Source organism: Lepidochelys kempii, chromosome 27 (genome assembly GCF_965140285.1).
Source record: "Lepidochelys kempii isolate rLepKem1 chromosome 27, rLepKem1.hap1, whole genome shotgun sequence".
Classification (NCBI taxonomy): domain Eukaryota; kingdom Metazoa; phylum Chordata; order Testudines; family Cheloniidae; genus Lepidochelys; species Lepidochelys kempii.
This window is the reverse complement of record NC_136406.1, coordinates 5,725,689-6,295,982: the sequence shown is the minus strand read 5'-3', so window position 1 is coordinate 6,295,982 and position 570,294 is coordinate 5,725,689. Positions and strand designations below refer to the sequence as shown.

At 51.5% G+C, this 570,294-nt stretch overlaps 10 protein-coding genes and 2 long non-coding RNA genes across 16 annotated transcripts in view; 5 read left to right on the top strand and 7 right to left on the bottom strand.

Moving 5' to 3' along the window:
• Window positions 1–5,656: 5,656 nt before the first annotated feature.
• On the top strand, window positions 5,657–25,402 carry LOC140903768 (uncharacterized). Its single transcript, XR_012156337.1, has 3 exons — window positions 5,657–5,828; window positions 6,845–6,990; window positions 25,103–25,402. It is a non-coding gene; the product is annotated as an uncharacterized LOC140903768 (long non-coding RNA).
• A 212,131-nt stretch (window positions 25,403–237,533) lies between these two features.
• Window positions 237,534–296,873, top strand: LOC140903747 (alpha-2-macroglobulin-like protein 1). Its single transcript, XM_078850682.1, has 35 exons — window positions 237,534–237,588; window positions 241,645–242,075; window positions 242,602–242,764; window positions 243,230–243,282; window positions 244,802–244,822; window positions 245,617–245,770; window positions 247,656–247,740; window positions 248,008–248,137; window positions 257,612–257,726; window positions 258,671–258,780; window positions 266,535–266,699; window positions 267,798–268,028; window positions 268,455–268,518; window positions 268,664–268,809; window positions 269,206–269,355; window positions 269,995–270,061; window positions 277,108–277,264; window positions 279,296–279,521; window positions 279,774–279,900; window positions 280,456–280,577; window positions 281,135–281,186; window positions 282,801–282,923; window positions 283,332–283,508; window positions 283,982–284,063; window positions 284,342–284,498; window positions 285,737–285,811; window positions 286,413–286,569; window positions 288,793–289,004; window positions 289,258–289,473; window positions 289,625–289,749; window positions 294,295–294,385; window positions 294,808–294,876; window positions 295,326–295,428; window positions 296,143–296,184; window positions 296,534–296,873. The coding sequence occupies exons 1-35, from the start codon at window positions 237,534–237,536 to the stop codon at window positions 296,566–296,568; spliced, it is 4,488 nt and encodes a 1,495-aa protein (XP_078706808.1). The 3' UTR covers window positions 296,569–296,873.
• A 3,739-nt stretch (window positions 296,874–300,612) lies between these two features.
• Window positions 300,613–313,985, top strand: LOC144929917 (uncharacterized). Its single transcript, XM_078850725.1, has 5 exons — window positions 300,613–300,710; window positions 310,340–311,301; window positions 311,767–311,819; window positions 312,865–312,885; window positions 313,721–313,985. Exons 2-5 carry the CDS (start codon window positions 310,575–310,577, stop codon window positions 313,943–313,945), a joined length of 1,026 nt encoding a protein of 341 aa, XP_078706851.1. The 5' UTR covers window positions 300,613–300,710; window positions 310,340–310,574; the 3' UTR covers window positions 313,946–313,985.
• A 5,612-nt stretch (window positions 313,986–319,597) lies between these two features.
• On the bottom strand, window positions 319,598–337,295 carry FTSJ3 (FtsJ RNA 2'-O-methyltransferase 3). 2 transcript variants are annotated; one of them, XM_073326014.2, is made up of 22 exons: window positions 337,192–337,295; window positions 335,138–335,313; window positions 334,743–334,848; window positions 333,750–333,796; window positions 333,441–333,520; window positions 332,962–333,061; window positions 332,249–332,443; window positions 332,049–332,164; window positions 329,978–330,082; window positions 329,626–329,726; window positions 329,458–329,538; window positions 329,142–329,285; window positions 328,207–328,342; window positions 327,724–327,920; window positions 326,761–326,872; window positions 326,064–326,154; window positions 325,469–325,628; window positions 325,201–325,277; window positions 323,985–324,087; window positions 322,699–322,882; window positions 322,488–322,582; window positions 319,598–321,914 (listed from the first exon to the last, which is right to left on the bottom strand). In XM_073326014.2, the coding sequence occupies exons 2-22, from the start codon at window positions 335,202–335,204 to the stop codon at window positions 321,725–321,727; spliced, it is 2,487 nt and encodes an 828-aa protein (XP_073182115.1). In that variant the 5' UTR covers window positions 335,205–335,313; window positions 337,192–337,295; the 3' UTR covers window positions 319,598–321,724. The 2 variants fall into 2 exon arrangements, with proteins under 2 accessions (XP_073182115.1, XP_073182116.1); XM_073326015.2 differs by lacking the exon at window positions 337,192–337,295 and adding an exon at window positions 335,405–335,707.
• A 349-nt stretch (window positions 337,296–337,644) lies between these two features.
• Window positions 337,645–347,668, top strand: PSMC5 (proteasome 26S subunit, ATPase 5). Its single transcript, XM_073326018.1, has 12 exons — window positions 337,645–337,746; window positions 338,688–338,759; window positions 339,660–339,729; window positions 340,316–340,413; window positions 341,579–341,635; window positions 341,978–342,208; window positions 343,251–343,377; window positions 345,016–345,206; window positions 345,462–345,560; window positions 345,908–346,018; window positions 346,426–346,512; window positions 347,549–347,668. Exons 1-12 carry the CDS (start codon window positions 337,708–337,710, stop codon window positions 347,600–347,602), a joined length of 1,236 nt encoding a protein of 411 aa, XP_073182119.1. The 5' UTR covers window positions 337,645–337,707; the 3' UTR covers window positions 347,603–347,668.
• Window positions 347,669–348,169: 501 nt separating this feature from the next.
• On the bottom strand, window positions 348,170–385,328 carry SMARCD2 (SWI/SNF related BAF chromatin remodeling complex subunit D2). 2 transcript variants are annotated; one of them, XM_073326016.2, is made up of 13 exons: window positions 385,081–385,326; window positions 366,017–366,201; window positions 363,778–363,820; window positions 362,597–362,719; window positions 362,005–362,124; window positions 361,160–361,255; window positions 357,305–357,406; window positions 355,789–355,950; window positions 355,209–355,306; window positions 354,581–354,716; window positions 350,652–350,774; window positions 350,210–350,311; window positions 348,170–349,358 (listed from the first exon to the last, which is right to left on the bottom strand). In XM_073326016.2, the coding sequence occupies exons 1-13, from the start codon at window positions 385,240–385,242 to the stop codon at window positions 349,305–349,307; spliced, it is 1,506 nt and encodes a 501-aa protein (XP_073182117.1). In that variant the 5' UTR covers window positions 385,243–385,326; the 3' UTR covers window positions 348,170–349,304. The 2 variants fall into 2 exon arrangements, with proteins under 2 accessions (XP_073182117.1, XP_073182118.1); XM_073326017.2 differs by lacking the exon at window positions 361,160–361,255 and having other exon boundaries at window positions 385,081–385,328.
• Window positions 385,329–402,265: 16,937 nt separating this feature from the next.
• Window positions 402,266–475,437, bottom strand: LOC140903746 (alpha-2-macroglobulin-like protein 1). Its single transcript, XM_078850681.1, has 35 exons — window positions 475,338–475,437; window positions 454,464–454,894; window positions 453,775–453,937; window positions 453,255–453,307; window positions 452,184–452,204; window positions 451,204–451,357; window positions 449,195–449,279; window positions 448,801–448,924; window positions 447,583–447,697; window positions 446,528–446,637; window positions 431,099–431,263; window positions 430,331–430,561; window positions 427,179–427,242; window positions 426,888–427,033; window positions 425,511–425,660; window positions 418,897–419,005; window positions 417,686–417,815; window positions 416,620–416,845; window positions 416,256–416,382; window positions 414,549–414,670; window positions 413,987–414,038; window positions 413,305–413,379; window positions 412,730–412,906; window positions 412,515–412,596; window positions 412,079–412,235; window positions 411,524–411,598; window positions 410,531–410,687; window positions 408,157–408,368; window positions 407,688–407,903; window positions 407,412–407,536; window positions 406,883–406,973; window positions 406,393–406,461; window positions 405,841–405,943; window positions 405,085–405,126; window positions 402,266–402,429 (listed from the first exon to the last, which is right to left on the bottom strand). The coding sequence occupies exons 1-35, from the start codon at window positions 475,435–475,437 to the stop codon at window positions 402,266–402,268; spliced, it is 4,623 nt and encodes a 1,540-aa protein (XP_078706807.1).
• Window positions 475,438–488,145: 12,708 nt separating this feature from the next.
• Window positions 488,146–504,317, bottom strand: PRR29 (proline rich 29). The gene is made up of 6 exons (XM_073326129.2): window positions 504,075–504,317; window positions 502,087–502,177; window positions 498,479–498,594; window positions 492,660–492,859; window positions 491,121–491,191; window positions 488,146–490,526 (listed from the first exon to the last, which is right to left on the bottom strand). The coding sequence occupies exons 1-6, from the start codon at window positions 504,315–504,317 to the stop codon at window positions 490,495–490,497; spliced, it is 753 nt and encodes a 250-aa protein (XP_073182230.1). The 3' UTR covers window positions 488,146–490,494.
• On the bottom strand, window positions 495,342–497,976 carry LOC144929061 (uncharacterized). The gene is made up of 2 exons (XM_078850723.1): window positions 496,363–497,976; window positions 495,342–495,974 (listed from the first exon to the last, which is right to left on the bottom strand). The coding sequence occupies exons 1-2, from the start codon at window positions 496,880–496,882 to the stop codon at window positions 495,433–495,435; spliced, it is 1,062 nt and encodes a 353-aa protein (XP_078706849.1). The 5' UTR covers window positions 496,883–497,976; the 3' UTR covers window positions 495,342–495,432.
• A 7,184-nt stretch (window positions 504,318–511,501) lies between the features above and the next one.
• LOC140903910 (uncharacterized) lies at window positions 511,502–561,456 on the top strand. Its single transcript, XM_073325859.2, has 9 exons — window positions 511,502–511,687; window positions 515,923–515,991; window positions 516,527–516,739; window positions 517,363–517,385; window positions 519,156–519,271; window positions 519,562–519,594; window positions 526,004–526,600; window positions 556,460–556,573; window positions 556,916–561,456. The coding sequence occupies exons 1-9, from the start codon at window positions 511,625–511,627 to the stop codon at window positions 557,962–557,964; spliced, it is 2,277 nt and encodes a 758-aa protein (XP_073181960.1). The 5' UTR covers window positions 511,502–511,624; the 3' UTR covers window positions 557,965–561,456.
• LOC140903911 (uncharacterized) lies at window positions 540,524–542,908 on the bottom strand. Its single transcript, XR_012156382.2, has 3 exons — window positions 541,466–542,908; window positions 541,309–541,373; window positions 540,524–541,012 (listed from the first exon to the last, which is right to left on the bottom strand). It is a non-coding gene; the product is annotated as an uncharacterized LOC140903911 (long non-coding RNA).
• A 5,201-nt stretch (window positions 561,457–566,657) lies between the features above and the next one.
• The window catches only part of LOC140903908 (non-structural maintenance of chromosomes element 3 homolog), a 7,511-nt gene continuing 3,874 nt past the window's right edge, over window positions 566,658–570,294 (bottom strand). For all 3 annotated transcript variants that reach the window (XM_073325857.2, XM_073325856.2, XM_073325858.2), the window contains 2 exons: window positions 568,961–569,075; window positions 566,658–568,608 (listed from right to left, as the gene is read on the bottom strand). In XM_073325857.2, coding sequence (XP_073181958.2) covers window positions 568,462–568,608; window positions 568,961–569,075 — 262 coding nt within the window. In that variant the 3' untranslated portion in view covers window positions 566,658–568,461. The remainder of the gene's footprint in view (window positions 568,609–568,960; window positions 569,076–570,294) is intronic.

The following is a 570,294-nucleotide window of genomic DNA, read 5'->3' as shown; positions in this document are numbered from 1 at the left end:
GGTGCTCTGGTGCCAAGATAGGGATATGGGTTCCGTCTATAGCCCCACCACAGTTAGGGAATCCCATTGCAGCAAAGCCATCCACTATGACCTGCACATTTCCCAGGGTCACTACCCTTTATATCAGCAGATCTTTGATTGCGTGAGCTACTTGCATCACAGCAGCCCCCACAGTAGATTTGCCCACTCCAAATTGATTCCCAACTGACCGGTAGCTGTCTGGCGTTGCAAGCTTCCACAGGGCTATCGCCACTCGCTTCTCAACTGTGAGGGCTGCTCTCATCCTGGTATTCATGCGCTTCAGGGCAGGGGAAAGCAAGTCACAAAGTTCCATGAAAGTGCCCTTACGCATGCGAAAGTTTCGCAGCCACTGGGAATCGTCCCAGACCTGCAACACTATGCGGTCCCACCAGTCTGTGCTTGTTTCCCGAGCCCAGAATCGGCGTTCCACAGCATGAACCTGCCCCATTAGCACCATGATGCATGCATTGGCAGGGCCCATGCTTTCAGAGAAATCTGTGTCCATGTCCTGATCACTCACGGGACCGCGCTGACATCGCCTCCTCGCCCGGTATCGCGTTGCCATGTTCTGGTGCTGCATATACTGCTGGATAATGCGTGTGGTGGTTGATGTGCTCCTAATTGCCAAAATGAGCTCAGCGGCCTCCATGCTTGCCTTGGTATGGCGTCCGCACAGAAAAAAGGCGCGGAACGATTGTCTGCCGTTGCTCTGACGGAGGGAGGGGCGACTGACGACACGGCTTACAGGGTTGGCTTCAGGGAGCTAAAATCAACAAAGGGTGTGCCTGTACATCAAGGAGTATTTCAGGCAGGACTGCACGGAGGGTTCCAATAAGAAATGGTGCACCAAAGTTATCGTTGTTATTGGAACAAGGAGGTTAGCCTGGCCTCTGATTGATACATGGCTAGATTAACCTCGCTGCGCCTTCTCTGTGACTGACTGCAGTGTGATCTAGACAGGGGAGGAGGAAAATGAGTACAAAACAAATCTGGTCTATTTCTTGTTCTGACCCACTCCATCTATCCTTTACATCTTTGGCTGGCAGCAGACAAAAAAGGCGCAAAATGATTGTCTGCCCTTGCTTTCACGGGGGGAGGGAGGGTGGGAACGGGGTCCTGACGATATGTACCCAGAACCACCCGCGACAATGTTTTAGCCCCATCAGGTATTGGGATATCAACCCAGAATTCCAATGGGCAGCGGAGACTGCGGGAACTGTGGGATAGCTACCCACAGTGCAACGCTCCAGAAGTCGACGCTTGCCTCGGTACTGTGGAAGCGCTCCGCCGAGTTAATGCACTTAATGCACTTAGAGCATTTTCTGTGGGGACACACACACTCGAATATATAAAACCGATTTCAAAAAAACCGACTTCTATAAATTCGACCTAATTTCGTAGTGTAGACATACCCTTAGTGACATGTGATCATGTCACCTGAACTATAATCCATCTTTAACCTGGTGCTTTTCCATTTAGAAGGTGGGGTGAGAACCCAGAGAGGGACAAAAGATTCCCACCTTATGCAAAAGATTTAAAACACAGAGGATCCCCCTGTAGGCTCAACTTCAAAGTTACAGAACAGGAATAAACCTCCCTCTTAGCATAGGGAAAATTCACAAGCTAAAACAAAAGATAATCTAATGCATTTCCTTGCTATTACTTACAATTTCTGTAATTTTAGATATATCATTTCAATAGGAGCTGGATTACATGCTTGGTCCCTCTCTCTTTGTCTCAAGGGAACACACAGAGCACAAACAAAACCTTCCCCCCCCCCCAGATTTGAAAGTATCTTCTTTCCCCATTGGTCCTTCTGGTCAGGTGCCAACTCGGTTAATGGAACTGATTAACCCCTTACAGGTAAGTGATTCTGTACCTCTGGCCAAGAGGGATTTTATATTACTGCATACATAAAGGTTGTTACCCTTCCCTTTATATTTATGACAATGGCTATGAATAAAGGGATTAAAGTCTCTGGTCTCTTAGTCACACCTTTTGCCTCAGTTATGAGTAATTATAATTGTCTGGCCACTTCTCAGGCTGGAATTGTCTCACTTTGACTTTGTGCTCACCTCCCCATCCATCTTTGTCATAGGCAGGGTCATGTAGAGGGGCAGAGCACTGGCCGTGATGGTAGGAAACCTGAGTTCAAATTCCAGTTCAACTACAGCTTTCCTGTGCCATCTTAAGCACGTTACTTCAGCTACCTTGTGCCTCAGTTTCCGCACCAATAGAATTAGTATAATGCTTCCATATGGCATTGGGGTGTTGACAGGATACAAATCAGTCACTAATTGGGAGATGCTCAGATATTATAGCAACAGGGGCTGCCTAAGCAGATGCCTCTCGTCTGAGGCCTATACTGCAAGCCCTATAGAGCAGATATGTTTGTATAGTACCCAGTACAACGGGGCAAAGTGCCGCAGCAATAGAAGTTAATGAAAATAATGGCATGGTGTGTGCTTTATGCACCCTCCTGGGTTAGCGAGTCTCCTGCTGTTGGATGAACAGCAAAGAGCCTGGAAGCCTTGCTTCTGATACGATGTGTTCTCGGTTACGTTCACAGCACCAACTGTAATGTTAGTGGCAGTGCAGCCTGACCTTGCCACCCATGTTTCCATTTCCCTGCTCTATGGAGTATCCAGCTCTGGAACCTAACATCCCACAGGTGCAGGTCTCTACAGGCCTGTGGCATCAGTGTGCCAGGAATGCCTCCTGCAGGAGAAACAGCAGGCTGCCTACATACATCCAGCTTGGCACATGTGCCCTGTCAAGCTGGCAGGTCTCCTGTGTGTACAGGCACAAGGCCATGCTGACAGATGGGCCGTGTGGGCCTTGCATTTCAGCCCTACATGCTTTGTATCTAAGTAAGTGGGGCTGAAATTCAAGGCCAATAGACTGAGACCTGTAAGATTTTAGCTTAGCTATACGAGGCCTTGAAGGAAAAAAAATGCTGATATAAGTAATCAACCAAAGAATAACCAGATGCCCTAAGATTATGGGAAAAGATGTACCAATGGGTAATATGGCAAAAACTTAACAGTAAAAATAATTTTTTGCTTACAAGATACATGGTAATCACATTTTTCTAACACATAACCACAAAGTGCACTATGTGTGGAAATGCTAATAAGATATAGTCAGAATTACATTATAAATTAGAAAAATTGAGCTCCCTATGGAAGACTCCAGCAGAAACCATCCCTCTACTGATGATCAATCCATGAAAGACCCATCAGACCCTAACGCTGTTGGTGAGGATAACTATATTTGTAACTTGGGCGTAGGTCTGTATAAAATTTCTGTATGTTTGGGTAAGCATAACTTTAATAAAACTAGACCTTGAATGTGTGTGGTCACTACCCTTGGTCTTTATGTGTTCCTAGAGACTCTAAATCTGAAGCAAGTAGCAAAGGTGACTTTCACTCTAAGCATAAAACTGTAGCAACCAGAGCCAAACCCACGGTGGTACAATACCACTTTACAAAAGGCACTTTAAATAAAAGAAACGGCTGAAGCCGAAAGGGGAAGGAGACAAAGGACGGCGTAAGGGTATCAGCTTGATTTGAGGAAGACAGAATCCCTAGCTAGCCATGTCAGAGCAGCAGCTGCAGCACCTGGCCTTCCTCAACAGCTGCCCTGCGAGCAATCGGACAGTGGTACCTGAGGGGATTAGTGCTGAGAAAATGACGCTTCATGTGCCTTGTACGACCTTGGGAAAATCGCTTTCTCTAGGCCTCAGCTCCCCAGCTAGACAGTGGGAGTACCAGCATCAATGGGCAAAACTCTTGATTTGGGGGGAAATCAGGCAGCTGGAAAAGTCCTGTCCCTGATCTTAGCAGGAATGCACCAGGGGTGGGGCCAGGCTGGGCAGCAGCATCCCCACAGTCGCTGGGATGGCCTTGGTCATCAAAAAGCCTTTCTGGGTGAAATCACAGTGGGAGACGAGGTCAGCTGGGCCTGGCCTCAGGCAGAGTCCCAGTACAAATGATGGCGGGAGCAACCCCAAGGCTTTGCCTGTCGGTGTGGAGGGAGCAGCAGGCTCCTGGGTTTGTTGATCCCTGGGTGTGAGGAAGGGAGCAAGGAGACTGTGTGAGGCTCAGGGAGACTGTACTGGAGGTGACACTGGGCACCATGTGAGGCTGCCTGTGTGTGACTCAGGGCACTCTGGGGTGTGGTCTGTGACTCAGGGCACTCCAGAGGTTGGTCTGTGACTTGGGGCGCTCCGGGGGTTGGTCTTTTTGAAGGAGCTGTCCCAGGAAACCTGTCAGGGTGCTCAGTACACACTGCCAGTTGGATGTCCGGGTTATTTTTACCTCAGAGATGGCAGCCCTAGGCCTGGGTGGGGGAGAAGGGAGGGTGCAGTGCCCAGGGGCCTGGTTTGTTCTGCATAAGCAGCAAAGTATGTAACCCTCTACTATTACCTCAGAATATGCAGCTTTCCTTGTACTTACCCTAGAGAATACCCTGGAGGCACTGCGGATGCTGAGGTGACATTGCTTAGCGCCTCAAGGCCATTTGCATATTTTTCAAGAGTACCCACAGTAGATGCACACGGCCCTCTGCCCCTGCATACAGCTGGGTGTGTTAGGTGCTGTACAAGCACAAGCCTTGTTAAAGCCAATAGCTGCAATGCACTCTCTTTCAGGTGCAACAGAAGAAGCAAGCAAGCCCCTTTCTCTCATAAAAATAGCTGGGGGGCTTCCACCTGGGGTACTAGGCCATGTGACAGGTCTGAACTAAGCCACAAAGATTGAGGGGTGTCCAGGGGGCTGGGATATCAGTTGCAGCCTATCAGTGTTGCAGGCGGAAAGCCAGGAGAAGTTGTTGAGTGTGTGACCCTGAGAGGAAGTAGAGAGTTGGGGCTTCTTGGGCACAGAGCTTGCTGGAGGAGCAGACTTGGGAATCTCTGAGTAAGGAAACTGCCTGCTGCTATTCTTTCCACTGGGTTCAGGGGAAACAGGGGACTTGGGGAAAAAACGTGCACAAATAAGCAAGAACAGGACAAGAATAGATCTGACTCATATCATCAATTTCTCATCCCAATAGAAACAACCTGAAAGTCCCTGACTACTGACTAACAATCAGGCCAAAGTATATTAAATAACACCTGTCAGAAAAAATCTGAGAGGGTTTTGCCTCAGGTCCCAGTCAGGAAAACAGGTGGGAGGGAGGAGGAGGGAATTGTGCCATAACACGGGCAAGAATCAGCTGAACTCAAAAGCTCTAAGCAGCCATCAAGTGACTTTGCAGCTGAGAGAAGATCCTAGACTTACTGGAAGGCACCAGAGGCAATTGCCCTTGTAAACTGTGTGTCTGTTTGCTGAGTGCCATCACAGGGTTTCAATTACGTATAACAAAATAAGACATCATCATTCTATTTACAAGCAGGGGGTTGTTATATAGGTTGCCAATAAAATATTTAAATGCAAAGTGCCTTTCTGCTGCTAAACCCAGGGTTGTGAGTTAGATCCTTGAGGGGGCCATTTAGGGATCTGGGCCAAAAAGTGGGGATGGTCCTGCTTTGAGCAGGGGGTTGGACTAGATGACCTCCTGAGGGCCCTTCCAACCCTGATATTCTATGATTCTATGAATGGTTTCTCCCATTTATGACTCTGGTGCACAGGGAATTTTATCACCCACCTGCATTTTATTGGCTCTCCTGTGTCTCTCATGCACAGAGTCACAAAACGCTTTGGAGTTAATGGCAGGCCCTGGGGATGAAAGCATGTGGAGGGCAAGCGGTGGAAAGGACCCACGCCAGAGCATCACAAGTGCTGGAGCAGCCCTGCCTGTGATGCGTGGTGAGGAGAGGCCTAGACTGAGAAGCTGAGGGGTGGGGCAGGGGAAGTCAGAGGGGCAGAATGGAGGTGGTGGGGATGTAGGTCACTGGAAAAGCAGAGAAGGTGGGTGGAGTGAGTTTATGGAGAGCTGTGCAGAGCAGGAAGCTGAGTTTGAACTGGATCTGAGGAGCCAGTGAGGGGGATGGAGGAGAAAGGGGATGGGCGTGGAACCAGCAAAGGGGACAGAAGGCAGCTGGGAGTTTAGACAAGAAGGCAGTGAAGCTGGGGGAGGAATGGACCAACTATCAGACCAAAGGTGTCACAGGATAATAAATAACACCAGCCCCAGGATGAGAAAAATCTAAGATGGTTTAGTGTCTTTTTCAGTACAGTTGGGAATACCAGGGGAAATCATCCCCTAACCTACATGGGCAATGATCGGTTGAATCAGAAAGCCCTAACCAGCCACCAAGCATGGGGGAATCCAGCAAAGGGGCTAGAGAGCTGAGGCATGGGCAGTGGATGGAAGAACAGAGACAATGAGTGAAGCAAATCTATGGAGGACTGTGAAGGGGATAGACAGAAAAGCAGTAAAGGTGACGCTGGCTTTACCAATGCAGAGACCCTTGTTCTGATGCTTGGACGTGCTCTGCAGAAGGTCTGTGGGGCCCACGCCACAGAGGCGCCTGAAGGAGAGAAGTTGGTGAACATGCAGGGTTTGCATATTCCTCCCAGCCGGACTTTTACTTTGCAGACAGGGTTTTAAGACACATAAAGAGAAACAAGCAGCACATCAGAGAAGATGAATCTTGTCCACCCTGTCACTATACATCTCCCAAAGTGTGCTCTGTGGGAATTTTCATTAGCTTTCAGAGGGGAATCGCGCTGTTCAAATTAATTGACAATTATCCCAAATGATGCACAGTATTAGTTGTGTTACATGGTTGTTCCCTTTGATGTCAGCATCTTCATCAAGCTCTCTGACTGAAGCTACACTTTTATGCTAATGTGTTTTTTTTTATTTTATTTTAATTCAGACTGCGTTCTGGAGGAATTACAGCAACATTCAAACTGATCCGCTATGAGCTTGAGATCTGTTCTTAGAGGTTTGTATAAGGATCAATCACAGAGCAAAAGAAAACAGAGGACAGAGGATAAAGAATGTAGACCCCGATCCTCAAAGGTATTTGGACTCCTAACTTCCATTGATCTTGGCCATACACCTACTTCAAAATTCACTGTTGATCTCATACTTTCCCTGGGTCCAGTTCCCTGGACATTAGTGGGAGGTACATGGTGAAAGGCTTGCAGGGTTGGACCTCCCACATGCATGGAATTCCCATTGAGGTAGCCCGATGCTACCCTGGCTTACACCTCCCCCTCTTCAGTGGAGATGTCAGGGTTCCTCCCCACTCTGAACTCTGGGGTACAGGTGTGGGGACCCGCATGAAAGACCCCCTAAGATTATTTCTACCACCTTAGGTTAAAAACTTCCCCAAGGCACAAATCCTTCCTTGTCCTTGGACGGGTACTGCTGCCACCCCCAAGTGAGTTAGACAAAGATTCAGGAAAAGGAGCACCTGGAGTTCCTGTTTCCCTAAAATATCCTCCCACGCCCTTCACCCCCTTTCCTGGGGAGGCTTGAGAATAATCTATCAACCAGATAGGTAAACAAGGTGAGCACAAACTAGACCCTTTGGTTTTTAGGATCCTAAAAACCCATCAGGTTCTTAAAAACAAAATTTTATTATAAAAACAAAATAAAAAAAGCACCTCTGTAAAATCAGGATGGAAGATAATTTTACAGGGTAATCAGATTCAAAACACAGAGGATTCCCCTCTAGGCAAAACTTTAAAGTTACAAAAAAGAGGGATAAACCTCCCTCTTAGCACAGGGAAAATTCACAAGCTCAAACAAAAGATACTCTAACGCATTTTCTTGCTATCACTTACTATTTCTGTAATATTAGAGGTATCATTCAGTAGGAGCTGGATTACTTTGGTCTCTCTCTTTGTCTCCCGAGAGAACACCAAACACACAGCACCAAAACAAAGCCTTTCCCTCCCACCCCAGATTTGAAAGTATCTTCTTTCCCCATTGGTCCTTCTGGTCAGATGCCAACTAGGTTAATTGAATTGATTAATGTCTTACAGGTAAGGGGATTCTGTACCTCTGGCCAAGAGCGATTTTATATTACTGCATACATAAAGGTTTTTACCCTTCCCTTTATATTTATGACAGGAGTCCACAGAGATCCAGGGTTTCAGATCTGCCATAGGGACCTGAGAAGTGAATTCTCCACTGATTCCCCTGAGAGAAGGAAAGCAATACCCACTGCAGCAGGAAATATTGCCCAAGGTGCAGCTCCTACAAGACCAATAATGAGGCCTGGCTTTGTTCACTGTATTATTGTTTGATGGCTTTATGCCAGTTGAGACTCTTGCTGGGCTGGAGCTGGTGAAAAGTGCAAAGTAGGCTTAGAGGGCTGGAGGATCAGGCCCAGGGAATATAGAGGTTAACCTTTTCTCTGATAGGGCTGTTCAAAGCCCTGTAGAACTTGATTAGTGGGGATCTTATTCCCCAGTAAATTCTGAGGCTCCCAGAACCCATAGAAAGGCGATCACTTTCCATTAGATTCTGTAACAGAGCAGCCACCACCGTTGCATCTCCTTGAGTCAGGAGGCCACTCTGCAGGCAGCCTGCCTCAGTTTCCCTCTCTTCGAGTCTCCTTAATAAACTCCATACAGACTTCTCCCTGTGCAGACACTGCTCCTTGGGGACCGGGGAAATTGACATACAAGTTCAGAACAAAACTCAAAGTCCATAAAGTCAAACCTTTCGCAGGCCACTGTCAGCCCTACCTGGCTGAAGTCTTGTTCCCCTGGCGTCTCACAACTTTCCTGCAGCCTTCTGCTCTCAGCAGCAGGCTGGTGCTTTCTTACTGTCTCACACCACTTCCTTCCACTCCACGCTGATCCCTGAACACCCCCCTCTTAGAAGGTGTCTGCCCTGTAGCAGGCCCCATCCCCAGGCTCTTAATAAGGCAGAAGTGGGCTGGACCAGTTCCCTTTTAAAGGCTCTAGGATTTTTCCATAAGCCTGGGTATCAAAACCAGATCAAAACTGCCATCTGGGGCCAGAGACTTGAAGCCAATTTATCAAACAGGGGAACTAATTTGCAGGATAAAGATCCCTGGGGGCAGTTTCTCGGTGCAGGTTTGTCTGCTGGCCCACTGTCATGGGAAATTAAACGCATAAAGCAAACCCATGCTCTCGCCCTTTTCTTTGAAATCCCAGTGCAAATGGAATAACTCAGTTATCTAGTTATTTAGTGGATCCAGCCAGACCTCACTCACAGAGGGGTTTAAAAACAAACTCCTGAATGCATTAAAAAAACCACAAGCAATTTATCTTGCTCTGTCACTCTTCAATTCGTTTAGGGTGAGCCATGCTGCCAGTTATGAAGAGTGCAGCATTCCTTTGAACATCTGCAGCTGTAATTCACATGTGCATGCCAAATCCTCTCTTCCATGGCCTGTGTGTGTCTGGGAAAGGTCAGCTGTGCCACAGGATAATGTCTAGATAGAATGACACCCTCTTCGGGATGCTGCAGTGGGAAGCAAGCTCATTGCTGGCATCACCCACACCTCCCCAGCTACATGCTAACCTCATCCTGGCCAGTCCCACATGGGTGTGATCCATGCACAGCAAATATCAAGCCCCATTTGGAGAGGGCTGAATATCCACTCAGAGCATCTTCTACAAACACAACTTTCCATTCAGCCGTTTGTACGTTGCAGGCTGGCACTCGAGGACAGATGCAGCTGGCATTGGGCATAAAGACACACAGGTGTGGGCAGGGATACAATGCCACAGGAACCAACAGGGGCTGGCATCTGCATGTTACAGAGTAACCTACACAGAGAGTGGTGCTAAGCCTCCAGTGCTCCAAAACATACCATCTTCGCTCCTGAGAGGAGAGTCCCACCCAGACTATTAAAGCTTTTGTACCTCCACAGCTCCTTCAATCTAAGGATCTCCAAAGCACTTTGGAGACATTAATGGATGAGGTCTCAATATCCCTGGAAGGTCGGAATTATTATCTCCCTTTGGAGATGAGAAAATTGTGGCTCACAGAGGGGAAGTACTTGCCCAGGGTCGCAGAGCAGAGCTGAGACTAGCCAGAAGGTTACTTGCCCTATACTAACAGTGGTTCTGTTGTGACCAGGATGTGGGTGGTCTCACCTAGTGGTCAAAGCAGGAGTCAAGAGTCAGGCCAGGTCAGATACCAAAACTGAAAGCCAGGTGTCAGGCATGGTGAGGCCATCTGGAGACAAACTTTAGAGCAGAACCACAGATCAATAACCAGTGTCCAGCTGGGTCAGGATCCCAGGAGGTCAAGCCAGGGAACAGGAAGCACAAGGCACACAGCCCAGAGCAGAGTGCATCCCAGGGGCTGCGTTTAAATAGGGGCTGTGGACCAGTCAGAGCCCCCAGTGTTCTGCCAATCAGCTCCTAGGACCGGGGCCCGCTGTCTGAGTTCAGCTCCTGTGCTGACCCTAGTTAGCCTCTCCTTGACTGGCAGGGGGGAACATGTTAGTGCTACAGAGTCTGGAGATGCAGGGTTCAAGAATTCCCACCCCCCAATCCCTGATAGGTTCTTTGAGATGCAATTGGTACAAACCCCACTGTCGGGGCACATGCACTGGAGATCACAGTCTTTTAAATAGTCACAGCTGCATGTGTCCTGTGGCTCCTCGTGCTCATGTACCGGAGCAACTGTGACCCTCCCTCAGGGCTCACACAAGTCAAAGTCCCTGATAGCTGAGTACCCTGAAAATGAGGATGGAGCAGGCTGTGGGACAGTGACAACAACATCTCAAAAGTCCCAGTTCATAGAATCATAGAATATCAGGGCTGGAAGGGACCTCAGGAGGTCATCTAGTCCAACCCCCTGCTCAAAGCAGGACCAATCCCCAACTAAATCAGTTCCTGTAGGGTAAGTAACTATTCTCTTTTCTTCAAGTGTGTTCCAGTGTGGGCCCTGCCATAGGTACTGGCAAGCTGCACCCCCTCTGGATAGTGGGATGAGGACATAGGTGCTGACTTTTGGTTTTGCCGGTGGGTGCCCTCCTGAGGCCCCACCCCCACTCCGCCCCTCCCCCCACCTGCCCACCGCTCGCTCCTCTCCGCCCCCTCCTTCGAGCACCTCTGCCAGTTTTGGAGGGAGGCTATTCACATTAGAGAAGAAAGATGGGTGAGGTAATATCTTTTATTGGACCAGCTTCTGTTGGTGAGAGAGACAAGCTTTTGAGCTTTCACAGAACCCTTCTTCAGGAAGAAGAACTCTGTGAAAGCTCCAAAGCTCGTCTCTCTCTCTCTCACCAACAAAAGTTGCTCCAATACAAGATATTACCTCACCCACCTTGTCTCTCTAATTTCCTGGGAACAACAGGGCTACAACAACACAGCGTACAAAAATGCAGGATTCACACAAACAGCACAGAGTGACCGTCACACCAGGGCACTATTTTCAGGATTCATCTTGGCATAATGTCATCATTACACCAAGGAAGTTGCACTAGCAGCGCGATGAGATGAATATAGCCCTGGGAGCATGCCGAACGTTCACAGGACAAGCACCCTGGGATCCACACAACACGATCGTAGTGTCCATTGAGCTCTCAGTTGAGCGGGGCTACACTCAGGGACTGAGTCCAAGGGTTCACCTAAACACAAGGGCACCTGCAAATAGCTGTACTAACAGCAGGCTCTACACTGGCCCAACAGGAGGAGTTGCACGTCAGGGCACTAATTCCCAATCCCAGTGCAAGGCAATGTGGGATCCAGGCACCAGGTCTTTAGTGCCAGAATTTGTACTCCCAGGAGAGTGGGATGGAATTATAGAAGTTCCAGGGGAAAAAGCCCTCTGTGATCATCCTGGCTCAGTCCATCTCCCTGCCAATGCAGGGCTGATCCTTACTGCATGTTTTGTCCACTCTCCTTTTAAAAGTCCCAAGCCTTGGAGTTTCTAGCTGTGACACTCTATACCAGGGGTTCTCAAACTGGGGGTCGGGACCCTTTGGGGGGGTCGTGAGGTTATTACGTGGGGGGTCACGCGCTGTCAACCTCCACCCCAAACCCTGCTTTGCCTCCAGCATTTATAATGGTGTTAAATATATAAAAAGTGTTTTTAATTTATAAGGGGGGGGGTCACACTCAGAGGCTTGCTATGTGAAAGGGATCACCGGTAAAAAAGTTTGAGAGCCACCGCTCTATACCTCGGGGGTGGGGGGTGGCGTACTGTGCTCTGTAAGCCCCATATTCATCATTTGTATATATTCTTTATATTTCATATAAAACATGCCATGTAAGGTATCATGGGAAAGGTTATGATTTGCTGAAACCCACTGTTCTGTCGAAATATGTACATCATTAAAGTGTATGAAATTATGAGATTGTGCTAAAAGAAAAGGAGTACTTGTGGCACCTTAGAGACTAACCAATGTATTTGAGCATAAGCTTTCGTGAGCTACAGCTCACTTCATCGGATGCATCCCCGCCGCAGCCCAGGAGATGTCCCCCCCATGCCCGTCCCGGTCCAGCTGCCCGGCGGGGGCTGGTACTCTCAGTCTCTCTGTGGTGGTGGGGTGTCCGGGGGATGTTTTTGGAGATGCCTCTGACTGAGCCCCCTGCCAGATGCTGCTGCTGCTGCCGTTAGTTGGCCGAGAGGTTGGGGCGAGGCTGGGAGCTGCTCAGCGGCAGCGCCACCCAAAGCAGCCTGCCACCCACAAGAAGCAGGCAGGAGAAGGAGGTGGGTGGTGGCGGGGGGGTCACTCAGCCCCTGCCCCAGGAGCAGCGTCCCTGTTGCTGACTGGCTGGTGGCCAAAAACCAGCGAAACAGCCCTGCCGGGAAGAGCTGTTTAGGCCACGCGGATCAGCGCCGCAGCTCGGAGCCAAAAACAGCTGATCGGCGGTGGCTCCCAGCTCTGCAAAACCCTGCTGATCGGCCCCCGACAGCCCCGCTGAACAGCTGATGGGGCCCACGGGCCCCGGGCCCCCTGTCCCCCTAAACAGTTGCCTGGTGCCAGTGGGTGCTGAGCACCCACTAATTTTTCCCCATGGGTGCTCCAGCCCCGGAGCCCCCACAAAGTCGGCGCCTATGGATGAGGACCACCGGCTGTGTCAGTCATACAGCGATGTGACACTGCTTTCCCAGCCTGGGCATCTGCCCTGGGGGCGAGTCCAGTGCAGGTGTGGGAGGAAGCTCAGTGGGTTACTCCGTATCGCCGCCTGGCAGATTTCAGAAATTGGTCCTTGAGCTCCGGAGGAGTGAGCCCGATGCTCCGTGGGAGCAATACACCAGCCAGCAGGTAACCCAGCACGACTGTTATCCGCTTAGACGTGCTTTGCGATGAGATGGCCTTTGGAAAGGCCAGCTAAAGCCGGCAGTCAATGGAGAGACTTGGCTCTGCCAGTGTAGTAAAGTGGGGCTCTGGAAATGTCCAGCCCATGCAGCATCCTCTCTCCCAGCGGAGAGCAAGCCTTCAGAGAGAATCCAGGCAAGTGAACTGCTGGAGTGAGAGGGAACCTGGAGACCACCCTGGGGATGAATTTAGGGTGAGGTTTCAACACCGTCTAGTCCCTGTGACATGTTGTGCAGGGACCAGTGGGCCTGGAGCTCCCGCGATCTCCTGGCTGATGTGAGAGTGACTTGGACGACTGTCTTCAGCATGGGATGAAGTAAGGAGCCTTTTGACAGGGGCTTGAAGGGAAGCCCCAGAAGTCTCCAGAGGACAGTGCTAAGGTCCCAGGCAGAAGCAGGTTCCCCGGCCAGTGAGTAAGTATGCAGTGGACCCTTGGATAACTTTGATACCGCTGAGTGAGAGAAGACAGAGCATGACTGTACAGGTCGCTGTTAAGCAGAGCACACTCTCAGGAGAACCGTAATGGAGCAGAATGGAAAGCTGACGCGAGTAGTAGTCAAATGCAGTAAGTAGTCGAGGATCTTCAGTATTGTAACCTGCACAGGGTCTAGGTCATGCTGGGCCATCCATACAGAGAATCTCTTCCAATTTGATGGACAAGTCTTTCTGGAGGGTATCTTCCAACTCTGTATCAGGATCTTCTGGACCTGTCCAGAGAAGTCCCTGTCCTTGGTACTTAACCAGCCAGCGCTGTCAGGGGCAGGGACTTCAGCATCTGGATGGGGTATCTGTCCATGGGGCTGGGAGATCAGGTCTAGGCAGTCTGGGCGTCTGCAGCAGATCTGAGAGCCAGAACTGCCTTTGTAAGCAGGAAGCTCTGAGAACAATCATGGTTCTGTCTCGTTAGACTTTGGATATTACCCTGGGGACCACAGAGCTTGGCAGAAAGAAAGCCTTGATTCCACTGCCGAAGGAAGGCTTCTGGTAATGATTCTGCATTCCATGCCCCCTTTGGAACAAAAGTTCTGATGGTGTCCATCAGCCAGGGGGATGAGACCATTGCAAGACGGACAGGATGGCTTAGGGTCTGCCACATGAGCTGCAGTTAGCACAAAGTGCCTTATCCTACTGCACAGGGGGTGGGAAGGGGGTTGTACTGAGGGTTAGTCAGATTAATTTAGATACTTCTTTTTTTTTGAATGTGTCATAACCATATAGCTAAGGTAGCCCAGAATTCCTCCTTACCTGTAAGGGGTTAAGAATCTCAAATAACCTGGTTGGCACCTGACCAAAAGGACCAATGGGGAAAGAAGATACTTTCAAATTGGGAGTGGGGGGAAGGCTTTGTTGGTGTGTTCTCTTGGGAAGCAGAGAAGCACCAGGTCAGAAAACTCCTTCTCTTATAAACCATCCTAAAGTGAGTCTCAATATTGCAAAAAGAGTAAGTAAATAAGGCAGGGTGCATTAGATTACCGTTTGTTTTCAACTTGTGAATTTTCCCTGTGCTAAGAGGGAGGTTTATCCCTGTTTTTTGTAAGTTTAAAGTTTTACCTAGAGGGGAATCCTCTGTGTTTTGAATCTGATTACCCTGTAAAGTTACCTTCCATCCTGATTTTACAGAGGTGTTGCTTTTCCTTTTTTTTTCTTTATAATAAAGTTCTGTTTTTTAAGAATCTGGTTTACCTATTTGTTGGTAGATTATTCTCAAGCCTCCCCAGGAAGGGGGTGTAGGGCTTGGGGGGATATTTTAGGGAACCAGGAACTCCAAGTGGTCCTTTTCCTGAATCTTTTTTTGTTTAACTCACTTGATGGTGGCAGCATACCGCCCAAGGACAAAGGGTTTGTGCCTTGGGGAAGTTTGTAATCCAAGCTGGTAGGAATAAGCTTAGGAGGCTTTCGTGCGGGTCCCCACATCCGTGCCCTCGAGTTCAGAGGGACGGTCTTCGTTGAAGATTTCAGAACAACCAAGGTTTTGTAGCTCTGAAGAGAACAGCAGGTGGAATGTTTGCTGGGTCCCATCCAGCTGCCGTGGGCAGGAAGAGGTAACTGAGGGAGGGCTGGTTCACCTCCTTAAGCCCTCACATGAATGCACAAGGAGGCACAGGGTGCACATGTTGCCTCGGACACAGCTATTCAAAAGCCTCCAACCTGCATGCCTGGGGCTCAGGCACACCTATGGCAGAATCCACACCAACATGCACTTGAAGAAGAATCCAGATCTTCCAGATCATGTTCCCATGCTGTAGCAACTAGACCATGGCTTCTTTGTGGATGCTTCCTGAGGTAACACTGCCGGCCCTTAAAAGGAATGTGACTTTGCATATCCCCAATGCTAATGCTCCCTCAAAGGGAGCAACTGCATCGGGTGTTGTAGAAGGCAAGAGAGCAGAGCTGCAGACCAGATAGATTCAGCCTAGTTCTGATTCTCCTTTGCTTCTCCAGTTAGGCAACTGCAGGATTTGCAGTGTGTCAAAAAATCAGGATTTTTCTTGTGAAGATTTGAGAACAAAAGGCCTTATTGCTGGAGCCACATGAACATCTAATGTTTTGGTGAACATTTGAATTTTTCCGTTAACCAAAAAAGTGAAAAACATTTTGCCTTCAACCTGAAATGAAACACCATGTTTTATTTTTGAGGGTTTTTTACCTGTTCTCCTCCATCCTCCCTGCGGAAGGAAAAGGCCTGGGTAGAGACCGTTGAATCATGGAAGTCAACGAATGGCTATGCAGGTGGTGTCGGAGAGAAGGCTTTGGATTCTTTGACCATGGGATGGTGTTCCAAGAAGGAGTGCTAGGCAGAGACGGGCTCCACCTAACAAAGAGAGGGAAAAGCATCTTCGCAAGCAGGCTGGCTAACCTAGTGAGGAGGGCTTTAAACTACGTTCACCGGGGGAAGGAGACCAAAGCCCTGAGGTAAGTGGGGAAGTGGGATACCGGGAGGAGGCACAAGCAGGAGCGCGTGAGAGGGGAGGGCTCCTGCTTCATACTGAGAAAGAGGGGCGATCAGCAGGTTACCTCAAGTGCCTATATACAAATGCACGAAGCCTGGGAAACAAGCAGGGAGAACTGGAAGTCCTGGCACAATCAAGGAATTATGATGTAATTGGAATAACAGAGACTTGATGGGATAACCCACATGACTGGAGTACAGTCATGGATGGATATAAGCTGTTCAGGAAGGACAGGAAGGGCAGAAAAGGTGGGGAAGTTGCACTGTATGTAAGGGAGCAGTATGACTGCTCAGAGCTCAAGTATGAAACTGCAGAAAAACCTGAGAGTCTCTGGATTAAGTTTAGAAGTGTGAGCAACAAGGGTGATGTCGTGGTGGGAGTCTACTATAGACCACCAGACCGGGGGATGAGGTGGACGAGGGTTTCTTCCGGCAACTCGCAGAAGTTACTAGATCGCAGGCCCTGGTTTTCATGGGAGACTTCAATAACCCTAATAGCTGCTGGAAGAGCAATACAGCAGTGCACAGGCAATCCAGGAAGTTTTTGGAAAATGTAGCGGACAATTTCCTGGTGCAAGTGCTGGAGGAACCAACTAGGGGCAGAGCTCTTCTTGACCTGCTGCTCACAAACCAGGAAAAATTAGTAGGGGAAGCTAAAGTGGATAGGAACCTGGGAGGCAGTGACCATGAAATGGTCGAATTCAGAATCATAAGACAAGGAAGAAAGGAGAGCAGCAGAATACAGACCCTGGACTTCAGAAAAGCAGACTTTGACTCCCTCAGGGAACTGATGGGCAAGATCCCCTGGGAGAATAACATGAGGGGGAAAGGAGTCCAGGAGAGCTGACTGTATTTTAAAGAATCCTTATTGAGGTTACAGGGACAAACCATCCTGATGTGTAGAAAGAATAGTAAATATGGCAGGTGACCAGCTTGGCTTAACAGTGAAATCCTTGCTGCTCTTAAATACAAAAACGAAGCTTACAAGAAGTGGAAGATTGGACAAATGACCAGGGATGAGTATAAAAATATTGCTCCGGCTTGCAGGAGTGAAATCAGGAAGGCCAAATCACACCTGGAGTTGCAGCTAGCAAGAGATGTTCAGAGTAACAAGAAGGGTTTCTTCAGGTATGTTAGCAACAAGAAGAAAGTCAAAGAAAGTGTGGGCCCCTTCCTGAATGAGGTAGGCAACCTCGTGACAGAGGATGTGGAAAAAGCTAATGTACTCAATGCTTTTTTTGCCTCTGTCTTCACGAACAAGGTCAGCCCCCAGACTACTGCACTGGGCAGCACAGCATGGGGAGGAGGTGACCAGCCCTCTGTGGAGAAAGAAGTGGTTCGGGACTATTTAGAAAAGCTGGACGAGCACAAGTCCATGGGGTCGGATGCGTTGCATCCGAGAGTGCTAAAGGAGTTGGCGGATGTGATTGCAGAGCCACTGGCCATTATCTTTGAAAACTCATGGCGATCGGGGGAGGTCCCAGATGACTGGAAAAAAGCTAATGTAGTGCCCATCTTTAAAAAAGAGAAGAAGGAGGATCCAGGGAACTACAGGCCAGTCAGCCTCACCTCAGTCCCTGGAAAAATCATGGAGCAGGTCCTCAAGGAATCAATTCTGAAGCACTTAGAGGAGAGCAAAGTGATCAGGAACAGTCAGCATGGATTCACCAAGGGCAAGTCATGCCTGACTAATCTAATTGCCTTCTATGACAAGATAACTGGCTCTGTGGATGAAGGGAAAGCAGTGGACGTGTTCCTTGACTTTAGCAAAGCTTTTGACACGGTCTCCCACAGTATTCTTGCCACCAAGTTAAAGACGTATGGGCTGGATGAATGGACTATAAGGTGGATAGAAAGTTGGCTAGATTGTCGGGCTCAGCGGGTAGTGATCAATGGCTCCATGTCTAGTTGGCAGCCAGTATCAAGTGGAGTCCTCCAAGGGTCAGTCCTGGGGCCAGTTTTGTTCAATATCTTCATAAATGATCTGGAGGATGGTGTGGATTGCACCCTCAGCAAGTTTGCAGATGACACTAAACTGGGAGGAGTGGTAGATACGCTGTAGGGTAGAGCTAGGATACAGAGGGACCTAGACAAATTGGAGGATTGGGCCAAAAGAAATCTGATGAGGTTCAACAAGGACAAGTGCAGAGTCCTGCACTTAGGATGGAAGAATCCAATGCACCGCTACAGACTAGGGACCGAATGGCTCGGCAGCAGTTCTGCAGAAAAGGACCTAGGGGTTACAGTGGACGAGAAGTTGGACATGAGTCAACAGTGTGCCCTTGTTGCCAAGAAGGCCAATGGCATTTCGGGATGTATAAGTAGGGGCATTGCCAGCAGATCAAGGGACGTGATCATTTCCTTCTATTCGACATTGGTGAGGCCTCATATGGAGTACTGTGTCCAGTTTTGGGCCCCACAGTACAAGAAGGATGTGGAAAAATTGGAAAGAGTCCAGCGGAGGGCAACAAAAATGATTAGGGGACTGGAACACATGACTTTTGAGGAGAAGCTAAGGGAACTGGGGATGTTTAGTCTACGGAAGAGAAGAATGAGGGGGGATTTGATAGCTGCTTTCAACTACCTGAAAGGGGGTTCCAAAGAGGACGGCTCTAGACTGTTCTCAGTGGTAGCAGATGACAGAACGAGGAGTAATGGTCTCAAGTTGCAGTGGGGGAGATTTAGGTTGGATATTAGGAAAAACTTTTTCACTACAAGGGTGGTGAAACACTGGAATGTGTTACCTAGGGAGGTGGTGGAATCTCCTTCCCAGAAGTTTTTAAGGTCAGGCTTGACAAAGCCCTGGCTGGGATGATTTAGTCGGGGATCAGTCCTGCTTTGAGCAGGGGGTTGGACTAGATGACCTCCTGAGGTCCCTTCCAACCCTGATATTCTATGATTCTATGATTCCTTTTTAAAAATAAAATGAAACTAGCCAAGCCCTGGGTCAGTCCCTCAGCCCCGGAGAAGAGCTCTGTGTAAGCTCAAGCACTCGTGTCTCGCTCACCAACAGAAGCTGGTCCAATAAAAGATTTTGCTTCACCCACCTTGTCTCTCCAGCGTCCTGGGACTGACACAGCTACAACAGCCCTGCATAGTCCTGGGTAAAAGGGAAGCCGACTTACTGCACTGGGAATGCTTCATCAGGCCAATTCTTATTTAAAATAACAAATGGAAAGAGCATCTGCTGGTGTAGGTTTAGAGGCACTAAGGTATAATTAATATCTCCGTGCCAAGCTACAGAGCCGGCCGAGCACAGTCTCCAGCCATGCAGATGGAGATGTTGTAAGCCGCTCTTCATATGTCTGGAGAAGAGGAGCCCCACCCCACCTGACTGAGCCATGAGGCTTGGCCTCATTCAGCGACACCTACACAAACGGTTCCTTTTCTGCCTGGATAAATGGTGTCTGTGATGGGTTGGACCCCCCTTCTGGGATGCCACCTGATGTACTGGGGTTTCACTGAGCCTCTCCCGCTCCACCAGCCTGGATTCCCTAGCCCTGTTTTGCTCAGTTAGGCTCTCCAGCCTCTTTCCAGCACACACACACAGAGGTAGGGCCACACCCCGCTGCAGACACAGACTGAAGTCAGCTCTGCGAGAGACGAGACCCCCAGCACTCACATGTACACCCCTTTTGGGAGATAAACCCAAAATAATAACTGTCTTGCGCTGTATAGAAAGAACTACACAGCGCACGCTCATACAAATTCGCCCTCTCCCTCCATGTGGAGAGAGATGTGCACAGATTCTTGCCCCCCCAGTCCCCCCAATATGAATTGCACAAACTGGGTTATGTTATAAACAAGAAATAAGTTTATTAACTACAAAAGGTCAATTTAAAGTGATTATAAGGGATAGCAAACAGATCAAAGTAGATTACCTTAGTAAATAAACAAAAACTGCAAACTGAGCTTAACACACTAGATAGGAAAGATATAAATTAGCAAATTCTCACCCTGAGTAATAAACAGGCTGGCAGATTCTTAAGGGACAAGTTGCCTTGGCTTTCCCAAGATCCTTCTAGCCTGGGAACATCACTTCCCACAGTTCAGTCTTTGTTCCTCAGGTGTTTCCAGGTGTGTTGTTGTAGGGAGAGTGAGGTCCCTCCATAAAGTCATTTCCCCCCTTTTATACCTTCTCCCCACTTGCTGGAAAGCTCTTTCGCTGTGACCTGGGTCAAACAGTTCCCATTGTGCAGTGCTATCTCTGAGAGGTTTCTATTGCACACAGTTCCTGGGGTAATCCTTGTGCTTGTGTGCATTTCCTTAATGAGCCATTAGCATTGTCTGGCCTTTTTATTGTCGTATCTGAAAGGCTGCTTGTGGGTGTTTTCAACCTCAGGACATGTTTCAGCAACAACTAGCCAAACTTCATAACTTCACACAGGACGATAGCACATACAATCCAATGAGATATTGCTATCTAGGAGATCAAGACTTTTAGAATGACACCTCACAAGGCATACTTTGTATAAGACATATCCTAATTACATGACAGTGGTGAATATTGGGGTGTCAGGGTATAACAGTGTCATCTAGTGATTAGGGCACTAGACTGCAACTCAGGATAGCTGGGTGCTTTTTGCAGCTGTGCCCCTGACCTAGGGTGTGATCTTGGGCAAATCATGCTCACCCCTATTTCTCCATTTCAGACTGTAAGCTCTTTGGGGTAGGGGCTAAGTCTTATGATGTATCTGTGCAGCATGGAGTGCACTGAGGTCCTGATCTCCATCGAAGCTGCTAGGTACTAAGATAATAAAAGTCTCCTACATGGTCCTTGAAACCTGGGAGTGCTCAGTAGAATCTGCCAGCACACAAATGTTCCTTTGCACTGGTGGCAAGCGACACACTGAAGGTTTGGAGGTTCCGTGTGGAGAAGAAAGGTCCCAGATTAACCGCCTCTGAAGCTCTATCAAAAGATTCCTGGTACTTGCTGCTTCTGTTTGGGCACCAGGACACCATGGGGATGGGCTCGCTTGCTTGGTGTCAGGCTCCAGCGGGTTGATTTGATGCTCAGCAGCACTGACACTGGAAAAAAGTTAACTAGTCCTTTTCTGCCCTCAGACAGGGTTGTGTTGAAGTTTTGGCTGGAGGCTTCAGAAGGGCCCGGTGCAGGGATCCCTGTTTTATCCAGATTCCTCCTCTCCTCCCCACCATAGTCACCCTCTTTACCAGAGCCAGCGTCAGCAACAGGAGTCTGCAGGGGGCCAGTCCCAAGGCAGGGACATGGGCTCTGCTGACCTTAATCACTGAGTGTGAGGATCTGAGGATAGAAAAGGAGACCTGGCTAATCCCCAGGGGAGGAGGAGAGGGACCAGGAGGAGGTTGTGGGTGCTCTGTCCTGAGGCTGCTTGTGTTCCCCTGGATAATAGGGCTCAGGATCCCAGAGCCCTGAGCACTCCCTCCGCCTTTAGCGCCTGATCGCCTTGCTCTCTGTTTATTGTCTCTCTTTCTTTGATTGTCTGCAGCAGGGTCCCAGCTGCTGTGCACATGTGGCGACCCTCACTTGTGTCTATAGCAAGTACCCGCCTCTCCCACACACTGGGGGTTCCCCCCTTTTGAACAAACTCTGATACCCCCGGAAATCCAGGGACCTGCATTTTGACACCCAGCAGGGCACTAACAAACCTGAATGCAGTGATCCCCTCCCCTTGGAGACGAGGGGAGGGACAAAAGCTGGTTATTGCTTTCAGTGCCGAGGCCTGGAAGGAGCATCCTCAGCAACGGGAGCGTGCAATTAACGTGCCTTCTCTGAGCAGCCTGGTGGGACGTGTGCCACGCGCCACATGCCATTAGAGCTGCCTCCTCATCACTCCCTGCTTGCGCACACTGTAAAACAGAGAGAAGTTTTCAAATCCAGCGTGGCTGTAAAACAGGCCAGTGCCTGCAAGTCATCTAACGACTCATCCTGACCCTGGAGATAAAGCACAATGGGCCAATCAGTCAGCTAAGGGATGGCACCAGTTTTTCTTTTTGCAAACTGGCCGCAAACAAGAGGTGATATTGCTCAGATTTATACCTTCTCTGAAATCACCCAGCGACTGGTTCTTGGCTGGGGGCCTCTTTGGAAGCAGTTTGTTGCTAGTATTCAACATTCAAGCCTTGTTGGACATGTTAGGACAGATTTCCGAAAGTATCCTGCGCTCAGCAGCTCCTACGGAGAATGACACTGCCCAGCATGCTGCGCACCATTGAAAACACGAGCCATGAGAGGTGCTCAGCTCCCACTCGAAGGCAGATGGAAAGGTTTCTGTTCCTTATATATCCCCACACTTCCCCATCTGTAGAGATACCCATACACAGGGGGGCTGGAACAATGTGTATAGTAGAGGTGCTGAGAGCCACAGAACCAAACTGTAAACCTTGTACATAATGGAAACCACTTAAAGCCAAAGGGTGTGGTAGTCCCCCCAGCACCCCCAGTTCCAGCACCTACGTCCATACACACACAAACTCTCTCTATATCGCCCTACCCATCCCCATGCACCCCTCTATCTATCCCCATCCATCCATCTAGCTAGCTAACCCATAAATCGTCCTTCCTTTCCTTCTTACTTTCACATTTCACAAGAACCGATCACGTGGGTGTCCAAATGAACACCTGTAAAGGGGTTTGGACACAAACCATTCACTGCAGCCGTGATTGTCTTAGCCGGTTGTTTGCCCGTGTCCATGGAGCAGCCTGCTGAGAGAAGCCATTTGTTTCATTTCATGGTCTGTTGCCATGACAGTGATTTATGGGCCCATGGAGCAGCTGCATGTGCACCCTTCTTCAGAGGATGTTTTATAGCTTTAAAATACCCATGGGCAGCTGACAACCAAGGCGTGGGTTAGGATCCCAGCTCAGTGATGCACTTGGGGTTTGGGATGGGATCGGCTCACTGTGCGTTGGTGCCGATTATTAAATTCAGAAACAATTCCCATTCCAGGGGCAGCTGTGCTGCTGTCATGGAAGTGAATTACGGTGAATAACTTATGTTTCTTACGCTGTTGAGAATTTACCCGCTTGCAGACAGGAAGGGCAGGTTTTCTCACTGGCTCTGCTGCTGCCCTGGCACAATCCAACACAGCCAGAGCCAAGGCCGGGGCTCTCAGCCTTTTTTGCTGGGATCCCCTTTGAAAATATTTCAGGCTGTGATGACCCCCCCCCATACCATGGCCCCCCCTTACCCCTGTGCTGCTGCTGGTGGCGGTGCTGCCACTCTCATGACCTCCCTGTAAATAGTCTTGTGACCCCCTTTTGGGCCAGCCCCCGTTTCAGAAACGCTGATCTAAGGCAAACCATCAAGCAAAGAAAATTCGACACCTGAGTAGTGCAGGGGGTTGCTTTAAATCTCAAAGTAATTTCGTTGTAGGGAAAGGTTCTGATTCAACAGCCCCAGAGGCTGGAGTGCTCCAGACAGATCCAGCCAGGGCAGAAGCAGTGTCAGCCTCCCCACTCGCACACACATTGCTCATTACAAGGTGCTGCAATGCTGCTCTGGAGACATCGCTTTTCAGTGTGGGAGCTGTGAGCAGGGCCTGTTGAAAGCCACCTATCCTGGCAGATCTGAAGGACCTGGGTTCTAGACCTTGCTCCCCAGACATCAGGGGAGGAGGGTGTGAATGATTTAGCTAGGAATCGTGCCTCTTGCATGCAGCATACGGATTTATCGCAGCAGGGCCTGGACGATGCAGGAGATGGAGCTTTCACAGCATTTCAAGCTTAATATGTTGGGGGCCTTTTCCTGACACAGACTCGTCCCAAGAGAGATCCATTAGGAAGCTGAGTTCTGCCTCCAAAGCGCTCTGCCAGACTGGGTTCCCGGCTCCATGCAACTCATGCCAATGCGTGATGTCAGACTGTGCTCTCCTATTAGTGACCAAGCAGGCCCTGTGAGGGGGGTTTAACCCCCTCCTGCCACAGGCTGCCTTGACTGGGAAGTGCTTCTCTCTCCTTCTCATTATTCTTTTCAGGGCCTTTTGCTAATTCAGCCTCTGATCACGTTGCCGAGGATTCTTCTGCTTGTTCGTGGGCTCTGTGCAGGGTGGGGAACACCACCTCCCTCCTCAGAGCAGAGCTTTGGGCTTCTCCTTAATGGAAGGGCTGATCCAGCTGACTGGAGATTTGTTCCTCAGCCACTCGTGCGGTGTAGGGAGGAGCCATGTGATTTTATGGCTGGTGACAGGTGCAGATTTGCCCAGCCCTGGAAACTGAAGTCTCTCTTTTATCCCATGGGTGCATCCAAATGGCAGTGGGATGAGCCGCTCCAACCAGGCCACCCCAGCCTGGTCCCTGCGACCCCACCTGCAGGGATCAGAAGAGGATGTGCCCCCATGCAGTCCATGAGATAGTGTTGGTGAGCACTGGACTGACACCTATACACATCTCCTTCCAGGCACACCCAGGACTGGGTGGTTACGAATTCCTGTCCCCTTGGGTCAGAGGGGTCCTCAGACATGGGAGCAGCCTCACAGCTTTGGGCAGTGATTGCTGCACCTGCGACATGCATCAGGAACTAGGAGAGCTGGAGGGTAAAAGCTCCCATCGGGTGTGGGCAGCTGCAGTTGCTTGGCCCCTCGACAGGGTGCTTTGTTACTGCTGACTCCCCAGCTTATTTGCTCCCTCCCAGTGTTTCGGGGTCACCAACTTAGCCAGGTTCAGTTCCTGTCTGTATTGTCCAGTCCCTGCCTGCTCCCTGCCCATTGCACATGCTCTAGCCCTACGGTGCTTTAGTGACTGAGTTCAGAGCCGCCCATGCTCTGCTGCCAGTTACAGCCTGTCCAGCTGATGAGCAGAATTAATGTGTCAGGCTGGCTGACAATTTTCCAATTAAACTTTTTTTGAGAGAAAAATCAGGGTTTTGCCTCAATGAAAATTTTCGCCAAACCTCTCTGTTTTCCTCAGCAAGTTTTTACTTTTCTATTCCATGTAACAGAGTGGTGGGTTAATCCATCAGCTGACTGGCTGGCAGTGATTTCAGCAGAGGAAGAGTCTGCCTGGATCCAACTGAAGAGCCCTACAAGCAAGGGGGGGAAGATGTTGTTTTAGACTCAGCAGACTGTGGATTTCATGATCAAAGACTCCAACTGAGACTTAGGTGAACTCAACCTACGCTTTTGGGAACGCTCAGTTTCTTCTCACCATGTTTCTGTGGGGACTGAACTGTTCAGATTTTAATTTGTTTTCTTTATTTATGTTTATGTATAACCATGAAGATAATGTCTGTGGATTATAAAATAGCCATGTTCTGCTGTAAAAATTAGATTATTATTTGTTCCTTTATCATAAGATTTGATAAAGTTATTGAATTAAATTCATTTCTTTCGTTCCTTTTGGGACTTGAATGTGGGGAGGTTGGCCCAGTGCAATCGTTGCTGAAAATCCTTAGAGACTGAACTCTGGGTCTCCAGCTACTCTTCAATGAGAGCTGGGGGCCAGGGGGTTGGCACTGGAGAAGGGCAGTGAAGTGAACTCTAGCCCACCCAAAGGTTACACATGCAAGCCACACCCTGAGCATCTGTATGTGACTGCAGCCTGCCAGCCATTCTCAGCTCTCATCAGCCTTGGTTATATTGCATGGTGACCCCAACACACCCCCAGTCCCAGATCTTCCTCCAGAAAGGTATGTCCTATCTGCCCAGCCCTCTCTTGGACTATGCAAGTTACATTAAGTTAGCTATTCCTTTAAGGGAACAATATACACCAGTTTACCACCTTAAATGGAGTTACCCAGACACTTAAACAATGAAAAAGTTTATTAATTACAAAAGAGAGATTTTAAGTGAGTACAAACAATGAAGCATAAGAGTCAGAAAGGGTTACAAGAAGAATACAGAGAAATGCTTTCTAGTGCCTAACTTCACAAACTAGATTAGATTTAAAGCAAAGTTTCTCACCACCGGCTTCTAACAGCATTACTGACCATATCCTTCAGGTCAGGACCATTTCTCCAGAGCCCAGTAGCTGTTTTCTTGATCCTCTCAGGTGCAGAGAATGAGATAGGCAGCAAGATAAAGGAGGGGTCCCTTTGAAGGGTTGCCCCTCCTTTTTATGGTTCCAGTCCCTCTTTGAAAAGAATTTCCAGCTGAGAACCAAGAGACAGGGAGGGGGGCTGGTGCAGGAAGGAGACCTCATGCTTTCCTTTGCTAAAATGCAGATCTCTTTGTTCCTGCCCCCTTTCTTGACAAAGAAGGGCCACTTGATAGGTGATGGCACATTAGCTTTGTTGACACTTGGTTGGGGTATCAGTTTGCCCTTTGTCTTTGCCACTCCCTAGACTTATCTGGGAAACAAATCAGTCATGATTCCAACTTATGTTAATAATTTTATACACTATGTTGCTACATGCATTTTGCCATGATATTACTGATCAACAAGTTATGAGTTTTCAAATGATACCTCACAAGACATGCCTGGTATAAGATTATTACAATAGTTCCTAGGGTGTGAATACAAGGGCGCATTCCCTCACAATGGGATTTTATTTTTATTTTTAGTTCTAGAGGTCCCCAGTTCACACCTGATTTAGCTAGGAATTTAGCTAGGAAATGGCACCATCACACTTTCTGAAGCAGCAGTTTGTTATTTTCCCATGTGAGAGAGCACAGTGTGTATGACTCTGTGTGCCAGCTCCCTTTGAGGGCAAAATGGCTGCCATCTCTCCATGTAGGCACTTTACAGAGAAAACCAAAGGCCTAGCACAGACATCACAAATAGGGGAGGCCTGGGCAAGAGCGGTTAATGACTCCCAAGTCCTGGTTCTTCTTTCCCTCCCATAGGAAAAACTCCACTCCAGCCAACAGATGCGTCAGCAGGAGGAGAATGAGACCCTTTCATCTGTCCCACATGGATCTGTCCCAGCAGCAAAAGGCTGCAGTCAAAGACTCTGCTTCTGAACTACACAGGAGCAGTGGCCTTGTCTCAGCCTTTATTGCCAATACATGTAACTATAAACATTAATGAGCCATGTTACTCAGGTCTTTGCCCAATGATCTTAGCAAATACCTGCTTTGGCACCAAAGTATACAGGTGACATTAGACAAATCAGCAAACAAATCAGCTGTTCGTTTAGTCTTGCTGCAAAATCCTACCCCTTCAGGGCAAATAGGAAAGATTGATAAACAACAGGGGTGAAATCCTGGCCCCACTAAATCAAGGGCAAAACTCTCAATGGAGCCAGGATCTCCTCCTGGGTGTCTAAGAATTTGCTCGGATAACTCGGGCGTGCCATGCATTAGAGCAATCCAGGATCTGTCAGCAATGCAGCAATGCAGAGGGAACTTCAAGTGGCCCATTTAAACCCACCTGTAAAATATAGAATCCAGCTGGTGCCGACAGCTGCAGAATGGGCCAGTGCGGTCACGGTGCCAGTTGAATGCAGCTTTACCAACTCTCATGGTTTTATCATGAGCATTGTGATGTTTAATGTTTTTCTTAAAGCCCCAGGGCTTGGAGTCACAGGATCACATGGGACTCACAGCTCTAATTTAAAATAAAATGGAAGCTTGATAACGTGCCCCTCCCCCAAAAGCTCTAGAACCAGAAGGCACATAAAGAGAATCCATTTCCCAACTTTTCAAAGTTTCATGATTTTCTTGCAGTTTGGCTCATGGTTTCTGAAGAGGTGTGACTGTGAATACTGTGCAAACTTCTCTCGTCACCTGTATAGCTTGTGGGCGAATGGCCCCACTTGGAAGGGGATCCGATCCTGTGGTCTCAGGACCTCATCTCACTATGCCCATCTTACCCCAGTGTGACACCATAGACACCAGCAGGCAGAGCTCAGAATCTGACTCTGAAAATCAGGAACTGGCCCTGTGGCCTTCGTGAACTTCAGGCACCTTTGACCCTGGCGTGAGAGCAAACCTGAAAGTGCTTGGAAGTTGGATCAAACAGCAGATAACATGGTTGGCTTGAGAACGCAAAGTGGAGGTGAGACCCTGCCCAGCCCAGGAGACAGGCATGCCACAACATTAGATTCACCAAGCACCCTCACACACACAGCAGCAACGAGCATGCCTCATGGGCTCTCTGTGCTGTCCCATGCATGGCAACAGTGACTTCCCACAGAGGAACTCAAAGCACATTACAGTCATCAGCTGATCAAGCCTCACATAGGATTGTCCCTACTTTGCAGATGAGAAAACTGAGGCCTGGAATGGAGAAGGTGCCTCCGTGGTCCAGCTGGTGTGTCTGTGCCAGAGGTGGAAATATAACCCAATGGGTACTATTTTCTCCATCTGCTGTCCATGTCGGTGAGTGTGTGTCACAGCCCCCTCCCCCTGTGTCAGTCTGAATAACATCTGAGTCTAGCCTCGCCCCAGTTTGATGCTGCAGCAGGTTGAGTATTTAGCTCTGCAGTTCCCTGGTTCAATCCCAATGTGCTAGCCGACAGGGCAGCTGTCACATCTACCTGAACCAACAGAGTGTGTTGAACTGGGCTGCTGCCTACTCACTGGGTTGGGACAAATTTGGTGGCACGTGTGGACTCTCAGCAGAGAAACAATCGAGTCTATCTGTCTAAGCATTTACACTGCATATCTCACCATGAGCACCTACGTTACCCTGGCTCAGACCGTAAACTGCAGCCGGCCTTGGCAATGCTGCTCGGTTTGGGCTGCAGGCTGGCGTTCAACCCACGACTGACTCAGTGGCGCAGCCTGCGCTGCTCCTGAATTCCACCTCCTGCTAGTGCCACTGAGTGGGCACTACTCACAGGTCTCATCAGACCCCCCTGCCACTTCCGCACCTGTCTCAGGGGAGCAGCAGTGAGGTGATGCCCCTGGCCGCTGCTATGCTAACACTCTTTCCAGCTAACCTCGCTGCTGGGAAACTCTCCCTCACGGAAAGGTCTCATCCTCCCAGGTCCGAGCCCAGGGCACAGTGAAGACACCTGGCACTTAACATAAGTGCAGTGCTGTGAAACGTTTGTAGCAGGTTCCAAATATCTCTGGGAACTCGTTCCTGGGGATGCAGGGTTTACATGAGCTCAACAGTCAATGAGGATCAAGGGAAACAGTTTCTTAAAGACCACTTAAAAATCCACATTTCCTCCTAAAACAGGAGCCTAGAAATCAGAAATAAACGAATCACACAAACTGTGGAGCTCAGTTGCTACAGTCCTGCCTACGGAAGCCTTCGGACAATGGCAGACAAGAGGAGAGGGACGTGAACTATATGTCAGTTAAGAATGGGCCACCTTAATGAACATAATTCTACAAATTAAATGAGAAAGCTGAGTCAGTGGTGCATGGGCGGTGACTCGAGCAGGACTGATCCGAGGAGTGATGAAGAGATTAATGCGTGAGGGGCTCTGGGCTGGGCCTGACTGTGTTTTGCAGCCTCGTTGAGAAAGGTTTTTCTCCTTTGATCTGTTTTGCCTCTTGAGCTCAGCTTCAGTCAGATTCAGGGCTGGCCCAGAACCGCTTTGCTGGCTTAGTCTCATTGCAAATAGCTTTTACAGCACTAGGGAACAAGCTGGGTTAGCCCCAGGCTATAGGTTCAGAATCACATAGGGCTTTTCCATCGCTAACCCCTGTGGTCCTGACTCAGGAAAAACTCCTACTGTCTCCACCCCTTCCTTCGGACACACCCCTTTTCTGCCTCACTGGCTACCCCTGCTGCTAACATGACCTGTTAGGTCCCATTTATTAGCTTTTTATTTACATTTCATTATCAGATAATATTATATTCAGTAAGCCAAAATTTCCAACTTCCCCGAAGAAATCCTCACCCCCAGGAAAATGGGTCTCCATGGATGCCTAACTGAGCTGAAAGCCTGTTATAACCCACAGATCTGAGAGACGGGTGGAATATTCCAGGGGTCATCTGAAGAAAGGAAGCATTGTTCAGTGGCTAGGGCACACAGCCAGGCCTTCGGAAACCTGGGTTTGAGTCTGCTCTGCCCCCCAGCCTTCCTGCCTGACCGTTGATAAATCACTCAGCTCTTCTGTGCCTCAGATCCCCTATCTGTAACATGGGGATAATAAGAACATATGCTGCCATAATGTGTCCAGCCATGGTCCATTTTGCCCATTACCCTGTCTCTGACAGTGGCTTCAGGGGGGATGGTGCAGAACAGGGCAATTTTGGAGTGATCCACCCATTTTCCACTCCTGGCTTCTGGCAGTCAGAGGTCTGGGGTCACACTGAGCGTGGGGTTGCATCCCTGATCATCTTGGCTAATAGTCATTGATGGTCCAATCCTCCATGAACTTATCTAATTCATAATTGAAGCCAATTATTCTTTTGACCTCCACAGCATCCCCTGGCAATGAGTTCCACAGGTTAGTTGTGTGAAAAAGTACTTCCACTTGTTTGTATTAAACCTGCTGCCTGTTATCTTCATCAGGGGACCCCTGGCTTTTGTATTGTGTGAAATGGTAAATAACACTTCTTTATTCACTTTTTCTATCCCATTCATGACTTTAGAGACCTCTATCATATGCCCCTTAATCATCTTTTTTTCTAAGATGAACAGCCCTAATCTTTTTAGTCTTTCCTTGTATGGCCTGGTACTGAAGTTAAAAATGGGGTTACATTAGCTACCCTCCAGCCAGTTGGTCCAGAGGCTGATTTAAGCAACAGGTTACTCACCACAGTGAGTAGTTCTGCAATTTCAGATCTGAGTTCCTTCCAAACACTTGGGTGAATCCCATCTGCTGTTGGTGACTTATTACTGCTTACTTTACCAATTTGTTCTAAAATCTCTTCTACTGACACATCGCTTTGGGACAATACCTCAGATTGGTCTTCCAAAAAGAATAGCTCTGATGTGGGTATCTCCCCCACATCCTCTGCAGTGAAGATGGATGAAAAAAAATTATGTAACTTCTCTGCAATGGCCTTGTTTTCCCTGAGTGCTCTGTTAACCCCTTTGTCATCTAGTGGCCCCACTATCTGTTTGGCAGGCTTCCTGCTTCTAATGTACTTTACACAAAAAATACTGGTAATGTGTGTGTCTTTAGCAAGTTGCTTCTCAAATTCCTTCTTGGCCCATCTTATTCTACTTTTACATTTTACTCGCTCAAGTTTGTGCTCCTTCCTATTTTCCACATTAGGATTTGATTTCCAAATTTTCAAGGATGCGTTTGTTGCCTCTAATGGCCTCCATTACACTGCTGTTTAGCCAGGCTGGCATTATTTTGATCCTCCTAATGTCTTTTTTGATTTGGGGTATATATTTAGTCTGAGCCTCTATCATGGTGTTTTTAAGTACTCTCTGTGCTGCCTGCAGGCATTTTACCCTTCTGACCGCTCTTTTTAATTTCCATCTAACTAGTGTCCTCATTCTTTCGAAAGGCAATCGTTATCGTGGTGGGGGTTATTTCCCCTGCAAGGATGTTAAGTTTAATTGCACTATGGTCACTGTTACTGAGCAACTCAGCTCTTGTTACCATATTCTGTGCTCCACTTAGGACTCAGTCAAGAATTGCCTCTCCCAGGTGTGGGTGCCAGGACTAGCTGCTCCAAGAAGCTGTCATTAATGGTGTCTAGAAATGTGATCTTTGCATTGCACCTTGAATGACATTTACCTAGTCAATATGGGTAAAGCTGAAATCCCCCATTATTATTGCATCTTCTGGTTGTGTAGCCTCTCTAATCTCCCTTAGCATTTGACAATCACTGTCACCATCCTGGTCAGGCAGTTGATAATAGATTCCAGCTGCTATACTCCCATTGTTCAGCCACAGAACTTCTATCCATGGAGATTCTATGGTGCAATTTGATTTGCTTAAGATTTTTCCTATATTAAACACTACTCTTAACACATATAATACCCTCCCCCACCAGCACGACCTACTTTGTCATTCCTATAGACTTTTAACCTACATCCCATTGATTATCCTCATCCCACCAAGTTTCCACAATGCCTATGAAGTGAAGCGACGACTCACTGGTGTGGCGCCTCCTGCTGGTCGTCTTGGGAATTAGCTCTTTTCCAGCATACCAAGCACCCTCTGCAGGTTGGTGTCTCACCTGCGCTGGCCCTGTGTCCCTCCCGGACCCCAGTGCCCTTTACCTCGAGGTTCTGCCCCAGCAGTACCCCCACACTCTGGGTCTGCTCTCCCAGGGGAACTCCCAACCCTCTAAACCCACCTTGCCTCAGTGGCTACTGCTAGTCGTCATCTAGCCCCTGCTCAGCGAAGCAGATGGCAGTCTGTAATGGCCACTCATCACTGGCAAGAGGGTTGGACCAGCTGCCTCTGCCTATTCCCAGGCTGTGTCTCTGCAGCCCCAGTACCTCTGTAGGTCTTCAACAAGGCCTGCAGCCTGGGGTTTTACCAGGCTGGAGCTCCCCAGCTCCCTTTGCCCTATTTCCCAGCACTGCTCCAGTTCAGGTACCTTCCTCTCAGGCAGCTAGCCCTTCTCCCTCCAGGGCTGCAGATAGACTCCCATTTCCTGGCCCCACAGCCCTTTAATCCAGGCCATCTGGGGCCTGATTAAGCCAGCCACACCTGTGGTCAGCTACACAGTCAGCTTCCCCCAGCAGTTCTTAATCCCTTTTACCCAGTGGCAGCCCTCTCCAGGGCTGCTTTTACTTCTTCCAGGGCCAGAGTGGGGTGACCACCCGGCTACAGCCTATTATATCAATATCACTATTATATCATTAGCACTGCCCTGCTTCACAGAGGTGTTATGAGAATAGCTACATTAAATATGATGAGATGATATGACAAGGGAGGCCAAGTAAATACCTAAAATGAAGCAAAATTTACCATTTTCCTGAAGCGAATTCACAATGGACTCAACACAGCAAATTCTCTGGATAGGGCAGGTCAAATCTGCCTCCAAGTCTTCAATGTCACTAGAATGAATTAATTTCCCCCCATAATACAACCTCATATAATCTCCTCAACAGAAGTAGTGGATGATAATAATAGGAAATGAACAATGATAATCTGACATTAGGCAAGAAGTAATTTTCATCCTGCTTCTTGTCTTCTGTCCCTTGTCCTGAAAATTCCCATCTAAAAATGTGTTTGCATCCCTGAAATAGAGAAACTGCCTTTCATAGGCTGGTAAAACAGGAAAAAACAGCTCAACGCATTTCTGTGAACATTTTCTCCCTTTTGGGGGGTGTCAAAATCAGCTGTAGAGCTGGATGGAAAACATCTTGTCCTAATATTGGCTTCATAAACTCCAGGACTAGCATGTGTCTGGCTCTCCAATGGTCCACAGAGGAGGAGGCACCAGGCCCTTATCTCTCCCTTGGGCCCCTGCAAATGGGCCAGGCCTAACTGCAGTCAGGAGAGCATAGGGGCTGTTCCTTGCCAACAAACCCGAGGGAAGTCTACACTACAGACCACTGGAGACAACATGTGGGGTATAAGTAGCTACACGACACAGTGAAAAGCAAGTTGCATGCACACGGCAGTGTGTAGCTGCATGCAAGGGTGAAAGGCTCTGGCAGGGGGAACTGCAGGAGCCTTTCCCCTCTGCTGGAGCCTTTCTATATGGTGGGCAGAAACTCTGGCAGCTGGGAGGTAGCAGCACAGGACACTGCTAAAAATAGCAATGTAGACGTGGCAGGCACTGCTTGGATGTTTTCTTCCGGCAACTAACAGAAGTTACTAGATCGCAGGCCCTGGTTCACATGGGAGACTTCAATCACCCTGATATCTGCTGGGAGAGCAATACAGCGGTGCACAGACAATCCAAGAAGTTTTTGGAAAGTGTAGGTGACAATTTCCTGGTGCAAGTGTTGGAGAAACCAACTAGGGGCAGAGCTCTTCTTGACCTGCTGCTCACAAACCGGGAAGAATTAGTAGGGGAAGCAAAAGTGGATGGAAACCTGGGAGGCAGTGACCATGAGATGGTCGAGTTCAGGATCCTGACACAGGGAAGAAAGGAGAGCAGCAGAATACAGACCCTGGACTTCAGAAAAGCAGACTTTGACTCCCTCAGGGAACTGATAGGCAGGATCCCCTGGGAGAATAACATGAGGGGGAAAGGAGTCCAGGAGAGCTGGCTGTATTTTAAAGAATCCTTATTGAGGTTACAGGGACAAACCATCCCGATGTGTAGAAAAAATAGTAAATATGGCAGGCGACCAGCTTGGCTTAACAGTGAAATCCTTGCTGATCTTAAACACAAAATAGAAGCTTACAAGAAGTGGAAGATTAGACAAATGACAGGGAGTAGTATAAAAATGTGGCTCAGGCATGCAGGAGTGAAATCAGGAAGGCTAAATCACACCTGGAGTCACAGCTAGCAAGAGATGTTAAGAGTAACAAGAAGGGTTTCTTCAGGTATGTTAGCAACAAGAAGAAAGTCAAGGAAAGTGTGGGCCCCTTCCTGAATGAGGGAGGCAACCTAGTGACAGAGGATGTGGAAAAAGCTAATGTACTCAATGCTTTTTTTGCCTCTGTCTTCACAAACAAGGTCAGCTCCCAGATTACTGCACCAGGCAGCACAGCATGGGGAGGAAGTGACCAGCCCCCTGTGGAGAAAGAAGTGGTTCAGGACTATTTAGAAAAGCTGGACAAGCACAAGTCTATGGGGCCGGATGCGCTGCATCCAAGAGTGCTAAAGGAGTTGGTGGATGTGATTGCAGAGCTATTGGCCATTATCTTTGAAAACTCATGGTGACTGGGGGAGGTCCTGGACGACTGAAAAAAGGCTAATGTAGTGCCCATCTTTAAAAAAGAGAAGAAGGAGGATCTAGGGAACTACAGGCCAGTCAGCCTCACTTCAGTCCCTGGAAAAATCATGGAGCAGGTCCTCAAGGAATCAATTCTGAAGCACTTAGAGGAGAGGAAAGTGATCAGGAACAGTCTGCATTGATTCACCAAGGGCAAGTCATGCCTGACTAATCTAATTGTCTTCTATGACGAGATAACTGGCTCTGTGGATGAGGGGAGAGCAGTGGATGTGTTATTCCTGGACTTTAGCAAAGCTTTTGACACGGTCTCCCACAGTATTCTTGCCAGCAAATTAAAGAAGTATGGGCTGGATAAATGGACTATAAGGTGGATAGAAAGCTGGCTAGATCATCTGGCTCAGTGGATAGTGATCAATGGCTCCATGTCTAGTTGGCAGCAGGTATCAAGTGGAATGCCCCAAGAGTCGGTCCTGGGGCCGGTTTTGTTCAATATCTTCATAAATGATCTGGAGGATGGTGTGGATTGCACCCTCAGCAAGTTTGCAGATGACACTAAACTGGGAGGAGAGGTAGATACACTGGAGGGTAGGGATAGGATACAGAGGAACCTAGACAAATTGGAGGATTGGTCCAAAAGAAATCTGATGAGGTTCAACAAGGACAAGTGCAGAGTCCTGCACTTAGGATAGAAGAATCCCATGCACCGCTACAGACTAGGGACCGAATGGCTAGGCAGCAGTTCTTCAGAAAAGGACCTAGGGGTTACAATGAACAAGAAGCTGGATATGAGTCAACAGTGTGCCCTTGTTGCCAAGAAGGCCAGTGGCATTTTGGGATGTATAAGTAGGGGCATTGCCAGCAGATCGAGGGACGTGATCGTACCCCTCTATTCGACATTGGTGAGGCCTCATCTGGAGTACAGTTTTGGGCCCCACGCTACAAGAAGGATGTAGAAAAATTGGAAAACATCCAGTGGAGGGAAACAAAAATGATTAGGGGACTGGAACACATGAGTTATGAGGAGAGGCTGAGGGAACTGGGATTGTTTAGTCTGCTGAAGAGATGAATGAGGGGGGATTTGATAGCTGCTTTCAACTACCTGAAAGGGGGTTCCAAAGAGGATGGATCTAGACTTTTCTCAGTGGTAGCAGATGACAGAACGAGGAGTAATGGTCTCAAGTTGCAGTGGGGGAGGTTTAGGTTGGATATTAGGAAAAACTTTTTCACTAGGAGGGTGGTGAAGCCCTAGAATGGGTTACCTAGGGAGGTGGTGGAATCTCCTTCCTTTGAAGTTTTTAAGGTCAGGCTTGACAAAGCCCTGGCTGGGATGATTTAGTTGGGGATTGGTCCTGCTTTGAGCAGGGGGTTGGACTAGATGACCTCCTGAGGTCCCTTCCAACCCTGATATTCTATGATTCTGTGACGTGTAGCTTGCCGAGTAGGGTACATACCCTGGTGCTCTTGCATGTCATTACTCGTCTAAACAGTGCCTCACAGTCTACACTGCTATTTATACCCATGCTGGGGGGGTGAAGTGTGCTGTGTCTGTACTGTACACGCTGTTGTAAAGAGTGTGCTGTGTAGACATAGCTACAGAGATCAGGGAAAAGTCAGGGCCACCCCTACTCCACCACCTCTCTCCTGGCCAATGCAGCCGACTGGCTGGGGAGGGGAACCACATGTTGCACCTTGGTGTGGGGATCTGGGTGCAGCGGGGGGATTCAAGGTGCAATGGCAAGGGGTTCTGGAGTGCCCTCAGTGGTGGGGCAGCTTTGAAATGCCCTCACCCAGGCCTGTGCCTTTGTGGGACTATCGTACCCCAGATAAATACCAGTCTGTTGGTGAACTGCATCCTGCCACAGGAACCACTCAGCCAGTGGAGGCTGCCACTTATCAATTGAGTATACACAGCAATTTGCCATCTATGTATTAACCAGTGTCCCAGTTCACAGAGCACTAACAGCTTTTACTACCTGTCCGTCTGTCTGTCCCTGGAAACGGAGTGCAATGCAAAGGTCCAGCACACATATCTGTGCACCACTGTCCTCCGGGCACAACGGGTCCAACCTGCTCTGGTTTGGGTCACCTGTAGGAGCTGCTCTGTTTAGTTCTCCTCACTCAGACACCTGCGCTGTCAGGGACAAATAACCCAGGCTAAGCGCAGTCTAACACTACTAAAGTCAGTGTTGCCCCAGGCTGAAATTAGCACCCTGGGTTTTTTTGACCCAGGAGCTGCATGGATGCAATTAGCAGAGGGCTGCTACAGTCGCTCCTGCAGATTGGACAGTAACACTCCGGTGAGGCTGATTTAAAGACATTCCAGTAATTGCTCCTTGCTCCTAGCAGGCCAATAAGAACCATCGACACCCAGCGCCATTACGGGCCATTAACACTGGACCGATTCTTTTGCTTTTATGCTTTTTTAATGAAAGGCTTTTAAAGGTTTATTGAAGTCTCCAAGGAGCCAACTTCATTTCAGAAAGAATAACACTGTACATTAGAGAAAAATGCACTGTTAATGCACTGAAAGATCCATATCTGCAAATGGGACATTTCACCTCTCCGCAGCAGAGAGACTCAGCAGTGGAAATATCCAAACTGGAACAGCTGCATAGAGGAGGGTAAGTGACAAGCATGGTATTTCTAGCTAGCTCCTGTGTTGGATTTAGCAGAATCCTAAAGAGGGACAAGGGATTTCACAGCCCAGATTCTCAAATGTAGTTAGGCAGAGTTGGCCACCTAATGAGGATCTGGACCTTAATGAGCTCGATGGGGCCAGGGTTTCACATTTAGGGCTTCCTTTCATGATTTACTTCATCAAAGCATTTTAGCTCATCCTCACAGCCCCCTGGGGAAAGCAGGTGAGTGCATTTGTCCCCACTGTATTGATGGAGGAAGTCAAACACAGAGGTTAAGGGATCTGACTAAGGTGACAGAACAAGCTAATGTCAGAGACAGGATTCAAAGGCATCCCTGATGCTCAGTCTTGTGCTCAGTCCACTAGACTACGCTGCCTCTCCTGCTGCTAAGCAGCCCCTCCCGTGCTTGTGGCCAGAGCAGATGTGGTTGCCCCATCTCAAAAAAGATATATTGGAATTGGAAAAGGTTCAGAAAAGGGCAACAAAAATGGTTAGGGGTATGGAACAGCTTCCATATGAGGAGAGATTAATAAGACTGGAATTTTCAGCTTGGAAAAGAGGACTAAGGGAGGATATGATAGTGGTCTATACAATCATGACTGTGTGGAGAAAGTAAATAAGGAAGTGTTATTTACTCCTTCTCATAACACAAGAAACTAGGGGTCACCAAATGAAATTAATAGGCAGCAGGTTTAAAACAAACAAAAGGAAGTATTTCTTCACACAACACACAGTCAACCTGTTGAACTCTTTGCCAGAGGATGTTGTGAAGGCCAAGACTATAACAGGATTAAAAGAAGGAATAGATAAATTCATGGAGGATTGGTCCATCAATGGGTATTAGCCAGGATGGGCAAGGACGGTGTCCCTAGCCCCTGTTTGCCACAAGCTGGGAATGAGTGACAGGGAACGGATCATGTGATTACCTGTTCATTCCCTCTGGGGCGCATGGCATTGGCCACTGTCAGAAGACAGGATACTGGGCTAGATGGACATTTGGTCTGACCCAGTGTGGGCGTTCTTATGTTCTTATATCATGATACACAGAATCTCAGTGCAACTCAAGCATGAGGCCTTGAGTAAAGGAAACAGCTACAGACAAACAAGCAGGTTTCCCCACAACTTGAGTTCCAGCCTTGTCTGCCTTGTTTACCATGGACCATATCTGCCTGAGATTCTTAACAGCACATAGAGACAACTAGTGGCTGAATAACATACTGCAAATACATGTCATTATAATGCACATTAGAGGTCAGATTGTCAAAAGATCTCTGCCCCCAATGTACACCCTCTAGGGCACCTGGCATTGGCCACTGTCAGAAAACAGGATATAGGCAGAGAAGCCAGCAAAGCTGTAGGCAGCTGGGAGGAAGCATGCAGCAATGCTATTGCCATCCATTATGGCCTAGGTGACAGTGTCACCCATAGATGCAATTGATCTGGGGTCTTCCCCAAGACGGGACATTTCCTGGCAGTGGGTTCCCAAGGCCCTGAGGCCCAGTGCAGGGTGAGGAGCACAGAATACCCAGGTGCTTTAAGAAAACTCTGAGACAAACTTTCAGCCCTAGCAATTGGGCTGGATTTTCAAGGCTGACGAGCCACCTTTTCCGTCTGTCTTTGATGAAAGCTGAGATGAGTCCTGGAGATCCCAAATGGCAGAAGGATGAAGGAACAAAGGCTGATTCTGCCTGTAGCACTAGGCTTCTTCTGCTCTAACACTGAATATCCTCTGGTCGAACAGGGAATCAGTTAACTATGTACCAGAAAATCATGTCTGTTCCCTTGGTTATCAAGAGGTGCTGGGGTTTCCAAAAGCTTTGTGCCCTGCCCTGCTGTAGCCAGGCTGCAATACCGGGACAACTAACAGAGACAAAGAGCAAACTTCTTCTCATTACAGGCATGCTACAGGAGATAAGGAGACAGTTGCTTGATGGTAGGCTGTGCTCAACACAAAGTAAGTGGTCTGGGGCCCAGGTGGAGGACCCCACTCAGAACAGCTGCACACGGAGCACCAAATGATCAGCATGGCCCCCAGAGGAGCTGTGTTTAGGTGCTATCAGATAGCCAGCCACAGCATAACGGTTCCTAGACCAAGGAGGGGAGCCAGGTCCAAATGGACATGCTCTAGTTATACAAATCCAAGTGCACTACACATCCCCAGAGGGAAAAATATGACAGTCCCTCACTGCTATAAAATGCCCATGTTCCAGCCCAGAGGCAGCTGCATTTCAGCGCTGGCTCCAGGGCTGCCTTTGAAGACTCTGTGTCCAGGTACGTAATGCGCGTTGGGGTAAGAAGTGGCAAGAGTTTCTCTCCAGGGGGGTCTGTGGTGAGAACAGCAGAGGCTGCAGCACCACAGATCCTATGAGCAGGGAGTTCTGGGTTCGTAATGGCACCACTGGTGCATGGCAGGTATGATGATACTGTTCTGGCAATGCCACCTGTTGAATAGTGATGATCTTCTGCAGAGAAAATCTGATCTGAGTCGCTAACAGGACAGTTAGTGTCAGTGCAGATACCCTCTTCCACAGTCAGCTGAGGTCCTAAAGCTCTTCCCTGGCAGTTCTGTATGGTTGTAATGTATTGCAGTAGCACAATACAGCCCCAGCCCTGGACCGGGACTCGGTTGTGCTACGAGCTGTATGAACACAGAGCAATGGCCCCGAAGACCTGGCAATCTAAGCTGTGCCAGTATGATGTAACTAATCGCAAAAGCCCATGCTGTCATGTGGCTGTAAGCCACAAAGTCATGTGTGTAAAAAGGGCAAAAATGACTGAAAACTTAAAACCATGAATCTGGGGTTTTGAACCTGGGGATATTCTGAACAAAAAGAGCCTTCAGCCATGCTTGAAGCTGTTTCCATTGCTTCACAGTGACTCAGACCTTTTAGGGCTCAGAGTGATGTTTGTGGTCATTGCGTGTGCTGGTTGTGGTATTGTGAGGATCACTGTGTTGTGCTGAGAGCATTGTGTGGATTTGTGCAGGTGGCAAATGAAGGGGGGTGAGGGGCTGTCTATGGTTTGGGTTATTGTGTATGCTGGTTGCATTGTTGTGTGGGTGGTTGTGCTGCTTTGTGTCTGAAGGGTTGTGCTGGAAGATTTGTTCAGGTTACAAATGATGGGTGTGTGCTGCAGCAGGGGCTGTGTGTGTGTAGGGTTACAGTGTGCTCTGCTTGTGCCTGGGTTGTGTTGTGCAGGGAGATTTGTGTTGATTCATATGGGTGACGAAGTAGGTGGGTGTGCTGCGGTGAGGGGCTGTGTGTGTTTGGTGTTAGTGTGTATGTTGGTTGTGTTGTGCGGGTGGTTGTGTTGTGCTAGGAGAGTTGTATAGATTTGTGTCTGGGCCAACTGTGCAGGGAGAGCTGTGTCAACTGGGGGGGGGGGCGAATGAGAGGGGTGTGCTGTGGTGTGGCAGTTGGGCCAATGAATCCACCATCCGTGCAGTCTCCATCATTCAACCAATGAAATTGCTGCATGCAAATTAGCTGCAGAATAAGGTTGGTGATTGGTTGAGTTACCTCTGATATCACACTGATCCAGGACTCTTGGCATGGCATCAATACATGTCTTACTCTCGCTGTACATCGCATGGGTATAATTTGTAAAATCAAACTAGCTGGGAACATAAAAACTGGATGGTAACAGACCACAAAACCCAGGGATGATTCAGCCTGGGGCTATTCTGAGCCAGGCTTGTAGCTGTTTGCATCGCTTCACACCGACTCAACAGTTGGTCAGTAACAGATATTACCTCTCCCCCTTTGTCTCTCTAATCTCCTGGGACCAACATGGCTACAGCTACACAGTGTACTGATTCAGCAGGCTTCCACGTGGGACACAGACACAGTGACAACCCTGGAATCTTATTACACAGCTCAGTAACTCAGCAGACATTTGCTTACTCAGGGGGCGACCTTAATAACAATCCTTCACCCCTATGCTTCAGGCACCAACTCACAGTGGATTCAGACCTGACTTGTCATCCAGAGGCTATGCTCAAGTACATTCTTGTTAGATTTTTAAGTCTGTTGCCATGGTATAGCACAGCTCCTCCTGAAAGTAAAAATAAACTGACTGACAGCTGTCAGCCTGATGCATGATGCTCCCCAGCGAGATCGAGGGCAGGTGGGGCATTTAGAATGCTGACCCGATGTGCTGTGCTGTTATTTGGGAGGCCGGTGGAAGGAGGGGGTTTTGGCCAGGGTTTTCAAAGAGCCAAAGGAAGGTAGATAGCCAAATCCCACTGAAATTCAATGGGAGCTGGGTGCCTCACTTTCATAGGCTCCTGCAAACTCCCTCTCCACCCCACCAGTCTTTGCATTTGAACCAGCAAGTGCTGAAATTTATAGTAGCTTTTCATTCCTGTGGGCTTGAGTTCCACAGTTGGGAGCACTGCCTCCGGTCTCTCTTGGAATCAACAGGCCCATTGTCTGTGCAAGAGGAGCAGAGCTGCAAGGACCGAGAGCGTGCCATGTCATGGACCCAGACCATTTAGTGCCTTGAGAATGAATGCGATGCCGTGCTCTGTAGAAGTGAGAAGACCTGCTCTGCTGATAGTGCCCATGAGAGCCCTAGTGTAGACAAGGCTGCAGCTGCATCCTGCTATTCAAGCACCAGTGTCATTAAATTGCTGGAAGCTGCTGGAGCCCTGCCTCATCAATGCTAGTGAAGCTGTGCCAGCTCTACTGGGACTTTTCCCCCATTAAATTCCCTAGTGCAGGCATGCCCTGGGTGGTGGGAGGTGGTATATTTGAAGCAAGAATTGGAAACTAAGATCAACTGCTTTAAGTATGCCAGTAAAGTAGTGTGGTGCAATTCCCCAAGTATTAACTCTCAGGAAAAACTTCCCATCTGTAAGAAGAGTAAGACAATGGAACAGCCTGCCTAGGGAAGTCATGGAAGCTTCTTCACTGGAGTTTTCAAAAGGAGGATGGAGCCGTCTGCCTTGGATGGTTTAGACACAACAAATCCTGCATCTTGGCAAGGGGTTAGACTAGATGGTCCCTTCTGACCCAGTGATTCTATGACACACTGCTACCGGTATAAAAGTGATTATATTGGTGTAACTATTCCCATGGGGGAAGTGCAATAAATTATCCCAGAATAAATAAGACATCTTTGTATACCAGTAAAGGAAATCTAACTTCTAACAGACATAGTTAAACGGGTACAAAATGTGTGTGTGACCTGGCCTAACCTCAGCGGGGGATCTCCATTAGGCACAATGTTTGGGGTATGTAACTGTCATTCTAAGCAGCCTTCCCCAAGCATGTTTTATTTGGAAATTGTGCTCATTTGGTGGATGCTACAGGAACACTAAAAATGGGCCCACATGCTTGAATTCCGTACTTGCTACATAGAGTATTAACCTCAGTTTTATCCCACTGACACCTTGGGCTTGAGCTTCCCAAGCATAAATGCACCTTTTTTCAGCAATGCCAGCTTCCAAGTACCATGAGTCAATACACTCCCCAAAATATGAGTTTTTTTTAAAAAAATCATGCTTTTAAAAAAAATAATGATGTTGGGGCTCTTTTTTAAATTTGATTTTGGGGATTTTGAGCCTTTGGGGCGGTCACTTTTTCAAGATTTTTTCAATGACGACACAGGCAAGAAAGGTACTTTAAAAAAAAATGAAATCTGACATTCTCACATAATCCCATGACTCTAGGGGGCAGTGATTTCAAAACCCCCTCCAAATAGTGTGAGTTGGCAACACTGCAACATTTATGGAGCATGCTTCACAAGCAAAGGCACTGTACAAACACATAATAGGGAGCAGGTTCACACAGGCCAAAGCAGAGAAGTTTGTTTCATCCAGAAGCAAGGAGGTATAATTTTGTAAATGCTGCACGCTGGAGGATGATGCAGTGTATTCTTTGTCCCGGGGAAAGAGATTCAGTTACTGTTTAAAATGCAAATGTCAGTGCAGCCTTCTCGGTCACTGGATCCAGTCACATTAGCTGGATGTTCCTTCTGAAAAGATCTGCAGCTGACCTGTCAACAACGGTGACACTGATTCATAGATACTAAGGTCAGAAGGGACCATTATGATCATCTAGTCTGACGTCCTGCACAATGCAGGCTACAGAATCTCACCCACCCACTCCTGTGATAAACCTCTCACCTATGTCTGAGCTATTGAAGTCCTCAAATCATGGTTTAAAGACTTCAAGGAGCAGAGAATCCTCTAGCAAGTGACCCATGCCCCATGCTACAGAGGAAGGCGAAAAACCTCTAGGGCCTCTTCCAATCTGACCTGGAGGAAAATTCCTTCCTGACCCCAAATATGGCGATCAAGTAAACCCTGAGCATATTGCCCATATGCTTCAACAGCCAGATACCCAGGAAAGAATTTTCTGTAGTAACTCAGATCCCACCCCATCTAACATCCCACCCCAGGCCATTGGGCCGATTTACCATGAATATTTAAAGATCAATTAATTACCAAAATCATGTTATCCCATCATACCATCTCCTCCATAAACTTATCGAGTTTAATCTTAAAGCCAGATAGATCTTTTGCCCCCACTGCTTCTCTTGGAAGGTTATTCCAAAATTTCACTCCTCTGACGGTTAGAAAGCTTCGTCTAATTTCAAGTCTAAACTTCCCAATGACCAGTTTATATCCATTTGTTCTTGTGTCCACACTGGTACTGAGTTTAAATAATTCCTCTCCCTTGCTGGTATTTATCCCTCTGATATATTTATAGAGAGCAATCATATCTCCCCTCAACCTTCTTTTAGTTAGGCTAAACAAGACAAGCTCCTTGAGTCTCCTTTCATAAATCAGGTTTTCCATTCCTCGGATCATCCTAGTAGTCCTTCTCTGTACCTGTTCCAGGTTGAATTCATCCATCTTAAACATGGGAGACCCGAACTGCACACAGTATTCCAGGTGAGGTCTCACCAGTGCCTTGTATAACGGTACTAAAACCTCCTTATCTCTCCTGGAAATACCTCACCTGATGCATCCCAAGACCGCATTAGCTTTTTTCATGGCCATATCACATTGGCGGCTCATAGTCATCCTGTGATCAACCAATACTCCAAGGTCCTTTTCCTCCTCCGTTACTTCTAATTGATGTGTCCCCAGGTTATAACTAAAATTCTTGTTATTAATCCCTAAATGCATAACCTTACACTTCTCACTATTAAATTTCATCCTGTTACTATTACTCCAGTTTACAAGGTCATCCAAATCTTCCTGTATGATATCCCAGCCCTTTTCTAAATTGGCAATACCTCGCAGCTTTGTATCATCCGCAAACTTTATTAGCACACTCCCACTTTTTGTGCGGAGGTCAGTAATAAAAAGATTAAATAAGATTAGTCCCAAAACTGATCCTTGAGGAACTCCACTGATAACCTCCCTCCAGCCTGACAGTTCACCTTTCAGTAGAACTCGCTGTAGTCTTTGACTAAAAAATCTGTTACTTTCTCAAAGAAAGAGATCAGGTTGGTTTGTCACGATCTACCTTTTGTAAAACCATGTTGTATTTTGTCCCATTTACCATTGACCTCAATGTCCTTAACTACTTTCTCCAAAAATTTTTCCAAGACCTTGCATACTACAGATGTAAAACTAACAGGCCTGTAGTTACCAGGATCACTTTTTTTTCCTTTCTTAAAAATAGGAACTATGCTAGCAATTCTCCAATCATACGGTACAATCCCTGAGTTTACAGATTCATTAAAAATTCTTGCTAATGGGCTTGCAATTTCATGTGCCAATTCCTTTAATTTTCTTGGATGAAGATTATCTGGGCCCCCCGATTTAGACCCATTAAGCTGTCTGAGTTTCTCTTCTACCTCAGATATGGTAATATCTGCCTCCATATCCTCATTCCCATTTGTCATGCTACCATTATCCCTAAGATCCTCTTTAGCCTTATTAAAGACTGAAGCAAAGTATTTGTTTAGATATTGGGCCATGCCTAGATTATCCTTGACCTCCACTCCATCCTCAGTGTTTAGCGGTCCCACTTCTTCTTTCTTTCTTTTCTTCTTATTTATATGGCTATAGAACCTTTTACTATTGCTTTTAATTCCCTTTGCAAGGTCCAACTCTACTTGACTTTTAGCCTGTCTCACTTTATCCCTACATGTTCTGACCTCAATAAGGTAGCTTTCCTTGCTGATCCCTCCCATCTTCCACTCCCTGTAGGCTTTCTGCTTTTTCTTAATCACCTCTCTGAGATGCTTGCTCATCCAGATTGGTCTACAACTCCTGCCTATGAATTTTTTCCCCTTTCTTGGGATGCAGGCTCCCCGATTTAATTGGGGATTGGTCCTGCTTTGAGCAGGGGGTTGGACTAGATGACCTCCTGAGGTCCCTTCCAACCCTGATATTCTATGATTCTATGATAGCTTCTGCAGCTTTGATTTAAAGTAATCCCAGGCCTCCTCTGTCTTTAGATCCATAAGTTCTTCAGTCCAATCCACTTCCCTAACTAATTTCCTTAATTTTTGAAAGTCAGCCCTTTTGAAATCAAAACCCCTAGTTGCAGATTTATTTTTGTTAATCCTTCTGTTCATTTTGAATGGAATGAGCTCATGATCACTTGAACCAAGATGATCCCCTACAACCATTTCTTCTATGAGGTCCTCACTACTCACCAAAGCCAAATCTAAAATGGCATCCCCTCTAGTCGGTTCAGCAACTACTTGGTGAAGGAATCCATGCAGCCGTCGCATCTAGGAAAATCTGAGCCCTATTATAATTACTAGCACTCGTCCTCCAGTCTATATCTGGGAAGTTAAAAAGTCTCCCATGATCACGCAGTTTCCATTAGTATTTACTTTATTAAAAACATTAAAAGGGGCTCTATCCATATCCAGATTAGATCCCAGCGGTCTAAAGCACACCCCAAGCACTATCCCAGGGGAGGCTCTAATAGTTTTCTTCCCCAATGTGATTTTTGCCCAGATGGACTCGGTCTTATCCATTCCATCGCTTCTTATTTCTTTACATTCTACCTCACCACTGATAGACAATGCTACTCCACGACCTTTACCTTTATTTCTGTCTTTCCTAAACAGCACATGCCCTTCAATACCCGTAGTCCAGTCATGACTCCTATTCCACCATGTTTCTGTTCTCCCTAGAATATCTGGTTTCACTTCCTGCACCAGTAACTCTAGTTCCTCCATTTTGTTACCTAGGCTCCTCGCTTTGGTGCACAAACATCTTAATTTTTGCTGTTTGGCCTCGCTCACATTCTGTACCCGATTAGGCCCGGTCATTCCACAGCCAGTATGACCTATTAGACTGGTATCCACACTGCCCGTCCTCCTTGTGTCCATTCTCCTACTCACGGCTGTATCCTTTCTTACTTGGTTTTCTTCCCTCTCAAGGCTAAAATCCAGCATGAAGATTACCTGGACATCTCCCAGCCATCTCCCCCAGGTTCCTAGTTTAAAGCTCTCTTAATCAGTTGTGCCAGCCTCCATCCTAGAAGTCTATTTCCTTCCCTACTCAGATGAAGTCCATCCCGAGAGAACTGTCCTCTGTCCATGAATGCCTCCCAGTGGCCATACATCCCAAAGTCCTCTTTATAGAATCCCTGACTGAGCCATCTGTGGATAGTGGTATTTCGGGTTCAGAGTCAACAGCCTGACTCTTGATAGTGGGGCAGTTCACACCTCTTGGAGCTATTGTTTCAGGCTGCCTTTAAAGCACTCCTGTCATGTTTTCAAGGTTTTCATTGCAGGTAGGAACATAATTAGGCCAGGAATGAAATAAGGGCTGGGACCATAATTATTTTTACAATGAAAGGTAGAGATTCTGGAGCATCCATTCAATAGCAAATATATTCAATGACGACAAGTGGGATGCAGATGGAAATGAGTATGACTCACAGAATTAATAATTGAAGAGTGAACATATTAATGACACTTAAAGTGGTCATATGTTAGACTTTGCAACGATCTATTTGTGAGTCAGTTTCCAACTACCAAAACTCAGTATTTGATTTGCTAGGGATACCTGGGAGAAATGAACCAGAAAAGTTAGAGGAGAAATTTCAAAATGTTTACAACTGATAAACCAACAAATGGATTGATTTGCCATTTCATTCTGGCCCCAAGGGGAAGTTTGTGAATGATGTGCTATTATCATTGTCATTGTGGGAGTGGCTATGGCGCTAGTCACTGAACAAACTCATCGCGAAAGACAGCCCCTGCCCCAAAGAGTCCACAAGTTAATAGACAAAGGAAATGAGGAAACCTTGATCTATGCAGGAAATAGCCCGACTTGATTATGTAAAGAGTTGTCACTTTGGATGGGCTAGCACCAGCAGGAGAGTGAATTTGTGTGGGGGGGTGGAGGGTGAGAAAACCTGGATTTGTGCTGGAAATGGCCCACCTGTTGATCACTTTAGATAAGCTATTACCAGCAGGACAGTGGGGTGGGAGGAGGTATTGTTTCATGATTTCTGTGTGTATATAAAGTCTGCTGCAGTTTCCACGGTAAACATCTGATGAAGTGAGCTGTAGCTCACGAAAGCTCATGCTCAAATAAATTGGTTAGTCTCTAAGGTGCCACAAGTCCTCCTTTTCTTTTTTAGAGAAATAAAGGGATTTGCCTAAAGTCGTTGGGAGAAGAACCCAGGTCTCCTGAGTCATAACCCAAAGCCACACCCACCAGACCACAACAAATCTCAGATAGGTATTAATAATAGACCAAGGCTAATAAAAGGTTCCCTCTCCACCCCACCACCAGCCTTACTTATGGAGGCTCTGTGGCAGCTCCTGTCGACTCTAGCCAGTATTCCACCTGCCGAACTGGCCCGATGGGTTGCACAATGTTTGCAAGGATGCCAACACATACCTGGGAAAAGTCAGGCCCTCGAATTCAGCTCTCATGTTAGGCCGGTGCTCCTCCAAGAGGCCGAAAGGGCTCAGTGCTTTGTTTAAGGGAATGAACAAGCAGAACTCTCCCTCAGTACAAAGTGCTGGTGCAGGAGGCAGAGGCCGGGGGGACAGCACAACACACCTGTCAGCCGTGATTTCGGTGACGGAGTGGGAGTTCCCCTGCATTTGTGCTTCAGCGGCTGCAGCCTGCAGAGGAAGCCGCTCCCGGCAAGTCACTTCATTGCATTTTCTTAAGCAGCGGAGATTAAAAAGGCGACTGTTAAAATGGGACATCTGGGTTAAAAGCAAGTGACTGGGTGTGCGGGAGTGAGGCAGCCAGCTCACAGCGGGATTGAAACAGGGGAAAAGAGACTGGGAAAGGTTTGGGTTGGCTGACCAGTCTCCCCACAGCTCAGCGGTCCATTCCCTCAGCAGCAGATGCATGATGTTAATGCGGTTCTGTGTGCAAATGCACTGTAGGGAGCCCTGCATGGCCCTTGTGTATGGGACCCTGATGGCTTTGGAGCAGCAATGCCAAGGACCCAGGTACTTTTGAAATACTGAAGCTGGGACATGCTGGGTGTTGAGAGGAAGGCTGGAACAGTGGTTAGAGTGCTAGCCCGGGCCACCCACAGCCAATTCCCTGCTGTACTACAGACTCCCTGGCTAGCCTTTAGGGCATATCTACCCCGCACCTGGGTCTATGGGAGCCAGGGTTGTGGACTCTCTGTTTCCAAGCCTGGGCTTGTGCGTCCTCACTGCACTGTAAACCTAGCTTGACGATTGCTGGACCTGGGTCTCACAGCCGTGCTAACGCATCCACACTGCACTACTCAGAGCAGGTCTGTGGCTTGAGCTGCATCCACACTGCAAAATGACAGGGCCTGGGCGCAAGTCAAAGTGGAACCTGGGCTCTGAACCACACACTCCCAGCAAAGTCCTAGGACCTGGGTGCTGGGTACTCGCTGACCCAAGTCAGACTGATTTGTGTGTGGACAGAAAAGGGGCCTCAGCTCAAACCTGAGTCAGAGCCCAGGCTCAGGATACCTCCACAGTGAAATTTAAAAAAAACATAGCTGGCCCTTGCCAGCTGATTTGGCCTTATGGGTCTCAGGCTTAGGGGCTGTTTAATTGTAAACATTTTGGCTTGGGCTGGAGCCCCCCTGCAAGGTGAGAGGGTCCCAGAGCTCTAGCTGCAACCCAGCGCCTACCATCCACACCACAATAAAACAGCCCCTAAGCCTGAGCCCCCGGAGCCCTGGCCAACTGGCACAGGCCAGCTGGAGATATCTAACACCAGCGTAGAGATACCCTTCACCTCTAGGCCCCTGTCCCCCATCTATAAGACGGTGGGAATAGCGCTGCCCCATCTCACCGGAGCACTGTGAGGATAAATACATTAAAGAGTGTGAGATGCTTAGATACCATGTTAATAGGGGATCAATAGATCAAATTCACATAGACAGCCACAGCAGGGAAATTGTGAGGACTGATGGTTTGGCCCTAATCTCATCATGTTTTCCGAGATCCCAGGTGGAACGCAGGCGAAAATGGTTATCTGCACAAGATCAGCCCAGCAGAGCAATTTTGCAGCTTAAAATAGACTAAACTCCCAAGTAATTATATTAGCAAATGATCTGTTTGGGTCTGTGTTTCCTATTGACAGAATTAAGCTTATTCTCATTAATATTTCACTCTACAGGGAAATTAAAACTTAATGAAAGAGTACTTAGAATACTAGCTCAGCGAGCTGAAAATGAAAATAATGTCAAGACTGACATGGTGTGAATTACCCTTGGAAATCAGACTTCCAACAAACAGGGCCCTTATCTGTCTGCAGATCATTTCCAATCCCAGGCCCAGTGTCTGGAAAGAGAGTCATTATTGGCAGGTCTTTGCTGAATAGTTTATGGACAAATATTTCAGCCTACATGGGGGTCAGGGAGCATCCCACCCAAACTACTCACTATCGATGATTTGTGGCGTGTGAGTGATCATGGGGTATCGTCTCTGCTCCCCGACTGGGCGGCTGAAACATTTAAAAGAGGAGAATAAGGAATAACAAATGATGAATATTGACTCCCAATGAGCTCCGGGCTGGATAGGCAATGGGCCAGCACTCAGACCCGGAGATACATTTTTAAAACAGCTCTACAGATTTCCAAGCACCCAGCAGCCTCCACTGTGACACAGAGCCAGATTTTCAGAAGTGCTCAGCAGCACCCAGCATGCACAAAACCTGCTTCCAAGTGAATGGTCAATAGTGAATTAATACCTAACAAAAAGGTAACAGTTGTTCACACACGACCCCACTGCCCTAGAACATTAGTCCCTCCCACACGCTGGGATTTCACATTCCTGATTGCTGTTGGCATGACAAGCACTACCTTGCACTGTGTACAGCCCCTGATGAACCTCCACCCCCCCCCAAGAGCCCCAGAAAACAGGGTTCCATTCCTCATCCCCCAGGAGCCTTTGGGGCCAGCATCTCTTCAGGGGTGGCCTACAGAACGCTCATTTTCTCAGGGAGGAAAGAGACTGAGGAGTGGCAACAGGGAAAGAGAGCAGACCCTCCTGGATGGTCTAGCAAGACATTGGGACAACGCGCCCAATGCCAATCAATGAGGAAGACATCCCTCTCGCACCTTCCAGGGTTGCCTACTAATACAGGTGGCCTATACTCTTAGGGCTTTCTTGAAACAATCACTAATCGAGCCAAGGTCCTGTCGGGAAAAAGTGCTGGATCAACAGTAGAAATGGATGAAGTTGGGGGGTTGACACTTTTGGGGGCAAAATTTGCCAATTTGGTGACTCCAAAACGTTTTGCAAATTTTTGTTAGTTTCACCGAGTTGTACCTGTAGGAAAAAACCTCCAAAATTCTAAAAAAAAAAGAGTCAAAATGTGTTTATTTTTCAGGTCAAAGAGACTTTTAATTTAGAAATTTCCTTCAGTATTATTTGCTAAAATGAAAAAATGCCCCTCCCCCACCCCAAAGATAGTAATCTACACAAACTTTTCTTTCAACCTGAAAGAAATTATCCTCAGTATTTTGATTGGCCAAAAAGCTCCTGAAATGTTTTGTTCTCAGGTTGACCCAGAACTGTTTTTTTTTTTAGAACTATCAGCGAACCAAAAAACTCTGTTGTTCACCCGGCTCTGATCAAGAGGCCTAGAGGCTGTAATTGTCTGTCAGCCTTCAGCACAGATTCCAGCCTGGCTCGACAGAGTCGGGCTTGCAGGGCTCATGCCACCAGGCTAACAAGAGCAATCTAGATGTTACAGCTTAATCTGGAGCTCAGCCTCTGAAGCCCCATGTGCTTCAGGCCTGACCTGAGCAGAGCCTCTGAGACCCCTTCACCAGCCCAGTTAGGGATCGTCTCCAGCGTCAGATTTCCTGCAGTGAATCCCTGGCCCTCGGCACCCCAGGGTGCCTGCATCTCATTGTTTGCAGTGTCCTGGCTGATTTCTGTGTAGCTCGGCACCTGATCCATTGCATTCCTCCCCTCCCACTTCTCTAGCCAAGAGTCCAGCAGGAAATGCAGCCGCATGGGGTGAAACGTCAAACATGGCAGCTTCTCGGTTCAGTGACGGATCTTGCCAGTGACAGACAGCAAAGCACCAGTGTGTTTGCGTGGGAGATACGGGATCTTTAGCAGCCTGATAGCGGTTTGAGATGGCAAAGAACCATCTGATCTAGCCCTCGGGCTGCCACTGCAGGATGGCTCCCTATAGTATGTTACCTAGTGCTTGGATAGAGAAGGCAAGGACAGATTAGCAGAGCAAACAAGTGGATTCCGAAGCTAATCTATCTGTTTCTTTCTAACAGTGATGTATTCCTGCAACATACACTGTATGAAGCATCATTTGGACTCTGAATTAATCCTGGGCACTTCTGGCTTTCTCTGTCTCCAGCTTCCCCTATTACCTGAGGACCCAATGTTTCTGAAACCCAGCTACCACTCCACATTAAAAGAGTATTTTTCTCTATCTCTACTTGACATTTCATTTTTTCGAAGACAAAGTAACTACAGGAGTAACTTATGGGGGAGCTGCAGCAAAGCGATGTTCTCTCTCCTCCCGACATTGTTTGCTGGTTTTGTGGATGCTGATCAGAGGAAATTAATTAACTTCTTGGAATCTTTCCTAGCCGCCCACCACTACTTGCGGAGAAAACCTGCTCCCAGACAAAGCATCTGGCAAGCATAATGGCTTTTTGCCTTTCTCCTGTTGTCCCTCTGAGTTGCAGTGGATGCCAGTCAAGCCTGGATGGAGCTCGCTGACCAACCTGGGCGGATATTAGAATGGGTGACATTTTCACTTCTTCACTGGTATTAGGAGGCTTATTTCTTTACCCGCTTACTTCCCTGGTCCTTCTTGCATGAACAGAGAGCAACAATAGTCCAAAGGTGCAAACAATTTGATGTTTATTGGGGTGAACTTCCAGCAAGCAATGATTTCAATTTCCTTCCTTAGCGTCCCGCTTCCGAACTCTGATGCCACAAAGCCTTGCCTGTGTAAACAAAAACAATCACAAAACCAGACAAAGATTATACAGAAAAACAATAGGAAAATGGGAACTACAGTGATAGAACAACAAAGAAATAAAAATTTCACATCCCAGCTATTAATAAGTAAGTTCTTGCCAGACAGGATGCTATTAAACTAAGTTTCCTTTTACATCTTCTAGGCACTTCACTTTCTATAAAGGTAATAAATATTATCAAAACAGGATTGTATTCCTAACAGCCCAATAGCACCTTATTTTAATGTGACTAGATTGAAATGTAAGGCTGTAACCATAGACTTTCCAGAGGCCTTAGCCTAAGAACGGGGCCTCAGACTGTCACAGTAAAAAAAAGGCCCTTACATCGGCAGACAGTGATTTTAATTCTCTCTTTTATACCCCTATAACTAGTTAAGTAATAAAAATACACCTAAATTCTTAAAATATAGGCCTTTGCAGACAGGCCTAAATATCTATATCCTAACAACTGGTATTTATTTGTATTCCTGTTGTAAGCAGAGTCAGGATGAGCTCCACCCTGACATCTGGTGGTGAGGTGTGGCAAATTGTGGAAGAGAACTTCAGGGGCCGATCTCATTTGCATAGGCACACCCACCCTGCCTAGAATGAGGCCATAGCTGCCGAAATGGTCACTTTGGCTGCTGTGGGATCCCCAGGGTCTCTGTTATTGGGGCAGGAAGAATAAATTGTTATTACCCTGATTATGGGAATCAAGGACAGTGGAACTGTACTTGGCCTTTTGTTATGATGGAGGGACTCGCCATCAACTAAGTAGCACTCGCTAGGCAAGGGATATGGGTTCCAAAACTGTGAATTGAGAGAGGCTGGAATTAATACTTGGTGGTATAGGCCCCCTGGTGAGGGCCTTATATGCTAATTGCACTTCCTTCTCACTCCACTGTGGAATATCAGAGCTAATTTTGATTCCATTAGGAGTCTGGTTACAGGCTGCTGAGCTGAATTCACTTTGGGCTAATGGTACACCAGCACTGAGGCTCCCCTACTACAAGCTGAAATTACAAAAGAGCTGCACTGACTCAGAGCTGAAATCCCTGAGTGTTGTGTTAAGTAGAGAGGGAGCCTGAAGATATATGGTGGAGCAGTTTGCAGGACGGCTGGCAAAGCAGAGCATTGCAGTTTGCGGGACAGCGAGCAGAGCGGCTGCTGGAGCAGAGCGGCTCATGGGGCTCTGCTCTGCCAGCCGCCCCATGGAGAGATGGGGCCATCAGCTTTGGACCATGTAAGGTGCCCCTTAAACCCCCCCCCCCCCGCATGTAAGGTGCCTCTTAACCCCCCACCCCCCACCCAGGTTGGGAGGTAAAACTCTGCAGATAAACTTTCGAACTCTGGGGCTACCCTGATCAGGGACGGAGACTTTTGGGTTGTTGGACTTTTGGGATTTTGGGTTGCAGAACTCAAGAACCAAAGGGAAAGGACACGCCCCAGTTTGCTTGGGGTGGGTTTTTTGCTCATAGGTTGTGTTATGAACCCTGTTGGTGGTGTTTCCCCAACATAATGCCACATTGTTTCTCTCTGTTATTAAAAGGCTTTTTGCTACACTCAGACTCTGTGCTTGCGAGAGGGGAAGTATTGCCTCTTGGAGGCGCCCAGCGGGGTGGTATATATTTGTCCCAGGTCACTGGGTGGGGGCTTGAGCCAGTTTTGCATTGTGTTATTGGAATGGAGCCCGTAGATACTGAACCCGGCCCTTGTTGCTGCCAACTCTGACAGGCAGAAGGGTTACACTGTAGCCTCTAGAGGTCCCCTTGTGGTGCGTGCTGCAAAGGTAGTGAGAGCAGCCCTGCCGTTGAGTCCTACCTCTGTTCAAGGAACATCTATCCAGGACCAATCTCAAGTTCTGGGCCCTCACCCACATCCCTCCACTCAGATCTTCATCCTGAGGGCTCCCCACAGTGTTCCGCCTTGCTGCCTGTTCTACTCTTGAATCAGGGCACATCGCTGCAGGGTCCACCCCTTGCTTCTGGGCTTGACTCCCACTGACCAAACTAGAGCTTCTCCTTTTGCCCAGAGACCACTGCCCAAGTCTCCCACGCAGAAGGAGGTCCCCAGCTGGGGTCAGTTCTCATCAGTGGTTCTGTTCCAGCTACAGTCCAAACTCAGCTCTCTCTGCCAGGTCTCCTGATGCATCCTCACTCTTCAGTTTCTCTGGTCTGAGGCTGCTACTTCTGTTCAAGGAACATCTATCCAGGACCAATCTCAAGTTCTGGGCCCTCACCCACATCCCTCACCCACACCCTCTTTTAAACCCAGCCATGGGTCAGCTGACCAATCACAGGAGCACAGGCCTCTTCCTCCCTAAAGGGTCGGTTTTCCTGTGACAGAGGCCTGCAGAGGCAGGGGGATGGAGCTTCTGCACCTTTCAGCTTCAGCCCATAGCGATATGACGGGAACAGCAGCCTGTCTCCACCGCACCTCCTGCCTGCCCCTTCTTCATGGCAGTCATGTGGCTCCCTGATCTGGGAGGCCAAGGGCGTGTCTACGCTGCAGAAAAGGTGTGCTTTCGATTTGGGTTCAAACAGCAGTGAAAACACGCTGACTTGGCTTTTAACTTGCGTTAACAGCTTGAGTTCAACCACAGGCTGCCCTGTAGGCTTTAACTCCAACTGCTCACCGAGTGCAAAGCCCAGCTGCTGTGTCCTCACTGCTATTTTAACCCAGCTTAGCTAACTCAAGTGAAGAACACCCCATTTTTTGCAGCGTAGCCAGACCGTTAGCATCTCCCATGCTGTGTGGCCCTCTGTCCCCCTCAGCCACAGCTAGCTGCTGATGAGCTTGCTGCAGTCTTGCCTCGGAGAGCTGTGTTGTTTAACTCAGGCAAGATACACTCATGCTTTTAGAACCAGAGTTCCCAGGTTCAATCCTCCAGGACAACAACTCACCCAGGGGTGTGACAGCTAAGCATGAAAATATTTGTCGCTGTCTGACGCTTTCTCAAGCCATGACCTGTGAGCTACCTAGTTACCCCCGTGAGAGAGAGAGACTCATTGGTGCTAAAGTGGTGTCCGCTCCCCAGGCTGTTACCCACCCAAAAAATCTCCTCAGAAGCTCTGTCAGCCTGTACTCCTTGTAAGTTACACGTGGTGTACCCTAGCCCCTGAACTCTTCTCCCTGTAGTGTCCAGCCCCGTCACCGGACACTCACAGTAATTACCAAGCCCGCTGTCTCCAAGAAGACCATGTACACACAGCTGGAAGGTTACAACTCAGGATCAGGTCCTTTATAACTGCACCACACTGTAATCTATTGATGGTGAAGACAAAGACAAGTCTATTAACAAAGAACAGATGTTCACAGATTCAAGTGAGTATTGAGTCAGAAGAATGGAAACAGAAATGGTTTCAAATAAAACAAAAGTGTAACAGACTTCTATGAGACTGACGATACCTGACAGGTCACGCTCCTTTGTCTGAAGTAGCATCTTAGCCTTGAAGTCCTGTGGCAGAGCCTGCTGATTTTCAGTTCAATCAGGATCCAGATTTTCATGATACCCCCTTCCCCCAGGGTGATCCTCAGTGAAAGGGAATACCAAGACCATCTTTGGCCTTCTTCTTACAGCTTAGCAACCTTTGAAACGTATCCTTTCCAAGTGCCCCTCCCAGATAAGCTTCCCCTCTCCCCGGCGCTGGCTCTATGGTGTGCCCACACCATGCTGCCTTCACGCACCCCTGTTCACTTGGTTTTCCTTTTTACTTCACTTGCAAATGTCACTTTACAGCTGGCTTCACAATGCTTAACTGGCATTAGCGGTGGGAAGATGGTACCTTCCCCCATGTCTGGAGGAAATCTTGCTTCTTCGTGTGTTTGGTCATGGACTTTAAAGCATCAGTAATTATCCATTACTCCTCATACCATGGTAGTACGTACATTTCTCAACTATATTAACGACCAGTGTATCGCTGGTTTTTATTTGAACTCACCCAACATTCTTGCTAGCTAAATACTATAACAGTCATGTGTGCCGGGATCCCCAGCATGCAGCCTGGAACTGTGGAACCACTGGGCCCCCTTAAGTCTCCAGCCTGGGCTGTCTCTCACAATGCTTTGCTAGTGACAAGCAGCAACCCCCTCCAGGTGCTGTGATCGCTCAGCACAACAGCATGTGGAGCCCCACACTCAGCTAGATTTCATGAATGCTCCCAGAGCCACTCCTGGATCTCACAGAGAAAGGCACCAGCTGAATCCCCCCAGCTCCCAATACTGCACTTTAGTAATATACCATCTTGCACTGTGCAAGACGAGCAGTGCAAGTTTATTAATTGGTTCACCACTTCATCAATGGAAAGTGGATATACACCAGCTTTTGCAAACCTGAGCAATACACTTCAGGCAAACTCACTGGTAAAGATAAACAGTAAAACAAGTTTATTGACTACAAAAGATAGATTTTAAGTGATAGGCAAAAAGTCAGAGTTAGTTACCAAAATAAAAGAAAATATAAGCACACAGTCTAATCTCTCAACCCTATTAGACTGGGCAACATCTAGATTAAGCCAGTTTTCCCACCCCACTGGATATTGCAGTTCACAGTACACAGGTTTCACCCTTGAAACCTGGGCCAGTCTCCCCTGTTGGAGTCTTCAGTTTTCTGAGTGCCCTTGTTGCTTGCAGCATAGGTGGGGACAGGAGAAAAGGCCCAGCATGGGCCCCCTGTGTTCTGTTTTATACCTTTAGTCCATGTGCTGTTGGGCCTTGGTTGAGTCATTTCATTCCTATTTGCCTCCCAAAATGAGGGTGATTGTATTCTTCCTTTTCTCCCACCCTGTGTCTGTCCCCTCTCTCTAGATTGTAAACTCCCCAGCATACGGACTTGCTCTGTAGCTGTACAGAGCCCAGAACAATGAGGTCCTGGTCTCAGTCTGTAATACAAATCATTAATAATAATAATGATAGTCTAGCATGGCTAGGCCTAAATCCCGCTCCCTGTATTCCAATCAGCTGGCTGGAGAGAGAGGAGTTCTTGGGGGTCAGGATAATGGACTTTCCCCCACGGTTATTTAGCTGCAGTGAAGTCACTCTGCGTGGCTATGCGCTCCATTCCTGTGGATCTCTCTCTCTTAATATATGATCATCTGTTATATACTCCAGTCCATCACCATAGTATCCGGGCACCTTCCTTGTAATACCGATAGCAATAGCAAAGTCACCCATGGACTTCACGGAGTCTCAGGTGCTTCTCAAGGTGAAAGCTCTGCTTGCAGCAGGGATGTCATTTGGATCTTTTAGAGTTTATTCATTTCCTTTGTTTTGGTTGTTTCTTTCAGTGGATTTGTTGCCAGATCATTTTTACTGATGGGCTCATTTGTCAGACAGGGCACGGCGGGGTCCAAAGCCATCGGTGTTGACATATCTGTATTCAGAAAGGCCTTTTTAATCAGAGGTGATCTGAGAGAGGAGTCAGGCTGTTTGAGTTAGGTACCCTCGGCTCTCTATTTATCTCTGTTTAGTTGCTGAGTGTATCCCAGTTCTGCTCTTTGGCTTCTCCCTAAACCCTCGCACCATCAGGGAGCAACTCCTAGACAATTCACCAACAGTTGATTGGTTCCTCCTGGCAGCTAATGCTCAAAACGTCCAAAAAACCTGGCGGAATGCCCTGCCATCAGGGTAGGATCAGCTCCTGCATTAGGCTGAAGCAGATGGAAAGGCATCATATGGACAACAGCTGTTTAGATGATTACACTGGAGTCCACTTAATGGATCAGAACCAAGCAACCAAATCCTTCTGCCACACGCTGAGCCATAGGCAGAAATGCCACAAAGCTGCGTGAAAGGAATCGCTGGAAAAGGTACCAGCTGCTTTGGTCAAGGAATAAAACAACAATAATAATGACAGGTTAAGGAACAGATTGGGGTAACAGCTCAGGGACTGGGACTTCAGAGAACTCAGCATCAGCTCCCAGTGTGAAAATCCAGATAGGGTTTATGAGCCTAAATGGGAGCTGAGCAATCTGGAAAATCTGGCCATTTAAATAAATAGGGAAGTGGGCAGCATGCTGCATTCCAAAGAGGGCTAGAGTGGGTGAACTCCCTTCCCCACCAAGGCGCTCTGAGAATACTGCATACCCAAGGCCATGCCGATCCCAGAGATCCCCTTAGGGTGGAGGCTTGGTATGACCCATTCCCAGCACAGGCCAGTGCATATAAAGCATGAGGGAGACATAGCATGTCACCATGTTCCCATGGAACAGGACTCTTCACACAACGCACCGTCAACCTGTGGAACTCTTTGCCAGATGATGTGATCTATGCCAGATCTTTGTGATCTATGTGATCTATGTGATCTATGTGATCTATGCCAGATGATAGGAACTATGACGTGATCGGAATAACAGAGACTTGGTGGGATAACTCGTATGACTGGAGTACTGTCATGGATGGTTATAAACTGTTCAGGAAGGACAGGCAGGGCAGAAAAGGTGGGGGAGTAGCACTGTATGTAAGGGAGCAGTATGACTGCTCAGAGCTCCGGTATGAAACTGCAGAAAAACCTGAGTGTCTCTGGATTAAGTTTAGAAGTGTGTGCAACAAGAGTGATGTAGTGGTGGGAGTCTGCTATAGACCACCGGACCAGGGGGATGAGGTGGATGAGGCTTTCTTCCGGCAGCTCACGGAAGCTACTAGATCGCATGCCCTGATTCTCATGGGTGACTTTAATTTTCCTGATATCTGCTGGGAGAGCAATACAGCGGTGCATAGACAATCCAGGAAGTTTTTGGAAAGCGTAGGGGACAATTTCCTGGCGCAAGTGCTAGAGGAGCCAACTAGGGGGGGTGCTTTTCTTGACCTGCTGCTCACAAACCGGGTAGAATTAGTGGGGGAAGCAAAAGTGGATGGGAATCTGGGAGGCAGTGACCATGAGTTGGTTGAGTTCAGGATCCTGACGCAGGGAACAAAGGTAAGCAGCAGGATACGGACCCCGGACTTCAGGAAAGCAGACTTCGACTCCCTCAGGGAACGGATGGCCAGGATCCCCTGGGGGACTAACTTGAAGGGGAAAGGAGTCCAGGAGAGCTGGCTGTATTTCAAGGAATCCCTGTTGAGGTTACAGGGACAAACCATCCCGATGAGTCGAAAGAATAGTAAATATGGCAGGCGACCAACTTGGCTTAATGGTGAAATCCTAGCGGATCTTAAACATAAAAAAGAAGCTTACAAGAAGTGGAAGGTTGGACATATGACCAGGGAAGAGTATAAAAATATTGCTCGGGCATGTAGGAATGTTATCAGGAGGGCCAAATCGCACCTGGAGCTGCAGCTAGCCAGAGATGTCAAGAGTAACAAGAAGGGTTTCTTCAGGTATGTTGGCAACAAGAAGAAAGCCAAGGAATGTGTGGGCCCCTTACTGAATGAGGGAGGCAACCTAGTGACAGAGGATGTGGAAAAAGCTAATGTACTCAATGCTTTTTTTGCCTCTGTTTTCACTAACAAGGTCAGCTCTCAGACTGCTGCGCTGGGCATCACAAAATGCGGAAGAGATGGCCAGCCCTCTGTGGAGATAGAGGCGGTTAGGGACTATTTAGAAAAGCTGGACATGCACAAGTCCATGGGGCCGGACGAGTTGCATCCGAGAGTGCTGAAGGAATTGGCGGCTGTGATTGCAGAGCCACTGGCCATTATCTTTGAAAACTCGTGGCGAACCGGGGAAGTCCCGGATGACTGGAAAAAGGCTAATGTAGTGCCAATCTTTAAAAAAGGGAAGAAGGAAGATCCTGGGAACTACAGGCCAGTCAGCCTCACCTCAGTTCCTGGAAAAATCATGGAGCAGGTCCTCAAAGAATCAATCCTGAAGCACTTGCATGAGAGGAAAGTGATCAGGAACAGCCAGCATGGATTCACCAAGGGAAGGTCATGCCTGACTATTCTAATCACCTTTTATGATGAGATTACTGGTTCTGTGGATGAAGGGAAAGCAGTGGATGTATTGTTTCTTGACTTTAGCAAAGCTTTTGACACGGTCTCCCATAGTATTCTTGTCACCAAGTTAAGGAAGTATGGGCTGGATGAATGCACTATAAGGTGGGTAGAAAGCTGGCTAGATTGTCGGGCTCAACGGGTAGTGATCAATGGCTCCATGTCTAGTTGGCAGCCGGTATCAAGTGGAGTGCCCCAAGGGTCGGTCCTGGGGCCGGTTTTATTCAATATCTTCATAAATGATCTGGAGGATGGTGTGGATTGCACTCTCAGCAAATTTGCAGATGATACTAAACTGGGAGGAGTGGTAGATACGCTGGAGGGGAGGGATAGGATACAGAAGGACCTAGACCAATTGGAAGATTGGGCCAAAAGGAATCTGATGAGGTTCAATAAGGATAAGTGCAGGGTCCTGCACTTAGGACGGAAGAACCCAATGCACAGCTACAGACTAGGGACCGAATGGCTAGGCAGCAGTTCTGCGGAAAAGGACCTAGGGGTGACAGTGGACGAGAAGCTGGATATGAGTCAGCAGTGTGCCCTTGTTGCCAAGAAGGCCAATGGCATTTTGGGATGTATAAGTAGGGGCATAGCGAGCAGATCGAGGGACGTGATCGTTCCCCTCTATTCGACATTGGTGAGGCCTCATCTGGAGTACTGTGTCCAGTTTTGGGCCCCACACTTCAAGAAGGATGTGGATAAATTGGAGAGAGTCCAGCGAAGGGCAACAAAAATGATTAGGGGACTGGAACACATGAGTTATGAGGAGAGGCTGAGGGAGCTGGGATTGTTTAGCCTGCAGAAGAGAAGAATGAGGGGGGATTTGATAGCTGCTTTCAACTACCTGAAAGGGGGTTCCAAAGAGGATGGCTCTAGACTGTTCTCAATGGTAGCAGATGACAGAACGAGGAGTAATGGTCTCAAGTTGCAGTGGGGGAGGTTTAGATTGGATATTAGGAAAAACTTTTTCACTAAGAGGGTGGTGAAACACTGGAATGCGTTACCTAGGGAGGTGGTAGAATCTCCTTCCTTAGAGGTTTTTAAGGTCAGGCTTGACAAAGCCCTGGCTGGGATGATTTAACTGGGAATTGGTCCTGCTTTGAGCAGGGGGTTGGACTAGATGACCTTCTGGGGTCCCTTCCAACCCTGATATTCTATGATTCTATGATTCTATGTTGTGAACACAAAGACTATAACAGGGTTCAAAAAAGAACTAGATAAATTAATAGAGGATAGGTCCATCAATGGCTATTAGCCAGGATGGGCAGGGATGGTGTCCCAAGCCTCTGTTTGCCAGAAGCTGGGAATGGGCAACAGGAATGGATCACTTGATGATTACCTGTTCTGTTCATTCCTTCTGGGGCACCTGGCATTGGCCACTGTTTGAAGACAGGATACTGGGCTAGATGGATTTTTGGTCTGATCAAGTATGGCTGTTCTTATGTTCTTATGACTCTGCTATCCACTGACTAGCTGAGAGGTCACAACTGCAGGGCATGCCTTTTATTCATAGATTCATAATAGGAACATTGGCCTTGGCCCTGGCATACTCAGTTGCAGAGTATTGTGCACTGGTGCGGACAACTTATGGATAGGCAGCTGGATCAGACAGTCTGAATCATCGCAGGAGCTTTAAAATCAGTGCCTCTATCACAGCTTTGTGTATCAGCAAACATCAAACCTCCAGCAATCCATCGAGATAGGGCCACAGCACGAGAACTTAAATGCGCTGAAGACTACCTGGAACTTCCCATTAGGTTATGGACAACATAGCCCAACAACGCCTGAAATAGAGAAAACCACTCCCCACCCCATGCGGCCACCTCATGTCTTTGGATCCGGCCAGGGAACGGCAAAGTGTCTGGACCTCATTCCAAACAGGCCTATTATCAGAGACGCACCAAACCGCCCCCAGTTTCAACCTGCCATGCAGACTCTGGGCCACACTGAACCACATCAGAACACACGAGGGAAGATGCAGCTACTTGATGCACAAGTGGAAAATCAAAGACTCCCCTTCCAGCAACTGCGGTGAGAACAACGAAACCATCAAACACATCCTAACACAGTGCCCAAAATATGAAACAGATGATAGCCACAACATCACAGAGGAAGCCCTTAAGTGACTTATGGACCTGCGATGGCATCTATAGAATGTTGCTCTACAAACGCCCTACACAAGAGATTCATAGAGTCCATGGCCGGAAGCGCCCACTGTGATCACCCGTTCTAACCAGCACATAAAACGCCCCAAAGTAATTCCTAGAGCAGACCTCTTAGAAAAACAGCCAATCTTGATTTAACAATTGCCAGGGATGGAGAATCCACCACGAACCTTGGTATACTGTTCCAGTGGTTAATTACTCTCACTATTAAAAATGTACACTTTATTTCCAGTCTGAATTTGTTTAGCTTCAACTTCCAGCCATTAGATCATGTTGTACTTCCTCTGCTAGATTGAGCAGCCCATTATTAAATATTTGTTCCCCTTGTAGATACTTATAGACTGTGATGAAGTCACCCCTTTACCTTCTATTTGTTAAGTTAAATAGATTGAGCTCCCTGCATCTATCACTGTCAGGCCTGCTTTCTAAACTTTAATCATTCTCATGGCTCTTCTCTGAATCCTCTCCAATATATCAACCTCCTTCTTGAATTGTGAGCACCAGAACTGGGCAAAGGATTCCAGCAGTGGTCACACCAGGGCCAAATACAGAGGTAAAATAACCTCTCTGCTCCTATTCGAGATCCCCCTGTTTATAAATCCAAGGATGGCGTTAGCCCATTTGGCCATACTGTTGCACTGGCAGCTCATGTTCAATTGATTATCCACTCCGCTTCCAAACCTTGTTCAGAGTCCCGGCTTTCCAGGATAGAGTCTCTCATGCTGTAAGTGTGGCTGACAGTGTTTGTTCCCAGAGGTATACATTTACATTAATCCATATTAAAACAAAAGTTTGCTTGCACTCAGCTTACCAAGTGATCCAGTTCACTCTGTATCAGTGACCTGCCTTCTTCATTATTTACCACTTCCTCCATTTTTGTGTCATCTGCAAACATTATCAATGATGATTTGATATTTTCTTCCAGATTATTAATAAAAATATTGAACAGCATAGGACCAAGAAACAACTCTGCTGGAAACACACCTGTTTGGTGATGATTCCCCATTTACATTTTGAGTCCTATCAGTTGCCCAGCTTTTCATCCTGATGCTGAGAGAGGGAATCAGTCCCTTAGCCACCTTGTTCCTACTGCTATGATACCTGTGAGTGTAGAGTGTAAGATCTGATGTAAGGCCTGGCCCCTGGCCCCAATAGTACATGGCCTAAGGACCCAATCCTGCTCCTGGTGAGGTAATAAGGGGTTTGCCATTGACATTCAAAGACAGAGTGGTCCCTAGGTCAGATACAGATAATATGGTTTACACAAGCGTTCTATTAGGGGAAGAAAAGGGGGTGCATTAGACAACTGGCATGACCCCAACCTTAGTTATAAATTTCAATAAGATCAGAACTCTATCTAGCCCCATCCCCATATACACTCATCCACCCCTATACACACCTCATCTCCATTCACCCCCTCTAGCTAGCTATCTACCACCAGACACCCCTTCTCCTCTATCTATCTCAGCATTTAGAGCCCAATCCTGCAAGTTGCTGAGCACTCTGGCCTTGATCAAGCAAAGCTCATAAACTCTTCCTTGACTTTAACGTATAGTTCCACACATTCTTGTGTGCTCTACTGGCTAGGGGCCAGAATGCCCAGAACCTCGTAGGATCCAGCTCTGGTTGTGCACCTATCACTGCTGTCTCTAAGGGCCCAAATCATAGAATATCAGGGTAGGAAGGGACCTCTGGAGGTCATCTAGTCCAACCCCCTGCTCAAAGCAGGACCGATCCCCAAATTTTGCCCCAGATCCCTAAATGAGGGTTGAACTCACAACCCTGGGTTTAGCAGGCCAATGCTCAAACCACTGAGCTATTCCTCCCGTCTTCACAGAGCCTTCACAGTTTGCATCTCTGAGAATTCTCCCTCCATCTGTCTGGGAACAGATGCACTTCCTGACCCACCCTTAGTGCTCTCGCGTCCTATTCCTGGACCCCCAAAACACCCTCTGCACTCCCTGCCCCCAGCCCCGAGACTGCCCCAGCGAGTGGATTCACAAGCACTCAGGCCAGAACTCACAAGAGAGCCCAGGTACTCAGCACTCTATTGAAATTTGGCTCCCAAATGCATTGATTTTTCATTTAACAGCGGCACTCTGACTGGCTTCCCGGCTAGGTTTGTCAATCCCGCAGCCAACCAGCGACTAGATTGTTAAGCATAATATTATTTTTAAAGTTGACTTTGCTTTTTAAAATCTCCCAAGCTAAATTTTTTCCTTGGCTTATTTTGATTCGTAAATAAGTGTCCTGAAGCCGCCAGCTGTTAGCAACGACATTTGGAATAATACTGGCGGCTCCACCTGTCAAATGTGGCGTGCCAGTAAATATTAGTTCTTTAGAAGCACTTGGGCTCAGCATTCAGCGGCTTGGAAAGGCAGGCACTCTTTGCTGTCAAAATACATTTTCAGACGTGCAAGTGGACTGCGACAACCTTGCAACATGCAATTTCTGATCACTAGCTGCAGCTGTCTGCACTGCTATCCGCTTGATAAGGTCTTACAGGTAAGCCTGGGGTCGATGGAAAATTGTGGCAAAGGCTACCAAATTGCAGAAATTGTGCTCCATTTTTTGTCGAAAATTGCAGGGAAATGCTTCCCATTCTTATCTAATAACAGGCATTTTGTATTACTGGATATCTCACAGCTGCTGAGCAAGGCCTTAGACTCATATGTGCCATGCCCTCCCTTGTTGCTCTCCCATTCCCCTGGGCATGTTCTTAAACGGCTTTAAGACCCACCTTTCTTCTTGCTGATGATGGCCAAAGCCAGGAGAGAGAGTTGACAAACACAATGTCCTCACCAGTGGACAACACAGCCGTGAACCAGTCACCAGGAGCCTCGTGTTCATCTCAATTTGTAGGCAGGTGCAAATCAGGGCTTGGAGATCTCCAAAGAGTCCTGAGCTTCTAACAATTCCTCAATTGCCTCTGCAGGGTCAGGTGTTCTAAGGACCTCAGGAGGTCATCTAGTCCAACCCCCAACTTGATGGCCAATTGATTTTTGTGTTGGCTGGGGCACTGTGAACTTTTATTCTGCCAAGCTCTGGTGGCTTTTTCCCCCTCCCTTGTGCCTTCAATCCCCTCCTTATGCCTTGTGGTTTTTTGCAGTCCCAGTTGTGATGAGAGGGCTCTAGATTGGTGCCTCGTGAATAGTCAGTTAATAGATAACGGGCCAACAGATAATACTCAAGGATACATAGTGTAGGTCTGTGGGTCCAGAAAAATCTTGTTATGCACAGCAAAAGACTTCTTCTGCACAGCTTATTACATCAGCTCCTGTGGTTTAGCAGGCGCAGCATAACTCTCACTAACACAGGGCAGCTCTCTGTCCCCGTCTAGTGGTTAGACCGTGCTACTACTATGACCTCTGAGGGTATGTCTACAGCGCAAATACAAACCCACGGATGGCCCATGCCAAGTGACTTGAGCGAAGGGGCTTGGGCTAAGGGACTGTTTAACTGTGGTGTAGCCATTCAGGCCCGGCTGGAGCCCAGGGTCTAGGACCTTGTGAGCTAGGAGGTGGGAGCTTTTTTCTGGCTTATGCTGCATCTCCACGAGGGGGCCCTGCCCGCTCAGCTATACCAGTCAAGCTTAATCTTGCTGGGGCTTGCCAGGGCTGAGCTAGGGTGGCCAGTTGCCTGGTTTTTGACCAGAAAGTCTGGTCGAAAAGGGGACCCAACAGTAGGGTTGCCAGGTGTGAGATTTTCAACCAGAATGCCCAGTCAAAAAGGGAACCTGGCGGCTCCGGTTGCCACCACTGAAAAGTCCGGTTGGCGGAGCATCAGGGCTAAGTCGGGCTCCCTGCTTGCCGTGGCTCCGCGTGGCTCCCAGAAGCAGCGGCATGTCCCCTCTCGGGCTCCTATGCGTAGGGGCAGCCAGGGGGCTACGCATGCTGCCCCAGCCCCAAGCGCTGGCTCTGCAGCTCCGATTGGCCAGGAACCAATAGGATCTGCGGGGGAGGCACCTGCGGACGGGGCAGTGCATAGAGCCTCCTGGGCATGCCTCTGTGTGGGAGCTGGAGCGGGGACATGCTGCTGCTTCCGGGAGATGGTTGAGGTAAGCAGCGCCTGGAGCCTGCACCCCTGAGCCCCTTGCGAGCCTCAACCCCTGTGCCCCAGCCCTGATCCCTCTCCCACCCTCCTGCACCCCACCCAAACCCCTCATCCTGATTCCCATCCCAGAGCCTGCACCCCCAGCCAGAGCCCTCACCCGCCCCCTGCATCCAAACCCCCTGCCGCAGGCACGATCCCCCTCCCACCTTCCAAAAACTGGTCTGAGCGTGGGTCCCCCTCCTGTATCCCAGACCCCTCATCCTTGGCCTCACCCCAGAGCCTGCATCCTCAGCCAGAGCCCTCACCTCCTCTCACATCCCAACCCCCTGCTCCAGCCCAGAGCCCCCTCCTGCACCCTGAACCCCACATTTCTCTTCCCACCCCGAAGCCTGCACCCCAGCCGGAGCCTACAACCCGTGCTGCACCCCAGCCCCCTGAGCCAGTCTGGTGAAAATGAGCGAATGACTGAGGGAGGGGAGAGAGAGCAACAGAGGGAGTGACCCCAATGGGTCAATGAGTGGGGGGGGGTGGCCTCGGAGAAGGGGCGGGGCAGTGGCGGGGCAAGGGTGTTCGGTTTTCTTCAAGTAGAAAGTTGGCAACCCTACCCGACAATGTCTGGTCAGAACTACTGACCGGACCCCAGTGTCTGCTTACTGTGGGCCGGAGAGGTGGGGAGGCACTGGTCATCATCACCCCTGCCAGCCCCTATTTGTCCAGGGCTGCCTCCTACCTGAGTCAGGTGGCTGCAGCTCCCAGACCCGGCTCTGCAGGCGAATCCCTTCTAACCTAGGCGGGGGGAGCAGATGAGCAGCAAGCGACGGGGGGATGTGGACGAGAAGTGGATGGGACCAGGTTGCTCCACTTCCCACCGCTGCCAGTGAGTGCGGGGTCGCTGGGGGAAGAGGTAGGATGGGGACGGGACGGGGGCGGAGCACGGGAGAAGGGTAAGAGGTGGGAGGGAGGGAGTTGTCAGGGGGCCCCACACCCCCCAGGGATGGCCCTGCCCCTTGAAGTGGGCACAGCCCGCGGGGAAGCCGGCTGGGAGATAGGGCTGGTCACCAGGGCTAGTGCTGCTGCGTTTGAACCATGCAGCTGCCTAGGGCACCATGAAATTTGGGGCAATTTGGTGCCCCAAATTTCATGGTGCCCTATGCAGCTGCGGATGCCTAAGGACGGCCCTGGGTGGCACCCTGATACGTCAGAGGTGCAGCACATAACTTGATTTTATCGGGGTATAAAGATGTATCTCAGAGGGAATATTTTTGTCTGGCCTTAGGGGTGAATGGAAATTCACACCCTTCACTGTCATGGGCATACATGTATTAGTGGTCCGGTAGAGTCTGTGGGATACTAGTACTGTGCTTCGTCAACAATAAACCTGGCTGGGTGCCTTCGTCCCTTAATGATCTTGTGGTCATTGGGCGGTTCACTCGAGGTCTGCCGTGCCAGCTGTCTGCGCAGAGCTGGGACGGCACACAGGGAGAACACACACATGCAGCCGAACATCTAACCACAGGGGGGAAGAGGTGGGGCAGGGGTTGAGCGTCAGGGGAAGAGGTGACACAGGGGAGGTTCTGGCACACCTGCTGGAGTGGCTCTTTCATTACAAATTAAGCATTGCAGCCATGGCTCTGTAATGTAGACAAGGCTCAGTGTGTGTGATCATTTCTCCCGCTTGTGGCTGTTCCTTACTGTGGGCTAAAGGAACTTTCCTTGTGCTTTTGATACTGAAGATGCAAGGGTTAATTCCTCCCCTGTGACCCAGGTGCTTTCTTCTTTGTACCCACAGTTCATCATGTTGGCAGAGACCTGGCACTCTGTGATCACGTGGTACCTGGGTTAAAAGAAGATGGGCAAACTCATGTCACATTGAGCTTCAGAGCTTTGCAAAGCAGAGTGAGTAATATCCAAGCTCTATGGAGACAGGATGGCCTGGGAGTGGAAATGTGTTACAGAGATAGGCAGCTTTTTTTTTTTTTAACTTTTCAAGGATGCTGCTACATTTAATCTCTGTGTTTTTAATACATGACAAAGACGCCTGGTGCACTCGATAGGAGTCCATGAAAATCTAAATTAATGCTAGTTGGCCGGCAGCCCAAGCTTGGTAGTAAATGGAAGCTGCTACCATCCTGTGGCTTTATGGCCCTGTGAGATTTATGGACTTTTATAAAGGTATTTTTTAAATGATTTCTAGCCTGCAGCTTTCCAGCTTTCAGTTCGGATATTTAACCCAACTGGAGAAAACTGACTTAGCCTGTAGGCTGGTGCCTGGGCTCAAGGGCTAGAGAGTAGAGCTGTGTGACATTGATCAGCTGAAACTTTGGGGGGTGAAATATGCAGATTCAGCAACACCAAAATATTTGACCTTTTTGTTGATTTTGCCAAATTATGTTAGTAAAAAAATCAGAAAAAATAGAAATGTTTTGATTTGAAGCAGTTTTTCCTTTAGTTTTACAAAAATGTTTTAAACATTTGATAAAATGCTCAAAATCAAAATGAAATCTCTCCTTTTGGGTTGAGTGAAAGATTTTGTGTGACCCAGAAGGAATGCATTTTTATTTTTCAATTTGCTGAAAATTTTTTAAAAAAAAGTTCAGTTTGACCCAATTTTTTTTGAATTGCCAGCAAATTGCAAAATCCATCGTTTTCCCCCCTCTAGCAGTGAGGAAAGATGGTCCAACGGCTAGCTGCTACCCTAGGGATAGGGAAACCTGGGTTCAAATCCCTGCTTTACCACAGACTTCCTCTGTGACCAGGAGCAAGTCAGTATGCCTCAGTTTCCTATCTGTACAATGGGGATAATGGTGCTATGGAAGTAGATAGAGAGAAGGTCCCAGGCTCTGTGATTTCATCTGCACCTGAGAGCCTTGAATTTCAAGCTGACCCCCAGCACCAGCTACAATTCATATGTACAAAGCCGAATGTAAGGGGGAAAGGGAAAAGAGGAGACTGGGGAGAGTCTGGAAGACGGGCCCCTTGTCAATTATATCAGACCAAAAGATAATTTAGTTATTGGCTGTGCTGGCAAGGCCCTGCCAGGATATTAGATAGCTTCCTGCTCTCAACGATTGTTCCGTTGCCAATAACACACGTGCTGGATGGGCTGAATTACAGTGGGCACCTTCCATTCCAGCGAGTGAGCACAGCGACAAGATGCAAACCTCCAGATTTGCCCTCAGGAAGGCGAGGAGGCTACACACAGAGGAAAATAATCAGTCATCAGTGGGAATAAGACATTGCGGAGAGAGACAATCCCCTGGCCCCTGCTATTGCCAGTCACAGGGCAGTGCCTGGAGACCTCCCATTGTGCTTTTGCTCTGGGCATTGTTCAGAGGCTGGGACAGAAAGACCAGCTGGAGCTAGGGTTGGGTTTTATCCAGCCTGACATTTGATTCTTCTTCCTTGTCAGTCCATCAGAGCCCCTCACAGCAAAGGCCAGGCCTGCTAGGAGTATCAATCCGGACTCTGTGGATGAGGGGAAAGCAGTGGACGTGTTATTCCTTGACTTTACCAAAGCTTTTGATACGGTCTTCCACAGTATTCTTGCCAGCAAGTTAAAGAAGTATGGGCTTCTAGTAGCTGGTTTCCTGATCAGATGTATTCATTATTTGCAGCTCCTTTGTGCCCATCAGCTACGTAATTTGCATTTACACAGAAGCTTTCTAGCTTGCTTTTGGATCCAAAGCTATTAACAGCCCAGAGACTGTCTTAAAAGGGAAACATTTTACTTCCACCAGAGTTCTGATCACTTTCCACTTTCATCTCCTGCTCCAAAACACACAGATATCTGAAAAAGAAAGCACAACTATTGTGGCCCCTTTTGGAGCCCTAAAAGGATTTTAATTAAGTACCATGTTTTGTTTGCATTTCTTTTACCCCTTCTCTAATATACACTGCACACATCCTGGGAAAATGCACATTCCTTCCATAGTTTAAGCTCCATAACATTATATTAGCCATATTAATTTTACACAAGGTGTAACTGCCTTTCCCCCCCCCCACCACCTATGCCCACAGAGTTTTTATGCACACCTATCTAAGCAAATGTGATCCCGCAGAGCCATCCCAAGGCTTAGTGTTCCCATCATTCCTCCCCTTTTCCTTTTCTTTTTCCTGTGCACACACACAAAATTCTCTTTTGCCTAACATTTCATGCACTGTGATTACTCTTTTACACAACTGTACCCCGATTACACTCCCATCTTGTACAACTAGACACCACCAGGGACAGCCAAGTTAGGTTCCAATAGAAACCCCTTACATTTCTTTAGTGATTTTGATTACATTACCCAATAGTGAAATAATTTTGATCAGATTCTCTCTCTACCTGCAGCAGTCCCTTATAGACCATTTCTGTGGGGAAAGGGCCCATTTCCCCTCAGAATAGCTGTAAAGGCTTCTGGGGACAGAAGCCTAGTGGTGGTAGTAGCCACTCTACTTGACCCCCTTGGATAATTTAATTACTAAGCTTCCATCCAATGTGACTGCACAGAGTTGCACATACAGTTACCGTTATATAACTGGATTTTATCATTAAACAAAAACTTCCTTCTTGTAACACCACAACTGTTACTCTTTTAACATCTTCACAACAGTTACTTTTTACCATTTCCACAACTCCAAAATGTTTACTTTCCTCCAAACCCTGTATTATCAATTCCTGCAAAAGGTATTTGTAAATTTTCACTCACTTCTTTAAATCACTTACTCCTACATTTAGTTCTTTAAAACAGTGCAATTTGTCTGTAACAACTTAGCCACCAAGTACAATTATTGCCACACAGCTGCCTTAACCTGTGCTGTCTTTACCTTGAAGAAAAAGAGTACTTGTGGCACCTTAGAGACTAACCAATTTATTTGAGCATGAGCTTTCGTGAGCTACAGCTCATTTCATCAGATGCATACCGTGGAAACTGCAGAAGACATTATATACACAGAGACCGTGAAACAATACCTCCTCCCACCCCACTGTCCTGCTGGTAATAGCTTATCTAAAGTGATCATCAAGTTGGGCCATTTCCAGGACAAATCCAGGTTTTCTCACCCTCCGCGCGCGCCCCCCCCCCCCCCCCACAAACTCACTCTCCTGCTGGGAATAGCCCATCCAAAGTGACCACTCTCTACACAATGTGTATGATAATCAAGGTGGGCCATTTCCTGCACAAATCCAGGTTCTCTCACCCCCTCACCCCCCTCCAAAAACCACACACACAAACTCACTCTCCTGCTGGTAATAGCTTATCCAAATTGACCACTCTCCCTACAATGTGCGTGATAATCAAGTTGGGCCATTTCCAGCACAAATCCAGGTTTTCTCAGCCCCCCCCCCCACCCCCATACACACACAAACTCACTCTCCTGCTGGTAATAGCTCATCCAAAGTGACCACTCTCTCTACAATGTGCATGGTAATCAAGGTGGGCCATTTCCAGCACAAATCCAGGCTTTCTCACCCCCTCCCCCGCCCCCCCGGGAACCCACCCACACACACACACAAACTCACTCTCCTGCTGGTAGAGCTGAGGCCGCAGCTCAGTGGACCCTTAGCTGAGGTGGCAGCTGAAATGCCTAAAGAACACATGAACAAGTATGAACTGTTTAAATCCAAGGCGAGAGTCAGAATGGGGATAACACCCGAGCAGTCTCGTCGAAGGTTCAGAGCCCTAAGGTGGAAACCAGATGTGTCATTTACCCGACATGCCTACCACATTGTGAAACATTAGGATGCCTGGATATCAGGAGCAAGTGTTGAATCTCCAGTAAATTTGTCCTTCCTAATGCAAATGGAACAATTCTTAGAGGGTGTTCCTGAGGAAATAGAAAGATACATCCTAGATGGGAAGCCCAAAACTGTAATCGAGGCAGGAGAGATTGGAGCCAGATGGGTGGAGGTGGCAGAGAAGAAGAAAACTGGTCGCAGTTGGAGCGGAGACCAGAAGGGACAACCCCAGACCGCACCCTATTACCGGGAGCCGCCCAAGGCCCCACCTACCTCCCAAAGAACCCTCCAGACCCCTTACCGTCCCACCACCCCATTCTCCAGCAACCCACCTCGCCCTGGTGACCCGTCAGCTGGACGATGTTTTAAATGTAACGAGCTGGGGCATGTAAAGGCCAACTGCCCCAAGAACCCCAACAGATTACAGTTCATTGCACCGGAATCACACCAGAGGTCCGCAGGCCCAGATACCTCCCAGATACCCTTGGAGCGGAGGGAAACTGTGAGTGTGGGTGGGAAGAAGGTCACCACATGGAGGGACACCGGAGCACAAGTGTCAGCTATCCATGCTTCCTTAGTGGACCCCAATTTAATCAACCCAGAGATCCAAGTGACGATTCAACCCTTCAAGTCCAACTCTTTCAATTTGCCTACAGCCAAGTTGCCTGTCCAGTACAAGGGCTGGTCAGGAACGTGGACTTTTGCAGTCTATGATGATTATCCCATCCCCATGCTGTTGGGGGAAGACTTGGCCAATCATGTGAAGCAGGCCAAGAGGGTGGGAACGGTCACCCGCAGCCAGGCTAAACAAGCCGTGAGGCCTAGCTCTGTTCTGGAAACTTCTATCAGGACCCGGTCAGAGGTGATGGACCCGGACCCCAGGCCAATGTCTGCAACAGCAGTAGTGGATACAGTCCCAGAGACCCAGACGGAACCAGTCCCAGAACTGGAACCAGCCGAACATCCAACACCAGACCCAGTGTCAGCACTGAATCCAGTACTTGCAACCTCAACACCAGAGGGCCCCACCGAACCTGAACTGGCAGCAGCCGATAACCCTACACAAGAGGCTCAGCCGGAGCCTGAATCCCAACATAGTGCACCAGCGGAGAGCAGTTCACAGTCAACAGAAACAGCTCCATCCCCTATATCGCTTCCAGAGGGACCAAGCCTAGGTCCACAATCCCATGAGGAACTGATGTCTCCAACATCAAGGGAACAGTTCCAGACCAAACAGGAAGCAGATGAAAGCCTCCAGAGAGCTTGGACGGCGGCACGGAGCAACCCACCGCCTCTCAGATCTTCTAATCGATCCAGGTTTGTTGTAGAAAGAGGACTTTTATACAAGGAAACTCTTTCTGGGGGACACCAGGAAGACTGGCATCCTCAGAGACAGTTGGTAGTTCCAACTAAATACCGGGCCAAGCTCTTGAGCTTAGCCCATGATCACCCTAGTGGCCATGCTGGGGTGAACAGGACCAAAGACCGTTTGGGGGGGTCATTCCACTGGGAGGGAATGGGCAAGGATGTTTCTACCTATGTCCAGTCTTGTGAGATGTGCCAAAGAGTGGGAAAACCCCAAGACCAGGTCAAAGCCCCTCTCCAGTCACTCCCCATCATTGAAGTTCCATTTCAGTGAGTAGCTGTGGATATTCTGGGTCCTTTTCCAAAAAAGACACCCAGAGGAAAGCAGTACATACTGACTTTCATGGATTTTGCCACCCGATGGCCGGAAGCAGTAGCTCTAAGCAACACCAGGGCTAAAAGTGTGTGCCAGGCACTAGCAGACATTTTTGCCAGGGTAGGCTGGCCCTCCGACATCCTCACAGATGCAGGGACTAATTTCCTGGCAGGAACTATGGAAAACCTTTGGGAAGCTCATTGGGTAAATCACTTGGTTGCCACTCCTTACCACCATCAAACAAATGGCATGGTGGAGAAGTTTAATGGAACTTTGGGGGCCATGATACGTAAATTCGTAAATGAGCACTCCAATGATTGGGACCTAGTGTTGCAGCAGTTGCTCTTTGCCTACAGAGCTGTACCACACCCCAGTTTAGGGTTTTCCCCATTTGAACTTGTATATGGCCGTGAGGTTAAGGGGCCATTGCAGTTGGTGAAGCAGCAACGGGAGGGATTTACACCTTCTCCAGGAACTAACATTCTGGACTTTGTAACCAACCTACAAAACACCCTCCGAACCTCTTTAGCCCTTGCTAATGAAAACTTACAGGATGCTCAAAAAGAGCAAAAAGCCTGGTATGATAAACATGCCAGAGAGCGTTCCTTCAAAGTAGGGGACCAGGTCATGGTCTTAAAGGCGCTCCAGGCCCATAAAATAGAAGCATCGTGGGAAGGGCCATTCATGGTCCAGGAGCGCCTGGGAGCTGTTAATTATCTCATAGCATTCCCCACCTCCAACCGAAAGCCTAAGGTATACCATATTAATTCTCTAAAGCCCTTTTATTCCAGAGAATTAAAGGTTTGTCAGTTTACAGCTCAGGGAGGAGACGACGCTGAGTGGCCTGAAGGTGTCTACTACGAAGGGAAATGTGCTGGTGGCATAGTGGTGGGATTAACCTGAAATCATTTTGAGATCAATTTGAGATTTTTTGAACTAGAAATACAGATTTTAAAAAGGAATTTTTTTTTCCTTTGGAGCTGCTAGAAAAGCAGCTTGTTTTCTCTCTGCTTTGGAGCCAGAGCTGAGACAAAAGGGGATTATCTTTGTGAATTGCAGGTTTTCTTTGCCTGGAGGCAGGGTACTTAACTCCTGCAGGGAAATTCACAGTCTTCCAACCCAGAGGTTTTTTTTTTTCCCTAAAAGTAAATAGGGAGGGGGGTGTTCTACCCATTTGCCTGGAGACAAAAAGGGCAGGGTTTTTTTTTAGGATTTTGATTTTTTTGTTTTACAAGGAGCACAGGTTTGAAAAGGATTTTTTTTTTCCTTTGGGCTGCTGGTAAGCAGATTTCCAAGTAGTTGGAGGTTTTTTGCTTTGATTTGGGCCCAGAGCAGAGACAAGGGAATTGTCTTTTTCTGTAGGCTGACAATAACTATTTCTGTCTGTGACAGGTTTCAGAGTAACAGCCGTGTTAGTCTGTATTCGCAAAAAGAAAAGGAGGACTTGTGGCACCTTAGAGACTAACCAATTTATTAGAGCTGTAGCTCACGAAAGCTCATGCTCTAATAAATTGGTTAGTCTCTAAGGTGCCACAAGTACTCCTTTTATTTCTGTCTGTGTATCTTTTTTGTAACTTAAGGTTTTACCTAGAGGGGTTCTCTGTGTTTTGAATCTAATTACCCTGTAAGGTATCTACCATCCTGATTTTACAGGGGGGATTTCTTTATTTCTATTTTTATTAAAAATCTTCTTGTAAGAAAACTGAATGCTTTTTAACTGTTCTCAGATCCAAGGGTCTGGGTCTGTAGTCACCTAGGCAAATTGGTGAGGCTTTTCACAAAGTGTATCGGACCTATCCGTCCTCATAGAATCATAGAATATCAGGGTTGGAAGGGACCTCAGGAGATCATCTAGTCCAACCCCCTGCTCAAAGCAGGACCAATCCCCAATTTTTGCCCCAGATCCTTAAATGGCCCCCTCAAGGATTGAACTCACAACCCTGGGGTTTAGCAGGCCAATGCTCAAACCACTGAGCTATCCCTCCCCCCCTGAGCTATCCCTCCAACCTTGTCCAGGAAGTGGGGTGCAAGGTTTTGGGAAGTATTTTTGGGGGGAAAGACGCATCCAAACAGCTCTTCCCCAGTAACCGGTATTAGTTTGGTAGTGGTAGCGGCCAATCCAAGGACAAAGGGTGGAATATTTTGTACCTTGGGGAAGTTTTGACCTAAGCTGGTAAAGATAAACTTAGGAGGTTTTTCATGCAGGTCGCCACATCTGTACCCTAGAGTTCAGAGTGGGGGAGTGGTCAGTTTGGATGAGCTATTGCCAGCAGGAGAGTGAGTTTGTGTGTGTGTGGGTTCCCGGGGGGGGGCGGGGGGGGGGGAGCCTGGATTTGTGCTGGAAATGGCCTACCTTGATTATCATGCACATTGTAGGGAGAGTGGTCAATTTGGATAAGCTATTACCAGCAGGAGAGTGAGTTTATGTGTGTGGTTTTTGGAGGGGGGTGAGGGAGTGAGAGAACCTGGATTTGTGCAGGAAATGGTCCACCTTGATTATCATACACATTGTGAAGAGAGTGGTCACTTTGGATGGGCTATTACCAGCAGGAGAGTGAGTTTGTGTGTGTATGGGGATGGGGGGGGTGAGAAAACCTGGATTTGTGCTGGAAATGGCCCAACTTGATGATTACTTTAGATAAGCTATTACCAGCAGGACAGTGGGGTGGGAGGAGGTGTTGTTTCATGGTCTCTGTGTGTATATAATTTCTTCTGCAGTTTCCACGGTATGTATCCAAAAAAGTGAGCTGTAGCTCACGAAAGCTCATGCTCAAAGAAATTGGTTAGTCTCTAAGGTGCCACAAGTACTCCTTTGCTTTTTGCGAATACAGACTAACACGGCTGTTACTCTGAAACTTGTCTTTACCTTGAGACGGTTCAAAGAGGCAGTAAAACATTTGTCTCCATGGATGCCCATGGATCTTTTACTCCAAAAATTCCAGTGAAATACAGCAGACCTCCCTCATACTTTGTCCAAAAAACCCAAAAACATTTCACATAAGTATCCAAAGTACCCTCCATTAAAACTTCAGAAAAACAAAAGTGTGGAAAGGCATGGGGAGAGAAGGGGGAAGAGGTAGAAAGAAACCAATTAAGCCGGTCAGGTCAGTTTAAAGTATAGGCTACCAGCAGCAAATTAAGTAAACCAAGAAAAAGAAGAAAAGGATACAGTTAGCTCTGAGCCAAGAGTAGGCTCCCTGGGTTGAAACAGTTGGGAACCCTTATCCCCAGGTTCCCATTCTGGCTCTGGGAAAAGAGTAGGGGTTGTTACCTGCTCCTGCAAACCCTGCCATTTTGCACTTTGAAACCTTTTTTTTTTCTTCCTTTCTTTCTCTCCACTCTCCCAGGACCAAGTCCCAGCTCCAGTCTCTAAAGGTCATCTGTTAACTCTGCTTTTGACTTTAAACCCTGTTGTGCCAAATCATCTTTAACCACCCCTAACTAATTTACAACCCCAGCAGCCCTTGCTGAAGCAGCACCAAACTTGAAAGATTCCTGGCAGCTTCCCATAATGCTGCTCTTATTTCAAACCTCTCACAAGCAGACAGAAGTGCCTCCTTTCCCTGGAAGGCATTCAGTCCCCATGGGCAGGGACCTTCTTCCACTACCCATATACCAAGGAGGGTGGGCTCCTCAGCCACCCCCATCCCTCTGGGTCCCCTAACACATCCTCCATTTCCTTTTTAATCTCATCCCAGGTTGACCCCTGAACCAGGTATGGGCCCTGGTTCTTCTTTATCCATTTATCCAAAAAATCCTTTACCCTGGCTTGCCAGAACCCGCAACTACCATCATGATAGTTCGCAATACCCCCTCCAAGCTGCACAGACTGTTGGGGAGGGGGACTTACAGGCTGCCACTCACCTATCCTATGCGATGTATCCAAGTCACAGCACCAAGATGTTAGGGGGCTTATTCCTTCACCCGCTTACTTCCCTGGTCCTTCTCACATGAACAGAGAGCAACAATACCCGAAGTCCAAAGGTGCAAACAATTCAATGTTTATTGGGGTGAACTTCCAGCAAGCATGATTCCAGTTTCCTTCCTTAGTGTCCCCCTTCCCAGCTCTGACACCACAGAGCCTTACCTGTGTCCCTGTTCCCATTCTCCTCCTTAGCAAAACATGATTCCAATTTCCCCACCCTCGTTCCCTGTTCCCATTCTCCTCCTTAGCAAAACATGATTCCAATTTCCCCACCCTCGTTCCCTGTTCCCATTCCCTCCCTTAGCAAAACATGATTCCAATTCCCCACCCCCATTCCCTGTTCCCATTTCCACCCCCCCACTTCCTGCTTGACTGCAGACTACATAGTAGAACTTGAGTTCTGCTTAGCTATACCTTAACCAATCATTTTCCTGAAATTTAACGAACTAATCCTAACATATTGTAACATGATTATTTAACCAATTATATCCCACCACCTTAATTAGCTTACACCCAGCAAAATTAATTATACAGCAGACAGAAATAATCACAGAACCAGACAGAGATTATACAGACAAACAATAGGGAAATGGGGACTACAGTGATAGAACAACACAGAAATGAGGATTTCACAACTACATCGATAAAGACATAACGGTTTCCCAGCTGTGTCTATTGATAAGTGAGTTCTTGCCAGACAGGATGCTATCAAACTAAGTTTCCTTTTACATTTTCTAGGCACTTCCCTTTCTCGGGAGGGGATCGGCATTATCAGGACAGGATTGTATCCTAACAGCCCAATAGCACCGTCTTTCAGTGCGACAAGTTTGGAATGTGAGGAGGTGACCGGTCGCTTCCCAGCTTACGGCTGCCTCTGCTGCTTAGCCAAAGTCCTTAGCCTAAGAACAGGGCCTCAGACTGTCACAGTGAGAGAAGGCCTTATACAGTCAGAAAGTGATTTTGATTGTTTCTTTTATACCTCTATAACTAGCCAAGTGATAAGAATACACCTAAATTCTTAGAGTATCGGCCTTTACAGACAGGCCTGAATATCTATATCCTAACAGTCACTATTGCACATGGCTGGTGAGTTCTGTTTATCTGAATGCATGGGAGTTGGATAGTGAACAAATGTCCATTGCCAGCAGCTAATGTGCAATTCCTTTTAGAATGCCGAGCATGTCACCAGTAAATCCTGTTCTGCATTAAATCCCCTGGCTACGAACCAACAACAAGCAAAGCTGCTGTCTGGGGGTTATACCCATGCAAGGAAAGGAACCCATGGCATGGTGCCGGGGCCGGCACGTTCTATTTGCTGTGTTAGGAAAGCAGCATCGGGATGCCTGTATAACCAGCCATGACTGGTGAAGGACTGAAATAGAGCCTTGTCTACATGAACAAGGGTATTTAAATGCCTACCTCCAATTGAAATCAGTGGGACTCAGGCACCTCTGAGCAGCTTGACCTAAAAGAACCAGATCAGAACATCAGAACGGCCATACTGAGTCAGACCAATGATCCATTTAGCCCAGTGTTCTCTCTTCCACAGTGGCCAGTGCCAGATGCTTCAGAGGGAATGAACAGAATAGGACCATTTTCAGTGATCCACCCCATGTCATCCAGTCCCTGCATCTGGCAGTTGGAGATTTAGGGACACCCAGAGCATGGAGCTGTGTTCCTGACCATCATGGCTAATAGCCACTGATGGCCTGATCCTCCATGATCTTGTTCTATTAGCTTCAATGCAGTAGCGGGCACATAAGTCCCTATGCATGTGTAAGGGGACTGCTGCCCCCTCACTAACATTCAGTGGGGGTGTTTTGGTGGCTAGCTCCCAGTACTAAAAAGGGGGAAGGGTTGATGGGGAATCAGGACCCTGAGACTGACAGTCCCCAGGAACAATGGGGAGAGGCCAATCCTCTCAGTCAGCCTGAATGACAGGGCGGGCAAGCTAATCGGGGAGTCAGGAGGCCAGGGAGGTCCCATCCTCCGTGTGAGCTGGATTTGCCTGGGTCAGACAGAGTGGGGCCGAGCTAAGGAGAAAGCAGGGGCCCAAGCTAAGCTGGGGAGCAGAGCGGTGCCAGATCCAGAGGGACCAGAAAAGCAACCCAGAGAGAGCAGACCCTGTCCTGGGAGCAGAGCTGCAGCAACCAGAGCCAGAGGCACAGCCCAGATCGAGCAGTCTTGCCCTGGGAGCAGAGCTGCAGCAACCAGAGCCAGAGGGGCCAGAAAAGCAGCCCAGGGAGCAGGTCAGTGCTGGGAGCAGAGACACAGAAGCAGCCGGCAGAGCAGACCTGTCCTGGGAGCAGAGCTGCAGCAACCAGAGCCAGAGGGGCCAGAGAAGCCGCCCAGGGAGCTGGAGGCAGAGCGGCAACAGTGCTGAGACAGAGTGGTGCAGCTGGGCCTGGAGCAGTCTCCGGAGCTGGGTGGGGTGAGCAGCTGGGGAGAATGAGGGGGACCCTGGGCAGCGGGCCCAGCACAGGGAGACGCCTCAGCCAAGGGGCTCTGCAGGCCAGGCTTGGATCGTAACCCCGACAGGACGGGGGCGACACAGGGAAGAAGGGTCCAGCCACTTAGAGCCTGAGAGCATGTGGCCACCACCAAAGCAAGTGTCCAACCCCCAGCATCCCTGCAGCACAGCCAGGGCCTGAGCAGGAGGCCTGGGACTTACAAGGAGCAGACTGTGAACTGCCCTGATGTTCCAGAGACACTGTTTGTGATGTTCCCTGCCGCAGAGCGGGCTGATGTGTTTCCTTTAACCTTTCCCATTTCCCCTTATTCTTTTTAAAATTAATTGTTGATTAAGTAACTTGCATTTGCTTTAACTTGTATGTAATGGTCAGTGGGTCAGAGAAGTGCCCAGTGCAGAGAGAGTACCCCAGAGTGGGGACACCCTAGCCCCTGTCCTAGGTGACCACAGCAGGGTTGGTTGAGCCCCCCAGGAATCCTGGGCCCAGCCTTGTTGGGGTTACGAGGACTCTGCCAGACAGGAGAGTGGAAGAGGAGTCCTCAAGGGCAGGGAGGCCACTGGGTAAAGGAAGTGGGAGCGAGGACTCAGATCCTTTCGCTAACCCACTTCACCGGGGTAGTGCAGAAGCCAGGAAAGTTCCCACGATAGCGGGACTGTTCCCCCGCTTACACATGCAGTAGACACTAGACGGGAGAAAAGATTCCTCCTGTTTTAGCATGGGTTAAAAATGGAGCAATAACTGGACTGTAGCAGGGTTACCTTTCTAGCAGCCACTTAATGACACTCCTGTTTATTACTGTGCTCCTCACCATTGGACCCACCATTGCTTAGAGCTGGCTAAAGATATATCAGTGAAGAGCTGATGAGGGTTTTAGCATCATCTGAGTTTTAACCAGGTTAATTGGGGGGCAGGGGCTGTTTGGGTGAAGGAGGCAGAGCTGGCATCAGCTGCCAGGGAGTGAGTGCTGCTGCGCTGAAGGAGACATTACCATGGGATGGGTGCAGGGCAGGGCTGATCTCTGCATTGCAGAGGATGTAGCTGGTTTGCTGGGCTCAGTGAGCAGCAGGGGTTCACCCATGGCTCCTGCTGGGCACAGCTGTGTCTCGGCACATCCATCGAGGAAGAGACAAATAATGGCTGAACACTGGCGTGGTAAATTTTGGAACGAACTATTAAGAGAGTGAAATACTGAATTAAACACTAGCATGTCCCGTCTGGGAGCGAATCCGGGTTCTTTGCTGTCTGTGTGTGTGAGGGGTGAGGAGAGTGTGAAGGGGGGACTGGAGAACCCCTTTCAGCAAAATCCTGCATGCAGTACCCAGCGATGAACACAGAACATGAGCATCACTTCCCGACTTCTGCCCTTTGCTTGCCCAGGTGAGGTCACTACAGCAAAGGGCTGGCTGGGCTGATGCTGTGGCTGTTCCCCCTGCCCTCGAGCGCTCTGCGTTTCGAAAAGAGCACATGGTGAGTGTGCTGTTGGCTCCAACACCCAAGGGCACCAGCCCCAGTATGGACCCTGAGAGGCAGGGCACTGGCCTCCAATATGGACCCAGTACCCAGGGCACCAGCCATCAGAATGGACCCAGTACCCAAGGCACTGGCTCCCAATACGGACCTGGTGCCTAGAGCACTGGCCCCCCCAATATGGACTCGGTATCCAGAGCACACACACCCCAACATGGACCCGGTACCCAAGGCACCGGACCCCAACATGGACCCAGTACCCAGGACACCGGCCACCAATATGGACCCCGGTACCCAGGGCACCAGTCACTAATATGGACTGGAACACCTCAGGCCTAAGTCCCCAGAATAGACCCCGGAGCCCCAGCATGGACCCTTCACTTGTAAAGTTTCAGATTTACTAGCGAAGCTTTTCCCTTCAAGTGCCCTCCTGTGTGCGTTCTGCTGGGAACACACCCATGGCTGGCGAGTCTTCAGCAGAGACGAGAAGCAAAGGCACTGTGTTAGGATCAGACCTGGCGTGCCAGGCAGCAGCCTCCAGGCTGTTTACATGGCTGAGTGACAAACCCCTGAAATCCAGGGTCGGGAAGGAAAATGCTGACACACCGGTAAGCACTGTGCAGCGGGGCTAGCGTATTTGCTGCCATAAGCTGACCTTTGCAAAATGCCAGCATGCGCCTGGCAAGACTCTCCCTTCATTATTCATTAGTTGTAAGCCCGGCTGTAAAACAGGCCCCATCTCCGACAGCTCTTCAGTGCAATAAAAGTAAACAGGTTTAGCATCCCCTGCCTCCTCCCCATGCACATTAGCCTCGAAGCCTTGCACTGCTAAGCCGAGATGCTAGCTGAGTTTGGCTCGCATAGGATTTGGGGGTGCACTGAGCATGGCTTTTGTGGCTTGCCATATGGCTCTGTGCAGACTCCTAATTGAGTGCTATTAGGGGGCTTTCTCTTTAATAGGCTCCAGCCTCCGATGGCCCAGATCAATGACTTGTTCAGCAGTACAATACATTTGCCTCTTGCTGCCCTGCCATCAGACAGGCTTCGTGCTTTTTCAGTGGGAGAGGGTGCACCAGCTTCCCCCACTGCTTTGCCCAGGACCTGATTTCAGTGGGGGTGCAGAACTGAGCCCTCTGGGCATTAAAGCTTATTATCTGCATGCGGCAGAGGTTTTTACAAGGCTTCATGGACACTTTTCCTTCTCTAGCTCCTCCCAACCATCATGATCCATCTTAATGACTCGGAGCCAAATTCAGGCCCCATTGAGATCAAAGGGCAAACTCTCCTTAAAGGGAGTGAGGGAGGTTTAGGTGAGATATTAGAAAAAACTTTCTACTACAAGATTAGTTAAGCTCTGGAACAGCCTTCCAAGGGAGGTTGTAGAATCCCCGTCGTTGCAGGGTTTTAAGAACAGGTTGGACAAACACCCGTTAGGGATGGTCTATGTTTACTTAGTCCTGCCTCAGTGCAGGGGGCTGGCTAGATGACTTCTTGTGGTGCCTTCCAGCCCTACATTTCTATGATTCTATAATTAATTTCACTGGGATCAGGACTGAAGGGTGTAACTGACAGCTTGGCTGAAATGTTCCTTGTTCGGTGATCTTTGAGGTTAATTGGTTTGAGTGGGCGGGAAGGTTGGGGCAGAAGATGATGCTAAAAAGAAAATGGTTGTTATGCAAAAAGGTGCTGATAACTGCCTGCGGAGATGTCTTGGCTCCAAAGACAAATCACAGAGCTCTTTAAAGGCAGTGGCTGCTAAGCACCGTTTTTAGGCTCAGTAGAAGGAGCAATCAAGTCCTTTTACATAGTAAAAACAGCTTCAGACAGTGGTGGCCACCCAAGGCTCCAGGCTGCCCAGCAAGTCAGAGCTAGGTTGGATGGCTTGAGTTCTCCAGACTGCAAACACAGGGGCTAGGATATTGGTTTTGCAGTCTGTCTCTGCTGCAGGCAGAAAGCCCAGAGAAAGAGTTGTGAATGTGACTCTGAGATGAAGCAGAGACATAGCTTCTCGGGCACAGAGCCTGCTGGAGGGGCAGGCGTTTGGATCTCTGAGCAACGAAACTACCTGCCTCTATTGTGTTCAGGGAAGCAGGATTTTGTGTCCGTTCTTGGAAAATAAACAAGACTACGCTAAGAATAGGCCTGACTCAGAGCATCGATTTCTCATCCCAGTGGCAACAGCCCTAGAAGGACTAGAGTACTGGCGAAGCCACCCAGATCAAAAGGGGCCTCACAGTTCATTATTGTTAGAGATCTCAGGGGCCTTATTCAGGGATCAGGGCGGCATTGTGCCAGGCACTGCACAAACATGCATGGACATGACAGACGGGACGTGACAGACGGGGGAAGCATAACAGTGAGACAACCTTGGTCTCTAGGACAAGCAGCAGCCACAGCTCACCAACGGCCTAACCAGTGCTGAGTGCTTGTGGGCATCCCAGCACAGGGGGAGCTTGATGAAGGACAGCAGAGTTGGATTTGAAGGACATTCCCATACATGTGCTGTCCTTATCCGGGACCCAGGAAGAGCAGGTCCTCCCAACGTGCATAGTAGAGAACACAGCCCTATGCCCAGGGGACATGTGGGGAGCTGCCTGAATTGGGCTCTTTGGAAGCTACATAAATATGACAAGAAGGAAACTAGAGGGTTAAAGGAAGTTCTCCTAGGCTCTCTGGAACAAGCCCATTGCTCCCAGCGGTGTGCCTGAGAGTACACCTGCAGCTGGAGGTGTGATTCTGTATGGGGAGACTTTGGCAATCCAGTAAAGTGCCTAAAACCACACTGGCTTATTGCTAAAAACAGCCAAGTCAGCAGGCTGAACATTGGCCATTCAGCAGTCTCAGTTTAACCAAGGTAGGAGGGGAGGGGGGGTTTGGGGTGCCACAGAAAGGGCAGCTTGACCCCGCGTCCTTCCTGATAAGAATTGTGTTGAAGTTGCTGATACATGCATTTTAGAAGAGTAGGATGTGCCCCAGGAATGTCTGTTGGGGTTTCAAGGCTGCAAACTCTGGAAAAACTCACACCTGGTGTAATGATGCTGGTTCTGGCGGGACCCAACTGAGAGTGCCAATTCAGGACAAATTGCTTCAAGCAGGGCAGTTACAGTCCAAGGCTGGGGTTTCTATGCACACCAAGGAAACCAAACCTGCCAGACAGAGAAGCCTTCAGTTTTACCCCACTGGCTAAGCACAAGTCACACAACCCATTCCCTTAGACACTCCAGTTTCCCAGTATCACCACCAGGGCCACTCGTTATGGGGACGAATGGTTATGAAAACCAATACCCCAGTAAAAGAAAAAGGGTTCTCTCGGTCCCAAAGGACCAAGCCCCAGACTCAGGTCAATATACAAGTCAGATCTTACCCACAAATCATGCTGTTGCCCATCCTTTAGAATCTAAAATCTAAAGGTTTATTCATAAAAGGAAAAAGATATAGATGAGAGCTAGAATTGGTTAAATGGAATCAATGATATACAGGAATGGCAAACTTCTTGGTTCAGGCTTGCAGCAGTGCTAGAATAAACTGCAGGTTCAAATCAAGTCTCTGGAGAACATCCCCAGCTGGGATGGGTCATTCAGTCCTTCGTTCAAAGCTTCAGTGTAGCAAAGTCCCTCCAGAGGTATGAAACAGGATTGAAGACCAGATGGAGGAGCTGCAGCAGTTTTTTATATTCTCTTGCCATGTGGTCTGTCTTTCTTTGTTCCAAAGACACGCTGTCCATCACCTGGCCTGGAAAAACCTCGAAGTTCTGTCCATAGGCAGGTCCCTGCATGCCTTGCTGAGTCCTAAGGCGTGTCTGTCTTCTCTCAATGGATCAGTTGTATGGCTGATGGTCCTTAAGGGGCCATCAAGCAGGCTAGGTAGAGCTGACACCAACTTGTCTGGGGTGTCAGCCAGAAGCATAGCATATGTTTAAAATGCAGACAGTGTAGAGCCAATATTCATAACTTCAACTACAAAAATGATACACACATATAGACAGCATAATCATAATCAGCAAACCATCACCTTGTCTTAGACACCTCATTTGACCCCCTTTATATAACATTTGATGCCACTACAGGACCTTGGTTGCAACAATGATCTACACAGTCCCAGCTTATGTCAATAACGTCACACCTGGTTAATCAATAATCAGAAGAAAGCCTCTTGCTTGACCAATGAAATTTCTTGCTTGACAAGTTTTCTTTAGGGGACGTGTCATTCTATTACTAATGTATTAAATAAAGGGGGAAAAGTTTTGCGGGGGGGACTCTTCAGGTCTAGACTCTCCCTTGGGATGCATCTTGTGTTCCCTACCAGCAGACGGGCTGCTGCTGTGCGACTCGAGAGCCACACTCAACTTTGGTAACTATCGAGGGTTGGGGGTGTTTTACTAACCTGTTGCAGACTTGTGTATAAGTGCTTGAGATTAAGTAAAGTTTAGCTTTAAATGAAAGCACTCTTGTGTTGTCCTGTTTGTTCCAGCCATTTATCGGTCGGACGGCCGTGTCTCCCCTGATTTATTTCCTGACACGACCTCGCACAGAGTAAAAGTTACCAAGAGCTTTGGGTTGAAAGAACCCCTGGGAACAATTCCAGCTCAGGTAGACACACACACACAAGCTATGATCTAACCAGCATCCTCCAAACAGCTGTGCAGCTACAGTGACATGGGCGGTGGGATGACAGCCACCCCGAGTACGTACCTAGGGCCTTGAACGGGACAGTGGGGCACTTAGCCCCTCTCACTGCCCATGCTGCTGTGGCAACACTATCTGGATCAAGGCTGGCGTGGGGATGTGTTCCACTCCCGAGCTGGGACGTGCAGCTCCAGCTGCAGCGTAGATGGCTGCTGAGAGAATAGCTACAGCATGCAAAGGGGAGCGGTGGGGGGGAACATGCGTCCTCACCATTTGTTTATAATAATGAGCATGTCAGTCCCAGACCTAGCTCCATGACAACGCCTGCCACTAAATCTCTTAATCTTCTTAATGCTCCCACTCACATTTCTCCATAGGTAAGAAATACAGAGCCCTACATCAAAAGGAAATTGAATTGCAAAGCCATCCTGCCAGCACGAGAGCTTGGCTGTTTCTGTCTGACCCCGAGGAGAAGTGAAATGTGCACATGATCCACCCTGACTTTTCTTAGGGACTGGGGATGCTTTTCCCACCAGAGCTTTGATTCCCACTTCTGCATTCCCTGATTCCCTTTTTACAAACCCTGTCTTCATTTACTTTCCCCCTCGGTCCCTGCGGCCAGCAGCCATGTCTACAATGTGTAGCAACCTGTCTGGAACTTGGAGGGAGGACCGCAGGTTGCAGGAGGGAAGACGTCTTGTGTTCAAATGCCCATTTGACAATGAATCATTTGAATTCCATGCAGGCTCTGTTACGTCATAGAATCATAGAATATCAGGGTTGGAAGGGACCTCAGGAGGTCATCTAGTCCAACCCCCTGCTCAGAGCAGGACCAATCCCCAATTAAATCAAAGAGCTACAAAGAGCTCTAGCCTTGAATTTCATGGTACTTGTTTACCCACATGAAACCGTTCCCCTGGGTGGGTCATCAGCAGCTGCGATCAAACCTGAGACTTTTGGACCTAAACACAAGAGCATTTGCTGCCTGAGCAAAAAGAGCTACCCCTGTTATCCAAGACTGTAGCAGATTTATCAGCCCTTGTATGGGGCCTAGCCACCCCTAGAGGCAGAGTGCTGCTCGCAGTAGGTGTGAGTTACCTAGAGAACATTTATGTGCTGGGATGAGAGTGCCTGACTCCCATAGGTCCCTTTGAGAATCCCAGACACAGCCACCAATAGTTAAAACTTCAGTGCAGGGCTGGGTGAAAATTTTCCATCAAAACTGTTTTTCAAGGGAAAATTGGGTTTGCGACAAAAGAGAATTTTTGTGGGGGAGTCAAAAAACCAAAAACCCCAAAAGTGAAAAAATTCAATTTGGAAATGTTGCCACAGTGTCTCATGGAAGTTGTTCAGTAGCCTCATGTCTCCATTCTCTACTATGGGCTGAGCTCTCTGGTGAGACTACATCTCCCACGATGCACCATGGCCAGGGATTCCAATGATACACTTCCTTGCCTCTCCAAAAGGGGAAACGGTGGTGCATCATGGGAGATGTAGGCTGATCAGGGATTCTGGCTTATAGAGAAGAATGGGAGCACAATGCACCTGAACTACAATGCCCACGAGGCACCACCGTCACATTTCCAAATCAAAATGTTTCTGTTTCGGCTCAAATTTTCCAGCATTCAAATTTCCACTGAGAAGTCGGAATTTTCTGTGGAAAACACTCCATGTTTTGACCAGCTCTGCTTCAGAAAGGGAAGCACTTCTACTTCAGCTAAAATTCACATATCCTAAACTCTAGAGGAAATCAAAGTACAAACAGGGCCTTTCACAGGATTGTACACGCACTATGCAGTCAGCATCCAGCCAAAGTGAATGAAATGCTCAGGCATAATTCACTCTGGAAGTATGAAGTCCTGGATAGCTTTATGGGGTGGTTTCCTGCATAGACTCTGCGCTTGTTAACTAGCAGAATGGGGCTGTGTGCTGCTTTGGAGATGTAACCCACTCTTTGGCTGTGTGAGGAGATTGACTTTCTGATTTTATTCTGTGGGTTGAATGGAGATTGTGATTCAGATGGTGTCCCACGATGTCTCACCATGTGTTGTGTTACCACCAGTCATTAGACAATGGTTCGCAAGGTCAGTTACGTGTGGTGATCAGCTCCGGTACATACCAGCACTGACCAAGGTACAGCCCATGAAGGTCCATAGCATGGCCTAAAGCTATCCTTTATTAGTAATTTGCAGCTTGTGGAGGCTGCAAGCAATTCAAGTCAAGATGGTGCACAGGATTCTAAAATCCCAGGCAGTTGCACCTCTCCATTAAGGGTCAGAGAAGTTGCAATCTGTTTCTTTTTAAGCGTATGTGGTCGCCCCATCTCAGAAAAGATATATTACACTTGGGAAAGATTCAGAAAAGGGCAACAAAAATGATTAGGGGTGTGGAACGGCTTCCGTATAAGGAGAGATTAATAAGACTGGGACTTTTCAGCCTGGAAAAGAGATGACTAAGGGGGGATATGATAGAGGTCTATAAAATCATGACTGGTGTGGAGAAAGTAAATAAGGAAGTCTTGTTTACGCCTTCTCATAACACAAGAACTAGGGATTACAAAATGAAATTAATAGGCAGCAGGTTTAAAACAAACAAAAGGAAATATTTCTTCACACAACTCACAGTCAACCTGTGGAACTCTTTGCCAGAGGATGTTGTGAAGGCCAAGACTATAACAGGATTCAAAAAAGAACTAGATAAATTCATGGAGGATAGGTCCATCAATGGCTATTAGCCAGGATGGGCAGGGATGGTGTCCCTAGCCTCTGTTTGCCAGAAGCTGGGAATGAGTGATAGGGAATGGATCACTTGATGATTACCTGTTCATTCCGTCTGGGGCACCTGGCATTGGCCATTGTCAGAAGACATGATCCTGAGCTAGATGGACATTTGGTCTGACCCAGAAATGGGCATTCTTACGTTCTTAACCTTACGTTCTTGAAACCTTAACCTTACGTTCAGTCCATCCATCAGGCACAGCTCAGGGCAGAGCTTGGGATAATGCTGAGGGAAGCATAATGCCAGAGAGAAAGGGCCCAAGACAGACTAGGCACCACACAGGGAAAAGGCTGAGGACCAGACAGGCAGAGGGGGCTATTCGTAGATTCCTAGGTGAGAAGGGACCACTGCGATCATCCAGTCTGATCCCTGCCCAACACAGGCCAGAGGAAGTGCCCTACAGCAGATACGTCAGCAGTCATTGGTGTTGCCTCTAGGTTTACAGGCAGGTTCTGGCTCCATTTGCTAGAAGGCTCTGGGTTTGCATGGGGGAACCTCTTATTGCTGGGGGCAGCTATGGGAAGACACAATCCCTGCCCTAGTCTCCTAATGTGAGAGTGATGGCAGACGGGGTCAGAAGCTGAGGGGCTGGGTAGCTCCTTAGTTGCTCTGCACATCTCGTTACAAAATGCCCCCTCCTCCAAACCACCAGAATCCCCTCCCAGGGCACAGAGACCTCCCTCACCAACCCCACTGCCTGGTCCATCTCTTCCTCACACATGTGCCATGTCGCAAAGGTGCCACACTGTCCCCTCCCTCAGCCCAGCCCCGCCCCCCTACCGTTCCCCTCCACATTACTCCTGATGCCAGGGCAGGTCCCAGGGCTGTGAAAGCAGTTCCCGTTCCCTCATCGCCTGCCCTGCCAAGCTACCTGCCTGAGTACAGAGCCCATTCCGGGGGGACTCCTGTGCACTGGGACCCCGGGCACCCTTCTTCTTTCTGCTCCCCCAGCCAAGCAGATTAATACAGCAACCTGCCAGTGCAGAGATCCAAAGTGCTCCCTGTCCTAATCCCCTACCAGCAGCTGTTACTGACACCTAGGTGCTGTGTTTTGCTACCTAGTCACAATTTGCTACCACCAGCAGCCCCCATCACCAGGGACAGGCCAGAGCTGAGGTGTTTGGCAAGGGGCGGGGGAGGGGACACAGGGACTCAAGACTGGCATGGGCAGGGGGAGCTGCAGATCAGGATTCAGGTGCATCGGCAGAGGTGGGTCCCCACCTGAATTGCAGGGGGTTTTGCAGGCCAGGAGAGAGGCACGTTAGCAGAAATGTGGAGGTGTTGGGATTGCAATAAGTAGGGTGACGAGATTTCTCAAAGGGGCTAGCCCGAGGCCTCCCCACCCCCACCTGGGGCTAGCCTGAGCCTCCCCCGCCCCCAAACACGCAGGGTTGTCCGTACCCACTTGCCTGAGCTGCACCTCCGCAATGGGACTGGCCCCAGCCACTCACCTGAGCCCCCGTCTCAGGGGGCTGGCGTTGCTGCTCGCCCAAGCCCTGCCTGGCCTCTCCCATGAGGTTGGGGCTGGCGTCCCTTGAGCCCTGCCTGCCACCTACCTGAGCCCTGCCTCCCCCTCCGCCCCCCACGCAGGGCTGGCATCTCCGCTCACCACCGCCCTGCCCCAGCATCTTCCGCCACATCCCACTTTTTGACAAAAAACATTTTGATCGAGTTGGCAAGAGTCAATGGGACAAACGCCCACCTTTGCCAAAAAGGTTGGGACGGCTGGGACAGGGCTTAAAAAAGGGACTGTCCCAGCCAAAACGGGACCTCTGGTCATCCTAGCGATAGAACGCTCATCTCACCAGTGCAGCAAACCCCTTTCATGAAAATCTCCAAAATTGAGACCAAACACTTTGGAAAGAAAGTAGGGGTTCGTGTAGAGAGTGACGTGTGAAGTCTGCCCCAGGCTCCCAACAGCCCCATGAGCCTGAGTGCCACTGACGTAATCTGCTTCTTCTTAGCATTTCTGTAAAGCTGTAATGACCTTTACATTAATCACCACATAACAAGGGATTGATACGAGACTCTTTGTGGATCTAGGGATTAATATCCATCTCCAGGATAGGGAAAGGGATGAACTGGAATAGCTCCTAGAGCATTGGTCCTGCCAGGTAATACATCCAGTGAAACCCTGGCTTACTGAAGTCAATGGGAGTTTTTTCCCAGTGACTTCAATGGGGCAGGACTTCCCAGCCATCTCAAACTGGTGGTCTTGTCTGCCCTTGAAACTAAATGCACTGTAAGGGACAAGCCTGAATAGAGCTGTGTGAATAAACATTTCTTTTGGTTCATGGTATAAACCAACAAATCTGAAAAAAAATCAACCTGGAAAGGATTTTTGGTATTTGCATTTTTTCGGTGAACCAAAAAAGTCAGGAAAAAAAATTGTTGTGTTTCACATGAGTTTTTTTTTTAACCTTTTAAAATATAAAATTAAAATAAAGTTCAAAACCAAAAGTTGCTTTGAATAAAAAAACTCAAAGTGGTTTGATTGTTTCGGATTTTTTTCCAATTCCGTGAAATTGACACAAGTTCACTAAATGTTTCAGTCAATCTGAATCTGCATTTTTTTGGGGGTGCGAAGAAAGGGTTTGTCCAAAACCAGTCATCCAGTTTTAATCCTGAGCTGAGGCCTCGGGGGGCTGGGCAGGATGGACTTGTTGATCCAGCAGAACTTTTCCAGCTCAAGGGCCCAGATCTGAGGTCCTGACCCAGGTCAAATTTCCAGTGAAGTGAATGAGGCTTAGTCAAGGATTTGAATGGGGGAGCCCATGGTGCTGACTGACATGCACTGCATGAGTTTGCTGCTCCGTGACAGCACCCTGATTCTGCTACCACTTGGCACTGAGCTCTCAGTGACGGTGGCATTAGCTATTAGTGATAATGACCAGCCGCAGAGCACCCAGTGCATCGGGGTGAATGAGAGTGGGAGAAGGGTGAAGCCAGTGATCTGCCCCTTTCCCTCATCCTGTGCCTGGCATGTCTGTTTAGATTCTAAGATATTCAGGGCAGGGCCCATCTACTACTCTGTACAGCACATAAGACAATGGGGCCTCAAGCTTGGTTGGTCCTTCCTGCAGCAAGCAGGTGGCTGGCCTACTTCTGCTAGGTTGGCCCTGTGTTTAAAATGCAGAGTTCCTGCCTACATCATCACAGTGGGAGCAAGGGGCTGTCGCAACATGTGTCTTACTGAGAGAGGAATCCACCATGTGGTCAGAAGACTAGTTGCTAACACACGTCAGCAACCGAGCTCTGATCCGTACGGAAGGAAGATTGCAATACAATGAGAAGGTTTGTCCAAAAGGCCATAAAGTTAAGAGCAAAGCTGTTGCCGGCACCCAGTGCCGAGAGGCAAAACAACAGCAGGGGTTGGTTTGCTACCCGGTGTGCTTCACCCAATAATCACAACGGGGTGGAGAAGCAGAAAAGTTTATTTGCAGCTGCAAAAAGGTACAGGGAGAATAGAATCTCAAATTCTGCACCCAGAGCAGGAAGTTACACAGGCTTTTATACATCCTTTCTCCAGCATACTTATCCAATAGCAAGCTGCCCTAAGTATCCATATAGCCAGCCAATCCAGTTCCCAGTTAGTTCCCTTGTTTTTTGTATCATTTGTTAAACTATACATAAAGCTGCTTTATTCAGCATTTTTCTTCCATATCTGCCCTGTTTGGCCTTGTTTAGTTTCAGGCAGTCTGACTCTGCAACATATTGTTGCAGATCCTCAGCATAACTGCTGCAAGTGCCTCCGGGCAGGGGGACCAAGGACACTTGGGCCTAGTACGCAGAGCTGCTGCGAGTGCCTCCAGGCGGGAGGGGAGGATCCAAGAACACTTGGGCCTAGTGCGAGGGGGCTTCGACACTCATGGTCTTCCATCCCCTTGAGTTACCTAGTGGCCATGCCCCAGTGTCCCCAACAACTCCCTCCTTTGAGAACACTCAACAGCCTTGGCTCTGAGTTTTCTTACTTGGGCTACTTATTTCTTTACAATAGGACTTTGCATAAACATTTTGTGGTAGCCCTGAAGAGAATGACTTATTAACTTTTGCAAAAGGGCCCTGACACATGATACTGCACAGCATAATACCATTAATACAAGCAATACAGGAAAGAGAAGTTTCAATAACAGGCTAAATAAACCACCAAGCCAAGACGACAAACCCCAGCCTGAAAACAAGGTTTGCAACCAATCGCTCTCTGGGGCAGTATAGGCAACCTGTGCTCCGGCTCGGGCATGGGCCTCAGCCTGTACCACCTTTTCATAGATTTCATAACTGCTATCATTTACATATACACAACATCGGGACCCGATGAGGGCACAAACCCCTCCTTGGGATGCCAAGAGATAGTCCAAAGCTAGCCTGTTTTGGAGGGAAAACGTCCTGAGCTGCTGTACCTCTTTATTTAACGTTTTTACTGCTGACCCTAAATCACTAACCGAGTCCTCCAACTCTAAGGCAACTTTCTCAAGTACCATTTTCAGCCTTACAGTATAGCGGCCTATGCATGCCATGGCTGGCCCAGAAACCAGTGGCGCTATTCCCAGTACAGAGCACCCTACAAGCTTCTCGGTTGTGAGGGAATTCTTCATATTGCCCTCCAATGCCTTAGTCAGTCGCTGCAGGGTCTTTTCTCGTGACTCAACAGAGGTGTCTCGGGCATTTCTAATCTTTCCTTTGGCCAGTGTGGCAGTTATGGAAAGATGAGGAACTCCATGAGCTATATAACAGCTACCTGTCCAGTTGGCTGGCAGCACCTTGTAAGCCTTTCGGCCACATACAAAATAGTGACCCTGTAGGGCCCAATAAGGACTGTTTCTTAAGGGGATTCCTGGGATATTTAAAGCTGCTTTGGCTGTTTTTCCAAACAGTTCATATACCCCTAAGGGGGCATCCCATCCTCCTGATTGGGTACAAGTGGGGGCGTTTCTGATTGTGCCATCCAAATTACACTCGCCATAGGGACCACTACAAACCCACCATTGGTTTGCTACATTGGAGATATTAACTGGACGGCAAGTTATATTTCCAAACCTTTCTTTTGTGGTAAGATTATTTGTAAGAGTTTCCCTAAAAGGGGAGGAACCATTACACCCACACTGCTGGCCTCCCCTTTTGGTCTTTATCCAATACCCATCAGTCCACTGTATAACAACACAGGAGCTTTTTCCCACAGGATGCCCATAGTGATCAGATTGGCTTCGGGTAAAACATAACACTCCCTCAGTGCGTACGGCAACTGAATACGCCTGGTCCTGATAGGTGGCTTGCTGTAAAGAGGTCTTATTCCAGAACGGCGAGTCCGTTCTTTCCTGCTCTTTGGTGGCGGCTAATTCTGCTAGAGTCAAGGGCAGCATGTCAAGGGGCATTCCCGTTTTGGGGGATAGTGGAGTTGGAGCACACACCCAGCAATCAGTCTGGTTTGTTAAAGTAGCAACATGGTGCGCAAGCGAAACAAAGGAGTTATGCTCCCGATATGCACAGTTTGGAAATACCAATACAGAGAATAACAATGTTACCCAATTAATTATCACCAGAGTCTTCCCAACCCAGGGTCTCCAGTACCTGGGTGGGCCCATTTTAGTGTAAAGGTGCCCACTATTTGTGTCTTTTAAACAGTAGCTTTAGCCCGAGATCGTCACTAGATGAGGAGTCAGCAGGTTGGACGGTCCACTGTTCTGCTGACGAGGGGGCGAGTACTGCCTTCAGACGAGAGTGATGGATCCAGTTCTAGTGTCCCGCGATCTTTGCCACTGTATGGGAGATCAGCAGGACGGTATAGGTCCTTTCCACTTTTCCTGGAGAGGCTCATCTTTCCAGGTACGAACAGGCATGGAGTCACCGGGCTGTAAGGAGTGGATGGGAGAGTTCAAGGGGAGAGGCTGGGAATCCTTGGTATACCTGTGAAGAGACAAGAGAACAGCAGACAGGGAACACATACACTGTGACAAAAAACCATTACCCAGCTCCCATTCCCCTGACAGAACCAGGGTGCCATTCATAGGCCATGGCCTTCCAAACATAATTTCAAAGGGACTAAGCCCTAATCTACAACAGGAGTTTGCCTGGGATCTGTGTTGGTGAGTATCTGGGTATCTGAGTGTGTGTTTGGTGAAAGGATCGGAGTGTTTGTAGTGAGGGCAGCTTGAAAGTTTGAGCGAGTGCTTGATTGGTTGGCTGAAAAGGGTGGGAGTTGGGAGTGTTTTGTTTCAGGTGAGCCTGGCTGTTTAAAAAAGCCAGCACTCCGCGAACCAGCTGAGTGGTGAGGAACCAGCTGAGCAGCGGGGGACAGCAGAGCAGCAAACAGCAGGAGTTTGCCTGGGAGTTCGCCTGGAGTGAGCCCACTGAGGCTTACACCCTAACGACTTATAGATTCATAGATATTTAGGTCAGAAGGGACCACTACGATCATCCAGTCTGACCTCCTGCACAATGCAGGCCACAGAATTTCACCCACCACTCCTAAAAAAGACCTCACACCTATATCTGTGCTATTGAAGTCCTCAAATTGTAGTTTGAAGACCTCAAGGAGCAGAGAATCCTCCAGCAAGTGACCCATGCCCCATGCTACAGAGGAAGGCGAAAAACCTCAAGGGCCTTCCAATCTGCCCTGGAGGAAAATTCCTTCCCGACCCCAAATATGGCGATCAGCTAAACCCTGAGCATATGGGCAAGATTCATCAGCCAGATACTACAGAAAATTCTTTCCCGGGTAACTTGGATCTTACCCCATCTAAAAACCCATCACAGGCCATTGGGCCTATTTACCATGAATATTTAATTACCAAAACCATGTTATCCCATCATACCATCTCCTCCATAAACTTATCGAGTTTAATCTTAAAGCAAGATAGATCTTTTGCCCCCACTACTTCCCTCGGAAGGCTATTCCAAAACTTCACTCCTCTGATGGTTAGAAACCTTCGTCTAATTTCTAATCTAAATTTCCTAGTGGCCAGTTTATATCCATTTGTTCTTGTGTCCACATTGGTACTGAGTTTAAATAATTCCTCTCCCTCTCTGGTATTTATCCCTCTGATATATTTATAGAGAGCAATCATATCTCCCCTCAACCTTCTTTTAGTTAGGCTAAACAAGCCAAGCTCCCTGAGTCTCCTTTCATAAGACAAGTTTTCCATTCCTCGGATCATCCTAGTAGCCCTTCTCTGTACCTGTTCCAGTTTGAATTCATCCTTCTTAAACATGGGAGACCAGAACTGCACACAGTATTCCAGGTGAGGTCTCACCAGTGCCTTATATAACAGTACTAAAACCTCCTTATCCCTACTGGAAATACCTCTCCTGATGCATCCCAAGACAACATTAGCTTTTTTCACAGCCATATCACATTGGCAGCTCATAGTCATCCTATGATCAACCAATACTCCAAGGTCCTTTTCCTCCTCCGTTACTTCTAGTTGATGCGTCCCTAGCTTATAACTAAAATTCTTGTTATTAATCCCTAAATGCATGACCTTACACTTCTCACTATTAAATTTCATCCTATTCCTATTACTCCAGTTTACAAGGTCATCCAGATCCTCCTGTAGGGTATCCCTGTCCTTCTCTAAATTAGCAATACCTCCCAGCTTTGTATCATCTGCAAACTTTATTAGCACACTCCCACTTTTTGTGCCCAGGTCAGTAATAAAAAGATTAAATAAGATTGGTCCCAAAACTGATCCTTGAGGAACTCCACTGGTAACCTCCCTCCAACTTGACAGTTCACCTTTCAGTAGGACCCGTTGTAGTCTCCCCTTTAACCAATTCCCTATCCACCTTTCAATTTTCCTATTGATGCCCATCTTATCCAATTTAACTAATAATTCCCCATGTGGCACAGTATCAAACGCCTTACTAAAATCTAAGTAAATTAGATCCACTGCATTTCCTTTATCTAAAAAATCTGTTACTCTCTCAAAGAAGGAGATCAGGTTGGTTTGGCACAATCTACCTTTTGTAAAGCCATGTTGTATTTTGTCCCATTTACCATTGACTTCAATGTCCTTAACTACCTTCTCCTTCAAAATTTTTTCCAAGACCTTGCATACTACAGATGTCAAACTAACAGGCCTATAATTACTTGGATCACTTTTTTTCCCTTTCTTAAAAATAGGAACTATGTTAGCAATTCTCCAATCATACAGTACAACCCCTGAGTTTACAGATTCATTAAAAATTCTTGCTAATGGGCTTGCAATTTCTTGTGCCAATTCTTTTAATATTCTTGGATGAAGATTATCTGGGCCCCCCGATTTAGTCCCATTAAGCTGTTTGAGTTTCGCTTCTACCTCAGATATGGTGATGTCTACCTCCATATCCTCATTCCCATTTATCATGCTACCATTATCCCCAAGATCCTCTTTAGTCTTATTAAAGACTGAGGCAAAGTATTTGTTTAGATATTGGGCCATGCCTAGATTATCCTTGACCTCTACTCCATCCTCAGTTTTTAGCGGTCCCACTTCTTCTTTCTTTGTTTTCTTCCTATTTATATGACTATAGAACCTTTTACTATTGGTTTTAATTCCCTTTGCAAGGTCCAACTCTACTTGACTTTTAGCCTGTCTCACTTTATCCCTACATATTCTGACCTCAATAAGGTAGCTTTCCTTACTGATCCCTCCCTTCTTCCACTCCCTATATGCTTTCTGCTTTGTCTTAATTACCTCTCTAAGATGCTTGCTCATCCAGCTTGGTCTACAACTCCTGCCTATGAATTTTTTCCCCTTTCTTGGGATGCAGGCTTCCGATAGCTTCTGCAGCTTTAATTTAAAATAATCCCAGGCCTCCTCTACCTTTAAACCCATAAATTCTTCAGTCCAATCCACATCCCTAACTAATTTCCTTAATTTTTGAAAGTCAGCCCTTTTGAAATCAAAAACCCTAGTTGCAGATTTATTTTTGTTAATCCTTCCATTCAATTTGAACTGAATTAGCTCATGATCACTTGAGCCAAGATTATCCCCTACAACCATTTCCTCTATGAGATCCTCACTACTCGCCAAGACCAAATCTAAAATAGCATCCCCTCTAGTCGGTTCAGCAACTACTTGCTGAAGGAATCCATCAGCTATCGCATCTAGGAAAATCTGAGCCCTATTATTATTACTAGCACTCGTCCTCCAGTCTATATCTGGGAAGTTAAAGTCTCCCATGATCACAGAGTTTCCATTAGTATTTACTTTATTAAAAACATTAAAAGGGCTCTATCCATATCCAGATTAGATCCCGGCGGTCTATAGCCCACCCCAAGCACTGTCCCAGGGGAGGATCTAATAGTTTTCTTCCCCAATTTAATTGTTGCCCAGATGGACTCTGTCTTATCCATTTCATCGCTTCTTATTTCTTTACATTCTACCTCATCATTGATAGACAATGCTACTCCCCCACCTTTACCTTTATTTCTGTCTTTCCTAAACAGCACAGACCCTTCCATACCCGTAGCCCAGTCATGACTCCTATTCCACCATGTTTCTGTTCCCCCTAGAATAGCTGGTTTCACTTCCTGCACCAGTAACTCTAGTTCCTCCATTTTGTCACCCAGGCTCCTCGCTTTGGTGCACAAACGTCTTAATTTTTGCTGTTTGGCCTCGCTCACATTCTGTACCCGATTGGGCCCGGTCATTCTACAGCCAGTGTAACCTGTTAGACTGGTATCCACACTGCCCGTCCTCCTACCCACGGCTGTATCCACTCTTACTTCATTTTCTTTCCACTCTATGCTAAATTCTGGCGTGGAGATTACCTGGACATCTCCCAACCATCTCCCCCAAATTCCTAGTTTAAAGCTCTCTTAATCAGTTGTGCCAGCCTCCATCCTAGAAGTCTATTTCCTTCCCTACTCAGATGAAGTCCATCCCGAGAGAACTGTCCTCTGTCCATGAAGGCCTCCCAGTGGCCATACATCCCAAAGCCCTCCTTATAGCACCACTGCCTGAGCCATCTATTGATAGTCATAATCTTGTCACACCTTTGCCCTTCTCTAGGAACAGGCAGAATCCCACTAAAGATCACCTAAGCCTCGATTTCCTTAAGCGTCCTCCCCAGCCTGGCATAGTCTCCCTTAATACTTTCCAGCGAGAATCTAGCCGTATCATTTGTTCCCACATGAAGGATAATTAGGGGATTCTTTCCCGCTCCCTTTAGAATCCTTTTCAACCTCAGGTCTACATCCCGTATCTTAGCACCTGGAAGACAGCACACCCTCCTATTTTCTGGATCAGCTCTGGTTACAGGCCTATCTATTCTTCTCAGTAAAGAGTCCCCGATCACATAGACCTGCCTTTTCCTAGTGACAGTGCTATTCTCCAGTCTATCCCCTGTTCCCTCTGGCTGCAAGTTCTTTCCATTCCCATTCTCCCTTGTAATCCTTTTTAACCCATCCTGTATCCTCCTGGGGCTCATATTTGGTGTAATCTCCATTAACTCTTCCCCTTTTCCTATAGGACTAACCGCTCTTCTCTTCTTCCTTGCCCTGTCACCTTCAGTGACTACCTGCTGAGCCCCTTCTTCATTTTCCAACTCTGCAAACCTATTCTGAAGCTCTATTTCTCCTTCACTAGCCCGTCTTTTCCTCTGCCTAGTTCTTTTAGTCACATGCTTCCACTGACCACTTTCCTCACCCAGTCTCCCCTCAGAATTCCCTAGTCCTGCTTCCATCTGCAAGTCTGAGCTTTTCCCTTCAGATACCTCATGTCTTTGCTCCATAATCTGCTCAAACCCCTTCCTAAACTCTACCAGACTTTCCACCTGCATCTCCAAACCTCTGATCTTTTCCTCCATCAGCTCTATCAGACGGCATTTCATGCAGACAAAACTCTTACCATGTGCCCCCTCCAGGATCATGTACATACCACAGCTTCCACATCCAGTCATCTTCATTGTGTCATCTGCTACATGGGTCACTCCCACTGCCACCTCTGAATCTGTCATAGCCTTCCCACCTAAATCCTGTTAATCTGGGAAACACAAACCACACCAAAACACCACCACCCACAGCAAAACCAAACCCCACACAAGCACCACAAGACAAACTCCCCTTTCAAACTCCCCACTCAAACTCCCCTGTTTACAGCTCTGTTTGCTAGCTCCTGTGCCGCTGCCTGACTGGCTGCTACCTTTATAGGACCCCTAGTCAGTGAAGCCCCGCCCCCTAATCAGGGCTCAGCTTCTCTCCCAGCACAAAGCCCCTACAAGCCTCTACACATACAGATACTACCAATACAAAACCAACCAAACACAGACTTCTCTGAGTAATTACTGCATCTCCTGAGGAAGCTCATAGTAGGAAGGTAACATAGATGGGGAGTGTTCAACTGTTGTGACCTGCACTGGATGTGCCATGTTTATCTTTCTTCCAGAGGACAGAAGTGACTTTGTGTGTACAAAGTGCAAGCTGGTCTCCATATTGGAAGAGAAGGTTCAAGGTCTGGAGCAACAGGTATCGACCCTGCGTTGCATAAGAGAAACTGAAGATTTCCTGGAGAGATGTCAGGATATGCTTCTACAGGTACACGGTTCTGAAGATTCAGAGCAGGCTGCGCAGCACGGACTGGAGGACGGTGAAGAAATCTGGCAACATGTGACCTCCAGAAGAAGAAGGGGGAACGTCCATGTACCAGCAACGCGGATACAGGTAAGTAACCGTTTTCATGTTCTCTCCACAGGTACCATTGCGAGGAGTGGCCCAGATGATACATCTGGGGGAAGGGAGCAGAAGGAGACTCCACCAGTCGAAAGGCATGAGATGCACGGTCCCAAGGTTGGGGGTTCCACAACCACCACTCCCAAGAGAAGGAGGCGGGTGGTGGTGGTCGGGGACTCTCTCCTCAGGGGGACTGAGTCATTTATCTGCCACCCTGACTGGGAAAACAGAGAAGTCTGCTGCTTGCCAGGGGCTAAGATTCACGATGTGACGGAGAGTCTGCCGAGACTCATCAAGCCCTCGGACCGCTACCCCTTCCTGCTTTTCCACGTAGGCACCAATGATACTGCCAAGAATGACCCTGAGTGGATCACTGCGGACTATGTGGCTCTGGGAAGGAGGATAAAGGAGTATGAGGTGCAAGTGGTGTTCTTGTCCATCCTCCCCGTGGAAGGAAAAGGCCGAGGTAGGGACCGTTGAATCGTGGAAGTCAATGAATGGCTACGCAGGTGGTGTTGGAGAGAAGGCTTTGGATTCTTCGACCATGGGATGGTTTTCCAAGAAGGAGGAGTGCTAGGCAGAGACAGGCTCCACTTAACGAAGAGAGGGAAGAGCATCTTCGCGAGCAGGCTGGCTAACCTAGTGAGGAGGGCTTTAAACTACGTTCACCGGGGGAAGGAGACGAAAGCCCTGAGGTAAGTGGGGAAGCAGGATACCGGGAGGAAGCACGAGCAGGAGCGTGTGAGAGGGGAGGGCTCCTGCCTCATACTGAGAACAAGGGGCGATCAGCGGGTTATCTCAAGTGCCTATATACAAATGCACAAAGCCTGGGAAACAAGCAGGGACAACTGGAGGTCCTGGCAAAGTCAGGGAATTATGATGTGATTGGAATAACGGAGACTTGGTGGGATAACTTGCATGACTGGAGTACTGTCATGGATGGGTATAAACTGTTCAGGAAGGACAGGGAGGCCAGAAAAGTTGGGGGAGTTGCACTGTATGTAAGGGAGCAGTATGACTGCTCAGAGCTCAAGTATGAGACTGCAGAAAAACCTGAGAGTCTCTGGATTAAATTTAGAAGCCTGAGCAACAAGGGTGATGTTGTGGTGGGAGTCTGCTATATACCACCGGACCAGGGGGATGAGGTGGACAAGGTTTTCTTCCAGCAAGTCACAGAAGCTATTAGATCACACGCTCTGGTTCTCATGGGCGACTTCAATCATGCTGATATCTGCTGGGAGAGCAATACAGCAGTGCACAGACAATCCAGGAAGTTTTTGGAAACTGTAGGGGACAATTTCCTGCTGCAAGTGCTGGAGGAACCAACTAGGGGCAAAGCTCTTCTTGAGCTGCTGCTCACAAACCGGGAAGAATTAGTAGGGGAAGCTACAGTGGATGGGAACCTGGGAGGCAGTGACCATGAGATGGTCGAGTTCAGGATCCTGACACAAGGAAGAAAGGAAAGCAGCAGAATACGGACCCTGGACTTCAGAAAAGCAGACTTTGACTCCCTCAGGGAACTGATGGGCAGGATCCCCTGGGAGAATAACATGAGGGGGAAAGGAGTCCAGGAGAGCTGGCTGTATTTTAAAGAATCCTTATTGAGGTTACAGGGACAAACCATCCCGATGTGTAGAAAGAATAGTAAATATGGCAGGCAACCAGCTTGGCTTAACAGTGAAATCCTTCCTGATCTTAAACACAAAAAAGAGGCTTACAAGAAGTGGAAGATTGGACAAATGACCAGGGATAAGTATAAAAATAGTGCTCGGGCATGTAGGAATGGAATCAGGAAGGCTAAATCACACCTGGAGTTGCAGCTAGCGAGGGATGTTAAGAGTAACAAGAAGGGTTTCTTCAGGTATGTTGGCAATAAGAAGAAAGCCAAGGAAAGTGTGGGCTACTCCAGACTACTGCACTGGACAGCACAGCATGGGGACGAGGTGGCCAGCCCTCTGTGAAGGAAGAAGTGGTTCGGGTCTATTTAGAAAAACTGGATGTACACAAGTCCATGGGGCCGGATGTGTTGCATCCGAGAGTGCTAAAGGAATTGGCGGATGTGATTGCAGAGCCATTGGCCATTATCTTTGAAAACTCATGGCGATTGGGGGAAGTCCCAGAAGATTGGAAAAAGGCTAATGTAGTGCCCATCTTTAAAAAAGGGAAGAAGGATGATCCTGGGAACTACAGGTTGGTCAGCCTCACCTCAGTTCCCGGAAAACTCATGGAGCATGTCCTCAAGGAAACAATTTGATGATTTAACTGGGAATTGGTCCTGCTTCGAGCAGGGGGTTGGACTAGATGACCTTCTGGGGTCCCTTCCAACCCTGATATTCTATGATTCTATGATTCTATGAATTCTGAAGCACTTAGATGAGAGGAAAGTGATCAGGAACAGTCAGCATGGATTCACCAAGGGAAAGTCATGCCTGACTAATCTAATTGCCTTCTATGATGAGATAACTGGGTCTGTGGATGAAGGGAAAGTAGTGGACGTGTTATTCCTCGAGTTTAGCAAAGCTTTTGACACGGTCTCCCACAGTATTCTTGTCAGCAAGTTAAAGAAGTATGGGCTGGATGGATGCACTACAAGGTGGGTAGAAAGTTGGCTAGATTGTCGGGCTCAACGGGTAGTGATCAATGGCTCTATCTCTAGTTGGCAGCCGGTATCTAGCGGAGTGCCCCAAGGGTCAGTCCTGGGGCCGGTTTTGTTCAATATCTTCATTAATGATCTGGAGGATGGTGTGGATTGCACTCTCAGCAAGTTTGCGGATGACACTAAACTGGGAGGAGTGGTAGATACGCTGGAGGGGAGAGATAGAATACAGAGGGACCTAGACAAATTGGAGGATTAGGCCAAAAGGAATCTGATGAGGTTCAACAAGTCCTGCTCTTAGGACGGAAAAATCCCATGCACCGCTACAGACAAGGGACCGAATGGCTCGGCAGCAGTTCTGCAGAAAAGGACCTAGGGGTTACAGTGGACGAGAAGCTGGATATGAGTCAACAGTGTGCCGTTGTTGCCAAGAAGGCCAATGGTATTTTGGGATGTATAAGTAGGGGCATTGCCAGCAGATCGAGGGATGTGATCGTTCCCCTCTATTCGACATTGGTGAAGCCTCATCTGGAGTACTGTGTCCAGTTTGGGGCTCCACACTACAAGAAGGATGTGGAAAAATTGGAGAGAGTCCAGTGAAGGGCAACAAAAATGATTAGGGGACTGGACCACATGAGTTATGAGGAGAGGCTGAGGGAACTGGGATTGTTTAGTCTACGGAAGAGAAGAATGAGGGGGGATTTGATAGCTGCTTTCAACTACCTGAAAGGTGGATCCAGAGAGGATGGATCTAGACTATTCTCAGTGATAGCAGATGACAGGACAAGGAGTAATGGTCTCAAGTTGCAGTGGGGGAGGTTTAGGTTGGATATTAGGAAAAAAAATTTTCACTAGGAGGGTGGTGAAACACTGGAATGCGTTACCTAGGGAGGTGGTGGAATCCCCTTCCTTAAAGTTTTTAAGGTCAGGCTTGACAAAGCCCTGGCTGGGATGATTTAGTTGGGATTGGTCCTACTCTGGGCAGGGGGTTGGACTAGATGGCCTCCAGAGGTCCCTTCCAACTCTGTTATTCTATGATTCTATACCCTTAGGGAGAACGCGGATATGAAGTAGGATGAGGGGCAAAGCATCAGGCCATCGCAGTGAGGCTTCTTGGCACACTTTTGAGAAATGCCGTTTAAGGGTCTGATTGGTACGCTCCACTACCACACTGGCTTGCGGTCTCCAGGGCGTATGGAGTTTCCAGGGGATCTGTAAGGCATGTGAGATGCTTTGAATGACTTTTGACGTGAAATGTGTCCCGTTGTCAGATTCCATCCACAGGGGGAGTCCAAAGCGAGGAATGATCTCCTTAACAAACTTGAGGGCCACTGTTCTGGCAGTGCAGTTACGGCATGGGAAGGCTTCTGGCCATCCGCTGAACCGATCCACGAAGACAAGGAGATATTTGAATGCTTGGGTCCGGGGAAACTCAGTAAAGTCTATTTGCCCCACTTGTCCGGGGCCCGGAGTGGGTTCTAGGGCAGCTGGTGGCACAGGATGTCCCGGTCGGGGGTTATTCTTTTGGCAGACTAAGCAGTCCGCTTGTACCTGGGCAGCCAGGGGTCAGAGTCCGGAAGTGATAAAGTATTTTCCCATTAGCTGGATAAGTGCTTCCCTGCCAGCATGAGTGGTTTGATGTAGTTTCTGCAGCACCGGCTGGATCAGGCCCTTTGGTAAGAGGACCTTCCCTTCGGGGGAATGGAGCCATCCCTCCTTTTCCCAGAGACCGAGTTTGTCAGTTAGCTGTCTCTCCTCCCCAGAGTACTGAGGGGTTGGAAGCTCCCCTACTGATGGGATAAGGGCATGCATATGGGCGTTCTCAGTCTGAGGGGATGGCAGGGTGCCAGCATGCTTAGCCTCTCTATCTGCCCGGGCGTTACCTCTGGCCACATCTTGATCCTCCCTTTGATGGGCTTTACAGTGTACCACCGCCACTTCCGAGGGGAGTTGTACGGCTTCCAGGAGCCGGAGGATTTGGGGCCCGTACTTGACTGGGGAGCCTTGGGCTGTCAGCATTCCCCTTTGCTGCCATAGGCCAGCATGAGCATGCAGCACACCAAAACCATACTTTGAATCAGTAAAAATGTTGACCCGCTTTCCTTTTGACAGTTCAAGTGCACGGGTCAGGGCTATTAGTTCGGCAAGCTGGGCAGAGGTCCCAGCAGACAAACCTTCAGCTTCCACGGTGTCATGGAGGGTCACAACAGCATAACCCGCCCTCCTTTGCCCATCTATTACAGTACTGCTACCATCAGTGTACCACTCATAATCTGCATTTGGGAGGGGTACATCCTTTAAATCCGGACGGCTGGAGTACTGGGCATCTATGATCTCTAAACAGTCATGTTTCTGTTCCTCTGTTTCTGGCAAGAGGGTGGCTGGGTTAACGGAGGGGCAAGGCTGTAAGGTGACTTCAGAGTTCTCTAACAGCTTAGCCTGGTACTGAGCAATCCAAGCCTGGGTGAGCCAAAGCCCTCCCTTTGCATCCAATAAGGCTCGGACCATATGGGGAGTATAGATTTGCATAACCCCTCCCAATGTTAGCTTCTCGGCTTCCTCAAGCACTAGGGCAGTAGCTGCAACCGCCCGTAAACATGCCGGCCAACCCTTTGCAACCTGATCCAGTTGCTTAGAAAAATAAGCCACAGGATGTCTCCATGCTCCTAACAGCTGTGTGATCACTCCTAGGGCCACCCCACTTCGTTCATGTACATACAACTGAAACGGCTTAGAGAGATCCGGCAGGCCCAGAGCCGGGGCTTCCATCAACTTCCTTTTCAAGATTTTAAATGCCCTGTCAGCCTCTGGGGTCCAGTAGAAGCGGTCATGATCTGCTCCTTTTACACAGTCGTACAGGCGTTTAGCCCACAGTCCAAACTCTGGGATCCATATCCTGCAAAAGCCTGCCATACCCAGAAATGCCCTGAGCCACTTACGATTACTTGGGGTAGGAACTTGACAGATAGCTTCCTTTCTTTTGCTTGAAAGCTGACACTCCCCTTGCCTTAGCTGTAACCTGATCCCTCTCCCTCAGACAACAGAGTTCTCAGGAGGATATTACAGTCGTCTCAATCCGGCTTGTGACTACTGAGGCACCCCTCAAAGACTGAAATAAACCTGCTTGGGTTCGTTGAGAATTTCCCAGCCTGTGTTTTAAAAGGTGCTAAGTTTATTGGATTGAATGGCACATGGGTGTAAACTTGCATAGTGGTAGCCTGATGTCCATCTGCCCCTGGGCAAGCCACAACAGTCTCGGTAAGCAAAGGATAGAGTCCCACCGAGGGGGCAATCTCTGTAACCCAAGGCATCCTACCCTTATAAGGTGGGGGTGTGGGGACCAAAGGGGACACCGGCTCTGCCATTACAGTGGGGGTGGGGGTCTGGGGACTAACATTAGCTACTACCGAACCAGTCGGAATCAAATTACAACTCTGCAGAATTACAGCTCTATTCTATTTCTTAAAGCCATAAACGCTTGTGCATACAAATATTCATTCCATTTACCCATTCACTGACAAAACAAAACTAATTGGAGGATCGTGTTGTCATTAATTGACCCTCCTGGTGGCCAACACTCCTGGTCCTCTAGTTGATATTGAGGCCAGTCAACTGTACAGAATCGTTTTAATTGGCTCTTAGTCATCGGATCCGCACCAAATACCTTCCAGTTTGCTAGGGGCGTACACTGTGCCCTAACCCCCGAGCTCTGTCCCTGTCCCATACCTACAGGGTAACTCTGGGCGTCCCCAGGTTCCAACAGAGCATACAATCCGGATTTCAAAAGGTTCCTACCTTATCCAAGGGACCGGTTTCTCACCGTCGTCCGCAGCTGCTCCTCCCCTATGTCTAAGGGACTGGTTCCGCACCATCGTCCACAGCTTCTTCTCCACTATATGAGTGCGTTGCACCGTTGTGCCCTCCGGGGTTGATCAAATCGTGTCTCCTCCGAGGCCCCCGATGAACTCACCGGTGCGTGCTGGGTGTCGGTTCTCGCCGCAATCCTCGACCTCCAGGAGGGGTCCGGGCAAGGCTAAATAGCAGCCTCGTCACCCACCCAGGGACGCCAAAAGCTGTTGCCGGCACCCAGTGCCAAGAGGCTAAACAACAGCTGGGGTTGGTTTGCTACCCGGTGTGCTTCACCCAATAATCACAACGGGGTGGAGAAGCAGAAAAGTTTATTTGCAGCTGCAAAAAGGTACAGGGAGAATAGAATCTCAAATCCTGCACCCAGAGCAGGAAGTTACACAGGCTTTTATACATCCTTTTTCCCAGCATACTTATCCAATAGCAAGCTGCCCTAAGTATCCATATAGCCAGCCAATCCAGTTCCCAGCTAGTTCCCTTTTTTTTTGTATCATTTGTTAAACTATACATAAAGCTGCTTTATTCAGCATTTTTCTTCCATATCTGCCCTGTGTGGCCTTGCTTAGTTTCAGGCAGTCTGACTCTGCAACATATTGTTGCAGATCCTCAGCATAACTGCTGTGAGTGCCTCCGTACAGGGGAACCAAGGACACTTGGGTCTCGTACACATAACTGCTGCGAGTGCCTCCAGGCGGGGGGCCAAAGACACTTGGGTCTCGTACACATAACTGCTGCGAGCGCCTCCAGGCAAGGGGGGGGCCAAGGACACTTGGGCCTAGTGCGAGGGAGCTTCATCGACACTCGTGGTCTTCCATCCCCTCAAGTTACCTAGTGGCCATGCCCCAGTGTCCCCAACAAGCTTGTATGTACAAACACTGCCAAAGCAGAAGGAGCCAGGTGGCACAGCTACCACCTCCCACGAGTGACCAGCGTGACATACAAGGAAGACGCCAGAGTTCATATGAGGAATCATTTCCTGGAATTGTCCCGACCCCACAATCCAGAATGAGGCAGACAAATATTGTCTTACAGTCATTTAAAATGAGCCCGATTAAAGTAATGGGTAATACAGTGTTAGCGAGAATGCTGCCTGCGCTGGAGAGATAAGCTAGGTGGATAAGCGGAAATATTTTTCCACCTCTGAATTCTGTGTTTCAATAATTGCTCAGAAAGCTGTGGGGGTTTTGTTTTTGTCTGTTTAGTTTTTGAGTCTGTACCTGCTGCCGTTAGCTATTCTGCCATCTTTCACTTCTGCACACGGCACAGATCATTAGTCATGTTTTGTGGAGAAAAATGGGTCAATATTTTAGTTTTCTATGGCCAACTCAACACCAACAAGACAAGTTTACGATTCCAACCAGATTTCCATACGCCTTGGGAGGAATTCATTGAGGGACTGGAGCTCTCCACTCACCATCTGTGTGTGGGTGAGAGGGACCTGCCTCATGCGATCAAAGAGACGTTCAGCCATTAAACCTGCAGGAAAACTGGGTTACTACAGCACAGGAAAATCACGGCTGGTGCTGAAATGTGGAGAGCTCCAGAGAGCGGAGGGGAGGGAAGGGAAGCTCTAAGAAAGGACACATCTCTCTTTGCTTCCTGGTGTCACATATAATCTATACCTACCAGGTTTCTAGTTCACTCTGCAGTGAGTGAAAGCAGTAATCGCGACACAGCCTGACAAAAAGTGAGCCCTTCTTGGAAACAAAGAGACAGCTGAGAGGTTGTGACAGCTGTAAAGGACGGGGAGAGGCACCTGAAGAAACCAGCAAACTGCTCTTGATCCCTGTTTGCAGCCATGCAAACATGCCAGGAAAACTGACTGCTGGGTGTGCTATGTTCCCCCTGTATGGGTTGAGCCATAGTCAGTGTAACTGCAGGGTTGGCTTGTTGCCCCCATTGGGGAAGAATAGGTTGTGGGTTCAAATCATATTGTTGATGCCTGTAGGGGGTTAAGAAGCACGCATAAATGAGTAAAAGCTAGTACAATAGAACTGTCAGGTAATACTTTTTAGGCTGGTTTTATATTGTATTTAGAAATGCATTTGTTTGGTGGATGAATATTTGCTCTCCTGTCGCATTTCCAGGATTTGTATTTTAGTTGAGGGGAGCTGTCCCTTTTGAGTTGTGTGGGAGATTTTGCCTGTGTCGAGGGTGGGAGACCCGGCCTATGTCAGGTCCCAAACTGAATGTAATAAATTTATCTGTCCAGAAAGCATCCTCATTCTCAGAGGTATGATGTTAGTGGCTGTGGGGACAGGACTCCTCAGGGTCTTGTGTTACTCATCAGACCTGACAACTCTGAATTGCTCACTGGGGTAGGTTTGCCCCCAGATGGTTCTCATTATTGGCTCAGGGCCCATATTGCTGGTGATTATTACAACAAGAGCACTCTGGAAAAGAGATGACTGTGTCAGTGTAGCTAGTTAATACCTGCGTAAATGGGCCAGTAGACAGCACTCAGGAATAAGAAAAGGAGTACTTGTGGCACCTTAGAGACTAACCAATTTATTTGAGCATGAGCTTTCGTGAGCTACAGCTCACTTCATCGGATGCATGCCGTGGAAACTGCAGCAGGCTTTATTTATACACAGAGAATATGAAAAAATACCTCCTCCCACCCCACTGTCCTGCTGGTAATAGCTTATCTAAAGTGATCATCAGGTGGGCCATTTCCAGCACAAATCCAGGTTTTCTCACCCTCCACCCCCCCCCCCACAAATTCACTCTCCTGTGCCGGGCGCTGTACAAACACAGAACTTAGGGGCGCATGCGAGTCCACGGCATGCAGCTCTAAACAGTGATAACATGCAAAGCAGAGCGAGTTTGGCTCTCCGGTCCCAGGCAGAGTCTGCCGAGATGACTGATAAAATAAAATAAAAATTGTATGCCTTGTGACCTGATCACACTCGCTCTAGGTGTCCTGGGGCTAATAAGTAAATACATGATAACGATACTTGGCCATTATATAGCACTATATTGTGGGAAAATCCATAAACTGGTGGCCTGTCCAGTGTTAATGTAGTTCGCTGAATGTTGGGCAACAAAGAAGAGACATGAGCAAATGTTCCGTTGCACAGAAATGTGAACGTTGAGCTGGATGAGAGGGGTAAACAGGAAAGACCATGTGAGGAATGTAGATCGAAGAGACACGCTCAGAGTAACACCCCTAAATGAAAAAACGAGGGAGGGCAGGCTCAGACAGGTTGGACCTGGAAAGTGCTGACAACGACGGGAGTAGAGAGTCCAACAGACAACCATTGAAGGAAAAACATAGAGAGGCCGTCCCAAGAAGTAGTGGTGGGGTGACACAAAGAAAGAAATGATAGCATGTGGCATGATATGGCATTGACCAGGGCACTTTGGAGGGGGAGACCTTGCAGAATGGACCCCTTTTGACAGGATTAAAGCAAGAAGAATTGTGAACATTACCAGCCACTCCCTGATCTGTGCCACTGAGGTTACTGGGAATACTGGAGAAATAGGGAACTAGTCAGTATAAGAGTTACAAAAATAATCCAATAGAATTAATCTGAAACCCCCGCAAATAATATACAACAAATGCTTCTTGAGATTTTACTCTTCTCGGGAGTTTTGCCTGAGCAAGTGTAACCCACACCTGAGTGTGTTACATGTCCCCCTCTGGGCCCGGCCTGCAGAGGATATGAGTCTGTTACAGCCCTCACTGGGGAAACTTGGCCCTCTAGCTTCTGCAGCAGCAACTTGTGCTTTTAGCTCTGGAGATCCCTGGTCATGTCAGCACAATCCAGCTCCCGCTGGCTCCACTGGAAAGATTCACGGGATGTCAGCAGGAACATCAAGCTGCCATTTGCCCCCAGCCCTTTCCTCCTTCTCAGTATCTGGGTGAATGGTACAAACCTCAGCTGCCCAAGCAGATAAGATCCCTGCCCCACAGCATGTCAGGCCGCTCAGTGCATGCACTGCCAGATCACGAGGTAGCCTCCTGGGCCTCCTGGGATTTGTTACACACTAGTGTTGCCAACTCTCCCGATTCCAGCTGGAGCTGGGGCTGGAGCTGGTCTGGCAATGATGCTGGTGAATTTGTGGAAAACCCCCATGATTGGCTGCTTCCCCACTGTCCCGCCTCTGGGGGAAGAGCAGCCAATCAGGGCTTCTGCAGGAGGGAGGCAGAGCTGAGCAGAAAGAGCCCAGCTGGCTCCAGCCCCTCTTGTCCCAGCACCTCTGGTGAGCAACAGGATGCTCCTCTGCTCGTCCCAATTCCCTGCAACACTCGCCCTTAAGAGGAGCAGGGGTGAGGCTGGGGCATGCTTCTGGAGAGGTGAGAGCAACCTGAATTGTGACACATGCGCACACAGGGGGGCTCAGAAATCTAAAGACAGACCCAAAAGTGTGAGACAATCCTTTAAGAAAAAAACATGATTTCTAGGCCAGTCTCCTGATTTCTGGGGGCCGACTCATGATCTGTGAAGGTTTGGAGCTGGTCGTACTGCAGCGACTGCCTTCAGGGCAGCGGCGAGCATTGTTACAAAGCAGGGGCCAGCCTCACTCACTGATGGGCTGAGGAGTGACTTGTGCTCTCACACCCCAACCAAACGGACTATCACCCCAATGCGAGCTGGATTTATGGCTTCCCATTAGTAATTTAAAGATACCAAACAAAACTCTCTCAGGTTCAAGCCTCTGGGGCAGTTACAGTGAATTTAATTTAGTGGAGGACTGTGAATGACAAAACAAGTGATACAATGGAAGATTTCATTGAAAATAAAATAATGAGTTAAAGCAAACGGGCATTACAATATAACCACACAGTGCATTGATACTCCCTCATAACCACACAGTGCATTGACACTTCACTCATATTTTACTAGGCCTCATTATTATCAAGCTAAAATGTAGGGCCAAAAACCCATTCTCTATTTACCGTCAGCACATTTCTGTTTACCGTAAGCAAGCATCATCTCTAGAGCCCTACCAAATTTGTGGCCATGAAAAACACACCATGGACTGTGAAATCTGGTCTCCTCCCATGAAAACTGGTCTTTTGTGTGCTTTTACCCTATACTATACAGAGCCAAAAGGGATTTGCGTATATTGTGGGGGGTGGGGGGTTGCTACCTTTACTTCTGCGCTGCTGCTGCCTTCAGACCTGGGCAGCCGGAGAGCGGCGGCTGTTGGCCGAGCACCCAGCTCTGGAGGCAGAGCCGCCGCCAGCAGCAGCGCAGAGGTAAGGGTGGCAATACCAGACCAGGCCACTGGGCGGCCGGAGGGTGGCGGCTGCTGACTGCGGGCCCAGCTCTGCAGGCAGCAGCGCAGAAGTCAGGGTGGCAACACCGTACCGTGCCACCCTGACTTCTGCGCTGCTGCTGGCGGCGGCTCTGCCTTCAGAGCGGGGCTCCCGGCCCGCAGCCGCCGCTCTCCAGCCACCCAGCTCTGAAAGCAGCGCCGCCGCCAGCAGCAGCGCAAAAGTGAAGGTAACCGTCCTGCAGTCCCCCATATAACAACCTGCGACCCCCTCTCCCAACTCCTTTTTGGGTCAGGACCCCTACAATTACACCACCATGAAATTTTCAGCTTTAAATAGCTGAAATCATGGAATTTTGTATTTTAAAAATCTTCTTACCATGAAATTGACCAAAATGGACAGTGAATTTGGTAGGGCCCTACTCATCTCTATAGGCTACCCTGAGGAGCTGGTGATGTGGATGTGGAGAGATACTTCCTGGCTCTGGCATGGAGAACAAGATAGGGGCCGGGCTGTAATGGCAGGTTGACATTTGAGGACTGCTGCAATACAGAGAAGGGGACCTGGGAGCATCTCAGGCAGGAAGGAAGGGTCCAATGGACACAGTAAGTCTGGGAGACTACCTCCTTAGTCTGACATAGCTTGATTCTACATTAAAGCCCACTGTGTATCTCTCTGGCACTGGGATCCCTGGGGGAAACACACTGATTGCTACAACCAGCACCCCACTCCATTCATATATTAATCAACACAATCACATTGACCGTACTCTGCCTGGCTTCCAAGTTCCTTCTGGCTCCTGCTACTGGCAAATGTGATGCCTTGCACTGCTCCAGAACACCACCAACCTGCTGTTCTTTTCTGGACTGAGACTGACTAATGAACAGAGGTGCTACTGCTGAGTGCAGGCAGCAGAAAGCATATTCCTGACTTTCCCCCACCAGCTGCATTTGCTGTCCTAGCGTAGTGATAGGCTGCATGTGAGTCACTCACAGCAAGGTTTCTTTAAGACCATCAAGAATGCTGGCCATGATCCCAGAGGTGGCAGAGCTATCTAGATGCAAAGCAGTGGGCTGGAAGCCTGGGAATTTGGGTGCTAGTCTTGCCTCTGACCTGTTGGGTGACTGCAGGCAAACCTGTGTCTCAGTTTCCCCACCTGTAAAATGGGCATGTTATTTATTGCCCACTGTTGTAGAGTGCTTGATGATCAATGACATATCCACATGGAACCTGCTCTTGCTCCGTTGATGCCAGCACCCCAGTGCAGGATTGGGCCCTTCCAACACAAAGTGATATTTGTCCACTCAGAAACAGACTAAAAACACCTACTCCCATCTCTCTCTGTCCGCTCCTTTTCTGTGTATACAGCCTTTCTGCCTGCAGGGCATCAAAGGAGTCCACCAGTCATGGAAGCTCTCTGTCTAGGATTTTATAAGGTCACCGCCCATCACCATGGCACCAGAGCGCTTTCCACAAACACAAACACCCCCTCCAGGCCAGCCCTGCAGGTGGGAACAAGCCCAGGGTTCATGTGGCGATGTGTTTCTAACTGTGTACTTAGATGAGAGAAAAGTGATCAGGAACAGTCAGCATGGATTCAGTGTGCCCTTGTTGCCAAGAAGGCCAATGGCATTTTGGGATGTATAAGTAGGGGCATTGCCAGCAGATCGAGGGACGTGATCGTTCCCCTCTATTCGACATTGGTGAGGCCTCATCTGGAGTACTGTGTCCAGTTTTGGGCCCCACGCTACAAGAAGGATGTGGATAAACTGGAGAGAGTCCAGCGAAGGGCAACAAAAATGATTAGGGATCTAGAACACATAACTTATGAGGAGAGGCTGAGGGAACTGGGATTGTTTAGTCTGCGAAAGAGAAGAATGAGGGGGGATTGGATAGCTGCTTTCAACTACCTGAGAGGTGGTTCCAAAGAGGATGGTTCTAGACTATTCTCAGTGGTAGCAGAGGACAGGACAAGGAGTAATGGTCTCAAGTTGCAGTGGGAGAGGTTTAGGTTGGATATTAGGAAAAACTTTTTCACTAGGAGGGTGGTGAAGCACTGGAATGCGTTACCTAGGGAGGTGGTGGATCGCCTTCTTTAGAGGTTTTTAAGGTCAGGCTTGACAGAGCTCTGGCTGGGATGATTTAGTTGGGGATTGGTCCTGCTTTGAGCAGGAGGTTGGACTAGATGACCTCCTGAGGTCCCTTCCAACCCTGTTATTCTATGATTCTATGGTTTTATGGTTTTATGGTTAAGGCCTGAGACTGGGACTCAGGGAAACCAGATTCCATTCCATCTAGAGTTACAGAGAGTATGACCTTGGGTCTCATGTGCAGCTCCCTGCACCTCAGGGTTCCCACCTGTAAAAGGGTGACAATGACACTTCCCTTCTTCCTAGAGGTGTGACAGGTCCTTAATGTTTGCAAAGTGGTCAATTACTACAGTGATTTGAGGGGCGATGGGAATGGGACATCAAAGTAGATGGCATGTGGTGTAGTAAATTCCAGCACCAGTTATGGCAGTATTCCTTCAGCGGTCCTCCAGGCATCGATAGGACAATGCTTGCAATTGCTAATATTATATCAGCGATAACGGGATTAACGTTACCAGTTCTGTTCAACTGCTACCTGCTGGTGGGTTATTATAGACAGTAATCATCTCAAAGCAACGCCACACAGATTTAAATGGCAATTTAATGCAAATAATTTCAAGGGTCTAATGGGCTAAGAGCTTTAAATATGGAGACATTGTTACACTTGACTATTGCTGGCCATTAAAATGTTTATGTTTTTCCACATCAGGTAGCCTGGTAATTTGCTAAAAGCCAAAGAATATTATAATAAAAATATTTGTAAGGGCGATTTGGCAGAAGAGCTAACAAACAGTGTGTTGCAATTGTCTTGTCAAGCAGCTTTTGCGTAAGGCTCTAAAAGAGACTGCTTGGTTTGAAAGACTTTTTAAAGTGCGGCTGGCCTCAGGAAAGTGGGTCTGTGTGTGAGTCAACACGCCAGATTGGGAAGGAAAAATAAAAGCAGCATTGCCAAATTTAGTCCTTTTCTCTCAAGTCTCCTAATAGTCGACGTTAGTCTCCAAACTCCTGAAGTCATGTGAATATGTGAGAATCTCAGCTTTCATTTTTTTTAAAAAGTTGCTAGACTACCTGGTTGTGCAGAAAAGTATGAAAACGTGGCCTGAGTGCACCCTAAACCAGAAGGCAAATAAAATGAACCCCAATTTTTTTATTATTTTTTTTAAAGCTCATGGTTTTTGAATGCTTGAGCTTGACAGTAATGTAATTCAACTCACTTCACATCCCTTTCCTCTGGGCTTTATTTCCCAAAACAAAACTCAAAATCGGAACAAATCATTCAAACTACTGATGGAATTTTGAACTTTCATCTCAATTTGGGATGAAAGGTTGATATGTTGAGTGTTTTCATGGAATGGAAACTCCAAAATATTTTAATTCAGAAACATGGTTTGTTTTGATAATGTTGAAACATGATAATATAAAATATTAAATATAAGTATAAACTATATTCATATAACATTAGAATTGAATTAAAAAATTAAGTCAAAATGAAATGATAAGGTCAAAACTAAGGGAATCAAGGAAATTGAAACAAAATACTCTGTTTCAGATAAAATCACCCTGAAATGCAACATGATCTCATGAGCCATTTCAATGAATCAGCATCTTCTGATGGAAGACTGTTCCCTCAAAACTTTTCAACCCACTCTACTACTGGATACTACCCTCCTTCCGCATTAACTTCCCCCCCATCAGCGAGTATGTAGAGAGTGGCCCCAAAACACAAGCCTCTGCCAGTGACTGGAACTAAAAGAGTAACTGGGCTAGCAACAAGGCTCATACCCACTTAGCTAGGGGTTACTGCATCAGAAACTGGGATAAGAAAGTTACAACGAATTCCTCCCTTGACCCTCCTCACAAGGAATAAAAGTTGTTTAGGTCAGATTCTGCCCTTGGTTACACACGCACATGACCACCCCCTGCCCCCCATTGCCCTCAGCGTATTTGCAAGAGGTGTAACTGATTGCAGCTTAGTCAACAATTCTGCTGATGATGCAGGAGAAGGATGAGACTCCAAACTTGCTCTGCCAAACCCGTGCTGGCTCTGCAGAGCTAACAAGAGTACAGGACGGTCAAACCTCAGGTGTGACACTAAAGGCAGCGGACTTGGTACATAAAGGGAGCAGAGCTGCTGTGCAGAAAGGAGCAACTTTGCACATACACTTCTCAGAGCAGAACTGCACCTTCATATTTCAGCCAAAGATCATTAGGGAGCTGGCAAACTCCTCCCCTGTAAATTGCAGTGTGAAATATGCTGCTTGAGTTTGGGACATCTCGAGTTATCGTTAGCAAATAAATTAGAAACCGATGAAAGGGAAGCAAAGAGATTTGTTACAATGATGTGGGCCAGGATTGAATCCATTACTCACACCAGGATGGCTTTGAACTTGCTTCCCTTGAACTTCCTCAGATATAAGAGCTGAGATAAGCATCTCCTTTGTCTCCATCATAATTAAATGGGCATTGATTAAAATAAGCCTGCGTGTGAACCATCATATATTTCCAAGTGACTGGAGCACAGTAAAATAATGGTGTTGTAAATGTCAGACAGATTCAGGCGGAGGGGGTTTCTGAAGGAGGGGGGTTCCCCAGAGAATAACTTATCACCAAAGACTGAACTAATTATATCTCCTCTCAGACTCTGTGAAATGTTTGTTTATTCTCTCCTAATTCTGAGCAATTTGTTATTACAGTGATCCCACATTTACAAGGCACTTTGCAGCCAAGTGGATCTAAAAGCACATTGCCAATGTTGCTAACCAAAAAGCAGAACAAGAACCACCAGTGGGAAGCTGAACCCAGACTAATTCAGATCAGAAATTAGGGACAGATGTTTAACAGTGGCAGAAATAAGTTGCGTGGGGTGACTGGCTCTGTGGGTCAAGTTCCCACCATGCAACTTTTTCTACCCTGTAATGCCATCTCTATCCATTAATTTTTGCCCCTATTTTGAAAATCCCATGAGCCCACATGGGACTTGTCGTTGTCCACCATCTCTGAGAGAAGCATGGAGCCTCTGCACTATTCTCATGAATATTGCAAGCACAGAGCTCTCCAGTATTTGCAGAGTTGCAAGTAGAGCCGTGGAGAGCATGACAACTTCCTGGAGGACAGATTGCTGTGGGAAATAGCGAGAACCAATTTAAGATTGTTGGTGGTGTTCACGCAGCAGCTGCACAGGGTGGAGCCCCACTTCTGGGCCCAAGAAGCACTGACTGGTGGGGTCGCATCGTAATGCGGGCTTGGAATGATGAGCAGTGGCCACAGAACTGGTGGATGTTCAAGGCCACATTCCTGGATCTGTGTGCAGAAATTGCCTAGCCCTCCAAAACAGCGACACCAGAATAAGCGCTGCACTGACAGCGGAGAAGCAAGTGGTGATTGCACTGTGGAAACTTGCAACACCAGGTTGTTGTTAAGGTGGTGGGATATAACTGGTTAGCTAATCATGTTCCAATATGTTAGGATTGGTTAGGTAAATGTCAGTAGAATGATTGGTTAAGGTATAGCTAAGAATATTACTATATAAATTAGGGGCAAACAGGAAGTGAGTTGGGATTTGAAAATAAGGAAAAAGGAACTTGGATTTAAGCTTGCTGGAAGTTCACCCCAATAAACATCGAATTGTTTGCACCTTTGGACTTCGGGAATTGTTGCTCTCTGTTCATGCGGGAAGGACCAGGGAAGTGGGAGGGCGAAGGAATAAGCCCCCGAACGTGTCTCCTGTCTAGTCCAGACCACAGCGTATGTGGAACATGTAGCTGGGCAATTGCACACAGCCATGAAGAGCTGCTAGGAGCAGTCCCCAGCCTGGACAGGCAGGAAGAGCTGCTCGGTGTCCTCCCCAACCTGGACAGGCAGGAAGAGCTGCTAGGAGCGCTCCCCAGCCTGGACAGGCAGGAAGAGCTGCTAGGAGCGCTCCCCAACCTGGACAGGCAGGAAGAGCTGCTCGGTGTCCTCCCCAACCTGGACAGGCAGGAAGAGCTGCTAGGAGCAGTCCCCAGCCTGGACAGGCAGGAAGAGCTGCTCGGTGTGCTCCCCAGCCTGGACAGGCAGGAAGAGGCATTTCAAAAATTCACGGAGTTCTAAAGGGGAGCGGGGCCTGCCAGTCTCCATAACCCTTGGGCAGTGGAGCTCCCAGTTGTGATCAGAGCGGTCAATGTCAGGCATGATGGGACAGCTGCTGGAGGACTGTTAAGGTCGACATAGATAACGCAGTGTCTGCATTTACACTGCATCAACCTCGGTACATTGACCATGGCTCAGCTCCACTTGGGGAGCTGATGTTACTGTGTCGCTGTAACGGAAGCTAACAACGTGGGAGACACATGCACAACTAGGTTGACGGAGACGCAGTCGAGGTCAGGTCTGGCTCAGTTAACACAAGAAGTTCGCTAGCTTTTGTTTTGATTAGGTGAATGTGAGGAGCCAACTGCACAGCCTGAAGCCATGGTTAGTGTCAGGGACAAGTGTGGATAGTCAGGCCTAGCAGCCGGAGTGGGAGTCAGGAGCTGAGAAATGGAACCAAGGTGTACAGGGAGATGTCAGCAAACCAGTAAAGTGCCTGAAACCACTATGTCTTATTGCTAAAAGCAGCCAAGTCAGCAGGCTGTAAAGTGGCCATGCAGCAGCCTCAGTTTGACCAAGGCAGGAGGAGAGGGGGTTTTGTGTGCCACGGAAAGGGCAGCTTGACCCCGTGTCCTTCCTGATAACAATTGTGTTGAAGTTGCTGATACATGCATTTTAGAAGAGCAGGATGTGCCCTCAGAAATGTGTCTATTTGGGCCTCAAACTCTGGAAAAACCCACACCTGGTTAATCAATAATCAGAAGAAACCTCTTGCTTGAACCATTGAAACTGCTTGCTTGACAAGTTTTCTTTAAGGGACATGTCAATCTATTACTAATGTATAAATAAGGGGGGAAAGTTTGAGGTAGTTGGACTCTTCTGGACTCTCCCTCTGGATACATCTTGCAGTCCCCAGTGGCAGATGGAAAGTTTTGGCCACCGGAAGCCTGCCGCTGTGCCACTCGAGAGCCACACTCAGCTTTGGTAATTATCGAGGGTTGGGGTGTTTTACTAACCTGCTGCGGACGTGTGTATAAGTACTTGAGACTAAGTAAAGTTTCACTTTAAGTGAAAGCACTCTTGTGTTGTCCTGTGTGTGCCGCCATCTATCGGTCGGACGACCGTGTCTCCCCTGATTTACTTCCTGACACCACCTCGCACAGAGTAAAAGTTACCAAGAGCTTTGGGTTGAAAGAACCCCAGGTAACAAAGGGTCAGAACGGAGTCCAAGGCCAAAAGCTCAAGCCAAGAGTCAAACCAGAGTCACAGCCAGGAATCGGAGCCTGGAGAACCTGCAATCAGGGAAGCGGGAACAGTGCTGGGGCAGGAGCAAAGCTGGGACAAGGCAAGGAGGCAGGGACAAGGCCGGGTCTCTCTCGGCAGCAGATCAGGGATCTGCCTTGTTCCACAGACACTTTCCTGGAACTCCCTCCCTGCTTAAATAGTGCACTTGCAGCAATCAGAGATCCTGCGGGGTGCTGCCAATCGGGTCTGCCGGGGGGGCACTTCCGTGGTGCCTTGTCAGCCAGGGCTCAGAGCGCATTGATCACAATTCTGCCACAGCTGCTAGCTAGCAGGGTGGATGGGTCAGACACCGGCACCTTGCAGACTTGGGGGTTAGGCCATACAGGGAACGCTGGCAGCAGGGATACAGCCTCCTCTCCACAGCTTGGCCAGCACGGCCCATCTTGTAAATTGCCTGCTAACAGCTAACCTTGAAGCTCCTCACCGCTCTGACCTGCAGCTACTCGGACTCTGACCTACTCCCAGCTCTGCCAACGAACCAGTCCTGTCCTGCAGCGTCCCTTGTCTATGCCCGTCCTATTTCCCAGCTCAGCCAGTGCACCGAGGGCTGAATGCGCAGAAGGATTGCAGTGTTGTGGTTCTGAACCTCTTTGGTGCCTGGAAAAAAACCCGTGATTCACAAAGCCCGAGCTAGGCAGACACCTGGGCTCTGGTACAACAAACGGGGAGAGGTAAGCGAGCAGTCCACATAGGCCAGCAGGGTAGGCAGGGAGCCCCCTAAGCTTGCCTGGGGGAGAAACGCACCAGAAGCTAACTCCTTCTGCGCATTCAGCCCCTAGCTCCTCCCCTATCAACCTCTACTCCACCAGCAGAAAGCCGTTCTGTGGCAGTCTGAGGCTGGCATCGCCGACTCCCCCAGAGGGTCTGCAGTGCAATTTGCCACATGCTGAACCTTCACGATCTTGACCCAATTTGGTGAGTCCAACAGGAGTCCTGCCCATGCTACCTGAATCTGCTGGAGAATGGGGGGAGGGAATGTCAGTCTGTGTCCAGTTTTCAAAGGGGAAAACAGGAACCTGGAACCCCAAAGAATAAGCAGTTGAATCATCTGAGGTGTACAACATTGTAGTCGAGTGAGGCTTTTATGAAAGCTTGTAATGTTCTGATCTTCATCATCACTGGGAGACGTGGTGAGGAATCTCACTTTCCGAATCGATAGAAAGCTGTCGAATTTAACAATGGCAAAACTCCAGCATCACCCCAGAGAGGGGCAATGAGGGATCAGACTGGGAAGGGCACCTCCCAAGCCAGGAAACTAGATTCCCCTATGCCCAGCCCAGAAAAGGACAATGATGGATTATTAAAATTAATGGAAAGAAATTGAGACATCCCAATTCTTGAATTAAGAGCAGCGGTTCTCAAATTGTGGGTTGTGACCCCAAAGTGGGTCATGACCCCATTACTGGGGTCACCAGGGCTGGCTTAGACTTGCTGGGGCTCAGGGCTGAAGCCCGAGCCCCACAGTACTGGGTGGCAGGGCTCAGGTTACAGGCCCCTGGCTGGCTGAAGCCCCTGGGCTTGGGCTTTGACCCCTTCCCCACCTGAGGTGGTGAGGCTTAGGCTTTGCCCCCCTCCCCCTCGACCCGGGGCAGTGGGTCTCTACGTTTGAGACCCCTCGATCAAGAGGAAAAAATAAAGAGAGAAAAAAAGGCTTTTTAAAACCAAACTGGTGTCTCAGATTTTGGCACCTAGAAACTGAGGGACAGTTATGGGTGCTGACCATGAAATGCTGGGTTCTCCGTGTGGCTAAGGGGGCATGCTGGAAAACTATCAAAGGCCACAGATAACTTCTACTACAGAAGGGACTTTATCTAATACGGAAGTATAAAGCCTGAGGTTGTGTCTTTATGTTTCACACCTTCAGGGGTGATGAACCAGAGGGGAAAAGTCCAGGTGTCTGGTAGGTGAGAACTCAGGAAGGATGGATTTGGGGAGACTCGTGACTGGAAGGCCTGGAAGGGCAAGGAGTGTATAAGGGGTGGGGAGGTTTAGGAGACCAGAGACAGATTTCCACCTAAAAGAGCTTCAGATTTTTTATCCCTGCAAGATGTATTGCCTCTCATCTCTGTAATGCAGGAGGAGAACGAACGTTTGTGAACCCGCCTGCGGGGCTAATTTACCCTTTGAAAATTTATTTTGTATTACAGTAAATCCAAACTGGCCTCCAAATCACACCTTTTATCAGTTTGATTTCTCTGAGGTGATTTATTCGGGACACAAGCACAGCCTGTGAGGCTAGAAATAGGGTTTTCAAAGGCTTGTTAAGTTCTTTAACATTTGTTTTCCCAATAGATATAATTTGAGTTCTACCTAACGGCTTTTGCAGCAGGCAAGCACTGCTGTGACCTTCCTACTCAGGGAACACGGCGTGTTACTGATTTATCCATCCCACAAGATATAGTGGACAAAAATTCTTTGGGACTGGGACTGTCTTTTTGTTTCTTGGTTTGTGCAGAACGCAGCATGATGGGGTCGTGGCCCGTGACGGGGGCTGTTAGGTGCTACCATAATGCATCTAATATAATAAATAATAATAATGATGGGTAATGGGCTTGAGAGTTAACATCCATTTGTATGTGCCAGAAGCTGGGAATGGGCGATAGGGGATTACCTGTTTAAGTTCATTCCCTCTGGGGCACCTGGCACTGGCCACTGTCGGAAGACAGGCTACTGGGCTAGATGGACCATTGGTCTGACCCAGTATAGTCATTCTTATATGTGTGTGTCTGTCTGTGTTTGTGTGCAAACATTTGGGGTTCGTTTATATGAACCTGAACTGCATGGGCTTTAAAATGCTTACAGCACCAGGGCTCAGATGTTGTGGTAATGGGAGCTAGAGAGACTGATAAAATACATAGACAATCAGGTATAATGCCCAAGAATTAGCCAAGACAATCTCACCCTGATTTTTGCAATTTCTAAGTACCTTCCTGTGGCATTTCTTCCTCAGTCAGCACATGTTCTCACAATGTATCGTTGCATGGCAGGGTCATGCCGGGGCAGGGGTTGGGAGTGATTCAGCGCTGGGTGAAAGGAATGCTTTCGCTCAACGTGTGCCACCCACAGAAGCAAAGAATAAATTACGAAGATTCTTCTAAGCATCGGAAAAAGCCATGATCCAAGTCTATTTGAATCTTATTAAGTATGGAGTGTTTTGTCTCCAGCACAGTTATGAGTCTCACCCAAGAATATCCTAACAATGCAATCTGCAAAATGAATTCACATTACAAAGGGCTAATGTGTAGCAACCCAATAACAGACTAACTTTGTCACTCAGCAATGATGGCAGATTCCATTAGCATTCCAGATTACTAACCTGCTGGTGTCCGCCTGTGGTGGAAGTAACTGTGCATCTCAAAAAAGGATTTGGAAGCTAATGTGTGACTGTTAGTAATTTGGCCAGTGCAGTTATTGTACATCATACTTGAAATGCAATTTCCATCAACTGCACGGCAATCCAATCTATGGCTGTGTTTAGCTAGCATTAATCTTCCAATCATCGAGCCTCGCTCCGCCAAAGGATCTCCTGGTGCTTCGCAGACTACAAACATTTTGCTACGAGTTAAAAAAGTGTCTGTAAGATTCCCAACAGTTGTGTTGGGCAGGGTGTGTGGAATCAACGGCTCTTGATTAAAAATGGAATTGTTCATTATCTTAATGTAATTTGCTCCCTATCAACCTGAGAAATGTAAGATGTTGACTCCTAGGCCTAGTAGTTGACATCACAAGAAGCTAATGACCAGCAAACATTCTCCTCAGACCCCCAGAAAAGATGCTCCCAGGAATAAAATAATTTAATCCTCCTTTAATGTATAAATTCCCATATGTACCAAGTCTCTGCCCATACAAACTGATTCTGCTCAATTCTTCTGTCTCTGCTGAGAATTTACTCTACTTAACATTCTCTCCATAAAATGAGATCTCCTTGCATTCTTTTTACTTATGCTCCTGCTTAATTTAATCTTGTGTTCCCCAGTGCAGGCCTGCCTAACAACCTCACAAATCCATTTCATAATTTCAGTCGTCTTCACAACCACTTAATTGCCCTCTCTCAAAACTACATAATCCCCGTTATTCAGTCCCACCTGATATCAGAGTTTGATTTTGTGCAGTCACTGGAGGAAATGGCAGAATCATAGAATCATAGAATATCAGGGTTGGAAGGGACCCCAGAAGGTCATCTAGTCCAACCCCCTGCTCAAAGCAGGACCAATTCCCAGTTAAATCATCCCAGCCAGGGCTTTGTCAAGCCTGACCTTAAAAACCTCTAAGGAAGGAGATTCTACCACCTCCCTAGGTAACGCATTCCAGTGTTTCACCACCCTCTTAGTGAAAAAGTTTTTCCTAATATCCAATCTAAACCTCCCCCACTGCAACTTGAGACCATTACTCCTCGTTCTGTCATCTGCTACCATTGAGAACAGTGTAGAGCCATCCTCTTTGGAACCCCCTTTCAGGTAGTTGAAAGCAGCTATCAAATCCCCCCTCATTCTTCTCTTCTGCAGGCTAAACAATCCCAGCTCCCTCAGCCTCTCCTCATAACTCATGTGTTCCAGTCCCCTAATCATTTTTGTTGCCCTTCGCTGGACTCTCTCCAATTTATCCACATCCTTCTTGAAGTGTGGGGCCCAAAACTGGACACAGTACTCCAGATGAGGCCTCACCAATGTCGAATAGAGGGGAACGATCACGTCCCTCGATCTGCTCGCTATGCCCCTACTTATACATCCCAAAATGCCATTGGCCTTCTTGGCAACAAGGGCACACTGCTGACTCATATCCAGCTTCTCGTCCACTGTCACCCCTAGGTCCTTTTCTGCAGAACTGCTGCCTAGCCATTCGGTCCCTAGTCTGTAGCTGTGCATTGGGTTCTTCCGTCCTAAGTGCAGGACCCTGCACTTATCCTTATTGAACCTCATCAGATTTCTTTTGGCCCAATCCTCCAATTTGTCTAGGTCTTTCTGTATCCTATCCCTCCCCTCCAGCGTATCTACCACTCCTCCCAGTTTAGTATCATCTGCAAATTTGCTGAGAGTGCAATCCACACCATCCTCCAGATCATTTATGAAAATATTGAACAAAACCGGCCCCAGGACCGACCCTTGGGGTACACCACTTGATACCGGCTGCCAACTAGATATGGAGCCATTGATCACTACCCATTGAGCCCGACAATCTAGCCAGCTTTCTACCCACCTTGTAGTGCATTCATCCAGCCCATACTTCCTTAACTTGCTGACAAGAATACTGTGGGAGACCGTGTCAAAAGCTTTGCTAAAGTCAAGAAACAATACATCCACTGCTTTCCCTTCGTCCACAGAACCAGTAATCTCATCATAAAACGCAATTAGATTAGTCAGGCATGACCTTCCCTTGGTGAATCCATGCTGGCTGTTCCTGATCACTTTCCTCTCATGCAAGTGCTTCAGGATTGATTCTTTGAGGACCTGCTCCATGATTTTTCCAGGGACTGAAGTGAGGCTGACTGGCCTGTAGTTCCCAGGATCCTCCTTCTTCCCTTTTTTAAAGATTGGCACTACATTAGCCTTTTTCCAGTCATCCGGGACTTCCCCGGTTCGCCACGAGTTTTCAAAGATAATGGCCAATGGCTCTGCAATCACAGCCGCCAATTCCTTCAGCACTCTCGGATGCAACTCGTCCGACCCCATGGACTTGTGCACGTCCAGCTTTTCTAAATAGTCCCTAACCACCTCTATCTCCACAGAGGGCTGGCCATCTCTTCCCCATTTTGTGATGCCCAGCGCAGCAGTCTGGGAGCTGACCTTGTTAGTGAAAACAGAGGCAAAAAAAGCATTGAGTACATTAGCTTTTTCCACATCCTCTGTCACTAGGTTGCCTCCCTCATTCAGTAAGGGGCCCACACATTCCTTGGCTTTCTTCTTGTTGCCAACATACCTGAAGAAACCCTTCTTGTTACTCTTGACATCTCTGGCTAGCTGCAGCTCCAGGTGCGATTTGGCAGAGGACTGCAGCTATTGCTTCTACACAACCTGGAGCATCTGAACAAAGTGTGGTGCTACTTCTGGGCTCAGCTGACCTGCCCTGAGTGTTAGGATAGGACAGCAATGTTGACCCGGTGATGCATATGTGGGACACTTTATGAGATTGTTGATACCAGTATTATAAAACTGCAAGGAATCTGACCAGATAGGCCATGTAAGGTATTATAATTAGCCAAGTATAATAACCATGTTTGTATCATTTTTGTATTGTGAGTTATAGATGTGTAGGGAACATCTGTATTTCCAAACTTGTGCTGTGGTTCTTGGTGACAACCCCAGACAGATTGGCATCAGCACTGCCTAGCCTCGTCAATGGCCCATCAAGAGTAATCAACTGTACAATGAACCGATTTGAAGGAGCCAGGGGATACACCTTATGACTCAGCAGGACATGAGGGGTGTACCTATGGACAGAGAACTTTAAGTCTTTTCTATGCCCGTGTGCTGAGCAGGTTGTGTTTGGGGCACAAGAAATACAAGCCACATGGCAAAAGGACTATAAAGAGCAGCTGCATCTCCTCATTTTCTCTCCATTCCTACTTCTTACCTCTGGAGTCACTTTTGTACAAACAAAGCTCTGAACAAAGGACTGAACAACCCATCCAAGCTGTGGATGTGTTCCAGAGGGACTTTCAAGCCAGCAGACTCACCAATACTGCTAAGAACCTCGTATATGGACTTTGAAGTCTCTGTTTGTATGTGATTGCTTTACCATTTAACAACTATCTTCTTGTTCTTTCTTTTTTTTCTTCTTTATGATAAACTTTTCATTTCAGACACTAAAGGATTGGCTGGCAGCATGGTATTTTGAGTAAGATGCAAACTAATATTGGCCTGGTGACCCTTTGGGGTCAGAAGAACATTTTGTATAGTGAGCAGAGGTTTTAAATAACTTCTCACTGTCCTAGGTGCTGATTCGGAGCCAGGGCACTGGAATGCAATAAAGGGGGCTGTATGATTTCTTATTTATTTATTTATTTATTTGCTTCTTGATAACTAGTGTGTGGAATCAGAAGCACAGTTTGTGACTGACTGGGGAGTTTACTTCACTATTACCCACCAGTCTTGGGAGTATCTTCTCCCCTTCTTGCAGCCTGCTCTGACCTTGGAATTTCCAGTGAGGGCTGCCCTAGGAACCCTGGGTCACAGCTGGGATGACTGGCAAGGGGTGCAGAACTGCCCGCCACCTTCCTGGAAATATGTGCTGAGTACCTTCTGACCCTGCAGCACTATATCACCACTAGGAGAGTCCCTCGAAGCGTGTGGTGATCACCATCAAGGCCCTGGCTGTCCCTGTTGCTGGTGAAGCAGGTTGGTGTTGGACATCCACAGATGGGGGCACTGCACTGGTATCAGGGACAGGGTACAGAAGGGGGGGAAATGAGACAGCGTGTAGCTGCTAGGGCACTGCAAAGGGATGAGCAGTGCCTGCTGTGCTTGCAAAGGTAACGCAGCAACAGACACTTCCCATGTTTAACCTCAGGCACCTGTTCAAAAAGCGAAATAGTCCCTGAAGTGCTCTGGCTATTCAAAATGGGGCATAAGTTCCCTGGCCACGGACACCTCATGATTTCTGCGTTGCTACAGCAATAAACATGCTGCCATGGGATGATGTGGCTGTTTAGCCCTTATTTTCCTTTGCCATTGTGCCTTGCTGCACAGTGAGGGACAGAGCGAAGGAAAACTGGGATTGTTCGAACACAATGGGGGCACTGCACGAGGTTATCAGGTACAGAGGTGTTCAGGAGAGCAAGTCCCCCCTCACTCCAGGGAGCAGGATAGGGGAGAAGAAACAATAAGGACACTCCACCCCCTTTTACAGAGCTAACGCTGCCCACGTAGAAATGGATGTCTTCTCTGGCACATATTCGATTTGCTTGCCATAACACGCCATAGAAGATATGGGTTGGAAGAGACCTCAGGAGGTCATCTAGTCCAACCCCCTGCTCAAAGCAGAACCAATCCCCAACTAAATCATCCCAGCCAGGGCTTTGTCAAGCCGGGCCTTAAAAACCTCTAAGGATCAAGATTCCACCACCTCCCTAGGCAACCCATTCCAGTGCTTCACCACCCTCCTAGTGAAAAAGATTTTCCTAATATCCAACCTAGACTTTCCCCACTGTAACGTATGACCATTGCTCCTTGTTCTGTCATCTGCCACCACTGAGAACAGCCGAGCTCCATCCTCTTTGGAACCCTCCCTTCAGGTATGTGGAAGGAAGGCTGCTATCAAATCCTCCCTCACTCTTCTCTTCTGCAGACTAAACAAGCCCAGTTCCCTCAACCTCTCCTCATAAATCATGTGCCCCAGCCCCCTAATCACTTTTGTTGTCCTCCGCTGGACTCTCTCCAATTTGTCCACATCCTTTCTGCAGTGGGGGGTGGGAGGGCCCTCAAACTGGACGTAATACTCCAGATGTGTTCTCACCAGTGCCAAATAGCGGGGAATAATCACTTCCCTCAATCTGCTGGCAATGCTCCTACTAATGCAGACCAATATGCCATGAGCTTTCTTGGCAACAAGGGCACACTGTTAACTCATATCCAGCTTCTTGTCCACCATAATCACCAGGTCCTTTTCTGCAGAACTGCCAGTTAGCCAGTCAGTCCCCAGCCTGTAGCAGTGCATGGCATTCTTCCATCCTAAGTGCGAGACTCTGTACTTGTCCTTGTTGAACCTCATCAGATTTCTTTTAGTTCAATCCTCCAATTTGTCTAAGTCACTCTGGACCCTATTCTTCAGTGTATCTACCTCTCCCCCCACTTTAGTGTCATCTGCAAACTTGCTTTGGGTGCAATCCATCCCATCATCTGGATCATTAATGAAGATGTTCAACAAAACCAGGCCCCAGACAGACCACTGGGGCACTCTGCTGGATACTGGCTGCCAACTAAACATCGAGCCGTTGATCACTGCCTGTTTAGCCTGACGATCTAGCCAGCTTTTTATCCACCTTATAGTCCATTCATCCAATCCATACTTTTTTAACTTGCTGGCAAGAATACTGTGGGAGACTGTATCAAAAGCTTTGCGAAAGTCAAGATATATCATGTCCACTGCTTTCCCCATATCCACAGATCCAGTTATCTTATCATAGAAGGCAATCAGGTTGATCAGGCATGACTTGCCCTTGGTGAATCCATGTTGACTGTTTCCGATCACCTTTCTCTCCTCCAAGTGCTTCCAAATGGATTCCTTGGGGATTCCATGATTTTTCCAGGGACTGAGGTGAGTCTGTAGTTCCCCAGATTCTCCTTCTTCCCTTTTTTTAAGATGGGCACTATATTTGCCTTTTTCCCAATCATCTGGGACCTCCCCCAATCGCCACGAGTTTTCATAGAATCATAGAATCATAGAATATCAGGGTTGGAAGGGACCTCAGGAGGTCATCTAGTCCAACCCCCTGCTCAAAGCAGGACCAATCCCCAACTAAATCATCCCAGCCAGGGCTTTGTCAAGCCTGACCTTAAAAATATCTAAGGAAGGAAATTCCACCACCTCCCTAGGTAACACATTCCAGTATTTCACCACCCTCCTAGTGAAAAAGTTTTTCCTAATATCCAACCTAAACCTCCCTCACTGCAGCTCAAGACCATTACTCCTTGTTCTGTCATCAGCTACCACTTAGAACAGTCTAGATCCATCCTTTTTGGAACCCCCTTTCAGGTAGTTGAAAGCAGCTATCAAATCCCCCCTCATTCTTCTCTTCAGCAGACTAAACAATCCCAGTTCCCTCAGCCTTTCCTCATAACTCATGTGTTCCAGTCCCCTAATCATTTTTGTTGCCCTTCGCTGGACTCTCTCCAATTTTTCCACATCCTTCTTGTAGTGTGGGGCCCAAAACTGGACACAGTATTCCAGATGAGGCCTCACCAATGTCCCTCGATCTACTGGCAATGCCTCTACATATAAATCCCAAAATGCCATTGGCCTTCTTGGCAACAATGGCACACTGTTGACTCATATCCAGCTTCTCGTCCACTGTAACCCCTATGTCCTTTTCAGCAGAACTGCTGCCTAGCCATTCGGTCCCTAGTCTGTAGCAGTGCATGGGATTCTTCCATCCTAACTGCAGGACTCTGCACTTGTCCTTGCTGAACCTCATCAGATTTCTTTTGGCCCAATCCTCTAATTTGTCTAGGGCCCTCTGTATCCTATTCCTACCCTCCAGTGTATCTATTTGATTTAATTGGGGATCGGTCCTGCTTTGAGCAGGGGGTTGGACTATATGACCTCCTGAGGTCTCTTCCAACCCTGATATCCTATGATTCTATGATTCTATAGCTCTTCTCCCAGTTTAGTGTCATCTGCAAACTTGCTGAGGGTGCAATCCACACCATCCTCCAGATCATTTATGAAGATATTGAACAAAACTGGCCCGAGGACCGACCCTTGGGGTACTCCACTTGATACTGGCTGCCAACTAGATATGGAGGGTCTTCACAGGGTGTGTGTGTGGAGAAATACAGTAAAGGTTGTGAGGTTTTCAGATATGGTAGTAATGGGGGCATATAAGGACCATAGATAGAGAAGCTCCCTGCCATGCTTGGAAGCAGAGGAGAACATGGATAAAACCCTAAGAAATTGGCTAAGGGCTGGAGTGGGATTCAAGTGGGCCTTCCGCCAGGCGTGGGGGATACACCTTCTTCCGGTCTCCTTGCACCCTAGACGCCGCGTGCCTGTAGGCAGAATAACCCCCTTTGCTCTCTTTCTGGTTGTGTGTGATTGATCTGTGGGTTTCCACCCTGTCGGCTTCTCTGCTCCAGCTGCTGTGGGTCCCTGGTTCTAAAACCAAGCAGTGAAATATGGATCCAGTCATCTGAACCATTTTAATAGGGAAAAAATCAAGGAAAGGGAGTCTTTAAAACTTCCATTATATTTAATAACTGTCAGATGCCAGCTGATATCTACAGGCACTTCCCAGGCCACAGCCTAAGTGCAGTTGTTAAAGAGTATTCCCAGGGCAATTAATGTAATGCCTCAACAATGGGAGCACTGACAGTTTTATGGCTAGAAACAAGGAAGTTCATAATGTCAGCCATAAACCGATAGCCATCAGGAGCGGACTATTCCAAGCAGCAAGTGCATGGATGACAGCCAGGAAGGCTTCAGCAGCTCGGCACAATTAAGTTTCAGGAGCGGGGGAAAAGGACTTGGAATGGCTCACTGTGTCAGTGCCTTTCTATGCTCAGTAGGGTGGCCAACTTTCTAATCGCACTGTCCCGTCCCTTCTCTTCGGCCCTGCCCCCACTCACTCCATCCCCCATCACTTTCACCGGGCTGGGGCAGGGGCAGGGGTGTGTGGGGGGGGAGGGTTCTGGCTGGGGGTTCTGGCTCTGGGGTGGAGCCAGGGATGAGTTCTTTGGGGTGCAGGAGGTGGCTCAGGGCTGGGGCCGGGGGTTGGGGTGTAGGAGGGAGTGTGGGCTCCAGGAGGGGGTTGGGGTGTAGGACAGAGTTCAGGTTTGGGGCAGAGGGTTGGGGTGTGGTGGGTGTCCAGGCTCCAGGAGGGAGTTTGGGTGAAGGAGGGGGCTCAGGGCTGGGGGTTCAAGATGCAGGCTCCAGCTGGGTAGTGCTTACCTCAGGTGGCTCCCAGAAGCAGCCAGCATGTCTGCCTCCTAGGTGGAGGGGCCAGGTGGCTCTGCATGCTGGCCACGCCTGCAGGCGCTACCTCTACAGTTCTCATTGGCTGCAGTTCCCAGCCAATGGGAGCTGCAGAGCTGGCTGTCAGTACGGGGGCAGCGCACAGATTCCCCCATGGCTGCCCCCACATCTAGGAGCAAGACACGCCGGCTGCTTCTGGGAGCCACATGGAGCCTGCTGCACTTCCCACTGGACTTTTAGCGGCCCGGTCAGCAGTGCTGACCTTAGCCACCAAGGTCCTTTTTTGACTGAGCATTTTGGTTAAAAAGTGGTATCAGAGATTTCTGCTCTGTAGTGTATCTGCTCTCAAATGAGTCTAAATTAGCTCTTTTATTATCCCAGGAAGAGAAAAAGAACCAACCAACCAACTCTCTCTAATTATTGGGCTTTGGAACCCATGTCCCCTGTCTAGCAAGTACCATTCAGTTGAGGGTGAGTCCCTCCATCAGGGTATGCCAGGTACAGTTTTGCTGCCCTCGGTTCACACAACAAGGATAACAACCCTTTATTACTCCTGCCCCAATAACAAGGATACTGGGGATCCAACACCAGCCACAAGTGACCATTTGGACAAGCAGTCCCATCATATAAAAGACTATAAAAATATTGCTCGGGGATGCAGGAGTGAAATCAGGAAGGCCAAATCACACTTGGAGTTGCAGCTAGCAAGAGATGTTAAGAGTAACAAGAAGAGTTTCTTCAGGTATGTTAGCAACAAGAAGAAAGACAAGGAAAGTGTGGACCCCTTACTGAATGAGGGAGGCAACCTAGTGACAGAGGATGTGGAAAAAGCTAATGTACTCAATGTTTTTTTTGCTTCTGTCTTCACGAACAAGGTCAGCTCCCAGACTACTGCACTAAGCAGCACAGCATGGGGAGGAGGTGACCAGCCCTCTGTGGAGAAAGAAGTGGTTCAGGACTATTTAGAAAAGCTGGATGAGCACAAGTCCATGGGGCCAGATGCGCTGCATCCGAGAGTGCTAAAGGAGTTGGCAGATGTGATTGCAGAGCCATTAGCCATTATCTTTGAAAACTCATGGCAATCCGGGTAAGTCCCAGACGACTGGAAAAAGGCTAATGTAGTGCCCATCTTTAAAAAAGGGAAGAAGGAGGATCCTAGGAACTACAGGCCAGTCAGCCTCAATTCAGTCCCTGGAAAAATCATGGAGCAGGTCCTCAAGGAATCAATTCTGAAGCACTTAGAGGAGAGGAAAGTGATCAGGAACAGTCAGCATGGATTCACCACGGGCAAGTCATGCCTGACTAATCTAATTGCCTTCTATGACGAGATAACTGGCTCTGTGGATGAGGGGAAAGCGGTGGACATGTTGTTCCTTGACTTTAGCAAGCTTTTGACACGGTCTCCCACAGTATTCTTGTCAGCAAATTAAAGAAGTATGGGCTGGATGAATGGACTATAAGGTGGGTAGAAAGTTGGCTAGATTGTCAGGCTCAACGGGTAGTGATCAATGGCTCCATGTCTAGTTGGCAGCCGGTATCAAGTGGAGTGCCCCAAGGGTCGGTCCTGGGGCCGGTTTTGTTCAATATCTTCATAAATGATCTGGAGGATGGTGTGGATTGCACCCTCAGCAAGTTTGCAGATGATACTAAACTGGGAGGAGAGGTAGATACGCTGGAGGGTAGGGATAGGATACAGAGGGCCCTAGACAAATTGGAGGATTGGGCCAAAAGAAATCTGATGAGGTTCAACAAGGACAAGTGCAGAGTCCTGCACTTAGGATGGAAGAATCCCATGCACCGCTACAGAATAGGGACCGAATGGCTCGGCAGCAGTTCTGCAGAAAAGGACCTAAGGGTTACAGTGGACGAGAAGCTGGATCTGAGTCAACAGTGTGCCCTTGTTGCCAAGAAGGTCAATGGCATTTTGGGATGTATAAGTAGGGGCATTGCCAGCAGATCGAGGGACATGATCGTTCCCCTCAATTCGACATTGGTGAGGCCTCATTTGGAGTACTGTGTCCAGTTTTGGGCCCCACACTACAAGAAGGATGTGGATAAATTGGAAAACGTCCAGCGGAGGGCAACAAAAATGATTAGGAGACTGGAACACATGAGTTATGAGGAGAGGCTGAGGGAACTGGGATTGTTTAGTCTGCAAAGAGAAGAATGAGGGGGGATTTGATAGCTGCTTTCAACTACCTGAAACGGGTTTCCAAAGAGAATGGATCTAGACTGTTCTAAGTGGTAGCTGATGACAGAACAAGGAGTAATGGTCTCGAGTTGCAGTGAGGGAGGTTTAGGTTGGATATTAGGAAAAACTTTTTCACTAGGAGGGTGGTGAAACACTGGAATGCGTTACCTAGGGAGGTGGTGAAATCTCCTTCCTTAGATATTTTTAAGGTCAGGCTTGACAAAGTCCTGCTGGGATGATTTAGTTGGGGATTGGTCCTGCTTTGAGCAGGGGGTTGGACTAGATGACCTCCTGAGGTCCCTTCCAACCCTGATACTCTATGATTCTGTGATTCTATGATCATGCTGAGAGAGATTTTGTGTGTGTGTGTGTGTTTCACGGATTCATAGTCCATTTCTCCTACAAGAATTAACTGTCATTTCTAATTCTAACGACAATTACACTGTCCTACAGAAAAACAAAATGTATCCAGACACTCACCAGCTGTTATCTGGTAACAGAATAAAACTAATGTAACTCTCCAGGCATTCTCATTGTACTCAGTATTTCCCAGGAGAGGTCACTGAGACATTTCCCTACTGTTCCTGATCAACCTGCCCCAGCTGGGCCCCGGTCCTCAATACTAGATACAGAGTCAGCTGTTGTTGGTGGCATGAGACCTGAATGGGAATCATCTTGACAGTGCTACTCAGAATTCTGAACAGAATTATGCGCTTCTCTTGCTCATGGTGAATTCACTGAAATTGGCAGGTTTGATCCACTGTAGAAACAGTTCAATAACTGCTCCCGGGAAATCCAAAGAACAATTACAGCGTTTCAGCTATTATGGCTTATTGTATTCGCTGTCATAAAAGCCAGTTAACAAACACCCACGGAAACTCATTGCCAGGAGAGACAGTTCCAATTCACGAGCTCTACAGCTGAAATCTTTTATCCCAGACATTGTATCTGAGCTCAGAGAAGACAAGAGAATAAACAGGCAGAATACGTCATGGTTGTAAAGCCTTTGCTAACCCTTCAGCAAAAAGGCCTGCTTATCTAAGCAGCACTTTAAAGGGCAACTTCAACTGGAGAATCACAGTTTCTGACTGAAAATTCTATACCTAACACAGCGACAGGTAGTATCTAAGACAAGTAGAACTGGATTCACTCTGTACTTAGTCAGTTTCAGTCTTTCTCACTATACAGTCAAGGTTTTATCATTATTCCTTGTACTGTAGTGCCTAGAAGCTCCAGCTGAGATCAGTAGCCCACTGTGTTCAGCACTGTATATGCACATAAGAGACTGTCCCTGCTTCAAAGAGGCAGATAGACAAGGGGAGGGGAAACAGCAGCACAGAGAGCAATCAGCCAAGAGTCAAAGAGCAGGCTAGTAACTGAGCTGCAAAAAGAACCCAGCTGAGCTATTAGCTACCACTGTCATTAGCTAGTCACTGACTACTGACACCACCCTCATTGTGACCTTCGTCATGGGGCAGCAGAAAAATGCATCTAAATGTTTTTATACACCCATTTTTAAAAGAAGAGGTGATCCTATTTAAAGCAGGAGTATGGATCAAAAATGGGAACACGCATGGCTCTGCCAAAGACCCTACCAGAGGGCTTCACAAGGGCAAGTGAAATATGATTGGTTGAGAGGGGAAGTGATTTGTTTAAAACTCTTTTTGATGTTGGCCACCCTTACTTAATTCAAACACCCAATGATCAGTGGGCGAAAACAGGTCTTTGTTAAAATGCATCATTCCCTAGGCTGAGGGTGCTTATAGGTGTTTCATAGACACTACAGAAAATAGTCTTGCTGTGCAAAATACACATTGTCAAACAAGACAAAATGATGTCCTCCGACCTCCACCCCCGACCCTCCACAAAAAAGAAACAGAAACTACAGTGGTGATTGTCTGAATCAATACAGGACCGTGTCCACTGGCAATTCCTTCTAGACAAGACTTTCTCCCCCGTGTCTGTACCACGGCATAGACAGGGCATATCCTATCCTTGACTCTTCATTGCGGTGCTGTTTGAAGTCCTCATTGCCCACTGATTTCTGATCTTTCATCCCTTGAATGTTTACTCAGCATTTGTTATTTAGTTCTCCTAGAGCCCCGACAGTGCAGTAGGCACTTTACAAATAGGCCTGAGGGTAAACATTTGACAATCTAGATGATTCTAGATTAAGCTCTAGCTTGAACTAGTTCAACTCACCCTGGAGGAAGTACTCTCCCCAATCTTCACAGGGTGTCTACTCCACATAGCCAAGTTTGGAGTAGGATCAGGGCCCAAATCCCTACCCCCCTCCCACATTGCAAAGGAACCTTTTGATCTGACGGGGAGAAAATGGAGGCCCAATTTTGTTCCTGTTGCAGGCAATGGAAACCTTGCTGTGTTTCAAAAGGAGTAAGACCTGGCTTTCAGAGAATTCAAGATTAGGTGTTGTCTGGTGTCTTCCCAAAGAAATAGCAACGTGTCTGTTATGACCTACATACCCAGCCCTCTATGCATAGAGTTATGAAGCTTTTGATTGCTTCCCTGTCCCAGAAAATATCTGTATCTCCCTGGGTGAAGCAAGAGTTTATCAGAAGATTTGACCCCCCACTCCATCATTGTGGATGGGAACTCAAATAGTCACAGGGGAGTTTTCATTAAACTAACTATTTTTGCAGAGAATTAAATCCATTTTGCTGCATCAATTGACCCCTGGGGTTAGATTTCTCTGACTTACTGAAAACACACAAATCAGCTGGTGCAGATTAGATTCATCCCGGGGCGTGAAAGGAATTTGCATTTATATAGCACCTTTCAAACCCAAAGGATACCACAGGACTTTGCAGACTCCTGTCCTTAGCTGTTCTCAAAAACAGAGCTCTGCACTGGAGCTGGATGAGTGAAGTTACTCAGACTGGAAGTCACATGCGAATGTTGGGAATGAACAGGCCTTTATGCAGCAGTAGAATGTTATGTTTTATGGCATACATACAAAGAAATTAGTTTAAAAACCTCTTGCTTGAAGGCTGTAACATGACACTACTTTATTTCATAGAATTCAAAAACAGAACACACAAGAACCATAAAACAGAAAGAGACAAAACAGGCTGCTCCCTAAGGCAGAGACGCACAACCTACTTAGTGACTGTTCCTGGGCAGGAACAGGCCCAGATCGCACACTTCCTTACAGCGTCCCCTACCCTGCAAGCAGGACTAGGAAACTTGTGTCACTGCCAGTGGTCTCGTCTGTAGCTCAGGGTTGAGTTAATGGGAACATTCAAGCCAAAACATGTGATGGCTCACTAGTGAAGACAAGCCCCCAGAGGAAGGCAGCAGCAGAGCAGAGCCAGTGGCACCTCCGCAGCACTGCTTTTTCCTCAGTTAATTTGTTGTTCAAAATTAGCTGGCAAAAAATTTCATGGAGTAGTTCTTGGTTGGCAGCTTGTTCAAGACCCACTCAATGAAATATTTGACTTTGGAAATTCAAGCTGTTTTGATTGCTTATATAGATGTAAGCAGAGTCAGGATGAGCTCTACCCTGACATCTGGTGGCGAGTCATGGTGGGTTGTGGAAAAGAACTTCAGGAGCTGATCTCATTTGCATAGACACACCCACCCTGTTTAGATGGTCACATTGGCTGCTGTAGGAGCCCCAATTTCTCTGTTATTGGGGCAGGAATAAACTGTTATTGTCCTGATTATGTGACTCAAGGACAGTGGAATTGTACTTGGCCTTTTGTTATGATGGAGGGACTCACCATCAACTAAGCAGCACTCGCTAGGCAAGGGTCATGGGTTCCAAAACCCAGTGAACAGAAAGGCTGGAGATAGGTATTGATATCTGCTGGTATGGGGCCCCTGATGAGGGCCTTACATGCTAACTATACTTTCTCCTCTCTCGTCTGTGGAACATCAGAGCTAATTTTGATTCTATTAGGAGTCTAATCATAGGCTGCTGAGCTGAATTCACATTGGGCTAATGGTGTACCAGGACTGAAGCTCCCCTACTACAAGCTGAAATCACCATAGAGCTAAACTTACTAAGAGCTGAAATCACTGAGTTTTGTGTTAAGTAGTGGGGGAGCCTGAAGATATAGGGCAGAGCAGTTTGCAGGACTGCTGGAGTGGCTGGTGGAGTGGAGCGGTTCATGTGGTGGCTGGCAGAGTGGAGCGATTTGTGGGATGGCTGGTGGAGTGGAGCGGAGCCCCATGGAGAGGTGGGGCAATCGGCTTTAGACCATGTAAGGTGCCCCTTAACCCCCCCCCCATCTCCACCCAGGTTGGGAGGTAAAACTCTGCAGATAAAATTTCAAACTCTGGGGCTGCACTGACCAGAGGCAGAGACTTTTGGGGTGTTGGACTTTTGGGACTTTGGGTGATTTTGGGTTGCAGAACTCAAGAACCAAAGGGAAAGGACATGCCCCAGTTTGCTTTGGGTGGGTTTTTTGCTCATAGGTTGTGTTATGAATCCTGTTGGTGGTGTTTCCCCAACATAATGCCACATTGTTTCTCTCTGTTATTAAAAGGCTTTTTGCTACACTCAGACTCCGTGCTTGCGAGAGGGGAACTATTGCCTCTTGGAGGCGCCCAGCGGGGGTGGCATATATTTGTCCCAGGTCACTGGGTGGGGGCTTGAGCTGGTTTTGCATTGTGTTATTGGAGTGGATCCCCTAGATACTGAACCCGGCCTATGTTGCAGCCAATTCTGATGGGCAGAAGGGTTACATAGGTCACATGATATTGTTTCTGCTTCCTGACTGAATGGGTGAGGCTTCTGGTGCAGATATTCTTGACTTCAAATTCACCATTCCTTTTCTGTGAATCTTCTCCAACGTTCCCCCAATATTCACTCTGTCACTGAATGTTCCTGCTAGAAAACCTGCTTGTTAGAGCATCTGTGGAAGGTGAAGATGGCTCACACAAACACTTTTGCAACCCTCATGCAGCTGCAGGTATAAAAGCCAGTTTAGACCTATTCTTTGTTTTCCTCCGCTCTGTACAACATGAAAGAATTTTCTCCATCTGTCCCTGAGGTCAAATGGACCTTTTGGGGACAAAATCTGGGCATGCCTTGAGAAACAAACACCAGCCATGACCTTTATTCCATTCTGAACACCTGTTCTGTGAAAGATCATCTCCTAACACATCCTATGGGCAGCAGCTATGCCCCAAAGAAATGATTGTAGTTAGATGCCAGCAGAGACCCAATTTTACCTGTCTATGTGTCCAGCTTCTAAAAAGAATTGCACTACAACTAACATCTATTTCTTCCAGGATCTGACTGCCTATCCATTCAGATAAACAGCAACTTGTAAGACTTTCTGTCGTAGCGTCCTCTGGCGACTTTATTAATGTTACAGGTGTTTCCTCTTTAGCACGATTGAAGTTGTCTATCTACCCATCTCATACTCATTGCAGTAAGTGACTCATCTGCTAGCAAGTGACCCCAAAGGTAGGCTAATGCACACACTGAGAGAAAGACAGGCTAGCCATGTGATGGGACCCCAGGAAGATCTGAAGCTTTGCTTTCTAGTAGCAGTAAAGGGATCTGCACAGATAACCCAGGCAGAGCTCTTAAATGCCTCTCGTTTTACTGTGCCTGCTTCTTCTGGTGCATTGATTAGTCCTTGCTCCTGTGAGTAAACTTACTTGGCAGGATATAAAGAGCAAAGTCCTCATTTATACTGACAACGCCTCTTCTCTGCTGCCAGACACTACGGGCTCATATACACGGAGCAGCAATGTATACTGGACGGGTGTGACCCAGCTGGCGTGCACTGAAAGTTCCCGAGTGTGTTAATGTAGGACTAGTGCGTTTTCTAGTGCACAAACACCATGTTGGCACAAGCTAGAGAACTTATAGTGCACGCCAAGGGGGTGTACCCGGGTCAGTGAGTGTGCAGCTCAGTAAGGTGCTTTAGAAATCATACCCTCTAGTGCACATTGCTGGGCTGCATAGACAAGCCCTGAAAGTACGTCTACACAGTGCTAAGACAGCCATGCCTGGCCCAGGCCAGCTGACTTGGGCTCGGGGCTGAAATATTGCGGTGTAGATGTTTGGGCTTGGGCTGCAGCCTGGACCTTGGGACCCTCCCCCCCCCCCCCTCGCAGGGTCTCCCCGAGCCTGAATGTTTGCACACAAATTTTTAGCCCTGCCACCCTGAGCCCTGCAAGCCCAAGTCAGCCAACCGGGGCCAACCGCGGCCATGGCATGACTCTTTTTCCCCTGTGCGCGATGTACCCTAAGAGCCAAATTTTGAGAATTCCTAGTTAAGCACTGGAACGCTATTGAAAATCTGGGACGCAGGCCTCATATGGGGCTGCACAGAAGGGGTATGTGCATCTCCCCCTTGTGGCACGTAGTAGCTTGCCTTCCCCAGTGAAGCCGAAAGGAGAGGGGTCTCTGCATTCCCCGCCACAATGTCCAGGAAGGTGTATGAGGATAGGCTGGGCCTGGAGAGAATAGCTCATGAGGGGAGACGGGTGATGTGACACCTGTTTTGAGACAGGAAGTGAGGCAGCAAACTTTTGCCAATTGAAGCGACAAGAGGAATATTATAATAATAACAACTATTAATTGTTTGTATTCTGGAAGTGTCTTCCATGTCTAGATCCATCAACACACCCAGGAAGACCTGCCCCAAAGAGCTTAGCGCTTGTCCACACAGAAACGAGAATTGAAATCACGAAATCACTTGTGAATCACACCGTTCCTTACTTCAGTGCAAATCTGCGCAGTGAATTTCAGATTATTTTGGATTAAGTGTGGCCTAGTTCGACAGAGTCAGTAAAAAAAAAAAAACACCGTAAGAATAAAATGGCAAACAGCAAACAAAGAATACAATTTAATGGGAAGCTTTAGCCTTGTTTTCAGAGGCGTTGGGCACATATCTGAAGTCAGTGGAAGTTAGGGATCAGGCCAATTGCCTATTTTTAAAAATTCAATAAATACACATTAATACTACTTGAGCACCTCCTCTGTCTATCGAGGCTCCTATATCATGTCCTCCACCATGGTATCTGATCACCTCAAGCTATCCATTATCAGCTGGCCAATTTGATCCTGGCATCACAGCGGAGGTGGGTCCAGAGGAGGGATCTGAAGGCAGACAAGGGAGTGGGTTTATGGATCAGTTCAGGGGGCATAATTCAAGCAGCAGAGCGCAGTTTAGCCAGGATAATGGGGCCAGCGTCACGGGATCCTCCATGCCCACAAGAGGCCAGGAGCTCAATTTGACATCTCCTTTAACATACGGCAGCCCCAGCAGCCCGGCGCCCACGAGAACCACACTGGGCATGGGTGCAGTATTGGTTCTGAGACGCGCGCCACCTAGTGAACTCTTCTACTTCCTGCAGCACCCACAGTTTTCTTGGGCAGTGGTCTCATTGCAGGCTGTTCGAACTGATGGAGCAGACCATGCTGCCAAGGACCCACCCTCTTACGTGCATTATCATCCCCTCTAGACTGGGATGCATTCGAAAGAACTAGACTTTGCATCTGATTTGCCATCTGTTACGAATAGCCCTGCTGTGTATCGTGGTAGTATTTTGCTGAAGTTTGCCCACATCCCTGGCCTAGTCACATGAGCCTGTGCTCGTTAGGGTGACTCCACCAAAAAGCAAACAAACCATTTCCTGACGTTGGCATGAGAGGAAAGCAGCCACTTCCTTGTGCTGCACAGCGCTCAGTGTGACTGCCAGGAGCCACACGAACCAGCCGGGCTGAACGAGCAGCACTGTGCAGGGGCTGGCAAAGCAGGCCGTAGAACCCTGCCCCGAGACTGGGACCCCACAGGACCCACTGCCCTGATAACGGGAGTGAGTAAAGTGTACTTTGTGCCGGGTGGGCAAAAGACCCAGATTGCAGGGATTTGTGGGAAAACAAAATGCAAATTTAGCTAGACCTGCTCTTTGAACTTGACCTTATTATTGATCACTTAGTTGTGCCGCTTTTTAAAATTTACTTATATCAAAAACCTAGTGCTATGAGCAGTTTCTCTGTTAAATGGTTTTCAAAAAGCAATAATACTCCCGACACATCAATAAATAGAACGATATGTTCCAAAGTTCTAAAAACGGCAGTTAAGCAATTGAAAAAAATCCAGTTTTTTTAAACAACTTACTTTTTATAACCATTAAAAAAAAAACCTCTGCAAAACAATTTTGCCTTACAAGGTGCACTTTGTTTTAACGTGCTGGGTGAGATACACATGACAGCAGCTTGTCATCAATCAAATTTATTTAGCAAGTTTTTTAGAAGAAAGGTTTTAATACTTAAATTTAAGCGGGGGATAGAAAGAGATTTGATCTCTATTATAACTGAAGTTAAAGTATTTTTACATGATTTAAGCAATATTTGTTTTATTCTTTTAGTGGTAAATTGTGTCTGAATTCCATTTATATATATGTAAAAAACAACCTTTTTTTTCTGGCATGGGGAAAATCTGTCTCTTTTGCAGGATCTAAGGTTTGCGAAGGTGGGAATCGGATTAAAAATGCAAGAAATAATATGGGAGCAGGTACTGCGGGGAGGGACGGGAGAGGTATTAAAAAAATAGACCCATGCAGGTGTAACCCATGCCAGCTTGGTGTGGCTCTGTCCCCCACTAGTGGCACCTAGCCCAGCTAGCGATGGATGAGTCTGCTACAGCCTTAGCGAAGCACCATGTGCTCTTTAGCTCAGGAAGTAGAGGCTCAAGCATTTAGCTCGAGATCCCAAGGTCTGATCCTGTCGCCAACAACCAGGGTCTGTTGGCATTACACAGAGGTCTAGCAGGCTGCAACTAGAACTTTACCGCTTCCCTCATTCATAGCACTTCCTGGAATCAGAGTACATAGCTTCAGACGACTTTCTAAGATGTTCAGCCCTTGGAATGAAGTGACTCCTTTCACGAATGAAGCAGCTGAGAAGAGGCAATCTGGCCTAGAGAACTGAGTGCCTGTAGCCAGGAACTCTGCTTTGATCCCAGTTCTGCCACTGGATGAGTTTGGGCAAAATCACTCCAATTTTTAGAAGTGGCCTCCAATTTTGGGTGCCTTGTTTTGGGGGGTGGGAGAGACCAAGGGTGCTGAGCACCCAGAGCTCATGTTTCCAAGTCTTGCATTGTTTTATTAAAGTTCCAGCTCCTGGAGTCAGGGGATTATATAAGAATTAGCATGTTTATTTTAAAACTATTGTTCTCCCCATTGTGATTGTGGAGAAAACATCCCAAACCATAAGGCCAATAAAAGGAAACCAAAAAATATAAAATCTCAATATTTTTAAGCCAGTCTCATGATTTTCTGGGGCCTGACTAATTAGTTTTTGAACACTTGGGTTGGGCCATATACTGTCACACTGACTTCAATCCACCTGGTCCTGTTGGATCAGCTGTTCCAATCGCAGCAAGACAAATGCCTCCTCCCGTATCAGCCATTCTGATCTCTGCTCACTGTGAAGAGCTACTTCAATGCTTCTCCTCTTTAACCATCCATGTCTGCCATTCCCACTTCCACCTATTGTTAAGACTTCATCTGCACCAGACCATCCATGTCCTCTCCTTCCATCTTCCCCAGAGATTATTTTCCTCCTCTATATTAAAAAGGATAGGCACACAGATATGTTTTGACTAAGGTCTGGTCTGCAGTAAAAAGTTAGGTTGAGCTAACTACATCGCTCAGAGCTGCGAAAAATTTCACACCCTGTGTGATCCAGCTAAACCCCGGTGCAGACACCACTAAGTCAAAAGAAGAATTCTTCCATCAGGGTAGCTACTGCCACTCAGAGAGGTGGATTTACTACAGCAATGGAAGAACCCCTCCTGTCACTGAAGAATGTGTCTATGCCACAGCAGTGTCACAGTAGGGTTTCTCGTGTAGACATACTATCACATTCTGGGGTGCAATTGGGACCAGTAAGGGGTTGTCTCATCACTTGCCCTATAGCCCTGGGTGCCCTACAATGCTATTCTGCAGTAACTCCCAGCCTGGGATGCTGACAGTCAGCAAGAAGCATGCAGGTCACACCTTGAGTGTCTGTGTGCTTAGACAGCCCAGGATCAGCAGCTCTCAGCCCAGCAGCCCGGCTACAGCTGCACTCTGGCTTCCACCTGCCTCGGTTACACCCAGCAAGGTGACCCCAACACACTCCCAGTCCTGGATTTCCCCAAGAGTCCAGCCCTCTGCTGGACAGCTCAGAGAAATAATAAGGGTTGGTGCTCCTGTAAAGAGACAAAACCACTTTAAGCATATCAGCTTAACCGGGGTAAATACACCCTTTCCCTTAAACACAGCACTGAGCTGGTTTATAGTAAAATAAAACAACTGTATTAGCAGTAGGACATAGGTTAAGCAAGGCTCAGTAACAGGAATAAAGGTAGGAAGGGTTACAAACAAAAGTGAAAGGACGCATCTAAAATGCTAAAACTTACTCTAGCAAGATACAGGCTTTGTTCAGGACCATTTCTCTCCACAGTATTCTTCTTCCCAGTCGTGGCTGACTATCCCTAGGTCGGGAACTTCCACAGAGGTACATGGTCCTGGCTTCCCTTCTCTTCCAGGGTGAAATATCTTTGCCTAAGCAGGTTTCTCACCTATATTCAGTTCCAGAGGCTTCAACACCCATTCCCCTTGGCGTAAGGATGTATCTTTCTCAGCATACATGGGCTCTCGTTGTGTCTGTCTAGTGGTGGATGCCCAAGATGGAGTCTGTCCTTGCTTAGATCTCCCAAGGTTCGATGACCCACCCATGTGCTCAGCTAGCTCTGTCCACCAGGAAGCTGACCTCATGCCAGTCTGCCTTTCTGTGGGCTTCCGATCCCCTGTGTGTAAATGGGGCTTCCATTGATTTGGAGGCTTGTCTACCAGGCTTATTTTACATAGGAGATAGGTAAATAGCTGCCGCCGTCCTGTCTGGGTGGGAACTGTTCCTTCCTTTGTTCAGCCACACACTTTTAATCCTACTATCAGTGAGTATTCATAATTCCACCTCTAGTGCTAATGCAGACAATGCACAATGAAATTAATCCCCAGCATGTGACAGGCATTCGTAAGAGACCTCACATGATAACTGACTGAATACAAATATCAGTGTGACTCAATTGCTAATTATTTGAGATTTAGACACCCCTCTCCCCGTCTTTATAGCTCAAATAAAGTTTCTCTTCCCTGCTGGAGTAACTGTCTCTTCCTTGCCACACACCCCCCACCACCCATTTGTTAGCTTGTTAGCTTTGTTTATCTGCTATGTAAATACATTCTCACTGTATTGCACAGCTCCATGGAAGTAACTGCTCGGGGGATAAATCACATTCCTTTGTTCAGGGAAGGGAGGTAACTCCTGTTTGGCTGGCAAACATTTTAAGGATTATAATTTCAGCTTGTGTCCATAACTTCGCACAAGTTGCTTGCACCTACATGACACAGTGATGCTAATAACCAGTGAGTTATGAGCTTCCCAGTGACATACGGCGTGACCCCTTTGAGACACAGATTATAACAGTAGTGAGCTGGGGTACACTGGGCAGGTAAGACCAGCTGAAATGCACTGCTGGACACCAGGGTGCCCCTGCCCTCTGCCCTGGGGCTGTTCTTAATGTCACACTTACCCTGAGAAATGAGTCTCACCTGGGCAGCCCTGTGACTATGGCACAGCTGTGACATTATCGGAAAAGCCCCAAGCTGCCCATCGGAATGCAGCTGTAGCAGTCCCTGACACTGAACCAGCCCCTTTCAATAGCAAGGCCCTTGAATAATTTTATTAGGCAATTAATATTCTGTATTAAAATGTCAGAATAAATCAGACTCGTAGAAATGTGGGGCTGGAAGGGACCTCGAGAGGGCAGCGAGTCCAGCCCCCTGCACTGAGGTAGGACAAAGTAAACCTAGATCATCACTGACAGGTGTTTCTCCAGCCTGTTCTTAAACACTCCAGGGATGGTGATTCAACAATCTCCCAGGGAAGCCCATTCCAGAGCTTAACTGCCCTGAGAGTTAGTAACTTTTTCCCAATATCTCCCCTAAATTTCTCTTGCTGCTGTTTAAGCCCATTACTCCTTGTCCTACCTTCAGTGGAGATGGAGAACAACAGATCCCTGTCCTCTTCATAACAGCCCTGAACATACTGGAAAACTGTTATCAGGTCCCCCATCAGCCTTCTTTTCTCAAAGCTAAACAAGCCCCATTTTTTTAACCTTTTCTTATAGCACAGGTTTTCTAACCCTTTGATCATTTTTGTTGCTCTCCTCTGCATTCTCTCCAATTTGTCCACATCTTTCCTAAGTGTGGCACCCAGAACGGGACACAGTACTGCGGCGGAGGCCTCCCCAGTGCCGAGTGGAAAGGGACAATTACCTCCCGGGTGTTACATACGACACTCCTGCTAAAACACCCCAGAATGAGATTAGCCTTTTCCACAGCTGCACCACATTGTTGACTCATTCACTCTGGGATCCACTATCACCCCCTGCTGCTTTTCAGCAGTACTACCGCCTCGCCCGTTATACCCCATGTCCGCGCTGGGGATTTGATTTTTCCTTCCTACTTTGCATTTGTCTTCTTCAAATTTCACCCTGTTGATTTCAGATCAATTCTCCAATTTGTCCTGGTCGTTTTGAATTCTAATTCCATCCTGCAAAGGGCTTGCAACACCTCTCTGCTTGGTGTCATCCACTAATTTTACAAGCATACTCTCTACTCCGTTATCCAAGTCGTTAATGAAAATATTGAGTAGTACTGGACCAAGGAATGACCCCTGGGGAACCGCACCAGTTCCGCAGTCCCAGTTTGATAGCAAGCCATTGATAACTACTCTTTGAGGACAGTCTGTCACCCAGTTGTGCACCATCTTATAGCAATTTCATCTAGACCAGTGCTACTCAAAGTGATGGTCCACGGACCGGTGCCGGTCAGCAAGCCATCGGCTGCCGGTCTCCACGCACATTGGGAGAAGAAATTGCCGGTCCCCCACATCAGATAAGAAGCACTGCTCTAGGGCAAAAAGAAAAGGAGGACTTGTGGCACCTTAGAGACTAACCAATTTATTAGAGCATAAGCTTTCGTGAGCTACAGCTCACTTCCTCAGATGCATATCGTGGAAACTGCAGCAGGCTTTATATATACACAGAGAATATGAAACAATACCTATTCCCACCCCACTGTCCTGCTGGTAATAGCTTATCTAAAGTGATTTCCAGCACAAATCCAGGTTTTCTCACCCTCCACCCCCCCACACAAATTCACTCTCCTGCTGGTGCACATTTTTTTAGTTTGCTTATGACAGTGTCACATGGGACTGTGTCCAAAGCCTTCCTAGTAATTCCAATACCTAGCTCATCTCCTCAGGAGATCTCAAAGCGCTTTATGCCAGAGGTCAGCGTCATTATCCCCATTTTGCAAATGGGGAAACTGAGGCATAAAGCAATGCTGTGACTTGCCCAAAGTCACTTAAGCAGACTAGTGGCAGAGCCAAGACTAGATCCCAAGTCTTGTGAGTCCCAGCCCAGTGTGTTGTTCATAGCAGTAAGAGTCACAGTTTCTCTTCTCCCAGCTGGAGCCATGACAGAGTCTCTTTGAACTCAAGTTCCCGGGCAGCTTTAACTTTTTATTTAATACGCGGGGCCTTAACTTTCTCATCACACAGGGCTTTTGAAGGGGAAAGAATCTGCTTTGAATCCTTTTATTTTACTTGCCTTCACGTAGACCAGCCAACAGATGTCACAACCTACAGTACATGGGTGAGATGTCACCTGTGCAGGGCACATATTTGCATCCATTGCCAGTCCTATGAGTCATCCAACCTGTTCCACTTACCAAGCATGCTGACAACAAAGTGCAATACTAGGATTCCTCTTCCCCCAGCCCTGAGGCCATGCCATTCATTGCTGGTGGCTCCTGCATCATCCTGATACATGTCAGCCTCATGCCAAAAGGTTTGGAAAGCAAGCCGCAAATGAAAGGAACCCAAAAGTTACTTTTAAAAAATAGTCGTAATTTTTAAAACAGTTTCAGCAATTTGGGAACCTGATTCGTGATTTTTGAACGCCGAGGATTGGCGACACTGAAGATCAAAATCAGGCCTCCCATGCCCTCCTGACACGGGAGCGTTGCTGATGCAGAGAAACCAAAGCGGGCATGCGGAGAAGAGACGAATGATTCCAACCCACCAGCACCACTACACTGCAGTGTAAACCAAGGAGCACAGCACAGTGTGTGAGCACACTCATTGCCACATGCTCAGCATGCAGGAGGAAAAGAATTCAGTGTTTGACTTTCAATTCCTGGGCACTGAGCATCTTTCAAAGGCACCCGAGCTTCCAGGCTCAGTCACAAAAGATAAACACACGGATCTCGGGAAGAGGGTGTCAGTGCAGCGCGGAAGGCAGAATCGTTTTCATTCCCCATCCAAGCCAGCTCTCTTTTTTAAAGTAAGTGATGCAAAAGAACATGAATCTACTGAACAGGAGGGAGAACTGCCAGTCCAGGGGATCCAGTGCATTTCCTGGCCAGGGACAGAGCAAATCATATTAAACAAGCCAAGTACAGATGGCAGCCTCCTAACAAAGATGATTTGCCTACGATAAAACAGGGAGGATGCCAGCAAGGTGTGGAATATTCATCAGCCCCAAGGATGGCTCCCAAACTTTCAGCATCTTGGGGTGGTGCCAGGAGCCAGGAATGTCGGACAGATGGGTGAGGAGCTGAGGTGTTATTGTTACTGCATCACAGAACCCCTGGGAGGACCACAGCACAGAAGAGTAAAAGGAGAGAGTCCTTGCGGTAGTGAACTTTTACCATCTAGGGCTTTACCTTGCTCCCCCTGCAGTCAGTGGCAAAGCTCCTGTTTATAGTGTAGGATCAGATACTAGGGGAGCTGCTCCGATGCTTATTCAGACCTTGTGAGGTCTGTCGCACGGCGGGCACCCACTGCTGCGGCGCCTCCTGCTGGTCCTCTGGGAATTAGCTCAATTACAGCCTCAGAGCACCTCCAGCTGGCCCGTGTCTTCTTACCAGTGCCTACTTCCTCCTGATGTCCACCACTTATAGCACTTCAGGCCCCAGATCCCTCCTGGACCCCAGTGCCCCTTAGCTTGGGGTACTGCCCCACAGCAGTGCCCACACACTCTGGGTCTCCCCTCCCCAGGGAACCCCAATCCCCAAAGCCCACCTTGCCTCAGTGACCCACTGCCAGCCCTCATCTAGCCCCTTCCCTCAGGGGCAACTGCAGTCTGAAGTGGCCACTTATCATCAGCAAGGGGGTTTGGACCTTCTACCTTTCCAGCCCCAGCTGCCTCCTGCAGCCCTAGTACCTCCCCTGGGCTTTAGCAAGGCCTCAGCCTGGGGACTCCCCAGGCCAGAGCTCCCCAGCCCTGCTCTGCTCCAGGTACCCTGCTTGCTCTCCCAGGCAGCCTGGTCCTCTCTACTCCCCAGCTGGAGCAAGAGTCTCTTTCACTCCCTCAGCCTGCCCTTTTATCAGGATCAGCTGGACCCTAATTGGGTGCAACCACTCCTGTGTCTGACTACCCAACCAGCTTCCCCTGGCTGCTTTTAACCCCTTCCTAACAGGAGCAGACCTCCTTTCCCCTTTGACTTATCCACTTCCCCTGACTCCAAGGCCCCTCTCAGGCCAGTCTGCACTAGAAAAGGGCTACCACTATAATTATACCAGAAAACCCTCCTTGTGTAGATGCAGCTTAAACTGGCAAAAAATGCTCCCTAATCAAAAGAACCCTCACTACCAAAAGCACTTTGCTGCCCGTATTACTGTGTGTACACCAGGGCTTTTGCTGGAAAAAAAATGGCACAAAAAATCACCCCCCTTAACCAACAGTGCTATATCCACAAATGTTTCTAGTGACCTGGCTTCTGATTCCCCACCCCCCAAGCTCCTTCTCACAGCTCCTGCCTTAAACATACAATGGACTGGCAGGGTCACTTAGCCCTTAGATGCCATCATGGCAGCAGGTGATAGTGCCATGCAGGTTCTGAGTCGCTGATGTAAGTGCAACACCCCCAGGAGGGGATTGAACTGAGAACCTCTAGTTAATGAAATCACAAGCCTTTTGTTAGGGTTACCATACGTCCATATTTTCCCGGACATGTCCGGCTTTTTGGTTCTTAAATCGCTGTCCGGGAGGAATTTTTAAATATCTAAAAACGTCTGGGATTTTGCCATTATTATTTTTCCCCAAAGAAGAGTTGATCATTCAAGAAAGAGAGTGAATGTTGATCATTCGAGAAAGAAAGTGAATGTTGATCACTCGAGAGAGTGCCCACCTTTTCCCCCTAGCTCCCAGCGCTTGCACCGCAAAACAGCTGTTTAGCATGGCTGGGAGGGAGGGTGGGGGAGGAGGGGGAATGTGGCGCACTCAGGGGAGGAGGCGGAGCTGGGGCGGGGACTTTGGGGAAGGGGTTGGAATGGGGGTGGGGAAGGAGTGGACTTGGGGCGGGGCTGGGGTTGGGGGGGGCGCAAGCACCCACCGGCGCTGGGGAAAGTTGGTGCCTAGGGTTCCAGACAGGTCTGATCATTTTTCCAGATTGGTGATAGTGCAACGTCGACAATTTCAGTGTCTTTTCTGAGTTCGTACCATACTGCCCCCAAACACAATGCGAAAACAAAAATGTAAATTCACTCCAGAACCAAAGACAAAATTCCCGTGTTTTCGAAGTAGAGGAGAAGAGTGGGAAGCTGAGTGCTTGGTGGGTAGACCCGGTACTTACGTCTCTGTGAAAAATAAAGGTGCTAATGATTTACACACTCGGGTGGACTCCGACAAGCACAGAGAGGCAGTTCCGAGAGAGCTCGTCAACAAACTGGACAGATTAGTTTGTAAAACCAGGCAGCAAAATCAGAGGATGCTGATACTGCAGCAGAGGGCACTTTTGCATTTCACACCATTAAGGACCATGATCGCTTTACGTCAATGGATTGCACATCTGTCTGGCTGAAGAAGACATTCCCTGATTCTGAAGTAGCATGGAAATTTTCAAGTGCTAGAACCAAGACAGAAGCCATTGTTCTCTCTGTGCTTGCACTGCATCCTGCTGATGTTGTTCTGAAAACGTTTGAAGAAAATGACACAGCTTACTGTGGAGTTGCTACAGACGGAGGCAATCATGGTTCAGTGAAAATATTTCCAGTAATTATTCAGTATTTCGCCTGGAAGAATGGTGGTTTGCAGTCAAAATTGATTGAGGTCTAGAACACACCTAATGAGACTGTCAACACGATTGCTCATTACGTAAAAGAAACACTTGAAAAAAATGAAAAGGAGGACTTGTGGCACCTTAGAGACTAACCAATTTATTTGAGCATGAGCTTTTGTGAGCTACAGCTCACTTCATCGGATGCATGCCGTGGAAACTGCAGAACACATTATATACACAGAGACCATGAAACAATACCTCCTCCCACTCCACTCTCCTGCTGGGAATAGCTTATCTAAAGTGATCATCAAGTTGGGCCATTTCCAGCACAAATCCACAAAACCAGCAGGAGAGTGGGGTGGGAGGAGGTATTGTTTCATGGATTTGTGCTGGAAATGGCCCAACTTGATGATCACTTTAGATAAGCTATTACCAGCAGGAGAGTGGGGTGGGAGGAGGTATTGTTTCATGGTGTCTGTGTATATAATGTCTTCTGCAGTTTCCACAGTATGCATCCGATGAAGTGAGCTGTAGCTCACGAAAGCTCATGCTCAAATAAATTGGTTAGTCTCTAAGGTGCCACAAGTACTCCTTTTCTTTTTGCGAATACAGACTAACACGGCTGTTACTCAGAAACTTGAAAAAAATGGTTTGTTCAAGAACTGTATTGCATTTACAGGTGACAACTGCAACACAATGTTTGGAGGACTCTGGCATGATGAAGATGGAAAGAATGTGTTTACAAACTTAAAGAGGTTGTTGCAGAAGAGAACATTAATTGGTGTGGGATGCCCAGTACACATTTTGACTGTGTTCACCATGCAGCAGAAAGAATAAACATTGACATTGAGAACATTATTTTTAAAATTTACCAGTATTTTCATAGCTACACTGTCTGAACTGAGCGACTGAAGGAGTACGGTGAGTTTGTTGATGTTGAATACAGAAAGCTGCTTTCTCATAGCAAGGCACGATGGCAGTCATTATTTCCAGGCATGACAAGGCTGACACAGATGTTTCCGGCCTTGAAGTCATTCTTTCTGTCACAGGACAAACCACCCACAGTGCTTAAGACATTTTTTGAGTATGAACTAACTGAGATTTACCTCTGGCACATGAATTCACTCATGAGTGTATTCCAAACTTACATCTGTAACCCTTCTGCCCATCAGAGTTGGCAGGAACAAGGGCCGGGTTCAGTATCTAGGGGTTCCATTCCAATAACACAATGCAAAACTGGCTCAAGCCCCCACCCAGTGACCTGGGACAAATAAATACCACCCCCGCTGGGCGCCTCCAAGAGGCAATACTTCCCCTCTCGCAAGCATGGAGTCTGAGTGTAGCAAAAAGCCTTTTAATAACAGAGATAGACAATGTGGCATTATGATGGGGAAACACCACCAACAGGATTCATAACACAACCCATGAGCAAAAACCCACCCGAAGGAAATTGGAGCATGTCCTTTCCCTTGGGTTCTTGAGTCCAGCAACCCAAAATCACCCAAAGTCCAATGGCCCAGAAGTCTCTGTCCCTGGTCAGGGCAGCCCCAGAGTTCGAAAGTTTATCTGCAGAGTTTTACCTTCCAACCTGGGTGGAGATGCAGGCAGGGGAGAAGAGGGAAGGGGCACCTTACATGATCTGAAGCTGACTGCCCCACAGCTCCATAGGGCTTTGCTCCGCTCCGCCAGCCACCCCACGAACTGCTCCGCTCAGCTCCGCGTCCCACAAGCAGCTCCCACCATTCCATGAACTGCTCTGCTCGGCATCCCACAAGCAGCTTCTGCCAGCCCATGAACTGCTCCACCAGCCGGTCCACAAGCCACTCCAGCCGTCCCACAAACTGCTCCACAACATATCTTCAGGCTCCCCCACTACTTAACACAACACTCAGGGATTTCAGCTCTTAGTCAGTTTTTAGCTCTTTTGTGATTTCAGTTTGTAGTAGGGGAGCCTTAGCGCTGGTGCACCATTAGCCCAAAGTGAGCTCAGCAGCCTGTAACTAGACTCCTAATGGAATCAACATTAGCTCTGATAGTCCACAGTGGAGAGAGGAGGAAGTGCAATTAGCATGTAAGGCCCTCACCAAGGGGCCCATGCCCCCAAGTATAAATACCTGTTCCCAACCTCTCTCCATTCACAGAGTTTTGGAACCCATGTCCCTTACCTAGCGAGTGCTACTTAGTTGATGGCGAGTCCCTCCATCATAACAAAAGGCCACGTACAGTTCCAAGCACAGTTCCCATAATCAGGGTAATAACAATTTATTCTTCCTGCCCCAATAACAGAGACACTGGGGATCCCACAGCAGCCAAAGTGACCATTTGGGCAGCTATGGCCTCATTCTAGGTGGGGTGGGTGTGCCTATGCAAATGAGATCAGCCCCTGAAGATCTTTTCCACAACTTGCCACACCTCACCACCAGATGTCAGGGTGGAGCTCATCCTGACACTGCTTACATCCTCCCCCCAGCCGAAAATTTGTCGTCCCGACAAATCACACTCCCTTTATAACAACTCATTGGTTTCCTCCAAAGGGTCTCAGGAAGCCCACTTTAGCTTCCACAAGCCTGTGTGCTAAATGTATTGGCTCCTCACTAGTCACCCCAGGTGCCTCATAAGTTAACTGTTTTACTGATCTTATCACCCTGTCTTGTCTATTGAGAATCTCTGTTGCCGTGGTAGGGGGAACATCCTCTTGAGTGACAGATGGAGAGGTTTCCTTGGAGGGTCCCTCGGCTACTGGCGTAGGCCCCTGCACTTCTAGTTCTAACACTGGAGGGTCCAAGGTGCCCAGGACATCCTCTACCTGTGTGTCTTCACTGTCCAATAACCTGTGTGTGTCATCACACGAGGGACCCATCAGCGGCACAGGGGTGTCAGAAATGGGCCTAAATAATTCCGCCATGGGGTTTAGGGCGGAAGAGGGAGAACTCTCATTTGGTTCAGCTGATCGACTCTGAAACCTTGTCTCCATCCCAGGATACACCAGGGTTGTGTCTTCCTCCTCAGACTCACTCTCGGATGTGCAGAATAAGGATAAGTTAGCTGCAGGGGGCCCGCTGTCTGTGTTGGATGGCGGTTTTGGTCTAGCACTTCTGTTCTGCCCGGCTGCCCTGTCATGGCCCATTTCATAAGGGGTACTTACCAATTCCCCCACAGGGAGCAAAAGGTTTCTATGCACCGTCTTTATTTGCCCTGGACCGTCTTCAGGTTTGATCTTGTAGACCGGCAGATCTCCCAGCTTTTCCATCACCAGGTAAGGTATTGCCTTCCATCTGTCAGCTATCTTGTGTTTGCCAGCAATACCCAAATTTCACAGCAGGACTCTGTCCCCCGGCTGGAGCTCCTGCAAACTCACTCTAGCATCATATCGATGTTTGTTGCGGTCTGCGTTCTTCCGAGCCGCAGCGGTAGCTAAGTGATAAGCATCCCGCAGCTTTTCTCTTAGTCGGGATACATATTGCTGATGAGTTTCATAGCTATCTCCATCCTCTGATACACCAAAGCACAAGTCTATGGGTAATCTTGGTTCTCGCCCAAACATGGCTTAGGCAGTGGTGCTATAAGGAGGGCTTTGGGATGTATGGCCATTGGGAGGCATTCATGGATAGAGGACAGTTCTCTCGGGATGGACTTCATCTGAGTAGGGAAGGAAATAGACTTCTAGGATGGAGGCTGGCACAACTGATTAAGAGAGCTTTAAACTAGGAATTTGGGGGAGATGGTTGGGAGATGTCCAGGTAATCTCCACGCCAGAATTTAGCATAGAGTGGAAAGAAAATGAAGTAAGAGTGGATACAGCTGTAGGTAGGAGGAAGGGCAGTGTAGATACAAGTCTAATAGGTTATACTGGTAGTAAAATAACCGTGCCTAATAGGGTACAGAATGTGAGTGAGGCCAAACAGCAAAAATTAAGATGTTTGTACACTAATGCAAGGAGCCTAGGTAACAAAATGGAGGAACTAGAGTTACTGGTGCAGGAAGTGAAACCAGATATTATAGGTATAACAGAGACCTGGTGGAATAGGAGTCATGACTGGGCTACAGGTATGGAAGGGTCTGTGCTGTTTAGGAAAGACAGAAATAAAGGTAAAGGTGGTGGAGTAGCACTGTATATCAATGATGAGATAGAATGTAAAGAAATAAGAAGCGATGAAATGGATATGACTGAGTCTGTCTGGGCAATAATTAAATTGGGGAAGAAAACTATTAGAGCCTCCCCTGGGATAGTGCTTGGGGTGGGCTATAGACCGCCGGGATCTAATTTGGATATGGATAGAGCCCTTTTTAATGTTTTTAATAAAGTAAATACTAATGGAAACTGTGTGATCATGGGAGACTTTAACTTCCCAGATATAGACTGGAGGATGAGTGCTAGTAATAATAATAGGGCTCAGATTTTCCTAGATGCGATAGCTGATGGATTCCTTCAACAAGTAGTTGCTGAACCGACTAGAGGGGATGCCATTTTAGATCTGGTCTTGGCGAGTAATGAGGATCTCATAGAGGAAATGGTTGTAGGGGATAATCTTGGCTCAAGTGATCATGAGCTAATTCAGTTCAAACTGAATGGAAGGATTAACAAAAATAAATCTGCAACTAGGGTTTTTGATTTCAAAAGGGCTGACTTTCAAAAATTAAGGAAATTAGTTAGGGAAGTGGATTGGACTGAAGAATTTATGGGTTTAAAGGTAGAGGAGGCCTGGGATTATTTTAAATTAAAGCTGCAGAAGCTATCGGAAGCCTGCATCCCAAGAAAGGGGAAAAAATTCATAGGCAGGAGTTGTAGACCAAGCTGGATGAGCAAGCATCTTAGAGAGGTAATTAAGAAAAAGCAGAAAGCATATAGGGAGTGGAAGAAGGGAGGGATCAGTAAGGAAAGCTACCTTATTGAGGTCAGAATATGTAGGGATAAAGTGAGACAGGCTAAAAGTCAAGTAGAGTTGGACCTTGCAAAGGGAATTAAAACCAATAGTAAAAGGTTCTATAGTCATATAAATAGGAAAAAAACAAAGAAAGAAGAAGTGGGACCGCTAAAAACTGAGGAGTGGAGGTCAAGGATAATCTAGGCATGGCCCAATATCTAAACAAATACTTTGCCTCAGTCTTTAATAAGACTAAAGAGGATCTTAGGGATAATGGTAGCATGATAAATGGGAATGAGGATATGGAGGTAGACATCACCATATCTGAGGTAGAAGCGAAACTCAAACAGCTTAATGGGGCTAAATCGGGGGGCCCAGATAATCTTCATCCAAGAATATTAAAAGAATTGGCACAAGAAATTGCAAGCCCATTAGCAAGAATTTTTAATGAATCTGTAAATTCAGGGGTTGTACCGTATGATTGGAGAATTGCTAACATAGTTCCTATTTTTAAGAAAGGGAAAAAAAGTGATCCAAGTAATTATAGGCCTGTTAGTTTGACATCTGTAGTATGCAAGGTCTTGGAAAAAATTTTGAAGGAGAAGGTAGTTAAGGACATTGAAGTCAATGGTAAATGGGACAAAATACAACATGGTTTTACAAAAGGTAGATCGTGCCACTTTGAGAGAGTAACAGATTTTTTAGATAAAGGAAACGCAGTGGATCTAATTTATTTAGATTTTAGTAAGGCGTTTGATACTGTGCCACATGGGGAATTATTAGTTAAATTGGATAAGATGGGCATCAATAGGAAAATTGAAAGGTGGATAGGGAATTGGTTAAAGGGGAGACTACAACGGGTCCTACTGAAAGGTGAACTGTCAAGTTGGAGGGAGGTTACCAGTGGAGTTCCTCAAGGATCAGTTTTGGGACCAATCTTATTTAATCTTTTTATTACTGACCTGGGCACAAAAAGTGGGAGTGTGCTAATAAAGTTTGCAGATGATACAAAGCTGGGAGGTATTGCTAATTTAGAGAAGGACAGGGATACCCTACAGGAGGATCTGGATGACCTTGTAAACTGGAGTAATAGGAATAGGATGAAATTTAATAGTGAGAAGTGTAAGGTCATGCATTTAGGGATTAATAACAAGAATTTTAGTTATAAGCTAGGGACGCATCAACTAGAAGTAACGGAGGAGGAAAAGGACCTTGGAGTATTGGTTGATCATAGGTTGACTATGAGCTGCCAATGTGATATGGCTGTGAAAAAAGCTAATGTCGTCTTGGGATGCATCAGGAGAGGTATTTCCAGTAGGGATAAGGAGGTTTTAGTACCGTTATATAAGGCACTGGTGAGACCTCACCTGGAATACTGTGTGCAGTTCTGGTCTCCCATGTTTAAGAAGGATGAATTCAAACTGGAACAGGTACAGAGAAGGGCTACTAGGATGATCCGAGGAATGGAAAACTTGTCTTATGAAAGGAGACTCAGGGAGCTTGGCTTGTTTAGCCTAACTAAAAGAAGGTTGAGGGGAGATATGATTGCTCTCTATAAATATATCAGAGGGATAAATACCAGAGAGGGAGAGGAATTATTTAAACTCAATACCAATGTGGACACAAGAACAAATGGATATAAACTGGCCACTAGGAAATTTAGATTAGAAATTAGACGAAGGTTTCTAACCATCAGAGGAGTGAAGTTTTGGAATAGCCTTCCGAGGGAAGTAGTGGGGGCAAAAGATCTATCTTGCTTTAAGATTAAACTCGATAAGTTTATGGAGGAGATGGTATGATGGGATAACATGGTTTTGGTAATTAAATATTCATGGTAAATAGGCCCAATGGCCTGTGATGGGTTTTTAGATGGGGTAAGATCCAAGTTACCCGGGAAAGAATTTTCTGTAGTATCTGGCTGATGAATCTTGCCCATATGCTCAGGGTTTAGCTGATCGCCATATTTGGGGTCGGGAAGGAATTTTCCTCCAGGGCAGATTGGAAGGCCCTGGAGGTTTTTCGCCTTCCTCTGTAGCATGGGGCACGGGTCACTTGCTGGAGGATTCTCTGCTCCTTGAGGTCTTCAAACTACAATTTGAGGACTTCAATAGCACAGATATAGGTGTGAGGTCTCTTTTAGGAGTGGTGGGTGAAATTCTGTGGCCTGCATTGTGCAGGAGGTCAGACTAGATGATCATAATGGTCCCTTCTGACCTAAATATCTATGAATCTATGAATCAAGACATATGGGGTGACTCCCGTAGCATCGTTCTTTGTGGCATTGTAGGCATGCACCAGAAATGCGACATGCTGGCTCCAGGTTGCCTTCTGCTCTGGTCGCAAAGTTCCCAACATATCTAATGGGGTTCGGTTGAACCTCTCTGGCCGAGGATCACCTAGGGGGTGATAAGGAGTTGTCCTAGGCTTTTTAATTCCTGCTATCTTCAGCACCTCCTTCAGAAGGTGACTCTCAAAATCCCGCCCCTGATCAGAGTGTATCCGAGCCGGGAATCCATAGACTGAGAAATATTTGTCCCACAATACTCGAGCGACAGTGGTGGCCCTCTGATCACGTGTGGGATATGCCTGTGCATATCGTGTAAAATGGTCAGTCACTACTAGAATGTTCCCAACATTCCTCTTCTCTACCTCTACAGACAAGAAATCAATGCATACCAATTCCAAAGGTTTGTTGCTGGTGATGTTCTTGAGATATGCAGCCCTCGTGGGCAGAGTTTTCCTTTGAAAACATCGAGCACAAGTCTCACATTTCCTGCGAACATCTTCAGCCATTCGGGGCCAATAGAACCTACTACGAATAAGTTCCAGGGTTCTCTCCATCCCTAAATGCCCAAAGTCATCATGCATGGCCCTCATGGCCAGGGCTCTGTACTCTTTTGGCAGTACTAGTTGTGCTCGTTGTTTTTGTAAAGGGTCAGTGGTCATTCTGTATAGCACTCCCTGAATCAGTTTCAGTTTGGTTCATTCTCTCAATAGTAGTTTACCCTCCGGGTTAGGTGGAACAACCACAGCTGGGCTTCGCCCCTCCCTTTTGGCAAGTAGTGTATCACGAATGTCAATATCTTGCCGCTGGGCTTCTTGCCAGTCAGCCTCATTGAGCATGGGCAAGGGAGATTGGTCTAATGCAATATAGTTCACTGAAGCAGAAGGCATGCATTCACGGGGCAGGCCCAAAGCTTCTGCAACACATCCCTGAAGGCTCTCACGGGCCTCTGGCTCTCGGCGGCTCACACTGCAAATAGCTCTCACTCCATCCATGGGTATCACAGCAACTTCTGGAGCCTGCGGACGCCTGGACAATGCATCTGCATCCACAGTGCTTCTCCCTGATCAGTACTGAATGCTGAACTCATAGCTAGCCAAGGCGGCCACCCATCTCTGCCCTGTAGCATCCAGCTTAGCACTTGTTAACACATAAGTCAGTGGATTGTTGTCTGTCCACACCTGGAACTGAGCACCATACAAGTAGTCTCGAAATTTCTCAGTGATGGCCCATTTCAAGGCCAAGAATTCCAGCTTGCAAGTTTCACTATCAGACAATCCTCGGCTGGCAAAGGCTACAGGTTTATGTTTGCCTTCCACTTCCTGGTACAGGACTGCTCCCAGACCCTCCAAACTGGCATCAGTATGCAGGATAAATGGTTTGCTTGGGTCAGCAAAAACTAGGACTGGAGCATGAAGTAGGCAAGTAATGATTTCTCAAAAAGCCCTTTCACATCTCTCATCCCACCGTGGCCCAAATGGTTCAAAGGGGCCATAGTGTCTCTGCACAGGAGGCTTTGGGGACCTCCCCTTATTCTTGGTCTTAGATTTGTTCTTGCTAGACTGGTGTCCCCTGGTAAGATCATTCAGAGGCTTTACAATCGTAGCATAGTTTTTCACAAATCTGCGGTAGTAGCCACTAAATCCAAGAAAGGTCTTGAGTTCTCTGTAGTTACTTGGATGTGGCCATGTAGTGAGTGCTTCTATTTTATCGGGATCAGTACTCACACCCTCTTGGGACACGATGTGACCCACATACTTCACTGAGGTTCTGCAGAACTGGCATTTGTCAGTTGAAAGCTTCAGACCATAATCCTCCAACCTATCAAGCACTTTAAGAAGTCTTTCTTCATGCTCCTCTAAGGTTCTTCCAAACACAATCAGGTCATCCAAATAAACTAACACTTGCAGTAAATTCATGTCTCCCACAACTTTCTCCATGAGAAGCTGAAAGGTGGCAGGTGCCCCAGAAATCCCTTGGGGCATGCGTTCGAACTGATAAAACCCTAATGGGCAGATGAAGGCTGTCTTCTCCTTATCTTCTTCTCCCAGAGGGATCTGGTAGTATCCACTTAGAAGATCCAACACAGAGAACCACTGGCTTCCCAGCAAACAGTCTAAAGCATCTTGGACTCGAGGCATAGTGTACTGGTCAACCACAGTACGGCTGTTTAGGGTGCGGTAGTCAATACACATCCAGATTTTCCCATTCTTTTTACGGACTACCACAATGGGTGAGGCGTATGGGCTGCGGGACTCTGTAATGATGCCATTAGCTGCCAGCTCCTGAAGATGATGTCGCACATCTTCCACCTCAGAGAGAGCAGTCTTCCTAGATCTCTCCCTAAAAGGTCGAGAGTCATGTAGTCTGATATTGTGCTCTACTCCTTTTGCACATCCCACATCCCACTCATGCAGTGAGAACACCTTGGATCTTTCACAAAGTTTCTTCCTCAGGCGATCTTTTCACTCCTCGGACACTGATGAATCTCCAAAGTCAAACTTTGCTGGGTCTATTGTCGGAACTTGAGTTTCACACTGAGGTTTTACAATCAATTCAGGCTCAAAGAGGTCTGCTATCTTTTGTCCTTGCTTCACAACAACATCACGACTCTTTTCATTAGCAATCAGTATAGTCACCCTTTCCTGGGCGTCAGCAGGTAGGGTTATGACTCCACTGGGGACCAGCACTCCTTCAGGGAGCTCTCCTCCCATCGGCTGCTCTATCATTGCTAATGTCCCTTTACTGCCTTTCAGCCAGGTACTCATGACAAGCACTTCTTGCTCCATCCTTGCAGGCACTACTAAGGGGGTCGTGCCCGCGTACTTCAGTGCCCCAAGCGGTAGCTCAGATGTGTCCCTTTTAGTGCTCTCAATTTTCCTATAGGCTTCAGCACAAAGAGTATGGATCATCAGGGTATTCAGGTACTGGTCCCCAGCCTGCCTTCTGCAGTAATCCGCGAGTACCTTGAAGAAACTGGAGTTGGTCCCTATCAGCACAGACACATCAGAGGTCCCTTTAGGGTCAGGGCATATTAAGGCAGCTGTGTCTACCTCTTCTCTTACCCCAGCAACCTCCTCTGGGAATTCCAGGTGCAGTATGACATACCCTTGGTGGGGTATTCATCCATGCTGAGGCCACACAGGCCAAGGCCAGTCAGTGGCTGTATAGGCAGGTGCCTAAGCATCTGTTGGCAGAATGACTGAAATATAATAGTCACTTGAGATCCAGTGTCAAGCACTGCTTTACACTCCACCCCTTCAATCCTCACCGTGACCTCTGCTCGAAGCCCTATCAGTCCTGCAGGGATCCCAGCTGGACAGTCTTTTCTGGGGGAATCTTCAAATCCTGCAGACCTGGGGGGTCCCCATCCCCAGACCCTCTGGCAGCTACTGGATCTCTCCCAACTGATCCTCAGCTTTCCATACACTAAGGAGGGGTTTTCTTCATTACGGCACTTGGCAGCACTGTGTCCATCCTGACCACATTGGTAGCAGAAGAATTGATCTTTCCCCCTTCGCCTGGGTGGGATGATGGTTCTAAGTGCGGGCTTCTCAATTGCCACAGTTTGAGGCTTCTTATTCCTGGAAGTCTTAACTCGGTCAACGGTACTTTGCAGCTCAGCTATCCATTCCGTCAGGACCTGCATTTGTTGGGCAAGTTCCTCTCTGGTGCTCACCATCAGTACACTGGCCGTTTGCAGTGGTGTTGTGCTGGCTGGATCCGATGTTTGGGCTTCCCAAAACTCACTAGCAGCCTGCCTTTCTTCCTCCTCTCTGACCTCTTTTATCAGCTGGGAGTAACTTGGGGGATGTTCCTGTTGTTCTCTTAGCTGGAGATGAAGTAGAATCGGGTGCTGATACTGAGTTCCTCTTACAATTTGAACCAGTCTGGTCTGATCCATCTGCTCAGCAGTCACTGCTCCCCTCACGACAACTCTCTGAAGCAGTCTCTCCAGTCTCTGTATGTAGGCTGAAGCCTTCTCGCCCTTTTGCTGTCGGGAATTAAGGAACTTACAGTAGCTGTCTTCAGGGCCCTCTACGCTCCCAAAGGTGTGTGCAAGGGCCTCTAGGTAGTCCTTCACACTGACCCCAGAGTCAATGAGCTTCAGGGTGCGAATTACATCTAATGCTGGGCCGCCAAGGCTCTCTATGACGCATCTTCGCTTTTCTGCATCTGGTACAGCCCACTCTTACAGCATTTCAGTGGTATGCTCTAACCAGGGTTCAAACTCCTCCTCCCCAGCAAGTGATCTTAACTTACAACAAGAGTTTGACGTAGCATGGGACAGCACAACCTTTTCCAATGTTTGCCCCAGAGCTTTTGTCCAATCATTAGCCGAGGCTGCAGCCTCTGAGCTAGAAGCTGCTGACCCAGGGCCCAACAAACCTGACATATTAGCCATTATACAAACAGTAATTTCCTCAAAATATAAGCACAAACAAACAAAATATAAATTGTTTCCCAATGTAGTGGATGACTCAACAGGTGCTTGCGAGGGGTACTGACCCAGGGATCCTGGACGAGCCCCCAAAAATGTAACCCTTCTGCCCATCAGAGTTGGCAGGAACAAGGGCTGGGTTCAGTATCTAGGGGTTCCATTCCAATAACACAATGCAAAACCGGCTCAAGCCCCCACCCAGTGACCTGGGACAAATATATAACACCCCTGTTGGGCGCCTCCAAGAGGCGATACTTCCCCTCTCGCAAGCACGGAGTCTGAGTGTAGCAAAAAGCCTTTTAATAACAGAGATAGACAATGTGGCATTATGATGGGGAAACACCACCAACAGGATTCATAACACAACCCATGAGCAAAAACCCACCCGAAGGAAATTGGGGCATGTCCTTTCCCTTGGGTTCTTGAGTCCAGCAACCCAAAATCACCCAAAGTCCCAAAAGTCCAATGGCCCAGAAGTCTCTGTCCCTGGTCAGGGCAGAGTTCGAAAATTTATCTGCAGAGTTTTACCTTCCAACCTGGGTGGAGATGCAGGCAGGGGAGAAGAGGTAAGGGGCACCTTACATGACCTGAAGCTGACTGCCCCACAGCTCCATAGGGCTTCGCGCCGCACCGCTCCGCTCCACCCCACCAGTCCACAAACTGCTCCTTTCAACGTCCCACAAGCAGCTCCTGCCAGCCCATGAACTGCTCCACCAGCCGGTCCACAAGCCACTCCAGCCGTCCCACAAACTGCTCCACAACATATCTTCAGGCTCCCCCACTACTTAACACAACACTCAGGGATTTCAGCTCTTAGTCAGTTTTTAGCCCTTTTGTGATTTCAGTTTGTAGTAGGGGAGCCTTAGCGCTGGTGCACCATTAGCCCAAAGTGAGCTCAGCAGCCTGTAACTAGACTCCTAACAGGATCAACATTAGCTCTGATATTCCACAGTGGAGAGAGGAGGAAGTGCAATTAGCATGTAAGGCCCTCACCAAGGAGCCCATGCCCCCAAGTATTAATACCTGTTCCCAACCTCTCTCCATTCACAGAGTTTTGGAACCCATGACCCTTGCCTAGCGAGTGCTACTTAGTTGATGGCGAGTCCCTCCATCATAACAAAAGGCCAAGTACAGTTCCAAGCATAGTTCCCATAATCAGGGTAATAACAATTTATTCTTTCTGCCCCAATAACAGAGACATTGGGGATCCCACAGCAGCCAAAGTGACCATTTGGGCAGCTATGGCCTCATTCTAGGTGGGGTGGGTGTGCCTACGCAAATGAGATCAGCCCCCGAAGTTCTTTTCCACAACTTGCCACACCTCACCACCAGATGTCAGGGTGGAGCTCATCCTGACTCTGCTTACACATCCAAGAAATCAAAAGGGAAAGCAATTCTGTCGTGGAAGTGCTGAAAAGTTTGAACTCGGTTCACACTATACTTCTTGAACGCAAGACTCACAACTTTATGTCCCTGAAAGTTAAGGGACTACTGGCACAAAAGCGCATGGAAGGAATTGATGAAGAGTGTGACAAATTCTGTGCTGAAGTAGATAATATGTATTGCAGATGCTTAGAATATTTGGAGAAGTGGCTTAGACCTGTAGAAGACTTCTCTTGTTTCAGGTGGATTACCCTGAGTGATACACCGAATTGGAGTGATGTGGAACCTTGTATCAAGTACCTGATTGATAAGGGGATGCAAATTGATGACGTGAAGTGTTTTGATCAGGTCAACAACCTGAAGAAGTTTAGGGAAAGTTGCAACAGTGATGAAGAGTTCAGTATTTATTTGCTAGCACACCAGAAGTGGACCAAATATTTTGAGAAATCCAAAAACATTGAGTGTCATTCTGAACTGTTAAAGATTGCACAGTTCTTTTGTGCTATTCCTTCTCACAATGCAAATGTAGAGTGAACTTTTTCACTGATGCAAAGCCAGTGGACAAAGAAAAGGAACAACTTGAATGTTGAGTCGCTGAAAGATATTCTAGCTTATGCTCAAATAAATTTGTTAGTCTCTAAGGTGCCACAAGTACTCCTCTACTTGTACAGTACAACTTCAGACAAACTTCTTGTAAAGACTTTCATGCCGTCTTAAAGAACAATCAACCACTGCTGAGAAAAATGTGATCTACAGAGAACTACGTTTGGGGACATGAGGAGAAAGAAAACTGAAGAACTGGTGAAAGGAAAGGACTCACTACATATAAAGAAGTACAGTAAACTTTAAATAATTAAACTTCACTTTTGAGGCCACATCACTTTTTCTTATAGATACTCAATATAGACGACACGCAGTGCACAGCATATATAACAGTGTAATAACAGATTAATACAACGCTAGTTGGTAGATACTGGTGCCAATCCCACCCCCCACCCCCCCGCCCCGTGGAATGTCCTCTTTTTTGAATGTTCAAATATGGTAACCCTACTTTTGTCCCTTAGTGAAAAGACTCCGTTCTGTTAGCCCAGGCTGTCCATAACTGAGCCAGCACTAGTGGGAGACAGTGCACGACACCAGTGGGTCACACAGGCTCTCACCGACAGAAAATAAAATAAAAATCAAGAGATTCAGTGAAAACTATTTCCCTCACTTTTGTTGGTATCTTTATTGCAAAATTTGGGGGGTTGTTATGGAAAACCAGGCAAAACCTAACCCCCCCACCCCTATTTTTTTTTATTTGCCTCAAAATCCCTGTGAATTTGCCATCAGGGTCTGAGCCTTTCGAGGTCATTTTCCCCCAGCTTTTCTCTGCAACCACAAGGGCTAAACACTTACTTTTGTTTCATGAAAGCCAAGAGGCCCAAGTGATCACATGACTCCAGGAACTGGGGCTGCCAGAAAAACACCCCAAAATCTTGAGGGTTTTTTTTTTTAAACATACAAGACTGTGATGGGCCTTCATGTGAGTGCTGGGCTCTTCCCCTCCCTGGTGCTCCTGTTAAAGCCCTGCTCTAGGGAGACTGGCACCTCGACCCGGAGGGGGAGGGCAGGGCAGGAGCAGGGGCTGCCCTGCCTTGGCAGTGGTGTGCAGAGCAGGTCCAGCCCACAAAGGCACATGGGGGAAGGCTTTGGATGCCATGAAGGGAGCAGTGGGAGAAGATCTCCCACCCCTGTATCCCATGGGAAGTGTAGTTCCTCTCCTTTGGCAGGGCTGGGCCTGAGTAGCACAAGGGAGTCTGTGAAATGCCCGGACCTCTTCCCTGACCCCCCCCAGCTTCCCTCTGTCTGGGCCTCCCTCCTATCAGTGACCCCAGGCCCATCCTGGGGCCCCATCCCATGGCCTCCCGTCCTTCCTCAGAGCTGCACCCTCAGGGCCTCAAGGTTTAAAACCCATCCCGAACTCTCCTTGCTGGGAGAGCTTGTGCCATTCAGCACAGAAAGGGATGGGGCGGGGGAGAAGCCAGGTCCGCTGGAGCCCTCACATCCGTCCAGAACAGTCTCTAGACAGTCAGCTGGGAGCCGAGATGGGACTTGAGGAACATGCACAACACAGGGCTAATGCCCAGGGGACTGGAGAGAGGGGGATGGGGCAGGGTCTGGAGTGTGGAGCTGGGGAGGTCAGATCCCTGCTGAGCTGGGATGGGTGAGGGGCAGACTCTCCTGCATTTGGGAACCACGGAGTCTTGTTATCAGTGCTTAGCGAAGTCACATGGCTGCTTGCGGGAAGACACCTTTAATAAGCACATTTCACAGACACTGAAATGCAACTGGCCCACATCCCCTCTGCACAGCCAAAACCAGCCCCTGCCCATCTTCCAGGTCCCCAGCGCCCGGGGCGGCTCTGCTCCGCATTAACAGCACGACCACTGCTCACGAGATCAGAAGCTGGACAGCGGCATGGAAACCACGTCCCTGGACCGCGAAATCCAGGCAGGGCTCCCAGACCTGCGGCAACAGCCTCGTCTCCTCCAGCATCCCGGCAGGATCCCACCCTCCGGGGCTGTGTCCTGCGATGACAAGTCCTGCCCCCCTCCGACAGCCTTGGCACTGCTAGCTGGACTCAGAGAACCCGCCCTGGCCGGGCTCCAGGGCAGGGGAATGGTCAAGTTAGCACGGAAGTGGCCAGACACGTCACCGGGTACGTGCAGCAGCCACCATTCTGCCTCGTACGCTAGGGATTGAACAGGGACTCCAGAGCTGAAAGCAGGAGTAGCTACAGCTAGAGCTAAAATTCTTTGCATGAGTTTGTAACAGACTCAGATCCTTGGTAGATGGGGCACAAACGGGGGACCTGTAACACTCACCAGTGGGTTGCATGTACATTGTATACAGCTGCCCCTTATGCCAGACCCAAATCTCAGTGCAGTAGCCCAGCTCCCCGCCAGTTCATTGGCACATATAGCTGGGAAGTAAAAAGCCACTGGACATTCCAAACTGCCCGCTGGCACTTCTGTCTTCTTGGCTCTTCTATGCCAGTAGGGACTTGAGTAGGCCTGAGGCTCAGCCACCCATTTCCAGGGGGTAGATGGGCTGGCACACAGCAGCTCCAAAGGGAGGCCGGGAATTGCACAGAGCCCTCTGCACCGGTCACTTGAGAAAACCACCCTGGGGCATTTCTGAGAATTCACAGAAGTGTTGCTGTTTGTATGGCAAGTGCCTGAGATGCTGCACAAAGACCTGGTCCAACAGAGAGGGGCTCAGTTCTCCCATGCCTGCTGCTCCTTTATCTTTTTCTGTTATTTTTTCCATGCTGGAGAAAGGCACTGAAATGGGAAGGCTGGACTTTAGAGACCTCTGCTTCAACTGAGCATCCGTCCTGAGCTGCACTCCCCATGGGCCACTCAGTCCTTGGCCTTTCTACCAGTCTGTGTCACCAGGGACCAGGCTGAGCCCCAGCAAGTCATTTCATACAAGGCACTGAACAGCCTTCCCAGCCCCACTGCCCAGGAACCAGGGATCTGAGAGCAAGAAGTTCCGCCCCCCGCTTTGTTACCAAGTCCCTGAGCCAGCCAGTCCCCTCGGAGCATGCACAAAATACACCCTCCCTTAGATCCCTTCTCTGCCCCATCAGCTGTGGTGGCTGGAGCAAGGTCATAGTCCCAGCTGCTCCCCATCCCTTTGGGTGATTTCTGTCACCAGGGCACTCGGAAGGAGCAGCCATGGTGTCCTTTTCACTGTCTGCGGCCCTTCTCTTGTTCCAGGAGCCGCTGACTCCTCGGCATGACTCGGCCCTGCAGCCAGCTCACTCAGCGTGCTCTCCCTGCCACAGCAGCAAAGTCCTTCCGCTCCAGTGGTCTCTGGTAGTCTGCTCTGGCACTGCCCTGATGGGGAACCCAGGCCTGCCCACTGCCCCACGTTCCAGTCCAGAGCACTGGCAACAACTTCGCCAACGTCACGTACTGGACAGTGAATTTGTAAACATCTGCTTTAATACATGGCCTGACTTTGGGTCACAGCCTCTGGTTCAAGCCTCAGATCTTGCTCCAGGCTCTCTCCCTCCACTACACAACCAACTGCCTTTGTGTCCTTGGGCGAAACCCTTAGCCTCAGTTCCTTATCTATAACACAGGGCCAATAATACTGCCTGTCTCACAGCTGCGTTGGGAGTTGCTTTTGAGATCTACTGACAAAAGTGCACTATAGAAGAGCTTGGTTATATTATTTAAATAGAAGTTGAGATTCTCACCTATTCGCATGACTCACGTTTCCCATTCATTGAACAGGTCCTGCAGTCGTTTTTCAGTCCGTGTGTGTGACATTGCTCTAATCCATGCCAATTTAAATTAAATTTGCAGGTAAATGCGAGTCAGTTTGAATTGCACTTGGCTACGCTAAATGTTTTACTAAAATCAAGAGATATGAATGCCTGCTGCATTCCCTTCATCCACCAATTTAGCAATTCTATCAAAATGTAATTAAGTTTGTCTAGCATGATTTCCTCTTAATAACCCTGAGCAGCGTATTGCTCACAGCTCTGTTATCCTCTAGATGTTTATAGTCATTAATATTCACTCAGTTAATTTGCTAGGATTTGACATTGTATTCACGTTAAAGTTGTATATATTTTCAAATTAATAAACAATATCAATGCACACACAAAAAGAACAGGAACAATGCCAAGCTTGCATCATTCACTGACTAATTAAATCTCCCACATGCTGGCTCTAAAGCTGCCCTTTGTACAGATAAAGAAATTGAATCAGAGAGGTTTGGGTGATTTGCCCAAGACCAAGGAGAAACATGGTGTCTGAGCAGGATTCAAACTCTAATTCATAAGGCATGTTATTTGATCAATTCCACCCTTTCTTTGTTCCCAAATATCCAGGATCAATTGTGAGTTTCTCAAATTTATTATCCAACCTTTGGAACTATTCCAGGCAATGTTTCACATATCTGATGTGTTCAAAATTCCAAATCCAAAATCCATGCTGTATTGCTCAGTTGCGATTAGTCAGATAAATCATCTGTTATTGTTTCTTCTCTCTAAGTGGATGACCACAGTTCTTCTGTTGCAGATGCTCATGGGAAGCCAATTTAAATTCACTTTCTGCAAGCATTACAGCGTGCGGGCTTCAGGGGCCATTAGGACTAGTAAAACCCAAATGTTTGCCAAAACCAAACACAAAAGGGGTGTGAACAGTGCCAAAGAGAATTCAACCCCATCTTCATGGGGATTGTTTACACCATTTGCCCAGTCCTAGCTGTTCCTAACTCTGAACACTAAGCCAAATCTCTCTCCCAAAGGACAGTAGTGTGCGTAGGTCCATAAAGATGAAAGCTACAGCATGTATATGCCCTTCCATTCACAGCCCCTGAAGGCCGGTGTACCGTTAGGACAGCAAGGGAAGAGGTTCTTGGAGGGAGCAGGAGAGAGAGAGGAATTATATTACTTTCCTGAACCAAAATTTAGAAACCCGGTCTGCTGACAGCAGCTAAAGTTTGCAATTTGCCTGAATCCAAGTTGCCCCCAGAAAACAAAGCAAGCTCCCTCGCCTGCCTGCCTTGCTTTCACCTGTGGGCAGCTCTGGCTGCGGACACTGGTGGCAGCTTTGCAGAGTCAGCGCCTGGCTAACATCCTGTGTGGCATGTGTACAGGAATGATGTGACCTGGAGAGCAATAGATCTCACTGCATTTCAGTCCGCTCACGGACCCCCCCCCCCCAGTACCCGGTTGAGTGCCAGGTCTGGCACTGAACACAGTGGGACAGCCGCGCACAGGCCTGGCTCTTCTCCTGGGCTGTGCCGTGGCTGCTCCTGAATTCTAGCCCTGGCCTGACCATGTCTTTTGCTGTGGCCTTGGGCAAGTGTCCTAGGGTGCCTCAGTCAGCTCCACTGTAAAATGGGGCTAGCAACAATCATCTGCCTCCCAGGGGAGCTGAGACAAGGATCCAGCAGGGGGCAGGTTGGGGCGGGGGCAATATAGAATCATAGAATCATAGAATATCAGGGTTGGAAGGGACCCCTGAAGGTCATCTAGTCCAACCCCCTGCTCAAAGCAGGACCAATTCCCAGTTAAATCATCCCAGCCAGGGCTTTGTCAAGCCTGACCTTAAAAACCTCTAAGGAAGCAGATTCTACCACCTCCCTAGGTAACGCATTCCAGTGTTTCACCACCCTCTTAGTGAAAAAGTTTTTCCTAATATCCAATCTAAACCTCCCCACAAGCAGTCCATACGAAGAGGCCAGGAAGAGACAGACAGGAAGTGGGAAGGTGCAGACCCTTCTGTTGAGCACTAGGATGGCACAGAGGGCTAGGGAGGTGGGGGTGCTGTAGGGGTGGAGGGATTTCCTCCTGATACCCCGGAAATGGAGGGCTGGAGGTCCATGCCCCTGCATGGGGGGCAGGACCAAGTAAACCTAGACCATCCCTGAGAGGTGTTTGTCCAACCTGTTCTTAAGCACCTCCAAGGATGGCAATTCCACAGGATTACATAACCTGATCGAGCGCTGAACTATGTTTATAGTTAGAAAGTTTTTCCTAATTTCCAACCTAAATCTCCCTTGCTGCGTCTAGAAAAGCTCTCCATTTGGGCAGAAAAGCCCCTGTGCACCTGGGCTTTGTTATTAATTCACAGCCACAAGCTGTCCCACTGCGTGTCCTTGCATCCCTCACCCCCTCTCCCAAACGAGATCAAGGAAAGAGTTTCCTTGATTCTTTTCCAATGTCGCTGCAGCCAGTGGAAGGTCACGCTCTCCCCATGAGCCACACGGTCATGGAGAAATCAAAGTTATTGATGGAGGAAAAGTCTCTTGTTTATAGAAATCATTAATTCCACAGTGCATTAAAACGAGTGTCCTTTACTGTCACAGCTCGCAGCTAGGGAAGATGAAATTGACAGCTTCCCCAACCCTCTTAGCTGGGACCTGATCGCACCCTATAAATCCCTTCAAGGGAACAGTATGAATCAAAGGCAGGCATTGTTCCAGATCAGGACTGATTGGAAAGTTTCCAGCAAAAATTTTTTACAATGGAAAATTGGGGTTTTGACTAAATGACAATTCTCACAGACAATAGCAGCTCTCCTCAAAAACTTCTGATTTTTTATCAGGAAAGAAAATGAAAAACCAGAAAAATGAAAAATTTCAAGCAAAAACAAAACAACAAAAAACAGATTTGGGGGGTGGGTTTGGTTTTTCGATGAAAGGTCAAAATATTGAGCAATAAAATACCATTTTGAAGCCAGCTCTATTCACATCTTCAACAGATGGTAGGGCCTGGGCCCTGGACAGGAGGAAGGAAAAGCTCAGGCTAGGAATAAGTGAGTAAACATGAGAGCAACTAGGTATTGTAATAAGCTCCTGAAAGACACCTCAAGGCACAGAACCAGGAGCGGGACTTTTTCTCTGATCCAGCGCTTTAAAGCAGCTCCCTATTGGAGGGATGGTATAGTCTCTATTCGTGGACTGGATGCAGCTCTTACTGGATAGACTCTGAAGTCTCTGAACCTGATTGGATGCCCATAACTCTTTAAAATTTGAAATGACCTTTCTGAAAATATCTGAGCATGTGACAGACGCTGGATCTGACATCTGCGCAGGGGCCTGCCAAGAAAGCCTGCTACGTGTGAGGTTTAGGAAGAGTCCTGTCAGTAGCAGTTTGAAAATGTGACAGTATCTAAACACTGGACCTTTGCTGTCATGACTTTTCAGAGGCTAAGAGAGTTCCAGGTGTTGCTTTTGTTGCAATTTTAAATTGTATTGAAGAGTTATTGAGGGACAGTGCATGGTGCCCAGCCAGTTTATCACAGCCTATTCTAGCAGAACCAAGATTCATGTCTCCACTGCTCACTAGCCTGCTGGAAGGAGAGGGAAGGAACTGGGTATAGCTGAGACCAGCCAAAGGCAATGCCTTGACTTCCCACAGCCCTGACAAGACCAGGGGCAGGACAGAAAGAGAGCTGTAGAGGAACAGGGACAGGAAGCAAGGGGACAAAGCACCCTGGGAGAGCCGGGGGCAGGGGAAACAGTTTCCGTGTCCTATCAACATTTTTGAGATACTGGAAATATTTCCTGCCCCGAATTGGGATGAAAAATTGAAATCTCAAAAATGTTCACAAACTGAAAATATGTTCAGTTCCGACCAATGGAAATGGTTTCCTGAGATAATTTCACAACATTTTGTTTTGATTTCAACCATCTTTTTTTTTTTAAAAGGAAAAGGTGTTTTGAACTGGAAACCTGGAATTTTTGCTTTGAAAATGTCAAAATAAAACATTTTGATAGTTTTGAAACTTTTTTTCCTACAAAATGTTCACATAAAAAAATTCATCACCGCTGACCCTTTCCCACCTAAGGTTTCGGTTTCCACCAATAGGCATTTTCCAACACAAAAACGTTTTGTCAAAAATTCCCAACCAGCCCTGTCACCAATTTCAAATCCCTGGGCTCTCTTGGGCATGTCTGTGTCTGGTGCAATTTTCAGCCTGTCTGTACGTGCCCACGGGGCTCAGGACACAGAGGATCACATGCTGCAGGAGTCGTGGCGCATGCAGTGGGCTCTTTTGGAACAGGCCAGAATGTGCAGCAGAGCTCTCCGTGCAGCTGCTGCCCCAGGACACACTGAACACAAGGCAGCCACCTCTGTAGTGGGTCTTACTGCATTCACGCACTCGCCCCAAAGCACATTCAGTCCCAGCAGGGCCGCACTCTTCTCCTGGCAGGAGCTGCCTTTCCTTATACTCAGCCAGATTAGGAGAGTTAATGCCATGTTTACAGTGGAAAGGAGATGTTTACAGTTTATACAAGTGCTCCAGTGACTGGCCTGGAACATGAGCTCCCAGCGTGATGCTGTAGCCAAAAGAGCTAATGAGATCCTTGGATGCATAAACAGGGGAATCTTGAGTAGGAGCAGAGAGGATATTTTACCTCTGTATTTGTCCCTGGTGCAACCACTGGTGGAATCCTGTGTCCGGTTCTGGGGTCCACAGTTCAAGAAAGATGTGGATAAATTGGAGAGGGTTCAGAGAAGAGCCACGAGAATGATTAAAGGATCGTGACTGAGCTCGTTGAGTCTATTTGTTTAGCTTAAGAAAGAGTAAGTACGGCATGACTTGAGCACAGTCTGTAAGTACCTACATGGGGAACAAATGTTGGATAATGGGCTCTTCAAGCTAGCAGAGAAAAATATAACACAATCCAATGGCTAGAAGTTGAAGCTAGACAATATCAGACTGGAAATAAGGCGTAATTTTTTTACCATGAGAACAGTGCAACAATTTACCCAGGGGCGTGTTGGACTCTCCATCACTGGCAAATTTTAAATCAAGATGGGATGTTTTTCTAAAAGATCATCTCTGGGAATTATTTTGGGGCAGTTCTCTGGCCTGTGCTATGCACGAGATCAGAGTGGATGATCACAATAGTTCCTTGTGGCCTTGGGACCCATGAACTGATGAAGAGCCTGAAATAGAGCCTGTCTCTGTTATTTATGGGCAATATAGTCCTGCCCCCGTAGATACCACTCAGGGAGAAAGCTAACATTTTTCATCGGCGCAGTCGGTGAAAGCAATATTTCATGCTAATAGAGTCTGTTAGCAGAGGAAAATAAGCATGGACAGCCCATTTACCAGCTCCAGGCAGCCAACAGCTTCAAAAAAGGGCTCTGATCCCCTCCCCAAACCTTAGGGGATGGAGACAGGGGTTCCCCTTGCCTCCATAACACCTTAAGAGTCTCTTTTCACACACACCCCACAATGGGCGGTCTATGTTCCCATCCCCCACATGCCGGAGGCCTCTCTCCCATCACCCGGGAGCTTGGTCATTTACACTGGAAAGTGCCACAATCTGCAATTGACATTCTGCCCTGCTGGGGCACGTCCCTTTGGCAGCTGCAGTGCATTCTGGGAAGAGCTGGCTACTTAGGATTGGGACGGAAGAGACCATTATGGAGGGACGTGCCCACGTCAGCCAGTCCAACGCTGCCGGACCCATGGGCACCCTGCAGCACAGCCCTGGGGAGTGGGGTATCCACACCACGCTCCAAGAGCGGAAACGCCACAGGCTGCACAGATATGGCTCTTGGGCAGGTCTGGGTGCACCAGAGCTGGTGCTCGCTAGCTCCACTGCATCTGGCAGGGGCTCACTCACCCTGGCAGGAGCCAAACCAGAGTGAGTTATACCCTTTTTGGGGCACTGACCATTGGCTTGTGCCTAACCTAGAGTGACCAGCAGCCCTGCCGACTTCCCCCAGGCAGTTCTGCCCGTGGGCCTCAACTGGAGCATAGGCCACGCTGCTCCGCCCTGGGGCCTCAGACAGTACCAGCAGGGCACCTCAATCTTCGCCTACCCCAGCCCCCTGCACTCCAGCCTTGGGGCCCCACAAGCCCTGCCAAGGCACCTCAGTCCTGAACTGCCGCCCACGCTACCTGGCCCAATGGACCTCACCCCTGCCCTACAGTCCGTCTTCCGGGACACATTCAGCCCCTGACATCTTGGCTGAAACTCCCAAGAAAGGGGCAAATTAGGGCCAGGGCCCTATCACCTATAATAAGTTTACCGAGCTGCTCAGCCCCCTGGATTGAAATTCACTGTGTTCCTGACACAGGATCAGGTTTGTCCTGTGCGTGGACAAAGAGGAGAGACACTCCCTGTAGGGTGTGCAGTGTGAGCCCCCCTGCTCGCTTCTCTCTGCTCCCTCCCCCCCGTCACTTGCCCTTGTGGATGGTAAAATGTGGGAGGGCTATGCCTTTAAAAGTGACGGGGCCATGGCCCCCTTGGCCCCCCCGTTCCAGCCTCCCCTGCTCTCAGTGTAGCTGGGATGCCCATGCACATGATTTGCAGTGGTCAGAGCGTGCAGAGACCCACTGCCCGGCTCCCGATCCCCTGCGATAGGGGGAGTCCCTACACAAAGGGGCCTCGTTGTAGCGTGAATGCTCTGAATCTCACAGCTGGGTGGGGACTCTCTGCAGTTCAGTTGTTTCTTCCCCGTTATTCTTCCAAATAATGTGCACCCCTCATTCAAAGCTCCCGGCCACTGCACATTTCAGGACACAGTCTGGCTACCTGGACTGGGGGATGAGAACCTCTTCAGGGACCACAGGGGGAAAACTCAGAACTTTGGGGTTTTGGCCAGGCTGGGGATTAAATAAAATTCCCAGATCTCAACATCTTTGCTCGATGGAAAACCCATTTTGTGACCAGCTCTCCAGCCCAACACTGCCCAGGCCTGCTCAGCGTGAAAGGGCTGATGGGCTCTCGGCACAGAAGTGTCAAAGGACCTTGTGTCAGAGTTTCCAGGTGAGGAGCAGATGCAGGCTGGCGTAGGAGCTGGCGTAGGTGATGGGTATAAGAGGCTAGGGGAGGCAAAGCCTCTTCAAACAAGATGCAGAGCACGTTCCTTTGGAGCACCGCCACCGCCAAAAGGCACCCAAGCCATGGCCTGGCCTGCACTCTGCCCCACAGCCCCACTCCAACTCATCCCCTTCCCCCATGGCTCCGCCCACACTGCTTCTCTTCCTGTCCCTGCTCTGCCTCTTCTCCCCGCCCACGAGGTCCTGCCCTTGCTCCGCCTCTCCCCCAGATGCCCCCCCGCCTGCTGCTTGCACCTTTCCGCCCCCTCCCCTGAAGGCTCCTGCACCCACCAGGGATGAAGAGGCACAAGTGGTGGGCGGGGGGACCTCGGGGTGGAGAGGAGTGAGCGGCAGGTGGGGGAAGCTTCAGGGGAGGGAGCAGAGAGGTGTGAACAGTGGGTGGAGGAACTTTGCGGGAGGGGGCCAAGCTTGGTGGTGGCAGCAATAATGTCCAAGGGCAAAAGGTAAAATAGTTTGTAAGTTGGGAAAGTTTTAACCTAAGCTGGTAAAAATAAGCTTAGGGGGTTTTCATGCAGGTCCCCACATCTGTACCCTAGAGTTCAGAGTGGGGAAGGAACCTTGCCATGGTGGCAGAGTGGTGGGATTAACTTGAAATCATTTTGAGATCAATTTGAGATTCTTTGAACAAGAAGCACAGATTTTAAAAAGGAATTTTTTTTTCCTTTGGGCTGCTGGAAAGCAGGTTTTCAGCTGAAAGGAGTTAGAGTTTTTTTTGTCTCTGCTTGGGGGCCAGAGCAGAGACAAAAGGGAATTGTCTTTTGTGAGCTGGAGTTTTCTCTACCTCAAGGCAGGGTAGTTAACCTCCTGCAGGGAAATTCACAAGTCTTCACAGACCTGAACAAGTTTTTTTTTTTTTTTTTACCTAAAAGCAATCAGGTTCTTAAAAGAAGAATTTTAATAGAAGACAAAGTAAAAGAATCACCTCTGTAAAATCAGGATGGTAAATACCTTACAGGGTAATTAGATTCAAAACATAGAGAATCCCTCTAGGCAAAACCTTAAGTTACAAAAAGACACAAAAACAGGAATATACATTCCATCCAGCACAACTTATTTTATCAGCCATTTAAACAATATTCTCTGTGTATATATAAAGCCTGCTGCAGTTTCCACGATATGCATCTGAGGAAGTGAGCTGTAGCTCACGAAAGCTTATGCTCTAATAAATTGGTTAGTCTCTAAGGTGCCACAAGTACTCCTTTTCTTTAAACAAAACAGAATCTAATGCATATCTAGCTAGATTACTTACTAAGTTCTAAGACTCCATTCCTGTTCTGTCCCCAGCAAAAGCATCACACAGACAAAGAGAACCTTTGTTTCTCCCCATCTCCAGCTTTGAAAGTATCTTGTCTCCTGTCATAAATATAAAGGGAAGGGTAAACCCTTTAAAATCCCTCTTGGCCAGAGGAAAAACCCTTTCACCTGTAAAGGGTTAAGAAGCTAAAGGTAACCTCGCTGGCACCTGACCAAAATGACCAATGAGGAGACAAGATACTTTCAAAAGCAGGGGGGGAGGGAAAAACAAAGAGTTTGTCTGTGTGATGCTTTTGCCAGGGACAGAACAGGAATGGAGTCTTAGAATTTAGTAAGTAATCTAGCTATATATGTGTTAGATTATGATTTCTTTAAATGGCTGAGAAATTAAGCTGTGCTGAATAGAATGGATATTCCTGTATGTGTGTCTTTTTGTAACTTAAGGTTTTGCCTAGAGGGATTCTCTATGTTTTGAATCTAATTACCCTGTAAGGTAGTTACCATCCTGATTTTACAGAGGTGATTCTTTTTTACTTTTTACTTCTATTAAAATCCTTCTTTTTAGAAACTGAATGCTTTTTCATTGTTCTTAAGATCCAAGGGTTTGGGTCTGTGGTCACCTATGCAAATTGGTGAGGATTTTTACCATACCTTCCCCAGGAAGTGGGGTGCAAGGGTTGGGAGGATTTTGGGGGGAAAGACATTTCCAAACAACGCTTTCCTAATAAATAAACCCAGATAAACGTTTGGTGGTGGCAATGGAAGTCCAAGGGCAAAGGGTAAAATAGTTTGTACCTTGGGGAAGTTTTAACCTAAGCTGGTAAAAGTAAGCTTAGGAGGTTTTCATGCAGGTCCCCACCTCTGTACCCTAGAGTTCAGAGTGGGGAAGGAACCTTGACATCTCCTCATTGGTCATTTTGGTCAGGTGCCAGTGAGGTTAACCTAGCTTCTTAACCCTTTACAGGTGAAAGGGTTTTTCCTCTGGCCAGAAGGGATTTTAAAGGTGTTTACCCTTCCCTTTATATTTATGACAGAGACTGTATCAAAAGCTTTGCTAAAGTCAAAGAAAAACACGTTCACTGCTTTCTCCTCATCCCCAGAGCCAGTTATCTTGTCATAGAAGGCAATTAGATTAGTCAGGCATGACTTGCCTTTGGTGAATCCATGCTGACTGTTTCTGATCACTTTCCTCTCCTCTAAGTGCTTCAAAATTGATTCCTTGAGGATCTCCTCAAGGATTCTGCTTGAGGATTTTTCCAGGGACTAAGGTGAGGCTGACTGGATCCTCCTTCTTCCTTTTTTTAAAGGTGGGCACTACATTAGCCTTTTTCCAGTCGTCCGGGACCTCCCCCGATCGCCATGAGTTTTCAAAGATAATGGCCAATGGCTCTGCAATCACATCCACCAACTCCTTTAGCACACTCGGATTCAGTGCGTCCGGCCCCATGGACTTGTGCTCGTCCAGCTTTTCTAAATAGTCCCAAACCACTTCTTTCTCCACAGAGAGCTGGTCACCTCCTCCCCGTGCTGCCCAGTGCAGCAGTCTCGGAGCTGACCTTGTTCATGAAGACAGAGGCAAAAAAAGCATTGAGTACATTAGCTTTTTCCACATCCTCTGTCACTAGGTTGCCTCCCTCATTCAGTAAGGGGCCCACACTTTCCCTGACCTTCTTTTTGTTGGCAACATACCTGTAAAAACCCTTCTTGTTACTCTTAACATCTCTTGCTAGCTGCAACTCCATGTGTGATTTGGCCTTCCTGATTTCACTCCTGCATGCCTGAGCAATATTTTTATACTCCTCCCTGGTCGTTTGTCCAATCTTCCACTTCTTGTAAGCTTCTTTTTTGTGTTTAAGATCAGCAAGAATTTCATTGTTAAGCCAAGCTGGTCGCCTGCCATATTTACTATTCTTTCTACACATCAGGATGGTTTGTTCCTGCAACCTCAATAAGGATTCCTTAAAATACAGCCAGCTCTCCTGGACTCCTTTCCCCCTCATGTTATTCTCCCAGGGGATCCTGCCCATCAGTTCCCTGAGGGAGTCAAAGTCTACTTTTCTGAAGTCCAGTGTCCATATTCTGCTGCTCTCCTTTCTTCCTTGTGTCAGGATCCTGATCCTTTCTTGAAAGCCAGGCAGCGTCCAGGTCTTGTATCAAAAGTCATACCTTATCCCTGACCACCAGGTGAGGTATGTTCTTCCGATGAGTTGGAGTATCATTTGTAATCCTTCTTGGCTGATTCAAGGTGAGTTTTCGATCTTCATGGATCTGATGCAGGTCTTAACCATGTTGGACGCCACAGGAACCTGGGACGCTGGCGGTAAAGACAGGTGAAATTGAGGATGTAAACCCTAGTTGGCATCAAAAGGACTCCAGTGGATTGACTTGTGATTTGAATTGTTGTATGCAAACTTGGCAAGGGGAAGAAGTGGCACCCAATCATTTTAATGGTGAAATCAAAATTGGGAGAAAAAGGGGACTGACAGATCTGGCACTGATTGAGTACCTTTGCAGTTCGTAGGTACTCCAAGTTTTTATGATCCGTGAATACCTGAACTGGAAAACACAAACCTTCCAAGTGATGGCGCCATTCCTCAAGGGCGGTTGTGGTGGCCAGCAGCTTCTTGTTGCAGACTTCGTAATTTTGTTCCACAGGCATCAACTTTCGGGAGTAGAATGCTCAGGGGTCAAGAACACTCGGGGACCCGTGTTGCTCTGATAGCAGTGCTCCAATTGCACAGTTAGAGGTGTCTGCTTTGACAATGAAGGGTTTCATCTGGTCTGGGTGAACTCTGACAGATGCTGATGTAAATGCTTCTTTCAGTTTATCAGAGGCAGATTTGGCCTCCTGCATCCAAACAACAGCTGTGTCCTTGCAGAGCATCTGGATAATTGGATTCACCACCTTTGAAAAACCCTTGATGAACCACCGGTAAAAGTTTGTAAACTGAAGGAAGCACTGAACATCAGAGCTGTTTCTTGGAGCTGCCCTGTCCACAGTTGCAGATATTGTTTGGGGATCCATGCGTATCCCATAGGGGGAAATGATATAGCCTTAAAAGTCAGCAGAGGTGCAGTGGAACTCACATTTCTCGGGTTTCCCATTCAGGCCATTTGCTTGAAGACACTTGAGTGCAAGTGGGTATGCTGATCATGAAGGGCTTGGCTTTTTGAGAAGATGTCATATAAGTAGATCATTATGAACTGGTCCAGAACATTCTTAAAGATGTCATTGACAAAGTTCTGTGATGTGACTGGGGTGTTGGAAAGACCAAAGGACATGACGAGGTATTCAAAATGGCCACAGCAGGTGCAAAACTCTGTCTTCCACTCGTCACTCTCTTGAATATGGATTAGATTGTAAACACCATGAAGATCAAGCTTGGTGAGTATTTTAGCAGAGTCAACCCACTCCAATTGTTAATTGATAAAAGGTAAGGTGTATTTATTCTTGATGGTAATGTTGTTCAGGGCTGGATAGTCTACACAACGACGCAAAGAGCCATCCTTCTTTTTGGAAAAGAGAATCAGGGTCCCAGTGGGGGATGTAGATGGACAGATAAAGTTCTTTGCCATATTCTCATTGTGGTAGTCCTGTAGGGCCCTGAGTTCTGGTTCTGCCAGGGGATAGATGCATCAAAATTTTGGCCCCTGACTGGAGATAGATGGGGCAGTCTCAGGACTTCAGAATTTCTTTTCTCAAACACTTCAGCAAAATCTCAATATTTTGCAGGGATTGGTAAACCGACAATTCCTTGAGTGTGCTGGGCACAGGAGGCGGCAGCCTTCTCCATGCTGTTTCTCATTTCCTTGATTGCTGACTTGACTAGAAACCATTTCTGGCTGTATCTTGAACAGAATCCTACCTTTTGCATCTTCCAGGAGATATTTGGATCATGGAATGAGAGCCAGAAAATGCAAAGTGTGATTGGGAAGTGTGATTGAGCTATTTAAATTGAATTGCAGGGTTTCTTGATGGCCTTGGATTTCAACCCAAAAGGGGTACATTTTCATGAGTGACAGGACCTGAGGACAGCATACTATCATCAATTGATTCTACTAGGTCTGGGATGAGCTTTATTTTTACTGCAATCTGGTTAGCCTTAGTGAACCTGGCATCCCTAAAATTGCTAGAGGCTCCAGAATCTACAAGCACAAGCTGCATGTAGCTCACCTCAGATGTAGGCGGGACGCAAAGACGGAGCAAGACATGCAGGTGGGGATGCTCTAAAGAGGATTTATAAAGACAAATGAACCCCAAGAACAGGTTCTGAATAGGGAACCCCTGGAGTAAAAGACAATGGTCTGTAACAGTACATGAGAAGAAGAAAGGACACAGGATGCTACAGATGAGAGGCTCTGCCCATGGCAGTGTCTCATGAAAGGTGGATCTCAGCTTTCTGACCTGGACAAGCACTGTCAAGACTGACCATTGGGTGAAAAATACCTTCTTAGACGGGAATGTTACTTGTTAATAATACAGGCTATAGTTTGCGTGTTATGTTTTTCTTTTACCTGTAACCTTATGTTTCCAACCCCTTCTATTTGCTTTATTTGAATCTCCAGCTCAAGCTCTGTTAAATAAACTTCCATTTGGTTTTACTCTAGACGCATCTTAGTGCCTTGTGCTAAAGAGAGTGTAGAACTGAAATGGAACCAGTGAACCGGGAGACCCTGCTTCTGTGGAGGCAGTGGCTCGGTGTACATTGTGGGAGTCCAGAAGACAGGGACTAGGCACTCAAGTGTAACAAAGTGGGAGGTGTAAATTGCTAGTCTGCATTGGGAGACCATGAGCATGGAGCAGAGTGCTTGGGTTGCCAGCAGCTGGTAGTCAGGATGGGTCTCTCCTCCTGGGCACAGACAAGGTCCTTCTTGTGGTAAGCAGGTGGTAGTGATTCATCCTGGACACCTCATGTAACCCCCAAAAGTGTCACTCCAGTCTTGCCTCTTCTGTTGCCCTTGATTTTGCATGGCACACTGCACACCTAATTAATTAGGAGAAAACCACTGTTAATCTAAAAGGCCATCGTTTTTGTGCTGACAGGTAATTACCAGCTAAGAAATGATAAATCTCACTGAACACTGTTTGTCTTTAACAAACGCATTAAAATTGTGTCACTATGTAGCCGAGGCTCAACCTACTGTGTGTCGATGAACGAAGAGAGAGCTTGGTGCCACCCTGAAGATGACTTCCTGACACCTGCCAACGTTTTTCTCACCATTCCTTTCTTTAGACATGGGTAAGAAAGCCCACGGTCTTCTGCCTAAGAGCCTTCCCTAGTGCAAGCTATGGAGAGAGCTGATTAAAACTGATAAAAGGAAACTTTTCATTACACAGCACTCAACTAGTCCATGGGTTTCCAGGCAGCCCTCAGACACAGACACAGCCCAGCAGCTCACTGGGACCAGCAGGAAGTGTGGACTAGTGGACTCTAGCAATTATGACAAAAATAATCTGTGAATATCGCAACAAAGATAGAAAAAACTTGATAGTGTTACCATTACATTTGTCACATAGACTGCAGGCCAGAGCCCCTAACTGTTTGTTACCTGCCGTAAGGGCCTGGGTTTATAGACTGTGTTACTCTGCCCTGACTGCAGGCCAGAGCCCCGATCTATGCCCTGCCTTGCCTGAGGGCCAGAGTTCATAGACTCGCTATTGCCCAGCCCGGATCAAGCGGATTGAGCTCTAAAGACTGCGAATTCCCCACTAATTGATTGCAATACTAAGGGCTCGATAGCAAGGAGGCATGGCCTCCCTCAGAAATAGACCAGGAGGGATGGCCGCACAGGCTTACAGGGCCCTAAAGAAACATTGCAAAACAAGGAAATGCTTCTAATTCCATGAAATCAGATCTACTCAGTGGAATTCAGCAGACTCACTCGGCAGCTCTTCAGTGCATGTTGCCCGTGCTGGAGATTCATCACAGTCCAGTTGTTCCGATGGTTAATTACCCTCACTGTTAAAGATGTGCACCTTATTTCCAGGCTGAATTTGTCTCGGCACCAAGGCAGGATGGCTGACAATCCACATTTACAATTGCCACCTGAATGCAGGCGGCGGGAATGTAGTCGCATCATCCACAGAGCAGCTGGCATGGAGGAGCCGTTCAGCAAGTGAATGCAACAGAGAGGCAGAGGGACCAGGAACAAGAGACGGCAAAGCCCCATTGAAACAGCAGGACCTTCGCAACAAGGGTCAGGGCCCAAGGGACAGCACCCCTGAGAAGCATCCCCGTGAGTCCCGGTTGCCATAGAGCTGCCGAGGAGATGAAGTCCCCACCCCTCCCACCCACTTTTGACCTTTCAGCTTCCAATTATTTCCAGCATGGTCGTATGAAAAAGCAAAGCCATTTAATGCATTCCTGAGTGTCATTAGCAGGGTAATTTCCACGCACTGTAGTTGTAACTATCATTAAGAGGGTAATTTGCAGAGATCTGCCATTAGTCAATTCGAGCTGACATGAGTCTAAAAATAGCCCCCAGCAGAGTGACATTTGCAGGAGGGTCAAGCCGTGGTACAGACCAGCCCTGGCCCCCTGCCTCCTAGGAATCACCCTGATGGTTGCTCACCTGGCTTGGGCTCGACAACTGCCAGCCCAGCACCCCACCTGTGTGATTGCCGCATGATAATATTATACCAGCACCCTGAGGCTGTCACAGAAATCAAGGCCCCACTGTGCTAGGCACTGTGCATACACATATGAAGAGACAGTCCCTGTCGGTAGAGTTTACAGTCTAGACAAGGCAGACAAAGAGTGGGAGGAGAAACTGAGGCACAGAGACAGGAAGGGACTTGCCCAAGATCACCCAGCAGGACAACAGCGGAGTTGCGACTAGAACACAGGTCTCCCAAGTCCCCGGTGTCTGGACCATGCGGTGACGAATGGGGGAGCGTTCTGTAATTAGCGTTCTGTAATTCTGTTATGAACAACATGACTCTCCCCGTTGGGCTTTGCATTGTCACCCCTGGGATGCTGCAGGGTTAAGATGTTTCCTCTGGATCAGAGCAGGAGGCATGAGGGTCACGCAGCCATCTGGCATTAGCACGCCCCCCAGCGCAGGGCTGGAATCAACCCAGATGAATGGAAGACCCTAGAGGAGCGATAGGGACCTCAAGGACTGAAGATGAACACCTCGCTGCAGAGGCAGCTGAAGGGCGGAGCCCAGAGAACGGAGCCCACGAGGTGTCTGTGATAAAAAGAGCAGCGTGCACAGATGCAGGGGAGCACTCCTGGGACTGGAGGGACAGAGAGAGCAGGGATAGCCCTATGGGGAGTAACTCCCACTAATGGGAACTGTATGCCAAGCCTGCCTCGCTCATGCTACCCCAAAAACAGTCAGATTTGGTATGCCAGGTGGCTAACAGATCCTTAGGTCTTTCTGAACAGGCTGCCTGGTGTTACTGCAGACGCTTACTGTGCCCTGAAAGGGGGAGGAAAGTCTCTTGGAGAAGCCTGGCTTGACTGGACCTAGCAGGTCTCAAACCCCAGCATACAAAAGTACTAAATAGCAGACACCACCCAGCAGCAGCTACATAGAGCTTGCCCTCCACTTCACACAACCCACTATGGACACAGACCATCGGCAGAAGTCCCGCCTCAAGGGATCTGACAGGCAGCAGCCTCCTGATTGGTTCCCCACCCTATATAAACCCAAGGAATGGCCCAGGAAGTGACCAGGAAATAGTGTGGTTCTTTTGTAGCAGCTGTGACCATTTCTACCCCTGAACTCTTGGCTTCAACCTTGGCTTGATTTGGACTTTGCCTTCTAATCCAGACCCTGAAACCTGACTTGGACTCTGGTCCTTGCTATCTACCCCAGCCTGGAACCTGGCCACGAACTCTTCTGCTACTCCTAGCCTTGGGTTTGACCCAGCTCTGCCCTTGTTAGGGTCCTGAGAAGAGGTTGCTCTGGGCACCTCTCTCTCTCAGTCCCAAAGGCCTTGTTTGTGGTGGCAGTGTTGCTGAACGGCTTGTCCGTTCTCTGGGTCTGTGGCATGTGTGCCTTTCCTCTGCAGCACAGAGCTTCCCATGGGCCCCCAGCCTCTGTCCTAAACTACTGTCACTTACTTCTGACAGTGCTTCCTGCAAAATGGTGCTGGGGCTGTGGAAATTACAGCCAGGGTCAGCCTTAGGGAAAATAGCACCCTGGGTGACCTGGTATTTTGGTGCCCCTGGCCGCTGCTGCCTCCCTGAGCCTCCCACAATGGGTCAGCAGCCCAAGGGGAGGTGCAGTGACAGGAGGGCACCAGAGGGCTGTGGTGGCAGGGGAGCATGGTGACCAGAGAGCCCCAGAAAGGGGGAAGCGAACCAGAGGCATACAAATGGAGCCCCACTGGCTTGGGGATGCGGGGGGGGGGGCGGTGACATGGGGGCTCCAGAAGGGCAGATCTCTCCCAGTAGTGAGCATTCCCAATATTCAAGTGCCCCTTCCCAGGGAAGGTGCATTATTGGGGGGCAGGGAGGTTAAAATGCAAATGCCCCAGTGCAGTGGAGGTAGCTGGGGTGGGTGGTGATGGTGAAAGATTTGCTCCTGAAATATCCCCAACACCCTGCACTAACACCTCCCTTTGGGATGAGCAAGAAAAAGGGGGAACCTCTGAGATCTGGGGAGCACAGGGAACTGGGGGGTCAATGTGTGGCATGGGAGAAGGGAACCTTGAAGACCTAGAGTGAATGGGGGGGTCCTGAGAACTAGGACCTGGGGGGCAGAGGGAGAGGCCCCTGGGAGCAGGGGTATGGGTTCAGGAACCCCCTGAGTTACTCATCTATTTCCCCTGCAGTTTCAGCTCCCTTCCCCTCCCAACCCAGAAGAGGCTGGCAACTTCCAGCTCCCATGGGCTGGCCGTGATGCCACGCTCGCCTTCCACTGAGCCGCATCGCTTTCATTCAGGCTGCCATGGAAGGAGGAATGGTCCAGACTGGGGATGGTCCCAGGGGTGGGGGAGCCTGCTGGCTCACAGAGCGCGAAGGCAGGACTAGGAGCTGGGCTGGTAAACCACATGGGGTGGCAAGCAGGGGGACTCTGCACAGGAGCAGGGAGGTGGTCGCTCCTGCCGCACTGGGCTACACCTCACAGGCAGCAAAGGGGAGCCTGAGCCCCTTGTCTCTGCACCACAGTGCTCCCATGGTGCCCCATAGCACACAGCTCCTTGGTGCAGGGATGAGGGACTCCGGCTATGGCTACACTTGAAACGCTACAGCCGTGGTGCTTCAGTGTAGACACTTACTACAGCGACTGGAGGGGTTGTCCCATTGACGTAGGTAATCCACCTCCCTGACAGGCAGTAGCTAGGTCAAGGGAAGAATTCTTCCAGTCAGTGTCCACACTGCAAGTTATGTCGGCATAACTATGTCACACCCTGAGAGACATAGCTCTGTGGTTGTAACTTTTCAGCGTAGACAAGCCCTTACACTATGAGCTTTTTGAGGCAGGGACCCTCTTTTTGTTCTGTGTTTTTACGGCACCTAGCGCCATGGTTCATGACTGTGGCTCCTTGGTGCTACAGCAATAGAAAAAATAAATAACCAGCTGCCCTGGTGACCCAACAAATCACCTCAGATCTTGCTGATGGAATATGGTGCCCTTAAAGTGGGTCTCTGCTCTGAAAGGGACCACATAAATATGGCTTCTGCAGATCTGCTCCCTGCCTGCATCCGAGTCAGAGCTGCTGTCTTTAGCAACTACAATCTGTTGCATGGTTCTTTATTCCCACTAGCCCTGCAGAGCCAGGCCAGCTAATGGACAAGGAACTAGAATCTGTTCTGAACTGATTGCAAGACCACATTAAATCCTCACTCACTTCTGGGTAACCCACTGATGTCCTGGTCCTGCTTGCAGGTTCTGAGAGAACATGCAAGTGGAGGTCAAGCTGCAGCCAGCCAACATAGAGCCAGGGGAGTTGAGTGTTCCTCTCTGTTGTAGGGAGTGACCTGCTTTGTGTGTCCGGGGTTGGTTTGTTTTTTTTAATTCTTACGTGGTGTTATTCTGGATTCTGAGAAATAGTCATGTTATGATGCAACACTCCTTCAAGAGGATTTTGTTTTTATTTAATTCTTCTATGTGTATGCTGTGAAACATAATTATTGCTTTCTATATTTTGTAAAGTGCCCAGATACAGTGTTGGCCAGTATCTAAATAGGTCAGGGCCCAACTGTGCTTCCTTTACTCCCATTGTGTAATCAGTAGTCAATCTTATTGATAGGGAATGAGCAGACCCACTTCCCCCAGTTACTCACCCTGCCAAGTGGGTTGCATCTGCATGGGCAGGGAGGCTGATCCTGCTGCAAGCTCCCCCTCCTGCCACACACTGTGTCCTCTGCTGGGGCAGGGTTGACAAGACCCCCAAGAGCTGTAGAGTTGGAGGCTAACATCCCATTGAGACTCATGAGGCAGTTCCCCTGTCTAAGAGCTATTGACTCAGGCTCTCAGTAAACTCAGGCAGACATCACTTCATCAGTCGTACTAGTGTCTCATTTTTGAGCTTCTCTTTGCAACGATACTTTATTCTGAATGGAAACTGAGATTCCACCCTCCCCCATGACTCCAGGAGCTGGGGGCCTGTTGCTCCTCAATCCTTAATACCCTTTGCTGTCTTTCCAGTGCATCACCTGGTCCCAGTGCTTCAGACCGAGTCCCTGTGCTTCTCTTGCCAAATGGCCAATTCAGCATGAAGACTTTACTGCAAGCCCCAGCAGGACCATCTGGGGCTGGGAAGGAGCCTGGAACTCACAAATACCATCAATAATTAAGTTGTGTGGCAAGAAAAACTCTTCAGCCCAATAAGAAGAGTTGGCTTTCTGCCAGACCTTGCCTCTGCTGGAGAGCAGACCCCACCCTCAACCCCACAGGAAAGTCCTTCTTGAAGGATATCCGCCAAACTCAGCTGCACTTTTACCCTTGATTCAGAGAGAGCCTGCTGCAGTCAGAGGAAGTGTTCCTGTCCCCTGAAAGGGCCTGGTCCTGGGAGACTCCTGGAAGAAGGGGCCTCCCTGGGAGCTGGCACTCAGTTGGGCCCCAAGGCCATTATTAACAGGCAGAAGGATTCTCGGCCAAGGGAAGTATCCCCAGGGAGCCATACTAGGCAATAATCACACGTGAGAGCCATTTTAGTGTTCTATAAGCAGCCTTGGATTGAAGCAAAGAATGAACTTGAATTAATAGGGGGCTCTTAAATTTTTCATTGCCGAGTACAATATGCATTGGTAGGAACGGCGAGGGAGCTGATATCTATTTATCATCCTGAATGCCAGCGGCAAAGGGATACAAGAGAGGGCAAAGTAATAAGTGCCTTCTAATCCATTATTAGTATTATGGTAGCCCATAAAAATCAAGGATCGGGGCCCTGTTGTATTAAGCACCAGATGAAGAATAACAAGGAAGAGGCCCTGGCCCAAAAAGTGGGGAGAAGGATGGCCCGGGATTAGACTGGTGTGCTAGAGACCCAGGTTCAAGTCCTCCTCTATCGGACTCCGTCTGTGACCTTGGTCAAGTTGCTCACAGCCAGATCCTGAGAGGTGAATTTAGTTGCCGAACTGCCAGTGGAATCGACCGAAATTCAGGAGCAAGCTGGGTCTGGAATCGGAAAACGTGCCGAGAGCAGGATGGAACAGCTTCTGTGGGAGGAGAGATTAAACAGGCTGGGACTGGTCAGCTTGGAAAAGAGACGACTGGTGGCACCGTGGCAGATTAGCCGCTGGGCCTGTGCCTGGGGGGCTATGGAAAATGGGAGGCCCTGATCCACCCAGCAGGCCTGCCTGGCAAGTCCCCAACCCTGCTCCTTGGCAGAAGTGTGGGGGGAGTGCGGGGGGCCCCAGGGCCCCACAGACCCCGACTCTGCCTCTGGAGAGAGGTCTATAAAATCATGAAAGGTCTGGAGAATACAAACAGGGAAGTGTTATTTACTCCTCCATGCAACACAAGCATGAGAGGTCACTCTATGCAATTAATAAGCAACAGGATTAAAACAAGCATAAGGCAACTTCACACAACGCATGGCCAGCTAGGGGATGTTGTGAAAGCCAAAAACATAACTGGGTTCAAAAAGGAACTAGATAAGTTCACGGAGGATGAATGGCTATTCTCCAAGATGGTCAGGGATGCAACCCCATGCTCTGGGTGTCCCTAAACCTTCAGCTGGACTGGACAACAGGGGATGGATCACTCGATAATTGCCCTGTTCTGTTCACTCTCTCTGAAGCATCTGGCACTGGCCACTGACAGGCTACTGGGCTGGGGGGACCATTGGTCTGACCCAGAATGGCCCTTCTAATGTACTTGTATTTCAGGAGCTGGACTTTGGAAGCTCTCTGTCTTCTCTCGCTATCTGCCATGTGAGGAGTATAGCCCTTCCCTGCTTCATAGGGGTGTTGTGAGCATAAGTACATGAAAGATTATGATACAGCGATAGATTGCTATGGTAACAGGAGCCAGACAGGTACCTGAGCCAGACCAGTAGGGTGGGAGTAATAAAATGAGCAGAGTTTAGCAGGAAGATGGGGAATGTCTCATTCCAGCTCTTGCCAGGTGGGCGTGGGCTCTGCTCAATGTCTTAGCGTGATTAGATAGAAATGCGGGAGACCAAATGTAGAAGATGGGACAGAAGGGAGAAGCAGTCGGGTTCAGCTGAGATCCTGCTCCCCAGGAGGGACGTGGGGCTTTGCTCTGATAATGTCTGTCTGGTCATTGTAAGGGATAGTTACAGACTGACTGTACTGGGTAAAATCAACAGGGCTCTTGGGAAACAAACAGGAAGGCAAAGCAATGACTGGAGAGACGACTTCCCATGCATCTTTCCCCCCCAAACACTTGGAGTGGGGGATTGTTACAAGACAAAGGAGTCCGTTTCAGCCTCCCACCAAACTGATTTTGGGCAGCAAGTCCAAGCCCAGGCAAACTGAAGGCAAAGAACTGTGGGCGAGTTAGACTCTACGATTGGTAGGAGGTTGTGAGGGGAAAGGGAGGGCAATATGGGGCAGGTGGGAGACAAGAGAGTGTGGAGAACTTGGAGGGAGGATGTGTGGGGGCAGCTGTTTGTCCTGTCTAGCTAGGGAGGGGATGGAGAGGGACAGAACGGGTCAGAGAAGGTAAATGGAATCCCCTCCTGTCAGTGACCGGGGAGGTCACATCTGGGTATAGCTCAGGGGGTCTGGCTTTTTTACATCGCTCAGGGGCTGGTTTTTCCCTCTTACCCAGGAATGATGCAAGGCTAAAGCTCTTTGAGGTGGGCTCTCAGAGTTGGTATTATGAAAAACTCTGCAATCTATCAACAATTATGTTTTCACAGTTCAATTAACTGCAACTCTAGCAATTGTGGACAGACAAAGGCGGAGGGGTCGGAAAATTCTCTCCTGCATAGATTACCTTTAAGTAATAATAATAATTAATAATAAAAAGCCAAGACGCCTAGCTTTCTCCATATATAACCCTCTTCCTTGCCTGTGTGCCCTGCAATCCCTCATACACTTTTATTGAATAACATTTTAGGTTGTATTCTAGAAACAGATAAAAAATCAAAGTCTACCTTTGGCACGTAGATACACAGAAGGAGCAAGAAGTATAGGCTGCTGAGATGCTGGGTCTGATTCATTGCTCTCATAAAGGAGTGCAGCTCCCCTAAACCTACTGATATATGCCATTTTGTACCAGCGGTGGATTTGACCCACAGTATCCATGTGAATAAAGTGAGACAATTTTCGAGTAAAATGGAAACTTTGCAATTGGAAAGAGTCCAGCAGAGGGCAACAAAAATGATTAGGGGACTGGAACACATGAGTTATGAGGAGAGGCTGAGGGAACTGGGCATGTTTAGTCTACGGAAGAGAAGAATGAGGGGGGATTTGATAGCTGCTTTCAACCTACCTGAAAGGGGGTTCCAAAAAGGACGGCTCTAGACTGTTCTCAGTGGTAGCAGATGACAGAACGAGGAATAATGGTCTCAAGTTGCAGTGGGGGAGGTTTAGGTTGGATATTAGGAAAAACTATTTTACTAGGAGGGTGGTGAAACACTGGAATGCATTACCTAGGGAGGTGGTGGAATCTCCTTCCTTAGAAGTTTTTAAGGTCAGGCTTGACAAAGCCCTGGCTGATTTAATTGGGGATCGGTCCTGCTTTGAGCAGGGGGTTGGACTAGATGACCTCCTGAGGTCCCTTCCAACCCTGATATTCTATGATTCTATGATTCAGTGATCCACCTGCAGAAGGCATTACTTCCCAACAAGCGATCACAGAGGGAGTTTGTGAATTCCTGTCCTGATGGAAAGTTGAGAATAATTTATGGAGAATGTGGTAACGAGGGGAGGGAAGCTGCTAACTTGCTGCAAGGGAATAAATTCCAGGGGATCAGGTTGGGCTGGGCATGGCAGTGCACTCAGCACGGTTGTTTACCAGTGCTTGGGGACATAGGCGCTAAGTTTTATTTTTCCCCAGGGGTGCTCCACCCTCGCTCTCCCCCAAGGTCCCACCCTCACTCTGCCCCCTCCTGCCAGGCTCCACCCTTATTCCACCTCTTCCCACACCTGCTGTGCCCCGTCCCCCAAGGCCCAAGCCCTCTCTTCCAGCCTCTTCCCACCCCGGTCCACCCCCGAGGCCCCGTCTGCCGCTCCCAAGTGCCTCCCCCACCGACAGCACCCAATAGATGTGGCTGGTGGGTGCTGTGCACCCACTGTTTTTTTGCATGGATGCTTAAGCACCCAGGGAGTCAGCACCTCTGCTTGGGGAGATGAGGAATTACTCCTTGCAACCTAAGACTGTGGCCAGTCCCTGTGAAGATGTGTGCTAGGAGCTCCCCACCTGTCAAGCTTAATGGGGTGACTCTGCTACCCGCCTGTATCATCATCATCCTACCCAGCTCTTAGCTAGTATTTTTCATAAGTAGATCTTGAAAGCACTTCATGATCTTTAATGTAGTTCTCCTTCCAGCACTCCTGTGCTATCGTCCCCATGGTACAGGTGGGGAACAGAGGCACAGAGAGGCTAAGCGACTTGCCTAAGGTCACTCTGGAAGCCTGTGGGGGAGCAGGGATCCCTCAAGCTCTAGGCTAGTGCCCTAACCCCTGGATAAAGTTACTAACATCACACGCGTGAGTTTAGAAAGACCCAATCCTACCAACAAGGACATTGCTGTTAGAGTTTGAGACTAGAAGGGACTCTTAGATCACCTAGTTTGGCCTCCCATGTAACACAGGCCATTAAACTCACCCCATCACCCCTGTATTGAGCCCAATAACTCATGTTTGGCTCCAGTATCTTCCAGAAAGGCCTCCTGGCCTGGTCTGAAGACTTCAAGAGATGGAGAAACCCTTGGGGGTTTGTCCCACTACTGGCTAATCACCTTCACAGCTAAAACATTGCACCTAATTTCAATTTGTCTGGCTTCAGTTTCCAGCCATTCGTTCTACTTTGCTCTTCTCCACTAGATGAAAGAGCCCTTTAGGATTCAGGGTTTTCTTCCCAGGAAGGTATTTACACAGCAATCGAGTCTTCTTTACGACAAACTAAAGAGCCTGAGCTCTGTACGTTTCTCCCTGTGAGGATGTTCTCCAGTCATTGGGATGGCTCTTTCTGCCCCCTCGCCAATTTATCACATTCCATGGGGCTACTTTACGCTACTGATATGCATAAGGTTACTCGTGGACGTGTTTGCAGGAGTGGGGCTTTTGTGCTTTCAGAAGGGATGTTTTGTTAATAGCTGAAGGATTTTCAAACACAGGAATTATGACATGAAAGACATAATGGCTTGAAGAAAGCTGAACATCCTCTGCTGTTTTTATACCAGTCTAAAGCAAAACATCTCTCAAGTGTCGGTTTTTATGTGGTTTTATCCATAATCATGGCAGAGAGATAAAGTTCTGTAATTTATTTCCACTAATGAAGCCAGTGAGCAGTTGATGCTTTTATGAGGGTGACTATGATGTCTATGCAATGTACTGATGTTTCTAGGGTGGTAAATTGGATTTATATAGAATACTCGGCACTCCTGTTGATCAAGGAGTGATGTTTCCAGGACAGCTAATGTGGTTTGGATTGATTAGATTAATAGCAACTCAGTGAGGTGACATTTGTGATGCACTCTTTTTTTTGGCAGGGGGTAGGTTCTAACATCCCTAACCCTAGCAGTGGTGCTACTTGTATTCACAGTCAGAGGCCAGGTGTCAAAGACACGGAATGAAGAGAGGGTCTGTTGTCGCTCCTAGCCGAGATAATACAAAACGGCCACATCGTTTGCTGGAGCTTCCCTGTACACCAAACCCCAGGCAAGGGGATGCTGAAGCCGCCATCCTTTACCTTTAGGCCGTCCCTCCCGATTCAGCCTCTGATGGGTGATTGTGAGGCAGGAGACAGGGTGGTGGATGTTGATCTGTCTGAAGCTCCTCTCCAGGGGCAGGCAGGGCAGGGAAGGGAGCTCTGGGCAGCAGCCGAGAGAGGTGCCGGTCATCTCATCAGATCCCGCAGCGATGGCCCTTGGGCAGGAGCACCCCACACACACCAGAGATTTCTGAAGGAACCTCCTGGCTGGGAATGCAGAGGTTTTCCTGGCTTGGAGGATAGGGGGCATTTAGACACAGGAAAAGATCTTGTGGGGTGGGGATGCCAGTGAACTCCCTCCCCACCCCACACCCCACTGCTCACCACCTAGGCAAGCTGCTGTCCTGAGCCAAAGCCCCACGAAGGTGCCCCCGGGGTGCTGCACTGCCCAAGGGCTGTCTTTTACTGAGCCATTGAAACCGAGCCCCTGGCCACCAGATAAAGGAAACGGCTGGACTGTGTCATCAATTCTAATGATAAATCAGGCTCTGGGGCGGCTTGGCGAAGGCTACTGTGTTCCCAGTATGGAGGGGGAAGGAATTTCAGTGATTCAGGTTGTGCTCGTGCCTAGGAGCCCTAGTCATGCTACACACTCTACATTGTCTGCTAGGTGTATAATGGTAACACCTAGGCATCCCAGCCAGGGACCAGGCCCCCACTGTGCTAGGGGCTGTACGTTGTCTATTAGGTGTATTATGGTAGTGCCTCGGAACGCTAGTCATGGATCAGGCCCCTCTGGTGTGAGGGGCTGTGCACACGCGGAACAGAAACATGGTCCCTAATCAATATTGTACCCCCTGAATGCGCGGTGGAGCTGTAATTCCGTTTCTGACTCCCTGCGGGAAGGCACAGCAGCGCAACGCATGGTTTGCAGTCCCAGCCCTTGCCTCCACAACCTGTCAACTTCCACGCTTCCAGCCCTCAAGTGCTGCGTAGCCTCCGTGTCTGTGTTCTCATGGCTTGTCTTGGTGTCTGCCAGAACCCGAGGGCAGGGTCTGCTCCTTAAACAGCAGTTGTTTTCTACCCCAGAGGTGGCTGCCTTTCAGCCCTGGTTGAAAATACACCTACACCTCCCTGATCTTCCTGCCAGTGTGAGGCGGATAAATTGCTATTTGTAAAACACTGTGAGGCCCCTCTGATGGACAGTGCTCTGGATGGGGGAGGGGTGATTATTGGTTATATCAGGTAACAAATGAAGTGCCCCGGAGATCCCAAAAGAAAAGACCTTCCTCCAGCCTCTCCCTCTCCGCTGCCTCCTGATCCGCCCTTCTAGCTAAAACCCAGCCCCTGTGTTGCCCTGGGCCCAGGGTTGCGCCGCCTCCATTGCAATGGGAAGTGCCTGAACTGACCCTGTTGCTCCAGGCCGATGCTGGGTACCTGGCTGCGTCAGACTCATTCTGTGTGTTGCTTTGCAGGCCCTCAGCCAGTTTCATGTTTCTCCTGCTCACAGATGGTGCTTGAAAAGCTGCTCTGAGGACCACGATTACCCCAGGAGTGGAGAGAGGAAAGCAATCCCCACTCCGCTCACTGTGTCCGTCACGGACGACATCGGCCCCAGTCACTGACGGGCCTGGCACGGGAAGTAACGTCTCGGTTTTGCAAGGTGTCCGGGTAATCGAAGGGCTGCACAGCCCTCAGTGACATCATGGGCAGCGGGTGTCACAGGCCAAGGGAGGCTAAGCCTCCCCTAACCCGGCTCATAGCCCCACCAACGGCTCGGCCCAAGGCCTTGCCCTGACTCCCCCTCTCCCCCAAAGCTGGCAGAGGCTCAGCTTGGCCAGCGACCTGGAGCTGGGGCTTGGCTTACCACTTCAGGAGCATGGAAGGCTGCCTGGGGGCCAGCCTGGCGCTCGGGTTGGAAGGCAGCCGGCGGTCAGAGCAGTTTGGCTGGAGCTCCTCTGGCTGCGGTCGGGTGCAGGGAGGGCTCAGGGCTCTGGTGAGCAAGGGGGGACAGAAGGGACAGGGTAGGGGTGGGGCCTCAGGCAGAAGGGGCAGGGCCGGGGAGGTCCTAGTCTCCCCGAAGGGGGTGTTCATGCGCCACCCATGGGTAATGTGACTTTGATCCAGTCACCCACTGTGCATCATGCCAACGGAGCACGCCATCTGTGTGGGCAAGGCACCTTCGCACTTAACCAGAGGCACTAGGCCCAGCTGCTTTCATTGGGTCTCTGGTGCTGGGGCTTTGCTCACGAGTCCAATGCTCTGAAAATGTCATTTCCCAAAGGGTGCCGAGTGCACTCCTTCATGCACGCACAGAGTCGTTCCTGTGCACACAAACGCTTGCACACACTCGCTTGCACTCTGCACGCTTCCTCGTACGCACGTACTGATGCACACACTTGCTCAGGCTTGCACATGCTCTCACACAGCTGTGTGATTTGGACACCTTGCCAGAGGCATATTTTTGAGAATGTGCCACCCTAGGGGTCAGCTGGCAGCCGCGGTGGTGTGGGAACAGGAATGAACTAATGTCCAGGTCATATTGCCACGGCCTCCTACTGCTCATGCAGCATGTCTCAGCTGGTTCTCTTGGAGCACATTTGTACAGCCACTAATCATGGTGGTGTCTCACTGCCCCCTTGTGCTGAAGAGTTGTTTTATATTCTTATTTTTCTCCAGCCTGGCAGAAGGCAAGCAACTTCAGTGCTGAGAATTACCGACAAAACCCTGCCTGGCAGAGAACCGCAGCTGAGTGTGCTGGCTACCTGTGCACACCCGCAAACTCAATGCCCCCTAACGCAGAGAGAGGCCAGCCAAGGTGCTACTCACCTTCCAGTCCAGCACAGCCAGGACTTCGCTCTGAGAAACGAAATGGGTCCCTTGATCTCGTGGGACTGTGGGAGAGGCTCCCTCCCCATGCAGTCCATCCGGACAAAGGTTCTCGGTTACACAACCGGGCCACATAGAGCCAGCCAAACCTCCTCCACCACTTCCCATAATCCTTTCCACTGACACCAGAGTCACTAAGACAAGGAAGCGAGGGTACAGAACACCTTGGGGAGGGCCTGAGATTTTCCACTGTGATCAAACCATTAAACGTGGCAGGGTGAGGCGGCCCTTCCTTTCTACATGGTGCACGCTGCAGAAGTGGGAATGGGCAGTGAACAAAGATGGAGAAACCTCACTGGGAGGGCACAATCCTCCTATGATCTGGACGAACAGTAACTGCAGCACATACCTGGAGCTCCCACGCCCGCCCCCGGCCCTGCAGGAGACCACAGCACAGAGGGGCAGCTCATGAATATGGAGACTGAAGGGGAACCGACTAGTCAGGAGAATGAATCCAGGCAGGGCGTCTCCGTAACCCTTACAGCCCTGGGCAGCCAGAGATGCAGTCCCACACAAAGCACTCGAAATCTACACCTGAGCAACAGCAAAATGGACAAGCCCCCCATCTCCTGAACGCTCCTGCAACACCCGCCCCCCCGAGCACTTCCTGGGGCCCAACTCCCCAGCGCTGCCCCAGTCTGGCACCGTTCCAACTCCTCCCACCTCCCCCCGAGCGCCCCACAGGCGGTGGGCACAGCCAGGGAAATCGCTGTGCAGTGCCACCCATAGGGAGCGAGGGGAGGAGCAGCACACACCAGTGTGACTGGTGCTGGGGCCCAAGCATTCACCTGTCACAGGTATCCCCTGCCCCCTGCTGGCTGCACTCGGAAAGACTTTTGTGCAGGAATCCAGATGCCATCTAGCAATGGTACAGTGGTTGACTGCCTGGCAAAGCCCTACTGAGGTCTCTCTCCCAGAGGGTTATTGAAAGTGACGGCAGAGCACCGGCACCTTTGTTACACACAGCACACGTTCCCGAGAGCTGGGACTGGAGCCACCCTCCTCCAGGGGTAAGAACAGGGGCTTTACTACTGGAGCTAACGGGGATTTCACTCCGCTGGCAGTGGGTTTGTCCTCTTGTGGGCCAGCTACTAGAAGACACCTCACTCCTGCGGCTCCCCAAAGCCTCATTAGACATTGCTTGCGGTGCCCTGGAGAGGAGCTTGGCCAGGGGCCATCTCGCACACTGTGCTTTCAGCAGGTGTCTGAAGGCGAACAGAGGGCATGTAAGCTAGCATGCCTGAGAGGTGTGGTTAAGTACATGTGTGAGCCTTGGGCTGTGGCATGACCCCATATCCGTGGGCAGTGTGGACAGGCTAAGGGGCAGGTACAAGGTCTCAAGCTTCAGTCGTCTCCCACCTTGCGCTGAACCCTTTTCTGCCTGACTCTTATCCAGTCTCTTACAGTCCCTGTCCCTGCATTGTCGCTGGTAGTTCCGAGCTGTGCTGACCACGTCAGAACAGCTTCCACTGCCCTCTTTACCGATCAGTCCTGGTGAGCGTGGATCCTGCTCCGAGAGCAGCCGGCCAGTCCACCACACCCGAGTGCTGATCAGTGGGGGTAGGTGGAGTGCACACTCCTCCACGGCCTCGCCCCGCGCAACAGAACATTCACCTGTACCGGGGACTCTCACAGAGGCTGGAGCAGGGAGGCATTGACCAGACTCTGGCCCTGTGCTGGGAACGCACCAAGCCCCTGCAGCTCAAACAGTCACTCCAGGAGGGCAGGTCTTACAGGTTTCTTTTACAACAAGCTGGACCCAGTGGTGTTGAGGGCTTCCAGTACAGAGCCTGGAGTGGCTCATGACCCCTCCTTCTTGTCCGACAGGATGCCAATGAGGCCAGGGTGAGGAGGCAGCAGGGACCAGCAGGTGACCAGCTTGGCTTAACAGTGAAATCCTTGCTGATCTTAAACACAAAAAAGAAGCTTACAAGAAGCTTACAAGAAGTGGAAGCTTGGACAAATGACCAGGGAGGAGTATAAAATTTTTGCTCAGGCAATCAGGAGTGAAATCAGGAAGGCCAAATCACACTTGGAGTTGTAGCTAGCAAGAGATGTTAAGAGTAACAAGAAGGGTTTCTTCAGGTAGGTTAGCAACAAGAAGAAAGTCAAGGAAAGTGTGGGCCCCTTACTGAATGAGGGATGCAACCTAGTGACAGAGGATGTGGAAAAAGCTACAGTGGGGCGCAGACTCCACTACTTGACTGTGTACATGCTCCCACCTGTTCGCCATATGATTCTATGACCATGGATACCCCAGAAGTCCCAGAAGGTGAGGAGCATGTGATTCAGCACCTCTGCCAGGAGGAGCCAGTTGAAGAAACCCCTGCCCCCGGATGAAACCGACGAGGACCCCAAGCCCTGGCAGGAACCAGAACCCAACGTTGGTAAGTTACAACAGACCCTACCCTGCCCCCCAGCATCCCTCTTGCTCTGATGCTACGTTCCTGATTTGAAGCCCAGCCTGCTCTCTGCTCTACCCCGAGCATGACGCAGCCATAAATCAATGAGTTTATTGATTTCCAATCAGCCACTGTTATGCATTTGGCAGAAGCTGTGCAATAGATTATTAACGAACCATCGTCATGCCTCTGTGCCTGTACTTTTTGCCCAGCACACAGCCAGCCATTGGTCCGGGGGCCACATGTGGGTGGGTTTAGAAAGGTCTCAGCTGAGGATTGTGCTAATGTTGGGTAATGACAGAGGCAGGGTGGACGTGGGCACGACGCATGATACTCGTGTCCAGCATGGCGGACGTGGCCTCTCGGCGTAGGTATGGCGAACAGGTGGGAGCATGTGCACGGTCAAGTAGTAGAGTCTGCACCCCACTGTAGCCATAACCTCAGTTTGAGGGAACATCAAGGCATTTCTCTGCCCCTGGCACAACTTTCAGCCCCCACCCACAGAGGCGGGACAGTCTGCCGCTGCTCAGCACCCCACCCCAACCCCTGGCTGGCGATCAGCTGTTGGACTGGCCAGGGAGGCAGCAACTGCAGTTGCAGCCTAAAGCCACTAGGGCACACTCTGTCCCCCTGCTGGTTAGGTGTGGTGCTTCAGTCTGGAGCCTTCGCTGCCCCCTGCCTGATCCCCCACACCAGGCTGGGAGTACAGAGCAGGGGGCCAGCATGGCAGGCATGGGGCTGGGTAGGCTCCTGGGGAGAGACTGACCCCCTTGCTTCCTGCCCAGCAGGAGCTCCAGCTCTTACTCCCTCCCCCACCTCCCACCCAAGGGGGTTGGGAGCTTGGGGATGACACAACAACAAGGTGAAGAACACTGGCTTGAAAGGGCACTATGGGAAGGGGAAGTGGGGATGACAGCCCCATGAGCTCTTGGTGCTAGGAAGGTATAGGCCCACCCCCAGTGGTGCTAGGAAAGTTACTCCAGTGCCCATCAGGAGTAACCTGTACCTGACTGAAAGCAGGGCCCGGCCCACTGAAGGCATTTTCTCCTGTTAAAGCACTGAAGGTAACTGAGTAAAAGTTCTTCTGGTATAAAATCTATAGCAGCCTGCACGGGACTTGGAGGGAGGAGCACAGGGTGCAAGAGGGAAGAGTTTGGAGGAGGCACCTGGAAGTCAGTCTGCATGCACATGGCAGGAATGTCAACCACAGTCCCAGCATTTCTGTAAATAGTTCTATTAATAAGTTCAGATTTAAAAACATGGAATCCTCTCCTGTTATTACCCAGCATGCATTGTGTCAGCCGAGATGGCAGCCATCACCCATGCACCTAGTGATCCCAGCCACACATTGCTAAATGCCCAGCCACGGTGTGCAAGATTCAGCAGAAAAAATCATCTGCCACCAATTTGCAGCTCACTGAGCTTACACGGTGGGGACTGAGCGGCTTTTCCCCAGACAACACAACCCAGCCCCACAGCAATAACCTTGGTTGGTTGAATGGAATTTGACAGGCTCCAGACACAGCCTCAAAACTCCCATCCAGCCAAGGACGACTGAACAGGGAAACACCAAACTCAATCTCTTTACAGCCCGAAGAAGAAGGCCAAACATGAACCATCTTCCCAGTGTAAGATTAATTTCTCCTGACAGGGCAGCTTCCCCTGAACAGGTGAATAATTTAGAACCAGGTTTTCAGGCTGGCGGTAACTCCAAGTCTAGTGGTGCATTATGTAAGCTGCCAGGCAGAATGGCATCAGAAGCTCGAGCTGCCTTGGAAATGGAGGAGCAGTGGGGGCTGTGCGGCTGGAGAGGGATTGTGCTTTGCACCAAGCTGCGGCATGAGATAAATCTCAATAGCACATGGGCCATGTCTGCATTACAGACATATATCGGTATAACTATGTTGCTGGGTGTCAGGGTTCCTTCCCCACTCTTAACTCTAGGGTACAGTTGTGGGGACCTGCATGAAAGACCCCCTAAACTTATTCTTACCAGCTTAGGTTAAAAACTTCCCCAAGGTACAAACTTTGCCTTGGCCTTGATCCCTATGCTGCCACCACCAAGCGTTTTAAACAAAGAACAGGGAAAGAGACCACTTGGAGATGTCTTCCCCCAAAATATCCCCCCAAGCCTTACACCCCCTTTCCAGGGGAAGGCTTAATAATAATCCTCACCAAATTGTACAGGTGAACACAGACCCAAACCCTTGGCTCTTAAGAACAATGAAAAATCAATCAGGTTCTTAAAAGAAGAATTTTAATTAAAGAAAAGGGAAAAGAATCACCTCTGTAATATCAGGATGGAAAATACTTTACAGGGTATTCAGATTCAAAACACAGAGGATCCCTCTCTGGGCAAAACCTTAAAGTTACAGAAAACAGGAATAAACCTCCTCTTAACACAGGGAAAATTCACATAAAAGAACAGATAAACTAATCCGCCTTGCCTGGCTTACCTATACTGGTTGCAATATTGGAGACTTGGATTAGGATGGGTTAGAAAAGATGGATTCTGTCTGACCTCTCTCAGTCCCAAGAGAGAACAACCACGTAAACAAAAAGCACAAACAAAAGCCTTTCCCCGCCCCAAGATTTGAAAGTATCTTGTCCCCTTATTGGTCCTTTGGGTCAGGTGCCAGCCAGGTTAGCTGAGCTTCTTAACCCTTTACAGGTAACAGGATGTTGCCTCTGGCCATGAGGGATTTTATAGCACTGTATACAGAAAGGTGGTTACCCTTCCCTTTATATTTATGACACACCCACCAAATCACAGATAGGGTGAAACACTGGCTGTGATTTCTTCCTGGAGCTCTAGGAGAAAACAGAGTTAATAAGACACATGTATCTCTAAATATACTACTAACTGTATAAAGACTATAAGGTGGGTAGAAAGTTGGCTAGATTGTCGGGCTCAACGGGTAGTGATCAATGGCTCCATGTCTAGTTGGCAGCAGGTGTCAAGTGGAGTGCCCCAGGGGTTGGTCCTGGGGCCGGTTTTGTTCAATATCTTCATAAATGATCTGGAGGATGGTGTGGATTGCACTCTCAGCAAATTTGCGGATGATACTAAACTAGGAGGAGTGGTAGATACGCTGGAGGGCAGGGATAGGATACAGAGGGACCTAGACAAATTGGAGGATTGGGCCAAAAGAAATCTGATGAGGTTCAATAAGGATAAGTGCAAGGTCCTGCACTTAGGATGGAAGAACCCAATGCACAGCTACAGACTAGGGACCGAATGGCTAGGCAGCAGTTCTGCAGAAAAGGACCTAGGGGTGACAGTGGACGAGAAGCTGGATATGAGTCAGCAGTGTGCCCTTGTTGCCAAGAAGGCCAATGGCATTTTGGGATATATAAGTAGGGGCATAGCGAGCAGATCGAGGGACGTGATCGTCCCCCTCTATTCGACATTGGTGAGGCCTCATCTGGAGTACTGTGTCCAGTTCTGGGCCCCACACTACAAGAAGGATGTGGATAAATTGGAGAGAGTCCAGCGAAGGGCAACAAAAATTATTAGGGGTCTGGAACACATGACTTATGAGGAGAGGCTGAGGGAACTGGGATTGTTTAGTCTGCGGAAGAGAAGAATGAGGGGGGATTTGATAGCTGCTTTCAACTACCTGAGAGGTAGTTCCAGAGAGGATGGTTCTAGACTATTCTCAGTGGTGGAAGAGGACAGGACAAGGAGTAATGGTCTCAAGTTGCAGCGGGGGAGGTTTAGGTTGGATATTAGGTAAAACTTTTTCACTAGGAGGGTGGTGAAACACTGGAATGCATTGCCTAGGGAGGTGGTGGAATCTCCTTCCTTAGAAGTTTTTAAGGTCAGGCTTGACAAAGCCCTGGCTGGGATGATTTAATTGGGGATGGGTCCTACTTTTGAGCAGGGGGTTGGACTAGATGACCTCCTGAGGTCCCTTCCAACCCTGATATTCTATGATTCTATGAAGACTAACAATATTTCCCACATCTTAAGTACTGTACTTGGACCTCAAGGTAGGCGACCACATACTCTCCCAATCCGGCTAGGAGACCATCTACAAGTTTTTGGAAGGTGGCGGGTGCATTCCGCAGCCTGAAAGGGAGCACATTAAATTCATGCAGCCCAACACATGTGATGAAGGCTGACCTTTCCTTGGCGGATTCATCTAGCAGTACCTGCCAGTACCCCTTGGTTAAGTCCAAGGTAGAGATGAACTGGGCCCGTCCCAATTTCTACAATAGTTCATCTGTGCGTGGCATTGGATAGTTGTCTGGGTGAGTTACAGCATTTAGCTTACGGTAGTCCATGCAAAAACGTATCTCCCCATCTGGTTTGGGAACTAGAACCACTGGAGATGCCCATGCACTGTGGGAGGGACAGATTACACCCATCTGTAACATATCCTGGATCTCCCGTTCTATAGCAGTTTTAGCTTGAGAAGACACCCGGTAAGGTTGGGCTCTAATTGGGTGAGCATTATCTGTGTCAATGGAGTGGTATGCCTGTTCAGTCAGTCCTGGGGTGGCTGAGAACGTCGGCACGTAGCTAGTGCACAGCTCCTGGATCTGCTGTCACTGCATACGCCCAAGGGTCATGGAGAGGTTCACCTCTTCCACACCACCAGCACTTTTCCCTTCATAGTAGACACCTTAAGGCCATTCAGCGTCATCTCCTCCCTGGGCTGTAAACTGACAAACCTTTAATTCTCTGGAATAAAAGGGCTTTAGAGAATTAATATGGTATACCTTAGGCTTTCGGTTGGAGGTGGGGAATGCTATGAGATAATTAACAGCTCCCAGGCACTCTTGGACCGTGAATGGCCCTTCCCACGACTCTTCCATTTTATGGGCCTGGAGCGCCTTTAAAACCATGACCTGGTCCCCAACTTTGAAGGAACACTCTCTGGCATGTTCATCATACCAGGCTTTTTGCTCTTTTTGAGCATCCTGTAAGTTTTCTTTAGCAAGGGCTGAAGAGGTTCGGAGAGTGTTTTGTAGGTTGGTTACAAAGTCAAGTATATTAGTTCCTGGAGAAGGTGTAAACCCCTCCCATTGCTGCTTCACCAACTGTAATGGCCCGTTAACTTCGTGGCCATATACAAGTTCAAATGGTGAAAACCCTAAACTGGGATGGGGTACAGCTCTGTAGGCAAAAAGCAACTGCTGCAACACTAGGTCCCAATCATTGGAGTGCTCATTTATGAATTTACATATCATGGCCCCCAAAGTTCCATTAAACTTCTCCACCATGCCATTTGTTTGATGGTGGCAAGGGGTGGCAACCAAGTGATTTACCCCATGAGCTTCCAAAAGGCTTTCCATCATTCCTGCCAGGAAATTAGTTCCTGCATCTGTAAGGATGTCAGAGGGCCAACGTACCCTGGCAAAAATGTCTGCTAGTGCCTGGCACACACTTTTAGCCCTGGTGTTGCTTAGAGCTACTGCTTCCAGCCATCGGGTGGCAAAATCCATGAAAGTCAGTATGTACTGCTTTCCTCTAGGTGTCTTTTTCAGAAAAGGACCCAGAATATAGCTACTCACTGAAATGGAACCTCAATGATGGGGAGTGGCTGGAGAGGGGCTTTGACCTGGTCTTGGGGTTTTCTCACTCTCTGGCATACCTCACAAGGTCAGACATAGCCAGAAACATCCTTGCCCATTCCCTCCCAGTGGAATGAGCTCCCCAAACGGTCTTTGGTCCTGTTCACCCCAGCATGGCCACTAGGATGATCATGGGTTAAGCTCAAGAGCTTTTCCCGGTACCTATTTGGAACTACCATCTGTCTCTGAGGATGCCAGTTTTCGTGGTGCTAATCAGAAAGAGTTTCCTTGTATAAAAGTCCTCTTTCTACAACAAACCAGGATCGATTAGAAGAGTTGAGAGGTGGTGGGTTGCTCCATGCTTCTGTCCAAGCTCTCTGAACTGTTCCCTTGATGCTGGAGACATTAGTTCCTCACTGGATTGTGGACCTGGGCTTGGTCCCTCTGGAAGCGATGCAGGTGATGGGGCCTTTTCCATTGATGGTGAACCACTCTTCACTGGTGCACTATGGGGTATTTCAGGCTCTGGCTGAGCCTCTTATGTAGGGTCATCTGCTGCTGCTGCCAGTGCAGGCTCGGTGGTGCCCTCTGGTGTTAGAGCTGTAGACGGGGTTGCAAGCACTGGACTCAGTACTGGCAATGGTTCTGGTGTTGTTTGCTTCTCCAGTTTCGGTTTGGGGACTGGCTTTGGCTGAGTTTCTGGGACTGGATCCACTACAGCCATTGCAGTTGTTGGCAGGGGACCCGGTTCCACCACCTCCATCTGGGTCTCTAGTAACACGGACGGGGCTCTAGTGGAAGGCTCAGGAACAGGGATAGGTGTGGAAGCTTGCTTAGTCTGGCTGCAGATGACCATTCCCACCCTCTTGGCCAGCTTTACCTGGTTGGCCAAGTCTTCCCCCAGCAGCATGGGAATGGGATAATCATCATAGGCTGCAAAAGTCCATGTTCCTGACCAGCCCTTGTACTGGACCAGCAACTTGGCTGTAGGCAAATTGAAAGAGTTGGACTTGAAGGGTTGAATCATCACTTGGGCTTCTGGGTTGATTAAGTTGGGGTCCACTAAGGATTGATGGATAGCTGACACCTGCGCCCACTAACCCAGGAACCTATCCTTGCAACAAAGCCCATTGCGAACTGTGTCCACACATCTATTCAGGGGACACCATCATAGGGCCTAATCACATCAACCACACTATCAGAGGCTCGTTCACTGGCACATCTACCAATGTGATCTATGCCATCATGTGTCAGCAATGCCCCTCTGCCATGTACATTGGTCAAACTGGACAGTCTCTACGTAAAAGAATAAATGGACATAAATCAGACGTCAAGAATTACAACATTCAAAAACCAGATGGAGAACACTTCAATCTCTTTGGTCACTCGATTACAGACCTAACAGTTGCAATTCTTCAACAAAAAAACTTCAAAAACACACTCCAATGAGAGACTGCTGAATTGGAATTAATTTGCAAACTGGATACAATTAACTTAGGCTTGAATAGAGACTGGGAGTGGATGGGTCATTACACAAAGTAAAACTATTTCCCCATGTTTATTCCCCACCTCCCACTGTTCCTCAGACATTCTTGTCAACTGCTGGAAATGGCCCACCTTGATTATCACTACAAAAGATTCCCCCATCCCACCCACCCCCCGCTCTCCTGCTGGTAATAGCTCACCTTACCTGATCACTCTCATTACAGTGTGTATGGTAACACCCATTATTTCATGTTCTCTATGTATATAAATCTCCCCACTGTATTTTCCACTGCATGCATCCGATGAAGTGAGCTGTAGCTCATGAAAGCTTATGCTCAAATAAATGTGTTAGTCTCTAAGGTGCCACAAGTACTCCTTTTCTTTTTATGAATACAGACTAACACGGCTGCTACTCTGAAACCATGAGAGTGTCTCTCTCCATGGGTGCTTTCTTTGTGTCTAGTGCCTGGTGACATCCCCTGGGCTCAGATGCCATCCACCCTGGGGCCTGTCGCTGTGCCCTGGGGCAATGGGCTCCTGAGATTTCACGATGAATGCAAGGTTGAGGCTGCTCAGGACCCGGAGGGGAGCCCATTGAGGAAAGTTGGGAGGCTGCAGACAGTGGGGTTGGGGAGTCATTGCTGAACCAGCCGTCCCACATGGCACTAGGGAAAACTGCTCCTGGCACATCAAGGCTGCCTCATTAGCAATGTCCAGGGCTGCCCAGTGGGATCGGAGCAGGGAGCTGCTGCCTGAAGAGTTGGGGTGGGGTCAGGATGTGAGTGCTGGAGTTTTGGGGGGAACAAAACTCAGCTGACCCCTGGATTGGAAGTGGGAAGTTGGGGCTCTGGGTGAGGGGAGATTTCTAGCCAGTGAAAGGGGAGGCAGGCATTAAAACTGGGAGCGCAGATATTGTGCTGAGCTGGATTCAGGGGGACGACAGCTATGGCAGTTTCTTGAGGAGGCAGGGGGAGAAGTGAGGAGGCCTGAGTGCTTAGTGGGAGGGATGGGACTTCCACCGAACACATGGAAACCCCCAATCCGTCCCCTGGGCCTCACCTGTATCCAGCCTCTTGAGGTAGCTTGAGGTGGGTTGGAGGGGGCGACTGCTGCCCACAGCAGGGGGAATGGGATGTTTGTGCAGAATGGGTGGGTAGGAAGGGGGGATGCATAATGAGTGGGGAGATGTGTGTGGAATGGCTGGGTGGAAAACACGTGGCAGTGTGGGGCAGGTATGGGAAGCATGCAGCATGGGTGGGGTGCGCCCTGTGGGTAGGGGTGCACCGAATGAGCAGCTGTATGTATTCAGGGTGTGGGCAGGTTGGGTGAACATGGAGTGAAAGGAAGCGGGGGGGAGTACATTGCGTCTGGGGATTAAGTTGCATAGTGCATGTGTGAGTGCAAAGAAGGGGTGGCGAGAAAGCAGGTGCCCTGGGCTGGCTGGAATGAATGCACGGAGGGGGTGCAAGCAGGGCAGTCAGGCGATGTGGCCACAAATGTCTGCATAGTTATGAAAACTCAGATCCCTAGCTTTTCTGTTTGCCCGTACCTGCCAGGCGAGAGAACTGTGAAGCAACACTGGCTGCTAAGGCTTGATTCCCTTCTCCCATCACCCGGGAGCTATTCAGGAACTGCTCTCAGCAGGCTGTCAGAACCCTGCCTGACACTGATGGAATAATTGTGGCTATTTTGTTAATGCAATAAAATAGGCCAATTTAATCCCTAATTAAAAGATAGCAGTGTGCTGTTTTACTGGCCTGCCTTCCTGTCCCTACACAGCCCAATCATCTCTCCACGTCGTGGGCAGAGAGCCCCTGATTATTTTAAATGCTTGCCACATGCTGGGCTTGGAGGCTGAGCTGGGGAAGTGACGGATGGCTCAGACATGCCAACACTAAATGGATTCTGTGCCGTTGTTTGTATAGCCAAGTGCGCAATCGCACCTCGGCGGCGGCTGCTGCTATTGGCTGGAGTCACGGCGGGGGCAGAGCCGCAGTGCACTGGTGCTGTTCGGAAGCATGAAAAGGGATGGATTTTATTTGTGAAGCAAAAGCCGACCTGCTGCAGTCTACGTGGGCAATGATCCTAAAACCCAGCACCCCCCATCACCTGGCCTCCGCCTTTGTGCAGAGGGGTAAGTTACTGGGGAGGGTGAGTGGAGAAGAGTCCAGCTGAGCTAAAGGAACTTCTAGGGCCATGTCTATGCTACAGACGTTGTTGGTACATCGCCATGGGCAGTATGTCACTCAGGCTCATGTGTACTTGGCTGCTTGTGTAGGCACTGCACGTATTTACCAGGAGTGCTTGTGTCAATGCAAAGTGCAGTACGCTGTGGGTAAGTACCCAGTGTGCCCCACGCCCCACACACCTCCCGGCACAATGCAGTTTGGGGAAACGTCACACCATATCGTGGTGCAGAAACGAGTCATGCAAGGTGGACTGGGAGCAAGGGGACAAGTTCCCATCATGCAACTTTCTCCATCCCATAATGCCACCCATATCCTATATCTTTCCCACCTCTTTTTGAAAATCCCATAAACCCACATGGGGCCTGTCATAAATATAAAGGGAAGGGTAACCACCTTTCTGTATACAGTGCTATAAAATCCCTCCTGGCCAGAGGCAAAATCCTTTCACCTGTAAAGGGTTAAGAAGCTAAGGTAACCTAGCTGGCACCTGACCCCAAATGGCCAAAGGGGACAAATTCTTTCAAATCTGGAGGGGGGGAACAAAGGGTTTGGTCTGTCTGTGTGATGTTTTTGACAGGAACAGATCAGGAATGCAGCCTCACAACTCCTGTTAAGTTAGTAAGTAATCTACCTAGAAATGCGTTAGATTTCCTTTTGTTTAATGGCTGGTAAAATAAGCTCTGCTGGATGGAATGTATATTCCTGTTTTTGTGTCTTTTTGTAACTTAAGGTTTTGCCTAGAGGGATTCTCTGTTTTTTAAATCTGAATACCCTGTAAGGCATTTACCATCCTGATTTTACAGAGGTGATTCTTTTACCTTTTCTTTAATTAAAATTCTTCTTTTAAGAACCTGATTGATTTTTCATTGTTCTTAAGATCCAAGGGTTTGGGTCTGTGTTCACCTGTACAAATTGGTGAGGATTCTCATCAAGCCCTCCCCAGGAAAGGGGGGATATTTTGGAGGGGAAGACGTCTCCAAGTGGGCTCTTTCCCTGTTCTTTGTTTAAATGCTTGGTGGTGGCAGCATAGGGTTCAAGGCCAAGACAAAGTTTGTACCTTGGGGAAGTTTTTAACCTAAGCTGGTAAGAATAAGCTTAGGGGGTCTTTCTTGCAGGTCCCCACATCTGAACCCTAGAGTTCAGAGTGAGGAAGGAACCTTGACAGGGCCATTCACCGGCTGTGACAGAAGCATGGAGCCCGCACAGCTCTGCACTATTCTCATAGATGTTGCAAACACAGCATGCAAGTATCCTGTTGCAGATCACAGGATCCACCACTACAATGGGGAACTGGATGATTTCTCGGAGGACAGTTTGCCAAGGAACAGAGCCAAAAACAAGTCAAGGTTGTTGGTGGCATTCACAGGGCAGCTGGGGACAATGAAGCACCGCGTCTGGGCCGGAGAAATGAGCACTGACTGGTGGGATCGCAATGTAATGCAAGTTTGGGACAATGAGCAGGGACTGCAGAACTTTCAGATGTGCAAAGCCACATTCCTGGATCTGTGTGCGGAGCTCACCTCAGCCCTCCAGGGCAGGGACACCCAAATGAGAGCTGCACTGGCAGTGGAGAAGTAAGTGGCAATCACACGGTGGAAGCTTGCAACACCGGATTGTTCCTGGTCAGAGGGAAATCATTTTGGAGCTGCAGGGCGTGGCTAAGTCTGCAGAGCCATTAATCATCTGTTACACAGGACTGTGACTCTGGCAATTTGCAAGGCATCCTGGATGGATCTGCAGCAATGGGGTTCCTGAACGGTTGTGGAACAATAGCACACACATCCTGGTTTTGGCACCAGCCCCCAGAGTACATCAACCGAGAGGCTTGCTTTCCTGTGGCATTGCAGGCGTTGGTGGATCTCAGGGGACACTTCACCGACATCAGTGTTGGCTGGTCAGGGAAGCTGCTCGCCTCTTTAAGAGCACAGGACTGTTTAGGAAGCTGCAAGCAGGGACATTTTTTTCACGACCGGCAGATTCCCATTGGCGACGCTGAAATGCCAAGAATGATCCTGGGGGACCCAGTCTACCCCTTGCTGCCTGGCTCAGGAAGCTGTACATCAGCCTCCTTGACAGCACCAAGGAAAGATTCAGCTACTGGCTCAGCTGGTGCAGAATGATGGTTGAATGTGCTTGTGGGTAGCTGGAAGGAAGCTGGCAGCATGTACTCACTACACGGGAGGGCTTTTCTCACGGAGATCCAATGGTGGTAGCTGCCTGTTGTGTTCCGGGTGACATCTGCGAGGCAGAGTTGCTGCGTGGGGGGAAGTGGAGCAGCTGTCTGCTGAGTTTGAACAGCCAGACACAAGGGCTACTGGAAAAGCTCAGCACGGATCTATGCAGCTGATGGAGGCCTTGAAAAAGCACTTCAACAGTCAACCACAATAATGGGGTATGCCAGGCAGGGCTTTACCTGTCCCTGAAGTTTCAGGGGGTGTTAGGAATTGTGTGTGGCTTGGTGTATATTTATCACCCTGTCTTTTAATGAAGCTATGAATTACGTGGTGCTTACTATACATTTATAATTATTACACTGTTTGTCACTGAACCTCTGAGTTTCTTTACAAGCAGTGCATGCTTTGAGGAGCACGAGGCATTCCGCTGTGCACTTTTTGTGAAGTAATAAAGAGGAACTGATTTCCAAAAAATAAAAATGTGTTGCGTAACAACAACAACAGCACTTAGAATAATGTGCAATTAAAAACCAAGTCTGTACAAACTTATAAAATAAATTAATGGAACAGAACTTTAAAAACAGGACGGTAGTAAAAGTTCCTCTCCAGTTCTGCCAAACATACACCAACCGTGGCTCTCACAGGTCAGTATGTGAAGCTGTGGTTGTCCTTTACTGTCAGGGGCATCAGAACAGGCAGGGTCAGGGGCCAGTGGGGCCCATCACTTTTAAAAGTGGGTTCACTACACTTTTTTCTGGTTGTAAGGCCGAGTGCAGGGGGGGTGGAGAAAAGTGAGTGGAGGGCAGGGTCTTGGGAGGGAAGGGCAGGGTGGAGGGGTGGGGCCATGGTTCAGGCATGGTGGTTCCCTCACTTTTAGGAAGCTTCTGCCTCTCCTGTGGTAAGGATAGGGACGTGCCCTCCCCCATACCCCATGAATATGGGGTATGGGGAGCCGATGAAATGCAGTTTTCCATTGCAAAGGGAGGCGAGCTTGTGATTGTTGGACCTGTAGGGGCATCTCCCTCTCCTGGTCCGGCTGGGACCCCCTGGGCCTTTCTCCTGCCTGCTTTTTCCTTCTCCAGGCTGCTGAAGAGATTCACCCTCCGGGCCCTTTGCTCAAGGCCCACTGCAGTGCTGACTTGCAAAATCTCACTTCTTTCATCAGGGTCAGGTGTTCTGTGGGTGTGGAGGGGGATCACTGGATTCACACTCACACTCGGAAGGGAAAGAGATGTTTCAAAACTCCCTTCCCTTATTCCCAAACAAGTTTTAAATAAGACACCTTATGGACTCTTCAGCTCTGCAGGGCCCGGCTCTCCAGCCACAACCTGATAAGGGTGGCTGGCCAGGACCCAACGGCGGTGGAGAGGAATGGGAGGGAATTTTTCAGTTGTGTAAAACAAAAAAAAGTGTGACCCCTACTTCCACAGGTATGCGTGCAAGGCAGTGGCCCTGAATAATGGTGCTGTTTTTCCACAGGCAGTGGTGACCATAGCTGAGATCTCACTCCTAAGGGTAACAAAGGCACAGAGAGCCCAGCTATTGCTGGCGTCCCGAAGCTGCCTGGGTCCATGTACCGGTAGCCTGTGTGCAGCAATGGTGCCAGCCGAACTCATGGCGTGGGAAAGTATCCTACTGGGAAGGAAGAAATAAGGCTGCCATCCCTAGAAACCTTCTGGGGAGGCTTGCAGAGTACCTCCATGGATGTTGTCAGCGAGATCTCTCAGGAGGATATAAGGGACATCCCTGTGTCCGTAAACCCACTGCTGTGCATGGCTCCCCTCCCCCCACCTCACCCTGCAGGGGGAATGAAAAGCAGATAACAAGGCTACCTCTGTTTGTTGGGAGGAGACTCTTCTCATCCACGTAAAACAATGGAATGCAGATAGGATTCTGGAGGTCCTGGTGATGTCAAGGAATTATGACATGATTGGAATAACAGAGACTTGGTGGGATAACTCACATGACTGGAGTACTGTCATGGATGGTTATAAACTGTTCAGGAAGGACAGGCAGGGCAGAAAAGGTGGGGGAGTAGCACTGTATGTAAGGGAGCAGTATGACTGCTCAGAGCTCAAGTATGAAACTGCAGAAAAACCCTGGTTGTCTCTGGATTAAGTTTAGAAGTGTGAGCAACAAGGGTGATGTCATGGTGGGAGTCTGCTATAGACCTCCGGACCAGGGGGATGAGGTGGACGAGGCTTTCTTCTGGCAACTCACAGAAGTTACTAGCTCGCAGGCCCTGGTTCTCATGGGTGACTTTAATTTTCCTGATATCTGCTGGGAGAGCAATACAGCGGTGCATAGACAATCCAGGAAGTTTTTGGAAAGCGTAGGGGACAATTTCCTGGTGCAAGTGCTAGACGAGCCAACTAAGGGGGGAGCTTTTCTTGACCTGCTGCTCACAAACAGGGAAGAATTAGTGGGGAAAGCAAAAGTGGACAGGAATCTGGGAGGCAGTGACCATGAGTTGGTTGAGTTCAGGATCCTGACACAGGGAAGAAAGGTAAGCAGCAGGATACGGACCCTGGACTTCAGGAAAGCAGACTTCGACTCCCTCAGGGAACGGATGGGTAGGACCTCCTGGGGGACTAACATGAAGGGGAAAGAAGTCCAGGAGAGCTGGCTGTATTTCAAGGAATCCCTGTTGAGGTTACAGGGACAAACCATCCCGATGAGTCGAAAGAATAGTAAATATGTCAGGCGACCAGCTTGGCTTAACGGTGAAATCCTAGCGGATCTTAAACATAAAAAAGAAGCTTACAAGAAGTGGAAGATTGGACATATGACCAGGGAAGAGTATAAAAATATTTCTTGGGCATGTAGGAATGAAATCAGGAGGGCCAAATCACACCTGGAGCTGCAGCTAGCAAGAGATGTCAAGAGTAACAAGAAGGGTTTCTTCAGGTATGTTGGCAAAGTGTGGGCCCCTTCCTGAATGAGGGAGGCAACCTAGTGACAGAGGATGTGGAAAAAGCTAATGTGCTCAATGCTTTTTTTGCCTCTGTCTTCACTAACAAGGTCAGCTCCCAGACTGCTGCGCTGGGCATCACAACATGGGGAGTAGATGGCCAGCCTTCTGTGGAGAAAGAGGTGGTTAGGGACTATTTAGAAAAGCTGGACGTGCATAAGTCCATGGGGCCGGACGAGTTGCATCCGAGAGTGCTAAAGGAATTGGCGGCTGTGATTGCAGAGCCATTGGCCATTATCTTTGAAAACTCGTGGCGAACGGGGAAGTCCCAGATGACTGGAAAAAGGCTAATGTAGTGCCAATCTTTAAAAAAGGGAAGAAGGAGGATCCTGGGAACTACAGGCCAGTCAGCCTCACTTCAGTCCCCGGAAAAATCATGGAGCAGGTCCTCAAGCAATCAATCCTGAAGCACTTACATGAGAGGAAAGTGATCAGGAACAGTCAGCATGGATTCACCAAGGGAAGGTCATGCCTGACTAATCTAATCACCTTCTATGATGAGATTACTGGTTCTGTGGATGAAGGGAAAGCAGTGGATGTATTGTTTCTTGACTTTAGCAAAGCTTTTGACACGGTCTGCCACAGTATTCTTGTCAGCAAGTTAAAGAAGTATGGGCTGGATGAATGCACTATAAGGTGGGTAGAAAGTTGGCTAGATTGTCGGGCTCAACGGGTAGTGATCAATGGCTCCATGTCTAGTTGGCAGCTGGTGTCAAGTGGAGTGCCCCAGGGATCGGTCCTGGGGCCGGTTTTGTTCAATATCTTCATAAATGATCTGGAGGATGGTGTGGATTGCACTCTCAGCAAATTTGCGGATGATACTAAACTGGGAGGAGTGGTAGATACGCTGCAGGGATAGGATACAGAGGGACCTAGACAAATTGGAGGATTGGGCCAAAAGGAATCTGATGAGGTTCAATAAGGATAAGTGCAGGGTCCTGCACTTAGGATGGAAGAACCCAATGCACAGCTACAGACTAGGGACCGAATGGCTAGGCAGCAGTTCTGCGGAAAAGGACCTAGGGGTGACAGTGGACGCGAAGCTGGATATGAGTCAGCAGTGTGCCCTTGTTGCCAAGAAGGCCAATGGCATTTTGGGATGTATAAGTAGGGGCATTGCCAGCAGATCGAGGGACGTGATCGTTCCCCTCTGTTCGACATTGGTGAGGCCTCATCTGGAGTACTGTGTCCAGTTTTGGGCCTCACACTACAAGAAGGATGTGGATAAATTGGAGAGAGTCCAGCGAAGGGCAACAAAAATTATTAGGGGTCTGGAACACATGACTTATGAGGAGAGGCTGAGGGAACTGGGATTGTTTAGTCTGCAGAAGAGAAGAATGAGGGGGGATTTGATAGCTGCTTTCAACTACCTGAGAGGTGGTTCCAGAGAGGATGGTTCTAGACTATTCTCAGTGGTAGAAGAGGACAGGACAAGGAGTAATGGTCTCAAGTTGCAGTGGGGGAGGTTTAGGTTGGATATTAGGAAAAACTTTTTCACTAGGAGGGGAAGCACTGGAATGGGTTGCCTAGGGAGGTGGTGGAATTTTGATCCTTAGAGGTTTTTAAGGCCCGGCTTGACAAAGCCCTGGCTGGGATGATTTAATTGGGGATTGGTCCTGCTTTGAGCAGGGGGTTGGACTAGATGACCTCCTGAGGTCCCTTCCAGCCCTGATATTCTATGATTCTATGATTCTATGATATCTGCACCCTGATAACGAGGCTGGGCCAGGTTCCATCGTCCCATTTAAACACATGTACCCAGGTTCCTTCCCCTGCCTTAGGCTTGGCTGAGCTCAGCTGGCAGGACTGACTAGACTGCAATGGAGTTTTAAAGGTCCTGGCTCACAGCATAGCTGGACACCCCCATGTGCTGCATCTCCCCCTCCTCTACCTCCTCCTCGCTGGGGCTCGGTCTTGGGCTCCTCAGAGGTATCCAGGGTGGTGTGCGGGGTGCTAGTGGGGTATTGGTCAAACACAGCAGGCAGCTCATAGTACCGTGATACAAGGCACTGGTGAGACCTCACCTGGAATACTGTGTGCAGTTCTGGTCTCCCATGTTTAAGACGGATTAATTCAAACTGGAACAGGTACAGAGAAGAGCTACTAGGATGATGCGAGGAATGGAAAACCTGTCTTATGAAAGGAGACTCAAAAAGTTTGGCTTGTTTAGCCTAACCAAAAGAAGGCTGAGGGGAGATATGATTGCTCTCTACAAATATATCAGAGGGATAAATACCAGGGAGGGAGAGGAATTATTTAAGCTCAGTACCAATGTGGACACAAGAACAAATGGATATAAACTGGCCATCAGGAAGTTTAGACTTGAAATTAGATGAAGGTTTCTAACCATCAGAGGAGTGAAGTTCTGGAACAGCCTTCCAAGGGGAGCAGTGGGGGAAAAAGACATATCTGGCTTCAAGACTAAGCTTAATAGGTTTATGGAGGGGATGGTATGATGGGATAGCCTAATTTTGGCAATTAATTGATCTTTGACTATTAGCGAAAACTAATGGGTAAACATGGGTAAACATGCCCAATGGCCTGTGATGGGACGCTAGATAGCGTGGGATCTGAGTTTTTACAGAAAATTCTTTCCTGGGTATCTGGCTGGTGAGTCTTGCCCACATGCTCAGGGTTTAGCTGATTGCCATATTTGGGGTTGGGAAGGAATTTTCCTCCAGGTCAGATTGGCAGAGGCCCTGGGGGTTTTTTGCCTTCCTCTGCAGCGTGGGGCATGGGTCACTTGCTGGAGGATTCTCTGAACCTTGAAGTCTTTAAACCATGATTTGAGGACTTCAGTAGCTCAGACATAGGTCAGGGGTTTGTTACAGGAGTGGGTGGGTGAGATTCTGTGGCCTGCAATGCAGGAGGTCAGACAAGACGATCATAATGGTCACTTCTGACCTTAAAGTCTGTGAGTCTATGATAAAAGCAGCAGCTCTGCGGCTTGGCACCAGATAAACTGTTGGCCTCGCTGGCCTTGTGGTACATCTGCCATAGTTTCTCTGCTTTCCCGCAGCACTGCTGCTGGTCCTGGTGGTGCCCCTTCTGCATCCCTCCCGCAATCTGCTCGTAGATGTTCTACTGTTGGTCCCTAGCTGGGCCTGCACAGCCTCTTCTCCCCCCAGGCTCCAGAGATCCAACAACTTCGATCTACCCCAGACAGGAGCGCAGCTAAAGGATGTAGCCAGCACAGTCAGCTGGGCTGTTGCACACAAGAAGGGAGAGCTGATAGATGTGTGTGCCAAGCTGGGCAAGCAGGAAAATCATTTCAAAACTACATGAGGGCTTTAAAAGGGGATAGCTACTAGTCTCCATCATTCCTGGGCAGCGGAGTTCACAGTTGTGACAAGAGTGGTCGCTGTCAGGCATTGTGGGACAGCTTCTGGAGGACTGCTAGGGTCAACGTAAGTCATTCAGTGTCTACCCTAGCACCTCATTGCCCATCGTACGTCAACCATGCTCCAACGCCTTTTGGGGAGGTGGTGTTCTTGCGTCCCCGTAATGGGGCACTTACATTGGCAGGAGACAAATTTCAGTGTTGACAGGTGCACACAGTGTGGTCAACACACAGTGACTTAGGTTGGCCTAACTTTGTAGTGTAGACCAGACCGAGGGTATGTTTCTGGAGGAGGCAAACGAGTGACTGAGGATTGGGAGTGAGAAGGTAAATTAATCAAGGGCTGGTCTATTCGGTTTAGATGACCTCTTCCCATTCCTCATGAAATTATTCCAGTCCTTATTTCATGGGGCAGAAATGGCCTGGGAGATCAACAGTCGACGATATTTATACAGCCCATGATGCTGCACTATCTTTGATATATCGATCCTCAAACCCCCACCCCCACGAGGCAGGGTGGTGCTAGGAGCCCCACTGTGTAGATGGGGAACGGAGACACTAAGTGACTGTCCCATATGGATGTCTGTGGCAGAGCAGGGAACTGAAGCCAAGATGCCAGTGGGCCAGGCTGGCATCCAGTCCACTAGGCCAGGGGTTATCAAACTGCATAGCACCATGACCCCCTTCTGACAACAAAAATTACGACATGACCCCAGGAGGGGGGACCAAACCCTGAGCCTACCCAAACTCTGCCGCCCCAGGGCCGGTGGGGGGTCAAAGCCAAAGCCCGACCCCCATTGGCCTGGGCAGGGGGGCCAAAGGCAAAGCCCAAGGGCATCAGCCCCAGGCAGGGGGCCTGTAACATGAGCCCCAGCATACAGGGCAGATGCCCTCGGGCTTTGGGTTTGGCCAAGGATGGTGGGGCTCAGGCTTTGGCCCTGAGCCCCAGCAAGTCTAAGACTGCCCTGGAAACCCCATTAAAATGGGGTCAGGACCCAATTTGGGGTCCCAATCCACAGTTTGAGAGCTACTGCACTAGGCCATCCTTCCAGCCACAGTGATGTCATTTCATGTGATTCTCACGGAGAGTAACTCTGAGGGACATGGCTCCATTCCGTTCTCTGCATTTTGGGAGGCGAGATGTTGCTGTGACATGACTCCCTGGTACATTCACCCAGGGAGATTACAGGGAGTTTATGATGTTAGCGACTCATTTCATTTATTACAATGAGCCACCATAGGGTTGACCACCAGCCACTGATATTGCCTGCTCCTCCCATCCCCTGCCAACCTCCAGGCCACCTCTGAAGGAGGAGGGAAGCTGAAAGGTAAGAAAAGTGAGGGGCAGGCCTCACCTGGCCTGGCCGAGTGTCTAGGGCTCTGGCTTGATTTGGCCTCATAAAGACCTGTGTTCAAGTCACACTCCACCACAGATGCTGGGTGAGTTAGTTAGTCTCTCTGCACCTCTGTTATCTACCTGTACAATGGGGATAATAGCTGTGTCCTGTCTTATGGGGGGTTGTGAGGCTAATTACACACACTAAGTGCACAGACAGACAATAACCATGAGATGTTTTTGCTCATCAAGTCTGTGAGCCTCACTGCAGAAGCTCTTCCTTTCTTCTAGAGCAGTGGTCCCCAACTTTCTTGTGGGAATAGCACAACCTTTCTTGGGGACCCCTGTTCTAGAGCAGTGGTTTTCAGCCCATAGCCCGTGGGCCCCTGGGGGTCCTCAGACTAAGTGTAAGATTTCCAAGGGGGTCCGTACCTCCATTTGAAATTTTTTAGTGGTCCGCAAATGAAAAAAGGTTGAAAACCACTGTTCTAGAGTCACAAAGCTGCTTTCCCAGCAAAGCTGCCATCTGAGTCCTCAGTGCTGAGTTTCTTCTGCCCTGGGCCCTCAGTACGGTATCTCCTAGAACCACACATGGTCACCTTGTGTCCAGCTGACCTGTGGCTGAGAGAGAATTTGGGAAGGGGGCTTGAGTGACAGTGGCTTCCATCCAGCTGCACATCTCCAAGATTGTCGGAAGCAAATGATGGAGGCTAAGACAATTTCCTTCACCAATGCAGCTGCAAAGCTGAGGCCAGCAGAATCTGGGCAGCCTGCTGGTGCCAGGTTGTCCCCCTAGTATATGGAGCCAAGTATTTGTTGCTGCAAAGACTTTTCCATCTCCACTGCAGATGAAATCCATGGTGTTTGACTGTCTCCAAGCTGTGGAGTTCTAGCGGGACGGGCTGCGTGCACCTGCCCTCTCTGGCTGAGTTAGGGCAGGACTTGCACCTGTTCAGCGGCTGGAGCAGCATTTTTAGACACACACCAGCAAGAGAAAAATCTTCTTTCCCCTAATGCTGCTGGGAAAGTGACATTGTTTGCGACGCTCACCGTACATCTGTCCCTGCAGGATCCTGCTGACTTCTTCAAAGAGTCACCCGATCTGACTGGGCACCCTCCTTTTCTTCCTCCATCCCCACTTCCCCCGTCACTGAAACTGAGCTCACTTGTCCCCTCTCCACCTCTAAACCCCCCTTGGCCCCCTTCCATCCTGCCTCCTGATTTCTCTTGCTCCCACTCTCCTCCCCCCGCACCTCTCTCACTCCCCTCATTCACTCCCTCCCAAGACACTTTAGCTCATCCCTCCTTCAACGTGTTTCTGACCTCACCTGCTTCTCTGGCTACCGCCCTACAGCAGGACTGGGTGTCTGTCTCAAAGATACACTCCAGCTCAGCCAGCAGTGGTGAGCACCCTCCAGAATTCCTGGCTGACGTTCTCTGCCCTGTGCTATGCAAACCAGACTAGATGGCCACAGTGGTCCCAGATGTGTGCAACTATGAATCTCTCTCCCTCCAGCCCTTTGCTGGCCATGCTGTCTGCAAGCACTGGAGCTTGCCTCTCCTTCAGCTCCATCCTAGCCCATCTCCACTCGAGCTTCTACCCCCTGTGCTCCACTCAAACGCCTCTCCCCAAAGTCTCTAATGACCTCTTCCTGGCCAAATCCCAGAATCAGCTTTCCAGCCTCATCCTCCTCGGCACCTCAGCCACCTTTGACACTGTCAGACACGCTCCTCTCCTTGGCATCAGGTCCTCCCTCAACCTTCCTGGCTCCGTCTTCTCCTCCCTCTCCAATAGCCCCTTGTTCAGTGGAACATCTGATCTCCCTCAAGAAAATCTCTATCCAGATGCCTAGATCTGCATCGAAGGGGCTGGCAGAGTGCCTCAAACACCCCACCACTCTTCCCCACTTAAGGGCTAGACTCCCGCAGTGGGACACAGAGAAAGGGGCAAAGAGGAAGCCGAGGGAGAGTGAGGGTGATTTCAGACAGAGCACCTCATGGAGGGAGAGAGATGGGGGTCAGAGGGTAGATTTGGCAAGGAGGGAACTGGGCCCTGGGGAATAGGAGATTCCAGATGGGGAGCTACCTCAAAGACACAGCGCAGGGGGTGTTGTGTTAATTTAGATGGAATATATGGGACAAAGGCGTTAACATAACCCAGTGACTGTCCAACATTAGACAGTGTTAAACAAGGTCAGGGGTTTGGTAAACAGAGACCTCAGCCTGCTTCATACCATGGTGAACACCCTATTAAAAGTCCTCTGAACCTGTTATTAAAGATGCAGAGAAGAGAGGAAAAGAGTTGAGTGAGGATTTTGTTGTAACAACCTGTCTTGTTCCCCTTCCCTCTAACAGGAGGGAACTCTTGGAAGGAAAACCCTCCTGTTTGACAGTCTCTTAGAAGGTAACAAAGATGCTAATAACTGTCCTTGGGGATGCAGGGGAAGAGAAGAAGTTACTTGAGATGGGCTAGAGCTGTGGTTGTTAGGGTCTGATCCCATTACATCTGGGGTTCAGCTGGAGCTGGTAGGGGTGGCGATGTTACCTGGGTCCCTCTCTCTGCCCTGGTCTGGTCAGGACATCACTCAGGATTAGAAAGAAGACAGTCCGGGACCCCAGGAGAGAGTTGGGGTGGGGGATAGCCAAAATGGTGAAGCTTGCTCCAGAAGCCTCCATCTGTTCTTCTGTCTATTCCCCCAAAAGTCTCTTTCTTTAAGGACCCCAGAAGAGAGTGGTGGGTAGAATTGCCCCTCCCCTCATTATTTTGTTCACCAGTTGGGCCTAATATCTGCCATACCGATTTTGGTTCATTAAATTCCAGTTCCACAACTTCTGTTTTTACCAAGCATGGTTTCAGCACGATCCTTGAGTTCTAGCAGGAGGCCTTTTTGGTTAGACTAATTCCATTGATCTCCCTTTCATCCCTTTTGCCATCAAGATTTATTATAATAGGTTATGGTGACATTTTATGAACTTTCATATACTTTCTATGTGTTTCTGCTGTTGCTTGGGCCCTGGGAGCTTTGTGATCTCTGTGACACCACCTAGCTCACCTGAGAAATAATAGTCTCAGCTGATGCTTTCATGCATATCTGTGACTGTTCATTTCTGTCTGACCTTGTGTGTCTCTTTCCCCAGGTTACCCAAAAAGCTATTCCAGGATCTCTCACCCCACTCCCCTCCCTGAAGCACAAATTGGCCACCAGCAGAGATTTGCAATTTATATGTTAATTGAGACCCTATCATGGGACTGTTTTGACTCTGGAGAAAGGGAGTCTTAATTGAGAAATATGCAAAAGATGCTGTTTTAACTTTATTTCCCTAGTGGAAGTTCCCTGGTGTCTGTGTAAACAGATGAGAATGTATCCGCTCCTTGGAAACATACAAGGCATCTCCGTAGATGGGAGAAGGTGGGGTTGCTAATCAGATGTCAGCCTATGTCACGTGATGGAAAAAGAAACCATGATAATTATCTTTATTCCTAGCTGCCACAGAAAAAGCTCTTTAATGAGATACCTGGTGTACTTTGACCCTATGCTAATGATCTGACACCTAGTGGGATAATGAAAAATGTCAAAACTATCAGAGGGCTTCTGACAAAGCGAATGATTTTTATTTTATTTTTTTTGACACTCCTGGGAAAGATGTCGGTAGAGGAGCTCAAAATATTGGTTCACTGTCTCTAGCTAAATAACTGGAGATGCACACACATGCAGCAGTGTGTAGCTCTAGTGTGATGCTGTGAAGGATCAAACTCACAAAAGCTAAGGGTTTGTATTTGCCAGAGACTGCAGCTTTCTCAGAGCCATGACTTTAGCTTACAGAACATCAATATATGTCTGCAATATGAAGGACACAGTAAACTCCAGCTGTCTGTCACACGCAGGGACCAGTGGCTGCAGTGGAGACCCTGGGGTTTGCTGCCCGTCCTGCCTGGGGCGGCAGGTTCAGTGTATAACAAAATACAAAACCCCACCTCTTTGTGAGGCTGTTTTGTCACTTTGTGCCTGCCCTGCTGCTGCTCCTCGCACGGCTCCTGTGGATCCTGAGAGCAGCCAGATCCTGGGACCGTGGCTCTGTCCCCTTCCCCAGCCCTTTGGTCATTGCTGTAGAGTTTGGCTTTAACCCTGGGGAGGGCAGAGTCAGCGACAACCCCCCGGGTTCCAGCTCCGCTTGGCAGAGCTGCTCTCATTACACACGTCTACATGAAAATGGAACCAGTTGAACTGAAATTAGTTTTAAAACCAGTTTACTTACACCAGTGAAAACCCCAGTGTGGATGCACTTATTGTAGTGTGAAGGAGGGTTATTTTACTTTAGGTTCAATCAATTAGGAATTGAAGCTAACCCAGAATCTACTCTTCTCTCAGACTGACAGAAGCACCTCTACCAGCTTGCATGGGTTGAACTAAATTGATTTTAAAAGCCAAGGCCCAAGAGAAAGAGGAATAGTTTGTCAGATGCCTTACAACTCTTCCTTGTTTTGTTTGTGTTTTGTTACCATCTGTTTAATTCCAGGGACTAAGGAACATTGTGGGGAAAGGCGATCTCTGTGAAAGGTCTATCCCCAGACAAGCTAGGTGTGAGAGCCTAGTATACATGCTCTGAGATACCCAGCCAGTCCTCCAGAGACCCCAGGGCAGATCAGACTTGACATTCCTGATACTTACAGGGTAAATAGGAAGCAAGAAAAATAAATTCATAGACCGTGCAGACCCTCCCTATCCATCGTAAAGAATCAAGAACTCTTTGTGGGTCCCCTTTAAAAGCGGGAAGCTCATTTTCCTTTGTGCAGATGTTAAAGGCACCTGCTGCAGTTTGTGGCTGCAGGGGCTTTCCCCAGGGCCAGAGTGTGAAAGATTCACCAAAGAGTCACGATCACGAGCTCAGTCGCACTTGGAAAGGATGGCACAAATACATCCCAGAGAGATCTAAGAGGGAAAGAGAACTGGACTTTAATATTTGGGGAATAGGATGTGCTCCCATATTGAAAGACGGTATTGTCCTGTGTACAGCCAGAGGGCAGTTACAAAACGACTTTTCTTTTTCTCTTTGCCTGGGCCTGGCTTCTGTAACAATAATGTTACACTAACACACCTGGTAGTATTTAATTCCTGTTGCTGGTGATGTTTATAGGGGGAGCTCATAGCAACCCGTATATTTAGGCTGCTTGACCGTTTCCATGATAAAATAGTCTTGCAATCTTTTCTTTGAGACAAATCTGAGGAAAACTGTCCCAGATTGCGCTGTTAGAGGAGGTTTTGGAACAAATTGATAAACTAAACAGTCATAAGTTACCAGGACCAGATGGTATCCCCCAAGAGATCTGAAGGAACTCAAATGTGAAATTGCAGAACTACTAACTGTAATCTACAAACTATCATTTAAATCAGCTTCTGTACTGAAATGACTGCTCACAAACAAGGAAGAATTAGTAGGGGAAGTAAAAGTGGATGGGAACCTGAGAGGCAGTGACCATGCGATGGTCAAGTTCAGGATCCTGACACAAGGAAGAAAGGAGAGCAGCCGAATACAGACCCTGGACTTCAGAAAAACAGACTTTGACTTCCTCAGGGAACTGATGGGCAGGATCTCCTGGGAGAATAGTATGAGGGTGAAAGGAGTCCAGGAGAGCTGGCTGTATTATAAAAAATCCTTAGTGAGGTTACAGGGACAAACCATCCCGATGTGTAGAAAGAATAGTAAATATGGCAGGCGACCAGCTTGGCTTAACAGTGAAATCCTTGCTGATCTTAAACACACAAAAAAAGCTTACAAGAAGTGGAAGATTGGACAAATGACCAGGGAGGAGTATAAAAATATTGCTCAGGCATGCAGGAGTGAAATCAGGAAAGCCAAATCACACTTGGAGTCATAGCTAGCAGGGGATGTTAAGAGTAACAAGAAGGGTTTCTTCAGGTATGTTAGCAACAAGAAGAAAGTCAAGGAAAGTGTGAGCGCCTTCCTAAATGAGGGAGGCAACCTAGTGACAGAGAATGTGGAAAAAGCTAATGTACTCAATGCTTTTTTTGGCTCTGTCTTCACGAACAAGGTCAGCTCCCAGACTACTGCACTGGGCAGAACAGCATGGGGAGGAGGTGACCAGCCCTCTGTGGAGAAAGAAGTGGTTCAAGACTATTTAGAAAAGCTGGACAGGCACAAGTCCATGGGTCCGGATGCGCTGCATCCGGGAGTCCTAAAGAAGTTGGCGGATGTGATTGCAGAGCCATTGGCCATTATCTTTAAAAACTCATGGTGATCAGGGGAGGTCCCGGGCAACTAGAAAAAGGCTAATGTAGTGCCCATCTTTAAAAAAGGGAGAACTACGGGCCAGTCAGCCTCACCCCAGTCCCTTGAAAAATCATGGAGCAGGTCCTCAAGGAATCAATTCTGAAGCACTTAGAGAAGAGCAAAGTGATCAGGAACAGTCAGCATGGATTCACCAAGGGCAAGTCATGCCTGACTAATCTAATTGCCTTCTATGACGAGATAACTGGCTCTGCGGATGAGGGGAAAGCAGTGGACGTGTTATTCCTTGATTTTAGCAAAGCTTTTGATATGGTCTCCTACAGTATTCTAGTCAGCAAGTTAAAGAAGTATGGGCTGGATGAATGGACTATAAGTTGGATAGAAAGCTTGCTAGATCGTTGGGCTCAACAAGTAGTGATCAATGGCTCCATGTATAGTTGGCAGCTGGTATCAAGTGGTCGGTCCTGTGGCTGGTTTTGTTCAATATCTTCATTAATGATCTAGAGGATGGCATGGATTGCACCCTCAGCAAGTTTGAAGATGACACTAAACTGGGAGGAGTGGTAAATATGCTGGAAAGTAGGGATAGGATACAGAGAGACCTAGACAAATGAGAGGATTGGGCCAAAAGAAATCTGATGAGGTTCAACAAGGACAAGTGCAGAGTCCTGCATTTAGGATGGAAGAATCCCATGCACCGCTATAGACTAGGGACCGAGTGGCTAGGCAGGTTCTGCAGAGAAGGACCTAGGGGTTACAGTGGATGAGAAGCTGGATATGAGTCAACAGTCTGCCCTTGTTGCCAAGAAAGCTAATGGCATTTGGGGCTGTATAAGTAGGGGCATTGCCAGCAGATCGAGGGACGTGACCATTCCCCTCTATTCGGCATTGGTGAGGCCTCATCTGGAGTCCTGTGTCCAGTTTTGGGCCCCACACTACAAGAAGGATGTGGAAAAATTGGAAAGAGTCCAGCAGAGGGCAACAAAAATGATTAGGGGCTGAAGCACATGGCTTATGAGAAGTGGCTGAGGGAACTGGGATTGTTTAGTCTGCAGAAGAGAAGAATGAGGGGGGATTTGATAGCTGCTTTCAAGTACCTGAAAGGGGGTTCCAAAGAGGATGGATCTAGACTGTTTTCAGTGGTAGCAGATGACAGTATGAGAAGTAATGGCCTCATGTTGCAGCGGGGGAGGTTTAAGTTGGATATTAGGAAAAACTTTTTCACTAGGAGGGTGGTGAAGCACTGGAATGCGTTACCTAGGGAGGTGGTGGAATCTCCTTCCTTTGAAGCTTTTAAGGTCAGGCTTGATAAAGCTCTGCCTGGGATGATTTAGTTGGGAATTGGTTCTGCTTTGAGCAGGGGGTTGGATTAGATGACCTCCTGAGGTCCCTTCCAACCCTGATATTCTATGATTCAGTGATCCACCTGCAGAAGGCATTACTTCCCAACAAGCGATCACAGAGGGAGTTTGTGAATTCCTGTCCTGATGGAAAGTTGAGAATAATTTATGGAGAATGTGGTAACGAGGGGAGGGAAGCTGACTGGAGAATAGCTAATGTGACACCAATTTTTAAAAAGGGCTCTAGAGGTGATCCTGGCAATTACAGGTCAGTAAGCCTGACTTCAGTACCGGGCAAACTGGATGAAACTATAGTAAAGAACAAAATTGTCAGACACACAGATGAACATAATTTGTTGGGGAACAGTCAATATGGTTTTTGTAAAGGGAAATCATGCCTCACCAATCTACTAGAATTCTTTGAGGGGGTCAAAAAGCACGTGGACAAGGGGCATCCAGTGGATATAGTGTAGTTAGATTTTCAGAAAGCCTTTGACAAGGTCTCTCACCAAAGGCTCTTAAGCAAAGTAAACTGTCATGGGATAAGAGGGAAGGTCCTCTCATGGACTGGTAACTGGTTAAAAGATAGGAAATAAAGAGTAGGAATAAATGGAGTTTTCAGAATGGAGCACAGGCGCCGACTCCGTGGGTGCTCTGGGGCTGGAGCACCCTCGCGGAAAAATTGGTGGGTGCTCTGCGCCCACCGGCAGCTCCCCGCCCCAGCTCACCTGCGCCTCTGCATCCTCCGCAAGCACGCCGTGTGCCCGCTTTCCCCCTCCCTCCCAGCGCTTGCTGCCGCGAAGCAGCTGGGAGGGAGGGGGTTCAATAGGGGCAGGGAGGGGGCAGAGTTGGGTAGGGGACTTTGGAGGAAGGGGTTGGAATGGGGGTGGGGCTGGGGGTGGGGCGCAAGCACCCACCGGCACCATGAGAAGTTGGTGCCTATGGAATGGAGAGAGGTAAATAGTGGTGTCCCCCAGGGGTCTGTACTGGGCCCAGTCCTATTTCACATATTCATAAACGATCTGGGAAAAGTAGTAAGCAGTGAGGTGGCAAAATTTGCAGATGATACAAAACTACTCAAGATAGTTAAGTCCCAGGCAGACTGCGAAGAGCTACTAAAGGATCTCACAAAACTGGGTGACTGGGCAACAAAATGGCAGATGAAATTCAATGTTGATAAGTGCAAAGTAATGCACATTGGAAAACATAGCCCAGCTATACATATACAATGATGGGGTCTAAATTAGCAGTTACCACTCAAGAAAGAGATCTTGGAGTCACTTTGGATAGTTCTCTGAAAATATCCACTCAATGTGCAGCAGCAGTCAAAAAGCAAACAGAATGTTGGGCATCATTAAGAAAGGGATGGATAAGACAGAAAATAACCTATTGCCTCTATACACATCCATAGTATGCTCACAGCTTGAATACTGTGTGCAGGTCTGGTCGCCCCATCTCAAAAAAGATATATTTGACTTGGAAAAGGGACAGAAAAGGGCAACAAAAATGATTACGGGTATGGAACAGCTTCCGTATGAGGAGAGATTAATAAGACTGGAACTTTTCAGCTTGGAAAAGAGAAATCTAAGGGGGGATAAAATAGAGGTTTATAAAATCTTGACTGGTGCAGAGAAAGCGAATAAGGAATTGTTATTTATTCCATCACATAACACAAGAACTAGGGGTCACCACATGACATTAATAGGCAGCAGGTTTAAAACAAACCAAAGGAAGTCTTTCTTCACACAACGCACAGTCAACCTGTGGAACTCTTTGGCAGAGGATGTTGTGAAGGCCAAGACTATAACTGTGTTCAAAAAAGACCTAGATAAATTCATGGAGGACAGATCCATCAATGGCTATTAGAATCAGAATTTTTAGACATGTCTGTGGAGTCACAGGGGGCCGTGGACCACAGGTTGTAAACCACTGTTCCATCGGTACCGAGTGCAGGGTGCTCTGAGGCTGGAGCACCCACAGAAAAAAATAGGGGGTGCTCAAAACCCACAGGCAGCCCTGTGGGTCAGCTCCTCTCCCTCCCCCACCCAGGGCCTCCCACCTGCCGGAGGACCCTGCCCAGCAGCTCCTCCCCCTCCCTCCCTGAGCCTCCCGCCCAGCAAGGATCAGCTGTTCAGAGGCGTGCAGGAGGCTCTGCAGGGGACAGGAAGAGGTGGGGGGGGCAGAGTGGGGGGCATGAAGAAGGGAGGCGGGTGGGGGTTTGGGGGAAGGGGTGGACTGGGGGCGGGACCTGGGGGGGAGGGGTTGAGCAGCCCCAGGGAACTGTCAAAGTCGGCGCCTGTGCACTGTTCTGTGGGAACGACGGCCTTTCGCAGACTCCTTAGACGTAGTTTGCCAGCCCCCGTTTGTCCTCGGGCCACAGCTGGAGAACCACTGACATAAACTGTTCAGAACAATCCCCATTTCCCCTCCAGCACTTGTGCTCCTGCCAGAATCGCACTGAACTCGAACCTTCCACAGAGCCGCCTCCTGCTGCCCCCAGCAAAGCACGGATGGGCTCACGCTGGGCACCGCCAGGCGTTTCCTCAGCATGAGAGCCATTAGCCTGGTCAGCAGGGGGCGCTGCAGACCCATCCCCTGAGTCATTTCAATCCAGCCCTGGGAAAGCCCTGCACTGCCCGGGGACAGGGACAGGTCGGGAGGGGCAGGGCAAGCTGTCCCCAGTCGCTCGGTCCCAGCTCTGATTTCCGGGGGGTAAATGCTGCCCTCGGAGACGCTCCCGCAGCTGTGCCCAGACCACACTGGGGCTGTGTAGCCTGTTTGGGTCGTTGGCTGGGGCTGTCTCGGGATGCCCAGCTCTGACTGAGGGCATAATTGGGCTCTGTGATGCCAGGACTGAGACCTGAGCCGTTCCATGGATGCCAATCTAAGGGATACGGCCCCAGGCCTCATGCCTGATACTCACCCCCTTCCTGAATCGCTGCCCCCAGGGCAAGGGCCTCCCATGTCACCACCAGCTTCACCAGCTCCAAAGGGCCCTGTCTGCCTGTTTGAACGGTCCCTGAGGACAAGTAAATATTTGAGGGTAAACCAGCAAGGGGCAGTGACCTGGGGCCAGATCTCTGCATCCCTGGAGCTGACAGCGAGCCAGGGCAAGCAGCCTGCTGCCTTACTGTGGAGGTGTCTGCAGTGGTGGGGGAGGGGAGGTGACAGACCAGCCCTCTCCCTTTCCCCTCTTCCCAATCCCAACTCACTACCTTGTGTTTTCTTCTGAGTCTCTCTCCGCAGGACCCAGCCAGTCCCAATGGATCATACATCCCTCTCCCGCCTCCCTGCACTGGACGGGACATTCATGAGACACAATGCACCCCCACCCCCACTGCAGGGATTCAGAATGGACTGGGTATAGGGGACTCCGGGGCAGTGCCGGGTTTACTATGGTGCCAGTGACTCCATGGCCCATGCTCAGAAGGGGCCCTGGCCTGCTCTGCTTACACTGTACCCTGAAACCCTGCCAGCCCCCACACTCAACCCCACACACCACTTGCTTCTCGTGGCCTGTCCACCAGCTGGCCGAGGACTCCTCTCCGCCCTCTGGCCCCACCCACCGGCTTCTTGTCAGTGAGTTAAAGAAGTATGGGCTGGATGAATGCACTATAAGGTGGGTAGAAAGCTGGCTAGATTGTCAGGCTCAACGGGTAGTGATCAATGGCTCCATGTCTAGTTGGCAGCCGGTATCAAGCGGAGTGCCCAACTGGTCGGTCCTGGGGAGTGTTCCCACTAATTTTTCCCACCTATGTGCAAAATTAATTTTGTTATTTGCACCAATATGAAGGTGATATGTGAGGGTTGGGGTGCAGGGGTGTGAGGGCCCCAGCTGGGGGTGCGAGCTCTGGGGTGGGGCTGGGGATGAGGGGTTTGGGGTGTGGGAGGGGGCTACGGGGCTATGGTGGGGAGAGAGGACTCCCCCCAGCTATCTCTCCCCACAGCAACACCTGGGCTGTGAGAGAGAGACACCTCTCCCCACCACGGCAGCTCCGGGGCTGGGGCTGCAGGATAGGTGCCCCTCCCCCGCCCCAGCAGGTCCAGGCTGGGGCTGGGATTGGGCCAGGGGAGGGGCGCCCCAGCTGCACCTGGGTCCATGCCGTGCCTCCCGGGCCGTGACTGGGGCTGGGCCACGCTGCCCTGTCCACGTCTGGGGCCGGGCTGGGCTGGGCCACACCACCCTGGGTGCTCCTGGGTCCAGGCTGGGCCACTCCGGCCGGGCCTGGGTCCATGCTGCCGGGCCAGGCCTCTCTGTCCATGCTTGGGTTTGGGCCAGGCCACTCCTGGGTTTGCACCACCCCAAGCCGTGCCTGGGTCCGGGCCCGGCTGCTCGAGATGCACCTGGATCCAGGCTGGTCCAGGCCGCTCCTGGGTCCAGGCTGCAGCTTGGGCTGCTCCAGGCTGCCTCAGCAGGGCTGGGAGACCTGGCCATGGCAGGTTGGGGGCCTGGGTATGTTGGGGCCGGGGGAGGGGCTCATCTCCCTCAGCCGGTTCCAGGTCATGGCAGGTCCCCAGGCAGATTCCCTGAGCACCTGAGTGGTGCTAAATAGGCTGCTGCATGGCCACACAGTTTACAGGGAATTTAGGTTGTGGGGTCAGTTTTGCTCAACATCTTCATTAATGATCTGGATGATGGGATGGATTGCACCCTCAGCAAGTTCGCGGATGACACTAAGCTGGGGCGAGAGGTAGATATGCTGGAGGGTAGGGATAGGGTCCAGAGTCACCTAGACAAATTGGAGGATTGGGCCAAAAGAAATCTGATGAGGTTCAACAAGGACAAGTGCAGAGTCCTGCACTTAGGATGGAAGAATCCCATGCACTGCTACAGGCTCGGGACTGACTGGCTAAGCAGCAGTTCTGCAGAAAAGGACCTGGGGATTACAGTGGATGAGAAGCTGGATATGAGTCAGCAGTGTGCCTTTGTTGCCAAGAAGGCCAACGGCACATTGGGCTGCATTAGTAGGAGCATTGCCAGCAGATCAAGGAAAGTGATTATTCCCCTCTACTCGGCATTGGTGAGGCTACATCTGGAGCATTGCGTCCAATTTTGGGCCCCCCGCTACAGAAAGGATGTGGACAAATTGGAAAGAGAGAGAGCAACAAAAATGATTAGGGGGCTGGAGCACATGGCTTATGAGGAGATGCTGAGGGAACTGGGCTTGTTTAGTCTGCAGAAGAGAAAAGTGAGGGGGGATTTAATATCAGCCTTCAACTACCGGAAGTGGGGTGTGACGGGTTGGGTCACAGAAACCCCCTTGGGAGCTGCCACCTGATGTGCTGAGACTACCTCTGAGCCTGTTTTCCCTGGCAGCTTGGGACTTCAGTGCCCTGCCTTGTTGTGCCAGACATGCCAGCCTGCTACAACCACAGACCCAGGTCTGAACCACGTCCCCCAAAAGCTGCAGGCTTAACTGAAAACAGCTTAAGAAGTGCTCTTGTCTCCAGCACCCAGATCCCAACTCCCAATGGGATCCAAACCCCAAATAAATCCATTTTACCCTGTATAAAGATTGTTCGTCCTCCATAACACTGATAGAGAGATATGCACAGCTATTCCCACCCCCCCACCCCGAGTATTAATACTTACTCTGGCTTAATTAATAAGTAAAAAGTGATTTTATTAAATACAAAAAGCAGGATTTAAGGTTCCAAGTAATAACAGGCCGAACAAAGTGAATTACAGAGCAAAATAAAATAAAACATGAAAGTCTAAGCCTAATAAGGTAGAAAACTGAATAGAGATAAAATCTCACCCTCAGAGATGTTTCAATAAGCTTCTTTCACAGATTGGATGCCTTCCTAGTCAGGGCCCAATCCTTTCCCCGGTACGATCTTTGTTCCAGCTCAGGTGGTAGCTAGGGGATTTCTCATGACTGCAGCCCCCTTTGTTCTGTTCCACCCCCTTATATATTTTTGGCACAAGGCTAGAATCCTTTGTCCCTTTCTGGGTCCCCACCCCTCCTTCTAAATGGAAAAGCATCAGGTTAAAGATGGATTCCAGTTCAGGTGACATGGTCACATGTCACTGTAAGACTTCATTACCCACTTGCCAGCCCACAGGTATACAGGAAGACTTACAAGTAAACAGAGCCATCTAGAGTTAATTGTCCTGGTTAATGGGAGCCATCAAGATTCCAAACCACCATTAATGGCCCACACTTTGCATAATTACAATAGGAACTCAGAGTTATATTTCATATTTCTAGCTTCAGATACAAGAACGATACATTCATACAAATTGGATGACTACCCTCAGTAGATTATAAGCTTTGTGATAATACCTTACAAGAGACCTTTTGCATGAAGCATATTAAAGTTACATTATATTCACACTCATTAGCATATTTTCATAAAATCATATAAAGTGCAATGTCACAGGGGGGTCCAAAGAGGATGGAGCTCAGCTGTTCTCAGTGGTGGCAGATGACAGAAGAAGCAGCAACGGTCTCAAGTTGCAGTGAGGGAGGTCTAGGTTGGATATTAGGAAACACTGTTTCACGAGGAGGGTGGTGAAGCACTGGAATGGGTTACCTAGGGAGGTGGTGGGATCTCCATCCTTACAGGTTTTTAAGACCTTGTTGACAAAGCCCTGTCTGGGATGATTTAGTTGGGGTTGGTCCTGCTTTGAGCAAGGGGTTGGACTAGATGACTTCCTGAGGTCTCTCCCAACCCTGGTATTCTATGATTCTCTCTGCCCCCTGCCTCTCTGCCAGTGCACCTCTGGCTCCGGGCCGTCTCTGCTTTCCACCACCTGTGTAGCCCCACCTGTCTCCCTGGAGCTGAGCTGCGTGGGACTGGTGCAGAAGCCTGGCCAGTCTCAGCCAGTTGATGGGGGGCAGGGTGGGGAGCTGTCACGGAGTCCCCGGGCGATGCTCTGGAACTGCTCCCTATGAAGCCAGTCAGGACTCTGGGGAAGTCTTCTCTCTCTGAGCAGACTGTCTTCAGGACACACAGCTCACACAGCTTCCACCTTCCTGGGTCTGACCTCAGAGCATTCAGCATCCTCTGCCCCTCCGTGCGCTTCCCACAGCGAGTCCTCCCAGGCGGGGTCCTGGGGAAGCCAGAGGGTCCTGCACCACAACTCCGCAGTCAGACATGACTTTCAGCCAGCCAGTAAAACAGAAGGTTTATTAGACGACAGAAACATGGCCTAAAACAGAGCTCGCAGGTAGAGAGAACAGGACCCCTCAGCTGGGTCCATTTTGGGGGGTGGCAGTGAGCCAGACAACCACGTCTGCCCTTCACTCCATGTCCCCAGCCAGCCCCAAACTGACTCCCCCTCCAGCCCCTCCTCCTCTGGGCTTTGTCCCTTTCCCGGGCCAGGAGGTCACTTGATTCCTTTGTTCTCCAACCCTTTAGCTCTCACCTTGCAGGGGGGAAGGGCCCAGGCCATCAGTTGCCAGGAAACAGGGTGTTGGCCATTCTCTGTGTCCAGAGCCCTGCACACACCTGCCCTCTAGGGCTCTGCAATGATCATACACCCTTATCCCCCCACCTAGATACTTAAGAACTGCATAGGGGAAACTGAGGCACCCCCACAATATTCAGAGGAAACATTAAGAACAGTCCCGCTTCATCACAGGAGCTTGGCTGGGGCCCCTCCAGGCAAGTGGGTCCTGAGGGAGACTGGTTGGAGCAGGCCCTGGCCGGGCTGATCGTGCCACTCTTGAGGGGCCAGAATGATTCTCCACCCTGAGACCAGCCCTGGCTGCACTGGCAGCTCAGCCTGGCAGACACAGTCGCCTCCCAGCAGGGCCGATGAGTGCGGCCAGGAGGCAGGACATGGGGGAGTGGGTCTCTGGGGGACCTGGGGGGGTCTTGGGCTGTGAGGGGGCTGAGAAGATCTGTGTGATGGGGCACTAGGGAGTGGGGGCTCTGTGTGGGATGCTGGGAAGTTGTGGTGGGGCTGTGGGCAGGGGGTCACTGGACCGGGTGGTGGTGTGCAGGGCACTGTGCATTTGTGGCAGGGTCTGGGGCGGGCGCTGGGCATAGCAGGTCCGAGGGGGCTCTAGCCATAGGGAATGGGGGGAGGGGGTGTTCTGGTGTTGGGTGGGAGAGATGTGTGATGCGGGATGGCCCACCCCCGAGGGAAAGGGGCATGCTGGCAGCAAAGGGCCAGGCAGGTTACTGTGTGTCTGGCAACTGCCGGTTTGTAAATAGTGCCCTTGCACTGGGCTGGGAAGAGCGGGGCCACCCCTGCCATACCATACCCCTGGCCAGCCCCTTACTCTGGGGACTGCCCCCCCCCACGCTATACTTCATTGTCCCCATGGAAGCCAACATATATGTTTGGCGCTGGGCCCACAAAAGGTTAATCTGGCCCTGCTTGGGGGCAGTGGGTATTTCGGTTACCCAGCCGATTTCCCCATTACACAAGGAAACCCAGTTCTCTTCCTCCCCTGGAGCGAGGGCAAACATGGAAACTGAATTCTCCTCCCAGCCCAGCTGGGGCTCTGCTGGCGCGTGTGTGCCCATGTGTGAGTGAGAGCGCTCAGCCAGCTGGTAGATTTTTGCACCCCAGGTAATTATTTCATACCATAAACCTACCTTAAAAGAACCTGATTCACGTGGCGAAGCTGAGGGCTGGAACGTTAGGAAATGCCCCACTCAAGGAACGAACAGGACGTGCTTGTGTCAGAACACACTGGACTGCGACGTGCTCGCACGAGGGGGCCGAATGAAGGATGACACGGGCAATCTGCCTTCTGGCATTGCTGAACTTTTCACTTCTAGACTTTGCAACCTTAATGCTCCTGGGATGGAGTTTTTGTGTTTAATTTCTCGTGCTGGGGGTAGGGGTTATAGAAAAACAAACATTTTCTGAAATGCCCCTGTAAAGACCCCACCACTACAGCCCAGGGCCATGGAGTGTAAAGCCAGGAGGGACCATTAGATCATCTAGACCAGTGGTTCTCAAACTTTTGTATTGGCGACCCCTTTCGCTCAGCAAGCCTGTGTGTGCGACCCCCCCTTATAAATTACAAGTCCTTTTTTTATATTTAATACTATTATAAATGCTGGAGGTGAAGTGGGGTTTGAGGGTGGAGGCTGCCAGCTTGTGACCCCAACATAATAACTGTGCAACCCCCTGAGGGGTCACAACCCCCAATTTGGGAACCAGTGATCGAGACTGACCTCCTGCATAACACAGGCCAGAGAGTTTCATAAGCTATCCCTGCACTGAGTCCATTGCTTGTGTTTGATTGAAGCCCGTCCTCCCGAAAGGCATCCAGTCTGTATTTGAAGATGTCCTTTGTTGTTCTCTCCATCCAAACTCATAAATAAGAGCCAGTGGAAAAATTAAAGTTGGCTCCAAGCACAATGCTCCTTCCCCTAGGCCAAGGTGTATTTCGATGGGAACCCCTAGGATGATCTATTTTGTCTGTGCCCTGACCCATCCAGGGGGTCCGTGGGGCTGGCTCCATGTGGTAGAAGAGCAGGGTGAGTGCACATGGCTCTGTGGGGCTAGGAACAGGCTCAGCGGCAGTGGGTCTGTACAACATGTTCAGTGTGGAAGGAAGAGACCAGGGCTGGAGCCACAGGCTCTGGCTTCCTCTGGACCCTGGGGGTGCTCAACCCGCTGCTCTGCCCCAAGCCCCCACCCCGCCCCTTCCCACCCAGTTCCACCCCTCCCCCAGCGCATCCTGTCCCCACTCCTCCCGCTCCCTCCAGCTCCTCCTGCACACTGTGGAACAGCTGATTATGGAGGGTGGGAAGCGCTGGGAGGGAGGGGGAAGAGTTGATCAGCTGGGCCTAATTTTTTTCCATGGGTGCACCACAGCTGAAGTCAGAGTCGGTGCCTATGGCTGGAGTGTGCTCAGCGCAGGTGCAATATACAGAGACTTTAGCAGCAAACATTTATAGATTCCAAGGCCAGAGCAGACCATTGTTCATCTAGTCTCACCTCCTGTATAACCCAGGCCAGGGAATTCCCCCAAAATAATTCCTGGAGCAGAAGCTTATAGGAAAACATCCAACCCTGATTTAAAAATTGCCAGTGATGGAGAATTCATCACCATGCTTCGGAAATTGTTCCACTGGTTAATTACTCTCCATGTTAAAAATAAAAAGGAGTACTTGTGGCACCTTAGAGACTAACCAATTTATTTGAGCATGAGCTTTAGTGAGCTACAGCTCACTTCATCGGATGCATACTATAGAAAGTGTAGAAGATCTTTTTATATACACACAAAGCATGAAAAAATACCTCCTCTCACCCCACTCTCCTGCTGGTAATAGCTTATCTAAAGTGATCACTCTCCTTACAATGTGTATGATAATCAAGTTGGGCCATTTCCAGCACAAATCCAGGTTTTCTCACAGACATACACCCCCCCCACACACACAAACCCACTCTCCTGCTGGTAATAGCTTATCTAAAGTGACCACCCTCCTTACAATGTGTATGATAATCAAGGTGGGCCATTTCCAGCACAAATCATGGTGGCTGAACTTTGTGACTTTGTCCTTACCCATAACTATTTTACATTTGGGGACAATGTATACCTTCAGATCAGCGGCACTGCTATGGGTACCTGCATGGCACCACAGTATGCCAACATTTTTATGGCTGACTTAGAACAACGCTTCCTCAGCTCTCGTCCCCTAACACCCCTACTCTACTTGCGCTATATTGATGACATCTTCATCATCTGGACCCATGGAAAAGAAGCTCTTGAGGAATTCCACCATGATTTCAACAATTTCCATCCCACCATCAACTTCAGCCTGGTCCAGTCCACACAAGAGATCCACTTCCTGGACACTACAGTGCTAATAAACAATGGTCACATAAACACCACCCTATACCGGAAACCTACTGACCGCTATTCCTACCTACATGCCTCCAGTTTTCACCCTGATCCCACCACACGATCCATCGTCTACAGCCAAGCTCTGCGATACAGCCGCTTTGCTCTAACCCCTCAGACAGAGACAAACACCTATAAGATCTCTATCAAGCATTCTTACAACTACAGTACCCACCTGCGGAAGTGAAGAAACAGATTGATAGAGCCAGAAGAGTTCCCAGAAGTCTCCTACTACAGGACAGGCCTAACAAAGAAAATAACAGAACGCCACTAGCCGTCACCTTCAGCCCCCAACAAAAACCCCTCCAATGCATTAGTAAGGATCTACAACCTATCCTGAAGGATGACCCAACACTCTCACAAATCTTGGGAGACAGGCCAGTCCTTGCCTACAGACAGCCCCCCAACCTGAAGCAAATACTCACCAGCAACCACACACCACACAACAGAACCACTAACCCATGAACCTATCCTTGCAACAAACCCCATTGCCAACTGTGCCCACATATCTATTCAGGGGACACCATCACAGGGCCTAATAAGGCCACAGCCACACTATCAGAGGCTCGTTCACCTGCACATCCACCAATGTGATATATGCCATCATGTGCCAGCAATGCCCCTCTGCCATGTACATTGGTCAAACCGGACAGTCTCTATGTAAAAGAATAAATGGACACAAATCAGACGTCAAGAATTATAACATTCATAAACCAGTCGGAGAACACTTCAATCTCTCTGGTCACGCGATTACAAACATGAAAGTTGTGATATTACAACAAAAAAACTTCAAATCCAGACTCCAGCGAGAAACTGTTGAATTGGAATTCATTTGCAAATTTGATACAATTAACTTAGGCTTGAATAGAGACTGGGAGTGGCTAAGTCATTGTGCAAGGTAACCTATTTCCCCTTGTTTTTTCCTACCCCTCCCCCCCCCCAGACGTTCTTCTTAAACCCTGGATTTGTGCTGGAAATGGCCCACCTTGATTATCATACACATTGTAAGGAGAGTGGTCACTTTAGATAAGCTATTACCAGCAGGAGAGTGGGTTTGTGTGGGGGGGGGGTGAGAAAACCTGGATTTGTGCTGGAAATGGCCCAACTTGATTATCATACACATTGTAAGGAGAGTGATCACTTTAGATAAGCTATTACCAGCAGGAGAGTGGGGTGGGAGGAGGTATTTTTTCATGCTTTGTGTGTATATAAAAAGATCTTCTACACTTTCCATAGTATGCATCCGATGAAGTGAGCTGTAGCTCACGAAAGCTTATGCTCAAATAAATTGGTTAGTCTCTAAGGTGCCACAAGTCCTCCTTTTCTTTTTGCGAATACAGACTAACTCGGCTGTTACTCTGAAACATGTTAAAAATATACACCATATTTCCAGGCTCAAAATTTTTCCAGGTTCAACTTCCACCCATTGGATCATATTATGCCTTTCTCTGCTAAATTGAACAGTCTGTTATCCAATATTTGTTCCCTGTGTAGGTTCTTACAGACTGTAATCAAATCACCCCTTGGCAATCTCTGTGGTAAGGTAAATAAGTTCAGCTCTTGAGGATACCACTATAAGGCATGTTTCTAATCCGTTAGTCATTCTCATGGCTCTTCTCTGAACCCTCTCCAATTTATCAAATCCTTCTTGAATGACGGACACTGGAACTGGACACAGGATTCCAGCTGCGGTCGCACCAGTGCCAGGTACTGTACAGAGATAAGATCACCTCTCTGCTCCTACTCCAGATTCCCCTGTTTATGCATCCAAGGATCTTATTAACCCTTTCGGACACAGCATCACACAGGAAGGTCATGTTCAGCTGATTGTCCATCACTGCCCCGAAATCTTTTTCAGGATCACACATCCTGTAAGTATGGCCTACAGTCTTTGTTCCCACATGCGTAAATTTACAGTTAGCCACACTGAAACTCATATTGTTTGCTTGTGCCCAGTTTACCAAATATACCAGTAAACTGTCCTCTTCGTTGTTTACCACTCCCTCAGTTTTTGTGTTGTCTGCAGGCTTCATCACTGATGATTTTAGGTTTTCTTCCAGGTCATTGATAAAAATGTTAAATATCATAGGACAAAAAAATGATCCTTACACGACTCCCTGGAAACTCCCCTGATCAATCATGGTTCCCCATTTACAATTACATTTTGAGACCTATCAGTTAGCCAGTTTTTAATCCATTTAATGCGTGCCATGTTAATTTTATATAATGTTCCAGTTTTTTAATCAAAATGTTGTGTCGTATCAAGTCAAACACCTTGCAGAAATCTCAGTATAGTACATCAACACTATTACCTTTGTCTACCAAACTTATAATCTCATCAAAAAAAGATATCAAATTAGTTTGACAGGATCTGTTTTCCATAAGCCCATGCTAATTGGTATTAATCATATGACTCTCTTCTAATTCTTTATTAACCAAGTCCTATATCAGCCACTCTATTATTGTGCCAGGGATCCATGTCATACTGACAGGCCTCTCATTACCCAGGTCATCCCATTTACTATTTCAAGTATTAGCACAACATTAGCTTTCTCCCCGTTGTCTGGAACTTCCCCAGTGTTCAAGACTTACTGAGAATCATCATTAATGGTCCAGCCAGCCAGCCAGTCAGCCCTTTTAAAACTCTTGGATATAAGTTATCTGGAGCTGCTGATTTTAAAAGTCTCACTTTTGGTAGCTGCTATTTAACATTCTCCCCAGATACTAGTGGAAGGGAATGAGTGTTCTCCCTTTAATATGATATGACAACTTTATCTGTTTTTTCCCAAATGCAGAACAGAAATATTTATTGAACGCTTCTGCCTTCTCAGCATTCAGGAGCAGCAGAAGCTCCCGAAAAGTGGGGAGCCACTGGCGACCAAGCAATGGCCCCATCTTTGCATTGCCCACTCCACCCGAGGCCACATCCCCATGTCACCTCTTTCCCCCAAGACCTCACCCCCCCATTCCCTCCTCTCCGCCCCCTTGAACCCATTACTTGCCCTTACAGATAGTAAAAAGTGGGAGGGCATAGCCCTGCCACTTTTAAAAGTGATGGGGCCATGGCCCCTTGGCACCCCCATTCCAGTGCCCTTGTCTGCATGTTTATTGATAATTTTACCATTTCATCTAGTAATTGACCAATACCATTGTTAGAATTCAAATTGTTCTTAAGAACCAGTTTTTAAAGTATATTATTGTCCTTAATTTCTGCTGGCCATATATTTCTTCTTGTATCCCTTTGCTTTCCTTATCAATTTTCTACAGTTCTTAGCTTCTGATTTATACTTATTACTGTCAACTTCTCCCTTCTTCCCTTTGATATACATCATTTTTAAAAATATGTTATCGTTGCTTTCATGTGCCTTCTAAGCCAGGTCAGTTTTTTAACCAGTATGGCTTCCTTCCTTGATTGTGGCTTTTGGAGCATCTAATAAAGTGTTCTTAAACAATTTCCAATTATCAGTCCCACTTTTCTGATTAAATTCTTCCTCCCAGCTGGTTTGGCTCATAATTGTTTTCAGCTTTGTGAAATTGGCCCTTTCACAGCACCAAGTACAAATATTTCTGGTTTGGACTTTATTCTGTTGGTGCATTATAAATGTGATTGTCAGGATCACTTGTACCTAAGTATCGTTCATTTTTAGTTCTGTGATCAGTTCCTCTTTATCTCTCAAGACGAGGGCTAATGTAGAATACTCCCATGCTGGATGCAACACTTTTTGAGTTAGGAAATTGTCGTCTTTAATATGATGAAATTCCAAGATGATTTTGGTATTAGCAGCATCACACTGCCAACACGTCACTCACACTGAAATCCCCCATGATTACGCAGCTTTTTTTCCTACACTCTATAAAGAGCTGCATAAGGAGCTTCTCATCCTGTTCCTTAGCGTGATTTGGTGATCTGCCCCAGACACCAGCGAACCCTCCATCTTGTGCTGTATCGGTTAGGACAGTGATCCATAACCATTCAAGATCATTTTCTCTGAAGTTGTCAGCGACTCAGAAACAAGTTTGAGACTCCCTACTGACTTTGTGCACACGGCAATGTTCTGTACTTTATAATCTAGCCAGGTCGACATGGATTTTCATGGCATCAGGAAAAACCCTTCTCTTCCCCTAGCACAATCCCCCTGCCAAATTTCAATTCCAGGCTTCGAGGCATGGAGGTGCTATAACTCCTCAAAGAAATACTCAGAAAAATGGACCGCCCTGGAAAAACCTGCCTGTGTTAATGCTGACCGTGCTCTAAGAAATGGTGTGATTAGTTTTTGCTGAAAGTTTACCAGAAACATTCAACCCAAGGCAGAGACTGAGCATGGAAAGTTCCTCCCCGGCTGTCCCAGTTTGGGAAAGTTAGCAGCGATCGTGAATGGGGTTTTCATGAGACATGCTCAGCAACCCCAATGTTCCTCTCATTTGCATTGCAGTAGTGGGGTCGCTGCCAGAACCCCACTTTAATGAAGTCATTTCTCAGCAAGCTCCTCCTTTCCCCCCGCTCCCGCCAGGGCTTTCCCAGCATCCTGGCTCCTGCACCACCACTGACCCCCAGAGGGGCCCCACCCCAGGCTGTGTAACCAATGCAAGGGGCCTCCTGGCCCACCTGAGACTTTGCCAGGCAGCATCCTCTGACTCAAGTTGCAACACCCTGTCAGAGCCTCGAATCCAGCAGCTGGGGGTGGTGGGTAAATATTGTCCTGGTTGCATCCCCCAGCTCCAGCCAGAGACCTGACACGACCCTTGTTTACCCTGGATCAAAGCGAAACTCTGACTCCAGAGTCTGTACCAGGGCAGAGCAGGCTGGTCTCCAGCACAGAGCAGGGGAGAGAGGGAGGAAGAAAGACCCAGAGGGGGGTAACGTGTATGTGTCCCCTTGCTACTGCCCATCTGCCTGCACCCCAGGAATGGGGGCCCCAGTAACCCCTGCCTGCCTGCTGCTTCTCCTGCACCTCACAGCTGGGACATCTGCAGAGCCGTAAGCCCTGTCCATGTCTGTCTGTCTGTCTGCGTGGTGGGCAGTGTGGGGGGGTTGGAAGCAACTGAGGGCACCGATGAGGGGGCTGCTCGATCCGAAACTGACAGGACAGTTCCGTTCTCCCCTGGGAATTCAGACCCCGATACTGGGTCCCTCCTGGGACCCCTGGTCCTGTGCCTCCCAGCGCCGGGGGACGTTGGCTCTGGTTAAGACAGAGTCTTGGGGCGCAGGAGAGCTGGGTTCAGTGCCCGGCTCTGCTACAGACGCCCTGTGCGCCCCCAGCCCGACCCCAACCCTCTGAGCCTCAGCTAGGCTCTGTACCATGGGATGATAATCCTCTGTGGCTGCCTGCTCTGTCAGCCTGTCACCTCCTCGGGCCACGGCCTGTCTCTGTCTCTGCCTGCGGGTCTGTCCAGCCCCAGTGCAGGGAGCCAGGCTGGGATGGGTCTCTAGGCCCCAGTGAAATAGAAAACTAATTACCGACAAATGCAGTGTGTTAAACGAACATCTCAGCCAGAACCTGGGAGTGCCCCGAAAGTGCAAACGCCAAAGGGTCCCTGTGAGAGCGGGCGGAGGCCCCGGGGTGCAGAGTGGTCTGGGGTGGCGTTGTGTCTAAGCCGGTTACTGGCTGCAAAGGGCTCAGGTGCTCAGTCCAGCCCCAGACTAATCAGCCCCCCCCACCGCCCACGCCATGCACAGGGGTCTCTGCTCACTCTCAGCACCACTAGCCGCCCCCTTCTGGGGAGACCGAGCAGCCGAGAGGACGGGGATGGACGGGAACTGAGCCCCTCTCTGTGCCCCTGAGGCCCCTCCAGCTCCGCGGGAGGCAGGCTGGGGCAGGGGATGCAGCGGGGGGCCTTGCCCTGCCCCTGCCCTGTGGTTAGAGAAACGAACCAGCTCCAGCCCCGTCGACCCAGGCCTGTCCCCAGCAGGAGGGACACTCAGGAATCGGGAGTCACGCCCGGCCCTGGGGGAGGCTCTGGGCTGTCCCCTCCCGCACTGCCCATGGTGCGTTCCCCTCCCCAGGCGCTATGTGGTGGTGAGCCCAGCCGTGCTCTACCACCCGCACTCGGGGACGGTGTCAGTTCATCTCAGCAACCTCAACGAGACCGTCCGGGTGAGCGTCCGGCTGGAGAGGGGGGATGGGCCCAGCGCTATCCCCCTGCTGGAGAGAGAGGTCCAGGAGCCCCGTCTGCACGAGAACGTGCGCTTCCAGGTGAGCCCCCGCCCGCAGCCATGGGCACGGCCCCGGGCACTGGCCATGGGCACGGAGCCCGTCAGCCCCGGGTCTGCAGCCCCCGCCCAGCCTCAGGGCCCGGGCACAGCAGGGCTCGGGGACTGGCCCTGGGCACGGAGCCCGTCAGCCCCGGGTCTGCAGCCCCCGCCCAGCCTCAGGGCCCGGGCACAGCAGGGCTCGGGGACTGGCCCTGGGCACGGAGCTGGTCACTCACTGGGCAGCTGTAGCCGCAGAACTCGAGACCATCCCTCAGCAGCGACAGGCAGGAGGGAGCAGGGATGGGGTGGGGGGTACAGAGCGCCCTGGCTTCCAACTCCATCGAGCGCCCCAGGTTCATGCTCCCTCCCGTTCAGGGCCCCAGGCTGGGGAGGGGGTTCCTGTGTTTTGGGGGGCTGGAACAGGGACTCCCAAACACCACGGCCCCCCTGCCCACGCGATAGCGGGTCTGCACCACGACCGGCCCGTTACCAGCCGCTGTGGCCTTGCTGGGGTTCCCCGTGTGCAGGTGCCAGCCCCATCCGGGGGGCGGCAGGAAGCGGCGGAGCTGCACGTCTCGATCCGGGGAGACGCCCTGCACTTCTCTGAGCGGAAGAAAGTGCTGCTGCAGGCACTGGAGTCCGGGACCTTGGTGCAGACGGACAAGGCCGTCTACAAGCCGGGACAGACAGGTGAGAGGGCAGGAGCTGCTGGAGGGAGAGTCCTGGGGCCCCAGCCCCTTGGGACGGACTCCTGGGCCCTGGGGTCGGGCTGGGGGCCTCGCGAGGGACACGGGTCTCTCACTTCTAGGCCTGTCTGCACCCGGTCCCAGGGGGCGAGAGGCCCAAAGCCTGAGGCCTGTTTGGGGGCCTGTATGGAACCAAGTGGGGGTCTCAGCCCGTCCTTGGTGATGGCACAGACGCGGCAGGGGCACTGATCGGCCCCCCGGCAGCCTCCAGCCGCGCAGAGCAGGGCCGTGGTCATTGGCAGAGGGCAGCGTGGGGAAGCTGGCGCTGCACTGCCCGGGCTGTGCCCATTCTGTGGGTTCACAGAGGCCGTCAGTGCCCGGGCGTCCGGCTGGCACCTTCCCCAGCTGGGAATTCACTCAGACAAACCAAGCCGGGGCTGATCCCACCTCTGCCTCTGCTCCTTTCCAGTGAAGTTTCGAATCGTCAGTTTGGACAAAGACTTCATTCCCAGTCCCAGGAAGGTGAGAGCGGGGGGCAGGGGCCGGGGGGCAGGGTAACAGGGCCCTGGTGCACTGAACATCTTAGGTATGTTTACACCAGGCAGGCCATTCATCCAGTTTGAAATCAGACAGTCCTCTTCCGGGGTGGTTTGCCCCGTCCAGGACATGCTTATGTCTGGTATTGGATGGCGGGCGCCCTTTGGAAGAGCACACTGCTCCGCCCCTGCTCGCGTGAACTCACACACACCGCGTGTGGGAGGTCACACCAGCGGGGAGGGCCCTCGCCATTTCTGGAAACACCGGGATCTCCGGTATCCTGGGAACGCCTCAGCCGCCACCCCGGTCTTCACTGCTGCTGGGGGCGAGTCTCCCAGGGCAGGTTAACAGACTTGCAATAGCAGGGCTTGTGCTGGCCGGCTGAAAACAGCAGTGCGGACCCGCCCCTTGGGGCCTAGTGCCTTGGGCAGTCGCCTCTGTTGTTTGCAGTCTCTTTACTACGCAGAGAGGGGTGATTGCACATGGCATGGAGCCTGAATGAGGGCACTGGGCACCCCCTGGCTTTAGTGAAGTCTGTGATTGGCTGTGGATGCCAGCCCCCCACCCCCAGGATGACAGTCATTAGCACCTTTCAGCCTAACCGCGCTGGGCGCTCTGAGTGAGGTGGTAGAATCGGGCCCAGTGTGGAAATACAGATTGACAGCTCCCCTCCCAGCCATCTCGCCCGGCCACTGGCTGCAACACAGACCCCCAGCCCTTCGACTGCCCCTTGGCAGAGACCCCAGCCTCTCGCCCTGCCACGCACAGACCAGCCACCCATTGCCCTGCATCCGCCACTGCAGGGAGAGGAGGTGTGAGGCGCCAGCCTCATGGTTCCAGTGTGGGCAGGGCTGTGGGCTCCCCTTCCGGTCCCTGCTCTCTCGGTCACCCCCGCTGCTGTCTGCATGATCCCCCCTGGCCTCAGAGACACCCCGGCCCTGGGGAGGTCACAGGCAGAGCCCTGGGCAGTAGGGGGTGTCAAAGTTTGACTCAGACTCACAATTTATCAGACCACTCTGTTTTATTAGCAAAGCTGCTCTGCTAATACATTTAGAAGTGAGCCCCCCGAGTGGGGCTTGTGTCTTTTAATTTATACAGTTTTTTGGAGAACAAGTTACAGAGAAGTTACAGACAAAAGAAGAAAAAGATTTTAGTCACCACCCTTCGAGATCCCTGAGACCAGTCACATATCTTCAATTACCTGCCACCCTTAACAATCTCCTTTAACAGCTTCCAGTTAACTTAACTAATTGCCCTTCACACCTTCCATTCTGATCCCTGCTTCTTAGACGTGCTGGCTCTATCTTAATTGCTTCTCCATTCAAAAGCTAACTGTCCCTACGTGTGCTCCCTCAGATACTTTGTAACACGTTTTGGCATGCCCTCTCATATACAATGTATCCAGCATGTCCCCTATACAACGTTATACTTATACAATGTTATACTTCCACAGGGGTGTTTCCTGTCCTTCTAACCAGCCATCTCCTGTCTATTTGCTTTGCAGCTGCCCCTGGTGACTCTGCAGGTCAGTCTCCAGCCTCCTCCTCTTCCTGTCTGGCTCATCTGAGGGCACCCGGGGGTGTTCAGTCGTGGGGATCCCAGAGGAGTCTGGGCTGTGACCACAGTGTCCAGCAATCCAGCCTGCTGTGGGGGTGCAAAGAGTCCGAGACCACAGGGTGTTTCTGGGCTGGACCACATGGGGGGCAGGGAGGGGACATTTGTGCCATCGGGTTACGTCCTCCTCACCCCCCCCCATTGCAGCGTCTGGGGCTGCCTGTCCGGGAGGCAGGTGGGTTTGGGGCTGGCTGGGATCCCTGCCTGAGTCGCTCACCTCGAATGTTCCCAGCCCCCGAACTCTGGGTCAGGCGGCGACTTGATCAGGCCAGTGGGGAACTCAGCGGGGAGCTCCCGTGGGAGCCTGGATGGGGGAAGAGTGAGGGTTTCTGGGAGCTGCAGGGGCAGTGGGGAGGAGTGGAGGTTTGGAGGTGCTGTGTGGGGGGAGGGGAACAGGGAACATACCCACAGAGGCCTAGCACAGAGATGGAAATGGTCCCTACGGCGTGTTCCCTGGGCTTCATCCAGGCTCGAGATGGGGCGTTCCTTGAGACCCACAGGTGGTGCCCTCAGGTCAGGGCTGAGGGGCGCTGGCAGGGCCCCCTTGCCCCGCGGCTGCCCGGAGGTGCCCGCTCCAGGCTAAGGAGAAGGATTTGAGCCCCCGGCCATCGATCCAGCCCCGTCGGCAGCACGAGGCACTCGGGGGCTGCCGGGGACGAGCCATGTGTGGGGGCAGCTGCTGAGCAGGGCATGTCTGTGTGCCAGGATCCCAGCGGGAACCGCATCGCCCAGTGGCGAGATGTGACTCCGCAGCAGGGCATCGTGGATCTGTCCCTCCCACTGTCTGCAGAGCCAGCCCTGGGGACGTACGCCATTGAGGCACAGGGGACGAGGCACTCGTTCAGCGTGGAGGAATACGGTGGGCAGCGGGGCCCAGGGCAGCGACCGAGGCCACGGGTCCGGCATGAGTCTCCCAACTCCATCTGTGCACCTCCTGGAGCACAAGGGGCTCTTCACACGTACTCACCCTTCCCAGAGCGGGTGTTGCTGGGAGGGGGAAGGAAATGTCAGCGGCTCCCTCTCCATTCCCCCCCCCAAAAAACCCTTCTCTGGCTACTGCAGGGGAGGGGGACAGATGAGCTCTGAGGTTTCCCTTGAAACAGCTGGCACCTACCCCTACCCTCACCCCAGGCACTTGCCCCGACTCCCTCCCCACTGCCTCCCACCCCTCACTTCCCCACACACTCTGCCTGTGAGCCCCACTTCCCCAATGCTCCCACCTTTCCCCTGCTGGCCAACCCCCCATTCCGTAAGCAGGAGGGAAAAAGCAGGCACCCCACAACTTCCCACCCCACCCAGTGCCCCATCCCAGCGCTGCACATTCACCCAGCCCCCATACACGCTCCTCTCCTGGGACTTGTGGGCCTCGGAGCCGTACAGCCAGCTCTTGTCAGTGCCCCAGGACGGCTCAGACCCTGAGGGACAAAGTGCCATGGAGCAGCCCCCCGGCTCCTCTGGGCTGAGCCCAGGTGTGAATTTGGCCTTGTCTGTCCAGGCTGCCTGGTGGGGCCTGGCAGGGGGCGAGGTCCCAGCCGAACACCAGCTCCTGGAGGGGAACAGCCGGGACCTCAGCAGCCAGGAGAAACGCCCTCGTCCACTGGGCCCACGTGGTCCCTGGCCCTGGTCCCGCTCTCAGCCCCACATGGTCCCTGGCATGCCCCGCTCTCAGGCCCACGTTGCCCCTGGTCCAAACCCCAGGTCTTGAGCTAGGCTGACGATACATTCTGGTTTGGCCAGGACAGTCCTTTTTTTTAAGCTCTGTCCCACTGTCCCAAGTATTTTTGGCAAAAGTGGGCATTTGTCCTATTTTCTCTTGCCAACTTGATCTGTGGGGGGTAGAGGAACATGTGGGGGGGGGCGAGCGGCAATGCCAGCCCCAAGCATGGGGGAGGCAGGGCTCTTGCAGGGGGCAGGCAGGGCGTGAGCAAACAGTGACACCATCCCCAGCCTTTGGGAAATATGATCACCCCATCTAGTATGTGGGGTTGGGGCCGAGGGGTTTGGAGTGCGGAATGGGGTTCAGGGCTGGGGCAGAGGGTTGGGGTGTGGTGGGGTGAGGGCTCCGGCTGGAGGTGTGAGCTCTGGTGTGGGGCCGGGGATGAGGGGTTTGGGGTGCAGGAGGGTGCTCTGGGCTGGGATCGAGGAGTTCGGAGAGGGATCAGGGCTGGGGCTGGGGTGGGGTTTGGGGCGTGGGAGGGGGTGAGGGATGCAGGCTGCGGGCATTGCTTGTCTCAAGCAGCTCCTGGAAGCAGCGGCATGTCCCGCCCTCTGGCTCCCAGCCACGGTTTCCAGCCAATGGGAGCTGTGGGGGGGGGCGGTGCTTGGGCCGGGATTAGCATGCAGAGCCCCCTGGCTGCCCATACAGGTAGGAGCCGAAGAGAGGACATGCCGATGCTTCCAGGAGCAGCACGTAGCCATGGCACACAGGGAGCCTGCCTTAGCCCTGCTGCCCCGCCAACCGGACTTTTAATGGCCCAATCTGTGGTGCCAACCGGAGCTGCCAGGATCCCTTTTTGACAGGGTGTTCCACTTGAAAACTGGACAGCTGGCAACCCTACTGCTACAGCCTAAAGCCTCTTCCCAGCCCTACTGCATTTCCAGGCCCTTCCCCTTCCCAGCCCTGCCGGCAGGTTGGTGAGGGGGCTGCAAGACCCGGGGAGAAGCTCCAAGGCCGAGGATCACAATGAAACCCCCGAGCTGGGGCTGCAGGTCAGTTTCACCCCGTCTCTCTCTGCTCCCCCCAGTGCTGCCCAAGTTCGAAGTGATCCTTGAGCTGCCCCCCGTGGTGACGGTGCTGGATGAGACGATCCTGCTGCGAGTGTGCGGCCGGTGAGTCTGAAAGCAGCCCTGCCAGGCCAATAAAAGGAAGGCTGGTACCGCCCTGGACCTGCCTCCCCACCCGTGCCCCCCCAGGCCAGGATCTGACCTGCCACTTCCCTGCCTGCCCCCTGCTCTGCCCCATGCTCATGGCCAGGGCTCCCTGGGGCTCTCACTCCCATCCACATGGCCAGCCCCACCCCAGCAGGGACCCCCCATGGGCAGGGGCATTGGCCTCCTCCCCTCCCACTTACCATCTTCCTCCCCTCTGCTAAACAGATACACCTACGGGAAGCCCGTCCTGGGGAGGATCCAGGCCAGCCTGTGTCGGGAGAAACAACCATCATATCTCTGGTACCGTCTTGATGCCGAGCTAACCAGGGCTCTGTGCATGGAGCTTTCTGGCCAGGTGAGTGTGACTGGGGGCGGGGGGAGGGGAGGTACATGGCATGCTGCTGCGGGAGACTCCTCTCCATGCTTTTCTTACACTGGCCAGAGGGGGCGCTGTGATCTGCCTTGATGATGTTGGTGACATTGGTGTAAGTGCAGGCGAATCAGGCCCTGGATCCATCAGGGTCCCCCATCTGGCAGGCTGGGGGGTGGGGACATAAGAACGGCCATACTGGTCAGACCAAAGGTCCATCTAGCCCAGTGTCCTGTCTTCTGACAGTGGCCAGTGCCAGGTGCCCCAGAGAGAATGAACAGAACAGGTAATCATCGAGTGATCCATCCCTTGTCGCCCATTCCCAGCCTCTGCCAAACAGAGGCTTGGGACACCATCCCTGCCCATCCTGGCTAATAGCCATTGATGGACCTATCCTCCATGAACTTATCTAGTTCTTTTTTGAACCCTGTTAGAGTCTTGACCTTCACAACATCCTCTGGCAAGGAGTTCCACAGGTTGACTGTGCGTTGTGTGAAAAAATACTTCCTTTTGTTTGTTTTAAACTTGCTGCCTATTAATTTCATGTGGTGACCCCTGGTTCTTGTGTTATGAGAAGGAGTAAATAACACCTCTTTATTCACTTTCTCCGCACCAGTGTTTATAGACCTCTGTCCTATCCTCCCTTAGTCGTCTCTTTTCCAAGGTGAAATTCCCAATCTTATTAATTTCTCCTCATATGACAGCTGTTCCATACCCCTAATCATTTTTGTTGCCCTTTTCTGAACCTTTTCCAATTCCAACATATCTTTTTTGAGATGAGATGACCACATCTACACACAGTATTCAAGATGTGGGCTTACCAGGGATTTATATAGAGACGATATGATATTTTCTGTCTTATTATCTATCCCTTTCTTGATGATTCCCAACATTCTGTTCGCTTTTTTGATGGCCGCTGCACATTGAGTGGATGTTTTCAGAGAACTATCCACAATGACTCCAAGATCTCTTTCTTGAGTGGTAACAGCCAATTTAGACCCCATCATTTTATATGTATAGTTGGGATCTGTGTTCCCTGTAAGCTGCGAGAGATGAGATTTAAGTGCCACCCAGCTAATTAGCAGAGCAGACGTAGCCCTAAGCATGTGGTCAGGTCCCCCTCCCATGTACCCCATCTCCACAGAGCAGGGTAGCAGGGACAGCCTGGCTCAGGAGGACTGGGAGCTGCTGCCCTCTGAATGGTGAGTGGCTGAGTGCCTTTCTTAAAGAGACAATGAGTGCACTGTTTCTGAGATTTCCCCAGCAGCCAGCTCACAGAGTCTCTGTCTCTCTTCCCCTCCCCCTCCCCAGGTACCCCATCTCCTCAGAGCTGGGGAGGGGAGACAAAAGGGCTTAGGACAGAGCAGGAGAGCGTTTAGTGAGTGTCTTAAAGAGACAGCACACGGCTTTCCCCAGCAGCCCGCACACACACTGTCTCTGTGTCATACACACAATCTCTGTGTCACACACACACACACACTCTGTCTCTGTCGCACTCACCTCCCAGCACATACTTGTATTATTGTTGTTAGTACTTCTTAGTACTTCCTGTAATGCACATATATTCTCTAAAAAAACAGGAGGACTTGTGGCACCTTAGAGACTAACAAATTTATTAGAGCATAAGCTTTCGTGGGCTACAGCTCACTTCATCGGATGCATAGAATGGAACATATAGTAAGAAGATATATATATGCATACAGAGAAGGTGGAAGTTGCCATACAAACTGTGAGAGGCTAATTAATTAAGATGAGCTATTAGCAGCAGGAGAAAAAAAACTTTTGAGTAATAATCAAGATGGCCCATTTAGACAGTTGACAAGAAGGTGTGAGGATACTTAACATGTGGAAATAGATTCAATATGTGTAATGACCCAGCCACTCCCAGTCTCTATTCAAACCCAAGTTAATGGGATCTAGTTTGCATATTCATTCAAGCTCAGCAGTTTCTCGCTGGAGTCAGTTTCTGAAGCTTTTCTGTTGCAGAATTGCCACCCTTAAGTCTTTTACTGAGTGGCCAGCGAGGTTGAAGTGTTCTCCTACTGGTTTTTGAATGTTATGATTCCTGATGTCAGATTTGTGTCCATTTATTCTATTGCGTAGAGAATGTCCGGTTTGGCCAATGTACATGGCAGAGGGGCATTGCTGGCACATGATGGCATATATCACAGTGGTAGATGTGCAGGTGAAAGAGCCCCTGATGGCGTGGCTAATGTGATTGGGTCCTATGATGGTGTCACTTGAATAAATATGCGGACAGAGTTGGCATTGGGCTTTGTTGCAAGGATAGGTTCCTGGGTTAGTGTTTTTGTTGTGTGGTGTGTGGTTGCTGGAGAGTATTTGCTTCAGGTTGGGAGGCTGTCTGTAAGTGAGGACTGGTCTGTCTCCCAAGATCTGTGAGAGTGAGGGATCATTTTTCAGGATAGACTGGGGGAAGGAGTTTATCCTACAAACTGATGCCTCTGATGTAGGGTTGGGGGCGGTACTTTCACAAATGGTCGGGGATGACAAACACCCCGTCCTCTTCCTCAGTAGGAAGCTCCTACCTAGGGAACGGAAATACGCCGTTGTTGAAAAAGAATGCCTGGCGGTAAAATGGGCCGTAGAAAGCCTCTGCTACTATCTACTGGGACGGAGGTTTACCCTTGTCACGGACCATGCCCCTCTGCAGTGTATGCACCAAAATAAAGACAAAAATGCCAGAGTGACGAGATGGTTTCTGTCGCTTCAACCCTTCCACTTCAGAGTACAACAGGTCTGGAATCCAACATGGCAATGCGGATGGCCTGTCGAGAGTGCACTGTTTGCCGACCCAAGTAGCCTAACCCCGTAGTGTTGAGCAGGTACGGGGGAATATGTGGTAAACCCAGGACAAACAGCTACAAAAGGGGGGTAGCAATTAGTCCCAGGGGTTTAAACGGCCCCTCCCTATCCACTGAGGAGAGAGAACCATGGGGCAATAAGGTTCAGCGGGAAAAGGGGTTGCTAGGGAACCAATTAGGTTCAGCTGACTCCAACTACTTGGGACCTTTTTAAACCCTCCGCTGGGTGGGGGGGAGAGTGAAGGAGTGAGAGGAGCAGGGAAGGGGCCAGTAGGCTGTTTGCAGCAAGACACCAAACCTTCCCAGTAGGGAGGCTGCACTCGCTCCCCAGGAGAGAAGGAAAATAAGCACAAGGGATTGACTGAGGAGAGGAGTAGCAGGACCCTGTGCCACCCTGTGCCTTGCCCCAAACCTGAGTCTCCAAGGCTAAAAACGATGGAGCCTACGGAGGCGAACAAGGTATTTTGCCACAATATATTATATCTAGGTTTTTTGTTTCTACTGGTGGTACACATAGGCACGTACCTCGGTACACATAACAAAATGTATTCCGCACATGGATGGAAAAAATTAGTGGGAACATTGGCTGGAATTATGTTTTCCAATGTGCCTTACTTTGCATTTATCAACATTGAATTTCATCTGCAATTTTGTTGCCCAGTCACTCAGTTTTGTGAGATCCTTTTGTAGCTCTTTGCAGTCTGCCTGGGATTTAACTATCTTGAGTAGTTTTGTATCATCTGCAAATTTTGCCACCTCACTGTTTAACCCTTTTTCCAGATCATTTAAGAATATATTGAATAGGACTGGTCCCCGTACAGACCCCTGTGGGACACCACTATTTACCCTCTCTTCATTCTGAAAACTGACCATTTATTCCTACCCTTTGTTTCTTAACTTTTAATCAGTTACCAATCCATGAGAGAACCTTTCCTCTTATCCATGACAGCTTACATTGCTTAACAGCCTTTGGTGAGGAACCTTGTCAAAGGCTTTCTGAAAATCTAGGTACACTATATACATTGGATCCCCCTTGTCCACATGCTTTTAATTCCCCCCAAGGAATTCTGGTAGATTGGTGAGGCATGATTTCCCTTTACAAAAACCATGTTGGCTCTTCCCCAACAAATTATGTTCATCTATGTGTCTGACAATTTTGTTCTTTACTATAGTTTCAACCAGTTTGCCCAGTACTGAAGTCAGACTTACCAGCCTGTATTTGCTGGGATCACCAATTTTTTAAAAATTGGCATCACATTAGCTATCCTCCAATCATTTGGTACAGAAGCTGATTTAAATGATAGGTTACAGACTACAGTTAGTAGTCCTGCAATTTCACATTTGAATTCCTTCAGAACTCTTGGTGAATACCATCTGGTCCTGGTGACTTATTATGGTTTAGTTTATTAATTTGTTCTATAACCTCCTCTAATGACACCTCAATCTGGGACAGTTCCTCAGATTTGTCACCTAAAAAGAAAGGCTCAGGTTTGGGAATCTCCCTCAGATCCTCAACTGTGAAGACCAATGCAAAGAATTCATTTAATTTCTCTGCAATGGCCTTATCGTCTTTGAGTGCTCCTTCAGCATCTCGATTGTCCAGTGGCCCCCACTGGTTGTTTAGCAGGCTTCCTGCTTCTGATGTACTTAAAGAAATTTTTGCTATTACTTTTTGAGTCTTTGGCTAGCTGTTCTTCAAATTCTTTTTTGGCCTTTCTAATTATATTTTTACACTTCATTTGCCAGAGTTTATGCTCCTTTCTATTTTCCTCACTAGGATTTTACTTCCAACTTTTTAAAGGATGCCTTTTTACCTTTCACTGCTTCTTTTACTTTGTTGTTTAGCCACGGTGGAACTTTTCTGGTTCTCTTACTATGTTTTTTAATATAGGGGATAATTTAAGCTGAGGCTCTAATATGGTGTTTTTAAAAAGCTTCCTTGCAGCTTGCAGGGTTTTCACTTTTGGCGCTGTACCTTTTAATTTCTGTTTAATAAACCTCCTCATTTTTGTGTAGTTCCTCTTTCTGAAATTAAATGCCACCGTGTTGGGCTGCTGTGGTGTTAAATTTAATTATATTGTGGTCACTATTACCAAGCAGTCCAGTTATATTCACCTCTTGGACCAGATCCTGTGCTCTACTTAGAACTAAATCAAGAATTGCCTCCCCTCTTGTGGGTTCCAGGACTAGCCGCTCCAAGAAGTGGTCATTAATGGTATCCAGAAATTTTATCTCTACATCCCATCCAGAGGTGACACATACCCAGTCAGCATTGGGATAGTTGAAATCCACCATTATTATTAGTTTTTTATTTTTATAGCCTCTCTAATCTCCCTGAGCATTTCACAGTCACTATCACCATCCTGGTCAGGTGGTCAGTAATATCTCCCTACTACTATAGTCCTATTATTAGAGCATGGAATTTCTATCCATAGAGATTCTGTGGCACAGTTTGATTCATTTACAATTTTTACTTCATTTGATTCTATGCTTTCTTTCACATATAGTGCCACTCCCTCACCAGCACGACCTGTTCTGTCCTTCTGATATATTTTGTAGCCTGGTATTACTGTGTCCCATTGATTATCCTCATTCCACCAAGCTTCTGTGATGCCTGTTATATCAATATCCTCATTTAATACCAGGCACTCTAGTTCATCCATCTTATTATTTAGACTTCTAGCATTGGTATATAAGCACTTTAAAAACTTGTCACTTTTTAGCTGTCTGCCATTACATGGTGTAATTGAATGGGACTCTTTTTCATTTGACTGTTTCTCATCAGATCCTACCTGCATTTTATCATCTTCCATCCTCTCCTCCTCTGTTCTACTAGGACATAGAAAATCTCCATTAATAGATCCTCCCCTAAGGGATGTCACTGTCTGAACCATGTGCTCCTCCGCACCTGTTGGCTTTCCCCCAGGCTTTAGTTTAAAAACTGCTCTATGACCTTTTAAGTACCAGCAGTCTGGTTCCATTTTGGTTTAGGTGGAGCCCATCCTTCCTGTATAGGCTCCCCCTTTCCCAAAAGTTTCCCCAGTTCCTCATAAATCTAAACCCCTCCTCCCTACACCATCATCTCATCCACGCATTGAGACCCTGCAGTTCTGCCTGTCTAACTGGTCCTGTAAGTGGAACTGGGAGCATTTCAGAGAATGTCACCAGGGAGGTCCTGGACTTCAATCTCTTACCTAGCAGCCTAAATTTGGCCTCCAGGACCTCTCTCCTATCATTTCCTGTGTCGTTGGTATCTACATGTACCCAGTGATGAGCTGCCAAAATCTTAACAACCGGTTCCCTATAAAAAGTTCTGATTTAAGGAATGTGCCCCAGTATGTATTTTTTGCACCAACAGGGTTACCATATGTCCATATTTTCCCAGGAGGAATTTTTAAAATTTTAATTTTAAAATTTAAAAATTCCTCCCAAATGGCGATTTAAGAACCAAAAAACCTGACCTGTCTGGGAAAATACGGATGTGTGTTAACCCTGCCTAAAAAGATGGGCCTGAACTAGAAATGAGCTCCGTTTCACAGGTGTGGGTCCCTGCCACTCCCTGGGGGTGTGCTGGGGGACCAGATGTCCCGATTTTATAGGGACAGTCCCGATTTTGGGGTCTTTTTCTTAGATAGGCTCCTATTACCCCCCACCCCCTGTCCTGATTCTTCACACTTGCTGTCTGGTCACCCTAGGGTGTGCACATGTGTGGGTCCCAGCTGCTCCCTTCACCCCTCATTGAAGCAGGTGTGCAGGGTTACTGCCCTGGGAACTGCAGGGCACCAGTGGACGTGGGGCCAGCTGCAGACAGGGGCGTGGGGCAGGGCTAGCTGGAGGCAGGGGGTGCAGGGCTGGCTGCGGGCAGGGCAGGGGGTGCGGAGCTGGCTGGAGACAGGAGGATGCAGGATTGGCTGGAGCCAAGGGGGTGTGGGGCTGGCTGGAGACAGGGGCAGGCTGAGGGCAGGGCAGGGGGTGCATGCGGCAGGGGTTGGCTGGATACAAGGCAGGGGGTGCAGGGCCGGCTGCAGACAGGGCAGGGAATCGTGCGGCAGCGGCTGGCTGTGGGCAGGGGCTGGCTGCGGGCAGGGCAGGGAGTGCATGTGGCAGGGTCTGGCTGCGGGCAGGGCAGGGGGTGTGGGGGTGGCTGGAGACAGGGGCTGGCTGCAGGCAGGGGGTACGGCAGAGGCTGACTAGAGGTAGGGGCTGGCTACAGGCAGGGCAGGGGGGGTGCAGGGCTGGCTGGAGACAAGGGCTGGCTGCGGGCAGGGCAGGAGGTGTGTGTGGCAGGCATTGGCTGGATACAGGGCAGGGGGTGCGGCAGGAGCTGGCTGCAGGCAGGGGGTGCAGGGCTGGCTGGAGGCAGGGCAGGGGTGGCTGGAGACGGGGGCTGGCTGCAGGCAGGGGCTGGCTGGAGGCAGGGCAGGGGGTGCGGGGGTGGCTGCGGGCAGGGTGGGGGGGCTCACGGGGAGAGCAGCAGGACACCGCCCAGGCCCAGCAGAGCAGCCGGGGACTCACCAGGCAGCAGCGGGAGCCCCAGGGCCAGGGGAGCAGCAGCAGCACCAGGGCTCGTGCCCAGGGCCAGTTGGCAGCCCACTTGGCTCCTGCAGCGCAGCGCCCCCGGCGGCCAGAGGAGGAATTACATCACTTCCCGGCCAGAGCCCATCAAAGCCACAGCGCCCCCCTGCAGCGAAGCAGGTTAACAACCGGCTCTAAAACTGGTTCAAAATTTACAACTGGTTCGTGTGAACCGGTGAGAACCGGCTCCAGCTCATCACTGCCTGTACCACAACCACCGGCTCCTCCCCAGCACTACACATAAGTCTATCTAGATGCCTCGAGAGATCTGCAGCCTTCGCACCAGGCAGGCAAGTCACCATGCGGTTCTCCCAGTCATCACAAACCCAGCTCTCTATGTTTCTAGTGATCGAATCCCCCATAACTATTACCTGTCTCTTCCTAATATCGGGAGTTCCCTCCCACAGAGAGGTATCCCCAGGGCGAGAGGACACCACGACATCATCTGGAAGGAGAGTCCCAACTATGGGATCCTTTCCCTCTGCTCCAGTTGGATGTTCTCCTTCTCTGAGACTTTCATCCTCCTCAACAGCACAGAGGCTGTCAGACAGGGGGTGGAACTGTTCTACTGTGTCCCGGAAAGTCTCATCTATGTACCTGTCTGTCTCCCTTAGCTCCTCCAGCTCAGCCACTCTGGTCTCCAAAGCCCGTACACGGTCTCTGAGGGCCAGGAGCTCCTTGCACTGAATGCACACATATGACATCTGCCGTAGGGCAGGTAATCATACATGCTGCATTGGGTACAATAAACTCGATAGCCCCCACCCTGTTGCTGGACCTCTGCCTGCATTCTCTTTTTACTCCTGAAGCTCGTTCCTTTGTTGTTGCTTTGTTTTATCAGGAGGTGGTTTGGGCTTTAAATTTAAAGAATGTTAAGTGTATTTAGCCCCGCAGCTCACACTCCCTGCTCTAAACTCCCTCTTAAAACTCCCCTGTTAGCTGCTCCTATTCGCTAGCTCCTCTGGTTGCTTACGAGCAGGCGTTTTAAAGCCCGGGTCCTCCTGAATAGTCCCGCCCCCTGGTTAAAGGTTGATGGGGGCTAAATGGCTTAGGGATCACAGCCTCCTTAAGCAGCTCTCAGCCTTGCCTAGCAGCCCGCTAGGCTCAGCACACACATGGTCAGCACAAACAAACAGACCAGACCACACAGTATATTTCAATCACACTACAGACAACTGGCAGCTGTTGAGCAGGGCTTAGGGCCTTATACACCACCCCCTCTTCACCATAATATCTCAGGGCCTCACTGACCTCCTAACTCCTGGGAGGCAGGGCAGGCTCCTATCCGCATTGTACAGATGGGGAACTGAGGCATGGAGATGCTCAGGGTCCGTCTGCGCAGCAAAAACCCTGCGGCAGCATCTCCGAGCACAGCTCTGCTGCCTGGGGCTTGCGCCGTAGTGCTAAAGTAACAGTGTAGATGCTCGGCTGCAGCCTGAGCTCTGAGACCCTCCGCCCTCCCCGGGTCTAGAGCCTGGACCTGAACATCAACCTGCTGGTTTTAGCCCCGCAGCTGGGCTCTGAGACTCGGTGCCGCAGGGTGTTTCTGCTGGAGCCGTACTCAGAGGGACTTGCAGGCAGTCTGTGGCAGAGCAGGGACTTGCCCCCAGGTCTCTCCAGACCTAGGCCAGTGTCCTAGGTTACGGGGCCTCCCTTCCTCATCAGCAGCTCTCGTTAGGCGGGGGCACTGTAAAGACACAGATCTCCCCAAATGCTCTCAGTCCTGCGGGGTTGGGGGACCAATTGGAATTATCCAGCATTAACACGACGATGGGGGACAAGCACCAGGGGATGGTCACAAGTGACCAGGGCCTCTGTTTTACGTCTCATCCATCCACAGCAGCTCCAGCTGCACAGCGCCCCCTAGCGCCGCGCTGGGATACCGGTGTCAGGGCCAACTCCAAGGTGTGAGCGCCCCCTGCTGCTGACTTCAGTACCCAGGTTTTCTTTGAGTGTCTCCCAAGCGCTCACCAGGCCAAGCCCGATTAGAGACCTGCTGAGCTGACACCTGCAGGGCCTGCTGCAGAGCTGCTGCTAATGGGCCGTGATTCTCTCCCTCCAGACTGAGAGCAACGGCTGCTTTTCCAGAGAGGTGGAGACGGCTCCCTTCAACCTGACCCACTCTGGCTACAAGAGGAGCCTCCAGGCCAAGGCCTCTCTCATGGAGGAGGGGACAGGTGGGACTGAAATCAAGCACACATGCACGCCCCCAGGCAGCCCCCAGCAGTAAACACCCAGAGACAGAGGGGTCTCACTTGCACATGTGGTAATGTCGTTTGTACCCCAGCTGCTTTAGAGATGAGCCCAGGAGGTAGTGTTTGCGGGTTGGATCTGGGGTTCTGGGTCAGCCCATCTCTGGATTGATCCCTCATGAGGAGTTCAGACCTGGGTACATTCATGCAAAGACTAAACAGCCTCCCGCGAGAGGCCTCTGGCTTTGGACTGAGCTGGCAGAGTGGAGTGATGGCCCAGCCTGTGTCGCTGGGTCCTGAGTCATGGCCTCAGTGACCTCAGCGCTTAGCGTTCAAAACTGCAAGTGCTAATTGCTTATTAATGACCCCAGATAACTCCATATTTAACCCAGAAGAATCCTGATTTCCAGAGCGGTTGACACCCATTTGGCTGAAAACTGTAACTGTGGGGTGGCTACAGTGTTACCCTTGGGTGCTGACATCAGTGATGGCGAAGTGGCTGGAGGAGAGCGGCTCCAGAATGGCAACGGGTCACTGGGCACTTCTGAAGACGGCCCTTTCTGGGGGCAGGCACTATGCCGAGAGGCCTGTGTGCGGGGTCAGCTCTGGGGCCGTTCAGTTAAGAGCTCTCTGCTGGGGAAAGGGCCGCAGCGCAGGAGAGCCTGCTGGCAAATGTCAAGTGGCTGGTTTGGGATTAAGCCCCATGGGAAGGTGGATCTAAATTTTCTAGTTTCCAGATTCCCCAGGAAAATCCTTCTCCGACCCCAGCCAAACTTTCCAAATTCTCCACCAAGATCACATCCTCCAGCCCATAGCGAGAGGAGGTAGAACGGCTGCACGTATTGTTATGGAGAGAAATCTGGGACGTAGCCTGAACTCTGGTGTCGCTCCCAGCACCTTCTTCCTATCGTCCCTCCTTCTCCTGCTAGGGGTGGAGCTCAACGCGACCAAGAGCTGCAAGATCACATCTGAAATCGCTACCGTGACCTTTGACGACGCTGACACTACCTACAAGGCTGGAATCCCCTACACTGGCAAGGTAACAGGAGTACTAGTGTGACAGAGTGGAATATGTCTGAACCAAACTGTAACCTCCATTTACACTGACTGTTCGCCAGATGTGCTGCACTTCTGGTGCACATGTTCCCCATGCACTGGAGATCAGAATGCTTTAGCTGTGCTCTCCATGTCCTCAAGCCCCCTCTTACCGAGGGCACAATGGGGGTTAAGCAACCAGTCAACCCTCAGTTCCTTCTCAGGGCCTCTGGCTGTGAGACCAAGCCAGCAGCAGTGTCTGGTCTCCTGCTCCGCTGAAATTTTTCTCTTTATGTTTTGTAAATAGTAATTTTTGATAGTTAACAATTTTTACTGGAGATAGTGGTTTAGTTAGTTTAGCTGAACTCTCCTGTTTTAGGAAGGATTTGAGTCTTGGACGCCCTCTCCTCGGAGCAAAGAATGTCAGCCATGCTTACAGGGTGGGGGACTCTAGCTGGGACGCAGGGACTCTGAAAAACACTTGGGGATCGAAGACAAACTCCCAGTGTGCCAACGGGGCCAAAAGAGCTAATGCAATCCTGGGATGTATAAACAGGAGACTCTCGAGTAGGAATAGACAGGTTCTGTTACCTTTATATTTTTCACTTGTGTGTCCACTGCTGGAATACTGTGTCCAGTTCTGGTTCCCACAATTCAACAAGGATAATGATAAATTGAAGAGGGTTCAGAGAAGAGCCCCAAGAATGGCTGAAATATTAGAAATCATACATTATAGTGAGAGACTCAAAGAGCTGCATCTATTTATCTTAACAAAGAGAAGGTTAAGCGGTGACTTGATTACAATTTGTAAGTATCAACATCGGGAACAAATATTCAATAATGGGTTCTTCAATCTAGCAGAGAAAGGTCTAACACAATCTGGAAGTTGAAGCTAGACAAATTCGAACTGGAAATCAGGTGTACATTTTTTATAGTGAGGGTAATTAACTAACAATTTACTGAGGTTTGTGGTGGATTCTCCATCCCTGACAATTTGTAAATGAAGACGGGATGTTGTTCTAACAGATGGGCTCTGGGAATTATTTTGGGGCAGTTCGCTGGCCTGTGCTATGCAGGAGATCAGACTGGATGATCACAATGATCCCTTCTGGCCTTGGAATCCATGAATCCTGGTATGGGGGGATAGGGCTCTGAGATGAGCAGTTGCTGTCTTCTCCAGGTACAGGGGGGTTTAGTCCCCAGGATTTAAATTATGTCCCTTACGTGGGTCTGCCATGCTGGGAACAACAGACACTCTAAGTGTCTGTATTGTTTGGGTACACAGACACACATTAGAAAGCTGTGCAGGGACTTCAGAGGCCTCCCAAAACGGGCTGTGAAATCCAGGGAGACTAGACTGAAAGTATTTCTCCTGGAGAAGTCTAGGAGTCCAGGCTCCGTCCCTAAAGAGATGCAAGATCCTCCCAGGACTGGTCACCCTTGAGTAAAAAGTACCCTGGTAGCCATCTCTTCAGCCTCTAGGGCTGTGCCTGCCCCAGTCAGCAACCTCGAGTGTGATGGACACTGTCAGGGTTTCTTCCCCACTCTGAACTCTAGGGTACAGATGTGGGGACCCGCATGAAAGACCCCCTAAACTTATTCTTACCAGCTTAGGTTAAAAACTTCCCCAAGGTACAAACTTTGCCTTGGCCTTGAACAGTATGCTGCCACCACCAAGCGTTTAAACAAAGAACAGGGAAAGAGACCACTTGGAGACGTCTTCCCCCAAAATATGCCCCCAAACCCTATACCCCCTTTCCTGGGGAGGCTTGAGAATAATATCTTAACCAATTGGTTACAAAATCGTCAAAGACGCAAACCCCTGGATCTTGGAACAATGGAAAAATCAGTCAGGTTCTTAAAAGAAGGATTTTATTTAAAAAAAAAAAGAAAGGTAAAAAGCATCACTATAAAATCAGAATGGAAAATACTTTACAGGGTATTCAGATTCAAAACACAGAGGATCCCTCTCTGGGCAAAATCTTACAGTTACAGAAAACAGGAATAAACCTCCCTCTTAACACAGGGAAAATTCACATAAAACAACAGATAAACTAATCCGCCTTGCCTGGCTTACCTATACTGGTTGCAATATTGGAGACTTGGATTAGGATGGGTTGGAGAAGATGGATTCTGTCTGGCCTCTCTCAGTCGCAAGAGAGAACAACCACGTAAGCAAAGAGAACAAACAAAAGCCACCCCCCCCCGCCCCGAGTTGAAAGTATCTTGTCCCCTTATTAGTCCTTTGAGTCAGGTGCCAGCCAGGTTAGCTGAGCTTCTTAACCCTTTACAGGTAACAGGATGTTGTCTCTGGCCATGAGGGATTTTATAGCACTTTATACAGAAAGGTGGTTACCCTTCCCTTTATATTTATGACAGACACCATCCTGCCAAGGGCATGGGAGTAGATCTCCTCCTTAGGTGCCTGCTAAGTCACCTCTTTCTTTGTGACTTAAGAAGGGCAGCTCGAGGCCAATCCCTGTTCCCTCTGGCGCCCAAAGAGAAGGAGTCCTGAGTCCTTAGTTCCTCTGGTGACTGATCCCTTGGCACTGCAGACAGGACTTGGTGTCTAATGGGGTCCCTCAATTTAATGACTTGGATAATGGAATGGAGAGTGTGCTTATAAAATTTGCTGATGACACCAAGCTGGGAGGGGTTGCAAGCACTTTGGAGGACAGGATTAAAATTCTAAACAACTCTGACAAATTAGAGAATGGGTCTGAAATCAATAAGATGTAATTAATTAAAGACAAGTGCAATGTACAACACTTAGGGAGCTGAAATCAAATGAACAACTACAAAATGAGGAATACCTGGCTAGATGATAATACTGCTGGAAAGGATGTGTGAGTTACAGTCAATCACAAACTGAATACAAGTCAACAGTGTGATGCAGTTACAAAAAAGGCTAATATAATTCTGAGGTGTACTGACAGGAGTGCTGAATGTATAGCACGGGAGGTAACTGTCCCACTCCACTCGGCACTGGTGAGACCTCAGCTGCAATACTGTGTCCAGTTCTGGGTGCCACGCTTTAAGAAAGATATGGATAAATTGGAGACAGTCCAGAGGAGAACAACAAAAATGATCAAAGGCAAATGTCCTGCCATATGAGGAAAGGTTAAAAAACTGGGCATATTTAATCTGAAGAAAAGAAGGCTGATGGGGGACCTGATGACAGTCTTCAAATATGTTAAGGGCTGTTATAAAGAGGATGGAGATCAATTGTTTCCATCTCCACTGAAGGTCAGACAAGGAGTAATGGACTTAATCTGCTGCAAGGGAGATTTAGGGTTAGTTATGAGGAAAAACTTTCTAACTATAAATTCACTTAAACTCTGGAACACACTTCCAAGCATGGTTGTGGAAACCCCATCACTGGAGGTGTTTAAGAACAGGTTGGGCAAACATCTGTCAGGGATGGTCTTGTCTTGGTTTACTTGATCCTGCCTCAGTGCAGGGGGCTGGACTAGATGGACTAGGAACCTCTCAATGTTCCTTCCAGCCCTACATTTCTGTGATTCCATGATGTTCCTCAGACACCCTTAAGATCAGCCCATCCATTAGAAGAAGAGTTTTCAGCCTCCTCTTCTTCTTGTGAGGGTAGTGAAGGGGGCTCACTATTCTGTTCTGCTAGGATACCCTTTTTTGGCCCTTATGTATTAGAGAAAGCCTTTAGTAATAAGGGTAGATATAGGTATGATAGCACTAGACCGGAGGGGCAAACTTTTTGGCCCGAGGGCCACATCTGCGTGGGGAAATTGCATGCAGGGCCATGAATGTAGGGCTGGGGTAGGGGGTTGGGGTGCGGGAGGGAGAGCAGGGTATGGGAGGAGATGCATGTGCAGGAAGGGGCTCAGGGCAAAGGGTTGGGGCACAGGAGGGGTCCAGGGTGTACGAGAGGGCTCAGGGCAGGGGGCTGGGGTGCAGGGAGGGATGCGGAGTGCAGAAGGAGGCTCAGAGTAGGGGGGTGGGGTGCAGGAGGGGTGCAGGATGTACGAGGGGGCTCAGGGCAGGGGGTTGGGGTGCAGGAGGGGTGCGGGGTGTACGAGGGGGCTCAGGGCAGGGGGTTGGGGTGCAGGCTCCAGCTCAGAGCCGCTTACCTTGAGCAGCTCAGAAAATCAAACAGGACAAAGCCTTGGTCATACTGGCAGCCCCAGCTTGGCCAGACAATACTGGCATCCAGAACTCAAATCTCTGTCACTGACCCCTCCAGTTGCACTACCTCTGTTCTTCACCCAGACCTGATATCCCTGTATCTGATAGCATGGAAACTGCCTGGTTACTGGACGTAGAAAAAACTTGTTTTGCAGATGTACAAAATATCCTAGTTCAGAGTAGAAACAGTCCAGTAGGTGTACCTAGGCTGCGATGTGGACACACCTCTCTGCATGGTCATCTCAACACAATCTGCCCCCAACAGGGCCATCAATTCCTGATATACTTCAATATTTGTTGTCCTTGAAAACATCTGGCCCATCTGTGAGCTCAATATGGGTTCATCTGGTGGTGAACTTGGTGCATCATCCACCAGCAAAACATTATACAGTTTTCTCTCATCGTCTAGTAAGCAAGATTTTAAGGGGACTTATCAGAGTCTTTCTCCTGGAGCAACAGCTTCCTCCATCATAGGACCTTAATATGGTGCTTATCTGTCTGATGGACCATCTGTTTGAGCTGGTCTACATTGGTCTATGAAGACTTCATTCCTCATAACATTTACATCACCTCATAGGGTTGGCAGATTACAAGGTCATCATAGACTGTCTTTCATAAAGATAATGTGGCATTTAAACCACATCCTAAATTTCTCTCAGAAGCGGTTTCAGGCGATCATTTAAACCATTTCATACCTTTATCTGTATTCTTTCCTAAGCCCCGTTCTTTGAGAGGTGAAGTGGCCTTACATGTTAGATGTCCTTCAAGCCCTGTCCTTCTATCTGGAAGACAGAGCTTGAAGGGGTAGGGATAGATAACAAGACAGAAAGTATCCAAATACATCTATGTAAATCCATAGTATGTCCCCATCTTAAATACTGTGTACAGATCTGGTTGCCCCATCTCAAAAAAGATACACTGGAATTGGAAAGGGTTAAGAAAGGGCAACTAAAATGATTAGGGGCACGGAATAGCTTCCGTATGAGGAGAAATTAAAAAGACTGTGACTTTTCAGTTTGGAAAAGAGACGCCTAAGCGGGTGATAAGATAGAAGTCTATAAAATCTTGACTGGTGTGGAGAAAGTAAATAAGGAATTGTTATTTACTCTGTCACATAATGCGAGAACTAGGGGTCAACCAATGAAATGAATAGGCAACAGTTTAACACAAACAAAAGGAAGTTCTTCTTCACACAATGCACAGTCAACTTGTAGAACTCTTTGCCAAGGGATGTTGTGAAGGTCAAAACAGTGTTCAAAAAAGAACTAGATAACTTCATGGAAGATAGGTCTAGTGATGGGTATTAGCCAGGATGGGCTGGGATGCAAAACCATGCTCCGAGTGTCCCTAATCTCTGTTCACCAGAAGCTGGGAGTGGACAACAGGTCACTTGATGATTACCTGTTCTGTTCATTCCCTCTGAAGCACCTGGCATTTGGCCACTGTCGGAAGACAGGATACTGGGCTAGATGGACCAATGGTCTGACCCAATATGGCCATTCTTATGAATAGGACAAAGCCTTTCAGGGTATCTCCTAGGCTATTTATTTCTATAGCTGAGATGTCAAAGGGTCAAGGAATTTTGATTCAGAGGATTTCCAAGTGGGTGTCCAGTTGCATTAAACTAGCTTATGAGACAGAATTTAGAACAATCATGACAGGTTAAATTACATTCCATCAGGCAGCTTCCACTGCTTCCTTGTAGGGTGTTTCTTTAACTGATGTATGTAGCTGCTACATGGGGTAGCGTACATACTTTTACCAAAAAGAAAAAGAGTACCTGTGGCACCTTAGAGACTAACAAATTTATTTGAGCATAAGCTTTCGTGAGCTACAGCGCATTTCATCGGATGCATTTACCAGACAGTACTCGCTTGTGAAAGCATCTCCTTCTGATGCTTGGTTCGATAGAGATGCATGATAGAATGTTTCAGTAGACTCACTCCTCTCCACCTTTATGATACACTGTGAGTCACCAGAAGTGGAGCAAATATAGACAAGCACTTGATGGAGAAAAGGAAGTTACGTACCTCCTAATAACTGGAGTTTTTGAGATGTGTTGTTTAAATATGCTGCACAATCCACCCCCGTTACTGACAAGTCTATTGTTATGGTCTTGACAGTTGGGGTGGAGCTGAGGGGAGGAGGTTTAGTGGGGGAGGTTTAGGTTGGATATTAGGAAAATCTTTTTCACTAGGAGGGTGATGAAGCACTGGAATGGGTTACCTAGGGAGGTGGTGGAATCTTCTTCCTTTGATATTTTTAAGGTCAGGCTTGACAAAGCCCTGGCTGGGATGATTTAGTTGGGGATTGGTCCTGCTTTGAGCAGGGGGTTGGACTAGATGACCTCCTGAGGTCCCTTCCAACCCTGATATTCTATGATTCTATGAGGGTTGTTTGGTTGCTCCTCCCCCTTTATGCCCTTGGTAAGGGTGTGCCCAAAGGAGGTATGCAGGGCGCAGGCACAACCAATGGCCACTGGAGGCTAAAGCATTCAGATCTGCATCACATGGGGCAGATACGCACCAGAAGTGGAGCACATGTAGGCACCACATCTCAAAGAACTCCAGTTACTAACAGGTAAGTACCTTCCCTTTGTATTATGTGCTGTACACACACATAAATTTACCCAAGGCAGATTATCTTATTGCATTCTCGACAGGTGCCTAGCCTAGGAAAAGTGTGTGACACTTTGTTGAAGGACTATCATGGAGAAGATCTCAAGATGGCAATCTAGCACCATCAATATTGATTGTCTCTCAACTACTGACCCACCCCCACAAAACAATGTTATTTCTACAAAAGGGCCCGCAGGCGGGGTCAGCACGTCTGGGGGAGGGGGAAGGAGTTTTCCAGCTGAGCACATGGCAGAAGGGTCCAGAGAGGCTCTACTTAAGAAGAGGCGCTGCTCTGTGCAGCCATGCCGACCATTGCCACATGCCAGAAGGACTGGCTGGGGACAGACAAGGCGGGAGGAATTCTGCCCATCCTCAACTGTTGACAAACCCCAGAGTCAGAGGCAGGATGAGATCAGAATAGAGAAGGGTGCTCATCAGGACGTTTGCTCTTTGGCAAAGATCTGTAACTCTTGAGCCATCTAACAGTAAAGTGACTGTGGTTTAGAAATTCCTTTGTTAACCCCAAGTTCTTTGCTTTTCTACCACGTTGTCCCTAAGGGGTTAATCTTGAATCCCAGAGTGGCCACAGCTCAGGTGAGACTCTGAGAGAATGTGTGCAAGCAAAGCAACTCGGTGGGGTGAGGAGGTCTGAGGCCCTGGTTTCAGGGTCTGAGAGCAGTTGGACTGCAGAGTCTCACATCCCAAGGGAGGGCTCAGTCAAGGGGTCAGACAACCTGTTACCCCTCAGTGCTCACCCCAGCACCCCCAGCTATTCCAGTCCTGCCCCAACTTCTTCCCAGATCTGCTAATGCCCCTCAGTCCTCAGCCCCAACACCCTATCCCAGCTCTCCTTTTGCCTCTCAGTGTTGGATTGCATTGTCCCTTTCTGCTCCCATCCAGCTCTTCAGCCCCTAGTGGGCAACACTCTCCCAGAAGTCTGCTCCCTTGAGTTGTGAATCTCCCCCTTTCTCTCCCGGCTCAGATGCTCCTGAAGACAGCAGATGGCTCTGCACTGAAGAATGAGAAGCTGCAACTCTTTGTTAGCTACGGAGACGTGAGGCAGGACCAGACCTTCCTGACAGACGAGTCTGGCAGAGCCTCCTTCGAGCTGGACACCTCCGGCTGGACTGGGAGGGTCACTCTGAAGGTAAGTGATGGGCATCCCAACACTTGTGGGGACCCTGCACTCCAGCCTCTGATCATCTCTTTTGGGCTGGACTGGACACCCGCACTTGATGTACAAGGGCACCCAGCACTGGGCCCAGCAACTCAGGGGTTGCTGCATTGCTTCTGTCGGGCTGCTTCATTTGAACCACGGGGGTTTTCCATGTCACTCGTGTTAAGTGCTGAGAAATGTTGTTTTTGCTGCGATTACGCTGTCTAGGCTGCTAAACTGTTACAGCAGCTCAGTGCTTCTGTTCTTGGAGCTCCGGTGTTAGCAGCACTAGCAGAGAGTGCCGAGAGACCACAGGCATGGTTCAGTGGCAAAGGCACTTGGCTAGGTTTATTGTCAGTGAAGCACAGTCCTAGCGCCTTGGCTCCGTGGTTACAGGTACACTAATGTATGTATGCTCATGATAATGGACCAGCTCAGTCAGCAGCGGGACTGTCTGCTGCTCCCTCGGCTGGACAAAGGTGCCCTTCCTATGACTTCCCCTTTTTTACATTGATGCAAACAAGTTACGTATGAAACTCCTGACATGGTTAGTTACCCACCCTACACCTTGTACCTGCTGGTTCAAACAAAACATCCCCATTCATTACTCTGTCATCCCATTCTTATCTTACTTCAGGTCGGCATGTTTCTGTACCATCTCCAAGGATTGTGTTTATGCCGTTACTTGAGAACTCTAGGTTAGGGTGTACCTGTGCTAGCCTTCTGGAATGTGTTTACATGAACACGTACTACTTCTTAGGAAAGCCCATGTTTTAGCAATGCTAGTCATATCTTTGCCAAGTTCTTGTACCAGACAGTGGACTTGTAAGCAGGCGTCTGCTTTATGACAGGGCCTGAGTTTTGCTCATAGCATGGCCTGGCTATGCTGACTGTGGTTCAGGCCTCAGATCTTACACCAGGCCCAGTGCTCCAGATTCTCTCTCTTTCTACTCTAACTCTTATGGACACAGGGCAAGGGGTCTTGATGAAGAAATCAGTTAGCAAAACCTGCCCTGCCCCGGCAGCATTCCTGTCCATGCTGGGCACTCTGCATCCCTGATGATCCCCATCGCTCTCTCTATCCCCCAGGGGCAGTTCAAGCAGGTGGATCGCAGTTATGTGTATGGGAGAGTCTCTCCCAGTTACCCGGATGCCTATCGTCACCTGGAGCCCTTCTACTCCAAGAGCCAGAGTTTCCTGAAGATCCGCTCGCTGGGTGGGGTGCTGCCCTGCGACCAGGCCCAGCAGCTCCAGGTGGATTACATCATTGCTAGGGAGGCCCTGGGGAACGTGTCCAGGAGCCTGGATTTCATCTTCCTGGTGAGCCCCATCCTGGGAGACTAAAGTGTGTGTGTGTGTGTGAGCACAAGGTGTGTGTGTGTGCATGCGTGTGTGTGAGCATGAGATGCGCTATCAGTCCTGTGACCCCACAACAGGCCAGTGGGCAATAGAACAGTTCCTTTCAATGACAAGGGTGGGGCTAGATCAAGGCAGGGCTTTTCTCCTTTTCCCACTCGGGGCTCTGGTTACAGTCTGGCCTCAAAGTGGGGGCTGGCTGACCTGGGGGGCTGGGAAATAGGATACCTGCCTGAATATGCTTTCTTGCTCCCCTGCCATGGCTCAGTCCATGAAGTGGAGAGGCCGCACCCTGCCCTGACTCCAGCCTGTGTAGCCATCCCCACATCAGGGATTTTGTCAGCCCCCAATATAGCATCTGCTCAGTGACTCCCGTCTCCTCCTCCGCAGGTCGTGGCCAAGGGAGCCATCACCAGGATCCTCCACAAGGGGCTGGACCTCAGGGAGGGGGCTGGTAAGTGGCAGGGGAGGGGTCACTGCAGGGAGGCCCCTGCTCCCAGGAGCAACTGGGGATTGAGTCCCTGAGCAGGGGCCAGGCTGGGGGAGGGGGCTCTGCCTGCTGGGCCTGACTTCCCCTGGGTGTTTCCCACCATCCCTAGGGCTGAAGGGCTCCTTCTCTGTGGAGCTGCCCATCGGTGCTGAGCTGGCACCCACTGCCAAGGTGCTGGGTTACACTGTGCTGCCCGATGGTGAGATGGCTGCCGACAGCACCCTGCTGCGCATGGCCAAGTGCCTCCTGAACAAGGTGAGCCTGGGGCTCGGGGCGGAGGAGCCTTTGGGGTGAGGGAATTGCTCCCTGCCACATAACAGGAGCCCTGAGCAGGGGCATCACTGGGTGCCCTCGGCTCCTCCCTTCGCTGGCCTTACAGCAGCGCCAGGGTCGTTGCACCCCCATTCCCCTCCCCCGGGGTGTCTATGAATAACTGCTGCTCCATGAGCCGTCCCATGGGGGCGCTGAATGAGCTTGGGCTGCCTCAACCCCCGACCCCCAGCACCGACTCCCAAAGCCCCAGCCCTTCATCCAGTGGGGTCTGGGGCCAGAGTGACCCTCGGTGCCTGCCCTCGCCCCTGCCCTGGCCTGTCTCCTCCTGCCCCTGGGGGTCTGTCTCCCCCTCCCCTCTGACACGCTGTGCCTCCCCAGGTGAAGCTGGCCTTCTCGCAGGACCGGGCCCTGCCGGGCTCAGAGCTCCAGCTGCAGGTGCAGGCTGCCCCCGGGTCCCTGTGCGCCGTCCGCGCCGTGGATCAGAGCGTGCTGCTCATGAAGCCTCAGGCTGAGCTCAGCGTCGACACCGTGAGTCCAGAGCAGCTCAGCCGCTCGCCCGGCCACCTCCCGCTCGAGTCCTCCCCCCATGCAGGGAGGGGCGATGCACGGCTGCTGGGGGACCTCGAGGACACCTCTCCCCGTCTGAGGGCTTCTCCCATGGCATTTGACAGCCCCTAACTCTGGGGGGTCCCCGCTTGCCTTGCCTGTTCTCTCATCAGCCCATGCAGTGCCCCACTCCCGGCACCCCCACCCCCCAGCTCTGGCTGGGAACATGGAGCTCGGAGCTGAGATAATGGCCGGGGTAACCGGAGCTCGCTCTCCAGGGCAGAGCTGGTCCCCAGGGGCAGGGGCAGGAGAATTCCCTGCCCCCCATGTACAGCAGGGGACAACTGGCCAGCTGCACTATGGGAGGCTCTACCTTCCTCTGCGGTAGCAGGAGTTGCCCCTGCCCAAGTGATAGTAAGGAATGGATCTGGGGGAGCTGCAGCAACAGACGCCCCTGCAGGAGATGGAGTTGAGTGCTAGGGCTGGATGGAGGGAGGCATCTGTGCTGGAGATTGGCCAGGGCAATTGGGGAGGTTTGTGGGGTGATGCGTCAGTGAGAGAAGGTACTAGAATTGGGCCCTGGCTTAGCTCACACACCTCATGTTGTCTGTTTATTTTTAGGTCTATAACTTGCTCCCCCGTTTTCCCCAAGGAGACTATCCCGCTGGGGCTCGAGAGCACGAGTCAGGCAATTGTCCATATTTCCCTGAGTACTCTGGATACATGCATCCCTGGTGGCAGCATCACAGCAGGCCCTGGCCTGGCCAGTTTTCTGACAGTGACTCCTACCATTTATTTAAGGTAAAGTAAATGCATAGGCCAGAGCGTGATGAGGCCACAGTTGCTGAACTGGAGCCTCAGAATCAGAGAGAGAAATATACGTAGGTATTGGGGCCAGATCCCCAGCTGGTGTAAATTGGCACAGCACCATTGGAGTCAATGAAATGACACCGATTATGCTGAGGTCTGGCCGATAACGAGAGGGACATGGTAGTGCTAGCTTGCCTGAAATACCACTGATCATGAGCAGCTGTTGACTCACCTGTGGACCCTAGAGAGAGCTGAGAAACTCGCCCTCAGGTAGTCTTGTCCCTTCGGTAGAGATCCCAGAGGTTGGTGCTGGGCTATCGCTCCTGAGTGCGTTTCAAGGTCCTGCCTTGTCTCCCACTCCTATCCAGTGTGTCTGTGCAGTGCCAGGAGGGTGAGGGAGGGGCATAGCTTGCAATGCCTTCTGTCTGCTGCCGACTTGCAGCTCTTTGTGTCCACCACACTAAGCCACAAAGGTTCAGTTGAGTGCTTACCCAGGGTCCAGTTGAGGCTGGGGCATAGCAGAGCTATCCGGCTGTTCAGGTAAGGCTGAGATTAGATTGGGGAAAACAACCAGAAGAAATGGCAGAAATTGTATCAGCCCCTCCCACAGGGAGGTCACCCACAAGTTTGCAATGTGCAGGTCACAATGACTCTGTAGCTGCTTTGAGTTGATCAGATAGCAGCAGTAGCCAGGACGGCATTTCTCCATATAAGTCTGACCAAACTGTTGCAACCTTTTCAGTGTGGCGTGGACCTTGCTACCATTATCCAGGCCTTTGTCACCTCAAGACTTGGGTTACTGCATTGTGCTCCACAGGGAATGCACCATCAATCCATTCAGAGACTTGGGCTGGTGCAGAACTCTGTAGCTGTGGCTAGTGGGGGGGCACAAATGAAAGATTCTGGGGGGGTCACTTGCCCCCCAGACTCCTCAGGATGCCTGTGGTGGGGACGCAGCAGCACTCTCGGTGTGTCTGTGCAGTGCATGGAGTGAGGAAGCCACAAGCAATTCATTCAGACCTGCTAAATCACTCTCTGCGTTTGCTGGAAATAAGCTTTAAGGTTATTCCTGAGTGTTACTTAGTGCTGTATAATATAGCAAAGATGTTACTCTTGCCCCTAAAAAGTTAAAATCTATGTTCTACAATATCTGAGAAGCAAAACCAAGTAAACTTGAAGTTTAAGTGAGCAGTTTTTAATGCCCCGCCCCTCCTCTGAGGTTCTGCCCCCACTCACTCCATACCCCCCTCCCTCTGTCGCTCGTGTTGGGGCCAGAAGGAGTTTAGAGTGCGGGAGAGGGCTCCAGGCTGAGGCAGTGGGTTGAGATGCGAGAGCAGGTGAGGGTTTCAGTTGAGGGGTTTGGAGTACAGGAGAGGGCTCCGGGCTAGAGGGTGCAGCCAAGGAGTTTGGAGTATGGGAGGGGGCTCTGGGCTGAGGCAGGGGGTTGGGGTGTGGGAGGAGGTACAGGCTCTGGGCTGGGGGTGCAGGTTCCAGAGTGGGGTCAGAAATTAGGGGTTCAGGGTACGGGAGGGGTCTCTGAGCTGGGACTGAGGGGTTCAGAGGGCAGAAGTTTCAGAGTAACAGCCGTGTTAGTCTGTATTCGCAAAAAGAAAAGGAGTACTTGTGGCACCTTAGAGACTAACCAATTTATTTGAGCATGAGCTTTCGTGAGCTACAGCTCACTTCATCGGATGCATACCGTGGAAACTGCAGCAGACTTTATATATACACAGAGAATATGAAACAATACCTCCTCCCACCCCACTGTCCTGTTGGTAATAGCTTATCTAAAGTGATCATCAGGTGGGCCATTTCTAGCACAAATCCAGGTTTTCTCACCCTCCACCCCCCCCCCACAAATTCACTCTCCTGCTGGTGATAGCAGAAGGGGGATCAGGGTTGGGTTGGGGCATGGGGGGGAGTGAGGGCTCTGGCTGGGGGTCTGGACTCGGATGGGTCTAGGAATGAGGAGTTTGGGGAGCAGGAGGGTTCTCCAGGCTGGGATTGAGGGGTTTGGAGGGCGGGAGGGGGATCAGGGCTGGGGCAGGGGGTTGTGGAGAGGGTCAGGGGTGCAGGGTCCGGGAGACATTCACCGCAAGCAGCTCCCAGAAGCAGTGTCATTTCCCCCTTCCGCCCCTCCGGCTCCTACACGGAGGCTCGGCCAGGTGCCTTTGCACACTGCCCCGTCTGCCGGCACTGCCCCTGCAGCTCCCACTGGCCATGGTTCCCGGGGGCAGTGCTTAGGGCAGGGGCAGCGACAGCAGAGGAGCCAGCATGTAGGAGTCAGAGGGGGACATGCCGGCTGCTTCCTGGGAGCCACGCAGCATGGAGGCTAGTGGTGCTGTCCGGAGACACCAAAATCCCTTTTTGACCGGGTGTTCCAGTCAAAAACTGGACACCTGGTCACCCTACGCCTCTGGTGGGGACGCCCAGTAGCGAGGACAGCAGCACTCTCCCTATGTCCCTGCAGCCAAGGGGAGGGAGGAAGTAGCAATGTGGCTGGCTGCTGACTGAGCTCTTCCCCCACACATGGGGCTGCTGCACCTTCTCTGATGCTGGAGTCCCAGCGCTGCTGCCTGCCTTGCAGACCATCTGCCCAGGTGAGTCAGGGAGTGGAGGCAGAGGCAAAATGTGACTCCAGGAGCAGGGAAGGTGCAGCAGCCCCAAGTGGCGGGAGAGGAGTTCAGCCAGCAGCCAGCCACCCTCGTGCTTCCTCCCTCTCTGGGCTGCAGGGACACAGGGAGAGTGCCACAGTGGTGATCAGCAGAGCTGCTGGAGTTGAAGCCCCCTGTGTTAAAAAGGAGGGGGAAACTGGCTGTGGGGTGTTCTCTGCAGAAGGCCCTCAGTCTAGTTGGGGAATCATAGAGGATTAAGGTTGGAAGAGACCTCAGGAGGTCATCTAGTCCAACCCCCTGCTCAAAGCAGGACCAACCCCAACTAATCATCCCAGCCAGGGCTTTGTCAAGCCGGCCTTAAGACCTCTAAGGATGGAGATTCCACCACCTCCCTAGGTAACGCATTCCAGTGCTTCACCACCCTCCTAGTGAAATAGTGTTTCCTAATATCCAGCACAGACCTCCCCCACTGCAACTTGAGACCATTGCTCCTTGTTCTGTCATCTGCCACCACTGAGAACAGCTGAGCTCCATCCTCTTTGGAAGATAGTTGAAGGCTGCTATCAAATCCCCCCTCACTCTTCTCTTCTGCAGATAAAATAAGCCCAGTTCCCTCAACCTCTCCTCGTAAGTCATGTGCCCCAGCCCCCTAATCATTTTCATTGCCATCCGCTGGACTCTCTCCAATTTGTCCACATCCTTTCTGTAGTGGGGGGCCCAAAACTGGATGCAATACTCCAGATGTGGCCTCACCAGTGCCAAACAGAGGAGAATAATCACTTCCCTCGATCTCCTGGCAATGCTCCTACTAATGCACCAGAAACCTGAGTCACCAGAACATGTTGACCTTCGAGGTCAATAGATGCTGCAAGGCCCATCTGTTTCTCCGGCACTTGGGGATGGGTTTGGGGAGGGCAGAGTGGCATGATAGTGAGTGGGGTATTTTGTCGAATTGAATTGCTATTTTGTTCATTGCATTGTCCAGGTTGAGCCGTGCGGCGGGGAGGGTTGTTTGTGTCATGAGTTGCTGTTATGAGAGCATCTGGACTTTAGAAGACTTGCCTCCTCTCATCCAAGCAAACTCACAGATATAGAACCACACTCTTGGGACTGCTAGTATTTCAGCTTTATTGCTTCATAGTTACTTTCCCCTTTAATGGCCAGCAAAATACAGCCCCTTACTGCCTCTTGTGCAGTTTTTTGCTGGTTGTATTGTTTTCCCTTCTTTCCTTTTTCCCAGGATGCGGCTTTGAAAATTCTCACCAATGCCAACACCAAGAAACCTTTTATCTGCCCTGATATTCCGATCTTCAGATTCAGCAGTCAACCCAACTTTAAGCACGGCCCGCCAGGAAGGCCAATGGGTGAGCTCCCATCCTTCTTGTTTCTGAAATTCTCCCTGAAGACCCAGAAATGGGATTGGTCAGGCTGGGGAAAGCCCTCAGAGTCGCTGGGGAGAGAGCTCTATGAAACCGTCTGCCCGGAGTGAAGCAGCACTCAGAAAAGCCAGCCCATGTTGGTGGTGGGTTACAGAGAATGTGTCTCAATGGCGTTAGAGAGAGCACTGACCACCTTCATGCGGAGCCCTGAACTCAGTTTTGGTTGTTGCTCCTGAGCTGAGGAAGGCCTAGAGAAGGGCAATACAGTTGGGGGATTTCATGGCAGAACGAAGGTTGTTTAGTCTAGAAAAAAAGAAGAGAAGGAGGGGACTTTGCTGAGATGTTTCAGGTTCTGATGGATTTAGAGGAAAGAGCTCAGTCCCTGCTTTGGATCCTGCCCCACAATATGAGACCCAGGGGACATTTGCTTGAATGAACAGACAGCTGGGAGATTTAGAACAAATAGAAATTAATTCTGGGGGATTCACTGAAGCTTCAGGAGTTGTGGAGTCAGATACTGTGGCCACAGAGGGCCTGTCTCCACTGCTAGTAAACACCTGTGGCTGGCTTATGTCAGCTGACTCACGGGGCTCAAACTATGGGGTTGTTTAATTGCAGTGTAGACATTCAGGCTCAGGCTGGAGTCTGGGCTCCGGGACCCTCCCCCACACAGGGCCTCAGAGTCCAGGCTGCAGCCTGCACCTGAATGTCTACACCTCAGTTAAACAGCCCTGGAGCCCGAGCCCTGCAAGCCTGAGTCAGCTGACACAAGGCAGCCACGGAAATATACTCAGAGAGCTGGAGCTGTGCAAGGCTATCAAATCTCTTCCTTCAGGACATCAGCTAATCACTGCAGGGGTCAGGAAGGGCTCATGACTGGTTTGTTTATTTTGATCTGTTCCCAGCTTGGACCAACAGCCGGGACCAGATGTAAACTTTATAAACTGCACAATAATCTGACCCACCTAATGTCAGAGCCACTGCCAGGGCATTCCCACTCCACCTAAACCCAAGTTACAATCCCTACTCCCAGCCCATCAGAGAGGGGCAGGATCTCGGATACCTAGATCCCAAACCACAGAGAATTTTATAGATTCGAACAAATACTTCGAATGACAACCAGAAATGAACTGGAGGCCCGTGCTGTCTCTGGAGCCCCTTCCACAGAGCACCCCCAAGCAAGCAGACAGCCACCTTCCGCACTCTCGAAGGGATTCCCGCCTGCTCTGTCCTGGACAGCTAGTGCATTCTGAGTATTTTTTCTTCCTCTGACATTAACCACAGCCAGGATCCTGGAGTAGGTGGTCAGTGTTTTGATTCAATCTGGGGAATCCTGGGGTATGTCTAATCCAAGAGGCAGCAGCCAGTGGGGACGTCCTTCTACATTATACCTGCTTTATTGCCACTTAGGAAAATGTCTAACGCTATGTGGGGGAGGGGAGAGTATTGTTGTGTCTAACACTGTGAGGGGGAGGGGTGTTGGTGTGGGGGGGGGCGTTACTGTGTCTAACGCTGTGAGGGGGAGCGGTATTGATGTGTGTGAGGGGCGGGCGTTGCCGTGTCTCATGCCGTAGGGGGGCGGGGTGTTGGGGTGTGTGAGGGGCGGCCGTTGCCGTGTCTAACGCCTGGGGGGGCGGGGTGTTGGGGTGTGTGAGGGGCGTGTCTAACACCATGGGGGACGGGGTGTTGGTGTGTGTGAGGGGCGTGTCTAACACCATGGGGGGGCGGGGTGTTGGTGTGTGTGAGGGGCGTGTCTAACACCATGGGGGGGCGGGGTGTTGGTGTGTGTGAGGGGCGGGCGTCGCCATGTCTAGCGCCGTGGGGGGGGGCGGGGTGTTGGTGTGTGTGAGGGGCGGGCGTTGCCGTGTCTAACGCCGTGGGGGGCGGGGTGTTCGGGTGTGTGAGGGGCGGGCGTCGCCATGTCTAGCGCCGTGGGGGGGGCGGGGTGTTGGTGTGTGTGAGGGGCGGGCGTTGCCGTGTCTAACGCCGTGGGGGGCGGGGTGTTGGTGTGTGTGAGGGGAGGGCGTCGTCGTGTCTAACGCCGTGGGGGGCGGGGTGTTGGTGTGTGTGAGGGGCGGGCGTCGCCGTGTCTAACGCCATGGGGGGGCGGGGTGTTGGTGTGTGTGAGGGGCGGGCGTCGCCATGTCTAGCGCCGTGGGGGGGGCGGGGTGTTGGTGTGTGTGAGGGGCGGGCGTTGCCGTGTCTAACGCCGTGGGGGGGCGGGGTGTTGGTGTGTGTGAGGGGAGGGCGTCGCCGTGTCTCACGCCGTGGGGGGGCGGGGTGTTGGTGTGTGTGAGGGGAGGGCGTCGCCGTGTCTCACGCCGTGGGGGGGCGGGGTGTTGGTGTGTGTGAGGGGAGGGCGTCGCCGTGTCTCACGCCGTGGGGGGGCGGGGTGTTGGTGTGTGTGAGGGGAGGGCGTCGTCGTGTCTCACGCCGTGGGGGGGCAGGGTGTTGGTGTGTGTGAGGGGAGGGCGTCGCCGTGTCTCACGCCGTGGGGGGGCGGGGTGTTGGTGTGTGTGAGGGGAGGGCGTTGCCGTGTCTAACGCCGTGGGGGGGCGGGGTGTTGGTGTGTGTGAGGGGAGGGCGTCGCCGTGTCTCACGCCGTGGGGGGGCAGGGTGTTGGTGTGTGTGAGGGGAGGGCGTCGCCGTGTCTCACGCCGTGGGGGGGCGGGGTGTTGGTGTGTGTGAGGGGAGGGCGTTGCCGTGTCTAACGCCGTGGGGGAGAGGGGTGTTGGTGTGGGTGAATGTGGAGGGGGTAGTGTACCTAGTGGTGTTTTTGTGAGGGGGAGGGGCATTGTTGCAGGTAGGAGGGTTGGTGTGGGGGAAAGGCCTCTGTGCCCCTAGAGATGCATGGGGGGAAGGGCCTGGATGTGCCTGAAGCTGCCTGTGTGCAGTGACAAGCCTTGCTCTTCCCTGTCACACTTTTCTAGACTCTTCATATAAAGCCGGGATTTCGAGGGAGGACCTACTCGTAGGGCGTGGTGGATTAGGTAACGCCCTGCCTGAGCCAGAGCCCAGCACCAAGCCGGAGCCAGCGCCACGTGCCTACTTCCCAGAGACGTGGCTGTGGGACCTGGTCCCCGTGGGGTGAGTGAGGAGCTCCTGCAGACCTTCCCTATGGAGCAACCTCCATGCCTGGCCCTCTAAAGCAGTGGTCCCCAAACTTTTGAAGGTTATGCCCCCTCTTCCCCTTGCCCCCACCCCTTGCCCCCACTCTGGAGCTGGGATCAGGAGTGGGGCCGCGGCTCCAGGGCGTGGGAGCTGCAAACTGGGGTAAGGGAGCTGAGGCTGAGGCTGCAGCTGGGGGTGGGGCTGGGGCCAGGAGCAGGGCCAGGGACAGAGCCATGGCTAGGGGCTGAGGCTGGGGGTGGAGGCAGGCGCAGAGCCGCAGCCAGGCTGCGATGGGGGCCAGCAACCAGGCCTGCAGCCAGGTGCGACTCTGCTCCTGGCCTCACCCCTGCACCCACCCTCCACCCCGGGCTGGGAACGAAGTGGTGGCCAGGGGCCAAGGCTGAGGATGGGGCTGGGGTCCGTGGCTGGGGGCTGGCAGCCAGGTCCCTCAGCCGGGTGCAGAGCCGTGCCGAGGCTGGGGGTGGGGCTGGAACAGAGCTGGGTGTAGGGCAGGGCTGGTGGCGCTCCCCCACCCCCATGGGGGCTGGCCTGGGCCAGCCACGCCCCCCCTCCCCCAACATTCCTCCATGCCCCCTTAGGGGGGTGGGCCCCACAGTTTTGGTACCTCTGCTCTAAACACTTCCCTTGCTGCTTCTGTGCTGAATCCAAATATCCTGAGCCAACCCCAGATAAAGGCTCCAGACAACAGGGACAGGGAAGGACCAGTGGGACTACAAAGACTGGCGCACCTAAGGAAGGGGGGCAGCCATGGCATTGCATCTCATTTCTGGCCTCCACATTCCTAGGGCACGCTGAAGGTAGATTCAGCCCCCCGCTTAGAAGAGAGATACCTCTGAGCTAGCCAGCAAACACACTTCCATGCTGGCTTAGGGCTGCTTTAAGCCCTCTGTGTGTTTCTGTAGTAACCTTATCAAGGGCAGAACTGAGTCCAGTGTCTAAGCTTGGCAGAATTCAAATTTAATTTTTATAATTATAATTTTGACAGATAATATTGCTGTTTATTTTTAAGGGTTTTTTTTTTCAATTTTTATCAATTTAAATATTCACAGTTGCACAGAATTATGGGCGTTAAGCAATGATTTTATTTTATCTTTATCTATTTGAATTTTCACATTTGCAGAAAATGATGGGAGGTCAGACAACAGGGCAGGCCAGACAGCAATTATTTAATGACAATAGACATTGGTAGTGACTTTCACTCAGAGGCCAGCAGGCCTAGTGGACAGGTCATGGCTCAACAGTTTTTCCTACCCCGAAAGTCCTGGGATGGGCCTCTCTGATGGTGCCAAGCCGTCCAACAGTGGTTCATTGTTCCCCAGATGGATGGGCGGAGGGGAAGGTCGTGGGACCAGGCCCTCCCTTTTCACCAGATCCTGGCCCAGTGCACAAGGGAAAGAGGCATGGAGTGCCTCACTTGTCTCTTCCTAGCATACCTGACCCGTCTTCTATCAGTTACATCTGCTTCCGACCTCCCTGCTTTCTCTTCGGCTTGGTTGCAACCTCTATCCCCTGCTAGCGGGGAGTTACCAATCAGTCCCAGCAGCTCAGTTGGTCCAATAAGTGATTCCCAGTCCCCCTCCTAGTGTTCAGTTATTCTCCCTCATCCGCCTGCCCTGCTGTTAAGGAGTTGGGGGGCGGGGATTAGACGGCTGTTCGTCTGGAACCTCACCTTTAACCTTGCCACCTTGGGTGACTCTGCCAGGAGGATGAGACTCCTGACAGCATCGCTCTCAGGATCATGGGAACACTCATGCCGCTCCACCACATCAAGGTCACAATTCTCTGGGACTGGGACATGAATTTGGAGGATGCATGTGCGTAAATTCTTTTAATTTGGAGACACCATTGTACACAAGGGACACTCCCTGGGATTCGATATTATTGTGCAACATACAGCTGCCATCCAGAGGCTGAGGTGGGATGACAGACAGAGAAAACCTGAGTTGCACGTTTGTCTAAAATTGCTTTGTGTCTGTCCCGGCCCAGCGAGGGGGGCTCCAAGGACATCCCAGTCTCGGTGCCCGACACCATCACGGAGTGGAAGGCTGGGATGTTTTGCACGGCAGAGGTGGGCTTTGGGCTCTCCCCCACAGCCACCTTCATGGCCTTCAAACCCTTCTTTGTGGAGCTGGCCTTGCCGTACTCCGTGATCCGGGGAGAGGCCTTCGCCCTAAAGGCCACCGTCTTCAACTACCTGCAGCAGTGCATCAAGGTGAGCGCCGCCCGGGGCTGAGCTGCTGGGGCTGGTGACCTGGGGCTGGGGAGCTGGGCAGTGGCGCAGGCTGACAAGTGGCACTGGCAGTCACTGGCTGTGACCTGGATGCCCCACAGTAACCCTGTGACCACTGAGGTAAACACATCACAGTGAGTGGGGCCTGGTCTGATCCCCAGAGGGGCCACCTCTTGGGCTGGAGCTGGCGCGTCCCCCACAGCCCTAAGGGGGCTCTCGTGTTGGGCCCCACAGGTGCGGCTGACGCTGGTGGAGTCTGCACAGTTCCAGGTGCAGACAAGTGAGGACGGCGCCTACACCAGTTGCCTCTGTGCAGATGAAGGGAAAACCTTCCAGTGGGAGGTGACGGCGAGCAGCCTGGGTAAGGGGCACTGGGGGCTCTGTGCCGGAGGGGAGGGGCAGGGAAGGGGAGAGGGGCTCTGCACAGTGGGGGGGCAGAGAGCCTTCACAGGGGGGTGTTGGAGCCTTCACACAAGGGAGGCAGGGAGGGGTCTTTGGAGGCTCTCCATGGGGGAACAGATGGGTAAGGAGCATTGGAGACTCTGGTCTCGGAGTGAGAAGGAGGGCGCAGGACAGGGTCACTGAGAGCATGGTGCAAGGGGAGGGGATGAGAAGAGCTGCTGGATTGAAGGGGCTGAGAGGACGCCCCAACAGTGAAACCCTTTACAGCCTGCTTGCAATTTCCCACAGTCCCCACTTCCCTGTGTCCTTTCCTTCCCCTCTGGCCTTCTCTCCTCCATTCTCTCTCTCTCCATTTTCTTTCTTTTTCTACTTTTCTCTCCCTTCTTCACCACCCTACCCCTTCAAGTATCCTCCCGCCCTCAGCCCCGGGGTTCTCTCTGCCTCAACCCGGGGTTCTGTCTCCCTTGGGCAGGGGCGTTGGTCTAACGGGGGCGTCTCCCACCTTGCTCGGCAGGGGAGGTGAACTTCACCGTCAGCACTGAGGCTCTGCGCACCGAGGAGCTGTGCGGCAATGAACTGGCCGTGGTGCCGGCTCAGGGGCGAATGGACACTGTGATAAAGCCCCTGCTGGTCCAGGTCAGTGTCTGGTCGGGGCCTCTGGGGAGAGCAGAGCAAGATCTGGTGCCTGGGTCTCACCCCCTGGTAGCCGTGGGCCGAGTCTGCACTTGTGACTGTTCTTTGTCCTGCCACAGAAAATAATGTCCCAGCTCCGCACAGTCGGCATCCCAGACCCCGACCTGCACTGGCCACGTCACACGGCCCCATCACAGCGAGATCAGGGAGCTGGCAGGAGAGTCCTGGGGCAGACAGAGATGGGGGTTAACCCCAAGGGGGGTGGCTGAGTGTGACACACGGGAGGGCTCGAGGGGGCGGAGGGAATTAGCAGCGGGAAACTCTGTGCTGAAGAGGAAGAAATGGCAAGATCTGCTGGGCTGGGAACCGTCTCCCCGAGGAAGGGACGGGAGCCCCATCGCTGGAGCACTGAGAGCTGGATGTGCCTGAGCCCCACAGCACGGGCTGTAGGGAATGATCCTGCCCTGGCTAAGGGCACTGGCTGACCTAGCAGGCCCTGTCAGGCTGTGACGTGCACAGTCCCTCGTCCTGACCTTCTGTCTGATGCTCCTTCCCAACAGCCGGGGGGGATCCTGGAGGAGAAGGCGCACAGCTCCCTGCTCTGCCAGGAAGGTAGGATCCCAGCACCTGTGCGGGGCTCAGTGGGTGTCACTAACGCGGGGAGACGCCCGAGCCGTCACTTGGCTGCAGCACGTCAGTGATGGCTGGGCCGCTGGATGGCTCAGCTAGGGGCACAGGAGCGGCCAGACTGGACCAGGGGGCATCCAGACCAATGTCCGGCCTGGGACAGGGTCCAGGCCCAGCTGCCCAGGGAAAATGCACTCCCTAGTGGGCAGTTATGGAGCCGTCTGCCACAGGCCGAAGGCTCGAGTACGTCTGGCTCCTGCTCCCGAGTGTCACTGGACCCCTGTTGCGCCAGCTCCTCTCCCCTTCAGCCTGGCCCCTGTGTGTACGATGGTCCCTGCAGAGCTCGTCACACCAGCTCTCTGGGGCCAGGAGAGGGACCGAGTCCCACAGGCAGGACCCCACACTGTGAACCCCCAGCCCTCACCCTCAAGGGCACGTATGTGCCACAGTGGCTAGATTGTCGGGCTCAACGGGTAGTGATCAATGGCTCCATGTCTAGTTGGCAGCCGGTATCAAGTGGAGTGCCCCAAGGGTCGGTCCTGGGGCCGGTTTTGTTCAATATCTTCATAAATGATCTGGAGGATGGTGTGGATTGCACTCTCAGCAAATTTGCGGATGATACTAAACTGGGAGGAGTGGTAGATACGCTGGAGGGGAGGGATAGGATACAGAGGGACCTAGACAAATTGGAGGATTGGGCCAAAAGAAATCTGATGAGGTTCAATAAGGATAAGTGCAGGGTCCTGCACTTAGGATGGAAGAATCCAATGCACCGCTACAGACTAGGGACCGAATGGCTAGGCAGCAGTTCTGCGGAAAAGGACCTAGGGGTGACAGTGGACAAGAAGCTGGATATGAGTCAGCAGTGTGCCCTTGTTGCCAAGAAGGCCAATGGCATTTTGGGATGTATAAGTAGGGGCATAGCGAGCAGATCGAGGGATGTGATCATTCCCCTCTATTCGACATTGGTGAGGCCTCATCTGGAGTACTGTGTCCAGTTTTGGGCCCCACACTTCAAGAAGGATGTGGATAAATTGGAGAGAGTCCAGTGAAGGGCAACAAAAATGATTAGGGGACTGGAACACATGAGTTATGAGGAGAGGCTGAGGGAGCTGGGATTGTTTAGCCTGCAGAAGAGAAGAATGAGGGGGGATTTGATAGCTGCTTTCAACTACCTGAAAGGGGGTTCCAAAGAGGATGGCTCTAGACTGTTCTCAATGGTAGCAGATGACAGAACGAGGAGTAATGGTCTCAACTTGCAGTGGGGGAGGTTTAGATTGGATATTAGGAAAAACTTTTTCACTAAGAGGGTGGTGAAACACTGGAATGCGTTACCTAGGGAGGTGGTAGAATCTCCTTCCTTAGAGGTTTTTAAGGTCAGGCTTGACAAAGCCCTGGCTGGGATGATTTAACTGGGAATTGGTCCTGCTTCGAGCAGGGGGTTGGACTAGATGACCTTCAGGGGTCCCTTCCAACCCTGATATTCTAGGATTCTATGATTCAGTGGGGGGAGCTTGGGATTGAGAGAGGGGCTGTGATTGGGCGAGAGACCCAAACGGTGAGGAATGGAGGGATCCGATTGGCTGGAGGCAGGGGCAGATTCCCAGCAGACCTTTAACGGTGTGTCTTCGCCTTCATGTTACGCAGCATCCGAAGAAATCTCCTTGCAGCTGCCTGCGAACGTCCTGGCAGGGTCCGAGCGGGCCCACGTGACTGTCTTGGGTAAGGAATTCCCGTGCCCCCTCCCTGTCAGGGCACGGTGCCCTTCGCCAGCCAGCCCGTCTGTGGCCCAGCGCTCTGATCAGAGAGGCTGGGGTATCATGGATGGAAAAGACCAATGAGGTCTAGTGGGTGCCTGGGGCCAGGGCAGGACTGGTCCCTGCAGTCTGTGCTCCAGGGCCTCGTCCCCAGCAAGGGGCAATAGACTCCCACGGTGATGCCATGAAGCTGTGCCAGGGCATTGGCGTCTTGGCTATTCAGCACCACGTATCTGCGTAACCCCACCAGGCCTGAATCCAACTGGGGGCTCTGGGCCCCCGTGAGCCAGGGCTTCACAGACATGGTGTTAGGGACGGGGCACCTGTTGTGCAGCCTGGTAATTCTCTGCTCCCCCGACTCCTTTGGTGCCAGGAGACATAATGGGCACGGCTCTGCAGAACATAGATCGCCTGCTGGCCATGCCCTACGGCTGCGGAGAGCAGAACATGGTCCGATTTGCTCCCAACATCTACATCCAGCAGTACCTGGAGAAGAGCGGGCAGCTGAGCCCGGAGATCAGACACAAGGCCCAGGGATTCCTCCAGAGCGGTGAGTGTCCTCCTGCCCCTGCGCTCCCAGAGCATGGCGGGACCATGTTAGGGCCGTGTCCATGCCACCTCCAGGGCCCGGATTCCAATCCAGCCCCAGATCAGCGCCCTGGCTGGCTCTGGGGGCCAGGGAATGTGATCCGTGGCCTTTCATATCTGGGGCACCAATTCCAAGCCCTAGGTCATAAGGACTGTTTGACTCAGGATTCAGGGAATGGGAGAGGAGCCCTTTTCCCTCTAGGGGGCGCTGGTTGGGATCTAGCCCCAGTTCGGGCACTGGTGGGTTTCAGGGGATCAGGGCACTATTCAGCCTTAACTCCATTCCCCTATTCAAACCTACCCCGGAATCTCTGAGTCTCAAGGTCGTGGGGGAGGGGAGGGCTAGCGGGCCCCACGGGGCTTAGGCTGGGGGTGGATTCTAGCCCCTGGGGGTGAGCGGATCCAGGACTCACTGTCTCCCTCCTGTCCCCGCAGGCTACCAGCGCGAGCTGCTCTATAAGCACAACGACGGCTCTTACAGCGCCTTTGGGGAGAGCGACGCCGTGGGCAACACCTGGTGAGGGGCCGCATGGCACGGGCAAGTCAGGGCTCTGGGTGGGCAGGGCCTACCGTGCTGCAGCCTGACCCCCAGCCCCTCTGCTATCCCAGTCCTGCTCCCCACACAGGTCTGCCCCACGTACTCACTCCAAATCCCCCCCATTCCTGTCCTGGGCTCCCCTGACAGCTCTGCTCACCCCCACAATGCTGACCCCCATCCCCGTCCCCCACACACCTCCCTCCTGGCCCGCAGCATCACCAGCAGAGTGTCCCTCTAACGCGTCTCTCCCCGCCCAGGCTGACGGCCTTCGTTCTCAAGTCCTTTGGCCAGGCCAGACCCTACATCTCCATTGACGAGAAGCACCTAGAGGACGCCCTAAAATGGCTGCAGCGCCACCAGCTGGAGAGCGGCTGCTTCCGTAGTGTGGGGAAGCTGTTCAACAATGCCCTGCAGGTGGGAGGCTGGGGGGATGGGCTGATGGGATGGGGGAAGAGGAGACAAGCTGGGGAAGGGGATGGGGGCCCCTCATGGCAGCTGGTTGTTGTTACCCGGTTTGGTCTGGGGGATTTCCCTGGGTTTTTAGCAACGGCTGAATGGGTTGAACGGCCGAGGCAGCAGGTTATTGCACCGAACAAGGGAGCAGCCCTGGTCCAGCCACCCCTGGCTCCTGTACAGCCCGGTCTCCCTGCAGGCACTGAGCAAACCCCGCACTCATTGCATGGCATGGAGAACCTGATGGGCAGGACCCAGCCCAGCCCTGAAGTCATGCAACTCCCACAACTCCCCATGTGGCTCAGTCAGAAGGGCAGCTGCAGTGCATCATGGGAGATGTAGTCCAAAGGAACCCAAGTCTATAGGGGAACGGGGGCACAAGGCTGGTGCAGCTGAATGTTGAACCGGTTTGCAGTGGAAGGTTTCGGTTCAGGTTGCCAACCCAAGAGGCTGCGATTTGGGCCCCACCGACCCACAGCAGAATGTTGCGTTTCCATTTTCCCAACAGAAATCAAAATGTTTCAGCAAAAATAACATTTTCTCTCAAAGTTTTGGTTTTGTGGAAACTGCATCGTCTGTGGAGAAATCATTTCAGCAGGAAATTCCCACCCAGCTCGAGTCACAGCCTAATTCCTGCCACTGCCCTGGAGTTTGCAGGGATCCGGGACTGTATGGAAGGGGCCGGGGCTGTACCCAGCTGTTTGGGAGCTAGAAGGAGACAAATTTTAATCAAACGCATGGGGGGACTATTTAATAAGCAGGAATTCGCCCAGCAAGGGACAAATCCCTCAGCCTCTGCAGAAACAGCCCCTGGTCTTCACAGGAAATCTGGCAAATGTCAGTTCAAACCAACTTAACAGCCTCTGGTTCCAGGTGGCCTCAGACATGATTTTATACTGAAATTTTATACAGCCCTGACAATGGAGCAGCTACGGGCACTGCCTCTCCCTATAACAAAGCTGTGGAACTCACTGCCACAGTGTGGCCTCCCTGGCTGCTATGACTGGGGGCCACTGCTCGGGACCCAGAGGGCCTGACAGGTCGCAGCAGGAGGCAGGACCCAAACCCAGCCACTTGGAGCGCTGGCGCCGGTTCTGTTCTGGCCCAATGGGCTTGTGCTGGGCAGCGGCTCACCTGTTCCTGGCAAGGTGGCCCACAACTCGGTCTGAGCCGGCTCCCGGTGTCTCCATCCCCCTCAGGGCGGCGTGGTGGACGAGCTCTCTCTCTCGGCTTACATCACGGCAGGGCTGCTGGAGCTGGGGCAGCCGCTCACGGTGAGGCCAAGCCCTGCTGTCCCAGGGGAGGGGCCAACAGTCAGGGGGAATGGAGATTGTTGGTGACAGTGAGGGGGGAGTCAGTGCCAGGGAAGGGTTTGGGGTGAGACATGGGAGCCGTGGGTGGTTGGTACCAGGGAAGGGTTTGGGGTGAGACGGGGGAGTCCTGGGGGGTTGGTACCAGGGAAGGGTTTGGGTTGAGACGGGGGAGTCCTGGGGGGTTGGTACCAGGGAGGGATTTGGGGTGCTGTTGGGAGCCGTGGGGAGAGGGGTTGGTACTGGGAAGCGGGTGAGGGAGAGACTGGGATGGGGACAGTGGAGTCAGGGCATCAGAAAGATGCAGCAGCTCGGTCAGTTTCTGGGTCCAGCTCCAGCTCTGGCTCTGGGCGTGGCTTGGGCGGGCTGTTTATAGATGGGCCCATGGCAAAGGTGGCGGTGGGGAGGGATGGGTCAGGGGAGATGACAGATGCCTGCCTGGTGGAGCATTGTTAAGGCCCCATGGGGTGGTTGCCGGGGGACGTGCGCAGGCCCCAGGCGCAGGGTGTCTCCTCTGGCCGGCTCAGCCTGACGGGGAGTCTGTTCGGTGTCTCCCCCGTCCCAGGACCCCATGATGACCAGGGCCCTCCGGTGCCTCCAGGAATCGAGCACCAGTGACCTCTACACGCAGGCGCTGCTGGCCTACGCCTTCGGGCTGGCGGGGAGCACAGAGCTGCGGGGCGCCCTTCTGCAGAGCCTGGCCCAGCACAGCATCAGCTCGGGTACCGGCAGCCCCTCGCTCTAGTGCTCTCCTCGCTGCCGGCCTCTCGACATGGCAGGGCCAGCTGCCCCCCACGGCTCTGCCCACCCAGGTGTCATCCCTGCCCTGGGGCCTTCTCAGCCTGGCAGGGGAGCTGGGTTTCTGTGGCCCAGTCAGTCCGTGGTCTCTGCTGAGGCTGCCAGTGAGGGGCCGACGCGCTGGGCTCTGTCATGGGGACACTTGTCCCCTCAGACCTGGAGTGAGATCGGCCCGCCATTTCCCAGAGCCCAGCACATGGAGTGAAGGGGGACAAGTCTGGGTCGCTTCCAGGCTGGGGGTATCGGAGCTGAGAACCTACAGGGGCAAAGCCCCATGTCCCACCCAGCCCTCTAAAGCACCCGGGGCCAGGAGCGTGATGGGATCCAGTGGGCTCAGAGCCCGTGGGACAGGGCTTTGCGTAGGCAGCTCCCAAGGGGAACGGGCCGTAACCGAGCCCTGGAGAGATGCCGCAGGATCCCAGCACCCATCCTGTGTTGGGGACATCCCAGCTGGGGAGTCCCTGCCCGAGTCTCTGCTTGGCCCAGCTAATACTGGGAGGGGAACAGACTGCATTGGGCCAGGGCCGGCTAGGCCCTGCTGTCTCTGTATGTGGGAGCTGGGCAGAGGAGGAGGTTTCTGTCTGCATCATGTGCCCCCCACGTTCCTGCTGGGCAGTTGCCCGTCCCCCAGCTCCAGTTCCCCTAGCCTTTCCCTGCACAAATGACCTTGTGCCACTCCCAGCCCAGCCCCCAGTGTGAGCTATGCAGCCTGGGGTCAGCTCCCCATAGGGTGGGAGGTCCCATGAGAAGCATGAAGCCCACTGGGAGCATGGCTGGGGACACAGGAGGTGGTGCTCCTTCAGTGCTGAGCTGAAGGAGCCCTCGTCATGAGGCCAGGAGGCGCTGGGAGTGCCAGGTTGGGTCCCTCACACTCATCATGAACAGGCCCCGTGATCTCTGTGCATCTCCTCGGCTCCATTTGAGCTCAGACTGAGCCGTGCTGGGAGCTGAGGCCTGGTGCGCTCGGTTCCTGCCGGGCCCTGGAGAGATATCCCCCCACAGAGAGGAGCCGGCTGCATGGTCTACGCGGCTTGGTTGTGTCATAGCTCAGATGAAAAGTCCCTTCTCTGCAAGCCCTGGCACAGCAGCTGGAGATGGTCTGTGCCCACAAGTTGTGTGTGTCGCCTCCTGCCCTGCCCCGAGGTGAATAAGAATTTCTGGGAGTAGCACATGGCTCCTGCCCCAGGGAAGGGAGAGGTGGGTGCTCTGCTGCTGGGGGCACCAAGGGGCCACCAGGCACTGTGGTAAAACAGCCCTTGGGTAACAGGACACATCTGTGAGGTCCCTAACACCCCGTGGGGTCTGGTGATAACCCAGTGTCTGGTCCACCGCTGCCCTTCAGCTGGGTCCAGCTCCCGCTCCAGCCTCAGGGGGCCCACATTAACTCAGGGGCTCTCTGCCCCCCTCTAACAGTGGCAGCACGAGGCATAAGCAGACAAAGCAATTGCTTAGGGCCCAAGCAGTTCACAGCCCTGCCAGCTCTGTGCGTAGGGGTGGGGCAGGGAGGAGGCCTCTGGGTGCGATGCTGTCTGCACCCTACGCCCCATCAGGGTTTCTCACCGGCTCCATTTGAGCTCAGACTGAGCTGTGCTCCTAGGGGCGCACTGAGGGCCCATTGGACACTGGACAGAAACAGCCCTTGGGTGAGGGTCCCATCTTCAAGGCCCCAGGGATCACTCAGGAGGGGGGTGTTAACCCGGCATCAGCTCTGCCCCATGCCCTTTGGCTGGGTCAGGCTCTGGGCAGGGGCCCAAACTAACACAGGGGATCTCTGCCCCCTCTAGTGGCTGCGCACCAGAGGTTTAGGGGTCGCCTGGAGCCAGTGACCCACCTGGCCTCAGCTTTTAGCTCAGGCACCAGAGGTTCAGGGGTTTCGAGCTCAGCAGAAGCTCAGGGGTTTAGAGCCAGAGGTCCAGGGTTCAATCCCTGCTGATGACCCACCCAGTGGCATCATGTTACATTTGTGTAGCCCTGCTGTGCGCTCTGAATCAGCTGCCGTGTCCTGCCCCAGAGGACACTGCATTCAGTGCGGGGCAGGCGTCCCTCTGGCCTGGGAAGCCCCTGGGGCCCCTTTGGAAAGCAAACAGGTGACCCACTGTATTGTAACTGCAGCCATGGGGCTGCCCTTCCCTCGGCTCCTCTCCAAGGGGGACAGCTCCACTGGCAGAGGAAGGTGAAGGCCCTGCCCAGCCCCTACGGGAACAAGGCCCCGTCAGCGGAGGTGGAGATGACGGCTTACGTGCTCCTGGCCTATCTCTCCCTGCCCAATGTGTCTGCTGCCGACATGGCGACCGCCACCCAGATCGTCCGCTGGCTCAGCAAGCAGCAGAACCCCTACGGGGGCTTTGCTTCCACACAGGTAATACCCCTGCCCTCAGGGCAAATGAGCGCGGGGGCCCTGGTGCAGGAAGGGGCCAGGAGCTGCATCTCCACAGCTGAGCCAGGCCCGTCCTGGGAGAGGGAGTCCTGGGTGCCGAGCCCCCTGCCCTCAGGGGCCGGGAGCCGGGGTCTCGATGTCAGCGCCCCAGCAGGTCCCGATGCTGCCGCAGTGAGTCTGAGCCGGGCTCCTCTCCCCAGAGCGTGACAGCAGCTCGGTGACTCTCTTTCCCCAGGACACGGTGGTGGCCCTGCAGGCCCTGGCCAAATACGCAGCCCTGACGTACAGCACGAGCGGGGCTGTGTCGGTGACAGTGAGCTCCCAGGCCGGGGCCCGGCAGCAATTCCACGTGGAGAACGCCAACCGGCTGGTGCTGCAGCGAGCGGCCCTGCAGGAGATCCCCGGGCAGTACACGGTGCGGGCCAGCGGCGAGGGCTGTGTCTTTGTGCAGGTGAGTGCAGGGGCCCCTGGGGACCAGCCGGCCCAGCGGTGACTGGCTGTGACCTGGCACTGCCCCACGGCACCTGGCTCTGGGCCCAGGCTCTGATCTGCTGTGGCAGGACGCAGCAGGCTCTTCCTCAGCCCTCCTGCTTTTCTCCCAGCTGACTCTGCGCTACAACGTGCCACCCCCAAAGAGCGCCGTGACCTTTGACCTGCGGGTGGAGACAGAGCCGAAGGAGTGCACCGAGAGCGCCAGATCCCACTTCGGCCTCGTCCTGCACGCCCGGTATGAGCCCCAGCCCCCCACCCATCTGGGTCTGAGCTCCCGGGGGCAGGGACAGGCCCCAGGCAGTAGGGAAATGGCCGGGGCAGAGCCGCCCCACTGCAGGGCCGGGGCATGGCTGGAATCGCTGTGGGAGCCATCCACCCCCAGGGCTCGGGGCAGAGGCAGGGGCCCCCTTGGAATGTGCCAGGGGCTAAAGGGCTGGTCCCGGGGCTGATCTAGAACAGACAGTCGGCTCCCAAGACACTCCTGGGGCCAGGGCCCCTTGTCTGGGGAGCTCAAGGCTGGCTGGGGGCTAGTGGGGCTGTCATAACCATACAGCTAAGGGTAGCCTAAAATTCCTCCATTACCTGTAAGGGGTTAAGAAGCTCAAATAATATGGTTGGCACCTGACCAAAAGGACCAGTGGAGAAAGAAGATAATTTAAAACTTTGTGGGAGGGAGGCTTGGTTTGTGCTCTTTGTTTGTGTGTTTTCTTGGGAGGCAGAGAAGCACCAGGTCAGGCAGAAATCCATCTCCTCCAAACAATCCTGAAACGAGTCTCTAATCTTACAAAAAGCGTAAGTAACCAAGGTAAGGCGCATTAAGTTATCTTTTGTTTTAGCTTGTGAATTTTCCCTTTGCTAGAGAGAGGTGTATTCCTGTTTTTGTAACTTTGAAGTTGCCTAGAGGGAATTCCTCTGTGTTGTAAATCTTTTGTTACCCTGTAAAGTTACCTTCCATCCTGATTTTACAGAGGTGATGCTTTTACCTTTTTTTTTCTTAATAAAATTCTTCTTTTAAGAACCTGAAATGATTGTCAGTGTCCTTAAGACCCAGGGGTTTGGGTCTGTGCTCACTTTCTAACCAATTGGTTAGGATATTATTCTCAAGCCTCCCCAGGAAAGCGGGTGTAGGGGCTTGGGGGGATATTTTTGGGAAGATAGGGCTTCAAGTGGCCCTCCCTGAATGTTTGTTTAAATCACTTGGTGGTGGCAGCGATACCAAGGGCAAGGAAGGAATTTGTGCCTTGGGGAAGTTTTTAACTTAAGCTGGTAGAAATAAGCTTAGGGGGTCTTTCATGAGGGTCCCCAAATCTGTACCCCAGAGTTCAGAATGGGGAGGGAACCCTGACATGGTGGCAGCGTGGAGGGATCATTTTGAACCAAAAGCACAGAGCTTAGGATTTTAAAAGGACAATTTCTTTTTTCCTTTTGGCTGCTTGGAAAACAAGGAGGTTTTTTTTTAAAGGACACCTTTTTTTTTTTAAGCTGAGAGCAGCTGGAGTTTTTCTTTCTCTGCCTAAGGGCAGGGTAGTTAACTTCCTGCAAGGGAATTCCTAAGTGGTTTTTTTTTTTCTTTCTAGCTCTTGGGTTAGGCTAAGCTAAACACATGAAGGCTAGGATGACGGAAAGTGAGGTCCAAAAAAAGTTAGAATTAGCCAGATTGGAAGCTGAAGAGAGACAGAAAGAACATGAAAGACAGATGGCCTTTAGGTGCTTGGAGTTGGAGAAGAAGGAAAGAGAGAGGCAGCTTGCTGAGAAGGAGATGGATTTCTGTCTGATCTGGTGCCTCTCTGCCTCCTGAGAAAACACATAAACAAAGAGCACAAACCAAGCCTTCCCCCCTTACCCTCAAGATTTTAAAGTATCTTCTTTCCCCATTGCTTGTTTTGGTCAAGTGCCAACCAGGTTATTTGAGCTTCTTAACCCCTTACAGGTAACAGAGGAATTTTACGCTACCCTCAGCTATATGGTTATGACATGCCCCCCAAATCACAGATGGTGCTGGACAGCCTGTTCCACACTGGCTGTGATTTCTTCCTGATTATATAAAAACTAACAAAATGTCCCACATTTCAAGAACAATTTTAACCAGTTGATTCTGGGAAACTTTTACGGGACAGTGCATCAGCCACTTTGTTAGAAGTTCCTGGAATGTGTTATATTTCAAAATCAAAGTCTTGGAGAGCTAAACTCCACTGAAGAAGTTTTTTGTTCTTTTCCTTGATGGTATGAAGCCACTTCAACACAGCATGCTTGGTTTGCAAGTCAAAACACCTTCCCCAAACATATCAGTGTAGCTTTTCCAGAGCATACACAATAGCGTAACATTCCTTTTCGGTGATTGACCAGTGGCTTTCCCTTTCAGACACTTTTTTTGCTGAGAATCACGACAGGATGCAATTCTTGATTTCTGCATTAAAACTGCTCCCACACCATGCTCAGATGCATCCGTGGTTACTAGGAAAGGTTTGTCAAAGTCTGGGGCCCTGAGCATAGGGTCAGACATAACTGTCACTTTAAGCTGGTTAAAGGCCTTCTGACACTCTTTAGTCCACTATCATAGAATCGTAGAATATCAGGGTTGGAAAGGACCTCAGGAGGTCATCTAGTCCAACCCCCTGCTCGAAGCATGTCCGATCCCCAATTAAATCATCCCAGCCGGGGCTTTGTCAAGCCTGACCTTAAAAACTTCTAAGGAAGGAGATTCCACCACCTCCCTAGGTAACGCATTCCAGTGTTTCACCACCTTCCTAGTGAAAAAGTTTTTCCTAATATGCAACTTAAATCTCCCCCACTGCAACTTGAGACCATTACTCCTTGTTCTGTCATCTGCTACCACTGAGAACAGTCTAGAGCCATCCTTTTTGGAACCCCCTTTCAGGTACTTGAAAGCAGCTATCAAATCCCCCCTCATTCTTCTCTTCCACAGACTAAACATCCCCAGTTCCCTCAGCCTCTCCTCATAACTCATGTGTTTCAGTCCCCTAATCATTTTTGTTGCCCTCCACTGGACACTTTCCAATTTTTCCACATCCTTCTTGTAGTGTGGGGCCCAAAACTGGACACAGTACTCCAGATGAGGCCTCACCAGTGTCGAATAGAGGGGAATGATCACGTCCCTCCATCTACTGGCAATGCCCCTACTTATACAGCCCCAAATGCCGTTAGCTTTCTTGGCAACAAGGGCAGACTGTTGACTCATATCCAGCTTCTCGTCCACTCTAACCCCTAGGTTCTTTTCTGCAGAACTGCTGCCTAGCCATTCGGTCCCTAGACTGTAGCGGTGCATTGGATTCTTCCATCCTAAGTGCAGGACTCTGCACTTGTCCTTGTTGAACCTCATCAGATTTCTTTTGGCCCAATCCTTCAATTTGTCTAGGTCCCTCTGTATCCTATCCCTACCCTCCAGCGTATCTACCTCTCCTCCCAGTTTAGTGTCATCTGCAAACTTGCTGAAGGTGCAATCCACACCATCCTCCAGATCATTTATGAAGATACTGAACAAAACTGAACGGCATTTGGCTGTTTCTTTTTGGTTACGTCTGTCAGTGGGGTGGCGATTTGGCTGTAGTGCGGTACAAATCGCCTATAATATCCAGCCAAGCCTAAGAAGGATTGGACCTGTTTCTTTGACTTTGGGACAGGCCACTTTTGGATAACATCCACTTTGGCCTGCAGGGGGTTGATAGTTCCTTGACCCACCTGATGTCCAAGGTAAGTCACTCTGTTTAAGCCTATTTGACACTTTTTAGCCTTAACAGTTAGTCCTGCCTCCCTTATGCGCTCGAAGACCTTCTGGAAATGCTCCAGGTGTTCTGCCCAGGAATCACAAAATATAGCCACATTGTCAAGGTAGGCGACTGCAGACTCTCCCAATCCCGCTAGGAGACCATCTACAAGTCTTTGGAAGGTGGCAGGTGCATTCCGCAGCCCGAAAGGGAGCATATTAAATTCATACAGCCCGATGTGTGGTGAAGGCTGACCTTTCCTTGGCGGATTCATCTAGTGGTACCTGCCAGTACCCCTTGGTTAAGTCCAAGGTAGAGATGAACTGGGCCCGTCCCAGTTTCTCCAATAGCTCATCTGTGCGTGGCATTGGATAGTTGTCTGGGCGAGTTACAGCATTTAGCTTACGGTAGTCCAAGCAAAAGCTTATTTCCCCATCCGGTTTGGGAACTAGAACCACTGGAGATGCCCATGCACTGCCAGAGGGGCAGATTACACCCACCTGTAACATATCCTGGATCTCCCGTTCTATAGCAATTTTGGCTTGAGGAGCCACCCGGTAAGGTTGGGCTCTAATTGGGCAAGCATTACCTGTGTCAATGGAGTGGTATGCCCGTTCGGTCTGTTCTGGGGTGGCTGAGAACATTGGTGCGAAGCTAGTGCACAGCTCCTTGATCTGCTGTCGCTGCATATGCCCAAGGGTCATGGAGAGGTTCACCTCTTCCACGCCACCGTCACTTTTCCCTTCGTAGTAGACACCTTCAAGCCACTCAACATCATCTCCTCCCTGGGCTGCAAACTGACAAACCTTTAATTCTCTGGAATAAAAGGGCTTTACAGAATTAACATGATACACTTTAGGCTTTAGGTTTGACGTGGGGGATGCTATGAGATAGTTAACAGCTCCCAGATGCTCTGGGCTCACAACCCAGAGCAGGCAGAGGGCATTAGAGATGCTGGCAGGTCTGAGAAGACAGGAGGCCTCCCCTCCCTGTCCATCCCCCTGGGGTCTGTATCCAGAGCAAACCCCAACCTCAGCGCACGGCTCCTGTTGCAGGTACAGCGGAGAGCGCTCAGCCACCAACATGGCCATCATCGAGGCCAAGCTGCCGTCCGGCTACACCCCCGTCAAGAGCTCCGTGAGGCAGGTGAGCTTCCCAGGGAGGAGAACACGCCGGGCCAGTCACAGCGTGAAACCAGGGGCTGATCCATGGGGGAGAGCCCAGACCCCCAGGAGAACACAGATTGCAGCTCTGACCCCCAGGGGGAGCTCTCCCTGCAGAGCCCTGCCCCCTGCAGCTGGTCACTGTGCAGCCCTGGGGTCTCCCATCCAGTCACTGAGCAGGTCCTGACCCTGCTTAGCTCCCCCAGAAGAGGACGCCCATGTCTAGACTCTCGCCCCTCCCCCAGCAGACACCCAGTGCGCAGCTGTGACTGACGTGGAGGGTGGCAGCCAGGGCCCTCGGCAACGGGGGCATTTGGTGCCCCATGTCCCAGCCCCCATCAGAGCAGACACTCCTGCCCCAGCCCCTCTGTTCCTGGCTCAGCCGTTTCCTCCCTCTGCTCCTAGCTGGAGAAGCAGCGTTTGGTGAAGAGGCTGGAGGTGCAGAACGACCAGGTGACGCTCTATCTGGACCAGGTGAGTGTGGGCGGCTCAGGGCTCCAGGGGGGCGTGGTGTGAATGGGGAGGGCGTGTCCTGCCCTGGCTCCACCCCCATTACAGTTGCTCTCGTGGGCTCTGTGTCACACGCACGGCGTGGGGTCACTGAAATCTCCCCTGCTTCAAGTGACCTGTTTCCATAAAGGACGGGGAGACGGGACCAGACTCAGCCAACCCCAGGGAGGGCCGTGAACCGAGCGATGGGGAGCTCAGGGTTGTGGAGGCTGGAGCTGGGCCCTGAGTGTGATGAAAGGGGTCACATTTTGCAGGGGGGTAAACAGGGATTCAGGGGGAGCCTTTTCTCACTGCTCCAGGCCGCAGGGGCAGAGGGAAGTGGGTTGGGCCAGTCCGAGCCTCGGGGAGGAGGGGGTTAGAGCTGCCAGTGCAGACGTTCAGCCCAGGGGCTCGCTCTGTCGCTCTCTCGGTAGCTGACGAAGGAGGCGGCGAGTTTCACCTTCTCCCTGGAGCAGGATTTCCCTGTGAAGAATCTCAGAGCAGCCCCAGTGAGACTGTACGATTACTACGAGACGGGTGAGTCCCGCCCTGGTAGGGCTGCTCCCGCGGGCCCCATGCTGCAGTCTGTGGCTGCAGAGCGGGTGTCCTGTCCTGGCTCCGCCCCAATTACAGCCACTCCTGCGGGCTCTGTGTCACAACCAGTGCCTGGTTAGAGGGTGGTGCCATTGGAATCCCCCCTGCTCCCTGTGACCCGTGTCCATAGCTGATCTCCCTCTGCTCGGGCCTGAGCGCAGCACTTGGGCAGATGCTGGCAGATGACCAGCCGTGGGGCCTGCGGGGGTCAAGCTGGAGACACCTGCTGGAGGCATGTTCCTGGGTTCGATCTGTGGCGTCGGCTCACCGGGAGGGACATGGGAGCCGTGTGCTCTTCGGGCTCGTGGGGCGCATGAGGCTGGTGTAACTGGAGCTCTCCCAGCAGGAATGGCCGGAGCAGGTGTGTCACTCCTCTCCAGGGCCCCACACATTTACCCTGCAATGCAGCTCCTCAGAATCCCCCAGAATCCTTTGTGCTGGGCCAGGAGGTGGCAGGATGGTTTCCATGAGTGCCTGGAGTTCACAGCCCCACTCAGACAGTGGGGGGCGACCTCCCACTCCCTTCTTGGGGTCAGACCTGCAGGAGGGATCCCCTGGCGCTGGGGTAACAGACTCTGCCTGTGTGGGATTAGGGGGAGCGGTTCATATCCCCCCACTGGGTCTCTCCTCCATTCCTTACATCCCTTGCTGTTCCAGGTGAACACACAGAGGCTGAGTACAGCGCCCCCTGCGGCTCAGGTAGGTGTGATGTACCCACACACAACTCCAGTCCCTACAGCTTTATGGGTGTGGGGAGTCAATGGGCGGGAGAGGTCTGTGTGTGTTGTAGATGGCAAAGGATGGGGAGATGGGAGCATGGAACCCACCAGGACCATGTGTGTGGGGGGAGAGACATCTGGGGAGAAGGGTCTATGTGGGGCACAAGGGAATCTCTCTTGAGGGCAGGGGGTGACTCTGAGGGGAGAGTCTTTGTGGGGGTTGGGAGAGTTCTGGGAGGTCCATGTCTACAGGTGTCTGCCAGGTGTGTGTGTGGGGGGGGGGGGCTGATTTTGATCCTGTCTCAGGGAATGTTTGTGTTTGTTTAAAGCCCCTGATGTCGACAAGATGGAAAATTCCCGCTGAAGTCCCCGCCCCTGCTGGGCAGCCCCCTCCCATCCATCCCGAGAGCGCCGCGCCAGCAACCAGACACCTCAGGATCAGGGCAGCACGGACAGGCCTCATGTCATCTGCTGCTCTTCCCCGTACCAGCTGCCCTATCCTTCTTAGCGTCCCGCTTCGCTCTGCAAACTTCCCACTTGCTATCCCATCTCTCGGCCTCCAAACCAGCCCGTGTGATCCCAGCTGTCTGTCACACGCAGGGACCAGTGGCTGCAGTGGGGACCCCTGGGGTTTGCTGCCCATCCTACCTGGAGCAGCAGGTTCAGTGTAAAACAAAATACAAAAACCCACCTCTTTGTGAGGCTGTTTTGTCGCTTTGTGCCTGCCCTGCTGCTGCTGCTCCTCGCACGGCTCCTGTGCATCCTCAGAGCAGCCAGATCCTGGGACCGTGGCTCTGTCCCCTTCCCCAGCCCTTCGGTCATTGCTGTGGGGTTTGGCTTTAACCCTGGGGAGGGCAGCGTCAGTGACAGCCCCCCCCCCCCCCCCCCGGGTTCCAGCCCTGGCTCGCAGAGCTGCTCTTGTTACACACATCTACATGAAAATGAACCAATTCAACTGAAGTTAGTTTTTAAATCAGTTTACTTACACCAGTGAAAACCTCAGTGTGGATGCATTTATTATGGTGTGAAGGAGGGTTATTTTAGTTTAGGTTCAATCAATTAGGAATTGAAGTTAAACCAGAATCAACTCTTCTCTCAGACTGACAGAAGCACCTCTACCAGCTTGCATGGGTTGAACTAAATTGGTTTTAAAAGGCCAGGCCTAAGAGAGGGAGGAATAGCATGTCTGATGCCTTACTACTCTTGCTTGTTTTGTTACCATCTGTTTAATTCCAGGGACTAAGGAACATTGTGGGGAAAGGCGATCTCTGTGAAAGTCTATCCCCAGTCAAGCTAGGTGTGAGAGCCTAGTATACATGCTCTGAGATACCCAGCCAGTCCTCCAGAGACCCCAGGGCAGACCAGACTTGACATTCCTGATACTTACAGGGTAAATAAGACGCAAGAAAAATAAATACATAGACCGCGCAGACCCTCCCTAGCCATCGTAAAGAATCAAGAACTCTTTGTGGGTCCCCTTTAAAAGCGGGAAACTCATTTTCTTTTGTGCAGATATTAAAGGCACCTGATTCAGTTTATAGCTGCAGGGGCTTTCCCCAGGGCCAGAGTGTGAAAGATTCACCAAAGAGTCACGATCACGAGCTCAGTCTCAATTGGAAAGGATGACACAAATATATCCCAGAGGGCTGCATGTGCCTGTCTAAGGGGGAAAGAGAACTGGACTTTAATATTTGGGGAATAGGATGTGCTCCCATATTGAAAGACGGTATTGTCCTGTGTACAGGCAGGGGGCAGTCACAAAAAGGCATTTCTCCTTCTCTTTGCCTGGGCCTGGCTTCTGTAAGGATAAGGTTACACTAACAGAGCTGGTGGTATTTAATTCCTGCTGCCTGTGACGTTTGTAGGGGGAGCTCGTAGCAGCCCCTCTATTTAGGCTGCCATGATAAAATAGGTTTCAGAGTAACAGCCGTGTTAGTCTGTCTTCGCAAAAAGAAAAGGAGGACTTGTGGCCCCTTAGAGACTAACCAATTTATTTGAGCATGAGCTTTCGTGAGCTACAGCTCACTTCATCGGATGCATACCGTGGAAACTGCAGAAGACATTATATACACACAGAGACCATGAAACAATACCTCCTCCCACCCAGGACAGTGGAGGTATTGTTTCATGGTCTCTGTGTGTATATAATGTCTTCTGCAGTTTCCACGGTATGCATCCGATGAAGTGAGCTGTAGCTCACGAAAGCTCATGCTCAAATAAATTGGTTAGTCTCTAAGGTGCCACAAGTACTCCTTTTCTTTTCATGATAAAATAGTCTTTCTCTTTGAGATGCTCTCACCCCGTCATTGTTTGCTGTGGGTCTTTGATATTCAGCCCTCAGGCTGGAGAATTGGCTTTTCTTTGTGCCATCAGATTCCATTCAGATATTGCTTAGATAGGAACCCCAAGGTTTCTACCTTTTTTTCATTTGTGGACCCCTAAAATATTTCCAGTGGAGGTGCTGACTCCCTTGGAAATCTTAGATTTTGCGGACTCCCAGGGGGCTGCAGACCACAGGCTGAAAACCACTGTTCTGTGGGAATGACGGCCTTTCGCGAACTCCTTAAACATAGTTTGCCAACCCCCGTTTGTCCTTGGGCCACAGCTGGAGAACCACTGACATAAACTGTTCAGAACAATCCCCATTTCCCCTCCAGCACTTGTGCTTCTGCCAGAATATCACTGATCTCGACCTTCCACAGAGCCGCCTCCTGCTGCCCCCACCAAAGCAGCAGCGCCAGCTCCTGTCCTGGGAACAAGTGAGAGCTGCTCTAGCAAGAGGGGTGGGCTTCCCTCACTGGGCACAGAACATGGCTCTAGTGGCCCCTGGCACCTCTGGGCGATCACATGGAGCAGGACCTCCATCCCACCCAGCCCACAGAGCCGAACAGCCCATCACCCATCCAGGACAACAACCTGGTCCTGCTGCAAGTGAACAGAATGCTGTGGCTCAAGTAGTAGCAGCCCGGGCTGAAGGCTCAAACACACAGAGGGAGGTGCATGCTTAGCAAATATTAGATGCCCAAGCAGTGTGGGAAGCCCTGCGGTGTGAAGCCTGGAGACTGAATTCAGTTGTGAATGTCTCAGACCCAGGGCTGGCTCAGCACAACCGGAGCCTTGGAGATGCAGCTGAAAACCGCAGAGCAGATCAAATGGAGACAGCGCAAGAGAGAAGTGGGTCCCTGCGCAGCCCGCGTGGGCTTAGGTCCCACCAGCTCTGCTTTCCCTTTATGGGGACCCTCTGCACCAACTGTGGCTCCCCCCCAGGGGCTGTCTCGGGATGCCCAGCTGTGACCAAGGGCAGAATTGGGCTCTGTGATGCCAGGACTGGCCATGACCGAGATCTGAGCCATTCCATGGACGCCAATATAAGGGATACGGACCCCAGGCCTGATGCCTGATGCTCACCTGCTTCCTGAATCACTCTCCCCTGGACAGTGGCCTCCCACCCCACCCCCAGCTTCACCAGCCCCAAAGGGCCCTGTTTGCCTGGTGGGACTGAAATCCAGGTGACTTTTCAACCATCCCAGAGGTCAGGTAAATATTTGAGGATAAACCAGCAAGGGGCAGTGACCTGGGGCCAGATCTCTGCATCGCTGGAGCTGGCAGAGAGCCAGCGCAAGCAGGCAGCAGCCTCACTGTGTAGCAGTGGTGAGCTGGAGCCGGTTCACACCGGTTCACTGGAGCGGGTTGTTAAATTTAGAAGCCCTTTTAGAACTGGGTGTCCTGCGAGGGACAACTGGTTCTAAAAGGGCTTCTAAATGTAACAACCGGCCAAAAGTGGCGCCTTAGGTGCCAACTCCGTGGGTGCTCCGGGGCTGGGGCACCCACGGGGAAAATCTGGTGGGTGCAGAGCACCCACCGGCAGCTCCCCACCCTGTGCCTGGCCCCAGCTCACCTCTGCTCCGCCTCCTCCCCTGAAGCCCCCCCGCCCCCCCCAGCTTCCCGCAAATCAGCTGTTCGTGCAGGAAGCCGGGGAGGGCTGAGAAGCAGATGGCGGCTTTGGGCTCAGGCCCAGGGAGGTGGAGCGGAGGTGAGCTGGGGTGGGGGGGGCGTGAGGAGGGCCGCCCGTGCCGCAGCAGGTAACCCGTGGGGGGGGGGCGCACAGGGGAACTGCACCCCACCCCTGCTCACCTCCACCTCCCTGGGCCTGAGCGGGAAGCCGCCCCCTGCTTCTCAGCCCTCCCAGGCTTCCCGTGCGAACAGCTGATTCGCGGGAAGCCGGGGCTGGGGGGTGGACAAGAAGAGCAGGGCGGCGCGTTCAGGGGAGGAGGCGGAGGTGAGGTGAGCTGGGTCCGGGCGCGGGGCGGGGAGCTGGCGGTGGGTGCTCTGCACCCACAAAATTTTCCCCATGGGGGCTCCAGCCCCAGAGCACCCAGGGAGTTGGTGTCTAAGGCACCACTTTTGATGTGATCAGTGGTGGGAGCGGCCGCTCTCCCCCAGCTACGCTCCCCCGCCCCTAGGAGCCAGAGGGACCTGCCAGATCCTTCCTGGGAGCTGCTCCAGGTAAGAACCGCCAGGAATCCCCACCTTGCCCCCTGGCAGGTCCCTCTGGCTCTTAGGGGTGGGATGGGCACCCACTACAGTGGCCCACAAGACCCTCCTGCCCGGTTCTGGGGGCATTTAGGGGACAGGGGAGGGGGGGTGGATGGGGCAGGGGTCCCGGTGGAGGGGGGCATCAAGGAACGCAGGGGATTTGATGGGGCAGGAGTCCTGGGGGGGGGCGGGAGTGGGCCACCCCTTCGTGGGGTGAGGAGGGAACCCATTCTTAAGATTTTGGCAGCTCATCACTGCTGTGTAGGTGTCTGCAGTGGTGGGGGAGGGGAGCTGACAGAACAACCCTCTCCCCTCCCCCTCTTCCCAACCCAGAGCTCCCTTGTGAGTCTCCCTACAGGTCAGGACCCAGCCAGTCCCAATGATCCTATATTCAATGTGGATGGAAGAGACCTGGGCTGAAGCGTGCTCAGTGTGCTCAGCACAGATGCACTGTAGCAAGACAAATATTCATAGCTTGATAGATTCCAAGGCCAGAAGAGAACATTGTGATTGTCTAGTCAGACCTCTTGTATAACCCAGGCCAGGGAATTTCCCAAATATAATTCCTAGAGCAGATCTTTTAGAAAAGCATCTCATCTTGACTTAAAAATTACCCTCACTGTTAAAAATGTACACTATATTTCCAATCTCGATTTGTCTAGCTTCAACTTCCAGCTATTGGATCATGTTATACCTTTCTCTGCTAAATTAAAGAGCCTGTTATCCAATATTTGTCCCCCATGTAGATACATATAGACTGTAACCATATCACCCTTTAGCCCATCTCTGTGCTAAGCTAATAAATTCAGCTCTTGAAGATATCACTATAACCCATGTTTCCAATCCGTTAGTCATTCTCGTGGCTCTTCTCTGAACCCTCTCCAATTTATCAAATCCTTCTTGAATGACGGACACTGGAACTGGACACAGGATTCCAGCTGCGGTCGCACCAATGCCAGATACTGTACAGAGATAAGATCACCTCTCTGCTCCTACTCCAGATTCCCCTGTTTATGCATCCAAGGATCTTATTAACCCTTTTGGCCACAGCATCACATTGGGAGGCCATGTTCAGCTGATCCACACACTCTTCCCAAACTTTTTCAGTCATCGCTTCCCAGAGCAGAGTCCCCAATCCTGTAAGTATGGCCTACATGCTTTGTTCCTAGATGTGTACATTTACACTGAGCTACACTGAAACACATATTGTTTGCCTGTGCCCAGCTTACCAAGTTATCCATAGAACCCTGTATCAGTGACCTGTCATCTTCGTTATTTAACACTCCTCCAATTTTTGTGTTGTCTGCAGTCTTTATCACTGATGATTTTAAGTTTTCTTCCAGGTCATTGATAAAAATGTTAAATAGCACAGAACCAAGAACTGATTCCTATGCAACCCCCTCGATCAATGATGATTCCCCATTTACAGTTACATTTTGAGACCTATCAGCCAGTTTTTAATCCATTTAATGTGTGCTGTATTACTTTGTATCATTCTAGTTTTTTAATCAAAATGTCATGTGGTATTAAGTCAAACACTTCACAGAAATCTTAGTAAATTACATTGACATTATTACCTTTATCTACTAAATTTATAAGCTCATCAAAAAAAGATATCAAATTAGTTTGACAGGATCTGATTTCCATAAACCATTGCTAATTGGCATTAATCATGAGAGTCTCTTCTAATTCTTTATTAATGAAGTCCCATATCAGCCACTCCATTATTGTGCCTGGGATCCATGTCAGACTGACAGGCCACTAATTATCCAGGTCATCCCATTTACCATTTAAAGTATTGGCACAATATAAGCTTTCTTCCAGTCTTCTGCAACTTCACCATTAACAGTCGAGCGAGCTCCTCAGCCAGCTCTTTTAAAACTCTTGGATATAAGTTATCTGGAGCTGCTGATTTTAAAATATCTCACTTTGGTAGCTGCTGTTTAACATTCTCCCCAGATACTAGTGGAATGGAACAACTTCAACTGTTTTTTTCCCAAATGCAAAACAAAAATATTTATTGAACCTTTCTGCCTTTTCAGCATTCAGGCATGGGGGATGCTTCCTAAATTGGGGGGGACACCAGCACTGAACTATGCCCCCCGCACCGCCCCTTCCCCTCAGGCCCTGCCCCCACACTGCCTCTTCTCCCCAAGCTCCCACCCTCACACCACTCCGCTCATTCCATCCGAGGTGCCACCCACACACCACCTCTTCCGCCAAGGACCTGACCCAATGCCACCTCTTCCCCTCAGATTTCTGAACGTAATAGAGCCAAGGCCTGCTGTCCCTCCCCCGCCCCTGTTCCGGCTTCCCGTCTGCATTATTATTGATAATTCTGCCACTTGATTTGATAATGGATCAGTACCACTGTTAATATTCATTTTGTTCCTAATATACTTTAAAATATGCCTCTTACTGTCCTTAACTTGGCTGGCCATAGATTTCTTCATGTGTCATTTTACTTCCCTTATCAATTTTCTATAGTCCTCATTTATATTCATTTCTGTCAACTTCTCCTTTCTTCCCTTTGATATACATCATTTTTAAAAATATTTTATAGTTGCTTTCATTTGCCCTCTGAGCCAGGTCAGTTTTTTAACCAGTTTGATTGGTTGTGGCTTTTGGGACATCTAGTAAAGTGTTCTTAAATAATTCACAATTATTATTCACATTTTTCTGATTAAATTCTTCTTCCCAGCTGGTTTGGCTCATAATTGTTTTCAGCTTTGTGAAACAGGCCCTTTCAAAGCACCGAGTGGAAATATTACTGGTCTGGACGTTACTCTTTTGGCACATTATAAATGTGATCGAGTCAGGATCACCTGTACCTAGGCTACAGTTCATGTTTAGTTCTGTGATCAGTTCCTCTTAGCTCATATAGAACACTCCCAGGGGGCTGGAACACTTTTTGAGATAGGAAAATATATAAGAAATTCCAAAGACATTTTAGTACTGGCAGCACCAGACTGCCAGCATGTGTCACTCACATTGAAATCCCCCATGATCACACAGCTTTTTTTTCCTACATTCTATAAATAGTCGCATAAGGAGCCACTGATCCTGTTCCTTAGTGTGATTTGGTGATCTGCCCCAGTCACCAGCTAACTGCAACCCCCCTCCCATCTTGTGCTGTATCGGTTAGGACAGTGATCCATAACCATTCAAGATCATTTTCTACCAAGTTGTCGGTGACTGAGACACTCTACTGACCAGGTCCAAACGGCAATTTTCTGTACTTTATAACCTAGCCACATCGACGTGGATTTTCATGGCAACAGGAAAAACCCTTTTCTTCCCCTAGAACGGGGTGGCCAACCTGGGGCTCCGTATCCACGTGCGGCTCTGCAGAAGTTAATCTGCGGCTCCTTGTCTAGGCACCGACTCTGGGGCTGGAGCTACAGGCGCCAACCGTCCAATGTGCCGGGGGATTCTCGCTGCTCAACCCAGGACCGGCCCACAACATTTTGGCACCTGAGGCGGGGAGCTCAGATGACCCCCCCATGCCCCCTGGCTTGGGCCAAAACTTTGAAAGGTCTCAATTCTGCCTTCTTCCTGTTCTAATCCTCTCATGGTACTGCTCTGCTGTCTACCCCAATAAAGGAGAACTAACAACTTAAAATGCCATGTTCAAAAATTTTAAGTAACACTTAACTTTCAAATGCCTGAACAGCAAATGTAACTTTTCTTGTCTGCATAGTAAACACTGGCATTTTTATCTGTTTGAATAATCAAAGTGGTGCTTTCCGTGCCTTCTTGGTTGCACAGATTTGCACTGCTGCCTGAAGGTCCACAGTCTGGGCCAGCTCATGCTCTGTTGAGATGGTTGCAAGGCCGACCAGCCTCTCCTGTGTCATTGTGGAGCGTAGATGTGTTTTTATTAACTTCAACTTGGAGAAGTTGCGTTCTCCACTGGCAGCTGTTACAGGAAGCGTTAGAAGTATGCGCAGAGCAACAAAAGCATTTGGAAAGATGGTGGCCATCTTATTTGTGCACATATATTCCAGAAAAGCCTTTGGAGTTGATCCTGCTGAAATGTATCTTGAAAGGGCTTTCAGTTCATCACCTAAATCACTCGCATCAATATTGCGCATGTCATCAGGTGTCAACACTGTCTCTAGTGCCCTGCATTGCTGGTGTAGGCCTTCTTCAGGTATAGTGAGGAGTTTTGGAATGTCCTACAACATCCCAAATATACTGCTGTGTTCCTTGAGCTGCATGAAATGTTCTTCAACTGACTGTATTGCACAATCTAGCACCTGGTTAAAGAATTCAACTTTGAATTGTTATCTGGGGTCTCTTATGGGATTATCCCGTCCCTTGTAATCAAAATGTCTTCTTCTTCGGTGACTCTTGTATTCTTGAATGGGTGGGAAAATAGCTTCAGTATGAAGTTCCTCTGGCAACTTCTGTGCACTCTTCAGAACATTTTGAAATCCCTCCTCTGACAGGTAAGACTGTAGGTATGACTTTGCTTTGTCCAGTTGTTCCATTGCTCCAGATACATCAAGGTCAACACCTTGGAGTCTCTTGCTTACAACATTTATTTCAAACCGTATGTCATGCCACAACACTAAGCCACACAGAAATTTGAAGTTATGTATGTTTCTGGTGATTCCATTTCCCTCTGCCCCTGTTCTCCCATGAACAGTTCCTGTCATAGCCTTATCCTCCATAATGGCAATGGTGGCATCATCTATCTTCCCAAGTTGGTGTTTGATAGGCTTTATCGCCTCCACTCGACTTTCCCATCATGTGGCACTCAGTGGTTTCAGTGTCAGAGAGGATGTTCCCAGATGTTGCTTCAAAATTTGCCATCGATGAGTTGATGCAGAGAAAAATACATAGATGCTTTGAATTACATTTAAAAATTCAGCAGCCTCACTAGACGCTGATGCTGCATCACTGACCACCGAGTTCAATGAATGAGAACTGCATGGGACAAAAAAGCTCGAGGGTTTAACTCTTGGATCCGTGTCTGCTCTCCTCTGTTCTTGCCTCTCATGTTGGCACCATTATCGTAGCCCTGACCTCTCGTGTCAGCTATCGCAATTCCCGCATCTTCCAGCTTTTTAAGAAGCACATTTAAGAAGCAAAGCTCCTGTAGTATCATCAATGTCAATAAATTCTAGAAAATGCTCTCTGACCGTCACCATTGCAGGGACACTTTCACTAAGTTCTGTTGTTGTTACAAAACGCACCATTAAAGTCATTTGTTCTGTATGACTGATGTCAGGTGTGCAGTCCAGAATAACAGAGGAATATCTTGCTGACTTCAGATCTGCCACAATCTTCTGTGTGACTTTTGTTGCCAGTAACTGTATGATCTCATTTGGAATTGTTTTTCCAAGGTAGTGGTGTGTGTACATTTCTTGGGTGGTGACTCTTCTTAGATGCTCCTGAAGTCCAGCATCAAACTCAGCCATCAGCTCCACAATTTTAAGGAAGTTTCCACTGTTCGGCACATACAGCTGATCTGAAGTGCCACGCAGTGCTAGGTTTTGGGTCGTGAGCATTCTCACAATGGCAATGAGCCTTTTCAGAACATTTTGTCAGTAAAGAGACTCTGATGCAATCTTCTCTTGATGCTGATCATCTATGGTGGCCTTTAACCTTAGTCTCATCTCAAGCTCTTTCCACCTATGGAATGCTCTCTGGTGATTTCCTGCCTTCTCATGGCATGCCAGATTTCCAGCCAGATTTTTCCAGTCCTTTGTTCCTGTAGAACCCAGTGTGGCTGGAACATTAGACTGGAAGAGTTGGCAACAAAAACAGTATGCAGCATCTGGGTTTTTGTGTACATAAGCCATGGCCTCTCCACTTTGTCACCATTGGGGATTTCATGCCAGTAATGTGTTGGATGGAAGCTTCTATTTTCATTGTCTTTGGGGAACATGAAGTTTTTCACTTGCTGTGGCCTATGCAGTACAAGGAAGTCCCTCAGGCTACTGCTCAAGTGGGTCCAGAGTCCTGGATCATCTAGACTTAAGGAACTAAACTCAGCAGCCGCTGTTTCTTGCGCCTCCACCCCACCCTTCTCTGAGCTACACTTTTCTTCAGGAATGTGCATGGTTACATCCATTTGAGATGGAGATATGGATGCTGCAGGAGCTGCCAGGTCACCTGCACTCTGACTAACTGGAAGATCAGACATCTCCTCATCACCCACATCCTCCCTGGGGCCGGAAGGCTCACTGTGAACATTTGTGTCTATGTATCTCAGGAGAGCTCCTTCCTGCTTAGATAGAAAAGCTTCCTTTGCTTTCTTTCTTCTTCTGAATGCTGCCCCCGAGGGGCGTTTTCTTCTTTCACTCATGGCTGCTGTTCTGGGCCAGCGATAGTGGCTCTCAACACTCAATTGAAGAGGACAAATAAGCAGGCTGGTAGCAGGGCCTGAGCGAGGGAAGATAACAGAGTCTTAATGACCTAACTGGCTCCTACTACTTCAGTTGATGGTCTGTTCTCCTCAAGTGGGTTCAGGGAAGCAGCAGGACACAGGAAGCTCCCTGAGAAGCTGGGGTTAATCAGCCCAGGTTCCTGGGGGTGCTCGAGGGGTACATAAAAGGCACCTCCTCCTCTCTCTCTCCCTGCAGCTCCTGCTGCTTTCTGTGATTCCCTCTCCCCTTTTCTCCTGCCTGCCTGTTCTGTCTCTTGTGCCCTCCTCCCTCCAGCCCAGCACTCCCCGCTCTCTGTGCATCTCGAGCAGAGAGAATCCAGATGCACCAGCAGCAGACACCATCTTTTACACTCTGGGTCCTAGGGACGCCCCCCCGCCACACACACACAGTCTGGCACCTGAGGAGGCGGCCGCCTCATGGTAAGGCCAGCCCTGGCTTAACCCCTGGCTCTGCCACAGGCCCTGCCCCCACTCCACCCCTTGCCACCCCTTCCCCTGAGCCAGCCGTGCCCTCGCTCCTCCCCCCACCCCAGCCTCCTGCACGCCGGGAAACAGCTGATCAGGAGGTGCAGGGAGGGAGGGGGAGGTGCTCATCGGTGGGGCTGCCGGAGGGTGGGAGGATCTGGGAGTGGAGGTGGGAAGCTGACGGGGGGCTGTTGACGTATTACAGTGGCTCTTTGGCAACGTACATTGGTAAATTCTGGCTCCTTCTCAGGCTCAGGTTGGCCACCCCTGGCCAAGCACAATTCCCCTGCCAAATTTCAATTCCAGGCTCCAAGGCCTGGAGGTGCTGGAACTCCTCAAAGAAATACTCAGAAAAATGGACTGCCCTGGAAAAACCTACCTGTGTTAATGCTAACCGTGTTCTAAGAAATGGTGTGATTAGTTTTTGCTGAAAGTTTACCAAAAAAATTCCACCCAAAGCAGAGCCTGAGCTTGGAAAGTTCCTCCCCGGCAGTCCCAGTTTGAGAACGTTAGCAGCGATCGTGAATGGGGTTTTCACGAGACATGCTCAGCAACCCCAATGTTCTTCTCATTTGCTTTGCAGTAGTGGGGTCGCTGCCAGAACCCACTTTAACAAACTCATTTCTCAGCAAGTGCCTCCCACCTGCTCCGGCCAGGGCTTTCCCAGGATCTGGGCTCCTGCACCACCACGGACCCCCAGAGGGGCCCCACCCCCTGCCATGTAACCAATGCAAGGGACCTCCTGGCCCACCTAAACCTTTGCAACGACCCGTCAGAGCCTCGAATCCAGCAGCTGTGGGTGGTGTTTAACTATTGTCCTGGCTGCATCCCCCAGCCCCAGCCAGAGACCTGACATGACCCTTGTTTACCCTGGATCAAAGCAAAACTCTGGCTCCAGAGTCTGTACCAGGGCAGAGCAGGCTGGTCTCCAGCACAGAGCGGGGGAGAGCGCGAGGAAGAAAGACCCAGAGGGGGAGCAGCCGAGGGCACCGATGAGGGGGCTGCTTGATCCAAAACTGACGGGACAGTTCCGTTCTCCCCGGGAACTCAGACCCCGATGCTGGGTCCCTCCTGGGCCCCTTGTTCCTTCCCCTCCAAGCACCGGGGGAGGTTGGCTCTGGTTAAGACAGTGGCTTGGGGCGTGGGAGAGCTGGGTTCAGTGCCCGGCTCTGCTGCAGTTGCCCTGTGCGCCCCCAGCCAGACACCGACCCTCTGAGCCTCAGCTAGGCTCTGTACCATGGGATGATAATCCTCTGTGGCCGCCTGCTCTGTCAGCCTGTCACCTCCTCGGGCCACGGCCTGTCTCTGTCTGAGGGTCTGTCCAGCCCGAGTGCAGGGGGACCAAGCTCGGATGGGTCTCTAGGCCCCAATGAAATAGAACAGTAATTACCGATGAACACAGAGCGTTAAACAAACATCTCAGCCAGAACCTGGGAGTGCCCCGAAGGTGCAAACACTGAAGGGTCCCTGTGAGAGCGGGCGGAGGCCCCGGGGTGCAGAGTGGCCTGGAGGTGGGGTTGTGGCAAGGTTCCTTCCCCACTCTGAACTCTAGGGTACAGATGTGGGGAACTCCATGAAAACCTCCTAAGCTTACTTTTACCAGCTTAGGTTAAAACTTCCCCAAGGTACAAACTATTTTACCCTTTGCCCCTGGACTTCCATTGCCACCACCAAACTTTATCTGGGTTCCTGAGAAAACGTAGTTTGGACACGTCTTTCCCCCCAAAATCCTCCCAACCCTTGCACCCCACTTCCTGGGGAAGATTTGGTAAAAATCCTCACCAATTTGCATAGGTGACCACAAACCCAAACCCTTGGATCTGAGAACAATGAAAAAGCATTCAGTTTCCTTACAAGAAGACTTTTAATAGAAGTAAAAAAGAATCACTTCTGTAAAATCAGGATGGTAGATACCTTAAAGGGTAATTAGATTCAAAACATAGAGAATCCCTCTAGGCAAAACCTTAAGTTACAAAAAAGACACACAGACAGGAATAGTCATTCTATTCAGCACAGTTCTTTTCTCAGCCATTTAAAGAAATCATAATCTAACACATACCTAGCTAGATTACTTACTAAGTCCTAAGACTCCATTCCTGTTCTGTCCCTGGCTATAGCATCACCCAGACAGACCCAGACCCTTTGTTTTTCTGCCTCCTCCCAGCTTTTGAAAATATCTTGTCTCCTCATTGGTCATTTTGGCAGGTGCCAGCGAGGTTACCTTTAGCTTCTTAACCCTCTACAGGTGAGAGGATTTTTCCTCTGGCCAGGAGGGATTTTAAAGGGGTTTACCCTTCCCTTTATATTTATGACAGGTTGTATCTAAAGCCGGTTACTGGCTGCAAAGGGCTCAGGTGCTCAGTCCAGCCCCAGACTAATCAGCCCCCCCCACCGCCCACGTCATGCACAGGGGTCTCTGCTCACTCTCAGCACCACTAGCCGCCCCCTTCTGGGGAGACCGAGCAGCCGAGAGGACGGGGATGGACGGGAACTGAGCCCCTCTCTGTGCCCCTGAGGCCCCTCCAGCTCCGCGGGAGGCAGGCTGGGGCAGGGGATGCAGCGGGGGGCCTTGCCCTGCCCCTGCCCTGTGGTTAGAGAAACGAACCAGCTCCAGCCCCGTCGACCCAGGCCTGTCCCCAGCAGGAGGGACACTCAGGAATCGGGAGTCACGCCCGGCCCTGGGGGAGGCTCTGGGCTGTCCCCTCCCGCACTGCCCATGGTGCGTTCCCCTCCCCAGGCGCTATGTGGTGGTGAGCCCTGCCGTGCTCTACCACCCGCACTCGGGGACGGTGTCAGTTCATCTCAGCGACCTCAACGAGACCGTCCGGGTGAGCGTCCGGCTGGAGAGGGGGGATGGGCCCAGCGCTATCCCCCTGCTGGAGAGAGAGGTCCAGGAGCCCCGTCTGCACGAGAACGTGCGCTTCCAGGTGAGCCCCCGCCCGCAGCCATGGGCACGGCCCCGGGCACTGGCCATGGGCACGGAGCCCGTCAGCCCCGGGTCTGCAGCCCCCGCCCAGCCTCAGGGCCCGGGCACAGCAGGGCTCGGGGACTGGCCCTGGGCACGGAGCCCGTCAGCCCCGGGTCTGCAGCCCCCGCCCAGCCTCAGGGCCCGGGCACAGCAGGGCTCGGGGACTGGCCCTGGGCACGGAGCCCGTCAGCCCCGGGTCTGCAGCCCCCGCCCAGCCTCAGGGCCCGGGCACAGCAGGGCTCGGGGACTGGCCCTGGGCACGGAGCTGGTCACTCACTGGGCAGCTGTAGCCGCAGGACTCGAGACCATCCCTCAGCAGCGACAGGCAGGAGGGAGCGGGGATGGGGTGGGGGGTACAGAGCGCCTTGGCTTCCAACTCCATCGAGCGCCCCAGGTTCATGCTCCCTCCCGTTCAGGGCCCCAGGCTGGGGAGGGGGTTCCTGTGTTTTGGGGGGCTGGAACAGGGACTCCCAAACACCACGGCCCCCCTGCCCACGCGATAGCGGGTCTGCACCACGACCGGCCCGTTACCAGCCGCTGTGGCCTTGCTGGGGTTCCCCGTGTGCAGGTGCCAGCCCCATCCGGGGGGCGGCAGGAAGCGGCGGAGCTGCACGTCTCGATCCGGGGAGATGCCCTGCACTTCTCTGAGCGGAAGAAAGTGCTGCTGCAGGCACTGGAGTCCGGGACCTTGGTGCAGACGGACAAGGCCGTCTACAAGCCGGGACAGACAGGTGAGAGGGCAGGAGCTGCTGGAGGGAGAGTCCTGGGGCCCCAGCCCCTTGGGACGGACTCCTGGGCCCTGGGGTCAGGCTGGGGGCCTCGTGAGGGACACGGGTCTCTCACTTCTAGGCCTGTCTGCACCCGGTCCCAGGGGGCGAGAGGCCCAAAGCCTGAGGCCTGTTTGGGGGCCTGTATGGAACCAAGTGGGGGTCTCAGCCCGTCCGTGGTGATGGCACAGACGCGGCAGGGACACCGATCGGCCCCCCGGCAGCTTCCAGCCGCGCAGGGCAGGGCCGTGGTCATTGGCAGAGGGCAGCGTGGGGAAGCTGGCGCTGCACTGCCCGGGCTGTGCCCATTCTGCGGGTTCACAGAGGCCGTCAGTGCCCGGGCATCCGGCTGGCACCTTCCCCAGCTGGGAATTCACTCAGACAAACCAAGCCGGGGCTGATCCCACCTCTGCCTCTGCTCCTTTCCAGTGAAGTTTCGAATCGTCAGTTTGGACAAAGACTTCATTCCCAGTCCCAGGAAGGTGAGAGCGGGGGGCAGGGGCCGGGGGGCAGGGTAACAGGGCCCTGGTGCACTGAACATCTCAAGTATGTTTACACCAGGCAGGCCATTCATCCAGTTTGAAATCAGACAGTCCTCTTCCGGGGTGGTTTGCCCCGTCCAGGACATGCTTATGTCTGGTACTGGATGGCGGGCGCCCTTTGGAAGAGCACACTGCTCCGCCCCTGCTGGCGTGAACTCACACACACCGCGTGTGGGAGGTCACGCCAGCGGGGAGGGCCCTCGCCATTCCTGGAAACACCGGGATCTCCGGTATCCTGGGAACGCCTCAGCCGCCACCCCGGTCTTCACTGCTGCTGGGGGCGAGTCTCCCAGGGCAGGTTAACAGACTTGCAATAGCAGGGCTTGTGCTGGCCGGCTGAAAACAGCAGTGCGGACCCGCCCCTTGGGGCCTAGTGCCTTGGGCAGTCGCCTCTGTTGTTTGCAGTCTCTTTACTACGCAGAGAGGGGTGATTGCACATGGCATGGAGCCTGAATGAGGGCACTGGGCACCCCCTGGCTTTAGTGAAGTCTGTGATTGGCTGTGGATGCCAGCCCCCCACCCCCAGGATGACAGTCATTAGCACCTTTCAGCCTAACCGCGCTGGGCGCTCTGAGTGAGGTGGCAGAATCGGGCCCAGTGTGGAAATACAGATTGACAGCTCCCCTCCCAGCCATCTCGCCCGGCCACTGGCTGCAACACAGACCCCCAGCCCTTCGACTGCCCCTTGGCAGAGACCCCAGCCTCTCGCCCTGCTCCTCCACGCACAGACCAGCCACCCATTGCCCTGCATCCGCCACTGCAGGGAGAGGAGGTGCGAGGCGCCAGCCTCATGGTCCCAGTGTGCGCAGGGCTGTGGGCTCCCCTTCCGGTCCCTGCTCTCTCGGTCACCCTGCTGCTGTCTGCATGATCCCCCCTGGCCTCAGAGACACCCCGGCCCTGGGGAGGTCACAGGCAGAGCCCTGGGCGGGGGGGGGGGTGTTTCCTGTCCCTCTAACCAGCCATCTCCTGTCTGTTTGCTTTGCAGCTGCCCCTGGTGACTCTGCAGGTCAGTCTGTGCCTCTCCAGCCTCCTCCTCTTCCTGTCTGGCTCATCTGAGGGCACCCAGGGGTGTTCAGTCGTGGGGATCCCAGAGGAGTCTGGGCTGTGACCACAGTGTCCAGCAATCCAGCTCTAGACCCCTCTGCCCCGCTGTGGGGGTGCAAAGCGTCCTAGAGCACAGGGTGTTTCTAGGCTGGACCACATGGGGGGCAGGGAGGGGACATTTGTGCCATCAGGTTACGTCCTCCCACCCCCCATTGCAGCGTCTGGGGCTGTCTGTCCAGGAGGCAGGTGGGTTTGGGGCTGGCTGGGATCCCTGCCTGAGTCGCTCACTCCGAATGTTCCCAGCCCCCGAACTCTGGGTCAGGCAGTGACTTGATCAGGCCAGTGGGGAACTCAGCGGGGAGCTCCCGTGGGAGCCTGAATGGGGGAAGGGCAGGGGAGGAGGGAGGGTCTTTGGGAGCTGCAGGGGCAGAGGGGAGGGGTGGAGGTTTGGGAGGGCTGTGTGTGGGGAAGGGGACAGGGAACATACCCACAGAGACCTAGAACTGAGATGGAAATGGTCCCTACAGCCTGTTCCCTGGGCTTCATCCAGGCTGGAGATGGGGCGTCCCTTGGGAGCCTGTTCCCCCCCCAGGCGGTGCCCTCGGGTCAGGGCTGAGGGGCACTGGCAGGGCCCCCTTGCCCAGCGGCTGCCCGGAGGTGCCTGCTCCAGGCTAAGGAGAAGGATTTGAGCCCCCGGCCGTCGATCCAGCCCCGTCGGCAGCACGAGGCACTCGGGGGCTGCCGGGGACGAGCCGTGTGTGGGGGCAGCTGCTGAGCAGGGCGTGTCCGTGTGCCAGGATCCCAGTGGGAACCGCATCGCCCAGTGGCGAGATGTGACTCCGCAGCAGGGCATCGTGGATCTGTCCCTCCCACTGTCTGCAGAGCCGACCCTGGGGACCTACGCCATCCAGGCGCAGGGGACGAGGCACTCGTTCAGCGTGGAGGAATACGGTGGGCAGCGGGGCCCAGGACAGCGACCGAGGCCGCGGGTCCAGCACATGGGGAGGGAGGGGGATTCCTGAGTCTCCTTGCGGCGAGATGTCCGTGGGTCCAACATCATGAGTCAAAACCATGACCGTTTCATGTTTTTGGTCTGCTTTGGATTTCTCCAGCCACCCCACCCCCTGCCACCTCCCAGTGTCCGTGGGAGGTGTATGGGGGCAGTTACCATGTCACCCAAATTATCGCGGAAGCTGACCCTGGCCCCTGCTGATGGAGCTCGCTGGCTGCCGGACGGGACAGAGCTTCCAGCTTCTCACCAACCACCCAGCATCTAACTCTATCCCCCCAGCCCCACCTTAGCACCCACCCACATCTGCCCTGTACCCCCCAGCCCCACCTCTGCTCAGCCCCTGAAGCACAAAGGGCTCTTCGCACATACACACCCTTCCCAGAGTGGGTGTTGCTGTGAGGGAGTGGGAAATGTCAGTGGCCCCCTCTCCATCCTCCCCCTCCCACACAAAAAAACCTCCTCTGGCTCATGTGGGGGAGGGGGAGAGAAGACTTCTGATGTCACCTACCCCCACCCTCGCCCCAGACACCTGCCCCTGACCCCCCCCAACTGCCTCCCCCAGACCTTTGCCCCTGACCTCCCCAAATGCCTTCTACTCTCACCCTTGCCCCAGACACCTGCCCCTGACCCCCTCAACTGCCTCCCACCACCCTGATCCCCAACGGATGTTTGAGGCTGGGGTCGCGTGAGGAGCCCCCTGGCTGCCCCTATGAGTAGGAGCCAGAGGGGGGACATGCTGCAGCTTCTGGGACCAGCACATAGCCACAGCATGCAGGGAGCCTGCCTTAGCCCCATTGCTCCGCCAACTGGACTTTTAACAGCCCGGTCAGTGTTGCCAACCAGAGCCATCAGGGTCCCTTTTCACCCGGGCGTTCCAGTCGAAAACTGGACAGCTGGCAACCCTACTGCTACAGCCTAAAGCCTCTGCCCAGCCCTGCTGCATTTCTGGGCCTTTCCCCTTCCCAGCCCAGCTGGCAGGTTGGTGAGGGGGCTGCAAGACCCAGGGAGAAGCTCCAAGGCCGAGGATCACAATGAAACCCCAGTTTCACCCTGTCCCTCGCTGCCCCCCAGTGCTGCCCAAGTTCAAAGTGATCCTTGAGCTGCCCCCCGTGGTGACGGTGCTGGATGAGACGATCCTGCTGCGAGTGTGCGGTTGGTGAGTCTGAAAGCAGCGCTGCCAGGCCGATAAAGGGGGGGGCTGGTACCGCCCCCAGGCCAGGATCAGACCTGCCCCTTCCCTGCCTGCACCCCGCTCTGCCCCATGCTCATGGCCAGGCAGGGCTCCCTGGGGCTCTCACTCCCATCCGCATGACCAGCCCCACCACAGCAGGGACCCCACCACGGGCAGGGGTGTTGCGCCCCTCCCCTCCCCTTTACCGTCTCCCTCCCCTCTGCTAAACAGATACAGCTATGGGAAGCCTGTCCTGGGGAGGGTCCAGGCCAGCCTGTGTCGGGAGAAACAACCATCATATCACAGGTTCAGTTCTTAAGTGGCGCTAATTTGGTGCACAGAGCTCACTGGCGAGGTGAGCGCGAATGGGGATGGGGAGACGGGAGGTACATGGCATGCTGCTGGAGGAGACTCCTCTCCATGTTTTTCTTACACTAGCCAGAGGGGGCGCTGTGATCTGCCTTGATGATGTTGGTGACATTGGTGTAAAGCTGGTGTCAGTGCAGGCGAATCAGGCCCTGGATCCGTCAGGGTCCCCGTCTGGCAGGCTGGGGGGTGGGGACTGGCAGCTGTGTAGCAGGGCTCAGGGACTTATATGGCCCCCCCTCCTTCAACATAATATCTCAGGGCCTCACTGACCCTCCTAGCCCCGGGAGGTGGGGCAGGCTCCTGTCTGCATTGTACAGATGGGGAACTGAGGCACGGAGATGCTCAGGGTCCGTCTGCGCAGCAAAAACCCTGTGGCAGCATCTCTGAGCACAGCTCTGCTGCCTGGGGCTTGCGCCGTGGTGCTAAAGTAACAGTGTAGATGCTCGGCTGCAGCCTGGGCTCCGAGACCCTCCCCCCTCCCTGGGTCTAGAGCCTGGACCCAAACGTCGACCTGCTGGTTTTAGCCCCACAGCTGGGCTCTGAGACTCGGTGCCGCAGGGTGTTTCTGCTGGAGCTGTACTCAGAGGGACTTGCAGGCAGTCTGTGGCAGAGCAGGGACTTGCCCCCCGGTCTCTCCAGACCTAGGCCAGTGTCCCAGGTTACGGGGCCTCCCTTCCTCATCAGCAGCTCTCGTTAGGCGGGGGCACTGTAAAGACACAGATCTCCCCGAATGCTCTCAGTCCTGCGGGGTTGGGGGACCAATTGGAATTATCCAGCGTTAACACGACGATGGGGGACAAGCACCAGGGGATGGTCACAAGTGACCAGGGCCTCTGTTTTACGTCTCATCCATCCACAGCAGCTCCAGCTGCACAGCGCCCCCTAGCGCCGCGCTGGGATACCGGTGTCAGGGCCGACTCCAAGGTGTGAGCTCCCCCTGCTGCTGACTTCAGTACCCAGGTTTTCTTTGAGTGTCTCCCAAGCGCTCACCAGGCCAAGCCCGATTAGAGACCTGCTGAGCTGACACCTGCAGGGCCTGCTGCAGAGCTGCTGCTAATGGGCCGTGATTCTCTCCCTCCAGACTGAGAGCAACGGCTGCTTTTCCAGAGAGGTGGGGACGGCTCCCTTCAACCTGACCCACTCTGGCTACAAGAGGAGCCTCCAGGCCAAGGCCTCTCTCATGGAGGAGGGGACAGGTGGGACTGAAATCAAGCACACATGCACGCCCCCAGGCAACCCCCAGCAGTAAACCCCCAGAGACAGAGGGGTCTCACTTGCACATGTGGTAATGACAGGTTTCAGAGTAGCAGCCGTGTTAGTCTGTATCCGCAAAAAGAAAAGGAGGACTTGTGGCACCTTAGAGACTAACCAATTTATTTGAGCATAAGCTTTCATGAGCTACAGCTCACTTCATCGGATGCATGCAGTGGAAAATACAGTGGGGATATTTTATATACACAGAGAACATGAAACAATGGGTGTTACCGGATCACTCTTGTTACAGTGTGTATGGTAAGGTGAGCTATTACCAGCAGGACAGCGGGGGAGGAATAGTTTTACTTTGTGTAATGACCCATCCACTCCCAGTCTCTATTCAAGCCTAAGTTAATTGTATCCAGTTTGCAAATTAATTCCAATTCAGCAGTCTCTCATTGGAGTCTGGTTTTGAAGTTTTTTGTTGTTGCAGAATTGCCACTTTTAGGTCTGTAAAGAGATTGAAGTGTTCTCTGATGGGTTTTTTAATGTTATTCTTTATATCTGATTTGTGTCCATTTATTCTTTTACGTAGAGACTGTCTAGTTTGGCCAATGTACATGGCAGAGGGGCATTGCTGGCACATGATGGCATATATCGCATGGGCAGATGTGCAGGTGAACGAGCCTCTGATAGTGTGGCTGATGTGATTAGGCCCTATGATGCTGTCCCCTGAACAAATATGTGGACAGAGTTGGCAACGGGCTTTGTTGCAAGGATAGGTTCCTGGGTTAATGTTTTTGTTGTGTGGTGTTGGAATTAATTTGCAAACTGGATACAATTAAATTAGGCTTGAATAAAGACTGGGAGTGGATGGGTCATTACACAAAGTAAAACTATTTCCCCACACACACACACACTGTTCCTCACACGTTCTTGTCAACTGCTGGAAATGACCCACCTTGATTATCACTACAAAAGGTTTTCCTCCCTCCCGCCTCCGCTCTCCTGCTGGTAATAGCTCACCTTACTTGATCACTCTGGTTACAGTGTGTATGGTAACACCCATTGTTTCATGTTCTCTGTGTATATAAAATCTCCCCACTGTATTTTCCACTTCATCAGATGCATTCAGTGAGCTGTAGCTCATGAAAGCTTATGCTCAGATAAACTGGTTAGTCTCTAAGGTGCCACAAGTCCTCCTGTTCTTTTTACATGTGGTAATGTCATTTGTAGCCCAGCTGCTTTAGAGATGGGCCCAAGAGGTAGCATTTGCGGGTTGGATCTGGGTTTCTGGTTCAGCCCATCTCTGGATCAATCCCTCATGAGGAGTTTAGACCTGGGTACATTCATGCAAAGACTAAACAGCCTCCTGCGAGTGGCCTCTGGCTTTGGACTGAGCTGGCAGAGTGGAGTGAAGGCCCAGCCTGTGTCGCTGGGTCCTGAGTCACGGCCTCAGTGACCTCAGCGCTTAGCATTCAAAACTGCAAGTGCTAATCGCTTAGTAATGACCCCAGATAACTCCACATATAACCCAGAAGAATCCTGATTTCCAGAGCGGTTGACACCCATTTGGCTGAAAACTGTAACTGTGGGGTGGCTACAGCGTTACCCTTGGGTGCTGACATCAGCGATGGCGAAGTGGCTGGACGACAGCAGGTCCAGAATGGCAACGGGTCACTGGGCACTTCTGAAAACAGCCCTTTCTGGGGGCAGGCACTGTGCCGAGAGGCCTATGTGCGGGGTCAGCTCTGGGGCCGTTCAGTTAAGAGCTCTCTGCTGGGGAAAGGGCTGCAGCTCCAGGAGAGCCTGCTGCCAAATGTCAAGTGGCTGGTTTGAGATTAAGCCCCAGAGGAAGTAGGATCTAAATTTTCTAGCTTCCAGATTCCCCAGGAAAATCCTTCTCCGATCCCTGCCGAACTTCCCAAATTCTCCACCAAGATCACACCCTCCAACCCACAGCAAGACGGGGTAGAAACAGCTGCACGTATTGTTATGGAGAGAAATCTGGGACGTAGCCTGAACTCTGGTGTCGCTCCCAGCACCTTCTTCCTATCGTCCCTCCCTCTCCTGCTAGGGGTGGAGCTCAACGCAACCAAGCGCTGCGATATCTGAAAATGTGTCTGAAATCGCTATGGTGATCTTTGAGGACGCTGACACTACCTACAAGGCTGGAATCCCCTACACTGGCAAGGTAACAGGAGTACTAGTGTGACAGAGTGGAGTATGTCTGAACCAAACTGTAACCTCCATTTACACTGACTGTTTGCCAGATGTGCTGCACTTCTGGTGCACATGCTCCCCATGCACTGGAGATCAGAATGCTTTAGCTGTGCTCTCCATGTCCTCAAGCCCCCTCTTACCGAGGGCACAATGGGGGTTAAGCAACCAGCCAACCCTCAGTTCCTTCTCAGGGCCTCTGGCTGTGAGACAGAGCCAGCAGCAGTGTCCGATCTCCTGCTCCACTGAAGTTTTTCTCTTTACATTTTGAAAATAGCAATTTTTGATAGTTAATAATTTTTACTGGAGATAGTGGTTTAGTTAGTTTAGCTGAACTCTCCTGTTTTAGGGAGGATTTGAGTCTTAGATGCCCTCTCCCCGGAGCAAAGAATGTCGGCCATACTTACAGGGCAGGGGAGTCTAGCCTGGGAAGCAGGGACTCTGAAAAAGATGTGGGGGTCGTGGTGGATAATCAGCTGACCATGAGCTCCCAGTGCGACGCTGTGGCCAAAAGAGCTAATGCGATTCTGGGATGGATAAACGGGGGACTCTCGAGTAGGATACTCTGTATTTGGCAGGGGTGCAACTGATGCTGGAACATTGTGTCCAGTTCCGGTGCCCACAGTTCAACAAGGATATTGATAAATTGAAAAGGGTTCGGAGAAGAGCCCCAGGAATGGTTAAAGGATTAGACAAGATGCCTTACAGTGAGAGACAAAGAGCTCAATATATTTAGCTTAAGAGAGAGAAGGTTAAAGGGTGACTTGATTGCAATTTGTAAATATCGGGGAACATATATCCAATCTAGCAGAGAAAGGTCGAACACAATCCAATGGCTGGAAGTTGAAGCTTGACAGATTCAAACTGTAAATATGGTGTAAATTTTTTATAGTGAGGGTAATTAACCAACAATTTACCGAGGTTCGTGGTTGATTCCCCATCCCTGACCATTTGTAAATGAAGACGGGATGTTGTTCTAACAGATCGGCTCTGGGAATTATTTTGGGGCAGGTCTCTGGCCTTGCTATACAGGAGGCCAGACTGGATGATCACAATGGTCCCTTCTGGCCTTAGAGATTATGAATCCTGGTACAGGGGAGTAGGACTCTGAGGTGAGCAGTTTCTGTCTTCTCCAGGTACATGGGGGTTTAGTCCCCAGGATTTAAATTATGTTCCTCATGTGGGTCTACCATGCCTGGAACGACACACACTCTAAGTGTCTGTATTGTCTGGGTACACAGACACACATTAGAGCAGTGCAGGGACTTCAGAGGCCTCACAAAACAGGCTGTGAAAACCAGGGAGACTAGATGGAAGGTATTTCTCCTGGAGAAGTCTAGGAGGCCAGGCTCAGTCCCGAAAGAGATGCAGGATCCTCCCAGGACCGATCATCCTTGGGTAAAAAGTACCCTGGCAGCCATCTCTTCCACCTCTAAGGCTGTGCCTGCCCCGGTTAGAAACCTCGAGTGTGATGGACACCATCCTGCCAAGGAGCATGGGAGTAGATCTCCTCCCCAGCTGCCTGCTAAGTCACCTCTTTCTTTGTCACTTACGAAGGGCAGAGAGGATTTCACTTGGGGATGCCTCTTAGCACCACTGCTTCCGGCACAGTCATTGCTGCTGTGGGTGCAGTTGGCACCACTGTTTTCCGCACCGACCCATCGCCACCGGAGCTCTCACCTTCGTTGCGCCAGGTGCCGCTCTCCTCAGCGCCTCTGCTACCCGCACCTGTGGCCCGGACGTCCCATTTCCTGCACTGAGCATCCATCGCACGGGTCCTTCCCCCACACTTGGCAACAGTGCCATTCCAGGTGCAGGATAGACCCAGGCCTCCCGACCTCCCCAGTCCCAGGAGCTAGCACCCCACTGGCCACAATTCAGGGTGCTGCTCTGCAATTGAGGCCTTTCTCTGGAGTCACCAGCTCGGCTCCCTTTCCCCTATTGAGACAGGCAGGGCTGGGAGAGAGCCCCAAGAGGAGAGGCCACAGCTCATTTGGGGAGCTGCCCAATCTGATGCTGGCAGCTGCACCTGCTTTAGTGAGCTCTGACAGCAGCCCCAGCGTCCAGCTGGTACCGCAGCCAGGAGGCCGAAAGAGACACCCAGCCACAGAGCTAACAGAAGAGGCAGGATCCCCCGGCCGCAGTCTAGCGGAGCCATGGGGAACAGCAAACAGGCCCAGAGAACAGGGTTTAATTTCAGAGCAAGCTAGGAGTGCTGCATCCCCCAGTGAGACCAGACAGTGGAGATGAAAAAGGGACAGGGACGCCTCCCCCTGCCCAGCGTTAGCTCCTGCTTTCCCAGTGAACCCCCGCGCCATGCACTCAGTCTACAACCAAAGCAGGAAGCAATGCCGGACCGAGCTCCAAGGAGCCCCTGCTACTGGCCAGGCCACGGACTGCACAGGGATTGGCCCAGCGCAGGAAGCCTGGCTGAAAGCAACAGTCAAAGCAGCTTGTGAACCTCCTGGCCTTGCTCTCTGGGGGGACCGGGACATGCACACAGTGGGGTGCGGCTAGAAGGTGGATGTACAGAGTAGAATTGACAGCTGTGATGTCAACATAACCACAGGACCAGGGCTAACCAATCGTCTGGCACACAGCAAGCCTGGGAAGGGCGGTGGTGCCAGGAAGCTGAGGCTGGCATGGCCAGTTCCCGTGAGGCTGCAGACAGGAAGTGGCTCCATTGCCCATAGGAAGTGACCTCTTATGATCCAGAGCGTGTCTCCCTCCTCCTCTGGCTGAGGAGCCGGGGGCTCAGAAGTGGGCTGTCCAGCTACCCCAGCCTGGCACATGGTGCCAGGCGCCGGCCATGCCCAGCCCTCGGGGGCAGAGTCCTCACTTGCGGCGCCGTTTCGTCTTCTCTTTTCCTTTCTGAGCCCTCATGTCCTTCTTCATGCGGCTGTCCACCACCTTGAAGTGTCCCTTGACCCCTGCAGGGCGCCGCACGCGCCGGCCAACTCCCTTCTTGGCTACCAGGTAGGTGACCTCCCGCTTCTCCTTCCCCAGGCCGGCCTTCTTGTAGATGCTGCCAGAGGAGAGGGGAGAGAGGTTAGAGCAGAGACCTGCCCCCCCAGCCGCTTGCCCCCCGGGTGGGAACAAGCCCAAGGAGGAATCAGACCAACAGGGGGTGTCAATGTGACAGCTGGTGGGAGCAACTCCCAGCTCTGGATTCCACATGCTTCCCAGGGCATGAACTGCTCTGGGCTGAGCCCCCATCTCCACAGCCCTAAGAGCTGCCATGTCCTCCAGGGCTGCAGCCTCAGAAAAGCATGGGGACCCCCTTCCTGTCTGACCCCCACCACCTCTCCACCTTTGTTCTCAGCTGCCTCTTCAGCCCGTCCAGCCAGCCAGCATCCCACCCTCCCAGGTCACGGGCTGCACAACCCTCTTCTAAGAGCCCCCCCGGCTCAACGCCACTGCCCAATATTGGTGCCCCAAGCAGCAGGGGCCTGGCCAAGGCAGAGGTGGGGAGCTGAAACGACCCCTCGGGAGCCTCATGGCTGCTTGCCTGCCTGGCACGACTTCTGTTGTTCTGACAGATCCCAAGACAATCCAACCACCCCTTGCCCATGCCGTAGATCCCGACATCATAACTCACCTGCGCAGCTGGGCCACCTTTTCACGCTCTGAAATATCCACTGTGCTCACCACAGCCTCCGCCTTCTTCTTCATCTGTTCCATCTTCTTCAGCATCTGGGGGAGATGGGAGAGATTAGGGAGTAGCTGGGGGGGCCCGGGCAGGCGGGGAGAGAAGAGGGTAGGGGGAAGGGCAACTCCGCCCAGGGACGCAGGCCACGCAGCTCACTTACCCGCCGCTTCTTCCGGGCCTTGGCCTCTGCCACCTTTCTGATGGGGCGGGCGTTGATCTGGCACCAGCGCTGCCGGTACTCCTCCACCGTCTGCCGGTCCAGAGGCAGCTGCTTCCGGCGGTGCTGCTGTTCTTCCTGCTGGAACCACTCAGGCAGCTCCCCCTCCTCCTCGTTAAAGGCATACCTGGGGAAGGAGTGCCCCAGCTGACGGTGGGGCCCAAGGACAAGCAGAGGAGTAGCCCCTTCTCCTCCCCCGCCCCTGCCCCCAGCCTTGGGGCTAACAGACAGAAGACTCAGACTCATAGACATTAAGGTCAGAAGGGACCATTACGACCATCTAGTCTGACCTCCTGTGGCATAACGCAGGCCACAGAATCTCACCCACCCACCCACTCCTGCAATAAACCTCTCACCTATGTCTGAGCTACTGAAGTCCTAAAATCGTGGTTTAAAGACTTCAAGGAGCAGAGAATCCTCCAGCAAGTGAGCCGTGCCCCATGCTACAGAGGAAGGCAAAAAACCCCCAGGGCCTCTGCCAATCTGCCCTGGAGAAAAATTCCTTCCCGACCCCAAATATGGCAGTCAGCACGTGGGCAAGATTCACCAGCCAGATACCCAGGAAAGAATTCTCTATAGTAACTCAGATCCCACCCCATCTAACATCCCATCACAGGCCATTGGGCCTATTTACCATGAATAAAGATCAATTAATTGCCAAAATCATGTTATCCCATCATACCATCTCCTCCATAAACTTATCGAGTTTAATCTTGAAGCCAGATACATCTTTTGCCCCCACTGCTCCCCTTGGAAGGCTACTCCAAAACTTCACTCCTCTGATGGTTAGAAACCTTCGTCTAATTCCAAGTCTAAACTTCCTGATGGATATAAACTGGCCAGTTGTTCTTGTGTCCACATTGGTACTGAGCTTAAATAATTCCTCTCCCTCCCTGGTATATATCCCTCTGATATATTTATAGAAAGCAATCATATCTCCCCTCAGCCTTCTTTTGGTTAGGCTAAACAAGCCAAGCTCCTGACACCACCCCCACAGAAAGTGACCACCAGACACAACTCACACCCACAGGGCAGGAGAGAAGGGGTCAAATGAGGGCTCCACCTCCCGCAACACACCCTCTTCTCTACCCAAGAGGGAGCAACCAAGGGGGAACGGACCCCTCAAAATCACAGCTGTCTGCCCGCTCAGCGCCGCTGCTCCCCCCCCCACAGGAGCTACCCAGAGAAGCTGGTCGCCGCTGCCCCCATACTGACTGCTGCCCCGGTACCTGTTGAAGGAGTTGTCAATCAGGTCCCGCTTGGCTTTCCTGGAGGTGGCAATGACAGACCCCAGCGCGAGCCCCTCCGCATCCAGGACACGGGCTCGCTTCACTGTGTGTGTGGGGGGAGAGGGGGGGAGGAAGGAGAGAAGATGGACAAGTATGGGCTCAGGCTGCTACAAACCCTCCCACCTGGGCCCTGGCACCTCCATATATGAAACCGTTTACTCCTGAGAGAATTCTGCACCAAAACATGAAGAATTCTGCAAGTGGAGGCTCCCCAGCATGGCAGTGGGGAGGACAGGCCACTGGCTGCTCAGGGGTGGGAGATCACAGTGCAGCTCCCCCAGGACACAGACTCAGTGGTGAGGCTGCACCCAACCCTGATGCAGCGCAAGGACCAGGCCTGCCCCAGAAACACCCCAAGGCCCTGCCCCTCCATGCCAGGTGTGGGCAGGCAGGCTCAGCCCAGCAGAATCCAAGTGTGGAGGGGCTTAGCGTGGGGGGATCCAGGTGTGGGTTGAGAGGGTTCTGCGTGGGGCAATCTGGGTGCAGGCGGCTCAGTGGGGGATCAGGAGCAATGGTAATGGGACTCTGCAGGGGGGTCCAGGTGAAGGTGGTTGGGGCTCAGCGGGAGGGGGGGTCTGGGTTTGGAGGGTTCAGTGGGGTGGGGATCCAGGTGCAGCTGCTTGGGGCTCGTGGGATGAGGATCCAGGTGCAGGTGGCTCGTCAGGGTGGTCCAGGTGCAGGGGGAGCAATGGGTGCAGGATGCGTGGGGGAGGGGGGAATTTGCAGAGCTTCCTACAGCCAGGGGAGAAATCTGGGGGTGGCTCTGACAACCCCGGATGCTGTGCAGGGTAGGAGCCACCAGCCGGGTCTTCCCCAGTCCCGCCCCGTTCCCCACAGTGATTTACCTCTCTGCCGGCTGCCCTGGACACCCGAAACATACTGATGGGGAGGGTCACATGACGGCTCTTGTGGCTTCCCTTTACTTCCCTGTCAGAAAGTCATTTTTCTGCAGGGAAGCAAAGAAATCTGTGGGGCACAAACTCTGCGCATGCGCAGTGGTGCAGAATTCCCCCACGAGTAGAAACCTCCATGGCCAGATATCCGTGGCCTTATGCCCTGTGCCCACCACCCAGCCCTGAGCTCCATGCTGGTGTCCAGGGGTGCAGACACCCCAGCAGGGCTGCCTTTCCCTGCACAGAGCCCCCACTCAACTCACCTGGGTCCTCAATGGGCACCACCTCGAAGCCACCTGGCTCAACCAGCGCCCGCTTCCTTCCCTTCTGTGACGTCTCCCTGGGGGGAAGACAGGAGCTGTCACTGCCGCTCATACAGTGTCTCCCAAGGCAAGGGTGCTCAGGACTGGGGGGGAGGGGCAGCCCCCCCAGCTCATCCCTCCCACTGCGTAGAGTCTGGGGGCCTGGGGCCCTGCTACACCCACCCTGCCCCCACACCAGGCAGGCCAGCGACCCCCATTTGCTCCTCACCTCTCCTCATCGCTGCTGCTGTCAGAGTCGTCTTCGCCACTGCTCCCCCCGCCCTGGGCTTCGCTGGGACCAGCCCCTACGGCTGCTCTGGACCCCACCTCTGCTGCAGCTGCATCCTGGGATGGGGGCAGCTTCTTCTGCTCCTTCCCCTTCACATTCCCTGGGTGTGACAAGCAAGGCCAGTGGGTGAGGCGGACTGGAGGGCCCCCAAGAGAGCTCATTGCTGGGAGGGGCATTGCTGCTGGTCATGCTGATAAGAGGTAGTCCTGCTTCCCAGGGGCCCCAGCCACACCGGTTGAATGGACAGCATGGGGACGGCCTGTTAGCTGCAGGGGAGCCCTGCGCCCTGCCCTGTTTGGCTGGGCCCCTTTCCCTGGGGGCTGAGCCAGGGTCAAGCTTGTCTCACCAGACACTCCCCCCATTCAGGTGGTCCCGAGAGCAAGCCGGGGACCCAGAGCTCCAATTGCTTCTGTGACCTTGTGGCCAGTTCCTCACCTGGACAATGGGGGCCCAGCTTCCTCCTGGGCTTGGCTGCCAAGGGTGCTACCCCCAGCGACAGCAGGCCTTGTGCATCACACCATGGCCCCCTTCTCACCTGGCGGCGGCTCCTTCCTCTCAGACAGCACCTGCGTCTGGCTGATCTCCAGGGCCTCGTCTGCGTCGTCCTCAATGCCGGCAAAGACCTCCTAGGGACAGGGAGCGCTCAATCACAGAAGGCAGGGCTGAGCTGGCAGGGAGGTGGGGGGCAAGAGACACGTGAATGGCAGGGAGCTGGCGGAGGAGGGGGCAGCGGGAAACACATGGGTGGCAGGGAGCTGGAGGGGAGAGACACATGGGTGGCAGGGAGCTGGCCGGGGGGCAATGAGAGACACGTGGGTGGCAGGGAGCTGGCAGGGATGGAGGGGGCAGCGAGAGACACGTGGGTGGCTGGCAGGAGGGGGCAAGGACACAGGCCCTCATGCGTGGGCTGTTTCCACTGTGCTCCCCACTCTCCCCCCTGGGGTCCCTGAAGCCCACGTGGGGAGACTCTGGCCCCTGTAATTCCCCAGCCCTGCGGCTGCCCAGCCCCAGGCAGGCCTCCCTGGGGGAGCTCAGGAGTCTCCTGCCAGCCATTAGTACCACAGCTCACATGTGCTGTGCTGCCACCAGAGAGCGACAGGCCAGAGCCAGCGCACACCTATCTCCAGCCAGCAGAGGGTGGGTGAACCCAGGTGAGGCTGGAGCCGCTGCACAGGGGCTGGGACACCCCCCACCCCAGGGCCTGGCCCTTCCTGGCCAGCGGGGGCACTCACCTTCCTGAACCACAGGGTGGTCTGCCTCTCGTCCAGCACCGACTTCTCCTCCAGGGGCACCAGCAGGGGATTCTCCTCCCCCTCCTCCTCTGCCAGCTGCTGGAAGGTCCCTCTGCAACACAGCCAGCCGGGCACGCTCAGCCCTGGCCCCACGGACAGGGACCCAGCAGGGGCAGCCAGGCTGCTTCACACAGGGCTCCCCGAGGCGGGGCACTCAGCAGAGCTGCCCACCTGGCTACAACCCCTAGGAAATGGGGCAGAAGCTCCCACTGCAACAGTGCTGCAAGGGTTAAGGGCCAACCAGGCCGACTCCATCCGCCTGGTCATCACCCCAGCCAGTCTCAGCGCCTCCTACTGGGAGCCCAGAGTGGAGGGGCTGTCGTTTGCCCAGCACTCCTCATGGCCATGGCCCTACCAAATTTACATCATTTTCGTAAATTTCAGTCACAGCATTTTAAAAAGCTTGAATGTCACGGTTTCAGATACTTAAATTTCATGGTGTTGTAACAAAGCATGAATATGTATTTAAAAATGGCAAAATATAAACATGTAAAGCCCCCGCCAATCCTCCCCCCCAAAAGGTGATGACCCCCCAATGCAGTGCCACTTCCGTGCTGCTGCTGGCGGCGGTGCTGCCTTCAGAGCTGGGCTGCCAGCCAGCAGCTGCCGCTCTCCAGCTGCCCAGCTCTGAAGGTGGTGCAGAAGTAGGAGGGGCAATGCTGGGAGCCACAGTTTGCGAAACGCTGCTTAGGTAAAAAGTACACAAGAGACCAGATTTTACAGGGAAGACCAGATTTCATGGTCTAGGACGTGTTTTTCACGGACATGAATTTGGTAGCGCCCTACTCACGGCCAAGCTGGTCCAACCAGGGGGATTTTACTGCAGCTGCCAGGATCCCTCACCTGCCCTCCAGCCCCAGGGCAGGTGGGTGAGTGCCCCCTGCTCCCCACAACGGCTCTGACCTCTTTGGGCCCAGTCCCCGCTTGGCTTCCTGCGGCCGCTCCTCGATGTCGGCCAGCTCATCCGAGCCCAAGTCGCTGGCCAGAGACACATCGTCCGCGTCGTCCTGCTCCGAGAGGGCCACGTCATCCTCTTCATGTGGCGCCTCCAGGAAGGCATCAGCAGACGCCATATCACCCAGGGCCACCTCATTCAGCAGCTGAGGACCAGGGAGCGAGTTTCAGGAGCCAGGCCCCACAGAAATCAAATCATCCTGTCTCCTCTTCCTCTCCTGCCAGTTCCCCCTTTGGCCAGCCGCTCTCCCAGCCCAGCACCCACCTGGCCGGCCAACACCCCTGGAGTGCCCCCACCCGCCACGCTCCTAGCCCTGCTCACTCCCCGGTAGCCTCCTCATTGCTCACGGCCCACCAACCCTCCAGCTCTGCCCCGAGCAGACATTGGCCGTCACGCCGGTGGGGAGCCAGCTGTCGCCCCCGCAGCCTCACCCGGGTCTTGCCAATGGTTCTGAGGGAGAACATGCCAGTCTCGCCCTCGTCCGCGATGGAGACACCGGGCAGGTCCATCTTCAGCTCAATGCGCTCACGCTGCTTACGCTGCTCCTTCAGGATCTTCTTTTTCTTCCTGGGGGGAACCCCGCCGGGGGAGGGGTGTCATGCTGCAGCCAGTGCCCCACAGCTGCTGTCACAAGGATGGGAGCCCGGCTGCCCCAGCATGCCTCCCAGCGGGTCTGTCCGACTGCCCCCCCCAGATGGAGACCCCTGAGCTGCAGGGCTGGGCCCATAGCTCTCACAGCTCTCTACTGCTGCAGGGCCATGCTCTCCAGTCATGGGGGAAGGGGCACAATCCCCCTCACCCGAGGGCAACCATCATGCTGCGATAGAGCAGTGGGCTGCCACCAGGCAATGAGCTCCAGCTGCTGCTGGGGACACATGGAGCCGGGTCTTGTGGGGGGTGTCAGAGAAGGCCTGGCTGGCAGGATTCCTGGGTTCTATTCCCAGCTCTTCTGCAGACCTTGGGAACTTGGGCAAGTCACTTCACTCAGAGCCTCTGCTTCCCTCGCACACTGGGGTGGGCGAGCGTCTGAGCCAGGCTGGGGTCCCTGGGAAGGGCAGCAGTCCTGAGGCCAAAGGAAACTACTCCTGGAAATAGGTCTGAAGGGAGAGGAGCCATGGGGGGCACTCAAGGCACATAGGAGTACCGGGCGGGGAGGGGGGGAGGGTAGGCACCCAGGGAGCTTCCAGGGTGCCCAAGTATGGCAAGGGAGAGCCCCCTGCAGCATTTCTGCTGGCTGGACATCCCAGCCCAGCTGAGGATGAGCCCATCACATGCCTGAAAATAGCGGGAGCTCACAGCACTGAGCTTCCCCCACCCCTGGGTGCCCAGATCCCCTCGCTCAGCCCCCTAGGAAGGCAGCACTCACCTCTTCAGCTCAGCCACTTCCTCTGCCTTCAGCTCTGCCAGCCTCAGCTCCATCTCCTCCTCCTCAGCGGCTCCATCCCCAGCTGCTCCCGATGTCTTCCCGACCTCCTCCTCGCCGCCCTCCTCCTCCTCGCCGGAGCTCAAGCTGGCAGAAGATGGAGTCACTCAGCCTGGCCCTGCCCCACCAGCCAACCCTGGGCTAGGCTCCCCAGTGCAACCAGTTGGGGGGTACTAGCTACGGAGCTCCCGGTGTCACAGCACCCCCTGGTGTGCATGGAGGGGGCAGCTGAGGTTGGAAGCCACGTTTCTCGTCCTACCTGATGTCCAGCTCCTTGGCCTGCTCCTTCAGTTTTCTGGCCATAAAGCGACGGAGCTTCGTCCTCCAGTTCAGCAGGGCCCTGAGCAGAGAGGCAGCGAGTTAGAACCAGCCACCCCAGGCAATGCCAGACTCCCCAAGCCCAGGCCGCGTGCCCCTGCCCCCGTACCTGAGCTCCTTGCGGCCCAGCACACGGATGTCCCGGCAGCACTGGTGCAGCTCCTCGGTGGTGATGCTGTGCCGCTCCAGCTCGCTGTCCCCCAGCGTGATCTGCACAGGAGCCGAAGGGGAAAGGCTGCAGCTGCCTCCTTCCCGAGGCCCCGCAGCCCCCGCAACCCTTCCCTGCCCCAAGCCCAAGGTCAGGGCCACGGGTCCCACCTGCAAGCCCCTGGGTGCTGCTAAGTGCACTGCAGGCGTCCAGCAGAGGGGCTGAGCCGAGCCCAGCACACATGCCCAGGGTCCAGCCTGTGGGCCCTGCCTTCTCCGCTCCCACAGGGGCCAGCCATGCCCTGGGCACTCACCTCGTTGGCCTTGGAGAGAAAATCCACAGGGTTGGGGGCCTTGAGGAAATCCATCAGCGTGAAGCGGTGATAGAGCGTTGTGTCACCTTCCGCGTATCCCTCCGCCTGTGAGACGGGAGAGCGGGGTCAGAGCCGTACGTTCACGGCAGGGCCATCAGATCAGCTAGCCTGACCTCTGGCCTAGCCCAGCTGCTTCACTTCCCCCCTCACGCCCATATGGAACCCACGGCTTGTGGTGGCTAAAGTGGGCAGTCTGCTCCAATGGCCAGTCGCCCGCTCAGGGAACACTTCCTGCCTCATTTCTAATTTGAATGTGCCTAACTTCAGCTTCCAGCCAGGGGTTCTCGTTTTGCCTGTCGCCCTTAACGAGCCTGTTAGTCGCCAGTATTTTCTCCCCGTGAAGATTAAATCACTGTCGTCATGACAACTCTCAGTCTGCTCTGGGATCAGCGAAACAGAGTGAGCTCTGCGTGTCACTCTCTGGCCTCTTCACCAGCCCCCGAATCGGTTTTGTGGCTCTTTTCTGCACCCTCTCGAATACGTCAACACCTTTTCGAATGCGGACCCCTGACTGGGGTGCGATCTCCAGCGTCGATCCCAGCAGTGCCATACAGAACTCTGCTTCAACTCCCCTCTTCACACAGCCACGGGTCACATCAGCATCACACCTGGAGCTCCCGGGCAGCTACTTGTCCACGAGCACTCCTAGGTCCTGTCCAGAGTCCCTGCTTTCCAGGACACAGGCCCCCATTCTGCAGGTACGGCCCTAGACACATGACCTTGCTTTTGGCTGAATTAAAACACCTGGTGTTTGAATGGGTCCAGATCACCCTGCGATCCTGATCGCTCCATAGCGCTACCCTGTCCCAATCGGTATGTCTCAATCCACAAATCTTTGGCTCAGTTGCACCTTTGCTATTTGCTTCCCGACTGATGAAAACTTTGAATGAGGTCAGGCCTAGTACCAGTCCCTGTGGAACCTCACTGGACACTCGCCCATTAGATGACGATGCCATACGGACAAACACTTTCTGAGATCTGTCAGTTCCCCAGATCTTAATCCACTCACTGAGTGCTTCGCAGGTACCGCTCAGTGCTACGTTTTTAGTTAGCCTGTTGTGCAGTACTAAGACAAGAACCTTTCGAAGAATGAAATCAGGTTTGTTTGACAAGAACCCCCCCACCACCACCACCAAATCACGCTGACTGGCATGAATTAACATCAGTAGGCTAGAGATTTTCTCAGCCCGCTCTTTTATGACTTTTTGGGTGCTAGTTATTTGCTACTGACTTGCTGATTTTAAAATGTTTGTTCCTAGTAGATAATTTTTAACATCCACCTTGGTTACTAATGGACTAGAAACTACTTCACCATCCTCATGTAATACGATAACATAATCCTGCTTCTTGCCAAATACACAAATATTCATTAAACACTTTTCTGCCTTTTCTATATTAATAACTTGGCCATCTCCCCCGCGTGTAATAGGCCTATACCATTGCTAGCATTTATTTTATTTCTAATATCCTTAAACTCTTTATTGTCCTTAGCTCTGCAAACCAGGGAGTTTACCCTGATCTCTTTAGCTTCCCTTATCAATTTTCTACCCTCCATAACTTTGAATTCATATCCATTGCTATGCATTTCCCCTTTTTTCCCCATGTGTTATATATTGCTTTTTTATGTCTAATTGTCACTTTCTCTTCACCACTGAACCAGGATGGAATTTTAGACAAAATTCTTTCTTGATTGTAGAATTATGGCTTTTTGGCCACACCCTCTAAAAGGGCTCCCAATTTTCATTCGCCTGTCTACATTTTTCCTCCCAGGCAATTTCACTCATAGTTTTCCTCGGCATTGGGAAATTAGCGCGTTTGAAGTGCCAAGCATATATATTACTAGCCAGATGGGATAAGTAAGCAGCAGGCTCCACTCGGCAGGGTCCAAGTGCTACAGCCTCCCCCGGCCCCACTCTAAGCTGTGCACCCCTCTCCTCATCCCTGGGGGCTACTCTCTCTGACCCAAAGGACCTCCCCTCACAGCCAAGCCCCCCGGACTGCTCACTTGTACCTTTGGTTTCTTTTTGGTCACCAGCTCGCTCACAGATTTGGCCTGAATCTCAACTTCCTTGAAGGCAAATTTGGGATCAAAAAATTTGCTGTCAATTTTATCTGGGGACAGATATCCTGGGAGAGGGAAAAGGAAAGGATTAGAGATGTCAGCCAGTGACTCCCCCCCTTCCCACCCAGCAACCCCTGGCCCCAGCTCACCCTGGCAGACGACGAAGATCTCGGCCGACTCATTGCGGGAGGCCTGTGGCTTGGTGGCCTGCACCTTGCGAAAAAACTGCTGGAAGATCCACAGGAGGGGCTGGTAGTCGCGGGAGCGGAAGACTTTTGTGATAAACCAGCCACCCTTGGAAAGGAATTCACAGGCCAACTTCAGGGCCATGAGCGTCAGGTTGGCTGGAGTGAAGAATGGAGGTGGGTCAGTGCCATAGCCAACCCCATTGAGCCCTCGCTCCCAGTGGCTCCAAGCGCAGCAGGCCGGAGTGTGGCTAGGCAGTGGGATCCAGCTTGATTCTGGTTCCCACGGTGCCTGTCATTGTGGTACCTGAGGGGAAGGATAGGGCAGGGCCGGACTCAGCCCTGGGCCTGTTGAGGAAACAACTCCACAGACACTTGCCCGGCGCTGCAACTCGTGCTCCTTTCCCTCCCCTGGGACGTCTCCCACTTCCACGGGGCCCCGGCCTCCTGCCGCTCTCTGCACTGGAGCATCCGACCAACAGTGCCGGGCTACAGCCAGAGGGTCCCAATCCCTCGTAACTGGGCTGGCCCCAGCAGGCACTGGGGGACATGGGCGATGGGACACAGGACTGCTGAGCTGGACGCAGGGACTGCGCTGCAGCTCCAGGGTGCAAGGGATGGAGCTGAACCCTCGACTATCACAGGGACCAGTGCTGCCAGTCGAGTGGGGGACGTACCTTGGGAATATGCATCATGCACCCAGCTGGCCCCCACATTGGGGGCCCCGTCGTTCAGCACCACGTCCACCTTCCACGTCTGCAGTTCCTTGCGCACGGCCTGGGGGGCGAGGGCAGGGGGTGAGCCTGGGACACCCTCCCTGCCAGGACAGTCCCCCTCACATTCCCTACAGCAGAGTGGGGGAAGGGGGCGAGGGCACACAGTGAGCCCACCGCCCCTCTCCCCACGCCAGGCCTCTCCACCAACACCCCAAGACCAACGCTCCCGCTTGCCTACAGAATCTGTGCACCAGCACTGAGTGGCCGAGCCACTCCCCCCAAGGGAAACCAGGGTTGGTGGCTCAGGGATCCCACCACAGAGACGCCTCTGGGGGGCGGGTGGACATGGTGCCCCCAATTCCCCCAGAAAAAAGGCCAGGAGAGATGCGCTAAAGCATCTGGCTGTTGGGGTTCAGGAGGTGTTGTGGGGTGGGAATTACCTGGTGACACTTCTCCGTGGTGATGTCCTCCTGCAGCGTCACCACGTTGGGGATGGGCTTAATGGGGACCAAATCCACCCCTAGGAGAGAGAGACTGCTGAGACTGCATCTGCTGGACCCCCTCCCCCAACGGGGGTGCTGTCCCGTTCTCAACAGCCCTCAACTCCCATGAGGGGTGGCATCCGCCCCAGTCATCAGGAGGGACAGTGTCCCCTTCCCAACCAGCCCCTCAGCAACTGCCCCTTCTCTCCTAGGCCCAGCCCCCCAGGCATCCTGTCCTGCCCCCGGACCCACGCTCCCATCACTCACCAATAATGAGGCTCGAAACTGGCATGAACTTGGAGGCCACCTGCAGCCTGTGGAGAGGAGAGAGGGCCAGAGACAGCGTAAGGCCTCAGCTTCCTCCTTCGCCCCCCGTAATGACCCACACAGCCCCCCATCACAGGAAAGGAAACAAGTCCCACAGGACTGACTCTGACAGAGGAGAAACCCAAGAGGTGTGGGGCTCCGCAACCATCCCTTGGGGTCTGGCACCCCAATGAGTCTCTACGCAGCCCACAGATATGGCTGTTTGGGGTCACCCCCACTCCAGGCTGGTCCGAGACTGGGTGGAGGGCATAGTGGGGGGTCCAGCCTGGAGGGTCTGGTAGCATAGGGAGCTGCTCCCCTGACTCACAGCAACCCCGCCCAGTCCACGCTGCCTCGGCTGGGAACAGATGTGTTGCCATGGAGGACTCTACCCTCATCTTTCATGGGGAGACACCTGCAATACCTCATCTGGCAGAGCCAGAGCAGGGAGAGCTCCCTGCGGTCCCTAAGGACAGGCAATGCACCACCAGCAGCTCCAGGCCTGGGTGCTGATCTCTTGCCAGCGACTGCCTGCTCTTGGGAGCTGCCCACTACCGGACAGTCACCCAGGGTTTGGGACAGGATAGCTCTGGCGTCTCCTGGAGTGCCACGAATTGCCCCCTGGCAGCAGCCTGCCATGGCCACAAGGCTGTTTGCCAGCCCGGGGGGGCGGGGATGTTGGACAGTGCGTGTCCGCCGCACAATTGCTCTTCTGCCCCAAGACTCAGTTTGTTAGCCACTGCTGGTGCCCAGGAAGTAGACAGGGCTGCACATGGGCTCTGGGCCTTCCCAAAATGTAAGTGAGCGGGCTGGAGCTCTGCCAAGCCAGCCAGGACATTCCTGCCTCCTGTCACCAAGGGGCCCCCGGGGTACCTGCCAGCCCCCGTTCCAAGAGCCGGGGGGCAGGGGGGTCCCCTGGGTTCTGACGGGGCAGCTGTGGCCCCTGACACTCACCAGCCGCCAGGGGCTGCACACAAGTCCAGCAGTGCGCGGGATTTTGGCAGGAACTGGAACTTCCGGTTGAGCTGAATCAGCTTGAACGAGGATCGTGAGCGAAAGCCTAAAGGGAGGGACAGTCATAGCTTTTCAGGGTGAGTCCCAGCTCTGCACTCTGCAGCTCCAAGGGGGACAAGACCAGCTTGGTGCCTGTCACAAACTCCCCAGCAGCCGCTGCAGGGCAGGAAGTGTGGAAACAAACAGAACAACTTATGGCAGGGAGCACAGCCCAGGCCGGGCCATGCGTGGGAGGTCGTGGCCCAGGAGAGGTAGGATGTGGGTGCTGAGGGGCAGAGTCACATCTCAGGAGAGATGCCCCCAGAACTCAGATACTGACCCTTGCCCCCGCTCACCTGTCTCCTTGGCCAGGCGGTAGAACTTGTCCCGGCGGCTCTTCCCCACTTTGCCCTTCTTGCCCATGCTGGGGGGTGAAGGAGCCCGTAGGCTCGCTCAGGCCCAGAGTCTCTGCTCGCTCTTTGACAGGCGGGGGAGCCCCACAATCAGTCGCAGGCAGCAGTGCACACGCCTTCTGTGGAGAGAGGGGAAGCGGCAGCAGGCTGAACCCAAAGTCCAAATTGTCCCTCAGTGGCTCTGAACACCCCTGGGGGCACGTCACTCACCCCAACACTGGGCTGGGGGAAGGGAGGTCTCTCCCATCCCATTCTCTGCAGCTGCTCGCCAAGCCAGACTGCTACAGATCAAAGAGTGAGTAACCCCATGACTCCACCCAAGGCCCCACATCCCCATGCTGCCCCACCAGTACCGCAGTTCCAAACCCACTGCTGTCTACAGTAGGACAACCCTCTAGATGCATTTAGTCCCCGCACCCTGCAAAAAAAATCTACATGGCTAGATATGGGCCCCCCCCACACTGTGACGCCAAGCTCCAAAGCAACCCGTACCCACCCGCCTCCCACTGAGTAGCAGCTGAGTGGGGCTAGGACCCATCAGACCCCCAGCCAAATCCCCCCACCCCATCAAACCTCCCCATGTCCCCGCACCCCCCCCGCAAATCCCCCCACCCCAGCAAACCTCCCCGTGTCCCCGCACCCCCCCCCGCAAATCCCCCCACCCCAGCAAACCTCCCCGTGTCCCCCGCACCTTCCCGTGTCCCCGCACCCCCCCGCAAAATCCCCCCACCCCAGCAAACCTCCCCGTGTCCCCGCACCCCCCCCGCAAATCCCCCCACCCCAGCAAACCTCCCCGTGTCCCCGCACCCCCCCGCAAATCCCCCCACCCCAGCAAAACCCCGTGTCCCCGCACCCCCCCACCCCAGCAAACCTCCCCGTGTCCCCGCACCCCCCCCGCAAATCCCCCCACCCCAGCAAACCTCCCCGTGTCCCCGCACCCCCCCCGCAAATCCCCCCACCCCAGCAAACCTCCCCGTGTCCCCGCACCCCCCCGCAAATCCCCCCACCCCAGCAAAACCCCGTGTCCCCGCACCCCCCCCGCAAATCCCCCCACCCCAGCAAACCTCCCCGTGTCCCCGCACCCCCCCGCAAATCCCCCCACCCCAGCAAACCTCCCCGTGTCCCCGCACCCCCCCCACCGCAAATCCCCCCACCCCAGCAAAACCCCGTGTCCCCGCACCCCCCCGCAAATCCCCCCACCCCAGCAAAACCCCGTGTCCCCGCACCCCCCCCGCAAATCCCCCCACCCCAGCAAACCTCCCCGTGTCCCCGCACCCCCCCGCAAATCCCCCCACCCCAGCAAACCTCCCCGTGTCCCCGCACCCCCCCCACCGCAAATCCCCCCACCCCAGCAAAACCCCGTGTCCCCGCACCCCCCCCGCAAATCCCCCCACCCCAGCAAAACCCCGTGTCCCCGCACCCCCCCCGCAAATCCCCCCACCCCAGCAAACCTCCCCGTGTCCCCGCACCCCCCCGCAAATCCCCCCACCCCAGCAAACCTCCCCGTGTCCCCGCACCCCCCCGCAAATCCCCCCACCCCAGCAAACCTCCCCGTGTCCCCGCACCCCCCCCCGCAAATCCCCCCACCCCAGCAAACCTCCCCGTGTCCCCGCACCCCCCCCACCGCAAATCCCCCCACCCCAGCAAAACCCCGTGTCCCCGCACCCCCCCCGCAAATCCCCCCACCCCAGCAAACCCCCGTGTCCCCGCACCCCCCCCGCAAATCCCCCCACCCCAGCAAACCTCCCCGTGTCCCCGCACCCACCCCCGCAAATCCCCCCACCCCAGCAAACCTCCCCGGGTCCCCGCACCCCCCCGCAAATCCCCCCACCCCAGCAAACCTCCCCGTGTCCCCGCACCCCCCCGCAAATCCCCCCACCCCAGCAAATCCCTGCACCTCCCCCCCACTACTGCCCCGGCGCTGGGGGGCGCTGCTCGCGGACACAGGGTCACAGCCCGATCCCGCGTGACCGACCGGGCACCTGACCCCGACTCACCCCCACCCCGACCCGGCTGGCGGTGCGGGCAGTTTGCACGCCACATGCACGCGGCACGCTACTTCCCACACTGCCCCCACGCGCACCGTCACTTCCGTTTCCGTCACGACGCTGCCCAGCCGCCATCTTGTGAGTGGCGCCCAAGCACTGAGGCCGCCCGGCGGAGCTGGGCAGGCAGTGGAACATGGCGCACAGGGAGGACTGAGGGGAACATTCACATCAGGGGGTTCCCCTTCTCCCTACAAGACCGAAGATTACTGGAGAGACCCTACCAAGATGGCGGCTAAGGACGGGTGGAGGCGGCCATCTTAGGTGTGGTCATTTGAGCCCGGAAGCGACTTGCGTGTTTTGAGTGGTCATAGTCAGAGAAAGGAAATGACGACTACGCTCTTCTTGCGCGTGCGCACGGGGAAAGGGTCGGGGCGGCGGCCATCTTGGATGTGGGCAGATAGCTCCGCTTGTCTCTCTACGCCTGCGCAGTACGCGTCAGTTCCCTGACCTGATCACGGCGCTCAGATGCCGTCGGAGAAGATGGCGGTGGACGGGCCGGAGCAGGTGAGAGACCCCGGGGGGCTGAGGGAGCGGCCGGGAGGAAGGGGCCGTGGGGGCTCGTCCTACCCTGGGGGCAGCTCCGTGGAGCTGGGGACCCGGTTCTGCTGAGTCAGGCCGGGGCTGGGATGGGGGCCGGGAGGAGGCGAGGGGGTCGGTGACTGGGGGGAAGGGCGGGAGGGAGGGAGGGATAGGAGGGGGCGGGGGAGGGGCAGGAGGGGGCGGGGGAGGGGGAGCGGAGGGGTGGGCGGGGAGGAAGAGGAGGGATGGGGGCAGGGTTTGTTGCAGATGCTCCTGCAGAACCAAGGGAGAAAGGGTTCCTCCCTCACCAGTGGGGTCCAGCCCCCTTGGGTGGGCTGCCCGGGATCTCCGTGCCTGCTGCCAGGGATGCCTCCCGGGCGGTGGGGCTGGAGCACCGGCTTCTCCCACCCACCAGCTCCTGTCCTCTTTGGATTCTTTGCCTGTGATTGGAGCAGCCGGGTCCCCTGAGAGTTTGGGGAACTCCACGGAAGCGACCAGAGCCCCGGCCTGCACCAGCCTTGTGTACCTGGGTCTCCTTGGAGCCTGGTGGCTGCAGATGTTAGTTACTCTGGGGCTGCCTCCTACCCTTTGGAAGGGGCTGAACCTGCCTGCGCCGGAAGCTGCCCCTGGAGAGCCATTTGGATGCTCCCCACCCGATCAGAGGGTCTCTGGGGAGCCCTGGGGCCTCCTTCACCTCAGATCAAGCCTTTGCGGTGTCCCAAGCTCCAGAGGCTCTGGGTTGGTTTATAGCTGGCAGCCAGCTCAGGGGGCTGTTCTGCCAGACCTGTGGACGGCGCCCTTATTGGAAGGGTCCGCCTGTCGCCACCCAGCCTCTGCTCCTCTAGAGAATGAGCAGCACCTCCCCTTCGGCGCCGAGGGGCTTCCCTGGGCTGATGGACGTGTCCTGATGTGTGCTCTCTCTGCAGATGGAGATGGATGAAGGCAAAGGGGGGACGGGTCTCCGCCAGTACTACCTGTCCAAAATTGAGGAGCTGCAGGTGAGCTGCATGGTGGGGGCTCTCTGATCACAGAGAGTGGGGTCTGGGCTGGGGCACCGTTTCTTCTAAGTGGGTGGCCGGAGGGGTACTAGTCTGATGGTGCTGAGGATGCGCATTCTGGATTGCGGCAGGGGTACTACCATCTCTGCTGGGCAGTTCTTCTCACAGGACCTCCGAGGGAACCAGCAGCCTCTTCCAAGCGATTCTAGTCCATGTTCTGTGACAGCATCTCTGTCAGTAGGGCTGGGGCCTCAGAGGCTCCCAGCAGGAGGTGTAGGCTGGGACCCAGGAACTAGTAGGCAGATGTGGGGCCTTCCTAGAGCAGTGTTGCTAGCTGTCAGTGGCGGGCGTCTCCAAAGCCAGCTGGCCTGACTCTGCAGAAGGCAGGTCTGCAGGGCTAAAAGGGGCCGTTTTGACTGTTGTTCCTCGGAGCAGAGTGGTGCCTGTCTGATAACAGATTGGGGGAGAGGGCGTCACAGCAGCAATTTGTCTAGGCAGAGGCCCCTTGCCCAGGTTTCAGGGTGTTGAGGTTGGTGGTGGTACCCCCACTCCTATGGCAGGGACAAAGTGACCAGCAAACCCCTTCATAATGTTCCTTGTTCCTGACGGAGAGGGGAGGCCATTAGCCAGGGTTTGGGTGCAGACCACGTGGTAAGAGACGCTCACAGCTGGGTCCCCTCCCCTTCCTGTGCCGGGCTGCTTTCCCGAGCGGTTCACACTGGAGACGCTAGAGAGGATTGCCAACCGGACACACATGGGCACTTCCTAGCTGCTAGACTGGCAGTTAGCCTGTGTTCAGGAGCGAGTCGACTCTGAGCTGAGGTGCTGAGGTGGGGGCGGTTGTGCAGGGGGGACCCCTGGGCTCGTGTGGGCTTATCCCTTCTCCCTCTCTCCCCAAAGCTCATTGTGAATGAAAAGAGCCAGAATCTCCGCCGCCTGCAAGCACAGAGGAACGAGCTGAACGCCAAAGGTAGGGCTCCCACTGGCCTTCCCCGGCCTCGTCCGTGGTCTCCGCGCTCAGCCCCCCCCGAATTGGTGCTTTGAAAACGAGAAAGTTTTCTGCATCCCAGCCAGGGGGTCGGCCTGGTGGGTGGGATGCGAAAGGTGGCCAGAGCGTACCATGAGAGCAGCCTCCTGCAGGGAGGGTTGGATTGTTCCATGTTCTGCCAGGGAGGGACGCAAATCTCACTGGCTGGGTGATCTCTTGTGTTCCTGGTGGTCACAGCCTCTTCATTTCCACGCCACCGGGAAAGCTGGACAGCCCGTTTCCCAAGCGCGCTCTCCCGGGGATACAAAGGCAGGGTGCTACCTGTTATTTCCTGCCTGAGAGGGAGGCCGGTGCTGACTCCGGAGCATGGCTGCTGTGTCCCCAAGGGGCTGGGGCATGTGGGAAGTTAGCAGCACCTGCCCCCTCTGAGTTAATGGAAGTGGCTGGTTACCCCTGCCCTGGAAATGCCCTTTATGCTTGGGCCCTGAGCGGGGGCCCTGTGAACAGCTGCTGGCCTCTTTGCTCTTTGGTGGCCAGGCAGGGCTGACGTCTCCTTGTTGTGCTACAGTGCGCCTGCTGCGGGAGGAGCTGCAGCTGCTGCAGGAGCAGGGCTCCTACGTCGGTGAGGTGGTGAGGGCCATGGATAAGAAGAAGGTGCTTGTCAAGGTATGGAGCTGGGGTGCTGCTTCCCAGGGCCGAGCAGTGCCAGCTGCTGGCTGAGGGCCTCGATGGCACTGCATGGGGGTTCGTGGGTGGGTGGCCAGGCTCATGAGCTCAGGGCAGCGCTGCTCTGCTCCCTGACTGGGGACCGTAGCTCTCCTGGCCTTCCCAGGCTGCTGGTGGGCTCACTCCCCAAATGAGCCTGGGAACAGAAACCCCAGGAGCCCCAGCCGTGCGCCCCAGGGGACTGCCCTGGAGCAGGCCAGGGGGAGGGTGAACTGCCCTAGGGCTGCCAGCACACTGCAAATCCATGTGGCAGCAAGGAGCCACCTGTCCCCCTCCCAGCGCCGAGGAGTGGCCCCGGAGGAAAGGGGGTGCTAGACCTGGTGGCAGGCGCTCCCTCTGAGGGGAAGGAGAGTCATTCAAGATGTCCTGGGGAGCTGTTACTAGGAAGGACGGGCTAAATCTAAGGGGCTGGCTCTGCGGAGAAGTTGGTTACCAGCATGTTCTGCTGGGCTGGGGAACCGTCTCCCAGGAGCAGGAGGCCCAGCGGGCGGGACGGGGTATTAGAAAAGGCTTGAGCCGGAGCAGCCCCTCCCCAAGCCCCTGGGGACCTTGCTGGGCTCTTCCCCCACCCCCACCCTCGCCCGAACACCTGGGGCGCTCCTTGGACAGGCTGTGCCTTGCTGCCCTCAAGAGCAGGACTATGTGGACCCTGATGTGCCTGGCCCTCAGTGGTGTTCAAAATGAAGCAGGGCTGGGCCCAGGAGACCACCAGGGGGTCACTAGGGGCCCATTCAGGGCGACTGCCCCAGCCCCGAGAACTGACTGCTTAGACTCTGCTTGTGCAGCGAGACCCACCTGTGTGGGGGCCAGTTACTGAGTGACGCACAAAGTCCTGGCCCCTGTGGGACCTGCCCCAGGGCCTTGGCTCTCCTGCGCTGACTGGGAGGTTTGTGGGAGCTGTGCACGCCTGTTGGGGATGAGTGGGGCGGGGGGGGCTGTGCACGCCTGCTGGGGGGGAAGCCTGCACATGGGCTGGGCGGGAGGAGGTGTGTACACACGCACTGGGGCAGGGAGGAGGCCTGTGCGCGCATACTGGGGCAGGACGGGGAGAGCTGCGTGTGCTTCCCCAGCCCCACCCCACAGGTCTCTGCTCTCTCTGTTCCAGGTTCACCCAGAAGGAAAGTTTGTGGTGGATGTTGATAAAAACATTGACATCAATGATGTGAGTACCAGACCCCTTGGTGAACCCAGCCCTCGGAGCAGCGCGTTCAGTGCTGGGGGCAAAGGGAGGCGGCTTGGCAGCAGCTGCCTTCCCTTGTGCCTGTCTTCGCCAGCCTGCTGGGGGCAGCAGAGGGTGATGCTCCCTTCTAACCAGCTGCTGCTGACCCACCCAGGGGGTTCCGTGGGCCCTGCCCCAGCAGCTGCCCCAAGTCCCAGCTCTTGCTGGGGAGGTGCCCAAGCTGGGTGCATAGGCTAGGGCACTGCGAGTGCGGCAGCTCCCGCCAGCTGGTGCTGAAGGTGAGTGGAGGCCACACGGTGAGTTCCTACCCGTCTGTCTCCAAAGGTGACCCCGAACTGCCGCGTGGCGCTAAGGAACGACAGCTACACACTCCACAAAATCCTGCCCAACAAAGTGGACCCGCTGGTGTCCCTGATGATGGTGGAGAAGGTCCCGGACTCCACCTACGAGATGATTGGCGGCTTGGACAAGCAGATCAAAGAGATCAAGGAAGTAATCGAGCTGCCCGTCAAACACCCGGAGCTCTTCGAGGCCCTGGGGATCGCCCAGCCAAAGGCAAGTGCTCTCGGGGCAGGACTCCCAGCATGTGCAGATCGCGCTCAGCCAGCTGTGCACTGCCACCTGCCGCGGGGAGGGGGCTCTGCCAGCCGTGGGCATCTCAGATCTGCTGCTCAGAACTGAGCAGAAAATAGCTCTGCATTGCTGGGTGCTGGTGCTCTGCACACGTGCCCTGTCGGGCTTCTGGGCTAGGTTGGCACGGAGAAGGGAGCCCTCTACCTTCCCTGGATGGTTCCTGCCACCCCATGGAGATTCATTACCAGCTCCCAGTAATGGGGACGACGGAGCAGCTGGTGCTGTTCACCACCTCTTGCTCCCACTCTCCCGTGACTTGCTCTGGTTCTCTGGCCGTGTGGGAGCAGGGAGCAGGGAACCACTCACGTACCTGTCACTGAGTGGGTGGGATCCCAGTGCCTGCCAAAGGAGAGGCCCAGCACTCAGCCCCTGTGCACCCACTGGCAGCACCCCCCTGCAATGCTAGCTGGGGAGAGGGGTGGCTACACGAAGGACATAGATGCTCCCAGTGGAAAGCAGCTGTAACAAGACCCTTTACCCTGCCAGAGCCCAGCACAGCTCCCTGCTGGCAGCTGCAGCAGGGCCAGGGCCAAGAGTGGGTGCGAGTCTCCTCTAGCCTCAGCCCTTCCCAGGGGATGGCAGCTCCTCGCCCATGTGGAGGAGGGGGTGATCCTTAGGAAATGCAGCGCTCCTTGCTGGAGGAGGCAGAGCTTGAGCAGCCCCCCATGGCGCGAATCCCCGAGGGCACTGCAGGCCTGGTCTGTCCCCACCTGTCCAAAGCCAGGCTCTCCCCCTTCTGGCAGCACTGGGCATGACTCTGGCAGCTGCGTTCCACTCCCTGCTGCACCCAGGACGTGTGGCCCTGGTCGGATCGTTGGGGCCCCCTCTCCTGCTGGGACGTGGATGGGATTTATGGGTAAATTGCCCACTAGGTGGCACCAAATGCCCATGTCTGTGCCAGGCTGTGCAGTGTAGCTCCTGCACTGAGCGCCCTCAGCTAATGACACTGCACTGGCCGTTGCAGGGGGTGCTGCTCTACGGACCTCCCGGCACCGGGAAGACCCTGCTTGCCAGGGCCGTGGCTCATCACACTGACTGCACCTTCATCCGAGTCTCGGGCTCTGAGCTGGTGCAGAAGTTTATTGGCGAGGGTAAGTGTGGATGTGGGAACACGATGGGGTGGGGGGTAGGATGGAGACACATGAGTTCAACCCCCCATTCCCAAGCTGTCCCTCTGCGAAGCCTGGTAGCAGGGCAGGGGGGCGATGTGGCCCCCCTCACAGCTGTGGCTGTGGGGCCGGTGTTCCTGTTCTGAAGAGCTGGGCCCAGGGGGGATAAAAATCGATGGTTACAAAAAACCCTACAAAATGGGAGTAGGTGCTGTAATTAAATACATTTTTCTCTTTAAAAATAACACTAAATTATAAAATTCTAGTTGAAATTATTCTGGCCTGTGTTCAAGCCTAAGAGTGTAATTATTAACATTTAAATAACCAATGTGCCATGAGCTTTCAAAAGGTCCCAATGTCATGTTACCCCATCTTACTATCAGTCCTTACAATGGAGCGAAGGCTGGTTATTTACATCTTTCCAAGAGTCGGTATTTCCAGTGTCTGGGGGAGCAGAGACGCTTTTGGGGTTCAGATTAGCTAACAGGTGCAAAGAATCCTTCATCTGGACTAGCTCATTCCAAATTGAGAAAGCAGCTGGGAGTTGGAAGCTTGAAGCTTGTTTCCCCTTCCCGTCTGTGAATAACAGGCAGGTGTGGGAGGATGAGCTCTGCTAACTAAAACCTTGAAGGATGTGGGGCCAGATTTCCAAAGGGGTTCAGGCACCTAAAGATGCAGGGAAGCTGTAGGTATCTCAGTGCACCCATTACAGTGAATGCTTCCTTTGTGTAATAAATCAAGCTGTTTTAAATGCAAATCACATTTGACAACCTGAATGTTTTTTCCAGCGCATCTGAGTTAGGTTTATTGAACTGAAACAGTTTTAAAATGCTGATTTTGTAGATTTAATCAAAATCCAGTTTCCAGCCAAATACAGCTTGACCCCAATCCCAAGTCAAAGAATTAGCTAGTAAATAACTGAATTGTTTCCTGTTTTCGAACATCATAAAGTGTGACAGTCAAGAATCTGAAAACAAAACATGCCGCGAGCTCGTGTGTTGGCCTGGCTGGCAGAAAGCAGCACCAAGCGCCGAGGGAAGGTGGTATGGGTTGGCCAGGCGACGCTGTGTAATGGTTATACCAGCCAATGAGCATGAACCTGGATGCAGGGAAATAGCTGCAGGACAAACACAAACCAAGATTGCTATCAGTGATTTAAATCAGTCCCTCCTGTTTTCATGGCCCGCAGCCAAGCCCTGCGCTGAATGCCTCTTGTCCGTGCCCGCAGGAACCAAGTCCGGAGGGCCGGGCCTGGTCTCCGGGTTCCCAGTGCTGAAGAGGAGCACTCCTCAGGCTAGGCCTGTGACCAGGCTCCTACCCTCGAGGGTGCCATGGTCCCAGCCCCTGGGGCTGCGCTGACCAGCGCATTGAAGGAACTCTCCATCCCTGCAGTGAGCATGGGGCCGGGGCGCAACCCTGGGGCTGCAGAGCTGTGGTGGGCCGCGCGCTGTCCTATGGCAGGGCGTTCAGGGGCCCCTCTGCTTTGCTCTCAGGCGCTCGCATGGTGCGGGAGCTCTTTGTGATGGCCAGGGAACCCGCTCCCTCCATTATCTTCATGGATGAGATCCCGCGCGCTGTCCTATGGCAGGGCGTTCAGGGGCCCCTCTGCTTTGCTCTCAGGCGCTCGCATGGTGCGGGAGCTCTTTGTGATGGCCAGGGAACACGCTCCCTCCATTATCTTCATGGATGAGATCGACTCCATCGGCTCCTCGCGCTTGGAGGGCGGCTCTGGGGGGGACAGCGAAGTGCAGCGCACCATGCTGGAGCTCCTCAACCAGCTCGACGGCTTCGAAGCCACTAAGAACATTAAGGTGCGTAGAGCCTAGCATGACCCTGGCCTCCTGGCCACTTCTCGGCCCCACCGCGAGTCTCCCCCACAGGGCTAGGCCGGCGCCCCTCCCACATGCTCAGGGTAAGAGGGGAATCAGCTGCCCCGTTTCTGAGCTGGGAGCTGAAGCCAGGTGGCTTGGCTGGCACCCAGAGCCCCCGCGGGAGGGGGGCACTTGCCCCTCACTGCGGGATAAAACCCCAGCTCCTTTACACAGTGACAGCCTCCTCCCCTACAGGTGATCATGGCCACTAACCGGATAGACATCCTGGACTCTGCTCTGCTGCGCCCAGGCCGCATCGACAGGAAGATCGAGTTCCCTCCTCCAAATGAAGAGGTAATGGGGGCGTTCCCCTGTGGCAGGCCCCTTGCAGGCTCCCAGGCCTGGGTGCGCATTCTCTGTGTTCCCAGTGCTATTTATCAGCAGGGCATCCCCCCATCCCCACCGTGCATTCGCCTGCGGGCCAGGGACAAAGGGTTGAACTCTGCTTCTGTAGTGTCATGGCGCTGAAAGGGGCTGAGTCCCAGCCTAGACCCACAGATGTTCTCACTGTGCTGGCAGTTCCTTGCCCTGGCCGACCGCTCAGGTGCTGGACCCCCTTCTTGTCCCTCACCCCCGTTGCTGGGGCTCTCGGCACAGGCTTGCCTAGGCTCTTACCCCCCTTGCTGGGGCTCTCCCTGCAGGCTCGCCTAGACATTCTCAAGATCCACTCTCGGAAAATGAACCTGACGCGGGGGATAAATCTGCGTAAAATTGCGGAGCTGATGCCAGGAGCGTCTGGGGCCGAGGTGAAGGTGAGTAGCTGGGCCTGGAGCTCTACAGACTGGTGCAGCGGCAGCATGTGGGACAGGGAGCAGCTGCCCCTGATTAGCTCTGGCTGGAGCCTGGGGCTCTGGAGTGTGTTTTGAGCCAGGACAGGCTTCCATTGAGCTGCCATGTGCCTGCTCCTTGCATGTTCCTGGGGCAGGCTGGGGCCCTCTCAGGAAGTGCTGAGCTCACTGTGTTCCCCTGGAGGGATACAGACTGGCAGGAGACATACAGGACTCCTCCGTCACACGCTGCCCCTCTACCAGGGAACTGCTCTCCCCGTGTGAGAAGATGGCTGCAGTGTGTGGCTAGGCGGGTGCGTCCGGGTGGCGGGGGATGGGACACTGTGCAGAAAGGGGAGTGACTGTTCTTCCTTGCTCTTGGTCCCTTGCAGGGGGTGTGCACAGAAGCTGGCATGTACGCCCTGAGGGAGCGGAGGGTGCATGTTACACAGGAAGATTTTGAAATGGCTGTAGCCAAGGTAAAATCCCCCTTGCTCTGCCCCAGCAGCGGGTGGGGGAGGTGGCTTCAGAGCACCAGTCACTTTAAGGGACCAATTGCAGGCTCTTCCGTTCCTTCAGCGCTGCTGGCCGTGCCCCTGGTCCAGCTGGCAATGGCTAGCCTGCCAGCCCAGTCAGCCCCCTGCTGGAGAAGTGGGACACCCCGAAAGAGAGGTGTGGGGAAAGAGACAGGCTAAAGGAATGCAAAGAAATGAGGGGTCCCCCAAAGGTAGATGGAGGGCTGCTGATGCGCTTGTCCTCATGTGGCCCAAACAAGGGCCCACAATAAAACCCTTGTGAGGAACTTTTACCCCATGCCCCTTTGGCCATGAGTTCCACAGGTACCAGCATGACTCAAGTGGTAAAGTCAGTGTGGAAAGGCTGAAACCCTCCTGCCACCTGCCCTGGCTCTGCTTCTCCCACCTTCCTCTGCAGCTTTGGGCCAGGTGCTGGCAGTGTCCCAAGCTGTTCCCTCTGGCAGATCCTGGGCTCCCAGTTCTGTTGCTGGCTGCTCAAGAAGGGATCAGCCTGTGGCTGAGTTGCTCAGTGTGAAGTGAGAGCAGCTGAGAGGGGAGTTAACTGGCTTTAGGGGCAACCCCTGGGGCCTCCCTTATGCACAGAGACCCTGCTGCTGTAGGGTGGGGGACAGCCTGGCCTTTGCAGCTGTGCTGGGGCAATGTGCTTCCCAGCTCCCCAGTAGCTGATTCCTTCCCTGAGTCTTGGCTTCTGTGCACTTTGGGGGATGGGCTTTTACTGCTACTATCATTGCCCTGCCTTTGGTGAATGCCAAGGGGGCTGTGTCCTAGGCAGTGCAGTGCTATGGTGCCCTAAGCTGGAGCGCTGGGTCCTGCCCCTGCCCGCAGGGGGTACTAGGCAGAAACCTTGCCAGGCAGGCTCCTGGGGCCTAGCCTGGTTCCTGCCTCAGGACAGTGACTGAGGACACATGCAGGTGACTTCACTCAAGGTCTGAGTGCTGGATGCAGGGTCTAACACTTACCTTTCTCCTCCCCCCTGCAGGTGATGCAGAAGGACAGCGAGAAGAACATGTCGATCAAGAAGCTCTGGAAGTAACTGGGGGCCTGAACCCTGTGTGCTGGCCCCCTCACCTTTTCTCTAATAAAGCTCTGTGCTGGCTGAGTTACTTCCCCTCAGACTCTGGCTGTTGGAGGGAGGGATATGACCAGGGGAAAGCAGCCTCTGTGCCTGCCAGCAGCTGGGAACCCTCTCTCCCCCTTAGGTTACAGATCAAGGAGCCTAGAGCCCAGCCAGCGGGCTAAACACTAGTGGGTTTCCGTGTGGCAAAGGGGACACAGTGACTGGCCCTGGCTTGGTGCAGTCTGCTCTTGCCCTGCCTTGAACAGCTAAAGCCCAGGCTGGTGCTCAGTAACTGCTCTGCAGTGAGATGGGCTCCTCCCATCCCTGAGGGGCAGGACTGGACTTTGGCCTGCTTACAGAGCAGGGATGGGCCCTTGGGGAAGGAGGGAAGTATTGACAGTGTTACTCCCTAGGCCTTTGAGCTCCTGTCTGCAGCCAGGGTCTCCTCCCCCCTCTGGTTACCCTAGGGAAGGCTTGGCACAGCAGGGGCACTAGGCTCCCAGCTGCTCAGCAGGTGGTGAGGAAGGAGACACTGGCACAAGCTGTTCCTAAATGTTTTTATTAGAAAATATCTAACCCAGACAAAACGGTTACAACAGCAAGAGCAGGCAGCCACAGCCTGCATGTCTGTAAACACCCCCCCTCTCCTGCCTAATTCTACCATGCGCCATAACTGCAAGGCTGCTCTGCCCCCCAGGAAACAGCCCCTGTTCCCTTGGGCCAGGGATGGCTGGGCTAAGGCACATGGGAATGCCCAGCTCCTGGTGTCACAGATGCTGGGTCTAGTCCTGTGGGCACTACCTTGTGTCAGGGTGTCTGCAGCCAGTAGGCGCAGCATGCTCTTCCTGCCCTGGCTCCCTTGAGAGAGAAGCCCCCCACCCCACTGTATGTGAAAGAAAAGGGAGGATGGAACATTCAGTTGATTGTCAGAGACTCTGACTAAGCTCAGCTGCCCAGGAGCAGAGTGAATCCATTGCATAGGTTTAGGCAAGTGCAGGACTAGCGGGAAACCTTATATTAATCAAATACAAACCCACTGTACAAAAGGCTTCCTTTTATAAACCCTGCTCACAAAAACAGATAGTGCAAAACGCCGCCAGCTCGGCCGGCCTTTGGAATGGATGAAGCTTTGGTTTTAAAAGTGCCAGCAGCTGCCTGCCCTTCCCCATGTAGGGGGGAGGCTGGCACAGCTCAGCAGGAAGCAGGCAAAGCCCTTGTCCTCCCAGTGCTGAAGCTCAGGAGCCCATGCAGCTGTTGCGATGCTCTGGCCACATCGCTCAGCATGAAGAAGGGCCTCGGTGGCCCCTTGGCTCCAGCTCAGGGAGAGCTCATACCCTCTGGTCAGCGACTCCGCCAAGGCTCAGGCCCAGGCAGGAAGGGGAGGGTGGAGCTCCGAGCCTGCAATGAACACTGGGGAGAGGCGAAGGCAGCAAGCTAGGCCAGTAATGCAATAAAGGGGCCGGAATGAGAGTGGCAGGGACAGGGCAGAGGCTGCACAGGTTACCATGTGACCCATGCCTTTGGCTAGAGCTCCCTGACCCAGAGAAGCCACAGGGTTGGGAGCCCCTGGGCACACAGGCTTTGTGCAAGTGCTGTATTTGATTCCAGTAAGATGTACCGTAAGGCTCAGGCACTCTCTCAGAGGAGAGAACAAAGCTCCTGAGCTGTGCCCAGCCCGTTAGGTGAGGCGAATCCCAAGCACTTGTTCCAGTTCCTGTCTGCGCTGCTGAACCTGAAAGGCACAAGAGGCAGGAGGTCAAGCGGGCTCTGGGACCTGCCGAAGCTCGCCCAGGAGAAAGGCAGGGCTGGCTGGGGGAGCGTTGGATGGGCACAAGCTCTCTTGCCCCTCGGAGGCGTTCTCCACTTCGGAGTGTCTCACTGGAGCTCAGCCGCCACTCAAGAGCCTCACAGCACCAAGCCGATGGGCGACTGAGCCACGACAGGGGAGGTACATTTCCTGATTCCGCTCAGGATTTTAGACAGCAGGCCTGATGCCCCCCCATGCTTGCTGCTCTGTCCCTGGCTGCAGTCCATTCCCACAGCATGCTGTGGGGCAGATCTTACCTATTCTAGGCCTCCCATAGCTCGTTACCCTTGAGTCCTTCCTCCAGGGGAGGACTCCAGTACTTGTGGCCTCCCTGGGCAGCTGTGAGTGAAACCCACAGGGCTGGGTCAGTTTCATGCCCGCCGAGTGAAATTGAGCAGGGTCTTGTCAGGTTCACTGCTGACTGGGAAGGCCTGCAGAAGGGCAGGGACAGAGCTCTAGAGTGGGGGTGGGAAGGACCAAATCTGGTCAGGAAAGGGGAGGGGCTGAGGTGCAGGAAGGGGGTGAGCACTGATCCTTCAGAAACAGCCCAGTTCCCAGCTGGACATCCCAGACCTGGCTCAGCTTCAGGGGAGGGCAGGTTCTAGTTCGAACCACGTGCTCACAGGAAAAGGCACAGCGTGATTGGGCCATGGAACATGGGGCTCTGCCCACCCCTCTAGCATTGGCTAGGGCAGGGAGGAGAGGGTGGCAGGGATGCTGGTAACAGCTAAGGGGCCAAGCCCAGGCAGCCTGGTCTGCATGGCAAGAATCCACACCTTGGCAAAGATGTGCCTCCCCGCAGCCTCCTGCGCCCAGGGCTGATGGTAGAAGTCAGCTCGTCTCTCCTCTTCGGGGTTCCCAATCACATCCGTTATGATCTGCGGCACCACATGGGGAGGAGGGAATGGTCAGGGGGACACAGACTGCTGGGCTCACGGGCAGCTGCTGCCATCCCAGGACCCACAGCAGGCTTCCTGGACACCCCGCCCCTGCCAGCATGATCACACGTCCCGCGGGGCAGGGCAAGCACCATGGCAGAGCCTGCTCCAGAGGGGAGATGCCCCATGGCTTCTGGGCTGGATACTGCACTGCAGCGTGGGCCCCATGCCGGTGTGGTTATGCTGCAGGGGGCTGTTACTGCATTACCCTGCAGGGTAATGCCATGCCCCAGCCCCTGCTCAGCAGCAGCTCGTCTCTCCAGTGGGGCCCCAGCTTTACCTTGAGGTCCCTCCTCTGGGATTTGATCCATTCCTGAATGAAGTCCTGCGGGTTGTTACTGAAGCTCAGCATGAAATCTCGCTGTGTCTTCAGCTGGTTAATGGACTCAATGGTCTCGTGGATCTAGCAAGAGAAATCGGGTGAGAGGGAGCCAGCCGAGGCAGGACTGGCTTTGCCATTTTGCTTGCAATCGTCTGTAAAGGGCTCCAAGCCAGGACCCTCCACAGCATGGGGAGAGGCTGGGTGGGGGCCCAAGGGAAGGCTCAGCAAGAAATGAGTGGAGTCCACTTCCTCCTCATGCCAAAGCTCAGAAACACATGGGATAGCAGCGCAGCGTAAAGCCAGGCCCAAGTCCCTGGAGCTGCAGTCCAGAGGGGTTAACTTGTCCCCCAGCCCAGTGCCAGACACAAAAGGAGCTCCGTCCCCCAGGGGTTAGCATCTCCACTGGCAGCTAGCACAATGGATTCCAGGTTCCCAGCCCCGATCCCTTCCTTCCTTAATCCTGTCTTGCATGGCCTGGCCCCGGGCAGGCGGCTCTGGACTCCCAGGGCAGGGCTGGCTAGGCCAGCCTGCAGAGCGCAGCATGCCAACAGCGGGAGGAGGGTGAGGGGAGCACTCTGCAGCCTGCAGTGAGAGCAGAGGGGGAGCGGTGCCTGCACCGGTACTGAATCTCCTGTGGTATGCTAGCTCACCTGATGGGAGGCTGCTGGCCTGGCACACAGCTCAGATGGCGCAGTGAATCCGACCAGGGGCCCATTTCCTCCTCCCCTGGGTGGGCAGCTGCAGCCCAATGGCTTGGCACACTGAGAGGCACAGGACTCTGCCTAGCTCCAAGCCAGAAGCAGCAGATTCCTGCCCAAGGCTCAGGTGCTGTGCACTCAGAAGCCCAGCCCTCGCCCAGAATCGGGATCTCAGCTGTTACTCAAACAGGGGTCTAACCCGTATGGGGGAGGGGGAAGCTTGAAAACGTGGACCAGGGTGACTGGTGCAACATCTTTGTGGGGGAGGGATAGCTCAGTGGTTTGAGCGTTGGCCTGGTAAACCCAGGGTTCTGAGTTCAATCCTTGAGGGGGCCAAATTGGGGATTGGTCCTGCTTTGAGCAGGGGGTTGGAGTAGTGCTTTGGCTGAAACGTGCATGGGCTGAAATTGTGAAAATGTGCCCCATAACCTCAGCCGTGCAGAACACAATGCCATCCACAGCCTCAGAAACAGCTCTGACATCATAATCAAAAAGGCTGACAAAGGAGGTACTGTCGTCATCATGAATAGGTCGGAATATGAACAAGAAGCTGCTAGACAACTCTCTGACATCACATTCTACAGGCCATTACCCTCTGACTCCACTGAGGATTACCAAAAGAAACTACACCATCTGCTCAAGAAACTCAAGAACAAATGTTCTGCAACCAGAGTTCTGCACAAGAACAGATCCACACAGACACACCCCTAGAGCCCCGAGCAGGGGTATTCTATCTGCTACCCAAGATCCACAAACCTGGAAATCCTCGACGCCCCAACATCTCAGGCATTGGCACCCTGACAGCAGGATTGTCTGGCTATGTAGACTCCCTCCTCAGGCCCTACGCTACCAGCACTCCCAGCTATTTTCGAGACACCACTGACTTCCTGAGGAAACTACAATCCACCGGTGATCTTCCTAAAAACACCATCCTGGCCACTATGGATGTAGAAGCCCTCTACACCAACATTCCATACAAAGATGGACTACAAGCCGTCAAGAACACTATCCCCGATAATGTCACGGCAAATCTGGTGGCTGAACTTTGTGACTTTGTCCTCATCCATAACTATTTCACATTTGGGGACAATGGAGACCTTCAAATCAGCGGCACTGCTATGGGTACCCGCATGGCCCCACAGTATGCCAACATTTTTATGGCTGACTTAGAACAATGCTTCCTCAGCTCTCATCCCCCAATGCCCCTACTCTACTTGCGCTACATTGATGACATCATCATCATCTAGACCCATGGAAAAGAAGCCCTTGAGGAATTCCACCATGATTTCAACAATTTCCATCCCACCATCAACCTCAGCCTGGACCAGTCTACACATGAGATCCACTTCCTCAACACTACAGTGCTAATAAGTGATGGTCACATAAACACTACCCTATACCGGAAACCTACTGACCGCTATTCCTACCTGCATGCCTCCAGCTTTCATCCAGACCACACCACACGATCCATCGTCTACAGCCAAGCTCTACGATACAACCGCATTTGCTCTAACGCCTCAGACAGAGACAGACACCTAAAAGATCTCTGTCAAGCATTCTTACAACTACAATACCCACCTGCTGAAGTGAAGAAACAGATTGACAAAGCCAGAAGAGTACCCAGAAGTCACCGACTACAGGACAGGCCCAAAAAAGAAAATAACGGAATGCCACTAGCCATCACCTTCAGCCCCCAACTAAAACCTTTCCAATACATCATCAAGGATCTACAACCTATTCTGAAGGACGACCCATCACTCTCACAGATCTTGGGAGACAGGCCAGTCCTTGCTTACAGACAGCCCCCCAACCTGAAGCAAATATTCACCAGCAACCACACACCACAAACACTAACCCAGGAACCTATCCTTGCAACAAAGCCTGTTGCCAACTGTGTCCACATATCTATTCAGGGGGCACCATCATAGGGCCTAATCACATCAGCCACACTGTCAGAGGCTCGTTCACCTGCACTTCTACCAATGGGATATATGCCATCATGTGCCAGCAATGCCCTTCTGCCCTGTACATCGGTCAAACTGGACAGTCTCTACGTAAAAGAATAAATGGACACAAATCAGATGTCAAGAATTATAGCATTCAAAAACCAGTCAGAGAACACTTCAATCTCTTTGGTCACTCGATTACAGACCTAAAAGTTGCAATTCTTCAACAAAAAAACTTCAAAAACAGACTCCAACGAGAGACTGCTGAATTGGAATTAATTTGCAAACTGGACACCATTAAATTAGGCTTGAATAAAGACTGGGGGTGGATGTGTCATTACACAAAGTAAAACTATTTCCCCATGTTTATTCCCCCCCCCCCCCAACTATTCCTCACACATTCTTGTCAACTGCTGGAAATGGCTCACCTTGATTATCACTACAAAAGGTTTTTTTCTCTCTCCTCTGCTGGTAATAGCTCACCTTACCTGATCACTCTCATTACAGTGTGTATGGCAACACCCATTATTTCATGTTCTCTGTATATATAAAATCTCCCCACTGTATTTTCCACTGAATGCATCCGATGAAGTGAACTGTAGCTCATGAAAGCTTATGCGCAATTAAATTTGTTAGTCTGTAAGGTGCCACAAGTACTCCTTTTCTTTTTATGATTCTGTGATCTGCCTGAGTCTGCTGAGAGCCTGATACTAGCTCTCCCTTTCGCAGCCCTTCTGCCCTCCAGGTGGGTAGCTCCATGTCCGCCCCGGGGACTCTTTTGCTGCTGCTCACCCCATGGTGCAGACATGACCCAGCTGCCCCAGCCCCCACTGACAATAGAAAGCTCAGGCCTGTCGAACTGGAAACATGGGGAGAGCAGACAAGAAAGGGAATTTCTTAACGGCTCCCTCTGGCTGCCCGGTCCCCCAACCCCCATCCATTGGGCACCCCATTAGCATCTCCCTGCCTGGGCTGGGTGCAAGCTGCCAGTAGGCCTGTGAGCTGCCAGGGCAGTCACCCCCGACCAGCCTGGATCGCGTAGGCTGAATGCTGCATTGTGCTCTGGGACATGGAGCCTTCTGCAGAGAGAATTTAGCAAGGGCGCTGACTGGAGACCCTGCAAGCAAGCCAGGACCCCAGCCATTCGCAGCCTCAGGCTCTGCCAATCGCCACAGCAGGACTGCTGCTCTCTATGGATGGGGGCAAGGGCTGAGCCCCAGGGTGGCACAGACACGCCCCAAACCTTGGTATCCAGGGAGGCGATTTCCTGCTGGTTGGTGGTGGAGGCCAGGAAGTTGCTCATCTGAGCTTTCAGGGGGTCATCCACCTCGACATCTATGTCATAGCAGGCAGTCTTCTTCTGGTCGTTGGGATCCACGCTGTGGGAGGGGAGGCTGGCAGTTAGGGCCTACACCTGGCACTTTGCAAACAGCAGCCAGCCCCCCAGCTGGAGACATGGTCACGTGCAGCCCCAGCCCGCAAGGGAGATCAGCCTCCACCCCCCACAAAACCAGCGGAAGCAGTGGCAGGGCAAACTTCAGCCTGGCAGGAAACAGAATGAACTGCACGGAGCTCACCACACCCTGGGGCCAGACTGGAGCCGGTGCTCTGGCCCCATCCCCTGGCCTCCTCCAGCCTTTCCGTCTCCCGCTCCAGAGCCAGCCAGTCCTGCCCACCCCCCACCCCACATACACGGGCCATCCATCCCTGTTCCCCACTCCAGAGCCAGCCAGTCCTGCCCATCCCCACGTACACGGCTCATCCAGTCTGAGCACACTGAAGAAAAGAATCCCAGAAGCAAACCAAACCCCAGCCCGGCCCAGGTAAGTCCCAGCTCCAGAGCGGACAGCAGGGGCCATGCCCTGCCCTACCTGATCATGTGGTTGATGATGATGGGATCCGGATGCTGCAGCAGGCCTGCCAGCTTCATGGGGATCTCGGAGAATCGCATGCGAATGCAGCTGAAGATCTGGGGGGGGGGGGGGCAAGTCAGAGCATTAGCAGCCCCAGTGAGGAGGCTCCTTCAGCCCGCGAGAGGATGGGACCCAGCTTGCAATATGGGCAGGACCAGATCACCATCTGATGGTGTAAGGCAGGTAAACACTTCAGTGACACTCATGGGAAGTGGGGCACGTTGCAGAGCAACTGGCATGGGGGCAGCCAGATCCTCAGCACTCCTCCCCCAGAGACCCCTGGCAGCCCTGGGCACGGCCCAGAGACACCTTCCCCTCACCCACCTTGGGCCCGGCCGCAGGCTGCTGAGCCCATTTCTGCATGGCAGGGACCAAACAGCAATGCTGGCCAGCAGGGAACGGTTAACCCGAGGCTGGAGAACCCCAGCTGGCAAAGGGCGGGAACAAGGGGCTGGTCTCTGCCGCGGGACGGCAGGGCCAGGCTGAGCTGGCTGCAGCCCTGGGCACACAGGGAGGGAGTGGGGAGGCCCAGGCCCACCTGGCGGAAGTATCGGTTGCAGTTGATGTACTCCTTCTCGTGGCTGTCCTGCAGCTTGTTGTGTTTGATGTAGAGCCACAGGGCCTGCATGATGCTGGCCCGGGTCTGGGTGTGGACACCCAGCAGGCGAGCCAGGCGAGGATCCAGTTTGTACTGCGGAGGCTGCAAGGAGACACAGCGCCCGGCTAGAAACAAATACGGAGACAGTGCTCCACCCCAGGGAGGGACCAGGCATCTTGGCTCCATTGAGGTACCCGGGTGTTCCCTCTCAGCACCACCTGCCGACACAGAGCTGCACCAAGCCTGCCGAGAATGGAGCTATCTGCAACCACCCCTCCTCCCTTGGTGGGCACACCAGGTCCAGAAGGGTTTGTGGTTAGAGGGGTGAGGGGGTTGGCTTGCTATTGCCATTCAAAATTCAGGCTATGGGAGCAGCCCAGCTGGGAGCTGTCTGCACTTCTCCCAGAGCTGGTGCATCTCCAGCAGTGCTATCCCAGCATGCACTGTGGCTGGGCTGATAGGATCAGGATGGGACCTGTAGTCTTCCTGGGCCACCAGGGTGCTCTGATCTAAACTGATCTTCTCCCTGCAAGAGCCTCTCATGGATCCACCTGGCCTGACCCTGGTGACCTGGGTACCACTGGCCAAGGGCTCCATAGGCCACTGCGAGAGTGACCCCCCCCATCCCTCTTGCATAGCAGCCAGCTAACACCCTGGCAGAGGCCCAAACTCTCCAGTGCACTTGCTGATTATCCGCCAGGGGGGCGGAACAGGTCACTGGAGAGGAGAGAAGTCGGTCCCATGGGAGCCAGCCCCGTCTGGGGAAAGGACCCTCATGGGGACAGGCCTGGCTCCTTCACTGTTCAGTAAAGCCTGGGGCTGGGCCACACCAGTCTCTCCTGCTGTGGGACCCAGCACACGCCCTCCCCATCCATGGACAGTCAGCAGGTAGCCTCAGAGACTCACCAGGGCAGAGAGAGAGAGAGAGAGAGAACCAACCCCCGGGGCTTTCTACAGCCTGCAGAAAGAGCAGGCTCTGGCGGGGTGCAGCCATCGACAGCTGAAAGGGCAGCCCCAGGACCCCCAGGGGGTGGTGCATATGGACAGGAGGTAGGTATGGCGGGATGGCGACATGCTGGCAGTCAGTGCTGGGACATGCCGCCTGCCTCCAGAATTAATCCCCCCACTCAGCAGAAGCTGCCAAACCTGCCCTCCCTGGGTGGGGAGCTTTATGCCTGCTCAAGACAAGCAAATGTTTTGCCTTTGGGATGCCCCAGCATGCACCACATGGCAGGTATTTTTACATACCTTTGCTGGCCCTCCCCGGCTCCTTAAAGTCATTTGATGGGCTGCTCAGATCTGCCCCAAAGGCAGCCCCTGCCAGTCAGCCCCTCCCTGTGCTCCCGGCATAGCCATGCCATTACCTGTTGCTAGAGGGGAGGGACTTTCCCCAGGGCAGGCAGGTTGGGCAGTGGGGGGGACGCCAGGCTGCACTGCTGACCCCAAAGGACCTCACCTGGTGATCCAGCATGAGCAGCAGGGTGCATTTCACATTGACATCACCAGGGCGCTTGACCTGGAAGCCGTCCGTCTCTTGGGTCGTGGGCATCCTGTGCCACTAGGGAAAAGACCAACATGATTAAAGATTTACTGCCAAGACCACAAGGGGGCGCTCTGCACACGTTATTCGCTAGTTCATCAACATCAGCCATTTGGAGCCTGACCCAGCGCCAGGTAGCTTGGGGCCAGAGCCTTCTCCGCACCCTCGGGCTGGCACCCTGACCAGATTGCTGTGCAAGGGTCTGTGAAAACCCAACTCCCAACTGCTCCGAGTGGATTTTAAACCTCCCAGGGCAGTTGAGTTTGAGCCTGTCCTTGGTTGAAAACTCACCCTGCACGCTTGTGGAGCTCAATGTGTCCCACTTCCCTGCTGCCCTCTACCCCTGGGGGAGGAGGCGGGTTGCGTATGGTTTCTGAAGAGCTCCTGGCTCCAGTGGGCCAGGGGAATAAAGAAACCCAAGATATCACAGTTAGGGGTTCACACAAACAGCTCGTTAGCAGCGCTGCACCTGGAAACACAAGTCAAGAGCCCTGGAGCTGTGCAGCTATCACAACCCAGCCCCTTGGTGGGCTGGAGAGTCAGAGCTGAGTTCTAGAAGCACCTCTGAGCACAGCGCTGTGAATTCCAGGACCAGCCCTGAACCTTCCTAACAAAAGCCAGGGTGTTACAGACAAGCTCAGAAACACGAACCAAGTGTAACTGGAGTCTGCAGCCAACCTGGAACAATAGCGCTGAGACTGGGCCCTGCCCCACTTCTCTCAGAGAGTGAGCTGAGCCACCTGGAGCGTACAGTGGAGAACCCGGTCAACCACCACTCTGGTGAAGATAATCCCCCATGATTTAACGTTCCCAGATCAACCAGGAATCACAGCAGGAGAGGTTGGGTGGGGGGTGCTGAGGAGTATTGCAGTGGTTGAATACACTAGTGTCACTGCAGAATTTGGTCCCACTGTGCCATGGAGCACGATACCCCCCCGACCGATTATTCCCAGGACCCAGTCCACCCTTCAAAATTGTCCAACAGGCAGATCTTGGCGATCACAGACCTGTTACAGCAGCTTCAGAAACTGTTCAGATCAACGATAACCAGGGTGGGGAACCTTTTCTCTATCGGGGCCACTGACCCACAGGAAAAAAAAACAGCTGTGGGCCATACACAGCCCCACGGGGGGGTGCAGAGGCTTAGAATTCCCCTAGGCTCCTGGGTGGGGCCAGAAATGAGAGGTTCAGGGCGTGGAAGGGGGCTCTGAGCTGGGGCAGGGGGTGCAGGCTCTGGGGTGGGGCTGGGGATGAGGGGTTTGGGGTGCAGGAGAGTGCTCCGGGCTGGGGCGCAGGTGGGGGTCGGGAGGTGTGGTCTGGGAGGCAGTCAGGGTGCAGGAGGGGGTTCCGACCTGGGGTTCAGGGTGTGGGCTCCAGCGCTTCCCTCAGGTGGCTCCCCCAGTTGGTGGCGTAGCAGGGCTAAGGCAGGCTCTCTGCCTGCCCTGGCTTCAAGCTGCTCCCAGAAGCAACCACCATGTTCAGCCCCTAGGCAGAGGTGCCAGGGGGCTCTGTGCAGTGCCCACAGTCCCCACTGGCGGTTCTTGGCCAATGGGAGCTCACGGAGCTTCCCGGAGCAACCCTGTGCCTAGGGGCCGCAGGGACATCCCAGTCACTTCCAGTCACTGTGTTTTAACAGCCTGGCAACCTTCCCCCCGCAGCAAGGAAAGACAGCACTCATGGCTCCAGCCCAGCGGGGGCGCACCAAGGCTCGGGACTTCCAGCCTGCGGCGCAGGGACTTGCCGCGGGCTGGATGAAATGAAGCAGAGGGCTGGAGGTTCCCCACCCCTGAACTATAAGTGAACACAGAAACTGCCAGTCTGGGTCAGAGCTGAGGTCCATCTAGCCTGGGATCTCACACTACATGCTGGAGGCCGGTGCAAGAAGCCCTGCAGGAGGCAGTTCTGAGACGATGTGCTTGTGTCTGTGTGTGTGTGGGGGGGGGGCGCCATAGAGGTTAAGGGGGGGGTCTGACCCCATTAGAGGTTGGCTGATGCCTGGGACCAGGATGGTTTTGAGTGTTCACTATCCAGCTCAGGATCCACTCCTTCTCTGCCACCCGCTAAGCTCTTGGCCCAGCGACATGTCTGGCAATAAGTTTCACAGGCTAGTCGCACATCACATTACTAGAGGTTTCCTTCTTCCCCCAGCACCCAAGGGCTGACCAGGTAAAAAGCAGATTTATGATGATATTCATCTGAGGGCTGGGACAGGCAACATTAGCCCCACACCAGCAACTATGTGGAGGTTGGGATTCTCATGCCCCACCACGGCTGGAAAGGTCTAGCACATGCCCCACTGCAGCGTGGGAATCCTCCCCTCACATGGGGGGATGGAGAGCACTGGGACGTTCTCTGAAGCTGCTGTACAGCTCCTTACACCACCCCACAGAGCCCTAGGAAGCTCGCCAGAGGACCCCTGGAGAACCAGCTCTCCATCCCTGCTCCATCCCAAGAGCCGAGATGCTGTGGGATCACTCTGACCCCTTGACTCCCATCTTGCCTCAGAGCTCCACTTAGTGGATTTCAGGGCAGGTATTTGTCAGGAGCAGGTATTGGGCAGGGTAGTGCCCCATTATTGACGGGATTTTACAGCGTATGGGCCCCTGAGGCAGGATCTCTCGGGCCCTAGAGGCTGCAAGAGTCATTCTACATGTGGGGTGTGGAGAGGTGACACACACAAGCTAGTGCCAGCAAAGCCACTGAGTGGCTGCTGGAGACACACCCTCTCTGCTGTCTATGGAGCAGTATTGCAAGAGCCCCCCTTCCCGCCCCCGTTCTTTTTGAAGTCTAGACACGACAAGCACAAGCATTGGTGCGGGCAGCAGTCGCCGTCACGGCATTCCCAGCACTGCCCTGCCCAGACCCCAAGGGCCATTTCCACCGTGCTGGGGCACAGCCCAACTCCGGCCTCAGGCTACAATGGCACCAGGATCCTCCGACTGGTTCTGCTGGGTCTGCAGCTCAGACTGGGGCTGCCTCCTTCACCCAGCACCTCCCCTGTCCTTGGGCTCCTCTCCCACCTCCTGCTCTCTGCACCTCAGGCTGCCAAATTCCCCCACCCCTTGGTCTGACTGCCCACTGTCCACCCTCCCCTGCCCTACCTGAACCTCACCTCCGGTGACAACTGCACTCGGCCCACCACAAGGGCCCCCGAGACTCCATCTCTAGTCTGCTCCTCTCACCAACACCACTTCTCAAAACCGCCCCATGCTCCACTCCCAGTTCTCCTCTCCCCTGGGACCCAAGAGGTTAACAGCCAGGACTGCTGGGGCGGGGCAACAAAACTGCAGGCAGTTGCTGCTGGGAGCCTTCCAGGTGGGGGCGGGGGAGGAGAGGCAGGCCAGGCCAGGCCGTTGCCACTTCAATCTGGGCCACGGGCCAACAACGCCACAAACAAAACAAAGCCCCAAGCTGGAGGCCAGAGCAAGCCCCAGCCACTCCCTGCAGGGAGGGCCCAGTGCAGCCGCTTAGACGCCAGCCCCAGCATTACTGCCATTCTCCCGGCTCCCCCACGGGGCGGATCTCTGCTCCAGGCACTAGCCCTGGGGGTACCAAGTGCTCAGGGGGTAACTAGCTGGCTAATGGTCTCACTTGGTCCATTTGGGTCTTGGCCAAAAGCATCCTTCCACCCCCACCACTGAGCGTGCACCAGAGCCAGCCCCAGGCCTCCAAGGAGCCCCGGAGCTCGCAGGCTAGAGACCCGCCGCAGGGCGCTGCTAGGAGACGGCTGCTCCACCCCGAGCCGTGCAGCAGCTGCTAGGCGCACCGCACCTCCACCAAATGGTTGTCTGGTCCATACAGCTCCTTGTCCAGTTCGATGACGAGGCTCTTGAAAAAGGAGGAGAACTTCCTCTTCTGCTTGCTCGGCTGAAAGACAGGAACCAGTGCGGTGCTCTGCCTGACCCTCCCCAGCCCCAGGGCCCTGCAGCTGCAGTGCCAAGGGGGCACAAGTGCAGCAGGCCATTACAGAGCCCCAGCACCCAGACAGATGGGGTGAGGGGAATTAGAGGTGTGGCTACACAGGCAGCTCCTCAGCTGGCTGCTCCCAGACGGTTGTGGGTACATCAGAGCTGCCATTGGTGCTGTGGGGCTCAGGGAGCACAAAGCTGTGCCAGGCCCTGATGAGGCTCCAGTGATGCATGGGGCACAGGGAAGGGGGGCTGGGAGTTTGCAGGGTAGGGCTATGGAAGGGGCATTATGAAGAGGCCCTACACAGCTAGAAGTGAAAGGCCACTCTGGGAGAGAGCCTGGGAACCTGTTGGCAAGGGGGGGGCAAGGGGGTGCCATCAGTGCTGTGGGGCTCTGCACAGACCAGGTGCAGTGTGGACATTCACACAGCCTCCCACATTTGGGGCAGACGCACTGTAGGAAGTCAGGTCAGACAGGCCAAGTATGGAACCCGGGCAGGGCCAGCATTGCTCCCTGTCCCGTGGCTATCAAAGGGAAGGTCTGGGCTGGCTCCGAACATGGGGTGGGATAGAGGGGGGCTGAACAGCTGCGTGCAGCTCCCCCAGCAGGCACTCGGCGGGGAACAATTCTCAGCTTCACTGTGCAGCACCAGGCAGCGTGGAGGTTGCAAGGCTGGCAGTCAGTTTACACTAGTGCTGTCTCCTTACATCCTCCAGGAGCTTGCCTTCCACTCGCAGCTCCCACGAGGCCACGCGCTCGCTGCCGTCCCCCTCCTCCTTGCCTGGGGTGAAGGTGTTGGAGATGTAAATTCGCAGCTTCCGCTTTTGCTGTGGTGCGGAGAGAAACAGAGGAACACTCAGGATTCAGTGAGCACTCAGCAGCACCCACACCAGAGCCTCTCCCTACAGAGACCCGCTGCCGGGAGAGGAAGCCGCGGCTGGAGTGGGAGCACCATCTCCCACAGTGATCGGGGAGGGGGCAGGAGAGAAGCATGCACACAGGAAACGACAAGGCCAGACCCTGGCTGCAATCTGCCATGCTGCCTCAGAGCCACACAAAGGGCTATGAAATTGCTGCTAGGCCACATGCTCCTCTTGGTCCCAGCTGCCTGGAGAGCCACCTGCTCCATGAGTATCTCGGGAAGGCCCGGGAGTGAGGTGGGCCCCACTCAGATGGGGCAGCTCCATCCCCTATTTTTGCCCTTCCAGCGAGGCAGCTGCCTGCTCCTTTGTTCCAAGGGCTGGATCACAAGTAGGAGCTGCCCCAGCAGGATCTGACTTCCCAGGGGCTGCCACGCACCGTGAGGGGTTTCTTGATGGCCTCCTGGATTTCCATTCTCTTCCGGGCAATGGTCTGATCCAGCTTGCGCTCAAAGGCGAGAAGGTCCATGTAGGCCTGAGACTCTGGGACCAGCTCCCGGATCTACCAAAGAGAGAGCCCATCACAGAACCGCCGTGGGCCCACACCACATGCCTGCCCCCTCCCTGCAGGGACAGCCTGCCTGTCTCCGCCCTCACCAGGCCATGCACATCGCAGCTCGCTCCCCCGCCCCCTCCAGCAGCAGCTCCCAAGTCATGGTGCCAGCCTGTGAGCCCAGGAGTCACTAGCACCACCGAGCCCGACAAGGCAGGAGCCCAGCTCGGCCTTATACCATTTGGAAAAGCTGTCCAGAACCCCAGACAACCCGGGATACCCTGAAATCCCCACCCCAGCTGAATGGGCCTGACTACCATGATCTGAACACCCCAGCTCACATCCCCACCCACAATGCCTGGTCAACCCACCTCCCCTGCCTGGGACATCTGGAGCTAGCTATCCCAGCTGTTCAGGCTCCAGCTCTTTACCACTCTACAGCTGTGTGGCTCGCCCCAGGCGGCAGGCGGGCATAAAGACAAACCTTCCCCACAGTCCATCTCCGAGGGCCTAGTTTCGTTGGAGTACTGTTGCTGCAGGCACAGCCAGCGTGGGCCTGCAACGTACCTGCCAAGCACTCCAGCAGGGCTGGCGGCACGTTCCTGCCCCCATGGGTGCTGCCGCACAGCTTGGAGCCTGCCTCTCCACTCTGCAGCCAGCCTAGGGTTCCAGCCCAACAGGTCATCTCACACCGCTGAGGGCAGGGCAGACCGAACGCCCCAGGGGAATGGCCTTTGTCAACAAGACCAGAGGCTCAGAATGGGAACAACTGCCCAGGAGCTCCACCAGCATTCTCGAAACCAAGGCACTGTTGCTCTCCCCCTGCCGCCCCCTGGGTAGTCCCTCTCCCACGGGCATCATCTTCCTCTGCTGCCTACAGAGGACACTTCACCTCCCCCCATCTCCATCCCACTGAGGGTGCCTCAAGACCCTGGGTACCCTCCGAGGGCAGGAAGGTGACAAAGAGAAACCATCTTCCTCCTACAATGCCCATTCCACTGGCATGAGGACACCCCACTGCAGGGCGGGGGCCCAGCACCCTCGCTCAGCAGGGAGGTAGCACTTACCCTCTGTGGTAGGACCTTGTCCGCCATCTTCCTTCTTTTCAGCCTGCAAGCAGCACACAGAACGGCAGCATTAGGTGAGCGCAGGCTGATCTCCCGAGCAACTTCTAATACCCACATCAGACCAGAGACCCATGCACTGGGGCTTTGCACACACGGGGCTTCCCTCTCCTCCCCAGCACATGCTGACCACCCTACCCCTCAGCACCGCCTCATTTGCACCACAGCTTGTTATTGGTTACAGTGGCCTGCAGATCTGGTAATTCCAGCCTAGAACTCAGAGGGTCACAGCGACTCTCAAATCATGGAGAGTCAGCCACCTAGCCATCCCTAAATCCCCTGGAGACTCTGCTCCTTGTTGCGGGCATGAGAATCAACCAAACAGATCTGGAGTTTCTAGGCCACGCCGTCTCACCTGGCTCAGGAGCGCACAAGACTTCACAGATTGATCAGTCAAGGGGTGGACTCAAGACAGCTCATTATGGATGAGGGTTGTCACCTAAATTACCCCAAGCTTGGGTCTGGCTACCTCTAAGCACCGCAGCAGCACTCTGGCTAACAGCAAGGGGAAGGATGTGGAGAGCGGGGAGTATCCCAGCACCTCCCAACATCCTCCAAGAACTGGACGTTTCTGCTAAAGCAATCTGCAAAGCAGTTATTGTGGACACTTGAACTGTCCTCATTAGGTTTCAGAGTTCGCATCGTGCTTCCCCAAGGCAGCTTGGACCCAATGCCGATGCCCTCCCTGCTAACTGTCAGCTGGTCGCTGAGAGGGGAGTTCAGCACAGGAAGCCAGGAGGTCCAGTGTTTGGAGCTGTAGCTCCTACAAATGTACCTGCCCCTCTGGGAAGGAGGCAGAGCAAGGGAGAGGGCCACACCCAGGAGTTTCTGGACAAAAGTTGCCTCCTGCATGACATCAGGCTCTTGGGGAGCCCTGGCCCATTAGCTCTGCAGCTCATACGGGAGCAGAGCCAGTGCAGTGTAAGCCATGGGGGTCAGAGCGCAATGCCAGACTGGCTAGGGCAAAGCTGCGCACCCCTCAGAGGCCAAGCTCACGCATGAGAAGGGGTCCTTCACTCCCCTTTTCCTCCCCCCAGCCCAGGCGTGGCTCGTGCTGTGGAGATCACAGGAGGCAAACGGAGGACTCCAGAAACAGGAACACTGCCAGTAATCGGCTGCTTTCATGCCCCTCATTCAGCCAGCTGCATTTCCCCATTTATCTAAATTCCACCTCTGCTCAGGAACGTCCCTCAGACGCACAGACCCACTGAGTTCCCTGAGCAGTTCTCTTCCCCAGATGCCTGCAGCCAGTCTGTGACAGCATGGAAAGCTGCATTGATTCCCAGAGCATGGGAGCTCTGGCCTCATACAGTTACAGCTAGGCTCTGCTAAAGGGAATGCAAAAATACGGGCTCAGTTTGACCCAGCGATCTGCAAAGCTGGGGTAATGCACCTTCATTCAGGTTTTAAATAACCGGGTCCCAGGGCGCAGCCTCCATTAGACCCAGGAGAACCTGCCCTGGGGCCCCTGAGAAATAATCAACAAACCCGCATGAAAACAGAAACAGAGCGAAGCGACGAACAGCACTGTAAACAACTCAGGATGTGCTGGCACGGCTGCTCACCTCGAAAGGAGGAAGAGGCCAAGTGAACGCTGCGTGCCGGAAAGCTGGCTGCCACAAGGCCATGACTTCGGCTGCAGTGACGCTCCTATCAGCCTCCAGCCCCACAGCAATCCCCAGAGGGCTTCCCTCTGTTCGGCCAACAGCCTGGCAGGGGCGTGGGGGAGACATTCGAGGCATGAAGCACAGCATACAGCCCTCTCAGGAGAGGTCCATAGCTCCCATTGTGCCTGTGAGCCTGCCAGCACAGTGACACAGCAAGAGCCCCACTCACACCAACACTGCTTTTGTTGTGGCTTTTTTTTTTTTGGAGGGGGGGGGGACCACATGACAGTTCTCAGAGCCCCATCAGAGCCTGTGCAGGGGGTGATGAGCAAGTGACAGACACTGGATCTCCACAGCTCCCCTGCAAGGGCGCTAGCATTCCCCCCACGTTGCAGTTGGGGAAATGGAGGCAGAGGTAGAACAGTGACGTGCTCCCAGCCCGGAGCCCTGGGCAGAACGGAGTTGGGATGCAGCAGCACAGCCCAGAGCCAGCGCACTAACCAGGACAGCGATGGGGACTTGGGCTCGCCCCGTCCCGAGGTCAGGCAGACCAGCAGCAGCGCAGACGCCCTTACCCTCGCCTTTGGTTTGCCAGGGGTGGCTGCGACTGCGGAGCAAGCAGGCGCTTTCTGAAGGGGTCCATAATGGACTGTGGCATTCCTGGTCGCATCGGAGAGACTGCTCCATAGGGGGGTCCTGAAGGGGATCCCACCTGCAATCCTGCCATGGGCATCCGGCTCCCCGGTGGCATCCCGGGACGCTAGCAGGAGAGAATGAGACACAGTTACCTTGGGCAAGCCTTTGACCCACACGGCCCAGGAGTCTGTGCGCCCAGCGGCTTGAGGCACAGAAGGGAACTCAGAGCAAGGCAGATGCGCTCTGAACACGAAGGCATCGGGAGCAGGCACCAAAGAACCTCTAACACCCCACCCAGCGCACTCACGGGGGGGGGGTAACGGTGCGGAGCAGGGGGCACAGCCAAAAAGCCACGGTGCAGGGGCAGCTGCACAAGGTGAGGGCTCATCTACATTTGAGTTTTACACGGAGATAACTGTTTGCTAATCGACACACACGGCTAGACTGCGCTGTGGCGGGAGGCAGGGCTGGGAGTACAGTCACTCACCAAGATGCGGGTGGGGGGAAGGAGGGGCGCGGCTCGCGCTCCGGCGCAGAGAGAGCCATCACCAAGTTGAAGCATGGGGGCCCAGAGAGATGTCACTTGCCGAGATGGGGGAGCACAGCGGCATCACCTGCTGAGCTGCAGTGTGGAGGGAGGGGCCATGCTGGCTGAGCTGGGGGGAGGGGCACAAAGTGCCATCATGGGTTGAGCTGCAGTTTTTGCTACTCTACAAGCAGGAAAGAGTCACAGAAAATGCAGAAGTGCAAGCCGCAGAGAGCACCCCCCATGCCAACGGACTTGTCAGTACATGGGAAACCCCCTTTGTGAGTCTAGGCAGGTTCCACCACAGGCCTGGCCGCTTTCACTTCTCTCTGGGAGGAGGAGGGGGACACTGGGGCTCAGCACAGAACGAGAGCTCCCTGCTCTGGGGCAGGCCCTCCCTGCTAATGCCTTTGGGACCCATATGCCACCACACCAATTCCCTACAACACGGGAGCAAGGGCACCAAGGGGATGTGCACCCAGAGACCCATATCGTACTCGGCAGCTACTGGTGGGAGGTTCGGGCTCCGGACTGGCCTGGTGCCTGCCCAGTGCTGCAGTGTCTAGGATCAAAGCAGCTGTACAACCTTGACTCAGGGCACACAAAGGCCTTCACACAGCTCTGTTTATTAGTGTCATGTGCCCAGAGGTGGTGTGCATGGCTCAGGGCGGGTCCTCTCTCCTGACAGCCCCAGTTCTGGCCCCAGAACCATCATGATGGGGTTCCCTAATGGCCCATGTACCTCGCTTACATGTACCTTGTGACAGACAGTATCTGATTAGGTGACAAAGGCTGCATGGGGGCCAGAGGGGTTTGAGAGACTTTAAATGAGCCTGGACAACACCTCAGGAGGTACAAGCTTGATCCTGTGACCCCTGGCCTCATCTCACGATCCCCCCGGGGATCCAGCAGAGCATTTCTTGGAGGCTGTAAACCCACAACTTCAAGCCTCAACCCTCCTCTCCAGGATCCACCTCCACCCAGAGTCAGGCCCAGATAGCTGCCCTCCCCCCACAGGGACAATCCAGTCTCCAGGGCACCCAGAGCAAACCGGAGCATTACATGCTGGGATCCGCAGTCTCTGCCGCAGCACTGCTGCACTGAACACAAGGCTGTAATTGGTCCCAGGTTACCAACATTAGGCGCACCCTGAGGTGCTTGACAAACTGCCGGCGTGGTCGCTGGCTGGCCAACCACCTCAGGGCTCCTTAGTTTGCTTGGTCTGCTTTCCAAGATATCGAGAATGGGCTCCCTATTGCCAAGGCCGTTGTGTGGTTGGGAAAGTCACCAAGCCAGCAAGACAACATTTCATTGCTTCCGGCAGCTCCAGAACATGCCGAGACAGCACCCACTGTTCCCCAGCTGCCTTTGTTCGGGCCCTGCATGTGACGGATTGCGTTGGAGAGCATGGAACAAGCCCACTGATGAAAGACTGACTGAGTTGTTGTGTGGCGAGCGCTCCCTCCAAGGGAGAAGAGCTAGGGGAACTGACTCCATGGAAGAGCCATGTAACAGACTAGCAGCAGTGCTCCCCAGGGGCTTGACAGAAGCAGCTGCCAGGCCTGGTGCATAAGGCCACCAATGAAACAACAGAGGGGCCTGTTTGGCTGGGCTGGAGAGAAGAGGAGTAGCCGCCTACGGATCTCTGTAATGCACATCACAGCCAGGTTCTGCACAGCTCTACGTGACATTTTAGGTGAACTTAAAGAGCTTGTTTGCATAGAGCCATAACTTCAGCCTGAAGTCGGGTGACGTAGCGAGCATTTGAGAGCCCTAGTTAATAAAGCCTTCTCCAGAACCAGCCTCCTGCACACACAGCCAGAGGGGGTGAGACACTGCTTTTAGGAGTAACAGGAGCAGTTCAGTCCCCATGGCTCACACAGCTGTCGACCACTCAGCTGAGTTCACCAGTTAGCATAAAGCCTGGGTTTGGACTGGGGGAACTGGAACTGGTCCCACCAAACTCATCTCCTATAGAAGCCAAAGAGCCATTAAACAGGCACAATTTTTACTCCCTGCTCAGCTGGACTGGATGCAAACTGGTGAGCTACAAGTGAAAGGTTCTGACAGCTGCTAGATATGCTCTGAGGCCCCCAGTTTCTCAACAAGTGCCAACTTCACAGGAGGTCCTATTAAAAACATTTTAAAAGTCCACATTTAAACATGTTAAGGTTGCAGAGTCAGGCACCCAAAGTTAGCAAGTGCCAAGATTAAGGCTGCCCATGCAATCAATCACAATCGCATTTTTCCCCCTGCAGGGGCTGTCAGCATGCTGGAACCCAGGACCTTCAGACCCACAGTACAGACCTCCTCCACTTGAGCTAAAGGAGCAACTAGTAGCAGAAGTAGGCTGTTGCCCAATATGCCATTACTGTTGCACAAATAGTTGTATAATCTACCAGCAAACTGTCATGTTGCCCTCTTGGGGCTGGTCCACAGAAGAGTATCAGAATTCCTACCTTATATTAATAGCTCTAGAATAGAGTATGGCACAGGGTTACAGACAGGATAGACAAGCACATAAATGTGGCATATTCATTCTGAAAGGCACCATGGCAAGCCTTAGTTCTATCTTCCTAGAGACCTGGGCTCTATTCATAGATCTTCCTGAAGTCACCTTGGGCAATCTTTCAGTTACCTCCATTGTGAAGCATGGAGAATTCCAGTCGTCTAGATTTTAACATTTAATTTCAACAATTTCACTTGTCACTGAAAACACAGAACAGAATGAATTCTAAGGGGCAATGCTTGTGTAGAACTTGTACAAAAATTAATTCATTTTGCTTCCGATTTCCTTTGTTGGCACCACACAGAAAGCTGAACAATATTCCCAAATGGAGAGCAATCACTGCTACATGCCAACTAATTCCCTCCACCCACAACTGTCCATGTGGCAGCCCCCACACAGGAGACAGCATCGCATGGCGTGGCACCTACTCCACAGTACATGGGGTCCGTTTCCTATAGTACCAGAAGGAACCTGCCAGCTGCCACCAGTTTAGTCAGGGACCAGTCAGCAAGGAGCTACCTTTGATTACAAGATACTACTGGACAGATGGAGTAGTCCAGTTGGCTAATGAGCAACTAGATTGCTAAATAAACTGTTTATCATTTTACCTGGTAAATGAAATGAAGCTGTTCTGGGGACATATATGGACCTCGTTTGGTGGTTTCCAGCTCCCCCAGTTGGGCCCACTCCTTGCACATTCCCTCACAGCACTGTTGCCACTTTCTCTCTCTGCTCCCTCTCCATATTTCTTATTTGCTCTTCCCTCATCCCACATTTTTTTCCTCTCCTGCCCTGTTAGCTTCCCCTCATTCCCCCAACTTGCTTAAAGGATAGATGCTGCGGAGGATGGAGAGCAGCCAGCTGCTGATGGCTCTGCAGAGCTGGCCACGTGTACTCTTGTGACTGAGGTGGTGCTGTAGGAGCAAAAAGGGCAAGACGCTTGAGCCAGTGGCCCTGTCGTAAAGCGCATCTCTACTCTGATAAGCAACAATGTAAAGATGGCATCGTCAACAGATCCACACACAACCACCAACGCATGCACTGAAATCAGATCTGCTGGCTTTAGTGACACAAATCAGTTTTACTGCCTTTTACTCCGGATTGCCCAACAGAGTCAGCAATGGCAGGAATCTATTCCTTCTTGGACATCACCACCACAAAACGTTTCCCTCGTTCCAGTCAGTTCCATTTGCCTGCCCAGCCCAGCCCCCGAGCTCTCTCAGTTCCTTCTTGCCGGCCAGCTCTAATGCAGAGGTAGGACGACGGGCCGTGGAATGGACATGTGCAACACATCTTGAAGAACAACAGTTACAAAAGGTTAGTAACCGTTTTTTCTTTTCGAGTGTTGCACATGTGCATTCCTCTTTCGGTGACTCACAAGCTGTAATATGGGAGAAGGGATCGGAGTTCATGTACGCACAGACTGGAGTACAACTCGTCCAAATTTAGCATCGTCTCTGGAATACTGAGGAATGGCATAATGGGATGTGAAGGTGTGAACTGAAGACCAGCCACTGCTCTACGAATGTCCTGGTTAGGGACTTGCACAAGGAATGCCATCCTGGCTGCCTGTGATCTTGTGGAATGTACTATCGGTTTACCTGGCAGTGAAATGCTTGTCAGGTCATAAACATGAGTGCAGGAAGTTCCAAGATGAAATTCTTTGCAAAGGGAGCAGGAGACCCTTCATTTTATCTGCTATGGCCACAAGTAGTTGGACTGTTTAGTCCTGTCTACGTAGAAGGTCATTGCTCTTCTGACATCTGAGGTGTGCAAACACTGCTCCTCTCTATTGGCCTGTGATTCTGGGTAAAATGTAGGTAAGTAAACTGACAGGTTAATACGAAAATTAGATACCAGTTTAGAGAGACCTCTCGAACAAGGGTGCAAGTATACCTTCTCCTTAAAAAAAGATCGTATAAGGCAGCTCGACCCCCTCCTGGCTGAAGAGAGAGCTACCCAGAAAGCTTTCTGGCTGGGGCTGCAGGGTACGATCCCCAAGACTTTAGAGTGGTCCTCGAGCCCCTCAAGCCATGGAGCTTAGACTCAGTTTGCTGCAAAAACAGCAAAGCCCCTTCCAAGGGCAGGTGCCGTAAAGGCTGTTGGACCCCTTGGGGAAGCCCAGAGGTTTGCAGCCAAGAGCTCGCACGTGTGGCCACTGCAGAAGCCATGGACCGAGCCACCAAGTCCACTGCCTCCGCACAGCCTACCGAAAAGATCTTGCTACAGATTTCCCCTCATCAACTAAGGAGAACTCCCGCCTAGCGTCCTCCAGCTGCATGTCTCTGAACTTTAAAAAGGAGTCCCACGTGTTAAAAATCACACTGGCCCAAAAGCATTTGCTGGTTGGCAGTCCTGAGCTGCAACCCCCCCCTAAAATAAGCTTCTCTACCAAACAGATCTAGTTTGTGTGTGTTTTTTGATTTATGGGTCGCCGCTTGCTGCTCCCTTTCATTAGCTGCTGACACCACCAGACAGCCCAGAGCGGTGGATGAGGTATTCAAACCCCTAGGAAGACAAATAGTATTTACGTTTCGCCCTTCTTGAGGTGGGGGAAGGGACAAAGGGGTCTGTCAGAGAGCCTTAACAGGGTCCCTAATTCCTTGTTAATAGGTAAAGCCACACAATGGCCCTGCTGGGGCCAGAATGTCAACAAAGCAATGAGGATTCCGGTACTGGGCTCAGGAACAGGCGGTGCCTGGTGAGCAGGCGTCCCCCACCTCTCTGAGGACACAGAACAGGAAGTCTCATGTACGACCTAGAGACTGGTGGGAAACTCCAGTGGTTCCAAAAAGGCCATTGGTCTGGTGGTGGGCCCCAGAGTGGCCACCCCCCTCAACGGGATGGAGAGTAGTGAGAGCAGCTCTGAGGCTGGGAGACACGGGAGCCAACCTCTGATTCAGAGGACAATGACTCTCCCTCCGCTGACGAAGGAGGGGCCACTCCCGACAGTGCCAAAGACCAATGCCGAGAAGGAGAATGACACAGCACAGCCCATATTGCAGGGATCCCCTTGGATGGTACCAATGGATGTGCAATTTGAGATAACAGAGGCTGACACGGTACCAAGTGGTGCACCGATGTTGCTAGTGCCCTCCCCGTCTGCTGGTACCAAGAGCATGATCTCCTGCACCACTGGAAATACCAGCACCGAAAGGTTCAGCAGATCTCTTACTGCTGCAGATACATCTGGCATAGTCAGTACCGAGACGGTCCTGGGACAGCGCGGTGCCGCAGATGTAGAAGGACTCCCTCAGGCTCTGGACTCGACAGCACCTGCCTTGGTGCTGGAGTCAATGCTTACCAGCTTTGGCAGTGCCAGAGAAGAGGCGTGCTTAGCTCTGGGCTGCCCTCTACTCTTATCCCCATGCCTAGATGACTTTGGTGAAAGCAACCTTCCCCTCTCAGCAGCCTGCTTAGAGGTCTTATACCTCTTCCTAGGCACTGGGGAGGATGAGCAGTGCTGGGACTCAGGCAACTGGGAGGCATCTAACTGATGCCAAGGCACTTGGTGCAGAGTCTGACCTATTGGCCTCTGACAGAGGTCTTAGCATGAGCAAAACTTTACCCTGACTTCTCGGTCTTTCCTTGCCTGAGGCTTAAAGTCTTTGCAGATCTGGCAATGATCCGGAATTTGAGCTTCCCCTAAACACTTCAGGCAGCCTGAGAGTGGGTCACTTAGGGGCATCTGCCTAACCCGAGAGACACAGGGCTTGAAGCCGGTCACTGAGGCATTCCTTGGTACAGAGTAATGGAAAAACCTTAACTCTGGCCAAAAGAGAAAACTTACACTATTAACTAAGTACTAACACTATAAATCTAGAAAACTCTCTACAATTAATTTACAATGAACACGCAGAGCACTTGCTAAGGCAAGCCAAGCCAAGCAATTCCAACAACCGTCACCGGCAGTAAGAAGAAACTGAGGGAGCTTGGGAGCAGCTGAGCCCTTTATACTGGCACACAGCAGCTGAGGGGAGTCAAGCCGCACTGACAGGTACCACCAGAGAAAAAGTTTCCAGCGACTGTGTGCAGGGCCCATGCTCACCAAGAATGGAATGGATGTGTGCAACCACTCAAAATAACCTTCATTGTGGTGCAAGAAAAGGGGAATGCCCAGCTTGACTTTCAGGATTATCAACAGCAAGAAAATTCACACAGGGCAACTATGTCGATGCAGCCCTAAAGCTGACTGGTGTAGTTTATGCAGGTAATTTTTCTGGCATAAGCATGTGACAAGTTTGCCCACGTGAGAGGATGTCATCAATGGCCAGGGCCTAGCCTGGCCAAGTCTCTGCCAGCCAGAGTGCAATGGTTCTGCAGTATCCCCAACTCCTAATCTCATCACTGGCTATTCCTCTCACATACACACTCTAAAGCAGTGGTTCTCAACCCAGGGATCCGGGACCACCTGTGGGTCTGCAAAGCATGACTGGTGTGAGACTTGCTAGGGCCCAGAGCACAAAGCCAAAGCCCCATCACACAGGACTGCAGCCCAGGGCCCCGACCCTGCCACATGGGGCTGAAGCCTAAGCAATTTAGTTTTGCGGGGCCCCGGGCAATTGCCCAGCTTGCTACCCCCTAACAATGGTCCTGGCTTTTATATACAGAAAAATGGTTGCTGTGGCACAGCTGGGCCGGGGGGGGTTTATAGCATGTTGGGGGAGGGGGGGCGCGCTGAGAAAGAAAAAGGTTGAAAATCCTGCTCTGAAGTAAGCGCCCCCTGGCTGTCACTCTTGGGACGCGTCCACCTTACCCCCAGCGTTGGTCACTGTGCTGTTTTATTTGGTCAGATTTCTGAAGCTTGGGCAGGAAAAGGAGATCTCTTTGGGGAGGGACTTGGAGGAGCCTGGAGTCAGCTCAGAGGGTGTGTCTGAAAGCGTGCCATGAGTGACAACATCCTGTATGAAGATTTCTCGAAGCTGACCTGGCGTGGGGAAGCCTGCAGAGACCACATGGCTCCAGTGGGGAGAAGAGAAGCCTCATGTTTGTAAATGAAGTGTCAGCACCGTGACAAATGATGCTCTTTGATGCTCGACTTTGGCATCACCCCCACTAGTGCTTGAGCAGTCTTCACCCACAGCTCAGATTTAGCCCTCTGTCCTGGCAACACATCACAGAATTGGGTTCCACCCATTGCGTGAGAGGAACTGGAAAAGTGGAATCACACAAGCAGATTCCCCATGTCCTTGTTTACCCTTGCAGCCTTGTTAAACAGCTGCTTAGAGAATCCTCTCAAGGACAAAGTGAAGCCCCTACTGGTTTGAGTTCTACCAGCAGGATCCATGGTACTGGCTTGTGTGTGTTACAGCCAGCATCATCAAAGCGAGTCCCAGCTCTTAGAACATAATGCCCATCCTGACTGGGGTCTGCAAGGGTCTCCACTCTCCACAGGCCTCTGCGGTCCTCGATCAGTGACTCTGCCACCTAGATCTCCTCACATTACTCCAGCTGATGGGCTAAGCTAAGGGCAAAGCTTGGAAGTTACATTCCAAGGAAGATGTTGCCAACAGAGAATGAGGGGAGCCATTTGAAGTGGGATAGAAAATTTTTGTTTCTATTCCCTCCCAAAGCTGAAAGCATGGACGGAGTGGTCTACAGTTGAGTGGTTCATTCCAGATCAATGCATAGGCCTCTTGGGAGCCCTGCTTGGAGTCAGCTTCCCTCAGAAGTAACATGAGTTTGGAATGCTTCCTGATGAATATTTGCCTGCATGACAGAAACCTACATGCCTGCCAAGGGCTCCTCTCGAGAAGCGGGAGTCCAGGAATTGGAGACGCTGCAAGTAGGGAAAAGAAGGGGAGAAAGAAGGCTCTCTGCTCCTCGTGCTGCCCTTCTTAGGTCAGTGGAAGTGCTCCTGGTGAGGACATGCACCACCGACCCAAGGAGGGTAGTGTGGACATGAACCACTGCAGTAATTAATGCAATGGCTGTAAGTCGACCTAACAAAGGGCAACTTATCTTTGTGATGTAGACATAGCCTGAGTCACACACTGTTAACAGAAAGAGTGATTCAGAAAGTAATGGGAAGAGATACTCTCTAATTCTTTGCTCTTCTTTATCCCAATGTAATGGCTCTTCTCTACAACTTAACACTAAGGAGCAATACTCCCCTCAGTGCCCAGGGCTAAGGAAAGGATGATCCAAAAGACCTCATCTGTCTAATGAAAATGAGGAGTGGTGCCACTAGGATGCAGTATCAAGTACTCGCAAAAAACACATGCACAGAGAGCACTTCCAAGGCAGGTAGTGGGCAGGGCACATGCTTGAAAGTTGTAGGAAATCAACTGTGACTGAAACAGACAGGTTGCTGCCACAGGGGCAGGTCCATGGGACGCCTGGTGCAGATCAGAATATGTTCCTTGCTCTGGTTTGCATTTCAGGGTCCTACAGGCCATAGTTACTGTCACTATCCGTCAGTTCCCAAAACTGAATCTAGTGTAGCCTTTAAGAACAAAGAGCAAATGGGGCTTTCCTGACATGCCAGAAGCATGTGATCCAACTTCGTACACACTGACATTTATGGAGAGAGCCACATGTATTCTTGCTCGGGGCTTTGGAAGCAAGGCCTGGATGGATGCCCAGTGAAGGCAATTCCTGCATGTTCCTCCAGAATCCCCATAAGCCAAACAGCAATGTTTACCATTCTGACATGCAAAACAAACCCTGTTCAAACAGGATTTCAGCTCAGCTTTCAGGCTGATGCGAGCGATGCCTTGGATTTTGAAGCTACATTATCCATGCTGCAGATGGGCCCAACCCCCATGTGGCACTCTGAGTCCATGGCTGTTTCACTTCCCCTCGACTCAGTTTGCCAGTCTGTAGAACAGGAATAATACCTGCCCCACAGGGACATCAGGAAGCTCAGTTTGTTCAAGGGCATTGAAATCTTCAAACAGAAGGTATCAGAAGAAGGCAATATTAAGATGTTGCCTGGTCTCCTGGAAATCCCAGTACAGACTTCTCCCCTAGCAAGACTACAGCTGTGTAAGGAGACTGCTGTGGGTTAAGGACTTGCATTACTGGAGATTAGTCGTATTTTATTACGAAAGGAACTCCAGGAGTCGGGCTATTCCTGTGCTAAAAACTGAAGGGTAGTGAATAAAAGGGGCTGGGAACAAAGCAATGGCCAGAACTACGGAGCAGAATTTAGTCACGTGCTGGCGATGTGACCCAGCTGCGATATTTGAGTCCAGACAGATTTGCTTGCAAAGCCACAGATGTTACAGGTCAGAGGATTCTGCCTTCAACTCAATCTAGACATGAAACAATGTTTGTGCCAGAACCCACAATGGCAGCTTTACTGCTCGGTGCTACCACAAGGCCCCAGTGAGAGAATGGGGGAGACCGAGGGAAGGGAGAGAAACAAGTCAGTTTATGCTGCACATTAGGGTCCATTTAATACGAGTAAAAAAAAAATCCATTTCTGACATTCTGTTCCCCCAGCGCACTGTACAAACGGATGCACGAGTTATAACCTGAGACTTCTGCACCTGCCATTGAAACACACCAGGCTAGACCCAAGCCATCCTTCATGTAAAGCATCACAGAAGAAGACAGACTCACACACTTCATGGTCTCAGACAGGCAGAAGGAAGAGACAAACTGAGACGGCACAGTAAAAAGTAAATGCAAGAGTGAAAACATCACAAGCAAATCCGAGAAAGGAAGGAGACAGCAAAGGGGGAAGAGAAAAATTACTGGAATTTAATCTATCAGAGGATAGCCGTGTTAGTCTGTATCCACAAAAACAAGGAGGAGTCCGGTGGCACCTTAAAAACTAACAGATGTATTTGGGCATAAGCTTTTGTGAGTAAAAAACCCACTTCATAGTTTTGTGGAATTAAATCTGTAGCACAAGCATTAAGGCAAAATAAAATAAGGAGAAAGGAGTAAGATTCTCACCAAAAAGAGAATACTGAGAAGACTAGCTTTCTACTCCACAGGCCACAGTTAACAGCAGCATGAGAAGGAGCATTAAGTTCCCACAGGAAGCTCAGAAGGGAAACAGATCACTGAACTGGCCCTCCAAAAGGCTGGATTGGTAAGGACTGCCCTCTCCAGACCATGGCTAAGGAAAGGAAGACTACAGAAAAGAGAGGAGTTGAGGGGATATCTGCAGAAAGTGGGGGGCTTCTCAAGAGAGGCAGCAGAGAGAACTGGTGGTGGGTGGAGCAGAAGCCTCAGACAGCAAGTTTCACAGAGATTTTACATCTAGATTAACTCCAGTCTCACAACCGCAGGTGCTTTCCTCTTGGGGGCGAAGGGCTGGGTATGACCCAACTGGTGCCTCTCCCTGCCTCCCTCCTCAAAAGGAAAGCAGATGATTGAAGTGACAATACAGAATTCAACTCAGATGTATAATCTCTCTGATGAAACCTGCTCTCTAAAACCACTGCCATTCAGGAAAGGGAGGGTTACACACCAGTGTAACAGCACATCCATGGAGCTGTTTTTAAAGGGCAGATATTCCCTTGCTTGGCTAGAACCCTAGTCCAGGTCATTTGCTCTCATCTTGACTCCTAGCAACCCTGATCCCTTCTCAGATTCATTCAAAATGTTGCTGTTGCTGAAATCTTCTTGGCCTGGCACTTTGTCCATGACACCCCACTTTGAGTCCCTCCACTGGATCAGTCTTCTCTACTGCAGACAAGTGACCTGGTGCAGATTCATATTAAAAACTCCAGTGAAATATATAAACTGGATAATATAGCTTAGATAATCATGTATTCCTATTACCGATACTCCCTTCACTGTGCATTACACCCACTAAATCGCATACCAGTGAGACTGCAAGCTCTCTGGGGCAGGGACTGCCTCACTGTGTGTATAGCACAATGGGGCCTCCGCGTGCTACTGCAATACAAACAAACAACCTTATTTCAAATAGCCTCTAAACACCTTGGAAAGAAGCTCTCTCTCATTCAGCAAATACTGATCAAACCATTTCTAATGGAACATGTACCTTTCTGTTCTCTTATTTCTATTCTGGCATAACATTAGTACACGAGAGAGTTAATTTATAGGGCAGAGCCACTCGGGGCATAAATAATAGGTGCTACATAAAAGAACTGAAAGCCACTGCATCAAAGCTAGCTCTTTCTTCACCAGAATACAACCATTTTCACATGGTCAGATAGCTTAGGCCCAACACTAGATCTGTGCCCTTGCACATGAAGGGTGCCCTAATTTTGACTGAATTAAACCATCACCTAATTTGCATTAAAGAGCACAAATGGCACTTGGGTCCCTGTGTGATCAAGATGGAGATTTCATCCTGGGACTCAGCCTCTAAATGGCTGCATTTCCACCTTCGAGGTGAAAAGCACAACAGAAATGCTGCAATTAAATTCCTCCTCCTCACCGGTTCCTCAGACCACACCACTCCCTTATTGGAATCCCTTCGAGAGCTTCCCTTGCCAGCTGCAACAAGCTCAGGCGTCACCTCCTCACTATCAAGACTCTGCCTGTCTCCAGGCTTGTCTTTCTTCTACTCACCAGTTGTCTTCACTCTAACCAAGCCTCCCCCTTTGTAGCCAGTTTTCTGTCTGACTCCTTCTATGCTTAGGACAGACTTCTCCTCATGATCGAACAGTCCTCAGCACCACTGCTCACACCCTTCCCTCAAAACCGCTTCTGCTAAGCCCTACAGCAGTGACCTCTGCCAGGGCCCTGCACTGCCTGGAACTCCTCTGGACACTCATGTGTCAGAATTAGCTGGCAGGCTCATGGGGGGCACTGACCTGGTCTCCTCATTCTGTACTGTGCCAAGCACCTTGGCAAAGCTTGAATAATCGTCCATTTTCTGATCCTCTTACTCAACCCCCTTTGTTTTCTAAACTCAACTGCTGAGTGCCATGCAAAGGACCAGGGTCTGGCTATTCTGGAAACACCAGTAACTAGCCACCAGGTTAGAAGACTCTGGTGCCACTAATACATGGAGGATTAACAGAGACAAAGCCCCCTAATGCCGAGATGAGCCACCTGCTTAAACTCCCTGCTCGAGTTGTTAACGAAACAGCCAAGTGACACACAAGGATGTAGAAGGTTTAATATATCATGTTAGTAATCCACCAATTAAAGAGCCCCTGAGTACTCCCTGGCACAGACCCGAGTCACTGATGGTTATTGTGTCCCTCAGAGCCTGAACTGTGGAGTAAGTCCCCAACTAAACCAAGGCACACCAGGTCTGAATCTAATGTGTCCATAGGGCCTACATCAGCGTTCTCCAGGTGCGCAGAACAGACGGCAGCAGCTTTGCAAGGCACGTACCCCCTCTGATCTAGTGCTGTGAGGCACCAGTGAGGAGCAGTCATGGAAGTGAAGGGCTGATAGTACTGTCTACAGCTAGCCAGCGTGGAGACAGTATGTAGCCTCCCACCTCCCCCATGGCTCTATTAATGCATCCCAATCATGACCCACAGCACCCCTTGTTACCCCAGCCCTAAATCTCAGCAAACCCTTGTCAGCATACCTCTGTCCTGCCCTATGGCATCTTCCACAAATTTAAGATGTGGGTCTTTATTGACTAGTTTACTGACACTATCTTAGCATCTCCACATACTCTACACCAGACAGACAGAACAGTATGCAAAGATGCTAGGACTGGAGCATTGTGGGTGATACTGTTGAAAGGAAAGCACAAGTTACAGAATATTAGTGTGGTCAAGAGTTGGGACCCTAGTGGGTTAATGCTCAGAGTTTTGTATATTATCTTGATTTGAGATTTCCTCGTTTTCTGGTGTTTGAGGGAATAACTTGAACAGCTTTAACTCTATGTTAATGACATTTTCAATGTGGAAATTTCCTAGGCTGGGGGATGTGTTGTTTTTTAATTTGTGGATATAAATGGGGGTGGGCTGTTGACATGGAAGTGGAGACTAGCAGAGGGGTTGAAGATGGGCTAGCTGGAGAGTGTAGAACAATCAGGTCTCCTCCATTTAAACACTTTGCTTGCCCGGCAGAGAGCATTACCCAACCCTTCAGCCTGCAAGAGCCTAGCAGCATGAACAGCTTTGCACGCTGAGGGCAGAGAGTTTGAGTGTCAGTTATAATATTACACTCCTCACAAAGAACGCCTTAGACAGCAGACAGAATTGTTTCACTGACTCCCAAACTTCCCTAGCTCTGCTCACTGGCCAGCTCCACTCCAGAGACCAGTGTCCATTCCCTGCTTCAGATACGAAGCAGGAATCTTCTCCCTCCCCCTCCATTATTTTCCCACTCTCTGTCCAACTTTCTTCAGGTAAACTATATGCAGGAAATCTAAAATTTGGGCACAGCTGTTATACCTGCAAAACATACACATTAATATTGACTTACATGAGAATGCTGCAAAAGGGGAAACGGAAAACAGGGGAACTGGAGAAGCTTCAGTAGAAAACACCATTGTCACCTGAGGTGGTTCATACTTAGCTGTCTTCAGAATGGGCTGGCTTTCACACAAACAGAATGACCATCCCACAAACCCCAAGTGAATCTCAGGCTGCCCCTGATATGGAGTCATGTGCAGCAGTTCCTGCTGGCTGTTTACAACAGACCCAGGCCATCATCCTATGTTGCTGACACAGAGATCGTTTGCACAGCAACACCATAAGTGAGTCAGCGTTCATCTGCTAACATTGTTTTTCATGGACTTTAAGTGGCTAAAAGCCATTGAGAACCAGGGAAAAGGCGGCGCAAACAGAGGCTGTATAGGGGATAAATCTGCAACAGCACCTGGACAAAGCTTCTTTAACACACTGATCACTTGCTAGAAGATTTCAATGGAATAAAATTCTCAGTTGACAATATGGAGCCTGTGATATCACCCTGCATTGTGACAATTGCTGTTCTAAGGAGGAGATGTTAATCCAGGAACCAAGTCTGGTATGTGTTAGAGATCCCATAGCACTTTTTGGAAACTGTATAGGGAAGGAGAGTCTTGTACTAAGACACAGGAAAGGGAATCAGGATTCTATTCCCAGCTCTCCCACTGGCTTGCCATCTAACCGTAGCCAAGCAATTCAGGCCAACATTATCTAAGTAGGTTCTAACATCCAAAGCTGCACACAGAGGGGCTGCTTGCTGGCCTACTGCACATCCATGATCCAACTCACCACCTCAGAAGAGGTAAAGCAGCAAGTGGGCTGCCAAATAGCCAAATCAAGCCCCAAAGTGTTACCTCCTCTCAGCACCTGGGAAAGCGGAAAGGGCTGTTTGATGCAATCGGTTTGGAGAGGTGGGCGGGGGGGAGAGAAGAAGAGAGATGTTGGCTGGATTCTAGCACATTCCTATTCAGTACTACAGCTACCCATAGATATTATGCACACACTCCCCTACAAGACCCCAAAAAAGCGACCCCATTCTCCACCCCACCCCTCTGCCAACAGGCTTTTTATCACCTCCACAGAACACCCTCAGAGCGTATGTCTACACTGCAGCTGGAAGCGTGCCTCCCAGCCCGGGTAGACAGATATGAGAGAGACAGAGCTAGCAAGCGAGAAGAATCACTGTGGATGCTGCACCACAGGCTGGCCACCCAAGTACAAGCTTGCTCAACTCCCCAGGTCAGTACTGGAGTGGCTAGCCCGTACCGTCACCCGAGCCACAGCTATTTTCAGCATGCTAGCTTGAGCGGAGCTAGCGTGTGTCTGTCTACCCAGGCTGGATGGGAGGCATGTTCCCAGCTGCAGTGCACATACCCTAAGCATCTAGTTCATAGAATATCAGGGTTGGAAGGGACCTCAGGAGGTCATCTAGTCCAACCCCCTGCTCAAAGCAGGACCAATCCCCAACTAAATCATTTTTAGCAGACCCTTGTACAGGGAACCCGGTCATGGCACCAAAACAACAAAGAAAAGAATTGATTAGGAGTCTGTCTCTTGTCTTGTAATTTTCTAATGACTCTCGCGCACAAATCCCTTACCCAAATATACACAATGCTGTTTTAGGCATCATAAAAGCCATCAAGCTTCTGGTCAATATCATCCAGTTACCTTTCAAGTAGAAGCTACCATCTCTATTGTATCCTCTCCAAAACAAAATAACACCCCCAAGTGACAGCTCCTACCAGGAGACACCCCACCCCAAGCCATCTGAAAAGGATTTCAGTCAAATTCAGAAACAGAAAGTGAAGCATGAGCTCATTCCCATGAGTCCCTGAGGGGGGAGCCACATATCTCTCCCAAGTTCCCCACTGCTTCAGAGAGCAGGGTGTCCATAAGTAGGACTGCTTCCGCCATTTCTTTTTAAACTAGTAAATGGAATGATCACATCCAACACAATGGTAAATCCACCCCTAGGGCAAGATCTCCAAGCCTCAGGACCCAATAAGCAAAGTTACAGACTCTTCTTCAGTTGACATCTTAGGCCCCTTTCCCTACTTCTTCCAAATTATGTTGTGGAATAAGAGCCAGATCGGAGGAGCTGGAATTAATGTAGTGTAACCATTGCCCACTTGATCCCGGGTTACTGCTGCACACTCTGTTTTAATTAGACCCTGGCTGCTGCTAGATGCACAGGCAGAAGCGGGGTCCATGAGCAGGTTTTTCCATCTGTGCCTGGCATGACAAGCGTGACTTTTTTTTGATGCAGACTTTGCTGCCACGACCCAGTGTTACCTAGCGCAACGTGCTCTGTGTGGGGCAACGTTCTGAGAGCACTTGGAAACTGAGGCAGGTGGCCACTTTGTAAAGTTGACCATACCCAATGCCATCACGGTTTAAGGACTTTGGGCTAATAGTTTTGATAGCTGCTTTTAACTACCTGAAAGGTGGATCCAAAGAGGATGGCTCTAGACTGTTCTCAGTGATAGCAGATGACAAGACAAGGAGTAATGGTCTCAAGTTGCAGTGGGGGAGATTTAGGTTGGATATTAGGAAAAACTTTTTCACTAGGAGCGTGGTGAAACACTGGAATGGGTTACCTAGGGAGGTGGTGGAATCCCCTTCCTTAGAAGTTTTTAAGGTCAGGCTTGACAAAGCCCTGGCTGGGATGATTTAGTTGGGATTGGCCCTGCTCTGGGCAGGTGGTTGGACTAGATGACCTCCAAAGGTCCCTTCCAACTCCGTTATTCTATGACTGCTGCACTGAACAGCGTGAGACCTAGTTACCTGAGAGGCTGCCGTGCCACTGGGCCACTGCCGCAGCTCCAGTCAGGAGAGGTACTCCAGCTGGTGGAGAGCCCAACCCCATCAGGTCACTGGACTGGAAATCATTTCCTCCCTTGGGCCAGAGCTTGGATCCCGGGGGAGGGGTGCAGGGTGCGCAGGGGCAAATTGGAAGGATGGTGTTTAGCTACATATGGCTCTAGGAAACTTGCCATGGCAGGGGAGCGGGGGGGGCTTCCTGGAGCTGCCACCGCCCTCCTCCTGTCCAGCACCACATGGCACCTACTCTCCCCACACACCCCCTGGTCCCCCCAGCGCCCTCCCCACAACACACACACAGTCCCCTCCACACATGGACCCCGCCCAGTGCCCTCCTCCCCACACCCACTCCTGGGCTCCACACAGCTCCTCCCCCCACACACCTGGGCCCCCAGTGCCTCCAGTCCTCCACAGTACCCACACACCCCAAACCCCCCAGTGCCCTCCCCCACATCTCCAGACCCCCCCAGTGCCCTCCCCCACACCCCCAGACCCCCCAGTGCCCTCCCTCAGCCCCTCCACACCCCAAACCCCCCAGTGCCCTCCCCCACATCCCCAGACCCCCCAGTGCCCTCCCCCACATCCCCCCACACCCCAGTGCCCTCCCCCACATCCCCAGACTCCCCAGTGCCCTCCCTCAGCCCCTCCACACCCCAAACCCCCCAGTGCCCTCCCCCACGTCCCCCCACACCAAACCCCCCAGTGCCCTCCCCCACATCCCCAGACCCCCCAGTGCCCTCCCTCAGCCCCCCCCACACCCCAAACCCCCCAGTGCCCTCCCCCACATCCCCAGACCCGCCCCAGTGCCCTCCCTCAGCCCCCCCACACCCCAAACCCCCCAGTGCCCTCCCCCACATCCCCAGACGCCCCAGTGCCCTCCCCCACATCCCCCCACACCCCAAACCCCCAGTGCCCTCCCCCACATCCCCCCACACCCCAGTGCCCTCCCCCACACCCCAAACCCCCAGTGCCCTCCCCCACATCCCCAGACTCCCCAGTGCCCTCCCTCAGCCCCTCCACACCCCAAACCCCCCAGTGCCCTCCCCCACGTCCCCCCACACCAAACCCCCCAGTGCCCTCCCCCACATCCCCAGACCCCCCAGTGCCCTCCCTCAGCCCCCCCACACCCCAAACCCCCCAGTGCCCTCCCCCACATCCCCAGACCCCCCCAGTGCCCTCCCTCAGCCCCCCCACACCCCAAACCCCCCAGTGCCCTCCCCCACATCCCCAGACTCCCCAGTGCCCTCCCCCACATCCCCAGACTCCCCAGTGCCCTCCCCCACATCCCCCCACACCCCAAACCCCCAGTGCCCTCCCCCACATCCCCAGACCCCCCAGTGCCCTCCCCCACATGCCCCCACCCCAAACTCCCAGTGCCCTCCCTCAGCCCCTCCACACCCCAAACCCCCAGTGCCCTCCCCCACATCCCCCCACACCAAACCCCCCAGTGCCCTCCCCCACGTCCCCCCACACCAAACCCCCCAGTGCCCTCCCCCACATCCCCAGACCCCCCAGTGCCCTCCCTCAGCCCCCCCACACCAAACCCCCCAGTGCCCTCCCCCACATCCCCAGACCCCCCAGTGCCCTCCCTCAGCCCCCCCACACCAAACCCCCCAGTGCCCTCCCCCACATCCCCAGACCCCCCAGTGCCCTCCCTCAGCCCCCCCACACCAAACCCCCCAGTGCCCTCCCCCACATCCCCAGACCCCCCAGTGCCCTCCCTCAGCCCCCCCACACCAAACCCCCCAGTGCCCTCCCCCACATCCCCAGACCCCCCAGTGCCCTCCCTCAGCCCCCCCACACCAAACCCCCCAGTGCCCTCCCGCCCGGCGGCCGCACCTGGTACTGGACGACGGCGGGCCCCATGGGCCGGTACCCAGCGGCCCCCGCTCCGGCCGGGCTCGCGCCCCGCATGAGGCCGGGCCCCGGGGCGGAAGGGGGCGGCGCGGCCCCGGGGGCGGGGGTCAGGGGGCTGAGCGGGAACGCGCCGCGGCCGGACATCGGCTCCGCGGCCCCGCGGCCCGCCTGTTTACTAGGAAGCGGCGGCGGCTCCCAGGGCGAGACACCGCGCGGCACCCAGAGCCCCGCCTCCTGGCCCCGCCCCCACCCAGAGCCCCGCCTCCGGGGCCCCGGGGCCCGCCCCCACCCAGAGCCCCGCCTCCCGGGTCCTTGGCCCCGCCCCCACCCAGAGCCCCGCCTCCGGGGCCCTGGGCCCCGCCCCCACCCAGAGCCCCGCCTGCTCCCGGCCCCGCCCCCACCCAGAGCCCCGCCTGCTCCCGGCCCCGCCCCCACCCAGAGCCCCGCCTCCTCCCGGCCCCGCCCCCACCCAGAGCCCCGCCTCCTGTTCTCTCTGGGCCCCGCATCTGAGCTTCAAGCCCCGCCCCCCCAGCCCGTGAGCCCATTGGGAGTGGGAGTTGCCTGCTGCCTGAGGGTGTGCGCTGGGCGCTGTAGCAGCCGCTGAGAGGGCAGGGGCCGCCCTGGGCTCGGGGCAGGGGCCTGGCCCGGAGCAGGCGGGTGGGGCTCAGACTGTGGGACCGAGGGCCAGGCTCCGCTGGGCTGATTTGCTGCTTTACCTGTAATTAAAGCAACGTGTGTGTGTGTGTGTCTGTACCTACACACACCCTGACACCCATGTGTGTACGCCTGTACCCCACCCGCCTCAATATACACTCGTGTATGTCAGTACCCCCACACCCTCCATCACCCACATGGGTGCGCCTGTACCTATGTACATCCGACGGGCATGCATGTGCGCCTGTACCTACACGCACACCCTGACATCTGCATGTCTACGCCTGTACCTACACACACCCGAAAAGCACGTGTGCACCTGTACCTACACACACTCTGATATCTGTGCACGTACACCCATACCTATGCACACCTCAATCTGTAGGCTTGTGTGCCTGTACCTACACACAACCCCTCACTGCATGTTTGCCTGTTCCTACACAACCTGACATGCATGAATGTACGCCTATAACCCCATACCCTCCAACACCCATACAGGTATGCCTGTACCGATGCATACCCCAACAACCCCACGTGTGCACCTATAACCATGCACACCCGACATCTGTGCATCTGCACCCATACACACACCATGACCTGCATGTATGTACATCTGTACCTCAGTACATAGTAAGGCTTTTGATACTGTCTCGCATAACTTTCTCATCAGCAAACTAGGGAAATGCAACCTAGATGGAGCTACTATAAGGTGGGTGCAAAACTGGCTGGAAAATCATTCCCAGAGAGTAGTTATCAGTGTTTCACAGTCATGCTGGAAGGGCATAATGAGTGGGGTCCCACAGGGATCAGTTCTGGGTCGGTTCTGTTCAACATCTTCATCAATGATTTAGATAAAGGCATAGAGAGTACACTTATACAGTTTGCAGACAATACCAAGCTGGGAGGGTTGCAAATGGTTTGGAGGATAGGATTAAAATTCAAAATGATCTGGACAAACTGGAGAAATGGTCTTAAGTAAATAGGATGAAATTCAATAAGGACAAATGCAAAGTACTCCACTTAGGAAGGAACAATCAGTTGCACACATACACAATGGGAAAGGAGTACTGCGGAAAGGGATCTGGGGAAGTGGATCACAAGCTAAATATGAAAAAAGAAAAGGAGTACTTGTGGCACCTTAGAGACTAACCAATTTATTTGAGCATACGCTTTCGTGAGCTACGATGAAGTGAGCTGTAGCTCACGAAAGCTTATGCTCAAATAAATTGGTTAGTCTCTAAGGTGTCACAAGTATTCCTTTTCTTTTTGCGAATAAAGACTAACACAGCTGTGACTCTGAAAGCTAAATATGAGTCAACAGTGTAACACTGTTGCAAAAAAAAGCAAACATCATTCTGGGATGTATTAGCGGGAGTGTTGTAAGCAAGACACGAGAAGTAATTCTTCAGCTCTACTCCACTCTGATTAGGCCTCAACTGGAGTCTTGTGTCCAGTTGTGGGTGCCACATTTCAGGAAAGATGTGGACAAATTGGAGAAAGTCCAGAGAAGAGCAACAAAAATGATTAAAGGTCTAGAAAACATGACCTATGAGAGAAGACTGAAAAAATTGGGTTTGTTTAGTCTGGAGAAGAGAAGACTGAGGAGACATGATAACAGTTTTCAAGTACATAAAAGGTTGGTACAAGAAGGAATTGTTCTTCTTAACCTCTGAGGACAGGACAATAAGCAATGGGCTTAAATTGCAGCAGGGGAGGTTTAGGTTGGACATTAGAAAAAATTTCCTAACTGTCAAGGTGGTTAAGCACGGGAATAAATTGCCCAGGGAGGTGGTGGAATCTCCACCATTGGGGGATTTTAAGAGCAAGTTGGACAAACACCTGTTAGGGGTGATCTAGATCAGTGCTTCTCATGCTATCTGATGTGGGGGACCGGCAATTTTCTTTTCCAATGTGCACACAGACCGGCAGCCGATGGCTCGCGGACCGTCACCGGTCCATGGACCACCACTTTGAGTATCATAGAATCATAGAATATCAGGGTTGGAAGGGACCCCAGAAGGTCATCTAGTCCAACCCCCTGCTCAAAGCAGGACCAATTCCCAGTTAAATCATCCCAGCCAGGGCTTTGTCAAGCCTGACCTTAAAAACCTCTAAGGAAGGAGATTCTACCACCTCCCTAGGTAACGCATTCCAGTGTTTCACCACCCTCTTAGTGAAGAAGTTTTTCCTAATATCCAATCTAAACCTCCCCCACTGCAACTTGAGACCATTACTCCTCGTTCTGTCATCTGCTACCATTGAGAACAGTCTAGAGCCATCCTCTTTGGAACCCCCTTTCAGGTAGTTGAAAGCAGCTATCAAATCCCCCCTCATTCTTCTCTTCTGCAGGCTAAACAATCCCAGCTCCCTCAGCCTCTCCTCATAACTCATGTGTTCCAGTCCCCTAATCATTTTTGTTGCCCTTCGCTGGACTCTCTCCAATTTATCCACATCCTTCTTGAAGTGTGGGGCCCAAAACTGGACACAGTACTCCAGATGAGGCCTCACCAATGTCGAATAGAGGGGAACGATCTCGTCCCTCGATCTGCTCGCTATGCCCCTACTTATACATCCCAAAATGCCATTGGCCTTCTTGGCAACAAGGGCACACTGCTGACTCATATCCAGCTTCTCGTCCACTGTCACCCCTAGGTCCTTTTCCGCAGAACTGCTGCCTAGCCATTCGGTCCCTAGTCTGTAGCTGTGCATTGGGTTCTTCCGTCCTAAGTGCAGGACCCTGCACTTATCCTTATTGAACCTCATCAGATTCCTTTTGGCCCAATCTTCCAATTGGTCTAGGTCCTTCTGTATCCTATCCCTCCCCTCCAGCGTATCTACCACTCCTCCCAGTTTAGTATCATCCGCAAATTTGCTGAGAGTGCAATCCACACCATCCTCCAGATCATTTATGAAGATATTGAATAAAACCGGCCCCAGGACCGAGTAGCACTGGCCTAGATAATACTTAGTCCTACCTTGAGTGCAGGGGACTAGACTAGATGACCTCTCGAGGTCCCTTCCAGTTCTGTGATTCTATGTACACATGTACCTACACACACCCTGACACGCATGTGTGTATGCCTGTACCTACACGTGTCCCAGGTGCGTCCCACTGCACCCCCACAGGCCCAAACATCCATGCCTGTACCAACACACATGCCCCAACATGCGTACATGTACACCTGTACCCCCCCACATCCTGACAAGCATCTATGCCTGTACCCCAACATGTGAACACCCACCCATGTACACCTGTACCCCCCACATCCCAATGCATAGACATACCCACGGGTACCCCACACCCCCCAACACCCCCACACGTACACACCCGACACCCATGCGTGCACACCTGTACTCGCCCTCATACCCTTACACCCATGTGTGCACACCCATACACACAAACCCCAGCACTCACGTACACACACTCATACCCATGCATACACCCCAACACCCATGTGCATACACCGATACCTCTGCACACACTCCAATACATACGCGCACACACTCCTACCCATCCATACACCCCCTGACACCCACATTCACACACCTGAAGCCATGTGCACACCCCAACACCCACATGTGCACACCCCAACCAGGCACACCCCGCCACATACCCCCACCCCCTGACATCCCCACATGCGCAACTGTACCCATGCACACACCCCGTGCACACCTGCACCCATGCACACCCTGACACCCATACGTGCGCACACATGCACATATGTTCTGACACACACATGTTCCCTCACACACACCCTGTACACATACCCCCATATGAACACACACCCAACCTCCCCTACACCCTCCATGTATGTACCAACACACACACGTGGCCCCCCCATGCACATCTGCATGTATGTGTGCGCACACTTACACAGTATAATAGTCCTTATAGCCGTGTAGTTCATTCTGGTTCAGGAAGTTAAATAAGCTACCTCAATATAAGTCACCTTTCTATGGGCACAACTGCATCTAACTAAGGTTTGGATCCATATAACTATACCGATAAAAAAAAGTCACACTCCTGCCTGCCTTGGTTACACCAGAGTAACTGTTCTGGTGCAGACCAGGCCTCAGGGACTCCTGGTGCTATTCCATTAGCTTCAAAGAAGTTACACCGGGGATGAACATAGGGGGTTTGCATCCATTTTACGCAGCTCGTTTCTCTTCTGGAGCTAGGTGAACTGGTGAAGCTGTAACATCATGGAGTGATAGATGCTGGTCCCTACAATACAGCAACCATTAGCTGTCTTCTGTCTTGTTCTGCCACCATGTGGCCATTCTACTTCCTTTCATTCATTTTAAGCTCACTGTCTCCCCACTCCACCTCCGTTATTAGGCTCTGATTCCCTCAGTCCGATCAGACAGTTTCTTGCTCCTTGACTGCTGGGCTTGTTTGACTAAATCCAGGGAGCTGGACAGACTTTGGAGTGAAGCTTGGAGCCTGTCACCCAGATCTTCACACTAGTGTAAGGGGACTGTTGCCCCCTTACTAACATTCAGTGGGGGTGTTTTGGTTGCTAGGTCCCAGTACTAAAAGGGGAAGGGTCTATGGGAAACCAGGACCCTGAGACTGATAGTCCCCAGGAACAATGGGGAGAGGCCAATGCTCCAGGTCAGCCTGAATGACAGGGCGGGCAGGCTAATCAGAGAGTCAGGAGGCCAGGGAGGTCCCGTCCTCCATGTGAGCTGGATTTGCCTGGGTCAGAGAGAGTGGGGCTGAGCTAAGCAGGGGCCCAAGCTAAGCTGGGGAGCAGAGCGGTGCCAGATCCAGAGGGACCAGAAAAGCAGCCCAGAGAGAGCAGACCTGTCCTGGGAGCTGAGCTGCAGCAACCAGAGCCAGAGGGGCCAGAGAAGCCGCCCAGGGAGCTGGAGGCAGCAGCAGCAGCGGTGCAGAGACTGAGTGGTGGAGCTGGGCCTGGAGCAGTCTCCGGAGCTGGGTGCGGTGAGCAGCTGGCGAGAGCGAGGGGAACTCTGGGCAGCAGGCCCAGCACAGGGAGACGCCTCAGCCCCAAGGGGCTCTGCAGGCCAGGCTTGGATCGTAACCCCGACAGGACGGGGGCGACACAGGGCAGAAGGGTCCTACCACTTAGAGCCTGAGAGCGTGTGGCCACCACCAGAGCAAGTGTCCAACCCAAAGCATCCCTGCAGCACAGCCAGGGCCTGAGAAGGGGCCTGGGACTTACAAGGAACAGACTGTTCCAGAGACACTGTCTGTGATGTTCCCTGCCGCAGAGCGGGCTATGTGTTTCCTTTAACCTTTCCCATTTCCCCTTATTCTTTTTAAAATTAATTGTTAATTAAGTAACTTGCATTGGAATCCTGGGCCCAGCCTTGTTGGGGTTACGAGGACTCTGCCAGACAGGAGAGTGGAAGAGGAGTTCTCAAGGGCAGGGAGGCCACTGGGTAAAGGAAGTGGGAGCGAGGACTCAGATCCTTTCGCTAACCCACTTCACCGGGGTAGTGCAGAAGCCAGGAAAGTTCCCCACAAGAGCGGGACTGTTCCCCCGCTTACACTAGTGGCAGAGGAAAGCAGGAATTGGCGTATCGGCTCAAACCAACCGTCCCACTAGTTCAGTCTCCGGCCAGTGCCACACACTTCAGAGCAAGGTGTCAACCCCTGTCATGGTTCCGGAAAACCACGGCTATATTTCCCCTCAGTGGGCCAGCAAGGGGCCACCCGCCCCCTTGCAGGCTTCTGGCTTCCTTGGCCGTCACCTCTCTCGGGTGAAGACACGTGTCTCTCTCCCTTCTCCAGGCTGAACAGGTCCCTTCCTTCACTGTGTTATTCCCAACAAAAGACAGTCTGTCCTGTGTCCTCTCTATCCCAAAGGCAGCCAATCAACTCCCAGGAAATGGAAGCACCCCCGCCCCGCCCCATTCAAGTACAGCAGCTCAGCATTTAATCCTCCCTTTTTATTCTGACTGCTGAGCTGCAAACACAGGGAATGTTCTGCACATGGGCGGTGGCACAGCTGTGGCCGCTGGTTGCAGGTTGGGTGGGCAAAGTTTTTGCTCATTATTATGCCCCATGCAGGTTCCAGGGCGGCCAAGGAGGCGGTATCTGCTATTCAGCTTCTTGGGTTCACCAGTAATCTCCCTGAACCCAGGAAGCTGAGTGACACATACCGCCTCCTCAGCCACCCCGGAACCTGCATGGCTCATATCAACAGCTCAGGTTCTTCTTCTGGAAGAGAGACGAAACAAGAGCTTTTCCCGCAGGGCGGCTTGGGGTCTGGGGAGGCGCAGCTGGGGGAGGGGAGGGGAGGGGCTCCAGCTGGCCCGGGGCTCCTCTGGCCATGGGAGGGGTAGGGGCTCAGGGCTCCAGCTGGTCCAGGGCTCCTCTGGGCGGAGGGTGGGGGGCGCTTGTGGCTCTGGACGCAGGGGAAGGCAAAGGGTCTCAGGGCTCCAGCTGCAGGAGTGGTAGGGCGCTTTGGGCTCTGGCTGTGGCTGGGGGGTGGGGGAGAGGACAGAGGAAAGGGTGGAGCCGGGGACTAGCCTCCCCAAAAGGGGGCCCCACCCATCACCAATAGTTCTGCATTTGCAATAGCCACTGACCAGAAGCCCTTTGCCGAATGCCCTGCTTCCTGGGTGCAGGGGGTGCACAGACAGATTTTGGTGAATCTCTGGGGTGAAGCGTAGCAAACTGTTCAACTTGAACAAGAGTTCCAGGAACGACCAGCTAATGGCGAAGAAGCTGGCAGCGGTGGGGATGCACCCGCCAGGTGCCCGGTGCAGGGAGAGGATTAAGTGGCTCAGGGATGACGACTGCACTTCTGGAAACTCACCGTCACCCTGCTCCGAGGAGTTTGACTGGGTGCAGCGGCAGCGCAGGAGCCAGTAAATAGAGCTGAAAACGGGAGGTTGAGTGGAGCAATGTGGGAGGAGAAGGCTGGCAAGCCCCTGGTCCTTAGGGGCAGCGAGTGAGTTCCTGAGAGTGTTTGCTTGCTCGCTGGTTTGTTTTCCTTTTGCAAAGTCTGGTAGGGTGCAGTGTGTTGTGAGAGAAGCACACCTGAACCTTGACTGGATGCGGGCCTAAAAAGGCAGCCAACATAGGTGGTGCATGAACCGCCCTTTCCGGGAGGCTAGCTCCTGGCCCTGCCCCTGCCCCTTCCGCCTGAGGCCACGCCCCGCCCCTCCCAGAGCCCCGAGCCCCGCACTGCGGCTGGAGGAGCCCTGTCTCAGCTGCCCTGAGTCCCGGCCTGCTGACTGGCCCAGGCCATCCCGGCCCAGCCCCAGGCCACCCTGCCTGAGTGCCCCCAACCCCAGGCCGGCCTGCCCGATTGCCTCCAGTCCCAAAGCACTGGGCGGCCTGAGTGCCAGAGACCAGGCAGAACTAGCCCCGGAGCGCGAGGCAGGCCCAGTCCTGGCCGGCCCAAGCACCAGCCCCAGCCGCCCTGAGTCCTGGGCCACCAGCCGGCCTGCCCTAGCCCTAGCCCCAGCCCCAGCCCCCGCATGCTTCTGGGAAGAGGAGCAGCCTGGGCTGGGGCCATGGGGGAAGAGCTGAAGGTGAAGCATGGGTGGGACCATGGCTGGCTGTTTGTGGAGGCTTAGCCTTTCCTGGCCTACAATACCTGCTGCCCATGGGCCAACTAGCCAGCCAGTGGCACAGGGTTCAAATGGGCTGAAAACTAGGTGGGAATTTGTAAGGGGAAGGTGTGTATGGTGGTTTGTTTGTTTGCTTGCTTCCTTCTTGACGGGAAGGCTATGACACAGTGATAGTGACCCAAAGAATGGAAGAGACAAGATGACAGGATGTGCATTATCCTGGAGCAGGTACCTGAGAAGAGCTGCGTTTGTATGAGGTGCCGCCTGATAGAGCTGATGGAAGAAAAGAGCCGAGGTTTGGAGACACAGCTAGAAACTATGGTTGAGTTTTGAAGGGGATTTGAGCAGATGATGGAGGGAAGGAGAGAGGAGGCTGAAGGGAAACCTCAAGATTGGCAGATGCAAGCTGGGCCAGAGAACTGTGAGGGGATACTGCTGGGTGAAGAAAGTGGCCGCGGAAGCATGTGACTACGAGAACAAGGCAGAGGAAAGACCAGCTAGCGAAGGAGGAATGGAGCTGAGGAACAGGTTGGCAGTGCTGGAAGATGAAGGGACGGGGCAAGCGGTAAAAGAAGGTGGGAAGTCAAGGAAGAAGAGAAGAGCAGCTAGCTCTCCAAGAAAAGGGGAAGAGTCAATGGAGATGGCTGGAGTTTGGAGCCCCAGGAGGATACAGGATGACCCACAGAAGATTGCAAGAGAGAACAGAAGATGAGCACTTGCCGCCAGAACAGAAGGGGGAAGGCTGGAGAATTGCACCAACTATATGACTGGGGACTCCCTACTAAGAAGAACAGACAGGCCTGTCACCAGAGCTGATCTGGAGCACAGAGGGATGTGCTGTCTGCTAGGGGCTAAGATAAGGGATGTGGACCTGAGGCTGAAGAGGATCCTAATGGGAATGGGAAAGAATCCACCGATTGTCCTTCATGTGAGAACAAATGATATTGCTAGATTCTCGCTGGGACACATCAAGGAAGAATATGCCAGGCTGGGTGGGGAAGATGCTTAAAGAAATGGGCTCGGGTGATCTTCAGTGGGATTTTACCTGTCCCTAGAGTGGGAGAGCGAAGATTATGATGATCAACAGATTGCTCAGGCAGGGGTGCTATTAGGAGGACTTTGGGATGTTCATCCACTGGGAGGCATTCACGGACAGAGGACTGTTCTCATGGGATGGATTCCACCTGAGAAGGGAGAGAAATAGATTTCTGGCATGAAAGTTGGCACAACTGATTAAAAGAATTTTAAACTAGGAACTTGGGGGAGACAATCTGGAAATGCTCATGTAACCTCCACGCCTGATTCTAATACTGAGTGGGAAGGAAATCAAGTAAAAGAGAATACGGCAATGGAGAAAGGAACAACAGAGGGTAGGAGAATGGACATGAAAAGGAAAGATAGTGCCAATACCAATGACTGTAACAGTCAGGTAGGCAGTACTGGCAGTAAAATGACCATTAGTAATTGAGTGAGGAATCTGGGTGAAACCAAGCAGAAGCAACAATGCCTGGAGCCTGGGTAACACAATGGAGGAACTAGAATGACTGATGCAGGAAGTGAAACCAGATATTATTGGAATCATGGAAACATGGTGGAATGGTAGTCATAACTGGAATATGGGGATTGAAGGGTATGTCCTGTTCAGGAAAGACCGAAATAAGGGTAAGGATGGAGACGTTGCATGGTATATTAATGATGTGGTAGAGTGTAAACAAATTTGAAATGATGAAATGAATAATACCAAATCTGTTTGTGTCAAAATCACTTTGGGGGAGAAAGGGAACTCCACTGGAACATTGCTTGGGGTCTGCTACAGACCCCAAGGATCTGATTGTGGTATGGATAGAGACCTCTTTAATATTTGTAATAAAATGAATACGACTGGGGATTGTGTGATACGGGAGATGTTAATTTCCCAGATACCGATTACAGGAGAAGTGCTACTAATAATAGTAGGTACTAATAATTCATGAATGTAATAAACTGACAGATTTCTTCACCAAATAGTCACTGAAGCAGCATGAGGGGATGCCATTTTAGATTTAGTATTAATCACTAGCGGGAACCTCACAGAAGAGCTGGTTGTAGAGGACAACCTTGGTTCGAGTGATCATGAGTTAATTCACTTCAAACTAAATGGAAGGATAAACAAAAATAGGTCTGCAACTAGGGGCCATGATTTCAAAAGAGCAAACTTGAAAAACATAAGGGAATGAGCTGGGGAAGTGGGCTGGACTGAAGAACTCCGGGATCTGAATGTGGAGGAGGAATCATAGAATCATAGAATATCAGGGTTGGAAGGGACCTCAGGAGGTCATCTAGTCCAACCCCCTACTCAAAGCAGGACCAATCCCCAACTAAATCACCTCAGCCAGGGCTTTGTCAAGCCTGACCTTAAAAACTTCTAAGGAAGGAGATTCCACCACCTCCCTACGTAACGCATTCCAGTGCTTCACCACCCTCCTAGTGAAAAAGATTTTTCCTAATATCCAACCAAAACCTCCCCACTGCAACTTGAGACCATTACTCCTTGTTCTGTCATCAGCTACCACTGAGAACAGTCTAGAGCCATCCTCTTTGGAACCCCCTTTCAGGTAGTTGAAAGCAGCTATCAAATCCCCCCTCATTCTTCTCTTTCGCAGACTAAACAATCCCAGTTCCCTCAGCCTCTCCTCATAACTCATGTGTTCCAGTCCCCTAATCATTTTTGTTGCCCTCCGCTGAATGTTGTCCAATTTTTCCACATCCTTCTTGTAGTGTGGGGTCCAAAACTGGACACAGTACTCCAGATGAATCATAAAATCATAGAATATCAGGGTTGGAAGGGACCTCAGGAGGTCATCTAGTCCAACCCCCTGCTCAAAAGCAGGACCCATCCCCAATTAAATCATCCCAGCCAGGGCTTTGTCAAGCCTGACCTTAAAACTTCTAAAGAAGGAGATTCCACCACCTCCCTAGGTAACGCATTCCAGTGTTTCACCACCCTCCTAGTGAAAAAGTTTTTCCTAATATCCAACCTAAACCTCCCCCACTGCAACTTGAGACCATTACTCCTTGTCCTGTCCTCTTCCACCACTGAGAATAGTCTAGAACCATCCTCTCTGGAACTACCTCTCAGGTAGTTGAAAGCAGCTATCAAATCCCCCCTCATTCTTCTCTTCTGCAGACTAAACAATCCCAGTTCCCTCAGCCTCTCCTCATAAGTCATGTGTTCCAGACCCCTACTCATTTTTGTTGCCCTTCGCTGGACTCTCTCCAATTTATCCACATCCTTCTTGTAGTGTGGGGCCCAAAACTGGACACAGTACTCCAGATGAGGCCTCACCAATGTCGAATAGAGGGGGACGATCACGTCCCTCGATCAGCTCGCTATGCCCCTACTTATACATCCCAAAATGCCATTGGCCTTCTTGGCAATAAGGAATGACTTTAAGTCAGAGTTGCAGAAACTATTTGGAGCCTGCACTCCAAGAAAGGGAAAAAACTCATCGGGAAAGGTTGCAGATCAGACTAGATGAATAAGCATCTCAACCAGGTTATTAAGAGAAAGCAGAAAGCCTGCAAGGAGTGGAGGGAGGAGAGGTTACTCGGCCTGTGCAGTGATTGTAGTTCTTCGAGATGTGTGTCCCTACAGGTGCTCCACTTCACGTGTACATACATGAGCTTCTAGGGAGCAGTGCCTGTTCAACCAGCACATGTACCCCGCCTCATGCACTGCCCCCAGCCCCAGGCCGGCTGTATAGAGCTGTGCAGGTGAAATGCCCTCTCTACTGCCAAGCTCCCTAGCAGAGAACTCTGAAGCTAGGAGGAAGGAGATCAGGTAGTGGAGTATCCGTAGGGACACATATCTTGAAGAACTACAGTTACGGCACAGGGTGAGTGTCTCTCCTTCAAGTAGTGTCCCTGTGGGTCAGTGGTTCTCAACTATATACCATTATATACCAAATATACCGTTGTGGGCCGCATATGCAGCTCTCTATATGTTATGTGGGCCTCATCCACACAATAGATACACTACTTGTATGGCCCTTAGGATGTCACATGGGCTGCAGCTGTGTGCTGATTGGGCCACAAGCGGCCCATGGGCCGGGGTTGAGAACCACTGGTCTGAGTTCTCCACTTCTCTAAGGAGGGAGGGGTCTTCAGAGTTGAGTCCAAAACTGAAGACTGAAAAGCCGAGCCAAACACAGCCTCAGAAGCTGAGTCATAAATTATTTCATAATGTTCCAAAAAGGTGTGAAGGGGGGGTTGTATAAATTGCAGCTCCACATATTTCAGTAATGGGAATGTTCTTAAGAGAGGCTACTGAAGTAGAGAGAGATCTCGCTGAATAAGTGAATACTCCAGAAGGAGGTTGGAGATCAGGAGACTGATAGCAAACGGTAATGCAGTCAGAGATCCATTTAGAGAGTCTTTGCTTGGGAATTGGAGATCCCTTCGATCTGTCCGCAACAGACATGAACAATCTGGGAGATTTTCTAATGGCTTAGTCCTGCCCAAGGAAAAGGCTAATGCCCTTTTGACATCATGGGTATGTAATACGTCCTCCTTATTCACGTGTGAATTAGGAAAGAAAACTGGAAGATGAGTAGACTGGTTAATGTGGAAATCAGAGGACACCTTCAGTAGGAATTTGGGATGTCAGTGCAATATGACTGTGTCCTTAAAAAATACTGTGAAGGGGGTGGAGGGTATGCCATCAGATCCCTTGTCTACCCAACTCTTCGAGTAGAAATGCCATTTTCATCGATAAGTCAAGAAGGAAACTAGCTCAAAGGGAGGTCCTGTAAGGCACCTAAGCACTAAGTTGAGGTCCCAAACTGGGGTAGGATATTTGACTTATGGTGTGATTATATCTCATCATGAATGCCTGAGAGCTGGTGATTCTAAATGGCAGTGTTGCAGACAAATATGATGTGCACTAACTAAATCAAGATGTTTCCTTTCTTTATAGACTTGGTGGTGCTGGTATGCTGCCCATGGATCCCAGTATGGCCAATCAGGGGGCCCGTACGGCATACGTGGGAGCACCCAAGAGTGCCATAGGTACAAGGTGCCTTAGGTAGGAGCACTCTTGGATGCCCCCAACACTAGAATGGAACTTGAATGTTTCTTTTGTGAATACGTTCCGTCTCTAGAATTCTCCAGAAAAATATTCCTCTGATAGCAAAGAGGAGAGCCCTGAACTGAAATGTGGGAGATTGATGAGAAATCCCCATCATCATCATCACCGTCCATGTCACTTTGTAGAAGTGGCGCTCCGGTAGAAGAATGTGGTGATTCCATTGGTGAATATCCGGAGATCTGGGTACCGAAATGGATCAGTACCAAACAAAGGTGAGTCAGGCATCTCTGCTGCCGGAAGGCCCTGTGGAAAGCTAAACTCCTGCAGTACCAACGTGGTGGCCGTACTGAGGTGGCAGCCTGACCAGCGGTGATTGTGACAGAGGGAGCAGACGGTATCGTAGGCTTTATGCATTCCCAGGAATGTTCACTAGCTGTTAGCCTGATCTTCAGCGGTACCAAAAGGTTAGGTACCGAGGGCCTGGCTTATTCTACCAGTACCAACTTAGAAGAGGTGGATGAAGGGAAAGCAGTGGATGTATTGTTTCTTGACTTTAGCAAAGCTTTTGACATGGTCTCCCACAGTATTCTTGTCAGCAAGTTAAAGAAGTACGGGCTGGATGAATGCACTATAAGGTGGCTCGATTGTCGGGCTCAACGGGTAATGATCAATGGCTCCATGTCTAGTTGGCAGCCGGTATCTAGCGGAGTGCCCCAAGGGTCGGTCCTGGGGCCGGTTTTGTTCAATATCTTCATAAATGATCTGGAGGATAGTGTGGATTGCACTCTCAGCAAATTTGCGGATGATACTAAACTGGGAGGAGTGGTAGATACGGTGGAGGGCAGGGATAGGATACAGAGGGACCTAGACAAATTGGAGGATTGGGCCAAAAGAAATCTGATGAGGTTCAATAAGGATAAGTGCAGGGTCCTGCACTTAGGACGGAAGAACCCAATGCACAGCTACAGACTAGGGACCGAATGGCTAGGCAGCAGTTCTGCGGAAAAGGACCTAGGGGTGACAGTGGACGAGAAGCTGGATATGAGTCAGCAGTGTGCCCTTGTTGCCAAGAAGGCCAATGGCATTTTGGGATGTATAAGTAGGGTCATAGCGAGCAGATCGAGGGACGTGATCGTCCCCCTCTATTCGACATTGGTGAGGCCTCATCTGGAGTACTGTGTCCAGTTTTGGGCCCCACACTACAAGAAGGATGTGGATAAATTGGAAAGAGTCTAGCGAAGGGCAACAAAAATGATTAGGGGTCTGGAACACATGACTTATGAGGAGAGGCTGAGGGAACTGGGATTGTTTAGTCTGCAGAAGAGAAGAATGAGGGGGGATTTGATAGCTGCTTTCAACTACCTGAGAGGTGGTTCCAGAGAGGATGGTTCTAGACTATTCTCAGTGGTAGAAGAGGACAGGACAAGGAGTAATGGTCTCAAGTTGCAGTGGGGGAGGTTTAGGTTGGATATTAGGAAAAACTTTTTCACTAGGAGGGTGGTGAAACACTGGAATGCGTTGCCTAGGGAGGTGGTGGAATCTCCTTCCTTAGAAGTTTTTAAGGTCAGGCTTGACAAAGCCCTGGCTGGGATGATTTAATTGGGGATTGGTCCTGCTTTTGAGCAGGGGGTTGGACTAGATGACCTCCTGAGGTCCCTTCCAACCCTGATATTCTATGATTCTATGATTCTCCTTTGTCGCCTTGATCCCCTGATGGAGGAAACCAAAGATCTTACTGAGCTGGAACCCTTAGAATCTTGGGGTTCACAGCACCTGAGGAAGCTGCAGCCTTGTGGGAACCAAGTCAGGAACTGGCGAGGCGCTGAAGTAGTTGTCTCACTCGTTCCCTATCTGGGGAACCTGAGCTCCGTTTCCTAAAGTCTTTGTGAGAGGATCCCTGAGTTTTCCTCTTAGAAGCTCTGGGAGAGTGTTGTGCTATAGTGGTTGAAGTGGCTGACTTGCTCAGAGACTGGTGTACATGGGGGGCAGACAGTCCCCTGGCCTGGGTCAGAAGCCAGACGGAGGGAGCTCTCCATCATTAGGTCACACAGTTCAATCTCCCGGTTCTTTCTGGCTCTCGATTTTTAAGACCAGGCAAAAATTACACCTTTTGTGGCTGTGTGACTCCCTGAGGCAACAAACATACTGGGGATGCCTGCCGCTCACCAGGATAACCTCCCAGCACAAAAGGCAATCTTTAAAACCGGGAGAGCTGGGCATAACTTTCCAGCCATCTAAATTTCCCCACAGGGAAAAACTGAAAGGACAACGGTCCTTACTACAATTTTAAAAAAAACTAAACTACTACAACTAACTAAGGTGTGACGCAGCAGGGAGTGGGGCGGATTTGACCTGGGAGTGTTGCCGGGGAGGTTCATTGGGACTGTCTGCATTGTGGATGGGAGACTTCCCCTGAAGGAAGATACCTGAGGCTCTAACATTAGCCAGGAGGCGGGTTGGGAGAGCTGACACCTTTGCCTGGGAAACTGGACAAAGGCTAGAGGAGGAGCTGGGGGGAGGGAGGGAGAGAGAGCCTGCTGGAGGGGTTTTTGGTTTCAGTTTGGAGCTGAGTGGTGAAACACAGGGAACCCCAGGGCTGAAGTCTAAGCTCTCTGCCCTCCAGAAGGACTTGACTGAGGGGTCCTTTTTGTACCTACAAGCTCTGTTTGGGACTGTGTTCCCGTCGTCCAATAACCTTCCATTTTACTGGCTGGCTGAGAGTCACGGTGAATCCCAGGAAGAGGGGTGCAGGGCCCCGATTCCCCCACACTCCATGACAAAAGCTAAATACAACTATGAGGAAAAACCTGCAGTTGAGGTAAGCTCAACTCGGACTTTGCTCATGAGGAGAGGAATGGAGAGCCTACCTTATGAGACAAGACTTGAGCTTGGCTTGTTTCACCTAACCAAACGAAGGCTCAGGGGAGATCTGATTGGTCTCTACAAATTCATGAGAGGGTTAACCACCGGGGAGGGAGAGGAGTTAAGTTAAAGGGCAATGTTGGCACAAGAACAAATGGATGCAAGAAGTTTAGGCTTGACGTTAGATGAAGGTTTCTAACCGTCAGAGGAGTGAAGTTCTGGAGCAGCCTTCCAAGGGAAGTAATGGGGGGGGGGGGCGGGGGGAAACCTAACTTGTTTCAAGACTGAGCTTGATAAGTTTGTGGAGGTTGCCTGCAATGGCCTATGGCCCATCTGTGACTGCTGTTAACAAGTATCTCCAACAACCAGAGATGGGGCACTAGATGGGGAGGGCTCAGCATAACTACAGTAAATTCTTTCCCCCTGTCTGGCTAGTGGGTCTCGTCCACATGCTCAGAGTCTAACTGATGGTTATATTTGGGGTTGGGAAGGAATTTTCCCCCAGGTCAGACTGGCAGAGACCCTGGGGAGATTTCACCTTCCTTTGCAGTGTGGGACACTTAGTGGTTTGAAGCAGAGTAAATGGCGGATTCTCTGTAACTTAAATCAAGATTTGAGGAATTCAGTAACTCAGCCAAAGGTGGGTGGGTGAGATTCTGTGGCCTGCCATGTGTAGGAGGTCAGACTAGAACAGGGGATCTCAAACTTCATTGCATTACGACCCCCTTCTGACAAGAAAAATTACTACACGACCCTAGGAGGGAGGCCTGAAGCCTGAGCCTGCCTGAGCCCCACCACCCAGGGTGGGGGGGCCAAAGCAGAAACCCAAGGGCTTTAGCCCCAAGTGGGGGGCCTATAACCTTAGCCCCACCAACCTTAGCCCCACCATCTTCAGCCCCAGGCAGTGGGGCTTGGGCTTCAGCAAGTCTAATGCCAGCCCTGGCAGCTCCATTAAAATGGAGTCACGACCTATTTTGGGGTCCCAACCCACAGTTGGAGAACCGCTGGACTAGATGATCAGCATGGTCCCTTTTGGCCTCAGTCTCTCAGTGCTGGGTACCGCACCGAGCATGGAGCTGTCAGTGGGACAACTGGAGACCTGCTGACCCCAGAATCGGCATCGGAGGCGGCAGCAGCAGCTAGATCAAGCCACTGACGTGACTCTGGAGATGATACCGGTCTCTGAGAAGGCTTTGTTGCCACTGCAGCACAACCGGGGGCTGCACTCAGAGGAACGCCCAGGAGCAGCCTGCTGGGGAACCAGCGGTAGAAACGGGAGAGGCAGAACTCGCCCCGGAGCCGGGTAAGTGTCTGGCTCCATGTTTGTAGCTGCTAATAGAGGAGTGGGAGGGATTTCGGGTTTATGTGCCAATGCGAAAGTAACGACAAGGGTGGGCCAGCAGCGTGTATCTGCCAATGGCGGTTTGCACGCCAGCACCTTGGTGCCCCACCCCACCCCTCCCGCTCCACCTGGAATTCAACATGGGGAAGCAAACAGTCAAACAAACGTTTCAGCTTTAACTTTTATTAGGAACTCGCACACTCTTGCCAAAATGTGCTGGGATGTTAAAAATAAGAACCTTATGGGGGGAGGGATAGCTCAGTGGTTTGAGCATTGGCCTGCTAAACCCAGGGTTGTGAGTTCAATCCTTGAGGGGGCCATTTAGAGACCTGGGGCAAAAATTGGGGATTGGTCCTGCTTTGAGCAGGGGGTTGGACTAGATGACCTCCTGAGGTCCCTTCCAATCCTGATATTCTGTGATTCTATTGCCTTCCTGTGACTACAGTGTAATCATACACCTATAAACAATTAAATGTATGGGGTGGGGGGAGTCCATTTAAGTTACATGTAGTCCATGGGTGAGGAAATCATGTGTCCGAAATATGGCTGGGGGTTTGTAGGCAGCCCAGAAGTGTGCCGGGGTAGAGGTGGGGGTGTGACGGCCTGCAACAGCAAGGTTGGGGGGGCAGAAGAGGCAGAGTGGGGATGGGGCCTTGGGCATAAGAGGCGGGGTAGGGGGCTAGGCTCCCCAAACGGGGGTTTGGGGGGGTGCACACACCACCCATGCCTTTGCACCTTCTCTCACTCTCAACTTCAAAATCACTCTCTTCTGGCTCCTTTCCATCAACTAGGCAACTGCTTCCTCTAAACTCAGACACCTTCCCTCTATCCCCCTGTGGCTACCGCCCCATCTACTCCCCTGTTCCAGGGCAGCTGGCCTCTTGAAATGAAGCAGGTCCAGCTCCCCTTGCTAGAACAGGGGCTCCCAGTGTGGCCAATTAAAAGAGTGGGGCAGCACCTGGGCTATGGACAGCAAGGCTGGCAGTAAGGACGGGATGCTCATGGAGTAGGAGGCAGTGGGAACGTGCTGGGCGAAAAGGGGCACCAGGCAAAATGCCCTGGTAGGTGATGCTCTGTCAGAGGAGCACAGAAGAATCTGCGAAAGGCCCTGAAGCAAGAGGGACTGAGAGGCAAAGGGGGAAATCCCTGAGCATGGGCTGAGGATTTGTTTTGTTGGTTTTCTTTATGTTTGGGAAATAAAATGGCCTGATAAAAGACACTGGGTGTGGCAGCGGCTCCTCCATGGGCTGGGGACAAGCCAGCACCTTACATGTCCTTTGCCTCCAAACTCCTGGACTCCACTCCGTTGCCTTCCTCCCCTGGCTGGAGGGCAGCTTTGCTAAAGAGCTCAGCCCCCAACCTGCACCTGGCATGCTGACGGCTGAGAAATCTGGCCACCTGTTGGTATCTAAATGGAGCTGGATTGGCCTGGAAATTCTGGCCTTACGCTCTCCTGGATCCTCCCTGCATCTGGATCCTCTCAGCAAAGGTGAATTGGCATAAACCACAGCTTCCGAAAGCCCCTCTCCGGCAAACTGAGTGACCGCTTCCGTAGCGTGACATACAATTGGGGATGGGACTGCAAGGATTGCTCTTTGGGACCAGGCAGCTGAGGCTGAGAACTACTAACTCGCTGCATGGGTGAAATGAAAAGGGTTGCTAAAGCCACCATAGAGGGGGCAAAGGAGGGGGCGGTCACCAGGTGCTGACGCAATGAAAGTGACCAGGCTCTAAACAGTGAGTCAGGCAGGGGCCTTGGGTGCTCTGTCCATTCCAAGCAGTGCAGTTAGTGAGGGAGCAGGCCAGCAGCTGGTCCTAGCTGGGTAGGTCCCTGCCCAAGGTGTCCGTTTTCTTTGCACTAATCTTCCGCCGTCCCTCTCATTTTCGTGGTGAATTGTCACGGGAGCAGGTGGGATGTTTCCAGAGAGAACGGGGAGGCATTGGCCGAAGAAAGCGCTACGAATCCATGTCTCAACCGCGGGGCTGCAGCCTCCTTCCAGCCCAGGGCCAGGGGATAGGGCAGATGGTCCGGGAAGCAGCAGCTGAGACAAAGCCTGTCCACGCCCCCCCGCCCCGATCCTGGGGTGTCTGGCTGCCAGCAGAGCACTCTCGGGAGGGGAGGGGGCTGCCAAGCAGGGGTGAGGGTGTCAGCGGGAATTTCCCATCGTGTTCGCATCAGGAGCTTTAAACAAACACAAACATCCCCTCAGACAGGATCAAAATCACCCACACATACCTGCAAACACCTGTAGACATGGCTCCCCAGAACTCTCCCAACACCAACAAAGACCCTCCCCACAGTCACCCCCCGCCCTCAAGACAGATTCCCTTGTGCCCCACATAGACCCTTCTCCCCAGATGTCTCTCCCCCCACACACATGGTCCTGGTGGGTTCCATGCTCCCATCTCCCCACCCTTTGCCATCTACAACACACACAGACCTCTCCCGCCCATTGACTCCCCACACCCATAAAGCTGTAGGGACTGGAGTTGTGTGTGGGTACATCACACCTACCTGAGCCGCAGGGGGCGCTGTACTCAGCCTCTGTGTGTTCACCTGGAACAGCAAGGGATGTAAGGAATGGAGGAGAGACCCAGTGGGGGGATATGAACCGCTCCCCCTAATCCCACACAGGCAGAGTCTGTTACCCCAGCGCCAGGGGATCCCTCCTGCAGGTCTGACCCCAAGAAGGGAGTGGGAGGTCGCCCCCCACTGTCTGAGTGGGGCTGTGAACTCCAGGCACTCATGGAAACCATCCTGCCACCTCCTGGCCCAGCACAAAGGATTCTGGGGGATTCTGAGGAGCTGCATTGCAGGGTAAATGTGTGGGGCCCTGGAGAGGAGTGACACACCTGCTCCGGCCATTCCTGCTGGGAGAGCTCCAGTTACACCAGCCTCATGCGCCCCACGAGCCCGAAGAGCACATGGCTCCCATGTCCCTCCCGGTGAGCCGACGCCACAGATCGAACCCAGGAACATGCCTCCAGCAGGTGTCTCCAGCTTGACCCCCGCAGGCCCCACGGCTGGTCATCTGCCAGCATCTGCCCAAGTGCTGCGCTCAGGCCCGAGCAGGGGGAGATCAGCTATGGACACGGGTCACAGGGAGCAGGGGGGATTCCAATGGCACCACCCTCTAACCAGGCACTGGTTGTGACACAGAGCCCGCAGGAGTGGCTGTAATTGGGGCGGAGCCAGGACAGGACACCCGCTCTGCAGCCACAGACTGCAGCATGGGGCCCGCGGGAGCAGCCCTACCAGGGCGGGACTCACCCGTCTCGTAGTAATCGTACAGTCTCACTGGGGCTGCTCTGAGATTCTTCACAGGGAAATCCTGCTCCAGGGAGAAGGTGAAACTCGCCGCCTCCTTCGTCAGCTACCGAGAGAGCGACAGAGCGAGCCCCTGGGCTGAACGTCTGCACTGGCAGCTCTAACCCCCTCCTCCCCGAGGCTCGGACTGGCCCAACCCACTTCCCTCTGCCCCTGCGGCCTGGAGCAGTGAGAAAAGGCTCCCCCTGAATCCCTGTTTACCCCCCTGCAAAATGTGACCCCTTTCATCACACTCAGGGCCCAGCTCCAGCCTCCACAACCCTGAGCTCCCCATCGCTCGGTTCACGGCCCTCCCTGGGGTTGGCTGAGTCTGGTCCCATCTCCCCGTCCTTTATGGAAACAGGTCACTTGAAGCAGGGGAGATTTCAGTGACCCCACGCCGTGCGTGTGACACAGAGCCCACGAGAGCAACTGTAATGGGGGTGGAGCCAGGGCAGGACACGCCCTCCCCATTCACACCACGCCCCCCTGGAGCCCTGAGCCGCCCACACTCACCTGGTCCAGATAGAGCGTCACCTGGTCGTTCTGCACCTCCAGCCTCTTCACCAAACGCTGCTTCTCCAGCTAGGAGCAGAGGGAGGAAACGGCTGAGCCAGGAACAGAGGGGCTGGGGCAGGAGTGTCTGCTCTGATGGGGGCTGGGACATGGGGCACCAAATGCCCCTGTTGCTGAGGGGCCTGGCTGCCACCCTCCACGTCAGTCACAGCTGCGCACTGGGTGTCTGCTGGGGGAGGGGCGAGAGTCTAGACATGGGCGTCCTCTTCTGGGGGAGCTAAGCAGGGTCAGGACCTGCTCAGTGACTGGATGGGAGACCCCAGGGCTGCACAGTGACCTGCTGCAGGGGGGAGGGCTCTGCAGGGGGAGCTCCCCCAGGGGTCAGAGCTGCAATCTGTGTTCTCCTGGGGGTCTGGGCTCTCCCCCATGGATCAGCCCCTGGTTTCACGCTGTGACTGGCGCAGCGTGTTCTCCTCCCTGGGAAGCTCACCTGCCTCACGGAGCTCTTGACGGGGGTGTAGCCGGACGGCAGCTTGGCCTCGATGATGGCCATGTTGGTGGCTGAGCGCTCCCCGCTGTACCTGCAACAGGAGCCCTGTGCTGAGGTCGGGGTTTGCCCTGGATACAGACCCCAGGGGGATGGACAGGGAGGGGAGGCCTCCCGTCTTCTCAGCTCTGCCAGTGTCTCTAATGCCCTCTGCCTACTCTGGGCCGTGAGCCCCGCTAGCCCCCGGCCAGCCCTGAGCTCCCCAGACAAGGGGCCCCGGGCCCAGGAGTGTCTTGGGAGCTGACTGTCTGTTCTAGATCAGCCCCGGGACCAGCCCTTTAGCCCCTGGCACATTCCAAGGGGCCCCCTGCCTCTGCCCCGAGCCCTGGGGGTGGATGGCTCCCACAGCGATTCCAGCCATGCCCCGGCCCTGCAGTGGGGCGGCTCTGCCCCGGCCATTTCCCTACTGCCTGGGGCCTGTCCCTGCCCCCAGGAGCTCAGACCCAGATGGGTGGGGGGCTGGGGCTCATACCGGGCGTGCAGGACGAGGCCGAAGTGGGATCTGGCGCTCTCGGTGCACTCCTTCGGCTCCGTCTCCACCCGCAGGTCAAAGGTCACGGCGCTCTTTGGGGGCGGCACGTTGTAGCGCAGAGTCAGCTGGGAGAAAAGCAGGAGGGCTGAGGAAGAGCCTGCTGCGTCCTGCCACAGCAGATCAGAGCCTGGGCCCAGAGCCAGGTGCCGTGGGGCAGTGCCAGGTCACAGCCAGTCACCGCTGGGCCGGCTGGTCCCCAGGGGCCTCTGCACTCACCTGCACAAAGACACAGCCCTCGCCGCTGGCCCGCACTGTGTACTGGCCGGGGATCTCCTGCAGGGCCGCTCGCTGCAGCACCAGCCGGTTGGCGTTCTCCACGTGGAATTGCTGCCGGGCCCCGGCCTGGGAGCTCACTGTCACCGACACAGCCCCGCTCGTGCTGTACGTCAGGGCTGCGTATTTGGCCAGGGCCTGCAGGGCCACCACCGTGTCCTGGGGAAAGAGAGTCACCGAGCTGCTGTCACGCTCTGGGGAGAGGAGCCCGGCTCAGACTCACTGCGGCAGCATCGGGACCTGCTGGGGCGCTGACATCGAGACCCCGGCTCCCGGCCCCTGAGGGCAGGGGGCTCGGCACCCAGGACTCCCTCTCCCAGGAAGGGCCTGGCTCAGCTGTGGAGATGCAGCTCCTGGCCCCTTCCTGCACCAGGGCCCCCGCGCTCATTTGCCCTGAGGGCAGGGGTGTTACCTGTGTGGAAGCAAAGCCCCCGTAGGGGTTCTGCTGCTTGCTGAGCCAGCGGACGATCTGGGTGGCGGTCGCCATGTCGGCAGCAGACACATTGGGCAGGGAGAGATAGGCCAGGAGCACGTAAGCCGTCATCTCCACCTCCGCTGACGGGGCCTTGTTCCCGTAGGGGCTGGGCAGGGCCTTCACCTTCCTCTGCCAGTGGAGCTGTCCCCCTAGGAGAAGGGCCGAGGGAAGGGCAGCCCCATGGCTGCAGTTACAATACAGTGGGTCACCTGTTTGCTTTCCAAAGGGGCTCCAGGGGCTTCCCAGGCCAGAGGGACGCCTGCCCCGCACTGAATCAGTCACCTCTGGGGCAGGACATGGCAGCTGATTCAGAGCTCACAGGAGGGCTACACAAGTGTAACACGATGCCCCTGCGTGGGTCGTCAGCAGGGATTGAACCCTGGCCCGCTGGCTTGAAACCCCTGAACCTCTGGTGTCTGAGCTAAAAGCTGAGCCCAGGTGGGTCACTGGCTCCAGGCAACCCCTAAGCCTCTGGGGTGCAGCCACTAGAGGGGGGCAGAGATCCCCTGTGTTAATTTGGCCCCCTGCTCAGAGCCTGACCCAGCTAAAGGGCATGGGGCAGAGCTGATGCCGAGTTAACACCCCCCTCCTGAGTGATCCCTGGGGCCTTGAAGTTGGGACCCTCACCCGAGGGCTGTTTCAGTCCAGTGTCCCATGGGCCCTCAGTGCACTCCTAGGAGCAGAGCTCAGTCTGAGCTCAAATGGAGCCGGTGAGAAGCCCTGAGGGGGCGCATGGTGCAAACAGAGGCATACCCAGAGGCCTCCTCCCTGCCCCAGCCCCGCTCCCAGAACTGATTTATGCCTAGTGCCGCCACTGCTCGAGGGGGGCAGAGAGCCCCTGAGTGAATGTGCAGCCCCCTGGAGCACAACCCAGCTGAAGGACAGGGGTTGGAGCTGACGCCGTGTTATCACCCCCTCCAAGGGATCCTAGGGACCTCGCAGATGGGTCCTGTTACCCGAGGGCTGTTTTACCCCAGTGCCTGGCAGCCCCTCCCCCAGGAGCAGAGCCCCCACCTCTCCTTTCTCTGGGGCAGGAGCCAGGTGCTGCTCCCAGCACTTCTTACCCGCCTCGGGGCGGGGCGGGGCGGGGCAGGAGGCGACACGCAACTCGCGGGCACAGACCAGCTCCAGCCACCGTGCCGGGGCTTGGAGAGAAGGGACTTTTCATCTGAGCCGAGACACGACAGAGCGGCCTGGACCATGCAGGCTGGTCCTCTCTGTGGGGGGATGTCTCCCCAGGGCCCATCAGGAACCGAGCGCGCCAGGCCTCAGCTCCCAGCTCAGCTCAGTCTGAGCTCAAATGGAGCCGAGGAGACATACAGAGATCACGGGGCCTCTTCATGACGAGTGTGAGGGACCCAGCCTGGGAATCCCAGGCACCATACAGAGGGCTCCTTCAGCTCAGCACTGACGCGGGGCAGCCCCACCGCCTGTGTCCCCAGCCACGCTCCCAGTGGGCCTCAGGCCTCCCATGGGACCTCCCGCCCTATGGGGAGCTGACCCCAGGCTGCATAGCTCACATTGGGGGCTGGGCTGAGAGCGGCACAAACCCAAGGGCATTTGTGCAGAGAAAGGCTAGGGGAACTGGAGCTGGGGAATGAGCAGCCTCCCATAGGTCCATGGTGGGCACAGGCTGCAGACAAAGGAGCACCCAGAGACCATCTTCCCTGTACAACCCCCTCTCCCAGGGACAGCAGGGCCTAGCCGGCCGTTAGCCCAGTGCAGCCTGTTCCCCTCCCAGTATTAGCTGGGCCAAGCAGAGACTCGGGCAGGGACTCCCCAGCTGGGATGTCCCCAACACAGGATGGGTGCTGGGATCCTGCGGCATCTCTCCAGGGCTCGGTTACGGCCCGTTCCCCTTGGGAGCTGCCTACGCAAAGCCCTGTCCCACGGGCTCTGAGCCCACTGGATCCCAGCATGCTCCTGGCCCCGGGTGCTTTAGAGGGCTGGGTGGGACATGGGGCTTTGCCCCTGTAGGTTCTCAGCTCCGATACCCCCAGCCTGGAAGCGACCCAGACTTGTCCCCCTTCACTCCATGTGCTGGGCTCTGGGAAATGGCGGGCCGATCTCACTCCAGGTCTGAGGGGACAAGTGTCCCCATGACAGAGCCCAGCGCGTCGGCCCCTCACTGGCAGCCTCAGAGCAGAGACCACGGACTGACTGGGCCACAGAGACCCAGCTCCCCTGCCAGGCTGAGAAGGCCCCAGGGCAGGGATGACACCTGGGTGGGCAGAGCCGTGGGGGGCAGCTGGCCCTGCCATGTCGAGAGGCCGGCAGCGAGGAGAGCACTAGAGCGAGGGGCTGCCGGTACCCGAGCTGACGCTGTGCTGGGCCAGGCTCTGCAGAAGGGCGCCCCGCAGCTCTGTGCTCCCCGCCAGCCCGAAGGCATAGGCCAGCAGCGCCTGCGTGTAGAGGTCACTGGTGCTCGACTCCTGGAGGCACCGGAGGGCCCTGGTCATCATGGGGTCCTGGGACGGGGGAGACACCGAACAGACTCCCCGTCAGGCTGAGCCGGCCAGAGGAGACACCCTGCGCCTGGGGCCTGCGCACGTCCCCCGGCAACCACCCCATGGGGCCTTAACAATGCTCCACCAGGCAGGCATCTGTCATCTCCCCTGACCCATCCCTCCCCACCGCCACCTTTGCCATGGGCCCATCTATAAACAGCCCGCCCAAGCCACGCCCAGAGCCAGAGCTGGAGCTGGACCCAGAAACTGACCGAGCTGCTGCATCTTTCTGATGCCCTGACTCCACTGTCCCCATCCCAGTCTCTCCCTCACCCGCTTCCCAGTACCAACCCCTCTCCCCACGGCTCCCAACAGCACCCCAAATCCCTCCCTGGTACCAACCCCCCAGGACTCCCCCGTCTCACCCCAAACCCTTCCCTGGTACCAACCCCCCAGGACTCCCCCGTCTCACCCCAAACCCTTCCCTGGTACCAACCACCCACGGCTCCCGTGTCTCACCTCAAACCCTTCCCTGGCACTGACTCCCCAGGACTCCCCCGTCTCACCCCAAACCCTTCCCTGGCACTGACTCCCCAGGACTCCCCCGTCTCACCCCAAACCCTTCCCTGGTACCAACCACCCACGGCTCCCGTGTCTCACCTCAAACCCTTCCCTGGCACTGACTCCCCAGGACTCCCCCGTCTCACCCCAAACCCTTCCCTGGTACCAACCACCCACGGCTCCCATGTCTCACCCCAAACCCTTCCCTGGCACTGACTCCCCCCTCACTGTCACCAACAATCTCCATTTCCCCTGACTGTTGGCCCCTCCCCTGGGACAGCAGGGCTTGGCCTCACCGTGAGCGGCTGCCCCAGCTCCAGCAGCCCTGCCGTGATGTAAGCCGAGAGAGAGAGCTCGTCCACCACGCCGCCCTGAGGGGGATGGAGACACCGGGAGCCGGCTCAGACTGAGTTGTGGGCCACCTTGCCAGGAACAGGTGAGCCGCTGCCCAGCACAAGCCCATTGGGCCAGAACAGAACCGGCGCCAGCGCTCCGAGTGGCTGGGTTTGGGTCCTGCCTCCTGCTGCGACCTGTCAGGCCCTCTGGGTCCCGAGCAGCTGCCCCCAATCTGTGGCAGTGAGTTCCCCAGACTAGTTCAGGAGAGGCAGTAGTGGCTGCACTGGACTCCTGGTATAAAATCCTATCTGAGCCCCCCAGGAACCAGAGGCTGGTAAATTGCTTTGAACTGAGATTTGCCAGATTTCCTGTGAAGACCAGGAGCCCTTCCTGCAGAGGCTGAGGGATTTGTCCCTCCTTGGGTGAGTTCCTGCTCATTAAATAGCCTCCCCCATCCCTTCCCCAGCTTGTCTCCTCCTCCCCCATCCCATCAGCCCATCCCCCCAGCCTCCCACCTGCAGGGCATTGTTGAACAGCTTCCCCACACTGCGGAAGCAGCCGCTCTCCAGCTGGTGATGCTGCAGCCACCCTAGGGCGTCCTCTAGGTGCTTCTCGTCGATGGAGATGTAGGGTCTGGCCTGGCCAAAGGACTTGAGAACGAAGGCCGTCAGCCTGGGCGGGGAGAGACCCCCTTAGAGGGACACTCTGCTGGTGATGCTGCGGGCCAGGAGGGAGGCGTGTGGGGGACGGGGATGGGGGTCAGCATTGTGGGGGTGAGCAGAGCTGTCAGGGGAGCCCAGGACGGGAATGGGGGGTGGTTTGAGTGAGTATGTGGGGCAGAGCTGTGTGGGGAGCAGGACTGGGATAGCAGAGGGGCTGGGGGTCAGGCTGCAGCCCGATAGGCCCTGCCCACCCAGAGCCCTGACTTGCCCGTGCCATGCGGCCCCTCACCAGGTGTTGCCCACGGCGTCGCTCTCCCCAAAGGCGCTGTAAGAGCCGTCGTTGTGTTTATAGAGCAGCTCGCGCTGGTAGCCTGCGGGAACAGGAGAGAGACAGCGAGTCCTGTATCCTCTCACCCCCGGGGGCTAGAATCCACCCCCAGCCTGCACCCCGTGAGGCCCTGATCCCTCCATGCCCTGGAGGTGGAGAGGTGGGAGGACACTCACCGCTCTGGAGGAATCCCTGGGCCTTGTGTCTGATCTCCGGGCTCAGCTGCCCGCTCTTCTCCAGGTACTGCTGGATGTAGATGTTGGGAGCAAACCGGACCATGTTCTGCTCTCCACAGCCATAGGGCATGGCCAGCAGGCGGTCTATGTTCTGCAGAGCCGTGCCCATTATGTCTCCTGGCACCAAGCGAGTCGGGGGAGCAGAGAATTACCAGGCTGCACAACAGTTGCCCCGTCCCTAACACCATGTCTGTGGAGCCCTGGCTCACGGGGGCCAGTTCGATTCCGGTCTGGTGGGGTTATGTGGATATGTGGTGCTGAATGGCTAAGACGCCAGTGCCCTGGCACAGCTTCATGGCATCACCGTGGGAGTCTATTGCCCCTTGCTGGGGACGAGGCCCTGTAGCACAGACTGCAGGGACCAGTCCTGCCCCGGCCCCAGGCACCCACTAGACCTCATTGGTCTTTTCCATCCATGATACCCCAGCCTCTCTGATCAGAGCGCTGGGCCACAGACGGGCTGGCTGGCGAAGGGCACCGTGCCCTGACAGGGAGGGGGCACGGGAATTCCTTACCCAGGACAGTCACGTGGGCCCGCTCGGACCCTGCCAGGACGTTCGCAGGCAGCTGCAAGGAGATTTCTTCGGATGCTGCGTAACACGAAGGCAAAGACACACCGTTAAAGGTCTGTTGGGAACCTGCCCCTGCCTCCAGCCAATCAGATCCCTCCATTCCTCACCGTTTGGGTCTCTCGCCCAGTCACAGCCCCTCTCTCAATCCCAAGCTCCCCCCACCATGGCACATACGTACCCTTGAGGGTGAGGGCTGGGGGTTCACAGTGTGGGGTCCTGCCTGTGGGACTCGGTCCCTCTCCTGGCCCCAGAGAGCCGGTGTGACGAGCTCTGCAGGGAGCATCGTACACACAGGGGCCAGGCTGAAGGGGAGAGGAGCTGGCGCAACAGGGGTCCAGTGACACTCGGGAGCAGGAGCCAGACGTACTCGAGCCTTCGGCCTGTGGCAGACGGCTCCATAACTGCCCACTAGGGAGTGCATCTTCCCTGGGCAGCTGGGCCTGGACCCTGTCCCAGGCCGGACATTGGTCTGGATGCCCCCTGGTCCAGTCTGGCCGCTCCTGTGCCCCTAGCTGAGCCATCCAGCGGCCCAGCCATCACTGACGTGCTGCAGCCAAGTGACGGCTCGGGCGTCTCCCCGCGTTAGTGACACCCACTGAGCCCCGCACAGGTGCTGGGATCCTACCTTCCTGGCAGAGCAGGGAGCTGTGCGCCTTCTCCTCCAGGATCCCCCCCGGCTGTTGGGAAGGAGCATCAGACAAGGTCAGGACGAGGGACTGTGCACGTCACAGCCTGACAGGGCCTGCTAGGTCAGCCAGTGCCCTTAGCCAGGGCAGGATCATTCCCTACAGCCCGTGCTGTGGGGCTCAGGCACATCCAACTCTCAGTGCTCCAGCGATGGGGCTCCCGTCCCTTCCTCGGGGAGACGGTTCCCAGCCCAGCAGATCTTGCCATTTCTTCTCTGCTAATTCCCTCCGCCCCCTCGAGACCCCCGTGTTACACTCAGCCACCCCCCTTGGGGCTAACCCCCATCTCTGTCTGCCCCAGGACTCTCCTGCCAGCTCCCTGATCTCGCTGTGACGGGGCCGTGCAGGTCAGGGTCCGGGACATGGATGGTGTAGTGCTGGGACATTATTTCCTGTGGCAGGACAAAGAACAATGCAGACTTGGCCCACGGCTACCAGGGGGTGAGACCCAGACACCAGATCTTGCTCTGCTCTGCCCAGAGGCCCCGACCAGACACTGACCTGGACCAGTAGGGGCTTTATCACAGTGTCCATTCGTCCCTGGGCCGGCACCACAGCCAGTTCATTGCCGCACAGCTCCTCGGTGTGCAGAGCCTCGGTGCTGACAGTGAAGTTCACCTCCCCTGCCGAGCAAGGTGGGAGACGCTCCCATTAGACAGACCAACGCCCCGCCAGAGGCAGAGAGGAGCCTGTGTCCAAGGGGGGGGAGGATATTGGAAGAATCATAGAATCTCAGGGTTGGAAGGGACCCCTGAAGGTCATCTAGTCCAACCCCCTGCTCGAAGCAGGACCAATTCCCAGTTAAATCATCCCAGCCAGGGCTTTGTCAAGCCTGGAAGAGGGAGAGGCAGAAGAGAGGGTGGTGAAGAAGGGAGAGAAAAGTAGAGAAAATGGAGAGAGAGAGAGAGAGAATGGGGGAGAAAAGAGAGAGAAGGAAAGAGGGGAAGGAAAGGATGGAGGGAAATGATGAGTTGAGTGTAATGGGTTTCTCTGCCTTAGCCCTTGTGCGGGAACAGCGAATAGCAACCCAGAAACTGCCCCCCTCCCTGCTGAAATCACTGACAGCTGCGTTACATGGGGGACCCTCGGAACATGACATCGCAGCAGGAAGCAGCAACGGCCAGCGAGACGGCAGAGGGGTCCTGACCTACAGGGCTTGGTCAGTGAGACCACTGGAAGCGAGCGGGGAGAAACTGTGCTTGAAGCTGATGTAGTTTGTTAAGTCAGGTAATAGTAAACGGCTTCTCTCTGTTTTTCTTGTAACCATTTCTGACTTTTATGCCCCATTCCTTGCACTCACTTAAAATCTCTCTTTGTGGTTAATGAACATGTTTGATTGTTTTATCTAATCCAGTGTGTTTAAACTGAAGTGTCTGGGCAACTCCATTTGGGGTGACAAGATGCATGCATGTTATTCTCGTAAAGGAATATCAGCCTAAATGTAACTTGTATTGTCCAGGAGAGGGCTGGGCAGGCAGGACAAACCTTTCTGGAGGAAGATCTCGGACTGGGGGTGTTGGGGTCGCCCTGCAGTATAACCCAGGCTGGCGAGAGCCAGAGTGTAACCCGAGAGTGGCAGGCAGGCTGCAGTCACACACAGACGCTCATGGTGCGGCTTGCACACTGGGGTCTGTTTGTGAGCGGCCCAGGTGGGAGCTACTGAAGTCAGCCAAGGTGGCAGGGCAGGGGTGACAGAGCTGCTCATTCGTCTGGATTCTGCCCGGCTATAGCGCAGTGGCTCAGCAGCAGAGAGCCAGCGGAGCTGTGAGCCAGCTGCAGACAGCAGCAATAGAGGCGTTGGCAGTGAGAGAGGCCGAGCTGGCTCTGTGTCGTGCTCTTAAGGGGAGGCCCGAGATATTGAACCTGGCCCTTGCTGCTGCCAGCTCCACCTGGCAGAAGGGTTAACGTGAAAGGGGTTTTTCTGCTGGGTGTCCTTCTCTCTCCCCCCGCCCCCCACAGCCCTTCCCATCCCCTCCCCTTCCCCTCGGCACCAAGCCCTCAGCAACCCTGTTCTGCGCCCTCCTTCTCACTCCCAGAACAGAGCCTCCAATGCCCCTTACCCGTCTCTCCCCCCATGCAGAGCCTCCAAAGGCCCCTACCTGCTTTGCTAGTGCAAAGGCTCCAGCACCCCTCTGCCCCCTGCTGTGCAGAGCCCCCCACCCCTTCCCTGCCCCTCCCCTCCAGCACAGAGCCCCCAGCGCCCCTTACCCAGGCTGCTCGCCGTCACCTCCCACTGGAAGGTTTTCCCTTCATCTGCACAGAGGCAACTGGTGTAGGCGCCGTCCTCACTTTCCTGCACCTGGAACTGCGCAGACTCCGCCAGCGTCAGCCGCACCTGTGGGGCCCAACACGAGAGCCCCCTTAGGGCTGTGGGGGACTCACTCACATGTGTCAGCTCCAGGCCAAGACGTGGCCCCTCTGGGGCTCAGGCCCCCTCACCGCGATGTGCTGACCCCAGGGATCACAGGGTCACAGCCAGTGACTGACAGTGCCACTTGCCAGCCTGCACGGCTGCCCAGCTCCCCAGCCCCAGGTCACCAGCCCCAGCAGCTCAGCCCCGGGCGGCGCTCACCTTGATGCACTGCTGCAGGTAGTTGAAGACGGTGGCCTTTAAGGCGAAGGCCTCTCCCCGGATCACGGAGTACGGCAAGGCCAGCTCCACAAAGAAGGGTTTGAAGGCCATGAAGGTGGCTGTGGGGGAGAGCCCAAAGCCCACCTCTGCCGTGCAGAACATCCCAGCTTTCCACTCCGTGATGGTGTCGGGCACCGAGACTGGGATGTCCTTGGAGCCCCCCTCGCTGGGCCGGGACAGACACAAACCGAGCATCAGACACGCAGCTGCCCCATGGGAAACACCCATGAGCACGGCCACCAGAGACATCCCTGCCCGGCCCTCCGCTGGGCTGAGGCCTTGGGCTGGTGGCACAGAAACAGGGCAATCCCAGACAGCAGAGAGGGGAAGAGCTGTCAGTGTCCCCATCTCGTCCCCTCCTCCGCCTCACGTCAGCTAGCGCAGGATCCTTCCCTGCTCCGGGGCTTTCTGGGCTGGGCTCAGTGTCCCACGGGATGGGGATCCCCCCTTCCGCAGCCAGACACATCTCCCTGTCACGGGGCTATTCCTGGGTGTCAGCCTCAATTCCCCCTGCTCAGGATTCCCTGCCTCTCCCACTTGTAACCCACGTGCCGCTCTCAATGTCCCGCTTCCAGGGGTTCATTCCCTTCCCATGTTCTCAGTGCCGGAGCTCCCAGGCGCCGCTTGAGAATGAAACCACCAGAAAGGGCAATGGGGTCGGGATGATAAATGGGGTCGGGATCCAGGGAACAGCTGGGGAGGGGCTGGCTTGAACCCCGCTCTGCTGGCAAGACGCAGGGTCATGGTGCTGCCCGGGCTCCCAGCCCTCTCCCCCGCTCTGCAGGTTCGTTACATCTGTAAATAGACAAATCCCACAGCACTGGGGGCTTGTTATTCTCCATTGCTGTGCTGGGTTCCTCTCTGCTGGCAACAGGGTGCAGGAACCAGCCCCACGCGGGCAGCCAGCCCTCCCCCAGCCAGTGCACCGCCTCTGGGAGCTGGTGCTTTCGAGGGTGTGGCCTGGAGGCCGCTCCGCTGGGACAGTTTGTGACAGCTCCTCACTCACCCCACAGGGATCAGGTCCCACAGCCATGTCTCTGGGAAGTATGCACGTGGCGCTGCCTCCTTCTGGGTGCTGGGTTCTGGCACTAGCAGGTCATTGATCCGTGGGGTCCTTGCTGCACTATCCACATGTGCTGCCCCAGGGATCATGCCAAGAAAAGATATAAAGGCGGGTTGAGGGAGCCCCAGGCTGATTTGGAGGCAAATCCAGACGAGGATTCACGTGTGTTTGCACTTGCAAAATCTCGATGTTTGGGGACATTTTGGGGGACTGCACATGGCCACCAGGAGCTCTGAGAACTGACCCCTGATGGCAGGACTGGGGCTGGAGGGGGCTTGGGCTGGGGGTGTCCTAGATGCAGCACACACTGGTGGACTCAGCACTTGGCAGGAGCCAGGGAGTCCTGAGCTCAGTCCCAGCTCTACCCTGAACAGCATTAATGGTACGTTGAACTCCCAGAGCCCTTCACAAAGAGCCGCTAGCCAGGCAGGTCAAATCATTAGCCACACTGAGCAGCTGGGACATGGAGGCCTAGAGAGGCTTAGTGCATTTCTACTGCAACCAATGAGCATGAAAAGCCATCGGTCTCCGTGTGACCATAAGAACGGCTATACTGGGTCAGACCAAAGGTCCATCTACCCCAGTATCCTATCTTCCAACAGTGGCCAATGCCAGGTGCCCCAGAGGGAATGAACAGAACAGGTCATCATCAAGCGATCCATCCTGTCACCCATTCCCAGCTCCTCGCAAACAGAGGCTAGGAACACCATCCCTGCCCATCCTGGCTCATTGCCATTGATGGACCTGTCCTTCATGAACTTATCTAGTTCTTTTTTTAAACCTGTTATAGCCTGGGCCTTCTCAACATCCTCTGGCAAAGAATTCCAACCAAAGGAGGAGGACCAGAGCTGAATTGGAAGGGTCAGATGATCTTGTGTACCCATCCCACACTGAATACACTGGAGAAACCCTCCCATCCCTGCCCCATTGAGAACAATGGACAAACTCCCACTATCGGCATCTTTGAGAACAATGGAGAAACCCCCACCGCCCACTCCATTGAGAACACTGGAATTGACAATGACAGTGTCAGAACCAGGATCAGAACCCAGGTCCCAGGCCCAATCCATGAGCCCACACATCTGCCCTCAGAGGGCAGAGAGGGCATTTGGAATTGCTGTTCGAGGGAGATGGAAGCTCCCGGCCCATCTGACCTGCTGTGGGGAATGACAGGCCAATGCCTCTAGAGTCGAAGTACTGTAAGAGTCCACCTTGACAGGGCTGCTTGGTGTCTGTGTTGGTGAGAATTTTCAAAGCCGCATCCTGGGTGAGATGGAAGACAGAGGAAAAAGCATCAGGAGCTGCTAAAATAAGGGAGTGTGGCATCATACTTTGGCCTTTCTCCTCCCCCACCTACGCTGGAAGCAACAAGAACCCTGGGAGGACAAAGACTTCAACTGAGGAGACTGGTCCCAGGCTTAAAAGGGGAAGCCTGTTGTGACGGGCTCGGTCACAGAGATCCCCTTGGGATTGTCACCTGATTTGCTGAAATTACCTCTGAGCCCATTTTCCCTGCCAGCTTGGGACTTCCAGAACCCTGTCTTGTTGAGCCAGACACACTAGCCTGCTGCAACACAAACCCAGGGTTTGGTCAATGCCCCCAAAGCTGCAGACTTAACTGAAAACTGCTTAGCAAGTTACCTGTCTCCAGCACCCAGACACCCAGCTCCCAATGGGATCCAAACCCCAAAGAAATCTGTTTTACTCTGTATAAAGCTTATACAGTAACTCCTCACTTAATATTGAAGTTATGTTCCTGAAAAATGCGACTTTATGTGAAACGATGTTAAGCGAATCCAATTTCCCCATGAGAATTAATGTAAATGTGGGGGTTATGTTCCAGGGAAATTTTTTTCGCCAGACAAAAGACATTATATACATAAACAGTATAAGTTTTAAACCATTTTAAACAAGCAGTTTAATATTGTACACAGCAATGAATGATTGTGAAGCTTGGTTGAGGTGGTGGAGTAAGAGGGTGGGATGTTTCCCAGGGGATGCCTTTCTGCTAAATGATGAACTAGCACTCGGCTGAGCCCTCAAGGGTTAATACGCTGTTGTTAATGTAGCCTCACACTCTACAAGGCAGCATGGACTGAGGCAGTAGGGAGGAAACACAATAGCTGCAGGGCAGGATCCGCAAATACTTTCCTGCAAAAACTGAACATGATGATGAGCCCACGCTATCCAGCTGGAGCGCGCCACTCCCTCCTCCTGACAGCACATGCACCTCTGCACAGGTGCTGACTTTCCAAAGTGCTGTGGGGTGTGTGCATGAGTGAGAGAGAGAGAGACGTGCATTGCCCCTTTAAGTACGCCGATCGCATTTCAAGAATGTTGCCCTTTTAAGCAGATCAGCCAGGTCAGACAGGAAGCAACAGCTTCCTGCAAGCCCCCCGCCCGTCTTCTCCCCATGACTGTCCCCTCCTCTGCTTTGTGGAGAGGGGGTACGGAGGGGGCAGGGAAGGAACAGGGGGACATCTGACATCAGCAGCATAGGTGCCAACTTTTCCTGGCGCCAGTGGGTTCTCGCCTCTGGCCCTGCCCCGACTCCACTCCTGCCCTGCCCCCTCCCGCCCCTGCCCCGTCCCCATTCCAACCCCTTCCCCAAAGTCCCCACCTCAACTCTACCCCCTCTCTGCCCCATTAGACTCCTTCCCCAAATCCCTGCCCCGGCCCCGCCTCTTCCCGGAGCACGCCGCGTTCCCCCTCCACCCTCTCTGTCCCAGGGCTTGCTGCCGCAAAATAGCTGTTTCATGGCGGCAAGCCCTGGGAGCTAGATGGAGAAGCGGGAATGCGGCGCACTCAGGGGAGGAGGCGGAGCGAGGTGAGCTGGGGCGGCGGGGGAGGCAGGAAGCTGCTGGTGGGTGCAGTGCCTAGAATCAGCACCCCTCTCTGCCCCTTTGCCAGCAAGCAGGAACCTCCCAGGAGCAGTTCCAAGGCAGAGAGCAGGGCAGGAGGGGCTGCTCTTCCAGAGAATCCTGCAAGTGGTGGACAAAGCAGGCAGCTGCCAAACGACGTTATAAGGGAGCACTGCACAACTTTAAACAAGCATGTTCCCTAATCGATCAGCAACATAACAACGAAACAACCTTAACCGGGACAACGTTAAGTGAGGAGTTACTGTACATGGTAAATTCGTAAATTGTTTGCCCTTTATATCACTGATAGAGAGATATGCACAGCTGCTTGCTCCCCAGGTATTAATCGCTTACTCTGTTAATAAAATCACTTTTGTTTATTTATAAAGTATAAAAAGTAGGATTTAAATGGTTTCAAGTAATAACAGACAGAACAAAGTAAGTTACCAAGCAAAATAAAACAAAACACACAAGTCTAAGCCTAATACATTAAGAAACTGATTACAGGTAATGTCTCACCCTCAAAGATGTTCCAATAAGCTTCTTTCACAGACTAGACTCCTTCCTAGTATGGGCACAAACCTTTCCCCTGGTACAGTCTTTGTTAGATCTAGCAGACATCTCAGCTGGTAAGCAGGGATTTCCTCATGACTGGCAGCTCCCTTTGTCCTGTTCCACCCCATTTATAGCTTTGGCACAAGGCGGGAATCTTTTATCTCTGCTTGTCCCCACCCCCGCCTCATCAGTGGAAAAGTACAAGGATTAAGATGGAATCTAGTATCAGGTGACGTGGTCACATGTCACTGTAAGAGCCCTAGTCTCCATTCTTCCTGGGTTGGCTCACATGTACACAGGAAGGTTTGCAGGTAAACAAACCATTTACAGTCAATGGGAGCCATCAAGATTCTAAACCACCATTAATGGCCCACACTTTGCATAATTAGAAAATGGACCTCAGAGTTATACTTTATATTTCTAGCTTCAGATACAAGAATGATACAGGAATATATTCAGTAGGTTATAACATTTATTATGATACCCTACAAGAGACCTTTTGCATAAAGCATATTCCAGTGACATCATATTTACACTCATAAGCATATTTCCATAAAACATATGGAGTGCAACGTCACACCTATGTATTAAGAACTATAACCTCTAGTGGGGTGAGAAAATTGCTTGACCCAAATACTGCCTAGTGTAATTAAGGTTTAAGATTTAGACTGTGCACTTACCTTTTATTTTTGTTGGTAACTACCTCTGACCTTTTGTGCCTACCACTGAATCACTATCTTTCTGTAGTTAATAAATCTGTTTTATATTTTACAGAAAACAGGGTGTTTTGGTTGAAGTCTTGAAAAATCTCAGCTGAGGTTACAAAGGCTACTGTGTGTCCCATCTACACATCGAGGGAGGGGAGGACTGGGTTATAAACTTACCCTGGTCAGGCTTCTGAGCAGGGCAAGACGGTACAGTCCCGGGGTGCAAGGCAGGTGGTTTGCAAGATTGGCGGGTGCCTTTCTCTGTGTGATTTGTGAGTGGCTCTGGGAGCAGTCATGAAATCTAGCTGGGTGGGGGGCTCCACATGCTGTTGTGCTGAGCGATAACAGCACCTGGAGGGGTTTGCTGCTTGTCACTAGCAAAGCACTGTGAGAGACAACCCAGGTTGGAGAGTTAAGCGGCCACAGCAGTATCCCAGTCCCAGGTTGTACCCGGGGATCCCATCACACAGAGCTGTGCCTGAGACAGGAGGAGAGGGGCACGTGAACCTCGAAGGGTCCAATCTGCCTCAGTCCAGCTCTGAGGAGCCTGCTTGGATTCTCCTAACCGGGTGCTGGAGCTTTGCCCTTCCCTCTGGTCGATGCTCATTTCCTTGACAACCCTCTGCAGGAACGGCAGCATCTGCACGCGGCTCTTTCAGCCCTTGAAAACATCACCCTCAATCTGAGATTTTGGTCTCGGGCGAAACTCCACAGAGCCCCAGCCCGGCTGCACATGCGCACCCCACTCTCTGGGGCCTCAGTTCAGGTCGCCTCCGCTCAGGTTCTGACCGTTCCCCTCAGTTACGCTGGGAATATTGCTCCCCAGAGGCGGGGGTGGGGCACTAGCTGGGGTAAATCCCAAGCAGCTGAGATCACTTCGGGAGAATCAGAGCCAGAGCTGGAGCCCCAAGTGTGGGCAAACAGCACAATGAGAACTGGGCGGTTGTGTAAACACGTTTTATGAGGGGGGCTGTATCTTGAGTCCCCCCACCCCTGATCAAATGACCCCACATTTGGCCCCCTAGCCCCACCCTGCACTGCCACGAGGCACAGCAAATCTCAGGCCAGGCTGTGGATGTCAGTGCACTCAGACACTCCTCTTTTAAACAGCCAGTGACACTCAACCTCTGCTGGAGCAGAGCTGCTGCCCCGCTGCAATGTGCAGTACCCGCCCATGGGGCCAGCCGCGCCTCCCCGAGCTCCCCCCACGGCAGCATCTGTCTGGTCCCGTGGTGCCCAGAACCCAACGCCCCTGCCCGCCTGGGGGACAGTTCTGGGGAGTGACTTGGCCACTGGGCAGCCCCTAGATGCCGTGGTGCTGGGTGCCATGGGCACCACGCTCCCTGTACGGGGCTGCTGGCAGCGGGAGGGCGACCTCGGCCCATTCCACTATGGCTGTCTGACTGGGATCCCAGGCCCTGGGAGGCTGCCATCACTCAGAGCAGCCCCCAGCTGGGACAGAGCCCCAGCTTCTGCGGGATTCAGGAGGACGCCGTCCATCCCTCCCTCTGCTGGGGCAAGATGCCATCCCCCAGCCCTTCTTGACCCCTCTTTTCATTCCCCCAACTCCCTCTTGCTCCCTCTGCTCCCCAGACTGCCTGGGACCAGCTGGGGAGCACTGGGAGTGCCAGAGGCACGGTCTCCAGCAGCCCCGTTCCCGCACCCAGTGCCACCGCAGGTCCTGCTGGCCGGAGGAGCCGTTTCAGGAAAATCCTGCTCTGCCGCTGTGGCCCTGGGCTGGAGCAGGCTCAGTCGCTCTGTGGCGAAGGTGCGCACAGGCCGGTCGGCATGTAGGAGGGGATGGAGCAGGCGTGGTGCAGAGGGATTCCTCGCAGAACAAGGCTGCCAGACTCCAAGCCTCTACTGGGCATGTGGGTCCTGCCATTCCCAGGGGCTTCCCATTCACCCAAATGGGGGCTGGATGCCATGGGAAAGGCAAAGGGCACCTCCCTGACCCCAGGCAACCTCCCGGCCAAGGGTCAAGTCTCTGCTCCGAGGCAGGGAGCTTTTCAATTAAATAGTTACATTTTATCATGGAGAAACAGAGTATTTTCCCCACCTCCCCTTCTGAGCAACTGCTGAGCTGTGTTAGCTGAAATGCCTCAGAAAGTTCGGCCTGAGGCTGACCCCTGGCTGGAGGAATTTCAGTCCCAAACGTTTCAGTCAGACAAAGTTACAAGAAATGAAAACTTCTAACGGGAAGTGCCAGAGATCTGTAAGTGGAGGCGGTGCTGCCAGCCCCGCCTGTAACACCCCTGTGCCCAGGAGTGGGGCGGGATGGGGCGCTCCCGCTCTCTGGATACGCCGGGGATCTGTCCCAGGGCCTGGGCCGTGTCTGAAGGTGGCTGGGGAGGTGTTTCCCAGGCCTGAGTTAGCTGGGAGCGTCCCTGGGGATTCATTAGAAGAGGCCGGACTGTTCGGTGGGATGTCATCCCTGGTGCCAGCAGCTCTGAGCACACTGGAGCCAGCTTAGTCCTTTCAGGCTACAGAGGAGTGTGAGGCATGGCCAGGAGCAACCCTACCTTAAACAGGCTGTAGGCGTCACGTGGTGGAGGAGTCCAGCTGCTGGTCCCTCTGCGACACCTCCACCTGTGACTTAAGCCGTGGCAGTGAAAAGCTGGAGCTAGAGCGCCGTGCATATTAGAACATGAGTCAGGCTCGTGAGCTGCGGCGGGATAGTCTCCTTGGGGAAAATCGGGGAGCAAGTTATAGACCTAAAGACAAACACAGAACACATCAGCCATGAAACCAAGACACGAGCTACCACAGAGCCAGCTCCTGCCCCTCCTCCCACTAACACATCACCCCACAAACCTCCGCTCTCGCCCCAGCCTCATCTCTAGCCTGGACATCTCCCCGCACCCTGCCCAGCACCCAGCCCCGTCCCCCACATGGGCATCTGTCCCTGCATCTCCCCCCCACAGTCCTAGGAGAGGGACCTGTGGCTCCCAATGCCCTGGGAGAAGCTGGGGGAGGGAGGTCACGTGCCCCTTCTCTCCGTGGGGCAGTGAATGGCTTTTAGTGCCCCTCCCCCCCTCTGTCCGGATCACAGAGGGGCCTCGCCGGGGGCTGGCCCTGGGAACATGGCTCGCAGGGACAGGATGAGCCAGGGGCTGAGTCACGAGTTCCAACTCCTGCTGCCCCCACGGGACTTGGGAGGCTCCACTCGCCATGTGCAGAGCCCGTGAGCCCCTGGATGGCAGGCGCCAGCGATGGGCCGAGTGCGATTCCGAATCATCGCCCGGGCAGGGACGACTCCCACAATGCACCTGGCCAGCTGACCCCTGCTGTACATGGGGGGCAGGGAATTCTCCTGTCCCTGCCCCTGGGGACCAGCTCTGCCCTGGAGAGCGAGCTCCGGTTACCTGGCCAGTATCTCAGCTCCGAGCTCCATGTTCCCAGCCAGAGCTTGGAGGCAGGAGTGGGGGAGTGCCGGGAGCGGGGCACTGCATGGGCTGATGGGAGAACAGGCAAGGCAAGCGGGGACCCCCAGAGTTAGGGGCTGTCAAGTGCCATGGGAGCAGCCCTCAGACGGGGAGAGGGGGCCTTGAGGTCCCCCAGCAGCCGTGCATCGCCCCTCCCTGCATGGGGGGAGGACTCGAGCGGGAGGTGGCCGGGCGAGCGGCCGAGCTGCTCTGGACTCACGGTGTCGACGCTGAGCTCGGCCTGAGGCTTCATGAGCAGCACGCTCTGATCCACAGCGCGGACGGCGCACAGGGACCCGGGGGCAGCCTGCACCCGCAGCTGGAGCTCTGAGCCCGGCAGGGCCCGGTCCTGCGAGAAGGCCAGCTTCACCTGGGGAGGCACAGCGTGTCAGAGGGGAGGGGGAGACAGACCCCCAGGGGCAGGAGGAGACAGGCCAGGGCAGGGAGGGGCAGGCACCAAGTTTCACTCTGGCCCCAGACCCCACTGGCTGAAGGGCTGGGGCTTTGGGAGTCGGTGCTCGGGGGCGCGAGGATTGAGAGAGTCCAGGCTCATTCAGCGCCCCTGTGGGATGGCTCATGGAGCTGCAGTTATTCATAGACACCCCGGGGGTAGCGGGATAGGAGGTGCAGGAGGGTAGGGATACGATGGGATCGCCAGCCCCCCCAGATAAAACTCATGCGTCAGACCCCTAAAAGTCCTGAGATTCTTGACAAGGACGAAGCCCTGGGCTGCTGTCTGTCCTTTGGCTTCTCCACTCTCCTGCCCCTCCCAGTGTGTCTGGACACGCACAGCACTGCCGGGGGCAAGGGGGTCTGTTGACACTTGTGCCCCAGTCTTTAGAAGCCCTCTAAAGAAATATAGCCAGCTGGTGACCCCCACAAGACTCCAGAGAGGAAGGGGGATCAGACCATCATATCCTGCCCCCCCACCCCAGGAATCTCCAAGGGTGAGCAGGGGCAGCGCAGTTTGGAGGATGGGCAGTGGGTAGGATTGAGGCGGCAGAAGTTCTGCGGGGTTGGGGGAGCATGTGGCTGGGCAGACTGGGGAGTGGGGAGGCTCAGGGCAGCAGGTCCCTGCCGGGAAGCCCAGAGTGGGACGGGGAGGGGCTGGGTCACAGGTACCTGCCTGGACCTGGTCAGTGGGGCGGGAGGGACAGGAGAAGCAGGAGCTCTGGGGAGCTGGGTATAGGGAGGGCGAGAGGTGGGGCAGGCAGGCAGCAGGTACCTGCTGGGCCCGGAGTGAGAGGCTGAGTCCGTGGGGGAAGCAGGGTGGGCTGGGGGAGGCAGGAAGGGTTTGGGGAAGCAGGTACTTGCTGCGGCCAGGGCGAGCGGAATGGGGGCGGGGGGAGAGTGTAGGCACCTGCTCCTACGTTGTGTGGGGGCAGGAGCATTTCCTGTTGCGCCTGCAGACGGGGATGAAATGGCTCGTGATCAATTCACCGGAGCCGGCACAATCACTAAGAGCCTGGCGCTGCTGTAAGGCCGGGGAAAGGGGGGCCGAGGGCACCCAGCGATGCCCCTGCTCAGCGCGCCTGTTATGGGGCAGGGAGGGATTTCCCCACCCCAGAGGCTCCTCCGCCCCGAGCCCCAGGCTCACCTTGTTCGGGAGGCACTTGGCCATGCGCAGCAGGGTGCTGTCGGCAGCCATCTCACCATCAGGCAGCACAGTGTAACCCAGCACCTTGGCAGCGGGCGCCAGCTCAGCACCGATGGGCAGCTCCACAGAGAAGGAGCCCTTCAGCCCTAGGGATGGTGGGAAACACCCAGGGGAAGTCAGGCCCAGCAGGCAGAGCCCCCTCCCCCAGCCTGGCCCCTGCTCAGGGGCTCAATCCCCAGTTGCTCCTGGGAGCAGGGGCCTCCCTGCAGTGACCCCTCCCCTGCCACTTACCAGCCCCCTCCCTGAGGTCCAGCCCCTTGTGGAGGATCCTGGTGATGGCTCCCTTGGCCACGACCTGCGGAGGAGGAGACGGGAGTCACTGAGCTTGTGATGCTGTGTGGAATCTGGGAGACACTTTATGGTATGATTGATACCAACATTATAAAATTGCAGGGGATCTGACCAGATATGCCATGTGAGGTGTCTGTGTGAATGGTATGATTTGCCAAGCATGATGATCTTGTTTATATGTTTGTATCACCTTTGTACTGTGTTCTAGGCCTGTATGGTACATCTGTGTTTCAAAACGCTTGCTGTGGTTCTGGGTGACACCCCCACACAGGCTGGCATCAGCACTGCCTAGCCTGTTTGATGGCACATCACGGGTCATCAGCCCTGCAGTGAACCCACTGAAAGGAACTAGGGGACACACCTTATGAGTCAGCAAGGCCTGTAGGGCAGGCTGGTGGACAGAGAACTCTAAGGCTTTTCCATGCCATGTGCTGTGCAGCTTGTGTTTGGGACAAAGGAATGGCAAAGGCAAAAGGACTATAAAGGGCAGCTGCATTGTCTCCATTTTGTCTCCTTTTTTGCTTCTTACCTCTGGAGTCACTTTTCCACAAACGAAGCTCTGAACAAAAGACTGAACGACCCATCCAAGCTGTGGATCAGTTCCAGAGGGACTTTCAAGCCAGCAAACTCACCAATACTGCTCAGAACCTGATATATGGACTTTGAAGTCTCTGAGTGTGATTGCTTTACCATTTAACAACTCCCCTCTTCTTCTGGAGATAGAGGTGGTTAGGGACTATTTAGAAAAGCTGGACGTGCACAAGTCCATGGGGCCGGACGAGTTGCATCCGAGAGTGCTGAAGGAATTGGCGGCTGTGATTGCAGAGCCATTGGCCATTATCTTTGAAAACTCGTGGCGAACCGGGGAAGTCCCAGATGACTGGAAAAAGGCTAATGTAGTGCCAATCTTTAAAAAAGGGAAGAAGGAGGATCCTGGGAACTACAGGCCAGTCAGCCTCACTTCAGTCCCCGGAAAAATCATGGAGCAGGTCCTCAAAGAATCAATCCTGAAGCACTTGCATGAGAGGAAAGTGATCAGGAACAGCCAGCATGGATTCACCAAGGGAAGGTCATGCCTGACTAATCTAATCGCCTTTTATGATGAGATTACTGGTTCTGTGGATGAAGGGAAAGCAGTGGATGTATTGTTTCTTGACTTTAGCAAAGCTTTTGACACGGTCTCCCACAGTATTCTTGTCAGCAAGTTAAGGAAGTATGGGCTGGATGAATGCACTACAAGGTGGGTAGAAAGCTGGCTAGATTGTCGGGCTCAACGGGTAGTGATCAATGGCTCCATATCTAGTTGGCAGCCGGTATCAAGTGGAGTACCCCAAGGGTCGGTCCTGGGGCCGGTTTTGTTCAATATCTTCATAAATGATCTGGAGGATGGTGTGGATTGCACTCTCAGCAAATTTGCAGATGATACTAAACTGGGAGGAGTGGTAGATACACTGGAGGGGAGGGATAGGATACAGAAGGACCTAGACAAATTGGAAGATTGGGCAAAAAGAAATCTGATGAGGTTCAATAAGGATAAGTGCAGGGTCCTGCACTTAGGACGGAAGAACCCAATGCACAGCTACAGACTAGGGACCGAATGGCTAGGCAGCAGTTCTGCGGAAAAGGACCTAGGGGTGACAGTGGACGAGAAGCTGGATATGAGTCAGCAGTGTGCCCTTGTTGCCAAGAAGGCCAATGGCATTTTGGGATGTATAAGTAGGGGCATAGCGAGCAGATCGAGGGACGTGATCATTCCCCTCTATTCGACATTGGTGAGGCCTCATCTGGAGTACTGTGTCCAGTTTTGGGCCCCACACTTCAAGAAGGATGTGGATAAATTGGAGAGAGTCCAGCGAAGGGCAACAAAAATGATTAGGGGACTGGAACACATGAGTTATGAGGAGAGGCTGAGGGAGCTGGGATTGTTTAGCCTGCAGAAGAGAAGAATGAGGGGGGATTTGATAGCTGCTTTCAACTACCTGAAAGGGGGTTCCAAAGAGGATGGCTCTAGGCTGTTCTCAATGGTAGCAGATGACAGAACGAGGAGTAATGGTCTCAAGTTGCAGTGGGGGAGGTTTAGATTGGATATTAGGAAAAACTTTTTCACTAAGAGGGTGGTGAAACACTGGAATGCGTTACCTAGGGAGGTGGTAGAATCTCCTTCCTTAGAGGTTTTTAAGGTCAGGCTTGACAAAGCCCTGGCTGGGATGATTTAACTGGGAATTGGTCCTGCTTTGAGCAGGGGGTTGGACTAGATGACCTCCTGAGGTCCCTTCCAACCCTGATATTCTATGATTCTTTCCTTTTTCCTTATAAGAAACCTTTCATTTCAGACACTAAAGGATTGGCTGCCAGCATGGTATTTGGGTAAGATCCAAACTAACATTGACTTGGTGACGTGGCTCACGCTTTGGGGTCAGAAGAACATTTTGTATAGTGAGTAGAGGTTTTAAATGACTTCTCACTGTACTGGACCTTGGCGCTGATTGGAAGCCAGAGAACTGGAATGCAGTAAAGGGGGCTGTGTGATTTCTTTTTTAGCTTCTTGACAACCAGTGTGGGGAATCAGGAGCAGTTTGCGACTGGTTGGTGAGTCCAACTTCAGTGTGACCCACCAGTTTTCAGAGAATCTGCTCTTCTGTTTGCAGCCTGCCCTGACCTTGGCATTTCCAGTGAGGGCTACCCCAGGCACAGTGGGTCACGAGCTGATGCTATACAGGGGGCTGACAAATGCCCCGACGTGGGGATGGCCACGCAGGCTGGAGTCAGGGGAGGGTGCAGCCTCTCCTCCCCACGGACTGAGCCAGCAGAGGTGGGGGTGCAAGAAAGAACATTCAGGCAGATATCCCATTCCCCAGCCCCCCCAGGCCAGCCAGCCCCCACTTTGGGGCCAGATTGGAACCAGAGCCCCTAGTGGGGAAAGGGGAAAAGTCTCGTCCTGATCTAGGCCAGCCCTTGTAATTCAAAGGAACCGTTCCATTCCCCACTGCTCTACTGTGGGGTCACAGCACTGACTCCGCAGCTCATGCTCACACACACGTGCTCACACACACACACACACACACGCTTTAGTCTCCCAGGATGGGGCTCACCAGGAAGATGAAATCCAGGCTCCTGGACACGTTCCCCAGGGTCTCCCTAGCAATGATGTAATCCACCTGGAGCTGCTGGGCCTGGTCGCAGGGCAGCACCCCACCCAGCGAGCGGATCTTCAGGAAACTCTGGCTCTTGGAGTAGAAGGGCTCCAGGTAACGATGGGTATCCGGGTAAATGGGAGAGACTGTGTCATCCTCAGCGCTGTCGTTCACCTGCTTGAAGTGCCCCTGGGGGACAGAGAGAGAGATGGGGATCGCCGGGGTGGTGAGTACCCAGCACAGGACAGGAATGCAGCCGGGACAGGCCAGGCTCTGATGCTGCTGACTGAGCTCACCCCCATGGCCTCTCACCCTGCGTCCGTAAGAGTGACCTGGAAAACCCCAGTGGTTCGAATGGGGCAGCCCAACAGTGGCAATGGGGCAGCTCCTAAGCTGAGCTGCCCGAAGGGGGCGACCTTCCTAACTAAACCCCACCCCGAATATGAATGAGAAGACAAGTGGTGGCACTAAGATGCCGTTTGTGTCACCCCATTGATGACTCTGCTGGTGGGTTCTGCGCCTTCCTCCACCCACCGTCTGGCCTGGCTATTCAGCCTGCAGGCTCTTCGGGCAGGGCCGTTTGCTACGCTGAGTGTGTGCAGCGGCCAGCACCATGGGGCCCAGATCCTGGCTGCTCCTTAGGCACTACCCTAATAAACATCACAGACACAATAACAGAGGCTGGAGTGCAGGGGCCACACTGGGGCTCGGAGGCCCGTCGCTTACTTTCAGAGTGATGCTCCCGGTCCAGCCAGAGGTGTCCAGCTCGAAGGAGGCTCTGCCAGACTCGTCCGTCAGGAAGGTCTGGGCCTTATTCTTATCTCCATAGCTAACAAAGAGCTGCAGCTTCTCATTCTTCAGCGCAGAGCCATCTGCTGCCTTCAGAAGCATCTGAGCCAGGAGAGAAAGGGGGAGATGCACCATTCAAGGGAGCAAACTCCTGGGAGAGTGTTGCCACAGTGTTTTCCCCAGGAATTGAAATTGGGAGGGGTGTTCGAATTTACTGGGCAGGGGGGGAGTGTCAGGGCCGATGAGGGGTGAGACCGTGAGGATGAAGGTGGGCTGTATGGCACCATAGTAAAAACGGGAAAATGTTTCATGACCATTTTATTAGATTAAATTAAAGTTGGCCACTCAAGCCTTCTATGAAGCTCTACATCTACATCCTTCTTGGTTTCTTGTTATAATTTTGCACAACTCTGTTAACGAACTTCTTGAATGCAATGCGTTCCTCTTTGGTGGTTTCTCGTGTGTCTGGTACTTCCATTCCTTCAACTGATATGCTCATTAGATCATTCACATGATCAGGCACAAGGCGACTTCTTTCAAAACACAAAATTCTATTCAACAAGGCAAAAGAACGCTCAACTGTAGCTGTTGTGACTGGGAGTAGCAAGAGATGAATTTCTACTTCTTTCATCCCAGGAAACATAGCACAAAGATCGGGTCGAGCCACTAGTTATGATAAAAAGGAAGTTGAAGTCATACTTCATACATACATAGTTGAAGTCATAGTTGAAGTCGTAGTTGAAGTCATAGTTGAAGTCGTATTCGTCATACGATATTCCACTGTGTGTTCAAATTCTCTAATCTGTCCTGAGCGCATGGCAGCCCCATTGCCGGCAGTGCCTCACTCCACTCAACTGTCGGTGTTTTATAGGACAGGGATCTGTAAAAGCTACATAGGGGTTGAGTAGAATCTAGAAGTCGCTGTTGTAGATTTTTAAGAATCAAGTCTATGTACTTTTTTGATTGTCTTAACAAACACTTCTTGTCCTCTTAACTTAAGGATTCAATATAAATGCCTTCATTAGTCAACTTCTGGACTGACGTCTTTGCTTCTTCCAGTACGTTTTCAATGGATAGCTCTCTGATTGATCCAAATGTAGCTTCTATTGCTGGACAAAGATCTACTACTGTTGTAGCAGATGCCTGGATGGCATTGTTTAATGACCCAAGTAGTTTCAACAGTAGACTTACAAGAGAGAGAATCGCAATAGTCTTCTATGAACGTAGTAGCAAAAGTAATCCACCAGCGTCATTGATGGATCCACCCCATCTTGGTAGATACTTTCCAAAGACAGTACTAACGGCTGGAGTAGTTTTAAGACAACAGCCAAGGATCGCTCATGAGAAAGCCAGCGAGTTTTCCTAAGTTGGACTAATTTGAACTTCAGTCCCAGTGTATCTTCTATATTTTCCAAGATATTCAGTCTTTTTGGACTCTTGCTGAAAAAAGAATATTATGAAGACATAAAATTTTTAGCTTTTTAAATGTCTTTTGAAGAGTCTTCAGCTCGTACTAGCGCTATTTGGAGTAGATGGCCTCTGCAGTGTGTTTAGGAGAGATTAAGGTTACACTTTTCTCTGAGCAAAGCTTGTACTCCCCCATGTCTTCCAGAGAAGTTTGCAGCTCCATCAAATGCACAAGCAGCCATCTCTTTGGGGTCCAATTGACAAGCATTTAACTCTTCTAAGATGTGGGTTGTCACACATGCAGCCGACGTGTCTTCTATAACTTGAACATCTAGAAATGCATCTACTGGCCTACCCCTGACATCAAGATAACGTACACAATGACTTAATACTTGATGACCATTTGCATCGGTGCATTTGTCAGCCATGTATGCAAATTTTTTGAATGTGATGAGAGAGTTCTTCACTTTTTCAACTGTTGAGTCTTTCACTGTTGCACCGCATGCTTCTAGCCAGTCAGTTGAGTTTCTTGCAGAAAGATAGTGAGCATTTGCTGGTCTTGTTCGGAACCAGTGTTCAACTTCAGGATGAACAAGTAACAATGCACTTAACATTGGCCTCCAGTTTGTAGTGTGTGGTATCTCTTGCTTAAATAGAAAGTAGGATGCCACAGCCATGTTTGTTCGCATGAACTGTGTTGTATCTCCAGCATTCTTAACAGCCTCATTAAGTACTTCTAAAATTGGCTTTGAAAGGGGGCTTATAAGGCTTTCTGCATGTTGATGCACTCCAGAGACCTGGTGTTTTGCAGCCTTTTCATGTCGTTTGTCAGCATTGGCTTTGCTGATCGGTCTGACAAGCCCAGCTCCTCCACTTTTACCAACTGTAGCATTGGGAAGCTTTCCTTCTTCATAAGCTTCTTTGCAAGAGGTGCACCATCTTTTGTAACTTCAATAAATGGGAACAATTTGACTGACAAACATAGGGAACTGCCTTTAGGTTTTGGAGACACTGTTTCTTCAGTACGTAGCTGTATTTGTGCTTCGGGCTGGTCGGATGTAGATACACCACTTGAACCTTCAGATGACATGTTGATATATTCTTGGTTCTTGATGTGTTCTTCACCTTTTTTTTTTGAGGCCTTTGAGTGGAAAAATTGTTGCATTATTTTTTGCCTTTTCATTTTCACTTTGACCTGCAACATATAAAAGAGATATGAATAAATTAAATGTTTTGTTAGGATAATGCAAATTTAACATAAGGATAATGCAAAATACACCAAAACACGTAACAGTTCTAGATTTCTAAAGCAAATATAATTTCTTTTAAAAAAATATTTAATTTAAATTGACTTTTGAAAAGTAAACCATCATGGGATAAGAGGGAAGTCCTCTCATGGTTCAGCAACTGGTTAAAAGATGGGAAACAAAGGGTAGGAATAAATTATCCATTTTCAGAATGGAGAGAGATAAATAGTGGTATCCCTGAGGGGTCGGTACGGGGACCATTATGGTTCAACATATTCATAAATGATCTGGAAAAATGGGTAAACAGTGAGGTGGCAAAATTTGCAGATGATACAAAACTATTCAAGATCGTTAAGTCCAAAGCAGACTGCGAAGAGCTACAAAAGGATCTCAAAAAACTGGGTGACTGGGCAACAAAATGGCAGATGAAATTCACTATTGATAAATTCAAAGTAATGCACATTGGAAAACACAATCCCAATTGTACATATAAAATGATGGGGTCTAAATTAGCTGTTAACACTCAAGAAAGAGATGTTGGAGTCATTGTGGATAGTTCTCTGAAAACATCCGCTCAATGTGCAGCGGCAGTCAACACAGCAAACAGAATGTTGGGAATCATTAAGAAAGGGATAGATAATAAGACAGAAAATATCATATTGCCTCTATATAAATCCATGGTACGCGCACACCTTGAATACTGTGTGCAGATCTGGTCACCCCATCCCAAAAAGGATATATTGGAATTGGAAAAGGTACAGAGATGGGCAACTAAAATGATTAGGGGATGAAACAGGAGGAGAGATTAAAATGACTAGGAATTTTCAGCTTACAAAAGAGACGACTAAGGGGGGATATGATAGAGGTCTAGAAAATCTTGACTGGTGTGAAGAAAGTGAATAAGGAAATGTTATTTAATCCTTCACATAACACAAGAACTAGCAGTCACCCAATTGCATTAATAGGCAGCAGGTTTAAAAAAAACAAAAGGAAGTACTTCTTCACACAAGATAAAGTCAACCCATGAAACTCTTTGCCAGGGGATGCTGTGAAGACCAAAACTATAAGAGGATTAAAAAAAGAACTAGATAAATTCTGGAGAATAGGTTCATCAGTGGCTATTAGCCAGAATGGGGAGGGATGCAACACCATGCTCTGAGTGTCCCTAGCATCTTTGCCAGAAGCTGAGAGTGGGCAACAGGGAATGGATCACTTGATGATTACCTGTTCTGTTCATTCCCTCTGGGGCACCTGGCCTTGACCACTGTCGGAAGACAGGATACTGGCCTATATGGACCATTGGTCTGACCCAGTATGGCCGTTCTTATGTAAAAATTAATTATAATAATAAAAATGCTTAGTACAGAAACTCCCCAACATAATGGCCTCTCAAGATAGCAACAATGTGAGAAAACAATAATGCGTTTTAAAAATCTTGGTCTACTAGGAAACAGATTTATGTAAGTTTCCATTCCCTGTCACAAATCTGGCATTCTGGAGCAAAGTCACTAAAATATAGCCCAGCAAACAAATGTTTATTTAACGTGCCCCTCACTTTCCCCTCCACCGCACCCCACTCACCAGTGTTGTCCTTGGTCAGTGGAGACTCAGAGTTCAGAGGTGCTTTCACGTGAGTTCACCTCCCAGTTGGGGGGCAAGAAGGCACCTTGCTCGTTCCTCCAGCTGCTCACTATTCGCTCTGGCCGCTGTTGTTCATTGTGCCACCGTTCACTCCATCGCTCTGTTGCCAATGGCCCTGCACCGTCACCTTCTGCTGCCACTTGCCGCTGTGACCTCTGAGAGTGGGTCTCTTGAGGTTCCCTCAGCTCTCAGTGATTTCAGCCGAGCTCTCAGAGGGGGAACCTCACGGCTAGTGCAGGCTGGGCTGTCTCTTCCACAGAAACACTGTCCCCACCGCAGGTCTGAGCACGTAGACCTGATTCTCAGTGATTTCAGCTGTAGTGATCACTTAACAGAACAAAAGACTCTCTATGGAGCCTAATCAGCTCTGTCTTTAAACAGTGGAGAGGGGCAGGTCAACTAGTAGTTGTGACTCAGGCAGACCATCAAGCAAAACACCTGTCCCCACCCTCTCTCTCGATGCCCTCAGTCAGCAGAGGCTCAGGACAGTTCTACTGCCCTTTACTCCGACAATAAGAACAACAACATTTCACCCCCCCCCCTCCCATTCAAGTGATTTGTAACCCAACCCCAGCCAAAATCTATCACTTGGGCAACACCGCTCTGTTTGCTGGATACCTAGGTAGATTAGGTGTGAATGTAAATACAATCTGGTCCTGAAGCCTTTTCCCCTCCCAGCCCCCAGCTCATCACTAGCTGTCAAGGAGAGCTCATTTAGACTTTGCTTACAAATCATAATTTGAAATTATTAGGTTGGCCAACATCGCCGAAATGAATGCACTGACATTGTCATAAAAAACAACAGCTGGTCAAGGAAGCTAGTCTATGTTTATACTTTTCAAATCCATTATAGTTTTTCAGATACACGTATTTTATCATGCACTGTATATGCTTTTAAAGTGTGTATTAATGTTTCAATTGCAATTCAAATTTCCAAACAATCACTAAATTGGCAACACTGCATGTAACTAGTTCACAAAACTGGGGCGGGAGGGGGGTTGGGGAAATTCAAGGGGGGTGTAGGGAAATCCCTGGTGTTGCCCACTAGGGGCTAAAGAGCTGGATGGCGGCAGAAAGGGACAATGCAATCCAACACTGAGACGCACTGGGAAAGCCCAGGGCTGGGATGGGGTGTTGGGGGTGAGGACTGAGGGGCATTAGCAGATCTGGGAAGAAGTTGGAGCAGGACTGGAATAGCTGGGGGTGCTGGGGTGAGCACTGAGGGGTAACAGGTTGTCTGACCCCTTGACTGAGCCCTCCCTTGGGATGTGGGATTCTGCAGTCCAGCTGCCCCCAGGCCTGAAACCAGGGCCTCAGATCATAGAATATCAGGGTTGGAAGGGACCTCAGGAGGTCATCTAGTCCAACCCCCTGCTCAAAGCAGGACCAATCCCCAATTAAATCATCCCAGCCAGGACTTTGTCAAGCCTGACCTTACATCTCCCAGCCCCTTTGCTTTGTTTACACACATTGCCTCTGAGTCCCATCTGGGCTATGGCCATGCTGGGCTTTAAGATTAACCCCTTACAGACAATGTGGTAGGCAAGCAAGGAACTCGGGGTTAACAAAGGAATTTATGAACCACAGTCACTGAGATGGCTCAAGAGTTACAGATCTTTGCCAAAGAACAAACGTCCTGATGAGCACCCTTGTCTAGTCTGATTTCATCCTGCCTCTGACTCTGGGATTTGTCAACAGTTGAGGCTGGGCAGAATCCCTCCTGCCTTGTCGGTCTCCAGCCAGTCCTTCTGCCATGTGGTGATGGTCAGCCCGGCTGAACAGAGCAGCACCCCTTCTTAAGTATAGCCTCTCTGGACCTTTCTGCTGTGTGCTCAGCTGGAAAACTCCTTCCCCCTCCCCCAGACGTGCTCATCCCACCTGCAGGCCCTTGTGTAGAAATAACATTGTTCTCTGGGGGTGGGCCGGTAGTTGAGAGACAATCAATACTGATGGCAGTAGATTGCCATCTTGAGATCTTCTCCATGATAGTCCTTCAACAAAGTGTCACACACCTTTTCTAGGCTGGGCACCTGTCGGGAATGCAATATGATAATCTGCCTTGGGTAAATTTAGGCATGTGCACAACACATCATACAGTGGGAAGGTACTTACCCGTTAGTAACTAGAGTTTTTCAAGATGTGGTGTCTATATGTGCTCCACTTCTGGTGTGCATATGCCCTGTGCACTGGAGATCTGAAAGCATTAGCCACCAGTGTCCACTGGTTGTGCCTGCACCCTGCATGCCTCCCTTGGGAGCTGAGATCTAAGACATAACTAGTAAGCTGTGGTGCACTAGTCCTTTGGGAGCAGCAGGCCTGGTAATTCTGTGAGTGCCCAGTGGAGAAGGGGCCGGACACTATAGGGGATGCTCAGAGGACTGGGGGCTATTACTCCCAGACCCTTTCCAGCAGCACTATCACCTGGCCAGGTGTTCACCATTTTGTAGTTGTTCATTTGACTTCTCCTTCCTAAGTGACATCTTTATCATATGGATCCACGGGAAGGAGGCCCTTGAAGAATTCCACCTGGATTTCAACAATTTCCATCCCACCATCAACATCAGACTGGACCAGTCCACACAAGGGATCCACTTCCTGGACACTACAGTGCAAATAAGCAATGGTAACAAACACCACCCTATACCGGAAACCTACTGATCGCTATACTTGCCTCCAGCTTCCATCCAGGACACATCATACGATCCATTGTCTACAGCCAAGCCCTAAGATACAACCGCATTTGCTGCAACCCCTCAGACAGAGACAAACACCTACAAGATCTCTATCAAGCATTCTTAAAACTACAATACCCACCTGGGGAAGTGAGGAAACAGATTGACAGAGCGAGACAGGTATCCAGAAGTCACGTACTACAGGACAGGCCCAACAAGGAAAATAACAGAACACCCCTGGCCATCACATACAGCCCCCAGCTAAAACCTCTCCAGCACATCATCAACGATCTACAACCTATTCTGGAAAACGATCCCTCACTCTCACAGACCTTGGGAGGCAGGCCAGTCCTCACTTACAGACAGCCCCATAACCTGAAGCAAACTTTCACCAGCAACTACACCCCACACCACAGAAACACTAACCGAGGAACCAATCCCTGTAACAAACCCCCTTGCCTTCTCTGTCCCTATATCTACTCTAGCGACACCATCACAGGACCCAACCACACAAGCCACATCATCAAGGACTCATTCACCTGCACATCTACTAATGTTATATATGCCATCACATGCCAGCAATGCCCCTCTGCCATGTACATTGGTCAAACCAGACAGTCTCTACGTAAAAGAATAAATGGACACAAAACAAAAGCCAGTAGGAGAACACGTCAATCTCCGTGGACATTCTATAACAGGTTTAAAAGTAGACATACTTCAACAAATGACACAATGAAGATGACTGGATGTGGAAGCTGTGGTATGTACATGATCCTGGAGGGGGCACCTGGTAAGAGTTTTCTCTGCATGAAATGCCGTCTGATAGAGCTGATGGAGGAAAAGATCAGAGGTTTGGAGATGCAGGTGGAAAGTCTGGTAGAGTTTAGGAAGGGGTTTGAGCAGATTATGGAGCAAAGACATGAGGTATCTGAAGGGAAAAGCTCAGACTTGCAGATGGAAGCAGGACTAGGGAATTCTGAGGGGAGACTGGGTGAGGAAAGTGGTCAGTGGAAGCATGTGACTAAAAGAACTAGGCAGAGGAAAAGACGGGCTAGTGAAGGAGAAATAGAGCTTCAGAATAGGTTTGCAGAGTTGGAAAATGAAGAAGGGGCTCAGCAGGTAGTCACTGAAGGTGATAGGGCAAGGAAGAAGAGAAGAGCGGTTAGTCCTATAGGAAAAGGGGAAGAGTTAATGGAGATTACGCCAAATATGAGCCCCAGGAGGATACAGGATGGGTTAAAAAGGATTACAAGGGAGAATGGGAATGGAAAGAACTTGCAGCCAGAGGGAACAGGGGATAGACTGGAGAATAGCACCGTCACTAGGAAAAGGCAGGTCTATGTGATTGGGGACTCTTTACTGAGAAGAATAGATAGGCCTGTAACCAGAGCTGATCCAGAAAATAGGAGGGTGTGCTGTCTTCCAGGTGCTAAGATACGGGATGTAGACCTGAGGTTGAAAAGGATTCTAAAGGGAGCGGGAAAGAATCCCCTAATTATCCTTCATGTGGGAACAAATGATACGGCTAGATTCTCGCTGGAAAGTATTAAGGGAGACTATGCTAGGCTGGGGAGGACGCTTAAGGAAATTGAGGCTCAGGTGATCTTTAGTGGGATTCTGCCTGTTCCTAGAGAAGGGCAACAAAGGTGTGACAAGATTATGACTATCAATAGATGGCTTAGGCAGTGGTGCTATAAGGAGGGCTTTGGGATGTATGGCCATTGGGAGGCCTTCATGGATAGAGGACAGTTCTCTCGGGATGGACTTCATCTGAGTAGGGAAGGAAATAGACTTCTAGGATGGAGGCTGGCACAACTGATTAAGAGAGCTTTAAACTAGGAATTTGGGGGAGATGGTTGGGAGATGTCCAGGTAATCTCCACGCCAGAATTTAGCATAGAGTGGAAAGAAAATGAAGTAAGAGTGGATACAGCTGTAGGTAGGAGGAAGGGCAGTGTAGATACAAGTCTAATAGGTTATACTGGTAGTAAAATAACCGTGCCTAATAGGGTACAGAATGTGAGTGAGGCCAAACAGCAAAAATTAAGATGTTTGTACACTAATGCAAGGAGCCTAGGTAACAAAATGGAGGAACTAGAGTTACTGGTGCAGGAAGTGAAACCAGATATTATAGGTATAACAGAGATCTGGTGGAATAGTCGTCATGACTGGGCTACAGGTATTGAAGGGTATGTGCTGTTTAGGAAAGACCGAAATAAAGGTAAAGGTGGTGGAGTAGCATTGTATATCAATGATGAGATAGAATGTAAAGAAATAAGAAGCGATGAAATGGATATGACTGAGTCTGTCTGGGCAACAATTAAATTGGGGAAGAAAACTATTAGAGCCTCCCCTGGGATAGTGCTTGGGGTGTGCTATAGACCACCGGGATCTAATTTGGATATGGATAGAGCCCTTTTTAATGTTTTTAATGAAGTAAATACTAATGGAAACTGTGTGATCATGGGAGACTTTAACTTCCCAGATATAGACTGGAGGACGAGTGCTAGTAATAATAATAGGGCTCAGATTTTCCTAGATGCGATAGCTGATGGATTCCTTCAGCAAGTAGTTGCTGAACCGACTAGAGGGGATGCCATTTTAGATTTGGTCTTGGTGAGTAATGAGGACCTCATAGAGGAAATGGTTGTAGGGGATAATCTTGGCTCAAGTGATCATGAGCTAATTCAGTTCAAACTGAATGGAAGGATTAACAAAAATAAATCTGCAACTAGGGTTTTTGATTTCAAAAGGGCTGACTTTCAAAAATTAAGGAAATTAGTTAGGGAAGTGGATTGGACTGAAGAATTTATGGGTTTAAAGGTAGAGGAGGCCTGGGATTATTTTAAATTAAAGCTGCAGAAGCTATCGGAAGCCTGCATCCCAAGAAAGGGGAAAAAATTCATAGGCAGGAGTTGTAGACCAAGCTGGATGAGCAAGCATCTTAGAGAGGTAATTAAGAAAAAGCAGAAAGCATATAGGGAGTGGAAGAAGGGAGGGATCAGTAAGGAAAGCTACCTTATTGAGGTCAGAATATGTAGGGATAAAGTGAGACAGGCTAAAAGTCAAGTAGAGTTGGACCTTGCAAAGGGAATTAAAACCAATAGTAAAAGGTTCTATAGTCATATAAATAGGAAGAAAACAAAGAAAGAAGAAGTGGGACCGCTAAAAACTGAGGATGGAGTGGAGGTCAAGGATAATCTAGGCATGGCCCAATATCTAAACAAATACTTTGCCTCAGTCTTTAATAAGACTAAAGAGGATCTTAGGGATAATGGTAGCATGATAAATGGGAATGAGGATATGGAGGTAGACATCACCATATCGGAGGTAGAAGCGAAACTCAAACAGCTTAATGGGACTAAATCGGGGGGCCCAGATAATCTTCATCCAAGAATATTAAAAGAATTGGCACAAGAAATTGCAAGCCCATTAGCAAGAATTTTTAATGAATCTGTAAACTCAGGGGTTGTACCGTATGATTGGAGAATTGCTAACATAGTTCCTATTTTTAAGAAAGGGAAAAAAAGTGATCCAAGTAATTATAGGCCTGTTAGTTTGACATCTGTAGTATGCAAGGTCTTGGAAAAAATTTTGAAGGAGAAGGTAGTTAAGGACATTGAAGTCAATGGTAAATGGGACAAAATACAACATGGTTTTACAAAAGGTAGATCGTGTCAAACCAACCTGATCTCCTTCTTTGAGAGAGTAACAGATTTTTTAGATAAAGGAAACGCAGTGGATCTAATTTACTTAGATTTTAGTAAGGCGTTTGATACTGTGCCACATGGGGAATTATTAGTTAAATTGGATAAGATGGGCATCAATAGGAAAATTGAAAGGTGGATAGGGAATTGGTTAAAGGGGAGACTACAACGGGTCCTACTGAAAGGTGAACTGTCAAGTTGGAGGGAGATTACCAGTGGAGTTCCTCAAGGATCAGTTTTGGGACCAATCTTATTTAATCTTTTTATTACTGACCTGGGCACAAAAAGTGGGAGTGTGCTAATAAAGTTTGCAGATGATACAAAGCTGGGAGGTATTGCTAATTTAGAGAAGGACAGGGATACCCTACAGGAGGATCTGGATGACCTTGTAAACTGGAGTAATAGGAATAGGATGAAATTTAATAGTGAGAAGTGTAAGGTCATGCATTTAGGGATTAATAACAAGAATTTTAGTTATAAGCTAGGGACGCATCAACTAGAAGTAACGGAGGAGGAAAAGGACCTTGAAGTATTGGTTGATCATAGGATGACTATGAGCTACCAATGTGATATGGCTGTGAAAAAAGCTAATGTCGTCTTGGGATGCATCAGGAGAGGTATTTCCAGTAGGGATAAGGAGGTTTTAGTACCGTTATATAAGGCACTGGTGAGACCTCACCTGGAATACTGTGTGCAGTTCTGGTCTCCCATGTTTAAGAAGGATGAATTCAAACTGGAACAGGTACAGAGAAGGGCTACTAGGATGATCCGAGGAATGGAAAACTTGTCTTATGAAAGGAGACTCAGGGAGCTTGGCTTGTTTAGCCTAACTAAAAGAAGGTTGAGGGGAGATATGATTGCTCTCTATAAATATATCAGAGGGATAAATACCAGAGAGGGAGAGGAATTATTTAAACTCAGTACCAATGTGGACACAAGAACAAATGGATATAAACTGGCCACTAGGAAATTTAGATTAGAAATTAGACGAAGGTTTCTAACCATCAGAGGAGTGAAGTTTTGGAATAGCCTTCCGAGGGAAGTAGTGGGGGCAAAAGATCTATCTTGCTTTAAGATTAAACTCGATAAGTTTATGGAGGAGATGGTATGATGGGATAACATGGTTTTGGTAATTAAATATTCATGGTAAATAGGCCCAATGGCCTGTGATGGGTTTTTAGATGGGGTAAGATCCAAGTTACCCGGGAAAGAATTTTCTGTAGTATCTGGCTGATGAATCTTGCCCATATGCTCAGGGTTTAGCTGATCGCCATATTTGGGGTCGGGAAGGAATTTTCCTCCAGGGCAGATTGGAAGGCCCTGGAGGTTTTTCGCCTTCCTCTGTAGCATGGGGCACGGGTCACTTGCTGGAGGATTCTCTGCTCCTTGAGGTCTTCAAACTACAATTTGAGGACTTCAATAGCACAGATATAGGTGTGAGGTCTTTTTTAGGAGTGGTGGGTGAAATTCTGTGGCCTGCATTGTGCAGGAGGTCAGACTAGATGATCATAATGGTCCCTTCTGACCTAAATATCTATGAATCTATGAATCTATAAAAAACTTCAAAAACAGACTTCAAAGAGAAACTGCAGAACTACAATTCATTTGCAAATTTAACACCATTAATTTGGGCTTGAATAGGGACTGGGAGTGGCTGGCTCACAACAAAAGCAACTTCCCCTCTCTTAGTATTGACATCTCCTCATCAATTATTGGGAGTGGACCACATCCACCCTGACTGAACTGGCCCTGTCAACACTGGTTCTCCACTTGTGAGGTAACTCCCTTCTCTTCATGTGTCTGTATAATAATGCCTGCATCCGTCATTTTCACTCCATGCATCTGAAGAAGTGGGGTTTTTACTCATGAAAGCTTATGCCCAAATAAATCTGTTAGCCTTTAAGGTGCCACCGGACTCCTTTTTGTTTTCCTAAGCATAGTACCTCACACTAGTCTTTAACTAATTTCATCTTGTTGATTTCAGAACAATTCACTAATTTGTCAGAGTCATTATGAATTCTAATCCTGTCCTCCAAAGTGCTCGCAACCCCTCCCTGCTTGGGGTCATCCACATATTTTATAAGCGCACTCTCTATTCCATTATCCAAGTCTTTAATGAAAATACTGAGTAGTACCGGACCCAGGACTGACCCCGTGGGACCACACTGGACACGTCTTCCCAGACTGGAGCAAACTATTGAGAACTACCCCTTGAGTATGGGGGTTTCAACCAGTTGTGCATCAACCTTGCAGTAATTTCATTTAGACCAGTGATTTTCAACCAGGGGGACAGGGGCTCCTGGGGGGCTGTGAGCAGGTTTCAGAGGGTCCAACAAACAGGGCCAGTGTTAGACATGCTGCGGCCCAGGGCAGAGGGCTGAAACCCCACCGCGTGGGGCAATTGTCCTGCTTCCTATCCCTTCACACCGGCCCTGACATTTATATGCAGAAAACCAGTTGTTGTGGCAGAGGGGGGCTGTGGAGTTTTTACAACATGTTTAGGGAGAGGCTCAGAAAGAAAAAGGTTGCGAACCCCAATGTAGACCACATTTCCCTACTTTGCTTACGAGGATGTCAAAAGCCTTACTACAAACAGGATATATCGCGTCTACTGCTTCCCCCCAGCCACTAGGCCAGCTAGACGTGGCTTTTCTAACTGGGGCCTTTAAAATCTCCCCTATTGCTCCCCAGGGAGCCAAAAAGGGGCGTCTGGGAGTTCAGAAACGGTCCAATCACCTGGTGCTGTGCCTGTCAGTGCGGGACGCAAAACGAGATTCAGCACTGCCAGCAGCAGCGCTGAAGGACCCGTGCGATGGATGCTGAGTGCAGGAAATGGGACGTCCGGGCCACAGGTGCGGGTAGCAGAGGCGCTGAGGAGAGCGGCACCTGGCGCAACGAAGGCGAGAGCTCTGGTGGCGATGGGTCGGTGCGGAAAACAGTGGTGCCGACTGCACCCACAGCAGCAATGACTGTGCCGGAAGCAGTGGTGCTGAGCGGCCACCCCCAAGAGAAATCATCTCTGGGCTTCAAGGGATGAGACAGCAGTGGAACCAAGGACTCAGGACTCCTTCTCTTTGGGCGCCAGAGGGACCAGGGATTGGTCTCGAGCTGCCCTTCTTAAGTGACAAAGAAAGAGGTGACTTAGCAGGCACCTGGGGAGGAGAGCTACTCCCATGCTCCTTGGCAGGATGGTGTCCATCACACTTGAGGTCGCTAACCGGGGCAGGCACAGCCTTAGAGGTGGAAGAGATGGCTGCTAGGGTACTTTTTACTCAAGGATGAATTGGTCCAAGGAGAATTCTGCATCTCTTTAGGGACTGAGCCTGGCCTCCTAGACTTCTGCATGAGAAATACTTTCAGTCTAGTCTCCCTGGATTTCACAGCCCATTTTGGGAGGGCTCTGAAGTCCCTGCACTGCTCTCTAATGTGTGTCTGTGTATCCAAACAATACAGACACACATTACAGTGTCCCTCGTTCCAGGCATGGCAGACCCACATGAGGAACATAATTTAAATCCTGGGGACTAAACCCCCCTGTACTTGGAGAAGACAGCAATTGCTCACCTCACAGCCCTACCCCCCGGTACCAGGATTCATAGACTCCAAGGCCAGAAGGGACCATTGTGATCATCCAGTCTGACCTCCTGCATAGCACAGGCCAGAGAACTGCCCCAAAATAATTCCCAGAGCCGATCTGTTAGAACAACATCCCGTCTTCATTTACTAATGGTCAGGGATGGAGAATCCATCAAGAACCACAGTAAATTGTTGGTTAATTACCCTCACTATAAAAAATTTACACCATATTTCCAGTTTGAATTTGTCAAGCTTCAACTTCCAGCCATTGGATTGTGTTCGACCTTTCTCTGCTAGATTGGATATATGTTCCCCGATATTTACAAATTGCAATCAAGTCACCCTTTAACCTTCTCTCTCTTAAGCTAAATATATTGAGCTCTTTGTCTCTCACTGTAAGGCATCTTGTCTAATCCTTTAACCATTCCTGGGGCTCTTCTCCGAACCCTTTTCAATTTATCAATATCCTTGTTGAATTGTGGGCACCGGAACTGGACACAATGTTCCAGCATCAGTTGCACCCCTGCCAAATACAGAGTATCCTACTCGAGAGTCCCCCGTTTATCCATCCCAGAATCGCATTAGCTCTTTTGGCCACAGCGTCGCACTGGGAGCTCATGGTCAGCTGATTATCCACCACAACCCCCACATCTTTTTCAGAGTCCCTGCTTCCCAGGCTAGACTCCCCCGCCCTGTAAGTATGGCCGACATTCTTTGCTCCGGGGAGAGGGCATCTAAGACTCAAATCATCCCTAAAACTGGAGAGTTCAGCTTACCACTATCTCCAGTAAAAATTATTAACTATCAAAAATTGCTATTTTCAAAACGTAAAGAGAAAAACTTCAGTGGAGCAGGAGACCGGACACTGCTGCTGGCTCTGTCTCACAGCCAGAGGCCCTGAGAAGGAACTGAGGGTTGGCTGGTTGCTTAACCCCCATTGTGCCCTCGGTAAGAGGGGGCTTGAGGACATGGAGAGCACAGCTAAAGCATTCTGATCTCCAGTGCATGGGGAGCATGTGCACCAGAAGTGCAGCACATCTGGCAAACAGTCAGTGTAAATGGAGGTTACAGTTTGGTTCAGACATATTCCACTCTGTCACACTGGTAATCCTGTTACCTTGCCAGTGTAGGGGATTCCAGCCTTGTAGGTAGCGTCAGCGTCCTCAAAGGTCACCGTAGCGATTTCAGACACGATATCGCAGTGCTTGGTTGCGTTGAGCTCCACCCCTAGCAGGAGAGGGAGGGACGATAGGACGAAGGTGCCGGGAGCAACACCAGAATTCAGGCTACGTCCCAGATTAATCTCCATAACAATACGTGCAGCCGTTCTACCCCCTCTCGCTATCGACTGGAGGATGTGATCTTGATGGAGAATTTGGGAAGTTTGGCGGGGGTCAGAGAAGGATTTTTCTGGGGAATCTGGAAACTAGAAAATTTAGATCCACCTTCCCATGGGGCTTAATCCCAAACCAGCCACTTGACATTTGCCAGCAGGCTCTCCTGCGCTGCGGCCCTTTCCCCAGCAGAGCGCTCTTTACTGAACGGCCCCAGAGCTGACCCCGCACACAGGCCTCTCGGCACAGTGCCTGCCCCCAGAAAGGGCCGTTTTCAGAAGTGCCCAGTGACCCGTTGCCATTCTGGAGCCGCTCTCCTCCAGCCACTTCGCCATCGCTGATGTCAGCACCCAAGGGTAACACTGTAGCCACCCCACAAGTTACAGTTTTCAGCCAAATGGGTGTCAACCGCTCTGGAAATCAGGATTCTTCTGGGTTAAATATGGAGTTATCTGGGGTCATTAATAAGCAATTAGCACTTGCAGTTTTGAACGCTAAGTGCTAATGTCACTGAGGCCGTGACTCAGGACCCAGCGACACAGGCTGGACCTTCACTCCACTCTGCCAGCTCAGTCCAAAGCCAGAGGCCTCTCGCGGGAGGCTGTTTAGTCTTTGCATGAATGTACCCAGGTCTAAACTCCTCATGAGGGATCAATCCAGAGATGGGCTGAACCAGAACCCCAGATCCAACCCGCAAACACTACCTCCTGGGCTCATCTCTAAAGCAGCTGGGGTACAAACGACATTACCACATGTGCAAGTGAGACCCCTCTGCCCCTGGGGGTTTACTGCTGGGGGCTGCCTGGGGGCGTGCATGTGTGCTTGATTTCAGTCCCACCTGTCCCCTCCTCCATGAGAGAGGCCTTGGCCTGGAGGCTCCTCTTGTAGCCAGAGTGGGTCAGGTTGAAGGGAGCCGTCCCCACCTCTCTGGAAAAGCAGCCGTTGCTCTCAGTCTGGAGGGAGAGAATCACGGCCCATTAGCAGCAGCTCTGCAGCAGGCCCTGCAGGTGTCAGCTCAGCAGGTCTCTAATCGGGCTTGGCCTGGTGAGCGCTTGGACGGGAGACACTCAAAGAAAACCTGGGTGCTGAAGTCAGCAGCAGGGGGAGCTCACACCTTGGAGTCGGCCCTGACACCGGTATCCCAGCGCAGCGCTAGGGGGCGCTGTGCAGCTGGAGCTGCTGTGGATGGATGAGACGTAAAACAGAGGCCCTGGCCACTTGTGACCATCCCCTGGTGCTTGTCCCCCATCGTCGTGTTAACGCTGGATAATTCCAATTGGTCCCCCAACCCCGCAGGACTGAGAGCATTCGGGGAGATCTGTGTCTTTACAGTGCCCCCGCCTAACGAGAGCTGCTGATGAGGAAGGGAGGCCCCGTAACCTGGGACACTGGCCTAGGTCTGGAGAGACCGGGGGGCAAGTCCCTGCTCTGCCACAGACTGCCTGCAAGTCCCTCTGAGTACGGCTCCAGCAGAAACATCCTGCGGCACCGAGTCTCAGAGCCCAGCTGCGGGGCTAAAACCAGCAGGTCGACGTTTGGGTCCAGGCTCTAGCCCCGGGAGGGGGGAGGGTCTCGGAGCCCAGGCTGCAGCCGAGCATCTACACTGTTACTTTAGCCCTGTGGCACAAGCCCCAGGCAGCAGAGCTGTGCTCAGAGACACTGCCGCAGGGTTTTTCCTGCGCAGACGGACGCCGAGCATCTCCGTGCCTCAGTTCCCCATCTGTACAATGGGGACAGGAGCCTGCCCCGCCTCCCGGGGCTAGGAGGGTCAGTGAGGCACTGAGATATTATGGTGAAGGGGTCGGGGGGCGCATAAGTCTGGGCCATAAGTCTGTCTGCTGCACAGCGGCCGTCCCCACCCCCCGACCTGCCAGACGGGGACCCTGACGGATCCAGGGCCTGATTCGCCTGCACTGACACCAGCTTTACAATGTCACCAACATCATCAAGGCAGATCACAGCGCCCCCTCTGGCCAGTGTAAGAAAAACATGGAGAGGAGTCTCCTCCAGCAGCATGCCATGTACCTCCCCTCCCCCCATCCGGAGTCGCACTCACCTGGCCAGTGAGCTTCATGCACTCAGTTAGCCCCAGATAGAAACGGTACCACGGATATGAATGTTGTTTCTCCCAACACAGGCTGGCCTGGACCCTCCCCAGGACGGGCTTCCCGTAGCTGTATCTGTTTAGCAGAGGGGAAGGAGAAGGTAAATAGGAGGGGAGGAGGCCAATGCCCCTGCCATGGGGGGCTCCCTGCTGGGGTGGGGCTGGTCATGTGGGTGGGAGGGAAAGCCCCAAGGTGCCCTGCCTGGCCATGAGCATGGGGCAGAGCGGGGCGCAGGCAGGGAAGGGGCAGGTCTGATCCTGGCCTGGGGGCGGTGGGGACAGAGTCAGGCCCAGGGCGGGACCAGCCCCCCCTTTATCGGCCTGGCAGCACTGCTTTCAGACTCACCGGCCACACACTCGCAGCAGGATCGTCTCATCCAGCACCGTTACCACGGGGGGCAGCTCGAGGATCACTTCGAACTTGGGCAGCACTGGGGGGCAGAGAGGGACGGGGTGAAACTTACCCGCAGCCCCGGCCTTGGAGCTTCTACCCGGGTCTTGCAGCCCCCAAGCAACCTGCTGGCAGGGCTGGGAAGGGGAAGGGCCCGGAAATGGAGCAGGGCTGGGAAGAGGCTTCAGCAGGAGCCTCAGCCGGCAGGACTCTTTTCAACCCCTCTTGACAATAAAGCTGAAAAACAGCCTCTGTTGCCCCGGCCTGGTTCCCAAAGGGCAGGGGCAGTGCCAGGAATGACATGGGCTTGGCAGCTGGCGTTTGGGCCAGAGACCACGGGGGGCTGAGAGCGAGGACGTGCCAGGGTCTGTGCGGGGCTGAGAGCGGGGACGCACCAGGGTCCACGTGGGGCTGAGAGCGGGGACGCGCCAGGGTCCACGTGGGGCTGAGACCATGGGGGCCCAGTGGACAGGGGTGTTTCTTCTGGCTGATGAGGTCCCGGCTGTTCCCCTCCAGGAGCTGGTGTTCGGCTGGGACCTTGCCCCCTGCCAGGCACCACCAGGCAGCCTGGATAGACAGGGCCAAATTCACACCGGGGTTTAGCCCAGAGGAGCCGGGGGGCTGCTCCATGGCACTTTGTCCCTCAGGGTCTGGGCCGTCCTGGGGCACTGATAGGAGCTGGCTGGGCGGCTCCAAGGCCCAGAAGCCCCAGGAGGGGAGCGTGTATCGGGGCTGGGTGAATGTGCAGCGCTGGCATGGGCCAGTGAAGGAGGGAATGTGTTTGTGGGGTGCCGCATTTTTTCCTCCTCCTCAGGGGATGGGGGATTGGCCAGTAGGGGAAGGAGGGAAGTATTGTGGAGGATCAGGGGCAGGGTATCTAAGGTGAGGGTGGGAGTAGGAGGCAGTTGGGGGGCTCAGGAAGGGTGTGTGGGAGAGTGGGGGTGGGAGGCAGTTGGGGGGGTCAGGGGCAGGTGTCTGGGGCGAGGGTGGGGGTGGGTGGCAGCTATTTCAAGGGAGACATCAGAGCTCTTCTCTCCCCCTCCCCCGCAGGAGCCAGAGGAGATTTTGGCGGGGGCGGGGATGGAGAGGGGGCCGCAGACATTTCCCTCCCTCTCCCAGCAACACCCACTCTGCGTAGGGTGTGTATGTGTGAAGAGCCCCTTATGGCGTTGGGGGGCACAGGGTTGATGTGGGTGGGTGCTGGGCTGGGGGCACAGGGCAAATGTGGGTGGGTTGCTCGGCTGGGGCAGGGCAGAGGTGGGGCTGGGGGGCACAGGGCAAATGTGGGTGGGTGCTCGGCTGGGGCTGGGCAGAGGTGGGGTTGGGGGCACAGGGCAGATGTAGATGGGTGCTGAGGTGGGGCTGGGGGGATAGAGTTAGATGCTGCGGGGTTGATGAGAAGCTGGAAGCTCCATCCCATCCGGCAGCCAGGGAGCTCCAGCAGCAGGAGCCAGGATCAGATCCCTCGATAACGTTGGTGACACGGTAACTGCCCCCATCCACCTCCCACAGACACTGCGGGGAGGTGGGGGCTGGGGGGAGTTGCAGAAATCCAAAGTCAGACCAAAAACAGGAAACAGTCATGGTTCTGACTGATGATGTTGGCGTGTCTGGGGCTGGCCATACTGAAATCCCCAGCTCTGTATCTCCCCAGCAGCGCTGACCTGAGGCCTCCCCAGAGGCCCTAGAGCAGAGTGGGGTGGGGCAGGGCCTGGGCAGGGCAGGGAGGCTGAATTCCCCTTGCTCAGTGTCCTGTTGCGAGAGGATTGGGCAAGGCGTGGCTGAGGCCCAGGAGAGCTTGGAGCTGCCTGGGCCAGTCCCAGGGCTCTGAGCTCCCAGGGACCCTCTGATAGGGACCCACGGATACCTCGCCCCAGGGAGACTCATGAATCCTCATGAATCCCCCTCCACCCCCACATGCCAGACCCGCAGCCTTGGTCGCTGCTCTGGGCTCCACTGCTCACCGTATTCCTCCACGCTGAACGAGTGCCTCGTCCCCTGTGCCTGGATGGCATACGTCCCCAGGGCCGGCTCTGCAGACAGTGGGAGGGACAGATCCACGATGCCCTGCTGCGGAGTCACATCTCGCCACTGGGCGATGCGGTTCCCGCTGGGATCCTGGCACACGGACAAGCCCTGCTCAGCAGCTGCCCCCACACACGGCTCATCCCTGGCAGCCCCCGAGTGCCTCGTGCTGCCGACAGGGCTGGATCGATGGCTGGGGGCTCAAATCCTACTCCTTAGCCTGGAGCAGACACCTCCGGGCAGCCGCTGGGCAAGGGGGCCCTGCCAGCGCCCCTCAGCCCTGACCCGAGGGCACCACCTGTGGGTCTCAAGGAACGCCCCATCTCCAGCCTGGATGAAGCCCAGGGAACACGCCGTAGGGACCATTTCCATCTCTGTGCTAGGCCTCTGTGGGTATGTTCCCTGTCCCCCACTCCCCACACAGCCCCCACAAGCCTCCACCCCTCCCCGCTGCCCCTGCAGCTCCCAGAGACCCTCCTCCTCCCCTGCCCTTCCCCCATTCAGTCTCCCACGGGACCTCCCCACTGAGTTCCCCACTGGCCTGATCAAGTCACCACCTGACCCGGAGTTCGGGGGCTGGGAACATTCGGGGTGAGCGGCTCAGGCAGGGATCCCAGCCAGGCCCAAACCCACCTGCCTCCCGGACAGGCAGCCCCAGAGGCTGCAATGGTGGGGTGGGGAGGACGTAACCCGATGGCACAAATGTCCCCTCCCTGCCCCCCATGTGGTCCAGCCCAGAAACACCCTGTGCTCTGGGATGCTTTGCACCCCCACAGCGGGGCAGAGAGGTCTAGAGCTGGATTGCTGGACACTGTGGTCACAGCCCAGACTCCTCTGGGATCCCCATGACTGAACACCCCTGGGTGCCCTCAGATGAGCCAGACAGGAAGAGGAGGAGGCTGGAGAGGCACAGACTGACCTGCAGAGTCACCAGGGGCAGCTGCAAAGCAAACAGACAGGAGATGGCTGGTTAGAGGGACAGGAAACACCCCCCCCCCCCCCCCGCCCAGGGCTCTGCCTGTGACCTCCCCAGGGCCGGGGTGTCTCTGAGGCCAGGGGGGATCATGCAGACAGCAGCGGGGTGACCGAGAGAGCAGGGACCGGAAGGGGAGCCCACAGCCCTGCCCACACTGGGACCATGAGGCTGGCGCCTCGCACCTCCTCTCCCTGCAGTGGCGGATGCAGGGCAATGGGTGGCTGGTCTGTGCGTGGAGGAGCAGGGCGAGAGGCTGGGGTCTCTGCCAATGGGCAGTCGAAGGGCCGGGGGTCTGTGTTGCAGCCAGTGGCCGGGCGAGATGGCTGGGAGGAGAGCTGTCAATTTGTATTTCCACACTGGGCCCGATTCTGCCACCTCACTCAGAGTGCCCAGCGCGGTTAGGCTGAAAGGTGCTAATGACTGTCATCCTGGGGGTGGGGGGCTGGCATCCACAGCCAATCACAGACTTCACTAAAGCCAGGGGGTGCCCAGTGCCCTCATTCAGGCTCCATGCCATGTGCAATCACCCCTCTCTGCGTAGTAAAGAGACTGCAAACAACAGAGGCGACTGCCCAAGGCACTAGGCCCCAAGGGGCGGGTCCGCACTGCTGTTTTCAGCCGGCCAGCACAAGCCCTGCTATTGCAAGTCTGTTAACCTGCCCTGGGAGACTCGCCCCCAGCAGCAGTGAAGACTGGGGTGGCGGCTGAGGCGTTCCCAGGATACCGGAGATCCCGGTGTTTCCAGGAATGGCGAGGGCCCTCCCCGCTGGCGTGACCTCCCACACGCGGTGTGTGTGAGTTCACGCCAGCAGGGGCGGAGCAGTGTGCTCTTCCAAAGGGCGCCCGCCATCCAGTACCAGACATAAGCATGTCCTGGACGGGGCAAACCACCCCGGAAGAGGACTGTCTGATTTCAAACTGGATGAATGGCCTGCCTGGTGTAAACATACCTAAGATGTTCAGTGCACCAGGGCCCTGTTACCCTGCCCCCCGGCCCCTGCCCCCCGCTCTCACCTTCCTGGGACTGGGAATGAAGTCTTTGTCCAAACTGACGATTCGAAACTTCACTGGAAAGGAGCAGAGGCAGAGGTGGGATCAGCCCCGGCTTGGTTTGTCTGAGTGAATTCCCAGCTGGGGAAGGTGCCAGCCGGACGCCCGGGCACTGACGGCCTCTGTGAACCCACAGAATGGGCACAGCCCGGGCAGTGCAGCGCCAGCTTCCCCACGCTGCCCTCTGCCAATGACCACGGCCCTGCCCTGCGCGGCTGGAGGCTGCCGGGGGGCCGATCGGTGTCCCTGCCGCGTCTGTGCCATCACCATGGACGGGCTGAGACCCCCCCACTTGGTTCCATACAGGCCCCCAAACAGGCCTCAGGCTTTGGGCCTCTCGCCCCCTGGGACTGGGTGCAGACAGGCCTAGAAGTGAGAGACCCGTGTCCCTCGCGAGGCCCCCAGCCCGACCCCAGGGCCCAGGAGTCCGTCCCAAGGGGCTGGGGCCCCAGGACTCTCCCTCCAGCAGCTCCTGCCCTCTCACCTGTCTGTCCCGGCTTGTAGACGGCCTTGTCCGTCTGCACCAAGGTCCCGGACTCCAGTGCCTGCAGCAGCACTTTCTTCCGCTCAGAGAAGTGCAGGGCGTCTCCCCGGATCGAGACGTGCAGCTCCGCCGCTTCCTGCCGCCCCCCGGATGGGGCTGGCACCTGCACACGGGGAACCCCAGCAAGGCCACAGCGGCTGGTAACGGGCCGGTCGTGGTGCAGACCCGCTATCGCGTGGGCAGGGGGGCCGTGGTGTTTGGGAGTCCCTGTTCCAGCCCCCCAAAACACAGGAACCCCCTCCCCAGCCTGGGGCCCTGAACGGGAGGGAGCATGAACCTGGGGCGCTCGATGGAGTTGGAAGCCAGGGCGCTCTGTACCCCCCACCCCATCCCCGCTCCCTCCTGCCTGTCGCTGCTGAGGGATGGTCTCGAGTCCTGCGGCTACAGCTGCCCAGTGAGTGACCAGCTCCGTGCCCAGGGCCAGTCCCCGAGCCCTGCTGTGCCCGGGCCCTGAGGCTGGGCGGGGGCTGCAGACCCGGGGCTGACGGGCTCCGTGCCCAGGGCCAGTCCCCGAGCCCTGCTGTGCCCGGGCCCTGAGGCTGGGCGGGGGCTGCAGACCCGGGGCTGACGGGCTCCGTGCCCATGGCCAGTGCCCGGGGCCGTGCCCATGGCTGCGGGCGGGGGCTCACCTGGAAGCGCACGTTCTCGTGCAGACGGGGCTCCTGGACCTCTCTCTCCAGCAGGGGGATAGCGCTGGGCCCATCCCCCCTCTCCAGCCGGACGCTCACCCGGACGGTCTCGTTGAGGTCGCTGAGATGAACTGACACCGTCCCCGAGTGCGGGTGGTAGAGCACGGCTGGGCTCACCACCACATAGCGCCTGGGGAGGGGAACGCACCATGGGCAGTGCGGGAGGGGACAGCCCAGAGCCTCCCCCAGGGCCGGGCGTGACTCCCGATTCCTGAGTGTCCCTCCTGCTGGGGACAGGCCTGGGTCGACGGGGCTGGAGCTGGTTCGTTTCTCTAACCACAGGGCAGGGGCAGGGCAAGGCCCCCCGCTGCATCCCCTGCCCCAGCCTGCCTCCCGCGGAGCTGGAGGGGCCTCAGGGGCACAGAGAGGGGCTCAGTTCCCGTCCATCCCCGTCCTCTCGGCTGCTCGGTCTCCCCAGAAGGGGGCGGCTAGTGGTGCTGAGAGTGAGCAGAGACCCCTGTGCATGGCGTGGGCGGTGGGGGGGGCTGATTAGTCTGGGGCTGGACTGAGCACCTGAGCCCTTTGCAGCCAGTAACCGGCTTAGACACAACGCCACCCCAGACCACTCTGCACCCCGGGGCCTCCGCCCGCTCTCACAGGGACCCTTTGGCGTTTGCACTTTCGGGGCACTCCCAGGTTCTGGCTGAGATGTTCGTTTAACACACTGCGTTTGTCGGTAATTAGTTTTCTATTTCACTGGGGCCTAGAGACCCATCCCAGCCTGGCCCCCTGCACTGGGGCTGGACAGACCCGCAGGCAGAGACAGAGACAGGCTGTGGCCTGAGGAGGTGACAGGCTGAAGGAGCAGGCGGCCACAGAGGATTATCATCCCATGGTACAGAGCCTAGCTGAGGCTCAGAGGGTTGGGGTCTGGCTGGGGGCGCACAGGGCGTCTGTAGCAGAGCCGGGCACTGAACCCAGCTCTCCTGCGCCCCAAGACTCTGTCTTAACCAGAGCCAACCTCCCCCGGCGCTGGGAGGCGCAGGACCAGGGGTCCCAGGAGGGACCCAGCATCGGGGTCTGAATTCCCAGGGAAGAACAAAACTGTCCCATCAGTTTCGGATCGAACAGCCCCCTCATCAGTGCCCTTGGCTGCTTCTAATCTCCCCCGCACCACCCACCGCGCAGACAGACAGGGCTTACGGCTCTGCAGACGTCCCAGCTGTGAGGTGCAGAAGGAGCAGCAGGCAGGCCGGGGTTACTGGGGCCCCCATTCCTGGGGTGCAGGCAGACGGGCAGGCGCAAGGGGACACACACGTCAGCCGCCTCTGGGTCCTTCTTCCTCCCTCTCTCCCCGGCTCTGTGCTGGAGACCAGCCTGCTCTGCTCTGATATAGACTCTGAAGCCAGAATTTCACTTTGATCCAGGGTAAACAAGGGTCGTGTCAGGTCTTGGGCTGGGAGACGCAGCCAGGACACTATTTACTCACCACGGCCAGCTTCCGGATTTGAGGCTCTGACAGGTTGTTGCAACTTGAGTTAGAGGATCATAGAATATCAGGATTGGAAGGGACCTCAGGAGATCATCTAGTCCAACCCCCTGCTCAAAGCAGGACCAATCCCCAATTTTTTTTTTTTTTGCCCTAGATCCCTAAATGGCCCCCTCAAGGACTGAACTCACAACCCTGGGTTTAGTAGGCCCATGCTCAAACCACTGAGCTATCCCTCCCCCCAAGGTTCAGGTGGGCCAGGAGGCCCCTTGCATTGGTTACAGGGCAGGGGATAGGACCCCTCTGGGGGTTGATGGTGGTGCAGTAGCCAGGATGCTGGGAAAGCTCTGGCAGGAGCAGGTGGGAGGAGCGACTCCACTACTGCAAAGCAAATGAAAGGAACATTGGGGTTGCTGAGCATGTCTCGTGAAAACCCCATTCACAATTGCTTCTAATGTTCCCAAACTGGGACTGTCGGGGATGAACTGTCCATGCTCAGTCTCTGCCTTGGGTTGAATGTTTTTGTAAACTTTCAGAAAAACAAGTTGAGGCATTTCTGAGAACACGGTCAGCATTAACCCAGGTAGCTTTTTCCAGGGCAATCCATTTTCCTGACCATTTCTTTGAGGAGTTCTAGCACCTCCATGCTTTGGAGCCTGAGACTGAAATTTGGCAGGGGGATTGTGCTAGGGGAAGAGAAGTTTTTTTTCTGTTGCCATGAAAATCCACGTCAATGTAGCTAGTTTATAAAGTACAGAACATTGCCATTTGCACCTGGTCCATAGAGCGTCTCAGACTTGTTTCCGAGTCACTGACAACTTGGAAGAAAATGATCTTGAATGGTTATGGATCACTGTCCTAACCGATACAGCACAAGATAGCTGATATCTGGGGCAGATCACCAAATCACAGTAAGGAACAGGATGAGCAGCTCCTTATGCAGCTATTTATAGAGTGTAGGAAAAAAAGCTTTGTGATTCTGGGGGATTTCAATGTGAGTGACATGCTGGCAGTCTGGTGCTGCCAGTACTAAAACATCCCTGCAATTTCTCATAGATAACATTTTCCTCACCCAAAAGTGTTGCATCCACCATGGGAGTGTTCTTTATGAGCCCTCACCTTGAGAGGTAAGAAGAACTGATCACAGAACTAAAAATGAACAGTAGCCTAGGTACAGGTGATCATTACTCAATCACATTAATAATGTGCCAAGAGAATAACGTCCAGACCGGTAATATTTCTACTTGGTGCTTTGAAAGGGCCTGTTTCACAAAACTGAAAACAATTATGAGCCGAGCCAGCTGGGAGGAAGAATTAAATCAGAAAAATATGAATGATAATTGGAAATTGTTTAAGAACACTTTACTAGATGCCCCAAAAGCCACAATCAAGGAAAGCAGCAATACTGGTTAAAAAACTGACCTGACTTAGAGAGCACATAAAGGCAACCATAACGTATAAAAAATGATGTATAACAAATGGAAGAAAGGAGATGTTGACAGTAATGAATATAAATCAGAAGCTAGGAATTGTAGAAAATTGATAAGGGAAACAAAGGGATACAAGAAAAAATCTATGACAAGTCAAGCTAAGCACAATAAGAAGGAATTTTTAAAGTAGATTAGGAAAAATATGAATCCTAACAATGATATTGATCCATTATTAGATGAAGTAGTAGAATTATCAATAACAATGCAGAAAATGATGAAGTGTTCAATAAATATTTCTGTTCTGCATTTGGGAAAAAACAAATGATGTCATCATACCATAGGAACATGATAACACTCTTTCTATTCTACTTGTATCTGGGGAGAATGTTAAACAACAGCTAGCAAAGTTAGACATTTTTAAAGCATCAGGTCCACATATCTTGCATCCAAGAGCTTTAAAAGAGCTGGCTGAAGAACTCACTGGACCATTAATGGTGGTTTTCAGTAAGTTGAACACTGGGGAAGTTCCAGAAGACTGAAAGAAAGCTATTGTTATGCCAAAACTTTAAAGGTGGAATGACCTGGGTAATTATAGGCCTGTCCATCTGACATTGATCTCTAGCACTATAATGGAGTGGCTGATAAGGGACTTGATTAATAAAGAATTAAAAGAGTGTGATATGATCAATGCCAATTAGCATGGGCTTGTCAAACTAATTTGATATCTTTTTTTTATGAGATTACAAGTTTGGCTGATAAAGGTAATAGTGTCAATGTAATATACTGAGATTTCTGTAAAACATTTGACTTGACACCACACGTCAAGGCATTTTGATTAAAAACTAGACTGATAAAAAATTAACACAGCACACATTAAATGGATTAAAAAGTGGCTAACTGATAGGTCTCAAAATGTAACTGTAAGTGGGGAGAAAGAATGAGGAGTACTTATGGCACCTTAGAAACTAACAAATTTATTTGGGCATAAGCTTTCATGGGCTAAAACCCACTTCATCAGATGCATGCAGGGGAGGGATAGCTCAGTGGTTTGAGCATTGGCCTGCTAAACCCAGAGTTCAATCCTTGAGGGGGCCATTTAGGGATCTGGGGCAAAAGGGGGGGGGAATTTGGTTGATTAGTTGGGGATTGGTCCTGCTTTGACTAGATGACCTCCTGAGGTCCCTTCCAACCCTGATATTCTATGAAAATACAGTAGGAAGATTATATATATATATATATATATACACACAGAGAACATGAAAAAATAGGTGTTGCCATACCAACTCTAATGAGACTAATCAATTAAGGTGGGCTATTATCAGCAGGAGAAAAAAAAACTTGTAGTGATAATAAGGATGGCCCATTTCAAACAGTTGACAAGAAGGTGTGAGTAACAGTAGGGGAAAAGTGGCACCTTATAGACTAATGGATGTATTGAAGCATAAGCTTTCGTGGGTGAATACCCACTTTGTCGGATGCAGGGGAAGTAGGGGGAAAAAGTTTTGACTTTGTGTAATGACTCATCCACTCCCAGTCTTTATTCAAGCCTAATTTCACAGAATATCAGGGTTAGACCTTTTTGGAGGTCATCTAGTCCAACCCCCTGCTCAAAGCAGGGACAATCCCCAATTTTTGCCCCAGATCCCTAAATGGCTTCCTCAAGAATTGAACTCACAACCCTGGGTTTAGCAGGCCAATGCTCAAACCACTGACCTATCCCTCCCTCTGTTTAATGGCACCCAGTTTGCAAATTAATTCCAGTTCTGCAGTTTCTCATTGGAGTCTGTTTTTGAAGTTCTTTTGTTGAAGAATTGTGACTTTTAGGTCTGTAATTGAGAGTCCAGGGAGGTTGAAGTGTTCTCTGACTGGTTTTTGAATATCATAATTCTTGAGGTCTGATTTGTGTCCATTTATTCTTTTGCATAGAGACTATCTGGTTTGGACAATGTACATGTCAGAGGGGCATGGTTGGCACACGATGGTAAATATCACATTGGTAGACGTGCAGGTGAACGAGGCCTTGATGGTGTGGCTGATGTGATTAGGTCCTATGATGGTGTCCCTTTAATAAATATGTGGACACAGTTGGCAACAGGCTTTGTTGCAAGGATAGGTTCCTGGGTTAGTGTTTTTGTTGTGTGGTTGCTGGTGAGTATTTGCTTCAGGTTGGGGGGCTATCTGTAAGCAAGGACTGGCCTGTCTCCCAAGATTTGTGAGAGTGATGGGTCATCCTTCAGGATAGGTTGTAGATCCTTGATGATGCGCTGGAGAGGTTTTAGTTGTGGGCTGAAGGTGACGGCTAGTGGTGTTCTGTTACTTTCTTTGTTGGGCCTGTCCCGTACCTGACTTCTGAATACTCTTCTGACTCTGTCAATCTGTTTCTTCACTTCAGCAGGTGGGTATTGTAGTTTTAAGAACACTTGATAGAGATCCTGTAGGTGTTTGTCTCTGTCTGAGGGATTAGAGGAAATGCGGTTGTATCGTAGAGCTTGGCTGTAGACAATGGATCGTGTGATGTGGTCTGGATGAAAGCTGGAGGCATATAGGTAAGTATAGCGGTCAGTAGGTTTCTAGTATAGGGTGGTGTTTATGTGACCATCACTTATTACCACTGTAGTGTCCAAGAAGTGGATCTCTTGTGTGGACTGGTCCAGGCTGAGGTTGATGGTGGGATGGAAATTGTTGAAATCTTGGTGAAATTCCTCAAGGGCTTCTTTTCCATGGGTCCAGATGATGAAGATGTCATCAATATAGAGCAAGTAGAGTAGGGATGTTAGGGAACGAGAGCTGAGGAAGCGTTGTTCTAAGTCAGCCATAAAAATGTTGGCACCCACAACTATTTCACATTTTGGGACAATGTATACCTTCAAGTCAGCCGCACTGCTATGGGTACCTGCATGACCCCACAGTATGCCAACACTTGGGAATTATGGAATTACGGAATTTCACCATGATATCCTCAAGAGCTCAATTTATTTGCTTAACACAGAGATGGCTAAGGGGTGATTTGATTACAGTCTATAAGTACCTACACGGGGAACAAATATTCTAAAGCATACTCTTTAGTTAACAGAGAAAGGTCTAACATGATTCAATGGCTGGAAGTTGAAGCTAGACAAATTCAGGCAGTGGATAAGGCATACACTTTTAAATGTGAGGGTAATTAACCATTGGAACAATTTCCCAGGCATCGAGGTGGATCCTCGCTAACTGGCGATTTTTAAATCTAGGTTGCATGTTTCCTCTAAAACATGCTCTAGGAATTATTTTGGGGGAGTTCTCTGGCCTGGTCTGGGTTACACAGGGAGTTAGACTGGATGATCACAATGGTCCCTTCTGGCCTTGGGATCTATCACTCTGTGAATCTTTGCTGCTCAAGTCTCCCTACATTCCATCTGCGCTGCTCCTGCTCCAGCCCTGAACTGAACGTGTTCTACAGACCCACTGCCCTGCATCAGCATTGAGCCTGTTCCTCGCCCCACAGACCCATGTGCACTCACCCTGCTCTTCTACCACACGGAGCCAGCCCCAGAAGCCCTCTGGATGGGACAGGACACACACAAAATGGATCCTCTTAGTTATTCCCATCAAAATATGCCGTGGCCTTGGGGAAGGTGCCCTATGTTGCAAGGCAGGAAACCATAAGCTCCTGTCTTCTACTGACTGATGTTAACAATTCTTTGCACTCTACAGCTGTTATTAATGAGCCAGCCCTTGTACATTACCTTAGATGAGAGGCAAGTGTCCATCCCACCAGTTTAACCAGAGTATCTCAGAGATTTTACAAGGTCACCTTTGGAAATGATCTCAGGTCTCTGATATGGCAAACCCCAATCTTAGCTACATGGCCTCCCATAAAGAATCTACCAAATCCAGGTGCTTGGCGAAGCCGTCTGTGCAGTGCTTAATTTGTAATGAAAGAGATGCTGGGGCTCAAGCAATATTTTTACTTTCAAAACTGATGCAGCAAGTCCAGAGGTGCCGGGGCTATGAACTGCCAAGCCCAGAAGTGCCAGGGCTATGAACTACCAAGCCCAGAGATACCGGGGACATGAACTGCCAAGCCCAGAGGTGCCGGGGACATGAACGGCCAAGCCCAGAGGTGCCGGGGACATGAATGGCCAAGCCCAGAGGTGCCGGGGATCAGCCTGGCAAGCCCTGGCACAAATTAAGCCCTGCATCTTTTAAATGTGTGACTGCTAGTCTATATGGCTCATTACATAACAAAGTTGCTCCATTAGATGAAGGGGTAAAGGTTTCTGCAGCAATGCTGAAGGTCCAGGGATTGAATCCTGTTAAAGGGGTTGTTTGAGTGCATATACTAATATTTATGTTTTCTTTTTTCCTTTATAACCCTGTCCACCGCCCACCAAACCCCAGGAAATCACATAGGAAAAAATACATGAAAAGAACATTAAGGTTGCAAAGCCTAGTAGTCAGTAGTTAGGAAATGCCAGAACTAAGATTGTCCTTGTGCTGCTCATTCAGCCCTTTCACATATACATTATCACATGCTACTTGTTCCTTCATTCTGGCATTTCCTAACTTTCAAGTGCTCGACTTTGCAACTGTAATAATGTTTTTCACCTAGGTTTTAAGTGTGTAATTATTATATTGGGTGCAGAAATCTACCTGCTGGCTGAGTCCTCACCCACCCACATTTATATGCACACACACACTCATAGGCGCACACACAAAACTCCCCCAGTAGAGCCCCAGCCCCATGCTGGGGTGGGCAAATTCAGTTTCCATGTTTGCTCTGTTTTGGGCTTCAGCACATACACATGCCTCCCCTTGCAGCCCCAGCCCTGCTGCATAGAGACCCCTCTGTAACAATGTGGGCTTTGGTGGGACACAAATGAGAGTATCAATTCAGGACAAATTGCTTAGAGCAGGGCAGTTACAGCCCAAGGCTGGTGGTTCTCCACCTCTAAGGCTCACCAGACCAGCCAAACAGAGAGGACTTTGGTCTCACCCCACTGGCTGACCAGAAGTCATACTGTTAATTTTGGTTTTAAACCCCGTTTACTTCTGCCAAATTATTGAAATATATGAATAAAGTTAAGATAAGTTCTGTAACTCAAAAGGGCATTTTGTTTTGGTAAAAGGATAAGGTAACCTCCACCTTGTGTCAGGTTCTTGTTCCTTGGTACCAAGAAAAGGCAGGAAATCACAGAGGTGGGAAACTAGATTTGCCCGGCAACAGCTCCCTATAAAAGTGTGTGAGGGGAGGAGCTAGGGGCTCTTGGTCTCGGGAGCTTTCGCGTTGTCAGAGGTTCAAGTGTCCAGTTCTCTCTCGTGGTGTGATACCATCTTGGCACTAGCTATTGGCCTGCAATAGCTGCTTACTAATTAGTTTGGGTTTGTTTATTCTTTTATTTGGGGAAAGCAGACTTGCATACACGGACTTAGTCCGATTAGTTAGATCAGTCTCACACACCCAGACGACACAAAGCGGGTTAGGGCGGGAGTTAAGATAGGGATACATAGCTGTCCATTCCATCTGCCATTCGCGGTCGGTGTGCGTCAGTCCATCGCTGGCTTCGGTCATCTGGATCCTGCAATCTTCATCGTGGACGTATGGAAAGGTAGAAGAACATCTTAGTACCATTGAGCGTATGTGTGAGTGCAAGTGTCAAACCAAATCTCCAGTATTGTTAATCCATTCCCCTTTCCTCTTCCCTTAGTTAAATAAAGTGTTGCTGTTTACTTTTATATTTGGTGTGTGTGTTGGTTTATGGAAATCCAGCTCTGATAGATGGGCTTAACAGGGGGACTCAGCCCGAGGTAAACTGTAAGGCTCCCTGAGATCTTCTGATCAAATTGGCCTCCAGCAATAAAAATCCTTACAATACAAGCCATTCCCTTAGACACTCCAGTTTCCCAGTATCACCACCAGGGCCACTCGTTATGGGGACGAATGGTTATGAAAACCAACACCCCAGTAAAAGAACAAAGGTTCTCTCGATCCCAAAGGACCAAGCCCCAGACCCAGGTCAATATACAAGTCAGATCTTACCCACAAATCACGCTGTTGCCAATCCTTTAGAATCTAAAATCTAAAGGTTTATCCATAAAAGGAAAAAGATACAGATGAGAGCTAGAATTGGTTCAATGGAATCAATGACATACAGGAACGGCAAAGTTCTTGGTTCAGGCTTGTAGCAGTGATGGAACAAATTGCAGGTTCAAATCAAGTCTCTGGAGAACATCCCCAGCTGGGAGGGGTCATTCAGTCCTTTGTTCAGATCTTCAGTTTGTAGCAAGGTTCCTCCAGAAGTAAGCAGCAGGACTGAAGACAAGATGGAGGAGATGCAGCTGCCTTTTATAGTCTCTTGCCATGTGGCCTCTGCTTTCTTTGTTCCAAAGACAAGCTGTCCAGCACATGGCATGGGAAAACCTTAGAGTTCTGTCCATAGGCAGGTCTCCGCATGCCTTGCTGAGTCACAAGGTGTATCTGCCGTCTCTCAATGGGTCAGTTGTATGGCTGATGGTCCTTAATGGGCCGTCAAGCAGCCTAGGCAGTGCTGATGCCACATTGTCTGGGTTGTCCCCCAGAAGCACAGCACAAGTTTGAAATACAGACAGCATAGAGCCAATACTTATAACTTTAAATACAAAAATGATACACGCATACAGATAGCATAATCATAACCAGCAAACCGTAACTTCCTCATAGATACCTTACTTGACCTTCTTTGTACAAGATTTGGTACTGGATCTTGGTTGCAACAATGATCTATATGGTCCCAGTTCATGTCAATAATGTCACACCCTCTCCCTGGAGCGATGGGCAAAGAGGTTGGGTAACCGAAACACCCACTTCCCCATCTCACCTTCACCTATGTGGGGGTGCATTGTTTCTTTCACTCCCCCATCCAATGCAGGGGTCAGATGGGGGCTGGAGGGTCCACTGGGACCGGATGAGTCCTGCAGAGCAACCCAGAGATGCGAACCCTGACTGTCCAAAGGAAGGGTTAGGTTTGAGGAGAGGGTGTGGGGAGAGGGTTGATCAGTGTGACGATTTGGGGAACCTATGTTTCTGGTTGGTATTATGGAGTTATTATGAAGTTGTTGCCATGAAAATTACTGTGTCATAAATGCGCTTCTGTCTCTGTGTATCCACCATTGCTGACGAGGCTTTAAGCATGTCCCTCCCAGATCAGGGACAATCGTAGGTCCTCAGAACTCAACAACTACCTATTCAGGGTGAAGCACCTTGTGCCCATGGGTTTGCTGGAGTCTAGGATGGGGAGGGATAGCTCAGTGGTTTGAGCATTGGCCTGCTAAACCCAGGGTTGTGAGTTCAATCCTTGAGGGGGCCATTTAGGGATCTGGGGCAAAAATTGGGGATTGGTCCTGCTTTGAGCAGGGGGTTGGCCTAGATGACCTCCTGAGGTCCCTTCCAACCCTGATATTCTAGGAGAAGCTACTTTCTCCCCTTGTCTGAAGCAAGGAGGGAAGCCGAGTGGAGATTCTCCAGACTGGACAAGGAGACAGGGGACAAAGCAGGCCTGTATAAAAGGATTCAAAAGGGGAAGAGCCACACAGGATGTCTGGGCAGGAGATAGCCGAGGTCAGAGTAGGCGATCTGCGGGAGAAGCTCCAGGTTTCGGATCACAGGCTGTGGACTGTAACAGAAGACCCAGGGCCATCCAGGACAACCCTGAGCCCTGCCCAGAGAATGCTCTGGAGCAGTGAGGAAAGCGAGGCAGGGAAATGCACCTAGGGTTCACTGGTTTTGTACAGACCTGTGTATTAAGGAAAGAACACTACCATACTAGTCACCCCTGCAAAGTGTCTGTGCGAGGTCTATGCTTCACCAACCCCCTTGAAGCCTGGCACCGGCAGCACGCCCCATCGGGTGGAGCACTGGGACAGGGTGCATCTCAGCTCCGGCGTGAGTTTGAGGGGCCAGCTGGTTCTAGGCACTGCATGGTGTCAGCTCTCGGGAGATCTGCACCTCGAGCATGTGCCCAGCGGCCCTAAGACAGGGGCAAGGCCTGACTCTGGTCAAGCTCTGGAGGGATGCTCTCTCAGCAAGCTGGTAAGTGGCCAAGAGGAGGTGTTCAACTGAAGTCACCCTCCCTCCCCCACCACTGCAGACACCTCCACAGTGAGGCAGCAGCCTGTTTGCTCTGGCTCGCTGTCAGCTCCAGGGATGCAGAGATCTGGCCCCAGGTCACTGCCCCTTGCTGGTTTACCCTCAAATATTTACCTGTCCTCAGGGACCGTTCAAAGGTAACATGGATTTCAGCACCAACAGGCAGACAGGGCCCCTTGAGGCTGGGGAAGCTGGGGGTGGGGCGAGAGTCCCCTGTCCAGGGGAGAGTGATTCAGGAAGGGGGTGAGCATCAGGCATCAGGCCTGGGGCCCGTATCCCTTAGATCGGTGTCCACGGAACGGCTCAGGTCTCTGTCACGGCCAGTCCTGGCATCACAGAGCCCAATTCTGCCCTTGGTCACAGCTGGGCATCCCGAGACAGCCTCAGCCAATGACCCAAGCAGGCTATACAGCCCCAGTGTGGTCTGGGCACAGCTGCGGGAGCATCTCGAAATCAGACCTGAGACCAAGCGACTGGGGACAGCTCGTCCTGCCCCTCCCGACCCAGCCCTGTCCCCGGTCAGTGCAGTGTCCTGTTTATACCAGCACTTTCTCCGCACAGGGCACCTTGTGCCAAGCCATATCTCGGCTTCACCACATCCATTCTGGCCAGCCCCTGTCTAAGGAAGGATGCGGCTGCATCCCCACATGCCCCCCTCTCTACACACACAACTGAAGAGACTACAGAAACCCACAGGGGATCCAGTGCGGACCCAGGATCGGTGCCGAAGATCCAGAGAACAAAGGGGAGTCATGACTGATGGGACCTGAGCCCGTGGGGGCCATGCAGAGCCCTGCCCTGCTGGGGCTTTCCAGGGTCTCTGTTGGTTTGCTCTGGGCTTGTCTATACTATGGAGGCATCGGTAGCCGCTCCTCTAGAGAGCAGGCTGTGTGGAGACGCTGAAGCCAGCCCAGTTTATTGCTGTAGCCTTAGATTTTCACTGAATTGGTGCGTGCCTAACTCCCTTGGGCTCCCTTGGAAATCCCAGCCTGAGTGCCTAAACTCATACCCAGTTCCACTCCACATGGATACCACGTGAAAGGGGCAGCCCGACCGGCCATGAGTCCTGATTGATTGGGGAGCTGGTCCCAGAGTCTTGGATGGCTAGATCAGGGGTGGTGGGAAATGCCATTGGCAGAGTGGAATGCCAGCCCAGAGCAGCTCAGTGGTGCCCCGACAGGGACAGGACTGGGTCAGGCCACCTGGTTTGTTCCGGGCCGCTCGGCTCACGCAGGGACGGTGCTAGCTGAAGGCTGCACAGCTTGGGGGAAAGCACCCGTGGTGGCTGCGGCTGCTGGAGGGAGCAGGCTGGGGGAACAGCCACCGCCAAGCTAGAAAAGTGAAGGGATCCCTGACCAGCTTGGGGGTGGGTACCTGGCAAGGTAGCAGAGCGCAGGGCTCTGAGCTCACACCGCACCGGAGGGGCAGGAGGGTCCCTGTTCTGGGAGCCGGGGCGGCAGGGCATGTGGATGGCTTGTCAGTGGAGCGAGGATCATTGTGCAGCTGAGGCGCCAGGCCTTGGGGCGCTGGGGTCTAGTGGGGATGGGGGTGTGAGTCTCCTGAATGGTCCCATGTGCTGATGGGGCTTTGGCCACGTCCAGCTCATCCTCACGCTCCACCTGAGTGCGACACACAGTTGGTCACTGATACCAGTCAGCTCTGTGTTCTTGGGGAACCAGGGCGCAGTATCCAGGCTGTCTGACTCACGAAAGACACCCCTGCCCCAGCCTCTGCTTGAACCAAAACCGATCAGAGAAAAGACTTGCAGAGAGCAGTGAAGGGCGGTGGGAGACACCTAGACCCCTCCTGACAAGGGTGACAAGATTAAGGCAACTCCCCCAGCCTCATCTGCATCAAAGATGGGACAGGGAGGCATTTCCACTAGCATATGGAATGGAGAACAGAGATTCCAAGGAAAGAACCGCACTGAACTCTGGGCCCAGAAAAGCAGGGAAGCACTGCATCCTGGGGGATCTCTGCTTCAGATGTTAATGAACCTACACCTGCACACACCCAGCTCAGCAGTTATCAGACCAATTCTAGTGATAAATCCTTGACTGATATCCAAAATACTGAAGCAGCCTAGCTGCACTGTGAGCTCCCTGGAAGGAATACCACCCATAGCCAAGAGTGATCAGCTCCTATTGTCTAGCCTAAAGAAAACCCTTGAGTCATCAGTTTACCCATAAACAAATCTAGTGTTCTCCCTTGAACCATTGTTGTTTCCATACAAAAAACCCTACCCGCACTCCAGTCAGTGTTCTGATGCATGGATCCAAACTCTGCATCAGTTCCAGTGGGATTTCATCTTCTCCTGACTGATCGTGCTGGGGGCTCTGCCTGTCTCCTGCCCTCAGGACCCTGAGCTACCACCATCACCTGGGAACCCCGACCAGTTCAAGCTTCATGGAGCGGTGGAGATCCGCGCCCCCCCCGTGTTCTTTTCTAACTCAGGTATTAACCTTTCATAATGTAACTGTAATGTTGGTTTAGGCTCTCCTTCTGCGGGTATCACTATTATTCAATAAATAACTTTTATGGTCAAGCTGGTTTCTTCCCTCTCTCTCTCTCTCTGAATTTTACTCTTTTGTGTCTTTAGCTTCCCCATTTACTCTGCAGCAACGCTTCTTTTACCTAAGCTAAAGATCCCTGGAGTGCCCCAAAATACTGTGGGGTTTGCTCATCCGGTGGGTTACTAGCAGTACAACTGTAACGTGAACGTGGGGATAGGGACGTGCTGAACCTGGGACATACGAGGGTGGCAGCCTGGAAGTGCTGCTCGACCCCGCCTGCTCAGGCGCCCTCTATTCTGGTGCGGCACCTGGGGCACATAAGGGTGGCAGCTTGATAGTGCTGATTGACCCGGTGCACTCAGACTTGCTCTGTTATTTTGTGTGTGTGTGTTCGTCCAATTCTGGGGCTGGAGGAACCCAGCCCAGGGGAACCGAGGTCCGGCAGGACAGCTGCATTGGGAGGGGACTTGCAGGAGGGAGAAGTCGAGCTCCGTATGAGAACACAAGTGACACAAGCAGGACATTAATAGAATTGCAGAACACCCCCCCCCCCAAAGAGTAACCCTAATAAATGAGTGTATCCCAAAGTAAGGAGCAAATCTGGTAACATCACGGCCTCCTGCCAAGCAGGCAAGGGGCGGGGCAAGAAGGGGCCTTGTCATGGTGCCCCCTGCCCAGCTCCCCACACTGCCTACATCCTGGGCCCTCAATGCCTCACTGCAGTGGAGGTGGGCACTTGTCGAGTGAAGACCCCCCCTCTCTGCCCATGGCTCCTCTCCCACAGAGGCTGGAGGGAGGCAAGTCAGTGCAGGCCCAGCACCCTTAGGAGACCTGTCCCCATCTCCCTTGGCCAGGCCTGATGCAAGGCCAAGACTAGGAGGGGAAGAGGAACCCCTCAGCGCTGCAGGCTCCCCTCCCCTCATTTATCCGGGGTCCTGTGTAGGAGCAAGGGACACTGCAAGCAGGGATCCTCCCTGCTGTCCTCACCCCTCCATAGGGTTGCCAGGCATCCACTTTTTGACCAGAACGCCCCATTGAAAAGGGACCCTGGCAGCTCCAGTCAGCACCATCGACCAGGCCATTAAAAGTCTGGTCAGTGGTACAGCAGAGCTAAGGCAGGTTCCCTGCCTGCCTTGGCTCCATGCAGTTCCCGGAAGCAGCCTCCATGTCCCTGCAGCCCCTAGGAGCACGGGTGATCAGGGAAGCTCCGCGCACTGCCCCCACCCCGAGCGCTGCCTCTGCAGCTCCCATTGGCTGGGAAATGCAACCAATGGGAGCTGCAGTACAGGGGCAGTACCTGCGGGTATGGGCAGCATGCACAGTGCAGAAGCACCTGGCTGCACTTCCACCTAGGGGCCGGACATGCCAGCTGCTTCTGGAAGCGGCGTGGAGACAGGGCAGGGAGGGAGTCTGCCTTAGCCCTGCTGTGCTGCCCACTGTGAGCCACTTGAGGTAAGTACCACCTGGCCAGGACCCGCCCGCCAAACCTCCTGCCCCAGGTTAGAACCCCCTCCCTCACCCTAACTCCCTCCCAGACACCACACCCTGCCCCAGCCCTAAGCCGCCTCCCGCACCCAAACTTTGTCCCGGAGCCTACACCCCAACCCTCTGCCCCAGCCCTGAGCCCCCTCTCACACTCCAATCCCCTCATCCCTGGCCCCACCCCAGAGCTCACACCCCCAGCCAGAGCCCTCACCCTACACCCTCCTGCACCCCAACCCCCTGCCCCAGCCCAGTGAAAGTGAGTGAGGGTGGGGGAGAGTGAGCGATGGAGGGAGGAGGGCTGGAGTGAGTGGGGGCAGGGCCTCAGAGAAGGGTCCGGGCAGGGGCGTATGGCTTTGTGCAATTAGAAAGTTGGCAGCCTTACCACTCCAGTGCCCCAGGAGCTGCCTCGGGGGGATCAGAGCCTCAGCTGGGATTTAAGGGTGTGATTTTTCAAAAGCACCGACATCCTTTCAGCTGAAACCCCTGGCCTCAGACCCTCGCACTGAAACTGCTGTAACCCCTGCCCCGCTGGGGACTGGGGTGAGAGCAAACAGCCAGAGAAGGCAGTTAGTGGACGCCCGGTAAACCCCAGATCTCCTGGGTTCTCCTCGTTGGCTTTGATGCTGAATGCCCAGTAACACCCCCCCTGCATCCCCCAGACACCAGGGGACTGCTGTGATCATAGAATATCAAGGTTGGAAGGGACCTCAGGAGGTCATCTAGTCCAACCCCTGCTCAAAGCAGGACCAATCCCCAATTTTTGCCCCAGATCCCTAAATGGCCCCCTCAAGGATTGAACTCACAACCCTGGGTTTAGCAGGCCAATGCTCAAACCACTGAGCTATCCCTCCCCCCCAATGGGGGCACCCTCGGGTCAGTGGGCTCAGCTGGGTCCAGATGCTGGGACATGAAGGGTTAAAACGCTCTGCAGAGTGGCATGGTCTATTCATGTCAATAGTTTGGTCTGTTTGTAGTGGCAGGCTGTCTCTGTCTGGCTGAGCAGCACGCAGCGCAATGTGGCACCAGGTCTCTCTGGGGTCTGGGGGGTCAGAGCTGTATCAACAGTGGGAAAAACACAAATAGGATGGCTCTGTAGTGGAGCAGAGTGGTTCTGCTGGGAAGTCTCTTTATTCCCTTCGAATTGGGACGTCCTAGGGTCATAGGGCTGGATCTGGCCACACTCAGGCTTTGTACCCATATCACTGTGTCAGGTCATGACCATGTACCAGCTACTGCACAATGGGGCTTGCTGGGGTGCATTCCCAGGTTTGCCCCAGGGCCTTTTAATAAAGACAGGTGCCACCTGGCTACTCTCCAGCACTTCGGGACAGCGACTGATTTGAACGAGAGGTTGCGTGTTGTATTAGGGCGCTCATAGAAAACTGAATCCTCAGTGGCTGGATTCAGCAAGGGGGGTTGTCAAGGTTTCTTCCCCACTCTGAACTCTAGGGTACAGATGTGGGGACCTGCATGAAAACCTCCTATGCTTATTTTTACCAGCTTAGATTAAAACTTCCCCAAGGTACAAACTATTTTCCTTTTTCCCTTGGACTTAGATGCTTGGTGATGGCAGCAATAATCAGATATATGACAGGGAAAGAGCCCGCCTGGAAACATCTTTTCCCCCAAAAAAGCTCCCTACACCCCCTTTCCTGGGGAAGTCTTGATAAAAATCCTCACCAAATTTGCATAGGTGAACACAGACCCAAACTCTTGGATCTTAAGAACAAGGAAAAAGCAATCAGGTTCTTAAAAGAAGAATTTTAATAGAAGTAAAAAAAAAAAATCACCTCTGTAAAATCAGGATGGTAAATACCTTACAGGGTAATCAGATTCAAAACAGAGAATCCCTCTAGGCAAAACCTTAAGTTACAAAAAGACACAAAAATAGGAATCTACATTCCATTCAGCACAACTTATTTTAGCAGCCATTTAAACAAACAGAATCTAATGCATCTCTAGCTAGATTACTTACTACGTTCTAAGACTCCATTCCTTTCTGTTCCCAGCAAAAGCATCACACAGACAGAGAGAGCCTTTGTTTCTCCCCCTCCAGCTTTGAAAGTATCTTGTCTCCTCATTGGTCATTTTGGTCAGGTGCCAGCGAGATTACAGGTGAAAGGGTTTTTCCTCTGGCCAGGAGGGATTTTAAAGGTGTTTACCCTTCCCTTTATATTTATGACAGGGCTCCTCATTATAGAGCAGTGCTGTGCCTTATAATGAAGAGCAGCTAAGAGGTGTAAGAAGATTCCCACCTATAGCTGCATGTGGGATTTGCTGAATGCACAGTCATTCTCACCTCAGCTGGGGAGGACAGATGGCCTCATTGCAGGGAGAAACCCTCCCTGCCCCACACCTCCCCACCTTCCAAAGAAAGCTGCTCACTCCAAAGTGGAGTTCCCCTCTATGCCACACATGTCCTAGGGATTGGGAATTTAATCCTGCACAGCTATTGACTTCAGAATTGCTGAATCTGGTAACCAAGCATGCAGGGGAAGGGCTGGGGCTTTGAACCATGCTAGCCAGCTTCTTCTTCTCCTTTGTGGCATTCATTAAATCCATTCCTACCTCATATGCAGCAGTGGAAGAATATTCTCCTTGTGTAAACAGACCTGGACAAATTGCAGAAGCCTGCTGCATATTGATTCTCTTAAGGCTGGGCTTCAAAGTGAAGTTGATTTCAGTTGTACATATAAGTTTTATGAGTTGAAACACACTGGGATTTATTCAAACTGATAAGTACCATTTTAAATATTAAATTGCAGCTTATGGTAAGCGCATTGTGCACTCGAGGGCACTGGAAATGCCCACTTGAGAGAAGAAGCCTTGCTGTGCTACAGGAAATTGTGTCCCTAAAACGTCCTTAAAATAACATGTGATGCCTTGTTTTTCATGTGGTTTCCCCTTATTTCCAGCCAACAAAGGTGCCCAGAATACCGAGAACACAAAGGTGTCCCCACTGCAATTCTGCCCCGCACGCACGAGTGGAGCCCAGGGCTGGAATAGTCAGCAGGTCAGGCCTGCAGGTGAAAAGTCAGGGCCGCGGGTAGAGCCACGCAAAAGGGAAACTAGTAGGTCTGCGAAAGGCAGAGCTGGTGAGCGAGGATGGGGCCAGCAGCTAATTACTAATGAGGAGTAAATGGATCTCCCAGCTCATCTACTAACACCCCCTTTGGTTAGTAACATGGCAAAGACTGGAACGTTTTCTTCCTGTCTCCTTTGTGCATCTCTCCCCATGCAGGCTATGGGAACCAGCCAGTTACGTTTCCCTTCTGCTCACGCTCCCTGCCTAGCTCCTTTCCTGTATAAGTAGGGGCATAGCGAGCAGATCAAGGGACGTGATCGTTCCCCTCTATTCGACATTGGTGAGGCCTCATCTGGAGTACTGTGTCCAGTTTTGGGCCCCACACTTCAAGAAGGATGTGGATAAATTGGAGGGAGTCCAGCGAAGGGCAACAAAAATGATTAGGGGACTGGAACACGTGAGTTATGAGGAGAGGCTGAGGGAGCTGGGATTGTTTAGCCTGCAGAAGAGAAGAATGAGGGGGGATTTGATAGCTGCTTTCAACTACCTGAAAGGGGGTTCCAAAGAGGATGGCTCTAGACTGTTCTCAATGGTAGCAGATGACAGAACGAGGAGTAATGGTCTCAAGTTGCAGTGGGGAAGGTTTAGATTGGATATTAGGAAAAACTTTTTCACTAAGAGGGTGGTGAAACAATGGAATGCGTTACCTAGGGAGGTGGTAGAATCTCCTTCCTTAGAGGTTTTTAAGGTCAGGCTTGACAAAGCCCTGGCTGGGATGATTTAACTGGGAATTGGTCCTGCTTTGAGCAGGGGGTTGGACTAGATGACCTTCTGGGGTCCCTTCCAACCCTGATATTCTATGATTCTATGATTCCCTTTCAGGTTCCCAGGCCCTGGCCTTGGCTGCAGTGTCCGAACTGCTGGGGAAAATCTGAGACAAAAATCTCCCTGTGCAGGCTGGTCACTTCCTTGCTTTACAATCCAGGGGAAGCCGATGGTTCTCCCAGATGGCAGCTGAGTGTCTGATTTCACCAGGTGTTTACAAGGCATTAACTAGCGCATGTAAGACCATAACAACTTACAAGGGCATCCTAGCGCATCTGCAGCACGGCATCTGGCCTGGCAGCATGCTGAACTTTGTCGGGCTTTAGAAGCCATTTTTCTGCATTGTTAAAAAACAAATGGATTTAGCACAGCAAAGAAAGAGCAGCCACAAGCCAGAGCAGAGCAGCCCCGGTGAGAGTCCTAGGAGCTGGCTTTGAAGGACCGAGCTGGAGGCGCCTATGTCAGGTGTCTGGCAGGTGGGTGCTCCTGTCACTCCCCAAGCACACACACACCTGCCTTCTGCAGATCAAAGTAACATCCCCAGCAGCTAAGGCAGGCCATCATTTGAGGCCATCATCTGTCCCCAGTGCCCGCTCTCAGTGGGCACAGGCTTCGTGCCCGCGCTCGGTATCTGAACAGGCTCTGCCACAGCATTGCCAACTCATGAGTCAGACCCTCAAAAACCATGAGATTTAGAACCCCATCAGATCATGGTTTTAATTTGGCTTTTGACTTTAACTCCCCCCCAGTCCTCTGCCAACACACATGGGAGAATTTCAAGGTTAAAAGCCACCCTTCCATGCACACACAAATGCACGCTGCTTCCTGGCTGCTCAGATGGAGAAGGGAACCACCAGCCAGCCCGTTACTGTCCTGCCTTTCCTCTCCTAGGTTATTTTCTTTGATAAAAGAAAGGCTGGATGGTAAATAGTTTGTGAACCACTGACCAAATTAGTGCATCATGTACTAATTAGTGCATCATGTACTTGTACACAGAACTTAACTTATTTTGAGAGTTGGTGAGTTACAGATATACGTATTAAAGAACTTTAACTCCTGCTTTCTGACTTAGCTGCAGAGAGTGCAGAGGAATATCTCAGGAGAAAGTGTCTTAGGCAAAAATGAGCATTGTACAGAACAGCAGGAGAGAAATACACTCCATCATTACACATAAATAAACTCACCATGTAGTACAGCAACAAAAGAACAGATGACAAAGTCACAAAAACGTGTGAAATAACTGGGGTGAATTGATTTAAATCAAGGTGATTTAATTCAGTGATTTAAATAATGACTTAAATCACCAAGTGGAAAGTCTCCATTTAAATCAATTTTAATCAGCTTTTCCATTTGTACTGCAGATATCTTCTAAAGAAAGATGCGTTTCCATTGGGTAATAAAACCATTCAAACATGGTGATGTGCAGATAAATAGAGCCTTTACACTAGATTTGGTACATATTGTTGCTAGCTGGGAGGGTATGCTATAAATATACATTTATTTAAGCAATTCTATAGCTTAATAATTTCAGATTCTTATGAATTGTACCTTTCTAGTATGCTGCAAATGGGGAATGAGATGTTGCTTATTTACTAGAGAATTAACTTTTTGCTCATGACTTTGTCAAGCTGCATTAGGACGGTAACCAGAATTTCATTAAGCACCCAAAACAGCATACCAAATGTATTTTTACTAAACAAGACAACCTTAAATGGTTTGGCTCATGAGCTGGAGAGTAACTTTCCATAGTGGGTGGAGTCATATATATTCATAATTTGAGAACTGAGCCCATCAGAGCTCCGGTAGGGAGAGGCCTGAGCAGGGGTGATAAATGAGCCATGAACATGGGTCACTTGGGCTTCAGGGGAGATTTCAGTGACCCCACCCCACCCTAATAACGGGAGCAGCCATAGCAAAGCTGGAGCCAGGACAGAACATACCCTCTGCAGCCACAGACTGCACCATGGGGCCCACGGGAGTGGCTCTACCAGGGTGGGACTCACCCGGCTCATAGTAATCGTACAGTCTCACTGGGGCTGCTCTGAGATTCTTCACAGGGAAATCCTGCTCCAGGGAAAGGGTGAAACTCGCCGCCTCCTTCATTGGCTGGTGGTCACAGCCTGTTCCTGGGCCTCTCTCCAGCTCCCTGCTGCCACGTGGCTCCCACCCCCAAACAGAGCCTGGCCCCCTCCTGGAACCTGACCTGAGGCAGGGGAAGTGCAGTGGGGAAAGGGGCTGATGGGCAATGGAGACCCTGCTTTGCAGATACATCACACCAGACCCCCCCCCCCCCCCGAAAGGCCTTCACCCCCAGTGAGCTCACCATCCCTGGCAGGGACACAGCTCCCCCAACCTCTCCAGAGACCCTGGCGCTCGGACACGCCGTTGGCCAGGACCTGTCCCCCCGCCCTTCGTCCCTGCACTGCTCGCTGGCACTTGGGGCACAATCCCTGGCTGCTCCCACCATGGGCAAAGGAGGCAGAAGGCGGGTGCCTGCGACACCTGCTCTTGCTCTGCCCTGGTTTCTCTGCGGGGGTGGGGGTCACAGTGCCCGGCTATCATGGAAGACACAGCACCTTGGCCAGGTGAAAGCTGCCAGCCTGGAAACTGGCATCAGGCACTGGGGTGCTTTCTTGGGGGGTGGGCCTGGAGGGGTGGTTCGGGGGGGGGGGGCAGGGGCAGGGGCCAGAGAAGGTACTTTAGACAGCAGCACTGTCAGCTGATTCGCTGTGTGACACGGGGGTGAGCGGAGGGGGAGGCAGGCCGTGGTGATCAGCATCATCCGCTCTGCGGGGGGAGCTCGGCCTGAGCTGAGCCCCACCTGGGGGCAGCACAAGCCCCTTGGCTGGAATGAGAGTGACCCAGGGCAGCTCAGTGCTGCAGTTGCTGCCTGAGCCGTGATAACGTGTCCACCCTTCCTGGCCCCCGACAGGAACCACGTCGCCCTGAGAACAGGCGCGGACAGGCCGGTCACAATGCAGTCGCTACCAGGTCCGGCCAGGCCTGGCGGGGCTGACGGGAAGGGGGGTGGGGTGCAGCTGGGGGCTCAGGCACCTTTCCCCCAGGTCCCCAGGCCTGGCAGCAGCTGAGATGCATTGCCTGATTGCAGCCCTAAGTGGCACCTTTGCTCCATGCAGGGTGGGCTGGTTCCAGCGCCTTGATGCCCGAATGAGCTGAGGCCCTGCGCTGGGCAAGTCTCGCTCTTCACGCCGCGTCCTTCCGCAGCACAGGGTACTCCTGAGGTGCAGCAAGAACCCTTGTCTGGCGCCCCCTTTTCCGCTGCCCCAGGGTGGGGAGGCTGCCCTGTGTGGGACGAGGGCTGAGAGGAACTGTCCCCCCCGGGTCCAAGCAGACACAGAGGATCCGGCACACATCTGGGTGGGTACAATCTGATCCTGCCAAGCTACGAATGCCAAGTGTCCAGACAGTGCCATTCTCTGGGACTCCCCAGCAAGCTGCTCCCACACTGGCCGGCCGCAGCAGCTCCTTAATGCTGACCAACCAGGAGCCCCCAGCTCTGCATCCCGCCAGCTAGGCCGCGCAGACACACGGTGCTGAGGGCCGCGGAAGAACCTGCACAGAACAGAACAGCCGGGCAGGCAGGGAGATCAGAGCAGGGCTGAGCGCCGGACGCTGCTTCCACTGCAGCTCAGCACTCCCAGCCCTGGAGCTGCCAGGCGTGGGGGGGCAGCGTACACAGAGCCCAGAGCCTCCAATTCAGGGGCAAGCTTAACTGGTACCATGACAAACTAGCCAGCCCCGCCGAAATCAGTTAGCCCCTGGCTCACCTTGTCTGTATCCCCATTTTAGAGGGGAACTGTCAAGGTTCCTTCCCCACTCTGAACTCTAGGGTACAGATTTGGGGACCTGCATGAAAACCTCCTAAGCTTACTTTTACCAGCTTATGTTAAAACTTCCCAAGGTACAAATTAATTTTACCCTTTGCCCTTGGATTTCCACTGCCACCACCAAACTTTATCTGAGTTTACTGGGAAACGTAGTTTGGACACATTTTTCCCCCCAGAATCCTCCCTACCCTTACACCCCACTTCCTGGGGAAGCTTTGGTAAAAATCCTCACCAATTTGCATAGGTGGCCACAGACCCAAACCCTTGGATCTTAGAACAATGAAAAAGCATTCAGTTTTCGTACAAGAAAGACTTTTAATAGAAGTAAAAATAAAAGAATCACCTCTGTAAAATCAGGATGGTGAATACCTTACAGGGTAATTAGATTCAAAACATAGAGAATCCCTCTAGGTAAAACCTTAAGTTACAAAAAAGGTACACAGACAGGAATAGTCATTCTATTCAGCACAGTTCTTTTCTCAGCCATTTAAAGAAATCATAATCTAACACATACCTAGCTAGATTACTTACTAAAAGTTCTAAGACTCCATTCCTGTTCTATCCCCGGCAAAAGCAGCATTCAGACAGACACAGACCCTTTGTTTTTCTCCCTCCTCTCAGCTTTTGAAAGTATCTTGTCTCCTCGTTGGTCATTTTGGTCAGATGCCAGCGAGGTTACCTTTAGCTTCTTAACCCTTTACAGGTGAGAGGATTTTTCCTCTGGCCAGGAGGGATTTTAAAGGGGTTTACCCTTCCCTTTATATTTATGACAGGAACCATAAGGTCAGAGGGGAAGTGACTCATCCAAGGTCACACACAGAGTCAGTGGCAGCAGGAACAGAAATCCTCACTCCCATGTCCTTGCTCCATGCTGGACATAAACCAGTGATTCTTAACCCCCCACCCCTGAATCCCCCATCCCAAGTAACAGCATGGGAAAGGCAGGGTGGTCGAGCCTCAGGTTGAGAACTGTGCTACCCCTGCCCTGGCAGAGATTCAAGCCCTGGACACACCTGCTGCTTTATCTTAGATTCACAGATTCCAAGGTTAAAAGGGACCACTCGAGTCTGAGCCCCTATAGAGCACAGGCCAGAGACCTGCCCCCAGATAATTCCCAGAGCAGATCTGTTAGAAAAACATCCAGTCTTGATTTAAAAGCTGCCAAAGATGGAGAATCCACCACGGCCCTTGAGAAACTGTTCCAGTGGTTAATTACCCTCGCTGTCAAAAATGTGCCCCTTATTTCTAGGCTGCATTTGCCAAGCTTCCACTTCCAGCCATTGGCTTGTGTTGGACCTGTCTCTGCTAGACTGAAGAGCCCATATTAAGTATTTGTTCCCCATGTCGGTATTTACAGACTGTGATCAAGCCACCCCTGAACCGTCTCTTTGTTAAGCTACATAGATTGAGCTCCCTGCATCTAGCACTAGAGGGGAGGTTTTCTAAACCTTTAAACATTCTCAGGGCTCTTCTTTGAATCCTCTCCAATTTATCAACATCCTTCTTGAATTGTGGGCACCAAACTGGACTCAAGATCATAGGCACCAACTCCATGGGTGTTCCGGGGCCGGAGCACCCACTGGGAAAAATTGGTGGGTGCTCTGCACCCACCGGCAGCTCCCCACCCTGCCCCCCTGCCCCAGCTCACCTCTGCTCCACCTCCTCCCCTGAGTGTGCCACTGTGTCCTGCTTCTCCCCCCTCCCTCCCAGTGCTTGAGCTGTGAAACAGTTGTTTTGTGCGGCAAGCGCTGGGAGGGAGGGGGGAGGAGGAGGAACACAACGTGCTCGGGGAAGAGGCGGAGCCAGGGTGAGGATTTGGGGAGGGGTCCAATAGGGGCAGGGAGGGGGCAGAGTTGGGGCGGGGCTGGCGGTGGGGGTGGGAGGGTGCAAGCGCCCCCCAGTGCCAAGGAAAGTTGGCGCCTATGCCCAGGATTCCATACACGGCACATGAGTCTTCCGTCTGGGGAGGCTTACACGTGGGCACTGGAAGCTCCCTAGAAGTAGGGGGGGAGAGGGGCGGCACTGGTGCTTTGACCATGGCCCCGTGGCCACCCTTCCACTAAGGCCCTGCCCTCAACCCTCCTCTTCCTGCCCCTGCTTTGCCCCCTCCCCCGAATCCCTCCTGCTTATCTCTGCCTCCTCCCGTGAGGCTGCCCGCTGCTCACTCCTCTCTGCCTCTTCCCCCAAAGCCCACCCTTGCTTGCTTCTCTCCGCCGCAGAGAGGAGTGAGCAATAGCCCCAGGGGAAGAGGTGGAGTGAGGATGGCGCCTCAGGGCAGAGCATGGGTGGGGCCAAGGTCCAGGCACCAGTGCCCCCCCCACCACTTCTAGGGAGCTTCACTTCCGACACTCCAAAGGTGGTGTGCTGGAGTGCCTCCAAGGGAGGTGACCCGCCTCACATCTGGGGCATTTACCCTCCTGCATGGCCAGCCTTTCTGGGGGAGGCTTAGCCTCCGATTTGCACTGCCCGGGCAGTTTTCCAGCGGTGGGGTCTCACCAGTGCCAAACACAGAGATAAAATCACCTCTCTGCTCCTACTCCAGATTTCTCCGTTTATGCATTCCAGGATCACAGTAGCTTTTTTGGCCACAGCATCACACTGAGAGTTCATGGGCAGCTGATTATTCACCCCCACCCCCAAATCTGTTTCAGTTGCTGCTTCCCAGGATAGAGTCCCCCATCCTGTAAGTATGGCCGACAGTCTTTGTTCCTAGATATGTATATTTACATTTAGCCGTATTAAAACACATATTGTTTGTTTGCACCCAGTTTACCAAACGATTCATATTGCTCTCTATCAGTGACCTGTAAATAATAAATAACTTCATTATCTATCACTCCCCCAATTTTTGTGTCATCTGCAAACGTGATCAGTGATGACTTTATGTTACATAGGGAAGAACCCAGAACCGATTCCTGTGGGACCCCACTGGAAACACACTTGATCAATGATGATTCTCCATTTACAGTTACATTTTGAGATCTATCAGTTAGCCAGTTTTTAATCCATTTAATGTGTGCCAGGTTCATTTTATATCATTCTAGTTATTAATCAAAAGGTGCAGTACAGAGTCAAACACCTTACAGAAGTTTAAGTGTATTACATCAACACTATTACCTTTATCCACCAAACTTTTAATCTCATCAGAAAAGATACCAAGTTAGCTTGGCAAGATCTATTTTCCATAAACCTACGTTGATTTGCATTAATTACATTACTCTTCTTTAATTCTTTATTAATCAAGTCCCATATCAGTCACTCCATTTTCTTGCCCAGGAATGATGTCAGGCTTACAAGCCTATAATTACCCAGGTCATCCTGTTCACTCTTTTTAAATATTGACACAACATTAGCTTTCTTCCAGTTTTCTGGTACTTCCCCAGTGCTCCAAGACTTACTGAAAATCAACATTAATGGTCCAGCCAACTCCTCAACTAGCTCTTTAAAGTTATTTGGATATGCTGGTTTTAAAATGTCTGACTTTAGCAGCTTCTGCTTTACATCCTCCAGTGATACTAGTGGAATGGAAAGAGTGTTAGTATCACCCTATGATGAGAGGTTTCAGAGTAGCAGCCGTGTTAGTCTGTATTCGCAAAAAGAAAAGGCATACTTGTGGCACCTTAGAGACTAACAAATTTATTTGAGCATAAGCTTTCATGAGCCACAGCTCACTTCATCGGATGCATGCAGTGGATATGATGAGACTATATCATGTTTTCCCCCAAATACAGAATAGAAATGTTTATTGAATACTTCTGTCTTTTCTGCATTATTATTGATAATTCTACCATTTCCATCTAGTAAAGGACCAATACCATTGTCAGTATTCTTTTTGTTCCTAATATACTTACAAAACTCCTTCTTATTGTCATGAATTCTGTTGGCCATAGAGGTCTCCTTGTGTCTGTTTGCTTCCCTTATCAATTTTCTACAATTCCTAGCTTCTGATTTATATTCAGTACTATAAATTTCCCCTTTCTCCCATTTATTATATATTTATTATTTTTATAGCTGCCTTCACTTCCCCTCTAAACCAGATAATTTTTTTTCACCTTTAAGGCTGTCTTCCTTATGTGTGGGATTGTGCCTTTATGGGCATAGAGTAAAATGCACTTAAATTATTCCCAATTAGCATCCACATTTGTCCAATTAAATTCTTCCTGCCGGCTGGAAGATGAGATCCCCTGATGAGATGCCCCCATGCCTGCCCCTTGCGCTTATGCAGGACTCTGCTACAGACAGACCTCCTGCCTAGAGTTGGAGGGTCCAAGTCTTTAGCAGACAACAATGGCACCCCAGTGGTGGTGATCATCTCTGTGCCAGGGGTTCATTCCCCCAGAACCATGCACCCTCGGTTGACATCCAGGGCCACACTAAAGGGGGTAGCAGAGTGTGGGCTCCCCTGCCTCTCTTTGTAGCTGGGATGAAATAAGCACTAAGATGACTACCCTGACTGTCAGGCTACAGAATCATTCTCGCCTGAGACTGACAGCCCCGGGCAGGTCCCTGTGGAAGCAGCTCCTCACACCACTCAGCCCCCAGGGGAGGTTTCAGGAATAAATTGATAAACTAAACAGTAATAAATCACCAGGCGCAGATGGGATTCACCCAAGAGTTCTGAAGGAACATAGATGTGAAATTGGAGAACTATAACTGTGGTTTAAAGAAAAGGAGTACTTGTGGCACCTTAGAGACTAACAAATTTATTTGAGCATAAGCTTTCGTGCATTCATCCGAAGAAGTGAGCTGTAGCTCACAAAAGCTTATGCTCAAATAAATTTGTTAGTCTCTAAGGTGCCACAAGTACTCCTTTTCTTTTTACGAATACAGACTAACACGGGTGCTACTCTGAAACCTAACTGTGGTTTGTAACCTATCATTTAAATCAGCTTCTGCACCAGATGACTGTAGGGTAGCTAATACAATGCTATTTTTTTTTAAATAAGGCTCCAGAGACGATCCCGGTAATTACAGGCCAGTAAGCCCCACTTCAGTACCAGGCAAATTGGTAAAAAAAATATAGCAAAGAACAGAATTATCAGACACATAGATGAACACAATTTGTTAGGGAAGAGTCAACTTGGTTTTTGTAAAGGAAAATCATGCCTCATTAATCTATTAGAATTCTTTGAGGGGGGTCAACAAGCATGTGGACAAGGGTGATCCAGTGGATATAGAGTACTTAGATTTTCAGAAAGCCTTTGACAAGGTCCCTCAACAAAGGCTCTTAAGCAAAATAAGCAGTTGTGGGACAAGAGGGAAGGTGCTCTCATGGCTCAGTAACTGGTTACAAGATAGGAAACGAAGGGTAGGAATAAATGGTCAGTTTTCAGAATTGAGAGAGGTAAAGTGATATCCCCCAGGTCTGTACTGGGACCAGTGCATAAATGATCTGGAAAAAGGGGTAAACAGTGAGGTGGTAAAATTTGCAGATGATACAAAACTACTCAAGATAGTTAAGTCCAAAGCAGACTCTGAAGAGATACAAAGGGATCTCACCAAACTGGGTGACTAGGCAACAAAATGGCAGATGAAATTCAGAGTTGATAAATGCAAAGTGATGCACTTTGGAAAACATAATCCCAAATATACATACAAAATGATGGGGTCTAAATTATCTGCTCCCACTCAGTAAACAGATCTTGGAGTCATCGTGGATAGTTCTCAGAAAACATCCCCTCTCAGAACACAACAATGTACAGCGGCAGTCAAAAAAGCTAACAGAATGTTAGGAACCATTAGGAAAGGGATAGAAAATAAGACAGAAAATCATATTGCCTCTATATCCATGGTACACCCACATCTTAATTACTGCATGCAGATGTGGTCGCCCCATCTCAAAAAAGATATGTTAGAATTGGAAAAGGTTCGGAGAAGGGCAACAAAAAGATTAGGGGGAGGAACGGCTTCTGTATCAGGAGAGATTAAAAAGACTGGGACCTTGCAGCTTGGAAAATCAGTGATGAAGAGGGGATATGATAGAGGGCTATAAAATCTTGACTGGTGCGGAGAAAGGGAATGAGGAAGTGTTATTTACTCCTTCACATCACACAAGAACTTGGGGTCACCCAATGAAGTTAATAAACATCAAGTTTAAAACAGACAAAGGGAAGTATTTCTTCATAGAACGCACAGTCAATCTGTGGAACTCGTTACCACGGGATGTTGTGAAGGCCAAAACTATAACAGGGTTCAAAAAAGAACTAGATAAGTTCATGGAGGACAGGTTCATCAATGGCTATTAGACAGGATGGTCAGGGATGCAACCCCATGTTCTGAGTGTCCCTAGTCTCTGGTTGCCAGAAGCTGGGAGTGGACAACAGGGGATGGATCACTCTATGGTTGGCTGTTCTGTTCATTCCCTCTGGGGCACCAGGCACTGTCGGCAGACAGGATACTAGGCTAGATGGACCATTGGTCTGACCCAGTGTGGCCATTCTTATGTTCCTCCCTCCAACCCTGCTGCCTCTCTCCTGCCTTTAGTAACTCAACCCCCTTTGTAAATGTCATTTACACTGATGCCACCTTGCAACCCTGCATCTGGTTGCCCTTCATTTCCTTACTCACAGGGAGCTGCTGCCCCTCAAGTGCCCTCTCAGGATCTGGCTACTTTACAGGGAACAACAGGGCCCCATCTCCCCCAACCTCACCCTCTGAGGTGTTGGAGACAGGGCCTTGCCCGTCCCAGACCTGTCTATCGGCTGGTTTTGAGAAGTTCCCGTGAAACCAGGAAGCTGGTTCCTAAATTGATTCAGACCAAGGCCACGCCCACAATGTAGGGCTCTCTGTCCCCCTCTACTGGTAGTGGTGCCACATGGCAGTCACTAAACCATCACAGGCTTGGCGAGCAGAGCAGGGCTTTAGCTCAGGCAACAGGTTGCACTTTAAAGTCCTGAGGTCCCAGGTTCAATCCCCCCATTGGTGGCCCAGCTGTCAGTGTGGCGGTACACCACCAGCTCCTTCCAGGGCAGTGTGAATCTTTCTCCTGCCACCTCATTGTTATTTTTGACACACTCTGGAGTATTATGTCACCTGTCAAGGTAATTGTCTGTTTTGACGGTCTGTCCTGTTTGTGAGTCGTTCGTCTGCGGTGGTTGGCTGCAGGCTGGGTTCCATTCGACAGGAGGCGGGCAGTGCAGCCTGCTGGGCTGGTGCCAGAGACCCTGGCACACCTTTCTCCAGGCACGTCTGAGCGGGTGCGTTGCTCGTGCAGGACATGCCACTGAATAGCAGACAGCTTGTTCTGGCTGGAGAGCACAATGCTGGCAGTAGGCCAGGCCAGACAGGGCTCAGCCCAGGGACATGCTGGCTCCCAGCTGTGAGACAAGGTGGTTTCTTGAGACTGTAGCTCTCTGGGCCCCATTGAATGTGGAAAGTTGGGTATCCTGGAGGGCAACCAAGCACACAGGGACCATGTGCACTGGTGACCAGCTGGCTGCATGTGCCCAGTTGCTGTGACTAGATGTACAAGTCAAGCATGCAAATGCACATGCAATTCTATGGAGAGCTGGCCCAGGCTGTCAAGGTTCCCCCCTCCCCACTCTGAACTCTGGGGTACAGATGTGGGAACCTTCATGAAAGACCCCCTAAGCTTATATTCTACCAGCATAGGTTAAAACTTCCCCAAGGCACAAATTCCTTTCCTTGTCCTTGGACAGTACGGCTGCCACCACCAAATGATTTACACAAAAATTTAGGGAAGGGTCACTTGGAATCCCTATCCCCCCAAAATATCCCCCCAAGCCCCTTCACCCCCTTTCCTGGGGAGGCTTGAGAATAATCTACCAACCAATTGCCTTAACAATGTGAGACCAGACCAGACCCCAGGGCAGCTCTACCTTTTTGCCGCCCCAAGCGGAGAAGCAAAGAAGAAAAAATAAAAAAGCTGCTGCCAAAGTGCCGCTGAAGAAGGAAAATAAAAAAGTCCGAGCACCGCCCCAAGAACGGCCGGAGGGTCGCCCCTTCCGGGTGGCCGCCCCAGGCTCCTGCTTCCTTAGCTGGGGCCTAGAGCCGGCCCTGCCAGACCCTTTGTCTTCAGGATGCTGAAATCAGTCAGGTTCTTAAAAGAAGAGCTTTATTATAAAGAAAAAAGTAAAAGAATCACACCTGCAAAATCAGGATGGAAGGTAATAAAAAGATTTAAAACACAGAGGATTCCCCTCTGGGCTCAGCTTCACAGTTACAAAAACAGGAATAGAACTACCTTTGCAGCATAGGAAAATTCACAAGCCAAAACAAAAGATAACCTAATGCATTTCCTTGCCCTACTTACAATTTCTGTGGTTCTAGGTGGATTATTCCAGGTATATTTTCAGAAAATGATGTACCTGCTTGGCTTCTCCCTCTGTCTGGAGAGGGAACAACAAAAGAGAACAGCAAACAAATCCTTCCCCCCGAGATTTGAAAGTATCTTCTTTCCTCATGGTCCTTCTGGTCAGGTGCCAACTAGGTTATTTGAGCTTCTTAACCCCTTACAGGTAAGGCGATTCAGTACAGCTGCCAAGGAGGGATTTTATGCTACTGCATACATAAAGGTTGTTACCCTTCCCTCTATATTCATGACACAGGCACTGGAGAATCCCAGAGCTAGAGAAATGGCACAGCGCTCCTGCCGATCAGGTGACCTTTCCACAGCGGGCGACCTAAGGCTGAGGTGACCTGCGGAGATGTAGGGAAGGGATGTGGTGGGCTCAGGAGAAGGAGCAGGCTCAGGGCATGCAGTGGAGATCCCATGGCAGCTAGAGGAGGGAGGGGCTTTCAGGCTAGACAAGGTGTGGGAGGTAAAAGCCTCATTTGTTTTGCCACCTTGTGACCTCCAGATTGTCCCAGTCGAGATGATAACTTGCCAGTCCTGGGAGCCCTTCCTCCAGATGGGCCATCACAAGGGACAGTAGGCTGGGGGTTATTTGGGTTCCTCACGACGGGCTCTCTGGAAGTAGCTGAGCCATGCTAAGCTCTGTATTCTTCTCCTTAAAGAAACCCAGCTCTCACACTCTGAGTCTGCCGGGTGGGAGCCAGGGGCTTATCACAGAGTTTAGTCACCATTGTGCCCCATCCTTTTATCCATCGCGGAGGGCCTGGATGGATTAACTTCCCAGCTGAGGCCACCACTTTGCTCCTCACCACCTGCCCCCAGCTGGGGGTGGTGGGGATGTGATCATCCCAAACCCTCTCTCTGATGGCCATTCCCCCCACCCCACCCCACCCCCACCGCCCCCCACAGTCTCTGGGAGCGGAGCTGGCTGCCAGGTGCAGGAGGAAAGGCTCCTTCCCCTTCCTAGGGCCCCTCTCTCAGGGTGATCTCGGTCAGCAGCCCAGTTTCTACAGGTGGCTGGGCTGTTTGGAGAGGCCCCGATGAACCGTGGGATGGGGCAGGATCTGCAGTGACCCTGCTCCTCTCCTTTGGCTGGGCCTTTTACTCCCTGAGGGTTTCCTGCTGTGGTGGCCAGCAGGTCCCTGCCACGCTGGAGTGGGGGCAGCTCCGGGAGCCTCAGAGAAGTTCCCAGGACAGGATGATATGGGCAGCCTGGCCTCAGCCATCCTGCATGGGCCATGCAGCCTGGCCGGCCCTTACCCTGGGCTGCCCCACGTGCCTCATCTACAGTCCCCCAGCCCTCACCCTACTGCTGGGACCCCCTTTGTGCCTGGTGCAGCCGCACAGCACCCCATGGCAGGGAGCGGCCTGGCGCAGCACGGACCCACAGGCCAGCCCTGGGTATGTTTCAGACCACGGGCCAGCTGCTATGAAGCCACGGCTCACCATGAAGGCGGAGCCACCCCTTGGGCTGGCAGAACAGGGGTGTAACTGGCCCAGGAGAGGGGAATTCCTCCCTGAGCCCCTAGGGACAGTTCGATAGGAGGGTTCCTGGTTGTCCTTGTCCCTCATGCCCATCCCCTCTTGAGTCTTAGGCCTGGGCTCAGCTCTGCTGCCAGTGTCTGGGTTGGCACGGCCCCATAGCACCCTGGCAAGGATCCCATGTCCCCTCCCTGCAGACAACTCTCCCCATATGGCCCCTTGGGCCTAAAGGGCTGGGCCAGCCCCCTCTCCACTGGGGACGGCCCCAGCCAGCTGGCCTCCGAGCTCCTGCCTCCTCAAGGGCCAGTCAGCCCTGGCCTCTGCTCAGACCGCTCTCCCCAGCCCCATCCTACTGTCCCTGAGGCCCCGCTGCCTCCCCTAGCACTATGGGTCGCTACGCCTGCTCCCTTAGGACTCTCCCAGCAGCACCGCGCCATCCTCATGGCGATCAGGGGAGGTCCCGGATGACTGGAAAAAGGCTAATGTAGTGCCCAGCTTTAAAAAAGGGAAGAAGGAGGATCCTGGGAACTACAGACCAGTCAGCCTCACCTCAGTCCCTGGAAAAATCATGGAGCAGGTCCTCAAGGAATCAATTCTGAAGCACTTAGAAGAGAGGAAAGTGATCAGGAACAGTCAGCATGGATTCACCAAGGGCAAGTCATGCCTGACTAACCTAATTGCCTTCTATGACGAGACAACTGGCTCAGTGGATGAGGGAAAAGCAGTGGACGTGTTATTCCTTGACTTTAGCAAAGCTTTTGACACGGTCTCCCACAGTATTCTTGCCAGCAAGTTAAAGAAGTATGGGCTGGATGAATGGACTATAAGGTGGATAGAAAGCTGGCTAGATTGTCGGGCTCAACGGGTAGTGATCAATGGCTCCATGTCTAGTTGGCAGCCGGTATCAAGTGGAGTGCCCCAAGGGTCGGTCCTGGGGCCGGTTTTGTTCAATATCTTCATAAATGATCTGGAGGATGGTGTGGATTGCACTCTCAGCAAATTTGCGGATGATACTAAACTGGGAGGAGTGGTAGATACGCTGGAGGGGAGGGATAGGATACAGAAGGACCTAGACAAATTGGAGGATTGGGCCAAAAGAAATCTGATGAGGTTCAATAAGGATAAGTGCAGGGTCCTGCACTTAGGATGGAAGAACCCAATGCACAGCTACAGACTAGGGACCGAATGGCTAGGCAGCAGTTCTGCGGAAAAGGACCTAGGGGTGACAGTGGACGAGAAGCTGGATATGAGTCAACAGTGTGCCCTTGTTGCCAAGAAGGCCAATGGCATTTTGGGATGTATAAGTAGGGGCATAGCGAGCAGATCGAGGGACGTGATCGTTCCCCTCTATTCGACATTGGTGAGGCCTCATCTGGAGTACTGTGTCCAGTTTTGGGCCCCACACTACAAGAAGGATGTGGAAAAATTTGAAAACGTCCAGAGGAGGGCAACAAAAAGGATTAGGGGACTGGAACACATGACTTATGAGGAGAGGCTGAGGGAACTGGGATTGTTTAGTCTGCGTAAGAGAAGAATGAGTTGGGATTTGATAGCTGCTTTCAACTACCTGAAAGGGGGTTCCAAAGAGGATGGATCTAGACTGTTCTCAGTGGTAGCAGATGACAGAACGAGGAGTAATGGTCTCAAGTTGCAGTGGGGGAGGTTTAGGTTGGATATTAGGAAAAACTTTTTCACTAGGAGGGTGGTGAAACACTGGAATGCGTTACCTAGGGAGATGGTGGAATCTCCTTCCTTAGAAGTTTTTAAGGTCAGGCTTGACAAAGCCCTGGCTGGGATGATTTAACTGGGGATTGGTCCTGCTTTGAGCAGGGGGTTGGACTAGATGACCTCCTGAGGTCCCTTCCAAGCCTGATATTCTATGATTCTATGATCCTCACTGGGCTGCTCTGCCTCCTGTTCTGCCCCCAGCCCGCAAGGGCTGCTCCTCCTGGCCACTGCTCTGCTGGGCTCGGCCAGCTGCAGCCTCCACCCTGCCCTCTCTCTCCTGTCTCCTTCTGCTCACTCTGGGTCACAGCCTGCTGTGACGAAGCAGGGAGGTTTCTGTTGTGTTCAACGGTTTGCATGTAGGGGGCATGGGACTCAGTTTCCCTGGGTGTTACTGGTTTAACAAGGTGGTGGGAGAGGGAGTTTGTTGTTACAGAGGGCCAAGCGAACGGCCTGGAGAATGTGTACCCCAGTGACTGGTGACCTGGTGACCGGCCTGGAGAATGGGTACCCCAGCAACTGGTGACCTGGTGACCGGGAGGCCCAGGTCAGGAGTCACAGCCAGTTCTGGCCAGTGGGAGGACAATTGGCTGTGAAGAGAGGACCCCGGTGACCTGACCAACTGGTTCCAGCCAGAGGGGAAACAAAGGATGGATGAGAGGAGAGGAGGCCCAGGGAGGCCTGTTTACATGGGACAGAAAACAAAGGACAGAGGCTGGACTTGGGGGACAGTGATATCGGATGCCCAGCTGGAAGCAGGGGGTCTTTGGGCTGGGAGGGGAGAGCAAGCAGAGCCCATCTGGAGGCTGCAGAAACCTAGACATCCTGTGCTGAGGGAAGCTAGGCCTGAGGCCCTGAGAGTTTCCTGTGCTGTGTTCAGATGCTCAATAAACCCTCCTGTTTAATGCTGGCTGAGAGTCACTCCGGTCTAGAGAACAGGGTTGCATTATTCCCTCTGGGCGTGGAGGCCCCAGGGGTCCAGAGCGAGTGGACTCCCTGGGGGGCCCATGGCAGAGACAGGCGTGCTAAGGCTCAGAGAGGTGTGGTTCCAGGAGGCAGAAGGGCCTATGGCTTGACCCACAAGAGAGAGTGGACCCCTGAGAAGGGCTGTCACGCCAAAGGGGGTTCCTCCCAGGGACCATACAGAGCCGGGAGAGAGCACGAGTCCTGTGAGTCCGTGACACCTGCCCCTCTGCTGGCCAGACGCTGCCCTGTGCCTTCCTGCTCATCTCAATGTGATCCAGAGGGCAGGCAGCTGGCTCGTTCCCTCATACCCTGGAGATACCAGTGGTGCGTGTGTAACCCACTGGTGAGCGGTACGTCAGCTCCCCCTCAGGCCTATCCACAGCTGTCACGGCTCCCAGCTCCAGGCACTCACGGCTAGCTTGGGAGGGCGCCAGTTCAATCCCCGGTGTGTGGGCCAAGAGCATGGCTGTCACATAAGGATGGTGCAGGCCAAGGTGGCACTCAGACATAGCTGACAACCAGGCACCAGCCCTGCCCATCCTGAGAGAGCCAGGCCCAGGACACCAGGACTGTCCACTTCCCCAGGAACCTCGAGGTCCCTTCCATGGCAGCAGAGGAAGGGAGAGGACGCATCAGATGGCAGCCCGTCGCTGCCGGAGCTAGTCCAGTTAATGAGGGGGGACAAAGGACAGAGCGGTCGGTCAGGGCCCAACGCACCAGCTTCGCTGGGCTGGGGGGACACCTGCTGCAGCAGGGATCCCTGGAGCCAGGCAGGGACACGGGTGCAGGTGAAGAGGAGAGCTCCCAGGAGGCACAGAGCCAGGCTCACAGCTTGCCCTGGGTGTAGTCGTAATACTCTGCGGAGAGAGAGGGGAGGTGGTGACAGTGCAGCGAGGGGGCAGCCCGTGGCCCTGCCCTGCCCTGCCCTCCTGGATGTCAGAGGGATGCAAGGCCAGAGGGACCCCAACGCCGGGCCCAGAGCCACCCAGCGAGGGCTGGGAGGGATTCGGCCTGGCCACGTGGGCCATGGGAGCAGAACCCAAGGGGAGCCGGCAGGGACGCCAGCAGGAAGGGTTGTGCTGCAGGGTTGTGCTGCAGGCTGGAGCTAACCTGCATTTACTGACCCCGCTCCTGGCCCTTGGGGCTGTTGCTTTTCGGATCCCTGACCCAGGGCTTGGCCCTTCAGCGGGGAAGGCGAGCGCTGTGTACATGGGCTGGCCCAATGGCGCGGGACCTGGGAGGGTTAAGGCCTGTGCTAGCAGCCCGGGTGGGGGCAGTGACAGTGATGCCGAGGCTGAAGGGGGAGATGGGCTGGGCCCCTCACAATCCCCGTCAGGCTGGCGGGAGTCGTGAGGGGAAGGGGTGTGTCTGCAGCTGGAGGGGAGAGATGGCCACCTCTGCAGGTAGGAGCTGTGCCAAGGGCAGGCTTGGGTGGGGAAGGGCGTCCTTACCAGTGGCCGGTGGGACGTCAGCTCCCACTGTCCCCGTGGCGCTGGGCGGCGGGGGCGGAGGGACCACTTTGCTGTGGAAACAAAGCGAGGGCAGGGAGTCAGCAGCGAAGGGGGCAGGAGGGAGCTCCCCATCCCCTGAAACAAGCCAAACCACCGCGGCCTGCAGGGGCTAGTGGAGGGAACAGTTCGGGAGTCCTGGAGGCAGAGAGCCGGGACAGAGAAGACCCTCGGGCTCACACAGTAGGAAGGCCCTGTATCTAAAATCCCGCTCCTAAATCTCTCCCCCCACCCACGGCATAGCCCATCTCCCAGTGATGCTTCACCTGTCACCCCGGGTGCTAGTTAGCACCCAGGGGCCCAGCTAGGCAAGGAGCCCTGTTGTGCCCGGAGCTGTGCGCGTGCCCACACACACACAGACACTGTTGTGTCAGGGTGCTGCCCACACACACACACAGAGTTGTGCCAGGTGCTCCACACACACACACACACACACACATGCACACACACAGAGTAAGAGCCACTCCCCGCCCCAAAGAGCTCACAATGTGAACAGAGAAGGCGACGGGCAGGAGAGGGGAACGTTCCATCCCTGCGTTACCCAGGCACAGAGATGAAGTGACTACCCCAGCATTACCCCGGGAGTCTGTGTCAGGGCCAGGGATCGAACCTGGATCTCCTGAGTCCTAGCCCAGTGCCTAGCCACAAGGACATAAATGTCGAAGGTGCGGGTCTGGTTAATTACATCTTATAAAATTAGCTGCCCCCTGAGGCCCCAGGTCCCACTGTCCAGGTTCCCTGGCTGCTCTTCGTCACCCCTCGTGGCAAGGGCTGGGTGAAAACTGCTCATGTAAACAGGAAGCCTGAAAATTGGGTTTCTGCCCCAATGACTGTGTTCATGGCACTCCCTGGGAAACTTCACATTTTTGTAAAAAACTGGAATGTCCCCAAACCAAACATTTCTCTTTGTCTGTCCCGCTGCAGTGGCTCATGGGAGCTGCAGTTCAGTTTCCACATGCCCCCATTCCCTTCTATGGGCCGGGCTACATCTCCCGCAATGTGCAGGGGGCCTCATGCACCCCTCTCTCCAGACAGGCCCCCTGCTAGTGCCCAGGCTGGGATTTTAATATGCACCTTGGAATGGCCCCCCCACCCCAGTCCTGTCTCCCACCTGCACCCCTCCCTGCCTCCACGGAAGGGACTGGCCCGGGGTCTGAATGAGAGGAGGTGGAGGACCTGGTGAGTGCGGTCCATGGGATTCTAACCCGGTCAGAGGGGATGTAGTTAACTAAATGGGAGAATTTACTGGAATTCTTGAATTCCCTGCAGCTGGCTCCGCCCATCTCCCACTTTGATGCAGCTGGGACCAGGACGTTTCCCACCTTCCCTGCTTGTTTGATAAACCCATCACCCCCCTTCTCTGCCCATGCACCAGCATCTCCTCCCTCTGCTGGCCTAGGCCCACCTCCCCAGCACTCAGCATCTGACTCCCTACGCCTCCTGTGGCTGGCTCCCCAGTGACAGAGCATTCTCATTACTCACTCCTCCCGAATCCTGCCTGCTGGGGCTGGGTGTGGGTCCAGGCCGACATGGCGTATGCTAGGGGGCTCCTGTGCCCATGCTGGAGGCTGTGCCAGGGGCTGCCATGGGGGGCTGGGAGTGGTGCTGGGGTATGGTGCGTAATGGTGGTGAAATACCACATCTGCTTCTTCATCTTCAGTGTGCAGAGGGACCAGGTTCACCTGCAGGGAAGGAATAAAAGGCTCTGTGGGGTGTCTCCTTACCCTTGGCCATGACCGCTACCCCTGGAGCTTTACCTGACCCTCGGTAACTGTGTTTAGAGAATTGTTTCCTAAGCCCACCAAGACACCCCCATGCTCACAGGCTCTGCAGCTCACAGCTGGGCTTGCCGGCTGCTCTTACAGCTTACGGCTGGTGACCCTGATCATAGAATCATAGGATCATAGAAGATTAGGGTTGAAAGAGACCTCAGTAAGTCATCAGGTCCAACCCATTGCTCAAAGCAGGACCAACCCCAACTAAATCATCCCAGCCAGGGCTTTGTCAAGCCAGGCCTTAAAAACTTCTAAGGAAGGAGATTCCACCACCTCCCTAGGTAACCCCAGTGCTTCACCACCCTCCCAGTGAAATAGTGTTTCCTAATATCCAGCCTAGACCTCCCCCACTGCAACTTGAGACCATTGTTCCTTGTTCTGTCATCTGCCACCACTGAGAACAGCTGAGCTGCATCCTCTCTGGGACCCTCTAGCTCAGTGGTTTGAACATTGGCCTGCTAAACCCAGGGTTGTGAGTTCAATCCTTGAGGGGACCATTTAGGGATCGGGGCAAAAATTGGGGATTGGTTCTGCTTTGAGCAGGGGGTTGGACTAGATGACCTCCTGAAGTCCCTTCCAACCCTGATATTCTATGATTCTGGTAGTTGAAGGTTGCTATTAAATCCCCCCTCATTCTTCTCTTCTGAAGACTAGGGGCATGGCTACACTTGCAGATTATAGCTCTGTGAGTTAAACCAGCCCTTGGAGAGCGCTGTTGTGTGTTCACACTGACAGGAAAAAGCGCACTGGCATGGCCACAATTGCGGCACTTTCAGCGGCATTGGGAGTGGTGCATTATGGGCACCTATCGCACAGAGGACCTCTTCCCATTCTGGCGCTGTGGCTTGTGGGAAGGGGGCAGGGAGCGCAGGGCATTCTGGGTCCTGTCCCAATGCCCCGTGATGCATCACTTCGCATCCCAGCAAACCCTGTGCTTCCATTCACATTTGGTGCCATCTTTCAATGTTTTTTGTACTGCGCGTGCTGTCTTCCTTTTTGGTCTGTGGGAATGGAGCCCAAAGTGCTGAGGAGTATGCTGATGGGTGTCACCAGCATGTCACGTCTGGCAGTCGAGTTACTCCTTAAGCTACAAACTGACAGTGAGGAGTCCAATGATGATGTCGACTCGCATAACGCATGTGACACGAGATTGCTTGTGGCATTCACAGACATGCTCACCGCAGTGGAATGCCGCTTTTGGGCTCGGGAAACAAGCACTGAATGGTGGGATCACATTGTCATGCAAGTCTGGGATGACGAGCAGTGGCTGCAGAACTTTCGGATCAGAAAAGTCAGTTTCATGGGACTGTGTGATGAGCTTGGCCCCACCCTGTGGTGCAAGGACACGAGATTGAGAGCTGCCCTGCTGGTGGAGAAGCGGGTGGCTATTGCAATCTGGAAGTTGGCAACTCCGGACAGCTACCGATGGGTTGCTAACCAGTTCTGAGTGTGAAACTCGACCGCTGGAATCATGTTGATGCAAGTTTGCAGGGCCATTAATCACATCCTGCTCAGAAGAACCGTGACTCTATGTAACGTGCATGACATTGTGGCTGGCTTTCCACAAATGGGTTTCCCTAACTGCAGAGGGGTGATAGATGGGACGCATATTCCAATTCTGGCACCAGCCCACCTAGCCTCCGAGTACATTAATCGGAAGGGGTATTTCTCTATGGTTCTCCAGGTGCTTGTGCATCACCGTGGGCATTTCACTGACATTAATGCAGGCTGGCCTGGAAAGGTGCATGACACACACATCTTTCGGAACACTGGCCTGTTCTTCCCAGACCAGAAGATCACCATGGGGGAAGTTGAAATACCCATTGTGATCCTTGGAGACCCCACTTACCTTTTAATGCTGTGGCTTATGAAACCCTATACAGGGAGCCTTGACAGCAGCAAGGAGTGGTTCAACAACAGGCTGAGTCTGCAGAATTGGGTGCACAATGACTGTGGAGTGTGCTTTTGGCCATTTAAAGGGCTGCTGGCACTGTCTGTATGGGAAGCTAGACCTGGCCGATGACAACATCCCCACGGTTATATCCACGTGCTGTACCCTCCATAGCACTTGTTAAGGGAAGGGTGAAAGATTCACTCGGGCATGGACCTTGGAGTTTTAACACCTGGAGGCTGAATTTGAGCAGCCAGAGAGCAGGGTTATTAGAGGGGCCCAGCGCAGGGCTGCAAGGATTAGGGATGCCTTGAGGGAGCAATTTGAGGCTGAAAGCCACCAGTAATGTCTGGTGCCCTGCACGGGAGTGAAGTGCAGTGGTTCCAATGTTAGTAGGAATCTGTGTTTGCTACACTGACTTGCGGTGCCTGTTGCTTTCCTGGGCTAAGGTATCTTTTACTTTATGCAATAATAAAGAATGTTTTCAAAGCCAAAATATCCATTTATTGAAAAGAAAAAATTCATTTATTGAAAAGAAACACAACTGCTTGGGAAACAGGAAGGGCAAGGGGGTGGGGTGGGGAATGGTTCAATCACAGATTTGTGTATGTCCTGTTCTCATACTCAGCCTTCCTGTCTGGAGTGCTGTGCAATGAGGGCTGGCTCTACTGCATGGTGATGGGGGCTGAGCGCGGTGGGTCGGGGTCGTAGTTTGCAGGGCTGGGTGGTGAAGCTCCAGGTGTTGGAAGCAGCTGGTGGCGATAAGAACCCAGATGTTGGGGAAAGTGGGTTGGAGGTGATATGGGGGCACAAGGGAAAGAGTTTTGGGACAAGGGCTATGTGCGGGGGTATGGTAGTGCTTCGCCTGCATTGCTACGAGCGCCTGGATCGAGTCCGCTTGGCGCTCCATGATGCTTAGCAGCCGCTCTGTGCTTTGGTGCTGGCGATCCGCATTCTGCCGGCGGACCCTCCTTTCACTCTCCTGCCACTCCTGTGCTTTTTTATTTTCATTAAGGGATTGCTGCATTACTTCATGCAGCATGTCCTCTTTTCTTCTACGTGGCCGCTTCCTAATTCTTTGGAGTCTTTCGGCTGTTGATAACAAGGATGGCTGAGATCTCAAGGTTGCATCTGTAAAGCCAAAATGCAACACTTAACAGATGCAGCATTGTTCACACCAGACAGAGCAATGATTCAGCCATACTTAAACTAGACAAGCACAGTCTACACAATAGCAGAAATTGCCCATCCCAAAGCGATCACACATAACCCACGGGAGCCCCAAAATGGTGGCATGGACATGTTAGCCTGACTGGGACAAGGAGTACAGTAGCGCTCCCAAGGAACCTGTACAAATAGATTGCCCAGCTTCTGCCTGAGACCTTTGAAGAGATCACTGAGGCCGATTACTGAGCACATCAACGCCCTATTCTGCATCTAGGCATGCATGCAGCCCTAACCCTCCTTGCCCCAAGAGCCCACACTGAACAACTTCCTTCCCAAAATAAAAGCCGCTTACCGGGCATGTCCTCTGGTGTTTGTCCTTCCCCAAGCACCAGCCGCTGCGACTGGCTACCTTCCTCCTGGCTTGAGAACAGCTCCTGACTGCATGCACCTAGGGATGCTGGGCTGTTCCCCTCCTCCTCAGCACCCTCGCTCCCGCTTTCCTCCTCCTCCTGCCTTGTTGAACTGGGCTCTGAAATGTCCATGGTGGTACTCAGAGTGGAGGTGGAGTCGCCCCCAAGTATTGCATCCAGCTCTTTGTAGAAACGGCAGGTCGTGGGGGCAGCACCGGAGTGGCAGTTTGCCTTGCAGGCTTTGCGGTAGGCATTCTGCAGCTCCTTCACTTTAACCCTGCACTGCTGTGCATCCCAGTCATGGCCCCTTTCCATCATGTCCCTTGATATCTGCCCAAAGGTATCGTAATTCCTACGGCTGGAGCGCAGCTGGGACTGGACAGCTTCCTCCCCACAAACACTGATGAGGTCCTGCACCTCACCATTGCTCCATACTGGGGATCGCCTGGCGCGTGGAGGCATGGTCACCTGGAAAGATTCACTGAGAGCACTCCACGCCTGGCTGAGCAAACAGGAAGGGGATTTTCAAAATTCCCAGAGAATTTAAAGGGCGGGTCTGACGGTTGGTCACCTGAGGGCAGGGCAGTAGAGTTCAAAGTGATGACCAGAGTGGCCAGAACAGGCATTGTGGGACACTTCTGGAGGCTGATCAGAGCTCACTAACAGACCAGGAGCATCAAGCGTTATGCTTCTCGTTGAGGTGGATTATTACCAGGAGCGCTCCAGACGCAGAGTCCAGGTGCTCTACGTGCCTTGCCAGTATGCACGCATCATGAGTTAGGGCGCCCGGGGCTGTTTTAATGCACTCTAACTCCCAAGTGTAGCCATGCCCTTAGATTATTCCAGGGAAAGAATTTTAAAATCTTATTTACATTCCGCTGCTAGGACAGGGACTTACTCACCTTCTGCACCTAGGTCAGTGGCTCAGGCAGTGAACTCAGGTCAAGTTCTAGTCAATATTTCTGTGACGCTGACAGATTAGGGGCCAGCTCTTGCCAAAGCCCCAGGCCTCACTGAACGCTTACAAATGCATGGCTGGAAGCCATGTCAATTCCCTTGTGTATTAGTATAGATCAAAGTGGTTGTTAAATGTAGAAGAGTGTTTAAACTTCACGAAAACTAATGGGATGTTACATGCATGGTTTTTACTACTCTTTAGCCTGTTATAATGTAGCAAACATTCACATTGTGTTACCCCGTAAGTAAATAACCCACTAAACGAGAAAGAAGCCTTGTGGCATGCAAATGACAAACTTTAACAGGAAAGTGCTAATTTCAAAGCAAGCGGTCATTGCGTGTGTGATGATTGGAGGTCAAAGACTCTAAATGCATTCCTCAGTCTCCGTCCTCAAAGGAAAAGCCCAAATGGGTAGTGACCCCGGCAGCCTGCTTTCTGTGAGAAGAAGCTATAAGTGTGGATTCACAGGGAATCCTTCATCTCTGGACTGTTTGGATCCTAACAGGGCAGAATAACTGAACGAGAAGATGGAAATCCCCAGAGTTATTCTGTGTAGCCCTGAGAGACTTTTGGGAAACTAGCAGACTACTACATCTCTGCTACCATTTGGAATTACAGTCTGTGACTCACCTGTACATATATTGTACCTGCTTTAACCTCTCAATAACTCTCATTCCTTTCTCTTAGCTAATAAACCTTTAGTTACTTTACTATAGAATTGGCCACAGGCATTGTCTTTGGTGTAAGATCTAGGGTACCAATTGATCTGAGGTAAGTGACTGGGCTCTCGGGACTGGAAGCAACCTGAACGTGGTGTGATGTTTGGTATAAGTGACTATTTATCCCAAAGTCCAGTTTGTCGGGGTGGCAAGATAGAGTGGAGAATCCAAGGGGACTATCTGTGACTCCATGGTTAGAATGGGATAGTGATCTAGGAGTACACATTTGTTACTGGCTTGGTGAAATCTAATTAGAAACCACACCACCAGCTGGGGGCGTCTGCGCTTGTTTGTGACAGTCTGCCCTGAGGCAGGAACTCACGGTGGTGGGCTACTCCAGACAGCGTGACAGTCTCGTCCTCGTCAGGCAGACACACATACCTGGGCAGCAGCGGGAGCTGGGTTGAATCCAAAGGATGTCAATGCGGCCATCGTCATGTTGTTCATGATCACCTGATGCATTTGGGCATTTTGTATCATCATGAACTCTATCAAATCTGCCAGGGGGAAAGAACAACCCCTCACTATAGAGCTGGGTGAGAATGAGCGAGCAAAGCCATTCAGCTCAGAGTAACAGTCAGTTCGACTGACTAATGCCAAGCTATTTGCTGGCTGTTGTGCACAGAGCTCCGAGAAGATCGATAAGAGGCTGTTAATCGTATCTTAGGGGACACGGCCATAGCTTTGCTGTGTCAGGAATTCCTGTAGCTGGTTTCAAGAATTGGAGCAGTCTGACCTGATGTCAGCTGTGACCTCATAAAAGCATGAAGCAAGATGCTTGGAAACAGTTAACCCGGCTGTGTGATGCTTCCTGGGGATGACCAGGGTTGGGAGGCACCTCGCTACCACCTGCTCCTAGCATGAGGCTTGTCTGTGCCTCCCAGGGGTCAGCTCCCCACCTCCACCAGCAATGGGCAACACAAGCCCTTTTCTCTCAGCCTGCCCACTCTGCTGGGTAGCAACAGGCACGCGCCCAGCCCCAAGCATCCCCCTGGAGTGTCCAGCCCCCGTTTCACTGGCCACTTGCAAAATTCCCAGGTCCGCTGTTCCCAAAGGACCAGCACCCCGGATTACCAGAGACACCACGGGACCACCGCTCCGCTCAGGTCACAGCACTGATTCATGGTGAAACCAAGTGTAAGCTTACTGAACAGAGATTCAAGTAATAGTAAGTGGGTAGAAGCAGTGATGAGCTGCCAAAATCTTAACAACCAGTTCCCTCCTCACCCCACGAGGGGGTCGTGGCCCCCCCCGGGACCCCTGCCCTATCCACCCCCCTCCGCTGTCTCTTGACTGCCCCCAGAACCGGGCAGGAGGGTCTCGTGGGCCATCGTAGTGGGTGTTCACCCCGCCCCGCCCCTAAGAGCCAGAGGGACCTGCCGGGGGGCAAGGTGGGAAGTCCCAGCGGTGCTTACCTGAGGCAGCTCCTGGGAAGTATCCGGCAGGTCCCTCTGGCTCCCAGGGGTAGGGTAGCAAAGTTAGGGGGGTAGCAGGGGGAGCAGCTGCTCCCCGCACTGATCACATCAAAAATGGCACCTTAGGAGCCAACTCCATGGGTGCTCCGGGGCTGGAGCACTGAAGGGGAAAATTTTGTGGGTGCAGAGCACCCACTGGCAGCTCCCCACCCCGCGCCTGGCCCCAGCTCACCTCCACTCCGTCTCCTCCCCTGAACGCCCTCCCCGCCCTCCCCCTGGCTTCCTGCGAATCAGCTGTTCACGCGGGAAGCCTGGGAGGGCTGAGAAGCAATCAGCGGCTTCCTGCTCAGGCCCAGGGAGGCGGAGGTGAGCTGGGGTGGTGAGCGGTTCCCCTGCGTGCCCTCGCCCCCCAGGTTACCTGCTACGGCACGGGCAGCCCTCCTTGTGTCCCCCCGCCCCAATTCACCTCCACTCTGCCTCCGCCTCTCCGCGCAAAGCCGCCACTTGATTCTCAGCCCTCCCAGGCTTCCAACACAAACAGCTGATTCGCAGGAAGCCGGGGGGAGGGCGGAGAAGCAGAGCGGGGCAGAGCGTAACTCAGGGGCAGAGGTGAGCTGGGGACGGGGACAAGGACAGGGACGGGAAGGGGAGCTGCTGGTGGGTGCTCTGCACCCACCAAATTTTCCCTGTGGGTACTCCAGCCCCGGAGCACCCATGGGGTCAGTGCCTAAGGCACCACTTTTGGCTGGTTGTTAAATTTAGAAGCCTTTTTAGAACCGGTTCTAAAAGGGTTTCTAAATTTAACAACCGGTTCCAGCGAACCAGTGCGAACTGGCTTCAGCTCACCCCCGGGTAGAAGTTTTGGAAACAACTGGTTCCAACTTTTAAAAAAAGTCATACCATGCCTTCTAGAGCTTAGACTTACCTAGCAAGCCATTCCCCTGTCTCATACAGATTAGCTCAACCAGACTCTTCCTCCTAGAGTTTAACAGACAGGCTGGCCCTGGCCCTCCATTCTGAAGACATGCATGCTGGCTGCTTGTCCGCTAGGTAGGTACTGGGTGTCTCTCTTCATTCTCCAGAGATACCAGACTAAGGGCTTGTCTACACTTGAAATGCTACAGCGGCACAGCTCCGCCTCTAATGGTCTGGTGTAGACACTACCTGCAGCGATGGGAGGAGTTCTCCTGTTGGCATAGGGGAGCCACCGCCCCAAGAGATGGCCACTAGGGCCTTGTCTACACTACACAGTTTCGTTGACGCAAGTTACGCCGACAATCAAAAAATGGTGTAATGACATCGCTTGTGCATGTTCGTACGGGGCTCTTTCTGTCGGTGGAGCATATCCAGAGTTGGTGCTCTAGCATCGACAGAGAGAGCAGTGCACTGTGGGTAGCTATCCCACGGTGCTACTCGCCACCTACTTGCTGGGAAGACGCGAGGTGAGCTGTCCTCGCCGAGCAAACAGGAAGTGGAATTTCCAGAATTCTTGGACCTTTAAAGGGGGAGTGGTGAATGCCTGCTACCTGGGTGCAGGGCAGTGGAGTTTGAACTGCTGACCAGAGCGGTCAGGATGGGCATTGTGGGACACCTCCTGGAGGCCATGTACAGTGACATAGCCAGGCGCGGTGTCTACACGCTAACACACTGTGCTGGAAAAAGCTCTATGCTTCTCATCAAGGTGGTTTTATTTTGTCGGCAAAGCAGGAGAGTTCTGTCGGAAAGACCAGTGCAGTGTGTACACCTCCACTGTTTTGTCGATGAAACCTGACTTTTGTCAACAAAACTGTGTAGTGTAGACAAGGCCTAGGTCAAGAGAAGAATTCTTCCATCAACCTAGAACTGCCTACACTGGGGGGTTAGGTTGGCTTACCTACACCACTCAGGGGTGTGGAGTTTTCACAGCCCTGAGTGACAGAGTTAAGACGACTTAATTGTCTAGCGTAGACCAGGCCAAATTCTTTGATCTTAATCATAAACAGGACAACCCCCTGCTGTGTGTTCCTTTCTGCAGATCTCTCCTTGACTAGACAATCTTGATTAGCTCATGGCACCGTATGCGGATCGACTTACATTGTAAGAAACTCAATGATCAGCCAGGGAGAGAGAGAAGCCTCTCCTACCCCCTGCCTGAACCGAATCTGTTTATCACCTTCAAGTGACCTGTCTGAACTTACACATCTTCAGAGCATAGTTTTCAGTGTGGTGACATAACTCCTTAAATATCACCCATACCTACATCTCCCAGTGACTAGGATGACCAGTGCTTTACTGGCTGTTGGTAGAGACTTCCGTGCCATGCTTTGCCGCACTGAGGTGTAGGCATTAGACCCAAGGGATCCTTGTAAACCTCTAGGTACCCTCTATGCCTGCTACAAGTTGGCACCAAGTGGGCTCTGGGTCACGAGTACCTGCTTTAAAAGGGATGATGTGCCCTGTTTGGTTTCTTTCGAATTGATAAAGATATCCATTTAAACCATTGTTCTGGTTGGTTTTTAGCATGAGAATTTCAGCCGCAGTATTGTTAGTGTTGCTGAACTTGCAGGGAAGGTTTTATGTTTTACAGTCTCCTACCTTCTCGGACGTGTCCTGGCCTTACGGGCTGAGTGAAAGGAGACAGGATCCCAGAGATCTGCTGAAATACTGTCATTGGCTGTTGGGGAATCTAGAAAACAATGCAGAGAGCAACTAATCTGAGAGGGCTGTGGGGGGCGATTGGGGGGAGGAAGGACTGGGAGTGGGGGGGAATTGGGGAGAGGCAGCTGTGGGGGTGAAGGGGCCACACCCCACCCCTCTGGAGGGTGAGCCACATGTGGGGTGCAGAGCCGGCCTGCTGCAGCCCGCCAGCACAGGCATATCTGGGAGGTTTCAGCACGGGGCAGCCCTCGATGATCCTCTGCCCTCACGGGCGAGGGCTCCGGACAGGGCCTCGCACCCGGCAGAGCCAGGAGCAGTCGGGGGGGAATCTCACAAGGAGGCCTAGTCCCAGCCCAAACCGCCACCCCAACCCTCCTCATCCCACCTCACCCCAACCTCCCTCGCCCCAATCCCACCCAACTCCCAGCCTCCCCTCACCCCAACCCCCCCTCATCCCACCTCACCCCAACCTCCCCTTGCCCCATCCCCCCTCACCCCAATCCCACCCAACTCCCAGCCTCACCTCACCCCAAACCCCCCCTCATCCCACCTCACCCCAACCTCCCCTCACCCCATCCCCCCCTCGCCCCAATCCTACCCAACTCCCAGCCTCATCTCACCCCAACCCCTCATCATCCCACCTCACCCCAACCTCCCCTCACCCCAAACTCCCTCGCCCCATCCCACACAACTCCCAGCCTCACCTCACCCCAACCCCCCTCATCCCACCCCAACCCCACCCAACTTCCAGCCTCACCTCACCCAACCCCCCTCACCCCAACTCCACCCAACTTCCAGCCTCACCTCAACCTCCCCTCACCCCACCTCACCCCAACCTCCCCTCACCCCAATCCCACACAACTTCCAGCCTCATCTCGCCCCAACCCCCCTCATCCCACCTCAGCCCCTCCCCCCCTCCCCTCACCCCAACCTCCCCTCACCCCAATCCCACCCAACTCTCAGCCTCACCTCACCCCAACCCCCCTCATCCCACCTCACCCCCCCAACTCCCAGCCTCATCCCCCCTCTCCCCAATCCCAACCACCCCTCACCCCAACCCCACATTCCTACCTGGGGTTACCACCTGGCTGGTATTTGACTGGCCTGGCTGGTTTTTTATGGATTTGCAGTTGACCGAAAAATAATTTAATCTGCTGGGGTTTTTTCACGTGGGTCTGAAGAGTTGCGTTATTGTCACACCGCACTGGGCTAGCTAAAGCTCAAAGTGTCTGTGGCTGGCGAGAGATGCTGCAGCGTTCCCATGCCACAGTTTAAGCAATAACAGGTCAAAAGTACTGAAGATACAGCCACTGTCTGCCCACCACCACACAAGTGCACCGCAGGTGTGCGAGAGAGGGTTTGAGTCACAAGAGTGAGGAGACCTGCGCGGTCACCCACCTTCTCTATGTATGTTCTCTCACTAGACACTATAAAGTGGCGTGGGGAGGGGGGGTTGCAGAGTTGCTTTGTGGGGGTGGGCGCCAGTGTTTGTACATTTCAAAGGTGGTACTCTACTCCCACTCCCACCCTCACCTCACTCCAGCGCCTCCCACTCCTGACCTGGGCTCCCCCAGCCTGCTCACTCCCACCCCAACTCGCCAACCCCCGCACCTCATCCCAGTCCCTCCCCTGATTACCCTGTCTCACCCTAGTCTCCTCTCCAGCCCTGGCCCCATCAGAGAGCCCAGGACACTAGGTCTCCTGGGGGCGGACACTGTCACCAGCAGTCCTGGCAGAGGGGTGGAGGAACAGCCAGAAACGCAGTGCCCTGACCATCTCTCACCGTGGCAAAGGGAAGCCCAGCCCAAGAAATCAAGACCTGGCTGCCCCATAGCTGCCCCGTCCCTGGGGCCAGGCAGTGCCAGCCATGCATGAGCAACTCAGCAAGACCTTAATCTGCGGCTCGGTCTCCAGGATTTACCTACCGGCTGTTGGATGATCTGTACCCGTGGTGGAGTCTCCCCCCGGGCCTCAGCTGCCCCCAAATACATGGTGAAGATGCAGCCCCCGTCTGGAAGGAGCTTGCCAGTGAGGGCTGGATGGGAGCAACCCTGCAGGGAGCAGGAAAACAGTAGCTGGCCAGTACAGCTCGTTGCTATAGATGCCGTGTGCAAACAAACCCGCTCCAGAGGCCGAGAAGGCGTCTCAGCAGGGCTCTCCCAGTGCATTGTGTCCCCAGAAACACAGGCCCTGGCTCTGGAGAACCCCTGCACTGAAATGAAGCAGGTACACTCAAGGGGCTGAGTTAAGGGTGCAGCCTTCACTCTGGCATTCCTAGCCTTAGAGGGCACAAGCTTGTAGCCCCATCATCCTGCTAGGGCCGGAGGGTGATCCTGATCTGAGGAAACACTCACCAGCATGAGGCAGGGGTTCACACTCTGGCTCCGGGTCACATCCCTGCGCCCGCAAGGTTAGCCACGCACCAGCAATGGTGCGGTCACCCTGAACTTTGGGAAGAAAGGCTCAAAAGCCAGGCCACGTATCCGCAAACCCAAAAAGTGACCGAAAAGAGAGATTTCAGAGGCCGAGCTACGACTAAAGCAGAACAATCGCCCAGCTCCCACTGTGTTCCAGGGACCAGAACCTCCTAGTATCAAAGGAGGGTCAGATTTGTAAAGGTACCAGGCACTGAAGATGCGCTTGGTGGGATTTTCCAAAGCTCCTAGGCTACTAAGACAGAAAGGCAGCATGGTCCAGTGGTTAGTGCACTAGGCCTTGTGAGACCTGGGTTCAGTTCCCAGCTGTGCTACACACTTCCCGTGTGACCATGGGCATCTCTGGTTCTCTGCTCCCAGGGGGCTCCTAGCCCTGCCCTGCTTAACAGGGGGGTTGGGAGAGTAAATACATTAAAGATTGGGATGGTCAGTTGCTGTAGTGAAGGGGGCTAGATAAGGACCTAAGACAGAGTCACGGTCAAACAAGTCATTGGCTTACAAGGGACCAGCAAAGACAGAGTCTGTCAAGTTCTAGTTGGTGCTCTAACCACTGGCCATCCTGTCCCTCTGATTCTAGGACACTTTGCCTTGGGGAGCTCCTATAAGGCACAAAGGAAAGGAGAGGTGTCTGCAAAGCCACGAAGCTGCCCCGGAGTGAAAAGGGGTCATACAGAGCAGCTGACACCCTGCTAAGAAAGGCGGAAGGCTGGATGGAGTGGAAGGTGTCGGTAAGCGCAGGCTGGGGATCTACGGCAGCTGGGACGAGGGAAGTCTGTTAAGCGATTTCTCAAGAGGATGATTTTGTCAGGGCCTTTCATATTTGGATCTGTCTCTTTCCCTTTAGAGTGGGAGCCTCTGCTCCTCCCACTTAGCCCCCAGCTTGACCGGAGCCCCCCCCCAAGGATCAAAGGCTCTAAGGGTGTTGTTCTCTCCTTACAAAGAGACGCTTTCACGAGGCCTGAGATAATAGTGAGCTAATGGAAGCCCTTTCAAGTGCCGCACTTCCAGGTGCAAAGCGTTTGGGGAAGGGAGCAGTGAGCTGCGACTGACCTGGTGGGAGGAACTGAGCGTGTGAAAGCTCCTTGCACACTCGTGCATTCCAACTTCATAGCACTGGCCTGGGGAACCTGCCCCTAGGGATTCAGTCACGCCCTGGGGCTGTGCATGGGTGTAATTCCATTGGCATCCATGCAGCTCCTCCCCAGGGCAGCCGCACTTCATTGTGTCAGGCTTGCTGCACCCTTCCCAACTGGGGAGCAGGGGGTTGGAAAGGAGGGAGGGGGAAGGGTCTTCTCCAGTTGGTTCCTTGACCCCAATCTGACCTGAGGCCCCGTACTAAAGAGGCATCCTCTCTCCAGCCTTCTGGGGTGGGAAGCACCAGTGTCCACTCCTTCTGTAATGGGGATCTGGCCACATACCTTGCATAAAGTACAGTCCAGGGATCCCCTCCCCACATGGGCAGCGTCAGCTCCCTGCAGTCAGAGTCTATGGCACATCTATTCTCTGTGCTTCTCGGAGGTGAGAGCTCCACCTGGCCTTTTCCTGCACGATGCTTCCAGCCAGGACGCTGGTCTATTAGCTGTATTTTTCCAAGCAAATTTGCCTTTTGTTACTATTCTCATAGATTTTTAAAGCTAGAAGGGATCACTGTGATAATCCAGGCTGCTGTTCTGTGTAGCACAGGCCTGAAAACCTCACCCAGGGATTCCTGACTCAAGTCCATAACTTCTGGTTGAGCTTGAGAGTATCTTTTTGAAAGAGACACCAGCTTATGATGGTCCCTTCTGGCCTTCAAGTCTATGAATCTCTGAGTCTTGACTTAAAGATGGCAAGTAATGGAGAATACACAATGTTCCTGGGTAAGCTGTTCCAATGGGTAAGTACCCTCCCTGTGAAAAATGTACAACTTATTTTGATTCTGAAATAGTCGAGCTTCATCTTCCAGCCACTGAATCTCATTCTGCTTTTTTTCCCCCTGCTAGATTAAATTTTCTCTCCATGTTTCTAATTTCTCCAGGCCCTTCTGGATTATTGCTCTGCCCTCGCTGGCTTTAGCTATAACTCCCAATTGAGTATTATTTTCACATTTAATTATCAGGCTGATCACGCCCTGTATCCGGCAGAGCCCAACCTGCCTGCTATGAACGGAGCCTGCTATATAAATCTTGGTGGTTAACATGCTTTACTCTGGAGTAACAATTTGCCTGCAAAAAGGTTTGCTTCCATTTGCATGGTAATGAAACATTCCGGTAGAGGCATTGGAGGTAGTCAAGAGAGAGCTAATTCGGGTCACCTATGATGACATGGTGGCCACAACTCTTAGGAGAAAAGTACTTGCTGGAAGTTTGATGAGATGCCCACCAGGAATGGGCAGGGAACCGGCTGTGTGTATGAAAGCGAACCTCCTCAATGCGGCTTTGGGAATAAGCTGTGACACTGGGTATTGGCTCACAAGCAAAGATGTTTGCAGTGATGTTGTAGCCAGGTCAGTCCCAGGATATTAGAGAGACAAGGTGGGGGAAGGAATGTCTTTTATTGGACCAACTTCTGTGGGTGGAAGGGACAAGCGGTCTAGATTCACAGAGCTCTTCTTCAGGTCTTCTTGCCAGCCCTCGTAGGCGCCTCATCCATGCTGACTGTTGCTCATCGCTTTACTATCTTCTAGATGTTGGCAAATTGATTGCTTCATTATTTGCTTCATTATCTTTCCGGGTACAGAAGTTAGGCTGACTGGTCTGTAATTCCCGGGATTGTCCTTATTTCCCTTTTTATAGATTGGAAAAGGGCAAATATATTGCCAGTCTTCTGGAATCTCTCCCGTCTTCCATGACTTTTCAAAGATAATCGCGAATGGCTCAGATATCTCCTCAGTCAGCTCCTTGAATATTCTAGGATGCATTTCATCAGGCCCTGGTGACTTGAAGACCTCTAACTTGTCTAAGTAATTTTTAACTTGTTCTTTTCCTATTTTAGCCTCTGATCCTACCTCATTTTCACTGGCATTCACTATGTTAGACGTCCAATCACCACTAACCTTCTTGGTGAAAACCGAAACAAAGGAGTCAGTAAGCACCTCTGCCATTTCCACATTTTCTGTTATTGTTTCCACACACTCCCCCCACTGAGTAACGGTCCTACCCTGTCCTTGGTCTTCCTGTTGCTTCTAATGCAAGTTTGATCTCGTTTTGTGTCTTGGCCTTTTTAATTTTGTCCCTACATACGTGTGTTATTTGTTTATATTCATCCTTTGTAATTTGACCTAGTTTCCACTCTTTGAAGGACTCTTTTTTTGACTTTTAGATCATTGAAGATCTCCTGGGTAAGCCAGGGTGATCTCTGGCCATATTTGCTATCTTTCCTATGCAGTGGGATAGTTTCCTCTTGTGCCCTTAGTAATGTCTCTTTGAAAAACTGTCAGCTGTCTTCAGTTGTTTTCCCCTTAGATTTGCTTCCCATGGGATCTTACCTACCAACTCCCCAAGTCTGCTAAAGTCTGCCTTCTTGAAACCCACTGTCTTTATTTTGCTGTTCTCTCTCCTACTATTCCTTACAATCATGAACTCTATCATTTCATGATCACTTTCACTCAAGCTACCATCCACTTTCAAATTCTCAACCAGATCCTCCCTATTTGTCAAAATCAAATCTAGACCAGCCTCCACCTAGTAGCTTTCTCCACCTTCTGAAATAAAAAGTTGTCTCCAATACATTCCAGGAAGTTGTTGGATAATCTGTGCCCTGCGGCGTTATTGTCCCAACAGATGTCTGAGTAGTTGAAGTCCCCCATCACCACCAAGTCCTGGCATTGGATGATTTTGTTAGTTGTTTAAAGAAAGCCTCATCCACCTCTTCTTCCTGGTTAGGTGGTCTGTAGTAGACCCCTACCATGACATCACCCTTGTTTTTTACCCCTTTTATCCTTACCCAGAGACTTTCAACAAGTCTGTCTCCTATTTCCATCTCAACCTCAGTCCAAGTGTATCCATTTTAATATATAAGGCAACACCTCCCTTTTTCCCCTGCCTGTCCTTCCTGAGCAAGCTGTACCCTTCTCTACCAATATTCCAGTCACGCGTATTATTCCACTAAGTCTCTGTGATGCCAATTATGTCATAGTTGTGTTTATTTACTAGCATTTTGAGTTCTTCCTGCTTATTCCCCATACTTCTTGCATTAGCATACAGACATCTAAGATACTGATTTGATTCCCCACCTAGTTCTGTCTTGTCTCTCCCTTATCCCTGCTATACCAGCCCATTCTCCCCCCAAATTCCAACCCTTCTCCCAGGTCTCCATGATTTTGACTTACCTGTGGGCTTTGGTCACCTGCCCCCTTCAAACCTAGTTTAAAGCCTTCCTCACTAGGTTAGCTAGTCTGTATCCAAATATGTTCTTCCCCTCCTTGATAGATGGACCCCATCTCTGCTAGGCAGTCCTTCTTGCTGGAATAGCATCCCATGGTTAAGGAAGCCGAAGCCCTCCGGGCAACACCATCCTCGCAGCCAGACATTCACCTCCAGGATGCGTCTGTCTCTGTCTGGGCTCCTACCCTTGACCAGAAGGATTGAAGAGAACACCACCAGAACTCCCAACTCCTTCACCCTTATCCCAGAGCCCTGTGGTCCCTTCTGCCTGCAGAGGGTCATACCTCACAGTATCATTAGTGCCCACTGTTCGGGGGGCTTATTCCTTCACCCACTTCCTTCCCTGGTCCTTCTCGCATGAACAAAGAGCAACAATACCCAAAGTCCAAAGGTGCAAACAATTCGATGTTTATTGGGGTGAACTTCCAGCAAGCATGATTCCAGTTTCCTTCCTTAGTATCCTCCTTCCCAGCTCTGACACCACAGAGCCTTACACCTGTGTCCCTGTTCCCATTCCTGCCCTTAGTCAAACATGATTCCAATTTCTTCACCCCCATTCCCTGTTCCCATCTCTCCCACCCACACACCCACCCCCTCACTTCCTGATTGACTGCAGACCATATAGTAAAACTTGAGTTCGGCTTAGCTATACCTTAACTAATCATTTTCCTGAAATTTAACTAACCAATCCTAACATATTGTAACATGATTAGGTAACCAATTATATCCCACCACCTTAATAGTTTACACCCAGCAAAATTAATTATACAGCAGACAGGAACAATCACAGAACCAGACAGAGATTATACAGACAAACAATAGCAAAGTGGGAACTATAATGACAAAACAATACAGAAGTGAGGATTTCACATCCCAGTATTGATAAGTGAGTTCTTGCCAGACAGGATGCTATCAAACTAAGTTTCCTTTTACATTTTCTAGGCACTTCCCTTTCTCTGGAAGTGATAGGCACTGTCAGGACAGGACTGTATTCCTAACAGCCCAATAGCACCTTATTTCAATGTGACTAGTTTGGAATGTGAGAAGGTGACCCGTCGCTTCCTAGCTTATGGCTGCCTCTGCTGCTTAGCCAGCGGCCTTAGCCTAAGCACAGGGCCTCAGACTGTGACAGTAAGAGAAGGCCCTTACACCAGCAGACAGTGATTTTTATTCTTTTTTTTATACCTCTAGAACTAGCCAAGTGATAAGAATACACCTAAATTCTTAAAGTACAGGCCTTTGCAGACAGGCCTGAATATCTATATCCTAACACCCACATCAATGAGTAGCCGGGGTAATAGTCAGAGGGTTGGATAATCCTCAACAATCCCTCCATAACGTCTCAGATACAGGCCCCTGGCAGGCAGCATACCTCCCAGGACGCCATGTCTGGGCAACAGATGGGTGCCTCCGTCCCCTCAGAAGAGAGTCATCAACTACCACTACCCTATGTTTCCTCCTGGGAGTAGTGGCTGCGATCCTCCCAACCTTGGGGGTACATGGCTTCGCCTCCTCCTCCTTTGGGGGTGATTCCCCATCACTCGTTGCCAGGGCAACATAACAGTTTTCCATCACCAGGGTGGGGGGGTTGGGAGTAGGGGTGGAGCACTGCTCGCTGCCAGAAGTAACCAGCAGCCAGTGTCCTCCCTGTGACAGAGCCATATCCTCCTCCCCCAGTAGTGTGACAGAAGTCCTCTGTAGCTGGATAGCTTCCTCAGCCTTGGATGCCTTCACATGAATACTCTCCAGGAATTCCTCCTGGGCACGGATGCTCCTCGGCCTAGCCACTTCCTCCTGTAGCTCAAGGAGTGTCGACTGTGTGCTGCAGACAGCTAATAAACCCGACTGCTTTTCCCGCTTTGTCACTGCACAGGCTGAAGGTGGGGTGCCTTGCTGCCTTGGGGGTACAAGTCTCGGCCAGGTGGCCAAGGCAGGGAGCTCACGGTGCCCAGCAGGGGTGCTGACGGCTCCGAGGTTTGGCTGAAGGAGGCGGTGAAGCCCAGGAGCTTGCCCTAGTGACAGGGTGAGACCCTAAGGGAGCCTGGCACACTGAAGGGGTCCTCCCAGGGATTGGTCCAGAGCAGGACCTTGTGGGTGCAGGAAAGGGCTGTGTCACGGTCCCTGTGAAGCCGGTCTGGGCAGGTGCCCTCCCGTTTGCTACCTGACTCCCTGAGTTCTGCCCCTGGAGCAGGTCCTGGCTGGAGCGGGGAGCAGGGGCTGATCCCTGGAGTTCATGCAGCTCCAATCCCTCCTGCAGCATCATTATCCCAGGGGAGCAGGCTCCCAGGGGCGGCGAGATCCGAGGGCCCGGGGCCCATTCAGTCACTTTCCTGCCCGGCCCCAGCGCTTCCGCCGGGGTCTCTCAATCCCCTGGATGGCGCCGCCGCCAAGCCAGCTTGGAACCGCTGCCCGCTCTCCGCTCTGTTCTCCCAGCACCAGCCGCTCTCCCCGCCGGGCTGCCTCGCAGGGACTTTCCCCCGCTGGAACCGGCCCCGCTGCCGGGCGAGACCCCCGAGGTCCCCCGCCCCGCCGAGCCGGGCTCCGGGTTCCTCTCTCGGGAGCTGGAGTCACCGAGCGTCACGAACCCCCCTGCGCGGGCCCCACCCGCCGCCGGGCCAATCCGGGGCGGAGCCGCCGCTCCCGCCCCCCCGCAGCCCTTTGTTCCGCCGGGGAGCCATGGCCGGGGCCGGGGGCCCAGCGCGGCGCCTGCTCCGGCCCCGCCGGTCGCGGGGCAGCGAGGTGGGCCGGGGCCGCGCGGCCGGGGGCAGATCCGGGGTCACAGGGGGCCTCTTGGGGGGGGCTCCGGGAGCAGATCCGGGGACTCTTGGGGGGGCTCTGGGGGCAGAACCGGGGTCACTGGGGGGCTCTGGGGGCAGAACCGGGGTCGCTTGGGGGCAGATCCGGGGTTGCTGGTGGGCTCTGGGGGCAGATCTCCCCGCGCTCCCCGCAGCCGGGGAAGTAAAGGGGTGTCCGGGGCCAGGGGACGGGACGGGGAACGAGCCAGACAAGCCCCGATGCCGGGACAGAGACCAGGGAGCGTCCACACCTGGAGCACCAGGGGTCGGCACCACCCTGTTGCCGAGGGAAACTTGACAAAATCACCCTGCTCAGTGACGGACGGACGGGGGCTGGGGGGAGGGTTATGTCATTCGGGTCATTCAACGTTCCTTGAAAAATGACCACGGACTTCGACATTTTTGCCCCCAACGCTTGTGTCTATGTAGGGCCACGTTGCTGGTCCCTGGTGAACGCTGCAGGCAGATCAGGTCACCCCATCTCCAAAAGATGTTTGAGAATTGGGAAAGGTGCAGAGAAGGGCAATACAAGTGAGGAGGGGCATGGAACAGCTTCCCACTGGGGAGAGATTGAAAAGACCCTGAGACTTTCATCTTGGAAAAGAGATAACTGGGGGGGAATATGATAGAGGTCTATCAAATCATGGATGGTTTGGAGAAAGTGACTAGGGAAATGCTTTTACTCTTCGTGCAACACAAGAACCAGGAGTCACCCGTTGAAATTAACAGGCAGCAGGTTTAAAACAAACACAAGGAAGTACTTCTTCACACAAGGCATAATCAGCCTGGGGAGCTCGTTGCCATGGGATGTTGTGAAGGCCAAAAATACAACTGGGTTCCCGCAAAGACATTAGATAAATTCAGGGAGGACAGGCTGGTGAATGGCTGTTAGCCAAGATAGTCAGGGACATGCCCTCCCCCAGCTCCAGGTGTCCCTAAACTCTGCCAGAAGCTGGGACTGGATGACAGGGAGTGGATCTCGTGATAATCGCCCGGTTCTGTTCATTCACTCTGAAGCATCTGACACCAGCCACTGTCAGAGACAGGATACTGGGCTAGGTGGACCATTGGTCTGACCCAGTATGGCCCTTCTAATGTTCTTATGTGGGAAGAACAGCTGGAGCTGGGGATTGTGGGGCTGCTTGGGTTTGGGGGGAGTCAGAGCCAGACTTTGGGATCAGTTGGTGTGAGGGGTCTGTAGATGGGGGAAGTTCAAAGCTGGGCCTTGGGGGTGTTCCAGTGTGTGTGCAGGGGTCAGAGCTGGGTGTTGGGATGTGTGTGGTTTGGGGGGATATTTGGTTTGAGGGGGTCCATGTTCAGATCCAGCACATTGGGTATGTTGCGGTTGGAGCTGGGGAAGTTAGAAAGGAGCATAAACTCTGTCAAATGAAGTGTAAAAATATAATTAGGAAGGCCAAAAAAGAATTTGAAGAACAACTAGCCAAAGACTCAAAAAGTAACAGCAATTTTTTAAAAAATATATCAGAAGCAGGAAGTCTGCTAAACAACCAGTGGGGCCGCTGGACTAGTGCTAAAGGAGCACTCAAGGACGGCAAGGCCATTTCAGAGAAACTAAATGAATTCTTTGCATTGGTCTTCACGGCTGAGAACGTGAGGGAGATTCCCAAACCTGAGCCATTCTTTTTAGGTGACAAATCTGAGGCACTGTCCCAGATTGAGGTGTCATTAGAGGAGGTTTTGGAATAAACTGATAAACTAAACAGTAATAAGTCACCAGGACCAGATGGTATTTACCCAGGAGTTCTGAAGGACCTCAAATGTGAAATGGCAGAACTACTAACTGTAGTAGTTAAATCAGCTTCTGTACCAAAATCAGCTTCTGTACCAAATGACTGGAGAATAGCTAATGTGACACCAATTATTAAAAAGGGCTCCAGAGGTGATCCCAGCAATTACAGGCCAGTAAACCTGACTTCAGTACCAGGCAAACTGGTTGAAATTATAGTAAGGAACAGAATTGTCAGACGCACAGATGAACATAATTTGTTGGGGAAAAGTCAACATGGTTTTTGTAAAGGGAAATCATGCCTCACCAATCTACTAGAATTCTTTGAGGGGGGTCAACAAGCATGTGGACAAGGGGCATCCAGTGGATATAGTGTACTTTGATTTTCAGAAAGCCTTTGACAAGGTCCCTCACCAAAGGCACTTAAGCAAAGTAAGCTGTCATGGGATAAGAGGGAAGGTCCTCTCATAGATTGGTAACTGGTTAAAAGATGGGAAACAAAGGGAAGGAATAAATGGTCAGTTTTCAGAATGGAGAGAGGTAAATAGTCCCCCAGGGGCAAACCTATTCAACATATTCATAAATGATCTCATAGAATCATAGAATCATAGAATATCAGGGTTGGAAGGGACCCCTGAAGGTCATCTAGTCCAACCCCCTGCTCGAAGCAGGACCAATTCCCAGTTAAATCATCCCAGCCAGGGCTTTGTCAAGCCTGACCTTAAAAACCTCTAAGGAAGGAGATTCTACCACCTCCCTAGGTAACGCATTCCAGTGTTTCACCATCCTCTTAGTGAAAAAGTTTTTCCTAATATCCAATCTAAACCTCCCCCACTGCAACTTGAGACCATTACTCCTCGTTCTGTCATCTGCTACCATTGAGAACAGTCTAGAGCCATCCTCTTTGGAACCCCCTTTCAGGTAGTTGAAAGCAGCTATCAAATCCCCCCTCATTCTTCTCTTCTGCAGGCTAAACAATCCCAGCTCCCTCAGCCTCTCCTCATAAGTCATGTGTTCTAGACCCCTAATCATTTTTGTTGCCCTTCGCTGGACTCTCTCCAATTTATCCACATCCTTCTTGTAGTGTGGGGCCCAAAACTGGACACAGTACTCCAGATGAGGCCTCACCAATGTCGAATAGAGGGGAACCTGGGAAAAGGGGTAAACAATGAGATGGTAAAATTTGCAAATGATACAAAACTATTCAAGTCCCAGGCAGACTGCGAAGAGCCAGAAAAGGATCTCTCAAAACTGGGTGACTGGACAACAAAATGGCAGATGACATTCAATGTTGATAAATGCAAAGTAATGCACATTAGAACACATAATCCCAACTATACATATAAAATGATGGGGTCTAAATTAGTTGTTACCATTCAAAAAAGAGATCTTGGGTCATTGGGGATAGTTCTCTGAAATCATCCACTCAGTGTGCAGCGGCAATCGAAAAAAGCAAACAGAATCTTGGGAATCATTAAGAAAGGGATAGATAATAAGACAGAAAATTTCATGTTGCCTCTATATAAATCCATGGTACGCCCACATCTTGAATACTGCTTGCAGATGTGGTCGCCCCATCTCAAAAAAGATGTATTAGAAAAGATTCAATGGTTAGAGGTATGGAACGGCTTTTGTATGAGGAAAGATTAATAGAACTGAGACTTTTCAGCTTGGAAAAGAGACGACTAAGAGGGGATAGGATAGAAGTCTGTAAAATTATGACTGGTGTGGAGAAAGTAAATAAGGAAATGTTATTTACTCCTTCTCATAACACAAGAACTAGGGCTCACCAAATGAAATTAATAGATGGCAGATTTAAAACTAACAAAAGGAAGTATTTTTTTCACACAATGCACAGTCAACCTGTGGAACTCCTTGCCAGAGGATGTTGTGAAGGCCAAGACTATAACAGTTCAAAAAAGAACTAGATAAGTTCACAGAGGACAGATCCATCAATGGCTATTAGCTAGAATGGGCAGGGATGGTGTCCCTCGCCTCTGTTTGCCAGAAGCTGAGAATGGGCAACAGGGGATGGATCATTTGATGATGAGCTGTTCTGTTCATTCCCTCTGGGGCATCTGGCATTGGCCACTGTTGGAAGACAGGATACTGGTCTAGATGGGCCTTTGGTCTGACCTAGTATGGCCGTTCTTATGGTTGTTTGGGATGTGGGTGGGGCTGGGGAATATTTGGGGCTGAGGTTTGGGCTGCACCTGGCACTTCACCAGGGTGTCCTGTGTCTTTCTTGGAAAACCTGGTCCCGCTCTCACTGCCCCTGAGATCTTCCTCACTGAGGCAGAACTGTATCTGGCAAGAAAGTCGGAGTCCCAGGAGTTCTGCACAGGCATGTGCAGTGCAGGATTTGACCCTAAAATCTGAAAGCTCTGAGGCACTTTCGAGCAGTTTGTAACATCCCACCCCGCTTCTTCCAGGAGGCACCGGGAGAGCATCTGGCCTGTCTGCAAAAAGCCGAGGAGGAGAGGCAAAGCGCGGAGCTGCTGGTAGGTGCCCAGAGCCCCTTTCCCCTCAGGTTTGTCTGGGACCAGAGTGCCCTGAGTGACACCAAACGCAGGGCCCATCCAGCCAGCCTCAGACAGGAAAGCATCCCCACTGGAGCCCAGGGAGGGGGCAGGGTCAGACGTGGGAGCAACATGATGTGTTTAGGGTCCAAGAAGCTGCTGGGCAGGAGAGTGTCAGTCTGAGGCCTGGAGAGACCCAGCCCAAGGGCTGGTCAGAAATTATAGTGACCAGGGTTCCTTTCTAGCGCCTAGGGGAGACGGGGGAGAAGGAGAGGAAATGTGGGTGGGCAGAAGAAGAGTTTGGTTGAGTGCAATTTGGTGAGGTTTTGGGAGAAAAGCCCCTCCTGTTAGCCATGGACAGCTCACCCCGCCCTCCTTCCTCCACCCTTCCTGGCCTAACTGAACTCCCGTCACCCGCCGCATCAACAGTGTGTTCTGGTAAATAACTCCCCCATCTGCTGGGAGGCACAGTTCTGATTCTCCCCTCTTACCAAGCTGCCCTCTCCCTGGGTTGCAGAAACAGACTGAAGCTGAGCGGCAGAAGATCGTTGCGGAGTGGAAGGAGCTGCGAGGGTTTCTGGAGGAGCAGGAGCAGCTCCTGCTGTCCCAGCTGGAAGAGCTAGTCAGAGCCATTGTCAAGAGAAGGGATGAGGGCGTCTCCAGACCGGCTGGGGAGATTTCCCTTCTGGGAGGGAAGGGGCAGCAGCAGCCGAGCAGCCAATCCCTACAGGTCAGACTGGCTTATGGCAGTGGTAATACGCTGCTTCTCAGCCCTAGACCCCAATGCACCTCACAAGGTGGGGTCAGGGACATTATCCCTATTGTACAAAGGGGAAAGTGAGGCACAGGACGGAGCACGGTCCTGCCCACAGTCACACAGTGAGTCTGTGTCAGAGTCAGGGATGGGACCTGGGAGTTCTGGGTGCTCTAGCCCCAAGACCGTCTCTCCTGCCCTGTAAATGTCTGTCTGCATTTGCACTTTGAGGGTGAACTTCCCAGCCCACCCTCCCCCCGCCAGGCCCAAGGTCCCATGTTGTCCCAGGTTGGTGGGTTCAGTGGTGTGAGGGGACTTGGGGGAGCTCTCAGCACTAGGGGGAATATTCTCTTCCTGTAAAGTGCCTGGGGAGAGACTTTCCCCAATGGTGACCTCCTAGCAGGGACTTCTGGGGTTGCTGGGGGCAGATGTCCCAGCTGTGGGGGAGGGAGATGTCCCAGCTGTTCTCTGAACGTGAACCCAAGTGTCTGAAATTCCCCAAATACCTGGGGCTCCAGTGGTGACTCCCCTGCAGACCAGGAGGCCACCCCAGTCTGGGACAGGCCCATTTACAGCCTCTTCTTTCTCCCCCTCTGCAGGGTGCAGGATGCACTGAGAGCAGGTACGTCCTGGGCTCCATTTCCCGCGTTCGATTGGAAAGCGATGGTTTAGAATTGGAATTCCACTGCCGACGGTGCTTCCCCCGCTGTGACACACTGGCTGAATGCCTGAGATCACGTCTTTCCTTAGTGGCTGCCTCAGGACGGAGAAGAGCCTCTTACTATCTGACAGCTAATGAGGGCTGGCAAACATAGGGCCTGTGGGCCAGACCCAGCCTGGCTGGTGTATTTATGTGGCCACGTCACGTGTTCACAGTGTGCAGAATCTCAGCTTCTGTCTTTTTAAAATCGGATTCTAGTCTTCAGGGTTGCAAAGAAACCTTCCGAAATGCAAAGGGAGGCAATGCCGCCTTCCTGAGGGCTCGTCTACACTTGAAACGGTGGAGCTGCACTGCTGCAGTGTTTCAGTGTAGACGCTCCCTATGGCGATGGGAGGGGTTGTCCCATTGGCGTAGGTAATTCACCCCCCACCCCCCGACAGGCAGTAGGTAGGTTGATGGGAGACTTCCTCGTTAGACTTAGCATTGTCTACCGGGGCACTCAAGTTGGCTTATCTGCACTGCTCAGAGGTGCGAAAAATCCATACCTCTGAGTAATGTAGTTAAGACCCCCTGATATTCGAGTGCAGACCAGGCCTGAGTCTGTGAAACAGCCTGAAACCCTGGCTCAGAGATGTGTGAACTCCCCTGGCCCATGTGAATCTCATTGGTGTGTCAGCTGTAATGATGTCACTTGAAGGTCAACGTTAAACATTCCACTGCTGATCTCTTGAGCGGAGGGGATGGGAGTGAAGCCCTTGAGAGGTAGGAATAGGGAGTTGCTCTAGGGAGGGAAGATCAGAGGAGAGGCACAAGCTATGTCTACACTGGCAACTGAACAACAAAACTTTTGTCTTTCAGAGGTGGTAAAAAAAAAAAGCCTGAAAGACAAAAGTTTTGTGTGGCAAGTGCCAGTGTGAACAGCACGTTCTTGGCAGGAGCGCTCTCCTGCCGACAATGCAAACACCGCTCGTTGGGGGTGGAAGTGTTTTGTCGGGAGGAGAGCCGACAAACAATGGCTGCACTGCGTGACTTTTAGTGGCACGGCTGTAGTGACACTGCCTGTCACTAAAAGCTGTGTAGTGTAGACAAGCCCACAAAGACAAGGACGGGGGAAGGCAGGGAAACCGGGTAGAAATAGCAGAAGTGGGTGTTTTCCCTCTGAGTGAAAAAAGTTGTGACTTTATAAATAAGAGTAATTAAAAGGGCAGATTCCCCACCTTGATCTTTGTGCCTGGGTGTCCCCAGTTTATGCCCCAGCTGAAGGACAATGATAAAAAGTGGGATACAGTGCTCTCCACCAATGGGGCTGACACTCCTGGGGTCACTGCTTTAGCTGAAGTTCTCAGGGCTTTTGGCATTTGTCCAGGTTCAATCCCTGGGGAAGACCCGGGCTCTGTCTGTGGGCACTGTGAGCACATGGGATACGACCACTTTTTCGTCTCTGTCTCCTCCCTTTCCACATAATCCCAATGCTGGTGTCCCTTGTTACTGAAATAACCCAGAGTGGAGGGTGGCTCTGCACCCCAGCATGTCCCAGAGAGGGCACCAGAACCTGTCTCCATTCCGTGCCTCAGTGGCTCCCCACATCCCATGTCTCTGGGCCCATGGAGAGCACAGAGCTGTGGACAGGTGACATCACAGATGATAAAGCTCAGATGCAGGTTTCCTGGAGTTTGGGGGCTTCTGGGATTGGAGATCGGACCCATGTCTCACCCTTCCTGCTTTCCTCAGCAGGGAGGATGGGCCGTTTCAGAAGCCAGAGCCGGGGTTTGCGGAGCTGGAGAAGAGACTCAGCGATTTCTCTCTGAAAAGTGCCATCCTGCAGGAGGTGCTGCTGGGATTCAAAGGTGAATTGGAGTTTGGCAGCAGCGTCCCTTCTAGTTAGAGGGATCCTCGCCGTGGGGAGGAGTCAGGGCTATAGTGATGTCGCTGACCCTGGGCTCCGTCTCAGAGCTCCAGCTCAGGGAGTTGCCCTTCCCCATGCGAGTAGCCCTGTGGGGCTGGCTCTGCCTGAGTTATCAGCCTCGCTCTGGGTCACCATCTCATAATGAAAAGCAGGCATATTAGTAACCAATAGGAATATGCCCATGAACGCGAGGGCCTGGATTCTCACCTCTCCCATCCTCTCCTTCCCCAGAGACTCTGCGACTGGAGCTGGAGAGCAACACAGGTACGTTTCTGTCTCTGATGAGGAGGTTTCAGACCAAGAACCGTGTTAGCGGCAGGGGATTGCTGCCTCCAGCCCGAGATAAACCTGAAAGCAGTGGAACAGTGACTGCCCAGATCACTCCTGCGGTGATGTCTGGTGGGGGTCAGAGTGAATCCTGAGCTGACAGGCACAGTTCCCTTTGAGGAAAGGAACAAGAACCTGAGGGGTGTGAAATGGGGAGACGAAACTGAAACATCCATACGCAGGGCAGTCTGCAGCTTTAATGAGCAACTGAAAAAGGCCACAGGGCGGCCGCAGAGTCTCAGGAGTGAGGGACTGGAACCAAGCTATCCCTTGTCTAGACTGATGCTGAATGAGACATGGGGCTGCTATACTGTGTACAGACTGGCTGTGGAAGGGAAGAGAGCACTGAGTTGTACAGGGGCTCATCCTGAAAGAGGAGGGGGCTTCGCTAGTGGAGATCAGTGTTTCTCACACTTCACATTGGCGATTCTTTGTCTGAGGTAAAAAGAAAAGGAGTACTTGCGGCACCTTAGAGACTAACAAATTTATTTGAGCATAAGCTTTCGTGAGCTATGCTCAAATCAATTTGTCAGCTCACGAAAGCTTATGCTTAAATAAATTTGTTAGTCTCCAAGGTGCCACAAGTCCTCCTTTTCTCTTTGCGAATACAGACTAAACCGGCTGCTACTCTGAAACCTATCTGAGGTAAGGAATTTTTGCAACTTTCTTACTTTTACTCTAAAAGTAAAAACAGACCTATGGAAGGGTGTTCAGCCTTCACGGTGTGTGTTTCAAGAGGCTGACAGAGAATCCCTGCCCTTGAGGAATAAGAGTGCGCAGGGCCTGAGGCAATGAGATATTCTTTATTTAGGTCCTAATAAAACTTTCAGTATTTCCTGGCCCTCATGACTGTCTTTCCTGAGCCCCCTGGGGGCCATGACTAAGGCTATGATTTAGTCATGGGTATTTTTAGTAAAAGTCATGGACAGGTCACAGGCAACAACCAAAAATTCACAGCCTGTGACCTGTCCGTGACCTTTACTATAAATACCCCTGATTAAATCTTAGTGGGGAGCCCACAGGGAGCCAGCAGCTGGGGAACGCTGAGCAGAGGCTGCTCTGGCCACCCCCGGGCCACTGCTCGGGCGGGTCCCGTGGCCAGCCACACCGGCTGCTGCTCGGGTAGTCCCTGGGGCCAGCTGCCGGGCAGTGGCTGGCCCCAGAGCTGCTCCAGCAGCAGCCATAACCAGACTCTGTATACAGACCCTACTGACCATAACATTCAGAGCATTACAGGCTTTCCTAAAACACCTCACTTGACGTATGTTTATACACAACACCATTGTGTGCAGCCTGCCTCAGAATGGTAATGAGGTGGATGAACTGGAAGGGTGGAATCAGCGTCAACGGAGAGCAGTTAAAGCACCTCAGATTCGTGGATGATAGCGTGTTGATTGCCAGAAACACTATCAAACGACAGAAAATGCTGTAAGGGCTCGACACAGAAAGCAGCCAAGTCGGACTGAAAACGAACCGCTCTAAATCGAAATGTATGCGGTTTGAGGCCTTGCCAAAAGCCCAAATAATAGTCAAGGGGGAACAAATAGAAGTTGTTGAGCAATACGTCTGTTTGGGCCAAGAAATTAACATGCACCACGATCGGGAAGGCGAACTGTCGCAAAGAAAGGAAGCTGGCTGGCGTGCATTCACTTCTATCAAGGATGTTCTCCAAGGAAAAATCAACAAGGCAACAGGTGCCAACTTCTTCAAGTCTACAGTAGTGCTGGCAATGTTATACGGCAGCGAAACATGGGCACTTACCGAGATAGAGGAGCAACAACCCCTCTGTCATGGAGAGGGCGATGGAAAGAAGAATTCTGGGGATTTTAATCAGGGACCAAGTCCCCAGTGATATCATCAGACAGCAGAGTGGAGTGCAGGACGTCATTGTTGAAAGTAGGTACAGTAAAATGTGATGGGCAGGGGAATATAGCAAGGCTCACTGAGAATCGATGAACTGTAGCTGTCGCTGAGAGGTACCTACGGGAACTGAAATGACCACTCTGCCGACCTCCAAAGAGATGGGAAGATTTTATCATGCAGAGACATGGCCTCACCTGGAGAAGGAAGGATAAGAGAAGAATGGAAAGCTACTATTGTGATCGGCGCAATCTAAATGAGCGCTGAAGGACCGATCGATCAAGATGACTACCAGTTGATTCAGTTGCTTATTCTTTGTGGTTCGGATCTCCTGTTCTCCCCTTGGCATGACTGGATCCTGGTTGTCACAACTGTTGTCCAAGGGAATCTGCCAATACCATTTGACGAGATGAATTGTGCTACGGTATTTTGCTTCACCCAAAGTGTCTAACGTCTCATCATCTCTGGCCTACGGGATGCATCAGGGACTGTGACACCATTCTGTTTTCTAGAATCAACACAATACCTCGCAGCTTAGCATTTTTAGGGACCAACATCACAGGAGAGGCCCAAGAGCTGCCAGACTCTTTAATTTCCTGTATCCAGCATTTTGTACTTCTTCACAAATTTGTTTTTGTACATTACCTGGATGCCCTGCTAGAGGCAGGCTGGGGTCCCACTGTGTCAATCCTATGGAATATTTTATGAGTCATCCCGAGCATGTTTGAGAACACTTGCTTGCGGCTTTGCAGAACAGCCAAGATCTCTGCCTTCTGAGTGGGTGTTAGCTCTGTGCATACTTCAGTCCTGCCAAGTGACGAGTCACCCTGGCATTCAGGATGCCTCAGACCTTCCTTCCTCACAGCACACCGTAGTCACAATTGCTTCTCTTTTGTGACAGGCTCTAAGCCTATTAACATAGAATAACACGTAGTGTGGGACCGCATTACTTTGGGGATCATTCTCTTGTTCTACAACTTCGTAGGGTTCCTCCTAGGAGGTTTGCTTTTTGTCTTTGTCGCACTAATACTACTAATAATAACGTCCAAAGAGTATCGACAGGCATTTTTATCATACTTTGCCTTTTGTGTGCTCCTGCGCTCAGTGTTTCAAGAGGCAGGATGTCCTCATTCCCTTCCTGTGAACTTTCCACCCCCCTGTTTGTAAATAGGGTGTTTTGGTTCTACCATGCTTAATTTACAGCGGAGACAGGTAGATAGCTGCCTTCTCTCCTGCCTCGGAGGGAATCGGCTTCTCCCTGTTTGGCCACAGACGTTAAAGCATAATATTGTTGAGTATCCATATGTACTCATACACTGTTAATACAGACATTTCGCAAAGATATTAATCGCCAGTGTCATTAGCTGTCAGAAAAGAGCTCACTCTGTACACAATATTACTGTATTATAAAAATCCACAATCAGTGGATTCAATTGCTTATCACTTTAGGTCCAGTCCCCCCATCTTTATAGACCAGTAACCTTTGAAATGGATTCTTCTGAGGGTCACCCCTCAAAGTCAAGTTTATTCAAGCTGTGAGGTGACATGGAGTCCGGTGGTAAAAGAAGCTCCATGCTCTTTCCTCCACTGCTGTTTGTGGGGAAACAGAACAATTTGCATTTGAGCAATCTCCCCACCCCATCCCACCCCTGTAAGTTTGATGGCCCTGTTTATTGCTTATATGTAATAAACTTTACCTCAATATTGGTGCACATAACAAAATTAATTCCGCACATGGATAGAAAAAATTAGAGGGAGCATTGCTCTCAACCCCTCCCTTTTCCCAGGGGTAAACCTGGATCCCTTATTTACCCTGGACTTCTGCCCTTTTTTCTGTGTCTTGTGCTCACTAGATGCTCTGGCTTGCACATAGGAGTCAGCCAGATTGGCTGCTTCCTGAACAGAACCTAAAGTTTTATCCTCAATGGCTTCTCTGATTTCATCAGAGCATATTCTTGTGAAATGTTTGTGTGCAAAAAGGTAGAATAACTGGTCATAAACCTCCACACCTTTCCCCAAAAGTAGTAACGCATTCCTCGATACAATCTGAATCTTCGTAAGTAGGGCATAGTTTGTCCATCTGGGTGTTCCTTGGGAAGAGAAGTACCTGTGGGCTTTGAGATCTGTCTATGCTTATTCACTGTGTCCAGGTTATACACCTTCTCTCTATCCTTTTCTTGAGTTTCTTTCTGATAGTATCTTTGTCTCCTTCGTCAACTCCCATCTTAAGTGTTTGGCTCTCTGGTCCGTTTCCCATGTTTGGTGTTTACTTTCTTTGTCTCACTGTGTGGCTTTCCATTTTTAGTGTCCACATGCTGTTTTTGCAGCTTCCCACTCTTTATCTTTCTGATGATAGAATCATAGAGTTAGAAGGGAACACAAGGGTCATCTAGTCTAACCCCCTGCCAAGATGCAGGATTTGTTGTGTCTAAACCATCCTAGACAGATGGCTCTCCTGCTTCTTTTTGAAAACCTCCCGTGAAGGAGCTTCCATGACTTCCCTAGGCAGTTTGTTTCATTGTCCTACTGTTCTCACAGAGAGGACGTTTTTCCTGAGATTTAGTCTAAACCTGCTATGCTGTAATTGAACCCATTGCCTCTTGTCCTGCCTTCTGTGGTAAGAGAGAACAACTTTTCTCCATCTTATTTATGGCAGCCTTTTCAAGTATTTGGAGACCGCTATCATGTCCCCCCTCAGTCTCCTCTTTTCCAAACTAAATATACCCCATTCCTTCAGCCTTTGCTCGTATGGCTGCATTCCATCCTTTTGATCATCTTTGTTGCTCACCTCTGGATCCTTTCCAGTTTCTCTACATCCTTTCTATACAGCGGTGACCAAAATAGGACACGCACACAGGACTCCAGCTGAGGCCTAACAAGTGCCAAATAGACCCAAATAGACCTGTAACTTGCGTGATCAGCCTCCAATCTGGCCAGTTGTAACTTTGCAGTTACTTTGCTGTTGCTTACTTTAAAATTCCTCGTTTTGTTCTGTTGAAATAAACAAATAGAAAATAATAAAACTGTGTTTGGAGTGTAAACCTCAGTCAAGTAGCAAGCTGTGTGAAAATCCTGTCCTACTACAGCAGTGTGGTGCTTTGGGGGTTCACCCAGACGGGTAGGGGTTCTGTCACTGCCTGCCCTGGAACCCTGGGTGGTTCTGTGCTGTGCCACTTTGGATCAGAGCTCTGCCATCAGCCGCCTGCTCACAGCATGACAGCCTCCCCCTGGCTTCCCCCAGCCTGGCTACTCCTGGCAGGGTGGCACCAACAGCCCTTCCGTCTTGGGTCGCCCCAAAACTGAACCTGTCTGCTCACAGACCTCGTTAAGTTCGCTGCCTCCAAAGAGACACAGCCCACGCTAGCCTGGTAGTTTAGTTGATGACTTCATGCTTCAGTTTAATACACAGCACTGAGATAGTTTTGTAATAAAACAAGAATAAGTTTATTAACAGACCAGAGATTTCAATGATACTAAATAAGAATAGAAGACACTGGTACGGTTACGGGTAAAACAAAACGAAATACTCTTTCTCGTGACACAAACTTAAAACATCAGCAAGTTCCAATCTTTGTCTCAGCAGGTTTCTCAGCTGTAGTCCATTCCAGCTACCCTGGGTTTTCAGGCCAAAAAGATCCACTTTGCATGATCTCAAAGGGTGCTGCTCCCCCTTTGTCCCCTAGGTAATGGATGCCAGAATGGCTGTCTGCCTTTGGGTATGTGACCCAGAGTCTGTTGTCTCTGTGCCAAGAGCCAGGAAGGCTTCCTTGGTGTGCAGGCTGCATTCCCCGTCATGAGTTCTAAATGGTCTCTCCTCCCACCCCCACCCCACCACGCACTTGGTTTAGCTTGATGGTTTGGTTTATGGCATATGTAGATTGCTTTTCTTTGTCCTCCTAGGAATTACCTGGTTCAATTTCCATTGGAGACACAGGAAAACAAGTTTCAGAGTAGCAGCCGTGTAAGTCTGTATCCACAAAAAGAAAAGGAGGACTTGTGGCACCTTAGAGACTAACAAATTTATTTGTGCATAAGCATTCGTGAGCTACAGCTCACTTCGTCGGATGCTTATGCTCAAATAAATTTGTTAGTCTCTAAGGTGCCTCAGGAAAACAACATTCCTTTGTCTGGGACAGGCTGGGCATATGCGCTGGAATCCGCTTCTGTAGGACTCATTGTCACTGGGCGCTGGGATTCCCAATACAGACCCTGTGAACTCTGAGTTTAGGGTTGTCCCCAGCATGTGATGCATCCTCATGAAGGAGGTCACAGCTTCGCACCCACCCTCATTGACATCGGCATAGCTCCCTCCCTGGCTGCCCTTCCCCCGGCCTGGAGGCAGGTTGACCCTGTCCTCTCTCCTCTGGGGAAAGGTTCGGGAGGAGTCCGCCCCTGATTTTTTCCATCTCTCCAGCAGCTATTTTGGTTTGTTCCCCCTTCCCCAGAGCAGGGGACGACTCATGCCTGGATTCTCTCTCTGTTGCAGCAGGTGATGGGGCAGTGAGTGAGAACGAGGAGGAGAATTCTCAGCAGGGAGATACACAGCACAAGGAACCACCCGGGATGTTTCCAGAAAGATCTGAAAAGAACGTTCACTGGAGTCGTGAGCGGAGAAAAGGGCATGAGAGTCAGCACTGGCCAGAGGGGCAGCCGGGAAATCAGCCAGGGGATTGTCGGGGAAGTGGCAAGGACCTCCAGGAAACCGCAGCCCAGCAGAGAATCCCCACAGGAGAGAGAAAGAACACCTGCACTGAGTGTGGGAAAACCTTCAGTAGCTGCTCAGCTCTTAGTACACATCAGAGAATCCACATGGGCAAGACACCCTATAGATGCTGCGATTGCGGGAAAAGCTTCAATCGGAAATCGCATCTTAGTAGACATCGGAGACTCCACACAGGACAGAGACCCTTTAAATGCTCCGAGTGTGGGAAAAGTTTCAGCGTGAGCTCAAACCTTATTGCACATCAGACAATCCATACAGGAAATAGACCCTTTACATGTTCTGAGTGCGGGAAAAGCTTCAATCGGAACTCAAACCTTATTACACATTTTAGAATCCACACGGGAAGTAGACCTTTTACCTGTGCTGACTGTGGGAAAAGCTTCACTGACAGCTCAAACCTTACTCAGCATCAGAGAACCCACATTGGGGAGAGACCCTACAGATGCTCGGAGTGCGGGAAAAGCTTCACTCGGAGCTCAGACCTTATTAGACATGAGACAATCCACACGGGAGACAGACCCTTTAAATGCTCAGTGTGTGGGAAAAGTTTCAATCAGAATTCGCACCTTATTACACATCAGAGGATCCACAAAGGAGAGTAACCCCATAAATAGTTTGGCTACTGCTGGCCGAAGGTTTTTTTTTTATAATACATTTGCTATTTTCCAATAGTGAGCTTTAAAGCTGTTTGCACCATTTGCTTCACTGTGGTCCCTCAGCTCCCGCAGGTGAGTTGCCTGCTTTTGCCTCTCACCCTTCTTTGGGGTGAAGCCCATCGTGCTTTCTATCAATTCCTTGATATGTAGCTTCACTGTATAAGTCATGGGAGTGTGTGCCCCTCCTGACAAGAATGTCCATCAGTCCCAGATAGGGAGAGAGGGGTGACCTCAACTAGCTACATAGAGGTAAAATCTACTTGGACCTTGTCTCAATGAGGGTTTTCCATGGAGTTAGCAGCTCTGGTAAAGTGGTTGGGGTTAGCTATCACATTTCTCCTTAAGCTGACCTAACCTCCATCACTCTTCCTAGTTCAGACAACCCTAAGCATCACATTTATATTTACTCCTGCGGGAATTCTGTGCCAAAAAAATAAAAATTCTGCACACAATATTTGAAAATTCTGCAAATTTTATTTGTCAAAATAACACTACATGATCATGCCAGTTTCAATTGTTTTGGTAACTTATTTCAAAATACCTGTCAGCAAGTATGACTGTAACAATACAGACACACACAAAATTTCCCCCAGGAGCAGAGAATTAAAGAAACCCCTATGACAACCTGGTTCCAGTTTCTCTGCCTGTACTACCCAGAGCCCAGGCAGGGGGGGCCAGACACCCACAACCCCCCACTCCCGCCCGAGTCCAGCCACAGGCCCTCCCAGCCCAGACACCCATCCCCTTTCTCTCCAGAGTCCAGTCGTGGCCCCCCCTAGTCCAGGCACCCATCCCCCTACCACTCAGAGCCCAGCCGTGGCCCTCCCAGCCCAGACACCAGCCCCCTACTGGCCAGGGATCCACAGGGAGAAACAGCCTGTTGCTGGGTCCCAGGCTTGTATGGAGTTTCCTGCACACCACCCTCTCCTTCCCTTGGGCGTGCGGTGAACTGCAGCTGCCGGAAACTCTCTACTCTCTCCCCTGTCGTCCCCACCCCCACATTGTCGTCTATCTGCAATCAGGGCTCAGCCGGGTCCAGTGGCCCCTGCTGGTGGCCAGCAGCATTGCAGCCCATTTCTCTGCAAGGGAAAGGAAATTGTGTGCAAAAAACATTGATTTCTGCAAAATTCTGCATTGCACAGTGGTGCAGAATTCCCCCAGGAGTATTATTGTTCCCCCACTAGTAGAGTGATTGTCAGAGTAACTGAGTTCACCCTTTGTGGACAGATTGTCTCACTCCTTGTTATTCTCACTTTCTCCAGGTAGTGCACAAAGTTGTTACTTTTGTACCATTTTTCTCATTTAAAATATATTTATAACAAAGAGAAGGTGCAGGGAGACAAAAAAATAGTGTCATTTCTGCCTGTGATACACAAAGGAGACAGGGTGAATTGGAGGGATTCTTTCCTTCCCCATCACCACCATGATACTCCCTCACCACTCCGGCTTTAGAATTTATTCTGTCCCTCCACCTCCCAAAGTGTCATGTGACACACTGTTCTTTGCTCTCCGTGCTTAGGAATCACATACTTGTAAGGACTGGAGATTAAAGTGTCACAGATGTAGAGGGGAAATTTGAGTGGATCCCAAAGCCAGTGTGATCGTTCTGATCTTAAATCCCAGTTTCCAGTTCTTGAAAAAGTGACTTTGGGGCTTTTTCCTGCTGAGCGGATGGAAAGGCTGCCTGTTTTTCCCCATTTCAAGGATGCTAAAACTTTTGAAAATAATAATGAGGTGATGTTGAGTAAAGCAGGTTTGTATGGATCATAGGAAAACGCAGTGGGAGAATTTGTCCTCCTGACTTTTGAATCATTAGATATACACTATGAAATTGGAGAGGAGGTTATTACACTGGAATTCGCAAAAAGAAAAGGAGTACTTGTGGCACCTTAGAGACTAACCAATTTATTTGAGCATAAGCTTTCGTGAGCTACAGCTCACTTCATCGGATGCATACTGTGGAAAGTACAAAAGATCTTTTTATACACACAAACCATGAAAAAATGGGTGTTTACCACTACAAAAGGTTTTCTCTCCCCCCCCCCACCCCACTCTCCTGCTGGTAATAGCTTATCTAAAGTGATCACTCTCCTTACAAAAAGAAAAGGAGTACTTGTGGCACCTTAGAGACTAACCAATTTATTTGAGCATGAGCTTTCGTGAGCTACAGCTCTGGGGGTGGGGGGGTGAGAAAACCTGGATTTGTGCTGGAAATGGGCCACCTTGATTATCATGCACATTGTAGGGAGAGTGGTCACTTTGGATGAGCTATTACCAGCAGGATAGTGAGTTTGTGTGTGTGTTTTTTGGAGGGGGGTGAGGGGGTGAGAGAACCTGGATTTGTGCAGGAAATGGCTCACCTTGATTATCATGCACATTGTGTAGAGAGTTGTCACTTTGGATGGGCTATCACCAGCAGGAGAGTGAGTGTGTGTGTGGGGGGCCCGGAGGGTGAGAAAACCTGGATTTGTGCTGGAAATGGCCCAACTTGATGATCACTTTAGATAAGCTATTACCAGCAGGACAGTGGGGTGGGAGGAGGTATTGTTTTATGATCTCTGTGTGTATATAAAGTCTGCTGCAGTTTCCACGGTATGCATCCGATGAAGTGAGCTGTAGCTCACGAAAGCTCATGCTCAAATAAATTGGTTAGTCTCTAAGGTGCCACAAGTACTCCTTTTCTTTTTGTGAATACAGACTAACACGGCTGTTACTCTGAAACTCTCCTTACAATGTGTATGATAATCAAGTTGGGCCATTTCCAGCACAAATCCAGGTTTTCTCCCCACCCCCCGCACAAACCCACTCTCCTGTTGGTAAGTTTCTCTGCATTGTGGATTTTTCTCTTTCCTGAATACCATTTGGTCACGTGATTGGATATTTTGTTGGACAATGTGGATCAGATTTTGAAACAGATTACCATTTGCTAAAATAGTCTTGTGGGTTTTCCCATCCCTCCATGATGACATAGAGGAAATTATTTCAGTCACCGGGAGAGAATACTCCAATTTATTGGGCATGCTACCAAGGAACTAGTGGTGTATTTTCAATCTCCATATTGAAATGGTGAACAACAGTACACCACAAATGGTGCAACCAGCTGAAGTAATTGGATATGATCACACTGTTGTTAAGTTGGTTGCGTCAATATCGTGTCAGATGATCTGGGGAGAGAATTTCCCAGTAAGTGACTTGGAACTAGGAAAAATATTTGGTTCCCAAAACAGTTGTGGCCCAGGCAGGTCCGGATTAAAGAATTTTGGGTCCACCTCCCCACGTTCCTTAAACTAGACAGAACATGTGATAGACCATACGTAAATATGAGAGCCTCTTCATGTATGATGATGAGTTAGAGCTTTCTCAGCAGAGAATACAGAAGCACCACTGAAAGTGAAATGATTGTGTTCTTATGCTAATTTATACAGTAGCATAGTGTATTTTCAGAATTAGCAGGAATACAAACAGACTTTGAATATAAGAATAAAAATTAGCCCCACTGAGTGAAAGAAAAGTATTACCGGGTGCTGTGCTGCATGTTCATGTACTGGAAGAAAACATGTATGTTTAATATATTTTATCGTGTTTTGTTTGTTTAGGGTTTTTTGTTAACCACAATTCTCCATTTTTACCTCATCATTTGTTCACTTTGTTACCTTTTTTCAACAAACCTAATAATTATTTTTTGTAGACTGCTTCAGAATACAACATGCACCTGGTATTAAACTAAATTGGCTTGTTCAATTCTCAAATAAATTGTTACATCCAAACAGTGTTTCAACCATAGTTTCATGCCCTAGGTGTAGAAAGCGTTGCTGCTAGGCCCAGTCCCTCCGACTTCAGTCTTTGAAATCAGCGGGATTAGTTGGGTGTGCACGGATTGTGCGAACTAGACCAACTCTTATTTTTCAACAGACTTAACAGGGTTTTTTTGTTTGTTTTGTTTTGTGTAATCAGCTGGGCATTGTGCCAAGACTCCAGTGATTATAAATGCAAATTTGTATATGTGTGTGTGTGTGTGACTCTTTCTCTCTCTCTACACTCACAGACATCTGAGAATCCAGGACAGAGCACCAGTCAGTAGTTTAGGGACACCCAAAGCAGGGGTTGCATCCCTGCCCATCTTGGCTAATAGCCATTGATGGACGGATCCTCCATGAACTTCTCTAATTCTTTTTTGAATGCACTTAGGGCTAGTCTATGCTACCATACTATATCTGCGCAGCAGCATTGCTGCAGTGTGTCTGGTGAAGAGCGCTTTCCCGTCGGGATAAGCACTTCACCTCAATGAGAGGTGGAAACTGTATCATCGGGAGAGTGTCTCCCACCAACATAGATTGGTGTAGACACTGCTTCAAGTTGATGTAAGTTACGTCGCTCAGGGGGTGGCTTTTTCACAACCCTGAGCAACATAATTTACATAGACTTAAGCAGCAGTGTAGACAAGCCCTTATATTTTTGGCCTTCACAACATCTCTTGGCAATGAGTTCCACAGGTTGACTGTGTGTGGCGTGAAGGAGTACTTGCTTATGTTAGGTTGAAATCTGCTGCCTATTCATTTCATTGGTGACCCTTTGTCCTTGTGTTATTTGAAGGCATAAATAACACTGCCCTGTTCATTTTCTCCACACCATTCCTGACTTTATAGACCTCTAGCACATGCCCCCTTAATTGTCTCTTTTCTAAGATAACCAGTTCCAGTCTTTTTAATGACAGGTTTCAGAGTAACAGCCGTGTTAGTCTGTATTCGCAAAAAGAAAAGGAGTACTTGTGGCACCTTAGAGACTAACCAATTTATTTGAGCATGAGCTTTCGTGAGCTACAGCTCACTTCATCAGATGAATTTTTAATCTGTCCTCAGGTGGAAGTTGTTCTATACCCGCCATCATTTTTCTTGCCCTTCTCTGTACTTTTCCCATCACTAACAATGCATCTTCCCTCCCCCTCACAGTGACACCCGCACGTCCCCGCCCCCTCACAGACCCTCTCCACAGTGACTTCCCCATGGGGCCACCTCCTCACAGTCACACTCCATAGCCTCTCCTCCTCACAGCCCCTCCCCTCACAGTGACACCCGCACGTCCCCTCCCCCTCACAGACCCTCTCCACAGTGACTTCCCCATGGGGCCACCTCCTCACAGTCACACTCCATAGCCTCTCCTCCTCACAGCCCCTCCCCTCACAGTGACACCCAGCATACCCCTCCCCCACAGCCTCTCTCCCTGACAGCACCCATGTTCCCTCCCCCCCACAGTGATGCCCCTTCCTCTCACAGCAGCCAATAGTACACTAGATCAGCAGCACATTGATAGTCTTGAAGCCTTGAGGAAGCTCTGGAAGGTTGGAAGGAGCTAAAAAAGGGTAAATGGGACAACCCAGGTCCTCGTAAGCCTGACACCGTGACATCGATCCTGGGCAAGATAATGGAGTAGCTGATATGAGATTTGATCAGCTAAGAATTAAAGGAGGGTAATGTAATTAACACAGGTCAACATGGCTTTATGGAGAATAGATCCTGTCAAACTAACTCGATATATTGTTTTCTTGAGATTTGGGGATTTTTTGGCGGCCCCAGAGCTTTTGGGATGTTTGGAGGCCCTTTATCTGATGGGATGGTCAGAGGCCCCTGAGCCTTTGTGATTTTTGGAAGCCCGAGAGTTTGGGGGATTTTTACAGGCCCTGCAGCAAAGGCCCTGGAGCTTTACGGATTTGGGGGATTTCTGTAGGCCCTGGAGATTTGGGAAATTTTGCATTTTTTGTACGTCCCAGAGTTTTGGTGATTTTGGGGCATTTTCAGAGACCATGGAGTTTTGGTGATTTTTTTCTTGATATTTCAAGGTCTCAGGGCTTTGGGAGTTTTGGAGGACTCCAAGTTTTTGGGATTTGGGGGATTTTCTGAGGCCCTAGAACTTTTGGGATTTTTATTTTATATTTTATTTTCTAGCCACAAGGAACTTGAGATTTTGGGAATTTTCTTAGGCCCTGGGGATTTTGGGATTTATGGATGCCAAGAAGTTTTTGATATTTTTGGGACTTTTTGTGGTCTGGATTTTTGGAGGAACTGGAAGTTTTGAGATTTTTTGAGGCCTGGGATGTTTTGGGATTTTGCGGGTTTTTGGAGGGCCCGGTGTGACACTCTGTATCTCGGGGGAACACCCTGCACCTCCATGTTCATCCTTATAATATGATTGTATGGTATCCAATGCAAAGTTTGTCATGTTGGGTGTCTTCGGAACACTCATGATGCACTAAGAATTGTTGTTATAGTGATGTTATAGGTTATAATTTCATGTATATAGTTATGAGGCTGAAAATGTGACCTCATGGCTTAAAACAAGCCCAGGCAAAACTCTCCAGGAGCAGAGGGGTAGTTCACACCTCATCAGGGCATGTATGGGACAAACCCAGCCCAGCTTCACAGGAACAAAGGACACTGGCCCAGGCAGCAACAAAGGATCTGTTGGACTCTCGGGTGAGTCACCCCCCTTCCCTTGGTCAGTCAGGGACTACGATGAGGTAATGCTCACCTGACCCTGAAGGGGGGGCGGAATCCAAGAGGGAAGAAAGAACATGATAAAAGGGAGAGTGTTTGCCATGCTGGCTCTCTCGTCTACCTCCATCTACAGACATCACCACCAGCGACTGAAGCACTGATCAAAGGGGAGAGCCTGGCTGAAGGGCAACCAGCCAGTCTATGGTGAGAAGCATCTAAGTTTGTAAGGGAACTGAAAGTGTTAAGATCAGCTTAAAATGCATTTTGCTTTTATGTCATTTGACCAAACCCGACTTCTTGTGCTTTGACTTATAATCACTTAAAATCTATCTTTTATAGTTAATAAATTTGTTTGTTTATTCTACCTGAAACAGTGTGTTTGGTTTTAAGCATGTCAGAGACTCCCATTGGGATAACAAGCCTGGTACATATCAATTTTTTTGTTCAATTGACAAACTCATATAAGCTTGCAACATCCAGTGGGCACACCTGGATACTGCAAAACAGAGGTTCCTAGGGTTGTGTCTGGGACTGGAGATATTGGCTAGTGTCATTTGGTTGCACAATCCAAGGAGCAGCTTACATGCCAGAGGCTGTGTGTCAACAGCCCAGGAGTGCGGTTTATCACAGCAGAGCAGGGTGAAGCTGGCTCCCAGAGTCGAGGATTGGAGTGCCCTAGCAGATCACTGGTCCAGATAACACCAGGAGAACATCACACCCAGACTTCAGGGATTTTTTCATTTTTTGGAGGCCTCTGCAGCTTTTGGTATTTTAGGGTTTTTTGGAGGTTGGAGAGTTTCTGGGATTTGGGGGATTTTTGGAGCCCCAGAGATTTTTGGATTTGGGGATTTTTAGGTGCCCTAGTGCTCTGGCGATTTTCAAAGGGCATGGAGCTTTTAGGATTTTTGGACGCCCATAGAGATTTTAGGGTTTGGGGGATTTTCAGAAATCCCAGAGCATTTGGGATTTTTTTTATTTTTGGAGTCCCTGCTGTGGAGCTTTTAGTATTTTCAGAGGACCCAGAGCTTTTGGGAGTTTTGGTATATTTTTAGGCCCTGGATTTCGGGGATTTTCAGAGTCCCCCGAGTTTTTGCAATATCTCAGATTTTTTGAGGCCCCGGAGCTTTTCGGATTTTCAAAGGCCCCAGAGATTTTGTGATTTGGGGCAGGAGAGGCAAACAGAGGAAGTTTGTCTGGGAACCGTCCGAGAAGAGCTACTGTGAGTGCTGCCTTGGGGGTGCTGTGTTGTGAGATGGTGGGGTGAATATCCGAGTGTCTGTCCGCTGTGACCATTTGTTTGACTGGTGCTAGTTGCAGCGACTATAAGGTGGATAGAAAGCTGGCTAGATTGTCGGGCTCAACGGGTAGTGATCAATAGCTCCATGTCTAGTTGGCAGCCAGTATCAAGTGGAGTGCCCCAAGGGTCGGTCCTAGGGCCGGTTTTGTTCAATATCTTCATAAATGATCTGGAGGATGGTGTGGATTGCACCCTCAGCAAGTTTGCAGATGACACTAAACTGGGAGGAGAGGTAGATACGCTGGAGGGTAGGGATAGGGTACAGAGGGACCTAGACAAATTGGAGGATTGGGCCAAAAGAAATCTGATGGGGTTCAACACTGGTGAGGCCTCATCTGGAGTACTGTGTCCAGTTTTGGGCCCCACACTACAAGAAGGATGTGGAAAAATTGGAAAGAGTCCAGCGGAGGGCAACAAAAAGGATTAGGGGACTGGAACACATGCGTTATGAGGAGAGGCTGAGGGAACTGGGAATGTTTAATCTACGGAAGAGAAGAATGAGGGGGGATTTGATAGCTGCTTTCAACTACCTGAAAGGGGGTTCCAAAGAGGATGGATCTAGACTATTCTCAGTGGTAGAAGATGAAAGGGCAAGGAGTAATGGTCTCAAGTTGCAGTGGGGGTGATTTAGATTGGATATTAGGAAAACCTTTTTCACTAGAAGGGTGGTGAAACGCTGGAATGCGTTACCTAGGGAGGTGGTGGAATCTCCTTCCTTAGAAGTTTTTAAGGTCAGGCTTGACAAAGCCCTGGCTGGGATGATTTAGTTGGGGATTGGTCCTGCTTTGAGCAGGGGGTTGGACTAGATGACCTCCTGAGGTCCCTTCCAACCCTGATATTCTATGATTCTATGACTGTTTGACCGTGTGTGAGTTTGTTTGAAAAGTGTGAATTGGGAGTGCTGTGTTCCAGGTGGGCCTCGAGTGGTTGATTGGAGGGAAGGCTTTGAGCCGGAGCAACTGCTTTGACCCAGCAGACTTATAAAAAAGCTGCCAGTTGTGAACTGAGTGAGTGGTGAACAAACAGAGGGAGTTTGCCTGGGGGGAGTTCCTACAGAGTTTTTGCCTTTCAGGCTTCTGTGAGTAGTAAATACAACACCTGAAGAGGCTCTTAGAAGGAAGATAATATGGATAGTGAGCGATCAGCTGTTGTGACCTGTTTGTGCCATGGGCCATGTTTGTCTTTCTCCCAGGGGATAGAAGCGACTTCGTCTGTACGAAGTGCAAGCTGGTCTCCATATTGGAAGAGAAGGTTAAAGGACTAGTGACCCAAATATCAACCCTGCGTTGCATCAGAGAAAATGAAGACTTTCTGGATAGAAGTCAGTGTTTGGTATTGCAGGCAAAGCATGCTGAAGAATCAGAGAGGGCAGTGCAGAACGGGGAAGAAAATTGGCAGCATGTGACCTCCAGAAGAAGAAAGAGGAGAACCTATGTACCCCCGATGCAGATAGAGGTATGAAACCGTTTTCAGGGCTCTCTGCACAGGTACTATGGTGGAGAATGGTTTGGCGGGGTCATCTGAGGGATCTTTGCTTATTATTATGCCCTTTACTGTCAATACGCTTCACAGTCTGAGCAGGGCAGCCCCGGGCGAAACAGGCTTTGGATGCTGAACATCCCTCTCGTCCAAGAACTCCTGGCTTCTTCCCTCTGGAAGTATTATTATGGTGAGCAGCACCAGGTGGCCCTTCTTGTTACACGGGCTGATGAGTTCTTGTTCAGTCTCTTTGTAAGACAATCTTGTTCTGCATTCAGTGATGCAGTTGTCCTAAGATAGAAGCTGTGGCAGACGGCAGCTTCTGTATTCGGAGGCAATTCTTGGCACAGAGTAGCTTCCTGGGAAGCAGGCATTGGTGCATGCTGAGATTTCGGGAAGAGGGGATTGCCCGTGTGCTGTTTGCCTCTGTTCCCGGACTGCTGTACTTGTGTTAATAAAGCAAATCACACTTAGGCCTGGTCTACAGTACGCGGTTATTTCGGAATTAGCCGAGTTACTTCGAAATAAAACTGATTCCGTCCACACGACCAAACCAGTTTTTTCAATTTAAAGGGCTCTTTATTCCGATTTCTGTACTCCACCTCAGCAAGTGGAGTAGCGCTAAAATCGAGATCACAGTTCCGTGTTACAGGTACTGTAGACGCACTTCGACGTTATTGGCCTCCGGGAGCTATCCCAGAATGCTCCCTTGTGACTGCTCTGGACAACACTCTCAACTCTGATGCACTAGCCAGGTAGGCAGTAAAAGCCCCGGGAACTTTTGAATTTCCTGTTTCGTCACCATCAGCACAGTCCACCATCACAGGCGACCCTCCAGAGTCCACCATCTCAAGAGATCACGCAGTCCCAGATTTGCAGATGAGCTCCAACATGGTCCGAACGGGAGGTACTGGATCTCATCGCATGTTGGGGAGATGAATCTGCTATGGCAGAACTATGTTCCAAAAAAAGAAACGCAAATACGTACGCTAAAGTCTCCAGGGGACACAGAGCAGTGTCGTACAAAAATCAAGGAGCTCAGGCAAGCGTACCAAAAAGCCAGGGAGGTGAATGGGCACTCTGGGTCATAGACCCATACATGCTGCTTCTACCAAGATCTGCATGCAATTATGGGGGGTGACCCCACCACTGTCCGTGGACACTTGCAAGGGCAGAGTAGCACTGAGCGAGGAGGATGGCTTTTTGGAGGACAAAGAGGAGGAGGAGGAGGAGGAGGACAGTGCACAGGCGGCAAGTGGGGAATCTGTTTTCGCCCTGTCATAATATAAAGGGAAGGGTAAACCCCTTTAAAATCCCTCCTGGCCAGAGGAAAAAATCCTCTCACCTGTAAAGGGTTAAGAAGCTAAAGGTAACCTTGCTGGCACCTGACCAAAATGACCAATGAGGAGACAAGATACTTTCAAAAGCTGGGAGGAGGGAGAGAAACAAAGGGTCTGTGGCTGTCTGTATGCTGCTTTTGCCAGGGATAGACCAGGAATGGAGTCTTAGAACTTTAGTAAGTAATCTAGCTAGGTATGTGTTAGATTATGATTTCTTTAAATGGCTGAGAAAAGAACTGTGCTGAATAGAATGACTATTCCTGTCTGTGTGTCTTTTTTGTAACTTAAGGTTTTGCCTAGAGGGATTCTCTATATTTTGAATCTAATTACCCTGTAAGGTATCTACCATCCTGATTTTACAGAGGTGATTCCTTTATTTCTATTTACTTCTACTTCTATTAAAAGTCTTCTTGTAAGAAAACTGAATGCTTTTTCATTGTTCTCAGATCCAAGGGTTTGGGTCTGTGGTCACCTATGCAAATTGGTGAGGATTTTTACCAAACCTTTCCCAGGAAGTGGGGTGCAAGGGTTGGGAGGATTTTGGGGGGAAAGACGTGTCCAAACTACGTTTCCCAGTAAACCCAGTTAGAGTTTGGTGGTGGCAGTGGATATTCCAAGGGCTAAGGATAAAATTAATTTGTACCTTGGGGAAGTTTTAACCTAAGCTGGTAAAAGTAAGCTTAGGAGGTTTTCATGCAGGTCCCCACATCTGTACCCTAGAGTTCAGAGTGAGGGAGGAACCTTGACACCCCCCTAGCCAGGAACTATTCTTAACGCTTGGGCCAATAGCCTCCCCCAGACTCCGAAGGCAGGCTCCCGGACCATGACCCTGGAGAAGGCACTTCTGGTGAATGAGAGCTTGATCAGAGCCATGCAGTGAGGGGTGGGGGGAACCCAGCTGCGCTGGGCTGTTCGTGTTTAGTTTAAAGGGCTCATCCCTGCTCAGAGCCTCATCGGAGCCACGAAGTGTCGGGGGGGAGGGTGTTGTGTGAAGCAATCATCCCAGAGAGCCCGCAGGCCCTCCTTTTATATGGCAAACCTACGAGGCATTGCTTGCTATGGGAAAGGGGGCCTGGCAGTTTGAAAGCATTGAAATGAATGCAGAAGAAGCAGAACCCCACGTGCCCCTAGGGCTTACCATGGCTGCCTGCAAGCTGAATTCTGTTGTCCGGCCACATGCGATGGCTTACTCATAATAAAATGGCAGGCACTTCAGTATAAGTGTGACCTTGTACAGAATGTGACCTTGTACAGAAAGAACATGTGCTGTGTACTATGAATTTACTGTTTCACTGAGAAAGAGTGTCCCCTTTGTTCTCTAAAATGTATCTTTTAAAATACTACCCTCCCTTTTTCTCCTCCCACAGGTGCAAACGCGGCCCCTATCTACTCCGTCCCAGAGGCTGCTCCAGATTAGAAGTGCAGTCCTCCCGCACTGCTAGGGCCCAGCTGAATGCGTGAAGGCAAACAATTCCGGAGTCATGTAAAGTGTTACATGAATACGAAGAGAGGAGGGACACGCGCGATGACAGCAGGAAGGATGCTATGGTTAAGCTCATGGGGGAGCAAACTGACATGCTCCGCTGTATGGTGGATCTAATGCAGGAAAGGCAGCAAGACCACAGACTGCTGCTGCAGCCCCTGTATAACCGCCCTCCCTCCTCCCCAAGTTCCATAGCCTTCTCACCCAGATGCCCAAGAACATGGAGTGGGGGGGAGGCTACAGGGACCCACACACTCAACCCCAGAGGATTGCACAAGCAGCAGAAAGCTGGCATATCCGAAATTTTGATTTCGTTTCTGGACTTGTCCTTCCCCCCTCCTCCACCCCCCTAACCCAATTCCCCCCACCCCCCATCTAGCTTCTGATTTCTCTCAGTGTTTTGTGCAACAAATAATAAAGAACGGTTTTTAAACAATTGTGACTTTATTTCCTTTCTTATATATAGGGGGTGGGTAACTTTAAGAGAAACAAACACAACTGTCACACCATACCCTGGCCAGTCATGAAACTGGCTTTCAAAGCTTCTCTGATGTGCAGCACGCCCTGCTGCTCTCTTCTAATCGCCCTGTTGTCTGGCTGTGCGAAATTGGCCACCAGACGAGTTGCCTCAACCTCCCACCCCGCCATAAATGTCTCCCCCTTGCTCTCACAGATATCGTGGAGCACACAACAAGCAGCAATTACAATTGGAATATTGGTTGTGCTGAGATCTAACCGAGTCAGTAAACTGCGCCAGGCGGTTTCAAATGTCCAAGGGCACATTCTACCACCATTGTGCACTTGCTCAGCCTATAGTTGAACTGCTCCTTACTACTGTCCGGGGTACCTGCGTATAGCTTCATGAGCCATGGCATTAAGGGGTAGGCTGGGTCCCCGAGGATAACTATAGGCATTTCAACATCCCCAACAGTAATTTTCTGGTCTGGGAAGTAAGTCCCTTCCTGTAGCTGTTCAAACAGACCAGAGTTCCTGAAGATGTGAGCGTCATGCACCTTTCCCGACCATCCCATATTGATGTCGGTGAAACATCCCTTGTGATCCACCAGTGCTTGCAGCACCATGGAAAAGTACCCCTTGTGGTTTGTGTACTGGCTGACCCTGTGTTCCGGGGCCAAGATAGGGATATGCGTTCCGTCTATCGCCCCACCACAGTTAGGGAACCCCAGTGCACTAAAGCCATCCACAATGGTCTGCACATTTCCCAAAGTCACTACCCTTGATAACAGCTGGTCAATGATTGCATTGGCTACTTGCAGCACAGCAGCCCCCACAGTAGATTTGCCCACTCCAAACCGATTCCCGACTGACCGGTAGCTGTCAGGCATTGCAAGCTTCCACAGGGTTATGGCCACTCGCTTCTCAACTGTGAGGGCTGCTCTCATTCTGGTGTCTTTGTGCTTCAGGGAAGGGGACAGCAAGTCACAAAGTTCCATGAAAGTGGCCCTACGCATATGAAAGTTTTGCAGCCACTAGGAATCATCCCAGACCTGCAACACTATGCAGTCCCACCTGTCTGTGCTTGTTTCCTGGGCCCAGAATCGGCGTTCCATGGTATGAACCTGGCCCAACGCCACCATGATCTCCCAATCGCCACATGCCGTGCTTCTAGGAACGTCTGTGTCCATGTCCTCATCAGTATAGTAATCGCACTGTCGTCGCTTCCTCGCCCAATTTTGCAGGTACTGCACATACCGCTGGATAATGCGTGAGGTATTTACAATGGTCAAAACTGTAGCAGAGATCTGAGCAGGCTCCATGGCTATGGTAATCCTGGAAAAAGGGCGTGAAACGTAGGAGAGCAGAGTGGCAGTGGAACAGGTGCTGTTCGGTTCACGACAGCTGAAAAAAGGCAGGAAATGGTTGTCTTCTGTAGCTTTCACGGACGCAGAGCCCAGGACAGACAACACGGAGAAGCTCGGTAGCGCAGGAAGAGCGGGAGAGCAGAGTGGGCGGCTGTGCCACTCGGTTCACGATGGCCGAGCGGAGTTGGCAGTGGAAGCGTTCGCTGAGGAAGAGGAAGAGTAGATACTAGAGATTACATAGGAAGATGAGAGGAAATGCAGGGCAGATTCATAGTAGCAGGAGAGCAGCAGTGCACTGTCTGCTGAAAGCAGTATGGCGTCTGCACGCCAAAACGGCGTGAAACGATTGTCTGCCGCAGCTTTCACGGAGGGGGGAGGGACTGACGACGCACACCCAGAAACACCCACGAGAATGTTTTTGCCCCATCATGCACTGGGAGCTTAACCCAGAATTCCAATGGGCGGCAGGGACTGCGGGAACTGTGGGATAGCTACTCACAGTGCACCGCTCCGACATTCGATGTTAGCCTCGGTATTGTGGACGCACTCCGCCAAATGCGCACGCTTTAGTGGGGACACAGAAGACCGAATGTATAAAATCACTTCCGAAAATTTGAATAAAATAATTTTGAAATAATTTCGTACAGTAGACGTACCCTTAGAATTCACGCCGACTCTGTACACTGATTTCTCCTCCACTGGGAAGCTGACTGGCAAGGCACAGGACATCTCGCGCTCACCAGAGGAGCAACCCTTGTATCAGTAGGATAATATGAAGGCTGGTTTTTCAGATGGGTGACCAACCAGGGCACCATGGTCAAGAGACAAGGAGAGGGGTTGGCCCGGAGTGCGAGGCTTCAGAAAGGAGCTCAGGGCAGTGAGGGAGGAGGCAGCGGGGTCCTGGGACAACGGGGAGCCCAGGGGAGCAGCATCGTCCAGGGGTGATGGTGGGATGGGTGGGGAGCTCAAGGAGGCAGTGGAGGCCAAGGGCGATGGGGTGTGTGTGTGCAGGGAAGCAGTGGGAGCCAGGGGTGATGGGGGGACGGGTGGGGGGCCCAGGGAGGCAGTGGAGGCCAGGGGTGATGGGGGAATGGGTGGGGAGCTCAGGGAGGCAGCAGGGTCCAGGGGCGATGGGGGGATGGGTGCGGGGCCCAGGGAGGCAGTGGAGGCCAGGGGCGATGGGGGGCTGCAAGGAAGCAGTGGGAGCCCGGGGTGGATGGGGCGATGGGTGGGAGGCCCGGGGAAGCAGTGGGGTCCAGGGGTGTCAAAATACAAGCTCAACCAGGGCAGCATTTCCCTAAGGCCGGCCCTGGCTAATAAAAGGTCCATAGTGACCTACAGTGCAACCGGTGCCTTTAGTTCCTACCCGAACAGTGCCCGTGGGGGGGTTTCCCTGCTGCCCCCCGCAAAGTGCCCCGGTCCCCGCCCGCCCCAGGAGCAGACACTAACCCTTATGCTCAAACAAACTGGTTGGTCTCTAAGGTGCCACGAGTCCTCCGGTTCTTTTTGCGGACACAGGCGGGCGGGCTGCTGCTCTGCACCCCAGACAGACCGGATCTCATGCGGAGCAGCGTGTGCACGGGCAGCAGCGGGGAACTGGTGCGGGCGCCCGGCCGGAGGGCGATACCCGGCGAGTTGGCAGACGGGGGGGTCTGTTCCCGGCTCGGCACCGGGGGATCTGCCCAGGGGCGATGCAGTGACAGGAGCCGGGAACCCGCCATCGTCCGCCACTGTCCATCCCCCCGCCCCGCAAGGAGACCCGGGGCCGGGGGCGCGGCAGCCCGGGCGGCTCTCCCGGGGCGCAGGAAGCCGCCTGGAGCCCCGGGGGCTGGTGGGGAGCGAGCGCCGTGAGATCAGATCCTGTGCGCGGCTGGGGGCCGCGAGCCCGGCCGCTGCCGCAGGGACCCGAGCCTGGGCTCGCCCCGGGCTCTGGAGGCAGCGGCGCCTGCGCGGGAGGGGGCAGGTACTCGGGAGAGAGCCGGGGCGGGGGGCAGGACCCCCCCGCACAAGGGGGCCGCCCCCCCCCGCACAAGGGGGCAGCCCCCCCCCCCGCACAAGGGGGCCGCCCCCGGGGATCCGAGCCCCGCCGGGGGCAGGGGCCAGCTCGGAAACTGCTGCTCTCAGTGTCCTTCCCAGGGTCTGCTCCAAGGGGGGGGGGGGGGCAAAGTAGCGATTTTTGTCACTGGAGTGAGCGAGCCGCTGGGTTTCGGGGAGGCGCGTGTCCAAGGGACCGATGTGGAGACCTGCCCTGCGGCGGAGCCGGGGGAGACGTGCCCCCGCGTGTGGCCGCGACCCCCTTCGCCAGGAGCTCAGCGGGGCCCACAAAATCCATTCCGGGCTCTTCCCCCGCTCTGCGCCGATGAGCTGCGAGGGGGCAAGTCCTCCCAAGGCCCCGCGGCCCGCGCTTGCTTGGGCTGAGGGAGGCTGGGAATGAGAGGAAGGCTTTGATTAGGGCTCCTGGTGGCGGAATAAATCCGGGCTGGGCAAACTTTTTGGGCCGAGGGCCACATCTGGGTGAGGAAATTGCATGCAGGGCCAGGGCGGGGTGTGGGGGGCGGGGTGGTGTGCAGGAAGGGGCTCAGGGCAAGGGATTGGGGCAGAGGAGGGGTGCGGAGTGTATGAGGGGGCTCAGGGAAGGGGGTTGGGGTGGGACAGGGGGGCTCAGGGTAGGGAGTTGAGGGGTGCGGAGTGTATGAGGGGGCTCAGGGAAGGGGGTTGGGGTGGGACAGGGGGCTCAGGGTAGGGAGTTGAGGGGTGCGGAGTGTATGAGGGGGCTCAGGGAAGGGGGTTGGGGTGGGACAGGGGGCTCAGGGTAGGAAGTTGAGGGGTGCGGAGTGTATGAGGGGGCTCAGGGAAGGGGGTTGGGGTGGGACAGGGGGCTCAGGGTAGAGAGTTGAGGGGTGCGGAGTGTATGAGGGGGCTCAGGGAAGGGGGTTGGGGTGGGACGGGGGGCTCAGGGTAGGGAGTTGAGGGGTGCGGAGTGTATGAGGGGGCTCAGGGAAGGGGGTTGGGGTGGGACAGGGGGCTCAGGGTAGGGAGTTGAGGGGTGCGGAGTGTATGAGGGGGCTCAGGGGAGGGGGTTGGGGTGGGACGGGGGCTCAGGTTAGGAAGTTGAGGGGTGCAGAGTGTATGAGGGGGCTCAGGGAAGGGGGTTGGGGTGAGACAGGGGGCTCAGGGTAGGGAGTTGAGGGGTGCAGAGTGCAGCAGGGGGCTCAGGGAAGGGGGTTGGGGTGGGACGGGGGCTCAGGGTAGGGAGTTGAGGGGTGCGGAGTGTATGAGGGGGCTCAGGGAAGGGGGTTGGGGTGGGACGGGGGCTCAGGGTAGGGAGTTGAGGGGTGCGGAGTGTATGAGGGGGCTCAGGGAAGGGGGTTGGGGTGGGACAGGGGGCTCAGGGTAGGGAGTTGAGGGGTGCGGAGTGTATGAGGGGGCTCAGGGAAGGGGGTTGGGGTGGGACAGGGGGCTCAGGGTAGGGAGTTGAGGGGTGCGGAGTGTATGAGGGGGCTCAGGGAAGGGGGTTGGGGTGGGACGGGGGGCTCAGGGTAGGGAGTTGAGGGGTGCGGAGTGTATGAGGGGGCTCAGGGAAGGGGGTTGGGGTGGGACGGGGGCTCAGGTTAGGAAGTTGAGGGGTGCGGAGTGTATGAGGGGGCTCAGGGAAGGGGGTTGGGGTGGGACAGGGGGCTCAGGGTAGAGAGTTGAGGGGTGCGGAGTGTATGAGGGGGCTCAGGGAAGGGGGTTGGGGTGGGACAGGGGGCTCAGGGTAGGGAGTTGAGGGGTGCGGAGTGTATGAGGGGGCTCAGGGAAGGGGGTTGGGGTGGGACAGGGGGCTCAGGGTAGGGAGTTGAGGGGTGCGGAGTGTATGAGGGGGCTCAGGGAAGGGGGTTGGGGTGGGACGGGGGGCTCAGGGTAGGAAGTTGAGGGGTGCGGAGTGTATGAGGGGGCTCAGGGAAGGGGGTTGGGGTGGGACAGGGGGCTCAGGGTAGAGAGTTGAGGGGTGCTGAGTGTATGAGGGGGCTCAGGGAAGGGGGTTGGGGTGGGACAGGGGGCTCAGGGTAGGGAGTTGAGGGGTGCGGAGTGTATGAGGGGGCTCAGGGAAGGGGGTTGGGGTGGGACAGGGGGCTCAGGGTAGGGAGTTGAGGGGTGCGGAGTGTATGAGGGGGCTCAGGGAAGGGGGTTGGGGTGGGACGGGGGGCTCAGGGTAGGGAGTTGAGGGGTGCGGAGTGTATGAGGGGGCTCAGGGAAGGGGGTTGGGGTGGGACGGGGGCTCAGGGTAGGGAGTTGAGGGGTGCGGAGTGTATGAGGGGGCTCAGGGAAGGGGGTTGGGGTGGGACAGGGGGCTCAGGGTAGGGAGTTGAGGGGTGCGGAGTGTATGAGGGGGCTCAGGGAAGGGGGTTGGGGTGGGACAGGGGGCTCAGGGTAGGGAGTTGAGGGGTGCGGAGTGTATGAGGGGGCTCAGGGAAGGGGGTTGGGGTGGGACGGGGGGCTCAGGGTAGGGAGTTGAGGGGTGCGGAGTGTATGAGGGGGCTCAGGGAAGGGGGTTGGGGTGGGACAGGGGGCTCAGGGTAGAGAGTTGAGGGGTGCGGAGTGTATGAGGGGGCTCAGGGAAGGGGGTTGGGGTGGGACGGGGGCTCAGGTTAGGAAGTTGAGGGGTGCGGAGTGTATGAGGGGGCTCAGGGAAGGGGGTTGGGGTGGGACAGGGGGCTCAGGGTAGAGAGTTGAGGGGTGCGGAGTGTATGAGGGGGCTCAGGGAAGGGGGTTGGGGTGGGACAGGGGGCTCAGGGTAGGGAGTTGAGGGGTGCGGAGTGTATGAGGGGGCTCAGGGAAGGGGGTTGGGGTGGGACAGGGGGCTCAGGGTAGGGAGTTGAGGGGTGCGGAGTGTATGAGGGGGCTCAGGGAAGGGGGTTGGGGTGGGACAGGGGGCTCAGGGTAGGGAGTTGAGGGGTGCGGAGTGTATGAGGGGGCTCAGGGAAGGGGGTTGGGGTGGGACGGGGGCTCAGGGTAGGGAGTTGAGGGGTGCGGAGTGTATGAGGGGGCTCAGGGAAGGGGGTTGGGGTGGGACGGGGGGCTCAGGGTAGGGAGTTGAGGGGTGCGGAGTGTATGAGGGGGCTCAGGGAAGGGGGTTGGGGTGGGACGGGGGCTCAGGGTAGGGAGTTGAGGGGTGCGGAGTGTATGAGGGGGCTCAGGGAAGGGGGTTGGGGTGGGACGGGGGCTCAGGGTAGGGAGTTGAGGGGTGCGGAGTGTATGAGGGGGCTCAGGGAAGGGGGTTGGGGTGGGACGGGGGGCTCAGGGTAGGGAGTTGAGGGGTGCGGAGTGTATGAGGGGGCTCAGGGAAGGGGGTTGGGGTGGGACGGGGGCTCAGGGTAGGGAGTTGAGGGGTGCGGAGTGTATGAGGGGGCTCAGGGAAGGGGGTTGGGGTGGGACGGGGGCTCAGGTTAGGAAGTTGAGGGGTGCGGAGTGTATGAGGGGGCTCAGGGAAGGGGGTTGGGGTGGGACAGAGGGCTCAGGGTAGGGAGTTGAGGGGTGCGGAGTGTATGAGGGGGCTCAGGGAAGGGGGTTGGGGTGGGACAGGGGGCTCAGGGTAGGGAGTTGAGGGGTGCGGAGTGTATGAGGGGGCTCAGGGAAGGGGGTTGGGGTGGGACAGGGGGCTCAGGGTAGGGAGTTGAGGGGTGCGGAGTGTATGAGGGGGCTCAGGGAAGGGGGTTGGGGTGGGACAGGGGGCTCAGGGTAGGGAGTTGAGGGGTGCGGAGTGTATGAGGGGGCTCAGGGAAGGGGGTTGGGGTGGGACAGGGGGCTCAGGGTAGGGAGTTGAGGGGTGCGGAGTGTATGAGGGGGCTCAGGGAAGGGGGTTGGGGTGGGACAGGGGGCTCAGGGTAGGGAGTTGAGGGGTGCAGAGTGCAGCAGGGGGCTCAGGGAAGGGGGTTGGGGGGGCAGGGGGCAGGAGGGGTTCGGTCTCCAGCCTGGCGCTGCTTACCTAAATAAGGGAGGAGAGGCTGGAGGAGCAGAAGATAAGTTTCCCCGCAGGGGGAAAGTTTTGATCTTCTACTTAGTAAAAACTAGAGCAATTAAAAAAAATTAATCCGGGTTAATCATGTGATTAATCACACTGTTAAACAACAATAGAATACCATTTATTTAAATATTTTTGGATGTTTTCTACATTTTCCAATATATTGATTTTAATTACAACACAGACTACAAAGTGCACCGTGCTCACTTTATATTTATTTTGGATTTCAAGTGTCTGCACTGTAAAAAAACAAAAGAAATAGTATATTTCAATTCACCTAATACAAGTACTGTAGTGCAATCTCTTTATCATGAAAGTTGAACTTACAAATGCAGAATTATGGACAAAAATAACTGCATTCAAAAATAAAACAATCTAAAATTTTAGAGCCTGCAAATCCACTCAGTTCTACTTCTTGTTCAGCCAATTGCTTAGACAAACAAGTTTCTTTACATTTGCAGGAGATAATGCTGTCCGCTTCTTGTTTACAGTGTCACCTGAAAGTGAGAACAGGTGTTCTCATGGCACCGTTGTAGCCAGCGTCTCAAGATATTTACGTGCCAGATGCGCTAAAGATTCATATGTTCCTTCGTGCTTCAACCATCATTCCAGAGGACATGTGTCCTTGCTGGTGACGGGTTCTACTCGAAAACAATCCAAAGCAGTGCAGACCGACACGTGTTCATTTTCATCAACTGAGTCAAATGCCACCAGCAGAAGGTTGATTTTCTTTTTTGGTGGTTCGGGTTCTGTGGTGTCCACATCAGAGTGTTGCTCTTTTAAGACTTCTGAAAGCATGCATCACACCTTGTCCCTCTCAGATTTTGGACACCACTTCAGATTCTTAAACCTTGGGTCAAGTGCTGTGGCTATCTTTCAAAATCTCACAATCTTTCTTTGCGTTTTGTCAAATCTGCAGTGAAAGTGTTCTTAAGATGAACAAAATGTGCTGGGTCATCGTCCGAGATTGCTATAACCTGAACTGTGCGACAGAATGTGGGTAAAACAGCAGGGGACATACAATTCTCCCCCAAGGAGTTCAGTCACAAATTTAATTAATACATTATTTTTTAACAAGCATCATCAGCATGGAAGCACGTCTTCTGGAATAGTGGCCAAAGCATGAAGGGGTATACGAATGTTTAGCATATCTGGCACATAAATACCTTGCAATGCCAGCTACAAAAGTGCCATGTGAACTTCTGTTCTCACTTTCTGTTGACATTATAAATAAGAAGAGGGCAGCATTATCTCCTGTAAATATAAACAAACTTGTTTGTCTTAGGGATTGGCTGAACAAGAAGTAGGACTCAGTGGACTTGTAGGCTCTAAAGTTTTACATTGTTTTGTTTTGAGTGCAATTATGTAACAAAAAGAATCTACATTTATAAGTTGCATTTTCATGATAAAGAGCTTGCACTACTGTACTTGGATGCGGCGAATTGAAAAATACTATTTCTTTTGTTTATCACTTTACAGTGCAAATATTTGTAATAAAAATAATATATATTTGGGATTTCAATTGTTAGGGGGCTTATCCCTTCACCCACTTACTTCCCTGGTCCTTCTCGCATGAACAGAGAGCAACAATACCCGAAGTCCAAAGGTACAAACAATTTGATGTTTATTGGGGTGAACTTCCAGCAAGCATGATTCCAGTTTCCTTCCTTAGTGTCCCCCTTCCCAGCTCTGACACCACAGAGCCTTACCTGTGTCCCTGTTCCCATTTCTCCCCTTAGCAAAACATGATTCCAATTTCCTCACCCCTGTTCCCATCCCCCCCCCCACTTCCTGATTGACTGCAGACTATATAGTAAAACTTGAGTTCTGCTTAGCTATACCTTAACCAATCATTTTCTTGAAATTTAACTAACCGCTACTAACATATTGTAACATGATTATTTAACCAATTATATCCCACCACCTTAATTAGTTTATACCCAGCAAAATTAATTATACAGCAGACAGAAACAATCACAGAACCAGACAGAGATTATACAGACAAACAATAGGGAAATGGGGGCTACAATGATAGAACAACACAGAAATGAGGATTTCACATTGATAAGTGAGTTCTTGCCAGACAGGATGCTATCAAACTAAGTTTCCTTTTACATCTTCTAGGCACTTCCCTTTCTCTGGAGGTGATAGGCATTATCAGGACAGGATTGTATCCTAACAGCCCAATAGCACCGTCTTTCAGTGCGACTAGTTTGGAATGTGAGGAGGTGACTAGTTTGGAATGTGAGGAGGTGACTGGTCGCTTCCCAGCTTATGGCTGCCTCTGCTGCTTAGCCAGCAGCCTTAGCTTAAGAACAGGGCCTCAGACTGTCACAGTAAGAGAAGGCCCTTACACCGGCAGACAGTGATTTTGATTCTCTCCTTTATACCTCTAGAACTAGCGAAGTGATAAGAATACATCTAAATTCTTAGAGTACAGGCCTTTACAGACAGGCCTGAATATCTATATCCTAACATCAATTACAACAGAGAATACAATATATATGAAAAGGTAGAAAAACACCCAAAAATATTTAATTAATTTCAGTGTGATTAAAAGTGTGATTAATTGTGATGAATTTTTTTGAGTTAATCGCATGAGTTAACTGCAGTTAATTGACAGCCCTACTAAAAATGTTTGTGACCAGGGCAGGCACCGCTCTCTGGGTGAGGGTGATGCAGGAAAAAACGTTTGTCAACAGATCTTTGAGACTGGCCACTGAAACATTGTTAACTGATCAAAATCCCCTCCAAGGAGTGGGAAGCCGGCTTGTGTAGCTGGGCGATTCCTTGGGACTCTGCTGGACCTGCTCCCATTACTACCTTCTGTGATCACCTTGCCCGGGCGAGAGGACACTCCCAGCTGCTGAACAGAAAGCAGGGCCATGCTGGATAGTCTTGGCAGCTGACTTTATTTTGTTATCATTGACTGGCTCTATTGGTATCTCTCAACTGGTAGGGGGCTGGCAAGGGGTTTCATGGCTGTCCTGGTTACGGGGGCAGGGCTGGGATCCCCTCTCTTTCTTAACCTGGCATTTGGCTGCCCCTCCAGCCCTCCCCTCCCGGCTCTGCTCCCTGGGTGTATGGCCCAGATTCCCTTAGCCACGGCAGGGATGAGCTGTCCCAGGCAGAGCGAACTTTGCCTCCTCCGGAGCAGATGTTGCCTTGAGAAACCCCTGCTAGGAAATTTTCTTAAATATTTTCGCTCCTCCATTTTCCTGTTTAAAAAAGCATCACCCAGGGCTCTCTGCTGCCTGTGTGAATAGCCAGCAGGTGGTTGTGGTAACTTTCTATCCATTTATCAAATACTGCTATGAAATCACTCACAATTCAGGGCAATTGCATCTGTATCCCCCCTCTGTGGTCCATCCTGGACATCCATTTTTAGATTTCCCGCTCCCAGCCATCACCTCTCTTGGGTGGAGACCCATGTCTCTCTCCCTCCTGACTGGGGTTTTTCCAGGCTGCTGTTTCCTGCCTGCACTGTGATATTCCCAGCAAGCCAGGCTATCTAAATAGGCCACTGCCTGCTCTTTGTTTTCACTCCAGAGGATATAAACAGTATAATTGCCACTGTTATGAGTTACCACAGAACCCTTTCTAAGTAGGCTTTGCAGAATTAAATCTTTATTTTTTGATGGATAATACTGTGTTGACTTTAATCGTTGTTTTTAGATTTTTATAGATTTAAATTTCCACAGTTGTGGGAATTTGTGGCGGGGTCAGTCAGTAATTATTTAATGAAAGTTGAGATTGAAAAATTAAAGCTTGAGAACTGTTAAATCATGACTTGTCAACATGCCATGTTAAAATATACCAGGTAATATCCTTAAATCAAACCCTTCCCATATTTCAAGCAGCATTTTTCTTACTTTGCCTACCTGTAAATTTTGAGTCTAGTCAATGGAAATGTTTTTTCATTGGTTTGTATGTGTACAGTGAAGTCAACATTTAGCACTAAAAATCTAATCAGGCCAAACCTATTTATAAGCAAGCCCATTGATTCTTTAGGTGAAAGTATTACAGAAAAAACATATTATAAACAATAAAAGAATCTCCACTCATGCGAATAAGCTTAAGGTCCAACAAGGGCTCTGGGAGGAGTCAGTCCTTCAAAGTTCACCAAGGGGCTTTCCTGTGGTTACACATTTATTATAACAGCTTTAGCTCAAGAATCAGAACAACCATGAATAGTTCAGTCTTTCCTTTATACAGCTTGGGCCTTTGATCTTGGCCCCTTGTAACAGGTAATCAGCAGACAAAGGCCCAATCTTGAGGGTGTGGTTTCAAAAGCCTGGAATTTTTGCATAACTGGGGAGGGAGAACTTACATTCACTTCCCCATGATCTTTCCCAGGAAATTCACTTATACCTATTGTCCCAAAAGATCATTCTTATCTGCCACATTGTTCAATATAGTCCTTTGGTCACCTGGGGCCCAAAATAGTACAGACCTTTTGTATCTAATGGAATGGACTCCAAAGATACTTACACTTAATTCAGTAATCTATTTTGAGGATACAGTGCACCCTCGCTATAATGAACCCCTGGGGATTCAAGCCATTTGTTCAGTATAGCCAGGGGTTTGTTATAGTGAGAGATTGCGGGGGGTCAGATCCTCCGGCCTCAGGCTGGGACAGAGCTCTGAGCCCACCCGCCGTGGGCCCAGGGCCGGAGGATCTCTCAGCTCCCCACCACAGCAGGCAGGGCTGGAGGTGGGATCCAGGGAAGGGCAATATAGCGTGGGTCTACTGTATTGCAGGAAATTGCCACATCTGTCACAGTCACGACAGATTTTGCTTCTCTGTCCCCTTCAGAACTGGAGGAACTTGTGGAAAACTGTTGTCCTAAATCCTTATCCCAGGTGTGGGGAGTGAGGGAGCTGGGATGATCTGTTTAGAAGGATTCTGGCCTCATCCCTCCTGAACCACGTTTCTGGCCTCACTGAGACCAGTGTTAATCCAGGGTCACTGCAAGGAAGAACAAGGAGTGACTTCAGATTAACACATGAGGGCAAATGAGATCCGCACTGTCCCTGGGGGGAGTGGTTTCATTGGTGGCTGTGACCAGGGAGCTCTAGTTGTTACTGAAGGAGGGGGTAGGGGGCTGCTCTCTCCTTCTCTCTGCTCAGGATATTTGGGTTGAACTTCCTGTGTTGGAAGCTGCTGCCCCCATTGTGATCTGCGAGCCCAGGCTGAGCAGCTGCTGCTCCTTGCCCAGGGCCTGTACTGGGGAGTGACCTTAATTAAAGCTTCCTCTGTGCCCCTCCAATGTCACAACTTTCTCCATGTGGTACTAGCTCCCTGTCGACATCAACTCCTGAGTCTAGGGCTGCCCTGGGGATTAGTACGGGATGGAGAAGGTCCTCACCTGGGCGGGGCCCAGAGGAACTCTAGGTCAGTGAGAGAGACCTCAGAGACAGTTGCTGGGGACAAGCATGAAAGTGACTCTGCATGAACAGCCCCTCTTAGGATCAAACTTAGTCCTGCCACGAGTGCAGGGGACTGGACTAGACGACCTCTCCAGGTCCCTTCCAATCCTTTGATTCTTCATCAGTCGTCTCTTCTCCCGTTGGCAACTGGAGGAGCTGATCCAGCCATGGGAGAGTGAATTCCCCGATCCAGAGGGACAGGGGAAAGGAGATATAGAGGAGGGAGAGACTGAAGGGGGAAGTGGAAGAAATATGTGGGAATGGAAGTCCCCAGATCTCTAGCCTATGGAGACACACTTATTGCGGACTCGCTGGGTAGATTCACTTTCCTGTTAACAAGGTGAGGAGCAGAGAGAGGGAAAGCTAGTTCCTGGCTGTCCCAGTCTCCTTGCTGGGAGAGTGTGCTGCCCTCGGGGACAATGTCAGGGGGAATCCCCCCAAAGGGATACCTTTGGGTCTGCTCTTTTCTAGCATTTGGTTCCTAGAATGTTAAAGGGAGGGTTTAAAAATGTCTCAGTGGGTTTAGTCCTGTGGGAGGGGCTGGGTCTGCACTGTGGAGGGGGGTGGAGGGAGTGATCAAGTGTCGTTTTGGCGTGACAGCATCTCGAACGTCTGGGGAAGCGTGATGTGAAATAAAGTAAAGCCTGTTCTGAAATCTCCACAATTGTCTTTCTCACCCTGACAGGCTGCAGAATAAAGCCCATGTTTTGCTCCAGCTCATCCCACCCTCCCATGGGACAAGGAAGGGAAATGGTTTCAGTGGAGCCAGTTCAGGTAGGGATTATCCAGGAGTTGCTGGACAAAGAGGGACAGTAAATATATAGGAGGTGGGAGCTTCTGGGGAGTTTGGTCTGGAGGTGGAAGGGGCAGGAAATATACAGGGTAGAGAAAGGGAGGGAGACAAGGTGTGACAAGCCTGGTGGGACTTGTTTAATTTGGAGCCTGGATTGTAGGAACAGATCCCTGAGGTTGGAGGTGGAAATTCCCTAATTTGTGAAATTGGAAAGAACCCTCCTGGACTTGGCTGGGAAAACTGACCAGACTCCCAGTGCTGGAGCCTGAACTCACTAGCCAGAGTCTCCTGTGAAATATGAAGGGGGAACCCACCAGTGAGGCTTAGGGGACATGCCTCGTCCTCTCGCACCCATCTGCTGGCAATGGGAAGGGTGTCTGGGATTCCTACCAGGGGTCCATCTCCTGTATCAACCTCTGGCTGGTAGGTGTGTGATGAATGGCAGACTGCCTTCCCCCTTTATCTGCGGGGAGTGCTGCGGGGCTCCTCTTTTTCCCCTCACCCTGATGCCTCCTGGCTGCTCTGAGTGGGGTGGGAAGGGACTTTGTTCACTGTCTGCCTCCCAGAGCTTCCATTTGATTGGCCCTGCCCCCCGTGAATAGTGGGGTTGTCAGCGCGGACGCTGGTACAAACCAGGAGACTCTTGCTCTTTCAGGGGCTGGTGACCTTCGCAGAGGTGGCTGTGTATTTCACCAAGGATGAGTGGGGTCTGCTGGACCCCACTCAGAGAGCCCTCTACAGAGACATCATGCAGGAGAACTATGAGAACGTGGCCTCGCTGGGTAAGGATTCCTGTCCCCTTGGCTATTCGAAGGGGAAGTGACGAATAAAGGTTCACTTCAAACACACAATGCAACCTCAACTCTGCCCTGTTTCAGCAACACCCCAACATACCAATGACACACGCACTCTGCCCTCCTGTGACAGAACACTTTGGGAACAGAGCACAGGTGCATTACAGTGCAAAGCCTAACATCTCCTCTTGGCTAAGACAAAACTTGGGTTTAGGTCCAGCATAGTGAAGAGACGTTACCCACACCTGGCCTGCACTCAAATACAGAGCCCACTCCCTGCACACTATCTCAAATGTGCAAACTGTTACCATTCCTTTACCCTTGCCCCGAGAATTCCTTCTGAGTCACTGCCTTCGCTTCCCCCTTACTAAGCCCTGGATACCACTAGCATGTATGTCACCACCGTGCTGACAATCCCCCTGGCAAGAACTCATCCCTACGCACCTTTATCAAAACAACCTATAGCACTGAATTGCGGCATACTTGGTCTCTCACATGGGTCCCTCGCGGTTCACCTAAATTCACTCACAGCTCTGGCAAACTGCTCCAGTGAGTCCCTCGGCTGTTCAGTTACAACGACAGCTGACACAGTGAACACAGCTGGAGGACATGCAGATAAATGCCAATATTCAAATCTGTAGAACACAATGCAAGTAATGGCACGTTCTGTTAGTCCTTCTTTGCACCTACTACAGATCATAGATTTGAAGGCCAGGAGAGGCTTTTGGGTTATCTATATAACCCTTGTGAAGATGTGACGCAGTAGGGAGGGGGAAGTGCTGACCTGGGAATGTGCCCTGGGGATGGGAGACCTGAGAGCCTGTCACCTGAGCCAGGAGGGGGAGGGGGAGGTAACACCTCTGCCCAGGAATGTGAAGACAGCCTGCAGGAGAGAGCCTGCTGGAGGGGGTTTAGTTTCAGTTTGGGGCTGGGTGGAGGAACACAGGGAACCCCAGGGCTGGGGTCTAAGCTCCCTGCTCCCCTAGAATGACTTGACTGAGGGGTCCTGGGTGTACCCACAAGCTCTGTTTTGGACTGTACAGTGTACAGCAGTACAGTGTGAGAGAGCCCAGACTGGTGGATCGGGGGGCTCAGTGGTACCCCAGTTCCAGATGGCAGCCGTGGGGTGGTGGGGGGGGGACCCATCACAATAGTACAACTCTACTCAGTGCTGGTTAGGCTTCAGCTGGAGTACTGTGTCCAATTTTGGTTACCAATGTATAGTAAGGATGTGGAGAAACTGGAAAGAATCCAGAGGTGAGTGACAAAGATGATCAAAGGGATGGAATGAAGCCGTACGAGCAAAGGCTGAAGAAACGGGGTATGTGTAGTTTGGAAAAGAGGAGATTAAGAGGGGACATGGTAGCGGTCTCCAAATACTTGAAAGGCTGCCCTAAATAAGATGGAGAAAAGTTGTTCTCTCTTATTACAGAGGGCAGGACAAGAGGCAGTGGGTTCAAACTCCAGCATAGCAGATTTAGATTAAATCTCAAGAAAAACTTCCTCTCTGTAAGAAAAGTAGGACAATGGAACAGATGCCTAGTGAGGTTGTGGAACTTCCTTCACTGGAGGTTTTCAGAAGGAGGCTGGAGCCATCTGTCTTGAATGGTTTAGACACAACAAATCTTGCATCTTGGCGGGGGGGGGGGGGGTTAGACTAGATGACCCTTGTGCTCCCTTGTAACTCTGAATCCCTGCCCAGACCCTCTTGATTTAAAGCCTGCACTCTATTCTTTTTACTGTCTGGTTTCACTTTGTTTTACATTATTTTTTTCAAATTATTATTTTCACTCCTCTCTATCCATTGGTCAGGGCTTACCTTCCCCCACACCTCTTCCATACCCATTGTGAGCCCAGCCAGCATTGCTGAGTCCTTCTGTTCCTCCCATCACAGGACAACCCCTTCCCTGGCACAAATGTGTGCTTCCTTGACGATGTCATAGGTTGGTAGTCACCTTCCTGAGGACACGGAGGGTCTCACTCCCTGCTCTCCATCTGCAGCAGCAGACACAATCTCTCTTCCCTGATGGCTTTTTGGATCTCTGAGATGATCTCTCCTGAGTCCATGTGGCCTGAGTCTTATTTTTCATATTATCCTTTTTCAGAGGAATTAAGAGTCTCTTGCTCCTGAATTGTAGCATCTAATTCCCAAGCCATCTCCTCACACTGGGGGATTTTCATACTCCCTTCAATTACACCTAACTCGCTAGATTCCCTAATTCCTCTAAACCTGCTTTCCTGCCATTTGGTGTCCCTGAGATTCCGGATTCAGTGACATCCCTTTCCATCCCACCAGCCCATTGTTTCTGGGCCTCTCGCTCTTGGGGAGAAGCAGTTCCAGAGTGACTTCCCTTGTGGCTGGACATGTCTTCACTTTTGGGCCAGGGTGTTACTCTCTCTGGGTTTCAGGGGACCCTTTGATGATGAACAACTGGCTGTGTGTGTTCCCAGCAAAGATGGGGATAGTTAAACCCTCATAAGCAGCGTGTTCTGCACCTTTGAGCAACTGGGGAGCAGGCCCCAGAATTTTACTGCTTTAAAATGACCTGGAGTTAAAATAATGGAACTTTGTTGTGACAAATGTCCAATGAATTCACCTGATCTCACTTGTTTTCTTTCCCCTGAGCAGGGTTTCCAGTTTCCAAACCTGATGTGATCTCCCAGCTGGAACTAGGGAAAGAGCCATGGGTCCCAGATCTTCCGGGCTCAGAGGAAAAGGGGATCCTAAGATGTGCCTACACCGGTGAGGAATCACTAAACCAACTCAGGAACTGTCTGAAGTAAACAGCTGGGATTCCCTACAAAGACCTTATGAGAGCTCTGAATTAGGATTGTCCCCAGATGTCATATCCTCAGGGAAGATATTGCTCATGGTCCCCTGGCAGTAGCTTCCTCCCTGATCTCCCTTCCCCCTGAATGTTTGGTTGGGAGGTGGAGGGAGAATTGATTCACTCCTCTCTCCTATGGAAAAGAGTGTGGGCAAATTCAGTTCCTGATTTTTATATTTTTCAGTCTCTCCCGGTCTTATTTTGGTTTGCTCTCCCCTTTCGCACTCCCATTTCTGAGGTTTCTCTCTCTGTTCCAGCAGGTGATGGGCTGGTGAGGGAGAATGAGGAGCAGAAGCCTCAGCAGGAAGATGCTGAGCAAGTGGAACTATCTGGGGCATTTTTGCAAAAATCCAAAGGGAACGTGCCCAGGAGTTCCGAGCAGGGAAAAACCTGTGAGAGTCAGCACAGGCCAGAAATGCAGCAGGGCAACCAACCAGGGCAGAAAGTGGGTAAATCCATGAATTGTCAGGAAACTCATGAGGACCTCAAGGAAACCACAGCCAAGCAGAGAATCCCCAGAGGAGAGAGAAACCACATGTGCACGGAGTGTGGGAAAACTTTCAGTAGCCGTTCAAGCCTTATTACTCATCAGCGGATCCACACAGGAGAGCGACCCTATAAATGCTGTGAGTGTGGGAAAAACTTCACTCGTGGCTCAACCCTTATTACACATCAGAGAATCCACACAGGAGAGAGACCTTATGGATGCTGTGAGTGCGGGAAAACCTTCAGTCAGCGGTCACATCTTATTACTCATCAGAGAATCCACACAGAAGACAGGCCCTATGAATGCTGTGAATGCGCAAAAAACTTCAGTATGATCTCACACCTTATTAGACATCAGAGGATCCACACAGGAGAGAAGCCCTATGAATGCTGTGAGTGCGGGAAAACCTTCAGGTACCGCTCAGGCCTCATTACACATCAGAGAATCCACACAGGAGAGAGGCCCTATGAATGCTGTGAGTGCGGGAAAACCTTCAGTCAGAGCTCACACCTTATTACGCATCGGAGAATCCATACAGAAGACAGGCCCTACGAGTGCTGTCAGTGCGGGAAAACCTTCACTCGACATGCACACCTTATTAGACATCAGCAGATCCACACAGGAGAGAGACCCTATGAATGCTGTGAATGCAGGAAGAACTTCACTCGGAGCTCACATCTTATTACACATCAGAGGATCCACACAGGAGAAAGACCCTATAGATGCTCCGACTGTGGGAAAAGCTTCCATCAGAGTTCAGCTCTTATTTATCATCAGAGAATCCACAAGGGAGATAAAAACCATAAAAACTTTGTCTAGGGCTGACAAAACAATTGGTTTTAATATTTTTGCTGATTCCCACATACTGACCTTTAAGCCTATTTGCACCATTTGTCATCGTGGTCTCTCAGGTCCTCCCAGCTGAAAGGCCTACTTTTGACCTACCTTTTGGTCAACTCCTTTGTCCTATGACAATTGTATAATCATAAGACAGCACTGAATGATGCAGGTTTGAATAGATCACCGGGGAATGTGTTGGGAGAATCTATTATTCTGATTTTGAATAATAGATGCATGGGGAGGAGGTGACCAGCCCTCTGTGGAGAAAGAAGTGGTTTGGGACTATTTAGAAAAGCTGGATGAGCACAAGTCCATGGGGCCGGATGCATTGCATCCGAGAGTGCAAAAGGAGTTGGCGGATGTGATTGCAGAGCCATTGGCCATTATCTTTGAAAATTCATGGCGATCCGGGGAAGTCCCGGACGACTGGAAAAAGGCTAATGTAGTGCCCATCTTTAAAAAAGGGACGAAGGAGGATCCTGGGAACTACAGGCCAGTCAGCCTCATCTCAGTCCCTGAAAAAATCATGGAGCAGGTCCTCAAGCAATCAATTCTGAAGCACTTAGAGGAGAGGAAAGTGATCAGGAACAGTCAGCATGGATTCACCAAGGGCAAGTCATGCCTGACTAATCTAATTGCCTTCTATGACAAGATAACTGGTTCTGTGGATGAAGGGAAAGCAGTGGACGTGTTGTTCCTAGACTTTAGCAAAGCTTTTGACACTGTCTCCCACAGTATTCTTGCCAGCAAATTAAAGAAGTATGGGCTGGATGAATGGACTATAAGGTGGATAGAAAGCTGGCTAGATTGTCGGGCTCAACGGGTAGTGATCAATGGCTCCATGTCTAGTTGGCAGCCGGTATCAAGTGGAGGGCCCCAAGGGTCGGTCCTGGGGCCGTTTTTGTTCAATATCTTCATAAATGATCTGGAGGATGGTGTGGATTGCACCCTCAGCAAGTTTGCAGATGACACTAAACTGGGAGGAGAGGTAGATACGCTGGAGGGTAGGGATAGGATACAGAGAGACCTAGACAAATTGGAGAATTGGGCCAAAAGAAATCTGATGAGGTTCAACAAGGACAAGTGCAGAGTCCTGCACTTCGGACGGAAGAATGCCATGCACCGCTACAGACTAGGGACCAAATGGCTCGGCAGCAGTTCTGCAGAAAAGGACCTAGGGGTTACAGTGGACGAGAAGCTGGATATGAGTCAACAGTTTGTCCTTATTGCCAAGAAGACCAATGGCATTTTGGGATTTATAAGTAGGGGCATTGCCAGCAGATCGAGGGACGTGATCGTTCCCCTCTATTCAACACTGGTGAGGCCTCATCTGGAGTACTGTGTCCAGTTTTGGGCCCCACACTACAAGAAGGATGTGGAAAAATTGGAAAGAGTCCAGTGGAGGGCAACAAAAAGGATTAGGGGACTGGAACACATGCATTATGAGGAGAGGCTGAGGGAACTGGGGATGTTTAGTCTACGCAAGAGAATGAGGGGGGATTTGATAGCTGCTTTCAACTACCTCAAAGGGGGTTCCAAAGAGGATGGCTCTAGACTGTTCTCAGTGGTAGCAGATGACAGAACGAGGAGTAATGGTCTAAAGTTGCAGTGGGGGAGATTTAGGTTGGATATTAGGAAAAACTTTTTCACTAGGAGGGTGGTGAAACACTGTAATGCGTTACCTAGGGAGGTGGTGGAATCTCCTTCCTTAGAAGTGTTTAAGGTCAGGCTTGCAAAGCCCTGGCTGGGATGATTTAATTGGGGATCGGTCCTGCTTTGAGCAGGGGGTTGGACTAGATGACCTCCTGAGGTCCCTTCCAACCCTGACATTCTATGATTCTATGAATTATCAAATGCAACCTTCTCTGGATTTTCACTTTATGTGAAATTGAAAGTGTCTTTTACCTCTTACGTGATGTGAGTTTTTCCTCTCTTTCCTGAAGGCCGTTTGGGCATTAGTTTTGTTTGACAGAATGTAGCTCAGATTATTGGGAACTTTGAGACAAATAACCAGCTGCTAAAATACTCATTTCTCACTTTATTTTAGCTTTTCCCCCACCCCTCCATGATGACATGGAGAAAGTTCAAGTGCAGTTCAGTAAAACAGGAGAGACTTCAAGTTATTGGACATGATAGCACAGAAACAGAAGTATTCTTATAATGCTCCAGTATGAAATGGTGAACAGCAGCACACCCCAAATTGTGCAACTAACTGAAGTAGCTGCATATGATCACAGTGTTGTTCAATTGCTTAGGTCAATATTGTCTCAGATAATACCTGGAGAGAATTCCACAGTAAGTGATTCAGGAGGAGGCAAAATACCCATGTATTTGGTTCCCAAATAGTTGAGACCCAGTACCTACAAGATCTCTTAACTAATCCTATGATTTGGGACATGTTGTCCCTAACTACGTAGATGTGGAGGAAACAGAAGTGGTGTTTTTGTTGAACTCACTCTTTGTAATGCAAATGTGTATCATATTAACTCAGTGTTGAATGTGACATAGCTGCAGAAAAATAATTACTTTCAAATTGAACCCCCCCACCACCACCTTTGGTAGATTACAGAGATTCTGATCCAGGCCTGTATCTAGTTCCTAACTTCGATCTGTGCAAACAGATTAAAGAAACAAACTTGGCCATTTGTCACTAACACTGCTAAAATTTGGAGTGGTTTGGTAAAGGATTCTACTCCAGAGAAGTGTAAATTTGCCCTGACCAAGGCCAAGGATTTGGCAAAGAACTCAGGTCAAAATAGCAGGCAACTAGTTGTTGGCGTTCACACCAGAGAAGAAAGCTATGGTGAACTATGGTCCAGGTAAAACATCCTTCACCAGTGTAGTGGCATTGACTACAGCCTCAAGGGATGCCATAGCTCAATTGGGAACAATTCTCCTTTACCATTTGGATCCAGAGTTTCACGAGGCAAAGAAAGAAGCAGTTGGTGCCTTCAGAGGACATGCCTTCCCATGGATGCCAATCTGGCTGCTTTGTTGGACACTGAAGACTTTTATGCTATTCAAGTGCTGATAACCAATGAAGGAAATCAATGTCTCAGCCTCTAGATCCAGACTGAGTCCGATTACATGAATGCTGACTCCTGATTCTAGGCTTTTGTTTCTTAGTTTTGCTCTTGTGTCTTATGCATTTGCATCCCTTCTCATCCCCCTCCTGCTACTTTGAAAGATTAAAATGTGGGGAAATACAACAGAGGTACTTGTTCTCATGATACAAACTTCCCCACATAGCTCGAGATCCCCTTCTGCGAACACTCATGGCAGAAGGCCCAGCGACAAAGAAACTCACAGAAGTGGCAGGCCCCGATGGTGGGGTAAACTACAGCTTTACACAAGGGTTCACTTGGTGGAAGTAGGGATTAAAGGAAACCTAATGTGTATGATAAGGGTGTGCAATCTTTGATCCTATTGCTGTTACCAATGGAAATGAAATTAAATATGAAGTTAATTATTGGTTAATGAGTAAAGATTAATTATATGATCATTGAAATTAGATTGGAAAACTGAAAGTTACAGCTTTTCTTTTTGTTAGTAATATAGGAGATTTGATTATTTGACTAAATTGATTACTTGATTCCTGTACAATATCATTAACTCCAAGTGCAGTGATAGCATCAGTCAGCCACCAGGAGGAGCCAAAGGGCAAGTGAAGGGAGACCAGAATGAAAGAAAAGTCTTGGATTTATTTTTTCCCCTCAATATGTTCTAACAATTTGATTTTTTTTTTTCTCATCAAAAAACGCTTCATGTCCAGGGCCATCCCAGAGCAGTTTAAGCTCTCAGGACAAGCTCGATTTGATGAGTTAAAGTGCTGATGGACAGAGCTGACAAAAGGACATACAATAATTAAGATGATGAAAAATAACCAAGTGTAATAATATTTACTAGGGCTGTCAAGCAATTAAAAAAATTCATCATGATTAATTAATTGCACGATTAACCAACAATAGAATACCATTTATTTAAATATTTTTGCATGTTTTCTATATTTTCAAATATACTGATTTCACTTACAACACAGAATACAGAAAGAAAAGGAGGACTTGTAGCACCTTAGAGACTAACCAATTTATTTGAGCATAAGCTTTCGTGAGCTACAGCTCACTTCATCGGATGCATACCATGGAAACTGCAGAAGACATTATATACACAGAGACCATGAAACAATACCTCCTCCCACCCCACTCTCCTGCTGGTAATAGCTTATCTAAAGTGACATGGGCTATTACCAGCAGGAGACTGAGTTTGGGGGGAAGGGGGGTGAGAAAACCTGGATTTGTGCTGGAAATGGCCCACCTTGATTATCATACACATTGTAAGGAGAGTAATCACTTTAGATAAGCTATTCCCAGCAGGAGAGTGGAGTGGGAGGAGGTATTGTTTCATGGTCTCTGTGTATATAATGTGTTCTGCAGTTTCCACAGTATGCATCCGATGAAGTGAGCTGTAGCTCACGAAAGCTTATGCTCAAATAAATTGGTTAGTCTCTAAGGTGCCACAAGTACTCCTTTTCTTTTTGCGAATACAGACTAACACGGCTGCTACTCTGAAACAGAACACAGAGTGCACAGTGCTCACTTTATTGTTATTTTCAATTACAAATATTTGCACTCTAAAAACCCAAAGAAAAATAACATTTTTCAATTCACCTAATACAGTTACTCCTCCCTTAATGTCATCCTGGTTAATGTTGTTGATCAATTAGAGAATGTGCTCGTTTAAAGTTGCACAATGCTCCCTTACAACATTGTTTGGCAGCCACCTGCTTTGTCCGCTGCTTGCAGGAAGAGCAGCCCCTTGGAGCTGGTGGGCGCCTGGAACCAGGGTGGGCCAGCAGCCCCCCTGTCAGCTCCTGTAAAGTTCCCTGTGTGGCAGCCACCCAGTAGGCTGGCAATGGCCAGGCAGTTCAGGTGTCCCTCCCCCCACTGCCATGTGCTGCTCCTGCCCTGTGCCTTGGAGCTGCTCCTGGGAGCCTCCTGCTTGCTTGGAGGGGTTTGGGGGGGAAGAGGGGTGCTAGTGTCAGGGTGTCCCCCTCCTCCCCACTGCTCCTTTACCCCATCTCCACAGAGCAGTGGGGGGACACAACAGGGCTCAGGATGGAGGGAACTTGCTGATGTACTTAAAGGCAATGTACTTAGAGCGAGGTCAGCATACTTAAAGGGGCAATGCGCATCTCTCCCTCCCTCCTCTCGCTCACACACCGTGTGACTCTCGTTCTCTGCCATGTGGTCCCCCCACCTCCATTTTGCTGCTGTGACAAAACTCTGTCCTTGCCTCCGTGGGTCCCGTGTTTCCTGGCGGATTTCACTAGCCTCAGAGGCTCACTGTGACTCTCCCCGTAACCCTTCTCTCTCTAGAGACAAGGGTCACAGTCTACTGAGCCATTTCACTTATCCTGGTACCAGAGATTTGTTTAGCCTGGAGCTAATATATCTATCTCCCACTACTTTTCTATAGCCAGCTGGCCTTGCAACGTCACACTGCATACAGTATTAAATTGTTTGTTTAAAACTTATACGTGTGTGTGTACACACGTACGTGTGAAAAATAGTCTTTTGTCTGGCAAAAAAAAATTTCTCTAGAACCTAACCCCCCTCCCATTAATTCTTATGGGGAAATTAGCTTTGCTTAACATCGTTTCACTTAAGTAGCATTTTTCAAGCACATAACTACAACATTAAGTGAGGAGTTACTGTACAAGTACTAATACAATATTAGTCCTATTTCTTGTTCAGCCAATCGCTCAGACAAAAGTTTCTTTACATTTGCAGGAGATAATGCTGCCTGCTTCACAACATCACCAGAAAGCGAGAACAGGCATTCAAATGGCACTGTTGCAGCCAGCGTCACAAGATATTTACGTGCCAGATGTGCTAAAGATTCATATGTCCCTCCATGCTTTATCCACCATTCCAGACAACATGTGTCCATTCTGATGATAGGTTCTGCTTGGTAACAATCCAAAGCAGTGCAAACTGACACGTTAATTTTCATCATCTGAGTCAGATGACACCAGCAGAAGGTTGATTTTCTTTTTTGATGGTTCAGGTTCCATAGCTTCCGCTTCAGAGTGTTGCTCTTTTAAGACATCTGAAAGCATGCTTCACACCTCGTCCCGCTCAGATTTTGGAAGGCACTTCAGATTCTTAAACCTTGGGTCGAGTGCTGTAGCTATCTTTAAAAATTTCACATTGGCACCTTCTTTGCATTTCGTCAGATCTTCAGTGAGTGTTTTTAAAATGAACAATGGGTGCTGAGTCATCATCCAAGACTGCTATAACATGAAACGTATGGCAGAATGCGGGTAAAACAGAGCCAGAGACATGCAATTATCCACCAAGGAGTTCAGTCCCAAATTTAATTAATGCATTTTTTTGTAACGAGTGTCATCAGCATGGAAGCATGTCCTTTGGAATGGTTGCCGAAGCATGAAGGGGCACACAAATGTTTAGCATATCTGGCACGTAAATACTTTGCCATGCTGGCTACCAAAGTCCCATGCATCACTCTCTGATGACATTGTAAATAAGAAGTAGGCAACATTATCGCCTGTAAATGTAAAACTTGTTTGCCTTAGCAATTAGCTGAACAAGAAGTAGGACTGAGTGGACTTGTAGGCCCTACAGTTTTGCATTGTTTTGTTTTTGAGTGCAGTTACCTAACCAAAAAATAAATAAATCTACATTTATAAGTTGCATTTTCATGATAAAAAGATTGCACTACGGTACTTGTATGTGATGATCTGAAAAATACTATTTCTTTCATGATTTTACAGTGCAAATATTTGTAATAAAAATATGAAGTGAACACTGTACACTTTGTGTTGTAATTGAAAGCAATATATTTGAAAAATGTAGAAAAACATCCAAAATATTTAATACATTTCAATTGGTATTCGATTAACAGTGCAATTAATCACAATTAATTTTTTTGTTAAATCACGAGTTAACTGTGATTAATTGACAGCCCATATGTTTACCTAGTAAAAGAAAACAATACCTTCATTTATTTTGAAATTACGAATTTCAAGCAAATAAAGTATTAAGCAAATAGAAAATAGTTTGCTCAGTCTGTGACTTTCTAGGACCTCCATGACTTCTGCAGCTTGGGTGGCCCCCAAGCCAACTGCACCTGCCGTTGCTGGGGCAGTCTCGGACAACCATGCCCCTCCCCCCAGCAGCAGCAGGAGTTTGGGTGTAGGAGAGGGCTGAGGTAAGGGAGGGGGTGGGGGCTCCACGGAGTCAGGTAGGGAGCCTGCGCCAGTCCCAGCTCTGGGGAGGGGAGGGCTGGCGGGCAGCCCATGGGCTCCACAGCCACCCTCCCCCCTGAGCACCCACAGCACAGTCCCGCTGCCCCCCGTACCCAAGAGTTAGTCAGGGGTATATAGTACAAGTTATGGACAGGTCACAGGCTGTGAATTTTTTACTGCACATGACCTGTCCATAACTTTTTACTAAAAACAGCCGTCACTAAAATGTAGCCTTAGTCATAGTCCAGTGTCTGGGTGACTCAGTCTGGAGCTGGGGACCTCAAGTCTTGTGACTCAAACTTCCCCTGATGAAGTGAGCCCAGCCTCTCCAAGCTCTGCTCACATAGCCATGAGCATGTGCAGACACACTCAGCAAAGTTACATGAATGCTTTCCCTGGCATTCCTGAACAGATACAGAACCCACCTCATAGCCCACAAAAGCTTATGCTCCAATAGGTCTGTTAGTCTATAAGGTGCCGCAAGTGCTCTTTGGTTTTTTTAGACTTTTAATGAGTTTACCCTGTTCGAGGGGGGTGTGTGTGCACACGCGCGTGTGTCCTGAGCAGCATAAGATGTGCATTTCTGAGTTGCAAAGCTGGGGCTGAGGGCTACGAGATGGGTTCTGTATCTGTTCAGGAATGCCAGGGAAAGCGTTCATGTAACTTTACTCAGTGAGGGACTGTCCTTCAGGATAGGTTATAGATCCTTGATGATGCACTAAAGAGGTTTTAGTTGGGGGCTGAAGGTGACAGCTAGTGGCGTTCTGTTACTTTCTTTGTTGGGCCTGTCCTGGAGTAGGTGACTTCTGGGTACTCTTCTGGCTCTTCAATCTGTTTCTTCCCTTCAGCAGGTGGGTATTGTAGTTATAAGAATGCTTGATAGAGATCCTGTAGGTATTTGTCTCTGTCTGAGGGATTGGAGCAAATGCGGTTGTATCATAGAGCTTGGCTGTAGACAATGGATCGTGTGATGTGGTCTCGATGAAAGCTGGAGGCATATAGGTAAGTATAGCGGTCAGTAGGTTTCCGGTATAGGGTGGTGTTTATGTGACCATCGCTTATTAGCGCTGCAGTGTCCAGGAAGTGGATCTCTTGTGTGGACTGGTCCAGGCGGAGGTTGATGGTGGGATGGAAATTGTTGAAATCATGGTGGAATTTCTCAAGGGCTTCTTTTCCATGGGTCCAGATGATGATGTCATCAATGTAGCGCAAGCAGAGTAGGGGCATTAGGGGACAACAGCTGAGGAAGCGTTGTTCTAAGTCAGCCATAAAAATGTTGGCATACTGTGGGGCCATGCGGGTACCCATAGCAGTGCCGCTGACTTGAGTCCATCAAAGGGTAACATGCCCCAGCCTTCATTAATCTGAGAAGAAATCCTTGAACACTTCAGTCAAATCACACTGGTTTAATGAAACCACTAAAACAAGTTTATTAACCAGAGAACAATAGCTGTTAAGTGACAAGTAATAAGTGAACTGGTTACAAAAGTGTTACCAAGCTAAATAAGATTTGAAAGACAAAGGTATCTCTCACCCCCAAACTTTCAGCAGTTCATCCAGTTAGGACCAAACCTCCCAGTTCAATGATGGTTCTTTGTCTTTCAAACGATCTTGCTACCGGACTTACCCTCTGGCTATCCAGGAGTCCACCAAATGGCCCCACTTAGATCTTGGCCTGGCACCTTCCTCACAGCTTGGGGTGCAGGTAAAGACATTTCCCCCCCCGCCCCCCAACCCCTGCTTATCCAAGCTATGCTCCTTCCTGCCAGCAGTTAAACACCCTCACTGCACTGCCATAAAACTTTGTGTGGCATCTGTGCTAACCCCATTAACATCCATGGGAACCTTAGATTATAAACTGGGGGTGCACCTGACACCCCACCTGAGATCAAGGGGCCATCAGACACCCCATCCCTGAGACCAGGACTCCTGGCATGCTTGGTGTCACACAGCCCTAATGAAAGACAGTCCCTACCCTAGAAAACATGGTCTGCTAGGTGGGGAGAGGAAACTGAGGCACAAAAGGGACACCCCCCTCAAAGCCATGGGATTGGGCACAGCTCTGGCCAATGAGGTAGGTGTAACCCTGTGCCTCCTGGGTCTTGTTGCAGAATGTCAAAGAAGCCCTTTAAAGCAGGCTCTCTCCTTCACTGTGGCTGCAGGGTCAGTGCTGTTCTCCTCACAGGGATTGTGAAGCTAGACTGGGGCCTCAAGCCCTGGCTCCTGAAGTCAGATTGCTGCATGAGTTTACCTTTCAGTTTCTAGCCTGCAGCAAGCCTGAGCCAATCGTTCAGTGAGGGGGGGAGCTGCCCTGAGCATGAGTGATGCTGCCTAGGTCTGCAGAGAGCCTGAGCTGATCACTTGGCAAGGGGGTGATACGTCCTGAGCGTACACAACGCTGCCTGAGGTGATCACTCAGCGACACAGGGAGAGCTGTCCCAAGTGTAACTGCGCAGCAAGGCAACATGATTGTCACTGGGGGGAGCTGCAGGCAGGGAGGAATGCAGCAGCTGCAGACACAGCCCTGGCTGTCAGGTAACATACCCAGGACCATCACCAGCCACCAGAACCAGCACTGCTTAGGGGGGCTGCTACAGCACACTGTTTGCTGTACTCCAACCCTCTTACAAGGTGTGTCTGGAGGTGTGCCTGGAGCTTCTTCCTGGGGACACTCATCTAGGCCCCCTCCCACAAACAAGCACCCTTTCACATGGGCAGCAGGCAAGAGCTTAGTGTGCTTTTGGCCTCCAGAAACTCATCCCCTGTAGTTAAAATCCCACTGCAGAGAATTGCATACTGCCCTAAGGGGACTTTATTTGAAAGCGTCATGGGTGGATCACAAGGGTCAGAGGTCATGTCAGTGCCCAGCTCTGACCCAGCTTGTGTGTGTGGAGGAAACCCACTCCATGGCAACTCCGAAGGGAGGGGTTCCCACAAGCTGAGCATGCCCCTCTCCAGAAAGGTGAGGAGGGGTCTCTGCAGCTGAGCTAATCAATATACAACAATCAAACTGCACTGTACAACCCATTTGTCCATAGGCCATGCCTAAATGAGGCAGGTGGGCTGAGATCAGGAGGGCAGAGGCAGCTGCCACAGTGGACCCTTGGGTGCTTGATGCTAGGCTCAGCATGGACAGAGGCCACAGCTCCCCTGCTCCTAGGGTCTGCTGGTTCACAAGGCAGACCACCTGTGGATGAAGTGGATAAGATTCACCAGTTCCTCCTCCGTGCCCCCTGGCTGGCCCCACCAGTATCTTCAGGGGTGCTAGTATCTTGGGACAGGCCACCCACAGCTGCCTCCTCAGCTGCCGCCTCATTGTACTGGGTGCTCCAGGCCTTGGGGTCCTTGCTCTGGATCTGATGAAAAGAGATAGGAAGAGGGGATTGAGAGAGCTGGGCTGTGATCTCCCCTGGGGCCTGCATGGGCAGCAGCAGCCCTTAGGGAGCATATGTCTACTGCCCCTGTGAAGGACTCCCCTGCCCAGGGACCCTGAGATACCCCCAAACCTCAGTCCCCTTGGTTGCCTGGGGACTGTCCCCCCATTTCCCCAAGACCTGCCCCCTAGGGTTTTAGTCTTCACTTCTCCACAGTCCCCTATTAGTGACCCCTCAACCTCCAGGCACCCAAGCCTTAGTCCCCTTGGGGGCTCAAGCACTGCTCCCCCTAAATCCGAGCCCTCCCCTTCCTTAAGTCCCAGCAGGCAGGTACCTTGGCGACAAAGCGCAGGATCTGCATCTTGGAGGTCTCCCTGGCAGCCCGTGCCCCCCACTGGAACTCAAACTCGGGTGGATCTGTGTGGGGTATGCGGTTGTATTCCAGGTACCTGATGGGGGAAGGGCATAGCAATCAGCGACCATGACCCCTTCCCCAACCCGTCAAAACACCACCCACCTCTACTGTCATTGAGCCCACATCAATCCCTGCTTTTCCCCCCCTCCCTCCACCTCCCAGCCCACTTCCTCCTGAAGAACAGCTATATGACCCCAATAACCTGCTCCCAGCATGGCCAAATAGGTAGAGCAGTAGGCTCAGGACACCTGGGCTCTAGCTGGCCTGTTACTCCTGTGCTCACAGCCCCTTTGGGTGTAGGCTCCACTCCCGACTGCAACTCCATGCCCCTCCCCTTCACAAAGGCCTTGGGGCCCTCCATTCTCCAAAGCCCCTGAGGCCAGTCCTCCTTCCTGTTGCCCAAGAGAAAATGGGTTGCTGGATGTCCCCAGCCCACAGAGAAGGGCAAAGGGCTAGCCCAGCCTGTGTGCGTGTCCGATGCCCTCCGGCACAGGGAGCCAGCCTCCCGGCTGACTGCATGAGGGGGCAACAAGATAATCTGCGGCGTGGTATAAACAGCAAGGCTATGGGCTCCGCCATGGCTGCTCTGTGCACGCCGACCATGTGGGATTTGAACTGCCTGCCCCCAGGCTCGCAGAGAGAGCAGCCATCCAACCTGCTGGGCCACTGCGGCACCCCGGACAAGACCCAAATCCACTAATGTGCAAGGACGATGAGTGACAGAAAGACTCCTGGGTTCTGTGCCTGGCTCTGGGAGGGGAATGGGGCCTACTGGTTAGAGCAGGGGGCTGAGCGCTAGCTCTTCACCTCCCCTATCCCACTAGACCATGTGACATTTTTTATATTATAAATGTGACATATAACATATTCGCCATTCATTCTTTTTTAATTTATATTAAAATTATATTTTTAATATAAATTAAAAAATAATGAATGGGGAATATGTATGTAATTGTGATATTACATATAAAACAGGCCATGTGAGATATTGGGGAAAGGTTTTGATCATCTGAATGTCACTGATCTAAATATGTATATGATTTTTCTTAACTTCATATGCATTACTGTGTTGTATGGTTGTCACTAAAATATGCTGAGGGTTTGGAAGCGACCAGATACTAGCTCTCCAGAGACAATGCCAAGGAAAGCAACCAACGCCCAGGAGGCTGTCAAACAACTATTAACAGCCATTGTCCACCAAGGGAATTACAATTCAATGACTTACTGAGACACACTGGGGTACTGCTTCACCT

Coding starts and splice junctions, on each gene's coding strand:
- LOC144929917 (XM_078850725.1), top strand. CDS start 310,575: ATGGGCACGGAGCCCGTCAGCCCCGGGTCTGCAGCCCCCGCCCAGCCT. Junction 311,302..311,766: donor CTACAAGCCGGGACAGACAG/GTGAGAGGGCAG, acceptor GCTCCTTTCCAG/TGAAGTTTCGAATCGTCAGT. Junction 312,886..313,720: donor TGCCCCTGGTGACTCTGCAG/GTCAGTCTGTGC, acceptor TCCGTGTGCCAG/GATCCCAGTGGGAACCGCAT.
- SMARCD2 (XM_073326016.2), bottom strand. CDS start 385,242: ATGTCCGGCCGCGGCGCGTTCCCGCTCAGCCCCCTGACCCCCGCCCCC. Junction 366,202..385,080: donor CCGCCGTCGTCCAGTACCAG/GTGCGGCCGCCG, acceptor CTCTCCTGCTAG/CGTCCCGGGATGCCACCGGG. Junction 357,407..361,159: donor CAGACAACCATTTGGTGGAG/GTGCGGTGCGCC, acceptor TCTTTTCCCTAG/TGGCACAGGATGCCCACGAC.
- LOC144929061 (XM_078850723.1), bottom strand. CDS start 496,882: ATGCCTCCACGCGCCAGGCGATCCCCAGTATGGAGCAATGGTGAGGTG. Junction 495,975..496,362: donor AACACCAGAGGACATGCCCG/GTAAGCGGCTTT, acceptor TTGGCTTTACAG/ATGCAACCTTGAGATCTCAG.
- PSMC5 (XM_073326018.1), top strand. CDS start 337,708: ATGCCGTCGGAGAAGATGGCGGTGGACGGGCCGGAGCAG. Junction 345,207..345,461: donor AAGCCACTAAGAACATTAAG/GTGCGTAGAGCC, acceptor CCTCCCCTACAG/GTGATCATGGCCACTAACCG. Junction 346,019..346,425: donor CGTCTGGGGCCGAGGTGAAG/GTGAGTAGCTGG, acceptor GGTCCCTTGCAG/GGGGTGTGCACAGAAGCTGG.
- LOC140903747 (XM_078850682.1), top strand. CDS start 237,534: ATGACGGACACTGGAACTGGACACAGGATTCCAGCTGCGGTCGCACCA. Junction 266,700..267,797: donor CTGGGAGGGTCACTCTGAAG/GTAAGTGATGGG, acceptor TCTATCCCCCAG/GGGCAGTTCAAGCAGGTGGA. Junction 285,812..286,412: donor AGCTGGGGCAGCCGCTCACG/GTGAGGCCAAGC, acceptor CCCCCGTCCCAG/GACCCCATGATGACCAGGGC.
- LOC140903910 (XM_073325859.2), top strand. CDS start 511,625: ATGGCCGGGGCCGGGGGCCCAGCGCGGCGCCTGCTCCGGCCCCGCCGG. Junction 515,992..516,526: donor GGCAAAGCGCGGAGCTGCTG/GTAGGTGCCCAG, acceptor CCTGGGTTGCAG/AAACAGACTGAAGCTGAGCG. Junction 519,595..526,003: donor GGAGCTGGAGAGCAACACAG/GTACGTTTCTGT, acceptor TCTCTGTTGCAG/CAGGTGATGGGGCAGTGAGT.
- LOC140903746 (XM_078850681.1), bottom strand. CDS start 475,437: ATGAAGGAGGCGGCGAGTTTCACCCTTTCCCTGGAGCAGGATTTCCCT. Junction 448,925..449,194: donor CTGCTGCGAGTGTGTGGCCG/GTGAGTCTGAAA, acceptor TCTGCTAAACAG/ATACAGCTACGGGAAGCCCG. Junction 414,039..414,548: donor TAAAGCCCCTACTGGTCCAG/GTCAGTGTCTGG, acceptor CCTTCCCAACAG/CCGGGGGGGATCCTGGAGGA.
- PRR29 (XM_073326129.2), bottom strand. CDS start 504,317: ATGCACTGGGAGAGCCCTGCTGAGACGCCTTCTCGGCCTCTGGAGCGG. Junction 492,860..498,478: donor CAGCTCCCGCTGCTGCCCAG/GTATGTGTGTCT, acceptor CCTTCCCTGCAG/GTGAACCTGGTCCCTCTGCA. Junction 491,192..492,659: donor GCAGGCAGGATTCGGGAGGA/GTGAGTAATGAG, acceptor TTGTTTCCACAG/CAAAGTGGTCCCTCCGCCCC.
- FTSJ3 (XM_073326014.2), bottom strand. CDS start 335,204: ATGGGCAAGAAGGGCAAAGTGGGGAAGAGCCGCCGGGACAAGTTCTAC. Junction 326,155..326,760: donor CCACCCTGTGGTTCAGGAAG/GTGAGTGCCCCC, acceptor CCCTGTCCCTAG/GAGGTCTTTGCCGGCATTGA. Junction 325,629..326,063: donor GAGGAAGGAGCCGCCGCCAG/GTGAGAAGGGGG, acceptor TGTCACACCCAG/GGAATGTGAAGGGGAAGGAG.